The sequence below is a fragment of the Lagopus muta genome, chromosome 1, assembly GCF_023343835.1.
Source record: "Lagopus muta isolate bLagMut1 chromosome 1, bLagMut1 primary, whole genome shotgun sequence".
NCBI lineage: Eukaryota > Metazoa > Chordata > Aves > Galliformes > Phasianidae > Lagopus > Lagopus muta.
The window spans coordinates 61,814,279-62,390,994 of NC_064433.1; the positions used below are offsets into that span (position 1 = coordinate 61,814,279).

The window sequence follows — 576,716 nt, forward strand, 5'->3', positions numbered from 1 at the left end:
TATACCTCAATCTGGGTCTTGCTACAGAATCTAAGTCTGAATAACATCCAAATTAGAGGGATATTCAGACCTGTTTCAGATCAGCTCATGGGATATATATGTTCCAGCTGTGAAGTTTGGAACTTGTATTCCATCTTCTTTCCACAGTTTGGAACCCTTTTCTAAAAGTAGTAAAAGCAAAGGGGTTTTGGAACAGAAACATCATCATCTCTAGATTCCTTTATTTCTTTCAGCACCTTGCTACCTGATAGACACTGGTACTCTGAACTCTGTAGATAATCCTTGCACTGATAGAAAACTGAAACTTTCACTAAGTCACTAACCCATGCACTGTTCAGTAACATGTTTCTGGCCAAATTTTCAATTTTCAGCACACTGGACCTCAGTGCATTTACAACACAGAAAATGCTGCCCCCAAAGATTCTGTTCATTGTTATTTTAAGATTGAAGGTCTACAACTCATTATGTCAGTGTCTTCTTCAAGCCATAGTTCTTTCTATTGCTTTCTTTAGAAAATATTCAACATAGAAATTCTTGTAAATTCTGTTTCATCATACATCAAAGTATTGGCCATGTTACTCTGTTATCTTAAAAATGCAGTAATAGTAAAACTAGCTATGAGAAATGTTCTGCACCAAGAAATGCCAAAGTCATAGGGATTCTTTTGGGTGAGTATCTTAAATTCAGATTATTCAATTTATAATGATGTCATAAAATGAAAATTTTCTGGAAAAATATCTGGTAAACAAGATCTTGTGTGGTTAAGCACATTTTTGAAGTTATCACTCTTCTAGTTATAATCTGCCATTTCTGTTTGGCCTAGTTCTTGTCTATCTTTGCTGAGTTGCTCTGATCAGTGCTTCTAAACTGTCATTAAATGCATTTCACATTTGAATCTCAAAAAAGTAAATATTTCATTTCTCCCACTTACGAAGAAGAAGCAGGCTCAGGGAAAACTGAAGTGACTTTACTGAAATCAAATAGTAGGAAAAATACTCCAGAACCAGTAGAGTGTCCAGAATTTATACACAGCAATGTATTGGGTTTCATCTTTTCTTTCCCTCTTATTAGCTAGTTATCGCCTATTAATGATACAAAAATGTCACTGTATTTTCACACTTGTAATAGAAGGGCTACACAGGGAGGAAAAGTGAGAGTGGAGGCAAGTTTATTGTAAAGTTTTCTGTGGGATTTAATGAGTTAAGAAAGCCCAACTTTGAAGAGAAAGAGGAAGGAACTATGTTTATCTTTCTTTCATTGTCTAGTAAAATTTTCAAGGCCTTGTGTACTGCAAAGAGCTGCCAGAGTAACTACAACACAGACACATTTACCTTCACCTCTGGTGACCTAGCTCTGTGGTTGAGAAGCACAGCAGCAAACCATACCGTCTCCAATTATGGTTTCTTCATCCTAACAGTCTGGATCTGCTTGAGTAGTCTCTTTTCAATGTGTAATAACTATGTAGTCTCAGCCGTCTAGGGTAAAATTCCCTGGATGGAAAGAGTTCATTTCCAATGAATAGCAGAAGATGTCAGAGGATGTGATTGAGGTGTACATGAAACAAGCGAGTCAGCTCCATTAATAAATCAACGCTCAGGAATCCTGATGGGTCAATAAGTGTTGCAGTCTTTTCTCTTCAAATGAGCAATCAGAGCCTGATGCCAGGAGTTTTCTAGCAGAGCCCAAAGCAGACTTTAAATTCTTAGATTCAGCTCTTAAGGTTTCTGTGTGTGTTCAGATGAACTTGAATAGAGGTCCATTCCCTTCTGCTGAGATATTGTCCCTGTAAACCGTCACTGGAGTAGTTCCTGTACTAGATCATACTATATTTGTAAATTAAAAAAAGAAATATCAGTCATTCTGTAGGAAAAAAAAAGCCACCACTGTACTCACTCTTATGATTTCATAAACTGATGAATTTGTGGACCCAATTCAAGATGGCTTTCAGCATTGCCAACTAGTACAAAGAAATGACAGCAGCTCTTGGGTGTATTTTCTTTTCTTTATGTGCAGCATCATGTCTGGGAGAAGATTTCTAGGGTAAACATCCAGGGCAGGAAAAAAAAACACAACATTGGAACAACTGTGAACTGAGTGAGAAAGCTACAAAGCTTACATTCAGTATACTATATTTTAAAATGGAATTGTCATGCCCTCGTCCCATCACCAGTTAATTAGTTTTTTTCCCAAAAGTTTGAAATAAGTTTGTATGAGTATGAAATCATATTAAGCATAAAAGAAAGTGATCCATTAAGGATGGGTAACTGACTTCCTATTGACAAGAAACAATCGCAGGAGAAGAAGAAGCAAAGTTAATAACTGCATACAGTAAGGTTTGCATGCTTTTACCTTTCCCATTTACCAGAAACAGCTGACATTATAAGTGAAAATATAATTTTTTTTTCTATCTACTCAAATCTTTTCCTTTCAACTTACATTGCTAATAAGATGCTCATTATTGCTCTATCCTTTTCTGCAGTCCTTTCTATGACAAAATCTCCTTGTTGTGAGTGAGAATAAGGAAAGTCCTAATGTAGTAATGCAAATTCATGCATGCTATCATCATAGGAAAATTTTCTAGATGAAAAGCAAAGTAACAAGTAACGGAGATTTTATTTTAGAATTTTCTCTGCATAAAAGCCAAAATAAGAAGTGTGCCAAGTATCACTACTCTAATCCTATATGGTGTTAACAAATTGCTTGGCACTGGGCAGAATTTATGGAAGAGAAAGTAAATCTCTCATCTCCAAAGATTAAGTAACGCACTTTGAACTCTTCTGGTAAGTATCTTGGAAATCAATGTTGTTGACTTGACAATGAAGGTGTTTTTTTACTGAATTGGAAAGGAGAAGTTACCTACAGAGATGGGTACAGGAAGAAAGTAAACAGGCCTTAAATGGTGTCATTAGTTGAGTTACAAGAGTGCAAGATGGGTTGATGGACCCAAGATGGAGGCAGACTTTGTGGAAAAGTAGCTCCACATGAGCTATCAAAGCCTTTGAAATCAGTGCTGGTAACTGGATGGTTATAGAGGTCTTTTCCAACCTTGGTGATTGTATGAATCACCTTGACAGTTTTATTGTGTGCTTTCATGCATATGTATATCATCTTCTTCTCCCTCTCTCTGTTAAATCCTGTGATAATGAAAGATTTATCTTTAAGTATTTCTTTTTTTTTTCTCATTCAAGAAATGAGTGGTGTCAGAAAGACACCACTGTCATGGGAATGACAGGAAGCTGTTCTTGTATGGACTTAGTGACAGCTTTGGCAGTTGGCTGCCCATCTACTAATAATATGAAGAAAGCAATTCTTTTAAGACAGTTGAACAATTAGATAGCCTATCACGGCTAGTCTGGAATGGATTGACAATGACTTTTTGATGTGATGATCAGTATTCACTTTTAATCTACTGTATCCCAAATGTGGAGTTCACGGTCTCACTGTGCCAGGAGCTCAGAGCGTGTTCCCCATGGCATGCTATAGAAATATAGAAAGGGCTGTTAGGAATCAGTTTATTTATCCCTTGTACCTAGTTAAGAGAATAGAATTGTGAGGATAAAGATTTAGATCCCAAAGCTCCTGAAAACATACAGAGAATGCTTTTTGTTGACTTCAGTGAAATCTGAAATAGTTCTTACCTAGTTTGCTCAGCATCAAAAAAGGGCAGTTGAAAGCCATACTTTGTCTTGGTACTGGTCCTTATGAGCTGTTGTGTGTTCTAGTCCTCCCAGCTGTATATCTTTGAAAGAAAAAAAAAAGAAATCAGAAAAAGAGCTTCTCAGCAGTCTTAATGATACATTTACTGTTCTCTGGGAGTTTCTGAAAACTCCATGAGTACTACTGAAGTTTGCCATCAACGCACATTCAGTTCACATAATTAGAAGCAGCTTATTTCATTCTTGGAGCTCCACAGACACAATAATTGCATGTTGAAAACACCACACTTTGGGCTTTTTGTGTTCAAAGTTCGGATTGGGTCACAGAAGCAACTGGATCAATTCCACGAAGAGCCATGTGTGAAAAGTGCAGAGCCCTTTTGCTTCTAACATGAAACACATGCTGTGGCTGTAAATCAAGTACAGATGATAGATGAAGAGTCATCATCTGCAGCTGGAGTTGTTGGTCAGCTGAATGGTGTGGCTAAGTACACATCAAGCCACATGAAAGTCCTGCGATGCTGTGATTCTGAGGCTTGCAGACCCCTCCTAGGTGGTGTGCTGGTTCTCAGAAAGTGTTTGCATCAGAGATTTTTCCTTGAGGCAGAACTAGTGACTAGTTCTGTGAAATGTCTTTCAGGAGGCTCAAGGTACTGTTCCACTTCTCACTTGGTGACAAGTGACATGGGGAGCCCAGCCTTAGGAACAAGAAAGCATTGGGTATGCTGAGAAGGGTGATGGGGAGGTCAGCAGTGATCTTTCCCTGCTGGATCCCCAAGTAAGCAGAGAATGAGACAGCCCTAAGGATCTCTGTGCCACCTAAATGGGAAACAGGCTTTCAAATGTGTGAATGGATGTAAATGAGCTTTGGACAATATAGACATTATTTTCTGACTTAAGACCTGGGCTAGACAGGCAGAAGGAACAACCCAGGGAACCTAAAACATGTTACACTTTTCCATCTGAAATATACTGGCTGTTTTGGAAATGTGTGTACTGAACTGTGCATTCTCTTTAATTCTCAGTCACTGTGAGAATAGTAGAAGCTGTCAGAGCGTTATGTTGGATTGACTTCTGCATTTCACTTAGTCTTCCTGCAAGTTAAGTTCAATTACATACATTCTACAAGTCTTCATAGCCTCCTTTATCTTAAAGGAGTTGTTTCAGAATAATAAGGGGAAAAAAAAGTTAATCCTCAGACTCTTAAACAAAAAATAATATTAAAAATATTTGGAATTGTTTTTTCCTTGATTTGAGAACTGTTGTTCCCTGTACTCATCCTCAAATCTAGAAAATTGAGAAAACCAGCAGTTATTAACCTCAGCCTACTCACACAATCTAGGAGGCTATGACGTGTTCCTTGTAGCTATTTTAATAAAGCAACTTACCTTAATAAAAATTTATTGGAGATCATGAGAATTTCTGAAAAAAAAGAACTCTACTGAACAAAAGGTTGGGAGAAGCTGGATTAAATCCCGCCATTGTCCCTCTATTGCTTATTGTTACTGGCAGTAACCTAGCACTACAGCATTAAAACCTAGACTGACACACTTAATTGTAAAAGAAACACATATTAAGTCTTGCAGAGGATTTGGGACAGAGTAGCAAGTAATCTTAATCAGCATAGCTTGATTGACCTATGCTTGCTTGCAGTGCTAAAGTTTGCTCTGTTTTCATGGCATGTGTATTTCCAAGCCACCTGGCAGCATCAGAGTTTCTGTAGCTTTGGAGGCAAGAGAGGCAGAAGAGCTTGGGGAAGGCTTTGTTTGCAGGAAGCAAATGTGGAGCATACAGCAAGGGTATGAGGACATGCCTAAGCCTAGTCATGGAGTTGAGCAGGGCCTCACTGACCTTTCTGAATAATAGATTGGGATAATGGGATAATAATTTAGTCATTGAAGGAAGGCACAGACCAAGCCAGACATTGACAGAAGGGAGTGCTGTGGAAGAGTTTTACACAGACATGAGGCGGAGTGTTGGAAGCAAGAACAGAGGCCTGGCAAGAGAATAGGAGGTCTAGTAATGAGACTAAAAGGAGATTTCAGGAGGGAGGAGTTGTGCATACCGATGCAAAGCAAGGGGAAGCTCCTGAAAGGAGCTAGACACTGCAGTATTAATGCTTCTCAGCAAAGTATAGCAAAGTACCTCCCACAGACCCTGTGGTTTGTGGCTGCTGAGCGAGAACACAGGGCATACTGAATGAGCTCACAGGAAGGGTCAGAATGGCTATCCTGTACATATTTTCTTTTTAACAAGTTTGTGAGAAATAGCTGTCCTAAACAGCTAGTTAGGTATTTTCACTGAGGTTATGACAGTAATGCCTAAAGTAAAATGCTTTGGGATTGCTCTTTCTAAATGTTTTCTAAATGTTTCAGTTAAAAAATGGAAAACACTCAACAGTTGTTAACTTTTTGCATCAGATATTTGTAGGAAGATTTTTGCTAAAGAGGACGAAGACCTGGAGTTTGGTGAAAATTTGGGCCAACATGTGGGCAAAGCGTAGCAGAACATCCTGACTGTCATGTTACTGATGTGTCTGGTAAATTTTGGTTTTCTGTCCTGGGCCATCCCTAAAAGCTCCCAAAATGCTGAAGAGCTATGAAGGTAAATTTGGAATCATGGAGTCATAGAATATCCTGGGTTGGAAAGGACCCATAAAGATCATTGCATCTCACTGCAATCTTTCATTTGCAAGCTCTGTCTTCTACTGACAGTTTGAAAAATGTGGAGTGGCACTAGTTTTCAGTGGGGAAATTCTGATGGCAGACTGATAACTAACCTTTTGCTCCAGAACAATAACATAGTCAGCTTGGAAGCGAACACCTGATGGATTGCTACTCAAAACATCCTATCTCATACATCTCTTTTCCCTGCAGTAATAATTATTTCAAAAGAATCTGAGATTAAATAGCATCTCATCACTATGAATAAATGTCAGAGTCCTTCAGGGAGCTTTAATTAGTTTCTTTTCTAGGAAGTCTGAAGAGCTCACCCTTACCTTCGTCATTCTCTAAAATTACTTTTTGTATTTCTGATACCATTCCCAAAATTCTTCTCATTGTGTTTGTTAGCAGTATTTTAGCTGCACACCAAAGCAGTGATGTCCTCCAGAGAAAGTCCCAAAGGAAGTTACAGGCTTTTCACATTTATTATGGTTGTTTCAAGTAATGAAAAACAGAGAAAAGAAGAAAAGGCAACTCGTGTGGCTACAAAAAGATATGGTATTTGTAGAACTTTGCCAACATTTGTTTGTTTTTAACAGATCACATAGGCTTACCATTCTTTTGTTTACGGATTTGTGTTAAATATATTTTGGCACAACAAAACGAGGTGTATTTAATTTTGTTAATAGCACTCACTGCTTTGGTTTGAATAGTACTCCAATGAGGAGAAATATACCCCAATTTTGGACTGTGGAAAGGAAATAATTTGGAGTAGATACAAACTTCTGTCCTAGATTTGCACTAAATTGAGTGGAATACTTATATAAATCTGGTTGATATTATGTATATTCTTATGAGATACAAGATTTTTGGATACCACGTGTGTATCCTCAGTGTTCTATCAAGGGCTTTTTTGTGAAACTGCGGATCTCTGTCTGCCTTTCCCTAACAGGCAAAGAGATCTTTATAGCTTCAAGTCAGAAGGATAGATTTGGAGTTATCTATGGGACAATAGAAAATAGATAAAGCTCACCACAGAGAAATCTTAAGAAAAGAAAGAAACATGTCGGTTTTATTTTTAAAGCTGCTTTTTGCTTGTTTCTCTCTAAGCAGAAACTGAATGGAAATTAAAGCTCCAAATGAATTTTCTGGGTTTTTGAAAGCAGAAATGGAAGACTGAGCTGCTGTGTTCCATTGCTGGCATTTTACAAGCCATCATGATGGCTTCAGACAATTGATTCACTTTTCTATGGCCAAATTTCCTCTTTTATTAAAAAGAAAAAGGAGGTTAGAGGATATAATTTTGATGTTTTCTCTATTTGTTACAAAACCTTGCACTCAGCTCTACTGCTGTTCTTGGCAGTTGAGGAATGGGTACTGTGAGAGATTTTTGGGTTAACAACTGATCTTGGACTTCAGATTAAGCTCATAATTATGCAGTTCTCACCTGTAAAAGTGATGAGCAGCACAAAACCAAGTGAATAAAATGAAATGTTGATATAACATACCAGACCTGTGCATAGGAGACATCACGTCTCCCTGCAGCAGTGAACCCTCTCAGTGACTGAACTTACTGACATCAGAAAACATTACTTGTTTAATTATTGCTTCGAAGGTACGTGTTCTTCACTCTGACAATCCTGAGATCTTAAACGTAATTTTGGTGGAAATACTGTAGTGGAAGTATAGATGTTCTTTGGTGGCTTACCCAGAATTCCAGAGCTTCTTGGTCCAATATTTATCTTGCACAACTCAATATATTCTCTTATCATGCTTCAGTTGTTAAAATTTCAGGAAAGAATGAGCTTCCAAATTTCTCAAAAAAAATTGTAGATTTATGTTTGCAGCTGATTTTGTTGAAAGTGAATCATGAATAAGACAGCCATAGTAATACTGAGTAAAGTTATTTAGATATGTTATATTTCCCATAGCTTAAAAACTAACTGAAATACTGAACAATCCTGAAACTTTATTAAAATATAGCAGGATATTGGAAACCTGGCATTAATTGCAAATTCCACACTTAATAATATCTGTTACATCATAATAATAGTTTCACTTCTTCCCAGTTGTACTTGCAAAAATTTTAAAAAAAAATCTAAACCTCAAAATCACCTGTTTCATTACAGTGTTAGTGTACTAAATCTATATATATAAGTATCTAATCTATATATCATTAATTGTATATATATATATGATTGAAAAAAAAAAAAAGAAGTATAGATTGGATCATAGAATCATCATAGAATCATAGAATGGCCTGGGTTGGAAGGGACTTCAAAGATCATGAAGCCTTAACCCCCCTGCTGTAAGCAGGGCTGTCAACCTCCACATTTAATACCAGACCAGGCTGCCCAGGGCCCCATCCAACCTGGCCTTGAACACCTCCAGGGATGGGGCATCCACAACCTCTCTGAGCAGCCTGCTCCAGCACCTTACCTTCTCTGTGCCACCTAAATGGGAAACAGATCTGAGATCTGATTTGAGATCTGCTATTACTATGCAGCTTAATATTTCACGGTGGACCCTCATGATGCAGAATGTTTTTATCAGGATTAGGACCATGGCAGCTGCCAAACAGGTCTATGCTTTATCTATGAGACAATCCCTTATCAGCAAAAACAGCTTTCCAACTCTTCAGAACAGCTGTGTTCAGCTTTAAGAATTCACATCCAGAGGTGTAAGTAAATATTGCATTCCTGCAAGAGAAACCTCTGAGCTGTTACACAGCCTCTCTGTCCACACAACATCTCCAAATACCAGAGTAAATGAACACCTACCATATAAAAAACCTGACATTAGGACAATGACATTGGAAAAACAAAACTACTTCTGCTTTGGAAAATTTAGCAGAGGTGAAAGCGATCAGTCCAAAAAAGTCAGAAGATAACTTCCATCCTATTCTTTGATTTATTAAATGTCTGTCAGCAGTGTGAACTTACCTCTGAATTTCCTACCTTTGTACAGTGGGCTGGAAATGGAGGTTACATTTTTCAAGCTTAGGAGCCAGGCTGGCTGTGCTTTCTCCATGTGTTGGCCATCAAAGCTGTGAACTGGAGTCCTGACCTATCCGTAGTTTAAGTCCCTAGCGTCACTGAAGTCCTGCCCCAGGAACTTGGACTGTCTCTGGTGTCAGCTGTGCTAATAGCTTTTCTCCTGTGCAAATGTGTTTACAGAAAGCAGGCTGAACAAGCCTCGCAGACCATCATTATCGCCTCCTGGTAACCTCACAAAGGTGACAAGCTGCTGCTCTGTATTGTCATAACCCTGCAGTAATTAGTGCCTTGTGCCTGTAATGGAACCAAAGCGAGTAACATCAGGGCTTCTAAAATGACACTGTTTTCATCATATATTTCATTTTTCAAAGAACATAAAGGCAGATACATCAATCTGCCAAGGAACTCTTTTTAATTAAAGCCTCCATTTTTCTTTTCTTGTCAAGATATGCAAATAGTTTGAGTCATTAAAACTAAGATAAAAGAAATCCGAAGCACTGTTTATATATAGCCATTGTGACTGCATTTACTTTGCATTACTTTAACTGAAGCAAGTCACAGTGCAGCTTGACATAACTCAGAGCTGCTTTGCAGTGCTGTTGAGGCTAAGAGTGGAAAAACGCTTTACCTAGCTTGGGGAGTCCACCTCAATGCATAGATCCTGCATCTGGATATCACATACTGCTCTGTCAGTGGTGGCATGCTTACACACTTGCTGCCATTCACCTATTCAATATTTAGCTTTGGATTACTTCATTGGCCCAGGTTTGGAGGAAAACAAGGAAGTGATTGCTGCTAGTTCTCCATAGCTGTGATGTGGCTTTCTCCACTACAGCTTAGTACCCAAACTGTGTGTGATTGGCTACTGTACCTTATGCAAGGTACTTACAACGTACCTTCTCTTCAGAATAAGGAGACTGTGTCTGTCCTTGGAAAATGAGCATAGCTGTTGGCAGGTGTTTGGCTGCAACCAAATCCATGGCAATTATCTCCTAGACCTCTCATTCTGGGATTTTACCTGAGAAGCTTGGGATTAAGACCCATCTTATTTTAGTAAGCGTGAGTGTGAAAAAGGCTTTCCAGTGTGCTTCAATGACATCATTTAATAACTGTGGCATTGTACCACTTTTGATCAGCTTTGAATTGGTAACCATAAAATGGCTTGGGTTAGAAGGGACCTTAAATATCATTCATTTCCGAGCCCCTGCCATGGGCAGGGCTGCCACCAACGAGCTCAGACTGCCCTGGGCCCCATCCAACCTAGCCTTGAATGCCTCCAGTGATGGAGCATCCACTGCTTCTCTGGGCTGTGTTTCACTGTAGATTCTGTTTGACCTCTTGATTCTAGGCTTAGCAGCCAAATAAGATCAAATAAACTGATCCAAATGCTGAGGTGCTTGTTCAGACAAAATTCATTGTTTGTTTTCTAAGATAAAGCGTAAAAACCCTGACTCAGGAATTCTGGAAATGATCATTTGAAAGCTACACAACAGCGTTTTGGAGATAACTAACAGAAAATGAATGCAAAAGAGTTCAGTACGGACAGCACATTTTTTTTTTATTTTTTTCTTATATATTATCTACAAGCACAAGCTTTCATATTTTTAATGTAAAAATGCATACAGATCATTATATATATAAAAATCAACTAGCCTTGTAGCAAACTGCCAGATGCAACCATCCCCAGGTTTGGGGACAACGTGTCTGGATCCAGGTGCAAATTCAATGGCTGACCCTCACTTCCATCCTTGGTTGCACCGAACCCCCAGATATGAAGATTCTCAAAGTTCTAGGGAAGTCTTGGTTCCTGATCCAGGTCTCACAGCATGGGCATGACTAACTCTTCATCAATTGAAGATAAATATTTAAAAACTTCATAAATGACAATCAACTTGTTGCAGGTAACAAGTGTCCATTTCACCTTTCCTCCCCCTTTTAGTTTTTCTTCCTTCCTGTCCTCCCTCTGCCGAAATGGAAAGAGCAGAGGAGAGGAACCAATTGTTAGCATTGTCTATGTAAATAGCAGCATTAGAAACAGAATTTAAGCTGTTGATATGTGCTGCAAAATGGCTACTGAATGCAAATTCATGTTGCATTTGGTCTTTCCAGTGCTTGCGCACGCCGGGGCTCAATTTGCACACTGTAGAAATACGACACATTTATAGCATAGCCAATATTATATTGCTACATTGTGAGGAACAGTAGATCAAATTGCATTTAATGCTATGTCGTATGTATCAATAGATTATAATAGACTCTACTATAATTGGTTTGTCAAGCAGCCTATTACACCGAGGGGGAAAAAAAAAAAAAAGGAGCAATTAAGTAAAGAAATTCGTATTTGTGTGGGAGGAAAGGTCATAAAATAGCAGCCTCCTTTCTGACTGAATGTTTATCATGTTCGGCAGTTTCCAAATTCAGTCTTTGCAAAGAAATGTTACTATTTTTATTAGAGGTTCTTTATGTAACAAATAATGTTTGCACAGTGGAATATTTTCTTTCATGGAGATTTTATAACTTCCCCATAACACTACATATATATAATTCACTGGGATTCTTTTGGAAAGTATTATGGTCATACCTTAGGCTTTCCTTCCTTTCAACTCTCTTAATACAAATATGATTTCTTTATTTTTTCTTGTAATTCATGTATTAATGTTTTTGTATTTTAAATGCTTCTCTACTCTGAAATCTAAGACAGGATTTCAGAGAAAAGAGCTGTTGATGTTGTCTTAGAGAGGGATAAATCATTGCTTACAATATTAACATGATGACCTTCCCCATCAGCTGCATTCCTATAGGATTGCAGGTAAGGATTTTGTTTGCTGCAGATTCATACAACAGCACTGATGTGAAAGATAACAGACTGATTTAGTGCCTGAACTTGCAAATGCTTACTCTTTCTCATAAAGTTGTAACGTACATGTATGCAAGTTCAGACCTTCAGCTAATGACTGTCAGTGCATTCATTTAACTCTCACATTCGTGTTGATTCTATATTACTAACAGAATTAAAAATTGGCTAAACCTCTCTTCCTCTTTATTTCATTTATTTATTTATTTTACAACAGTTAGAGGCATGACCAATAGTTTGGGAACAAATGTGTCAACAGTGATGTGATCTGTTGCCAAAACCGCCTGTCCAGAAGCACACAGTCATTTCGATTGCAGAGTGTGTAGCTGATGTATGGCAACGTGCCTGAATATGAGGACCAAAACAGAAATATTGATTCTGAAAGACTGGAATGAATTTTCACTATCTACAATGGGAAACAGAGGAAATAAACAACAGCAAAAATACATTTGAATGTGATTTTCATTAATGCAAACTTTTTTCTTTTTTTTTTTAAAAAAGTTACTTTGGTAAGTATCTTTAAGCCAGTGCTTTGAGAATTTTGTACTTGGGACATTTCTCTGTCCATGGGGATACAGACTTGGTTCTCCAGCCAATGTTCCAACAGATGTTCCATCATTTATATGGCTACCTACAACTGTATGAAGTGCTGTCCTACCAGATATCCTCACTCTTGAACATCTATAGCAAATTGGATTTGATAGCCTTTTGGTGTTATTTCCTCACAAAGGCGAATAACCATATGAAGTCCAAAGCAGTGGAGAATAAAGTTGTAAGCAGTTGCTATAAGAGGACTATTCTTCAGAATAAAGTACTGCTAATAATCTCATTTGTCAACCTACCCTTTGGCTGTGGTTCTACATGATGTCAGTTTGAGCAGCACACAAAGATGTCTAAAGGGATGCAACATCGTTGGTGAGGCAAGCACTGTCTGAACATCTTCCAGTGATAGTTCCTGTATCTCTTCTTCTAGAAGACTTCACTACTACAGTTAAGACAAGTAGACAGAGGAAAACTTGATAGCTCACTTCAATATGAGACATGAGGGAAGAACAGGAGAAAAAAAACTGAATGCCTTTTATCCCAAGAAACAAAATATGATAAAATGCACTTTCTCTTGAAAATGCCAGATAGAACCACAAAAAAACTGCTGGTTTAAACCACAGATGCTTCAAGCAACATCTGGAAGTTAAACAACTGGAAATTAGGGCCTTTTGATATGGTGAAGGCCGTTCACAACTGATTCACGAGGGCTGCTCTAATAGTAATACCACTTATTCTATTATGTTGGCCACAATGTCAGAGGTGGTATGGCAGTAGTGGCTGAACCTTCCCACCAATATTCTGTTACATTTTGTTGCCGTGTGACAGATGGGAGCAGAGGGGCAGTCTTAAAGAATGGCATCTGACATGCAAGTGTGTATGAGGCAACGGTGTGTCACTGAATTCCTTCACGTGGAAAAAATGGCACCAACTGACATTCATGGACACTTGCTGAATGTTTCTGGAGACCAAACAGTGTATGTCAGCACAATGACGCAGTGGGTGGTGCATTTCTGCAGTGGTGACAGTGACATGAAAGACAAGCCATGTTCCAGATGGCTATGCACAGCTGTCACACCATGAAATGAGGAGTGTCCCTATCAACTCATCTGCATAAATCAGCTGACGGTGGTAACTGTGTTGAAAAGTAGTGTTATGTAGCTGAGAATTTTCTCTATGAAATAGTGCTATTGTGCTCTTTGTAGTTTTTGTCACTTTACATGGAAAAAAAAATAGCAGGCGATACTTTCAGAGCAGCCTACATACATTCGGGCTCAGAATTTAAACATTTGACTTCCTATGGTTTGAATTTTTTTTCAGTGGAAGATAGAGCAAGGGAAACTACTTGAATTGAAATAAATCCAAAACAGAATTGTAAACAAAAGCTAAAAACTACCCATAATGAAATCAACAGAAATGTGGTTATCCTTAATCTCCTGATGCATACACTCCCATTTCCCAAAGTACAGAACTGTACTTCAAGGAGGAAACACTGAAATGCCACTGGACTAGCTGATTATTTCTTGATGAATTCTCTAGTTTTAGAGGATCTCAAAAAGCAGCTGAACTTTAGCTCCATTGAAATGTTTGTCTTGCTAGCTAAACATTCCATGAAAAAGACCATTTACTGTACTTTTTGCATAACTCGCTAAGAACATCAGCACTCATAGATCTGACAAAATGACAACAAGGAAGGACTGTTTGGAGTAAAAGCACACAATGCGCCAATTTAGAGCTGGTGAAAGGTGTCAGATGAACCTTCTGGTGCAACACAGCAGCCTCAGTCCTTGAGATTACCAGTTGTGATGGTTGTTGCTGGACTGAAGACTGAGTTACTCTCCCAGTAAGTGGCTACCGAGCAGTTGGCTGGCTGGGAATGATGTTTAGGCACTACTGACTTGCAGGGGATTGGAGCCAGCCTTGAAGAAGCAGAAAATACTCTGTGAGTGCCAACCCCCACAATCATTTAGTCCTTTGGAGTTTGTTTGTTTGTTTGTTTTTTCCACGTTAGCCCAAAGCAGTGTGGCTATAATACATTTTGAAACAGGAAGAAGTCTGATTCCATGCTACTCAAAAAGTGGTGTGGTTTCAGTTTTCTATTTTTTTAATAGCAAAGCTTTGACCATTTTTTATTAAATGTGCTCTGCCTGCCTTGTCCCTACCACAAGCTAATATGCTCTATAATGCTTTTCTGGCTTAGTACAGATCTTTTTAGCTGCTGATTTTGGTAAGCATCTTATTAATAGCCTGCTTGACGTGCGTGGTGGAGCTTCGTCTCCGAGTCTTGCCCTGGACCATCTTTCGACGCCGTACCTCACGACAGAGCTCATAGAAGGCCTCCATAATGTTTCCCTCTCCTGTGCAAGCAGAGCACTCGTAAAAAGCACATGCTAGTTCTGTGGCCAGCTTTTCACCTTCCTCTGTGCTGACCTGCCTGGAGTGATCCAAGTCTGCTTTGTTCCCCACCAGGATCAGAGTGACATTTTTGGGTTTTTTAACTTCATCCAACAAGTTCTTGAGTGGTAGAACTTCCTCAAAGCTGCCTCTGTCCGTGATGTCATAGACCAGGACGAAGCCTTCACCCCATCGCACGTGTCCTTCTTTCTGAATAGCATCCTCCTGTTTCAAAAAGACAGATACCAGCTTTAGGAACATGATTTTTGAAAAAGACACAAGGCCTTCATTCAGACAGAGACTGCTTCCCCAGTGCCTGGAAAGCCACATACATCTGCCTGATTCTGTACTCTACACACATTGTTCTCTTTATTGTGTGGCATAGGACAATGTGGTGGTTCAGTCTAGGGAGATTAATATAACTTACTGCCTATTACTAACAGACTAAAGCAATGAGAATTCACAGCAAATTAAAACCACCATCCCCCTATCCACCCTCTTCTACCTCCTCCCCATGTGCAACAGCAGGGAATGGGGGCTGTAGTGAGTCCATCTCTGCCTTTCCTTCACAGCTGCTCTCTGCCCATGCTCCATGTGGGGTCCCTTCCATGGGATGCTATCCTTCCTGAACAGATCCTGCCTGGGTTTCCCATAGACTGCAACTCACTAAGCTCTGCTCCAACACAGCTCTGTAACCATGGGGCCCATTCTTTAGCAGCACACTGCTCAATCACAGGGCCCCACAGGTGGCGTCTCCACAGACCTCCTGCTCCACCATGCTCTCCATGCGCTGCAGTGAACTTCTGCTACATGCTTGGAGCACCTCCTGCCCTCCTTCTGCACTTGTGGCTGCAGGGCTGCTTCTCTCTCATTTCTCACTCTCTTTCCCAGTTGCTGTATTTTAGTGTTTTAACCCTTAAATCTCTTCCAGAGCACACCCAGTGTTGCTTATAGCTTAGCTCTGGCAACAGAGAATCCCTCTTGGAACAGCTGGGGCTGGCTCTGACATGATCAGGGGGCCCTGCTCACAGAGGCTATTCCTGCAGCCCCCCTTCTAACAAAACCTTGTGAAGTAAGCCCAACATAGAGACCTACTCTGACAAGCCATCATGGGCTGCCTATCATGGGCAGACTGGTAGCAGGCAACCAGAACAGGGTCTCTGCTGAACGATACCCAGCACACAAAATGCATAGGAATGTGCAGTTTGAATGCCTGTCATGTTTTGAAAAAAAGGGGTTCCTTGCTATGACAAAACTGTTCTACAGTTTGTTGAGAATCATTGGTAGAAGCTATTGAGCTTCATCACTTGACTGAAGAAACAGACTATGGCTTTCTGAATAGTAATAACACATTATATGGTTGGCCCTGAGTCAAGGAATGAAGCAGAAATAGTTTTAATCCCAGTGTAAACCCTGACTTTGTTCTTCTAGCGTTTGAAAACTGTAAGCAGGGTCCCTTGCAGAACAGTCTGGAATATAGAACACTTGGTCTGGCAGCAGGCTTGTGATGGGGAGAGGAGGGAGAGCTGTGTTCAGAAGCAAATCTCAGTCCCTGGGAGTGGAGCACATGTGCCACCCACCACACTGCCACCACCGCAGTCCCTTCCCTACTGCCTGTCTGAGCCAAGGCACTGGATGTTGGTACACGCACTCACGCACCTGACCAGCTGTATCTAGTATCTCCATGGAAACCACTTCATCGTCAATGGTAGCTTGGTGACGATATGTAGACTCTAAAATAAGAACACATTTTGTGAAATGTATTAAAAAAGAGTAATTTTTTTCTATCTTCCTTACGGTTACCCCAGACATACGTGACACATAACTTTGCTAGATTTTATTTGTTGGAGGTGTTCCAGCTAGTCTGGAGCACATTCAAATCTTCCTTTCTACATCTGTGACTCCATTCTCTCCCTCCATATCTTTCTTTCCAATGTCTTATACTTATGGAAGGCTATACCTGTGAACACTACACTCTACCCCCAAGAAAAGGACTGAGTCTCCTGCAGCAAAGAGCTCTGCAAGACTGCAGGCAGTTTTTCTTGTTTGCTCAAATGAAGGCTGCCACTTCTAAAACACAAATTCTGCTACTCTGGATGTATCCGGCTCAAAAGCCTGTCACTGTGGAGCCTGAAATCTGACAAGACCAAAACCAGCATGCTTGTAGATTAGGGATAAAACTGCTATACTCAGGCCTTACACAATGATAAAATGACAGAAGAGTTAGGTATTTTAGGAATGTCTCCTTGAAACATACTGAAATCATCACATTCCCTGCTTATAGCAAGGGCTCAAGCAGTAATTTCCCCTTATGTGATTTATAAGAATAGCCAGTGGCATTAAGCATTCACACTATCTAAAGGAAAAAAGGAACCTATTTACTGTGTCCCAGGTTCTGGAATGGCATAACAAATCAGAAACCTCATGACAAAAGAGCTTGTTTTATCTTAATGAGCTGATAAGTTAAATTTGATAGTGTCTGACTCAAAATCTGGAAACTCATCTATGCTAACATTGAGATTTATTACTGCTGCTGGCTCACAGATGTCCTATATCAAAAGGCAAACATGTATGCTGTGAAACTGTGGCCCATTACTATGAATGCTTTGTGTTGTCAGAAACACGGTGCTTTTATTTGGTGTAAATCTCCCCAGAAGGAATGCAGGATATGTTAAAGGAAGGACATTTCTTGAGTTAGAGCTTCTGAAAGGGCTCATGTTTGGTGCATGTCTTTTTTTTTTGTTATATACTTGAATGTATCACCTCTTCATTGTTGAGAATGTTTCAGTGTCAGCACTTCAAACACTCTCTTCCCACACCAAAAACTGTCACTTCCCCACCCATACCCCCTGCCCTGTGCCACCTTAATTGCTTTACATAGCACAGCTGCCTCTAATAGGGACAAATGGTCAATTTAATTAGGCAGATGGCAAGCAATCTTGCATAGGGCTTCAGGCAATGAAGGCTCTTGTGGTTTTTTTGTGTTTTGGTTTTTTTTCTCTTTCTTTTCAAAGCAGAAGCCCCCCACTGGTCTTCATTATTGTAAGGCTGCTAAAGGTGTTGATGTTCCACCTTTGTGATCTTGAAATTATTCCTACAGAATAGAGTAAGATATATCTAAGAATCTCAGTATGACTTACCTAAGCACTTCCTGCAAGAGAATGCAGCCAAGCAAAAGCTTTGCTTTGATGCAGAAGACAGAGTGATGCTGCTTTAGAAAACTAGTTAAGTGGAGAAAATGCCCAGTGCTAATTTGGGACTCTGTGTGCAGTACTCCCTACTCATGGCCATGTGTCCAGTTCTGGGCTCCCTAGTTCAACAGTGACAGGGAAAGAAGGAGTCCAGTGGAGAGTCAGCAAGATGAGAAAAGGCCTGGAGCATCTCCCGTATGAGGAAAGGCTGAGTAACCTGGATCTGTTCAGCCTGGGCAAAAGAAGACTGAGGGGAGATCTGATTAATGTTTGTAAATATCTAAAGAGAGGTGGGACATGAATGGATGGGACCAGGCTCTTCTCAGTGGTGTGTACCAATAGGACAAGGAGCAATGACCTAAAACTTGAACACAGGAAATTCCAGATAAACATGTGAAAGAATTTTCTTATGGTAAGGTTGATACAGCACTGGAAGAGGCTGCCCAGAGAGGTTGTGGGGTCTCCTTTGATGGAGATATTCAAGACCTGTCTGAACACCTACCTGCGCAACCTATTGTAAAGGGACCTGCTTTGGCAGGGGGGCTGGACTCAGTGATCTCTTGAGGTCCCTTCCAACCTCGGCAATTCTGTAATTCTGCAATTTAGCATCTTAGATTTCATTTCCTGGGTAGAGAGTGGTATGAAAAGATTTTTCAAGGGAGTAATGTGATATTAGCTCTTCACTCATTTAGGTCTTGCAGCCTAAATGCCTTCAATCAGCTGGCCCTGCTTGACCAATTGCTGTTAAGAATTGGTCCACACAAGTCCCAAAAAAATATATCTACCCACGTTTCCAGCAAATCTGTGAAATGATCTTCTTAGGAAGCAGAATGTGGTAGCTCATACGGATCTTCTGCACGAAACTGCAGAATGAATCTCAAGGAGCAGACTTCTGCCTGCTTCAGAAAAGAAGTGTGATTCTTAAGAGAGATCTGAATTCTTGAAACAGTACTTTGCCAGTGTTTCATGTTGCACATTTAACTCCCTTTATCTGTCTTCTTTAGGGTGGAATTTAATTCTGGCTCAGTAGCATTGATTGGGGTCAGATTAGTGTAAATACAACTTAGTAGAAGTGAGTCTGTTCCCCTGCTTTGGAATGTGCGGTAGCTGGGTGATTTTTAGTGAGGAGTGTAAAACAGCTGGATCTTTAAAGCATTTTTGGTGTAATAGCAGACATGGCTTTTCCTTCAAGGGAACAGAAACATCCGAAGAATCTGGTCAGATGTTATGAGCCCTGAAGTTGTGATTTCCAATCTGTTCACACTGAGCACCCTAAAGCCTTAAGATCCCATGATGCTTTACAAATAAGTGGCCTTGCTTTGGGTTTTATTGATGTTATTTTCTCTGTGCTACCCTTTATTTTGAGACACACAGCTCGAGAGAAAGATGACTTGAGATTCTCTAACTGAAATCATCTGCAATACAAGCATCTGTGTCTCACCTAAGTACTGTGACCCCTGTTGGAGTGGATGAAGTAAAATACATGCTGGATGTAGGTTGTCTGATCTCTTTCCTGGGATGAATCATACCTCAGAAGCACTTACAAGTCTAAAATTGGTCAGATGAATCCAGGCTGTAAATATCTTATCCTTGCATTATCGTGTTCAAGTAGGAAGAGTAAAGCGTATAGCATTGTGCCAGCAGTCTTTGTGATAAAGGCTCCCAAGACGATACCAGGCAATTTTCTGAGCTCCAAAATATCATTTACACCAGGTGATGCCTATATTTTATATTTATAGTTATATGGCTGATATCCCACTGATAGAGAATAAACCTCAGAGCCAATTTCATTCTGTGTTTAGAGCATGATATGTGTGTAGACTCTGTGTCGGAACTGCTAATCTCAAAGCAGAAGTAGACAGCTGATGCTGATGGAGTAATGGAATACTAGACAACAGCACTATGGAAATGACAGCAGTCATATTCAGTTCTGCTTTGTTATAAGCAAGCCTGACCTGTTCTTGTTAGTTTGGGGGTGTCCTATGTTTCTGCTCATATTCCCAATAACTAGATTAAAGAGCTTGCTATTGTGTGGCTCTGGAAGCTGATGTCAACTTACAAGGTCCTCTTTTGCTTACAAAACTGCAATCTCCCAGTGCTTTTGCTGTACAAAGAACTGGTTCTCATAGTTACTTTGTTTAAAAATTAAAGCTCATTCCAGGAATATGTAGGTCTGTTGAAAGGCTTGAGAAACATGACTGTTGCAACTGGCTTGTTTTTCAATACGTAATATATTGCCTCATTAATTCATTAATAGGGATCATTTTTTTTAAATTCTGCAGCTGTGGAAATAGCTTTGGAAACCTGATCTAGCTGCAGGTGTCCCTGTTGGTGTGTCACAAATCTTACTCTTCTCAGCAATCTTATTGTGCAAATGCAGAAAATACTAAAATTGCATAGACAGGCTCTAAGCCTATACTATGCAGACTGTCTGAGGATTCAGTCACAGCTTGATCACAACCCTGTGTGATGCTTATTGTGACATTCAATTGCATTTAGGCCTTTAAGTACTAAGTAGTCATTTATCAAACATGCTTGTCCAGTGCAACCTAGATCTATAGAATACATTTGTTCCAAAAGATTATGTTTTCTACAGGAAAAAATCTAAGAAGTAATTGCTAGGTCTTAGTCTGTAAGTCTAAGTCTAAGGTATGCATCCCAGAGCTCTGAGAGAACTAGCTGATGTAGCTGCCAAGCCACCCTCAGTGATATTTGGAAAGCCATGGTGGTCAAGTGAAGTCCCTGGCAACTGCAGAAAAGGCAACATCATACCCATTTTTAAGAAGGGTAAAAAGGACAGTCCAGGAAACTGCTGACCTGTCAGCCTCACCTCTGTGCTGGGTCAGATGCTCCTGGAAGCTATGCTAAGGCATACAGAAGAGGTGATATAGGATAACTAGCACAGCTTCACTAAGTGCAGCTCCTGCCTGACAAACCTTGTGGCCTCCTATGATGATGTAACTGTGTCAATGGACAAGGGAAGAGCTATTGATGTCATCTGTCTGGACTTCAGTAAGGCCTTTGACATGGCCTCCATAATGCTCTTGTCTCCAAATTGGAATACTATGGATTTGATAAGTGGAATGTTCAAAGGATGAGGAACTGTTTGCATGATTGTATCCAGAGAATGGTGGTCAATGGCTTGGTGTCCAGATGGAGATCAGTGATGGGTGGTGTCCCTCAGATTTCAATACTGGGACAAATGCTTTCATCAGTGACACTAACAGTGGGATTGAGTGCAACCTCTGCAAGTTTGCAAATGATATCAAGCTGTGTGGTGCGGCCAGTACACCCGAAGGATGGAATGACATTCAGAGAAACCTGGATAGGCTTGAGCAGTGTGGGCCCAGGTGAGCGTTGTGAGAATCAACAAATCCAACTGCAAGATTTGGCATCAAATGAAGTTAGGTGACTAAAGGATAGAGCACAGCTCCTCTGTAAAGGACTAAGAGGTACTGGCAGATGGCAAGCTGTACATGAGCAAGCAATGTTCCCTCGTGGCCCAGAAAGCCAACAGTATCCTTGGTTGTAACAAAAGCAGCACATCCAGCAGGATGAGGGAGGCCCCTTTACTCTGCTCTGGTGAGAGACTTCATCTGGGGTGGCATGTCCAGAGGTGGAATCCTTCAGTACAGGGGAGATGTGGACCTGTTTGAGTATGTCCAGAAGTGAGCCACAGAAATGATGCAAGGAATGGAACAACTCTCCTATCTGGACAGGCTGAGAGAGCTGGAGCTGTTTAACCTGGAGTGAAGGCAGTGGGGAGACCGGAAAGTGGCCTTTCAATATCTAAAGGAGGGCTGTGAGAAAGAAGAGGACAGACTCTTCAGCAGGGTCTATTGTGATAGGACAAGGAGAAATAATTTCAAACTAAAAAAGGAGAGATTTAGATTGCATAAAAAAAGAAGTTTTTAGCAGTAAGGGTAATGGCTTTATTGTAAAACTAAGGAGCAGGCTGCACAGAGAGGTGATGGATGCCCCATTCCTACAGACACTCAAGGTCAGGCTGGACAGGGCTCTGAGAAGTCTGTTCTAGCTGTGGGTGTCCCTGTTCATTGCAGGGGAGTTAGATTAGATGACCTCTAAAGGTCCCATCCAACTCAAACAATTCTGTATTTGCAGGAATTTAAAGATTTCTTTTCAATACTTGCTTGCTTTGAACAGGCAATGCATAACATGAGCATGCTATCAGCTCTGGAAGCAAATATTTGCATTGCAAGGTTTTATTGCTTTAAGGAAAAAAAAAAAACTTGCAGTAGGAGTAGGTTCAGTTAAGATGAAACAGTGACATATGCTATTTTACATGCAAATTTAAAGAACAGCTTGTTGGTTTTGTTTTGTTTGCTTGCTTCTAAGTACAGAGAGACACAGGCTTTGTTTCCATTCAGAATTCTAGTTCACTTTTGTCAAGAAAGGTTAATAAAACAAGTACATAGAAAAAATACTGTAAAAAAAAATTTTGGTCTCCATCCTGGTGGCTTTCAGCCAGTTGGATCTGAGAACTGCAAGAGACCTAGAAAAATCTTTTTTGTTAAAATAATTATAGCTGAGTTTCCAGACCAAAAAGCTGTAGCTAATAGGTATGATCTTCTAAGTTATGTTAAAAATGTTGATTTATGGTGATGCAGAAGTATGTTCAAAAGACTAAAATTTCCCATAATTATTTCTGATTACATGATACAAGTTCCTGTTTGTTGCTTTTTAAAAAATAAACTCCCTGATCATTTAGACATCTGTGATCCTTGGCATCCATCAGTAAGGCATCTGTCTCTATCATATTTTAAAAAAATATATGATTTGATAGCCATTGGAAAAACAGTTTACTTCCATTACTAATTGTGGTGCTGTTTGAGGACGCTCTCCAGAGCCTTGCCTCAGTCTGCCTTTGAGAAACTCTTCTGCCTTTCCTTGTTGCTTTAGGAACTTCGTGCCTTTTATAATGCCCTTGTAACTTGAATGGGTCCTTACTCTGGTCAAGTCTCTTCGTCTCTCCTGCCTTCTTCTCCACCCTAGCTCTCCCTGAAACTCAGTTGAACGTATTTTTCTTGCTTGCATTTTGTTACTTTCTCCATTTGTTATTTACCTTGTAGGAGGGCTTTTATTCTGCAGCCATCAGTGATTTTACAGTAACCAGAACTCTGACCTTGTGTACTTAGAACATATCCACTGCTGTGTACCTCCACATGTCTCATTAATAGATACTACAAAACTCTTAATAAGCATAGTTGGGCATTTACTATTTACCAAAAAATTATCAAATTATATGCAATCTGTTTTTTTACTATCTTTATCACGTGTAAAAGCAGTAGAAAGTTACAGAAAGAAAGCCATTCACATGGCTCTGACAGCACTGATAGTTGGGTTTGCACTTGTCAATGTTTTATGTGTTTTGGCACACATAGCCCCAAGACTTGACACATACAGAAGCAGAAGTTGCAGAAGCATATACCGTTCCTGTGATGTGCTTTATATGTATGATTATCATACAACATTAATACACTCATGTCAAAGCACAATTTTAAACCAGAATGTGTATATGAAAGAAGGCTTTTTTTGCAGTGATGTTTAATTTGATTCTAGGGCCTCTACCCTGTGTCACATGCATTCTATCGCTGTCAATGCTGCTTTTGGAATTGATATGTTGACATGCAAAGGAGTTTCTTTTTGAATTCCACTTTGGCTTTTTTGGCTCCTTTCTATGAAGCTACATTTGCTGTTATCAGAGATGTGACTGCAGTACAGCAAGCTTTCCCAAACTAGCCAGATTAGAGCTAAGCACGGAGCTAAGCACATACGGCAGTCACTGCAGCCACTAGGAGTCCTTGCTTGTCAAGCTGCTTTTACTTGCTGCTTTCAGTCCAAGACAAAGCTCTCCATCTTGTAGATTTTGCTAAAATAAGAATTGGGCTGAGGGTAAAACCCCTATCAAACCCCCTGCAGACACACAGGAAGATCCGCCATCTTCTCTGGGTGCTCAGCAGGCACATGTGTCTGTACGAGCCAGAATGTGGCTACCCATACTCCACGCAGATGTTTGAAGACATCAGGGTACACTGGATGAATAAAGAGGACACAAGATGACACTCTGTGAAACAAGAGAGCATGTGCTAAGACAGAAGCTACTGCAGAATGAAATAGGGAGAACAAATTCAAAACAAATGAGCCTCCGGTAGGTTTGCTGCTCAGTAAACACTTTGGATTTATCATGTTTACTTTTTTGGGAAGCAAAATAAATTGGTAATGTACACACAGCCACATTAAACTATGAAGTTCTCATTGTGCAAGGATCTATATTGATTATCAAAATTTGGTATCCAGGTAGAGCAGGGGGGATATATAAAACTAGCCTACAAAGAACTCTTATTTATTGACTTAATAGTATTTTCAGTAAATAACATTTTGCCTCAAAACAGAAAGCCTAGAATAGTTTTCTTGAACACAAATATGTGTCTGTCGTATTGTGCTGCATTTAACTTTCTCCTTGGTGCTAAGACTGGGCTTCTTTTGAAGAGAATAGTGTTACTGTTCCTTTCCTATAGGTCCCATCCTTGCTCACTTTTTGCTGAGACAGGCAGGGAAAATGTGCACAAGTACTTGGGAACTGGATTCATTAAGGCAAGTTAGAGCAAAACCAACAAAACTGAGGCAGCACTAACTAGTAAGGAGCAAACTTCAAGACCTCAACTGTTTTTCTAATTGTCTGATTCAACTTTCCCACCAACACCAAGCAGAGAGTTCCTGGTGGGAATTATGCCTGTCTAAGTCTAAATAAACCATTTCTGGATGGATTCTTTTGACCGTGGCAAAAAGTCTTTCAGCAAAGCTCTGTGCATTTCACCTTATTTCTGCCAATATAAATGAAAACTAACCGGTGAGCCTCTTCTCACACCTAAAACAAGCAAAATAAATCCTTTGCTCCTGAAGGTCCAGAAGCGAGCACTGGAAACTTCTTCTCATCTGGAGAACATTTTGGAATATGATGAACAAGAAAATTGGGGGCAAGATATCTTGCAGCTGTAGCTGCAACAAGAAGTGCCATTTCCATTCCTGACTTTACTGCGTGCGCAGCAATAGTGAAAATACAGTGTATATATATATATATATATATTACTGGCATCAGGAATATCTTCATCTTGAGACCCATATGAAAGAAAACAAACCACATTTTTGGGTAACTGCTTCCCATGTTACTTTAAACATCTTCCTCTGCTGCTCTCAATTACACTTTCATCATTTCAAGTCTTTGAGCATTTTAGAAGCCAATGTCAGGGGTTTAAGGTGCTGTAGGCCATACCAATCCATTTTCTACAGACACCTTAGAGAAATTGGAAGTATTTTCATGTTTTATTTCCATGATACACTCAGTATAAATTCCTACCAGAAAGAAGCATAGTAAAAATGATATAATGTGCATTGAATTTATATCCAGTTAAGTAATATTTCTAATGTACTGAACTGGGGAAAAAAACAAAACTCAGGGAAGATAGGTAGGAAGGCATAATCTGGATTATTATTGGACTGAACCTGTTAAGTACTGAAGCATAAGGAACATGTAATTTTTTAAGAGAAGTTGAAGATGTTATTGGCTTGAGTCTTGCTCGAAAATAAGGCTGTTTTCCAGCGAAGTATTAAACACATACACATTATTTCCTGAAACACAGGCTGGCAGCCATTCCTCCCAGCCTCCAATGGTTGGTTACCATTATGTTTCATTCTGGCTGGAAGCCAGTAATGAACAGCATACATTATTTCTGTCTAAGCACTTGGATAAGGTGTAGTTGTCAACATGGGTGTTCAGATGAAATATGCAGAAGGCAATGTTTTGCAAGATGATGTCCTCCTTCTCTCCCCTCTCTTTATCTTGCTATGGAACATGGGTATTTTCATTAGCATACCGGTGATCTTGTCTATGGCACTCTGTAGACTGCTGGATAGCAGAAGGAGGGAGAGGCTGAGAGAGAGGTGACTTCCCCAGGCTGCTCCCTCTAGGGCTGCTGTTCTGTCAGCCTCTATACCCCATAGCTGAAGGGACCATCAGTTAATGATTTATCAACACTGATGTTAGCATGGGCCTGTTCGTTAAAAGTTTATTTTGCTGTCTAGGCAGCTTCTTTCTCTGCTGTGCTGCTGGGAATTACTGATTTTATGGTAGAGGCAGGCAGTAAGCCTTCAGGAGTGATAAGACAAACTTGCTAAGTGAGCCAAAAGTCAAGAGAGCTAGAAATCTGCAGTATACAAAGACATGCATTTCTTCAACTTGCAATCTGCAGCAGTGAAAGCAATCCTGGGGACAAAGACTGTATTCAGACTGTATTCCAGCTGCCCAGAGAATGTGCTAGCTGAATAAGCCAGAGAGCAAAGGCATTCCTCGAGAAGTGTCTATGGATCTGAGGATCTGTTTTGAGGACCTCAGCTCTTTTTCACGGCTGGATTGGTACGATGTCCAGAAATACAGTTTTTGAATCTTTATCTCAATAAACTATTTTTACTGAGGTCTTGACTGCCACAGCTAAGCTCCTTTCTGGTTCTCAACAATTTTGTTGGAAGCTAGTTGGGATATATTCACAGCTCTGTTTATGTGGTTTGTATGAATCTATCCTTCTTAGGGTACAGAAAAGAAATTCAGATGCCTGGTCCAGTCTAGAAATACTTGCTGGGGTTATAATGCTAATTACTTTATCATATCTGCAGACTGCCCCTGTGATCTCTGAACATTCCGTTTTGTCACCAGAACCCCCCAGCTACAGATGTTACATAGGCAAAACTGCCCTTTTAAGGTGTTTGTTTGATTTGATTTTTCTTTTTCCTAAACAAAAAAATCTTTCTTACAACAAGTTTTCCATTGGGAAAAGCCTTCTTGCCAAGGTAAACAATATCTGCACAAAGTGATTTCTGCTGTTACAGCCATGGTTTTAAAAGTTTTAAGTAGCAGCTGGTCAAAGTTCTCTGGTCTGGGATAACTCAGGGCACTAGCAGAAGTATCTCTGTCCCTCTATCTAGAACTTGCAATTTTGTGCAATCCTTTGGCCATCTCATGTTTAGTTGAAGAACAACAGTGTTACCATGGGCCTTTCATAATCAATTTAATAGGAGATAAATGGATACAAATTGCTGTCCCATCTTCTCTGCTTTACTGATTCCTATATATTTCATGTATATTTAAAGTTGTCTTCTAGGTTGAACACCAACCCAGTGTCTTTTTTTTTTTCTCTCTCCCAACTTAAAGAGTGAACAAAAACCTGAGCAACTTGAAGAAATCCTGAAATAGTTAAAAGGGAGCACATGCTCTTAACAATGTCACCGTTAACCTAGTTACCCTAGCAAAATTATTTTTCTTTAGACATGTGTTTCTATATAGTTACCTTCGCTCCTTCAAAGCAATGAATAGTCTTTGCTCTATCACATTCAAATTAAAGAAACCCTTATATTTTCTGCCTCTTTAGCTTCATAGATGGGCCAGACTGTCATGCTGTGTGCGGCTGGTTGTCTGCTCAGAGACAGTTTTCCTTTCAGAGGATTAGCAAAGTTGTATGAAATATGTGAACAGCTAGAGAAAGACATCTAGGAATAGTGTGAGAAAGCCAACTGAGTTTTAAAAAGGTCAACAAGAATGTTAACTCTTTATTTGCTGTTTTTTCAGCTTAAAATTCAGTCTTTGGAGAAATACTTGGTATTTTTGTGCACCTTTAACATGAGAGTCTTTAAGGAACCAGTACTTGAAGAGTTAAAAAGTTTACAATCCTTCTATGAGATGAAGGATTTTACAGGTGAGAAGTAGAAGCAGAGAGACTACAGGAAACGAATTAGTGACAGAACCAAGGAAAGAACTGAGGAATATGTCTCCTGCACTTCCTTGGAGTTTTATTTGTGTGGTTTTCCCCCTTATATGGCAAAAATGGATGCTGCATGTCTTTGCTCCTTGTAACACCTCATTCTCTTATCTGTACATATGTTCTATTGTACAATAAATGACACAGCTGAGTTCATAATATCCTCTTCCTCTTTCTTTTTCTAATAATTTCTTCTTAGACTTGATTATCCCAAGTTCTGCTTCTAGCTGAGTGAATTGTCCTGATATGTTAGATAAACACACGGGTTTTCAGTGAAATACTGCAAAACTGGATTTTAAAAGCACTCATTTAGGCATAACTGATGAATTTTGTTTTTTCATCATTTGAACAAGCAGATTTTCCCTGCCTGTCATGGCTGATACAGGCAGGTCATTTGCTGCTGCTCATTAAGTACTTTTCAAGCATCAGTGTTGTCCGTGATGACTCTTTGAGATTCTTCCTCCTTTCCTGGCCTCCAGGAAAAAATGAATTGGTTTCCCTTCTGATTTTAAAACTGGGGATGCTGAACCAATTAAATATCACAAACTACAGTACCTCTCCATCTTTGAGAGCAGGTGAATCACAGAATCATAGAATGGTTTGGGTTAGAAGGGACTGTTAAGATCATCCAGTTCCAACCCCCGTGCTATAAGCAGGGACACCTCCCACCACAACAGCTTGTTCAAAGCCCCATCCAGCCTGGCCTTGAATGTTTCTAGGGAGGGAGCATCCACAATATCCCTGGGTGACCGCTCTTATCACCCTCACAGTAAAGAACTTCTTCTTAATGTCTAGTCTAACTCTACCCTCTTCCAATTCAAAACCATTTCCCCTTGTCCTGTTGCTACATTCCTGTAGGCCCCCTTCAGGTATTGGAATGCCAATATAAGGTCCTCTTTGAGCCTACTCTTCTCCAGGTTGAAGAGCCTCTGCTCTCTCAGTCTATCCCCGTAGAGGAGATGCTCCAGCTCTCTGATCATCATCATGGCCCTCCTCTGGACCCACTCCAACAGCTTGATGTCCTTGTGTTGGAGGTCCCAGAACTGGACACAGGCGGAGTCTCACAAGAGCAGAGGGGCACAATCACCTCCCTTGACCTGCTGGTCACATTTCTCTTGATTCAACCCAGGATACAGTTGGCCTTTTGGGCTGCAAGAGCACACTGCTGGCTCATGTTGAATCTCTCATCAACCAACACTCTCAAATCTTTCTCTTCAGGGCTGCTCTCAAACTATTGAGAGCATATCACAAATCCAGACTGTATTTGTGCTTAGGATTGCCCCTAGGAGGCACACTAATTCTGGGCAATGCCAATAGTTCATGGAGGAAACTGCTGAGATCTGTACTCTTACTCCTAATTACTGGTGCTGAGAAGAACAGCTATTCACAACATGCTTTACAACCGACATGAAGTCCAGGATGACTGAGATCCATAGGAGTCCTGAATTCAGCCTAATATATTACCCACAGAAGGTAGCAAGCAATATGAAGGCCTTCATACCTCCACCTTGATACACTTCCCCATAGAATATGTCTATCCATGAGAAGAGGCCATCTGGCACATGCTATGCATTTATGCACATCCGTTTTTGTGGCAAGTGGCAGCAATGGTTGAACCCTAGGAGAACTGTGAGGGTGGCAGCTTGCTGCATGTGGGTTGCTTCTAGCAGCTGAGCCGCCATGTTGGCAGGCCAACTGTCAGTCTGCTGCCACCCGCTGCCTGGCAAGCCCTGCTGAAATGGCACATAGCAATGCTTGTTTTCATATTTCCTTTTTATGAATCTGTCAATAGAGCCAAACTGAAATATAGTGCAGATTTCCAGTCCTGTACTCAATCCATCGCAGAGATGTTGCATATGTTTGTGAAGCGCTCTTAGGCTGTAGGCTAAATGGTGCTCTAATAAGGCCAAGGTGGTTTTCAGGCTTTTGAACACCACAGTGAATCTGCTTGTTAGCTGGTGAGTTGCACTCTAATTAAAGACACTCAGTGAGTTTTTGGTGAAATTCATGTGGTGGCCCAATCCCCTTTCTCAGCACATATTTAACCAACTAAAAATGACAAAGTTTAATGCTGAATTCATATACTAAATATTTTAGAAAACAACTGAACGTGTGTTTTTAAAAATGTGCAGTTCCAGCCTATTTCTTCACAGGGCTCTTTCTTGGGACCTTCATATTCTGTTGCGTGCAAGGGATATTAGCATAATTTATGACAAACAAATATTGAAGGAGGAAACTCATTCACCTCGATAATGCCAAGTAACCACATAGTTTGAGTGACTAGGCACCTTTTCAAAAAACAATCAAATAAATTAAAAAAAAAAAGCAAACAAAAAAACATTCCGTGATGGTGACAGTGACTTTCAAGTTAAGCAGAAGCAACAGAGAAGTCAAGGCTGACAGTTAATGCTCTCCACAAAATGACCTTCGCTGCAATTCTTACCCCTTGGCTGGGAAGGATAAAATAAAAAGCACAGTGGTATGTACTTTTGGTGAAGATGCAGCTGTCATATCAGTGCCTCCACAGATCCAGTACCATGAACAGAAGGGGCAGAACTGCAAAGTCCTGACTTCCTTGACAGCTCCATGTGCCAAGACTTGCAAGATTCAGTGGTGTTGCTCTTGCCAGAAAATGTTATTTTGTGGTTTTTAATTTGGCTCCTGGAGATACAGCAGCATGTCCAGACAGTGCTAAAAATACTGTCCTTCATTTTCTTCTGGCAGGTTGGAGTAGTAAAAAAATATCTATGATGTATGTTTTTTTTTTCTTTCTGGTTAAAACGTGCCACCCTTGAATTAAGAGCACAAGAGATTATTTATTCAACCTTGACACTTAGCTTAGGACACTGCTGAATTTCCATCAGGCCTAGTACATCTTGGTGAAAGCTTTCCTAAAAATAGGAATTATCTGTTCTAATGGGGGACTGAGAATTTGACATAAGAAATAAACCATAAAAAATGACACTTTTGTCACAGACCCAGTGATTTTTTTGGCAAAACCTCCTGCTGCTTAGTAGCTGGATGGTCTGCATCTGTTTAAATTGACTATATAGAAGTCATTCTTTCCACCCAATTGCCAGTCTATTATTACTAAGAAGAAACAAATCTGATAAAACTTCTCAGTAAGTTCAGAGCAGTATTTACAGGTAACTGGACACTAAGTCACCCCACGATGACCATGATAAAGCCAGGAATGCATTCTTCAAAGCACTGTTTCTCACAGCTTTTGAAAGTGCAATCTTTTTGATTGATCTCTGAAGGCCTGAGTAATGATTAGAATTTCCTGAGATGTGTTTTCTAACGCTTCAGAACCTGCTTGGAATCCTACTGTAATACATGGTTTGAAAAACAGTACTTCAAAAAAGTTTCTAGTGCACATCTTCTGTCGGAGATTTCTATGATTAAGAAACAGCTCCCTGACAATAGTTTATTGGTTTATGCATTTCTGAAGCCTTTTGCTCTGAGCAGGCTAAAGCACTTAGCTTCACAATAGCTGTAATATATAGTCTAAGCTGTCAACCTCTAAACTGGATGAGAATGTAGAATTCAGTCAGTCAAAAGAGATTTAATTTTTATTTTATTGAGACAGGAGTACTGTCTGCATTAGAGCTTTGATGTTCCTAATGGAAGACAATCCTGAGGGGCATGGCTGGATTGCAGTTGTATTAATTTGTAAAAACAGAAACAAACATCAAGGCTTATACACAAAAAAGGACACACAGCCTCCATAATGGGACAAAAAATAATAAATCTTGCAGCATGCTAACTTCTTAGATTGTGTGCTTAAACTGGAAGTCTTAAAAAGAGCTGGGATATTGTAGTATGGAGTGTCCCTACAAGATATTAATGAACTTGTATATAAAGTTTTTTATATCAGTGTATTCTATCGTCAAATTCTGAAAGTGATGTATTAATAATAGAAGTGTGAAATTTAATGAAACATTATACTGAACATCCTATTATGCAGGACAGGTGACATACACCAATACATTCATCAGTGAATTATATTAGAAGATGAAAGAATGTATTTGTGTTCAGGTTGTTCTGAGAAATATTTTCTCCATGATGAGAATTCTATTATCTGTCAGTCCTTCATCATCCTTCTTAACAGTCAGAAATGTGCAGTGTGATGCTGGAAACTTTCCTTTGTAGAAAGGGCTGCTGGGTTTTGTGTTAAAGTGTATTAAATTTTCATCTTATTTGTTACAAGCTTACATTGTTCTCTATTTCTTTAGTGGGACCTCTTAAAGGAAGATCCCTAAGAAAGAAATAGCTTTTAACTGGACAGTGTTTATTCAAGTCTCCAAAGGAAGGTAAAGGAGATGGCAACTGACTCTAGAAGAAAAGGAAATTTCCTGGCTCGTTACTTCACACCTCATCTCAGAATTCTTGGCCTGGATTTTCTTTGGCACTGAGTGTTCAAACATTCACTAACTTCAGAAATAGTAACAAATCTAATGTTGGCCTATATTTTCAAGAGGCTTCCAATTCAGAAAACTATTTGAGATCTTTTTGAATTAGCTGTGTTAGCTTCTCAACAGTGCCAGACCGAACTCAGCTGAGCAGGAATTGTGGAGGGGACATTTTGATGCTCTTATGATGACTGGTGTCCTTTATCTGGCCATCATATATAGAAGTGAAATGCAATTGTGCTTGACAGGTGAGAACTACATACATAGCAGGCAGAGTGTAAACACCTATGCTTGTTTTTCCCTTGAATTTTTGAGATGCATATACCAGCCTCCCATTCTCCAGCAATTGCTGGCTGTGTTATCCCAAAGCCGAAAACAGATCCCATGCTCAATGCTTTAATTTTCAGAGTGAAACAATAATGCAATTGCCTTCAGTGGCAGAATTCCCACTGACCTCTGTGTGGGCAGAGCTGTGCCTTGTTTTTAATTCTGCTTTTATTTGAGTGCATTATTAGATTTCTGTTCTGCCATCTTAGGTAATATTTGTTCCAGCTTTAAGTGACCATGGAGGACCTTTCTACAGCAAATGATCTTAACCGAGGCTCAAAATTAACTCCATGATTATCCATTACTTCAGACGTGCTAGTGTATACAACATACTGTGTAGATGGAAGAACATGTAACCTACCTAGAGTCGGGTCATACTCCCAGATAAATCGTTTGGTCAGGAAGCGCACAACGAGAGCTGGAGGAATGAAAAGACATACAAACCATCAGCTTGCCCAGTAATAAATAATAGTAATAAATAAATAATGAAATTCTATCAACAATTTTTTTCTGTGTGAATGCTTGTGTAGTGGCTCTTCTGAACAGGGGGTGGAATTCAGCTTTGTTAATGGGGGCAGTTGAGACCTTTTCACTATCTGTCGCCCACTTCTAACATTCAGAGGAGGGGAACAAAACAGGAAAAAAACAAGTTATAACATTAATGATTTACCCGTGTAACAATGCTGGGAAAAGAATGCCAAGAGGCTTTCAATGGCCTTTAACTTTCTTTCATGTTGTTTTCTTCACACAATAGCTTTACTGTTAAAAAGACAAATCAGAACCTTATTTAGAATGCTTTGAGTTGGATGAGCAGATGACCTTTGGTGGGGGGAACCACATTTCTTTTGCTGCTTTATGGGATAAGAACTGGCAGTTTTTGAACCAGAACGCTTTTCAGCTTCAAAGCCAGAGGTTTTTATCATCATTTATGTAGGTTGCTCCAAAACTAATGCCTTGTATTTATTTTTATTGAAACTACAACAGATATAAGGAGCACAATAATGCTACTTGATAGAGCAAATTTGCAGCTACAAAACACCATTTGTCATCGCAGTCTCTCCCATTAGATATGCCTTTTGCCAGTGATGAACAAAAGCCCGCATGCCACACTTGTAAAAATCTCCACGACCGTCCAAAACATGCCTTGTCCTTCACACCACCATTGCTGAAACGCACCACCCAGCTCCTCACTGTGCTCACATCTGCTGTTTGGTCTTCATAAACATTCAGCAAGTATCAGTGAATGTCAATGGGTGCCATTTTTTCTGCATGGAAGAATTAAATTCTACACCCTTGCTTCATCCTCACTTCCGTGTCAGATGACATTCTGTCAGACTGCCTTCCTCACTGCCATTCAGCACACAGCAACAAAATGTAATGAAATATTGTCCAGAAGGTTCAATCTCTACTGCCATATCATCAGCATCTGCCTCTAACATCATAAGCCAACACCATAAAATTGGAGGCATTACTTTCAGAGCAGCCCTCATAATTTCTGATAAACTTTCCCTTCAGATGTGAAACTTCAAAAAGTAAATATAATTGGCTAAATTGCTTCCTCTGCAGCTTGACATGCTTTCCTTGCAATAACTTGCCTTCAGTATTTTCCCTACTTACCACTGGCAGTGATCAGCTATATTTACATTCTTGACCAACAAGTGCAATTAATGAATTTGCAGAAATAGAAATAATGTTTTGGATTTTGGAGCACGGGATAATTAGTTTTCAATTTCAGTTTATGGGCTAAGATCTTGCTACCTATATTCTTATATCGATTTTTTTTTTTCTCTCCATCCACTTAAAGGCATCCTACAAATGCTTTGCCAAGATTTTGATTATGTTCTAGCTATCAATCTTAAAGCTAAGCACTGCCTTGTAGTTCTAGTGCTGTAATTCTGTGATTCCATAAGCAAAGCATTCACTGCTGTCAAATATTCAAAATTCTCTCTGTGCTTTCAGATTGGAGAAAGAAGTATCCCTGCACTAACTGTGATTTCAGTGATTTCAGCTATAGGAGAAGGTTTTCTTGTCAGCCCTACAGCTTTGTTCTATTTCTCCTTCAGCTACAGACAGACAGCAAAAGGTGACATCTAAGCTGAATTCTGGCTTTTTTCAAAATCAAAGCAATAGGAATCTCTCACACTCCAGACTTCTGTGCCCAGAAGCAGAATCACAGAATTACAGAATCACAGAATTGAAGGGTTGGGAGAGACCTCAAGAGATCAAGTCCAAACCCCTGCTAAAGCAGTACCCTACAATAGGTGACACAGGTAGGCGTCCAGATGAGTCTTGAAGATCTCCATAGAAAAAAACTACACAACCTCTTTGGGCAGCCTGCTCCATTGCTCAGTCACCTTCACCATAAATAAGTTTATCCACATGTTAGTATGGAACTTCCTACGTTCAAGTTTTAGGCCATTACTTGTCATATTGCTATACACCACTGTATAAAAAAAGCCTGGCCTCATCCATTTGCCTCCCACCACTCTCTGGATATTTATAAACATTAATGAGATCTCCCCTCAATCTTCCTTTTCCCCAGGCTGTACAGACCCAGCTTACTCAGCCTTTCCTCTGATGGGAGATGCTCCAGGCCCAACACTATAGAAAAAACTTCATTAATTCAGCTTTGGTCACTTGGAACCTATTTTATTTAACAGAGTCAGAACCTTAGTTTTCAGGAAGACTTAACTATGCTTCACACTTGGAAAGTAATAAGAATGTGATCCTAAGGAAATGAGATCACTAGACAAGATGCAATTTTAAATTGCTGTTATTTTATGATTCTTTTATACCTTAGGAATTTTTTTAAGCCTTTGCAGCAATGCTCTCCTTGGCCCTCTGAGTGAATGTGGCAATACTAAAAGTACTTTTCAAGTCATACTACTAACATGGATGTAATCATGGAACAAGAATATCTCTGTGTAGCTTATTTTCCATCCATAATGCACCATTTCCCCCATGTTTTACCTCAGCTGGTGAAGTTTAAACATCTTGACGTTTTAAAAGTTTGGTCATGACTCTTCTCTAATTGCTAGTAATTGGTTCTCTAATTGCTGACAGCACGTTCTATTTTGATTGGGGAAGTAATGCAGGGTAGAAATTCTCCTGACATGCTTTTTGAAGCTCCTTACCATGTTACTTTTCAAGAACAGATTTTAAAAATGCTTCCAGGAGCTCGGCGGCCCACTAAAGTGAAAAGCCTGTATGCTTGAGCACTCAAAAGAAACAGCATTTGCTCTATCCTGCCTCATGCCTGCTGCATACTGTTTGTCAGATGTTGAGGATTCCAAGGCGTTCCTCAACCCTTTCGGAGAAGGTGGTTTGATGCGCATTGTATCATAGCAGCAGAGTGGGTTCTCAAATGGACTCTAAAGGTGGAAAACTATAATTTGTTTTAGTGACAGAATAAGAATTCACAGAATTCACATGAGTATAATCATGTTTTTTCTCGCTTCTCAGCTTATCACTATGTCATTGTTCTTAATGAGCACCACCCACAGATACATAGATGCTATAAAATGCTGGCAAAGAGAAGAAGACCCCATGGGCTGGCTTTTATGGCAGCACATTGCACTTTTCTACCTTATGACTGAAGAGGGCTTTTGGGATGCTGGCTCACAAGTGTCCAGCAACTCTGCTTGCATTCTGCTTGCGGGGACTGCAGCTGGATTGCTTGGGCATGCTGTGTGTGATGACAAAGAAGCAGGTAAAGCACAGCCACCTTGTATTTGTAGATGGAAACTGCTAGAGAAAGAGGGTCAAAGAGATGAAGGGGACTGGAAGAAAATCTGTTAAGCTCTCATGTCTGAGAAAGACCATAGATGTGCAGCTCTAGGGGAGGAGGGCTTATTTCAGATATAGCCAAAATGAAGGAGACGAGGCCAGGTGAAAAACAGAAGATAGAAGTGGACCATGACTGCTGAGGTTACCCTAAGAGAACAGGGTTACAGGTGTGTACACTACATGAAATAGCACTGGCTTCCATGCTACTGGACTGAAGTTTAGCAGCTGTGTTTTACAGATGGGAAACATGAGATGCTCTTGATCCAGTATGTATCCTGTTTCTAAATGATCACAAGATGTTTTGGATAGAAAGCATCTCAACCTCCATCTCGTTAGGGGTGCTCAGCAAATGGGTCTCTGATGTACAGTTGGGTATTACAGCAGTGTCTGACTTTATCTGGTTTGACAGAAGGGAGTCAATGAGAGGAGAGCTGGGAGAGAGAAAGTGCTCGGCCCAGACCAGTTGCTGGCTCATGTTGCCTGCCCTAGAAATGATCTCTCTAGTCCATGAATATTACTGTGGAGCCATTTTGTTTATTGCTGAGCTCAGTTACTGCCAGATTACATCACTTTTGTTTTAGTAGAATAACTTCTGCCAGCAGAAGAATCAGAAACAAAGACATTAGAAATTGACTACATTCAGTGTTGTGGTGCTCAGATTTTTGCTGCTGGCAAAAAGGACATTTCAGGCAAAGCAATAAATCTTCCTCATACCCTTAGCAATGCTACAAATAAAAAGTTGGAGTTGCACAGACCTTTGCTAAGGTGAGCAAGAAGCACTTGACGTGTTAGCCATGTTTGCTCTGACGTTTGCTAAAAGTAAGCCAAAAATAGCCCAACACTTTAAAGTAATAATAATCTGCTTACTGGATTTCTATTTTAAATAATGCAGAGATTGAAAATGTACGAAACATTATTTTCTCATTAAACTAGGTGACTAATTCTGGTGTTCATATTATAATCAACATTCCTAGTGTTTGTTGTAGGAAAAGACGAAATGCATTTTGAAGCAGACAAGATTCGAATTGATGCAGTACTGAATAGAAGTGAATTTCATTGTTCTCTGCGGAGAGGAGCCCACACCCTCCCCCAGCACTCACTGCTTGTGAAATGCATGAATTTTCAGGCTGTGAAGGAAAGAATCTCCAACAAACTGCAATTTGGATTCCCGCTGTGTTTTGGAGACATGACCATTACCTAAGGAAATTGATGTAATGGCTCATGTCTCTTTTTGCCTTTCTTTACAACCTCATTTCCAAGTCAGCTGTTTTGTACAGGGTTTAAATTAGGGTAGAACTTGACTTTCATTCAGTCATGTTTAAACCTTCTGCCTTAGAAGTTATTCTTGGAGAAGAAACATGACTATCTGTCAAACACATTTGCACTGTAACTCCAATGAAGACAGTGAAATTATAGCAGGAGTTAACTTGGTTTATAAACTGAGATTGTCAACTACACAATTAATCAGTTTCTTTGGGACTTGTGTGGCTAAGGTCCTTTCCCAACTTTAAAAATCTCAGTCCGTATCTTTTTGGAACATTTAAATGTGTATACACCATTGAGTTTTGGTTTAGATCTTTGTTTGGATTTAGTAACATAAATGGCTCCGGTAAAATTTACAGTCTGCCTGAATACATATCTTCATGATTCTGTTACTGTTCCAGCTAATACAGACTGAGCTTTTGGGGCAGGAAGGATGGAAGTTGGATTTTATTTGAAAAATGCTTCCTTCTTCCCAAAAGAGACAGAGTTCAAAGTTATTCTAAGAAAAGTAACAGCTCTCTACAGTTAAATAACTGTATGATGATTCTTTTATGCCATGAGAATTTTGAGCTATAAAAATTATCTGAAAGAAGTCCCATTATTTAACATATCAACAAGTCCATTCCTGGTGTTGTGATGACGTGTCATCAGTAAATCATACTTGGCTGGAGAAAGCGGAGTGGTTGAAACTAGTTGTTACAGTGATCAAAAGGCACTTTCCCATGACAATTATTTCATTTTTAAAAAATGTGTATTTTTGGGGGGGGACAAATGAGATACGGACTCTCTCCTGGAGGCCCCTCATGATTCTGAGTTTCAGTGGGCTTTGAGAGCAGCAATGCAGCACACTGGCGTGGGAGCTCTGTGACCAGCTTTGGGAGGTAATGGTTTGTTTTAAAACCTCTACCACGAGACTTCTAATTTGCTTCTGAATGTGCAGGCCTTCCAGTGAGGGGGAAAAATGTGAACTTGTGGTGTGGCACTGCCTTCTGATCCTGGCTGCACCATGAGTGTAGACATGCAGTCGTGGCTTCTGGCCCTGTGCTTGCGGGCTTGGATTTGACTTAGTTTTGACAACGTCTCAATTAATTTAGCAAGGCTGGGTGAATGGTGAGCTGGACATCAACAGGATTTCTCTGCATTCCCTACTCTCATTGTGATCACTGCTAACACTGAGACCTGATGTGCTTGCATTAAACTAGAAAGAACATTTGATGGAGCAAAATTAGATCAATAGGGGACATGGAAGGAAAAACTGTATCAAGTATAAAAATCATAGAATCACAACAATTGGAAAAGGCCAAAGATAATCTAGTCCAACTGTCTGTTGGTCACTTGCTGACTACCTTGCTGTCTCATACTCTGCACATTTTATGGGTATTTTAATCCATGTCTTAAGCACTGAACTCTTCAAAAAAATTACTGTGTGTTCTTCTATATTTTTTTGTGTGACAGTGTAATGAGGTCCACTGACTAAGGTTAAGTACAGAACAAAAGCTTATACTATTTGTAACAATAAAGACAAACTAGGATTGAACATGTGTGAAAAAAATATGTTACTCTTTCATTTCAAGAGGTTATTTTGCTTGGTGTTATCTAAGGGATTTCCTCAGTCAAAATGATATAGGCTTCAGTGCTGCGGAACCTAATCTGAACAATCCCTGTTTTAAATGCTAATTCAATAACTAGCAATCAAAAAAATTGCCAATTTTGGCAAGTTGTTTGGAAGGACAGTGCCATTTTCCTACTCATAATCCATAATCAGCTATGTCTTTTAGCTTTCTTCCAAAGGATATTTACCCTTTGGATCTGACCAAATAACAAAGTAGTCCATGTTTCATTTTAAAATCTCTGTCCCATTTCAGTTTATACTGTAAAGTCTTGGGTAGCGTTTATTTTGTCAGTAGCAATTTAAACTTCTCTCAAATGTATCTGCATTTCACTGTTGTGGAAAGTACCTGCTTTTAGGAATCTATGAGTGGGAAGCATCTGGAGAAAAGTAACTTGTTTCAAGGAGCTCATCTGAAACTATCAGTCTGTAAGTACTGTTTATTTCATAATCTTCTCTCCACTATCTGGATAGAGGACTTGAAGGAAGCACCGTATCAGATTTTACAAGCATGTCTTAATTGCAGGGAATGAAACAAGGAAAAAGAAAGCTGTGCTTTTATCAGAGCATGCACAGTAGTTTAGTTTTGCTTTTGTTTTTAGTTTTCACTGAGAATGAACGTAGAAGTCATTGAAATGTAATGAAACCAATGCTCACAAGTGCTCACCAAACAGAAAAGCGAGTGATCGATTTCCTGGATTGTACAAGAGTAATTGCTCTACCCATGACCACACTTATCTCCAGGACAACTGCTTACAGTTCTCCACTTCCCTTGCTTCATCTCTCTTGGTCAGACCATGTAGGCTGTACAAACTTCCAGGTGTCTACTGGCTCCACACACTCAGACATGGGCTCTTAAGGGTTCTCTAGCTCTTGTGCATTTCTAGCCCTGCCCAATCCTGTTCTTGTAGTCTGACACTTTGAACACCCCCTAAATCTGTTGTTGTGGGGCAGCTGGTATCTCCCTTCATGGATGGAGAAGGACTAAGTCTTCAGGTGAGAGGCAAAGTTTGCCACTGCTGAGACACTGAGCAGAAAGCAATCTCAGCACTGACATATTTGCAAACTGAAAGCCTTCATTATTCAGTACTGAATATGAAAAACGCAAGAGTTGTTCATCAAAATGTTCATTATTAACTATGTCCAAATATTAACATCAGGAAGTGGTTTTTGCCTTGCTCCTGGTGTGGTAATTTCATGATAGAAAGAATTCCATATATTCTTCTGAAATAGTCTACCACAATCTTGCAAAAGACGCAGTGTGATGGTCATTCATCCCATCACCTCTTATCTGGGACGTTTTTATACTAAAGTATTGCCCACTGTCTTTTATACTGGGACTATTTTCTTTTCAACCGTTACGGCATGTGGCACATAAGCAGGAAGCTTAATTTATCTTGTTATCCCATTCCATAACAAACTGTTCCAATATAGGGTTGTTTATTTTACAGGACTCCCTTCACATAAAAGACAAACTGTGAGACTGGCCTCTCTAATGGTTTTGATCATTTTAGAAACATGGTGTGCAATATCCATACCTCTACCATTCCTTCTCTACTGACTTTATTGTATAGCTTGTTATGTCGCCGCTTCATGAAGACTAAACTTTCTGGTGTGCTATTACTAACACATATGGCTTTTCAAAACACAGTTAATGATAACACCTCCAGATGTTTATGTGTACAAGACGGAACGTATTTGTGATCGGACTGTAAAGCAAGTTCTACAAGTGAAATCACACAAATAGCTGTGACTTTCCTAGGTAATTGACATGGGTAAGCTTTGAATTTGTGGGCTCTTTTGAAAGACACTGGACAAAGAATAGAATGAGGTTTTTCTGTACTAGAGTGCAGAAGCAAGATAGCAAGGTTTGCAGGGGTTTCTATTTTTTTTCCCCTTAAATTTCTCCCAGTGCTGACTTCAGAAAACATCTCACTCTGTTCTCTGGTTATGTTTCGTCTGTCATCTTTACAACAGAAAAAAAGAAAAAAAAGAAAAAAGGAAAGAAATAACAGGGAATTTTTTAATACTCTAGGTGGCAGAATGGACTTCTGGTTATTGTCAGAACGTTTTTGTATGAATGAATTTTTAATGGAAACTGCACTGTGAGTAGAAAGGCCATTTTTTATTTGTGAAGGAAGAGAGTATTTTAGATTTCACTTTCAAAGGGAATGCCTGAACACCTCACCTTTTTTTTTATTATTCCTGAAAAACCTGCAGTTAAAAGCCAGATTAAACAAAGCTCAAAGCTCACTAGCTCCATTTGTTCTTTGACTTCCTGCAGTATTTTGTAATACACTGAAGGGATCTGTTGGACTATATTATATTGTTATATACATAGTTTTAATGAAAATAAAGAAGAGGCATCACTTTCAGAATGACCTGTGTATCTGTAACCTTCAGGATAGCATAAAGTACCTTCGTAGAAGTAGCATGCTGTTTCTCTGTCTGTACATATCAGGACAAGCAGTATCTAGAAATGACACAAATTGCACCTTTTCTCCTTTGATCCAGAAACACGGCGATGTAAAGGGACACAGAGCTCTCAACGTCACTTTTGTTAGATGTCACTGTCTCCTTCTGTCTCCTACTGGCCACAGTATGAGCAGAATATCTGTCATCCTTCTCTTGAGTCTGACCATATTAATTCTCTTGTCGCACACTAACTGCGTGCATGTTTTATCAGATGTGACTGCAACTCATACCTTCAAAGATCATCTGTCCTGTGCAATTTTCAGCTTTGTCTGACAAAAGAGCTTAGGCAAACACAGGAATACTACAGGTTTGTCAGGACTGGTCAGTAGGATCAGCAATCAACAGATACATGCCTGTAAGGTGCCTGTGTCACACGGGAATGCACATTTAGGGCAACCAAATGCACAGAAAACTGACTCATGTACTTTCAATTTTTTATTTTTTCATTTTTTAATAAGGAAAATGATATAAGCATTGATAAATGTTACATCTTCTTAACATGTCACAGTATTATTTTTCTGTGAACCCAGTGTTTTCAAACCATGCAAGTAGTTGGCTTTGCATTGCAGCTCCCTGGCTACCTGGTGTTTTAAAGGCAGAAGATACAGAATTTACAGCTTTCTTTCTGTTGAGCTCACTGCCAAATACCTGAACCAGACACATGGGGAAGTTCACAGAAGAAAGAAAGGAGAGGCATGTGAGAGCAGACACATCAGAGAGCGACAATAAACTATGGTGGCTTTCAGGCTTCTGTAACCAGTTACTGTCATCATAGTGTATCATATTCAAAATGCCTTAGGCATCTCACTGAAAGCAGTGGCAAATGTCTTAATGGCTGCTCTCACATTTTATGTTCACCTTTTTTTTCCCCCCCGTTCTTTTCTCTGCATTGTTAAGACATCTGCTCCTATTACTTGCTTGCCACCTGGAATCTTGCAGTTCTGTTTGTGCCAGCATTTTTTATGGTAAACAACTTCTCCATTACACGTGGGAGACTAAGAGACACAGCAGCAGGAGCAGAGAATCTCTAAGAGAAAAGCTATTATTTCCACAGTAGGGTTCACAATACCAGAGAACAAAACCAGTAAGTGATAGGCTGTGTTTAACAGTCAAAATAAAACATAATTTAAATACTATGGACCATATGTTTCTTTGTCACAGTACAAAGAAGAATGTTCCAAAGTGGAGAAGTGATGAGCTGAGGAGGAAAACTCAGACTAAAGCTTTTCTAACATGCTGTAGATAAAGAATCCCAAGAGAGATGAGACTGATAGGCATCAAGTGGTATCTAATAGCATCACAGGCAACATCACCTCTTTTCTTTTGTGGAGAAGGCTGGAAGAGCAGGTGTGGGTGGACAGCAATTTTTCATAAATCACTGGCAACCAAAGCCTGTTTCAGTCTGAAACTTTAAGGGTAATCTGAGTGATCTCACATACTGCTCATCCCATACAACCACCGTCAGCAGGAAGTTTGATGTCTGACTCCGAAGTAACAAGTCCCCATCAGAGCTACAGCATGTTAGGCTGGGTGACAATAAACACTATTAAGTGGTCCAGCCAATATGCTACAGCGTGGTGTGCTTGGTTCCCAGTACTGACAGCAGCATTAATGAAGTTAAACTAATCCATTGCTTTGATGAATAACTCTAATCTCCTATCTCTGTCTGCAACTGCAATTTTATAAGCGCTCATTTGGTGCTACAATAAGTAGGGGCTATTATTAACCTTCTGCTTGGAGTTCGGACACGTGATCATGAAAGCTGTTCAGATTAAACTTTAAACTCCCAAATTTAAATGGTAAATTTCTGCTTTCATTTTCAATACTTGAGGGCATTCAGCTAATAAACATCATATGACTTCAAACAAAATAAAAAACACAGTAGCAGATAACAGATGTTGTGAAAGCTCTGACTTATCTCAAGCCTCAGCCTTGGAGGTTTAACATAACTTAGTTTATGGTGGTCATCACAGCTGCCAGGAGACCTGGCCCTGCCCCTCCAGAGTGCCACAGATTCAGAGAGTGTTCTGGTCTCAGCTAGATAATTAGCTAAGCTTAGTTAAAATTACATATTAAGAGGAAGTTCTGCTGCATTTAACTCACTACAAACAATGAGCTAGTTCCCCCAAAAGCTGTGGTTCTATTTGTTTGAGATTCTTTTGCACATTTTTTATCTGTAGAAATTACACAGATGCAAAGATAAGAAGTTGTATACTCAGGGTTCTTCCAGTCATTATCTCATCCAGTGGTTTACCCAGTTTAAAGTGACCTTAGCAATAGGATTTTCTTCATTCCTTTTAGATGAGGCTGAAAACACCAAGTTCCTGTTTGTTCTAAGGGAAGTTAAAGATCCCATAGCAGTTTTGCAAGAGTGTTATGTCATCTTTTCCTGCTAGCATCTTATCCTCAGTCCTGAGGGTCGGAAGGTATGTGTCATCCAGTGGATTGAAGTGTCAGATGCTCAGAGACCCTTCAGGACTAAGGAAGTTTGTGGTATTGACTTCTATTATTTTCTCAGGCTAATCTGATAATCTGTTCATTGCTGAGTTTTTCTTTCAATGCTTTTCTTAAGAACACTTTCTCAGTTTCACCCCATTGTCATTTCAGAGTGAGCAGAGCGAATATAAATGATTCCACTTTCTCTGCCAGCAGTTGAATAAAGCAATTTAAGTTTATTTTCCCCATTACTGCCCTATAGAGTGCTGTAACCTGACTGCAGCAATCTGCATTTGCTTAGCTCTTGGTGATGACATCATACAAATTGTGAGGAAACACAGCCCTGGGAATCTACAATTTGACAAGCAAGAATATCTCCAATTGCATGTCACTAAGGCTGATACAGAACCACTGGAGCTGGTCTGAGATGAGGTTTACATTCCTTGCTCCACCATGTTTTTCTCTGGTTTAAAATGGATTAATGGGTGATTACATATTCAAAGCTGTTAATGTGCCCAGCAGAGCAGAGAGGCCACCAGCAGTCCAATAGTGGTTAGATGGTGGTGGTCTCTAATGGATGCCATTGCATGCTGTTGTCTTCTGTATCCATCCCCAATGAGCCTCTTGTCATTCTCCAATATAGCTACACGAGTGCACCCACCCAATCCCTGTGGGGATGAGCACCATGTGTAATCAGTTCAATTACCCTCATTAAAAAGGTGCTCTTTCCCCAAGAAATTTTTGTCTTAGCCCCAGTGATCCTGGAAAAAACTTCTGAGTGACTTCTGAGCCAATGTGGCCAAACTAGGAGCAGAAAATGATCTTGATGGAAAGGAGGGACATGCTTGGACTGGCTGTACTGCTGGAGAAGACGTACCCTATACCTGGTGATTTCACTTGTGCTAGGGCATTTCTTAAAATTCCTTTTAATACATCATCTGCTTTTAGCACCTGAGCAGTTTTATAGACATTTGGTCTTTAGTTTTTCTGCACATTCCTCAATTTCATTGGGAACCTGGATGGAATAGGGTTGCTGTGGGAATAAATAGATTGGCCAACACTGACAAACCATAAGGGCTTAGGAAATATGAATATTGTTTTTTTATCTGGATGCTGAAACAATGCTCGCAGGGATGGAACTTCAAGGAAAGCATTCATTTTATTTTGTTTCTTTGCTAGAAGATGCATTTTCCATGAGCCATTTACAGACAGCAAAAATATTCTATGACTCTTGGCTCCCTACTACTTCAAGGGTGCACACTTAGTTAGCATTTTTTATTTTCCTCATTCTCCTTGACATATCATTGAATCATAGAATCATTAAAGTTGGAAAAGACTACTAAGATTATCAAGTCCAACTATCAACCCACCACCACGACCACTAAACCACATCCCTGGGCAGGCTGTTCCAATGCCTCACCACTCTTTCCGAGAAGAAATTTTTCCTAATACTCAACCTGAACCTCTCCTGACACAATTTCAGCCCCTCTCGTCCTATCACAGTCACGTGGGAGAAGAGACCAAACCACAGCTATGCACAAGCTGCTTTCAGGTAATCATGGAGAGCGATAAGGTCTCCCATGAGACTCCTCCGTATTGAACTATCTCAGTTTCCTCAGCCAATTTCCATAAGACCTATGCTCCAGAAGCCTCACAGCTTCACTGCCCTTCTCTGGACCTCAATGTCTTGTAGTAAGAGGCTCACTATCCTCCCCAGGAGCTAAATTTGAGACTTGCAGTCTGACCAACGAGTCTGCTGAAGGGAGCAGATGAACTCTGCAACTCCAAAGACTCAGCCAGAGCTGAACTTGTTACTCACTTTCTTTGTGGGACCAAGGGTTATTTTTTAAGTAGTTGAATCCCCTCTTTATTGTTATGTTTTCACACAGAAGAAAAGATACAGTCTTTCAGCTCCGAGGTGTGCTCCGTGGGCTCACTGTTAGACGGTGGAGTACCTGGGAGGGCTATGTCACCTCCTACCAATCCACCTGGGGCTAAGTGATCACACCCTAGTGACATGGAGCCTTCCAGGGGCAACAACATCCACAGTGATCCTGTTCCTACTCCACAACAGCTTCTGCTCCAGGTGGGCCTATCTCCTCTATCTGCTCTACCTGTTGTCCCAGAGGAGGTACAGTCAGGGTAGCAACTGCTGCTCTCCACGCTGCTACCAACCTCATAGCTGGAGGAGGAATGTTATTGTTCCTCCTCATTCTCACAGTTCCTCACATTTTTCAAAGTTTAGTCCAAAAAAAGCACCATAAGCAGCAAGAAGAGGTAAATAATTCGCTGCTCTAAACAAATGAGCACAGTCTGGTTAGAAGAAGTTACGCGCTCATTTTAATAAGGCAAAGAACAACTTTTAAAGGCATGTCACACATTGATACAGGAGATAAGAAGGCTGTGACTGTGTTTAGGAAAGCAGAGAAGCGGTGGTAATCATTATAACTTACAGTCAGATAAGCCACTTTTGCAGAAAGCGTTGGCTGGAAAAGAGAAAAACATTCTTGGAAAGAAGCTGATAATGAAAGGGCAGAAAACTCACATGCCACAGAATTTATTCCTAGAGGATCAGAATAAGGAGGCTGCTTTTGACTGGGCTGTTAAATTGTTGAACAGCTGGGAAGCACTCTGCCGTTGCTCAATGTAACTATATATTTCTGCAATGACTTTTGAACAGAATTCTTCCTTCTTTGAATGGAGCCTGAGGCGCAACCCACTGAAGTCAGCGGCAGCTTTGCCTCTCACTTTGTAGGCTGGAGCCTGTGCCCCCAGGGAGCTGTTTAGGTGTGATAAGTAATGTTCTCAAATTGATACCAGCAGCAGCCTCACCCTGCAAGAAGGAGAAACCACAGCACATGCAATGGAAAAAAGGAGACAGGCTAAATTCCTGCATTGTAGAGCGGTTTCTTAAAGAGATCTTCTGATCTCTCTACTATCTTCTGTGTGGGAGTTAATGCAAACATTTCACTAGATACTGATCTTAAGATTGGAGTGCTTGTTTTCCTATTCAGTGCTCTGAAAAGCTTGTCTGCATGGGAAAATCATCTCATGTGTGGAATGAAATACAACTAAAATGCTTCAACAGCTTTTATGTGGATAGGCTTACTCCTGGTCCTTCTCTGGTGAAAGCTGGTAAAACTAAATTGATTTCAAGAATCATTGTGAAAATAATTGTTAGGTCAAATTCCATCTTGATCAGACAGGGAATTCCTCCAAAACTAGCTGGCTACCTTTTTTCCCTGGTATTTATTTGCTCACCTCCTTGGCTTTGGGTCTACCACAGCTGTCTAGATGTATCCATGGAAAAGAAACGCAGCCCTGCACCAGCTATTGCCAGAGAGGTTAGGCAATGAACGCCAAATATGTTAGCAGCAACTCCCTGAGCAGGGAAGTGCAGAGGATTTCTGGTCTCTTCTCCCTGAGATTCAATAGCAGGATGTGTAGGAATGGCAAAAAGCTGTGCCAGGGGAGGTTTAAAGTGGACATTAAGAGAAATTTACGTACCGTGAGGTTGGTCAAACAGTGGTGCAGGCTTTCTAGAGAGGTGGCTGATGTCCCCTGCCTGTCAGTGCTCAAGAGACATTTGAACAGTGCCCTCAGTAACATGTGTAAACTTTTGGTTGGCCCTGAAAAGTCCCTTCCAAAGGAACTATTCTATAATATTACTAAAATAAGCATGCAGCCTAATAGAAGAGGAAAAGAACATCCCATGGATGTCTATAAACATACAGCTCATGAAATATGGACAATAACTGCTGGCTTAGATTAGGGTCAGCTGTTGCTTTGTTGTGTTCTTGCTCCATCGAACTTGAGCTATCTTCCCATTAGCTGTCAGGAGAGTGCCTAATAGATGGCAGATGGATGTGCTATAAACCACAACAGGCAACTAATTAATTAATTTAAAGGGGTACGGCATGGTTGTGTCCCAAAGGGGTCATGGTAAAAACACTGATTCAGTGTGATCATATGCCTGAGGGAGGGCCTAGACAGTTCAATTTTTATCTATCAAGTACAGGAAGTATGTATAGAAAAACACATATCATTACAACTATCACACACTGCCCTTATTATAAGAGATTTCAATGGAACTTTTTAACGAAAACGTTGCCATTTTAGGCTATTGCCCATCTGATCACCAACTCCTATGCTCCAGAAGGAAACTTGAAACACTTCAAATTTTGGTTAAATTTCAAGGTAGGTTTCTCTACCCTTCTGCTTGATCACTTGCCCTTTTCAGAAGTAAAAATATTTTTTTTTCAGTAAAAAGATTGTCAGAGAAAAATGTGACAACTTCTCAGGCAGCTATGTTTTGAACTAGTTCTGAAAAATAATTCCAAAGATGCAAACAGTCATAATACTGAGCTAATTCTTAGGATTACCATTGTCAACATGATACATTTTCATGGATCTTGTCTCTTTAGTTTGCAAAATAAAAAATAATGACATAAGATACCTATTTTGAATCCGAGCAGATCATAAATCTATCAACTGACGGATCAGCAAGTGCTACGATGGTATTGCTTGCCATTACTGGCAATTTCATGCAAATTATGCAGCAATGTGCTTACATTCTTTTTACAAACACTTGCCAATCAAACAATTAAATCACTTTCCCTTTTTCAAACATTTAATCTAAAGACTTTTACAGAAAAGAAATCCTCACGTTACTTGTCCTGTAGAACAAGAAAACTCAGTCTGGTTTTACGCAGCTGATGAGAACATCAGAAAACCACGTATCCAGACTAGGGTTAATGAGTAAGCGATCCCTTCATAGGGTTGGTGCATGGCTGCACGGCTGATGGCCCATGGGTCTTTTCCACTAAGTCCTTGCAAAATGTTTTTTCCACTATTATATAAGATCATAAAGTTAATTTGTCTCCAAAAGACCAATCTGAGCAATTTCCTATAATAACATTTGGTCTCTGGTTGTCAAAATTTTGGATGACCCCAACAAAAGATTGGGAAATTTTCAATTGCCTTTGAAGATTTCCCAGTCACTTCAGTGAGATGAGACTATTTTTTTTTTTCAAAGGCCCAGATCAACATCAGTCTTTGCAGAAGTTCAAATTTACCATAATTGTAAGTTTACTTAAGCTCTTAAAATGATAGTGATTTGCATCTGTATTTGATTTTCCAGAAGCACCATTTGTGGCATTTATCTGCATCTTTAGAGACATGTAAAAAAATTTGGTCCTCAGTCTCTGTTTTTAACTTACACTTTCTGTCATTTTCATTTATTCCAAGAAGAGTTACAATCCCTACAAGCTTTCTAAGTATTAATGCATCTCTGCCAGTTTAGAATTTGCTGTACAGGTTATTTCTGCAATATATACAATTAATCTTATAGTTTCTAATTCGACGTAATTAGAAATCTTCTGCATTAATACGGAACCTAGTGAAAAGTACTACAGCATATAGGACAGCAAAGTCAAGGTGAAAAACCATGGATGTAAATCAGGAGCAAGTATAAAACTGTTGGCAGTCCCAGTAGTTCTCTGCAAGTCAAAGTACCTTTTTTAGGTGAGTAATTCTACCAACAGTACTCAAATCGTAGTCAATTCCAAGGGTCTGTGGAATCATTATGAAACTTCAAATGATTTGGTATTAGGTTCTTAGGTCCAAACAAAGCAATATCCAAGCTCTTGCACCCAGCTTGCTTAGCAGAAATGAAATGTTTGGCTGCTCTCTTGCACAGTCAGCTAAAAGTAAGAAAAACTGGACACTTAGGCTAAGATCTGAACTGTGTTAGGGACATGTAGAGCAGCTGGCTTTGCTCTTCCAGGACTAATTTCTCCAAGGTCTTCTTCTAGCTGACACAGTAGAGTTTCTTCTATAATCCAATTTAAAAATCTAAAATTATTCTCTGTTCTAGCCATGCTTTTACCTACCAGTTTTGATAAAGTGATTTCATATGGGGAACTCTGGAGCAGTGATGGCAGCAGCGGATCCCATATCTCTGGACATCTTCCTCTACTTTTGCCAGCTGGGTGACTGGCTACTGCCAGCAAATCAACACAGAAATGGCTAAGCCCAATAATCAGATGAGGCCCTGTGTTTTACCGTGCTTTGCATGGTATCTCTGCTTTGCACTCAATCATAACAGCCTGCTGAGCAGACCTGCTGCAGTTTAATTAAAGCGTCTGGGTCCACCTCCTGTTCCTCTATAATAACATTAGTCAGAAGTGAGCTGTCTGGTGCCTGCATCTTCTTGGTTAGTATGAGCTGCTGATGCAGAGCTGGCCAGATTGGTTAATTGCACCCCTGACTTTTAAAGGTCAAGTTTTATGGAGTCTAATAATGCTCCAAAGTTTTCCAAAACAAGGTAGATTGGAAAGAAGAATCTGGATTCCTCTGCTGTGATGCTGCATGTTGAGACATGGGACAGCTCAACATCTGCAGCTCCCCAGTGGGGCAGCTGGGAGAATGGGAGCTCCCAAGGGCAGCTGGTGCATGGTGTGCTCACTGCTGGGGGTATGCACTAAAGAAAAGAGGACAGAGCACTGGAAAAGGTTATCTAAAGGAAAGCTGTAAAACAAGTCGCTACTCAGCTGAATTGCCTTTGTGTAAGGGATTGCATCATGTCCCAGAAATCCTTCATCTTTAGCTTATTCTGATAAGACAGTTGAATGGTTCCTCAAACAGTATCAGCTAGGACAGAAAAACTGAGAAACTTGAAAAACATCTTGAGAAGAGTATGATGTTTATGATGTTTCAATAGAAAATGCACTAACCCAGTTTTGTGCCTGAGCCACCTGTCCCTTCTAGGCAGGGAGTGATCTGGTGAAAAGGACCCCTAACTAGGATCTAGCATTTGCATGGTTCTTCAAAGTTAGTAGCTACTGTATCTGAACAGCAAATCATTATCTGTTTAAACCTCCTTTGTAGAAGAGCAACCAACAGCCCTAACTACAAGCACCTCTCTCCTAGCAGAGGGAAGTGCTACCCTTCCCCTCTCTGCAGGATATCTGGAGGCTGGAAACACCTGGGAAGGAAGGGTGATTGTCAACTAGGGCATTCCTTTCCCCCATCCTTTATGTCCTTATGCAAGCATCTGAAAAGTGTTAAGGTTGTAAGTCCTAGAAATCCCCAGTCCTCCCACTGTTCCTAATTCATCGTGCCTTAGCTAGGTTGTCTTCACCATACCAGCCACAGAAAAAGGGGAAGTCTGAAGGGGCATCAAAGAGCTTCTGCTCTGCTTTTTACCAAGAAAGACGAGTCAGCCTATTTAATAACAGCTGGGATTTCCTCTTTTCCTTTTGGCAGATTGCCGTGTTTAAAATCTTCCATTTGCCACTTCACAACTGAGTTTATACAAGATGAGTGGGGTAGATATGTGTTTTTTGTGCATGTGTGCCTTTCTTTGGTTGACAATTTTCTCATTTTGTTTTTCAAGTAAAACATTGCAAAATGGCTGAACAATTCCTCCTATTTTTTCCATACTTCATCCTTCACCACTCATTCTCATTGCTTGTCTAAGGGCTTTTTTTTTTTTTTCTTTTCTTTTTCCCCCTGGGACTTTTTGGATGGCTTATTTCTTTATTTATTGCATGTGCTTATTTTCAACTGATTTGAATGTAGATGGTGTCCAATGGGACATGCAGTTTGGGTAAGGAGATGTTTACAAACTGATACTAAAATACTCTGCTTGTTTAAAAAAAGCAGTAATTGAGTAAACACTAGTTATTAGTTGCATATTTGCTTTGCTTTTACTTGTTTTTCACAAACAACAGGGTGTTTGTTCTATAATTAACAGCATTTAGGATGTTCTTTAAAAAGCTCTATATTTTTCTAGAGAAGACAAACCAATGTTTCTGCAAGAATGAGTCTCAGAAAGTAGTCTATGTTTTCATAGTATTGCTGCCTTCCTAATAATTAATCTCCTTTCATATTTATTCATTTATTGGCTGGGTAATGCTCATGAACTGAGTCATTGCTGTCACTGCCCTTTCTTGTTGCTTATTCTCCAGCTCTATCTCCTACTCGTTTTGTTAGATAACACGACCTAATAATAATAAAAGGAAGCTTAGCATAGGTGTATTCATATTTCAGATACTGAAACACCTTTTGTGCTTTTACACCAATATGAACTTCCATGCACCAAACTCAAGCCATGTACTGCCATTCGTTACAACCGTACCATGTTACAACTTACATCCAATATCCAACTCAGGTGGGATATTAGAAAACATTTCTTCTCTGAAAGAGTGGTCGTGCAATGGCACAGGCTGCCGGGGGAGGTGGCGTAGTCACAGTCCCTGGAGGTGTTCAAGAACTGTGTGGATGTGGCACTGAGGGACGTGGGCAGTGGGTATGGTGGGGATGGGCTGGTGGTTGGACTGTATGATCTTAGTGGTCTTTTCCAACTTTAATAATTTTATGATTCTGTTAACTTATACCTAGCTTATAATTCAGTGCGTCTTCCAGATCACTTTTAGTGTTACTGCGTCCATATTACCTTCCTTAAGTTATCACCTTGATTTTATACAAGCTAGGTTCTGAGTTATTAGTTCCTGAATATGTATCTAACATCCATCACAACACTTTAGTCAATTCTGCTAATTTATCATTGTTAAATAGCTGGTAATGTTTCCTGTTTTCAAATTACTGTTTCAAAATTTTGCATTTGTACACAGCTTCTATCCATGTTGTATTTCCAGCTATATAAGCAAGTTAATATATAAATATTTGATATTTGCTCTTAGATAGCTCTGTCTTCACTCCCAGTTTACAAGGGACTTCTTCAATAGAAGTCTTGTTACTGTTACATGGGAGAAGAGGCCAATCCCCGCCTTGCCAAACCTTTGTTTCAGCTACTGGCTGTTTCCTTGTAAACTGAAATTGCTCAGCACTTCTTTTGAAGTTTGAAACAGTTAACTTACTTCTTCCATTAGATCTTCACGTGCTTCTGTTCTTGTTTGTTTTGAATTGGACCAGAAGAATACTGCACTTTCCTGGCAGACGGTGCTCTTTAGATTCTGTTCTCATTTGTGTGACAAAAAACGCTAACAAAGCATCAAGATTTTTCTGCACAGGCAACCACAGTCCTGAGATATGCTGGCACCAGCAGTCAGCAGAAAATAATGAGCAATGTGTGGGTTCATGAATGGCACCGTCATTACATAAGCACAGTGGTTTGACAAGCCTTTCCTAGCACTGCAGAAGCTCAAAGCAGGAATTGGTTAGATTAAATGTTCCCTTTACTGGTCATCAAATTATTCTCTTAGCATTAGCATTCACCTAAATGAACACTGCAAGGTATATGAGAAGAATGGTATGCCAAAACTTCAGAGGGCAGGTGGGTAAAAAGTAGAAGGTTCATGCCCGTGCCTAGCTAGAAGTTTTAAGTATATCTTTCTATATTTTTCTTTTACTTGAAACTTACCTAGATATACCTTAGAGTTACATTTACGTATGTATTTTTTTCTTATCAAATTTGAAGTCACACACGTTTGTGCATTTGTATACTAACAACAGTGAAACTACAATGAACGGGGTAAACTCTTAAGCAGATCAGATGTGACTGAAGCTATGACATGAGTTTTGAGCATCATTTGTAATTTCACTGTGATCCAGTAAGATCAACTGAATTCTGCTGACTTACACCAGCTGAACGTTTGGCCAGAAACACATTGCCAGAAATGAAGAACTCATGCTGCTAACATTCTTTAGATAGAACAAGAATTTGGAAGGGGTGGTGGTGGAAGGACTGATGAGGTTTAAAGTGGCTGTTGTCTCAACTCAGAGAAAGGGAAAGACAGTTACTATTCTATGCAAAATGTGTTACCAGATGTCCAGTGTAATTTCTAGACGAGGTGTGTTCAAAGATCTCTCTAGATTTGTATTATTATATTATCCAATCCTTTTAGGAGTCAGGTTAAGAGCAAATACATACTTGATCTTGTAATTCTGACTTGTTTGGTTTACTTGTCTTCTAGCACCTAAAATTCCCAGTGACTCACCAGTGTAGTCCTCCAGGTTATTTTTTATGCTGTAGACTCTGATCTCTTCTATTAGACACGGATTAGATATTACTGACAGCGTGAGCCCAGCATGTCTATTCACGATAAAACAGACCTCAGGTTTCTTGACAATGCTCCTCTAACAGTATAAATCAGGAGTCTTTCATAAAACCCTCCAACATCCAATCACCTATAATTATGGATGTTTACTGAATACTGTAAACCACCTAGAATAAGAAAAGGATACAATGATCTTCTGTGGATGTGCAATAAGGAGGCTAGCCGGCTGCTGTTTGCAGTATTATTTCTTTTTATTTTCCTCTAAATTATATGTACCAGCTATTAATCTTTCCAGAGTGATTTTGTGACACTGAAAAATGAAATAGGAGGCACTGACTAGATCCTTCATAATTCCCCTTCATAATTGCATGCTCTCCCTTCCTCCTCAACTGCACTTAATTTTTATTCCACACTATGTGGACTCTGGTGTGAATTCTGCTTTTCTGTAGTGTGTTAAAAAATCTGTAGTGAAAAAAATACAGTTTTTCTTTTTAAAAACTTAAAGCTCAATTATTAGTTACAGTATGGCTGAAGCAGTCAAGCATTCAGTCTTTAGAAACCATTCAGAAATAGTTTAAAGCTATAAGAGGGGAGATTTAGATTGGATATAAGGAAGAAACATTTTACAGTAAGGGTGATGGATGAGGCAGTGGAAGAGGTTGCTCAGAGAGGTGGTGGATGCCCCATCCCTGGAGGTACTCGAGGTTAGGCTGGATGAGGCTCTGACCAACTGATCTACCTGTGGATGTCCCCGTTCACCACAGGGGTGTTGGATCAGATGGCCTTTAAGTGTCTCTTCCTGCTCAAATGATTCTATGATTCTGTGGTTTAGAAATAATGGTAAGGATGAGTTATTGTGCAGTTTAATTTTATTATGGTAGTTCCTATGTAGACCTGTCTAATGCACTCATTTAAAAACATTTTTAATAAACTTAAGGCATAAGTGGATATTCCTCTTCAAATATAGGAAGATTTGAAGAGGGTGAAATCTCTGTCCATCTTTAAAGACCGGATGGTTCTCCCGCTATGGGTTCCAGCTGCCTTTAAAGCACAGGTTCTAGTTAGAAACTGAAGCTGAGAAACCTACTGCACTGCAGGGAATTCATCACAAGGAGAAGCTGCCTTGGTGGCATTAGAGGGAGGAAGACACTGTATCTTTGAGAAGCAGAGCTTCAGGGTTTGCTGGAGCCAGATGTCAAGAGAGCGTGTGCAAGTCATTCAGGCTGAGTTCTTGCTTTTGTAGCCTGGTCCTGAGAGCTAAGCAGTGCAAGGAAGGAGCCTGTGGGGAGGCATCCCAGTCAGAGCTGGAGCCAAGCGTAAGGCAGCTCTGCAGAATTGAAGAAATTGATGGAGCTTGACATTTTAATTGTCTTTGTTTGCAGGACTAAATTAGGTTATGGAGAACAGTGATCAGTGGCTGCGATTAAAAGTTTGAAATGTGCCATGAATCCTGAGACTACCAGATTGTGACTGCATGCTCTAAGTGCTAGGTTTGAAGTGGCTGTTAGCAAACAGGGGCCAAGAAAACAAGCGAAATTGTCAAAGCCAAATGAAAATGCTTTTCCTCCTGCGCATTGCCCCCTGAAGCGTTATTGTGTTAGAATTTGGTTTCCAAAGTTACCACTAATTTGTGAACTTGCAGGATTTTAATTTTGCTCTAAGTGGAACTGTCAATGTACCTTTAATGCTGGAGTCCCTGGTGCCACTTATGTAAGATATCTCTCTGCTGATTTTGACTTGCACTACAGCAGCAAATAATTTCAGTGGAAATTACATGAGTGTAAAGAAACTTGCATGTATCCTTGAACTCTTTCTAGCTGTGCTAGGGTTAAGATGGCCAAATTTGTTTTGCTAAAAATCTCCAGCACAATGTAGCCTCCTACCTGAAGGATGCTTGCTGTTTTTCTTCTTAAATTCATTTTCCTCCACCAGGAAAGAATATGTAATGCCCAAGTAACCTTGAGCTCAGACAAATAGCAAGTATTATAGTGCAAACCTCCCAATGGTTTTATTGCCCTCTTGAAACACAATTGTCATAGAAGCATCTGTGAGAAGCTGTACTAAAACTGTCCCCTTGAATGTATTAATTAGAATCTGTCAAGCATATTTTGACTGGAAACAGTTCACGACACAGTGAATATATTTTTGGCCTCAAAAGGATTCTAAGATGAGAACAGCAACAAAAATTAGTTAATACTTGGTATGTATTTTTGTTTCTAAAGTTACATAGCCCAAGTCACGGCAGGGGCTACTCTTGATACTGACTGGAAGGTCTACCTTGTCCCCTGAAATTCTTAACAAAAAATTCTTTATAATGGCTTGCAGGCTTGGTTTGTTTGGGCCTGAGTGTTTAATATCTAGACACTTGCCTTCATCAACAACTCATGAACGTGGCTTTCTGTTGAGCAATTAAACTTCTGATATTTATGGCTCTACACTGTTGTAGGACGAATGAGTCACATATTTACTTAGGAGACAAGACACAGGGGACCTGTTGCGCAGCAAACAACCGCCCCTGTAGGTTCTGAAGCACTTACGGGCTATAAAGCACTAGCTTAATGATGCTGTTCCTCCTAAGTAATGTAAAAAATGTCTTTACTACTTAAATACAGCCTCTGATGATACCAAAATAATATCTGAGAAAGTCAAAGAGACCTATAGACAGGAACAGAGTGAGGAAAACAAGCTGGTTAGTTGTCACAGAATCATAGAATCACCAAGGTTGGAAAAGACCTAAAAGATCATCCAGTCCAACCGTTCACCTATTCCTAATAGCTCCCACTAAACCATGTCACAATTCAGTGTCCCACTATACTGACATGTATTCTAGACCTTGAACTGGACTTGAACACTGACTTGTCTGTGTCATAAATAGTCTAAAATTGTACAAAACAGGAAAAGCAGAAGGCACAGAGATGCATTATTTCTGCTCTACTTTCTGGCAACTGAAGGGAGGCAATTAATCTGTCAGGAAAACTGCTGCTTTGGAAAATGTTTAGATTAAGAGAAGCAGTGCTGTTGGCTCTGTTATTTGGTGACCAGTTCCACTTACTTTCTATGCTGTGCTCACTGCTTTGCTGTTTGTATAAATAGTAGAGACCCTGAGGGCTTCATTCCATGGGCTGAACGTAAAGCGGCATTAGATATTCATTGTGGTACCTCAGGTGGCTCTGGCTGCCCTTTAGAAAAGCATGGATATTTAATGGATTCTGTCTCATATCTACCAGTCTCTTAGAGCTTTCTCAGATGGCACCAGGGGACTCCGTTTAAGCAGCTTCGTAAAGCTTTGGCTGGGTGTGAAGAACAGACCTCTCGTGTAAGCATGAAAAAACAAGTATGTTAGATCTGTCTTTCTGCTTGAGTTCTGCCTTTAGTCTCTCTCAACATCTCTCCCACAGGAAACCTAACATGGAACTTCACAATTAAATTCACACCCAAAGGAAGCTGAACAGCCTGGGAATAACTACAGCCTAAAAATAACGCTCAAATGATCCTGTGAGGGAGATGATGTAATAGGAGGCCACTGTGGGTTTGTTTTTTTTTTTTCCTGCTTTCCGTAAGAAGAATATAGATTTCTTCCTACTAATATCTTTGATTTGCATCTCTAAGGGTTCCTCCTTGTAGAAATGCAAGACAGAACTGACACAGCAGAATGCTCACCTAGTATTAGTAGTGTTATGGATTCAGAATTCTACTGTGTGAGCCAAACCTAAACCATTTCTATGGATGTTGCTATGGGAAAGTTTGTATGCCACCAGATATTATGGACTGTCCCAAGCTGATGTTATAACCTTGTTCAGTTTCTGAAAGGTGAACACCCACAGTTTGCCAGTCTCAGCTTAAATTGCTCAGAGGCAAAACACTTATTAATACAGCTCTTTGAGCAACTAGTTGGATGGCAATACTGGTGTGAAAAATGAAGAGGTGTTGGTGTGTTGAGGCCATTTGTTATCTCTGACTGAGATGTAAGGGCATGCACTCTCAGAACAACGTTATCCTGTCATAGAATTAGTGGAAAAGTTGAGGAGACAGTAAAAGATAAGCCCAATTATTAAAGATTTGACAAATAGTGAATGGCAAAATTGCATGTCGCTGCTCTCTGCTTCGTTTGGTAGGAAATATATAGGTAATTTTTCCTTTGGTAAAAGAAGACCAAACAATAAGCCAACCCCCAGCTAGCCTCTGACTTACAGGAAATAAAGGAATTGCTAACTCTTATTCTGCACATACAATTTTTCCCTCCTCACTACTCAGTTACAATCCTTCTTTGTGCAAAACGAATGAATCTAGTGCCTGGAAAAGCCCTGATGAAAATAACATACACACTCTTGTACTGGTGAGATCAAACAGAAACCTTTCCTGCTAGAGATCAGTATCAACATTTGTGACACTACATAAACCACGGTACAGAAAGACAATTCCTACCCCTTAAAATAGACATTGACAGAAAGCAGAGCAGGTCAGATGGGGAACAGGAATAACTGTACAAATTCTTTGGGGTTATCCCTACTGTTAGTTGATTCCAGCACTGTTCATTCATACTTGCGCACTAATAGTTCAGTGAGAGAGAAGAAAAGCCACATGGTACAAAAGCTTCAGTATTTTGTAGTTACTTTAAAACTGGATTACGTGTTGTGCAAGGAGTAGAGAACTTCACCTCTATTTCTATACAAATCAGGAGATTAGATTTGTTTTTGTGATCCCTAGCTAAAACTGTGTTCTTACTTGTTGCTACAAATTTCTATCCTGGGTAAACAGTTTTAAAAGTGTTCACTTTAATTCAGTTAAGTAGTCCCTGTTCGTGTCTGACCAAAGGAACTCCTACAAAAGCAGCAAAAAAACAATCAAACCAAAAAGAGACCAAAATTCCAATAAATTCCTGTGCTTCGCAGACAAGTAAAACATCACAATCCATTTCCACAATTCTCATAAATTTTCCTTCTGACCCCTTATGCATAGGCTTGTTTTCATTGCGTGAGGAAGGAGCGATTGAGTAAGACAAGTATTTAGTCATTTTGTGCTCACTGTTTGCATTTATTTTTGCCTCCTGCCAAAGATGCTCTTATGTTCTCGATTCGTCGAGGCTTCATGCCTCTAGTCAATATATATGCTGCCACAGAAGGTGTGTGCAGCATCATAACTCCATCAGTAATCGCCGAGATAGTGTTTGCTGCTTCTTGTAGCTCCGATGGCACTGCCCATACTTACACCCTTTCTCTATATCATCTTCTGTTTGGATCTATATCTTTGGTTTGAGGCATCTGTCAAATCTTCAGTTCCCTCTTTCAACAGTGGTCCTTAGGCCTGTCTGCCTTTCCATTGAGTACCCAGTTTTAGAGAGTGAAATGAAGGGCTCTTTTTTATCAGGGTTTCCAAAAACAGAGCTTAAATTACATAAAAAATAAGCTGCCTACATTCTGAAAGACCTTTGAAAAGGTTAGAAAAACGTGGTTTGTGAATACAATTAAAGGGAGTGCAGAATGAAGCTTAAAGGAGGTGAAATATTTTGTGTTTTTATTCCTTTCATTCACTTGTGACCTTTTTATTTACAAATGGTATTTTGCCACCAGTCTACCAGTGACGATGGCCTTCCTTTCAGAAATATGCCAAAATTTTTGTTGTTTGTGATCGCATAATAGACTGGAGCAAGTATCCAGTCTGTGCAATTTGACATAACTCCATGGAAAACACTGAATGCTTCTCTGAAGAGAGAATCAAATGCAAACTATATGTATATCTGTTTTCATAGGAACATATTTTCAGTTTTACAAATTTCAAAAATACAGTTGTGACTCAAAAAAATAGTTTTGCTTGCCCTGTCTCCCCAGATGCTGTAAAGGCACTTGCCATTTGATTGAAGAAACTCCTGAGCAATTCCAATCTCAAAGACTTTCTTGTTTTTAAGTTATGAAGGACCAGAAATAGCCGTGTAGGTAGAACAGAATGGCTCTTTCATGCAGGCTGTGTGTGTGATAGTTGTGATTTCATGAGCTGCGGCCAAAACCAGGAAATGGGTAGATCAAATTTCTCATGTTAGGGCAGCTGATATTACCTTGGGGAAAAAAATATTGCCTTCAAATTTGTTATAATACGGTCAGCACAAACAATTTAAAGAGCCTTCTATTGCATCCCCTTCTGAATCTCACAAAGCAACAAGGGATCTTTCTGGACCTAAGGGAACTGGGAGACTGTTCTCCCACATGCAGCTGAAGGACCTAGGGATGGATGTGGTGCACAGAGAAAGTTCTGCTGAGATGTCTCTAATCCTACTGCTCGTTGTGGCTGTTCTCCCTTGAGGTACGTACGTTTGCTCAAATGAACAGATTGTGCCAGGCAACCTGGAGAAGGCACATCAATCTCTTTGTTCAAATCAACATCACAAATTCCAGTTGGATCAAGTTAGTATGTAATATAGGCGGCAGACCCATCTCTACAAGCTGTAATGAGTCTCAAGTATCCTGGCTTACCTCCAGATGCATTTAGATGGGAAAAAACTTTTGACCAGCAGCCATGTGGAATAGATCTGAACCAAGGATGAAAATGAACATAATCTTGTTACTGCTTTCCCACATACCAGTCATTAGCTCCTAGCACAAACTTTTCAGCTCACTTTTAGCAGAAAGTCAGACAAGGGAGAAAATAGAGCTAGTCATGCCTGCTGTCACTTGAAATGCTTCCTCCAGGGAATCAGAAGTGCATTTAGTAGCTCCTCTAAGATATTCTTTATGAACATTTTGTTGATTTCCCAGTTAGCAGAAAAATACACCAAATATGAAATCCATTTCGTTCTATGCAGATCATATACATAAGCAACCCCCAGGGGCATAATGAGATGAGACGAGACGAGATGAGATGAGATGAGATGCACAATGGAGATGCATTTCTATGAAAAAGTACTTTCTGTATTTTCAAATATCACCATGTTTTTTTATCATTAAGTTCCTACAGTTTTACACTAGTGTATCCCCACTTTGATAACATTTCCTCATCCAATTTCCCTTCACAAGTGCTGTTTTTATCCGATGGATCTCCTTTCATACATCCTGGCAAGCACGAAGATATGTCCTCTGCTTCTATTACCAATCATTTATCATATAGAATATGGGCAGAATCTGGCCTACAGTGTTCTGTGCTCAGAAAACACCTGTTTTTAATTCATTTCAGCCAAGTCAATTCATTTTTCAGCTCTATCTCATGTCAGATTGCATCATTTGTATCTGAAGAATGTGCATCGAAGGCTGTGGTTACCATTCTTTCTATTCAGTTTTAAAACCAAATGAACAAACAAGCGAAAAACCTCACAGCACCAAAAAAGCAGGTTTATTCAGGTGTTAATGGGAAGTAGAACCTGAGCTGACTGTGGTGCTCTATGACAAATGTGTGTTTGTTTTTTTAAGAAGTGAGCACCCAGACAGCATGTACTACTTGAAAGATGGTCTGCATTCATGTGAATACACAGCTGACTGCCCTTATATGTGTTTTCTCCACGTCAGGGAGTTTTCTTGAAAATGTTTCCACAGTGCAAAAGTATGCTTAGTCCCAAATACTGCTATTAACTTGTCTGGACTCCATATAGGACAGTAGAAGCAATTCATCAAACAGAAGACAAAGCATTTCCCTCCTTTCCCTGTTTTGCTATTACTAGTGTGCAGTAAAATGCAAATGAAAAAGAATTATTAATGTTGCCACTGCCTTCATTATCTCACATTTTGAATATGAAATGAATAAATATTTACGAACAGTAGTAGCACAATCTGAAGGTGGGACAGTGATCTCTGACCTTGGACACCTATTATCTTTGCATTTGCCACGTTGTGGGAGAGGACAGTTGCATCCCTCTGACTTCATTTCCCAATTCCTTAAGTTGAAAAAGGTTGTGAGTTGTTTATTACTTATTGGTAAAGCACTTGCAGGGCTTTATGCCTTCCAAGAGGCAATGCAGGCATCTGTATGGCCTTTCAACAGCTGTTGAAAATGCATCGAGGAGCAGAATCTGGCTAAATGAGGTTTTCCAGATAAGTGAGTGGAAGCGGGTTCTCTGCCCTGGTTAAATGTCAGGGCAGGGGTGATATATCATTACACTTCTGAAATGTTCAATAAGAAGGTGATTCTCTGTCTTCTACAATATTTATTATTATACAATAACTCTTCTGCCAGTGACTCATCTATCTTCCCTGGTTTCACATAAGGAAAATTCAAAGAAGATGAGCTTTGTGGTTTTTTTAACCAATGACAGACTCTGACCTACAGAATTGCTTTTCCTCCTATCTTTTAATACTATATATTGTTAGAAGACTTTCATCCAGGAATAATAATGGACTTGAAAGTTGTGTTGACCATTTATAAGAGTCAGCGCTAATTCAGAAAGAAACAAGACATGCTGCTTTCACTACCAACACAGTGGAGTGAGGATGAGCTTCTCAGCTAGTCCAAAGCTCCATTTAAGCTAAAGACTGATTTATGCTCACTCTGAACTTGGCCTTGCTTTCTTACGGTATCCTGTGTGGGCTATAAATCAGTCATGCTGTACAACTATGTATAATCTTCAGAATAACTTTCCTATTTAAAAAAGGAGGTTCTAAAAAACCAAACAAACAACAAACTCAACTTTCCACAGTATTTTTGCCCCCCCCCCTTTTTTTTTTTTTTTTCCAAAATGTTGGGGAACATTATTTTGTTGTTTCTGCAACAGCAGAGATGAAAAATGCTGTCTGTTGGTCCTCAGTTATTTTTCTTTGGTAATTTTAATTACTTTCCAGAACAGTCAAAAATTTTACCTAATAGAAGTATATTCATTTTCCATTAAGAAGTAAAATATTTTCATTTTCAAATTAACATAAAAGAAAAACAAACCAGCAGGAGAATTACAAATATGAACAGTCATGTTATTTCCTGAGACTTCCCTTAAGACCCAATTATTACTTTCTTAAATACACTCAATTAATAATACCTTCTAAGATCTCTTGGAAGCTTCCTATTTTCAACAGGATTAACTACTGCTTTTGGCAATGTAGCTCTCAATTCTCGTCATACCCTCACTTGTTAAAGTTTATCAATCTGTTCTAAGATCTCATTGATTTATTCTCTTCAGCCAAATTAGGATAAAATTGCAGTGAGGGGCCTTTTCTTTCCCTGATGTGTGATCACAGCTCATTTTACAGCTGTTAATAAACACTGTCATTGCAGATTAATTGTCTTATCTTTGAGGCCACTGTGTGGTCTCTGTTCCATGCACAGACATGGGGTGCAGTTGTTTCTCTAACATCTTTACCAGTCACTGAAAACGGAAAAGCTTCTGAAATGGCATCTGGCAAGCTGTAACCCTAAATCAATTGTTTATCATTGGATGTGAATATTTTCACGCCTGGCCTCCCACAAGATTCATTTTATTATATTTGGCACGGTGTTGGGAAGAGACACAGAAATAAATGAATAGCAAAATACTGTTAGCCTGCTTAAAGAAAAACTGCAGAGATTCATAGTACAGCCACTCTAATGACTGATCAGCAGAAATTCATGCATGGAGAGAAACAGCTTATTCAAATAAATAAGCATCATTACCTTATCTCTAATCTAGACAGGTATGACTCCATGTCCAAAGGCAGCCACATCATCTCTACTTTTGTATCCATAACTACAAGCTTTTTTCATTCTGCACAACCAGCCTTTTACTGTGCAGATGCCCACATATTTCCTGCAGCTTACCAATAGAAATATTTGATTTAAAAAATTCTGTTATAACCCTCAGTTTTGACTATTTGGACTGCTCAGTTTCTATAGTACAGATGGATATTGCCTGAGTAACAGCGGAATGCATAAGGGTCTTTTGAAGTGCAGGGTTAGTGGAGAGGTGATGGAAAACAAGGCATTGTTCTTCATCCCTAATTGTATAAGAACAATCCACTGGGCAAACTTCCCAGAATCATGCTTGAAGGGGAGCAGAGGAAACCTTTGGATGACCAAAGGACCAGATGTGGGAGCAGGGCATGCAGATAAGTTATTTGACAGCACTGATGTACTCTGAATAGATTTCTTGCTTGAGTCTGACTATGCATTCAAATATGAGGAGGCATTGTGCATTTTTATCTGGTTTTCTTTTTCCATTTACATAGGTAAATACTTAAGTTTCTTAGTTTCTTTCATTTTCTATAATACAACAGCTTTGTAGCTTCAGAACCCAACATATGTAGTTCAAAAGAGCTTTTTATTAATGTTTTTATTTACCCCGACATCAACTATTTATTTAATTGCCCCTAAGGCATCTCTAATCAATTTTTTTTCCGTGCATCAGTTCATTACTTTTTCAGTTCTCTATGTTTACCCCCTTCATTGAAAGATGACTCAGATATTACAGTGAGAGTTGTACATTCCTTTCAGGGATATTTAGAAAGATGTTTCGGCTATAAAGATTGTAACCAGATCTCAGTCTGTCTGAAAGCCTTGCTATGTTTGGATCCAATTGCTCTGGTTTATATATATCTCTAGAAATGTTTAGCTATCCTTTAACTGTAAATGATGATATTCATACGCATATTTGCTGTAATTTCTTCCATTGTAAGTGATATTTAAAGTTTTGCTTTCAAGGAATTAGGGTAACAATCTCTGAAGCACTTAAATCACTTAACCACATTGGAACAGTTCAGCTATTAAAAGTTGTAAATGTTTGCCTCTGCTATCAGGCTGACAAAGTTACATAGAAAAGCCTGCTGACAAATACCCAAACCCACCACCATTTTAAAAAATCAAACCCTCAAAAACACAAAACACCATAACCTCTGCAGCCTACAGACTTGCACCTCATGGCAGGAAATGCAAGTCCACTAATTGTGATTTCCTTGAAAAATGCTATTTTTAAAATTTTATCCTCCTTTTGTGTATATATCTGATCGAAGTTCTCTTCCTCTCACCGAGTAATGGAAAGCTTACTGTAAAGGACACAGTTCTGAACAGGATTCCTAGGACTGCACTGTGTTTAATACAGTCAAATCTTGATGCAGGCACCCTGTCCATGCTGTGCAATCCCTGCGTACTTGTTCTGCCTTCCATCCTTCACTCTTCTGGCCACTGCTCTAAGTTGAGGTTAACAGAGTGCTACAGCCCTAGCCCTGCTACAGCACGGGGATTCTGGCAGTGCTCTCTTGCTCTGCTCCTCACACAAGCAAGTACCTTCAAATGGCATCAGACAGATTCAACACAACTGTACATGTGGAGATCTCCCTGTGGAAATGTGCCGATCTCCTTATGCTAGCTACTGGCTAATTTGACTTTATTGTAAATGTTTTATCATGATGCAGCTTCCATTGAATGGGAGCCTAAAACATTCCCACTAAAGGGCCTGTTTCCTATGGAAGGCTTCAGCATGAAAGGATCTGCTAAGCAGGAGAGAGTAACTAAAAAAGCAAGAGGAAAAAGTGTAACCACAATGACTCTCTAAATTTACATTTATATAGTATCAGCTTTAGGTGGAAATATTACTTTGTTTTATTGAAACAACATAATCAAAAGATATTTTTGCCAAAAGCTTCAGGTATATTGTAAATAATACCTATTTAAAAGCTCAATAAGCAAATGTCAGCAGTACCCTCCAAAGCCATGATGTCAGAAAAGTTTGAAAAGATTTCTTTTCAATTGCTTCTTAGCTTGAAGGATGGTTAATTAATCTATTGATTTTTGCAGTTTAACCAAATAGTTTTATTATTCTGAAAAACTGATGTGTTCAACAATTCAGTGTATTTGGAAAGAGATCAAATGTAGATGAAGACTCCTGCTTACTTCATTTATTGATGTGTAACGAGACAATTTACAGAACTGCTCTATCTTCTCTTATCAGTGCCTCCTAGATCTCCTGAATTGCTAATGGATTCTGTGAAGCAATTCAGATGAACATCTGGTGTTTTGTAAAAAGCAGTGCAGTAACATGTGCCTAGGTATGAGCAAAAGCTGATATCTATATCTGAATGCAACAGAGATTTCCCATTGAAATGGCTGGGAAGGTTTTGTTTCACTCTCTCTTTTTCTCCAGTCAGTTAGGACTACAGTTTCAGAAAATCGAGTTTTCTAATATCATGCTGCTCCACCTTCATGGTGCTCACATTTTGGCTTGTGAACATGCCAGGCATGAGGCTGCTACTGAAGGAATGTCCTGGGCTGTGGCTGCTGCCTTGAGCAGCACAGTTCTTTGCATTTGTTGTTCCTCCACCTGCCTATTCTCTTTCCAAGACGTTCTGTGTGATGAGATTGTGATGGATATATCCTCCAGAAGAGTTGGGAGATCCACCCTGACATTTCTCTACAATAATCTGCCCCGGAGGAATATGAGCAGACAGCATGTAGCCTCATGCTGCATGCAGTCTTACAGTCAAAAACCCTTAATTGGTATATTTTCCCTTGGTTGGGGGACAGTGATTGTGTTTCTCCAGAGCGTTGCAAATGTGAAGACAAGCTAGTTAGGTGCTGCCTTTGGTGCATTAAGCCTGCCACATTTGCAGTGTACTGGGAGCACAACGTGCTAAGCCTTTTGCTGATGTTGCTCATTTGATGGCATGCTGTAAAAGGTATAAACATATGGCTTTACTAACCTGAAAAAAAAAAAAAAGGAAATGGGATGTTTAATTTTCTGATTTAACAAAATATGCCAGCCGCACTCTTTCTTTCAACTTGGTCAGCTCATCCCCATTTTTGGCTGCAGGCATGTATTGTGACCCACATCTGGGATCTCAGGTCCCTGAAGGTATTCAGGAGACATCCAGTTCTACTACACTGGCAAGCCCTTGTGTCTCTCTTAAGTAGAGATATTTGCAAAATAGCATGAACTGGCTTCTCCTGAAGTAATTCTGTTACAAATAAGAGGAGAGAGCAGTGAAACATCAGACAGTGCCAATCACTGTGGCAAAGCACTGCGTTTTCATAACCGTCTTACTGAACTACATATGTATGCTTATGTCATTACTTTCATGAAAAGAACCAGATATATCCCATTATGTTCTATTAGCTCGGTAAAGGAATGGGAACATTGTTACTGAATTATCTGAAACACAGTGCTCCATGCAGTTTATCTTTAACTACCCGGAAAAGTTTTTTTTTTATTTGTTCTACCTTTTAAGCTTATGCTTTACATAAAAAATTTGGGATACTGAACTGGAAACTGGGAAACAGAAACAAAATTAGAGCAGACCTGAGTTTCTAGAAGTTTGATATGTCAAGGTCAGGGATGGCAATTTTAACTGAAACAACAACAATATAAAAAGAGGTGCAGTTGTGAATCTCCCCTCCCACCCTCTGAGAAAATAGTGCGTTTTGACTTCAGAGTGCTTTGCAACTATAACCGAAGTGGCCTGTCTGAATCTAATAGCATGCATAAAGACTTCGGTGCATCAAGGACTGTGTACATAATGTGATATCTGAATAATTTTTGTGGTGGAAAATTAATCTCCAAAAGAATGCTTTAGAGCTATTTACTGTGCAGCTGCAAAAGCTCCATGACTAAGTGGTAGGCTAGGAACAGAACTGTCTGCTTCCTCTGACAGCATTAATTGCAGTTCACATCATCTAGCATCACCGTGAAATAGCAGGTTCATGACTGCCTCAGAGGTCATCAGAACAGCAGCTTAGAAACTCTGAAAATCAGGTGCATGGGGATTGCTTTTCTGGTTTTCAGTTGTCATTACTGAAAGCAGAGCCATTTTCTTGAATTGTAGACAGAAGAGCCAATCAATTAGAGCAAATTGAGGTTAGAGTGGGCAGTTTAGTCATTCAGTTACAGATGTGTGTCTCAGCACATTTAGATGATCTGCTTGTCAAACTCGTGTAGATTAATGTGTTATGTTAACATCATCCTGTGAATATCTGACATGCATAATGGCTAATCCTCATATGCTTTCCTCAATTTTTCTTCAAGAAAAGCACCCCTTAAAATCTACAATCACATTGCTACATATACAATGAGTACCTTCAGACTGAGCCAAAGAATGAAAATTAGCCAAGGAATACAAAGGCAGATTGATTTAGCGTTCATCAGACAACACACGGATATTCAAGGGATGACAGTGCTCCTAAAAAGTGTTATTACTGATTTAATTGACAGTACAGTTCTGTACCTTCAAAACACTACAAAAAAAAACATGGTAATAGTTGAGGCAATATTCTACCTCCTTTTTAACTTGAAGCACCTTTTTAATTTCCTGGGACTTTTCATAATCCTAGTATCTTTTGTCATCAAAAGTAATTTGCTATTGGTTTCTACGGTGACTTCTCCTGCAAATACTGTATTTATTTATTCCTATGGAAGATGTGGAAACAACTTATAAGTGAGGCAATTTTTAGTGCATTATTCATGTAGAAAGCAAATACCTTATAGGGGATTCATGACTTGAAGAATTAGGCTCAGTGATCAAACCCTCTTTCCTGTATCTTCCCTACACCATTTACTTATAAAAGCTTTATTTACATTGAAGATAATCTGAATTTTTAGGTATTTTATGAGTGTAAAATTAATGGGACATCCGTTTTTTTTTAATACTGACAATCAAAGACACTTAGGATCCATGTTAATAATATTCTTGTTTAGTTTGTAAAATCAAGTTTCAAGTGCTTAACTTTTAGACTGCCCACAATACCTTGATGTAATCACTTTCTGACCACTATATAACCTCTAGTTAGATGACTACGTATTATCTTTTCAAGACCTTTGCCACAGTTGATGCACTTGACAGAAGGTGGAAGGTAGAGCTTTGGTTCTGAAGTTTCTGTATATCGAAGATCACTCATTGGGAAAGGTGCAAAAAGCAGGATTAAGATTTGCATCTGATTGTAAAGCTGTACCTGGGAAAAAAAGAAGTCTTAACAAATTTGATGCTACAGTAGTGAATATATTTAGTAAAAGTATGATACTGCCAAAGAAAGGTCTTTACTTCCCACCTAAGGACTCATCATGGTTACAATCAATAGCTGGTCATAAATTTGCCACGAAAATTATTCTTCAATACTACTAAACTGACTTTTGATTAAAAATAATTTTATGAAGCATTCCTCTCTATAGCCAAGTTAATTTAATGATAGAAAATTACATTATAAAACTTCAGTTTTTCAGCTTGCTTTGCTTCAACGAAGAGGATTATCTTTCAGCTCCCGCTTTAGTCAAGACTTGGACTAACTTTGGGGGTTGGACTCGATGATCTCTGGAGGTCCCTTCCAACTCCTACAATTCTGTGATTCTGTGATTCTGTGTAACTTGTGTTGTTTTTTTTTTTAAATTTTGACTCTATTCCACATAATGTAATGAGCATCCAAATGAAACACTTCAATACACATTTTTTTTTTGTTTGTTTCTTTTTTAAAAATAAAAATAAGATAAAATACAGTCCCCAAGAAACTAACAGAATTATAAAACTCATCTAGGATCCCATTCTTTACATCATCATAGTTTAGTGTAGCTATTATTACCAAGCCCTCTGGTGACTGTTAATAACGTAGCAGCTTTGTTGATCTGATTAGCATTGTGATCTGAGATTTCAAGCTATACTGGATAAATTTTGTTTATAGATGCTTTACTCTGAGTTATTTTTTAGGCTCAAGAGTAGAGAATCATAATTCCCCACATTACTGGAATAGCCAAACATCTCTCAGTTTATCCATTTCAAACTGCAAAAGAAGACATACGCAGAAGTCCTACAAAATGAGATAAACTTCCCAGCTAAGATTCTATTTTATACTTCTTTGTGTGTGAGTGATCTGTCTTTAACAAATAAATATTAAAGGTTTAATGTAGTTTCCTGAAAAAAAGATGAACCCAAAGATATTAGCATTTTTGTCATGAGCTTTTTAGGAATAAGACTTTGGCTTCTTTCATATTTTTATACTGGCAAAGAACCAGTTCTGAGACTTCTGTTGAAAAAGTAAAATAATGAAACAGTACATAATGATTAGAAAGGCAGATGCAACTGAAATGATCATTATAGATTTTATACAAAAATGCATACAAAATGCCTGAGGCAAACAGAAAAATGTATTTTCATTAACAACCTACAAACTTTATGACTGATGAACAAAAGAAAAAACTCAAAGCAAAGACAATATAAAACGTGAAAGAATCTGTACTCCTCACTACCTGAGTGATTCCTTTCCATGCCTGTTTTTTGCATTGTGCTGGGATGCCTCAAGAGGTAAAATCAAATTTGAACTGCTGATACATGTGTCTAGGATCTGTTACTTTCTATTTTAAGAGTGCTCATTTAACAATTATTATATCAAGTTCTCCTTTGAATTGCATAGAAAATTGCAGATGAATTTTACTGATTTCTTTGAATTACTTTGAACTTGACTCAAACAGAAATATGGTCATTGTCATTCTAAATAGAGTGAACAAGTGACAAGAATGTATGACTTTGTTCTAAGAAAGATGGTCCACGGGGCATTTCAGTTTTGGTATACGGGTAGCAGGAATGGAATGGATTCATAAATTAAACACTATGCTGACTCCTTCAATAAAAAATGTAGCAAAGTACTGATACTATTAAAGCAGATACAGTTTTGGGTTTGGCACTTTTTCTTCCCTTGGTAACACAAGCAGGGTCATATTTGCATGTGAACCTTTGAAAAGTAGAAAAATAGCTGTCCTCCTTCAAGTTGTAGAACCACCTTGATTTTGATTTCCTCCCGACAAGGTATTTCAAGACAAGGGAAAGATACCATTTATTCTCCAAAAATTTGCACAATTAATGCTTAGAATGTGAATTCAAGCCTTCCCAATAGATGAGTGATTGTTATCACAGGGCTTCACAACTCAAAAACGGAAGTCTGTCTTTTTAGACTTAGACCCACACTTCTGAGTTCATTTTACAAAGGAGGATTTGAATAACACTATTTATATCAAAAGGATCTAGAGTCTTAGCAAAATAATTCAGATCAAGCAATCATATTTCATTTTGAGCAATTAGTCATTACCCTGTCAATATCAGCAGAGTTCAGTGGGAGTTTCATGTGCTCAAAATTGGTCCTTGTCTTATTTAAGCAGTCAAGATTGCTAATGATAGCATGAACTGCAGGTCTTCTGTAATATTTGAATTTCAAACTTGCCCACATTTTTCTAAATCCTCACTAAATTCTCTGCCCTACTGCATCAGATTTGAGATAAGCTAGTAATATCTCAGTGGCATAAAACTGTTGTGGCAGAGAAGAGAATCTGGTAGAGACCACCTCTTTCCATCTCTTCATTACCTGCTACTTCACAGTAATATGAAAAGCCTGTTACCATACCCTTCATACACAGGAAGGGTTGCAGGATGGCTCTGTCCACTTTCAAAGTCTTCCAAACAGACATTTAACCAGGATACCAGAACACAGAGCTACTTCAAACCCAGCAATTCCCCACCAATACCACACCAATCCAGATTTTTAAAGTTTGTGGTGTAGTAAAGATATAAATCTCAATAAGAGTTCTTTAGAATTCTATTTCCATGGAAACTGAGGCCTGGAAAACTGGAGGGCTCAAACCTTCTCAGAGGATTTCATATGCTCCTTGGATCCTATCAACTCAACACTGCCATTGGAGCAGCCTCCCCCCTGGAAGTCTGCTGCTTGTTTCTGGTTGACAACAGGAAGTACTGAGGCATGTGTAAAAAAAGGTAACATTTTTTCCCCCTGAATCTCAAATAGCTTGCAAAGTTCAAATGCAGTCACAATTATGTGTTGGTTGTAAGTTCTCTATGTCCTCACTACAGATATTTCATTTCTAAAAGCAGCCTGTTAATGTCAAACATTTCCATTATAACATTCAAAGATTATGAGTTTATTGTAGCAGCTGTAATCTTCATGTATTTCAAGGGAAATATATTAGGAGACATTTTAAATGTATTTTCCTCTATTAACATAAATCTTGGCATCTTGTGTAATAAAGTCAAATAACAGGGCATAAATTACCCTTTTAGTCTTGAAACAATAAAAAGTCCTAATGGAAAAATAGAATTAAGTTTTCAGGTTTAAGTGAGTTGGGAATGCAGTTCCTAGACACCAGGTAGCCTTCTGTCATCAGGGTACGAAAGCTGAGACACAGCTAATGGGACGCAAAGCTCTTCTCCATCAGGTTAAATCACTCTCTCTCCACAGTGTGTGGAAAACTGCTGCCTGGCCGCTTCATGCCTGAGTTCAATCGTAAGATTGAGCATGTCCAAAGAAGGGCAATGGAGCTGTGAAGGGTCTGGAGCACAGGGAACGGCTGCAGGAACCGGGAGCGTTCAGCCTGGAGAAGAGGAGCTCAGAAGAGACATCACTGCTCGATGTGAGGGATGGGTCTCTTCTCCAAGGTAGCAGTGATGAGAGGGAGTTGCCTCAAGTTGTGCCAGGGGAGGTTCAGATTGGGTAAGAAAAAATTATTCTCTGAAAGTGGCTGGCACTGGAATGGGCTGCCCAGAGAGGCAGTGGAGTCACTGCTCCTGAAGGTATCCAAGAAGCATTTAGATGTTGTACTAAGGGACATGGTTTAGTTGACAATACTGGTTACAGGTGGACAGTTGGGATGATCTAGATTATCTTAGGTCTTTTCCTTAACCTTGATGATTCTATGATTCTGCAATCCTAAAAACAGCTCCAAAAATTCCCCCAGCCCATAGGCCCCGGTGCACAAGGCAGAGAGCGTGGACGATGCAGCTTTACACACAATGGGTTCATAGGTGCCAGAACAGCAATTTGCACACTCAGACAGCCATCCACAAAACCAATAGAGATCAACGTGCACACTGAAATCTCACATCAGCCCTCCCCTGAAGCTCAGCCTCACTGCTTTCTCTGTAGCAATCCTTTGCATGTTTCACTCAGCCAGCCACTATTCCTTCCACCAGTCCACTGACAAAGCCCAGAGCTGGGAGGGAGGCCAGGATTTCCAAGGACAGGGAAATAAGCCATGAAGGGGAGCCACTGTGCACTGACATGTTAGCGTGCAGGCTGCGCAGGGCAGCTGGCTGCAGAAGCTCTTACTCTGGACAGATGCTTAGCAGCTGTCACCAGTGCTAAACACATCTTGGAGAAAAAAAATCTGGTGACGTTTTCTTGTATGACACACATGAAAGTCGATGTTGTTGATGACATCTGAGGGTGCTGGATGCTTACTCAGGACTGCAGCTCCAAGTCAGCAATGTCTTTCTGCCCAAACATAGCTATGCTGGAAGTGCTGTAGGTACTGGGATGCTGGAAGGTAAGCTTGTGAACCCTTAATGGCATATTGTTTAAACTCTGCACAGATGATACTGCAGATGTTAGGAGAAAACATAGATGGTAATTGATGATATTCAGACAAACATTTTGGTTAATCTCTTCAATTAAAGTCCCCAAACTTGCACTTAATTTATATTTAGTTAGATTATCATGCCTTAATAAATAATGCAGACTTATTAGGGATTTATCTGGGGAAGCTTTATTTCACTGGAGTAAGATTACATATAACCTGTTGTGCACTCAGTTATTTCAGATGCTCTGGTTTACATGAGAATCTCTCTTTTTTTTTTTTTTTTTTTGCTGCAGCAGCTGTTTAGCTAAATGGAATGGGGGCTGACTTGGGGGAGCTGCAACAGAGAGGACACATGATGATGTGACTGTTGCACATGGTGACAAGTACGATCATTCTTAGTCTGGTTAGGAGTCTATCCTCATACCAGCCTTGGGAAAGGTGAAAATCTGGCTCTGGCTCACAAGCGAGTTTTGCCTTTCCATCCAGTTGTGCTGCCCTTCCCTGAATGTCCCTTTGCAGACTGGACACTTGGCTCTCTAGAAGCAGCTTGTTGCTTAGATTAAAGTGACTTCAGAGAGACTGCTCACATACAACTCTCTGTCTCTGCCTGGTGTAAATGCCCTGTATTTCTTTTCCTTCTGTTTGCTAGGCCTGTACCCTTGCAAGCTGAATAAATAAGAGCTTATCCCAGGAAAGTGAGACCGTAGGAAGGAAATAAAAACAGAACGGGCTGCACAGCTGTCCAACCAATCTGTCTGTCCTGAGATTCTCACCTTGATGCTGACAAAATGCTACGGGCATTTCAAGTGTAAGAAGTTTCTGTGCTATCCCAGTCTACCATTATTTGCCACTGCTTTCTTTGCCCATTCCTCTTCTTTGATTTGGTGTCTATTTACTATTCTATTTATTGACCATATGGTTTCAGTATGGAAGTAAGAGATAGAGAGATTTCACTGTTTGGGAAACAGTGCGTATGTGCTGAAGTCAATGTAGTAAAGCTCTTGATATAGTAGCAAATTCAGCAGTATTTCTTCTGCCAGTGAACAGGTCTTGATGCACACGTCAAAGCACTCAGTCTCCCACTCTTGCAGAACTTTCTTACACTCTTAGACAGCTGAAAGCTAAAGTGAAAATATAGCTTCAAGGGTTGCACTCTTGCAATGCCTTAAAGTGATCTATTTCTTATTCTTATTAGCTCATTCTCTTGCTTTGCTCAAGTATATTTTTGAAGTATTTTCTTCCATGTTTAACTTTTTATAAGCAGCCGAATTAGAACTAGATCTGCAGTATGTAAGGATTGAAACTATAGGAAGCCATTTTAGTTTCTACAGTGGGCTTCAGGGAGAACTGGAGTAGGTAAAACTTCACATTTATCTCACAAATGTCTAATAGGAATCTTGCCAGAAGCCCAAACACAGTATTTGCCTGTATCCTTCCAGGGATAAATAAAGGGAAGGTGAGGTATGAAGGAGGCATGAATTGTTTTTGGGCCAGAGTTCCTCATTCTCACCTATGCTATAAAGACTGAAGGAGCTGAGCTCTCAGTGCTTGTTTATGTGGCCTTACATGGCCAAAGCTGTACTGCTGCCAACTCTGAACGTGAGCCAGTGATGGACAGTGATGTTGCCATATCCCTTAACTGAGCATCCTGTGGACAAACAGCAAGTGGCTCTCAAGTGTCAATGTACTGTACAGCTTGGGGTCAGCACCCTATCTTGCTTCTCCACTTGCCCTTGTGCTACTCTGCTGCAAGCTGCTCTATGTGCTGAACAGTTGCTGTTGCCTTTCAGTCAGAGACAGTAAGTACCAACAGGAAGGCACTGCCTCTGGTTGCCCATTTTTTCTTAGGGCATTAAAGAAATGGTGAAAGCATTTTATTGAGCTCTGGCTCTTTTGCATTGGCTTTATCAACACACAATTGAAAATAAGGAACCAGATGTCACCAAATGTATCCCCGTGAAAGCTAAGCCATATCATTCTCTAATGGGCAAAAGTTTTCCATGATTGCTGAGCCTCTCTCTCCAAAGTAATCTGCTCCAGAGCTCCATCATCCTTACAGCTTAATGTTTGTCTTTCAACCCTCCTCACTGCATATTGAAAGGCACTGCTTTTGTTGTACCCACAACTACATTTTAAATATTGGAGAATGCTACTTGCTGTTTTCTTGGGTGTAAGCAGCTCTAAGTAGAGCAGAGGAATTATTTCACTACTCTTTGTACAATTGATACTATATTGATATATATATACATATATATATATTGATATCTTTGTACATATTGATACTATATACACAATTGATACTATAGTTTAAACATACTGTTTAATATTTTCCTCATTTGCCTAAGGACAACTGACTCATGCTCATCGCTTCTGATTCATTGTAACCCTCCATTCCTTGCTGGATGAAGCAAGACAGACAATCCCTAGGCTGTGTTCCTGTCATTAATTTCTTCAGCCTATGTATCATATTTTCCACTCTTCTATGTTGTACCACAACATTTTTCTAAAAAGAGATTATTTTTTCCCCCTAAAAGGAATAGTCTTTTCAAACAACTTCTCCAACTCATCAGGATCATTCTGAATTACTATTCTGCTTCTAGCACATTTGCTGTCCATACCAGCTTGATATCTATATTCTCCCTCACATCATCAAAATCATCAATTAGTAAACTGCACAGTGTGCACCAGAGGTCAGGAGCTAGCAAAAAATCTTTGCATCGCCTGTACTACACTTGCTTATATGACTTGCCAGAAAAAGACCAGAAACGTATCTACAAATTATCCAAACCTCCACTTTTATGAATTCTTGATACACTCCAGCTTATACTTCATGTGCCTTTTCCTGTAAATGGAGACTTCCCTAGTAATGCAGTCTTCTTATAACTGATTCCTGGCTGAGCTGGGAAGAGCTGTTGCTTTACGAACTGACCAAGGCAAACCATCTCAGTTGTTGTAAACAGTCCTTGTCTCACAGCAAAATACCACGCTACTGAAATTCACTTGTTTCAGAATAAAATGGCAAGTTGCTAAAATTTTCTTTGCTGCTTCAGATTAACTATCAACTGTGACTTGGAAGTTTAAAGTTCAAATAACTTCTGCCTTTTTGTTCTTGTGAGCACCCTGGGGAATGATGCACTCAGTTTTGTCCAGCACCTAGCTTAATCATATCATATTTTTATTTCTCACTGCTTCTTTTTACCATAGACATAAGCCAGGCCAACACAACAGAAGGCATCACCACTAGCAGAGACAAGATCAAGAATTACAGTAAGCAAATTTAGTGAAGTTAATGCAAATAAGACTTAGAGAGACTGATAAACATGAGTACATAATGAGTGAATTAGGCTGAGATGCCAAAACGAAACCTTCTTAGAATGTGCACTGGGTTGTCCTTGGAAGCATCTTGCAACTGATGGTAATTTCTAACTTCTGCCATTTTGTCATTTCCAATAAAAACCCACACTTCACCTCTTAAAGCTGTGCTATAGTCTCTGTATTTATTGCTAAGTAAGAAATTTGGTACCTTGCTTATCAAAGCGAAACAAAAATGTAGCTACACATTACAAAGACAAAAGCATATAAATAAAATACAAAGAAGCTTTTTTTTTTTTCTTTTCTTCTTCTTTTTTTTAATTTAAAAACTCACTTCCATCAACTTGTGAAGAACTGTCATTATTTGGGTTGAAATCTAGCTCTTGGTTTTTGAGTTCATGGTCTTGGCAGTATCATTTTGGCTTGTAGCTCAAAACGTAGCCAGCCACCTGCACTCTGAGAATCCATTACCTTTGACAGAATAAGTCTGGGTAATATAGCAGTCACCCAAAGCATAACAAAACCAACCCCAAATACTTCAAGATTCTATAGTCATATCCCTCTGTCTCGCTGTTTATAAACAGGTTAGCTGAAGTACTCCACACATTCCTGTTTATTTTTGCAGGTGCCCTTGAACCAAGTAAAAAAAAAAAAACAACAAAGTGGCACAGGGTTAAGAAAGGCAGAATTTGTTTGCTGCACACAGTGAAACCAGTTGGTTCTTTTTCCCAATCCTCAGAAATGATACATGAACTGCAGTGGAGAATTTCTGGAGTTGGTTCAATTCATTTTGACACTTTGGGGAATACTAATTGAGCATTCAATAGCTTCAACACTGCAGGAATAGGGTAAGCCAATCCAGGGAAAAACATCAGCCATGGGGAAACCAATTTCCTCTCTCAAACTTATTGTTTGAGCAATCCCACGAGATTCTACTTGTTGCTGACACATTCCAGAAATCATTTCATTTTCCCAGTACTATTTTTCTTAAATCAGCAGAAATATGCATGAGAGTAAGACTCAAAAAAGTAACCTTATAAAAGAAGAGTTTGAGAAAAGAAGCAAGTTAGGTAAGAATAGGCAAAAATGTCAAGATTGCTGGTTTCCACTGCCCCAGGAGTGCTATGCTGTGTATGTACGTATGTATCTACAATTAACTGCTGTATCTGCAAAAATGTTATTTCCTTGATCAGCCCCTTTGCTCACGTGAAATAAAGTGGCTTTGCTGAAATCAGCAGAATTACTTATTTGTTAGATCGTAGCTGCTTAGGTCACTATAAAACAGAGAGACAGATGGTCCCTGGAACTTGAAGCTATGAGATAAACATTGCTACCCCTCAGCTACAGCACTCTCAGCTTCTGCTGAAGATGTGATTACACCATGTACCAGAGTAATCCTCGTTCTGCAGCAGAGTTTGAGAAACCGCAGGAAATGAAAGAACTGCATGAGAAATAAGACTCTATTTCTTGTTAGAAAAACCTCCCCCCACAAAGGGGCTGTATGGCTGTCTGAAATAAGTGAAGACCCTGGACAGCCACAGTTCTCTGTTCACTGAGCTGCATTAAACCAGTGAACACACAGAATGAGCAACAGGCTCCTCCTATGTGCACTGCTTCCCCTTCTATTTGGATGAACTGTTCAAAAGAACAACACAAGATTGCCTAATTCTTCTATAAAACAAGTCTCTCAGCAGTTTCAAAGACATGGCTTCGCCTCAAAGTCTCTGTCTCCTTTCCTGTAGGGAAATTAGTGTCATCTGACAACAAATATTTTGGTGAAACTAATGGCAACAGAGCTTTTAAATAATCTTCGCACTTCTTGATTAAAAAGTCAGCATAAAAGATTTATTATGTGCTTCTCCACTTCATCAAAAGTCTATACTTCAATATTTTAAACCTTGCAAAGTTGAATGCCAATGGCATCACATCTGTCATTGGCAGAATTCAGCTATGTGAAAACCAACTGTGGTTGTCCTTGTGCTGAAACAGAATGGCAGTAGGTCACTGTTTCTTGTCTGCTAGGTATTTTCCCTGAAATTTCAACACATGAAGCTGTTCCTGACTTCCTTACAAAGCGTACTGGTACTGCCATCACTGTTACACCAGGATCTCACACATTCATTAACTGGTCCTTGCAGGACTCCTTCATTAGATGCCAGATTTTCCAGAGAGCTCAGACTCAGATTTTTGAGTTCTCAACACCAGAATCACAGCCAGATTTTTACAAGAGTTCTCATTTAGGTTCTGAAATGAGGATGTCTACCGGAGTTCCCAACAACCCTCTCAGCAGTGCCTGTTGCCCAGATTGTGTAAGCAGCTGATGATCCAATGCACTAAACTTTTTTCTCTACATATGAATATTACATTTTGTTGCCTAAATGGGAAGTGATTTCCTTGTAAAGTCTGGCTGTCAGAGTGAGAGGCTGAGATCTTTTGAAATTCTGGAGTGCTATTATAAGCTTATCACTACTTAACATAAGAAAAACTGACAGAGAGGGACTCACTGCAATAGAATATTTGCATAACAGGTGGGCATGAAATTAGGATTCAGGCTTTCAAGCCATCCATTCCTGTCCACGTATGTTCCTACAAACTGGCATGTGGTGTGGCTGGCTCTTAACAGCCTATGTGTTCATCTGCAGTGAGAACCATGTGTCAGCAGTGTGTGAAGTGGGCAGTGGATAAACGTAAGTGGTGAAGCCTTCTGCACAATGACAGAGCTGCTGCGTGTGACGTAGCTGATGAGGCAGAATCAAGTAAGTTCCTGGAAAGCAGCGATGTAGCACTTTTTCTGCCCTCCTCCTACTCAAGGGAGCTGATGAAAATAAAGACACACTGAGTCTGTATCTGCATCTCAGAATCAAAGCAGTCCTGGAATTATTTTCTTTTTCTGCACTGATTGCAACTTCTTATAGTCTCTGGGTCACAGCTTGAATACACATACTGTGATGCAGATTCAACCACTGTAGCTCCATGACCCTGTAATGCATCTATCTTGACAAGGGATCTTACTCAGCACAGCCCCAAAGAACAAGCAGCCCACAGGACTGAGCAGAATGGGAAGTTCATGCAGCACCAGTAGGCAGACCCTGCCTTGAGTGAGAAGATAAGTAGTGTGTTTATAATCCTAAATGACATTGGAACAGAAAGCAAGATGTGGCAATAGCTGTCCACACTGTTCACTCACTAGATTGTCCCAGCTTTGCTTTGGACTGCACTAACTAGGTCCCTCCAAACCTGCTGCAAAAGACTTTGGCCATAACCTTTCAATGTCACCACATCTCAGTGGTACAGGTACCCAGTGGTACAGGTCTCAAGGTCTGTTCTGTGTAGCAGAATAAATACAGCCATAGACCACCAGAAAACTAACTCTGCTTACAGGTAAAGTTAATTACTCTGGGAATGATTTTGCATGGGCAGGAGTTCAGTTCAAACAAAAGACTTTATAATTGGTGAAGTGCTATGAACATTGGGTATGACACAGGAGACAAAGCTTATTCTTAAAATATCTTACAATACATCTCTATTAAAGTGTAGGCAGAGATAACTTTGAAGGATTCCCATTTAAGCTCTGAAGATTGCAAGCACTGGAATTTTTTGCTTCTCTTGAGGATGACTTTATTTATAAGTGACCAGAGCAGTACGTCAGAGGCCAAACTTGTAGTTGTGCTATGGGCCTACAGCACGGGCAGGGAGTGGTGGAAGCTCATCGTCTTTAACAGAGGGCTGCTGTTTCAAGCTGGGCCCTGAACTTCAAACCCAAAGCAGCAGCACTGCACAGCCTCCCATTAATTCTGATTCTCCCAGCCATATAAGCAGTTCCTTACTCATTCCCTCCCTCCATATGATATCTCACGTTTTTAAAAATACTTCCAATCTGTCCATGTTAATGTGACAGATGGGAATGCTCTGGCATCTCTCATTTATAAGGGTACTGTACAGCTTCAGAAAGCAACATATTAGGAAATGGGGTGGGGGGAGAGAGGAGCTTTCCTATTTTAATTTCAAGAAGCAACAGCCTGAGTAGAGTGAGTCATATAGCTCTTCAAACACAAATCCCAAAGCAAAGAACAAAAATGAAAGCAGTGAAATTTAGATTAGGCAGCTCTTGCTAATAATGCTTTTAATCACTGTGGACCTAGATGGTGAGTTGTTTGCAAAATGCCCAGAGAATGGGATGGGATGCCACACACAGGTGTTTCAGGCACAGAGGGAGATAAATCACAGCTATACATCACTACTGGAGCCTAATCCAGCAGGTGATGTAGGGTGTGCTGAGTACCAAGGGTGTGAGCAACTGTATTGATTGGGCTCCCGAATGCTGAACAGCTTGCAGTTCGTGTTCATGGCCCCACAGTGAGAGATGCTGTGCAGCTGCAGCAGGAAAGCTGCCTTCTTCACAACTGGGAGGTTCATAAAGTTTAGAAAGTGGGAACAGTAATCACCCCTGCACTGAAAAAGAAGGGTGGGCGGAGAAGATATTTCTGGTTTTCCTCACACCCCCTCCTAGCAATATCACCAACATGAGTACTCCCATAATGCGCAATATAATGGTATCCCAGCAACCATGCTGAAGTAACACTATTTTGTGCTTTCTGTAAAGAGCGATACCTGCGCAAAACTCAAAGCCTTTTACAAAGACAACAGTCATAATTACCCTTAGGGATAATTTTGTATGGAGGGAGACAATGGAATACCTGTGATGTTTGTGCCAATGAAACAGAAGGCACAGATGTGTATCTTTCCTGGTCATTATTTATTTATTTTGGTCAAGGGCAGGTGCTAGTATGCTCTTCTGGACTGCTCCATCATGGAATCAGCCTTTATTACCTGCGTGGCAAAATAGGGTAGAAGAGACAAAATTGAGAGTGCCTCAGAAAGAGGCACCATCTTTCATTACATGTTATTTAGAGATCCAGTACTCTCTTGGTTGATGTGGTCCATAGTACCTTTAATCCAGTCTTTATTTTGCCACTGCCAGATTGCACAGACAGCCAAGCACGCTTTCCTGTTTACTTAGCTGGAGTCACTGCACTTTAATGCTTATTATCAGTGCTGAGAAAAAAATCCAGCAGTTTTTGTTGTTGTTTTCGCTGCAGTATTTGCTTATTTGTTAAAATTGAAAAGTTCAAAAAGGTGCTTTGCTTTTGATAGTTCTCCTTCACAAGTCAGGAAGATTTGGGATCAGTCGGTACAAGGGCTGAGCTTCTTGGGCTCTTGGCATGGCACTGCCTCTGGGGAAGAGAGCCAAGGTGTCTGCCCCGGAGTCCTGGTCCCAAGGCTCCTTCTTTTTATAGAGAAATTTAAAATATAGCCCTTCTCAGAATAATGCTAGATATTGAATCACTTCAGTTCTCTATTAAGCAACGTTTATGCACAGAGAACCATCACCAGAAGCACTTAAACACACAGGAGCCCTGTTTGGAGTATTATCCAACCCACACTAGCTTACACATGATGAAGCAACGTGTTTCTAGAGCACCCGTGAAATAGAAGTTCTCCTTTCACTGACTCATTGCCACCCAGACAACCAAATCTACCTGGAAATGAATGCAGCTTGTTAGATATTGTGTATAACCCAGATGCTTCTCACTGGCTTTTCCAATCCAAAATATACTCCAAGTTTTAACAGCCCTGATATTTTTAGATCATCTCCATCTTAAAGCTTCGTAACAGTCCTTGGAGTTGGAGGGAATATTACAAGTCCCCATTTTGCAATGGAGGAGGGAGGTTGCCAAAGATCACAGAATGGTTCCAAGACAGCGTGGGGAGAACAGGACAGATGGCCACCCTCACAGGAGAGGAGTTGTATTATTTTTGGCACCTCCACGCTGCCAGCCTCCACTCTGGAAGCTGAAATGACTGTAGGAGCCCTTCATTTTCTGTCCAGAAAAGTCATGCAATGTTGCTTTGTGCTATTAAACAGAATCTGCTCTTTCCTCCAAGAAGGCTGTGTTTCAGGTATAAGTGAAAAGACTTGCACACATTTTACAGGGCAGGCACAATACGACGTACACTGCTCTGTATGGCAAACAGGCCAAAAGGGAATTATCTTGGTAGAACATTAACATCCCTAACTGTGCAATCTATACAATCTCCTGCCCCTCTCTCCTCAGCTTCAACATTCTTTACAGAGAGAGCATGTGAAAAACATAGGCACACAAAGAAGTTTCTGATGAATCACTTGGTCCCTGGGGATGTGAACAGCACCAACAATAGGAGCCAACTCAGAACCATGTTGAGAACAGCGCTCCACACCTCCATTGTGCTCCAGCTATGTCCCATAGGGACATAAAGACTAAATATTTCATTTATCCTGCAGAAGGCACTACAGTGTTTTCTCAGGAGCTGATATTGTTCAATGGCATTCCTCTTGGAGGGCACAGAGAACTTCAGCATCTTAGGCTGTTACCATTTATAGAGTTTTGGGAACTAGTAAAACACACTGTCTACATATCATCTGTTACTATGGCCTGGAAGCATTTGTTTCCAGACAGATGAACAGCTGTAGTAATGTAAAAATTCCAGTAAATACATGGCATGTGGCTATACACTACATTAGAACTGCTGTGAAAAGCAAATCAAGCCACATCCATTTATTCCAAAATTCTCTGCCATCTGCACTCTACACAGTGATCTAATTCTGATAGATCTGGCCTGGCAAAACTTCTTTCTCTCAAACTACCTGCTAAGCATGTTAACTCAGTGCCAGTGAATCTAACCTACACGCACAAATTCACTTCTGCATCCCTAAATCTGTATTTATTGTGGCACAGGGTCAATGAATAATTAACTGCAGTCACCTGCAACAAAGACATCTGATTTGAAAGATGATTTCAATCTTCCAAGCTGCAGCTAAATTCAGCACTTGAACACAACCAAAGAGGTTTTCTAATTCTCATATTAATCAGCTTTGTAAGAAGTATAAGAAATGATAAAAGTATAAGAAAGGAGTATAAGAAATGGTGAAGAACTGCACTACAGTTCTGCTGGTATGGGGGTTTTTAGTTCACTCAGACACGAAGTTTAATGCCCACTGAATGGCATCACTGATGAGGAGTAAATGGCTGCATATGAGTTCACACGCATGCAAAAGTGGAATTCTGCCTGTCCACCTGCAGCAATGCTGTTCTAGGCCGACAGCTGAGCCACACTCTGTGAATCAACAATAACAAGACATCAAAACCTTAGAGTATATGTGATTATCATGAATTCTGAATGACAGCTGAGCGAGTGCAAAGTAAGGCTGGAATGCCAGGAAGGCCTATGCCAAAATAATTGGGGATCTGAAGGAGTGGAAGTCAGGGATGGGACAGAACTGGTCCATAAGGCTGTGGGCAAAGATCTTAAATGAGCCATTTCTCCTACAGTCAACAGTCTGAGCTGCAAGGAAGAAAGGTTCAAATAGCTTTGACTAGCAAAACACTAGCTATATGTGGACCTAATTAATGTTATAGGACTCAAATAGAGATGGCTTGTGGATGAACACCCCGGGAAGGAGTCAGAGATCTTTTTCTAAGCCATTGCTGTTTCCTCCTCTGTTAGTCTAGATACGTGTATTTTACTCTGGAACTATTTCCAGATAGTCTTCCTCTCTGATAGTCCTCTCATGATGATTTTTGTTTTGTGCTCTTCGTGCTCTGTGTCTCTGTGGCATCTAACAGAATCCAGCCTGGTGTCCTGAGAATAGAAATGGTACACTGGTGGGAACAGCCAACCAGGAGAGCAAGGACACCAGTGGGATCCAGAGATTTTTCAGATGTAGGTCCCAAGATTAAGCTGAGATGCCTAAAGAGGTGAGTTTACAATGCATGCATTTCTTCAGCTGAGGCTTTACATCTATTATTGGAACATAATATTCTTCAGATAACTATCTGTTTGTCAAATTTGGCTGGAGCTTGGTTAATAAATTATTAAAAAGAAGAGACGAATGGCAAGATAGAGTAAGACAGCATGCTGGAAAAAAAATTGTGGTTTCCTTAGGAAAATAAGATCACAAAGATGACAGGAAAAAGAGACATTCAGATTCACAAGATATTTTCTCATGGTGTGGATCTTTTCCTCTGACAACTTACACACAATTTTCCAGAAGTACCTCCCCTTACTGTTTTTTCCATCCCAATTAGGCTTTTGTTTCTTGAACCATTAAAGTACACCTCCCAAATTCTTACGAGACAGAATTACAGTGTATGCAATAATGAACCACAGCAAATTAATCTGAGGTTAGCACAAAGCATATTTAAGATACTGTCACAATAATAAATGTTATATTGTAACACCCTTGTACGTCAAGAAAAATATTCTGCCCTGTGATTCTACTAATAAGCTCTGCACCTTTTAAATTGTGCAACATTCCCTTCCACCTTTTTATTGAGCAAAACCAAATCCAAATTCCATATAGTTCTATAGGAATTACCATTCCAAGCAACCCAAGTTCAGTTGTGTAGCACCATCTCTGGTACTAGTGCACCTTTGCTTAGGAAAGGTTCATTTAACAACCTGTGGAATTTAAATCATTATGTAAAATTATGAATTTCTCATCCCCTCCTACTCCCCAACTAAGCTGGGTAGGATCAGCAACTTCTACCCTATCTCTGTCCTGAGAAGACTCTCTTTGCCCAGGACTATTCCATGCACAGATCTCTGAAACTTCTTAGATACTTCTAAATATCTTTCCTTAACAATCTGCTAGTAACAGAATTTGAACATGTAACTGAGGTTTTAATCCTTCTCTAAGAATTTTTAGAGTCCAGAATCCTCTCATCCCTTTAGTACAAATCTTACAAGCCAAATCCATCAGCTTTCCAAAATAACGTTTTTTTTTTTTTAAGTAGAGAAACTAAGCTCTTGATCATTCTTTTAACCGGACAATGTAATACTGTTTTTCACAAGAAAAGAGATGTTAGCCATGTTGCTTTCAGTTGTACTATTTACAGATTTAGTTTTACTATGACCTTCTATTCTTTCAGTAGCTTCAGCTAGGTTTGTACCTCCATTACAGATATGGAACCTGTGAGATGGGTTTTGTGTTTATATGAATCAAATCTTCTATACCAGTGTCAGTCATTATTATTTACTTTCCAACTTCAGAAGACAATTATGAAGAGATATTTGAAGTCTTCTCAAACACAATATATTCTGCTTTGACATTTCCAAAGTTTTAAATCAAATTTACACTTATAAACTTGCTTTGCGGTTTCAGTCCCCAGCACTGTTGAAACAAGCTTTAAAGGATAACAGTGTTTGTTTAAACAGATATTCAATAAATCATGCGTGTGTGTGTAAGCAATGACCTCTTCATACTAAGATATTACATCTACGTAAAAAAAATATCTCCAGCTAGGTTATTCTGAGGGGATAAAGATGACAAGTTTCTAGGCCCTTTTCCTGGCTCACCACTGGAATACTGGTAGCAGGAAATGCATTGTGGCACACTGATTTATTCTTAAATAAATACACACCTGGCTGCACCATCTGCTTTGCTAAACATTGTTCATTTCTTCCTCAGTAACAAAGGAATCATGTAAATCTGGGCTGAATGTGCTAACCTTTACAAAATACTATCCAACAAAACACAATAATAAAATACTCTGTGAAATGTACCCATGCTACACCTTGTAGATAATCTGAGCAAGAGATATAGCAGAGACAGATGTCGCTAATAAAATACGGAAACGTACATGATGATACAGCTATTCACCAACCTCAGTCCAATCCTATTTCAGGCTCAATAAACTCTGCTCTATTGTACTGTGTTGTTGTTTTTTTTTTTCTTTTCTTGAGAATTTCTGTGTTTTTATGCTCCAGTTTAAGCAGAAGCAAGAAGCCCCACAAATCACATTAGCATGCGTATTCTTGCAAGACTTCCAAACTACTTTAGGATGTTCTGGTATTTTGATAAAAGAGATTTGAAAAAGAGATTTTTGTTCTATTTTGATCAAGCTATGTGGAACCATTTGACATGTTCTTTTACCAGTAAAATCTCTTACACAAGAGAGTAGTTCTGTAATAAGTTTTGATACAAATCATCTCCAAGAAAGGGTTTCTTGCTCATAAACATAAGCAATCTCCTTCCTAGACACTGCAAACGGTCAAATGTACTAACGTGCAATGGAACATTTTAAGGCCTTAGTTCTTCATCACAATTCCCAGTGTAACTATACAGGATATAAACATTTCAGAGGCTGTATGTCAATGATTTGTACAAGGCTTTGTGCTCAAATATCAAATCTAACAAAACAAAGGCAAAGTAGTGACAGAAGGACTAACTAACCTTCATCTTGGAAATACTAAATTCATTCAAATTTTCTTTCTCTCTTTTTCTTTCCCTTTTCCTTTCTATCATTATTATTATTATTTTTAACACATGACCCATATTGTATAAGACATCGGTGCAACAGTCTCTTCCAAGGGGATCTCTTTTCATATGCTGGAGCAAGACCTAACCATACATACTCTGAGACAGTTACATCTGTCTGGAAAAATGAAAAAATAGGACAGATGAAATTATGAAATTCTACGATAAACTGAAGCAAAACAATATCAAGTTTTCAATATGTAATATACTTCTCAAATTTGCAGCCCATTGGAAATAATGCTTACTAGGAACAAGCACTGATGATGCCCATGTCCTAAAACAAGGTGTCCCAGGTTTTCTACAAAAGCAGAAAGCATTCCCCTTCACTCAATTCTACTGAAAGGACATTGATAAACTCTCCCTTTATCAGCACATTAATGTTATTCTCTTAGCTACTGATTGTGTTTTGCCTAGACAATTCATTGGTTTCACATACAAAAATATTACATCATTAGCAATGCCAGTATAAAATGTAGCCATAAATCATCAGTATTCAGCTTTTACTCACAGATCATTGCTTGCAATTTTGAGAATGTATGTTTAGATAAATCATTTTCTTCATCAAGAGTGATAAATTTAATCTCAGCTTTAAAACAGTGACTACTTGTTAGGCTTTTTCTCACAGGATGTTGGGATGTACTTGGAGCACTGGCTGACTAGCCATGTATATTACTTTCAGTTTCAGTATCTGGAACTCCACCATCTACTGCTGCACATATCAAAGCTATCTGCTCTGCTAACAGCCTCTGTCAAATCATTCCACGCTCAGACATGATGCTATTTACTTCCTACCTATTTCAACAGTCTTAGATAGCGAAATATAATGCAGGGAGCTTCTAGAGCTGAAAGCTTTGCCTTTGTATCTGTGCTGTTGTTTGCACTAGCTGGCCTTTGGATTACTGCTTCTCCAACACCCTATCCAACAGGGAGGGTTGGAAGCAGCCCAGAACAAAGCCTTGATGGGAAACAGTCTGTGGCTGAAGAGGAACATGGGAGCAGGTGAGAGAAATCACCCGACTGCAGCACTGCCTTTAAACTGCAAGCCCTGGGCTGCTTAGGTCAGAATAACTTTGGAGGATTTGTTTGTTTAGTGAGTAAAAAACTATTCAGAAAACAATGTGGGGCAGGTCTTTGACAGCAGTTTTAAATAATTTATGGCCTGATAGAAAGTATAATGCCTTACATGCTATAAAATTACAGAGGGGTTCTGTCCTGTGTGGGTATCTCCACCTTTTCGGCTGTTCTCAGAAGGTTGAATAAATCCACTGCCACTTTGATCCTCAGATAAGAGGTGAAGTTTTTGGTTTGTGAGGGTAAATATCTTGCATACCTGAAGAGGAAGCATTTACGCTCCTGAAACACGTATGGACTTTGGAGCTCTACCGAGGTGGTAAAAGGCCTGTCTTGTAGCCCAGAGTTTGATTCCCATCCAAAAGAATGGTGTTCTGCTTTGGCTGGAAATAAATATACATTGCAACTATGGCCATAGGAATGCAGGGTCAGAAAAGTTCAAGGAGTGATATTACAATGGTAAGAACCTATGTAGGAAATAATGATTTGGTGCCTAGGTGTGCAAGAGAAATTTTCATGTCTTTCCCTTATTTATATTAACTCCTTTATGATGATGCAAACATACATGACAGTTTTTCTGCTCTGCATTTCTTGGGCAGAGAACTGCTTGAAAAATTTCCAGCTAACATTTTTCTTTTCTTTTTTTTTTTTTTTTTCCTCTGCTGGGAAAAGTCAATTCACAGAAATCAAGAAGTTCCTTGGGATGATGGTAAGGTTTTTTGCTATATATTTTCATTGCACAAAAAAAGAAGAAAATCAAATGGGTGCTGACAAGGTCAGAGCATGTTCTGATGCTTCATTTTGAACTTACAGGGTTTTAAGACAACCTCTGTTTAAAGTTGTTTTGTTTTTTTTTATGCTGTTAAGAAATAAACCATGTGGTTTTTTTTGTTGTTAACATAAGAGAATCGCTTTATGGGGTGACTTTAATAATTGCGTGGAGTTAGAAACAAAGTACATTAAAAATACCAGATCTTGTACACAGCTACAACCAACAATGCTGTTGTTGGTGACCATTTAAAAAGTCATCCTGTAGGTGGAAGAGATTAAAATAGATATGGGCAGGGCTGTGGCAATATTCAAGGAACCACTGTGCTGTTGTTATTGATGGGTTTAGAAGAGCTTTGTATCACTTTTCTAAGCTTGAAACTACAACTTCTTGCTAATGCTTCTCATACAGGTGTAGTATAGAACCTGTGGGAGAAGCTGCAGTTCTACTTACAGCTTCAATTCATTGCTGTCCACTTCAAGTATCAGTACTGGATTACTTACATTTCACTTGTTGTCTTATAGGAGTGTGGCTTTAATAAATCTTGACCTGTGAGGCTCATAGTGAATTTACATTTCAGCATTAACAATTGTTCATATGCATTTATCCTTTTGATGTGATAAAATATAGAAGTACCATATCCACTCTGGCTTTAGTTAGCAGTCTCTGCTTGAGAACATTGACTGAGCAAGTTTAAATACTTCAGCGGCTGTGGTTTGTTGGTTTTGTTTTGTTTTTTAAGGGAGCAAGGAGGGGAAGATGATGGTGCTGAGTGTTTTTGCAGAGGGGTGCCTGTTTGGGTTTTTAACCTTGTAAAAATGTTAAGAGATTTGCTTGTCCTTGAGTAAAAGATAGGCACGAACGTAAAATGTTCCTTCGGAATGGAATGTTTTGTCACAATTAAGACACTTATCTCCTTCTGGGCTAGAAGTGTTTTGCCTTCTGAACTTAGTCTAACTAAGGAAAAAGAATCAATTTTTCGAAAGTAGGGTATTGTTAAATTGAGTTGAAACACCTTTTACAAAGGAAATATCAATATTGTAATAAGACTATAAATGGTCTGCTTCAATTCCCCATATGCAATATACCTAAATTCAGTCCGGAAAGGATGGGTCCAGTGGGTGCCTTTCTTCTGGTGATGGAAGAAGAGCTCAGTGGGGTTTTGCCTTGAGGCCTGCAGCCACACTTTACTGTCTGAACCCAGCAGGGATGCACTTCTGACCATCCTAAACTGAGGTAAATATCTGATGGAAACATCTTGTTTAAACAGTGGGGGGGCCTTTCACAATCTCACTTTAAATGCCCCAATCACCATCAAATTGTGGAAATCTCAGGAGCGTAAGAGAAGAAGTGAACTCAGTAATTGCATTTCCTACTCTGAGGAGCAAATGTGCATCCATGTGCTTTAGGCCTGTTCCTCAGCCCAAGGTGTTTTGTAGTAGTGCTTCCTCTACAGTTTTCCCTCACTTGAGCAGCTGTCGAGAAATAGTGATGTGGCCAAAGCTGCATGGCCAAACACATGTAAATAAGTAATTTATCCTAGGACTCATAAAAGACCAAAGCAATGCTTTCTTTTTCCATATAACAGCAAGGCTGCGTTAGAAAACAGAGGTGATGGTGGAAGAATAGGGCTTTCTGCCAGGGCAGAGAAGAGGGAGGGCAGGAAATGATGAGCAGACAGTGAACTACAGAGGACCGGGTAGGCACTCATCTCCTACCTGTCTTTGAAGTGCTCGTGACTAGCATGATTACAGTGTCAGAGTAACTCTAATATAGGGTAGCCAGGGAAGAGACAGAGGCTGAAGGCCTCAATGACAGCAAGGTGAAAGTTTGTGAATGATGCAGTCATTCCTACCACAGGCTTTGTTTCTGTGATGCAAGCAATGTGTAGATGTAGTAACTGAAAAGGGTGCAAATGGTGCAACACCATGAAAACAGAGGCAGTGCCTGGCTGTATTCAATGGAAAGCACTCAGAAACCTTAGGGAGAAAATGTTCTGTACTGAAGGTTTGGGTCTGAACTAGTCAGTAGGGTTTTCTGTTGTTTTTCTAGACTCTTGGCTGGACTCATTTGGAGTGGCCCTTCTCCAAAAAAAATGTTATGCTGTTTCCATGGGATACATAACAAATTTTTTACTTTTTTCAGTATCTGATAATCCTATTTCCTTGTATGCCAGGGCATCTTACTATGTATTCCTACTATATTTTTGATCCATCAGCCAAAAACCCATGCATGTAAACACCCTGTGTGTAAAATATATGAACAACCTTTTGAGTTTAGTAGCAAATTAATTCCCTAAAGACATAAAGCCTGTCTCAAAGATGCTTTGTTTGCTGAATATATAGGGTTCAGTAAGATGTATGCTAGAGAAAAATACCTAAGGTATAGAACAAAATGCAAGCTGGTACCGAAAAATCTGAAGGATTAATGACATTTGCCTTGCTTCTGATACAGTACTCATTCTCATCAGCTTCAGTTAAGAAACTGGCTGTCTTGATGTTCATTGTCTGCACACTTCATTGCCAATCCTGGTGGCCTTGGTGACATAGAAAGCAACGATGAAGTGTAATTCATCGGGTCTATGTACTGATCTTTAGCTAAAGAAAACTGTTTCATCTCAAATCACCCTGGCAAATCTTGATGTAGAACTAGCAGGAAAAATTGTGTAGTGAACTGAAGCCCCCTTCGAACAGGAAATAGGATCATGCAGCATACAAACCAAACTGCAAGACTTCACTTTTACTGTTCCACATGTAGACAAGCATTTGATACCGCACAAGCAATACTGTAAGCTAATGTTTTATTTCTGGACTCTAATGTGAGAAGTGGAAGATAGACAACTTGGACTCTTGGAGCTGTATTTTGAGCAAAGACAAATACCTGGAAGGGAATTCAACCGAATCATAAGATTCAGTTTGATGTCAGAACAAAGGAAATATTCTAGAATAGTCCCTGAGTTTGAAGCTAATGCTGTCCCTTCTTATGCCAGAATGATTTCCTTGTCTTCTGGGAATGTCAACACAACTCTTTGCAGACATACCTAGCTGTCACTGCAACGAGCAGAAGCAGCATTAGGTTTAATAAACTTCAATTCTGCACATCTTCCCTACCGTAACTATAGCTGCCAATCTAGCACATACGCAGACAATAATGCCGATGGAAAGTCTCTTTGCCAGCACAACAGATTTTATTTCATCTGGCTTAAGCTGTACTGACAAAATCTGGAGCAGGGTATTTGTGTAGCACTTGTTACTAGTAGATCTTCACACTTAGAGTAAAAGTAGAGAAGCTTTTGGACTTGCTCCTTGCTTTGTAAGGATGTAGTCCACAGTCCTGGCTCTTGGAACGAGCACTCCTAACTGTCAGTGCCTGATGCTTACAGGCAGGCTTTATCTTGACAACTTCCTTCATTTTCATAGGGAAGAGGCAACAGGTATACATATAAGGGCTAATAAGTATCACTGGAATAATTACATTAAGATGTTCCCTCTCAGCGATAGCATTCTCTGAGCCAGAAGCTACAAGGGAGAGCTATTTCAGATGACTGCTTCGGTGCCAATGGGAAAAACATAGGGAGAGAGTTTAAAATGGACTAAGAGAAAAAACACTGTCTTTAAATCAACTTGCTGAGTATCCTGCATTCCATTATGAAACAATTTCTAGCCTCCAATATTTTTAAAGCAACCATGTGAGCTTGCCCCTTGCCATGTAAAGAGGAGGATGTTCTTCTATTGCAAGCCAACACACTCAGCTCTTCCCAGAAGGCTCCTGGCCTATTCCTGGGTGAGGAATAGAGTGCCAACTCTGAACACCACTAATTCAACTCCCTGCTCCAAGGCAGCTCCAAATGAGCATTACTGTCATTGCTGGTGGTCTGGCTTACTAAGTCTCAGTGTGCATTGCTGGTTTTGCAGCAACAAAAATTTGTAGTATAGTAGGCTGTAGACTGGACTGTTCACTAAAGATCCATGGATGCTGATCTGCTCTTTGGCAGAAACATGCTCACAGAATGGCTTGGGTTGGAAGGGATCTCAAGGATCATGAATCTCCAACCCCCTGCCACATGCAGGGCCACCAACCTCCCCATTTAATACTAGACCAGGCTGCCCAGGGCCCCATCCAACCTGGCCCTGAACACCTCCGGGGACGGGGCATCCATAACCTCTCTGGGCAGTCTGTTCCAGCCCCTCACCACTCTCTCTGTAAAGAACTTCCCCCTGACATCCAACCTAAATTTTCCCTCCTTCAACTTAAAGCCATTTCCCCTTATCCTGCTGTTATCAACCCTTCCAAAGAGTTGATTCCCCTCATGTTTGTAGGCTCCCTTTAGGTACTGAAAAGCTGCCATGAGGCCACCCCACAGCCTTCTTTTCTCCAGGCTGAACAAGCCCAGCTCCCTCAGCCTGTCTTCCTGCTCCAGCCCCCTGATCACCTTTGTGGCTCTCCTCTGCACACTCTCCAACAGTTCTCTGTCTTTCGTGTACTGGGGGCTCCAGACCTGGACACAGTACTCCGGATGGGGCCTCATGAGAGCAGAGTAGAGGGGGACAATCGCCTCCCTGTCCCTGCTGGCCAGCCCTCTTCTGATGGAGACCAGGATACCATCTGCTTTCCGAGCTGATGCTCAAATAGGGAATACAAACAAGCTATGTGTGAGAGTATGGAAATCTTCCTGTGTAGGAAGCATTCAGCATACTTCTCTCCTAGAAAAGTAATGTCTGACAGCACTGAGGTCCATCCTCTAAATTGCACAGAGTTCCTAGTTGCCTCTGAATTGCACAGAGTTCCCAGTTGCATAAGTTTCAGTTAGTTTCTCTGTTTGTTGTGCTTGAATAGTTTATTCTTTGGGCTGCAATGAAGTTACCTCAGGTCAGCATATCCCAGCTACAGGTAGACTGGTGCATCTGCGGATCTTGGGAAAATGTGTCACAAATAAGGTGGGAGGAACTGCAGGAACACTGTGACGTGTTCTGTGGGGGATACTAAAAGCACCTGGTTGCCCTAAGAAGAAGAAACCAGAGCTGAAGGTTCCTTGTATCCTGGTGCCTTTGAGATTCCTCCCACAGAACATAATCTTTTGAGTGCCCTGTGAATAGACAGGAAATTTGACTTTGAGGATAATGGAAGAGATGTACCGACAAGATGGGAACTGTATTTAAAGGAGCATTTAAAGTTAAGCCCAGCATTATAGGCAGCACTGCAGATAGATTATTTTTTGAATTCAAGTAAATGATTTTGATATTGAAATATATTAAGAAAGACAAATTAGAGGCCAAGGAGGTAGACAACAGTAGAAGTAATTTCATCCTCTTCCTCATAGTAAATGAATTTCCTCAGCAAAACTAAATATACAGTGCTCTATACCCTATATGCTGATGCGTCTTTTATCTCATCCAAAACATTTCTACATAATTATAACCCAAGCTGAAATGCTCGTGTGTGGTGCCTCCCACTGCTGTGATATCTAGATATCTTACAAGCAGGAAAGCATTTACCTTCCCCAGGCTTTGCTGAAATAAAGATATAGTGTAATAATCGTGTTGGAGGTGTGAAGTGACTGACCTAATGTTGCACAACAAATCTGTAACAGATGGGAGACTGAGGTCACTAGCTTTCACAGTGAGGTATCTATTTATCCCTGAATGGTAATGGTGTTGTCATTGACCCAATTTGTTTATGTTTGTGAGGCAAATTAGGACAGACACTACCTAATCCCATTTTCTTTGCACTAGCTGCTTCATGTGTGTAGTGTTTCCCAGCTAAAGGAGCAACTCTAAAGCACAATTTAACTTTGAAACTGCATCGATAAATGCCCAGTTAACCTCCTGGCTATCTGTTCTCCTTATGGCAGTTGAAGACTTAGGAAATCATCCATTCTATAGCTAAACCCCTCTAAGGGCTACGTTGCATCTTCCATGGGCTAACCTGTAAGCATGTGGCTATTGCAACAGAGCAGCTAAGAAGCTAGAATGTGAAATTACTGCCTTCCCCACAAACAACTACTGTGTCAGCTTCACTGAGTGTTGTGTAGCACCTCAACACAAAGTTATTTGTAGATATGAAGAGGGAGGAAAAAAAAAATCAACCCTTCAGTTTGGCTCAAATCCTTGATTTAGTCTTGTACCCAACTAAGATGGCAAACACGTCTCCAAAATTGGTGGCTCATAATATAAGCAAATGGTTTTATGCAGACATAGTTTGTCACTTTTGTAGAGATTACTTTTCATAAAAATGTTTTGCAAGAAAAGTAACCAAGCAAACTCTTCACAGGATATACGCTCAGGGGAAGCTCTTTGCAATTAAAGACAAACGTTCTCCTGAGTCATAACTACATTTAGTTTCCATATGTTAGAAAAGGAGGAGAAAGAGGTTATGGTGTAAATGAAATAAGAGGTTCCTCTAGTAAAAAAAAAAAAAAAAAAAAAAAAAAAAATCAGATGAGCAGTTGCTCCTTTAGGCATCTGCTTGTAAGAATATGCCAGACAAAAACTTTGCTTCCATATGGCGCTCTGCAAGCAAGGCACTCTTTAGTATACAAATATCGACTGATTTCTTGCACATCTTTTTTGTTTGACGGAAAGTAAATATTAGGTACCATCCTCTAATCTCTGCTGGAACTTCTGGTTCTACGCAATAAAAGAGGAACTAGGAAATAAAGAGGTATATTCTTTAACGGCTGGGCAACACCGAGGTAGCAAACAAGACCATACAAGGACTGAACTATTATCAATAATCTTCCCATTTCTTGCAGCTCTCACTAGATACAGGACTTCTCACACTGAAACCAGGCTTGCTTTAAGCAAAGCATCATTTAGCTTGGAAACTGTATTGATGTACTCGCTGAACATCCAGATTACCTCCTAGTTACCTGTGCTCCTTAGCGTGCTTGGGGATTTAGGCAAATTGTTTATCTTGCAACTGAACTTCGAAAACTAAGTCCCTTGTGCTTGGCTGCACACCTTGCTTGAGTAACCTAATGTCTGGCTTTAATTGGGATGAATGAAACCCTTTTAACAGAGGGATCTAGGCTACGAAGGATGTGTATTCAGGTTGGTGAAGCCCTGACTAACGGCAGCAGACACTCTGAGAATCTCACCTTTGTTGGAAAGCCCTTGTAGATGTACATTCAGCCAGTCTGATTATGAAGAAGTTTGAAGAGATACTAAATAGCTGTTGTCCGAAACCTCATACCAGAAAGAAAATAGAATCTTAATAGCAGTTAACTGAAAAAGAAATGAATTTAAAAAACTGAAACCTCCTTTTTTTGGCAGCAGTAATAGCATATGTTCAGAGCAGAGATTAGCCCCAACCTGATGATATTTGGAAATGTGGAGCAAATAAGTAAAAGGATACCTTACATTAAAAAACAGAGATGAAATTACAGCATTGCCAATGTGAACTGTTCTCTTGTAGCACAAGAGCATAGGAAATGCACTTTGGTTCAGGCTAGCAGTCCATCTTAGCCAAGTGCTAAGATGCCTCCTCTCTGGTGGAAGCAAGAGGAAATCCTACCTAGGGAGAGCCCAAAAGCTTGGCTGCTGCTTGTGATTTGCTTCCCTCCTTGAGAACTGTTGTATTAGGAATGCTACAGGGCACGTTCCTGTCCACCACTTTCAAAATCAATTTGTGGATCTCTTATTCATGAGTTGGATTCATAAATCCTTTTTGAGTTTGTTGATAGTTTTAAAATTCCTGCAGCTAGACATATTCTGTCAAAAAATGCTTGTATCTGAAGCCAGTCTTACATTAATTTTTATCAAGTAGCCTTTAGTTCTCATACTGTAAGATGTGATGAAGTCTTCATTGTAGTCTGTGTTCATTGTAACCAGAACTGTCATAATCGCCATGATCAGTAAACCCTGATCATACCTTCCCTTTAAAATTTCCTTCTCAATTAGGGAGCTTCATTTTTTTCAGTCTCTGACTGCAAAGCTACTGTTATTTCCCCTTGATTCCTACCCCTTCCTATCTGCCTTGACTGCAAAGCCTAATTCGGTTATAAATGAACATCTCTTTGACTCCAGACTATTGAGAGAGCTCTCTGCTATAGAAGAAGCACTTGCAGAACTATGCCTTGCAGGGTGCAAGAATTCCCCTCAAGCCTCCTCTTTCCTTGTTCCTTAACTTCCTGGGGAATTCTCCCTAGATTATATATGTTTTGTAGCTATATAGCCTTTTCTGATCAAGGACTACAGTGTTTTGCTGAGACTGATTAAACTCTTTTTCTTTGTATTCCTTGTATCTCAATACAGGACGATAAGCCAAGAATCTGAGAAAGATGGAAATTTTCTCAAGGTTATATGATAAGTAGCAGTAGAGCAAAGAACAGACACTAGAAAACTAGGACCAAAGAAAGTCTCCTGTCATCCAATGCTCCCTGTGGTTCATTTTGTAATTGAACTTTATACCATTTTAAGGCAACATTTCTTCAAAGCTTTATGCCATCCTGACTTCAAGCTTAGACATGGGATTAGTTCAGGCTGCTAATTAGCTACTGGTGTAGATAGTTACATGTATATGCAAACTTGCCTGAATGAAAGTCAGATTATGATTCTCTGAGTCAAAACAAGGCAAGGATGTGCTCTCTTCTCAGATCATAGGAAGAAAATGACTAAGTACTCTGTATCAGATCAGTAAAGCAATTACCTTTTTTCATTTCTAAAAAAAAATTTAAGCACAGGGCTCAGAAGTTTTAAAGGACTTCTCAAGACCACCAAAATTCTTCATTTTTTAATACTAAATACAGAAAGGCATTAAGAAAACTCTTCCAAATTTTTTGCTGTGAAAATGTTTTAAAGGCCTAGGAATTGGAAAATGAAGGAATCTTGATTATCCTGACTAATAAATGACAATTCAGCATTCAAGCTTTCATGTGCTTAGTTTCTGGGTCTGTGCAACTGATCTTCCACATGTTAGTAGAGCATAAAATAATGTGACATTCTGGATCTGCAGACAGCTCCTGTATCTTTGCTGAAGATCTGATTGTTACCACTCCCTATGGGCGCAAAATTTAGGTGCCTCAGGTCAATATAAACATTGGCTTCACGCCCCTGCAAGCCATAGTGGAAACAGTGAATCAATACAGGTTTGAGCAAAGCAGAGCTTTCAGCAGGAAAAGGCTAACATGGAGGTGTCCTGTCTGGAAGGACACGTACCCAAGGAAAGCAGCAGGGCCCTAAGGCCCTTCAGCGAGGGACACTTTGGAGGAGAGTGAAAGGAAATAGGTGAGAGGAAAGCAGAGAAAGCATAGCACAAACTGCCTTTGTAACAACTGTAGAAGGCCTAAGCAAGAGACAGACCCTCAAACTGAAACATACGGGGACAAATGCTGGAGGGAAGTTCTGCTTCGCATACCAGACATGCTAGGCAACAGTCAGAATGATTAACTTAACACTTGGATAGACCACTGATGCTGCCCTATAAATAGGTCTTAGCTAAGTTTTCAGTTCTACATACTTAAGGGCTTAAGTAAACAAAGGTACAGTTTAATTAAGATATCATGGCACAAGGGATCAAGAACTACATACCAACCTATGCCTTTTTTTTCCTGACTTTTGCCTTAGTACTGCACAAACAAAACCCTTGATCTGGATAAACTCCTAGAAGTTGAGGTTCTTCTCCAAAAATTACTTGATTCTCAAGAGCCTGCAAAGTTGGCTTTATTCTCAATAGGACAGCACATTTTCCTTCTAGTAATTTCAAGCAGGGTGGAAAAAGTATGTTGAAGTGGAAATTAGAGAGTGGTGGAACTGAGGAGAGAGCGGAAAACATGGCTTTTAAAAGAAACTGAGCTCAACTAGCTGAGTGACTATGACATTGAAGGTACTGTGAAATGAACTGATTTTCCTACAGTTTCTTTCAGATGAACAGCAGAACACTCATTTCATTCACTGGTTGTATTTGGGTTAAAACACACACAGAGTAGATTGTCATGCTGTAGGGCTCTGACTTGAGATAGTTAATGCTGAATATAACTCCTTTTCAGTGTCGAGTTGTACACCCATCTGTGTTGTGTCCCTACACAGTATGTTTTCCACATAATTTCCTAGTCAAAACTGTGCTAATAGTGTTAAACAGCACCTTTGTCAGTGCTAAATGTGTTGAGCTATGAGAGTGGGATACTTTTCACCCCCAGTCCAAACAAAGCCACTAAAATTCCATCAGATGAGCTTAATGTATAAGATTCATTACATTGCTACTCTTGCTGCTGTGAAGCTGGCTATAAAATCATCCAAAAGCTAAATAACAGTGTGCTGCCAAGCTGATGTGATTGCCAATGCGCTAAATGCACTATCCTCATCTACTCAGATGGCACAACTGGAGTCTGAAACTCAACAGAATTGCCTTTCCTGCTGTTAGTGTAAATCTTGTAGGAGACGCTTGAGTTATCTGGTAGCTTAAAGAATCACTAAACCACTTAAATCACTTAAAGAAGCAAGCACCTAGTTTGGGTCAACACCTAGAATTAATGTAATGCCCATATAATGGCAGCTGGGCTTGCAACTGCATGCATGCTTTCAGGTCTTGCAACTGCTTTTTAGGCTGCTCGCTGGCCTCTTCTGAATGTTGCATTCCAGCCCTGCACTAAAAAAGCCTCTTTCAGATAAATTAAAAAAAAAAAGAAAAAATCACTGAGGCCACGAGAAACCGATCTCTCAATTGAAATGAGCGGAAAAACATGGTTCTAGGTGACATCCTTATTTCTAAGTTGGAGAGAGATGAATTTGAAGGTTGGACTATTCAGTTGAAAAGAAACTGGTTGAGTGGTCACAGCCAGAGGGTTGTGGTTAATGACTCTATGTCCAGCTGGAGCTGGTGATGAGTCGTGTCTCCCAGGGGTCTGTCCTGGGACCAATGTTCTTCAGCATCTTTATCAGTGACCTAGACAGAGAGACTGAGTGCACCCTCAGCAACTTTGCTGATGACACCAAGGTGAGTTGTACACTTGAAACAATAGAAGGGGGTGATGCCCTCCAAAAGACCTGATCAAGCTTGAGAAGTGAGCCCATAAGAACTTAATGAGGTTCACCAAGGCCAAGTAAAAGGTGTTGCATTTGTGTTGTGGCTATCTCAGATATGTGTACAGACTGTGATAAGAACCTATTGAGAGCAGTCCTGCAGAGGAGGACTTGGGAGCTCTGGTGGATGAAAAGCAGGACATGAGCCAGCAGTGTGTGCTTGCAGCCTAGAAGGCCAATTATAATCTGAGCTGCATCAAAAGAGAGATCACCAGCAGTGCAAAGGAGATAATCATCCTTCTCTACTTTGCCCACCTGTAGTACAGTATCCAGGCCTAGGGCCTCAAGCACAAGAAAGAAGTGGAGCAGGTTCAGACACGGGCCATGAGGATGCCTGGAGTGCCTCTCCTATGAAGAAACGTTGAGGGAGATGGCCTTCTTCAGTGTGAAGAAGAGAAGGCTCTGGGGAAACCTCATCATGGCCTTCCAGTGTTTAAATGGACCTCATAACAGGATGAAGACTGACTTTTTACAGGGTCTGATGGTGCTAGGACATTCTAGCATTCTGGTTATGCTGGATATAAAAGAAGAGCATAGAAGTGCAGGCTTGCCACTGTTGATATGCCAACCCTCTTTGTTGTGTGTTGAGTTCCTGCTCGGAGGAGTAGTGATACTGTAATACCTATGTAAAGCAGCTGCAAGAATATTTTTCCATATAGACACAATCTACTTTTCCCTGACATTGTTCTTGCAGAATTAGTTCTGCAAGCATTTAAAAAATAAACAACAAAAGCAGTCTTGCTTCCAGCTCCACCTGTCAGACTGAAACCTGAGGCTCAGCCTGACAGACGACACTTCAGAGAAAGCAGTGCAGCAGCTGCCCTGCTTTCACTTACTGAACTCAGCATTTTGAGGCAGCAGTACTAATTAGATTCTTACTAAATATGTGACCCTGATGTTCTGCGTGCTAATAACTTTGGTGTCTCGTCATTATGCTAAGTATGGAACCTCTCAATGAGCCATCCCCTTCTTCTACTGCCATTTGAGACAAGGAGTATGATAGCGCTGTTGCTCACACTTAGTGACTTTTTGCTGATCATCTCTTTTCTGTCTCAGGATAAAGAGCACTCTACTAAAGGCTTATTAATCTAGGAGATGAAGGCCAGTAGATTATGGTAAGGCTCCATTTCTGTAACAGAAAAATCTTACAACATTCTGATAGTGATAGTTTAAACCACATTAACAGCAGGAAGAGTCCTTGGTCAGAGGAGTCAGGCTGTAGACTGATCTGGAGATGCCTGAGTTGAACTCCAGCCACACACAGGCTATTAGCTTGGTATCAGTTTCTCCACATCTCTGTGTGCCCGCTCCCAGTACACGAAATACGTGCTACTGAACAGGACTACTGCAAGGGAATGTCACTACTGTGCTATTTGCAGTGTCTTGCTCTTGTGAGGCAGGGGTAGAAAAGAGCTCTGAACTACAGCTTTATCACATTTACAGCAAATGCCCTAAATTCTGAATGGGAAACAATGCAGCACCTGTGATTGGGAAGGAAATAATTTTTTTTCTGGGGCCTACTGCCCTTATACTGCCCTTACACTGCCCTTACAATACTTGCTTTTCAATGGTCCTTTGCCTCTGAATTTGTTACACAACTCTCTGAGGAAGTTTGCTAGTGCTGGTTGGCTGGATTCCCCTGGCTCCTGCTTTCCTGCTTGGGAAGTGCCACAGTGGGGCAGTAGGATGCAGTCTGTGGAACAACTGACCCAGCTTTCCAAACACTTGCTCCAAAGAAATAAAAATGTGCTTTTCCATTGACTTTCACAGAATTTGGATTGATCCCTAGATGTCTGTCAGTACTTCTTAATTGTGGAAATGCTGCTATGGAAACCAAGTAAAGATGGCAATTCAGAAGAGACCAAAATTTTTTTCTGGAGGGGGAAAAATACTAACATTTCACTGCAAATCATTGCAAGTTATCCTTGATAAGAAGTCTTGTTCAAGACCATGGCTATAAGCTGAGGCAACACAATCTTAATCAAGAGATTAAAAATAAGCAAACAAAATTTAGAAAATGCCTACTTTCTCACCCTTCACTCAGTAAATGTTTTGAAACCTCAATTTTTCAGTTCTCCCAGAGCTGTTTCTGACTCTGGAGGACCTCCTCTAAACAGCAACCTCTCTAACAGATTATGAGTTCGAAGGAGAAGAAAACAGTGCAGGGAAGTAGAACCAACAAACAGCAGTTCAGACTGTTTGAAACCAAGTGTTACCTGCTTATCAGCCTCCTCCTGTCTGAGGGACGCAGCACTTGTTCAGGGTGCTGTACAAGATTTAGTCTAACATTTTGTGCCATCTTGAATTAATTTATGTCTTTAATTTCCAATAATTTCCTTCTAAAACTTCTGAATTTAGGTTCCCATCCTGTTCTTGTGTGCAGGATCTCCTCTGTGCCAGCCCTTAGTTTCTTCTTCGCTGTGCTTTCAAATATTCCACCCCACCCAGAGGTAAAAATATTCATGTTGACATGAGTCAGCAGAAAGCTCTGTATCTTTGTTCATGAATCTGCATGTGAATTTACAGAAGAGCTTGTGTCTGTATTCTGCTATTCCACCTACTCCTGTTAATCCCTATATTTGCAAATAAGCCACTGCTGTACAAATTATGCTATTGATTTTAATGAGTCCAAATGCGTGAAATTTGCTAGTTCTCATCAACACCCTGGTAGCAAAATTCAAACACTGACTCAGCTTATGTTTTCATCTTAGTGCCATAAAGTTATGCATATTTATTTTATTTAACGTAAGTAATTTAAATTTGCTTTTCCTTAATACCATAAAGAGATTTCAGAACTGCACTATGAAAACCATTTGCTTTATAAAATGAAGACAAGGCTCCATATGTCTAACTAGCATATAGGAATAATGGGATAAATAGAATGCAAACTCTATTCAGAATAGTGGTCCAGAGGAGAGGAGTGTGATCTGTAGAAGTGAGATTTTTCTCAAGGGAAAAAGTGGAGAAAAAAATGCAATTAAGCACAAGGAAAAAAAAAAATATGATCAACAAAATAATATTTTTCAATTTAAGAAGAGTTACTGCACCCTTGTAATGAAGGACATAAAATGGTTGCCACTGGGGAACAGAATCCTGAGGGGTTCATGACTTACCTAAAATTGGATGAGCTCTGCTGCAAGAGAGCACTGCAATGACTTTCTAAGAGTAGAGAAATTTCATATATGCATCTCATGTTTCTGCCATTCAGAGTTTCTCCAGGTCATTTAATATTGAGCTGTTGTAGCAAGTGCATGCTACCTGTGTGACAATATTTAGGCAACAGAGTTCTTTCAAATGTGCAAGCTGAGGGAGTGATATGACTTGGCTTCTGGAAATACAGCTGGCTTAAGTTCTTCTACAGTAGGGGGATAAATAACACTGACTGTTATTTTACTACTTCTGTGTGCCAGAAATCTTCAGGATGATAGGGTTTATTTTTATTTTTTTTAGAATTAGCGGTTAGGACATCGTGCTGGGGTTATGAGATTATCTGAACATGTCCCAGTATTTCATCAAAATCCTTGAGTGATGTGATGAGTATAGGAAGACAATTAATATCATTGCCTCCAACACAATCTCCTATCCTGTGCCAAAAGACAACCTAACTGATGAAGCTCAGTAGTAATGGTTATCCTTCATGTGAGAGGTATAGGGATAAACTGAAGATAAAATAGTTACTGTACAAGAGGCAGTCCTCTCTAGCATAGTGATTCAACAGTGCCATGCACTTCTCTTCTTCCATCACTTTAAATAACCAAGCTGAAAGCCAATAGTCCAAGCAGTCTGATTCTAGGAATTAAACCTGGGTCTCTTGGGTCAAGCACCACCACTGGCCTTGCTGGTCAGAGAGCTCACAGCCCAGTAGGAAAGTAGGCTTGAATTTGTCTGAAGGCAGAGAAAAACTTATGTATTAACCTTAAAACAAAGAAAAAAAAACCAAAACAAAATAAATAAATAAAAATAAACCACAACAAGCAAGCAAAAAAACCTACCAAACCTCACTGTGTTATTTTGATCCCCAAATGCATGGGAGACCTCTCCAGGATCATCTCTAAGGCAACTCAGAAACTGTGTAGGTCTCTTTCATGGAAGAGACTCTTGTGCTAAACTACTCCTGCTGAGTTAGCACACTGTTAGATGCCCTGAGCTTCCTGTGCTCATGACAGCCTTGGAAACTCCTCTTTTCTGAGCAGAACAATTTAGGATCTGAAAGTACTTTTGCAATCAGCAGGATTCTGAAGTGCCACATGAAATATATCTTTAGAATGTCACAGAAACACGTAACTCTGACTCCTTAAAGTCAACCATTAAAGCAAACAGAGCAATCCTGGAATTGCATAATGATTTATTGATTTTAACAAACCATTATGTCAGTCTGCCCATGCTGTAAACTGTAAAGACTGTCTTCACTGTGCTGTGTCTTGTTATCCATAAAACACAAAGGCATTTTAACCTTTGCCAAGAGTGATAGCATTAATGGTAATGAAAAGAAAATGACAATTCACAATCAAGCTTGCAAACGTTTTAATTGTGAACATATTTCCATAAGCCTTGTTCTGGCACCTGCTCTAAGGCATTCTATCCTCCATACCTTTTTAACAAACATGAATGGCAGTTACATACTGTACAGAACCTGGAAGTAAGATCTAAGGTGGCAACGTACTGCTTCGATTTGGATGTGAAGATCACTCTTTGCAGCCCGTACTCATCCATACTGCAGCATTTTGACACAAAAAATACTTACAGCACTACAACGTGCAGCCAAGATTCTCAAACTTGAGAATACTAAAATTTTCACAGGCAAAACAATTTCAGGTGATTAAAAATCTTTTAGAAACAGAGCTAATATGAAGTGAGATATAAGACACGGCGCCTGAATGTAGTCCTTATGATAGTGAATCTTTGCTCAGCTGGGTCTAGAGATTTCCTGCAGGTAAACTATGACGCTTCCTATCTGCAAGGTGCTGAAACTTAAGAAACTCCTGTAGGTTCATTCTGCATTTTCCATGGTCTGTCCCTTGCCTCACATTTACTGAGCACTATGTGAACTGCCTTCCACAATGGTGCTGCTGAGTCAAAGCTCAGAAGTCTCATGCTAGATCATAAGTCTGAGAAATAAGAAAGCTTGTAAAGAAAACAGTCATACTAACTATGTTTAAAATAGCTAGTTTTCATGCTTAGCAAAGTGATTATCAAGAATGTGTGGTGGGAGATAGACTGATTTAATTACACTGAACACTAATGAAAGAAGTTTCTTGTGTAAGATGCACTTATTTGAGATTTCCATGGGACACTGAGCATTCATTACAGGCAAGATGTTCATTTTATTGCTTCATTTCAGTGAGACAGCACCACTGGTAAAAGGAAAAGGACAGGTGTGTCTATCCCTCACTGTGGATCTAAACCATTCAGTCAGGTTAGTCCCTTCTTTTTAAGCCTGGATAGCTTTTTGCATCTTTTTGTCTTACCAGTACAGCTCATTAATCAATCTTTCCTCCATTGGCACTTAATAGGGAAAATTTTGATTTACATGTTTTCCAAGGAACTGGATGTCCTTTTGTTCAGTTTCAGTTATTTTCCTTCACTTGCCTCTGGCTGGATTATTCACAGCCCTTCCTTTCGTCACAAAGTCATCAATAGGACATGACTAGGCTGCCCAGAGAAGCTGTGGGTCCCCATCCCTGGAGGCACTCAAAGCCAGGTTGGATGGGGCCCTAAGCAGCCTATGCTGCTGGGTGGCAGCCCTGCCCATGCCAGTGGAATTAGAACTGGGTGGACTTTGAGGTCCTTTCCCACTCAAGCCATTCTGTGACATATGAATATTTGTAAACTGAAATGTAGTAAGCTGTGCTCTGGATAAAGCTGTCTCTTGTCCTCAACCTTTCTGGCTACAGCTTTTCAGAAGCAGGTCTCCTGCTCTCAGGATTGTGCATCTACATAGGAAAATTGCCATTTTCCCAGTTCTTGTCATTTGATCAGCAAGGAAAACCTAAATAACAGAATAGCAGGAATGGATGTGAGGGCATACTTGCCAAGATACAAATTGGAAGAGCTTTCGATCCATTTTAGTTAATTTGTTGACCACAAACAGGAAACAAGGCAATTTCCCCAGCAACTGTTGTGGCAAAGGGAGAAGTGCTTGTGTAGGCACAGCAAAGCAAAGAAGCTGGTAGCCCCCTTCACATTCCCTGTTTTGAGAACAAACTTGTTTGGATCCTCAGCTGCAGTAAGCAGGCATCCGTTGCCAGAACAAGTGGAAGACCATGAGGCCTTGAAGGACCTCTCTCTAAACAGATACATATATAAACAAGGATGCTGAAGTTCTTTTCTATTCCTCTTTGATAATCTTTTGTGACCCAACATGCTCTCTTCAGATAAGGCAAAGTTTTCTTATTTGAAGATAAATTTCCTAGAATTTTGCCTGGCAATTGATCTAGGAGATACAGACTTGTGAAACACGCTCACGCTGTGGATCACTGTGAGATTATTTCATGTTGGAATTCAGCTTGGAGCAGAACTAATTGCAGTGTATGTAACCTCGAGCATCCAGTTGGGTTAAGCAGTAGTGCTTGGCGTCACTGATTCTGCCACTGAGTTTGGTTAATACAAAGTGTTTGTTTTGGCAGGTGATACTTCATGCCCCACTTTTTGCAGAGTGTGAAGGTTTTTGTTGTTTCTTTTTCCTGCTGCTGCTCCCCATGGGTCTAATACCACATTCTTCTGTGGTGACTCTTCAATACATTTTTATTTATTCTGCAGCTCTATTTCAGTGAAGAAATAAATAGTCTGCTCTAATTTTTTGGCTTCTATGTTCTTTCTTGCACTTTTCTGCTCTGAATGTAGGATTCAAAAGTTCTCACTTGTAAAGCTCCTCAGGGGCATGGGTCAATAACTGTGTGGGTTAGGAAAAGATCACAGTCGACAGCTCTCTATAACTGGAATCTGCTGTTGTGGGGAGTGGGATTTTTGTTTCCCATGGCAGGCACGGGGATAAGCCACTGACAAAACACCATGGGCCTTGCTGTTCTAGCAGAGAAGGTCTCCTGAATAGGGTTTTCCAGCATTGACAGGTTATGTTCCAGCTGTATATTTAGAACTGGATAGCAAATAATGTGCTGTGTGAAAGGTAGAGAGAAGGTCTGTTATGCTTGTGGTCCTGTAGGTCAAAATGAAAGTAAGCCTTGCTGGATGAGAAGTGAAAAACAGGATTGCCAATTTTGCTTAAATACACCTTTCGAAAATACACATTCTCCATGCCTTATTTCATGCTGTAATTAATGATGAGCCACAAAGATGCACAGAGATGCAGTGGGGCTCACACCCTGCAGAATGGCTGCCTGTCTGGGAGCCGCTACATGCTGGGTGTCTGCAGGCCTGGCCACAAGATGAACCATAGAAGGAAGCTCTGGCAGTGCGCATGGACAAAATCCCCTTGGTGACTAAAGGCTATCAGGCTCCTTCTTCCTTCACCTCGGCTTCTATATTGGCCACTTGAGGATAGTCACAGTGGCATGCTTTGCAGAAGGGTCACGGTGCTGGCCCTTGTTCCCACAGCCTGCTGGAAAGCTGAAGTACTGTTCAAGTGCTAAAGAAATTTATTCCCTGGGAAAGAGTATCCTGTGTGCTCCCTGACTGCATCCTCCCAGCCTGAAAACTTTTCAAGCTGTCTATCTAAACAGTTCCCATATGATAATGCCTCACCACCCCAGGCTTCTGCTTTTGCTTGTCTTCAGCTTCCCTTCTGCTGACCCGAGTGGCAGCAGCAAATCAACCTGTGAATACCCAGAGCTTCGTGTGCTTTCAAAGCTAGGCTTGATGTTTTCAACGTATTCTCTCATTTTCCTGCATGCAGACTACTGTCTAACATTTCTGGAAAGGCAGCCTGTGACTCCAGCCAATTTCTATGGCATTTTAAAGCCACACATATGTTTAATATATCTACTACTTCCTTCCCCAGGGCTTCATGCTTCTCTTGCCATTCATCTTTTCATGCTATATGCATAGAATGAGTTATCTACAGCGTCACTATTGTAATATATGGCACTTCTCAACACCTACATGGCAAATGCATTAAAAACTCTAATAGCCTCTGCCTGACTCCACCAGTGTGAATGCTCTACCTGGTGAGAAACAACCAGAAAAAGTACTTTTCCCATTCAGAATTTTATGAAAAGGCTATAGAAGCAGATGTCCTTTCTCAGTTATTTTTCTGACTCTGGGAAGAGGTGAGTCAGTGTAATGCAGGGGAGCTGGCTTAATCTGAAGCAAATGGACAGAAATGCTGGTTGAATCAGCCGTAGCTTTGTCACACATGTGAAGCTGACCCTCCCACTGAGAGCTGGCTGCAAAGAGCACAGAAGTAAGTGACAGACCTTTTCTCAAACTGACAGGGCTCCAGACAAAGCCGCAGCTCACTTGCCCCAAGCAGCCTTGCATTATTTCCCCACACACTCCTGTTCACCACAGTGTAGGAGCCCCTGCCAGGGGTGTGCTAACAACATGTAAACCTTCAGGCAACAGCAGGTAGTGACAGCACTGTAACCACAGCTCAGCTGAACCCTAAAGCACTTTGTTGTTCTCCCAGTTCCAGGCATAAAGATATATGCAGAAAAAAAAAAAGTCTGCTTGGGAAATACAGACTTCTTTCTATTGTTGTTCTGCTAGGTGAATGTACCCACTTCTATGACTGAGGTTAGTTATGTAAAGTCACACGCTTTACTCCCTCAAGCTGTATGAAATTGGCTTTGTATAACAAGTCTCTGAAGCAGTCAAAGCTGGGAGCATCCCAAAAAAATCAGGCTAGAGAATGGTTTCTAAGACAGCAGGAACCTCTTCAGAGTGGCTGTCCTGTGTCACATCACTGCTGCCATGTCAGTTCATCTGGATCTCATGCCCTGAACCACTGCTGTTTACTGGCAATGTCAGTAAACAGTAGTGGAGGAGCTGGAGATAAGAAATAGAGATTGGAAGAAGCAGTACATGAGAGAAGGTTGAAAAGACAGCTGTAAGCACAAAAAGTCAACTGTAAAGTACAATGCAGAGGAGTTTGTACACAGGAATCAAGGAACGGGTATTAGGACAGGCAAGATGAGAGGAAAGGGTGTGGGCTGAGGGGAAGTGAAGGAAAAAGTATATGCCAAGCAAGAGGTAAGCAGGGAATGCAGACACTGAGAAGTAAGGAATCAACTTGGGGAAGGGTGAACTTAGAATTTCTGAAAAGAAGAATTAGGTTCAGCAGTCTGGGAGTTGTCAGTGTGTTCAGTGACTCTGTGGTGAATTGCAGACTGATCAAAGCACTGCCATGCTTCACAGTAAGCTGGCAAAGGATGCCTCAGACTCCACTAGGAAGGTCTTCTGTTGCCTTTGCCAGTGACTACTGGAGACAGAAGTGGGCAAGATGACTATCTGACCAAGGCAAGCACTGCAGGAGGTGGTTGAGAGCAGCTTAGAGAGAAAGCTGTACTGCACATAAAAATCCTGAAACCTGGCATTCCTTCCCCAGCAATCAAACTGCAGGCTATATTTAGCCCAACCTAAGCAGAAACAAAGAACAGCAGGAGTAGGCTTAGCTCGAACAGCTGCCACCAGCTGCTCAGAGGGGATGCAGGTAGGGCCAATGTCAGATGTAGTTAAATGAGATGGAACGGGGAACACAGATATGCTTGAATGAACAACGCTGGCTTTTGGTTAGAATTTCTAGGTTTTATTATTTCATGGTTAGCCAAAAAGGAGATCGAATGTCAAGCAAAGCAGAGTATGAATGCTTCTTACATCAAGGGCAAGACTACAGTGAAGCACAGAGAGAGAAGCAGAGCAAAGGGAGGAGGCAACAGGTACAAGCAAACCATCTTGCCCATTACAGCAAATGTGTTTGTATCTAGCCCAGGTTGCTGGTGTTAGAACTGAAGAGAATGGAGAAGAAGCAACAACTGCAGCTTTGAGAAAGTCCATGACGGACTGGCTGACGAACAACTGCTGACCAGACGTTCATATCTGTGTGGTATCACTAGTGTGACTTCTCCAAGAAACATATCAGGGGTGCTTGTGGGTACCACTGATCCCAGTAGTGCCCTCTGCTTCATTAATGTACCCACTGCCCAGCCCTCAAACCAGATGTACTGGGGCTACTCCAAAAGTAGCTCTTGTCCTTGTCAGCATGGCTAGGACCACACATTCATGGGTGACAGTGGCCTATATGTTTGATTCGCAAACCCCGAGCTCACTCCCCAGTACAGGCATCAGTGTCATCCACTGAATAGGAGGGTAGATAGGTCATGTTACTGCAACTAGTTGTTTGCAGTATTACTTGCTTCTAAAGATGTGTCTGTGCGCTTGACGATGAGAAAGCATCCCAAAATCTCACCCAGTGTGAGCTAGTTACTGGTATGTTTCCACTATTAGGTACACACAAACAACTACTTTCAACAAACGCACCTTTGAATAAGCTATGTAAAACCAGAGGTAGTAAAAAGTGGGATTGTTTAACGAGTACTTTACCAATGAGAAGTCCTAGGGGACAGTTAATACAGTGGGCATTAAACTTGAGCACCGAACAATCACTTACGTGTCTGGTTGCCACTGCCATTCTTAAGAATACACACACACACAAAAAGAAAAGCCATTTCATCTACTTTATCAGTGTATTAAAAAATAAGTAAATCCATAAATTCCCTTTCCACTCACTTTCCTGTATTTCAGATGCACCTTTATTACAGTAATCCTCCTGGGATACATGAGTTGGTATAGCATGAAGTTCAAAGCTTTTGTGGTAGTTTTCCTTGCCTTATGAGCAGAGCTGCAAGCTCACTGACTAATCGCTCCTTAATAGCTCATGTTTCCTCCTCAAAAGTCACTGAAATGAAACTGGTGAGGGAAAACTGCTGCAGGGATTTGTGAAGTAGAATATTACTTTGAAATGGGCTTCTTTCCCAGTAACCCATGCAGTTTTTTGAAAAAAGGAATTCAGTTCAGGCACTGCAGTTGGAAGTGATCCTCAGAGGTAAATTTCAAATATACTCCCAGATAATGAAAACAAAATACAGATTTGTTTTAGGTGTCTCTCACTTGGCTGTTGCTCACGTTTGTTCTGTAGGAACTTTTAAATCTAGGTATCTTTCTCCAGGTATGTTCCCCATCCTGGGTTAGACAAGGAATATAGGATAAGACAACACAGAAATCTGTTCACAACATTTCCAACGGACACTACAAAAACTGAGGCTGGTGAAACCTTCATTTCTGTGGTGGGACTATCTCTTTGCAGATGCTGTTTGCTGATGCCACTTTATCAATCATCCCTTTGCACAAAAGCAAAGAACTGAGCCTTTACTGCATCTAAAGATGACAGCAGCCCTGTGTTTTAGGCACCTTATTCAACAAGAAAAGGGTTTCTGTAGCTGCAGATAAGCAGGCACATATTTGCCAGGGAGCTGGTGGAGGTTTTAGCATTTTCCATCCTGTTCAAGCAGCAGTAGAAGCCATATGTATTTCCATGTCACATAGCAGAGCTGCAGCTGCACTGACTGCCCAGACAGATGATAAGTGCATCTGCCCGTGGCTGAGCGCACCGCACCATTCATGCAAACACACAAACTTGAAGTGTTTAGCCTGGCACATACTGCGCAAAAAATCAAGTTGGAAAGCACATGCCACAGCTGGACATTCTCTCTTTTTTGGCCAAAATATAAGGGCTTCTAAGCAGAGGTATTTTGAGCATTCACAGTCAACTGAGTTATGAGTTGGAAAAGCATCAGCCATGCTGCTATCCAGTACATGCCCTTCTTTTCTTTCCTAGTTAATACATTCCTAGTTAATACATTTTCACTCCTCTGCAGCTTTCTGGGCACATACTGTACCTTGTGATGACATGGGAGAACAAGGCCTTTAAGTCTTCATTAATTGTTACTTCTATATTTTTAAAAGGAGCTATTTAGGAAATTCTAGCTTTTGTTACCATAGGAATGAAGCCGCAGGATTCAATAGAAGAACAATTTAAATAGCAATGCTTAAGTAATTCACATCAGTTTTAATTCTCCCCTCCCTCCAAGCTCCTCTTGGACATAGAGAAAAGAGCTTATAAAGCTCTTTCCTTCTCAGTGCCACTTGACTCTAGCCCAAATGGGGAGAAGACAGCCTGTTACCTATAGGAGAGCATAGCAGTGCCCCTTTCCACCCACGGGACTCTGCTCCCTCTTCCTGAGTGAAGCAGCAGCAAAGAGCTCCTTGGCACAGAGTTCCTCATCTGTTCTTTTTTCAGCTCATTTAAAGCAACTTTTATTCTCCAAAACTGGGAGAATGAAGCAACCAGTCCCCTGGATAAGAGTGGGTCGAGCTAGAATGCTTGTACCTGGTGAACTGGTGACCAGGAGAAACTCAAGTTGATTTACAGCTTAGTGCAATTCTGATCTAACTGCCTTAACAGCGCACTCTTAGTTGCCCTTCTGAGTTGGTTTATTTCTCTGTTTCTATTTGAAAGGTTTAGGTCTACATTAAATACAAACGCAGGATGGCTGAGTTGATCAGTTAATTCTGCTGGCCTTCTGCTGACAGCGGGGAGGCAACGAAAAGGAGGAGAACAGTAAATGCTGACACTCGGACTTGCTGTTCCCTGGTTTGTTTTCAAAACCTTTGAACTATGGAAACTTGATAAGAAACAAGAAAGTAGAGAAAAGGTTTATTTTTCTTGGCTTTAACTTCAGGATTCATTCTTTGGGATGCTCTCACTCCTCTGACTTGTGAACAGCATTCTGGTTGGGAACATTGGGTTAGCAGCTCCCTCCCGGGTGAGAGAGTTGGATTAATTGAAAGGGAGTACTTGCAGAACAAGGAGCCTTGCACCTTATTAAACAGATGTGTAGCATTAATAACAAGATTAGGATGTTCACTGCCTCTCAGTATGGGTAACAACTAAACTGACTTTCGTGGTGCATGAAGGACAGTTATAATTCTCCATGCGTCCCATCCCAGCACAATACTTATTTCATCATAACTGCTTTGATTCACTGATCCAAAGACCTACTCTGGAACTGGGAAAGGAATTACAGTACGTGTTTGTAACTTCACAGATGCTGTGAAGTGGTGAAGCCACTTACAGATTAAGGACCAAATGCCTGGCTCTTCCTCAGCAAGCAAAGATGAGCCAAGAAAACAGGCCAGCAACCATATTTTGGCATGACTATCCAGCAATTACAGTGACTTTATTTATCACCCAGTGTCTCCTTTTCATCATACATATCCAGTCTGGTCCATTGTCCCGTCTTGCATTCTTGCTTCTACAGTCTGGCTTATCTTTCAGCTGTCTGGCCAAGCCAATGCTAGGAACCTATGGCCACAGGACACTGTCTCCACAATGCATCACAAACTCCTGTCATTGATAGGAAATTACATGGAGACTCTAAAAAAATACATTAATATAGTAGAATACTTAACTGCCAAACCCAGCTATCTGGAGATTACTTAGTGTGCAGCTCTGCTTTCAACAAAGGTCTAACAGTTTCCATGTTGCTACTGTTGACTACAACCAAATAGGTACTTTCAGACACCACCACTGCCAGCCCCCCACTTACTGCTCTGGAATTGGCTGAGTTGTTTAACTGGATCCTTTTATGGGAACATACAAGAGAGTTTTTCATAGATGGAAATTCTGGGATGCAGTTGCTGCTCTGTAGGGGTGCCTGATAATGCTCCAGAGCTTCCCCAACCCCTTAAATTCACCTTTGTTGTGCTGCCCACATATTTGTGCCTTCATTTCCACACAGCTTCACATGCGTGGTCACAGTTAAAAAGAGGAGACCTTAGTCATATTTTATGTAACTCCTCTCTGCATCTTAAAGGAAAAGAGAAAAAAAAAAAAAAAAGTGAAAAGGGACTCTGAAACTAGGATGTTTAATAGATTTGCATTAAAAACAATCTCCCACTCAGTTTCAGGACTACATGACAACATTTCTAACATAAAATTGTGGTTTAGTGAAATCTGTTTAAAAAAAAAAAAGATACAACAGATAAAAATGAAAGGTTTTTGTTGATCTTTTGCTGGTGAGGCATTTTAACCTAATTGGCAGCTTTGCATTCTTAAATATAAGTTCTCAGATGGCCAGGGTTATCAGAGCACAAGTCTAGGAAGAGTGGCTGAGAGAACTGGGATTTAGTCTGGAGAAGAGGAGGCTCAGGGGAGACCTCATTGCTCTCTATAACTCCCTGGAAGGAGGCTGTGGCAAAGTGGAGGTTGGCCTCTTCTCCCAGGTAACAGCAACTGGACAAGAGGGAATGGCCTCAAGTTGCACCAGGGAAAGCTGTGTTGAAATGAAGGCACAAATATGTGGGCAGCACAACAAAGGTGAATTTAAGGGGGTGAGGAGGCTCTGCAGCATTACCAGGCACCCCTATACCCAGTTTGGATATTAGAAACAATTTTTTTCTCACAAAGAGTGATGTTGCAATGGAACAGGCTGCCCAGGGCGGTGGTGGAGTGCTCATCCCTGGAGGTGTTCAAGAAACACATAGATGTTGTACTAAGGGACATGGTTTAGTGCGCAATATTGATAGTAGGCAGACGGTCGAACTAGATGACCTCAGTGGTTGTTTCCAACCTTAATGATTCCATGATCAGGATGCAGGGACATTTTTAGTACTTCAGTTTTCCTGAAAATGTTTCAAGGTCCCCTTGCATTGTTTTGAATCCACCCAAAAGACTGGACAACCACTGAAACCATGAACCAAGTACAAGTTGAACCAAAGGAACCACTAAAGTTACTTGCAAAACTTGGAGGGAGCAGCAAAATACAGCAGCAGATTTATTAAAGTGTTTCCAGTTCATAAGGTATGTGAGAAGAAGGTGTGGCAGAAGTGAGAGCAACAGGAGAGAAGGCACGGTTTAAACGTATCCCAGTGTATTAACAGCATTCCCTCAGGTATTTTATTCAAACAGGTAGAATTTAATCTGTGCTGGCTTTGTGTAAGTGGTGTAATCTCTAATGACCTCTGCCTCATATACGCCTTTTTTCCTGAAGGCTGACAGAACTCTTTCACTGATAGCGTTCTGCTAAAAGACCTTCGGGGTAAGCATACTTTCATAAACTGCTTCCCAAGTTAACTAAACCATAATAAGCAGCTTGCGGGACACAACCTCGACACTTCCAACATAAAAGTGACCTTGGGGAAATGGAGCTGGCTGTCAGCACTTGGGAGTCAGCCTAATGCTCTTAAAAGTAGGTCCTAATCCTGGCTTCTCTAGTGCAGGTTTCTCTCATGTAAGCAACACCTTACAATTCCCAAGCTGGCACAGGAGCATGAGTGGCCTGAATCTTCCTGTTTTTTCATCTTTGTGGTGCAAGGACATGTGAGAGTGGTCCTTGAGGTGCCAAGTTAATGCAACACCATCAAACTGCCTGAGGAAGCATGCAACCCCTAGCATTGCGCTCATTTATCTCACTGAGGAAAAGGCTGTCTACAGAAAAGGATTTTTCACATTTATGCCTCCCCCTTGTGTTTCTACAATATGAACTCTCCAGGCTTTGCTTATTTCTCAAATGGTCTCTCTCAAAGCAAACTTAACACATCACATTTCTTGATTTCTTGGTAAATATGTAAACCTAAGAGAACTCTCAAAACAAAGATCCTTTGAGGTGTCAAACTGAAAATGCTCCACTGAAATAAACACAAATTACAGCAATAAACACCTATCAGAAGCCATCCAACACTTAACAGAGAATCTGATCCTGGACAGATTGCAATATAGATAATGTAAATAAGAAACATAAAACCTTAATATAGCACAGGTTTTGAAGGGACAACTTGAATAATACTCATTCCCTCAGTTCCCGTGGAAAAGAGGAATCTTGCCTTAATGAGAAGTAGGATGGAGTTGGGGTGTGAAGTTTTCTGTTTTCTATCTTAAAGCAATGAACCTACTTTAATTTTGGAGAATCTGGAGACAATAGTGTAAAAAGCAAGGGAGAGAAGCCCTGGCCTTATCCTGCCCTCTCTGACAAGACTAAGTTCACAGCTGTCCTATCGCACAAAGAGTTTGCACGGTGCTGCACAGAGGGAGCAAAAAGTTACCTGCTGACAAGCAGAAGGAAAAGCAGACAGCAGACATACCTGATTTGCCCACGCCAGCTCGACCAAAGATCGCCAGCTTCACTTCTGCACTCTTAGCCATGCTGGAGGAACACAGTGTCAACAAATTCACTTGATGATCAAAACTGAAGCAGAAGCAGCGTTCCCCAGATCCTGTCTTCGGCTTCACCGTGTCATCGTGACGTCAGTGCAGAGCCTGGGGATGAACACCACGAGCATGGAGCTACAAGGAGCCAGGCGCTTCCTCACCACTCCCCCGTGTGATTTATAAGTCATGCCAACGGAGCTGCACTCCAGCCTTAAGCACTGCACTAACACCACTGACACATTTGGCACCGTTAAGTAAAACCTACCTTAAGCTTTCCAGCTCTTGCTGTTTGTTTCCTGCTGGCATTGTAATGCTGACAAAGGTACCTATTCAACCTGAAGTATCTGCCTCAGGGCTCCAGGTAGGGCTCCTTATTCTTTTTACCTCTGTGGGCTGCAATTGTTTGTACCTGCCTTAACTCTGATGCCTTAGTTTTTTATTTAAAAGCTACAACCATTCACCAGCAACGCCTGCAGACAGTTGATCTGTCCTCGAGCCCCCAAATTCCAGAAAGGTTTCAATTACTCAGCAGCAGTTGTTTAAAACCTCTGAGCACTTGTACCTTGCCCCTTCTCCTAAACAAATCAGTGACCAGGAGTTCTCCAGTGCTCCTTCTTTGAGCTGCCTCAGCTCACACACACACACACACACACACACACACACACACACTAGGCAAAGCAATGGGGTTAGACAGAGGATGCCAGATACCTGGCAACACGCTTCCAGCAGGCCCCATGGGAATAAATGGCTTTGCTGCATGACCTTGAGCAAGTCACCTGCTCCTTCCTCGCCACCTTCATTTCTCAGAGCTGGGCAGTAATGCACTTATCGCTGCCTGTCCTCCTAACGCGCTCTCGGACATCGAGCAAAACACGGCAACGGTGACCCTCAGCCCTGAGCAAAACCTCGAGCGCTCAGTCTGCCTTTACAACCGCGGAGAACTTTACCGTTATGAAGGTTAGTCGCTGTGCTAGAATGCCCAGGTTAGCCGTTAATTCTTACAGCGACAAAGCAAACTCTCGCTTACTATTACCTGCTCCGAAGCCAGGCACAGCCCGTCACCCACTGGGGCAGTGGGAAAGAGACACGGGGCTCTCCCTCCCCCGAGCGCTCCCGCTCGCCGCTCCGGGACCCTCCGCTCCCGGGCTGCGCTGCGGCACGTCTCGCCGCGTCCCGCCGGCGGCTGTAGCGGCTGTACGATCATGCACAGCTTCACCACCGCCCGCCTGAGACTCCGGGGTGCTCCGCTCCCCGCCGGGGTCCTGGCAGGTGCCGCCCAGCCCGGTCCCGCCGCTCCCCGGCTCCGCGCGCCCCACGCCGCAGCCGCCCACTCGGCGCTCACCTCTTTGCGGTGCCGGGCTGCGCCGTGGCGCTCAACGAGGGAGGCGCGGCCGGGCCCGGCCCCGGGCGCTCCCGCCGGAGGCAGCGGCCGCACAATGCGGACACCCCGCCCGCCCGGCGGCGGCGGCGGCGGCTCCCGCGGCGCACTCAGCCCGCGGCGCTGCAGCGCCCCCTGCCGGCCCCACGGCGCCTCTGCGAGACCGTCTCCAGTGCTGCCTTTCCTTCCCTCTTAGTGCTCACCAGTACCTCCCTGCACCCTGTATAAAGGTATAAAGTCAGGCAGTCTCTCCCAGTCCTTAGGACAAAACAGCAAAGTGAAAGTGAGGCCGTTTGGAGAAACGGCCTTCTGTCAGCACCGGCTCTTCATTTGGCGTTCTTCCTTCTTCCTCTGTGTGCCCCAGCCTGCATTATGGCAAAGGGAAACATTGTTATTTCAATTTGCAAATGGGGAAAATGAAGCATGTAATTGCATCAGTCCACTCGAGAGGTCAGAGGCAGGGATAAAGCTCTGAAGCAACAGGACAAAATTTACCGCACAACTTTTGCTTCCATGTTGATTAAACTATGCTGCAATGTAAAGATACATGAATAACAGATGTGAACCAGAGTTCCAAAGCACTTAAAGTTCAGTGGATGTTCCTTTCATGTTTCTGTTCCAGCCCATATCTGAATGAGATACAAGGTGAGTAAAAGAAATAGCTCTCCCCCCTCTGTCCTTCTCAATGCAAAATTAAATGAAAGTTGTCTTGGAAAAGATGACCCCACATCTCTACACAAGAGCACAGGCAGCATTTAGGAGACATCAGCCCTGAGGAGACCTGAGCACCTACATGTTGTGCCACTTGGAAGCAGATCCTAAAACAGTTGTGCTGCATATAATTCAAAAGCAAAAAAAATTAGAAGGCAGAAGTGAAAGCAGTAGTGTGGTTTGTGCTTTACTTGTTAAAAATAAATTCTGAAGCTTTAAGCCTTCATTCTTTGTTTGGTTTACATAATTTAGAGGGATTAGATTTTTCCATCCTCCTAAGAGAGCAACTGGTGAGTGTCTATTTTGCATCTGGGGAGATGTGTGCTAGTCTGGAGGCCTGACATTTGTTTTGTGTCTATGGAATTCACCCTGCATGGGGCTGTCAAATTAAATATGATAACAGGCTTTTACAAAGGAGTAGATAATTTATTGGTCATTAAAAATCCCAGTCACTGTGCAATCTGCTTGCGATAAAGTCTTATGCCAGGGCATAAGAATTCAGTAAACACCAATCCTGGACACAGGCAAAGGTTTCAGAGACCCACAGGCCTGGTCCAGGACCATGTCCATTGCTGTTTGCTTCCTCTGGCCTCATACATAATGTTGATGGGTTTGGGTGTGCTGATCCTGAAATGTACTTATGGGTGTGATCTTTGCATGGGGAATGAGACAGAGAATCGCAGAATCATAGAATCATACAACCACAGAATCGTTTGAGTTGGAAGGGACCTTTAAAGGTCCAACCCCCCTGCAGTGAACAGGGACACCCACGGGTAGATCAGGTTGCTCAGAACCCCTCCAGCCTAATCTTGAGTGTTTCCAGGGATGGGGCATCCACCACCTCTCTGGGCAACCTGTTCCCATTTCCTTTGTGATGACATCACGTTAGCTTCCTGCAGGGTAGTAGAGCAGACTGGTGTGACATTACTGGCATGACAAACAGCATGTGAAGTTGATGCGTAAACAGGAAAGGAATGGTGATATTTTTCTACCAATCAGGAGACTCTGTGGTAGATGACAGTGTTGCAGGTTTCAACTTTTGAAAGAAGATTTGGGCATGAAATTTGATGGGAACTGTGAGAAAGGAAAAGATAACAAAGGTCTGATTTCACAAAGGCATCTAGGAGCTTAAGCTTCATAAAAGCCAGTGTCACTTCATTCTCTGATCACCCTTGGTCATCTGAATCCAGATGTTTACAAACTGTAGAGCAGATAATGCCAATGTTGGGATGGCTGAAGAGACAGACTCTCCTGGTCTGCAGTAGGGTACCTGCAGTTGGTAAGGGATTACTGAGCTCAGGATTAATACCTTTGCTGCTGCTTTAGGAGAACAACTCAGAACTGCAGCAAGGGCTGCTCAAGAGCCATGTGCACCTGGTCAGAGCTGGATGCTTGTCCTGAGCAGCAGCCCATCAGTGAGTAGGATTACAGCCTTTTCTACCAGCACTCTCCTGAGAGCTGAAATGTTGCTTGATTACTGTTAGAAAAACTATAGAACAAATAACAATTTAACACAAATATTTCCAGCTATTTCTAAAGGTTCAAAGAGAAACATTCTGATTCTTTTCTTCACTTTCACAGAATATTTTCCAAATGTTTCTGTGTTGGCTTCCAGCAATGTACATAAATCTGTTCAGTTATGCTAATCTAGTGCCATGAAAAAAATTGCAACTTTGTCATTAGATTATGGGCACACTTTGTTGTTAGTCTGTAGTCATTATAATTGCTGGTTTAAATTAATGTTGCCTTTGCTTATGTTTTCCCTTGTAGCTCATGAAACACTGAGTTTATAATGATGTGCTTCTTGAGTGTATGCTGAGGCTTTATAACTTCCCTCAACTCTTTTCTTACTATATATAAGAAAAATTAAACACTTTTGTTTTAAGATACAGGCTTTATTGTTTAATAGGTGTTTATTTCTAGTGTAGTAATTGAGATGACAATCCTGGAAACATTTGGTTGTGTTTATCTTACAAGAGCAGGCTTAATGAAGTAGCGAAGGAAGCTACAGCTTCGCCTTTGGGATAACCTGGTGCCATACTAACTCTGTGCCACTTCAAGGAAAATATCTATATAAGCACAAAATCCCTCACATACGTAATTACTGTGGTATTCTTTTTTTTCTTTTTGTTATATGTACAATTAGTTCAGGCCCTTGTGAAGATTTAAAAACCAAGCAGATGTTGAACTTTGCTGAAATTCAGGCTATAGCAGTCTCTAATCCAAAGCTCTGCAACAGCCTGTGTTGATGTTGCAGCCACAAAGAGAGAAGCAGAATCTGGGCTTCGACGTTTTGTTTCATTTGGCTTCATGAGGTGCCAAAACAGAGTACTGGAGAGGGACAAGGGATGCTCTTCACAGCATCTTGTGGATCTCACACATGGAAATGCTTCTGTGCTGTTTTCTGACTCAGGCCTTCTATTTCAAACATTTGGCGTGTTTTCAAAAAGATACATAAATACATAGCTAGGGATTTTTTGCAGTAGCAAGATTTTTATACGGTATGCTTCAAAGTGATACATGTGCATGCGAAGTTGATATACACGGTACCTATGTTGATATACAAGGTCTACCTATGCTAGGTAGATTAGCAAGGCATAAATTCATTTTTTGTAACCCATGACAAATGACTCTTCTATTATTTAAAGGAGGCCTGCATGAAAGATATGTAGGGACTCTTCATCAGGGAGTACAGCAACAGGACAAGAGTTAATGCCTTTAAGCTAGTAGAAAGTAGATTTGGATTAGACATTAGGTAGATATTCTTCATTATGAGGCCCTGGCACGGGCTGACCAGAGAAGCTGTGAGTGCCCCATCCCTGGAGTGTTCATCAGGTTGGATGAGGCCTTGGGCAGCCAGAGATGCTGGATGGCAGCCCTGCCCACAGCACAGAAGTTGGAACCAGGTGATCTTAAAATTCCCTTTCAACTCAAACCATTTTGTGATTCTGTGATTCTGTTGCTCACATTAAAAGTCATGAATTCTGCTAATCTGTGTTTCTCCTCATCTGAGCCATTGACTAGATTTCATCCTATCAGTCTGCCTTTAAATTGGGGCAAGTTGTGACTACATACTCATTTGGAATACAGCAATGATTGCATTGACCCTATCACAGTTTAGTCCTTTTTGTTCTTTGTTTATGGTTTGCTTTTCTGATATTGTCGCTTCTCCTTCCTCACTCATCTTTTAGAGGAGAGATCTTTTAATAGTTTTTTATTAAAGGAAAATTAATTAATACATAACCCTAGCAAAAACAGGGTGACCGTAATTCTCTTGTACATATTCAGAATTATAACATACTTACATGCTTGAAAAAACAAACAAAGAATTCCAGTTTCTACACTGAAGTAAGTTTGGACTAATAACTAAATCACCTAATAATATTCTGTAAATCAACTAATAGTCTTCTAATAGAGAGATTTGTATTATGGATTTAATGAAGTACAGTAATGGAATTAAAAACCTCTGCTAACAGTTGCAACAAATTTTGCAACAAATGTGCAATACCAGACTTTATTAATGAATGAGTTACACTGATGTGTCAACTTAATTTCTTACAGATGTATTCATGTGCTTTGAAAAGACCAGTGGAAATTACCATAAATTCATTTGCTATCCATGTTAATGAATGCTAGCCCTTATTCTTCCTCAACGGTATTATGATTGCAATCTGGATTGCCGTAGGGACTCCATCGTAATTCATCATTGCTTCAGTGTTCAAATTCTCTGGTGGAACCAGATATTGGTGTCGACAACATCTGGAGTTTTCCACCTCTCATCTTTTTTCTACCTCCTTCCCTCTGTTTAATCAAGAGAATGGAAGGGGTAATTGCTGCCATCATTAATAATATGTTGAGGGAGCTGAATGACTGAGAGGATTTTGGAGGATATTTAAACCTGGAGTGTAGTAGATACAGATTTGTTCTTGTCTCTTGTTTCTCTCTCAGTGCAACCACCACCCAACAGAAAATGCTGAATGAGGGCTGGGTGGGACATCCCTAGTGCAGAGAGCCAGGCCCAGGCAAGTGCTCTGCTTTCAGCCCTGGGGCCTTGCTTGCATTGTGGCTCAGCTTCTATACAAAAGGTAGACCTGTTCATAGAAGTAAGACTGAAGAATATTCACTTTGAACACACTGTAACATGCCCAGAGAGGCAGGAGGCCACACTTCAATCTCCCACTCTGAATCCAAGCAGTAGATTTGTTGGGGTGTGCCTCTTCACATGAGTGCCCTAGTGACTGCAGTATATAAATGGGTATATATGGCTATTGTATGTTATATACACAGCTTCTATACTTGTATTAAAGAGAGAGAGAGGCTGTTCCGGATTTTAACTAGGAGTAATTATCTATGCCTTATAAAATTCAGATTTACTTCCTACTCAGGCTGATCAGTTTCTAGCCCATTCTCAGGTGCTAGGGACTAACAGAGCTCACAGAGGCACAGCAAAGGAAATCTTGAGTGTGAATTGTTCTTCAGCATAGACCATGTCTGCCTTCCCAGCAGTGTATGACAATATGTATCCCATGCTGTCTTGTGGAAATGTGGCTATGGCCAACATCAGCCATAGCTTTTCAGCCTGGGTCCTTCCTGAAATGGCTGCTAGTATGAACAGGAAGGTGCTGTGGGGGTAGTGAATGCAGATGTGTAGCAGTATGGGAATTCAGGGGGCTGTCAGGGATCATCCATAGACATGACTGAAAGGGCCAGCCTTGCAGCCCTGCAGTTAAGATGAAAACAATTATAGAAGACCCTGCCACAAAGAATATTTGGTTTTGTTCAGGAAAATATTAACGTAATGAAATCATAGCATTCTGCCTCAAAGCAATATGGTCTTCATTGATAGGCTACAACCTTATTTGGGGCAAGATGGATTTGGAATCCTTGAGAAAAAGGGGAAATTCATTTTGGTGTCCTGTACCCTCCACTGGCTAAAGGGTGAATATAAAAGGGAGGAAGATGAAGAAACTGTCGCCATGCTTATAATTTTCTCAGCTTTTCTTTCTAAGCTACCGAGAATGAAATGTTTCATTTCAGGTTGGACAGACCACTGCATTAACAGAAAATCAGTTTTGTTTTTGTTTTTGTTTTTGTTTCCTAAGAAGACAAAACTTTTATGTTGATTTCTCACTGATGACTACTTCTACTTGTAAAAGTCTGCTGCATTGTTTATGAAATCCATTAACATTTATAAAATCTCCAGAACTGTGCTGTGTTCTTTCCTCTGTCCTGTCTGCTGTGCTTGAGAGGAGCTAATGTAAAGATAGTTCATTATCCTCCTTCACATCTAGCCCTTAAAATTCTTCCATGCTGTCACTCTTAAAATCATCTTGACAAGTGTTTGTCTACAAATACGTTATGCCCACTGTCTATCATGATCAAAATGACATTTTGACAATCTTTGCTCTTCTGTATCTATATCAATCAGTTGTCTTCCAGGAAAAGAAGAGTGTTGTAATGGGGAATAACTTTTCCACATCCAAATGCTCAGCAACTGCAATGGCCTGTGCACAGTTCATATCAATGTGATGGTGACATGTCATACAAATATCTCAGAAGAAAAATAGCAAGTGCCTTTTTCAGGCAGGAATTATGTGATACACTCTCTGTGAGGCTTGAAAACTCCAATCACTTTACTCAGAGTTTCAGAGGATCATAGAATATCCTGAGTTGGACAGGACCAGCAAGGATCATTCAGGCCTTCTCCTGGCTCCACACAAGTTCAGCCAAAATCCAAACCTATTTCTGAGAGTGTGGTCCAAACTCTCCTTGAACTCTGGCATGTGTGGCCATGCCCACCACCCTGAGCAGACCCTGTCCCTAACTCCCAGCTGCCCTCCCCTGACGCAGCTCCATGCCGTTCCCTCAGGCCCTGTTGCTGTCACACAGAGCAGAGCTCAGCACTGCCCCTCCGCTCCCCTCATATACATATATATTCTTTGGTGCTGTTTTGATGAATGGTGTCTGAGATTATATATCACTATTTTTCACCACAGTATTTGGGGGCAAGATCTGGAGAGGAAAAGCAGCAATTGTTTGGATACTTAACTCCAGTAGCATTAGTGTCATCTAAATACATTTGGAACTCTCCCAAGATTCGTGTCTAAGGCCATGAAAGAATCACACAGCCTGTGACTCTCTTTTCCATTCAGTAAATAGCTGGAGAGGGAAATTATCTTGTTCTGGCATTACAGTAGTTAGCCCAAGCTGGTGACCAACTCTGAGCCTCTGTGGTGCTCTGCTACTGGAGAACATGAGTAATCCATCCGCACTGCAAATCATTATTGCTAATCAGTCTAGCTTTTGTGCACTGGTTACTGTTACGAAGTGCACCAGAAGTTTCAGTTGGCAACAATGACCATTAGGCATCATTTGTAAATAAGTGATAAATAAATCAACACACAACTTTGTGTGGCAATGTTAACCAAAAGACATTACAGAAATGAATTTCTCAGCATATTATTCTGTGAGGTGGAATGACTCCAAAAGGACTTACTTTGAAAAGCGATTAGTAATGCTATAATTTCAGAAATCTTTTAAGAACTCTTTGAATTCCTGTTGACTTCACATTCAACTGAAAGCAAAGCTTAAAGGATTCAGTAAGACAGAAGCAATGAAAACAGCAAATGCCAACACTTAAAGATTAAGCTATTTATTATGATTTCTCATTTTCATATGAGCACAACCCCATGGAAAACAATGCAATAATATTGTGGAGATTCACTAACCAAGCAGTAGTTAATTTATTTAAGCTGTTCATTATTTCAGTATCCATTGGGAGTGGGGTAGTGGGTGAAGAGAGTGTTCCTTAAGAAACACTATCTGATAATGCCTCTCCTATACCCTTAGTCAATATGATATCATCCACAATAATAATGTCATTTAAAAAAACATTCAGTTGTTACATAAGTCTTCTGCTTCAAGAATGAAACAGCACATTTTTGCTAGTGTCACACAATGCCATAGTTCAGCCACTTAACACATATTGCTGCACAGCAAATGGGCACTAAAAAGGAGATACCCTAGTCATAAGCCTTTAGCAATATTTTGGCTGATTGGCTAAATTCATTCTAAACTGTGCATTCTTTGTAGTCAAGATCATTTCTCTGTAGCATTTCATGCCCAGACCAAAACACCAAAACAACATCTCATAGCTGTCCTTGCAGCATGACAGGGAGGCATCAATATGTTATGAAGTGCCACGCACAAAACACAGAAGAAAAGTAACTCTGATGAATATAGCATATATTGTAAATGCCAATACCAATGTAAGACTTTGTCATCTGCTTACTAAAAATAAAAATTGTTAGATGATGGTTCTGTTTTAAATTTTTTAACATCTGTTTAGAAAGCCCTGAAGAATTATGAAGAATTCATCTGTACTTTTTCTGAAAATCAGGCCCCGAGAGGTTCCAGTTGCTTTTGAAAACACCAACTATTGTCTAAAATCCCTATTAACTGAATCAGTACTCATCTTTTGAGTCATTTAATGAGTGGATGCTCGACTTGACAAATCTCAGACCACTTCGACTTTTAGAGAACAGTGATCCAGTATTTGTAAATACTGGCTCCACACAAGGTGCTTTCAAGTGAGGAGCCAAACTGAGGTAGCCCAAGCCACCCACTTTCAATACAATATGGATGTGTGTATGTGATACTTTGCTTTCACTGTTAAGTCATGTCAGTGCACAGAAACAACTTCTCTGTTTTATTTAAAATGACAGGACAATTCATATTGTTCCCTCTCATGATTCTGGCAGACACAGGCTGAGAGTCAGGCCCATGTACAAGATATTCATCACATCGAATGCTTGAACATGGGAAAAATATCCCCAACTGTGGACAGTGTTTCCATTCTGACCACTGCTATTAACTGTGGTCCCTCCAAACCACCTTGAGGATGGCAAGTTATTTCATACAACTTTAACCATCTAACAAGCATCTAGGCTGAACTGATGAACATTTCTGCAGTCTGTGAAGTTAGTTCTAATAGGCAGTTCATCTTACCTGTCTCTGAAAGTATCTTGAAAGCACAATTGTTTCAATACAAACCATCAACTTAATTGTCAATATAATCCACTTGAAGCAAGACATCACCTAACTGAAGATGGGTCATAGCAATCCTGCTTCCTCTTATGGTCTAAGTAATCTATTTTAATATGAGAGGCATTGAGTCTAGTGGCACTTATTTTCCTATTAACTGTGAAATGTTTTGTGTTGAGAGCTGTCACGGAGTTTTAGTCAAATGAGTCCTATTGCCATCAGAAACCTGGAAGGTTTAGTTCTCAAGGTTCATCCCGATGAGGTGTGTTTGCCAAAAAGTGACTGCCCTGCAGCTGGAAATGCAGGAATTTTCTTAGTTCAAAATTTTGCATTCATATTCTATGTTTTTCTCTCATAAGGCAGGTTGTTGACTTTCATTCTCGTTACAGAAGATGAGAAACCTATAAAAATGGCACATATTTATGTACAATCTTGTACACAGTTTTGCTATGTGGTTTTCCTGACCACAACAGCAGAGTTCTGGATAGCTTTATATGATGTGTTGTTGCTGTGAGGTTCTTGCCTAAGTAACTTTGTCTCTCTTAACTCTTTGTTTTGTCTTCCTCTGGCTTTGACAAACTAAATATGTATATATACATGTTAGCCACTCTTTCTGTGAGCTAACATCTGCCTGTCTTTAATATGAGATCTGAGGCAGTCACTATCATCATCTGCAGCTACGTAAAGGGTTTGATTGCTCCTTCTCTTGAGCCTGAATGGGAGAGACAGTTTGGCTCAGAGGAGGTCCACTATTGTCCTCAGTGCTGAACCCCACCATTAGTGCCATGGCAACCACGAACCTTTCAGTGTAACAACCATCTCCAGATGCACATTGCTATTTAGCGTGGGTTTCAGGGTGGCATATCTTTAAAAGGCACAAACTAGATGTCTGTATTTAAAAATTTGGATTCCTAGGCTGGATTCCAAATGAAACAAAGATATTTTCCCTCTTAGCTTTTCTGGGGATGCCATGGTGAGAGGAATGCATTTTTATTTCATTTTATAAAGCGGGGAGTGTGTGCATTCCATGGCTTTGTGCCATCTTCATCATTAAGCCACCTTCTTTCCTGTTGTATATTAATTCTGTAAGAACTGAAGCTTTGCTGACTGTCCAGCCAAACTAAAAATACCCTCCAGAAATAATATAATGTAAAAATGATTGCCTTCCAAGGCAAAAAGTAGTCTAATCTTTATGATCAAAACCAAGAGTATGATTGTGATAGAAGCAAAAGTAAACTGTAGTATTCTCTATTCACAAAAATCACACAACATAGGTACCAAATATGAGCTTTGATTTCTGGGCTTCACTCACATCTAAAAAGTTTGTTCCAGTCATCTTGGGCTTAAAGCTCCTTGCTTTTCTCAAAATATACATGTTCTTTCAGCTAAAAACTCAATTACCACTTGTTTTGAAAGGTCATGTTGGTGGTTTTGTGTTTTTTTTTTTTTTTGTCAACTGCTTCAAAATAGATCTAAAATGTATCTAAAATTGTCCATTTCTCCATTATCAAGGAAGTACTAATTTATTGTCTTGGTTGTCCTGAAGAACTGGATGACAGTGCTGAACCATTTGAAAATGTGAAAAGTCAGGTATTTTCCAAATATGAGAATAAGATATGTTGGTACATCAAATAATGAACTGTCTATTGAAAATTTGAAATGCTATAGGAACAAGGTGATAATGGGGAGATGCTTTCCATGACTGATTAGAAGTGCATTTTTCAAAGTGTTATAATACTAATGTAAAATATTTTCTATAGATATTAAAGTTTGAAATAACACCTTTCTTGAGACCTAAATTAAAGACAAATAATTGCTGATAAACCCACAGCTATCATCTTTCTCAGAACTTATGTCATTGACGAAGTGGAAGAAAATGGGAAGCAGATCTATTCAGGGATATAATCCCTGAATCCAAATAACTTTTAATAAAGAAAACCATCCTCAGTCACAGAAGTAAATAAACTTGGTTTTTGTTTGTTTATTTACTTATTTATTTAGTGGGGTGTTTTGGAGGGGAAATGTGGGGACTTAATTTTTTGGGGGGGGGGTTCTTTTATCTTTTGGATGGTTGCTTTCTGTGTGTTTTGCGTGTGTGTATTTCTTGATGGGTTTTCTCATTTTGTTTTCTTTGTTTTTCAGGTATCTGGTTTTTTGGAAGATTTTTGGGGTTTTCTAGGGTTTTTGTTGTTGCTTTGGAGGGCTTGGTTGTTTTTTGTTTATTTGTATGTGATTTTGCTTGGGTTGTATTCCTTTTTTTGTTTCAGGGCCAACAGTAGGTGTTCACATGCTTCAGCAGTAGGACGTGGATAGTGTCCCTTCTTTGCTTTTCTTCAGTGTATCTCAAGCTCCTGTCTTCCTTAAATGAAACAGCATAAAATTATTTTCCATACATAAACAGGTTTGAAAAGATTGCAAAAATGTGCTGAAAATTGGCTCTGTGAAGACAAGAGTCAAAAACTATTTTTAGTGATTCCTGTAGTGCCTACTGATGGCATTTTTCTTGCAATGGAAATCGTGCATGGCCCTAGGAATTTTTGTCCCTGCACAAGATATAGATCTCATGCAAGCAAATGTACTGGGAAAAACATTTGTAACTGACCCCCACTATCTCTCATGCAGCTCATTAGAGGGGCAGAAATGAGGAAGAGGCTGAATTTTCAACTTTGTTTTCAGGTGTTTGCATCTGCATTACTCTTTAGTGGTGGCTGGCAGTTAGAACTCAGTTTTGCAAGATTTTGTTTGAAAGCTAGTCCTGAAGCAGCAGTCTTTGTCCATAGGAATGTTTCAGTGATTACTTACATACAACATTAATTATTCTTTATGGCTCAGGCATCACGTTATTGAGAGGAATGTTCTAGTTAGATGGATTATCTGCAACAATGGCAAAGTCCTTCAGGGCAAGGTTTGGTGGAAAGGCTGAGATCCAATGGGAAAATAATGATTTGCATCATATAATGAAGAAATGTATAACTGAGCATACACTCAAAGAATGTGAATTAAGAAGCTTTGGGGTACACTGATTTCCTTTGACATTTTTTGGTCTGAACATTTGTTCTGACTTTGTATGGAAAAGGCTGATAAGTACAACAATTTATATACGGACAATTTAAATCATTTTGTAAGCTGCAGCTGATATAAAGGGCAGCAGCTTTCTTTGTAGGAGTTGTACCTGGATAAATGTGCCACAGCAATTTTAGAAACCTTTGCTTGTTGGAAGACAATTTGACATTTAATTGCAGCTCTTAAAAGAACATGAATAGAAACTAAGATTTTTAAATAATTTTGTGTATCTGTTCTTTCCTTTCTGATTAAACTGGGCTACACCCAGACTCCAGAACCTGGAAGGAGTTTTGAAGCCTCCAGCCTGAGCTGGATCCAGATGTTTTTCATGCAAGTGCAGGCAAGACCCCATCACACACCAGTGCTTGCAGACTGCTTTGCTTCCACCAAGAGGCAGCTCGTGTGTTGCCCAAATGGGAGCCAGCTGGCAGCAGTATGTATGTAATAGCCAAGCAAATGAAGACAGGGGAAGCCAACAATCAGCTTCTCTACATTCGTTCCACAGCCTCCTTATTTCAAAACTCTTTGCTAATTAGAATGTTCCTTAAGGCAGTATTTGGCATCCTTCTGCTTTGGTTTTCTGTGGAGAAAAACTACATGTTGACCAGAATATTTTTAGGTAATGCCACAAGGCTCAGAGCATGTAAACAGAATTTTTCCAATTTTTTATTTTTTCTGTAAAATGAAATGAAAATGTCAGACTAAGCTAAAGAATAACCTCAGGCCACAGCCTGATGACAGGCAAAAGAGGTGTTTCTTTGAAGGAAAACTTTCTGGTTAGTAATAGTTGCTTTGACACTTGGTGCAGTGTACCAAGAGGGATAAACTGCAGGGTTTTATAAAGGATCTAAATGAAAAATAAATAAATAAATAAATAAATAAATAAATAAATAGCATTTGATCTACTAAGCTACTAGTTGTTTTAACAAAGAAATCTCTGTTGACATTCTGCAAGATAGAAGTACTGCAGTTAGCAATAACTTCCACTGATTTTCCTGGGTCTCAATAATCATTCACAGGGCTTTGCCATTAGATGCCATTTTAAAGACTCAAGTCTTTCATTTATTCCTGGGATCAGGCAGGCAAGGACAGGGACTTGTGCTGGCTGCAGAATTGATCGAATTATTCAGGAGTCACTGATGTGCATCCTGAGAAAAGTGTGAAAAGATGGTCTACTCTTAAAATGCACCTATTCTGAGGCTGCCTTGGCTTTGTTTCCCTGGTGAAGGTTGTGTCACTGTACTTTTGTTGTTGTCACTGTTATTGTTGTTGTTTTGCTAAAAAAGTGATATACACAAGACAATATATAGCTTACAGAAGATAATATTAATGTTGACAAAGAAGAATTAACGGATATTCTGTGAGTATTTTTTACAGATTTTGTTTGAGGGATCATTTGTGAGATCCAGTCCTTGTAATGATGACTTTAGCCAGAAACATCCAGTCCTTGTAATGATGACTTTAGCCAGAAACATTATTTCCTCATGAAAATGTGTATCTACATACAATAACCACTTGGTTTTTGTAGAATATTCAAACAACATTCCTTTTTGGGGAAAACAAAAATGAGAAAAACCAACTCAACACTTTGGTGCTCAGCGTATTAAAACAAAGCAGGGTTAATTAATTATTTGTTACAATAGAAGGAATTTGCTACTGTAATAAAATATCGAATATTTTAAGTCCTATCTTTGCTATTGAGGTAAAAGTAAACATGATCTCCATAGGATAGTTTTGTCTTAAGATTAACTTGAGCTGGTTTATTTATTCATTTAAAAGGAGCTTATAGCCAGGAAGGAGATAGACTTTTTACAAGGTCTGATAGTAGTAAGACAAAAGGAAATGGCTTTGAACTAAAAGAGGGGAGATTTAGATTTGATCTGGGGGGAAATCTTTCACTGAGAGGGTGGTGAGCCCCTTGAACAAGCTCTCCAGAAAGCTGAGGATGCCCCATCCCTCAAGACCAGGTTGGATGGGGCTCGGCAGCCTGATCTGGTGAGTGGCAGCCCTGGCCACAGCTCGAGGTTGGAACTGGATGGGCTTTAAGGTCCCTTCCAATTCATACCATTCTATTATTTACTATATGAGGCCAAATATTTTTCAGCTAATAAATAAAGAATGGAGGTTTTGCCAGATGTACTTTCCCTAGATCGTGATTGACTTTGAATAGATTGGCTTTGCTTCTGATGTAGTTTTTCTATTACACAGCTTGTCAAAGACAAGATTGTTCTGTACTGCCCTATTTAACTGCGAAGATTGCCGTGAGCTGCAAATCTACTCACATAATGTAGTTCAGACTCAGCTACTGTCAGAGCAATGGGGAGAAATCTCATGGATGTCTGTTGTTTGCACCCATCTGAGGAGCGATGGAAAGAGCAGAATTTTGCCCATCAGTGTGGAAAAAGATGTTAAGTATAGTAGTTTATTACAATTACAAGACATTACTCAGAAAATGTCAAAGAACTTTAAATTGTGAAAGCATGGTGAAATTACAGTTGAGTTGAAGTCTAGAGCATTGTGAAGGGTTGTCTTCAAAGTGTGCTGAATTTCACTAGAGTAAAGGAAAATACAGATATTTTTTTCCCAGCACTTCACATGTGAATGAGAATCCATTTCCCAGTGTACCACAGATTTCTATCCCAGCAATTTTTTTTTGTCAGAAATATCATGAATTTGTTTTTCAAAAGTCTTGCTGCCCGTAAAAGTTTATCATCTCACATAATCATGCAGATCTGTGAAGCTTATTGGAACTTATTAATGGATTTTAATCTCTTTCTCTCTCTCTCTCTCTCTTTTTTTTTTTTTTTTTTTTTTTTTTAAGTTCTTCTGGTTTATAGCAGTTGTCAGGAAGCCAGAGCCTGTGCATTTATTTTTCTTTTTTTCTATCTCATAACAAAGAAGAGAAAAAAAAAACTTACCTTGTTATAGTTCTATGTAACTGGACAGGGCAAAGAGACCTTTTAACTAGTGGCTGGCTGGCTGACACCAGCAGTGCATGAATGCATCCAATCACCCAGATAATAATTTTCTGAGATTTTTTTTAAGACACCTAATTGAAGTGATGCGCACATAAAAAAGCAACAGTATAAAAGTGAATCAGGCCCTGGGCATTGATTTTCATCCAAAAGATAAAAGCAAATGAAGAAATTCAAAGTACAAAACAATGGATAAAGAACTGGAACTGAATCATTTCTGGAGGAAGATTTAGTATTAATCCTGCCAAAAAAATAAAAATAAAGAACTATTCTGGCCCTGATCCAAAACAGTACTCAAGTCTTAACTGTAATTCAGTCAGCAGTTTCATGTCTGCCCATCTGCTTTGTCAGTTGGGGCCAGATGAATGGTAATTTGGAGGGCTGCATTCTCAAAAAGAGGATCTCGGTCAGATGAAAAGGACTGGTAAGGAGCTGAACTTGCAAGAGATGGAAGGATCTTGCAATGTGCTTTTCAATGACTTGCTGAAGATTAGTGGGGAAGTTGTAAACAAACATACTGGAAGAAAATAGCTTTACAATTATGGAAACACCTACAACTTCTGGGTTCTTTTTTCCAATTAGAATAATTTCTCAATGTTTTTTGGAAGAAAAAGATGTCTTGAGAACTGTAAGTTCAGTAATTTTTCATTATGGCAATTGTTTCCCTCTTTAAAATTTTCCATCCAAAATTGTCAGGCTAAGTTAGATTCAGAATTGAAGTTCATTAAAACGCCTCCAGATGTATCTCAAGATATAAGATTATTGCTCAGCTTTCTTCTCAAGAAGCTCTGCTGTGGGTCTAGATATTTGAATGGTACAGTGCACACTATTTTCCTGTTTGCATGATTTTGAAGATGCACAATCAGTTTAATGGTACAAGTATGTAATATATTCCCAATTATCTTTCATCATTTTACTTATGCAGCCTACTTCATACTTAATTCCATGTAGGTTGTTGTTCCTTAAGCTGAAGTCTTAATTGGACCATTTCAAATGATGATTCCTTCATGGTTAGTTACCCTCTGAGGTAAACAGCAGAGAGGTATTTTGGTTGTGGGGGGGAATAATACAGCATTCTGAATGCTAGATTGCTGCTTGTAGGAAAGTACGACTATGAAAATGTCAGCAGAGATGTAAATAGATTGTGAGTAACTGCTTGCCACTGAATAAATATTAGGTGAGGAAAACCACTCAATGTTAGGCAAGATTGGAGAATAGCCCAGAGCACTTGGGGTCAGCCTGAAGCCAGCCATCATTGCTTAGTGGGTGACATGGATGAAGTTGATCCGTGGAAGGTTGAACTCCCAGCAGGGTCTGCCCTGGGATCTCCTTTTTCCAAGGCTAGGCTGAATTTTAGCAAAAAGGTGCAGGCCTGCTGGCTCCAGGGATGGGACTTCAACCACACAGCTTACTGCTGTGGCTGGGCTTGGAGTGGTTTCATGTCCCACAGGGCTGATTATGCCTTGTGCTCTGGGTCTGGTACGTTTGGGGTTCTGCATGTTCCTTTCCAAATAAAATGTGATAAAAATCTGCTTTGTAAGGAGTGATTTGGGGAGGCGGGGATTGGGGGGGAAGAGAACAACCAAGAATCCAGAGCTTATATTCAGGTCAGAGTTCAAGTTTGAACTCACATTTGCTGGCTCATGGTAAGCTAGTTTTGAATTCCTAAAACTTCCCAGGATCTGTGTTAGGATCCTTTTTTTTTTTTTCCTCTGGATGTTTGGATCTGGAACTGTGTTTTTTGCTGTTTGAGAAAAGACATTCTGATTCAGATATGGAGTCTAAATCTAGATTTAGTCAGAGCTGTCTCTAGTTATAAGCACATGTAGAAAGGGAGAAACAGATGATAAAGAAGGTGACTAAATTCCTCGGCACTGGGAAAATGTTCCTGTTCAGATTCATTTGTGTTTGGACAGAGATTTGAAATAATTTTCAAATTATTTATACAGACTGTCTCGCTATGTCTTAATCTAAACTGGACATCTTTCTAAAATGATGTTTTTAAAAGCTCTGCTATAAACTCAGTATAAAGTACTGATGTGGTGCAGGAATCTCTAATTCAGAATCTAAGGTTTATGGCATTTTAACATTTCCATTGGATGATATACGGGCCGATCATTACAATGATTAAGAGGAAGACATGAATGAAAGTAACTGCAGATGGTCCTCAAGCTGCTGTAGCACTGCATGCAGATTTCAGAGAGACCTCCAGCTGTTCAGGCACTCGTTTTGTAAAGCAAGGCTTGCCCCAGAATTAACTTTTACTGCAACCCCCCACAAGACATTGACCACCCAAATACGCACTAAGAACATTTCTGCTGTGTACCACTTCATTTTCATTTATGCCACTTCATTATATATGGAAAATAAGTGTAAATAGCAAACAACCAACGAGAGTCCTTTTGTCTGCTACTCCAGAGTCCTTTTGTCTACTACTCCACATGGGAATCATCTAACCTTAATAGGGAAGATGTTCTTTTGGAGCCCAACCAAGCTGGTAGTAGTCCTCCTACATTTGCTTTTCTTTAAGAAAATACAGTTCGTGCCCTTTCCCACTAAATAAATGTTTCTAATTATCTGAAACATTTCACATTTTTTCCAGTGTTTAATCACTGCCTTCCAAAAAGCCTGGATTTAAAACAGAGTCTGGAAGCTTTACATGGCCACAGCCGTTACTCTTATCTGATTTAATCTTCCCCACCTCAGGGATAATTTACAGTTATTTGATCTGTTATGTAGAATGCATCCAAGGTTATTGACCTATAGCCTCCTGTAGTCTCACTTGCTCACATGGGATATTTCAGGGCTGCTTTAGCTCAACTGAGCAATAATATTTTCCGAAGCAGCCCCAGTGAAACTTGTAGGGCTAGCTACTTGTTTAGAAAAGCCATGTTTAGTGTGTAAAAATCCAGTAGAGCCCAGTGCTGCTTTCTTCATGAAAACACCTGCTAAGGAAATTCTGCAGTTGGTTAAAAAAAAGTTAGATAAGTAAATAAAAATCAGTGCCTTTGTCACTACCAGGATTTCTGAAGAAGGGAATCTGCACTTAGCTGAAAGTCTGTGGTTTTTTAGCAGCGTAGACCACCCTGCAACGTTTATCCATTACTTGCTGAGGATGGGAGAGGATTTCCAGGCAAGCAGGTGGGGACGCATACTCCAGAAGTGGCCACCTCCCAGTACTCGGATGGCTAAGGAAAACTGGGATTAATTACACATTCTGGGATGAGTGGAAGCTGACTGCCTCCTGGCAGTTTGGCTTTGAAACTACTATCTGTTCTGCCTCAGACAGAAGCAAAACAAAACAGAGTTATTCCAGAGCGAAATCCTGTTTTCTTTCTTTCTGATGTTGTTCTGATTAACTGAATAAGTCAATATATTCAGAAAGTTAAAGCAGATGGCCTTATAAAGATGAAAGTGTAATTAGGGGTGTAATCCATCTGCACCTCTGATTGTACAAAATCCTGTAAGGAGTAATAAAGAGAGAGCTGCATGCACTCCTTAATCCTGATGCTGGTGGTGACTCCTTGATTGTTACTGTGTGACCTTTTAAAGGCTTGTAATGGAAAGGGGAAGAAATGTCTCCTGCTTCTAAAATCTAGTTCACCATTTTGGCCTATGATAAATGAGCTGCTTTGTTACAGTGACCATTTGCCCTGTTTAAATCCCAAGAAAGGCAAAAAATATAAGCATGTCTGCCTGGCATCATGTGTGGAAGTAAGCAGCATTGCCTCCATTCACTTCTGGTTTACTGTGCTGATACTAAATTCAAGAAACACAGAATTAAAGATTTATGTAAGAATGTACTGGATGCAGCATCAAAGCATGGTCTTGATCACCATCATCCATTCACAGTCTTGCGAAGTGTAGTAATGCATATTTTCTTGCTTATTCTTAGATTTGCAGTTTAACCCACGAGAATTACTTTTATCTCTTTCTGAGATCTAGGGAGCAGACAAGCTGCACCAGAGCTTTGATATATTAGCTGATTAGAGCTTCTGGCAGCCCTCAGCACAGAGTTTCTCAGTACCAAGCTCTCCAGAGGATTTCTGAGGGTGGGATTACCGTTAAGGCTTTTTTTGTTGTTTTTCCTGATCACAGTCCTGCTGCTAATAGTGTGTGTGAAACAAAAGTTCAAATGTTGGCACATTCTCCTAAGGGACAGCAACATTCACAGCACATAATTTTCATTTCTCTAATATGCTACTTGATGGTTTTTTCTGATCTGTGATGCATCCAGAGGAAGCATAGCCTGTGGTTGTTAGTCTAGTTCTTAGTTTTCCCAAGTGCACGTAACTTAATGTTAAAAAAAAAATAAAACAAAACCAAACAAAACCAAACAACAGAAACGACGTGATTGTTTTTCTATGAAGATGGGATATCAAGAAGGAAGGAGGAATTCCTGCTACCTCAGATGGCCGAGGTAATAGCACAGTCACTGTTCAGCTCTGATACAGTCATTGTAAAAAGTCTAAGAGCTGAATTTCCTCCAAAAATGCTAGTTCTCTCCATCAACTATGGAAGGATACCACTGTAACTCTGTTCTTGAATTTGATGCTTAAATCTGGAAGTAATTAGTTATTGCCCTCCAAACTAATAGTATAATTTGAGGCTTACTTCTGTTCCTTATAAGCTTTGAAGTCTTTGGTGGAAATTTGATTTTCTTTGTGTTTTTCAGACAGCTCTGGTTTGGAATAGATTCAAAGTGACCAAAATGTGAAAGAAGCCACTGTATCATCTTAACAGATCCATGATACACACACTGAACAATATTTGTATCTGGTGCTCTTCGTGGGAAATGAAATATTAGGTTTAATAGGATTTTATAAGAATTTAAGGGAATTTAAAATTATTTTTTACTCCCTGTGAGTTTCTATTTCTCTCCTGTACTTCTGGCAAAGAAATTGGAAATCTGATTCTCTCATCAAGACAAGTAAGAGAACTAGGGTCCAGAAACATGTACAGTCTTTGTGGCTTTCAGTGGACATCATACAACAGAGCAGTGCATCAACAGAACAGTATATCCTTAACATATCCCAGCTATATTACCATATATTGCCACGATTTCTGCTGGAATTTAGAATCTCCCTTAATTGCTACTGCTTCCAGAATTCCACCTAGTGACTTTGAGGATGAAGTGCTGCCTTCACATTCTCTTGCATGTCCCTTCATGAGCTGGGACCAGCCACAGGCAGGGCTGAGGTGCCCACACCTGCCTTCCTGGCTATTTGTGCCACGTATGTGTGGTGTCCCATTGCCCATCCTCCCACAGCAGGGCATAGAGCTGACCTGTACTTACCAGCTATTCTTTTAACTCTACTTTTTTGGGGGGTTTAGAGGAAGGAGCAGGAGAAGAAGCATGGACCTTGGTGCTCCCCCTGCCCCAACACATGGGCCCAAGAGGCTGTGAGGTCTTGAGGTGGGGAGCAGTGGGAGTGGTGTGATGAAGCAGGCACAGCTACACTGGCGTATAATTTCCATATCTTTGATTGGTATGATTACATAGAGGGCTAAACCCACATGTAGTTGAAAGGGGATCAGCACTATGAGCTGATAATGAGATCTGGGGGGACTTAGCATATAACAGTAGCACATCTGGGAGGAACAAGAAGGAATAGAAATTAAGAGTACTGTATCTTCCTCGTAGCAGTGCTTTAAGTATTCTGGAATAAGTCCTAAAGGAATCTTAAACATATTGGACCTGGAATGGTAATTTACACCTCCTTTGAGATTCCATGGTCTGCCAAGCATAGGCTGACAGCAAGTAACAAGTAAAGAATAGCCTGAAATCTATTTCTTCCATCCTCCAAAAACTGTATTACTCCAAGGAACATGTTCAGCAAAGCCTGTAATAAGGGAAAGTGAGATAGGAAAGATGCATATCTTAACAAAATCAGAAATGAATTCAACACTGGACTGTACCTTGCTCTGAGTGCCCACTGTAAGACAGCACTAAATGAGCAGTGCTCAAAGGATTGGAAAATAGAAGCGCTGAGAAGACTATTCTGCATCTCCAGGCCACGATACGTGAGGAAGCCCTCAAAAACTGATCCGAGATTGCCACCTGCGGGTGGCTTCGGTGGTGAAGCACAGGAGAATGCAGGAGCTGCGGGGTCCTGTGTTACTGCCCCAAGAGGGTCACAGGGGCTTGGGCCAGCTCGGTCGGATGGGGGCTCGCCTTTGGGAGGCACTCTGCTCACCGCAAATGAACGTGAGAAGGAAACACTGGAATTAAAAGGCTGTTCTTGTAGAATGCTGGTTTCATTGATGGACTGAAGGGGAGTGATTAACCTTCAGCACCTTTCTGAGGTTAAATAATGGTATTGGTGATCCAGCTAAATTGCTCACTATGGTTTTAACTGGGAATTTGGGGTTGCACGCTACTCTTTTTCTCTGTCAGATTCTCAGTAGCTCCATTGACTTCTCCGGGTGATATCAGCAGCAAAATTTGGCTTCTGCTGTGTTACAGCAGAAGGGAATTTGCCAGTTACTGACAAGTCTGTGGTTGAGTGCAGCACTTACCTTAATTAAAAGTTATATTCAAGGAGCCTGTATTTCGTTGAAGGGTGAATTTAGCTGATAAATCTGTTTTATTCACTGGTGCTGTATTTAAGTGCAGAATTTTGTAAACGTTTCTTCTTCTTCATAGCTTCATTCATTAATCTTATCACACATTCTGATTGCAGTGTGTACCTGCATTCTTATGAATGAAATGTGAGGATGAACACTGAAATAAAATAACTAGGAATAAAAGGTAATTCCATGGGTATGCAGGCACAACATACATAGAGGTGTGCACGTGTTAGACTTGTGTGTATGTATTCATGCATAGATGAAAGCCAGTGTAGGAAGAAGAGGACACATTTAAACATTGTGAATTCAAGAAATGGGCAGCATTAAACTGAGTGCAAGCTAATTCATGCACACATACTACAGTAGGCTGAAGTGCTTGAGGGAGTCATCATAGAAGCTGCAGTCTACAGTGTCCTGCTACTTTTCAGAAGTCTGTGTTCCCTCCATGGGGTGTGTAGAGTTGGAGGAGAAAATTACTTCTAAGAAAATAATAAATACAATCTCTGCATTGTTTCCATGGATCTCTGCTGACCTTGTTCAGTTGAAGCTCTGGAGCGTGGCGTAAAAATCTGTATTGCTTGGCAATTTTTTTGTCAACCAGGTTTTTCTTCTGGAAGGAACAAAGGAAGCAGATGGAAAGCTTGCAAAGTATGCTGCCTGGCTGCAGAATGATGTGTGGTCAGCTACAGTGGGAAAGCTGCTGACATGAGAAAAATCAAAGAGGAAAGGCGGTGAGGATGCCCGATGCCGTCTTTGTGAATGAGCACTAAGGGAAGAACCCTAAAACGATCTTGAAGTGTCATACATTGTTCTTGGAAAAAATGAAATTGACATTTTTTCATGCTCTGACCTGTGGACAATATAATATTCTCTGTGTAGTCAAAGGAGAGGGGGTTGTTCTCATGCTTCTTTTCCTCCGGTTTGTCTCCAGCTGATGTCCAAATGTTGTCTGTCTTCTTGAACCAGTTGAATCTGTGACCTGCTCAATTAGAGGGAATCAGAATGGCAAGAGTGTCTGGTATGCAATAAGAGATAAATTAGACTTCCAACACTGTGTTTTAATCCAAATTCAATACTGGATTTCTCCACCTTCAGAAGTTTGAAGGCTTTTTGTGAACATGTCATTGCTCATGAAGCATAGATGTTGTATGTTATGCTAACTGAAATTACTGCTGCATAATCTACCCATTGCAACCTAAGGTGAAAAGCTTGTGCTTCATGTATTCCTTCTGGAATGCAAGCACATGGGGCATAACAAGAATGAACTGAAAAATCCTCTTCTGAGCTATTTGGGGTCCTGAGAAATATTTTATCTTCCTTTTCATATGCTCTCCAGATTGTTTCATAGTCACGAAATTTCGATGTTTGAGATTCTCTGTGGACTTGAAATATTTCCTGCCTAGTGTCAGAACAAAGGAATCAAACTGACAAGGGCTGGATCATTTATAGGAGGATATTGGTATGTTCCTATTTTTACAGTCTTAAAGATTGTAGTCTTTACTCTTAATTTTTATTTCAAATTGTGCTCGTGTAATTTCTTAATTTTTTAATTTCTCTACTTCCTTGGAAGGCACAGTTGTGTTTGCACTCACTTAAAAGATGCAAATTCACCTTATATCTCCACAGGCTGAAGAGAAGAAAATGGGGCCATGCTATTGCTTCAGAGTTCTACTTCTGCTGCATCCCGTGAATTGTGATATGTAAACCTCTGTTGGCCATAAATCCCCAGTCTTGACAGACTGAATGCAGCTCATGAAAGGAAAAGGGAGGGTAGGATGCATTTTAATGTTTTTAAGCTTTGCTGAGGACATCTGGCCTGGGGTGATTTGCTTAAAAGAGGATTAATTGTAATGCAAACTCAGGAAGAATGGGGATTCTTCAGTGACAAGTGTCAAGTATACAGGAAAGGCATTGTTTATGTGAGCCAGTGGAATCAAAACAGAATTATAAAACCTTTCCAGGATCTCCCTGATGTTTCAAAATGTTTCAGAGAAATCCATTATATCTGGAGAATTTCCCCAGCAGGAATTCCTTGTGTAATAGAGTTTTGCCCATGATGTCCTCCACTTTAATAAAGGACTTGTTTGAAATCCAAAGTTACATCAAATGAAGTAAGGCTAAATTGCATTTGCCATATAAGCGTGCTGAAAAGAAGTGCTTTATATAATCACAGTTTTGCCAGCAAAAAGACTTTTCTGCGTTGAACAAGAGTGTTTGTGCCATGCAGTCAAAGCTCCATGTTGCAGATGTACAGCAATGTGGATAGATGGATAGGTGTGGGATAGATGAGTGGACAGTGAAGTGGACTGAGAACTTACTAACTGGAAGAGTTCAGACAGCTGTGATCAGTGTTGCAGAGTCTAGTTGGAGGCCTGTAACTAGTGGTTTTCCCCAGGAGTTGATACGTTAAGTCTTGTTCAACATCTTCATCAGTGACCTGGCTGGAGGGATGGAGTCCACCCTCAGCAAGTTTGCTGATCATCTGAAGATGGGAGGAGTGGCTGACACACTAGAAGGTTGTGCTGCCATTCAACAAGACCTGGACAGACTAGAGTGTTGAGCAGAAGGGAACCATACAAGGTTCAACAAGAGCAAATGTAGAGTTTTGCGCCTGGGGAGAAATAACTGCATCAGAACAGATTAGGGGCTGACCTGCTGGTGAGGACTTCTGCAGATAAGGAGCTGGGTGTCCTAATGGATAATAACTTGACCATGAGCCAGTGTGCCCTTGTGGCCCAGCAGGCCAATAGTGTCCTGGGTTGCATTGAAAAGAGTGTGGCCAGGAAGCTGAGGGAAGTCTTCTCCCTCTACTCTGCCCTGGTCAAGCCACATCTGAAGTACTGTGTCCAGTTCTGGGCTTTCCAGTTCAAAAAAGGCAGAGATCTCCTAGAAAGACTCCATTAGAGGGTGACAAAGATGATGAGGATTCTGGAGTATCTCCTGTATGAGGAGAGGCTGGTAGACCTGGGACTCTTCAGTCTGGAGAAGGCTGAGAGGGATCTCATCACTGTTCATAAAGTATGGGAGTCAGGTTGATGGGGGTGCCACTCTTTTTGGTGGCAAGCAATAGTAGAACAAGGGGCAATGAGCAGAAACTGGAACTCAGGAAGTTCCATACTAATACAAGGAAGAACTTGTTTTTGAATTATTGTGAGGGTGCACTGTGACAGAGCACTGGAACAGGCTGCCCAGAGAAGTTGTGGAGTTTCCTTCTCTGGAGATATTCAAGACCTGTCTGGACACCTACCTGTGAGATCTGCTGTAGGGAACCTGCTTTAGCAGGGAGATGGGACACAGTGATCTCTAGAGATCCCTTCCAAACCCTAGAATTGTGTGATCTTCACCTTTATTCCTGTGGATGAACATCTGCAGCCCTGAAGTGCCCTTCTCCCCATGGGAAGGATTCGCTAACCCTGGTAATACTGACCTCCAAGCTGGAGATGGCTGCAGAGATGTCCAAGTTTGGAGAGATCACCATTACTACATTCAGCTACAAGCAAATAGCATCTGTAAATATGTCAAATGTGGATCTAAATGCAGTCTAACTTTTTTTTTTTTTTTTTTGTGAAGCACAATGCTTAAGGTAATAACTCTGCCCTAGGAGAATCTTTTTAGCTGTGGTCCTACGGATACATGTGGGGATGGAACCAGTGTTTTCAGAAAACAGCACAAACCATTTCTAAAAATGAAATATTGATAACAGTCAGGTGCTGATTTCAGAAAAATGCCAACTATCACAGTGTTTGCATGAATTCAATACTGAATTCTGACAGAAAAGTGGCATCTTGTAAGTGGAACACTCAAAAATGTTAGAGGACTTAGGCTTCTTGTTCTGAGAATGTGCTTGTGGAGAGCATCAGATATTAAGGCCGTGATATATGTTTTTGAAGAAGTCAGGAGGAGCTGAATGATCTTACCTCTCAGGATCTCTTCCAGCTGTATTCTCTGAAAGTTTATGTGTGAAGGGTATCCATTACAGTTGATTTTTTTCATCCTTTTCTGTAAGAAACTGCTTGCATGACTTAGAGCTGCAAGCAAACAGGTTTGGCAGTCCTGTAAGACAAAATTCCCCACAAGGCAGAAGGAAAGGGGTATCTTTTCCTCTATCCAAAATGGAAAATAAACCCCTCACCATCACTGGAATAACAGTACTAAAAATAGGAAAAAACCCAACCCTATCAGATAGAAACCCCCAAACAAAACTTACTACCTTAATGAAACAAATACTTCATTCATCCAGCATAAAAATATTTCACCTTGTTAGCAATCTTTGCTGGATTGCTTTTTGCTTTAGGCTTCGGCTTTCTTCCAAAGAAAACATTAATTTAGGATGAAAAATGAAAAGAAAATTGAAATAGCAAAGAAATTCAATTATTGGAGGTTTTTTTTTTTTTTCCTCAGAAAAATAGCTGCATGAATTTATTGCAGATTTGTGAACCACGTCATCTTATAAAAATGCACATTTCTGGCAAGATACTTAAGCTGAATCTGCTGTGACCTTTTGAAGTCACTTTTATTTTCTGTGTCTCTTCATTTTTTGTGTCCACAGAAGCAGCACAGCCGTGTCAGTGAAAAAGAGGGACGTGCAATAGTTCTTGAGGGAGAATACTATGTCATGCTTTGTTTGTTCTGGCAACCATAGCCTCATCTTGTTCTTTGGAGCCAAGTGTTTTTCTGGAGAAGCATTCTGTTGCCACCATGGGAGGAATGCTGGCCTTCCTGGGGGCAGAGCCATACCATGCCCAAGGACAGTCCTGTACCGTGATGGGTTGGTCGTCACAGTGGGTAATTAGGCTTCAAAATACTGTTCTTAGATCAGCGTGAACTGATTTATCAACAGCTGGATGTACAACACACATATTTGTATAGATATTATGTATGTAGTATAGGTTATGTTTATGATGATGTTTACATGATGGCGGCTGCAGCTCCTCACAGGGAGTGGAGGGGTAGCGCTGAGCTCTGCTGTGTGTGACAGGGACAGGGCCCGAGGGAATGGCATGGAGCTGCGTCAGGGGAGGGCAGCTGGTGGTCAGGGACAGGGGCTGCAGCACAGGGCGGTGGGCATGGAATGGGCTGCCACGGCCCCAGGCTGATGGAGTTCAACGTGCATTTGGACAGGGCTCTCAGACATAGGGTTTGGATTTTGGGTGGTCCTGTGTGGAGCCAGGAGTTGGACTCGATGACCCCCGTGTTTCCCTTCCAGTTCAGGATATTCTGTGATTCTCTATTAATTAATTGATTGCTTGTCACATACAGAAAATGGCATATAAAGATGTTTCATTACAACTTCCTTACCTGAGCTTTGAGCTTCGAAATGGAGAGCAGAATGCTTGAGTATCAAATAAACAGCAGCAACCACTTGGCTTGGACAGCAGAGGTCAGCTGCTCCATCATTTATTTGGCATCATTTGTGCCAAGCACCAGACATTTCTGTGGGATTGCAGCAGCCCCACTTGAACTCCCAGCCTTTTTTCAACTCTTCATTTTTTAGAGACTTTGTCCGAAGCATGTGCTACCAAATAACAGAAATCTCTGATTTACTGTCCTTCTGTCTCTGATCAGCCTGCTCGTTTCAGAGGTGGAAAGCTGCATTATTCCCAAGTAGCAGTGCCATCTGGTGAACAGAATCGACAATTGCTTCCCTTAAAGCAAGCACATCTCCCTCACCCCTCGTTTTGACTGTGTGTAAAATGGTTAAGTGAAAGATCCAGCTCTCTAGTTTGAAGGCACATTTTCTATCATGTCTCTTTAAAAGCCTTATGTATCCTTTCCACTTCTGCAATCAGCTAATTACAGTAACAAATAACAGGGAGGGTCACTCACAGCAGTGGTTAATGGCAGCAAATCCTTTACAAGTGAGGATGCAAGGAAATGCCTCATTCAACTGATCTGGGAGAAAGCTTTCAGCGAGTCAGGTGATATTAGTTCAGACTAGAATTTGGCTATGATGGTACATTTAGCATCCCTAATTTTATAAGGAGGGACATGAGGTCCTCAATAACCATGCAAGTAATGAGGAATTTTGTTTTATATCTCATACAGGAATTTATTTTTTTTCTTTTTTAAAGGAAGTAAGGTGTAGAAAGCTACCAGTGCATGACTGAATTAGTTGTCTTCACTGCATGTTTTCTCACTTTTTCCAGAATTCCTGCTCCAGGAGCCTCTTCATTGTCACAATTTTTCTGCTGACCAAGCTGCCCAATTATTATCAGCACTATTGCAGGTGTTATGCCTGAAAGTGGATGGTAAATCCTGAACAGGCATTTAGCTGGATACTTAGATAACCCTGCCCTTCTGCAGATCATTTGTATCTAGTGTCTTGATGGCAGCTGCACAAGGGTGCCAGATGGTGACAAGGACTTTTTCTTGCTCAGCAGAGTGGGTTTTTCTGGATTCTAGACTTCTGTAGAGGACAGTCGGAGAGGGTGTTAAGGCATGTTGTGTTTAGTGCTATTTGTACGCTCAGGGTTGGCTCCTGGGTCAGCGGAATAACCCATGTCTCTGCATTGAATGAGGTTCTTACTCATTCCAAGAAATCCCCAGCCCTCTAATACCCTGTGTTGAGCAAACACGTTGTATAAAGACAGCCTCTACCCAGAGCTTTTGGAGTTTCAGTGAAGTGGAAGGGGCTGCAGATAATCCAAAAAAGGTAGTGGGGTGGGGGAAAAAAAAGAAGCAATAAGTGTCCTTACTGTTGAGGGTAGAAGCAGCGGCCCCTGAACTAGCGACGAAGCACTGGAGGATTTGCAAAAACAACCTGCCTCTGGCTTCCTGACTTTATTTCTGATTACAGGCACTAAATTGTTTTGCTTTTTGTGGGTTTCACCTGAGATGCTTGACATTCAATTGCCAACATATTCCGAAGCATAGAAAAGCATTGCTTTTTGCTGGGAAAGGTGCTGAGATGATCTCATAATCCTCACTGCTTAAAATCTCATGAGGTCCCTTTTCATAGTCATGGTTTATTTCCTCTACCCCACAGAAAGAATTACAGTAAGATACTATTAAATGTGAGTGCAGAGACAGGCTGAAATCAGGAGCTGCTGATGCTAAGGCTGCGTACACTGACTTAATGCTGCTTTGCTGTGGATAGTATTTAACTACTTAACCTGACAAGACAGTGTTCCTACGTTGCTGTTGCTCCCCAGTAATCAGTCAGCTCCGTACCACCTTTACTAATTGCAGTTATTTGTCAACACCTTGAAATTGGTGAGGGAGAGATTTCCCTCTGTTGTGTGAGTGAGGGTAGGGCAGGAGAAGCTGATATTTCACCACCTCCACCTGTGTGTAGCTCTGTATTATTTTAGCTGAAATGCTTTTCAGAGAGTTGTCTTTTCTTTTCATTTGCTTTTCTGTAGTTAGGCCAGTAGCAGAAAGTGATTCACCTTTGAGCACCTTGTTTATGTTGGTGATTTTTTTGCAGAACAGAGAGTGAAACATCCTCCTGCTACCTGTTCTTACTCCAAGAGGAGGAAAACAAGGAAGTGAGCTCCTATTCACAGGAGCCACAGCCTTTTTGGAATTCTAGAGAGCTTCTCTGGGCTTTAAGGAGAGATGACCTTGCTCCATCCCCTAGGCTCAACTGCTATTAAGAAGGAAATTCAGGGCTTGTGGGCGATCTAGATTTACAGATGTTTTATAATTCTCATATAACCAAATGTCTCAGATTAGGGAGTGTTGTGGATGTTGTTTGTTTTTTTGGTGGTTCTTACAGTGGGCAGTACGTCCTCTAGGACGAAAGCCTGGCCTGATGCTTGTGGTGTCATGAGGATCTTAGAATGGTACTGTGTTCTGTATCTTTCACACTTACATGAAATAATGAGAATTTGTTAATTAGCAGGCTCTATAGTCTATTCTTACTCTGTGTTCTACCACACAGCTATATTTGTGAAATCTGAGAGTCTCATTTGCTTAGATGTGAGCAGTTCAAATATTAGGCTTGGTTAAAATTGTCAGTGGGTTTTCAGGGAAAAGTTCTCTATATTGAAAGAAAAATACACCTTTTTAACTTCCAGTGTTAAGGAAGGGTTAAGGTAATTCGTATTTAGACTAATGCCTCTCCACACATCTGTATAAGCAAGTATACTTCTTACAGCAACCAGCTGCTTTCAGAGGCTCTGTAACATGTTTATTTCTCCTATTTGTAACTTTTCAATATTAACTGTGTTATTATAGAACTACAGAATCATAGGGATTGGGAGGGACCTCTGAAGATCTAATTCAACCCCTCTGCTAAGGCAGGTTCACTATAGTAGGTTGTACAGGATTATCATACTGCTACACCTTTTCATGTTTATTTTTGTATCCATCATGTCAAACTGTTTGAAATGTATTGCCTGCATGTGGTTTGTGTTTTAGTTCTGTGGAGACGAGGAGCAAGGTTTCCCTTACACTTTGGTGGAAATAATATTTTTCCTACTCCTATAAAATCAGCAAAAGGGTACTGTATTTACATTCTTAAATTGTATTGTATGTACAATTGTATGTAATTGTATGTATTGTACAATTCTTAAATTGTATTGTATGTATTTGCATTCTTAAATCTATGATTATGGAACCTTCTCCAAGATTGAATACATTTATATTGCTCATGCATGCAAAGACTTGCCATGTTTTCTGTGTGAAATGTTGCTTTAACCCTTGGTTGCATTCATGGAGATAAGAGGTTCAGTTTTGTTGTACAAGAGGATTCAGAAGAAGAATTTGCGTATCACCCAAGTGGTGTGACTATCAGACCCTGAAGAGGGAAAAAGTATTTTAAAATGTGACCTACTTGCTCCTTTAAAAAAACAAGAACAACAAAAAAAAAACCCACAAAATTTGTAAGAATGTACTGCGATGAGAAATAGTTAGCCAGTGCGCCTCTCTGAGCCTGACTATTACTCAAATCATGCTCTTGATTTAATTCTGAGATCAACACTGTTATCTAAGCATGGGGGGGGGGAAAAAAAAGTAGAGCCCAGTCCAACCAAGCTCTTCCATGACAGCTTCCTGAAAACCACAAGCTTCTGATAAATTCTTAAAAAGGAAAAGGCAAATGGACATATCTGATGTTCAGCAGGGAGACGTGTGGTAACTCCCTGTTGGCTAGATGAAATGTTTGCTTCGTTTTACCTTGCTTGCCTTTGGATGTGATACTGGAATATCCACATGGACAATATTTCAAATTCTGCCTTGCTTGCCCACAATCATCAGCACAAAATGGCCATTTCATCTTTAAGACTTAGTGAGTTCTTTGTGTTGTAACAAATAGCTTCTGATAAATTCATGTTTGTGTAATATTGTGTCCATCTGTGTAACACTTCAATTTGAAATTTCTCAGAAATGGGTTTCTGTGATGTTACTGTAGAGTGTGAAGATCACTGTGAGGTGGTTGTTGTTTTCAGTGACTATCTTCACTAGAGCTACTTCTTTGCTAGAAGTCTTTCTCATGGTAACTGGAGACACTGGAACATGTTGTCCAGTGGGGCTATAAATGCCCCCTTCCTGGAAGCATTCAAGGCCAGGCTGGATGGGGCTTTGATCAACCTGCTCTAGAGGGAAGTGCCCCTGCCTATAGCAGGGGGTTGGAACTAGGTGATCTTAAAGGTCCTAAACCCAACCCAAACCGTTCTATGATTCATTCTGTGTGATGCCATGTGCCATAAAAGTTAAAATGGGATTTTACAGCTGTACATGAAGAAATGTGTGTGTTATACTTTCAGTTGCCACCGAGTGGCAATGTTTCAGAAAACTTCCGAACATTTTACTGTACCCTATCAGTGGCCTAACGGTGGAGGGTTACCCTGCTCCATCTGTACTCTGTGTAACTTGGTGCAACAGCTTCAGAAGATAGGATGAATCCACTGAGGTTCTGGCACATAGAATTGCATGGGTTTTTTTTTTTTTTTTTTTTTTTTTTTTTTGTTTTGTTTTGTTGTTGTTGTTGTTTGTTTGTTTATTTTGGGGGGGGGAGGAAGGGGAGAAATTAAATTACATTAAAAAAAAAAAAGTCCTTTTATTTTTAGTCAGGCTGGAAGAAAATCAGCATTGCTGTTTTCTCAGATCTTCATTTTCCTTTTTTTTTTTTTTTTTTTTTTTTAAATGATTTTTAGGGTCTAGGAGTCTCATTTTTTATTTTATTTAATCAGAGAGAATCAGAGGGTGGTGACACCACACTGGAACAGGTTGCCCAGAGAAGTTGTGGATGCCCCATCCCTGGAAGCATTCAAGGCCAGGCTGGATGTGGCCCTGGGCAGCCTGGTCTAATGGTTGTTGCTGAGCAATGTGTGCGTGCTCAGGGCCCGGCCACTTGGTGGGGCAGTCACTGCCATGAAGGCTCATGGTAGGAGGTGAGCTGTGCCAGGTAGCTTGCAGTCCATGGGCTGGATATGCCTGTGCTATGAAATAGGTGAATATGTGAGAATAGGAAACAAGTATGCAGTTCTACCCATTGTTCATCTTCAAACCCACGGTTCGGATTCATAATCACAGAACAACCTGGGTTGAAAAGACCAGAATGATCATCTAGTTTCAACCCCCCTGCCGTGGGCAGAGTCACCAACCATTAGAACAGGCTGCCCAGAGCTACATCCAGCCTGGCCATTGGCACTGTCTGGGCTGAAACCAGGGCACAGGAAGGGCTCAGTGCATAACCCAAATTATGGCAAATAATTGTATGCATTTTGATACAGTGGTTAATCACCATGATCAGTGAAAAATATGCAGCTGTGCTTTCTGTTTTGATTAAAAAAAAGAAATTGAGAATGTTTCAAGTTTGGTGGAAAAAAAATCAATTTTTGATTGATATATTTGTGATTCTGTTTTCAATTGACACAAATTACCTGAGAATTTTGAAATGGAATGTATAGAGTTGCAGTCATATATTCAATTAAAAAAATATGTGATCATGTCTCTTTACCATACTTTTATAAGCTCTCTTTTACCAGTGATATTCCTCACTTCACAGTCATGCCTTATTCATGTTACAGCTTTTTGGCAGTGTGTACGTTTGTGAACAACTGTTTTCAGGGATGAAGCACAGGAAGGGTAATATTTCATCAAAAATCTCTGACAAAAAAGAACCTTGAGAGCTCACTGAGAATAGCAACCACTGCTGTTGAACTAAACTGATACATTAGTTTCACAAAAACAGAATCAAATATTCCACCAGTGTTATGTTTTTGTTGCTCACTTTTGGAAAATATTTTAATAAAAATGTTAACAGTCAAAATGAGCTTTTTTTTTTTTTACTTGTATACATTAAGTGTATTACATATTTTATGAGAGATGCTCCAAAAGTAATGAATCCTATTTTATTATGTTGGCCCATCACAAGAGAGGCAGATGTCAGCAGTGTGACAGTAGAGGTTGAACCTTCCCACCAGTGTTCCATTGCATTTTGTTGCCATGGAACAGATGGCAGCAAAGGGGCAGTATGACAAAATGTCACCTCACGTAGAAGAGAGTACGAAGCAAAGGTGAGGAATTGTGTTGCTCTGTGCAGAAGAAGTTGCACCCATACACATTCATTGGCACTTTCTGAACATATATGGAGACCAAACAGTGGATGTGAGTACAGTGATGTGGTTTCAGATGCAGTGACAGCAAGCATGGGTCATCTCCTCTGGTGCAAGTTTTGACAAACATGGCATGCAGGCTCTTGTTCATTACTGGCAAAAACACATAGCTAATGGTGGTGACTATGTTGAAAAATAGTGTTTTCCAACTGAGAATTTGGTCTATCAAATTGTCTATCTCTATCTATCTGTTCTCTTTGTATTTGCTGTGTTTTCCATGAAAATATGTAGGTTACTCTTCTTGAGAGGCCTAAGTATATGTAGCCCTCTTCACCCAATGCAAACCAGCCATGGCAAAAGGTTGGACACCCATGCTGTAATGCACAAATGATACAGAATTGCAGTAAGGCTGTTAAACGTAGACAAGAATGTTGGAAGATGCTAAACAATCAAAGTAATAATTTAGGTTCACACAGATGCTGTCTTAGCCTCTCAGTGATCTGCCACTTGAACATGCTTGAAGCTTTACTCAGATAAATACTTATGTAGGTAGACACACACGCCAACATCGTTTCTCAAACTGTCAGCATTTGATGAGCAGAGACAGGACACAGCCAAAACCTGGGATACAGTTAGCTTCAGGCTTGGTGAGTCTTGTAGCTCAGGCACTACCTCAAGATTTCCTCAGCTTCTGGTTCCCTTACAGGATTATTCTATGTTGAAATGTTAAGGTGCAAAATAAAGTGAAAAGGCTGGATTTTGGCTTTGACAATAAACCCATGTAATTGTAGTGTATCAGTTCTACATTTAGCTCTCTGTGAATGCAAAGGAGCAGGAATTTGAGATTTATAGAAAAATGTTGTTTAGAGGAAGTCACTACTGGTTAGTTTATGGTTGTGGATATGTAAAATCAAGGTATCCTTTTTTTTTTTTTTTTTTTTTTTTTTTTAATTCCTGAATTCAGTCTCTCTTCCTTTTATTTCCTCTTTGTTTAACCTCAAGGCAGAGCAACAAGGCTCTGCAAACTTGCTAGCCCTGGTCTAACTCTCTCTATCAGGTAAAGGTGCACAATACATGCTGCTTCATTCTCTGGGAGAAATAAGTGACTTGTCAGGTATGATATGGAATCCTAAGGGAAACTAATAAAGTGTGAAGACAGAGTATGTCTACTCTCACAGCAATAGTTGCTTCTGCATTTTTCCACTTCAGAACAGATGTGGAGTAATGCAGGCAAAGAAAGTAGAGGATGGGATATAACATAAGCAAGTGCTTCTGTAAAGCTGCTGCAGTGCTTCTGCCTATTAAAAAAAGTAAAAATTGAGTACAGGTTGGGTTGTGCTCTGTGCACTGCAGGTGACAGAGAACTGGTTCAGGTTGCCCAGAGAAGTTGTAGACTCTTCATCTGAGGAGATTTTCAAAAAGCTGGGCATTCTCCTCTAGATGTCTGTGCTGGGGCAAGGATTGAAGTAGATGTACCTGGAGGCCCCTTTCTAGCTCAAACATCCTGTGGCTCTGTGGAGAACCATGCTCAATGCTCAGTTTCCATTTTTGCCCATGATCAACTTCCGGGGTTACGCTGTGGATACAGCTCTGTGAAGGTTTATACTATTGGTATCAATTTTTGTAGCACTTAGTAAATGGATTCTGCATCTGTATGCTTATTTTCTTTTTCCATCTGTATCAATTAATTTAGTGCAGTCCTTGTCCCATTCCTCTAATTTCAAAGGCACATTTCTGAATGTCCCTCCCAATCTGTGGACTAACCTGAGAAAAAGGAGTTAATAGACTTGTCCCATCAACTCAGTGATGCTCTTCCTAAATATTCTGAGTTTGCACAGGTGTTGTTAGTTTCCAGAAATGTTCATATTCTTGAGGGGATCTTAAATTCATTGAAGGGTTTTCCTTATTCACTGTAGAATATTAAGCAATAGAATTATCTCTGATACAATTTAATTAATTTTGCTGCAATGCATGAATTTATTCAGAAGGCTGCCACTGACATCCTTGATGTTATACATGTACTATACAGCTAGAAAATTTAATGTGCTGCATTTTTATTGATTTTTACTTTAGAGAAAATATGGTCAAACAATCATGCATGGATTTAGAAAGGCTTTATAGTTCATAAGCATTGGCACATTCATTTTTGACTTTGTCAGCAAAGGAGAATTAGATCAAACAAGGTGCAAGGATGCGCTTGTTGCTTTGGGAGCCTCTGTTTCAGAACTTGACATTGATAAACTGTTATAATTAATTCTCCCCATTTAATGAGATGGTATACAATATCAGCGAATGCAGGCTTTGATGTCAACATATTTTATTGACCATCTTCTTGTATTAATTGGAACATGTCTTGATGGAGCTTTTCCTCGTATATGACCAAAAGGGAAATATACAGAATTTTGCTTATGTGCCTAACCAAGAAGGCACACACTGTATGTTCATGCGTGCTTACCCAAAGCAATTATTCACCAAAGCTAGGGAATGTTTTTCAGTGATAAAGCAGAAGGAATCGGGAAAGTGAACTTCTTGGCTCTAATCCTGGATTTGTCATTGAGTCAGGCAAGTCATTAAACACAGTTTGACTACAGCTTACCTATCTGTTTAATGGAGATAGTAATATTTTCCTGTTATGGAGAGAGATTGCAAGTCTTAATTAATGCTGTGGAGCTCAATGCAGTGCTCAAATGAAAGTCAAAACACTATTTGGCATAGGGTAAATTATATGAAAACAAAATGTAATCTGATATTGCTTTAATTTTACACATTTTTTTCTTACAATTAAAATAACCTGATTGCACTGATGTTAACATTGAAATACTTCAGATTTATTGAAGAGCTCATACTAAAATTGAGTGCCATAATAGTTTACAGACTTTCATGTAAAACACTAAGAATAATTAGTTACAAATTCTGCTTGCAGCTGATGATTTTGTTCAGTTTTACAAGAGCAGAAAGAAATGTCAGGACAGTGAAAAGTTGAAGAATTTTTGATGTTAACAAGCACTAGTAAGTGCTACTTGGTGGAACTCCAGAATGAAGTGATTAAGCAGATAAGCTTACTTACAGTAGGAAATAAAGGTGAGGCCATAATATTTGTACAGCTACGACCAGAGTAACACACTGCTAACCACAAAAGAGAAAGTTACATTTTTTTCAAGACTATCTGTTTCTGGTTATCCAAAATATGTATATGAAGTACTTTATCAGCTGATTATGGCTATTCTCAAGAACTCAAAGCTCCAGCAGTTATGCCTGTGTTCCATGTGGTGCCACATCTGGCTCCTGCAGTGCCTGTGTCTCATTTGAAATTTGAAGGACTGAATGTATTGCTGCCAGTCAAGGGTTCTGTTTTACTCTTTAGGCTTTCCTTCAGATCCTTCCTTCATTGTGCTTTTTGGGTGAGGACTCTGTGACCGTAAGCATCAATGTAAATGTCCACCTATTAGGAATTTTCAAGCTAAGTGGAGCATTTGCTGCTAGAGTACAGCTTTTTTCCCCATTGTTACAACAAAGAATTCGTTGCCAGTACAGTAACAAGCTTGTCCTTTCTGATTTTTGTCCTGCTGATTACTTGAATCAATATGGCATGTTAAAATGATGAGATACGTTGATTCAGGTTGGATAGATAAGTGCCATGATGATGATAGACAGAAATCACACAGATAAGTCTCTGAGCCTTAGAATGCACTGCAAATTATCCTGAAAAGTTGTTTTCTGTTCTTTTCATCTGGGTATCATTTATCTTCTTAGATTCATTCTATTTTTCACAGGAATTTCAGTTGACCTAATTATGTTTTTTTCTGGCACACAGAATTTTTTTTGTCATAAATTGTGTTACCATAAATAACAGGATCCTATTTCTCATCTCTGTCAAACGTAATTACTTTGATGGCAATACATTCAAATCCACCTTGACAAATCCACCTTGATATTAGAACTTCACTTTCTTCCCTCAGAGATTGGATGGAGACTGAAGGTTTCTTAGTGCACCTCCTTTCACAAGGACTTTCATGATCAAACACTCACGACAAGGCTTGCTTAAATTTCTCTCTTGCTATTCTGAACACCAGCTTGTTTCTGTACCTTCCTGCTAACCATTTCCTTGTTCCACCGAAATCATGGAGTCCTCTTAATTCCAAGCTGTCCGAAGTCAACAAGCTCCCAAAGTTTGGAAGCAGAGGTGAATGAAATTCGTGGAGCAAAAAACTAAGGGGACTTTGAGGGGAACTATTGGGACATAAGGGATGAGATGGGTTGAAAATGGATGTGGACCTGAGCAGAAGTATTTTTAGTACGTATACAGATTATTTTCAACCTGACCTCGTGAGTTCCATAGACCCAATTCTTAAGTCATTGAATAAATGGCATTTACTACTTATAAATTATTCCAGTGGCAAAAGGAGATATATGCTGGAAGAATGTGGTGCTCTATGAGAGTAGGCTGTTGTCAGAAAGTGGTCACAGCCCTTTTCACAACATGTAATGTGGGGAATTCCGTATTTTCACTTAGTTTGTTGAGCAGAACATGCAAGGCATATCAGAACCCATGAGTCTCACCTTTCATTAGTTGCTTCTGATTGCATTTCTGTTCTGAGAATCACTATACTAATGTGGCTTTATTTTCAAGGTTTTCTAGCCCCACGCATGTGTTTGGGTCATGTCTGCTGGCAGCCAACTTCAGAGGGGCTGTTTCCATGCATAGCCTGCATAAAGCTCCACATTTAATTACTGCAGCTTAAACTATTACGCTTGTAAACACATTACTGCTGTCAAAGTCCCCATAATGTCATTTTGATGTTCTCTACACTATTGATCTACCTCCAGCTTTGTGTGGATTTCCTGAGCTGACAGAAAATGTCAGAGCTGTCTTGTCCAAAAGCACCGGACTGCTCCAACCACTTTGTAGCTGCCTCTGGTTTACAAGGCATTCAGCATGTATTTGAGCAGCTCGGTAGATGTCTGTCTGTTTGATGTGCAGTGCGCAACCTCCTGGGGCTCCAGATTTTTACCACAGGCTGATGCCAAAGTTCCACTCTATGATATGGAGGTAATTTCATGCTTTGCACAGCTCTATGAATATTTTTAATTATGACAAAAATGCCATGGAAATGAAGATTGTTCTGGGTTTTATTGTTGCATGTAGCTTTGTATGACTCTAATTTCATAGCAATTTAGTTCGTTTGACACTTTTGAGATTTGTGGGTTGCCTGGAAGCATAAGAAAGTGAACCCCATATTTGTCATGGCTTTGATAACCTTGGCTAAGATAATGCAGGGACTTTTCTGCTGAGCACTGCCAGTGCTGGATTTTTAAATGTTGTTTTTTCTTCTGTCCTCACTGGAGACTGACAATCTCCAGGTTCCAAAACGCTTCTGAGGCACAGTCTTTCCCCCACGCTTAACACTACCCAGTAAGGACTATGTAGATGAGGGCAGGGGAATGTAACTTAGCGTCTCTGTCATCTGCACTTTAGTTTCTCATCTTCGCTGTTAGAAACTGTTGTTTCTTTCTTATAAATTCCTTTCCACCTTGTAGCAGAGATGGAATGTCAGCTGATTTCCTTTAGGAACAAGAAATGCCTAACTTACTAGATTACTTGTTTTACTTCTTTTGAGCCCACACATGTATGATTTATCTTGGGCTTAGGACTTTGGATGGTTATTGCTTTCAGGGTGTTAGCATAGAGACTGGGCAAGTATTCAAGTTCTGCCACGAGCTTGCCTGGTCTGTTCTATTTCATCATTAGCCAAATAGTTTGTTTAAAAGCATATTTGTTTTGGCTGTATTAAGGTAAGTAACAGCCTGGACATGGATGTCACCTGGGGTATCATCCCCTTGGTGTTGCTCATCCACTCATGTATAAGCAAAGCTGCCTGATAGAGCTGGGTGGAGACTGAATATCCATACTTTATTGTCTCTGGTGACAAGGATATCATGTGTGTTTAGGGGTCCTGGTGCTCTTTGTGAGCCTTCAGCTTCTCTGCCAGAGGAAGAGGAGTTGGCATTGATTCCAGCTGAAGGTGACAACTGAGAGCTCTGCTGCTGCTAATTCACTGCATAGCTACCTGGCTGCCTCATTTAGATCTGTGAGCTTCCTTCTGATTTAAGGAGCTATGCAAGATGTCAAGGCTGGGACAGCAAGCCATGCTCTGCTGTCTGAGGCAGAAGAGTTGGATATGAAAAGATAATATGAGAGCTTTGCAGGAATATTCCTAGAGGTGAAAGCTGTGTTAGGAAAAGGTTTTTGCTGACTCATCATATCAATCTGTATTACATTACCTTCCAAAAAAAAAATTAAATGAGGCATCCTATGTCTGCTGAAGTCAATAATACAGCTCCTATTAGTCTAAGTATGTGTTAAGTTTGTAATTGATGTATTTGGCATATTAATGTGCTAATTTATGTAAACTGGATAGACCACATGTTTCCTGAGAGATGATCAACAAAGAGGAAAGCAGACTTTGTTAATTATTTTTACAGTCTTACAAGTCAGTGCATAATGGATATGAAAATGGAGGGGAAATTCTATAGAGACGTTTCACTACTTCCATAATCAAAATTTGTTTTTCCTTCTCAGTGTCAGACAATTTTTCAAATACTCTGAACAAGCCACATGTAATGTACAGAATATGCAAAACTGGAAAAAGAAATCCTGAATCACATCTTCCATTGTTTAATATTTTCTGATCCCTGAGATTTGAAAATGCTAAAGACTGAATTTAAATAGAAAACAACGTTGCCTTACATGGTAAGTGTACAGATTTTTCCTTCTATGCCCATATGAATCTTGCTATTGCCTGCTTTCCTTAGTTACTTCTGCAGCTGAAATTTCAATACCTGAATGTACCAGTAACATTTATTGAGTCTCTTTCCCTCTTTTTTTTTTTTTTTCTTTCTTTGAGTGAAATTCACCCTGAAGGAAGCAAATGGCTTGTGAATGAAATGAGATTTTTTTGAATACATGTATGATTTCAAGTGCTTTGACCCATTCCTACATTCCTGAGAGCCTTTTCCACACTGAACTGCTTTAGAAATTTTTTACTCAGAGTACCCAGTAGTTGGCATGATTAATCAAAGGGTGTGACCAATCACTTTAGTTGTTCCTATCTGAAGTGTGCAGAGGAAAATGACCGATGCTGGTGTCCCATAGGCTGGACAACGGATGCTTACCCCATGCACTGGGACACAGCTGTAAAAGCAGCAGCACAGGGGATGCTGCTGGACCACGGGCAGGGAGCATGAATGAAACAGTTCTTTTGTCTTAATTTAGTTTTCATGCTGTTGCCTATCCATGGGTAACTTCTGCTGAGCATACATAACAAATCTGTAGACCTCACAAGATCTTTCTTTTTTCTGGTTTCTGAGGCAAAACTTTTGCTCTGAGTTGCTTTTGTTCATGTGACTATTGTGAGCTTTGTGCTCCTGACACTTGCAAGGCAAGGGGAATAGCTGTTCTTATGCTACTGCAAGATACCTGGATATCTGTTGTTGGAAGGCAGTATGCAGAGTCTAATATTGTTATCCTTGTGTAGGGAAGAAATATTGCTAATGCAAGAAGGCTGCTTATTGAGGCCACCTGGGAAATGGGAGAGAAAAGGCACTGATTTGAAGCATGCACATTTATATTGAGATACAGTAACCCTGTGAAGACAGGAAATATCTTTCAGTATACATGCCAGGGAAGAAAAAGAAGGATGTCATCTGTGCAAAATTGCAGCTCCTATTGTAAATTTCTGGGGAGAGAAATGGAGAAATGATTCCTGTAAGTATGACTCAGATTTCTGTGAATCAATGGAGCCTCTGAGTGTCAGAGGCAGTCAGTATATTTTAGAGGTGAAGGGTAGTAAAGTCTGTAGCTGACTGGAGTGAGTCAGGACCCAGTCTTTCTTTTGGATATGTTTCCATTCAGTTTTTTTGGGCGACAATGTAATGTATAGGTGAATTCCTGACAATTTCACACAGAGAGATGAAATCATCTTAAGCAGAAAATGTATTATTATTAGTTTGTGTCTTCTTACATGGCTAAGGAAGGTGTTAAGAACAGACAGAAATTCCTGAGCTCACTCTTTCTCTGGTGTGAATGTGCATTTGACCTGCTCAGACCTTAGACAAAAATGGAGAAGCCACCTGTATCTGGGATGGAAATAGTCTGCAATAGAAAATTGAGCACAGTTGAAAACTGTAGCAATTTCTTTCAATCAACAATATCTGTTGAGACTTGATGGAGAGCAAAAAGATATTTATTGATAACAGACTGATCAAATATTTAATACTCCACAACAATTGTAAACACATATGAATATTTCTTTTTTTTTTAACCTAGAACTCCATTCACAGAACTCTCAGGCACTCTGTAGATCCATATGATGTAGTGCAGGTAAATAAAAGTTATTAAACACTGTTTAAACTTCAAAACAATCACACTGGCTTTTGTGTGTATTGTTACTGCTTTTCTTCTGCAAAAGCTGTTCCTTTCCGTACACCATCTCACAAAATATTGCACAGCATTAAAGAAATATCAGACTAAGCCTTCCATAAACTTATTTCTGAAGGAAGAGATTCAGTGTCAAACACAGATGTCTGATTTTTCATAAAGTGACCTTTTCTGGTATAGTTCATTGCTTTGTGCTGAAAGACTAACAAGCACCTGGAAGCTGCTCAGGTTGTACAGGCTCGAAGTGTGTCAATCACTCTTGTTATGAAAAGACAAGTTGACAGCTTTTTAAGATCTGTTTGTTAGAGGGACTGTGGGACATACTTTTAGAAGTCATAGGGCCTGTGCTTATCAAAAAGAAAGCTAAGATAAATTTGCACTTGAACGTCTAAGTGACATCCTGTGTATGCTACTCCAGCCACCCTTGTACTTGTTTATTTTACTGTTTTATCCAATTTTGTCATTGAAATGGAAGGATTTTAGGTGGGAACCTGCTTCTTAAGGAAGTTCCACACTTTTTTTTTTTTCTCTTTCCCTTAAAAACATTTGTCATTGAAAGATAGCTTTACTTTGGAAACTTCACAGACTGGGACTTCTACTTACAGGTTTTTTATAAACCTCATTTTATGCCATATTTATCCAGACTTGTTGACGCCTATAAAGTTTCATATAAATTGGGGTTTATTTCATAGCTAAGAATAAATGGTAATTCAGAGCTTTCCTTCTTCAGTTGTCCAAAGATGGTAGAGTTGAGTTTTACATTGGGGTTTTCAGTGACACGAGGGGAATTCACTCTAAACCTGAAATTAAGTCTATGTAAGTTATAAGCAGGAACACTTCACATAAATGCCTGAACAGCTGAAATATCTTAATTTTGTGTTTTCATGATAAGCTAGGGGGTTTACAATCCTCGTTCAGTCAGGATGTTACATTACACATGACCTGTGATTAGTTCTGGGGTGCAAAGAAGTTTTTAGGCCAAATAGTCAAAAGCGCAGTGTTTTATTTATGTGTATTTAAAAATATATTCATGTTTGCAAATTCAAATGATCAAAATCCAAATTAATTAAACCAAAGTATTCCGCTGCAACAGAATCCGTCCTTCTTTCCCTCCTGGAATGATGCCATGGGTTGCAGAGCCCTTAGGAAGCCTTTTGTGCTTTCCCTGTGGTTTCACTGGGGAACTGAGCCTTGGAGGACTTCTGAAATGACCTTGTATCAGTGTATTTCATTTACTAACTGCTTATGAAAACTCACAAACCTTATTCTTATTCCTTGAGTAAATATAAGATATCTCAGTCTCATTATTTTTAAAGCTTTGTTGTTTTATTAATAAGACTGTTTTTGTTTAGATGCTAGAAAAAATAAACTTGCCCTCCTTTTCACTGTTCCTTTTCCTTTCCTCTGCACATTAACTTTTCACACTTCTTATTCAGAAAAAAAGCAACTTTTTTCTTTTTCTCCTTTAAATCCTGCCTTCTCACACTCTGAAGAAATGCGGTGTGTGACTTTCCAGGTTTCACCCACTGAAAAAGCCTGGAGGCAAGCTCTCTGGGCATACCAGTCGTTGCTTGTTAGCTTTCCTCAGGTTGCATCACCTTTCTCTATTCGGCTGTAGGCTTCCCTTGGCAGGAACACTTCTACTACCCCTGTCTAGCACAATCTTGACCTCAGTTGCTGGAAATATATATATAGAAAAAATATATAAGAAAGTATATTCTTTTTTCCTTTATATATATGTAAATATGTATATATATTCTTTTTTTCTTTTTTTTCTAAAAGAAGACAATTATTTTCTGAAGGATGTTTTTCCATTGGCAGTATTACTTGAATTTTACAGAGCACTGGGAACTTCTTTAAAGTTTGGGTAACACTAGGTCCCCAGAATCTAAAATGGATGCTGTTCTTGCATTCTCTTGGTTGCGTATCTCTGTACTGCTATAGCCAGATCTGAAGGTTTAAGCACCTCAGCCCTTTATCAAAGGTTTCTTTCCAGAAACACTTGTCATTTCTTCCAGCTATTGTTCACTTTAACTCTTTGATTCAGATATTTCTGAGACTCCAATACCCTACTAAAATTCAATATATATATTTTTGCTTTTTTAATATCTTTAGTCTTTAATCTTGTTTAAGCCATCATCATTTTAGCCTCTGAATTCTCTAATTGGAGCAGAACGTCAAAACTTATTTTACTTTGGCTAGGAAATTTTTGTTTACTAAAATTCAATCCATGGCTCTTAAGTACTAATGACAATCTTAATTTCCTAAAGAAATTCACTTCCCTGTCTTTCAGACAACCTCTCTTCTTCCTAAACCTGTGTGCACTGAAGGGGAATTTATCCATGGTTAACCTCTTGCATACCAATTTGAGATAATATTAAAAATACCAGCAGGATGATAGCTACCCAGGAGAGGTCTGTGTCCTTCACTGCTGGCATTGAGAAGGTCTTTTTTCTGTCCCTGGCTTCTTGTAAATGAAGATATGAATAGCATCTTCTTTCTGGAGCTGTAAATTTGGGCTGTGTGCCAATATCTACCCAGGACCCAAATTTCTCCTTCATTTTCTGGATTAATCCTCATCAAGTGTGACAAATTACTGCTTGAGGGCCCATTTCAGTGGAAAATAAGCGCATCTCTCTCTGGCTTTGACCACTTTGAAATCCAGCTTCTTTTGACTGAAGATCCAAATTACACAAAAATAAAAAATGTGCCACATATAAACCAAATCATTATCATCTGATTTACCAATGCTGTTAGAGAGCAACTTTTTTTATCAGCTTAAAGGACATTCCCACAAGAAGGTAGTAATGTACACCTTGCCTAAATGATTTAGAAATTTTGGACACACTAAAACTATTCTCATTCAGCCATTACTTTTCTTCTTTGTGTATGTGTTAAGCAAAAGTAATGTGGTGGCCTAGCGCTCCAAGTAATGGAAACTCACCTGGTTCTGAATTTGCTCTGAAGTTTAATGCCTCTGATACAGCCCCAGAACACGTATGATCTTATTTTGCTCAGATCAGTACTGGTTGCCACGCTCTCAGATGCACTGAAATTTATTTTGGTGAGACTGAAAGAGCGGCCAGTGACAAAAAGATGTGGTCGTGAGGTCTTAGTTTTGAGCAGACCATTTCTGCACTGGTGGTGGTGGTGGGAGGGTTATGTGTTTTTGTTATTCCTGGTGACATCAGATTAAACAAAACAAAGAGGAGCAGCTGCCCATCTTCATAGTTACAGTCTTGAGCACCAGTCAGCAGGTTACGTGGGGTGTAGTTTCACCTTTCTCCGTGTACACTTACAATCGCTGGTCCTGAGTAGCTGGTGGACTAGGATGAGATCTTACTTCTCCACCCCTCGCAGGCTTAGAGCTATACTCTGAGCTTCTCGTTTCCCAGCCCTGTGCTCACTGGTGACAGTGTCTCCCGGAGCCCCGTGCGGGGCCGGGCTTGCCCGGAGCCGGTGACAGATCGTTCTTTGCCTGCTCACGAGGCGTTTGTCCCCCGCAGGCGCGTTGCGGGGGAGGTTATAGAAAAACAACGGCGGGGGGCCGGGGCTGCGCTTTGCCTCCTGCGCCCGGGGAGAGGAGGTGCCGGGGGAGAGGCGCGGGGCGGCGGCTACGGGCTGTCAGCCCTCGGGGCTCGGGGTGCCGTGGCCACTCTTGTAGGCACACCGCGCTGCCGGCGCCCGTGGCGGCTCTCCCCACCCCTTCTTTTCCCGTGCAGCGGCGAGATCGCCGAAACTCCTGTGAGCGGAGACACCCACCCCGCCGCCGCCGCCTCCTCTTTCTTCTCCTCCTCCTCCTCCTCCTCCCCCCGCCGTAAATCCCAAATAAAAGGGCGGGGGGCGGCAGGATGCGCGGCTCGGCGGGGAGGTCGGCGCCGCCGCCGGCCGCCTGATGCTGCCGCAATTCGCCATTGCCGGGCACGGCTCGGAGCCGGGCGGAGGGAGGCGAGGTACAGCTGCGAGGGGCCGGGGGGCAGAGGAGCCGCAGCCCCCCCCGCCCGGCCGCTCCCGCGGGCCGCGGCCACCGCGCTCCCCGATGCCCGACCGCCGCCGGCGGGGATCCCGGGGTGGACCTGGGGCCCGCTCCTGCCTGCTCTGGCTCTTTGTGCTGCTAAAGGTAAGTGCGGGGAAGGGGAGGGATGCGCGCCCCGCGGGCGCGGGGCCGCCTTTGTGTGCTCGGCTGCGCCCCGGAGGCGAAGGCTCAGCGCCGGTTTCGGCTGCCCCCGCTTTGTGCTCCTGCTGCGAGGGGGACGGAGGCGGGGCCGCTGCGCCCCACACCCACAAGTGCCGGGGAGGCGCCGTTCCCCCATCGTCCGTCGTGCCCGAAGTTGCGCGGTGCAGTGGGAGCGCCGCGCCGGGAGCCCCGCGCTGTCCTTCAGCACCGCGGGCCGACACCTGCCGCCGCGCCCACCGCGGCCAGCCCGGCTCCTGCCGGCATCCCCCGGAGCTGCCGCTAACAAAGGCGGGCGGGGGGGAGCCGCGTGTCGCTTCGCCGTTGCAGAATTTGACATTGCTTCTAGCTCGGTGCGGTTCTGTCCTCCCGGCGGCTGAATCTTTCAAAGTTCAGCGTAATGCCGCGAGCGTGGCTTGGTGTGGCATTTTTTATCGTTATGCGTTCGTTGCTTTAATGGTTCCCCAGTCATATTTAATGTGCTTCGTGTAACTTCTAAAAGAAAACACCCGCTCTGCCTGGGCAAATAGCACCGATTGTAAATGCCAGTGCCCTAAACCGCAATATTCCGCAGTACTGAAAACTTTGCTGTATATTTGTCACTGGCAACTAAGGAACTCTTGAGATCTTCACAAATGGAAGTGTTCCATAGAAATGAGCAGGGCTCCCCGTGTGAATGGGATTTTGCAGAATTGTATCCTGGAACGGCAGCGGAGTCACTTCCAGCACTGTCATTGCATTGACAGAAGTACTAAAGGGGAAGCGTTCACAGCATCTGTTCGCATACTCAGTCGTCAGCTGTCTCATTTTCATAATTGCTGAAATGTACATTTATGCAGGATAAAATGTTAATATACTGACAGAATTTCATGATATTTTGAGTTCCTTTTTTTTTTTTCTTTCTTTCTTTTTTTTTTTTTTTTTTTCCTGTACTTACTTTCATCTAAGATAATTACACTATGGGCATCATAGCCCAGCATAAAGCTGAAGGGGTCGCAGTTAATTCCTGTTTCACTTCTGTTCCTAGTGTAGAAGTGAACATACAGCTTTAAGCAGCTGTTTTAATTACTGTGGTAAGGCGAGACAGGATATAGGTAGTTCAAATCTATAAGATGCTAGTACCTATGGCCCCATCCCTGGAGGCATTCAAGGCCAGGCTGAATGTGGATCTGGGCAGCCGGTCTAGTGGTTGGTGACCCTGCACATAGCAGGGGTTTGAAACTACGTGATCATTGTGGTCCTTTTCAACCCAGGCCATTCTATGATTCTATAGAAATAAATCTAAAGAAATGGGGTAAAGATTTGAAGGCAGCCAAGGCCTTGGGTTTTTTTCCTGTTGGAAGGTGACCATCACTTCAGAGCCAGATAAAACTCAGACGTGCCCTTGGGTATGTTGCTTGAGAAATCCCAGAACTGGAATGGCAACAAAAGCTGCAGGAAAATAATGATGGGTACTGGCAGAATTCTATAGTGTGAGAGGTGAAACTGTAGCTGAAGACAGGGGCACATCAGCAATGCTACGTGTGACTGAATTGTGATTTTTGTTGGATGCCTACACATTTCTTTTTTCTTGCAATGACTAATAACTGAAGGTAATTAATTTCAAAACAAGGCATTTCCCTTGCTCTATGCTGTTCAGTTATGCTAACTTGTTGAAGAACTACTAAAATCATCCAGCCTTGAGTTGTTAGCTTCCAGGTGAGACAGCAATTTAATCTTGTTGGGAAAGCAGCTGCATTGAACTGATGACTCTGATGCCCGTGTGCTTGCTGTTTCAGCATTAGCAGCCCAAATATCACTTGCTAAGTTGTATCTGCTCAGTGTGGCCTTGATGCCCATCTGGCAATTTATAAAACCATCAGCAAGCTTTGCACAGTGATAAAACAGCTCAAAGCACATTTTCTCTTCCTTTCCATGCTATATTTCATGATGTAAAGAAATGGTGCCAAATTCTTTCAAGCCCTGACACTATCTGTTGCTGCTGGAGTGGTCAGTGACAAGGAGGGGATCAAACAGTGATGCTGCCCACTGCACGCTCATGTACCTGATATTGTTGTCTCTGGGCTAGCAATATTTAGTTCTTTCATTCGCAGCTCTATCTGAGCATTACTTTGTGCTTCAGGGCAGTATCATAATCTTTTTAGGAAACAGGAAATAGAGCAATGTGATCTTGAACTTCTATCATTCTTCAGTGGTTTTCTTATGCAATGGCTAGCTTAAAAACTAGCAAGAGAAAGACATTGTGTGTGAACTCAGATATTAATATAGATTTACAGTTCTTGGAAGAGGAACAGAATTGTATCTTGCTTCAACAAAAAGCTTCCAAGCCTCCTGCTGTGGGAATCTCTTTCTGACCTAAAACATTGCCATTTTTCATAGGTATAGCATTCTCCATTGCTTCAGTGTGTGAATGGCTGGGAGGCATAGCCTCTAGCAGCTTGCTTAGTATTTTTTTCATCTGATGTGACAAAAGCATGGGTGATCACATCTGAGTGGAAAAGCTGTACTTCAGCTGAACAAATAAAAATAAAAAACAGACACATTTGCAGTGGCTGACACTACCTTTCCCATCTTTTCTAACTGCAACCCACCAGGCTTCCCATAGCCATATCTACACTAACTTTCAACTAGTTGAAGGTCTGTCCTGGATTTTGTGACTAGTAGGTCAGATATCTCACACTGTAGTAGCTTGCAGCTGGGTGGTTTGTGTTTTCTTGCTGTGTTATGTGTATGGGACAAGTAGAGCTAAGCAGGGGACAAAAACTTCTCAAATCTGCCAAACCTGATGCTGACACATCATCAATCTGTTACACCTTCAAGAGGATCTGACCAATGCTTATGCTAGGAAAACAATGAGAAATCTGGTTGTCTATGTATGAACTGAGTGGAAGGGATGACAGTGTTCAGGAAAATTATCTAGAAGTGCAAAGGAAAAAAACAGATTTCATTTTCAGGAGATTGAGGTCTTGTATGGGGTCTTTTTATGCTATTGAGGCTTTGTGTGCAAGGCAGCAATACATTCTGGTCTTTCTTCTAGCAAGAACAATTTTAATGTCGAATGGAACATTTTTGTCCACTACTACATCAATGTATGGAGTTTGGTGTTTTCGTGAGGTTTAAATTCAGATTTGCATGGATGAAAAACACTCAAAGGGACCCAGGCGCTGTAAGAACATACTCAGCACAACCTTACCAGACAAAGGAAATTTGTTTCAATTAGTGTAATTTTTAAGAATATTTGCATCTAATGTCAATAATCTGAAACAAAGATGATACCACCAGGACACTGTCTTTTTCTCACTGAGAAACTTGTTTTAAGGGAGGATGGTTTCACAGGCAAGATCCCCCGTGCTTCATCACTGGTTCCTCCTAGCCAGAAAAGAAATAGACACTTAAAACATTTGATCTGGAGTCCTTCTAGAATCTCTTACCTCTTTAGAAATGCTGACTGAAGTTCTTGTTGAGAAAATAGGTATGTTCTTCCTCATTACTGTGTCCTAGCAGTGACAAAGTAAGCAACTATGTCACCATTCTGTTTCTCTTTGGAAGACTAATGTAAGATTGTCATGATGGGATGGAATCAGATAAGCTACAGAGGTTAAAAAAAAAAAAAGTTTGGTCTCTACAGATCATATAGGAGAGAAAATCATCATTTCAGTAAAAGGTTTATATATATATATATATATATAAAATGATCAATCGTCCTTTGCTCAGGACTCCTCCTACAAGTCACATTCTCATTTTGTTATTTTCATGGATTATATTTTATGGATTATTTCTACATCAGAATGATTCTAACAGGCGAAGATATTTATGAGAATGCTTGGGTGCCAACTCATGTTTATGGAACTATAGCAGGCACACACTCTAGCAGTGGAATAAGTCTACCATTACTCTCTGGTAACTTTCTAACTTCAATACAGTAATAGTGGACAATCAACAAAAGATCTTTCAACCCTGCAGGAATTATGAGCCCTACACTCAAACTGCAAGAGATCAACAAGGCAATTTCTAGGTGGCATCACTTCAGTCAGAAGCTACATCCAGGGGCGATTCCTCATTTGAGTTAGGACAGGAACCATGCTGAATAAACACTTGCCTGTAGCTATCCTACAGCCTTTGGGCCATTTGTTAAAGAGCTCACAGGCAATGTGCTGACTAGACTTCAGAAGTCCACTTATTATCTGCCTTTCTGATGTCACCCTATAGGGCAATCCAGGCAGATTGTGAAATAATTGTTGATTGAGTGAGTCTTCAGCAAAGTCTTGTGTCTAAACCCATCATGAGACTAATTTTACTGGATGTTTCAATACAGGAGAAGGGAGCTTTTATTACTTGGCCATGTGAGTCAGAGTGATAAATGTCAGAAAAATAAGCTTTGGAAATAAATGCTTTTGCTGAACAATTTAAAAGGATCATACTTATCTTCATATTTAAGTATTTAAAATTATACATCTTTTCCACTGGAGAAGTATGTATCATCTTCATTATCATAAGCACTCTTATGCTACAGTAAATTAGTGATCAGACTTTCCTTATTAAGGTTTTAAAATATTCTTGTAGTAAAATGTAATTGACTGCAATGTAAAGAAAAGCTACTTTGATTAGATGTTAAGTGTTTTAAAATTAAAATGTTTATGCAGAATGCAGTACATAGAAGTATGCTGCTCTAGGATGACCAACTGCTCAATAGGTATTCCAAGTCTAAGAGGCAAGCTGGACAATTACATTACATACACAGTGATAGAAGGGAAGTGTGGTGCCAGTGTATTTCTGTACATTCTTCTGTGTCTAGTCCTGAGTTATCTAATGGAGGAAAATTTCAGAAGAAAACTCCTGGTATGGAAGGATGGTGATGCACTGGAACAGGTTGCCCAGAAATATGGTGGATGCCCCATTCCTGGGCATATTCAAGGTCAGGTTGGAGCAACATCATCTAGCTGTAGGTGTCCCTGTTCACTGCAGGGGAGTTGGACTAGATGACCTTTAAGGGTCCCTTCCATTTCAAATGATTCTATGATTCTGTCTGCAAGAACACCATAGGAATTGGGCCGGAGGAATCCCAGGCATCCATACAGACTGGAAGGAGCAGTCCTTGAAAGCAGCCCTATGAGAAGGACCTGGGGGTCTTGATAGATGAAAAACTTAACATGAGCCAGCAGTGTGCCCTTGCGTTTTGGAAAGCAAGTGGTATCCTGGGCTCCATCAAAAGAGGGGTGGCCAGCAGGGACAAGGAGGTGATTGTCCCCCTCTACTCTGCTCTTGTGAGGCCCCATCTGGAGAACTGTGTCCAAGTGTGGCTCCCCCAGTACAAAAAAGACAGGGAGCTGTTGGAGAGGGTCCAGAGGAGGGCCACAAAGATGATCAGGGGACTGGAGCACCTCCCCTATGAAGACAGGCTGAGGGAGCTGGGCTTGTTCAGCCTGGAGAAAAGAAAGCTGCAGGGTGACCTCATTGCAGCCTTTCAGTACCTAAAGGGAGCCTACAGACAGGAGGGGAATCAACTCTTTGAAAGGGTTGATAACAGCAGGATGAGGGAAAATGGTTTTAAGTCGAGGGATGGGAGATTTAGTTGGGCATCAGGGGGAAGTTCTTTACAGAGAGAGTGGTGAGGTGCTGGAACAGGCTGCCCAGAGAGGTTGTGGATGCCCCGTCCCTGGAAGTTTTCAAGGCCAGGTTGGATGGGGCCCTGGGCAGCCTGGTCTAGTATGAAATGCAGAGGTTGGTGGCCCTGCATGTGGCAGGGGGGTTGGAGCTTCATGATCCTTGTGGTCCCTTCCAACCCAGGCCATTCTATGATTCTGTGATAATTACAGCCTCACCTGTGATTCATCCAAAGTCAGTGAGTTGCTGCCAGTCCAAGCAAGACATCATCCTTCATCTTCTACTGGATTGCAGCCATCATGCTCTTGAAGAGCTTTGGCACAGCACAGCAAAAGAAATTAGGATCATAAGTGAAGCTAAGTATTAACCTTGAGCAAGTAGGTGAAATACTAGATGGTGTCTGTCTTCTGTTGAAGTGTCAGAGCGGAACACAGGACCTGGCTGGACTTTTTGTCTTTCCCATTGAAAGCTCCTAAGTTCCAGAAGATATGATGATTTAGTGCAGAAGGAAAGTGAAGAGAGTTGTTTGTTAATACGCACACAAAAGCTATTATAACTTTTCTATTAAGCTTCCATCAATATATAGCTGAAAAGATGTTGAAGTTGATGTAGCAACATACACTGACTGCCACATCTGCAGTGTACAACAAATGAATAGAGAATGGGAGATAATTGAAACAGAAAAGTTACCTTGCTTTTCATAATGCTGTATAATCTGGAATGAATATAGTCAGTGAAGGGAGCAACTCTGAAGTAAGAAGACTTCTGTCTTTCCAGTAAGCCAAATGTGATGCACAGTATTTCATTTCTGGAACCTCTTCATTCTTATGCTAGGAAATTACAGTGGCTTTTAAGAGAATGTGTTCCAGAAATAATTGATATGCATCATGTCTGGCTCACCATAAAGATAGCACGTTGTACCACAGCAAAAGTAGTATGTGCTATTCTCAAATTAGTATAGTTATTATTGCATTTTTGTTCAATTAGATGCATGGATTTAGAGAAAGAAGCTCTTTACACTAAGCATCAGTGATGGACAAATTGATTATACTACTGATAGCAACAGGGAAGAGAGCTGGAAGGTAGTATACTCAGTTTTCAGTATGCTGATCTTGAGGTGACAGCATGGGCATAAGTAGAGGATATGTGGAATTGGAGCTATGATTGAATGCAGAGCACGATATTGGGATGGAAAAATCCAAGAGGGCCATTTAAGCACAGGAGTTGAATGCTTCAGAGCAGCTTAATGGAGGTAAGAAAAATCAACAACTCTGCTGTTTTTAGGCAGCCAGAGATGTGATGAAGCTATTTGGTAAATAGGAAGCTCTTGAGGGGAAAACAAATGAACAAATTAATTTTTTAAGAACTTTGGGGAAAAATAGATAATGTTGCTTATAATATAACAGTTATGATTTTGAACTGATTGGGCCTCAGTGCCCTTTAGGAGTATAAGACATGAGTCTTCCGGTTATTTCAGCGGGATTTAAACAAAATACGGTTGCATTACATGCTATAAACGTGCAGGTCTCCAATTTAGTTATGATGAGTTTGGAATACATCTTTGAGATAAGAGGGGTAGTTTCTGGTCACTAAGTTGTCAATCAATTCAGAAACTCATTCAATTTTAAGAGCTTTCAATCATTTCCTTCTGAACTAGATGCGCTGTAAGAGTTGCTCTTTGAGGCTGAGAAGAGTCCCCAGAGCAGACAAGGAATGTCCCAGTTCTCTTGTTGCCTTTGTGTAATTTGCTGTTTGGCACGTGTTGGCTATCCACACCTCAGCTATTTAGGATCATTTCCTCTTTGTTCATATGGAAGTCATTTTCATATGTAAAGGATTTGTTCATGGTTGGCCTAGCAGACAAGAAGGAAGAGTCTAGTTCCCATTCTGTCTGCAAACAGAAAAGAAGTTTTAAACTCAAGGAAAAAGAACAAACAAACAAAAAACCCCAACCTATTTAAATATGGTAAGGAACAGTAGAGAGCATTGGTAGGGAAAAAAAAGAAAAACAACCAACAACACAGAAAGAATCCTAATTAGTACTTTCCTGAAGTACTGAAAGGCACATTTAAGAAAAATGAATATTTTCCAACAGCAATGAAATTAATGTATTTATTATTTGCTTAGCAGTACTGTGCCTCGCTTTGTTCTGCGTGCAAAATACCTGCAGGCTCTGACTGAAGTCTGAAAGATAGACACATCAAAATAAGGATGCTCCAGATAAACGAGAAGTGATTATCATACATGCCAGTTGCTGGTATTCTCCAGGGGACAGTATACCTTCCAAACAGGAATAAGTCACAATTGCTTCCCTTAGGAGCTGAGGAGAGGGTTGATGGCTTTTTTTTTTTTTAGTTGTTTTTGTTTTTTTCTTTTGTTTCCGTTCAGTATTGATTTCTACAGGATGTTGCTCATCAGAGCTTCTGGACATTTGCATCAGTTTAAAACATCAAAAATAATTAATAATCAATGTGACTTTAATCCCTTCAAAGAGAAGCCATTAACCCTCACAGAAAATGCTATAGCTTGCAATAGTTTAATGAAATAACTGTAAGAAGGGGAAGAGATGAAAGAGAGGAACATCACTTGAACTTTTTGTTTTTAAGACAACTTCTATTCAAAACAGAGAACATAGCTAATAATTTATTGCTGCCTACTTGTGGTAAATCAGTAGGTTTGTCGTTCAATAATTTTCTTTCTCTAACTCAGCTGCTACTGCCTAATCTTGCACTGATATTATCTTGAGTCATCAGCGTCTGCTTCCGAGGAAAAGATTATGATGTCACAAAATCAATAGTGGAGGATACTATATTGTAATCCCTTTTCAGGGAAGTCCATTAAATCAATGCCTCTCTTTCTGTGAGTAATGGCTGCAGAATCCAGCCCTCTAATTTTGCTGTGTGAAGGAATAAGAGCAGATGGGATGGGATTTTACATAATTAACTAGCAGTTATTACATACAGCATGAAATATGACGACGTTTTCTGAAGAATAAACGGATACAATAGTGAGTACTTAAGTGTATTTATTTAAAAATGCTCACTGGTCTAAAATTCCTTTCTGGTGGGATTACAAAGCAGTGTGTTAAATCAAAAATTTTAAATGTTATCTTTGAAAATCAACTCAAGACTCCGTAGTCTCCGAAGCCCTGCCAGTTTTTTTTTGGCGGCATCAAACACTGTCACTACCATTTAAGAGAAACGGAGGCAGGTCATGAATATGGATGGCAATGTTGTGATCTCACCTTAGCGCTCATGTGAAACACTGACCTCTGTTAGCTGGAACCAGAACTGCCGGTTTGCCTCTAATTCTTAGGATGCTGGGAGCTATCAGAGAGTCTACTGTGCTTCTGGGAACAGATCCAAAATCTAAGCAAAATCAATAAAAGTCTTTATGTCGCTTAAAATGGGCTTTGGATCAAGCTGTAGCAGGAAGATCTGCGATCTCTGCCAGGTGGTACCATGAGGCTTGACATGCAGCATAGAGCTAATTGTGATATGCTGGTGACCTTGGGCTTACTGCACTGTCAGTAGCACAAACTGCAGGCCATAGGATGATTTTGAGTTTTGGAATCTGTAAGTCTGATAGCTGAAACTCCAGTTTGGATAAATCTTGAATAGGATTCTCTCTCTAAGGGGGTCACTGAAAGGTCTGTTTTAATACAGCTGCTGGAGCCAGTGTAAGAGGAGCACACCTTAATGCTTCTGTTCTTGAAAGAGGATTCTCTTTGCAGGAGAATTCAGTCATGTAACTAACACTAGACAGAAAAAAAGAGCATTTTCTTCCTATGCAGAGCCATAATTCTCCTCTTTGTCTTCTTTTCAGGGACTGCTCAAGTAAGAGTTTTTGTTTAAATTCAGCATATAGCCACTTTTGTTGACATTGCAACAATAACACGGGTATGTGGATGAATGGAAAACAAATTCTCCGTCAAATACATGCTCAAATATGGATCTGAACAGAACAGCTAATTCCTGTCTCTTTAGTAGGCTACTGGAGTTAAAAGTGATGCAAAAAACCAGTGACAGTTTTGAGTGTGCTCAGGTTCAGTATGAAGTCATCCTTTTTTTCTTAGACATTTCTGCACATTCTTAGTTTTCTGCCCTTCTATGTAGTCTGTAATGACCTGGGTGTTGCAGGAGGCCTCTTGCAAAGCAGCATACTGAAGACCAGTTGGCTGTGGCAGATGTTGTGCTTGATTCTGAGACAAAGGGGTTTTCATGCGGTGGAAAAACAGACTGGCTGTCGAATACCAGTTCTTCTTGGTAGGTGTTACTACAGCAGGTGTTGGATATCAGCCAGGCAGGAAAGCAGTGGGTCCAGGTTGAGGAAACAAACTTTGAAATGTCCATTACATGGTGCCTGAGCATTCAGATTGGAGCAGAGCCAGATTGCCTGTCCTTATGGCCTCACCAGAATAACTGGCATGGCTAGAACAGTTGCAGGTGGTATTATTTCATTCTCAATTTAAGTATGATTGTGAACATTATGAGGTTAGGAGATAAACTGGAAAAGAAATAAAATGTTTTGGAAAATGACAGAGTGTATCTTCAAGGCTTTGTTTGTCCCAGTTGTATACAGTTAATGCCACATCCCTTTTCTTTCTGTAGATAACCTCCAATAAGGACATGACCCATTTAGGGTTTGGCTTTTGTAATGGTGCTTTGTTGTGGTTTTATAGAATCAGCTGTTTGTCACTGATGTATTGTGAGACAAACTGACTTCTTTATCAAGATGTTTACAGTTTTAATTAAATTATTGGTTTTCTTTGATACTTTTTTTTTCAAGGTAGAGAATTTTCCCTATGAGTGCTAGTTATATGACTGAAATGAGAGCTAAAGGATTCCTGGATAAGCATTAACAGTAACTGTTGGTATCAATCTTGCCATTGAAATGTCTAGAATAATGTAATTTGTTTTCCTAAGCAGAAAATCCATCATCTACACATTTGTGCCTGCTGTTCTTCAAAGTATATAGGTTTCATCTGGTGCTTATAGGAAAAGACCTAATTTTCTCATGCACATTCCCCATTCAACAACCTTCTTTGTCTAAAATCAATAACATAGCACAACCAAGACAACAACTAACAGTCATGTCTAGGGCAAGGAAAGCCAGGATCTGCCATGTAGATTTGCCTGAGTATGTAGGGATAAGGCTAAAGTCAGAGGTAGGGAATGATTTTTAAATATATGTATTTATAAAAAATGGTGAGGGAGTAGTCATAACTATGTTATATAAGTTGGTAGTGGTCTGGTTGGATATCACCGGACATCTTTGTTTTCCTGGCTACTTTTTGGGTTGTCTCAAGGAAGTCTTCTCGTTGGCTTTAAGTTGATGGTAACAATGATGTTCTTACCCCTGCCCTGTAGGTGGGAGGGCCTGCAATGGGCCAGCTGAAAAAAAATGGATGATTCGGAATTGTTTTCTTGGTTAGATGCCGCAGTATAGAGCAGCGATGCTGCGGCATTTGAGGATGCAGGGAGAAGTGAATTTGCTTGGAACCTAGGAGTAATTCAGGCTGGAAGAGATGGCTGGAGACCAAGGCCCAGCTCAAGACAGGGACAGGATGTTGGGGGCTCAGAGCTGTGTCAGATGAGTTTTGAATATCACCATGGACAGAGATCGCACCACCTCTGGTCAACTTCCAAGGCCTCCAAATGAAATGAATGACAGTCAATTAAACCTTTTTAAAAATAATGAATTGGGGTTTGAAAGAACATGAAACTTTTCTATTAACTTGTCTTCTAATATATTTTTTAAGTCATTTAAAAAATTCATCTTAGGCTATCTTTCTTTGTAGAATGTGAAGCCCTTGGTTACAGTTACATGCCTTTTTGCTGAAGTCTGCTGTTTTCTTGCATTGTCTGGCTCCTTGGAGCTTGAGTTTTAAATATAACATCAAGGATAAAATTCTTAGTGCTGCCATTGTTAGAATGTGCCTTAATTATCATTTAAACTTTCTGCAGAGTCAGGCAGGTATCCGCCATCACTGCACAATTCGTTTCACATGTTCACGTTTCTCAAGAAGGACTTTTTGCTGAGAGTTTCATTTCTTTTCTTTTTTCCTTCCTCTGACTTACATTTCTGGGAGAAGAACCATCATTTCTAATGTTTTACAAATTCGGGTCTTTGGTCTACAGAAAACCATTGAAACCTTTACTCTAGAGGTACTTTTCAGTGATGTGAATTAAAGGCGTTGGGGCAGGGCTGGCCTCTCCATCCCAGCTGGCTTAGTACTGAAGCAAAGAAATCAGCCACCAAAACATGCAGTTAAAGAAATTTTTAAAAATCAAGGTGGAATAATATATATCTAGAGGGAACATGTGGAATATGGTCTGGAAATCCTCTTAGCACTTTTTGTATTGATAACTGAACTACTGCTCCTAAATTCAATACAAGATTTAAAGTACTCAATACAGTTAATGAGCTCCAAAGGAACTGTTACTCTGGACTGTAATTACAGCTTCTGCTGCCTGACTCTGTGTCACACTGGCATTTTATTACTGATGATTTGTAATGTCAGAGGGGAGGATGTGTTTGGTGATTCATTAGTGTTTTCGCAGATTCTGCCTTAAATTATATTAGGTCATGATTTCATATGCTTGCATGTCTGTGCTAGTATGAAGATTCCTTTATTCTGTACAATGTAGTTAAAAAATAACCAAAATCTAAATCAAACTCCCACAAAAATAAAAGTCTCCTTGCAAAATAAAGTACCTTCTTGTCCTGTTCTGTGGTCCTTGTTTTCTTCAGGTCAGTTCTGTGACTCCCAATTACTAAACAGAATCCCCACAAAAAAAGGCTTTCTACTTTTAACTTTAAAAAAGGCAGATCTTCAAGTGAATAACATGATGTCATATCTTACAGTCCCCCCTCCCCCCCCCCACCTCCAAAAAAAAAAAAACCAAACCCACAACCCAACTTCTGTCATCTGTTAGATAGGCAAAATGATGCTTTTTCCCTGAAGACCCCACAATGCCAGATTTAATTTATTTTGGGAAGAATGAGAGAATTCTGTGGAATGTGCTTGCCACTTGTGAAATGGAAGTGTCAGCGGAAAGTGTGAAGATATCATGTGGAACAGAGCTTACATGGAATGAGATGAGTTTATAGAAAGAAGAAAAACCTCTGCACTTCTTTTATATTTAGCATAAGAGAAATGGTTAGAAGGGATTTCAAGATGTCATGCATGGCCCAGAGCGGATCAGCTGTGCTCAGACTATGAGTTCAGAAAGTTTGGTTCTCTAATCCCAGCTCTCTTCAAAGCTCGATTTAGCTGCAGCAATCTCTGAGCCCTCTGCACAGGGAGCATGATGAGCAGGAAAAAGAGCCTGAGGCTGCATGACATATACCCAGCAGATCTATGGGTGTGTGGGAAAGGGGCTGCAGATTGATGGGATTCAGAGCTCCCCACCTGTAGAGCAATTTAAATGCACAACTTCAGCTGATTACTAATGCTTTGGAAAACGAATAAAGAATTAAAAACACGGATGGCTATGCAACTGCATGTCAGGTGGATGCAGGGCTTTCACATGTGCTCTGTAGTTCCACAGTGGGTTGTTTCTCTGTGTCTTTTGCAGCTTGCAAGGACAAAGTCTAATGGTGTCAGACCATGCCTAGAGTTGATCCTTTGTAGTTTTGTCTGGAAATGCTACCCCCTCTTCCTACAGTTCTATACAACAGATGACTGGCGATTGCTGGATGCCCAGTGTGAATTTTTGCATGATACTGAGAACTCTTTTGCATTAGGAGCTGAGCCTCAGTCAGGAGGAGGGGAAGCAGATGGACTGCAGAGAGATGTCTGCATCCCACACCCAAGAATGCATGTGCTATGTTAAGAAGCCTAATAGAGTGTGTCCCCTTCTGCCCCATGATAAATCCATCTCCATGCTGTCAGAAATGGCTGATAAATGGGAGCTCTGAGATTTTTCTCTACTGAAATGGTCTAGTCTCATTTATCTCTTTTCCTCTTTGCATATTGGCATATTCCTCCTCTGCAAGTATTTATCTAAAGTCTTTACTTGGTGTATCGGACTAAAGGTCATATCAATTTTTTTCTCTCTCCTTCTTTTCCCCCTCTAGTCCCTCTATTTCTAAAGATGTCAAACTAGATAACTGATGGTTTCTTCTGATACCAGAAGGCCTTCACAATATGCATATTAGGTTTTGTGTTTTAGCTTTTTTTTTCCTCCTGTATCTCAGTGCATTCAATTTGTATGCAGAGCCATCCTCTTACCATGAGCTTCTATACCCAGATCTGAGGATTATGTTCTTATCCAACATATGTACTTAGCCTGAAATGCTAAATCTGTGCTACTAGAGGAATAGAAAGACGTGATGGCTAAAGGAGCTATGTCAAAGTAACCAGTTAGATCAAACTATAAGTTGTTCCTGGCGAGAGGCAAGATGAAGATACTCCCCTGGATCCCCTGACAACAATACGTTAGAATATTGCTATTTTGACTATGGGGGATTAAACAAAAATGGTTTTACTTGCTTTAAAAAAATATTAATTTTTTGATAGTGATGGAGGAGTTCTTGTGAATGCTATTTTCCAACATTTGGAGAGGTTAACAAGGGACAGATTTTGGGAGCTTGCAGCATGAGAACTATGGAAACAGAGGGCAGCAGGGGTTTGGTGGGCCTGGGTTGTTCCCCACCCCTTTAGGCTTCCCTGCAGGACTCAATCCTACTGTAGAGAACCTGCTTTAGCTGAGGATTGTATTAGCTGATCTCCAGTGGTCCTACAGTTCTGTGACTCTGTGTCCCTGTCCTGAGCTGTCCCTGTTACAACAGCCACTTTTGGGAAGGAGGAGAAATTGTACTGTATTTTCGTATTTTCAGAGAAAGGCAACTTTGCTGGCTGGGGAGAAGGTGCCAATACCATGCTCTCAGCTGGTCTTTTCTCTTTTAGGTCTTTATGAGATGACACAGCAGATGCTGTGTCCTGCTTTGCAGTGCACCTGGGCTGTGCTGGTGCATCTCTGATGCACATCTGACTCCAGCCACAGAGGAACTGCTGTTGTACTTCAGTTGTGATGTTTTCTGAGTGCTTCTGTTACCATTCACATCATCACATCATTGTATTGGAGTGCTGACTGGTACTTAAAATGCTGGTGGGGAGCTTATCCCAGAATAAGCTATGGGCAAATCTAGCGGAACTAGGATTCTGTACTGAAGGGGAAGAGGAAGAGCAGCATCTTCTTGGAAAGCCAAAAATAACAATAATAAAAAAAATCCTAGGGAAGCGCACAATCAATGATTCTTTCCTTTCTTTCTTCTCTCATGAATTACATACAAGATTTTCTCTGCAGTAATGGGCAGAGTGTGTGGATGTTTTATTTATTATTGCTATGCAAAAAAATATTGTGGAGGATGGGTCTTCTGAATGCTTGAAAGGCAAAATAATGACTTGGATTGACTGACAAAAGTATTTTGTTGCTCTTGAAAAGATATAAAAGCTTAGGCAACTTCATAGCAAATACTTTGTTTCTCCAGAAAGAACATTTCAATCCTAAACTTTCATCTCTCTCTAAAAAGAAGACAAATGGAGGGATGGTCAGATCTGTAATTTTTCAAATAAAATACCAGCTCATTTCTCACACCTACCCATCTGTCCCTTTTCTATTACTCCCTTGGCCACTTTCCTCCCTTACCTGCTTTTTACTCTCTGCTTCACTCATGTCTCCTCCTGCACTGCTCAGTGCCTGCTCCCTTACAACATCACCTCACACTGCTGGACTTCAGCAGCCCCAGTGGCATCATCTCCTTTCTGATGTACTTTGCTTTTTGCTCCAAGCATGTGAAGTTGTATTTCTCCAATAAATGTTTTGGATTGTGTTTTTGTGACCTTGGTAGAAAAGATTTTTCTGCACACCATTTGCAGTCATTTAGCAGAGCTCAGTAGTTAACTTCCAGTAGAATACTAAATAGTGAGAAAAAGACTGTGATTACACAAAAAGACTATTTTAGAGAAAATAGCTGCTATTCAAATAGATACTGTATTTTACAGGGAAAAAAAAGTGGGCCAATTACTCTGCTTAGTCACCTACACTGTGGATTCAAATGAACTTCATCTACAGTTATGGTCTTACACTGATTTTTACAAGGATAACTAAAGTCAACATAAGACCCTGTGACTTTCAGCTCAGTTGGCTATAGCTGTGCCAGGATTATTTCTCTAAAAATATTATACTGTAATATTAAAAAGATGGAATTCCAAATCCTTTTAAAATTGTTTTTAATTTCCTTTATCTTTTATTGGGAAGCATTTAATGCAAGTTTGTTTGGGTCTTCTGTGTCTATCTTAATTATGTACATTCCCTCCATTAATCATACTCCAAGCTTTCTGGTAGATAAATTGGTTCTCTTCTACCCCAGGACAGCTTGATGGCCCATAAAATACATTTTCCAGGACTATTGCTGTGGCTATGTGATATACATCAGAGCCTGTACTAAATTCTGTGGCCATAATTACTAACAGTTGTGATTCTGCACAACATATTGGGACTTAATCTGTCACATTACTAGTAAACAGCATTACTTTCTTTCTCTGGAAGGTGTATGACCTTGTCTTTGAATATCACTGTTACTAGCTCTTGTAATTTCGCTAGAAAACAAGTCACACCACATGGTTGCAAAAGCAAAAAGAAAAAATGAACAAGAATTCCCAAAGTGTGTTTTTTGCAGCATACTTTCAGAGGGTATCATTGGAAGCACAGAGTCCGTAGATGGAGAGCTGGTGGTCTGGGACAGGTTCTCATCTAAAAGGAATTAAATGGCAGCTGTAAGGTGCAGCTGGGAGCAGTGGAGGGCCTCCTCAAGGAAGATATCCTCTTTATGGCATACATATCTGTGCTGTCACTGGTGTACAAGCCCCCTGAGAAAGCAAGGCAGATTGACTGTGGGCTTTGGTAGCATATTGGGTGGTGTGTTGGTCATGGAGCAATAGAGAGGTTCTAAGCTGCAGTGGTGACACAATGGTAGGAACAAATATGCAAACCTCAGTTGGCTTGCAGACTTAAGAGGAAAAATTGCCTTTATACTTCTGAATGCAAAACTGAGTTGATCTGTCCCAAGGGGAGTTGTGAGTCCAGTGTACATCATTACCAGGTTTTGTTGTTGTTTTTTTGTTTATTTTAAAGTGGAAAAGAGAAAATTTTGCCCCCCCAAATGAGACAGAGGATGATAAATTGTTTGTTCGTTTGCCTGTTTTAATTTAAATTGAAGTTTCAGATGTGTTTCATCTTGCAAGTATTTTTAAATGTGTCTTGCATAGATGGTTTGTGGGAAGTCTTCAGAAAACTATTGAGAAAAATGAGATCGGTGTCAATGAAAAGTTTTGTAGTCATGTCCTATAGTTTGTAAAGGGATTGCGTACTGGGACTGCTGCTTTTCACATCCTATAACAGACTTCCTTGAAGGCATTAACTTGATCAGCAAACTGATTGCTGTTATATTTTGGCAATGAGACAGCCTGAGCATCCTGAGCATCCAGAATATCCCTGTTGTAGAAGATCAGTAGGACTCTTAAAGAGGTTAATAGCAGCACTAGTGTAAAACTTCAACAAAACTTTCCTTAGCTGCGCTTTGGTAAATACAGTTTTGCACTGGAAGTGGTTATTTTTGGGTTTATACTCCAGCATAAATAAATAGGAGATTCTGTTGAATTGGGAACGTATCTGCACACTGTCATGGGACAAACAGTAGTTAAATCCTGGCACCTAAAGATGCTGAGAGGCGTGGAGAGAGTTAGTAGAAGTGTTCAATTACTTGCTAATGTCTATCTCATCTCTATAGGAGAACAAAAATTAATTATACAGAATTTTATTTTTAAATGATTTCCCACCTGTGTTTAAATTGCAGATTGCAAAGCACACATCTCACCTTCCTGTAATTGTTAAAGAAATGAAGCAACTGAATTATATTTTCTGGTTATTTTTTATAGTAGATTGACACGTCTTTTTGAAACAGGATTTCAGTTATTGGTAATTCCTAAATGTATAAATACATAAATATAATATATATATATATATATATATAAAATTCTCAGTCTTATGTGCTTAATTTATAGACATGTAAGAGAGGATCCAAAAAGAATGTGTTCACGGAGAGTTTGGGACCTACCTGCAATCTGTGTTTTCAGAAATATGCACTAGGCAAGCTGTGTAACCTGCTGGTGTCATGCATGTACAGTGCACTTGCAGAGAGGCAAATAGGATCCAAGAGAGAGCTGCTGCCTGTGCTGACCACAGGAATGAGTGAATTACTGAGTACAGACTGAATTTCAGTCACAAGAAATGCATTAACATCGGTATTATACCATCAGTATTACCCTTCTGCACTAAAAGTAAAGGAAGTTCACCTTGTTAATTGTATTCAGGTTTATAATTGATCATTCTGTGTGATGGCTTCATCTACTGCAAGAAAAGGAATGATTTACAGTTTGTGTCAGAAGAACATTGTTACATGAGGAAAGATTAACAATCATAATTTCAGACTCAACAGTATTTATAATTCTGAATTGTCTGCTTTAATGCAAATATTCCATCTTAAATGCTGTGCTTTGTCTTGATTAGTTAAAATAATCCTTCCTTGCCTGGGTGGCTTGGTAAATTAGTGACTGGCCCAACAACAACAGGATAATATTGCTGCATTGTTTATCCCATACTGATTGTAAAAACCAAGAGAAACAGAGAAGAAACTGGTATTTTGCATACACAGCATGAGAGGCATAGGTTCAGATTTTAACTCTTCTGTCTGGATTCACTTCCAGTTTCTCACATGAAGCTTCAGTGACTTGGATGAGGCTTCCACCATCTGAGTCATGGCCCAGCCGTATTCTCAGATTGTTGTAACCAGAGCAGCTTCTGCACTGTGTTTTTTGGAGATTTCTGCTGTTTAAAAAGAGCAGCCTGAGATGTGACTATATCTCAGGGACTTCTTTCTACACCTGTTTTTGACTAACCAGACCATCTGCTGTTAGCAGCAGAGCCACAGTGAGGTGGGCTTCACCCGCTGGCTGTGTAGCCACATCCCAGCCTGCACAGAAAAACTGGGTTTCCATGGCTCAGGAGATGGCAGGCACAGGGCCAGGCTACCTCTCACGTGTGTAATTCTGTTAAACTCAGCCAGAACACTTCCGCAAGCAGAAAGTGCAGAATTGGTCTCTGCAGTATAAAACCATAGTAAAGTTGTTTGCCAATGAAGTGCAGCTGCGTCTGTGATGGAGAAGTCTGGGAGCAGTGGTTAATGAGCCTGTGTTGGTGCCTTGACCTCCTCTTGCAGATAGAGAAACTCCTTTCAGGTGCCTTTCCATGGCAGCCGCGGCTTGTGTCCAGCGTGAGATTTGGTTTGCCTCTTATCAGCCATTTAAAATAAGTTTACTTTGCTGATACCCAGAGGAGGAGAGAGTATTGCTCATCCCAGGTTCTGAAAATAGGTGCTAAGGTGCAATAACTTACCTCCCAAACCCAGTCAGCCCTGCCCAGAGAGAATGAGTCTTGCTTGTTTAGACCAGATGCTCAAATTTTGCATCATTACAGATGGGGATGGGATGAATCCAGCAGTGAAGCTAGAGACTTGCTTTCTGGTTCTGGTATCCAGGATTGTTTCCTGAGTGACCATGTCGTGCTGACTTCTCTGGCCCACAACAGTGTAGGAAGATGATTTTTGATGCTGCAGAGACCTGATTAAAATACAGTGTTGGAAGTTTCCTGACATCCCTAGAGCATGTTCAAAGGAGGGAAACAAAACTGAAGGATCTGGAGCACAAGTCTTATGTGGAGTGGCTAAGGGAGCTGGGGTTATTTAGTCTGAAGGAGGCTCACTGGAGACCTTATTGTCTCTTAACAACTCCCTGAAAGGAGGTTGTAATAAGATGGGGGTTGACCCCTTCTCCCAGGTAGCAACAATAGGGTTAGAGAGGTAATGGCCTCAAGTTGCACCAGGGGAAGTTCAGATTGAATATTAGAATTTCTTTTTTTTCTCAGAAAGAGTGGTGATGCATTGTAACAGGCTGCCCAGGGATGTGGTGAAGTTACCGTCCCTGGAGGTATTCAAGGGCCATTTGGAAGTGGCACTGAGGGACGTGGTCAGTGGGCATGGTGGGGATGGGCTGATGGGTAGACTGGATGATCTGAGTGGTCTTTTCCAACCTTAGCAATCCTGTGATCTTTGAATACTGAGTTTCAAATGAAATGTGATTTAGAAGCTTTCCGTTAATTACATGAAAAGTTAGGAGTGTGGTGTTTCTAGCAGTTCATGACAATACGTTTGGGGACTTTTTTTGTGTGTGTGTGTGTGCTTCAAAAAATCACAACATTTTGAGAATTAACAACAACCTTAAACTTTATTAATAGCTAAATTGCTTCTTGGGGTTTGGTGTGTGATGCTGAAAAGGATGGATATCTTGAAACGTACTTTTTTTTCCCCCCATTATTCCAGACAAAGATTCCAGAAAAGGAGAAATGGAAGATTAGTATTTTCTGAATGCCAGTTTTCTTCTCCTGTAATTTTTGTTTCTGCTTCCTCTAAAGCAAGGGGAAATTCAGGTTTGCATTCTGTATCACTCTTTTGCTTCACCAAAACCTGACATTGGATTTCTACAAAGTTCAGAGCTGATGTTAGAATCTTTCTCTTTAATATTTGAACATCACAGTGAAACTTGCCTGGCCTCTGCTTCCTCTGAAATTTTGAAACTCCCATTAGACTTGCTGGGTGTTGTAACTGAAGTTCATATCTCTTAAATGCACCTTTCAGACTATACATGAATTTATATTGCGGAAAGCAGATGAAATTCAGTATCTCCTGTTCATGAAAGCTTTTGGGTAATTTCAGCAGTTTTGAATGAAGTCATTTGGACTAAGGTTTTCAAAGGTCTGGAAGATGTTTAAAAGAACATTAATGGAAGGTGAGTATTAAAGAATCAGCCAAATATTTTAAATCCAGAACTGATTTCTACTGCCTTTTGTAGAGTCAAGATTTCACCCTGAAGACTTAGTGATTATGTCTGAAACCTGGTCAGTCCTCTTTCTGTTCTACATATTATGTGTTAACACGGGAGATCCTGGATGAAATTAAGATACATACTAGTGACCTCCTACTTCACTTTTTGGATGCAGAAAAGAGTGTGGTCGACACTGTTTGGTAGTTTCCATTTCAGTCAACACTGATTCTCTAATTAGAGGTAGAAACAGTGGAAAAGCATGAAGGAAGCAGATTCCCTGCCAGTAGAAACTGTCTGGAATCACACGAACTTGCACACCCAAGCTGTTAGCCCAGTGAGTCTGAGGAGGCATACGAGATCTAACCAATTAAAAGGATTGTCCTTGTTAGATCATTAGCCTTTAATCTCTTGCACCCAAAAGCATGGCTTTATAATGAAGAAAGTCTGACAGCTTGTTCTGGGATACGTTATAATGTACCTATTTAAACTCTGTTTACAATACCCATATAGAAGTAAGCGGGATACTCACTGTCGTACACACGATGTCCTTATTCTCTCCGCAAACATTTAAATCCTTAATTAGATGATTGTGATTTTTTAAAATTGATTTTTAGAGGAAATGAAAAAAACAAGTGATTATTCAGCTTTGGCTATGTAAAGCATAGCCTGCATTGAACTCTCGTGCTTTTTTCTTCCAGTACTGAAGCTTGTAGTGCAATTATGAGGTAATTCAATACATAGAACTCCAGTGTTTGGATCTCCACAGAACATAAAGATTTCTCAAATTATTTGTATTGGTTGTTGTCTGTCCTACTTCTTATATTTAACCCCATAGAATTAGCTAAGAAAAATACAGTTATTTTGGTAACAGGCTAATTAGTTTTTGGTATGTTTTTTAAACGTAATAAACATTCCTAAAATATCTGTTTTCACATCATCCTGCATAACATTTTTTTCTATTCCTTTTACTTTGCTACTGTTGATACTGTTTTATAAAACACAGTTTTGAGACTCAGATGAATTGACACAAGCCATTTGAAGGGCTGAAATCAGTCTGTGACATGCCACGTGCCACAGAATTGACAGCTCTTTGAAAGAAACTAGGCTGGAGATATAGCTTTCAAAAATCTGCTGCAATCTGCTTCTTGTGCCTTGGCTGCAAGGAAGTGGGTCAGCAGACTGTGCCAGTGGATAAGATATAGGTAATGTTCTTCGGCTGCTTTGTTTTGGGGGATGGGGCAGATTTGTTTTTCTTCCTTCATCACAGGCAATTTTATTTTCTAGATTACTGATTTGGGTTACTTAATCTTTTTCAAATCAAAGTGTCACATTGCTTTCATTACAAGCTATACTTACTGTATTTAGTGATATAATTCATAACATGCAGTAAGAAGTATACACAAAATAGTATGGGTGGGGAAAAAATATCTCAGGCACTGCCTGATATTTAAACATATGTCAAGACCTATTAGCTGTGAAACTGTGTAAAGTAGTGCCTGAATTCTATGGTAATATGATTTTAAACAAATATTTCTTGAATAAACTGTAGCTAGGAGAGGTTTTTCTCTCTCTAGAACTGAGTAATAGCAGTAGTAAATGATTAATAGTTAATACCCATGTGAATATTCCCATTTTAGCTGCCAATCTTGCTCTCCTTTACAGAAAGGAATAAGTAACACTCATCACTGAGTTTATAGGAGGGAGTTTGCTGTACTGCATGCATACCTTGCAGATGGTTATAATTTCTAGGGCCATCACTCAATTTAACTTGATAGTAAGTTAGCATGTGGGAATAGCTCTCACTTATGTTGCTCTTCCCTTTGCTAGCAGCAGAAATTAAGAACAGTGTGATTGATGCCAGAGCATCATTTATATGAAGAAGGCCAAGTTTCCTTCAAGCTTCTGCCTTCCATGATCGTCATCCTTGGGATGGCCACATGAAATGTGTCCTCTTCCAAGCTGACCTCTACCTCAGGGGTTGCTGCTCACAGTGCAGTCCTCTGATTTTGGGGATGAACCTTATAACTCTAGGTCCCAGGAAGGCTAATCTGCTGCTACCTGAAGGCAGAGACATTTGCTCTCTGGTGGTGTTGGAGCTGGATTATGTAGTGACCTACAAAAGAGGTTGTACATCCACTTTCCCATCTCTTAAAGCCATTTATTTCTATTAGCATAACTTTTTTTTTTCCATCAGTTTTCTCTTGGTAAGCTAAGATCATTATCCAGATGCAGTGAAATTAATTCAGAATATGCAAATACAATAATGTATGCTAATCCCAGGGAATCACTTATTCATGGTTCAAATGAAAGAGGCCTCCTCCTCTTTTTTCCTGCCCTTCTACCCTTTGTTTTATTTTTATAACTGCAATTTGAAGTTTTAAGCCCTCATTTTTAAGTAAGAACACCTTACACATTTCACTGGCAAGTGCAGTGCCTTTATGTGACCGTATCTACATCTTGTCAGAGAAGAATTGAGAGACCTGTGATAGATGTCCTGGTTCCACCAGAATGAAATTTTAAACAGGGTACAGACGAATGTGACATGCATACTGGAACAGTTTCCAACATCTTTTTTTTTTCTCCTTGTTTGTTTGGGTGGTTGGTTGGTTTTGGTTCCCATAAAGTTCCTTTCTTCCTTTGCAGAAATCAGTGGTTTGTAATTCATGAGTCAAGTTAGTGTTTGATTCTCATGATTTAATAAAGAAGCTGAAGTTTGTAAATACAAACAGAGGCAGTGACCGTTCAAAGTAGCTGACTTAAGGAAATTCACAAGAATGAAGAATGTATCTGAGATCAAAAGCTGAGTAATGTATGCAGTCTTATAGGACTTGAGAGCAGATAATCGCAGTTAATGACTTTTAAGACTCTTTAGAACACTTTGTGACTTAGTAGTGCACCAACAAAATTTGATTTCACCTTTAGAGCAGAGGATCTGTGATTCTGGTTTTTCCAAAACCAAGCCCCATCACTGTGAGGGGCCACACTGTAAGTCAGTGCCAAGTTCTTTTTATCTCCCTTATGCTTACATACTGAGGGGGTGAGAGTAATCATTTCAGCGCCTTGGAATTCTTGTTACTTGCTATTTAATGGTCTTATCAGACAAACTGTAAATAAGAGTGTAATTAATTGTTCTCTACTTACATGACAAGTTGCATATAAGTTCCATCCCCCAGAGAATCTGTTATTTACCTGATTGCTTGGGGAAATTACTACAGGGTTATCTGGAGAATGCCTGGAAGATAAACATGGGTTTTACATTCACTTATTTGTACATCATTTCGTACCTAATAAGTACATTCTGCTAAAGAGTTCATGCAAAGAAGGAAGAATTAGGAGACATCAACTCTTATAATTATAGCTGGCTCATTTTCCCTTGCCTGGAAAAATCAACATATGGCAAATACTTTATTCCTAGCTAAATTTTCTGCGTAAAAAAGCTGTCAAATTCATACTTCTGGGAACAAAATCCTTGTGCTTGTGTACACAGAATATGCTGCTAAAAGTAATGCCAAACTCTGGATGTCTGCCTTGGAGGGCATTTTCTTGGGGTAATCAAGTAATTTGTGTCGATGGCAAGATCCTCAGCTTACTCTTGCTCTTTCATTGGGAAATAAGTGCTCTGATTTTGGCCCCTCTCTGCTTTCTAAAGTAATCCCCCCTCATAAATAAATAAATAAATAAATAAAATAAAATAAAATTCAAACATAACATTTGTAACTGACAAAATTGTAACTAGTGATAAATTTCTTCCAAAAAGTGAGGGATATACTAAAACATTCACTAAAGAAGAGGGGAGAAACTAATTAACCTTTTGATCAGTCCTTTTCGTGGTTTTGCTTTGAAATTTCATGCATACTCCAAATATCAAAACAAATTTCCAAAGCATGAGTAGATATAAAAGTATCTCCCCACCCCCCATCTCCTGCACTGGCACTACTGTTTGAAAAAAAAATCAGGACTTTGACTTCATTTCTCTTGTAGCACAGGAAATGAGATGTGATTGCATAGAAACCTTAATTATACTTCTCATTAAGAACTGCTACAACCTTTATAAATGCTGTAGAATGACCCAACTGTTCACTAAGTAAAACTTGCTATAAAGCTTTTCCCAAGTGAAGTTGGCGAGAGCTTTACCACTGATTTAACAAGAGGTAAGATTTTACACTGTAGCTTTTTAATGTGCAGTCAGCCTAATTCAAGTTTGTGTGACATAATGATTTTTCTTATCTTACTCCAGCTATTCTGTCTGGTTTGTGATTACCTACAATTACTCCAGGTGCTGGAAACAAGGTCACACTTCCAATAAACAATGGGAGATTTTGGGCTTTTCTTAATAGGCTACAGAAGGACACTAAACATATTAATAGTACAGTGAAATCTGAAAGTATTCTTTCTTAGAAGTGGGCATCATAGCTAAATCTAAACAGCCTCCACTTCAAACAGTTGGAATTCATCTAAAAGAATCTTGTAAGGAGTAAGACCGATTCTTAATTGCAATTCTCATTTTGATTTTCTTTTGTTAAACAAAGAGACACACTAATCACCCCACTGATTTCAAATGTACCTTTCTCACTATCCAAACAACTATCTTAAGATTTTGGATGACAGAGGAAGGAATTAGTTTTTCATCTTCTCATGCTTTGCAACACTTTATGACATCACTACAGAGGATGTACAAATTCTGCATTTAATCCATCTGAATAGTTCAGTTTAACAGGATTTACTTTCCTCTTTCCTTCCGGTTGATTTCTGGAGGTCACTAACCTGTTGCAGGGAAGCTAGTCAGCTCTGGTCTGGTGTTCAGCTTAGCACAGTCTGGTGGCTTCTTATCAGACAATGGGGCTCTACTGAATTTAATGGAAGGATGATTTGGAGCCAAAAATCCTCTGGAAGACTATACTAGAGACTGGAAAGTAACACAGGGCAGAAGAGAGGAGAAGAGGGGAGTCTGATCTGTATTTTTGAATGGTACTTTATAATAGGCTATAGCTAGCCAAATAGGAACTGCCTGTTGCATATTGTCTTTGTTAATAGCTTTCTCATTTTCCCTGGTGGCTTGGATGGGATATTTTCCTGATATTTCAGCTGTACTGTGGAGGATTAAACCCATAATTTTGGAAATGGTCTCCAAAAGAAAGATGGACATTGTGATCCCTCAATGTAGTTTCTTCCTCTTTCTGCCTGATCATCCATCTTCCACAGCACAGGCAGGGCTCTTCAGAGACGGCTCTATTAGGACCAAACAGTTTGGCAAAGCCACCTTCGGCACTCTACCTTTCTCATCTCCTTCTTATTGTAAATATTTCACATGTAAAGAATAAAAAAGAAACAAAACTGAATGTTGCTTGAAAAGGAAGAAGTAGATGAAGTAGAAAAAAATGCTTTTCAGAATAGAAATAGGCTAAATAAAAGTAGCTTAACTCAGTGACTAATTGCCTCAAACCAATTTTGACTGTGAAGAGGATTGTCATTTCAGCCCAGAATAATTTTATTTGTTTGTTTTTAGAACACTAAAACAATTCATCCTTAGGGTGATGAAAGAGCTGTGAGACTGCTGCAAACCAGCCCACATATACACTATTTAGTAGGAAGGAGCCAGAATAGCATTCCTCATTAATCTGCATGCCAGAGCATGATCCCGACTATGGCTTTTAAGGTTCATGGGAAATAGGTCCTCAGATCTCATTGCAATTCAACTGGAACTGGCTGTCTAATTTCCTCCCTTTTGAAAATCTCTTTTTATGTGCAACATGCTGTTGTAAAGGGCCAAATGCATCATCCCTCAGGTAACAGAACTGCTTGATGTGCCCTGTGCTCAGAAGTTCACCCTAAGAGCAATTGTGGCTTAAACTGATAGTGCCAACAAGAGCGTGACAACAGGCTGTATTATTATTTAAAGCCATCATTTTAATAGTAATTGCCACAAAACAAATTTTTTTTTGAGAAAGCAATGTTTTACACAGGAAAGGGAGAATCACTGAATGAAAATGCAAAATTCCCATCAGCCTTTTGGCTGTGAAAGGATATCTTATAAGTATCAAAGTTCTCTGTTACTATATATAAATTTGCATAAATCTCTTATCCTAGAATTGAAAATACTAAATGCCTTAAGACACAAAATACTTTCAGTGTACTCCTGATTTTGCTGTGACTACAAAGCATTGTAACTCTCAAGGAGATGAGACTTGTCCCCAGGGACCCTGCTTTGATTTCCCTTAGAGCTGGTAGATCATGGATGTAAAATGGCTCCAGATGAACTTCTTGTGAAGTAATACAAAAACTGGTGAGTGAGGCATCTCCAACCCATAGTTCTATGATGTAGATCAGAATTTATTTGACATTCAGGAGCAAACTTTGACTTGCCTTTTTTCTGTGTATTAGCTCATAATACTCTGTGACCTTCATTGTCATTCTTCAAGGACTGAGTACTCCCATTGTCTTCACAGAGTGATTGGGTATTCTGTGATATTATACCCAGTTCTCCTATTTCAGTCCACTGAATGACCTTCGGCTTCTTCTGAAGGTCAAGAATAAGAAGAGAATTGCAATAATGGAGCAATTTTTAAAATATGCTTTATTAGCATTAAGTCTTGGAACAACAGCTAGGAGGAAGAGATCATAAATGTTATTGGTCACCTTTAATTACAGTAAAGTGCAATTCCATGTTATAAAATGCCATCCTTCTCTATATTCAGCATGAGTCTTTCTGGTGTAAAACTATAATACTGAGTCCTATCAATACAATCTTATCTGAAGTCGTATGACAATTGAAGCTAAATCCTGTTTGCTTTCAAACCCAGGTAGTCCTATCAGCATCAATAGAAATATCAAGCGAAGTAAGTGAAAGGAATGTGACATTTGCTTTTTTGGGCATGAAGCGAACAATGCAAATGACTGTAATTTACAGCTTATACATATTCATAGGGAAGAGTTTAGATTCTGTGACACATACAAAATATGGGGTTTTTTTGTTCAGTTTTTTTTTTTTTTTTTGCACCAAACGCGGGGGAAATTCAGGTAGACTACAAGATCAAAACTGCAGAACTGTTTCTATTGGTGATTTGGCTCAGAGGCTGTATAGCATCTGCTCATATTCCTTGGGTCAGAGTCTGAGGTTTGAACACTAACTTGACTTGTGTTTAATCTGCTGAAGTGACAAGCCTGGACTCCTGTTCTGGTGACCCAGTTCTCCCATCAGGAAATATTCCCCTGCAGAGTGAACAATGAGCCCCTGGAAGGGCAAGCCCATACTCAGCTCCTTGCATGATTAGAATGGGAAAATATTTTTTTTGCATACCTTCATTTTTTTAAGCCACCTGTGATGTGATTTTCCTTTCTGCTTCTATGCTATGTTCATTTGTCCATAGACAGGCTTATTTCTCAGCCTCATCAATGCTAATTTGCCTCTTCACAGCCTGACTTCTCATGCACAATACCAGAATAAAGCTCAGCAGAGTTTTGAATGAACTTATAGCAGCTACCTAGAAATTAGCAGCTATATGCCGACCCTTGGTTGTGAAAAAATCTAAGAGAACAGACTCAAAACTAGTTGCTAAGAAGGACTGCTGATTGCTCTGCTCTTCTCAGCCCCTCTCACTTATTCAGTGTAGGTTGAGTAGTTCATTAAAATGACTTGTTCCTCCTTCAATCCTGGCTATAAGCAGTGACGTGTATAGAACCCTGGAGGTAAAGACAGCTTTTGGAACTGGTAATATAGCTGACTATGAGTCATAACATGATGATTTGCACATGAGAAACAGTTTTCATTTGCTGGCACTCATTCACCCTGATGAAATCAGCAGACTAGCAAGTGGTTTGACTTAAAAGAGGGAAGGACTGACAGAAAACTACTCTTAGATGCTCTGGAAAAAAAGGCCAGCTTTGACACTGTCTTTTGGTTTCATTCCCTTTTTATGTTGTATGGGACTGGTCATGTTGTAGAATCAAAGGACCAAAGAATCAAAGAATCATAGAATCACAGAATGCCCAGGGTTGGAAGGGTCCTCAAGGATCATGAAGCTCCAACACCACTACCACAGGCAGGGCCACCAACCTCCCCATTTCATAGCAGCCCATGCTGCCCAGGGCCCCATCCAACCTGGCCTTGAACACCTCCAGGGATGGGGCATCCACAGCCTCTCTGGGCAGCCTGCTCCATCACCTCACCACTCTCTCTGTAAAGAACTTCCCCCTGATGTCCAACCTAAATCTTCCCTCCCTCAACTTAAAACCATTTATATCAACTATATTTATCCAGTGCAGGTCCAAGTGTTCCGTTTACTGTGTTTATTAGCTTGTGCAGACAAACAAGAGTAGGAGGGGTTTGGGCTAACCTCTTGAGCTCACCCAATGCAAGCCAATGCCATCCCATGCCAGAGCTCAGCCATGGCTGCCTCCTACGTGGTACAGGCAAAGGGATCCTGTATATATAGTTAGGGATGTAAGTGAGGACAACCTCTGCTTTACTAGGAAGATGTTTTCTGGAACACTGCGTTCTCTGATCAGTAGGAAAGGAGACCATACTTCTCACCTTCTTCCCCTTAGTTGGTCTTGATCCTTCTTCACCCTATGGTGAGGTCAGGAAGACTGTTTCCAAAGCCACAGCCCTGTCTGGCAGAAAATTATCCAATTTCAATTAGCAAGATTTTTAATATGTTAAATTTAAATATCAACTGCTGTCCTCCTTGTCCTCAAAGATCAGTGTTACAGGCTTAAATATAATCTTCTAAATTTTTCCTACATTCACAAAAGTTAACTGGAGAATTTCTAAAGGGAAAGGATTCAGAGAAAGCAGATAAGAAGAGAAAACAGATCTTCGTGCTAGTCCTAATTTGAAACACAGTGAAGTAAGTGTGAGCTCTCAAATGACTTCACTGTATTCTGTCAGGATACATAAGTGCATTGTCTACATGCAGAAGCACAAAAGAAGTTGAGCAATCTGTGTCTGCTTTGCTGTTACTGAAGATACCTGTCACTCTTTTTGTTTTCTCGTTTTTTTTTTTTTTTTTTTATATTTAATCAAGGATATGTGCCCTTGGGGTGGTAAAAACAAGTATTTTTACCTAGAAATCATTATTATGAGTTCATTCTCTTGCTCATTAAAAAAAAAACCACTCACTGAAATACGAAAATCTTCAGCCATCTCATTTAATTTATCTTTGTGCATCCGGACTCCATGTTGAGGTCATTAGTATCTCAGGTGTATTACCTCACCCAGTCAGTTGCTATGGAAATAGCTCCAAGCGTTCAGAGCCTTGGCTGTGTACCACACATGCATCTTGGAAAGAAAGGCTGTGAACAAGGGAGCAAACTTTAATTTTAAAACATACTGATATGGATTTAAATATTTGCAGTTATTTCAAAATGTTCACCTGCCTATAAATCCACCAATACTCAGTGGGGATTTTATGTGAACGTATGTCTGTCTAACTTGGTGATTTTTTGTCCCTTCCATTGGTGCAAAAGTGATTTCTGAAGAGAAAGAATGACCTATGCAGAAAAAATCAACCGTATAAGGGAAGGAAAATATTTCCTTCTATATGTTTCTCAGGTTCCTATCTTACTTAATGGTTGCTTACAGCAATAACTGTACAAGCCCTGCATGAAATATACTGCTGTACTGAATAATAGATCACAATACAAGTAGTGTCACATTCTCCCTGAATTTACAGTTTGGAATCATTCTCTTCATGTTGTGTTGGTAATTATCAAATGGCTTCAGTATAGTCAATTATTTTTCCCTACTGTTTTGCACTTTAGTTTAAGGGTGTTCAAGATCTTGATGCAAGTTTAGACTGAATTGAGATTCTGTTGCCTTTCTGAGGAAATATGGAAGAATATCACCGTATTCTCTTTGTTCCAGGTGTAGCAGCTGACTCGGTGGTCTAAGACAAATACACTTGGCTTAAAGAAGAGTGGATTATTTTATATATGTTGAATAGCTGATTGTGTTCTTGTCTCTGTGGAAAGGTTATGGCCATGGTGGATGGTGATCCCTGCTACCAAGTGTCCTCTGGAGTTTCATTTCAGCAGAATTCTTATTACAGGCAGTTATGAAGGCTAATCTCCATTTTCTTTAAAACTGAAGTACTCCTTTCTTTCACAAGCTTCAAGGTTGATAACATAAGGGTTGTGTTTTTTTGTTGTTTTTTTATTTTCCTCTGCCCCTTATTTTCTTTCAGTTTGAAGCTTTAAATCAGCAATGACATTTTTTGGTGTTACTAGAGGAGAACAGCCAACTCTCATCCCTGGGAAGGAAGTTAAAACCTGCAGAAGCCCTTTCTCTGTAGATGTGTTGTACTTGTCCATTATCTGTGTACAGTCTTTGGTTTTCTCTTTCCACTAATATTTTTTAGCCTTTTTTTTTTTTCACTAGAATGGGCTTCAGAAAACCCAGAATACAATGGTATGAGCAAGATACATGTTTTTAATCTGTCTGGTTTGGGATAGGCAGTATGATAGGACTTAGCAGTCCCAATCATGTTTCCTACTCCTTTAATAGTGCCGTGATCTCACAAACTTGTGGTTGGAACAGCCTTCCAGAGACCTGCTAGCATCCAGCTAATGGTTTTTATAGCCCTGTCTCCCAGACTCAGGGCATGGACCAGATTGTTCTTCCACCTACTCCTCAAGATGCAATTACTTCCAGTGGGTTCTGATAGATGTAACAGAGAAATGATTTTTTTCTGTGCTGCTCAATAGACCTTGCAAGGCTGTCATATAAAACCTGTGTAACGGTGATCAGCAGGTTGAATCAGTATGATAAACTACTTCCTAGCATACTTGCATGGTTCTTCATATAAGTGACTAGTCCACCTATGTCAGCAGGTTGGCTCAAGCACCAGCCATGTGGTCCAAGATGGTATAAAACCCCATAAAGCACAGATTGGTTTGATGCCACAGAAAACAAGATGGCAGAGTTCGTATGAATTCTCTGTATATCCTTTGGTAGAGTGAGGCTTTGAAGGTATGAGATTTGATTACTGCTTTTTTTCTGCCTCTTTATATACTTAACACATATATGCTTTCCCCCAATTCTCTTAGACATAATTGGCTAGGAGAGGAATGTTCAGGATGAAGGGGAAGCAGTAATACAGTATCTTTGCTTCTTAACATCTGAGTCCCAATCTTGCTGTTATCCAAGTGCATATTTTATGTTTGCACTTAAAAGAAAGGATTTTTTTTCCTATTAATATTTTCATTACATTTTCTTTTATATATCATTTTTAAGATGTGCAGAAATTGAGCTCTTTGGTGAGATCTTCGCCTGATGGTGGCTGGCTGTGCTTGGCTGACTTTGAGGAATCTGTGCCAAGTTATGCCCGATATGATCAGGTTCATTTTGGAAGGAATTCTGCAAAGAAATGTCAGAGTCTGTGAGGATATGTAGTATTCCACTATTCCACCTAATATTTAACAATGATCTTTGCCTCAGTATTTGGTGTTCTTGTTGCGCAGTACATCTGAAATGATGGGAACTTACACCAACTTTAGAAAGTTTAAGAAATGTACTTTCAAATGAACTGTGGTGTCTGCTACCTTCAGATCCTAGTTTTGCTAATGGGAGGCAGAGTTTCACTGGGGTCATAAATGAAAGGTAATGGTTTTTGTAGTTTTGTAGTTGAAGCTACATATGACATCAAAGGGCAGTTAACTCACCACCTCCCAAAAAAGGAAAAAATAAGTAAGTAAGAAAGAGAAGCTTATGTTTGCACAAGTGATGACTGCGAAACCCTTATCTGCAAGCATTTGCTGTAAACCAGAACTATGCAATGACAGGAATTATTTCTATGAGGAAGCATGCCCTCTCTGGGACATATCTGAAAGCTTGGATCTTGAAGAGAATGGAAGAGAAAAGCTGCAACGAAGGGGAGACTTGCCAGGGTGATAACAACTTCTCTTTGCTGATCTCTGTTTGAGAAGACAGCAGGAGTTTGACCCCAAAAATTGTGGATGCCAAGGCTTCGTGTCTTCTGCTAACTTTTGTGTTGATGTAGAAGCCATCCACTCTGACAAATACTGTTTATTGTTACGTCATAGAGCTTTAAATGCTTGAATTCGGTACCTGAAGGAGACTGTCCTTCTATGCTCCAGCTGACAGCACTGCCAGTGGAATTATACCATTGTAGGAAATGATGGGTGGTCATTTTCAGCAAAAGATCTCTTTTGTAGACATATATTGTTTACAGATATTGTGGAAAAAAATACATTCAGAACAGACTAGAACAAGAAAGGTTGCTAACAAGAATTTGTGAAGGCTGTTTATTACTGGTTTTATTGACAAAGTCACTAAGAAGTGACAACCAACCTAATTTTTCCATCCTCAAGTAGAGGTGATTTTAGTCTAGTGACATAAAAGGATTAGATAATGAACACATAATAATGATGTGGATATCTATTACTCTGTCCATCTCTGTGGCTTACTATTTTCTTGTCACTTTACAGCCGTACTATCCCACACAAGTCTGTACCTGAGAAAAGCTGTGTGTAAGAGAAAAAATGACAGAATGAATATTCTCTCTCCAGTGTCAAATGTTTTGAAAAATGGATCCATCCGATTCCATTTTTATTTCTATGTTAAAAATGTGTTATATTTACTTATAGTACTGTACTGAATTTTCCATCTTTTTTTTTTTTTTTTTTTTTTTTTTTTCAATACAGAAGGGAAGCCAAGGTCTAAACAAGAGAATAACAAACCAAAAGAAAAATCTCCTTACTTCTCCAACAATGTAAATTCTAATTATAGAAGTGTAGACAGTTCAAGCGTTGGGCTGTTTTTCTCCTTCAGTTGCCAGTTTTGCAGTTTTTTGTTTACACTCCCAAGAGATGAAAAATGCATCCATTTTTAAGAATTGGGCATAAAGACCTCATGTTCTGATCTCATGGTTTTTTACATCAGAATTTTTGCTGAAGGCATAAGGACAAAGAAGAATTCAGAATCAGGCCCATAGCCAGAAATATGTGAGAACTTAAAAGCCAAGCAGAATAATTGGATCTCTGCTAACAAACTGACAGTAACTGTCATAGATAATCAGATTAACATGGCAGAAAGCCCTGAAAACAGGGACAAAGTAATGTTCATTTCTTACCCACAGGAAACATTGAATTTAACAAGCCAAAGAACAGGCTAGCTGTGCATAATGTCATTATCAAAGCCTAAGAGATGTTCATTGTCACACCAGTACCTATTTCTTCAACCTTTTGAAGAAATTCAACAACTAAAAGTGCTTTCCATAAGACCAATGTTATTGATGCTTTGTGCTTGTTCTGATTCCACCCTTTACGCCTTTTGCTCTCTTACTCAGTCCTCACGTTTGGAAAAAGAGCTCATGTATCCTGATCATAGCCAGAACTGGACTGCAGTGAAGGTACAGCTACTTGAACCTGGAGTAGCATATGTAGAAATAACTGTAAAAAGTAGCAAGTTTGAGCAGAGCTGAGTGTTTCAGAAAAGCATACTCAGAGCTATTGTCTGCTGATGAGACGTGTATGCAAAAGACTTGCATGACCTATTTGATTGGAACTTTTATAGTCAAAGTTGACATGTATTAGGAGAGAAGAAAAGGGTAAAAAAAATAAAATAAAATGGCAGAAAAACGAAGATAAGCCTGTTTCCAAATCTCCCTCTTTTAGATAGCTTCTATAGCGATAGCACAATCCTAATTCTCAAAATGCGTATTTGGGGGGCTTTTAATGTGTGAAGAGACTTCTTTTTAAGCCTGGGCTTTGTAGAAACCTGCATTCAATTTCTTCAAACTGTGTCTGTTGTCTTAGGCAAATCACTTTAATCTTTGCCTGTCTCAAATCTCTATGGTGTAGCACAGATAGATTAAGTTTACTGCAGCTATCCAAATTATCAACGGTGCAAACCCTCCAGGAAAATCTTCCTTTGATCTTGAAGTAAGAAGTGCCCCACTGAAGCTAATGAGACTGAACATGCAGGATAAGTGCTGGTATAGGTATAATAAAGCTACCACAAAGGTTGGAGGGAGAGTAATTTTCTCTGCATCTAGATTGCGTTTGTTGACAGAAGAAAGCTGCAAATCCAGGTTTCCATCTGAAATTTCAGTGCATTTTTGCCAGGCTGCTTATGCTTTCGTCCTGCATTCCTTGTGCGTATGTCAGCCATCCTCCTCAGTGACCCAGCAAAGTGCAATTAGTTCTCCTCTGCATGGTTTAATCATTCTGATATTTTACATGGTGCAGCTGTGTTGTGTTTGTTTCTGCTGAAATTAAATGTGCCTTATGGCTTCCACTTCCAAAAGGGCTGATCCTGCACAGCGGGGCTGCCCTCCTGCCTTAGAAGGGCTGCTGCTGCAGCCTCTCAGCTGGTGCTGTGATACCTCTCAGCTGTTGTGCGTGTTGTTGGGCCAAATCCAAAAAATCTGTTGCTTGAAACCTACATCCTGCACTGGGTGAGAGGCCAAGTAAAGAGGTCATAGCTCTGATGTTTGATATTGTCTGTACTGACATCAGAGTCCCCTACAGCAAATACGGTTCCTGCAAAATGGCAGTTTAAGAGTGGAGAGCATTCTCTGTATTCATGAAGTTGCTGGCCCTTATTGACTATGTTAATTTTTCTAGCTCTGTTGTCAGTCTGCCTGCATGACTTTGATGGAGATTTGTAAAGAACAGCTTTTCTTCCCTTTCTCGTGCTTTATTTGTATTTTGTTGGAGTGATGTAGAACTCCAGCACTAGTCTTGCTGGTAGGAAATTGTGTTGCTTAGTGTTGCTACGTTAAACATATGTCCGTATCCTTTCATTGCAGTTAATGACACTATTCTACAACAATCCCTGTAACCAGAAATGTTATGATATATTTTTATTTTATTTTAATTTTTCTCTCTGAAGTTATTATTTTTAATGGATGGGGAGGTCCCTCATCAGTCATCAACAGAATTATAGCACCTTAGAATAACTTAAATGAGATATTATTGGGTCCAACCTTCCACTCAAAGCAGGGTATAGTGACTTCTTGTAGAAATAATGAATGTGTGCTTAAGTGACTGAAATGGGGCTCTGAAGATGTGCTTTAACTCTACTTCTCTGACTTTGATTTTGTTCAATAACCTCAGCCATGTTATTTATCTCTTTCTTTTCACATCCTTTGTTTGACTATTCTTTTTAATGATCAAACTTCTTTACAGAAAGGACTACTTTGCACAACATTGAATGCATTGGAATCCTGATCGTAGTTGTATTATAATAGCAATAATCATCAAACAGGATGACACTACTTCCCCTAAGAGGTGTTTCACAGGATGCTAAATACTAATTCTCTATGACAGGATTGTAGTACAGGGTGTCCAGTGTTAATCAGAAAATGCTCTTTCTGGAAACAATAGCCTTTGATAATATGGTAGAAAAACTGTCTTTTGTAAATGAAAGAAAATGAATGTTAATCATTTTAGTGAATAATGATCCTAGGATGCATCTTATGGAAACATATGTATGTTATTTTGCCTTCTTTGATAATGGTCATATTTGCCTCACTAACCAAATACTACAAAATAAGCCTGCTCTTAGAATGTTTACTACCCATCAGTGGTCCATTATTCAGTTGTGGTTATATTAGGTACAAAACAACATGTACAGCATATTGGATCCCTAAGCTAAACGTTTACGTGAAACATGTTCACCAAGGCACCTATATAAGCAGTTTATCTGGGTGAAGCAAAGTCCCCTTTAAACATGTGCTAGTCTTTTTTTTCTTCTTCTTTTTTTTTTTAATAAGAAAGCTTTTTTATTTTTGCAATTTTCGTTGTTGGCAACAGATCTGTTTCTTTGCAAATTGAAACTCCTCTAGGAATTGCTCTGTGGACCTCATTTGAAGCTGGTCTTGTGTGAAGGTCTCTAAGCTCAAACAAGGAATCATAGCATTTATGCTGCATGTTCTGCTTGGCCCATTATGCTCTAAACCTGACAAATTCAGACATCAGAGAGCTGTGGGATTACCCTCATATCCAAAAATTCATCTAGTCTTGTTACTTTGTTGATATCTCCTATATATTAACGTGCAGGTTTGTGGAAAAAATTGACAATGCTGAAGGATTTCAGAATGAATTTTTAAACAATCCTAGCCATCACCATAAGTTGAAGGCTTTCAGTCAAGAATTGTGAACTATTTTGGTTGTTTTAATTGCATGGATTGTCAATGTACTATGTCAAAAGTTGCATGTGAGCTTTTGTTCTGATATAGCCTTATTTCTATTCTCTGAAATGACTTTTGCTTTGGACTTGTCTGCAGCATAGGTCAGAACTAGCTATGGTTATGTATTTTGAGGCTGTGCCTACAGCAGGAGGAATATGTTTTAAGCATCTGATAGAAAAAAATATTGTATGTAATCCTTCAGTTGTTTCAGATTTTGGATGGCTCTTACATGTTTGCAATATGGCTACTTAAATAGGTAAACTTGTGCCTGACTGACCAGCAGTATTGCCACTGCAGGTGACTAAAAATGGAATAAAGCAATGATATGAGCTGAAGAATACAGCATGAAGAAGATATGCACCATAGCTTAACTATTGCATGCAGTGGGGAAAAAAGTGTATGACACCAACAGGAACATCTATTACCAGAACATCTGACAGGCAGCAAGACAAGCTCAAAGCAATACAGAGGCAAGGAATATAGAGAATCGGTATGTGAGTTAGGGTTTTTGAGGTTAAGTTTTGTTTTGTTGGTTTTTTTTTTTTTTTTTTTTTTTTGTATGTTTGTTTTGCTATTTTCTCTCTTTCTTTTTTTTTAAGATTCAGAGACTTGGCACAATGCTTCAATTTCCTGCAAAGGCAGCTGTGTGTATATGGTTCATATTTAGCAATATTTTAAGAATAGTTTATTCAGGTAGCTTTTTGTTCCTCTTTTAGAACCCTACATAGATATATATCAATTTCAAAGAGACTTTCACTGGAAAACTTTGTGAGATGGCAAATGAACACCATAATTGTAAAGTGAGACTCATTCTGGAGAAGGGTAGTATTTTCAGGATGCAAGAATTGAGAGGGATGTTCCACTGTGTGATCCTCCACCTTTTTCAGCAAGCTGCCACTTTACAGCCCTCAATAACTGAGTTCAGAATGGCTTTCTCAGCCTTTCAGGTTGGAGCTGCCACAATCTGTGTATGCAGTATGCATTGCTCCAAAGTCAGAGTGAGTGACTTTGGAGCCTAGGAATTAAACCATTGTCCTGGGAAGCTGTGAGCAGAGAGACCTGAACCCTGATCTCCCACCACTCAGAAAGTATGCAGAAAGTAATGTCTCCAGCAGATGAAACAAATGAAACTTACACCAAAATATCAAGTTCAGCTGGAGCTACAGACAGGCAGAACAGGAAATTGTAAGGTGGGAATGTTTTACCTTTCCATCTCTTTCCTTTTATTTTTATTTGATGTTTCCTCCTTTACCTGCCCTCCTCTCCCCTTTCTCCCATCTCATGCTTCTTGTCTGCCATGGAAAACAATGTAAGTTTTAATCTGTTTCAGCAAAGAACAGAGAAAAAAAATACTCCATTGCTTTCTGCAAGATGAAAAAGACCACACCAATATCCCATCACTTTTATTGATGTTTGAGTCAAACTGGCAAAAAATAAAGAGGCTTCATATTTAGAAATCAAAACAGATTGTAATTGGTACTTCCTCAGGATGCAGTAATCCTTAAATGCTTCCAAGTAGTGCTTAGAAAGGTGAGAAATTCTTTCCTAACACTTATGGATGAAAAAAATCTAAGGAAATAAATAAAATAATTCTTGGTGTGATTCTTATGAAAACATATATCCACAGGGTTCAGTAAGAATGGACAGAGCGCAAGGAAAGAAAAATAGCACAGAAGAAAAATAACCCCTTATAGAGGAAGATACAATTATACCTTTTAGCAGAGTCAGTGCTGGCATAATTAAGCAGGTGTAGAGTCTGGCTTAGAATCATAGAATCATTAAGGTTGGAAAGACCACTAAGAGCATCTGGCCCAACCATCAAACCATGCCTGTGACTGCTCTAGGCCATGTCGCTCAGTGCCACATCTACTATTTTCTTGAGCACCTCCCTAGACAGCCTGTTCCAATACCTCATCACTCTTTCTGAGAGGAAATTGTTCCTAATATCCAACTCTAGCCTCTCCTGGTGCAACAGAAGCAGCTTTCTGGCAAGTCTGATTCCTTACTGATGGCTTATTAATGCTGCCACTCACTTTGCAGAGGTTGAAGCAGCTGCATAAAGCCTCCATGAACCGAGATGGGTGAAAAGCATGAAATAGGTGCTGGGGGAAACAGCACTGCAGAAAGAATGAATTATTACATTAGCAAACTTTCGTGTAAGGTGGAGTTGCCAAGTTGTGGAGAGCTAGATTAAGATGGCTTCTTTGGGTCTGAAAGTAAAGAAAGGGTGCTTTCATGGTTCCTGGGGTAGGTCAAAGCATACAAATAACAGATAGGGTTCAGGAAAGAAAGAGACTGTACCTACTCCCTCCAAGCAGCCACTGAAAACCTGAAGTGCACAGCTGTTTCTTGTCTCATCACATGCTTTTGGAAACTCCTCTGTGTCAGAGAGGCTATGAGTGTGGTTGATGCTTTCTCTGCTTTACTGAGGCATGAAATGCCACAGCCTAGAAGGAAAAGCAACCAGGGCTGCTACTGGAGCTCTGAAATTAGTTTGCAAATGTGTCAGTTCATGCATTTTTTAACAGATGTCAGAAGGGGTGGCTGCCATTTCCAAAGGCATTTAATTGGAGTTCCAGTTTGTCTTTTTTTAATTGAACAAAAATGCAGTAAGAAGGAAAACTATGAGTGGGAGATTAAATAGGACAGTCTGTCTGTAGTAAAATGGAGTTTCCTTAATTAAATCTGCTTGGAAGTTGCTAAAATTTTGTCATTCTCTTTGTCTCACCATTTAGATTCTGGAAAGGGAAAAGAAATCATGTATGCTCACATAAAAAAATAATTTATAATTTATTAATTTTTCCATTTGTACTTCCCTAGCAGGCTAATATTATAGTAGAAATCGTGGCAAAGAAGGATTGAATCATGAAGTCTTATTGTTGTATAACTGTATACTCAGTATATGCACAAATAGTATCCAAAACCTAGTGCAAACTTGTGAAATGCATCTTCTGTTTAATAGCACGAAGGAAGACTAAAAACTGATGAATGTGAACATAATCTCTGGCTATTTTATTGATGTATTTCCCACTCTTTCCAAGGGAAATCCAGAGATCTGTGACTCACCAATTACAAAGTACACATGGACTTCTAGAGACAAATTGTGATGGTACCCAAATAAATATATCTGCAACACACAGAGTTGATGCTACTAGTATGCATTTGTTTTAGTGCATAATTTATGATCAGTGAAGCCCTATTACTTACCTGTTATGAATTCCCACTCACATAGCTGCTCTACACAGCAGCTCAATTTCTTATTAAAATTTTGACATTAGCCATAGCAGAGCAATTGTTAACGACGCATTATTTATATTACGGAAGTGCCCATCTTTCAGGACCCCATGGAAATGCACACTGAAAACTGTTCTTTTGTCAGGAACGTAAATAGAAAAGATAGGCACAGAGAACACAAAGAAGCATAGCTCCTGGCGGATATCAATGAGATAGTTTTATACCTTTGCTTTTAGTGGAGTTGTTTTAGCACTTAGCTTATATTGCTTGTATTTTCTTTTCTCAGCAGCTAGCAGAGGATGTTTTCTAGACAGTATATAAATACATCCATTAAAGTCTGCCTAGGATTAGCTTCGGGCACCTGGCTGGCTGTTGAGTTGCAGCTTCCCAGCCATAAGCAGACTGGCTGTTCCATGGAGCCCCTGTACTCCGGGCATGCTGCCTCCTCAAGGAGGCGTTCTTCAACTGCATAGCCTTGTGCTGTGATTTGTGTCCAAGTCCGAATTATACCCACACGGGACAAGACCGTTGGGTTCCCCATTTAAAAGGTGCTGTTTTCCAAGTTCTGAGGCTTGCTAATGAATGAAAGAACAGTTCTCATTATTCAGGGCTGAGCCCTGTTATCTAATGGCACGTTTTTCACTCTCAGCTTGATGTTCTTGAGATTGTTGCCAAAATCATAGGGCCATAGAGTCATAGAATGGTTTGGATTTGAAGCGGCCCTAAAGATCATCCAATTCCAACCCTCTGCCATGAGCAGGGTTGCCACCCACTAGATCAGGCTGCTGGAGGCCTCAGCCAACCCAACCTTGAACGCCTCCAGGGATGGGACATCCAGCCATGTTTTTGGGTTTTATTTCTAGGAAGAGGGTTCCTTCCAGTTCTTTTTACATGGGCTGGGGAGTTTACTCTTCCCCTAGAAAGAAATCTGTGAATGAAAGTGAAATTTCCATAGCCCTCAGCCAACAAGAAGCATGTAATAAGTTGGATTAATGACATTGCTTTCTGGGAAGCAAATTGGAGACAAGCTTCTGCTTTTGGCAATTAGGGATTTCAGCTGTTCTATGTGGAATGAAGTTGACAAAAAGGTAATTACACTGCAGCACATTAAAAAGCAGGTACTGGGCATATAATTGCTGGAGATTTTGCATGTGTGCGTGTATGTGTGTTTTCTTAACTTTATCATCAGCCCCTAACAACAGAGCCAAGGTCTGCTGGTGCAGGGCTCTTGCCAAGGAAAGCAAATTAGGAAGGTTATTACAAACCAATGTTTTCCTATGTTCAGGGCCAAACTTAACATAATGCTCATTTACTCCTGAAAGTGAGAGAAGGAGTGAGGAACACAAAGAGAAATGGAGAGCTGAATTGCTGTAGTGTACTTGTTCAGTTATGTTCTACTACAATACAGAAAAATGGCAGTGTGTGGAGGTATCTCATCAAGCCTTTAATAGTATTTGCATGTGGGACTGTGTGCTGTGCAGCTGCCATATCTGTGGAGCCAGGATGGAGTGACATTAGCTGTTGCGTTGAGAAGCAAAACTGGGTATCCCTCGCCTGGTGGCTGTGCCACCTCTCCATGCCATGCTGCAGCCTCATCCCAGCAGCATTACAGGGACATATTATGTTAGTCACTAGCAACTCTTTTGTTTCACTTGTGGCTTTTTGGTTTTGGCATTTGTTCTAGCTGAAACTTAGACTTGACAGTCTGTCATTGTTTCATATACGCTGTTCAATTTCTTCATCTCATTCCCAGTTCCTGCATAACAGCAACCCCCTCCTCTGCCCTTCTCACTGTCTGCATGCAGTCAGCCTTACTCCCACTGCCCAGGGGGATGATTCTTTTTCCTCCTCCTTCTTTCCATTCTCATTTCCTCAAAGGGTTAGGAGCATGACAGGAGCTCTTTCCATTCTCAAGATTATTTATACACAGAGTGTTCTTTTCCATGTGGAGCTTCTGGTGCAGCTGAGGGAAGAGGCCATCTGTGTGGTCAACTGTGATCACTGACCTGAACCCACTTCCTGAAGTTTTTGATGTATACATTTGTAAGTTCAACAAGTTAAACACTGTTAAAGGAGACCAGCTGGTGGCAAAGTGATGCTTCAGGGAGTTATTCCAGTGTTACCAGCAGGGCATTAGGCACCAAGGCCTCCTCATCCAGAAGAACACATACTTCATCTCTGAGCCGGAGGCAGAGGATGGAGAAACTTTCCCTTTGCATCCTCAGGTTTTGAGTGCATACAGAGATGATCACTGAGTGCATCAAAATAGAGAGGAATGTATTATAATGATAAGTTGAGGGCATTAAACCCTGGAGATCACAGTTTGTACTGTTCATCCTCTTTAATCATACAGACATATTTTTAGGTGTAAAGGTGAAACAGAAGGTTAGACTTCAAAGACTCCATGCCTGGCTGAATGGGAAGAAATTATATTTCTCAGACATGTGTTTAGGATAAGGTTTTCATTTCAGGTATGAGCAAAGAATGAGAATCTCAACATCCTGCTTCTGTATTGGAAAAGCTGCTAAAGAGTTTTTTTTCCCTGTGGACGCATAGAGAAAAGCAAATGCCAGCAGAATGCCTTGGAAGGGAATTTATTTCCAAATGCAACATGCACTTACTTGAGAAGGTAAGGGCCTAGAAGAACGCTTACCTGGCAGTACCCATCAAACTTCTCCCAAAAGCTAAAAGCCAACAATAAATAATGCTTTACAGACTCAAAGATATCAATGACAAGTGGCATGCTGCAACATAAAAACATCTGAAAAATTTCCATGATATAAATACAAGCATAAAATAAAATTATTTTTTATTAAGCCAAATACATCATGGAGATGTGAATGTGAAAATTTGTTGTGCGTACATGAATTTCCATCTACAGAGCAGTGCAGCATTGTCATTAACAAAACGAGAGTAACAGTGAATGCAAATGAGCTCCTCTTTTTATGGGAAGTCCAAATTGTTTGTGTGCTGCTGCAGTTATGACTGAGAGAAGGGGTAGTGAGCATTCTGCTGGAGCCAAGTTCCCCAACCTGCCAACTGGGAAGGTGGCACCAGAATATAAAGGAAGTCTGTTAATGCTCCACATCCCCTAATACAGTGTAGCTCCTCTTGCAATGGTAAAATGATTTGTAAAATTATTTCTGAGGACTTGGGGAAAGTAGGTTTGCCCTACCACTTGGAAAACTTCCATTTCTTTCTGTTTTTCATTCCATTCCTCTAAAAAAACCCCTGGAGCTCCGGAGACTTTTGCAACTGTCACTAATAAGCTACTGTGAGTTGTATTTCATTGGTTAAAAAGCAGTTACATAGTAATTCCATGACTCTTTTAACATAGGATATGTTAAAAGTATATATATATTTATATGTATGTAGATATGTAAAATATGTATATTAGTCAGCTTTGTCTCCGATGTTATTTCCAATTTGCATGTGCTCAGGTACATCATCCAAGAGCTAATAACTAGAATAATAGATCCAATAACTAGAAATTGGATCCTTAATGAAGTAAAATGCTTGCAGCGGAATAACTAAGACTGCAGATTTTACATCTTAAAAATGAATCACTGCTGATACATCTGCAGCTCTACATTGCTTGTGGTCAAGTTCATAGCAACACTGTCTGTGGTATCAGGAATAATTATCTGAAGACTATCCAAAATCTGAAGTGCAGGATAACATAATGCTTATTATGGCATTGTGGCTGTCCTGTTGTCATTACACAGGAGGGAACAATGTGATACTGATGAAATTCCTTCAGGTCAATAGACCCTGGGATAAGTATTGTCATTTCAGGGGCTCTGCAGACCCAGGTAGCTGGCATTGCATTGATTCTTCTCTAGTCATATTCTCAATTGTTTCTCAATAATGGCATTTTCTAAAACCTTTTTTTCTCTCTCTCTCTTTCTCTTAAAGCTTAACTTCTGATGTACGTCTATAGCTATAGCTCACACTGTGGTGTGTGCAGAGCTTTAACACTGTGCCAGTCTATCAGCAGATTTAGTTCAGAGGATTTATGGGATAAAGAGGCACAGAATTTCAAACTCACAATGATCTGTTACCAGCTCCTCTTGTTCCTTCCTTTGCTTTATTGCTGCTACCACAGTGTAACCAGAGTGTTACCACACCTCTGAGCCCACAGTGCTTTAAATCTTGCTTGAAATCTCAGTGCAAATATAAATCTGATTGTGTGGTATCCTGAGATCTGGAAAGAACTACCCAGAGCTTGCCCTTACAGCAGCCTCAAGGGCCAGATCCCCCTGTGCGCCATTGCCCCTGCCTACCATTGCCCCTACATTACCAGAAAGCCAGTGGCATTGATGTCAGGGGGCTGCAGCTGCTGCACTTTGTGCTAGTGATGCCTTGTACCCAGGATGAGAAGAGTTTGCTGGGATCTGGCATCATGTTAAATGCATGGAGCCTGGAGAAATGCTAAAACTGGGACATCAGCTTTCTGGCTTGTGTTTCAGCATGCTCATTTCTTCCTTGTGTTGAGACCACTGATGCAGATGTGTGCGGTCCTGGGACTGGTGGAGAGGGTGCTGGAAGATGTGGGCTGCCCCAGGCTTCTGTCACATGCTGGCTGCACTTTGTGCTGTTCTGTTGCTACTCATGCCTGAATACAAAACCTACCCTTTCCCTAAGCAGCTGCTGATTTTTCCATTTCAGGAGCTTTTACAGGCTTGTTTTGTGCGGACATTAGCACTAAGAGAGAACAGAAGGGGATCAAATTGTTTTTTCCTGTTCCTTATAATATAAGTACTTTCAGCCAAGCAGCCTGGAATCTCTCCTGTGAGTAAAACACATTTATATTTAACTTTTGTTCAAGAGAATGAAAATTCTTCACCAAAGGCAGTACAGAAAGCAGCAACTTCTGCTTCCCAGTAAAAGCTGGTAAGTTGTTTAAACAAACCGATCCCTGCTGATTGTGAATTTCTTTAGGGATGAATTTTCATCCTTCAGCAAATGTAGTGAAAAGATAATAATACTGGACAAAACAAACTTTCTTTTCTTAGTGACTCTAGTTCTTCCTATATGTTTCTGCTGTCTCAGAATGATTTGATGTTCATTTCTGCTGGAGATCTCCATTAAAGTTTATAGGGTTCCTCTGCTACAGATAAATGCTATTTCACCAATAATTTTGGCTCTGGGCTAACAAAACCCAGCTTCTGCTGGATTCTCTAATGACATCCAACTGCTTGGTCTTATGACTCTGCACACTGTTTCCAAGCTGTGTTTTTTTGTATCCCTTCGAAAAGCCTGCCACAGATGGGGAAAATAATGTATGAGTGCTGTGAGGCTTGGGGAACATGCCTTAGAATGGGAGACTAAAGAAGCTCAGGCTAGTTAGTTTATCCCTGGGAGGGGAAGGACTCAATTTGATTACAGTGTAGATAAGGTCCGTTGATCTCCTTTACTATTATTATTATTATTTTATTCTGTTAGATCGGAGGATTTGATGCTGAGTTTAATATGAAAAAGGCATTTATATTATGTGTAATTAATCTCTGTAGCAAATTAGGGAAGCAATTGCTTCTTCCTCATTTATAAATCCTTACTTCAATTTTACTTAGCTACTTTATGCAGATTTTCTTTACTATACTATAATGGAAAGAGGTTGGTGCAAATGATACCAAGACTAGGAATCCATGTAAATAGTGTGCTATAGCTCAATCAGATGTTTTAGACTTGACTTAAATTTATTGATGTTCGCTGGCTGAGGCTATGTGAAAGATTAGTATAACCATAATAATGCCTTCCTGCCTTTCAGTGAGATCAGAAATATCTTGGGATGATCAGCTTCTAAAATAGGCTGTTATGAATCCAGGGGTGCTACTAAATAAAGAAATATGTGGTGAGCATGAACAATTGAAGAGAAATGACCAAATCAGAGGTTTTCCTTGGGAGAAATGTTTATCTCGTTACTTTCCATCTTAAGCAAATCTTGTCAATATGCATGACTGATGGTATTGAACCAATAATGGCCAATAATGCTTTATTGGTTCAGTTATCATATGATAGTTGTGCAGAGGTAGGGCTCACAGGCTAGTGGTGGATGTCCTGTCAGGGAGCAGCGGGTCAGCCCAATGATTCTGCAGAGATTGATTAAGCAATGAGTCTTGACAAGTCTTGCAACGTTGCTGCAAAATAACAAGGCCTCGGGGAACTTTTAAGATTACCAGCACAAGCCTTTGGTTCTCTTGGGTGTATTTATCAGATAAGATCCTCACTGTAGAGTGGCTATTAATGCGGAGTTGTTTGTGTTAGAAATATTTTGCTTCTACTGATCAGGTCCCTTGGCAGATTCATCTGGTTCTGTTGGACCTGCTGTCAACAAATCTGACTTTAAACCAGTATTTCTTACACTTGATATTGTTCATTGTCTTCTTCCAGGTACAAATAAAAATCCCCGTGCATCATATCTCCCCAAATTTATATCAGGAAGGGTGGGGCAATAGTTGTTATCCTCATGAACCAGTTGGCAAGTGAGAAGTTCTGCTCTAAACAAGCTGCATAAGGAGATGTGCCCTGTCAGCTACAGCTTGTTCGGCCCAGTTCCGTGACCAGCGGAGCAAAGGGATTTCACAAAATCCACGCCTCCGGAAAAAGGGAAGAGGGGACCCCAAAATAATTAAAACAATCCGAGGAGAAACAAACTAATTTACTAAATATGGTATGGGAATGCAAGATAACACACCATAATACAGTATAATTAGAATAGAAGCTAATAAATCAAATATAATGAGAGAGAGAATGTCTGAAAGGTGGATAGGCCCCACCGTAACATTGAGGTGAGATGCACAGTCCAGTTGAGCAGCAGAGAGATGGAAGGAGAGCTGACAAAGAAGAGCAGACAAAAAAAAAAAGCACATCAGGTGACCTTGCCAGGAGTTCTATCTCCTGTCTGTGACTGCACAGTCCCCTGGGGAACGTAGTTCTTCTTCTCTCCCAGGCAGATACCCAGAACTGGAGCATTAACAGTGCACTACATGATGTTATGACGTGGAATACTGAGAACCAAAAATCATAAAACCATGACAACCTTGTTTTGACAAGAGATTTCCAGGACTTAGTCTTCTTTATAAATTCAGCCTATTTTTTCATGACAGAGGGAAAAATAAAGAAGTCTTATGTACCTCTTCCTGTCTTTTTACTTCTGCTTACACCTGCATACGGATCTGTCATCCCATATTGTAATGTTCCCACTTATGTTTTATCTTTGTTCTTCATGCTCAGCCTGTGCCTGGTTTTTCTGTTCTATGCTGTGATCTTGATCAAGGGATGATCCAGCTCAACTTTAATGCTGAAAAGTTTGTGTACTGCTGGAGTCCAGTTTCTCTGTTAATTTTTTAGCGTTTCTAAAGCAGAAGAAAACAGCAGATGTAAAGCCATCATCCTTCATTTAGGTTGGTGCCACATTGCATGAGGATTGTTCTTGGCAGAGCTGTATTAACAGAGGGTTGTGTTAACCACAGCTCTCTGGCTCTTGGATGAAGCCAGGCTACATGCAGGCAGCCAAAACCCAGGGCAAACCAGTTTCCCTTGTCCGCAAAAAGCTCTGTGGACATACTGAGTGACTCAAGTTCCTACCCTTTCAAAAAAACAACACTGTTGGGTTTAACAATTAGATTTTATTTCCAATGGGCTTCAGCTGGGGTTGAAGGCCTGTCTATATGCAGTCCCTGGGAGATACCAGCAATGATGAGACTGAACTCCCCTCAGCAGCACTACTGGGGCTTGGCAAAGCACTGCTCAAACATGGCTGTGCTGCTTTGTTCCATGGGTATGAATAATCAGAACTCATGGAGGCACCTATGGCATGGCCCTGGGTTTTGTCCTGGATTCTGTAGGGTCTGGAAGGAAGAGCCCAGTGAAGGTAGTCCTCAGATATGCAAATAATGCATCACTCAAATAATTTGCATGGTATAAGACTATAGAAGTTTCTTTGATCAGTCTTTCCTCCTAATTCAAGATTTTTTTTAACTGTCATAGGAGTTTCCAGACTGTACATGAGGACCACAGAAAGAGGTCTGAATTTTCTAAAAGTTGGAGAGGTAGACTTAGCTTCATGACTGATTGCTTCTGAACACTCAGTCTGCCTGGTATCTCCCTGAGTGGATTAGGCAATACCTGTGGGCTCTAACCGTGGACACTTGGCTTATGGAAACACAGGGTTTTGCCCAGAAAGAGAAAACCTTGGTGTCAAAGACGAAGTGTATTTTTTGTATTTTTGTTTGTTTGTTTTTTAGGATCTATTGGAAGGAAACTGGGAAGGGAACTGATTGTAGAATATGGACATAATCAGAACCAGATGGCTAGCTTAATCTGATCCAAATAACAGAATTCAGAAACATTTCAATCCCTGTTGCTTTGACTGGATTTGAGATAATTCTACTGGGATGGGGGAAAAATGTTAAAGGTAAATTATGCATTCTGAAAGCATAATAAAGTGGTGGTTTTAATAGCACCAGTTTTTATAATACCCGTCATAGGAGAGTGGTCTTTCCAAAGCTAGCTTTTCAGTGTTATCCACTGAATAATGATGCAATGAGCAAATATTGCTTTCTTGCTGTAGTATCCATCAGGTTAAATAACTTCTGCATCAGTCATTCTGCATAGCACAAAATGTCACTTTAATAGAGCAGTGACATGGAATCAATAATGTCTGCTTTGAAAATTAACTATATTTTTCTTGTACTGTTTGCTGGATCTTAAGGAGATGGGAAAGTGAGGAGAGAATATTCAGAGGAAAATAAAGAAATGGATCAAAATATATTTTAGTAGAAATACTAAAACAAACAGTATTAAGGAGATTGTTGTCCTAACAAAATGTCCTAATCTTCTGAGACTGTCTTAAAGCTGTATAAATGAATAATTCACGTTTGCTACAAGCACCTGGATGTGCACACAGGCACATACATGTTTCCATGAAGACATACAGTTATGTGACACTTTCTCAAGAAACCATCTAACAAAGCATATAAAGCTATCAGCACTTATCCCAGTGGATATGAGTTATACTCAGTATTTTTAATCACATGGTGGAGTAGTTTTCTAAGGAGAATATGGTGAATGAAGTAATATTTATTACAAACAACAAGATGTGGGTGCTTGACAAAATGTTCTTAGGCTTCTGAAGAATAAATTCAGAAGTCCTTTGTAAATCCAGATGCAGATAGAGACATGAATTTCAAAAGATGTCTCCTCTTGTTTATATGGATCAACTCAACCCATGTCAATGACATTTTGCACTTTGATTTAATCTTAACCTAATTTTAAGGTCTGTGATTAGTCCATTTGTTCAAATTATATAGAAGACATAACTGGTCAGCAGAACAGGCATTATTCTGGCACAATAACACGTGCTGAGTCTAAACTCAGAGAGAAGGTACTTGCAAATCACTTCCATTCTTCAAAGCTGTGTCAGAAAGGGTTTAAACAAGTTTTGTGTAGGATCATATTTACTTTGAGAGGTTGTTGGACTCACTTACTCTGTGGGCTCTCTGATGTATGGAGATCCCTGTGCAGCAGTGTCAGAAGCAGAGACGGACATCACCTTGGACAAGTAGATGCAAGAAGTGCCATTCTGGTCCATAGGATTATACACATGGATTGAGAAGAAAATTCTAGCTTCTCAGTGGAGACCCAGTGTCAAAAAGCAGAACCTGTGAAATCAGACTGTCCCATCACAGCACAAATATTTTCTTCCCACTTTGGCTTCTCCAGGAGTCTTGTCTGAAAATATATCTACTGTCTTCTTGAATTTTGTAAGACTGAGTTTGGGCACTCTTGTGATTCACAACTACCATGTAAACTTTTGGTGTGGAAGGATTTTAAATATTTTTGAAATCATATGCATGCATCTTGGTGAGCTAGGTCCAATGAGTCTATAAATAAAGGAGTAGTGCAAGAGCTTTTCATACACCCACCACATTGCTCCCATCACTGCTAAACAAGTGACTTATGGCCCCCCTACTTTTCTGCAATTGAACTCCACACCTCAGTTTCTCAGAAGGCAGAAGCTAAAACTACCAGTAAGATTAATTTCTGGGTTTTATGACTTAATGAGAAAAATGCAGAGGAGGATGGCTTAGAAATTATGTATTAGATACAGAAATACGGTACTTATAGTACTTACACTACATACACTACTACATATAGTACGTAAAAGAGCATTCACTTTTCCCAAATTGCTGTCAATTTTATATTTTATTTTATAATTATGATGTGGCAAAACAAATAGTAGAAACAGGTACTAAACGTGGGTTTTTTGTTCTGCATCCCTGGATGAGCACACCAAAAAGTAGGCTACATATGATAATAAATAGAAAGTCTGAATAAAGAGTTAAAATACCACAGTGAAGTTGAGTCCTTGCTAAGGTAATGCATTGCTTTGATGTCAGTATTTTCATTTGGGTTGGTTAAGGACTGGAAAACATGGTCATTTCTCTGTAATAAATGGAGAGCTGGAGATCCTGGGTTTACTATTTCTAAGTGGAAATACTTTTGAACATCTCTTTCTTTCTCTAGAAGTACGTCTCTTTCTGGCACTTTATTTATTTAGACATTGTATTCAAAACAGAAGTGAGCTGCAATAAAGCAGATATTGGAGCTTTTCTGAATGTGCTACTGATTGCAAGAATCCTAGTGGGAGACTTGTTTTGGATGTTAGGATCATCTCTGCAGAGGAATGAAGGTAGAATTAATAGCTGAGAATTACCTGAGCAAGCAGAGCACATGGTATGCACGCCGCTTTCAGTCTTGTCCTCCTGAGAAACTCAGTTCTAGTTCCGGAAAAGGATGTCTGAAAACTATTTCTATGTTCATCATTGCTCTCAACATGTCAATGGGATGGAATCCTCTATAGAAATGTAAGATTATTATTATCATTCTTGTTTTCCTCAGCGTAGAGTGGAAAAGGGGTCACAGATAATGACGCTAATGAAAATGACTGGAGAAAGGCAAATAAAGCATAGGTAGATAGATGGTTTCTAATGAAGATTTTGATGGATTAGATTAGAAACAAGATATCAAATATTTTCTTGCTTTGACTGAAATCACTTCTGCTAGGAGAACCATAATTAGAAATGAAAAAATGGCAGTGCTGGGCATGCTATGCAGTACTGTTATCCCTGATCTTGTCTGGCAATGTGGTAATAAAACATATTTCAAAGCAAAAAAAAAAGGAGTAGAGCAGATGCTGAATTTTTTTGCTCTTCCATTTTCATTGCTTTTGCACGACTGTGACTTCAGTGAGGTCCCTAGAGTCACATCTGACTCTTGCTGCCGTCAGCTCTGAGTGCCAGGGGAGCTGACAGAAGGGGCTTCCAGCATAGGCTCTCCCCCCGCGCCAGTCGCCAGCCTGAGCTGTGACCTTGCACTGGCTGAATTACCTTACAAGGCTACTGGGGGTCTTAATGAATATTCGCGGAACACTTTGAGACCCTTGAATGAAAGAAGCCGTAAAAATGCACCGTGTTATTATTTATTTATTAAAGTCCTCTGGGTTTTGGCCAACAGCATGAGTTGTTGACATTTAATTATTGAAACAGTATGCCTATCAGACCCCTTATGGTAGGAAGAGATAAATAATGCAGAAGACTTCAGAAAACCTGGTCAATACCCTCTTGAGATCTGAAGCAAATATACCAGACACGTAGCTCAAGCCTAAAAAGAACTGAATAATTAAAACAAGGAATGAGATCAGTTGTTCCGAATGCTCTTTTATAGCTCATGCACAACATTCTACAAGTTATTTATTATTAGTCCTTTACTTACAAGTAGTTTTTCAAAATAAATACCATGCGAGTCTCCTAATATGGTCTCTTTATTATGTGAGGGTATTAAGGACCGGTGGAGATGTATGAGCATTTTAAGTTATTTGAGCAATTATGATGTTTCTTCCTGATATCTTCAGGCTTTAAAGGTTTTACAAAACCTTATCGTAGAACCAATTAATACTTTTAAGTATGCAATCAATCATCTTGATGTGAAAAGGAAAAAGAATCTAGATGCTCTGAATGCTTTTGAAGAAGCTGCTTGAAAGGAAGGGAAAGTCTGTGCAGTCATATTAATTATACAGTATGCTTTCGATGATGTTTTTCATCCAAGCATTGCAAAGTTTTTACAACTGTTGAGGTTTAATGTCACTGCAAGGCAAAGTACATAATTTACAGTACTGATGGATAAACTGAGACACTGATGTGTAAGGCAGCCTGTTGCAGGATTTTGGGTGAAGAAGGAAGTTCTGTTCCTCCCGTGCAGGGCATACTCCATCCTCCCTGAACTGTATCTCTATAGAAGCAGAGGTATTATCATTTACAGAGGCCTATTGGAAGGGACACACACTTCAAGACACTGGCAAATACGCCACCTCTTGCCCCATGTTCTCAACTGCTCACTCATTTTAACACCTGGATTTTGTATGAAGATTAATAAATAGGTGCAGTTGGCTGCCTCTAACAAGTTGCTCTTTATTTGCTTCCAAGCTGCAGGCTGAGTAAATTCAGGATCTGAGCTCCTCCATCTCCATGACAATGCAGTGATGTGCAGACATGATGCTAAATGAAGCCCCTGACTGAGCAACAGGATTTTTTAGCACTGATTTGAACAGAGATTTTTTTTTTTGCCTGCTCTGACAAGACATTCTTTCAGGAATTTAGCTATTTCAGAAGTTCCTAGCGTTTTTGTCTATCTTAGAGCTGCTCATTAAATTATTGTACTCTGGCTGTCATTTCAAGTAGAAACAGTATTTCTCTTCATTTCCAGCTCTGTGGCAATTATATTACAGCCAACCATGCTGAAGGAACAATGCTCTGTGCAGAACTGTGCAAAGTGTAATTTGCTGTCCGCTGATTAACTGGCATCGTCTCCATGGCATCTCACCTCTTCCTGCCTGCCTCTCGTTAAAGTACTGTCCATGTCTGACCCTGTCTCCCTTATCAGATATGACAAGCTCACAGCCGTAGGTGGTGTGACTCAGAAATAGTTGGGGAAAGGGAGAACAGCGTTTCAGGCCAATTTCTGTGATGCCTGTAGAAGAGGATTAGTAACTTCCACAGATGTGAGTGATTCCTTCAAGCGATGCAGTTATTGCTATTGAGCTAGCAAGTATTGAGGGAAACCAACAATTCAGAATATTCTGGGTGGAGCAGTGCTGCTGGGTCCTGCTGCTCATTTGAGTAGGGGCTGAAAAGATGAAAAAACACATTTTCTTTCCTTTTCTTAATTTCTTTCTTTGCCGGTCTTTCAAGTGCTTCGATTCCTACCAGCTCTTTTTTTAGGGCAGCTATCACATGTGTATACTTGGTGATATTTTCAATATATTCCCAGTGTTTCAGAAATGGGACTGAGAGGAAACATTTCATCTGACACCACCACTGAAAAATTTGTGGATGATTGCCCTCAAACTGTTATTCTTGGATTTATTTCAGGAAAAATAGAAAAGGGATTCCTTTGCTTAGTATCTATTACAAAAAGCTACAAACGAATGAACAGATTTTTAATTGCTTATTGGTGGGTTTGGCTCAACTCTTCCAATTAAGCATTCAAATCATTTGTTGTGATATTTCAATGGCAGGCATTGCACACATCATGAATGTATGTCATTTTTGAAGAGTCCAGCTATAGCGTTCTTAAGCATGCTTTCCATTTGGCTGTGGTTGGTGTATGGTCTACATTGCCTGTACCATAAGAGTACTGAAAATAGACAGTATATCGAAAATTACACCTGTGCCAAAAAGCTCAGTGTCTTTTTTAGATCCCTGACAATGAAAAAATATTCACATGATCAATAGCTTACTCTAGAGATTCTTGTTAATCGCATTAAAGCTTAAAGGGAATTTAAGTAAAAAAAGTGTTTGTGTTCTTAAAAGATGGACTGGAAGTTCTGGGGTCAGTCTGTGGCTGAGGCATTGACTTAGCTTAGTGATGCTAAATAAATCAGTCTTCCTTTGCCTTGATTTATTCATTGAGAAGGAGGAATGAGGATTTTTGCACTCATCTAATTAAATGGTCTGCAGTCTGGGACAGAGAACGTGTGACGGCACAGTGCTCAGTACAGCGGTTCCTGCAGCTTAAATAACGAAGTGCATTCAGCATAAGCTTTAGGAGCACTGTGGTGTGGGGCAAGGTAAAGTGGAAAGAAAAAGGTTGGGATATTAAAACTGCTGAGGATTTTGAGAACCAGGGTCCTGTATTAATTTCTTCCCGTCATTAACTTTCCTTGTCTTACCAATATTTTGTGTAGGGCATGAAGTCATATTTAATATTGATTGCTGTGTAGTCTGAAGTACAGATAAGTGTCAGCTTGCATTAAGCTGTAGCTAGACCTCTCCTTCCCCCCAGCTCTCCTCCTCCTGCTCAGTGCTTTAATGCCGTAAGTAGGTCATTGCAGAACTGGAAGCTTTATTTTTGCCTTCTCCCCCATGTGGCTGCTGGAATACATTTAATTGCAAAGCAGAACATCAAAGCTGGAGTAGCCAAGCTCACCTCCGAAAGATAATTAGTGAATCTGTTTCTGTGCTGTGTGCTGGAGGGGGAGCTACAATTAGAGATGGATAAATACTCTGGCATTTGGAGCACTCCAGTTTTTTAAAACAATTTCTGCCTGAGATGTTGAGAGATCTATGTTTTATTGGGCCAAAGCTGAAGTGCAGTGATGGGCATCTAGTCAGATAATAGGGATGTGGATGGCATCAGTGCTGCATTCTGGGGACCTGGGAAAATATTGAGGCAGAAATAATAGGCTGAGACAGAGAAGGAGCAAAGTGAGGTTTTATTCAATACTGTGTCAGGTGAAGTACAAAGGGCCACTTTCCAAGAGCAATATGGTAAAGCTGTAATCCAACCAGGGAGAGGTGGTGTGCTTTGGTATTACCATAAATACACCAGAATAGCTGTTTGAAAACACCTGATTTCTGAATGGATTTAATAGAAAGGCTATTTAGCCCTTTAGAAAATAGAGCTGAAGACTTCACTACACTGGGATTTGTTCCTAAAATTTTAGACAAAATACTAAATTAAGGCATAGGATAAGAAATTAGGAAATCTAGGGTTTTTCTCAACTCTGTGAGCTTTCTAAATGGACTCCCTGTATGACCTGATGCAATAATGTAGCCTCAAAATAAGTATTATAGTATTATTTTAAATGTTTTGATAAACTGTTGTACTCTAGTGATCATGAGATAAACTGATGAACAATGTCACAAATATATTTACTGACAAACTGAACATAGATTCTCATACTGCCATTTCAAACATTATAGAAATATACTTTTCCCCCGCCTTTTCTTTAAAACAAGGTAACCTTCCTCATCTTAGTCAGGTAGATTGTTTTAATAACTGGACAGTCATGATGGAAGTCTTATCCAGAATTCTCTCGTGGTCATAAATACATGTGTTGTCATCCATCATTGCAAAGGACTAAATCTGAAGGGACCGCCTGTCACACTTTAATAACACTAATTACATTTCATAGGCAGCTATAGCCAGAAGATATTAATACAAATGGCTTCCTTCCAGTCTAGAAAAATTATAGATAGCTGTAAAATTTAAAAACCTGACTCTTATATATGCACAGTACATTGAGACCTCATGTGACCATTAAATAATTACAGAGGGCTTTCTTTTTTTTTTGGAGTCAGTTGCAAAATTCTGAATGGGCCTTGACTTGTCTCAGGATGTGATTTTCAGAAGAGCAAAGGACTCTGAGCTGAGCAGGGGGAGTGCAGCCTCTCAGGACCTCCTCATCCCTCTCTGGTGTTGAGCATCTTGCCCCATGGACCAGAGTAGAGGGTTTTGCTCTGCACACCAGATTTGAAATGAGGATCAAGTTCAGAGCTGAAGTCGTGCCAAGCTGGAAATGGCCCCACCTGTTGTTACTTTTTGCAGCAATTATGTTAAGTGTCTTTCTATGGGTCTTTATCCACCCAGCCTTGGGATGAAGGTGAGTGCTGGCACTTGCTGTGAGCTCTTGACTGCTATACTTTGCTTATTTTCTGAAATAGTGTAATAGAGCTAGTTTCCTATTTTCTATCCTGGGCTGCCTTGCTAAAAAGTAAGGCTAGACCATTTAATTTCAGCTGAGTCCAGATTGACATACAGAGAGAAGGTATTCACTCATGGTAAAAGACAGCTCTGCTCCACTGGTAAATCTTTAGAAATCTGTGAACTGCTTTTGCCATGAGCTCACTCTGCTTTTATTTTCTCATTTATTTTTAAGATCTTCAGTTTCTGAGCTTTCTGAAAGATGTGTTGGTTTCTAATCTGTGATAAGCCCTTGTGGATATCTCTTTTCTTGCCCTTTATATGAGTTCTGTCCCTGGATTTGCTGCTTGCTCTGCTGGTTACATTTTCCTTTTTGTGCTTTAATTTGTGGAACATGATAATGCTACTTTCCTCCTTTGTAAAACCACTGAAGAGTTACAGCTGAAAAGAAAGCTTGGTTTTTTTTTTTGTTTTTTTATATGGGAAGCTTCTTTCCTGCTTCAGAAGTAATAACATTCACTCTTCTTTAATTTAAATTACAAATGGAAAATCAGTAGTTTCACTAAAGAAACAGTGACAACATCACAGCTCTAAAGTGCAGCATGCCAAGCCAGACCCTTGGCTGGTACATATTCAGCATATTCCACTGGCAGTACTGAAGCTGTGATTTACAGCAGATAAGCATCTACAATATCTCTAAAAGCCTTCTCTGCAATTTGTCACCTTCTACTGCAGACTCAGAGGCAGGATGAGATAATAGGGAAGCTAAGGAATTATGGAAATGCTTGCTTTCTACCAACACAGAAAAAGGAGGTTGGTGAGGAAAGCAAGGAATGGATTGGTCATTCTGTCTTCAAAGGTTCACTTCTTCCAGGCCTTGTTCAATACCTACCTTCATCCACATGTGGTTTGACAATGCTTAAGGGCCAAGTTAGCAAGTGAGTACCTCAGATACTAGTTAATATGAAGAATCCATGTGATAAGTGGGCTAGAATGTGTTCCCCAGGTCTGCTGTGGTTACAGTGCAGCCATCACTAACTGCAAGATCAGGATAGCTCAGTCCTGCCTTTCCCACCCATAGCATTCAGAGACCACCATCATGGGATGCAGCCTGGTCATACTTCTTGCCATGGCCCTGTTAGAGCATGCAGAGGAAGCTGATTGCATTGCAGCTGGGCTTGATGGGAAAATCTTGCAACTACATTTGATCTGCACCCAGCTAGAGTGGTGCAAAAAGAGCAGATAGCATTAAATACATAGATTGCTCTGCAAGTAATGCCTTCTGTTTCTTTCCATGGAAACTACAACAACAGATACAAAAGCACACAATAATGCAATTCGATAGAGCAAATTCTCAGCTACAGATCACTGCTTTTCAACATGGGCACTACTATTAGCTATCCCTTTTTTGCCAGTGATGAACAAAAGCCTGAATGCTGTGCTCATAGAAATCTGCACAGCCATCCGGAACATGGCTTATATTTCATACCACTGTTACTACTGCTGAAATGCACCACCTGCTGCCTCACAGTGCTCATATTCACTGCTTGGTGTCCCTGAACGTTCAGCAAGCATCAACAAATTTCAATGGATGCAATTTGTTTCTGAATGGAGGAATTCAATGACACATCTTTGCTTCATGTGCACTTTAGTGTCAGACGCCATTCTGTCAGACTGTCCCTCTGCTGCCATCTGTCACACAGCAACAAACTGTGACAGAACATTGGTGGGAAAGTCCAGCCTCTACTGCCATACCACCAACATTTGCATCTGATACTGTTGGCCAACATAACAAAATAGGAGGTATTCCTTTTGGAGCAGCCATCATAATTTGGGCCATACTGTCTTTGTTATACGTTCCAATATAGAGTTTTTGCCTGAAACCTGCATTTTGGTACTTGCAATAGCTTTTTAAAAGAATAATATGCAATAGTTACAAAAAAAAAAAACATTGAAGAGTCATTTTTCTTATACTTTCAGTGTCTCTTGGTGCTGAGATATTCTAGCCAGTTTTCACTGGAGTTGTCATGATATACATGTGTTTATTTTTAAATTTGCTATGAATATTTTTACGAACTATTAAGTTTAATGACTGATAGCTTTTTAGTTTTCAACTGCCTTTAATTGAATATCCTTCAAAACCTACAACTTCAATATTTTAGTTGCTTTTGATTTAAAATACCTGTATAGAATCATAGAATCACCAAGGTTGGAAAAGATTTCTGAGATCATCTAGTCCAACTGTCCACCTACCAGCAATATGTCCCACAAACCATGTTCCTCAGTCCACTTCTACATGTTTCTTGAATGCTTCTAGGGACAGTGACAGCACCACCTCCCTGGGGCAGCCTGTTCTAGTGCCTGACCATTCTTTCAGAGAAGAATTTTTCCTAATATCCAACCTGAATCTCCCCTAGTGCAAAATGAGGCCATTCCATCATTTCTATTCCCAACATATAATTATATGTTTTTTTCTTATTAAAACCAAACTTTTCCCCAAAGTGAGAAAAACTGATTTTCATTTGTGCTAAAAGACAGGAAATGTTGAATGGTAATAATAATCAAGAAAAGAACATGACAAAATACTACCTTCTGAAGCTGTTTTTGTTTTCTTATTACTTTCAAGTGACCCATGAAAATTATTTGGTTATACTATGTGAAATGTGTAAGATACCACTGACAAGAAAGTGGTACGTCCTTTTCAGTTAACTTCAAACAAACAAGTTATGAGTTCAATCTAAAACCTCATACAGCTAATTGCCTTTCAAATATCTTTTCTTTTTTAAATTCAGACTATGAAGATAACACAATTTTTTTTCCATGTGCTTGTTACTTGGGACCTCTCCTGCTAGGCTACCAGGTCTGTTTCCTACCATTACAGATTATGCAGAAAGCTGTGGATTTTGGATATTTCTCTTCAGGGAAGTGTCTCTTCCTGCCACTTTGAGGAGGTTCCGTAATGAAATAGGATGTTGAGTTAACGTCCAAGAACACATTAGGTGTTTCTCTTCAGCATATCTTGTTTTTCTTTAATGTTTTAGAGAGTTAATGTTATGTGGCAGCTGATAGTATAGTTCCATTCTGTCATTAACTTTCTGAAGTCCCATAACTAGGGCTGAGCTAAGTGGCTTGAAAAATTAAGGCCATTATTTTTTTTGGATGCATTGTTTTCTATGCCTAATATTGATTCAGAATAGCAAGGGAATTACTAGAACTGTGATAGGAAATTTGAATGATGATCTCTAATAGTAAAAAAGTATCTCAGGGCACTAGCTGAAGATTCACCACTGTAAGTTCAAAGCACCATAAATGTGAACCTGGATTTTGATGCTCAGCCTACTTAGATGTGCAGAAAAAGACAGATAGATGTGTTAAAATAGACAGAATCTTTAAGTGATTGTCATACATATATATGACATCATTTAAATAAGATTCATGAATTTCCTCTCATGAACTGAGAGTGAGATTAGCTCTAGGCTTTTTTTTCTGATCTTGACATAAAAAATTAGATTTTTTTACTATTACATTTTACATTCTCAATCTTGAGCTATGGATCTAAAAAGGCCTTCTTTTATGGATATTAAAAATGTTAACAGAATCACCTAGTTTTTCCCCTCAGCACTTTCTAAGGAACATAAGCTTTTCTGAGGTCATTTTAAACACAAAAGCTCTGCCTTCAGTATGTCTAGAAAGAGAATAGCAGGCACTAGCATATCTCTAACAACTTTATGTATCACCATCAACACATTAGGTGCACTGAGGTCCTCTCTAAGACATATGGAGCCACGTGTACAAAAACTCAACAGAAAATTCTGTCCACTTTTCATACAAGGTCAGACATTCCCACCAAAATAAACCTAATCTATTGAGGCAGCTTGTATAGAATCATAGAACCGTAGTATCATAGCATATTGTAGATACAAGGACAGAGATATAAATAGAGAGGTTTATGATCATTAATGATCAATTTTCCTACCTTTGGGGAATTAAACTCTTCAATACTGCTCTGATGTTGTAAACTTCATTTTGCTGTCTATGTACATCTTGATAGGGAGGTGGAATGAATTGGAAGAAATGCTCTCCGCTTAGGTAAAATGTAAAGCATGTAAAATCAAAGCATATAAAATGCGATCCCTCTTTCCTCCTGCTGGAGGACTGGGAAGATGCCAAAGGAACAGGTAGTCTGTTGTCCAGTTTTGGAAGTGTAATTTCTCTACTATTCACCTCTGAAACCTTCTATTGTAATTAATGGACTCCATACAAGGACGGAGACAGATTTTGAGGTGTCAGTTAAAGTTGAACTGGTCTCTGACCAACCAGATGGAGCACAACTGACCTTTAAATAACTCAATTTGATGCTGAGTATTGAGTTTTCCTATCAAAATCAGTTCAGTGCTGTTTGTTTTCTTTCCTCTCCATCCCTTTCCAGCCCTAAAAAAATAAATAAGAAAACAAGAGAGAGGAATGGACTGTATCAAGTGCAACCTGGTGGTATTTATCATCCATAACAGTTACAGAAACATGTCTGCAAGAGGAAGTTAAATTTGCAGTGAAATGCTCCTTTTGGTCCTTTGAGGACCTCCACACAGTCACTTTGTTTAGATCTTCCTATTTGCTCTCTGAACACAATGCAAAATGCTGTAGGCTCTGCAGTCAGGTTCTTTACAGTTAGTGTCTTTCACCTGTAAGGCACATCCTTATCCGAATGACTTCATACTCTGTGTTTTTTTATGGATGCCCTCACGGTCATGAAAAGCTTGACTGGTGTGAGTCTATTCTCTGAATGTTGTTTCCACTGCAGATTATTTTCCTCTATAAATATCCAGTAAAATATCATGTTATGAAGCCTTGGCTAGCAAAGCCACTAATCTGTTATCCAAAAGGTTTGGGATTTAGAATCACACTGCATTTTTTTTTAAAGCTGTAGCATGAAGAAGTGTAATCATCAGGCAAACAAAGGTTTGGAAGGCTGAGTGCAGGCATGAATGAGAATCAAAAGTGACCTAGATTGTCTCCTTACACATTTTAGCCACAGAACTTAGGTTTTTACCAGCAGAACCTTTTCCTGTGAGATTTTTTGGGGTTTGCATTTATTTAAACTGGCCATTTCAGTGCTGTGTTTTTGGGAGAATGTGCACACACATGCAGATACATATATAGAATGTGATCTTGATAGATTTGCTAAATTGTATCATGTACTTGGTTTTATGCTTTCCTTTTTCTTTTGTGGTACATTTTGTCTTGCACTGTGTCACAGGATAAATTGGAGATGACAGCAAGCAATGTGCTTGACGTAGTATCTTGTACATGATCTGAGGGCAATGTTTATTCCACCCTTCAAGGATTTCCCTCAAGATCTGTACCTTTGCCTCTGATGTAGCATGGGCAGGGATTGCTTCCTGTCAGAGCTTAATCCCGTTGCACAATAAAACTTCACAGTACAAAACTCCATAGCAAAATCTGTTAGAAGTGAAAATCTGTTCCCAGGGAAAGTTTAATGCAAAGTGAAAAATACGCTTTCAGTAAGAGTAATGAATCCCCCCAACCCTCCTGAAAAGGCTATCTCCCCTTGTAGGAATAGATATTACTACCATTATCCTTCACTTGGTAATCATCATGCATGTGCAAAGATGAGACAGCTGTATCCATTCTGATGTATCAGTGTATTTCTTCTTCCTGCTCTTTTTTGTGTGGTATAAATGCCTGAATGAGATAGAAAATGAAGAACTGAATGCAAGGAATAGCAAAGAATTCAGGCTTTTAGTGATCTTATGAATCTCAATTAGTTCTAGGCAACCTGATCTAGTGCTTGATCTAGTGGGTGGCAACCTTGTTCATAACAAGAGGGACTGGAGCTAGATGGTCTTTAAGATCCCTTGTAACCCAAACCGTTCCATGATTCTGATAATTACTGATAGACTGTGAGTAATTGCAGAACTCTAGGAGCACTGTTGAAAGTTTGCTAGAGTAAACTTGCCCATGCAGAAAGAGAGGAACAGAGTAGGGCTGGAACCACTGCAGCAGGCATTGCCCAGGAGTTGAGTGACTTCTGCTCCTCCACGCCTGGTATTGTGCCCTGCAGCATCCCTCACTTCCCTCTGTGTAATGGAATGGGGCTATGAGCTGTGAAGTCTTCAGAAGTTGGAGACAAGACCTGGTGCTGCTCAGCACGTGGAGAACGTCATGTGTCACTTTGCTGGGACGTGGAACCTTGGGACTTGTTGCTTAGGTCATGAGTTTCCTCCGTGTGTGCACTGAATGCAGCATCATGTGCTGTGGTGGCACTTCATTCACTGGGTCAGGAGTCACATTTTCAGTTCTGTTAAAATCTGTGTTAGCTTTCAATATAATGTACTGACCTTACGTGAATTGAGCCATATCAATACTGTTCTTTGTATTTGTAGTAGCATAAATGAATAAATATTAACTGGGACTGATGCATAATAATTATGTGAGGCTGACAGATAATTTCCATCGAGGAGCAAGACTGTGTGCAATTAACTTGGTGAACAAATTATGTGGACAATTATCATATATTTTGGGTAATGAAGAAATGTCAACTCACTAAATGGATGCTTTCTAAGTAAACAGTTCAGTTCAAACCTCATTTGTATAACGGATGATATTCAAACCACATTTGGGCTATAATAGATATACTTCAGGTCACCAGTTAATTTAAAATACACATACATAGCACAATTTACATGTTATTAGTGGAACAGACCACATTTGGAGTCTCTAGTCTTGGAAGTGGGAACCTTAAGTTCAAAAACACTTGGTAGACTCCTCTGGAAAACCACTGCCCAGCTTCACCCCACCTTCTGCAGGTTATTGTTGCACTACATAAGACTTCTCCACTCCCTTTCCAAATCTTAACCTAGAACTGTCTCCTTCCTCCTTTGAAAATATCTTAGGGTCCTAAGGTAATTTCTTTCCCACAGAAAGTTATTAATTCATGAGAATAGGGGTCATTCCAATTTTAACTCCATCAAGTGTTCCACTAGAATAGTGCATTTGCCAAATTGTACTGTGCTACAAATGGAGATAAATCCTTTCAGGAGCCCTTTCAGACTGCAACAGTGGCCGTCTCCCAGATGGTCCATGATTGATGGATTGCAGTGCGCTGCAGTTAGTCTCAGGGTGACTCTCACTGATCGTGTGTGTTTTGCCATCATTTTTTTTCTTACCTTGTCATTGATTAACCATCCTTAGGAAGTGAATGGCTAGTAGGGTGAGGGCAGTGCTGTTTTGCTGAAACATGCAAGCAAAAGCACCTTCATTTTCTGATGTTTTCCCCACCATTTCAGCTGTAATTTCTGGAGATGCCAGAACTTTTTTGTACTGCAAAAGAAATAGAATGCATCCATGCAGAGCACAGCAGACCAGACTAAGACAGAAATACTTGAAATGGTAAAGTTTTAGATTCAATATTTAAATTACTACAGAAGAGGGTTAAATGCATTGCTCAGCTTGGTTGAAGCTTCAGTGTACTTTCTGAATTGTCAACAGCAAAGAGTAGATATTTTTCCATTTATATCGACATTTGCTGATTTGAATTCACAGCAATACTAGCAACTTACAAGAACTTAGAGTGATTAGGATGGCTTAAAGTTCAGAGGTAGATTATTTTGTTACTGATAAGTGTTTAAGAGATGAGACTTCTGCAGCTCAACTGAAGCCTAGGATGCTGCTGTCTCCCTCCTACTCCTTTCTTTGATTTGGTAGAGCATTGCAGTTACTGGGGATCTCTTATTCCCTTGCACCTTGCTCTCACCTCTGAATGGTGCAAAAAAATATGCCTTTCCGGTTTTTGCTGAGTTCCACCACAACAATAGTGCTATATGCTGGAAAGAGATAAAATGCTTGATATATGCTTGATTTGTTGCTTGACACAACTTTTTGATTCCACTGAGACTAGGCTGAAATCTGCTTACTTGGTTCCAGCCTTATTATTTACCCTCTATTGGCACTTTTGGTTACGGCAGCTTACAGACTGGCCTCGGTTCATCTGCCTGTCCTCTAAGCAAGAAGAAAGCCACACTGGGTAGGGCTGACCCTGCACTAATGTACCTGACCTCTGATCAGCATGTATGTCCACAGCATCTTATTTATTTCAGTTACACAATGTCTATCTGACTCATCATTCCTGTCAGGTACCTGTAAACAGGTTCTTCATGTGTCTTGATTGTTACCCTGTCTGCACAACCTCTCAAATGGGTAATTGCCGCAAGAATAGAGTGAACACTTTGAAATAACTGAGGGATTTTCAGGAACTCAGTATTAATAGTTAATTAAGCTAAGTAAAAAGTCTTCTGGTTAAGGGCATGGGTAAATGGAAGAGATTTTATATTGCTTTTTCTCCTTCATAATTAAGATCTAGTCCCACAGAGGATTCTAACCCATTTCTGGGGGTGGATGTGGATCCAAAGTTACTTCTCTTGCTTGCACCTGCTATTTACTGCAGGCCTGGAATAGAAGGTTTAGCATACAAGCTGCTTATATATTGTTTCAGAGTTTGTTGATGTGTTAGGGGATCACTATGTTTTTGGCAAGAGCTATGTTGCTGCTTTGCAAGGCAACCATGCTATAGGAGACTTGTGGTGAGCAGGGAATTTCTCTTTCTGCCCAAATCTCTCTCCCCAGGGTCAGCTTTCAGGAAAATTGACTCCTAAACACATAGATATTGCTATTTTTTTCAAAGTTCTCCGCAGTAGAATTTGTTTGAAAGCTGCCTTGCAATTCTTGCTCAAACTACGATGTAGGTGATGTAAAATTAATAAGTTGCATGAGTCATGCACACATGATATTTTATTTATAGCATTCTTGTAGAGGTCTCATTAACCTGTATAGGAAAAATGCTTTGAAATTCTCCAGTGAAAAGTATAATATCACAGAAATACACAGCATTTTTCAATTCAGGTGTAGGCTTTAATCTGTTCTTCAGTTTAAGCTGTCTGGGTCTGAACTTCAGTTTGGGATCCTCTCCCTCAGGGTTACAAGGTTAAAAGACTGAAATGCTCTCAGATTTCTGGAAGTGCTGACTGAAGACCTAAGAAGTCTGTAGCATGGGCACCTCCCACATTATGTTTGTACCATAAGCCATGCAGATTTTCTGTCTTCTCTGCTGAGATGTGCTATCAACAGCAGAACTACATAATTAACCAAGAAATACTCTTTCATCACTACTTGTTAACATAACAGATGAGAATTTAGACTCAAATAGACATCCAAAACGTACTGTTTTGCTGCTGAATCCTGAGTGAGAGGAAGTGAAGTGGGGGAGGGGACATGAGTGCAAATTGCCTTTTCTCTTCCATGTTCACTTGTTATCAGCACAAGGGGGTTTGTTGCCTTCTGAAGGGGAAGGAGGCAGAAGCAAGGAGTGAAGACAACAAGTCAGGATTAGTCACTGCAGTGATCATGCATAGAATAATATAGGATTATTTTCAGCTGACTTTTCTTGCTCTCTTGTCAATAAGCGCAGTTTCTGTGCATAAAGGAAGCGAAACCTGAGCAGAAGGATTTTCTGTGCTGCCGTTACTGACATGATAAAACAGTTGTACAACTGAAAGCTTGTCAAACAACGTTATTTGCAGGGCTGTCATGTTTCTTCAGGGAAGAGTCTTGTATTTTGAGAATGACGTCCTTCTGCATGGAGATACAGAACCATTGTTCTCTTGGAGAGCAAAGCAATACAAATGAACATAGATTCATTATCTCAAACATCTATTTGAGTTCAGCTTGCTGCTACCAGACTTGAGGAGGAGCCAGACACTGCTGAGAAGGTCCCATGTATGCAGTGCACATGCCTAATGAGGATTTCACGTATCCATGAGGCTTCTCTTGCTCTGGACCTGTACCAGCATTTTGTCTGGTTTACTCTGCAGGTGCAGAGACATGAAAACTGGTGTTGGGAAGCAAGTACATTGTTTTTTCACAGTTCTATTTCTTTATTGATGATGCAGGTCCCAGCCTGAGGTGACTGTGTGTAGTATTGCCCTGAACTGAAGGGGTTGGATTCCTTGGGAATCTCTGCTGTGGGGTCACCTCAGTGCAGAGCCTCGCTGGATGCCTGCCATGGAAAATGAAAGGGCAGGGAGGGCTCCAGGTAGGGCTGGCAATCCTTTGTGCTGATGGATGTCACCACTGGATAACATTCCCAGCTTGGCATCCAAAGGAGCAACATCAATCCACAGCAAAGAGGAGCAAGAATAAAAGATAAAGCAGAGAGAGATTGCAGCATGCAACACAGAGACAAATTAGTCAACAATACCAAATACTTCTATTTCTCACCTGCTGTTTTGTTGTGGGTTTATTTTTCCTTTATTTTATTTTATTTTATTTTATTTTATTTTATTTTATTTTAATATTTTAAAGATGTGGAATGTAGGAGCAAACCACATGCAAGTTTTATATGAAATGTGTTGCTTGGGTATATAGTGTCTAAAAATATACGCAAAGCAAATTGACAGAAACTGTTGAAATTTCTTACAAACCTCTATGTAAATGAAATGTTCTGGCATATTTATGTCGATACAATGTCATGTACAATGTCACATCAATAAGGGAGGAAACAGAAATGGTTACTTAATGTCTCTTGTTAGTGGCAAAACAACAGATATATGAAAATATGAATCAAATAACATTTGTAGAAATCTTTGTGGGGAAAGGACAAAAGATTATTCTGTGTGAAAGTACCAGCAAAAGGACTCAATAAGTCATCAAAACACACAAGAGAAATATTTTAAATATTAAGTCTTCAATTCATCTCTCAATTATCAAGGCTAGCAGGAGATGGGCTAAACCAGTCAGTGTTAATAAAACATTTATGAATGAGGCTGTAAGAATATGTGCAACACATTCACCTTGAAAACTTCCAAACAATTTTCTGTGAAATTCTATTGAATAAGTATAGTCTTGAACTGAAGCCAGAAGTGTGGGGAACAGCGTTAATGAGTTGTGCTGTGTATCTCGTGTGGCAGCCAGCCAGGCTGGGAAGAAGCACAGTTGAGATAATGAGAGCTTTGACATCTGCCCATACCCAGAGCTGTGTGGATGGAGCCCCTGAATTTGATCACCCAATGTCTAATAAAAATTCTGACTAATCTCAGTTCTATGGGTTTATTATTCAGAGCAAATAATGCTGTGTCAAGCCCCTTATGTTTCTCCAGTTTCTGACATGACACGCAGTCATTAAAATATTCCTTGTTCCTACAGTGGAACAGCCCCTCGTTCTGTTAATTGAGACACAGAGAGAGAAATGTCTGTAACTTATTGAATTACTCAATCACTTTTTTCCTTCTCCCTCCCAACTTCCTTGCTTCCTCCTTCTGCTCGAGATCACTGTAGCAGGAAAGAAGTCAAACACCACACTTACTACAGATAATTACTTCCTGGATTGTATCATTTTTCTTTTGGATACACTGCCTGACAGTTAAAATCTAAAAAAAAAAAAAAAAAAAAAAAAAAAAAGATGAGAGGTATTTAATTAAATCCCTCGTTAGAAAAATTCTGTCTTAGCAGGGCAAAAGCCTTCTTATCTTTTTTTTGTATATGTAGAATCAATTAGTTATCACAGTTGCAACTTATCCCCTGTTTCTCAATTAGAGTTGCTTTTGCAGAAGTATCTTATCTACGATAAGCCTTACAATGAAACAAAACCCACCTCTTAAGATAGAATCATAGAATCATTAACGTTGGAAAAGGCCTCTAGGATCATCTAGTCCAACCATTATTTCATCACCACCATGGCCACTGTAAGGATAGGGATACTCAGTGCTCTATATGATCTTTTAAAACATCAGTTTCAATATAATAATGTGCAAGTTTTTCAGCTTTAAATAAAATATTTGAGTTATTATAGTAGACATTAGTGAACTGATCAATGAGCTAGCCTAGTTCTGCAGGAAGCATGACAAAGCCCATGGTGTTGAAGTCATATCAGCCAGATTTTAAGGTCTGTTGTGGTACAGATTGGTGCCAGTTGGATTTTAAAAAGAAAAACTTAATGTTCTGGATTTTAAAAAATATCAAAGAGAGTTTCTTGTCTGGTGTAAAAAAACTCTGCCAGAACTTTTCTAAGGCGTGAGGCCAAATCAGAGCAATACTGGGTTAGCCAGAGCAAGGAATGGCACGTCTTCAGGGCTGTGTGTCGATATTACGTCTTCCTGGGGGGTAAAATAAGGAGAGATGATTTTGCCACTAACACAGCAGGCTGAGAGCCAGGAATAATGGCTTGAATTCACATTTGAATTGAAAGGTGGTTTTGTTTTCATCCTCACGGCAAACCGTGCTCTAGCAGGTGAGGATGAGAAATGCGTGCATCAAATAATTTTAAGCTACAGTCATGCCAGATTGGATGATTGCTTTGTTGACCTGCAGCTGAATGATAGCTACTGGCTTTTCTAGGACAGCTTTTAAAAACAGCACAGTCCTTTATCTCCAGCTTGTGTCCTACCATGTGTAGAAGCAGACTGCTTTTTGCCTGCACATTTGTGTTATTTGGAATTATTTATAATGTCACTAGTAAGAGATTTCACACTAAGACATAGTTTCATAGGAAGTACAATCATTTTTAATTTTTTTGTTATTTTGATTTCATATGAAGGAAAATGTTGCTCTACTAGCACTGAAACCGTACTTCTGCACTAAACAGGCTCCAGTGCCCTGTAATGAACTCGGCTCAATGCTGCACCTGGTTTCATTTCTCAGAATTGAAAAATTTTGGTTACTGTGTGAAACAAGCAAACCTTCAATATTATTTTAGACCTCAAAATCTCTGCTTTTTCATAGACTTCTTGTCAAGTTGGGAGAGGTTTGGGGCTAACAGCATCTTGGTGTGGTGTGAAGAGGAAGATTTGTAGGAGTGCGTTAGTACGAGGGAAACCTTATCTTAGGGAATGAAATTGTTATTTGTTCATAAAGATCATATGAATTGCAAAGCTATCCAGGACTATGAAGATGTAGATTCATTTTGGTTTTGCTTTTGGGTTCCTTGGTAGCAACTGTTGTGGAGTGATTTTTCATTTCTTTCTTGTTAATCACTCTACATTTCAGGAGGACATGACAGTTTTGTTTCACAGCAGGAGCCCTAATTGTGAATGACTCTTTGTCACCGCTGTGCACATTCAACTTGACTCTAGCTTAGTTGAAAAAGTCTCCCATTCTGACAGCATTAAAGTACTCAGAAGTCTGTCTTTATGACAGAGGTGAGGAAGAATTACACCAAGGCAGGGTGTATTGAGAGAATAACCAATGCTCTTTAACATCAGTCCGGGACAGACTGGGAGGAACAATCCTTGAGAGTAGCCCTGTGAGAAGGACCTGGGGGTCCTGATGGATGAAAAACTTAACATCAGTCAGCAGTGTGCTCTTGCAGCAAATGGTATCCTGGGCTCCATCAGGAGAGGGGTGGCCAGCAGGGACAGGGAGGTGATTGTCTCCCTCTACTCTGCTCTGTGAGGATCCATCTGCAGTACTATGTCCAGGTCTGGTGCCCCCAGTACAAGAAAGACAGGGAGCTGTTGGAGAGGGTCCAGAGAAAGGCCGCAAAGATGATCAGAGGGCTGGAGCACCTTTCCTATGAAGACAGGCTGAGAAGCTGGGCTTGTTCAGCCTGGAGAAAAGAAGGCTGTGGGGTGGCCTCATTGCAGCCTTTCAGTACCCAAAGGGAGTCTATAAACAGGAGGGGAGTCAACTCTTTGAAAGGAAAGATAACAGCAGGACAAGGGGAAATGGTTTTAAGTTGAAGAAGGGAAGATGAGGTTGTGTGTCAAGGGGAAATTCTTTACAGAGAGAGTGGTGAGGCACTGGAACAGGCTGCCCAGAGAGGCTGTGGATGCCCCATCCCTGGAGGTGTTCAAGGCCAGGTTGGATGGGGCCCTGGGCAGCCTGGTCTAGTATTAAATGCAGAAGTTGGTGGCACTGCCTATGGTAGGAAGGTTGGAGATTCATGATCCTTGAGGTCCCTTCCAACCCGGGCAGTTCTATTATTTTGTGATAATAGCAGATCTTCCCATTCTGTATTCCTCTGCACGTGTTACTTTGTACATAATGGGACTTTCATCTGGCTGAAGGGATACGGGGCAAATTATTTCACAAGGATGATATGTCCTTGTACTGTTTCTCCAGTGAATTGAACACAAATAGATCTTCCATTAACATCACTCATGCATGTCTTTCCCCCCCCTTTCAAGTACAGCCAAACAGGAAACAAAATTCAGCATTTTTCCAGCTTCTGTTTTCACTGTGGCCAATACTAAGTCACTGCTGCTCTTTGGAACATAGTCTGTAGGATTTGGGCATAGTCTTTGCTACTTATACAGATTTTCTGCATTTGCGTGCACCTTTCTAAGGAAATTGATGTTTTCCTCTTGCTGTCTTTTCAGCACGCAAAGTGTGTCGACTAAATGAAGACCTTACAGAGCTAATGAGAAAGAAGAATGCTATCAAATGGTTTATAGTTTATTCATAGACGTACAAATACTTAATGCAAGTATGAATGTTCACTCTTTCACATGCATACTAGGACATGCATTTGCCACAGCAGGGATGAGCAGAGCACAGCCAATTCTGTTACCACAGATTAATACATCTTTGCTTTTCAGTTGAGCTGTGGTAACTGATTACGTGTACGGTTCAAATCTTTTGGGTAATTTAAGCCAAGCATTTTTACCTGATGCTTGAAGCGAACTCAGAGCATGCACACAGCTAGTTACTGGTGGTGTTTCAAGCTGTGGCAAAGCTGCTGCTTGCAAACGACTGTCAGAGGTGGGAAATATGAGGAGTTCAGAGTGACAGAGGGCCATGAGATTCCCTTCTGAAGTCTGGAGATTTGACAGAAATCACAATGACAGCATTGAGACATAGCTTTCTGCTGTGTGCTCTCAGCACTTGGTATAACTTGAGAAATCATCACAAGAATATGCCAGGTGTTGCAGCACTTAGTATAAAATATTGTCAGTATGACAAAAGAAGGGAAGGAAGGAAGGGAGGAAGGAAGGAAGGAAGGAAGGGAGGGAGGGAGGGAGGGAGGGAGGGAGGGAGGGAGGGAGGGAGGAAAGGAAGGAAACAGACAGGACAACCAAATGAAAGGAAACTCTCAACCTTCTGAGTTCTCTGCTACTTTAAATCCATGATGCAAAACACTTTTGGCAGCAGCAAACTTCTGTTCATTGACTCTCCTGTCACTGAAATAAGAAGGCTAAAATTTCACTGGGAATATGCCTAAGCTGAGAAACACAAACATAGTCTGATGTTGAAAGTATAGAGAACCCATTTCTGTATGGGTACATTGTAGTGAAGACTAAAATATTCCACAGAGGACAGAATCACAGAATGGCCTGGGTTGGAAGGGACCTCAAGGTTGTGTGAAGCTCCAACCTTCCCCACCACATGCAGGGCCACCAACCTCCCCATTTAATACTAGACGAGGCTGCCCAGGGCCCCATCCAACCTGGCCTTGAACACCTCCGCAACCTCTCTGGGCAGCCTGTTTGCCCGGTGGTGAGTAAGTCAAGAGGGTATTTAAATTTTTGAAAAGCTGTAGCTAAGTAATAGAAACCACTCATTTGACTTGGTTACCTAACAACTTTCATTGCCATGGGGACTGTGTTGCACATTCTTGTGCACATTCTTGTATCTTTCTGTTGGGTAGGCTGTACGTAGGGGACCATGCATGGAAGCTGAGAGATTTAAGGGTGCATACTTGACTTTTCTAAAGAATATCTTGTTGTACAGCTCAGATTAAAAAAAACTAGTGGTTACTTAGTGGTATTGAAGGACAGCTAAATATATTTACAAAACTGATCTTAGTGACTTTACATGATCATGTACGTGAAAGAATAATCTGAGTTTCGGTACTCTGAAGTACAGGCAGACGTACTGGTGGGAGGATCATGAGAAAATGTATTGATTTGATCAAAGTGCTGGGGAGAGCCTAAACAATATATGTATTATTTTGAGTACAGAAATTGATGAGGTAAGAGAGATTTGTATAATTTTCATTGCTGTTACTGATAGATGACCATGCTGAGAATAAAAAATGTCTGCCAGACATCTTGACTGGATCAGTGTAATACAAACTGACCAGTACTTCTTCATAAAGTCACCACTTGCTGTGAATTACAGAAACATCAATAAACTCCATATCATCATCTTCATCCTTTCCTTTCAGTGATGACAAAAATAAGAAGCAAACAGTAACCTAAAAGAATATATGTTGAACTCATACCTAGAAGTTAACCAGGAAAGAAAATAAGTATCACTTTTAAACTGTTCATATTTTTATATCACAGTGGTATTTTATGTTGCATTGTCTAGTGAACTGAAAGCTTCTTATATTACCATTGAATTAATGCCTATGAAATAAAGCTCAGTAAATATTTACTGTTGTGCATGTCTGGGAAATGTCACGTGACTCATTTAAGGTCATGGTCGTTATAAAATCATCCCTTTGAGAAGAGACAATAAAGCTTTAACATCATGAGTTAAAATGAAGCAATAACGTCCTAAAATTACATATTTTCATGTTACGATCCATTCTACTTTAGGGAACAGAGTTCCCACTGAAGACTGCATGCACACTTTTCTCAGCTGTCTTTCATCTTCAACGCATTAAGCCTTATCTTGCCTGGCTTGCCATTGTCATGCATGGAACAAATTTCTGTCAGGTATTAAAAGAGAAATATATAAAAGAAAGGTAATGACCAAAGTTTAATTTTCTAAATTCTGCATTCAAAGGGCTTTTATCTGCCAAACCAGCTAGACATTTAATCTTTATGCTCTCCATACTATTGCTGCTGAGCTACCTCAGCCTAAGATACCAGGCTGATGAATGTAATATAAGGGTTTGCCTGTATCCCTGATCACTGAATGACTGCCAAGAGTAAAAATGACCCGATAACAGTGAAAAATAATCATTTCTATGAAGAGAATACCAAACTGGCACAACCAGAGATCTCAGCATCACAGAATGAGTCAATATTTCCATTATCATTTGAATGACTTTTTAGCAGCATCATAGAAGACACAGAACAAATCAGAAGGAAGTTGCAGAGGTTCATTGCTCTTTGACGGCTCAGGAAGAGGGACCTTGATCTCCTGATTGATTCCTGCTCGCAGAGCCAGCCTCTGTCACCCAAGTAAAGGATTTATGATCATGCTTACGTCTTTTGCTGAGTAGGACCTTTTGTGTTCTTAAAGTTATATACCTTCGTCAGTTGTGGCTATCGTACTGCTGGAAAAGAGAGGAGCTAAACAAAACATTACAGAATCAATTTAGACAAAAAAAAAAAAAAAAAAAAAAAAAAGATTAGCAGATAATATAATATACAACAATGGCAATATAAATATGTTGCAGCTGTGGTGTTTCTGGTCTTATCTGACTCTTGATATTTAGAAGTACAGAGAGCAAAAAACATCTGCAGAAGGAAGTTAGTTTAATCTTTAGTAGATAAATCATTCTGATCTATCCCTCCTTACAGGGTACAGAGGGAGCCTATGTAATGGAATTAAATTGGGTGCCCATTTTTTAAGGTTGAGCTTAAGCCAGAGGAATTCCACACCAAGTACAGAAGTCTCAGCATAAAATTTCTTCTCACCATCAAGTTAACAGGAAGCTCAGTATTTTAGTTATAGAGAAAGAGGTGTGTGGAATGTTTAAGCAAGTTCTTGTGATGGTATACAAGTGGATCCTGCTGAAGGATAAATATGGTGGTTGTTATTAGAGTAGAAGTAGAAGGAATAATTGTTTTCCTGATCTAGTAGGCACAGTTGCAGACAATTCTGCTTTGGATGTTGAATACATTTACCACAAATGGATTTGCAATTAAACCCATAAGAGAGAGCACTCTATAGCAGATTTATATCCATCGTGAAAGCTACATGTCACTCAGTAACCTGGACTGTCATCCGTCTGAGATGTAACATCAGTCATTCTTTTTCTCTGAGCAGGTGGAGCAGCACATGTAACAGCTGGAAGGACATAGCCCCACATCTGAGAATGCTGACCCCATTTTCTCTTTATATTAGCTCCTCGTTCACTTTGTTTTAGTCAACACTTGGCTACTGTACCAAATACTAAGCACTTGATGCACTACAGCCAAATAAATCCTGCTGGAGTTATCCCTACAAGGGAAAGTGGAAGAGACAAGCTCTAAGATTTTGCAGCCTTAGAGGATTAGGTAGCATTCATCACCACCAAGTAGCATGTCATTATCAATAGTGTGATGGAGAACTCTTCTATGGACAGGAATTCATCAGATGAGTACAATTGGCTGATCTGAGCCTATATCCACATGAGAAATGAATTCAAGATCAGATGGTATCAAGAACTGAAATGTTCTGTGTGGGTTTGCAATTGACCCTGTGCTGCATGGAGAATTGCAGAGCTCATCTCCTGCTAGTAATCAAGGAAATGGCACTGGATGCTTGTCTCTGAACGTAGTTTGGAGAAAAACAAAATAAAACTGCAAAGCAAATACTTTAGCAAGAAAGAAAATATTCAGCTGCAGAAACTATGTATAAATAACATGAAAAGTCTCAGCAGGTGATCTCAAATCAGCCCTTCCAATTTAGAGAATACATGAGCACTACAGGGTAATCAGAGTGCAGAATATAAAGTTCCATTTGGATCTGGAAACAACATAAGCAGTCTTTCGAGGAAGGGAGCTCACAACATGGTTATAGCTTTGGGCAAAAAGGTAGTGAGTATTTTAGAACACAGTATAGGAAGACTACTGATCTGCATTTAGATTTTCTTTCTTCTTTTTTTTTTTTTCTTTTGTTTTTCTTACGATGCAATAGTTCCTGTGACTTTTAAGGAAAGGGTGGTGGCTGTTGGGCAATTTTCCAGGAGGAGGTCTGGAGACAGAAAATAAGAGAAAAATGAGCATCAGTAGGCCCATGGCTTCTTTGAAGTGAACTCCAGACCACACTGAAGTCACAAGCTTGGATGGAAACAAAACATACTCCACATTTGCTTCTGAATTTCTCATGTTCTTTTGATAATTTAGGAGGAGGCTGAGTGAGTGCTTCCTAATTTCAGTGAGGAAGAGGAGAGTTCAGATGCAGAACTGCAGCTAAATAATTGACTTTTCATTAATACATTTAACTGAAATTCGAAGCAGTTTCTCACAACCTGTACTGCAGTGTAAAAAATTTTTATAGAAGTTTACGTGCATCAGCAGCAGCCTCATGTTTCACCAGGGAAGGTTTAGTTTGGATGTCAGGAAGAATACTGTCGCAGATAAGGTGGTCAAGCATTGGAATGGGCTGCCCAGGGAAGCAGTGGTGCCCCATCCCTGGGGGTATTTAAGAGAGTGAGGGTCATGGTTTAGTGATGGGACTTGGTAGGTCATGTGGATGTTGAGCTTAATGATCTTGAAGGTCTTTTCCTATGTAGTCAGAAGTATGATTCTATGATTCTATCATCCTGAGTCAATGATATTCTAGGTTACTAAGAACCCAGAGTATTCAGTAAAGTTGGCTCTGATATGTTTTAATAAATTGTAGTGCTAGAAACACCGACTCAAAACAGAAAATGATATATTTTTTTCTATGACTACTTTTCAAATCTCCAAACCTCTCTAGTAGTCTCAGAACATTCTTGAAAAAGCCAAGTGTTTCAAAATACTGAAGAGTACCTTGGTGTCAAATTGCCATTAAAATCACTTGGAGTTAAGGATCATGGTGCTATTCTCCTATCTACAAGTTTATTCATCAAAGTCTAGCCTGTTATCTTACTAGAGACTGGCACTGTGGGGAACAAGAAGTCTTCCTCTCTTCCACTGTTTCCAACTAATTTGCTTTTTGATTTCAAATTAATAGGAAAGCCTTTGGTTTCCAGTTTCTCAGATAGAAGTACACTATAATATTCTTCCAACTGTGCTCTTTGCAAAGCATTTCGTGCTATCTTAATAACTAGTTTGCTTGTGTATATAGAGGGCATACATATACCCTATCAATTTAAAATGAAGGCATTTTCACTTTTATAGTACCCATAAGACTCAGCCTTTACTCCTGTCATACACTCTGGCAGAGCATGTATGACAAAGTTCAACTGACACCAGTTCTGTTTGTCTCAGCTGCACAGAAGTGATGGAGCACATAATGTTCACAGCTTTCTTATGTTCCAACATAAATCTGCGTTCTCTTGAACATCAAGTATTTTCTGTGTGCCTTTCTAATTTCATAGTTAAGCATCAGTAGTTATTCTGAAGCTTATATTACAGACTTTGGTTATGTGAACTGGTGAATCCGCCATTTTAGGAACTGAAATTGTCCTCCATCAACTAGAAAGTGTCTCCTATCTCCCATTGGGCACTTGGAAGTGCAAAATACCTCAAAGTTCATTTTATTCCATGGAAAGAGATGTTACTCTCTTGTCATCTCAGCTTTTCAAAATCTGACATATGAGGGCTGCTCCAAAAGTAATGCCTCCTATTTCAATATATTGGCCCACAGTGTCTGATGTGGATGTTGGTGGCATGTCATAAAGGCTGAACCTTCCCACCAGTGTATAATTGCATCTTGTTGCTGCGTGACAGATGGCAGCAGAGAGGTAGTCTGACAGAATGGCATCTGACATAATATTGCATATGAAGCAAAGGCATGCCATGAAATTCCTCCATGTGGAAAAAATTGCACTCACTGACATTCATTGATGCATGCTGTATTTTTGTGGAGACCTAACAGTGAATGTGAGCACAGTGTGGTGTGTTTCAGCAGGGTTGGTGTGTGGTGTGTTTCAGCAGTGGTAGTGGGTCATCTCCACTGGTGCAGATTTTTATGTGTTGCATGCAGACTTCTGTTCTCTGCTACTGATAATGTTTAGCTAATGGTGATGACTACGCTGAAAAATAAGGTTTTGTAGCTGAGAATTTCCTCTATCAAATAGTGTTGTTGTGCTCTTTGTATCTGTTGTATTTTCCGTGGAAATAAATAGGAGACATTACTTTCAGAGCGACCTATGTAGATCAATTTCTTCATCATTTATCATTTTAATGAAGTGGCATATTCCGTCTTATTGGATGGAGAGGAAACTGAACTACAGTCGGTTATGTTTTCACTTGTAGACACTTTGCTGTGAAGTCACAAACACTACTGATGAATGCACTTTCTTGGGATGTTGTATATGTGGAGCATGTTTCTCAGTGGACTCCCAAAGGTAATATTTCCTTTTCCTTTCTCTCTAAGAGAAAGGAAATCTCCATTTCAGAACTTAGCAGAATAGCTACCTAACATGACATTGTCCTCCTATCTGGATTAAATACAATTCTTATAATTTCATGCTTTTGAAGGTGCAAATTTGCTTTAACTGTTCACCCAGAGACAGAAAATAAATGTTGACTGGAGATGACCATTATAAAGACCAGAGTGGCAGAGCCAAGGGAATTGCTGGGGCATTCTAACATATTTCCCATGCCCATTTTTTTTTTTTTCTTTCTATTATCTACAAAGAGGCTCAAGAGAGAAGAGGCGTTTTAGCTAAAGCATATGGTTAAATCTGGCATCTATATGTGTTTGGATACATCCGCAAGGAATGGCTAAAATTTAATTGCAGAGGCTCCATGAAGGTCTGAGTGCATAGATGATGAGGAAATTCGCATTTTCCTTCAGGACAATTGTCCTCTTTATACATAAACTCAGTACTACAAAGAAACTAATAATGGAGAGAAATCAAACTATGGTAACTGCCGTAGTGTGGTTTCCGATCATATTTGAGGTGAATACAGGCAGTCAAGATGTAGAATAAAGATAAATTCTATCCATGAAATCCTAACCTGTTTTTGAACTTGGTCAACATTGGATCACTATGGATCACTATGTCTGAGTTTTGTGATCTCTAGCATGTGCTGGAAAGATGGGATAGAAGCATATATTTTGAAATAATTTATTGAATATTTGATGCATTAAGAAGATGATACAGAAAAAGTATTATCATTATTAAATGCAAAGATTTTTTTTCACATATTTAGTATTCTATCATTAATTTTATGCTATTGTAGTTGATAGTGTCAAGACACATTTCCTCTTGGTGGCTCTAAAGTTTATTGTTAACTTTAGAATGGTAACAAAACATGGTGGTCTGTATGTACTATATTGATTCTAGCTGAAAAAAAAGCCCCTTGTATTCTTCATTGGTTCTCAGAGGCAGGAAAAAATAGTGGTTCCTTTAAAACTCTCTCTCTGAACAAAGAAATGTTAAAGCTCATTTATAAAATATGAACAGCAGAGTGTTACTGCTGGCTTTTTAAGATTGAGAATAACAACGGTGCTGAGGACACTATTTATAGAGCAGAATGCCAAAAATGGTGTGTTAACCTAAATCAAACATTATAAATTATTGAGAACTGCTCCTTTTCATTTCTTAAAATACTTCTCTTTTGCATGAAGGATCTTGAAGTTATGGTTTTCCATTTCTTCCATGCACTATTTATTCTAAAGTGTGTTAAGGGAACTTCTCTGCACAACATGTGGAAAAGTGTACATAATAGCAAAAAACCAAGGAATAAATATCCTTATTTTTACCAAGTCTTATCCAATTTATTTTTTTTCATACTCTTGAAATACACTGGTGGGAAGTCCATTTCAAAAAATCATTTCCTCTTGCAGTTAATAGTTGTGAAATCTGTGCCTGCTCTGGGATTCACTGTATTAGGGGAAAACCTTAGAAACTACTTCCTTCCCCAGATGCTTTAAGAATGACATTTCCTTTTTTATTAAAACAACAGGACCTAATTATGATAGATAATGGCTCCAAAGAAGTTTCACTGTGGGGCAGTTTGCACTCAATCCTTATGTATGCTCAGAGAGCATCTTTCTCAGATAATAGCTATGGGAACTGCTTGCATCTTTTTGTGAAACGCTATCAGTTTCTGTCACTTTAAGTATTTTACTGAGTATCTTTGAGGCAGGAATAAAGAGATTGTTTGTTGAACATGAGCAATCTAAGGTTTGATGTTGCAAGATTTAGCAGAAAATACAAATATTTACCCCATGCAGCATGTGGGTGGGAAACTGAGGAAGGTGTGTTTTTGGGATGAGCCAGGTAGATGATGCATTGCTGACAGAAGCAAAGTGGGAACCTGAAAGCTCAGCTCATACTTCAAAACATAACTAAACTGATTGAAAATAGAGTCTGTCATTGCAACAGGAAAGAGTTTCAGGAACCCTCCTTTTTCATAGTTAAAAAAGGCCAGATGGTGGCTGGGACCCTCCCAAGTCTATAGCGTCCACAGTCTGCAGATATAGAGTGAGTTATATTTCACAGAATAGAACAAATGACTGAAATAGTTTAAATATGCAGATTTTAACTCTGTTCCCTGTACAGTAACTCAAATGAAACAATAAATTTCCTACAAGTGCATTGCAGATTTATTGGATATAAGATTACAGTTTCTGAATAAAATGAAAGTTTACCATTTTTATTGCAATTGCTGTTCAGTATCATTTGTCACCATCAGAGGATAATGACATTAATGCAGCATACACTAGGAGGTTGGTGCAGAAATACAATGACATGACTTTCATGTGTGATTTTCAATACTGTTTAGTTTATGGAATATCTTATGTGACTTCTATGGAGGGTAGCACTGCAAAAGCATAATGTGGGCAAGGATCCTGAAGTCTATTTCAGCTCTCTTCTTGCATCAAGGCTTGGACTGACTATGCCCAGTGAGAGAGGACATAGGAATTGTGCTGGGTTAGGAGTACAGACTCCTTTGCTGGTCAGTGCACATTCCAAAGTAATTCAGATCTTACACGAATCCACGAGTAGTCTGTCTGGAAAGATCATCTTGGTTCTCGGTCGTTCCGCTTATGAGCATACAATTAAATAAAAGAAATCTCGGCTACAATGAATCGTCACATGACCTAGAATAAAATTAGCTATGTTGGCTGTGGGAAAAAAAATCTATCTGAGTGCAGGAGAATCACTCACAAAAATTAGCCAGTATTTTATCCAGGAGATCTGGATATAGTGCAAATGCTATCGTGCAACACTTGCAATTATGTCAATTTTGACCAATGTTATACAGTAGATAAGCATAATGATACTTTTGGCCATAGAAATCCTCATAGATTCAAAACATATTACAGCTTTGGGGTTTCAGATACTTACTTTGAAAAATCCATGATACTCACAAATGACTCTGTAAGAGCTCTCAGAAAACAGGTTTGTTTGGGGCCTTAGTTTTACTTGCCTAGTGTTAGAGAACACGATGGATTTGCCAGTACTTTAAGCTTAATTTTCTGGAGTTGATGAGCACCCACGGCTCCTCCTGAAGTCAGCAGGACATTTAGCTACTTGCACTTTTGATAATCAAGTCCTGGCCCCTCATCAAGTCCTGATGCATTTCAGAGAGACATTCAGAAGCTAAAGTACATAAAAATTATAGCTGTTTTGCAACTCTTCCTCATGAAAAGCTTAGACTGTTATGGGGGAATAAACTGAGGATATGTACTTCCAGAAAGAGGACTCTGAGCTCTGCTGCACACCATTTATTTTCCTATTACTCTTTGAAAATTGTTTATTTGACATGTTGTATGTCTTCTTACCTCCCCTCCTTTTCATTTTAATTGGGACCTGGTTATTGGCTAGAAATTCCACTAGCATGACTCATCCCTGCCCTGAAAATGACTGCGAACAGGCATCGCATTGTGGGATTTACCTCCCCCGCTTTTTTTCCTAAGTGCTTTAACGTGGCACAAGCTTGTAATAATAAACTAGGAAGGAAGTTGGAGCTAATCATTCAGTTCTGAATGCACAAGCCCTGCCAAATTTCCCCACAGGCATGAAGCAGCCGCTCAAGCTGTGACACCAGCAAATTAAATCCTGGAGGTAGCTGACCAGAAGTAATGAAATGTGTACTTACCATACTGATGCTGTCAGTCCTAAGACACACTGACTTTACATTCTAGTTAAGTGGGGCATGTTTGTCACTTCCAGTGCTGCTTACGAAAAATACTCAGGTTTGTTCCTAGCCTTCTTCCCAAGATCACAACCACAGTGCTGCCTGGTAACCCTCACTTGTACTACAGGAATAAAAAGATTACTGTAATGATCTGTTATTTTTAAAACGCTGCCAAAGTGAAATCCATATCTCAAAGGAGATAAGTGATCTACTCTTATGACATGTTAATTACCGTAATAATAATCTTTGTATTCAACCCTTATCTGCTGTTTGCTTCTATAAAATCATAGCTGGAATGAAAGGATGAAAATTACTTTATGAGCCAATGGATAATTTACAGCAGAGGTCTCCTAGTGACCATGTGTCCCATGCATGCAGCAAATTAAGATCCTGGGCACACACAGGTGTGTGGAAGAGGGCTGTGTAACCACTGAACAGAATGAGTGCTACTTGAGGTATGAGTTACGCAGATCGAGATAGGTACACAAAGGAGAGAGACTATCATTTTGTTGTCCCAACATACTCAGGTGGTAAAGGACTCAAAAAAAAGTTATTTTCCCCAGACATGTATTGTCATAGCTAGTAATAGCATATATCTGTGAGGTTTTTATGTATTTAGCTAGCACAGGCATGTAATGCTAATTGCACATGAGCTATTTAAGTGGGTTAGCAGATCATCTGCTGAGTGGAACTCACTGTGAATTCAAAAAAACATTGTGAGCAGAAAAATAAGTGTGCAGTTTTGCAGTCTTCAGTGTAGGTTAAAATAACACCCATGGAAGAACAAACGTATGAAATCACAATCCATATAAGCAGCCTGAAAGCATCTAATTATATCCTAGAAATGTCTATAACTCTGCAATTATGTGCTTAATTTCCAGCTGTACTTGATTAACATCACAAATGATTTATAATACTACCAAGCACAAGGAGCTTGCGTAGAACTGTTTTTTGGAATGTATAAAATTTTTTGTTTCTTTTGTGTGTTTCTGCATGGCAAGTTAGGCAAACTGGGTTAGTGTCATGCAGTTCATCAGCAAAGCTAAGGGAAGACTAGACTCTTTAGAGATTAAACTCTTCTCTTTCCTCTAGTGAAGCACTGAAGTGCAAGTCTATGGAAGTTCAAAACCCACTGACTTCTGTGAGATTATAACAGGATGAGTGGATGAGTGAGTCCTACAATGACTTCAGAGTATTGGTGGATGGAAAAGTGAACATAAGCCAGCAATGTGCACTCACACCCTTAGAATTCAACTGTGTCCTGAGATGCATAAAGAGATGGATGGCTAGCAGGGCGAGGGAGGTGATTGCTCTAGTGAGACCACATCTGCAGTACTGTGTCCAGGGGCAGGCCTGGGACCCCCAGTAAGGTCCCAGGAAAGATATGGTAAGATATGGAGTTGTTGGAGGTTACTCAGAGAGTGATGAGGCACTGGCACAGCCTGCTCAGAGAAGCTGTGGATGTCCCATCCCCGGAGGTGTTCAAGGCCATCTTGGATGGAGCCCTGAGCAGCCATATAGCACTGCAAGTATACTTCGACCTAAATACATAGTAATCACATCTGAATTTGGTCTGTCTTTCCTTGATTGATCTTGGAAGAAAACCATGCTTTCTGTGCTCTGGCAACACACGTCTCTGAAAGCTGTGGGTGCATCACAGAATCATTAAGTTTGGAAAAGATCACTAAGATCCTCTATTACAACTGTCAGTCTATCACCACTGTGCCCAATAACCACATCCCTCAATGTCACATCAACACGTTTCTTGAGCACCCTCCAGGGATGGTGACTTTACCACCTTCCTGGGCAACCTGTTTCAGTACCTCACCACTCTTTTGGAGAATTTTTTCCTAATACCCAGCCTGAACCTCCCCTGGCACAATTTCAGCCTACTCTCTCATCCTCTCACTGTTACCTGGGAAAAGAGGCCAACTCCCACCTCACCACAACCTCCTTTCAGGGAGTTGTAGAGAGCCATAAGGTCTCCATTGAGCAACTCCTTTCCAGACCAAAAAATTCCAGCTCCCTCACCTGCTCCCCATAAGACTTGTGCTCCAGATCCTCCATGAGCTTCACTGCTCTTCAGTAGACACACTCCATGTCTTTCTTGTAGTGAGGAGCTCAAAACTGAACACAGCATTCAAAGTGCAGCCTCACCTCCCTGCTCCTACTGCTAACACTATTTCTGATACAAGATAGGATGCCATTGGTCTTCTTGGCCAGCTGAGCACACTGTTGGCTCATGTTCAGCCAAGAACTAACTAACACCCTCAGATCCTTCTCCTCTGTATAGCTTTCCAGCCACTCCGCCCCAAGACTTTAGGAATACATGGGGTTGTTGTGACCAAAGTGCAGGACCTGGCACTCGATCTTGTTAAAGCTCATGCAACTGGTTTCAGCCCATCAATCCAGCCTGTCCAGACCCCTCTGGAGTATCTTCCTGCCCTCTGACAGATAGACATTTCCTCCCAACACAGTGTCATCTGCAAATTTACTGAGGGTGTATTTAATCCCTTCATCCAGATCATACCAATAGTATTAAACATAATGGGCTTCAATATCAGCCCCTGGGGAACACCATTCATGACTGGTCATCATCTGAATTTAACTTCATGTACTATCAATCCTTCCATCTCCCCAGTTGTAGAGAATGGGAGGAAATAGGATAAGAAGACTACCTGTTTATTTGCTTTTCATTATTCTAAATGTAATCCTCAGTTAAAGATTTAGGACTTACAGATCCAAGTGCTGAATCAGGATTTAGGCAAAATACAAACACTTTAAATGTGGTATTTGAAGCTTTTCAAGGGTAAGCCTATTGAATTCAGCCAATGTTAAGGAAAGCACATGTAAGCTTTGGCATAATTTTGGTCCTATTTTGTAAGCCTTTTAAAGCAATTGCTTTGCCATCTGTGAAAGATGGCAGGCCTGGATGCAGTACTGCAGGGAGTTCTCAAAAGGGCAGAGTAGAGGGGAACAATTACTTTCCTCTCCCTGCTGGCCACTCCTCTTCTGATGCAGCTCAGGATACTGCTGACCTTCTGGGCTGCACACTGCTGGCTTGTTCTGAGCTTTCCATCTTCCAGAACCCCCAGTTCCTTCTCCACAGGGCTGCTCTCAATAAGTTCTTCTCCCGCTCTGTATGCATACCTGGGTTTACCCCAGTTCTCAGTCTTGAATCTATTAGTCTGTTTATCTCTATTTGAGGTGAATTTACTCTGTGCTTATTACCTTGTTCTCATGTTGGGCCAGATGAATGGATTTGCTTAGGCCCTTTCTTCTCAAACCTATAATCCTAGAACAGAATTTATGTATGTATTTATTTATTTAAATAAATGCCAGGAGCTGGCAATATTGTATGTGTGAATTCCAGATAGGGAGCTTGTCTGCCACAACATAAATTTAAAAAAGCATTATTCTTATGGAGAAACCTTCACTATACAAAATTTGAGGGAGACAAGGTGCTAGCTTCTGAATGAGGTGTCTGTCTCTGGTACAAGAACAATCTGACTGATTGAATAAACTGCAAACTAGTCATGGGCCCATCCTGCCCTCCAAACAGAACTCTTGGACTGTAGGAGGAAAAGATACTGTGAAGCTGAGAATTGAAAATATATTGCAGTTTTTATTGGAGGGTAAAAAGGAAAAAGATTCTAAACACCAGTATGTCCTAAAAAAACAAAAAGACAACTCTGATATGAGCTTGAACTGTTTCTTCTCCTTAATTGCTGTGAATCTGTTTTGAAATTCCTGTAGAGATCAAGTACTTCTTGCTGACAGCTGGTTTGAAATTAATCGAAAGGAAAGTGTTTTCAGCTGGCAATGGTTTAATATGCTCATGATGTATGAAAAAAATTGTTCCCTTTTCACTACTACTAAAAAAAGAAATAGTGAAAATGAGGAAATGAATAATACCAACCAAAGCCATGGACATAGAGCTGAGAAGTGCTCATTACATGGTACTTGCTGGAAAAGGATATTTGGAAATGTTTAGTCTATGCTAAAAATGATTCTTTAGTTTTGGGCTTTTAAAAATGTATTATGGGAAAAAAAAAAGCAAAACAAAACCAACACTAGAATTTGATGTTAACTGTCTTGTAGAATAAGAAATGTTACTTCATCACAAAGATAGCACAAACATGTTATGAATACCAAAGGAAATGGGTACAAGTGGCTTTAAGGTTTATTAAATAATAAGTTTTACTTCAACAAATTTTTTTCTTTTTTTTTTTTTTCTTCTAGAATGCAGAACCTTTCCAAGTTACTGTCCGAGAAGACAATTGTATCATTGTTTCCCTGGAAGCATCTGATGTGGTGAGCTCATCCTCTGTATATGTTGTGAAGATAGCTGGAGAATCCAAGAACTACTTTTTCCAGTTTGAAGAATTCAATAGCACTTTACCTGCCCCTGTGATTTTTAATGCCAAATACCATGGCCTGTATTACATAGTAACTCTCTTGGTAGTGAACTCAAATATGGTTTCCAAGTCAGCAAGATCAATCACTGTGTTAACCAGTAAGTAACATCTTATTCTCTGTTCTTTTGTTTCTTCTCCTTGTGTGTATTTGTGTTTTTTTTTTTTCCTTCAGAAGTTTGCTTTCTTTATTATTATTATTTATTAAGTCCTCGTTTGGGATGAATTCCTGTGTGAGAACAATAAAAAAAATATGTTGAGAAGGCTGGAAGGAAAATGCACAAGGTCTGGGCAGGAAGAAGGTGACAGCTGTGGGGTTTCCCCAGGTGGCCTTCCCTAATCATTAAGTGGAGAGGGTTAAAATACTGGAGTAAGGGGAATGTATGAAGCTCTTCCCGAGGTTGTCATCCTAGCCTGTGGTAAAGGAATTCTGAAAATCTAATCTAATGGAAAGTACAAAAAGTGTTGACTCATGTTTCAGTGTAAACATTCCTGTTGTATGGTGAGGTATATCTTACTTCAGGTGCCATGACAATGTTCTTGGCTTGCTGATGTATTGAAGCAGTACTAAATCTGTAAAGCAGACACTAGTCACCAAGAGCATATGTTTCTGCCACTACAGCTGAAGATTTCCATGTGCTGGAGTCCATATTCACCATCATCTGCTTCTTACTACCACAAGGTGATCTCGGGGAGAGGCATGATTTGGTTTTCTCTGTAACCATGCAAAGCACCAGTGCAATTCCTGCCATGTTTCCAGAATTTGTACTATCCATAGTCTTCATCCTCCTTTCTGTGCTCAAGTTGTGCACTACGAATGAGAACAACCATGAAGATTCCAGCAGGAAAAATATAATGTGGTAGAGCAAGCCTTTCATTAGGCATATTTACATGTAGTGGAATATGTACAGCTTCATAGGCCATCTGGATTTCCTTTATTTTTTTATTTTTTTTATGTCTTTTTAATCTGTTATAGCTTTACAGCTGAAGTAATAATTCTAACCCAATTTGCTATTTTATTTTTCTTTATTTGTTGTAAGTATTATATGACAAACACAACTGAACAGATTCCTCACCAAGTATTTTAGGGGTTTTAGAACACTGCTCTTGCAGTCATGCAGCAAGGCTAATTGCTGCTTGATTTCTAGACCCCACAAGGTCACTGGTAGCAGGGTCAGTTGTGAGTCAGAGTGGCAGATGGAGAATGGCACTCCTGTGCAGGGAATCTCTGAAGGAAGAAGGGAACTAGTGTCTTTCAGCCTATCATAGCCCATCCCAAACTCAGACTCTGGCTCACAGGATTTCCAGGAGACATTCCTGAACAAGTGTGAGTCTGCCAGCTCCAACAAACATAGCCCACGTCACTCTCCCTCCTCCAAGGCTCAATGGTGCCCTTCCCAATGGAAAGGAGCCCACTCCACCCCTTTTCACCACCTGTCTTATGTGGATGCACTGGCAGCTTCCCAGGGTTTCCTGCTGCGACCTCTGCTGCTCACACAGACTTTGGAAGGACCAGTGATCTTGGCAGTGGGCCTGCGCTGCTTGAGGAGCTGATGTACTGCTTCCTTTTTGTCACATTTCTTAACCTTTTTGTTTGTCTCAACAAAAGACAACCATGTTTCTGAAAGGAAAGGGCATTTCCATAGGAAATTTCCGCACCGAAGGGTGCTACACTAAGTGCTATAGGGATGGCACAGATCTCCTTCACAGTGCAAAGGACCCAACATTCTTCCTAATATTTTCTTTTAGGCAGGTTAATGCTTACCTCGTCTTTTCAAAGACAAAGGTGCAGGAATGAAAGTAAATTTTGAATTAGAAGTTCATGCTATTGCCATACAGTTCTTTTGAGATTTCTTTAAACTCTAGTAATAACTTCTGATTTCTAAAAAACTTCACTAGGAAATAGTTGATTTTCCTTTTTTAAAACTCAAAAAAAAAAAAAAAAATAGCATTGCCAAACTGACCATTTTACATTATTTTTTCTGACAATTAACTTGAATTTTTGGCAAACAATAATGATGATATATTCGTATTTTCCTTCATGCTGTATACTCTTTCTACTTCTTTAACTTCCTTAGTTTTTTAACTGTGTAAAGAGATGTAACTATCTAATTTATTTTATCAATATCTAACACCTGACTAAATGGTACACTGTGAATAGCATCCAGGACAAAATTAATTCCTGTTCTAATTTCATCAGCGTCAGGAGAGCTTTGCCAGTGTAGATTGGCCCTATTCATTAGTACGTCACAAGATAAATCAAGTAGGACACTCAGTGGTGCCAGTGTGGTAATTCCCAAAGATATACTTCAATATTTCACAATAATTTTCTGGGCCCTCCAGACATGTGCAGAGGGTTCAGTGCACGGAGATGGTGTCTTTCAGCTTGGCCATGTGCTGGAGACATCATACACAGCAGTGTATAGTCAAATTGTGCATCTCAAATTGATCACAAAGTCCTTCAAAGGGATTACCTACTTATAAACTCAGTAAGAGTCACAAAAGAATTTTGCTTTCTGATGGTCTTTCTTGATGAGCTTCGCTTTTTCCTGTTCACATTCCTCAGTGGTGTGATTCTTCTCAGCTTATTGGCAAGAAAAATGTATATCTCTTTGCATATCTCTTTGCAAGTTGAAACTTCATTCTGCTTGAGTAGGGGGAGATTTTTTGTTTTATCCCTCAAAGACCTATGTGTGGGAGAGAAGTGATTTGCCAAGAGAAAGATAATGTCAAAGCTAACAAAATGCACAGTTTATATATGTGTGTATTTATATTTGTAAATTTGTTAATATTTTGCACATGTGTTTACATTTATATCTAAAATGCAAATGTATAAAGTTATGTAAGTATATATATGCATGTATAAATACTGTCGTTTGAAGGTTCTGTTGTGAACTTAAGCCTTCTATACTGAACAGAAGAGTTCATTTTCTTCTTGTCTTTGACAGAAATAATTTCAGAGGTTTCTCAGGTTAATCAAAACACCACAAACTGTGGAATTTATTTGTTTGGTTTCTGTATGCCAGATTGTTGTAATGCAAAGTGTGACCTATTTGCTTGGTTATTTCTTCTCAGGATATTGTCAGCACAGCCACATCCTCAGGTTTTTTCCAGAGCCGGGACTTTTAGAAACATAAGATGACTAGGGCACATTCAAGTCTTAGGAAACTTGTAAAATAAAGTCTAAGCATAGAAGAGCACTTGTTCTGGTGATTCTATAGCAAAGCTGTGTTCTGTACACTGGACTTAGTACTGCACTTGAGGGAGAAAATGGTGAAGTGACACCTTCAGCACTTATTGTTAATGATAAGCATGCTGCCACCCTGGCCAGTTTCCTGTGTGAGCAATTGTGTTGTGCACAGTATATGACCATCCTTCCAGTTTTCAGTCTGGACAAGTTTAGAAGTCATTCTGATATCTAACAACTATTTTCACTCTGCTTTCTTCTACTGATACTGGAGTTGGGGGATGACTGCAAGATTGAAGTGACTCCAGAATTTGCCTCACTAATTTAATGTTTTGAAATACTTGGGAAAAATAACAACAACAACAACAAAAAAAAACAACAACAAACAAAAAAATCAACCAAACTTGCAAGAGGTAAAGTTCATTAAAAAAAGTTTTTAAAGGAGTTTATGAGAGAAGTAAGGAATATGGATTCATATCCAAAAATCAATGCTTAAAATTCTCAGTCATCCTGCATTTTCTTTCTGGGGTGACTCACAATCATACAGTTGTTTTTTTGTTGTTGTTATTGTTTTTCACTGAAATTTTATTGTTGTTGGGATAAAAAAATACCTGTTAAGAAATGAGGAAAACAATACACTGCAAGGCTGTTTTGTGCTGTAGGAAAAGAAATCTCTTGCAGGATTTGGAGAAATCAGGATGTGTGAGGGTAATTAAGAAGAGCTCTGCCTGACTTTTATTTTAGCTTGTGATTAGAAGTTTTCATTGGTGAATATCTCATTGTTTCAAAACCCAATGATTCCTTACATAAATCACAGTAAAATATATTCCCTTTAGGGTGAATTCTGCCTCTTTGTCTTCTACCAAAAAATATTCTCCTCAGGAGACCAACAAGGCCTGCTGCCTGGGATTGTGATCTCTTCCGCTTCTAGAAAATAATTGGCATTAGCCCTTGTTAATGCTCATCTGTCATTGTGCCAGATGCTGCAGGAAGCAATTCTGCAGGTCAAATCCATACCTTCAGCTTGTTGATGGATCAGAGCTGCTGAAGTAGGAGATCCAGAGTTGTTGTGCTTTTTTTTCCCCAATGAGATACAGAACTGATGCCCTTTGTGTATATCTATCTTAAAGGATGGTGTGGCACATCTTTAAAAAGGCTAGTTATTTGTGGGAGCCTTAATATGAAACATAACTCAGAAGAACTTTTAGATCCCTTAGCACACTGATCTCCCCAGCAAACAGATCATGTTATTCACTTCTAAGGGAAAATCAGAATTGAGAAACAAAAGAACTGTAACGATGAATATTTTTTTTCTGCCATCATTTCCATTGAAAGTCTGATTTAAGGTATCAGCCTAAATCTGTGCAGTACTAAGACACACCCTTTTTTGTTGTGCCAGTGATATTTTCTGGTTTGTGTGGCTTTCATATTTGTCATCTTATGTGGGCATCTAGAAATGGCAGTGTGCAGATTGCGTCATTGCTCAGAGGCCATTTGTGCTTACATTCCTCTTTTGTAAGTGGTCACACATGATATCCTCTACTACATATCATAAAAGTGAACATTATGTTCCTGAAGTATTAAACAGCAGCTATTAAATTTCAAAACTAGATGCTTTTTAACAAGAGATAAAACAATACCTAAAGTTTACAGCATAATGAAAACTTTGTCCTGGCTATTATTTACTCCCATTAGCAATGCAAATAGGTAAATAGGGTCATCCTGGTGATGACATCACAAAGTTCACAGCTTCTTCATGTGAATAAAGGTGACTACCTGTGAGATTTACATCACCCCACTATTGAGACTTCTTTCCTAGTAGAGTTGTATTATGACGATTAGCCATGATTAATCTTGTTTGAGTGTGGAAGCAAGACTGTTTTGAGTGTGGGAAGCAAGACTGTTGATCTAAGTCCCATCTCATCCAGCCACATGTAATAGCACATCTAATCTGCTACATTAACCAATCATCAATTCCATCTGTAGAGGGGCCAGGTCTATGAATATCAAAAACAAATTTATTTGGCCTGGACTGTGGTACTTATTTTCAATGTCCTTTTTTTTTTCCTCCCCTGAATTGCAAAAGCCACCTAAAACACTAATGTATCTGGCACAGATCGAATGCATTTATGGAGGATTTAGCCTCCAGAATTTGCTGGGGCATTTGAGGAAGAGGCTAGCAGCATTTATTATGCTATCTGTTTTTATAATGCAAGGTATGTGCTAAATGCAAAATGTGGTTATATTCAGGAGAAATGAAGAAGTTAAATTTCCCATAAGCAGATATAATTGGAAAGCAATTGCTACAAAAGCAGCAGAATGTGAGATACTAAGAATAAAGGAACTTCAGTCTTGATCCTGCAAGCTTGTGTATATGAGTTTAATATAGTCTAGATGTCTAAAAAAGACATTGAGCACAAAAAAAAGCCTTAAATATGCTATTAAAGGGAAACTAAAATCCTCTATTTCCCTTCCTTAGTATGTCTTACAACATCAATATTATTGATGCTTCTATGTATTTGATCATACCTCATTTAAGCTATTTCTTGAGAATCACTAAAACCTTTGTGGATCCTGAATGCTGTATCTGGAACAACGAAAACACCAAACAGTTTATGCTCTGAATTATAAATATAAATGGTGAAGAGTGATATTTTACATATTCTTTGAGCTTTAATAACCCCAGGAACTGTTAGTGAAAAACTTTAACATGATTTTTATCTGATGAGTGTCCTTTTAATTTCGCAATGTGCAAATAGATTTGATGTGAATATTTGGTGCCGAAGGAAGGAAGATAATGGAAGACTCTTTAAATTGTATTATATTACTCAAACTACTCTGTTAACAGCAGCCATGAGCAAGGAGAATTCAGTAAGCGGAAGATAACAACAAGAAAGAGAGTTTGCAGTGATTACCGCTTAATTCAATTATTGGTTAATTAAATCAGGAGGAAAAATCATTCGGATTAAAAATAAATATAACTTCCATCTTTTATTTGATTTGTTGTAGGAAGGAATAAATGGGATAATTCAATCACTGTCTCAGGGAAGTTTCAGTAATTCAGGAATAAGGAGACCCAGATCTGAATGAGATAGCAGAAGCCCAGGACATGCCTGTTAACATGAAAGATGGCTGCATGTAAGGGCTGTGCCATTTAGAGATTGCTGTTGACATTTGAACTACTATCACGTGCTGTGTGAGATGTGATATGAAGTGTGGGGTCATGGGGATTGCCAGCTCAACTGTTTATTTCAGAATAAGCGATGGGAAGGGATTCAGCAGAAAGAAGAGGGTAGGCTTTGTTTCCCATGACCTGCTTTGCTCCCATTTATTTCTAGGCTATCGCAAATTGTCAGCAAGATTTTCACAAATTCTGTCATTGCAGTGCCTCTTGGTATCCGTTAGCTTTGACATTTCTATTTCTCTATGTCTAACTTATAAATATACTGATAGCTACCTGAAGATAATAAAACATATTTGCCATGAGAAATAAATTAGGATTCCCACGGTTTTGTATTCTGGTGCTCTGACAAAGTTAAAAATGGCAACAAAACTCCTTCCTAAGTCCTGGGCTGAGATTTATTTTCATGTTTTTTTTGTTCTTTGTTGCTTTTTCTTCTTCAATTCTCATTGCAAATGGAAGCTTAGTACAGTAGTGAAAATACCGTGGTAGCAAATGGGATTTAATTTTTATTTCTGCTATGGGCTTGCTTTTCCATCTTTGATTACCCTGTTCCATCCACCGTGAGACAATTCCCCTTTTGAAGCTGCTGGTGCTGTCTTTTTCATCTGCCTTCTCTGCTGCCTGTCATGACTGTGTGCTCTTTGGAGAAAATTGTATTATGAGTTTTTCTCCAGGGCTTGCTTCAACGGAACTTTGTACTCAAATGTGTCCTGCAAGTGTGTAGTGAGACCATGCTAATGAACAGTCTGAATTTTTCAATCTGTTCCCTACTGTGCACAAGAACTTAACATGACAATACCTAAAAGGATGTGGGCATAACTACTGATCATTATCTATTAACTACTTCTATTAAAATATGTTAATATGACTAAATCTGAGTAAAACTAGAAACCTGTCCTGAATAGCAGCTTGGCTCTCTTAACCAATGCATTTACCAGTTAACCAGTTGCAATTATTTCTTCTAGACAGCACGTGAAAGTACATAGGTTATTGTCCTTACTTTCTATAGCCCACCATGGTCAGAGCTGAAAGCTGTAGATTGGCAGCTCTGTACTACCTGTCTTCTGTGTACCCCATGCCTGTGGGTAAACCACTGTACTCTGTACCTCAGCTTTTCATCTGTAAAAAAGCAGCAATGATGTTTCTGTATTCTTTGGAAGTGTGGTATGGATGAGTACTTTGAAGATGGTGGCCCTCTCAGCTATGGTAGGAATTGGGGCTGATGAAGTGTAACTACTCGTTAAATATATAAATGAATATTTACCAGAACAGAAAATCATCATTCATTTTCCTCTGGTTGTCACACTGATACACTTCTTAGCTAATCTTTAGCTAAGTTCAGATTGGTGCCAAAATTATGATTAATTTCAAGTGTTTTGCTTTTGTGTGGGCACTTTTACTTGGTCAGCAACTGCTAAAGAAGAAAATCTTAATGGGGTGATGATGGTGAGTTCTTAAGTAATAATTGTGATTTCAACCATGGTTTTTATGCCTGCTCTTCTGCAAATAAGGACAGCTTTCTGTTAAAATGTTGGGGTTTTTGTTTTCTTTTTTCTGTAAAAAAGCATTGAGTGCACTGACATTGTGTGGGGGGGGGTTAGGCTTTGACGTAGTAGCCATAACCTTGGCTTTGACGTAGTCAATGTGGCTTTGCCCCAGACCTCTGTGAAGCCTCGGGTATCATCTGGGAAATTTGAGAGTTCCTGTGTCATTCCACACAAAACCATTTTTTTCTTTGATGTTGTTTTTATAGGTTTGCCTGTTGATCTGCTTCTTTCTGCCTTTTTTTCCCTCTATTTGTATATCCTTTAGAACCCCTTCCTGTGAGCAGTGTTTCTATCTATGATTACAAACCATCTCCAGAAACAGGAGTGCTGTTTGAAATTCAATACCCAGAGAAGTACAATGTTTTCACCCGGGTAAATATAAGCTATTGGGAAGGAAAAGACTACAGAACAATGCTGTACAAAGGTAGGAAGAAACTATTCACTAACTATTCCTGCTAACAAAGATACATTTTCGCTTTTTAGTTATACTTGCTAAAATCAGTGGGTAAAATTCTGTCTCAATCACAGTTGAAAACATCAATACAATTCCCAGTTCCTTCTTTCCAGTCATGATTTTTCTTTGTGAATAGCTAATGGAGAAGCTTAGGGATGCCCTGCATCTGGGAAATGCTTTCAGTATAGCTGATTCTTGGAAAAGACTTGAAGCTGATACCTCTGTATCACTGTGAAGTCACATAGTGCTAGTAGCACTGAGCAAAGCTCTATGTCATGTAGTACTGTGTACTACACTATCATTCTTTGTTGTCCCTGAGCTAATAAACCTGTTGCATTTTATCAATTTCATCTTTCTTAGAACAGTTAAACCAACAACAAGCAATCTAACAACCCACATAGTCAATCTAAAGAATTTCAGCAGTCACTAACCATCTAAACAGACTAACAAGGGCAAATTCTGCTTTCTTTTTTGATGTTTTATTTTTGCTTAGATCTGCTTAAATCTCCTTTGCTCTTTTGCCATGCAGTAAGCTTAAGCACAACATTTATATGAAAGATGTAAAGGACTATCGTACGGAAAGCACTTAAGAGGTGAAAAAAGCACTGCGTGCTCTTCAGGTTCCCAAACCCCAGCTGGTTTAGTACAGCATGGTGGCAATATTGCCTCTGAGCAATCCAGTAAGTGATGGATTGAATTTTAGTGATGGAAAGAAGGTTTCCTGTGTAGCAGCCTGGTCACTGCAAGCTCTCTCTGGAGTCAACAGAGGGAGATGCCCACCTCCAGAAGGAGCATGGAAAACTTTGGTGTTATTGTTTCAGTGTATAGAAAGATTAGGTTAACATCTTCAAGACTCTGAAATGCAAGATGTTGGGAATGGTGATTCTAGATCATAGTTCTAGAAAAAGGTCTACAAGTGACCCTTTTCTAACGAACAAAGGTGATACTAGCAGCAATTTTTCTTTTTCACAGCTCATATGCAGAGGCTGTAATATTACTGCTGCTGCTGCTGATAAATAAAAATGTCACTTTGAATTAAGAGATTCCCTAATGAGCAAGCATACTCTTTCCCACAGCTAAATTGCCCTACGCAACATCTCTTCAGCCCACGCACGTACTGATGTTGCATATGAGCTCCATTCTCAGACTGTGGCTGGTGCATAGCTGCACTATGGATGGCCCTTTGAGCATCTCCTCTGAATGCTGTGCCTCAGTCAGCACCAGACCAAAGAGGTTTTTGCGTGCAATTGTTAAAGGTCTGCAGCAATTGTCAGGTGCTCTTTGAGATGCTCAATGTCACGTGGAGCAGGTTGCCAGGTTGAGTTGCTTTCCTGTGAAATGTATGTGAAATGTAGTTCTTATTTCTCTTGCTGGGCTCTTTTTTTTTTTTTTTTTTTTTTTTTTTTTTTTTTTTTTTTTTTAATTGACAGCCAGGGAAAATATTGTCAAAACTGAATTATTAGAATTTCATGTCTTAGACCAGGCTGAGCAATGTTTAAACATCTGAAACACTGTCATTTCAGCATGTGTAGCTGCATTATCAGAAAGCGAATATTTGATGTGTTGTTTTCCTTTTTTTTTTTTTTTTTAATAACAAAAAAATCTTTTCTTTTTAAACCTTCTGCAGATTTTTTTAAAGGTAAAACCGTTTTCAATCACTGGCTGCCAGGTATATGCTACAGTAACATCACATTTCAATTGGTATCAGAAGCAACCTTCAACAAAAGCACGCTAGTGGAATACAGCGGGGTTAGGCATGAGCCCAAGCAACACAGAACAGGTAAAGAAAATGATTGTGTACCATTTGTTCCACATCTGTATGTTTGTTTTCCTTTCTGCCGTGAGAGGAGATTGACTGCACGTGAAGGAGGGGCTGTGTGGAAACAGTTATGGAATTTGCTCCTGGCCAGGAACATGGGAGGAGGATGCTGCAGCTGGTACTGTGCAGGCAGGGAGTAAAGTTATGTGCAATATAGCACAAGGGGAAATCTGTATGAGGGTTTCTATTAAGAAGTTGGTTTATTAGAACATAAATTTTGCTTCACATGAGACATCCTTGGCCTTATGTTAGGAATTAAGTTTTAAACCACAGGAATGCCACACTGAGAATGATATTGATCTATCTGTTTTGGTCTGTCTCCTCTCACAGTGAATCACAGCTAAACAGTTGGAGAAGGCCTTCCTCACTATTCAGTCTTCTCTCATAGAGAAGAACAGTGTTGCTGTGTCCCCACTTGGCGGCCAGATTATGCCCTGAAGCATGAACTTTTAATTTCCAAGACAGCAATGTTGCAAAAGCTGAAAATTGGATTTATTCAGAGTCCAGGACTAATTTAATTTGGTCCTGGGATGATGCCCAAAACTTTCCTGTTAATCTCTTGGACCACAGACATTTTCCAGGGTCCAAAATGAAATGAACCAGTGGCAAAATCAGAAGTCAACCAATAGAATTACATGTTTTCTTTCCCACTGCCTTCCCATCCCCCATTCAGGACGTGAAGTGTATGAGGTTTTAGTCTCTGATTTTGTGTTAGTGGCTGTGGCTGGGACAGGGGGAGGTGAATAAATCAGTAGGTTGTAAGGGGTCAGCTTAAAATATGTCAGACAGAATGTTTGCAGAGGCTATCCGCAGGTAAAGGCATAAGGCAAGCAATTATGGCACCTTTTGTTCACCTGCTGGCATAAGCAGAAATAACTTCTTTGCATGCCATTTGCCTTCTGAAGATCCAGATCTAGAGATCAAGCTTTCACAGCCATTAAAATTTAAACTGATCTTTAGTGCTTGTGAAAAGGTGTCTACTAAGAACATGTGAAAAGCCCTGTGGCAGCAAGAAGGTCATGCTTTTCAAGTATACACTATGTCATGCGTTAGTTTTGTATGTGTTTTGGAGCTCATTTCTACCAATGGAGGTATTTTTTCTGTTATCATGCAATTGTGGAAAACACAGTAAACCGAGACCCACCTTTTTAAATCCAGTTAAGTAGCTTGCTGCTGTATTAGCATTGAAGTCTGATTTATGTCAACTGCGTGTGTACTCTGCATCATGGTATTCTTGAGTCCTGATTTTTCTACGAATTTTCAGTAAGCTTGATCCTACTAGAATCACAAAATTACACTGTAATTTTGTAATAGAAGGGAGAATCTTAGGAAGAACAGGTTATTTCAAAATATCCCTGATATATTGTTTTTCTGCAAAGAATATTTCCCTGGGGAATAAGCACCTGGCAGAGGTACACAGAACACACCTATTAAAAGATTAACGTTTGCTTCTCTTTTAGTTCCTTACCCACCTCGAAACATTTCTGTTCAGATTGTGCCAATCAACAGAAACAACTGGGAAGAGCACAGCGGGAATTTTGCAGAAGAATCATTCATAGGACAACAAGAAATCATAGGCAAAGAGAAACTGAGCCGTTTTTCTGGTGACCCACCTGAAATTCCAGCAGTGAACACAACTGCAGCCTGGCCTGATTACCGCTCTAACAGTACTGAGTACGAAACCACATCGCAGCCCTATTGGTGGTCTAATGAAGCTGAATCATCAGAGGGTGAAGAGGAGTTTGTCAATGCAGTTCCCAGGGATTATGGGGCCAGTGAAGTAAACACATCTGGAAAACTCACAACAGAGCCCACTCCTTTCCTTCCTGTACAAATGGTGCTGACTTGGTTACCACCAAAGCCACCGACCGCCTTCGATGGTTTCCATATCAGTATTGAAAGGGAAGGTAAAACTGAGCCTTATACACTTCTCATGCTCTGTTTCTATAATTCTGTTGGCGGTTTGTCTCCTTCACAAATTATTAATTACCTAGAATCGTGCCTCACAGGACTTTATTAGATCTCTTGTGTATCTTGGTAAGGTTTTTGCATTGAATAGCATGCAGTTCTGGCTGGGTTTCAAACTAAAATAAGGGAGGTGTGATAAATCACAGTTTGCAATTTCTTTTGTTAAGTAAGATTTATACTGCTGTGCATACTGCTGCACTGTTTACACCATAGTTATTTTAAATCCACTATGTTATCAGAGAAAGGAGAAACAAGCTGGTGGAAATTGGAGGTGAAGAAGGTACATTATTTCATGTAGCTATGTCAGCCCCTTGAGAAAGGTTCTCGAGGGGACCACAAAAAAAAGTCATGCTGCGTTCAGGTTAACAGTTGTCTCAGGATAGCAACGGACCACATTCCTTAGGCCAAAAAGAGGCTGTGGTGGAAGATGGAGAAAACTTTTAAGTGGCAGAATTACGATAGAATAGCCATATCATTTAGAGGTATCCTATTTTAAAATCCTTTTTCTCAAAATGAATCTGACTTCCTGATAAACAGTTTTCATAATTATTCCCCCATTTAAGATAAATAATATTTATCTATTTATTTATTTATTTTGCAGAATAAGAAGGCAATAGAACTGGAAGCTCCTTTTCCTCTATGCTGTCCTCTTGTTCACTTGCGCAGTCATGACAACCCTATTTTATCATCCCCACTACTGAATGAAATTTTGTCCTGGGTTTATTGTTCCTATACACCTATACTGCAACCTTGGTCATTAATTACTCTTGTTCTGATGGCAAGAAATAAAACTACTCACATAAATCCAGTTCTTTTGGATACTTTTAAATCCCACAGCAGAAACTGTATTAGCATTTCTGATATAAATCATTTTCTCAGTAGCTGAAGCCTTTCAAATTTCAATTAATCCACAACATCTTTCCCCCCTGATTTAGAGAACTCCACAGAACTTCTGACAGTCAGTGAGGACACTCACAAATTTGTTGCTGAACTGAAAGAACCAGGAAAATATAAGTTGTCTGTAACAACATTTAGCTCCTCTGGCTCTTGTGAAGTTCGGGGAAGTCAATCAGCAAAAACGCTCAGCTTTTATATCAGTAAGTACCTCAGTAAATCTTTTTCTCCCAGACCAGTATAACTTTAACACACAGTGGGTTTGACCAGTAACACACTGTGGCAGGAGTGGTATCTGCTGCACGATCAGAGAAGTCCATCCCTTGCAAAACAGCTTCTCCTTTTGCATCTTCCAAAGAGAGGATTTGGTTCAGGGAATTAAATCAGTGGTTATAAAGAATCTTGAAAATATTTAACTTCCTTCCTCCTGGAGGCTGTATGCATAGCGTTAAGGACAAAGGGCATCTCGGGCTGAGACTGTGGGATTTGCACAATTAAACACTGAACTCTGAAATTAGATGGTCTCTAAGAGCACACAGGGCAAGTAAAGGTAAATGCAATAGTTCAGACTGCTAAATTCAGAGGAGGAAAAAGTAATTTATTATTTCCCCGTAGAATCTCAGGGTTTCTTAAATACAGATTTAGTAAAAGTCAGAATAATAATACAGTACTTAGTAATTCAAGATTGGTATTGAGAACTAGATTGGCAAGTGAGACAGGTGTAATTAAATTCAGACAATGGTCATTCTGAAGGCTTTGATGATCTGTACAGCAACAAGGGAATGAGATGTCTGAATAAGTATATCAGTCCACACACATGCAGAGTATCTTTTTGTACAAGAGGAATTATGGCCTATGGCCTATGCCCAAACACTGAGAATAGAGGAACACTTGCAGCACAACCCAGTTTTACCTGTGAGAAATTAGTGTCTCCCCCACACATCAAATTCTGCAAAAGAGCATGGTGGCTAGGCTGGCAGAAATATTCATATTAAAAGGAAATGTAGCGGTACATAACTAATAAATATGTTTGGTAGGTCGTGACATTTACAAATACTATTTAAGCTTAAATTAATCATAATGGTTAAAAGCATGTAACTGAATTCCTGTATTGCTGCAATATTTTTAACAGCTTGATAGGTGAAAGAAAAAGTACTTGGAAAACAAAGAGATGAAACAGGTCTTGAGAGAAAGGGTCTCTGTTGTTTTCATTTAACTGTGTTCTGATTTCCATTAGGAATAGTTCATAGGCATCTTCATTATGTGAAAACATCAAAGTATATAAAACTATACAAATAGATCAAAGTATATATAAATTATGTAGTACTGCTATCAGCGCCAAATATTATTCCATCTTAAAAAGTGACTGATTTATGTACATAAATACGCAGTACTGTGTCCTACATACAGTCTACTAAGTGAGGACAGGGACCTCTCAGAAAATGAGAAAGTGTTAATCAAAGTGTATATTTGGATAGGTTGCTAGATTAAGGAAGAATGGACTTGGATATCATTAGGTATAAAGCTGTAACAAGAATGTAATGACTATATTTGTATTACATGTAATAAATGAGGGCTTTTAGGTGTTTTTATTGCTATTTTAATGAAGTATTTCTGTTTGGTTTATAGGCTCCTAGACATGAAGATTATTGGCAATTGACCTAATTATTCTAACTTGAGAACCTTAGTATCTTAGATAGATTTCATGTGCATTTCTGACAGTATGCCAAATCTGAGATGCACATGAGTACTCTTAAGGTAAAATTTGTTTTCCATTCCTCTTTACAAGCCTTCTGTGGAGGCTGCAGCTTTGGACCCTGACACAAGGTTGAGGTAGCTCAATTTCTTTAGTGCTGATGTTGAAACAATTTCTGAACAGAAATTGCTACACGTATATTCACTGAATCCAGAGACTAAGCAATGATCAGATTTCGCTTTTTTCTAGAGTAGATGTGAGTAGACTTTTGTGAATAAATTTTTCTCACAGCTTCACCCTTATCTTATTCTTGTAACCTTTTGGTTGGTGACTCATCCTGTTGAATTATTGGTTTATATTACCCAACATTTTTGTTGTACTCAAATGGCAGTCTTGATTGTCAAATCTTATAGTCTGATCTTACACAAAATCCTTGCTCTGGATTTGTTTGTTGAAAATCTGAATTTTTGTCCAAGTCTAGCTAAAGTTATTTTTCAAAATTAAAAGCACATACATATTTAAATAAATGCTTCAAAAAGTCCAGATGGAGAACTCTTCACTATAGTAGACTGTGAACTCAGTTTAAAGACCTCAGGTACATAGTATACTTGAGTAATTTGGTGTATAGTGAAAGGAAAAGTTGTGTGCAATATTTATAATGCACATAATATATAATCCAGTACATTACTGGACATCACTAATTTTTAAATATTACCAAATATTTATCATGGATCTGTACATTTTTGGATATCACTACTCCTAAAATACCATTGTAGAGCATACAGGATACTGCTGGGTGGTTTCTGGTAAGTAACAGAAAATACATTCAATCCAAATTTTCGACACAGAAATATTTCTCTTTTCAACTCCTGCTTTGCTATTGGTGGAAATAGTGTTGACTGCAGGCTGTTTCCCATCTTTGCTTTGTGGAAATGGAGGTGGTCAGTTCAGCCTCTTTCCCTAGTAGAAAGCAATATTGTGAAGAAGGATGTTTTAACATGAGTGCCTTAAATGTGCAGAGTGCCTTGCTCACACATGCTTTCTTGGCATGTTCCAGGCCCCACAGGTGAATGGATAGAAGAGCTCACAGAAAAGCCCCAGCATGTGGCAGTGACAGTGCTCAGCTCCACTACTGCCCTGACATCCTGGACAGCCTCACATGAGAGTGGTAGCAATGGCACAATTGTGTCTGTGGTCTCCCTGACTTGTCAGAAGCAAAAGGAAAGTCAAAGGCTTGAAAAAAATTACTGCACAGAGGTAAGGGTCCTCCTCAAGACCTGAAAAAAAATAATTCCTAGTCATCCGACTGTTTGTTATCCCAGTACCAAAGGCCCCATCCAGCTAAAGGCTGCAGAGCACAGTGCTCCATTCTGCAGAGTAGAGGGGAAAGAAAAGCATACAGAAATGACAGCATTAAATTCCATCAGCATTAAAACTGTATTTCCACTGCAGTGACTGTGGCCAATTCTCTGTTCAAACTTTTGAGTGAGCAATGTTTGCAGTAGTGAGCAAAATGATATCATATCATATTAACACTTAGGCATATGTTGCAATCCATTTTTATTAAGAAAAGTGCTCACATGGATGATTATCATTCAAGTTGCATGTATTAATTAATTGTCTCTTAGATTAATTAATTGATTCTTAGATTTTCTCCATATGAGTATAGAACTTGACCCTACATTTTCTGGAAGTCATCTGAATTCAGCTTTTCTTTTCATCCACAAAAGATATTTCAAAGGTAGGAAGTAAATAGTCATCACCACCACCTGTGATTTGGATGGACAGCACTTCTTTAGGGCTGTCATTTGGGACGTGTTTATTTTGATCAAGCTTCCTGAACCCCCAAATAAGGCGATTTTCTGCTACCTGAGACCCAAGTGGAGTTTATCTCCATGTCAGATCCTATGGCTCTGATGGATGAGTGGAATGTGGTTTTGGTTAGAAAGAGGGTTTAGTCCACACTTCTGTTTCCTTGCCACAATGCTGACAAATCTCTTTTCTAAGTAGCGCCACAGTTTCTACCTGGCTTCCTTAATTTGTGTGATTGAGGAGCCTGAAAAAGGCTGCAGTGCTCTCATGTGCTACACCATCAGCACACCCATGAGAATGGAAGAACAGAGCCATAACTCAGTAAATCTTCACTTCCTTGAACATCGTGATTAGCCTGGCAAGTTAGTTAACACAAGGAGTTTGACATCATTTAAAAGTGTCTTTTTAAATAGGTCTTTGTCAAAATGTTTTGAGTTTTATTCCAAGAATGGCCATGTACTTCCACACTGGGAATTGTCCTTTAAAGACAATTTGAGAATTGTTTCTCAGAACCAGTTTGTAATCTCCTTGAGTTACATTTCTTCCATTTATTAAAAATGCATTCATCTAATCAGGAAGCAAAACAATATGGTAGGTGATAATAAACATTAGAGAGCAAGTATATACATATAGAATTAAAGTAAATACTCAGGGATTAATCTACAAACTCAAATAGAAATACCTAAAACTAATCTGTGAATAAACAAGACATTTGTAAAAGTAAATGTATTTGCTACAAGTAGGCAAAGTGTCTAAATACAGTTGTTTATTTTTGTCCCTATAGAGTTTCACACTGCCTCTAATCAAATTTTATCAGATTATTATACATGGAATTATTAATGGCTGTTCGTTTGAATTCTCCTTGACAAGCTGAAAAGGGCAAAATTCAGTGCAGAGTTTTATTCATTTCTACCATTATGTATAAATTGATTAGTTCTCAAAAGCAGCTATTAAAGACAAATTTCATTCCTCACTAAATCTGTGCTTACACTGATGTATTTATGTGCATCACAAAAAAACAAAGGAGGCCGTGATGAGATTCTGGAAAGGTTGCAGAGAAAATACTGTAGAAGGGGGGCCTAAAGTTCTTTCCTCAAAGCTGCTCCATATCTTTCCTGATAGCTCAGAATATGAGGCTTTTCACATATTGTACCAGATCAAGAATCAGCCGGTCAGGCATTATGCCTCCAGCTCTGACCAATTCTTGGTGTGCCACAGCAGACTATTTAATTTTGGTATCTCAAACAGAAAAGTCACAAGATCTCTTCATCAGATTTTGTAGTGCTGTGCAAGACAGGTGAAAGAGTAGTTCCTCTCTGATTTTAGCATTCAGACATTTAACAGTTGCACTCAGAAGATAGATTTCCCATAAGGCTGCTTTCAGGTCATATAGCTGTAGTTGAATCGGATGGCCGATGAAAACCCTGAGGCTTTCATTGAAAGCATACTGCTTAAATACTCTAGCCTTGTTAATATCAGCTGAGTATGAATACTTCATTAAGCTTTGGTGAGAGGAGAGAGCGGCTCAAGTGCATCTGCACTTGACCTCACATGGCAAGGTAAGTGTGATTCTTTGGGTCAGATCATTTGTGAATCCAAGCCTGAATGCTTTCAAAGTTTTGCCATTTGGGGTGTAATTGAATGAGAATTCAGCTGCTGATGCTGGTTCAGAAACTTGTGTTGTATTAACTGTTCTACTAAGCAGTTCAAGTAGTCCCAATATTCTTTTAACCAACCAAGTAATACTTCACATCTGATGTGCACTCTTTCATTAGGTAAATTCAAGCAGCAGCCTCATTGAAAATCTTGTTCCTGGTGCCCAGTACCAGGTTGTGGTTTACTTAAGGAAAGGACCATTGGTTGGACCGCCCTCTGATCCTGTTACATTTTCCATTGGTAAGTCCTGCAGCTACTGTTTGAAATGCTTCTTCTTTTCTTTTTCCTGAATATGAGTAGTATATTCATTAAATTATAGAGCCCAAAAAGAAATACAGGCAAAATCATCATGTTGGTTGTTTCAAATGTTATGAACACTTACTGAGAGCATTTGTTTTCCTTGTGTTGTCTAGCCCATTAATGAGGGAAAAACATGAATGCTCCATCAGTGGGTGATGCATATTTCATGTTTAAACACTGGATTATTACAAAACTCAACTAGAAAACAATTGTGGATTCACACACATGGAGCCTTTTGCAATGAACTGTCTTCACCTTTGGCCACATGTATGTTCATCTCTAACAGCGTTCCTGGTTTATGTTCTTTTGGGAGGGAGTCACTTCACTTAGTTGTGGCCAGTCTGAGCTGCAGGTAGTCTGCAATTAATGGAGAGATGTGGGCACCTCCTAGAGGTAAATCATTCTTACTGTCTCATGAAAGGTATGGGACTGCTGTTAAGGTATTTGTAGCAAATTTGCCTTGTGAACTATGCAGTGTGTTCCAGTCTGAAGGCCATGGCACTAAGTCAGGAGCTGGATTATCTCCTCTAGTACTAAGGTTGATGCCAACCTTGATTTTCTTGAGTTAAACCATGAATCTTGATGTTCTCTGCTTTGAAATCTGAAGATAAAAAAGGCTCTTTAAGAATGAGATCGACATTTTCAAGAATGTGGTTTCACAACCTACCTGCAGAGCTTTTCCCCCCATGCCTATAATTCAAGGTTCCATCAAGCTCCTAACAAAAGAGTGACTTAGGATTTAATATCTTTCAGTTTCCATGTCATTTATTTTGTTAAGGTTACTACTGTAACAAAATATAATGAAAAAGGGCAACGAGAAAGATATTCAATCTATAGAATTACATTTGCAGAGGAATATTTAACCTGAGTCACCCAGCCTTTTCCTTTTGACTAATAGTCCACCTTGTAGGTGAGCAGGTGGCTGAAAGTTAGCGATCTTCAGTATTTGTCACTCTGCATCCTCTCTGTGATATAGGGAAGAAAGCAAAACAAACACAAAACCCAGCAAGCAGACAAAAGTTATCCTGTTAAGAAGTGAATTCTGTAGATGAAAGCAGATATGTGGAGTAATAAATAAGGTGAGAGTTTTTTCATTCCAGGAAACCTCCTCATGTATTTGTGTAAGCAGAGTCTGTATAAGAATTTGAAAAGAGAACATGATATAGTACAGTAAAGAAGAAAATCTAAGTGAGAAAATATGTTATATGTATGTGTATACACAAATACACACATCCTTATTAAAATCCATATAACTGAATGATATTTATGAATTTTTTTTCTCACTGTAGTTACTTAAGAAATCTGTGAAGTTCTATTTTCATTTGAGAAAGTGAAATCATATATTCCCATATTAAATGATTTTCCTCATTTTCTCCACGTTTTTATATCAACTAAACAATGAAAAGTTCTTATAATGAAGAGAACATTTTATGGTGTAAAACAACAGTTGTAGGATTTTTCATTTGATTACAGGATATTGAACTTGATATTACAATAATAGAAATGCAAAACAAACTGTTCAGTGAAGTGATCAGTGATGGCTAAAGATGAATGAAACAAAGATATGTTAAAATATGCCTTAAAAAGTATTTATTTATCATAAGCCTCATTTTCACTGTGTGAGTATTAACACTTCATGGAATGGACAGAAAAGATGAAGGAAATGGAGACTGACTTATAAAAAGGAAATGCAGTCAAGTGCAAATATAGGCTGAAGTGTTCTTTATTCTGCAAGAGTTGGGGCTCTGCAACCCTTGGAAATGTTAGCAAAGTACTTATTTAAGTAATCTCACTGAAGTCATGAAGAGTGATTTCTTTCCAGAAAGTAAAGGTTGCTGAACTTGACCCTGATGTGACATTCTTCAAATCGCTTTACTTTTCTTTCCTGTTTTCATCATCTGTGAGGCAAGAACAGCAATTCATGGCAGCACCTTTAGGTTCCCCAGGGAAGGAAGGATAGGCATAAAAAAACTGTTCTTTCTGGTGGCCTTTATCTTCCAAAGTGTTGTGGCATTTGATGCTTTTGTTTTTGAGCTTACAACTTGAAACATCTCCTTAACAGCCTGATTTTTTCAAAGTAAATGGAAACCTTCAGTCATTTCTGACAAAGGAAAGATAAGAACAAATGCTGAAAAGAAGGGTATTCCACTGCTTGTGACAAGGAAGCTATTAGGAATTAAAATCAGGAACAAATCAGAAACAGATAGAACTTGGTTACTGGAAAGTATTGTTCTCAATTTTATTTGTTAATTTATTTATCTATTTAATGTAATTAATTAAAAAAAAAAAGAAACCAACAAGCTACTAATCACAATCTCTGTTTTATAGTGCCCACTGGAATAAAGGATCTGACACTGTACCCTTTGGGACCTACTGCTGTAGTTTTGAGCTGGAACAGACCTTTCCTTGGGGTATTCAGGAAATATGTTGTGGAAATGTTTTACTTCAATCCATCAACAATGACATCTGAGTGGACAACCTACTATGAAATAGCAGCAACCATCTCCCTAACTGCCTCTGTGGTAATGTGGCTGTTTCTGACTATTGCTTTCTCACTCATGTGTGGCCCTGGCACCTTGGGGCATTTTCTTATTCAGCTTCTCCCCTATGAAAAATGTATATATGCCTTTAAACTTGGAACATTTTTTCAGGCCAAGCAGAGAAAACATCCAGGATGTGGGCAGCATCTCTTTCCCAAAGTAGGGAAATACAGCTGAACGATGCTAAAATTTTAGTAGAATGACAAAACAAGAGATGAGCCTCTATTTGTTGACAAATGGGCATATTCAGCAAGTCCAAAGGCAGCTTCAGTTTGTGTGTCAATTTGTCAGTTAAGGCTTTAACCAATTCAGGTGTCTCCTCAGGGAGAGTAATCCAAAGCCTTATCTGCATAATTAATATTGATAATAGGGATTTGGGGCTTGCAGGCTAGTCTTGTGTTGAGCCATCTGGAGCACTTAGCTGCAGAGATGCTCTTGTGAAAATAGCTTTCATATTTCTGAAGCTGCAAAGATGTGCAGCAGGATTTCACCTAGGCAAAAATTATTTTCTAGAAGAACATGAACACAAACCTTTGCAAGATTGAATATTTAACAGAAATCCCATGAAATTTTCCCCTTGCTTTCCACATCTTCCTAGAGAAGCTGAACAGGTTATATTCAGACTTTGCCATTGCACAAGACAGTAAACAGTTTTAGCTGAAATTAGTTGCTCAGAAAGTTATGAGTATGCAAAAATGACAGCAACAACTTTTGCTGCTTATGAGAGCTGCAGTGATTTACTGTAATTCATTTGCATAATACTATTTGTGTAGTCATTTCAGCTACAGTGGCTGAACAGTAATTGGGTATGTGACAGTAAATCTAGCACATAAATCTCCAAGGAAATTAAAACCAAAAATAACTTACCAAAGAAGTAATTAATACCTTGTAGTCATGACTCGGCACAATTAGATTAATATCTAAGTGATCCAAATCATCTTAGAAATAATAGCGTCTTTCAGAGTTTGTGTGGTTCATTAGAAAATGAGATGATATTACCCACTGCTGTTACAAATTCAGTTCATGAAAGCTAAAAGAAGTTGGCTTCTTTTCCAACTTCTTTGTCTGAATTTCAGTTGGAAGTATAACAGTTGCCATACACTCCCAAAGCGAATGTTTCTTAAAGAATAATTTTTAAAGAGTTAATGTAAATTTGAGAAATAATGTCTTTTTGCTCTGTTACGACATTTAGCATACAAGTATGTATTGGTGAACTTTTAGTTGGGTTCACTCGCCATATTCAAGAATCCCACTGTGTCCTGCAGATTTCTCTATTGTCAGTAAATTATCTGACATCTCTGGTGGTCTCTGAAACAAACGTTAAGCCCACTGAGGAAGCAGAGGAGTGAAAAATCTGCCATCTGAAGTGGGATAAAAAATTGTTTCCTGAAGAACATCTCACTAGTCAGAACTTTAAGAACTGAATAGCCCTTTCACTCTAATTGCTCCCTTCATTTTGGAATCATCCAATCACCAAGGCTGGAAAAGACCTCCAACATCATCCAGTCCAACCATACCTATCACAAATACTTTATTTTGCTTTTATACCTCACCATCTTGCAGAAATACTGCAAGTAAATAAATAAACAGTAAATAAATCAGGTGCACCATCGGAAGAAATAAATGTCTCACTTTTCATTCCCAGGTGTAAAAACCCTTTTTATGAGGGAAATCAGGCCGTGGTTACTCCCTCCAAAACAGACAGTAACTTAGAACATAGTTTTCTGGCTGGTGAAAGTCTTAAAAGGATGTAACTGCAGAAGGGAAGTGAATAAGGCCCATTTGCGATGATGGTTAATAAATGCCTGACAGAACCCATTAAACCATGTCCCTCACTACAACATCTAAATGTTTATGCTCTGAAGCTTGTTTTAAAGTCATCCAGTGTTACTCTTCCCAGCATTGCAACAGAAGTCTGTAAGAACAAGTCCAAGCAGCTTCAAAGTTTTGATGTCAAATGGATAAAACCATTTCTAAAACCATAAAGAGAATAGGCCCAAAATGCTGTATTTGGATTGCCTTGTGTTGTCTGATAAAAGAAAAGGCCACTGAAAACATCAGAGATCTGTGAAATAAGCAATTTCAGATTTGTTGAAATTTTTCATTATTATCAATACGCTTTTATTTTGAATTACAAAATATCATTAGGATTTTCATTTAAGTATAAATTTAAACATAAAGATTAAAATATGGGTTTTTTTGGCATTGGAAACATTTTAATTTTAACTTAAATATGGCAAACGATATTGCGATATAAAATATATTGTACTTTATATTTCATTTATATCTCATTTGTATTTATATCTATAATTTATGTCTCATTTATAACTCATTTATATTTCATTTATATTTCATCTATAATAAATGATAATACAATATGAAACACACTTCAAAAATTGGGGGGAAAAAATGAGTACTTTGAAGCGACGATATCTGAGTCAAAAACATTGTTTTTAATATATCTTAAAAACCCAATTAATCAGGAAAGAAGAGCCCACATTGAGAGGGCGAATGAGAAGTCCCCATGGTGGTGGACATGGGGCCATGTGCCCTGGATTAAGCAGCACAGTTGCCATAACCAGCTTTGGTCTTCCTGCACACATTTTTGAATGAATTCAAATACCAAATTACAGAATTTACCACTGGAGTAAGAAGTAAGAGCTCAATCAAACAGCCCCTTGTCTGAGCACTGCATTTACAGATATGGCTGCATTTTTCTTTTTTTTAAGTCACACCACATTCTGGTAAATTTTCTGCTGAGATGCTATTTGTCTTTTGTCTCCCTGCAGAGGATAGCTAACCTGCTGCCTGCATGGTACTACAATTTCCGGGTCACCATGGTGACCTGGGGAGACCCAGAGCTGAGCTGCTGTGACAGCTCCACCATCAGCTTCATAACAGGTAAGCAGCACTCTGAAGAGACCGTGGAAATGATGCCAGAAGCAGGAGGATGGGAAAAAATGCTGTGTTTCACCTGCAGATACTTGAAAATCAAAGTATTTAATAGCTAAGAGTGAGGGGTTGTCCTTGGTTTTGTTTTTACTTTCTCAAAGAAAGCTCTTAGTCTTGCTTTAGGTACAATTTTGCTGTGCAAAGCACAGTGTTGGATTACTCTGTCTCACCTCCATCAGCTGAAGGCATAGCTCCAGTGAGGCCTGTGACTGTGCTTGTCTTTTATGACACTGAGTGTTTTGCACTTTAAAAGGTAGATGGATAGTGTGAATTCTGATATTGTGAAATATTTTTCCATGTATCTGCACTGTCCCTGTATCAAAGAATCACAGAATCATTAAGGTTAGACCTCTAAGATCATCTAGTTCAACTGCCAACTCATCCCCATCATGCCCACTAACCATGTCTCTCAGTACCACATCCACACTGTTTTCGAGCACCTCAAAGGACAGTGACTCCATCACCTCCCTGGGCAAGCCTATTCCAGTGTATCACTGTTCTTTCTGAGAATAATTTTTTCTTAATATTCAATCCAAACTTCCCCTGATGCAACTTGAGGCCATTCACTCTCATCCTATCACTGCTACCCAGGAGAAGAGGCCAGCCCCCACCTCACTTCAATCTCCTTTCAGGGAATTGTATTGAGACTCGTAGAATTCCTTCCTTTCTCCCTCAGCTATCCACAGATTAGACTTTGACATCTTAGCCAACATGGAGTAGAGTTCTGCATGCATCATGTAGATCTAGGCAAGAACTATGTCTTGTAGCACATTTTTCTTGTGTGCCCGATCTGCCTTCTCTGCTGAGTGTATTTTGTGTGTGTGCAATGAGAAGAGTGCTGCTGAGATCAAGATGTTGCAGCCTCCGCTGGGTGCATTTTCACTGGGCAGCTCTGCCCTGACCAGTCCCTCCCAGTCGAGGTTCTCAGCTGTAGGAACTTGTTACACCCCCATTGCTTTCCTTCCTCCAGCTGGAACCAGCTTTGAATCTAGCACACTCCCTTGTCTCTTGCCAGTTTGAATTGGAGTGTTCAATATATAACATGGATTAGCCAGAAAGGGAACAGCATTTGAGATCTCCTGTGAGCTCCCTGACATATGCTTCCAGCACCCAGACTGCTTGAGTCAAGGTCCCCTACTGAATCATTTTGCTTTTATTCATCATCATTTAGCTCACCTTGCAGAAATACTGCTGATTGAAAGCAGTAAATAACTGAGGCACACCACGAGAGGAAATAAATGTGTCTCACTTCTCTTTCCCAGCTGTAAAAACCACATTATGAGGGAAATCAGGCTATAGTTATTTCCTCCAAAACAGATAGTAACCTAGAACAAGATTTTCTGGTTCGTGAAAGCCTTAACAGGATGCAACTGAGAAAGGGAAGTGAATAAAGCCTATTTGTGATGATGGTTAAAAATGGACCAACAGAACCACGTGAACAAAACTATCACTGCATTGAGTCTTAGCTCCATTGAAGCCAAATGAAACCTGTCATCCTCAAATATCTGATCCCAAGGTATGCTGGGACAAATCCTGTCACTTGTCTGGAGCATCATAAACTCACAGCATCCAGCAGAGCCCCAAGACAAATCTTAAGGACACTCATTGCCCTTCGGCATCAGTCATCTTTTCTTTTTTCACTGTAAGGAAGAAATTTTCCAGCTGATTGGTTGCTGTGTGAGGGAATAAATGTCTTTTCCAACTCATTTGGGTACCAGGTTCAGCATTTTTGAGTGGAAATACTCTAGTAGGGCCAACGTACTTCTTGTTGTTTCCCAAAACATGCAGTAGAACATAGGAAGTTATTCTAAAATATAAGCCTCTATCAGGATCATTTTGGATTTCTGTGTGGGGCAAGTAAGGACTTTTACTGTCACAACATGGAAAAATGGATCAACTCCTTACCTAGCAGACGTACACAAATCGGAAAAGAATGAAGACCTCAGGTAATGTTACCCATTTGTGACTGGCAAAACCCCTTTGCAAAAAAGCCAACTCATATTCAGAGAGGGAGCAGACCACCACTCCCCCTAGAAAGTTGTACTGATGGTTAATTCTTATTATCGAAGGTTTATCCTTTGCTCCTGATCTTTTATCTAGTTTTAATGTCCAGTTTATGATTCTTGTTACATCTTCTACTTATTGATTGAAGAGCCTCAGAGCTTATTTTTTTCCCCTCCTCTTTACACAGAATTTACCTTCACATTTCTCTCTTGATGAATTCTATCCGCTGAACTCTTCAGGTACTCTCAGTAAGGCATTTTCTCATGCAACTTCTTTTCCCAACTCTGCCTCTCTAATTTTTACTGTCCCTACCAATGAAAACCTGTGCCTAAAATTGCAGTGCCAGCTGCTGAATACTCCTGCAGAGGCAAAATCAGCTCCCTATTCAATGCTCTTCTGTTTGCGCATCTCAATGATTGCATTTCCTATAGCATCGTGCTGGAGGTCTGTGTTGATTTGCTTCTATTCTGTGCCTTCTAAACTCCTCCTAGGGGAGCTATTTTTCCTTTTTCCTAAAGATTATTGCACCTGGTCATCCAAAATAAGTTTTGTTTGAATGGGCCCAGCAGAGGGGCCAATAATTTAAATCACAGTCCTATCCTGAGCATTTTCTTCTTTACCAATCATTGTGCCAGTTGCATGGCTCATCAGCTGTGCTTTTATTTTCAGGGTATTGATGAAAACATTGAATACCAATGAGCCAAATCTTAAGCATTGTAAGGGGAAAATCTTGATTTAAAAAATAAAAATAAATTAGATTTGGCCAAATTACAAGTGCTTATCAATAGACAGTCACAACCAAATTTAAGCATTAAATACCTTTCTGTTCTCTGATTGCATTATTAGTTGAATCCTCTTCAGTTTTGTCCTGAGAATGCTGTCAGGCTAACTCACCAGGAAGAGGTATGCCAATTTTTCATGTCTGCAGGTTGGAAATGTTTGTCCCCAATAGGTGCTGCTTTGTGCTATCTCAAGCTGTCAGGGGACTGCAAGGTTCTTTATCACCCTCAGCCTGTTTCCTTCCAAAGGGAGAAGATGTTTAAAGGAGGTTTTGGTCCCTTTCTGAGTCATTCTGAACAACTCTACCTTCCTCGCATAGCCTGAGATGGTTGCCAAGAATTAGAAAAAATAAAAATAAAAAATAAAACCCACGAAAACCAAACTTAAAAATATTAAATACTAGGTTTAGTGAGCTTCTTGATTGTACACCATCTGTCAGACCATTTCCCTAGAGCAGAATCCCACATGGAGCTCACTGGACCATAGTACCTGAAATGAAAACAGTGCTAGAAGATACTGGGTGATGTGCAGTTCTCTTCCTCAACAGCTGGTCAGATGTCTCCAGGAGAGTGGGGAGATTGGGGGCCCAGACTGCCCTTAAGTAAATCTTGCCAGAAGCAGCATTTGCTCTCAGGCTCCTGCAGGAACAGCTGCATGCTGTTGTGATAATACAGGGAGAGATCGTGGCACTGCCGGTGTTGCTGTGGTGACTAATGAGTTTTTAATGCCACCTGCTGTAAGCAGCTGGATCTTAAAGCAATCATAAGCAAGGGTACTTCAGACCACCAACATTTTCTTTTGTGGCAAGGATGCCTTTAGGTTTGAAAATAAATAAACAAACAAACAAATGAACAAACAAGGATAGAGAGGCAGACCCTGCAAGGCTGCCCTCTGTTGGTCCAGTGGATGCTTTCAGCTGTCACTTGAGCCAGGTTGGCCATGTCGTTTCCTACAGCCTTTCCATGCAACTCAGTGAAAAATGGTGCTAAGGGGCACACCAGTCCTGGCCTGTGGTCATATTTCACATATGCTGCAGGTACTGTAGCTAAACTTAAAGCTATGTGAGTGTTAGGAGGGCAAATGCGTCATCAGTATCAAAGTTTAAGAGGAAATTATTCATAGCACATAAGATTCATTCTAGTAGTGGCCTTAGGTTGTAAAGAATGCATAAGGATGGACTGGGAGCTCTATAAATTAAAGAAGCATTACCTTAAAGATTTTGTACTAAGTAATGCTGCTTTGTCTCAACAGCATAAAAGGGCGATCTCGAGATGAATTTGAGAGAAGAGTCTGACTAAGCGCTTCTAAATGACTCTAAATTGCCCGTCGTTGTATTTGCTTCCATTCTTCAGTAAATCTGTGTTCCTAACAGATCTTAGCATAAAGTCATAGAAGCCTTCGTGAAAGCAGCAGTGACACCGTGTGGCCCCTTTCAAGCAGTTCCGTGCTGCCAGTGCATGCTGCCTTTGTGCAGCTGCTCGCACCCAGGGCTCTGCCAGGAAGCAGGGCAATGCCTCTGCAAAGGCACAAACAAATTCGTTGTGGTTTAAGGAAGATCTATCCATGTCCTTTTCACTCTAGGGCTCTTACAGAATTTGCCAAGCACACGGAATCATACACTTCCCATTTTTTTCCAGATTATTCCACTCATAACACCTTGAGGGACAGGGCTTAGCAACTGCTGACTTCCTCTTTGGGTGCTCCACTCAAATCCCAGTTAGGGCACGTGCAGCTCTCAGTTAGGTAGGTGATCAAGGTGAGCCAGTCAGTTATGCTCCCTCTTCAAATCATAGGGAGAGAGGCACCTCTCTTACTCATTCTAAACACCTGTTTTAGGAGGATAGCTTTGTAGGTGGTTGTCTTGCTCCTTTGGTGTTACAGGGAATCAAGGTATTGGCTGACCACAGGAGCAACCCACCATACAGCCAGCCTTTGAACAGGCTCAAAGGGCTATGGAGTAGAGTATAGAGGAGGAGAAGGGACAACAGCTGCTTTGCCTAATACCTAATGACATAGTCCACAAGTTGCCAAGTGTTTGTAGATTTGAGACTTAATGCTTAGCAGGGGGATTGGACTTATTGATCTTTTGAGGTCCCGTCCAATCCCTGACATTCTGTGATTCTCTGATGACTTGCACACTGGGAGCAAAGAGGGCTGAAGCTTTTCATGCAAAGAGACATTCTTTTGTTCACGTTCAGAGTTTGTTGCTTTTCCGTTGTTGTTTGTTCCTTTTCTCCTGTGGAAAAGCTATCCAAGTTATTCAGTGTGACAGTTCTTGTTTATTAGTCACTGAGTGTCATTGCTTTTCAGTGCTATTACACAGCGAAGCAATATCCGAGGCTTTTAGCTTTAAATTTCATTTATAAATGTTGATTCAGAAAATGGTTTCTATCAGCCTGGAGCTCCTTCCCTCCTTCCCTCCTTCCTTCCCTCCCTCCTTCCAAATGTTCCTCAGGGAAAAGCTGTTTTTCATTTCTTTCAGCTAGTACTCACCGGTATAAAGTGCAGATGATTTTACTCATACATTTCTGCTGTGGTCATGATACTCTTTTCCCAGTAGTATCCCTTGGCAGAAGTTTATTATTGGAATAATTGGTAATCAGTTGTGTTAGAGCACATCTGTAATATGTTTGTCCTATTCCTTCAGCACCAGTGGCACCTGAGATTACCTCCATAGAATATTATAATCACCTTTTGTACGTCACCTGGACCTATGGAGGAGATGGTACTGACCTCTCTCATTCCAGGATGTTGCATTGGATGGTCATTGCGGAAGGAAAGAAAAAAATCAAGAAGAGTGTAAGTATGACCGGGGAAGCTCTTTGGATTCTTTTGCCTAATTGATGATTTTGTATTGCAGTGTTTGAGCACATTGGTTAATCAGTTAGAGTTATTTCTGTGTGTGAGCACTTTGGAACACTCAAGCTGTCAAGACAGACAGTGGGTGGAATGCTTCCATTGCAATCCAACAAAAAGTACTGTTAATTTAGGTGAGAATTTAGGAACAGCTTATTGAACTTCTGAACTGCAGCCAGTAGAAATTGTAGAGTATTTTTCAGTTAACAGGAATGCTACTTTCAATTTCTGGTCAATAATAAGCTACATTACACTACTGTATGATTTTTATTTTTTTTTAAGTCATTTATACCAGGTGCTATCACTTCCCATTTTCTAATTGGACTCATGTACCACAAGCTGATCAGAAAAGGATTTCACCCAGAAGTGCTGGAAAACTTGCCAGATGTTACGATGGATTCTTGGCACATTCTCCTCAACTATTTGAGCTAATTTAAAAATCAGTTAGAAAAAGAAATCTGAGTTTTCCAATTATGGAATAAAGCCACACTTCAGCAGGGTAACAGGATGCATGTTTAACCTGAACTGCAAGAGCAGCCCTGGACATAAAGCATTGCTGCACAGGAACACATACTGCCAACAATGTAGCTCCTCGCAGCCTGTGACCTTCAGCACCGCTATTGATGTTTTGATCATTTACAGGTAGAAAGTGGCTGCTCTTTTTCAAATGAAAGGTTTTCTCCAGCTGAAGATTCACCAGATGCTGAATTGGAAGTGGATTTTCAGGATAAGTGCAAATTCATGAGCAATTTTTTATTTCAATTTATACGGAGCATTATAGAATTCATTGGTTTCCTAGTGGCTGCAAGAATGAACCCATCTGGAGCTTGTTGCACCATGAATCTAATTACATGATTAGTGGAACTATTCAAAAACATGACATTTATAAGCAGTAGGAACTTCCAATATTTGGATCTTTGTTTTGAACAAAAAAAGAAAATCCCACATTTTATTTTTTTCCCAACAGATAAAGTATTTTACCCATTGAATTTTTGAAAAACATTGCTGAAATTTCCCTCCCGTCCTTTCCTTCCAAAAGTTGTGTTCTCATAATACAGTTATTCTTTCAGGGAAAATTCTGACTTCTGTGCAACAATTTTAGATAAAGCATACTCGAATACAAAATTATTGGATTTAATAAATATAAAATAAGCATTGAATACAAGATTAAATGGAAATGAACATGGAATATGTAATTTTTCCACTAAACAGAGGATTAAAAATAGAGAGTATCTACAGCACAGAATACACGCAAATGTAACTTCAAAGCCATCTTAAGGGATATTTTTCTTTATATTATTTTCAGAACAAGAGTACCCAGCAAATACTCTTACGGGAATACCTAGAATAAGCTATTTATGACTGAATTTTATGGTACTGCTTATATTTGTAAATACGGATGCATCATGCTTTCAGGCTTAGGGGTGTATTTTTTCTGCTAAGCTGTGTTAGTCACTTTCAGAAATAGTTTCCTTTGAAAATGATACTATATGATTATCTCTTTACATGATTCGTTGTGGTAAAGATTTTTAATGTGAATGCTTTTCTTGTGGGATTATTAAAATTGATAGATAATAGGATCAGGTAATGATGACTTCTTCCTGCTCTTTTTGTATTTCTGAAGACTCTGGAGAAGTTGGTCAGTTTTTAAATGAGTGGAAAAACTAATGTTAGTCACTGTTAGTCTGCATTCAGAACTGTTCATCTCCCTTGGATCTGAAAATTTCAGCTGAAAATTAAGTGTCCATGGAAAGCAGCTTGAGATTCCTGTATGCACCATTACTAGTTAGCCTGCAAATCCTCTGAAAACAGCCTGTTGCAGTGTCTGAGTCCTGTGCCCTTCTCTGTGGCCCTGGAGAAATAAGGAACTAACTCGCTCCCATAATAATAGGAAGAAGTTATTTGCAGTCTGTTAAACCCTAGCTTGGATTTGGATCATATCTCATTTTGAATCTGTAGGCGACTCCAGTCAGTGCTGGGTCATATAATAAGTTTAGAGTGTGCAGAGCAAATTTGCTTTGATGTGCAGAGCTCTCTTTGTAGTACTTCAAGCAACCAGATTAATTTTAGAAGAAGAATATCTGGTTTGGGTTGTACTTAAGAATTTTTGTCTTTAATTATTGTAGGTAACTCGCAGTGTGATGACTGCAGTGTTGAGCTTGCCTCCGGGGGACATTTACAACCTTTCAGTAACTGCTTGTACTGAAAGAGGCAGCAATACTTCCCTGCCCCAGCTTGTGAAATTGGGTAAGAATTGTGTGCTTCTTTGCAAGCTGAGAACCCACTCCACTCATTAAAATGCAGAATTCACTCTGTCAGCAGATTTGTCATCTTCCTCATTTCAGAGTTGTGTACCTGTGATCACATTTCTCTTGGAAAGCTGCAATTTTTTTTTCTCCTTGCTGTGAAGATTGTCCCATTCACATATGTGACACTATTCCCTAAATAGTATTACTCCAGAAGAGCAAGAGTAGCAGAATCTGACTGTAAATGGAGTGTAAACTGTTTACTGTCTTTCTGGGAGTAAAACTGTACTCTGTATTTTACTAAATTCTTGAACACACACAGGTTTTGGAAACAGAAACTCGAATTGCCCAGCTGAATTTTTCAGTACAGAGCAAATCTTGATCTTGCCTGTTTCCCAGTCTGCATTCTGCCACCTGGTATGACTTTGTAGAATCATAGAATGGCTTCAGTTGGAAGGGACCTCAAAGATCATCAAGCTCCAACCACCTTGCCACAAGCAGGGCCACCAACCTCCATATTTAATACTAGATCAGGCTGCCCAGGGCCCCATACAACCTGGCCTCGAACACCTCTAGGGACGGGTCGTTCCTCCACGTTTCCTCCCTCCCTCAACTTCTCCAACACCAACATCCATCTTTAAATACAGATCAGTGAGAGTATTCTTTACACAAAAAAAAAAAAAAAAAAAAAAATCAGATTCATGGCTGAGGAGCACTGCATCATTCTAAAAGAAATTCGTGTAACCTACACAAAGAAACAAAACAAAAAGATGTCTTCCTTCAACTCTGAAGAAAACTGAACAGTACATTGCTGTGCCTCAAGAGATTTCACTTCATTTTTGCATGCACGTGGAATTATTGATTCCTTGGTGCCTAAAGCTGTGAAATGTTGAAGCATGCCTAACTGCTTTTACGGGCATTAACTCCACTGTGAAGGTGGGTTAGGAGAGCTGGTAATTTCAAACTGGATTATCTTCTCTATACACATAATATATCTTTTCTGAGTGACAGTGAAAAGAGTGATATTAAAGGTTTTCATAATTTATAATGAATTAGAGATCTTTTAGAAGTCATTATCTACTTGTCCTTTTCTATAGCTCTCTTTTACCCAAATCCCTAAAACAGTGCTGGGGCAAACAATACCACCACAAGAATCTAAGTACTTCCAGGTCTTTTCATCAGAGGAAATACTTGAAACAAACTCCATGGATTTTCCCTTCTTTATGCAAGTCTCCTCGTCTGTTCTGCCCAAGACGGTATATCTGTGCACACAGTTAAGTGTGTACATTCCATGCAGAGGATAAGTATATGCCCCTGCTACTACTACCCAAGTATTTTAGGAATATTTCAAAATATCAGCAAGCTTTATCTTCCATACAGGTCTATAAATGCCATGTGTTATTAATGTTACACCCCCTGCATCCTCGCTGTGTCTTGTTTTTCCTTATGGACAGGGAAAACAGCAATTGGCAGGGCAGCAGACTCTTGTTGAGCTCTCCCAGTTATTTTGTTCTTGCTCTCTTTGTCAACAAAAAGAAAGCAGAAACAGTTCAGTTTTGATAAATTGCCTCTAGACTTCTGTGTGGTTGTTTGCTTCCCTCTATCCTGTTTGCACTTTGAGTGGGCAATTGTAAGGGTATTTTATGAGAGGTTCTCCTCTCTTTTTCTGAGGGAGCACTGGGAGTTGTAATTAGCAGTAGTGGGAACTGATTCTAAGTGATAGACAACTCAGCACTTGGCAGTCACTTAAGCACTCCTGCCAAATGTTCTTCCCTCCATAATGTTTGCTTCGTTCTGGCAACTTTCCACTTGCAGAAAAATCAAGCCATTTGCTGGAGGCAAAAGGAAGATTTGCTTGGGATGATGCCAAAATTTGAAACTCATATTTTCACTGAGATCATTTTTTACCTGGAGTGAGGGATGGAATGTATTTCTAAATCCAGGAGCAGATGCATGGGTATAACTAAAAGAGAAAGATGCTTTCCAATGTCTTTCTGGGACAGTGTTTATGCTGCAGACCCCATGACACAGAAGCAGCCACGTGAAAGTGCCTCAGTCCCTGCCCTGCTCTCTTACCTCTTTCCCGATTGCCAATGTACTCTTAACAGCCTCAAACCTTAGAATGCTGATCTGATTGTCTGGGGAACAGATACTTCTTCCAAATCTATAACCACCTGAACAATTCCTTTGTGCTGGATTTTTTTGTGATGAATCTTACCCATCATATCCAGGCTTCTGTGACAGCGTCCTATGCAGTGATAATAACAAATTATTTGTAAAAGGAATAGAACAGAACAAATTGTTGTTGTATCTGGTTAGTCAGGATTGCTTTTCTCTGCCCTTCAAGATACCCTTCCCATGGTCCCAATGCTCCTGGAGTCTCAGACAGCACAACAGCAACAAGTACAAAAACAATAAATTAAAAGCCTCTGAGATCTGGACTTTTACATTCAGTAAGAGAAAACTCCTGGAACTATCTGAAATGAGTGAAGATCCAATTGCCCTTAAATATTAACCTGGAAGAAAAAAGACAGACTAGAAGATTTATTTGAACTGCCAAATGATTAAATATTTCCTCTGGTGCAATTAAGTGGACCTAGACAGAGCTCACTTTGGGGGGGCTGCTTCATTATTATCTCCTGGGTCAGGCCTTGCAGAGCAAGTATTTATCAGTGCAAATGTTTTGCTAACAGGTGGGCAGACATCTCTTCCTGAAAGAGATTCTGTTAGCATTTTTCTATTAGTACAATATGCTGATTGCCCTAAAAGAGTCTGTGAAAAAGGAAGTGACTATTCAACTGCCCAAATAGAGAACATTTTAAATTTAAAAAAAAAAAACAAAACTAAGACACTTCATCGCCTTCCCATTTTGCATTGGTTGCTTATCATCATGAGGGACGGTGCTTTTTGCTGGCAGACTATCTGAAGGAAATGAGTGATAGAAAGGCATTGGACATTGCATTTCTTTTTATGTGATGCTTCCTCTTCTTGGTTGTACAAAGACTTCGAGATAAGCTTAATAAAAGGAGATTTTCTCTTAACTAGAACCAGCACCTCCAAAGTCACTGTTTGCTGTCAACAAGACTCAGACCTCTGTCACTCTGCTGTGGGTGGAAGAAGGAGTGGCTGATTTCTTTGAAGTCTACTGCCAGCAAGCTGGATCCAAGCAAGAAATTAAAGTCCAGGTATGTTAGGTCCTTTTTGTTTTCTACTTTTCATTTCTAAAACTGACTAGGCCTGGCATCTTTCAGGTTTACTGTCTACTGCTTAGCATTTGCCTCTAAAGTCCAGGGTTTGGGTTTTCAACCAAATGTGATAGGGTGGTTCAGAATTAGAGCCTTTAGAGCTGAGCGGCTAAAGCATTTGAAATGCTAAAATATTTTGTTATTTTGCAGTGTTAAGGCTGGCTGATCTTGCTGATGAGATTGTTACTGGTTGAGCAGAAGCTATGTTCATCCATGACAGCAGCAGTATCAATCCTTGCCTAGTCATGAAATGAACTCTTTTATAGTCTGCAAAACATGAAGAGCCTCAAAACTAAGGGAATGTCAGTGAGCAGAAATGGGAAAATTTTCAGGTAGCTTGATTAGAAATGGGAAAAATAGACATATTTAGATGCTACAGGGCTGAGCTCTTTTATACAGTATCTAATTATTACTGGGTTACTCTTCTCCTGGTTTTGAGGACTGTTAACTGAAGTTAAGTAGGACCTTACGTGCTATTCAGATTTCCTTTATGGGAAAATGTTGCTACTTCTTAAACATTTTTTTCTTGCAGCATTTCCTTCTGGATTCAACTTCAGAAAATAATCTTTTTTTCCTTCTGTCCATGTTGACACGCATGCTCTTTGGACACATGAACACCTGAGTTAGATTGGTAAAGCTGTTCTGTGAAAAGGAGGATCAGTATTAGTTTTGATTTCTTGCTATTCAACATTGTGTATGAGGATTACTTTGTGGCTTAGCTGACGGCTTAGTGAATCACTGTGATTGCGTGCTATGAAACACTGTCATCTGGACTTTCCCAGAATGGGGAGTTATTCAGGAAAAAAAAAAAATAACCCACACGGACCTATAATTATCCCAAAAAATATATACACCCTCTTTAACTCAGTATTGCTTAATATTTAATATTTTAAGTTAAGAAAGGCATTGACTAAAGGAGAAAATGTTCAGATGCACTTGAATCTTTTGGATAGTTTGGATTCCAATTTTAGATTTCTGTTCTTTTCACGGTGAATAGACAGAGATCATGAAGTCATTATCTACTTAGCAGAGATTCAAAATAATGATGTGATTAGACAAGAAAGGTACCACAGGATTTGCGGCTTCAGTGCTGAGCAATTATGCTTTAAGAACATCAGGAAAAGACTGCTCCGTTTGGCAGGAACTTCAGTGGTTTCTCATTTGTTGACACGAACATCTGGCAATGGGAAATGCACAGAGATTAGCAGTTCACTTCTCGTTAGATTCATCACTGTCTTTTCTGTCTCTGTGACAGAAGGGGAAGGACTCCTTTTTAAACCTTAAAAATGGATGCTTTCTCTTTAGACCGGTGAAAATCCTTTATTTGTAATTTTCCATGGTAATTGCATGAATATTTTTGTCTCTTTCCTCCATTTTTAAACTAGCAACAGATTTCCATGTTTGAACATCTTGGGTTTTTGTTTGACTTACTTAATTCTTTCCAGAGGAGAAAATGGAAAAAAAAAAACCATCATACCAAGTCCAAAACATGTCCCCTGCTTTCAGCTGAGGGAATACAACCCTCCTACCTTACATTCATGTATATGTGATTTCATCCGTGTAATGTAAATCAGAATTGCATTGCAAGAAGAACCCTTTATCATATAGAAGGAATCCCTGGCTGATAATGAGCCACTGAAAATATCCAGTGCTCAGGGTTTGCTGCATTGCACTCTGTGCACTCAGTTTCCTGTTACTGCATCTGCAACCCACCCCTAGCTCTGCTGGAGTACAGAAAAGTACTCTCAGTACTTACTCTCAGTAAGTATAGTTTTCAGAACCATAAAGACCTCTATCTTTAAATCAGTCCATACATGGTATTTGTTTTTTTTTTTTTTCCAGACCAGCATTTATAAAACTAGGGACATAGAAATTAAAATACTGCATAAAGTTATTATATAAAAAATAACTGTTTTCCTCCTACTTGTGTGGCTTAGTAACGAGCTTGAGAGCTTCTACTTACCTCTGGGAATGTTCCAGGGGATGCAGCACTTTCCCCACTGTGAGTGTGCCTGGCCAAACCACTGCAAAGCACTCTCCTGCCCACCCCAAGGGGTTCTGAGCTCCCTGAGGTGCTCTGGGCTGTTCCCACTGCTGTTTTCACCCCTGTTGCTCTCCCCTCTTCTGCCAGACTAGATGCCTATGTTTGAGGGCAGGTCATGGTTACTGTCCCTACATTTCAAAGCACTGCTTTTATCACCAAATCTAACTTTATCATTTCAAATAAGTGGGAGGAGAGCAGAACAATGATTTGTGTTCTTGCATTTATGGGAGACACAAACTACTGTGTGTTTTTCTCCATGTCTATAGGAACCTGTCACTGTCTCTTCACACGTGGTGACTATTTCCAGCCTAACTCCTGCCACTTCCTACAACTGCAGCGTGACCACCTTCAGCCACAATAGCCCCAGTGTTCCCACTTTCATTGCGGTTTCCACCATGGGTAAGCAACACTTCCCTTTCTACTTTGTCCTCCAGCTGCAGCATCTGTTTCTTCTTGCTTTCTAAAGCTGGTCTCAGCAATGCTGGCAACCAAACATTGTTTGTGTCGTGGAAGAGATGCCAGATGTAGTAGGGATGGGGAAGTAACTTTTAAAAGTTTTTATTAAAACCTTGATGGGGTTTTGATTGCTAAGTTGCAAACTAGTGGCTCAGTTCTCTGCTGGCTTTTAGAAATTAGAGACCTGGTTTATAGTTTCAAGGCTGAACATCAGTGCATTGCCTGATGACATGTATGGAAAAAAAACCCATCTTGTCAGCCAATCCCAAATGAAACAAGGAAAATCACACTGATGAGCTCCTAAGGAGAAAAATCTCTTCAATTTCAATGAGGAAGTGAAGACAGAGTGAGAGCAATGAAGAGAAAATGGGGTATCCTGAGCCATCACATGCCAGAGGGATAACTCCCACTGGAGGCTATCTGGGCTTGCCATCAAGTCTAGCATTGTACTGGCTCTGAAGAAACAAAATCAGTGTTGGATTGTCCAGAACAATGGATTTTTATTTAAACTCTGCCATTCATAATGATCAACGTGATCACTGCTTAGTTAGCGTAAGTCATAGCTTTAGTCATGTGTCCTGTACATCATACACTACTCCATCGTGGAATTCAATGCCTAAAATTTAGCTCAGTGACTTTTAGCTCTGTGATTTCTATTCTAAAAATGCTTCTCTGGATGTAAAGTTATTTTGAGCAAGTAGAGCAGACAGGTTTTCTTATGTAATGAGCAGAACGCTCATTACATAATGCTCTTATGCTAGTAATACTGATAAATGTAATATGGAACAAAAATAAATCAAGATTTTGTTATTGAGTGTTGTTTTGAGCACTTAGTTAAAACAGAATATACTGTTAAAATTTATTTGACGATGTCATTCAATCTACTTCAACCCAATATGTTAACAGAGCCTCTGCCTGTTATTTTGCTATTGGATCAGAGAAAGGTATTGACTATTGCTGAAGAGCACCTTCAGAGTTGGAAGTGTGCTTTGGAGACATAGACAATGAAGAATATCTGTATTTTGTATTTCCTTGTCCATTTTTCTCTTTTATTAAGTATGGCAGTTAAGGAAAAAGAAATAAAAACATCAGGACACAAAATGCCACAGTGAAGTCATTTCCCTGTGGAAATGTTGTAAGAGCAATAACTAGTCAAAACATCCTTTTATGTCTAGTAGTATATTTTCCTCTCTGTAAAACTCTAGGCTGAACAATTCATAAATATATCACTATGGGTAGGGCTAAGGGAACTTAGTTCCTCTGAATCAAATAACCAAGATCCCGTTGTTTGTATATGCAGTTACTGAGATGAATCCCAACATAGTGGTAATCTCTGTGTTAGCCATTCTAAGTGTCCTTCTCATTGGACTGCTGCTGGTGACCCTTGTTGTGCTTAGGAGGAAACATCTACAAATGGCCAGGTGAGTCCAGATTTATGTTAATTTCAAAATTATCAGAATGCAACAGCACATTATGCCAGTAGCTATAATTTGGGATGTTTTTATACTTGGTTAATACTTGAAAAGCTTGTGATTCCTTCACAGGATTGGTCTTGCTGATGTTTAGAAATATCATATCTTCTATTTACCTTCATTCTGGACCTGAGCTATCAGCCTGAACGTTTGTCTGACTTTAACTTTGCTGAATTGGGTAAATAAGAAGGGCATTCACTTAATACAGAAGGGTTGTGTCAGGAACTTAAAGGATTATTTAGGTTTGAGGCATCTTGGCATGATTAGGACATCAAAATGATTTGCAAATCTTTCATTTGGTTTTGAACAGGGGTTTTCTGTATCAACAGATAAGATGGTTATTCCATTTCATCAGGTCGAAGATTCTCCATTTCAGGGGCCATGCAAGGCCTCAACCCTGTTAGCCAAACCACCAGGATGAGTAAAGGTGCACTCAGGGCCTTGACAGTCTGTCCCCAGAACATTTGACAGCCTACATCCAACTCCTGGTCTTTGTCTGTCCAAATTCTCCATTCATATGGGATTCCATCCTATGGGAACAGCAGCATGGCACAAAGAAGACTATCTTACCTAGATCTCATCCTTCCATGCAGTCAGAATGCAAAAACTGAGATCTACAAACCCAGGAAAGATCTCAAGTCCTTCTGTTCACCTATAGCATTAACTATTCCCATTTGTTCTATTGTACAGATAAAGGAAAAAATTATCTTGCACAAGTAAAACTTTTTTTTACAGAACCTGTTCCTTCAGATGTATGCACCAATCCTTTATACCTGAACACAGACATTCAATTTTCCTTGGATATCTCACCTGTAAGAGTTCAGTTTTGTGTAAGTTACATTATAGAGTAGGAAAACAGTGGAGAACACTCCAAACACACTGTATGTGACTTATCTGCTGGGTCTAGAAGGTTCCTGGAGTCTTCATCCTTTTATAATCTATGTTGTATACCTTATATTCATTTACTCTTCTAGCAAATTGTAATTGTTTCATATAAAAGCCTTCTGTATAAAATCTTTGACTTGATTACCTAGCAAAGTCTACATTTTATGTATCTTGTCTTGGCTATATATTCCATGAAACAGATGACCACATCACATAGATTTTAAGGCCATTTCTTTCAGGGAATATTATGTGGCTGGTTCCTTTTATATATGATTTGCTCTGGGAAAATACCATCTAAATTAATTTTCTTCTCTATTGAATTACTGTGCAGACAGCCTAAAGCTGTTTCTTGTTCTCTTCAACACTGCTTCTAACCATAGAAGATAAAAAACCCAAGAGGAAATTAAAAAGTAAACCCAGTGAAGCTGCAAGCACTTGTTTGTTTAAATCAAGGAAGGAAAAATAGTTGAGTCAGTTTATCATTTGCAGCAGAAAATAGTGAACTCGTGATAAATTCACTGAGATGTTCCTCAGGAAATTCAGTCTTTTTCACATTTGTTTTCTGAACTCAAAATTACCACACGTTTGTCAAATGGAGACAAATATACATCTTTTCCTTAAAGGACTTGGAACTGGGAATATTTAGTATAGAAAGGTAAATCTTTTGTGTTTATACTGAAGCCACCAGGGGTTTCAGTGCCATACTGTAGAAATCCCAATTCTGAATAGATGAGGCTTATTTGAGTTTTTTTATTAGCCACCTTTTCTTTTTTTTTAGGTTTTCTAAAGATTATTAGGAAGCCTAATCTCAGGTTAATGGTTTTGGAGGACTATATTAAGGGATTTCAGTTTTGTTTTTCACACATTAACTCAGAGCTAATAACAAATCTGAGTGCTCAGCACATCTCAGAAACTTTTGGTGTACTCTCTTGAATCAGCATCACTGCAAGCATTGCGAATCCTAAGATGGTAACTGTGTGCTCAATGGTCTTCCTGAAACAGGGAGTGTGGGGCTGGAACCTTTGTCAATTTTGCATCATTAGAGAGAGATGGAAAGCTACCATATAACTGGTGAGTGTTTAAAAAGAAAGCTTATAATTATGTTTTTCCCCATCTCTGCTTTATTGGCAAACATGACCTTTAAATTTTAAAAGTTCTTTTCTTTTTCTTTTTCTTTTTCTTTTTCTTTTCTTTTCTTTTCTTTTCTTTTCTTTTCTTTTCTTTTCTTTTCTTTCTTTTCTTTTCTTTTCTTTTCTTTTCTTTTCTTTTCTTTTCTTTTCTTTTCTTTTCTTTTCTTTTCTTTTCTTTTCTTTTCTTTTCTTTTCTTTTCCTTTTCTTGCAATCACTGTCCCTATTTATGATAAAATTACTATTCCTGTTACTTCAGGATTTTATTTCTTGAACAATGACTCAAGACTGTGTGTACTGTCAACTGATATTTTTAGTAGGGTGTGATGTGTAACATGTCAACAAAGTTGCATAGATATTGAAGTTTTATTGCACAGATTTTTTTAATTTTTTTTTCTTGAAGACTTATTTCCTAAAGTAACACGAGTGTGGAAACTTGATCTGTAAGTCCATCAGCACTTCCACTCTTCAGGATTAAGCTTGTCTGTAGATGATTAATCAAGAACCATCTTCACAAAATGCTGTTGGTTATTTTTCCTTGCAGTGAAAGGATGCAATGACAAATGTAAATCAACTCAGTATTTACTGCGAATTTGTGTTCAGTGCTGTTGAAATGACTGGAAGGAAAGCTTATTTTTTCTAGTCTAGAAAATCACCTGCAAGGGTTATAGGCACTGACTGTGGACTCCAAACCATCACTGACACTATTAGCTGAGGAAAAGTATTTGTACAAAGATAGTCAGTAGGATTAGCTTTTACAGAAGCAAAAGGGCTCTATGGCCTACCTCACTGGTACCAGTATGGCCATTCTCATTCCTAATTTGATTATCATATGGGTGTTAATGACTGATCTAGGGTTTATGGTCTTATTATCAGTCTCCATGAAAAGACCCATGTTTTTCAAGGCAAGTCCAAACAGATATCTAGAAACACAGCATTAGCCCCCTGCAGCCCCATTCCAGTACGTAGGAGGAGCCTTGGTTTAATGCTTGTGGTCAGCTTTGTTGACAGCTAAGAAGCTGGGAAGCGATGCACTGGGAACTACTTCCATGATCTCATGGGACCCAGCCTGCCCAGCAAGGACAGAACTAAATGAGTTGACACTGCACCACAAGCCTTTTGCTAATAAGCATGCAAACTGAACTAACAAGCCCAGCAAATCCTGTCAATATCTTACTGTGCTGCTAATTAACTGGATATTAAACAAGCTTCACTTGCTTGGTTTAGCTTTAATAGCAGCCAGCTGTAGCAGAGAAACTAATCTCTCTTTCAGCTTCTCTTTCTCGGGCTGTATTAATGGCGATGAAGGCAGAAGATCAAACACTCATGTTAATTAAATATCCAAACGAATCAAATGATTAAACTAGAAACGGATGTTATTAAAACCATAAAAGGCTTTTTTTGTGGGAAAGGAAATTAATTAATAGGTTTGGACGTGTAAGTGAAGGATCTTGTTACTTGATTTTGTTGATGTGTATTTATGTGTACAGATATTTATTTATATAAACATAAATTTTGTTATGAAAACAAATTTTAGAAAACATTCCTGTTAAGACCTTTACAAATGTTTAGTATTTGAAGTCAGGTGCCCTAATCATACAGTCCTTACTTCTCTGAGGATTAGTGAAGACTTCTTGTTCTGTGTGCCTTTCTTGTCTACTCAGCTACAGATTCACTGTCCATCCAGGCAGCCAAATGGGAACTATGGTCCCACAGGCAGGTACAAATGATTAAGAAACTAACTTTGCTAGCTGTTGTTCCAAGGACCTAATAAGAGTGCTGTGGGTATATCCACTGAATATCCACTGAAGAAGGCAGCTCAGCAGAGTTTTCAGGATTTGATCAATCTCTGCATCTCTCTCCCCTAAGTAAATAAAATTCAAAATTCAGTACATCTCAGTAATAGGTGAAAAACTATATAATTCCAGGAAAACAGTATTTTATTTATTGCACAATTACGTAATTTTCATACATCGAAGAAAATCAGTTGCTTTAAAGTTGGGAGCTCCTAAATCTATACTGTAAACAGCACAAGAAGGTGGGCAAGCATACTAACCTGTGATATGATCAAGGGTAGAAACTGCTCATGATGATTTGGCAATGGAACAAGACACAAGCTTAAATAATTCCTTCTGCATCAGTACACAAGAGAAAGTAAAAGCCCTAGAAAACCTCGGTGGGGTATCCCAAAGGGAAGAGGAGTATTTTAGCAACATCGTGTCTTTTTCCTTAGACTAGTGAAAAGCTCTCTGTTGCACCAACACTATGCTTATGGAAGGCACTATTTAATCCTCAGTCCATTTCCATAGAAACAGCAGATAGGCAGTAAAAAGCTGATTCTACAACTACTATAGTATGTGATTAACCAGAAAACTGAACTGCTATGCTGGCTTTACTGTTGCTGTCTCCAAAGCACAAAAGAGGAATAACCCACTGTCACTGGTTTTGTTAGCCATTTTCAGGAGGAAATTCTGGCTGGCTGTTCAGCAGAGGAGCTGGCAGAAGAGGAGCAGCCTCTTCAAGCTCCACGTAGAGCTTGTGCTTCGAGCTGGCCCATGCATCTGACATCTGGGGAAGGTGCCCAGCATAAATTGTGCTGCCCATTCTACTCAGCAGTAAAACTCTTTGAAATGTAACTTAGAGTTATCAGTGTGAGGGTAGTTTTCCATTCTGGGCTGGAAGATTACTGTAGTTGATTTGCTTTCCAGGGAAAGTACGGTATCTACCTATGTCATAATAACCAGGAGTTAAAAGTTTTCTGAAAAAAGAAACTCCACTTTGTGGTTCCTCTTCAGAACAGCTGTGGAGGCATGATATTACCTTTAGGACACTGAATTTTCTGATGGGAAGAAAAAAAACAATGCAAAAAAAAACAAAACAAAACAAATAATAGAAAAGAAAACAAAACAAGGAGGGTATATTTGGCCAGAAGTCCTAGTACTGGGGCAATTTTTTGTTGAAATTCGAGCTTTCCATAGTTGCAAAGTATCTATATTCCACTCACCACAAGGAAGAATTGGCCTGATTGTGCTCCTGGATTAGTCTGTCAAATAAATTACAAATGCAGGAATTTAGTACTATTGTGTACTCAAGAAATTTAGTACTATTTTGTACTCAAGTTTCTGTTAGTTGCAATGAAACCATGACTAGGAGAAGCAGAAATGATATTTTCATAAAAACCTAGGAGAGAATTGAAAATACTTGAAGATGGGACAATGCAAAATGTTATGTGAATGTTTTCAGAAATCTGACTCAGTTGAGGGTACTAAGAGTGGAATGATCTGAATTTAACTCTGATACAGATATTCCTACTGATACCCACAGGATCACTTGCAGGAACATGGTCGTGTGTGGTTAAAGCAAACAGTATCTGTTCTCAAATAGCTCCAAACATCAGGAAACAGATTTAGCACCACTTAAGTAATGGGTGAAAACTCTGGATGAAACTCTCAGACCCTTTACTCTGAAAAGCTTCCAATTTATCAATTAATATTGATTTAGAATCACAGGCCTCAATCAATACCAAAAAACACATTTATTCTGATCAAACAGAATTTCATATTGGATGGCTGAAAATTGTGTATAGGGCATAAGGTTGAGGAGAAAAAATTCTGTGGATGCTAATAGTATTCTTATAAAGTAAGTAAGAAGAAGCCTTTGTGAATTTAACTGAATTTTAGAATAGCACTTGCTGATCGCCTGACTTTTGTTTGTCTTACTAACTCTCCTCACTTTTTCATCTTTATGTATGTTATTTATTAATGCTCACAGGCGTAGAAGTGTATTTGCTTTCCTAACTCTGCTACCCTCATGCCTTTGGACTGATTATCTTTTGGCATTTTATATTAATCCTTGGTAAGTGATTTACTTGTTTTTCCATATGCAATGTATAAACAGTGTTAATTTCTGTTATATGAAAAAGGTGTGATACTTTTGCTTTCAAATGGGTCAAAGCTCTTGAAGTTATAATTTTCTTGCAATAGAACATGGATTGGAGAGGATGCGGGTATCAAAGTATTTGCTACCCTGCTTCATCTGTTTTATGTCTGTTTATGCTCCAACCCATTTTTGCTATTAAAAAGCTAATTATATGGTGATAATCATGTTCATTTCATTGCTGTCTCTTCGCAGTTTTTGCCATTTCATTATAAATCCTGGCTTCTTCTGTCCCAGTTATTCATCTGCTCATTGCCTTCTGCTGCTTTTCTTTTACTAAAATTGCTTCATAACGGCTCACCTTTGCTGTGTGATGTCAAATGACTTGCTTTTAAAGGTCCAGTTTTGCTTTTGGAAACAACAATTCACTGAAAATCTATACCAACTAGCATTCCTCAGGTGTAAAAATTGGGTCACTGTGTGCATCTGTGTGTGTGTTTGTATTCAGCAGTTTCGCCCATAAATAGTTTATAAAGGCTTTGTAAATTACTTTTTAAATATATATATATGGTTATAGTTAACCAGGAAAGTCTCAGGGTCTATTTAGAGCCAGGACTGTTTTATGAACCATTTACAAAACACACGAGAGAAAAGATTGGCAATGATCCAAAAATGCTTCATTTGTATAAAATAAATGTATGTTCCTGATGGTCTGGAGTCCAAGGGATAGTGGTGTACAAAAATTAAGACTTGCTTTTGACCAAACATTTTCTCATCACGTTACCATTCAGCACCAATCCCCTGGTAGGCGGTCATATAAATCTCTAGCATAGGGATTTCTGAGAACGGTTTTCTTTGGGTCACATTTGCTCTATAGAAGATACAAAAAGAGTCATCTCTCTCTTTGCCTGTTCTTGTTTAATATACATTATTATTACCTCACCTCCCTAGATATGTATCTTTCTTCAGAAATTTCCCCTACAATCAAACTTCCCAGTTTGGTCTACTTTATTGCCTTTCAAGGAGCTGAAGTTGAATGAGATAAGATGAATTGCTCTCTTTGTATTTTAATCTGTAGGGTGAATGGAAGAAAAGATGAAACATCAGATGATGTTTCAAATGAATTTATTTTGTACTTACTTTGGTTTAAAACATTCATGAACATTCGGGGAACAAATGCAGTGCTAAGAAACTCTTGAGAGAATCAAAGCAGGAGAAATTGTTGCTGAGAAATGGATGTCAATCACTTGTTTTATTGCCTCTTGAAGTGTTCCTTAGAGAAGAGTTCTCAGAAACTCCCATCATAAATAGCACTTTGATATTTTTTCCTTTTGAAATGAGCTGCAGTCTGCCCAACCTTAAAAAGAAGATTTACCATAGTTACAGTGAACAGCAAAGAAATGCATTAAGTAGTCTAGATAAATTAATGTTAGGACTTCTTTGAAAAAAGAGGTGTTTGAAGATGTAGTGTAAATGCTACTCATTTATATACAGATGGAGTACACACGAATGAGTACAAATGGGTGACAGTATTTGTATAGATAGCATTGTAGATTGAAGAGGTATATAATGGTGCTTTGCAAAGCAAACTACTGTGTTAGTGGGAAGTTTGTGTTGTCATAGCTCTTTTTAACTCTGTAAGCAAAGCTTCACATCTTAAAGGAAATGTACCTTGGCAAGTTAACAAAATTGCTGAAGCTGATGTCTCCTCTGAAAATTGAGCATTTTGTAGAATTTAATTTTGGAAATCAGATTATTTTTTTTTAATTACTATTTCACTTCTAATCCTGAAGGGATAGAAAAGTACAAATACTCCACTTTTAATAATTTCCTTTTGTGTTTTTTATTTACTGTTTGGAAATTAAAAGTCTTCACCTTTAATTTACCAATTGAAGCTGTGGTGCACGGTATCTAGAAATCATTTTACTATTAGAATTAAATTTAAAATGTATCGTTATAATACGATTAGTAAATAGATTTTTGATGCCCAAGAATAAAAAAAAATAGCACCATTAAAATTCCTTCTGAGTAAGTGAGAATCTACTTGTGCTCCATGCTTGGTATAGCAGGATTGATCGTTGTTTTCAAACCTCTATCAAAATTATTTTAGGTTGTTTTCTTGATGTGTTTAATCTTGTTGGTTAATTAATTGTGGCAACAACAACAACATGAGCACACATACACACATCTTTCAAAAATCCACATGATGGTGATTAGTTTAATGTAGCTCCCAAGTCCGTTTGTTATGGGTTATACTGTTTAACTCTTTGGCTCACTCACAACTGTCACTAGTGAATTATATCCCTTATAAATCATGAGAAGACATGACTGGAATAATTATCTCTAGCTGTTAAAAATCAATTAAAATTATCTAAGGTTTAAGCTTTAGTCCAGCTAAGTCAGTATGATATTTGTCATTGTCTTCATTGATCATCATAAGCAGGTTATGAGATGGGTGAGAAATGGCATCGAGGTCCTTTCCTTTCTCCTTCACCTTTACTAAAATTTGCAAGTGTTCTCTCTTTGCCCAACAGGATCTTCTCATTAATAATTTCCCTCTCCTGTTGGCATCGTTTCCAAGCCCAATAGAGCCAGAGTAGAGCAGCCTGGGGACACCTTGGTGCTACAGCTCCTGCAATAACACTGACAGGAATTCAGCCAGGCTCATAACTCAGCCCCAGCACATTAAGTCATTAATACTGTTGGGTCACTATTTGCAGAGAACCTGATTCTTCTGAGAATAAGGTGGTATTTTTCAGAGCCACAGAATGGAAAATACATCCCACTAGCATCAATGGAAATTTTGCAACTAACTTAAAAATGCCCAAGGTATTATTGGCAACGTTATCCTGACTATTACGTTGACCAGAAAGCATACATTCTCAAACCAGTAGTAAACTTGAATAAGGAATATGTGGTAGTTTAACAAATGAAAAAGCACTACTCTCTTTGTTTTTCAGGAGTAAAAATGGACTAAAGAAGAGAAAGCTGACCAAGTATGTAACTTCTTTGATATTTAAATAATTAAATAGTTTAAAAATCTCCTTAAACTGGACATCCATTATTGGAGTACATGGTATAGTGGTACTGCAATTACAGATACACAAAACTTCTTGAAAAACACACCCCAAGATAGATGTCTGAAAGCAGAAAGCAAACAGTAATTGGACAAAAGCAATTCTTCTCAAAAGATAAATTATAAAACAGCTCCTCACTGATAGAAAATTAGTCATTAGGGAAATGATCAATTATCCAACTTAGTTATTCCAATGGAGCTTATCCTTATTTAAAAATGACAAACGATGAAAAACTGGAATACATTTGTTCCTGGTATTATTTCCCTCTTGACGTAAGGTTCTCATTACAGTTGTAGTTAGAACATGGAGATCATTAATGTTAACGGATAAACAGGAGTAATTAAGTGGTGATGAGACAGGTTCCTCTGGGCATATTGCCTCAAAGTAAATGAAAAGATTACTGTGTACATGCCTCAGTAGCTTGTAAATTAGAGCATGATAATTAGGTGAGGGAAGCTGTTTACCTGCGTTCAGTTATTCAGAGTGTTAGCCTAATTATTTCTCTGTGTTTAGAGGTTATGCCTGTGCTAAAGATAAACCCTCACCTAATGGAAAAGCGTGTAAAATGATGAGCATCACTAAATCAAAGCCAATTTATACTTGATGAAGCTCTGCATGCTATTGTATATGCCACTTTTTCCAGACAGTATCTCTCCAGGAGGAGAATTCAGTCACTATAATAAATATGTATAGCTCTCAAGGCCAGCAGAGAAAATAGTGGCATCCAAAATACTGTTCTGACATTTTTTTTTCTTGGGCAAAGCCTACATATGAAATCTGTTTTTCTGTGTGAAGAAAGCTCAGATGAGTTCTAAAATTGTCATTTTGCCAGATATTTTGCTTCTGTGAAAACAACATTTTGCATAGCACACAAGAAACTTAAATTAATCGATGGCCGCCCTGGTGCCAGAAACACAGTGAGACAATACGAAGTTGGACTTCCCAACCCACATCAAACCCATCAGCACTAGCAGCACTTGTATACAGTGTTGTAGGGGGATATAGATATGAAACCTAATGCATTTTTGTTTCTTAATTCTGTGTGTTTTACTTTTTAAAGCCCTGTCCAGTTGGATGATTTTGATGGCTACATCAAGGATATGGCAAAAGATTCTGATTATAAATTTTCTCTGCAATTTGAGGTAAACCTATAGATTCTATCCTCTCCTAGCTACTATATTTCAGCCAGCATTTCTCCAGATGTTAGGTTTGTGTGGTGTGTTCCTGTGCCCTGCAGTGTGCAGTGTGCACTGCTGTTGGGTGGGTCAGCTTCACATCATGTTCTGCAGAATTTGAAGGCAGGACTCGGTACCATTAAGGAGTATATTGAGTAAGCTTATCTCTGTCTCATCCTGTATGATTCCAGATAATTGTCAGATCAATACACTTCCTTTAGATATAGGACATGCTGGTGGCCCAGATTACATTCAGGACTTCTACAACTCCTTTAACTTGAGGAGCATCATTAAAATGAGAAAGTATCAAACATCAAAAATATCTTCAAGAGCAACCTTTAACAGTAACTGAAGTACACTGTCATAATTCACCTGCATTTAAGTCAGCTTAAAAATGCTAAACTAAAAAGCTCCACTCTTTGAAATAACTTTCAAAGGCTTAAAAGGGAAACAAGGAGACTTTCAGGTTTCCTCACTGTTCTGGGTGGCTGATATATCCTTGCTGCCAGTTAAAAGCCTTTTGATACATCATATGTTTGGTATAAGTACTGAATGTAAGGTCTGGAAAAAAATTTCAAATGTTCCCATGAAAAAAGACCAAAAGCCACTTAAGGAGAAAGCCCTTAAAGTGATGTGAAATGGTTGCCACAGAAAGAATTTATCAACTCTATTGATTTGACACTATTTTTGTTAACTACGTGTAGGTGGAGAAGAGCAGGCTGCAGCCATAACCTCCAATAGCAGCAGTGCATTGGCAACATCAGTATATAAAGCATTTTATGAACATTTTCAATCTTGTACAAACAGCAAGCATTCACTTCACAAAGATTCATTTTTAGAGTCTTGGTGAGTTTGACCTTGGCATTTTTATCTCTCTTAACTCAGGAGCTAAAACTGATTGGGCTTGACATACCTCACTTTGCTGCTGATCTTCCCATGAATCGCTGCAAAAATCGCTACACAAATATCCTGCCATGTAAGTACGTGCACTGATAAAGTCCCTTGAGATGGAAAGATGATTTTTAATAATAGGGGAATCATGACAGATTTTCTGACTGATAAAAGCCTTTTCTAAAACCTGTTTTTAGAGAGAAGATGGTGATATATTTTTTTCTTTTAGATATGAAGAGATGTTTTTGGGGGGATGTTTATCAAGACTGGAGTTAGGAAGTGAAGAATACAGTGTTGTTTCTACTACTGAAAGTTGTTACTATATTTTTCTTATGTTTTTAATGAAACCTAAGGGAGCCCAAAGCACTGGTAGTCAAAAGATGTATTTTGCTGAATAGTAGTGATTGTGCATCCATGTAGTATATAATGAGGCAAGTGTTGCTCTTTGTTGGTGAATATACAATCATAGAATCCTTAGAGTTGGAAGGGACCTTTAAAGACTATCTAGTCCAACTCCCCTGCAATGGACATCGATATGCACAGCTAGATCAGGTTGCCCAGGGCCTGATCCAGCTTGAAGTTGAATGTCTCTAGGGATGGGGCATCCACCACCTCTCTGAGCAACCTTTTCCAGTGCCTCCCCACCCTCACTGTAAAAGATTTTTTCCTTATACCCAACATAAATCTACCCCATTTAAGCTTCAAGCCATTTCCTCTTATAAGCATTCTTTTTTTTTTTTTTTTTTAATAGGTTTTTTTTTTTTCAGATTGCATAGGATTAATTTTGAGCACCATGCTTGATAGCCAATGATTTTTTCGTTTTCTTTTACAGATGACTTTAGTCGTGTCCGGTTAGTCTCAATGAATGAAGAAGAGGGATCTGACTACATTAATGCCAACTATATTCCTGTGAGTAAGAGCAATGTCCTGAACAGCACTTAGAACACATCTGCTGCAAAAGACACAATAGCTGCTGGTGGCTCAGTCACATTCTCGGAATCTTCTTTAGCTTCCAGTATTTTACTGGAAGGGAGCTGTTCTTTCCACCACACACCAAAAAATTTTAAAAAATTAAAAAAAGGTGGGGGGAGACATTAGATTTTTCAGCATTTTTTTTCTCATGCTACCACTGAGTGAGCTGTGAATCTTTGTAAAAATAATATGTAACAGGTAGAGGAATGAGGAGGAATGAAGAAGTGGTGCAGTGCTTCATAAGACAGCTAGGAAGAACAATAGAAATTTTTGTACTGGAAGCATTTGTAGGTTTCTAATGCACACAATCTAGTTTCCTCTTTGTGTTGATAAGCAGCTGTTTACCAGGAAAAAGCACCCAGAGTTCTAAAATAACTGAAGTGGAAGCAGAGCTGTAGCCAAGTATTTGAACACTAGGGATGGGCCAAAACCTTGTCAACTCTTTCCACTTGTTTCCTTTGTTGCTGCCCAAAGGTTTGCCCTTGTTTTATTCCCGTGTTCTCTACTTCCCCTTCACTGATGCTCAGTGTGTGCTGTGTTGAGTTCACTACAGCATCTCGAGTATTGTGTCCAGTTTTGGGTCCTTTGTTGCAAGAAAGACATTGAGGCCCTGTAGCGGCTTCAAAGGAAGGCAACAAAGCCGGTGAGGGGTCTGGAGCACAGGCCTTATGAGGAGTGACTGAAAGAGCTGGGGTTGTTCAGACTGGAGAAGAGGAGGCTCAGAGGAGACCTCATTGCTCTCTATGCCTGAAGGGAGGTTGTAGTGAGCAGGGGGTTGGCCTCTTCTCTTGGTAACTGGTGATAGGACTGGAAGGAATGGTTTCAAGCTGCACCAGGGGAGATTTAGGCTGGACGTTAGGAAATACTACTTCTCTGAAAAAGTGGTCAGGCAGTGGAATGGCCTGCCAGAGAGGTGGTGGAGTCACTGACCCTGGAGGTATTCAAGGAATGTTTGGATTTTATGTTGAGGGACGTAGTTTAGTGAGTACTATTTGTGATAGGTGGATGGTTGGACTGGATGATCTTGAAGATCTTTTCCAACCTTGGTGATTCAGTGATTCTGTGATCTGTTTAGAAAAAGACCTTTGACTTAGTGATGAGCATTTCTGCACGTGTGCCATGAGCAGAAAGGACAGATCTGGTCCTGGTTGTGCTGGGGGGAACTGAGTCAGGATTACGGAAAAAGGAGGGGCCCTCAAGTGAGTCAGTGAAACCACTTCTCTGTCACTGGGCCATCAACCGCACATGTACTGCTGAATATGTTGTTTTTGTACTTAGTTTCTGCTTGACAAGGGCATGAACCTAAACGCTACTGTTCTATGTGTCCAAGCTGGTAGTGAATCAAGAAAAATGTCCTAGTCTTCAAAACCATCATTGACAGATCAGAAAAGGTTTTAAGATACGGGGTTATTTATAATTGGATTGAATGCAGCAATTCTTTTTGGATTGCTGAGTTCTATTTTATTATTTTTTTATAGTTTACATCTACTTGGTTTTACTTATAGCGTAGTGCTGAATTTGTCTTCCTAACAGAGGTAGGTGCATCATCTTAATGCTTGTTTTTTGTTTTCTTAAGATGGCTTCTTTACTGAGTACCTCCTCCAAACACGGATACTAGTGGTCATCTGTGTCTCTGCGATAGTAATGATTTGACACTTGGGCTATACAAGCAAACAGCATTCTGTGTAACAGGAAAACTTAGACTGCACTGACCTTTAGAGATGTCTAGAGGAAAACATTTGTGGGAATTGCTCCCAAATTGTTAGTATTGTTACAATCCACAGGGAATGTACAGGGGTGGCACAGAAATTGCCCAACTTACATGGGATCATGTTGTATGCTGAATTTATCTTTTGCTCTTATCAGGAATATGAATAGCTTTATACACTCTGCAAATATAATTATAGCAGATGCTAAAACAACCTTTCTTTGGGTCTTTTATTATGATCTTCAAGACAGTATTTTTGAATATAAGGAGATTTTTACAGTTGGTTGATAGTGATAGGAGAAGAAATATGAAATAAATAGCAGTTGAATTCCAAAAGCATTCAAATTAATATTTTACTAATTTAAGTCCTTATGATATAAACATATGCACGTATTCCTGTTTATTGCTAGCCTCCACTTATATCAGTTCTTGAAAATCACCACATGCACTACATATATAATAATTTTTATGTCTATAACTTAACAAACTCTTAAATTATGGAAGATGGAATTTTGATTTAGGATCCTCAGTACTTCATTTTTTTTAATGTTGCCTTTCCAGTCTGGGGGCACAACATTTATGGAGTCACAGCTTCCTCTTCTGTCTTCCATTCTAGATTGCTTATGTTTGGAAGCACCAAAAACTGGCAAAATTTGTGAAGTAATCATTAAGTAAAAATAGTGAAGGGGTTTATGCTAGAGATCAGTTTTAAAAATACAAATTGAACAAGCCAAAACATACATATGCCATAGCAGAACAGGTGTTCTGAAGCATTAAACATGTCAGTGAAAAGCACTCGTCTCTTTGTTTTTTAGGGTTATAATTCACCCCAGGAATACATTGCAACCCAAGGACCACTGCCAGAAACTAGGAATGATTTTTGGAAGATGGTTCTACAGCAAAAATCTCAAATTATTGTTATGCTCACTCAATGCAATGAGAAAAGACGGGTATGTAACAAAATCTTTGGTGTGGTTTAAGTACAAGCAATTGTTCCCCCCATCCAACTAATGCCCAATGTCCCCAGAGCAGTGGAAGAGAAAGACATAAACTCCCACTCCATTTTAACTCTTTCTGCATGATGTTATATAGTCTGGAATATCCCTTTGGCCAGTTTCGGTCAGCTGTGCTAATTCTGTTCCCTCCCAGCTCCATGGGCCCTTTACTGAGAATAGCCTTGGCTCTCTACAGCACGCTTAGCAACTATAAACGCTGGTGTCTTATTGGTGTCATAGTTTTTCTCCTAGAATCAAAACATAGCATCTTACCAGACACTGTGAAGAAAACAAACCCATCCCAGCTGGAACTAAGATAGTTTTATGCATTTTTCTTTCTTTCTTTCTTTCTTTATTTTTTATGATCTGCTCTGAAACCATATTTATTAATTGGTGGGTGGATTCATCTGCATTATTTTTCATGAGGCAGTGTCATTAGACCTGGAATTTCACTTCATTAAGTTATGGTAAACATTTCAGGATGATTGACAGTCTGGAGCATCTTTCAAATGGAGAGGCTGAGGAATCTAGGACTCTTTCACCTGAAAGAGTAAACACTTGATGGGAAAGAGTGGAGATGAGGGATCCAGACTCTTCTTAGAGGTGCCTTTTGACAGGACAAGAGGCAATAAGCACAAACTAAAGGAAATAGAATTCAGTCTAAACACAAGCAAATGCTTTTTTGTTGTGAGAGATGGGGTCAAACGCTGGTATAGATTGTCCAGAGTCTAGGACTTTGAAGATTTTCAAAAGCCACTTGGACATAGGCCCGGGCATCCTGCTCCAGGTGTCCCTACATCAGGAGGGGTTGGAGCAGGTGGACCTATAGGTCCTTTCCCACCTCAACATATCTGTGATTCTGTGCTTTTAAGATTACATAAAAATAAAACACATGTATTAGGCTTTATGTTTCCATTACCATTATAATATAATAATGTGAAAGATAGGTGCATGTTTTTAATATATTATTTTTCCCCATATTTTTTTCCTCTTAGACCTCTTCCATGAGGAAATGTAACAATCTGCAAAAAAAGATGTGTATTTTCATGCTTTGCTATGCTAATGTTCCCCTTCAGAGAACTAATGCATAACGATGCCTGTAGTTATATACAAACAAGAATGATGAAGCTGAAAGTAATTACAGGGTATATTACCTCTTACTGAAAGAAGCAAGCAGTGCTGTAGGCATTTCTGAAACTGCAGTTCAGTATGTTTTTGATTGTGCTTTTTTTAAAGTATGCATATGGATACATTTGTATGTTTCCCTCTTAGGTGAAATGTGATCATTACTGGCCTTTTACAGAAGATCCTATTGCATATGGGGACATTACTGTTGAGATGCTGTCTGAGGAAGAACACACAGACTGGGTTTATAGGAATTTCCGAATTAGCTATGTAAGTGTATCATGTTTCATAGCTCTACTAGCAGAGTGGGAGCAGTCCAGGCTTTTCTTTAAAATCTGTCCATTTCTGGCATGCACTGAAAAGCACCTAAGAAAATTGATTATGGCCTTGCTCTCTCTCACTCCACACAGGTAAATGTCTAAATCACATGACTTTCACCTAGGGTTGCCATCTCTGTGAACTTGCCAGCAACACATAAAAATGAAGCAACAGTTGTACATACTGTACGTATGGACGTTCCTGTGATGCAGATAATTACTGTACACTGACAAATATACTTGCTTTTTTTTTTTTTTTTTACTGTCAGGCATAATCTTATTGCTATAAACCATTCAAAACTTAAAAATACATATGTAGAAATTGAAAATATCTTTTCAAAAGGGCAGTTGTGCAATGTTTGTAACATAAGTTTAGTGAATGGCTTAGACAGGACCTTGTGTAAAATGTGTTCACTGGTTCTCCACTCCCTACTGCTGCTGAAATAGAGCATTTCTCTGCTTTCACTTATTGAAGTAGAGGAAATGGAAGAGACTTGCAACTCATTACAAACAGCCAAGTTTCTTTTGCAGCTGCTTCAATAAATCATGTGAAAATAAAGCAAAGAACTGGCATAAGACATGATGGGATCAAGTCAGAGCTTGGGCTGTGTTGGTATCTACTGAAAATAACAATTGTAGTTCAGCTTGCTGTTTAGGCACTGTCCTCTATCAAAGCTACAACAGCTACTTAAGGGGCTTTTGGACTGGTCTCCTTTTAAATATTCTTTCCCTAAGACCCGCTGCTGTCTGTGACTGGAGAAGAGTTTCTGGAATAAAGATCTTTAGCCTGATTTGGCAAAACTAAAGGCCTTGATTGCCATGTTATTTTTGTGGTAAGATTCTCTCAAACACATAGATAGCCCTCCCCACATTTTGAGTCCCTTTATATCTCAAAGAAGACATCGGCTGTCTAAGATCTTTTCTTTGTTGCCTGGCAATGACAATGTTAGAAGGAGATGTTTTTCCTTCTGTTTTTTCTTTAAACTTCAGAAAAAAAATTCTCATGAATCCAGTATTAATTGTTTGCCAGTGTTGTTCTTTACCCATGGCAAAAGGAAAAAAGGAGAGGAAATGGAATACAAAGAGGAACAAAGCCTAAGCTTGAAAAGCGCAACAGTTCTTGATTTATAAGCAAAAAAAAACCCCAACCAAACAAAAAAATTAACTTCCATGTAAAAACAAACAATCAAACAAACACCAAAACCATATCCCAAACCCAGCATCGGGAGTTTTTACCCTTTTGGCTGACTTTATGATTTTACTGTCTTTGGTAGTATATGGATCAAGAAAAAAAAAAGTAACAACAAAACCTCAGTCTGACTGAACGTGACCGCACTGCTAAAACCTCTGTGAACACACTGCTGTTCTGCTTTTCCCACTAGGCTGATGAGGTGCAAGACGTGATGCATTTTAACTACACTGCCTGGCCAGACCATGGTGTCCCCACAGCCAACGCCGCCGAAAGCATCCTGCAGTTCGTGCAGATGGTCAGGCAGAAGTCAGTAAAGAGTAAAGGCCCCATGATCATACACTGCAGGTAAGCATTTCACAGCCAAGTCAGCGGAGAGTTGAAGGAAAGACCCGGTGAGATAGGTTGGAAGGGCAATTTTGGAGAGGAAGCTTGCTAATACACTGACACATTTATCCCTTGTGTGTCATCTGCACTTTGATAAACGCGCTCACTCCCCTTGCCCTACTGGGAGCAGCTGCCATGCCAGAGATGACATCATACCATATTGCTTCCTGACACAATGCTACCCACTGACTTGAGACCTCTTTGTAGCTTCTGGTGCAAGAGCTGCTCTTGATAGGTCTTCAGAGGGACAAAAATTGCCAGGTTGCAGTAGATGAGTGTGTGTACTCCCTAGTGACATGGTCCAAAAGAATGTTGAGGCTGGACAAGCTCTGTACCTGCCAGCCCTGCATCACCCACCTCAGACAGCAGCTGTGTTGCTGAGCAGTATGTCAGCACCTTCCATCCTGGTCCAGTCTGTTGCTGATATGTTGGTCAGCACTGTGTCTCTCACAGCACTCTTTTTAGTACTACTTAACAGAACACAGTCTTTTAGAGTAGTATCTTATCAAGTTTCCAGAAATGACAGCTAGCATTCTGATGGATGCAAAACAAGAGCATCTGTAAAAGCAGCAAAGCATGCAGCCTTCCTCCACATCTTAATGGAAAAATACATAGGGGATATTGTTTTGGAGTCCTCCTGTCAAGTAATGCTAGTAAGCCAGGGAAGGAACTAAAATTAGGGCTCTGAAATGGCATTTTTGATATTACTTAATTGTTCTGGGAAAGTGTAGGAGAAAGCATTTTCTGTAGCATCTTCTTTTTAATTAGGATGCTTCTACCAGCAGAGAAAGAGCTTTTCAGATAATATTTTGCACAATACTGTACATATTAGACCACATAGATTATAAATAACAATGTTCTGGAATGAGTGGATGTGCAGGGAGAAGGAATGTATTGATAAACAACAGCGGTTGCTCTCACGCTTTAAAGAATGGGAGGAACTGGCATAATTACAACTTTTCCACTTGCTATTTATGTATATATCAATTAATGTATCTGTGAATACTATGAACGTATCAATTAATGAATCTTCCAAATGAGCAGATCTAAAGTTCCATTTCATCTCTTTTCACATATTAACATTTTTGCTAAAGAAATACAAGCAAAAAATCTGTTTTGTGAAAGCTGTGTTAAGACGAGCTACTGAAACTTCATCTCAAATACTTTTCTGAAAGTACCACAAGACAAAATAAGGAATATCTGTTAAGATACTTCTAGCCTTAATAGTAGTTACTGTGTTGGCTCTCTTTAGGTAACCAGGGCAAATACTTAAAGGAATGGCAACTTAAATGGTATTTTTCTCAGTCCCTGCAGTAGCAGGGAAAAATACTGCAAAGAACAGGAAAACCAAACAAACAAACACACAGCTAAGAGGCTGGTGCTCTTGGTGGAACTTTCTTTTTTCAATTATGGAGTGGTTTGTACAGCACTAGGTCTCCTGGCAACAGATGGAGATCACCAGTCTCATGGGGGAAAAGTATTCTAGTCCAGGAGTCGATGGATTTTGCTGAGAAGAGTTTAAACTAGATTTTAAGGGAGAAAGGGATAAAAACAGGCTTACTACAGATGAGTTTAGGGACAGCATGCCAGTGTTGGGGATGAGATCAAAAGCTAAGCTGAAGAGCATCTGCAACAATGCACACAACATGGCCAATAAACAGAAGGAGTTAGAAGCCCCTGTGCAGCTGACATAGTCATCATCACTGAAATATGGTAGGATCGCTCTCACAACTGGACTGTTGCAATAAGGTCTTCAGAAAGGATAGGGAAGAAAGGAGAGGTGCTGAGGTTGCTCTGTATATTAGGGAGTGGTTTGATTTTGTAGAGCTCAACACTGGTAATGATAAGGTCAAGTCATAACAGGTAAGGATCAGGGGAATAACCAACAAGGCTGCTACAGACCACCTAGCCTGGATGAAGAGACATATAAATCATTCTACAAACAGTTGGCAGAAGTCACACAGTTGTAACCCTTGTTCTCATGGGGGATTTCAACTTACCAAATGTTTGCTGAAAATAAAATACAGCAGGGATGAAGTAGTCTAGGAGGCTCCTGGAATGTGTGGAAGGTAATTTCCTAACACAGTTGGTAAGAGATTTTCACAAGCTATCAAGCCCCTCTAGACCTGCTGTTTACAAACACAGAAGGATTGGCGGGAGGTGTGGTCATTGGAATCTGTCCTGGGCATAGCAATCATGAAATGATTGAGTTCTCTGTTCTTGGTGAAGTCAGGAAGAGGATCAGAAAAGGCACTATCCCAGACTTCTGGAGGGCAGACTTTGGGCTAGGATACTGGCTGGGAGTGTCCCTTGAGAGACAGTCCTGAAGGGCGAAGGGATCCAGGAAGGCTGGACATTCCTCAAGAAACAAATTCTCAAAAGTGCAGGAACAGATTGTCCCTGTGTGTCATAAGATGAACTGACATGGAAGAAGACCAGCCTAGTTGAATGGGAAGCTTTTGCTGGGACTGGGAAAAAAGAGAGTTTACCTTCTTTGTAAGAAGGGGCAGGAAACCTGGGGAAAGTACAAGGATGTTGCTGTGATATGTAAGGAGAGAATTAGAAAGACAAAAGCCCAGCTAGAACTTAATCTGGCCACAATTGTAAGAAGAGAAGAAAAAATGTTTTTACAAATACATTAACAAAAGGAGAGCCAAGGAGAATCTCCATTCTATATTGGGTCTGGCAGAGAACATTGCCGCAAAGGATGAGGAAAAGACTGGGGTACTCAATGTCTTCTTTACATCTGTCTTTAATAGTCAGAACAGTTATCTTCAGGGAACTCAGCCCTCAAGCTGGAAGATGGGTGGGGAGCAGAATAAAACCCCAAATTCTGGAGGAAACAGTTAGTGACCTGCTGCTCAACTTGGACTGTCACAGTTTCATGGGGCCAGATGGGATCCACCGGTGGGTACAGAGGGAGCTGGCAGAAGTGCTTGCCAAGCCATCTTCCTCCATTTATCAGCAGTTCTGTTCAACTAGGGAGGTACCAGATGACTGAAGACTTGCTAATGTGATGCCCATCTATAAGAGGGGTCAGAAGGAGTATCTAGGAAACTACAGGTCTGTCATCCTGACCACAGGGTTGGGGAAGGTTATGGAGGGGATCATCTTGAGTGCATTCACACAGCATGTGTGTGACAACCAGAGGATCAGGCCCAGCCAGCATGGGTTCATGAAAGGCAGGTCCTGCTTGACCAGCCTGGTTTCCTGCTATGACTAGGTGATGTGCCCTAGTAAATTATATAAGCTGCAGGACATCTACTTTTTGCAGTGCCTCTGATTTTCTTCTGTGCCCATGCTTGGAAAGCCTAAACGAGATATATGTCTGTATTTCTTGCAGTGCTGGAGTGGGACGAACAGGAACATTCATAGCCCTGGACCGGCTCTTACAGCACATCCGTGACCATGAGTTCGTAGATATATTGGGCCTGGTATCTGACATGAGGTCCTACAGAATGTCCATGGTGCAGACAGAGGTAGGATGCTGTGTCAATTCACTTTGGTGTGAACATATCATGGGATCTCTCTCATGCTCCTCTGTAGTTTGCTCATGTCCAGTGATTGTTGTCCCCTTTGAACACCTGTCAAAGTAGTTATGAATTGCAAAAATTAAGTTGTTGTCTTTATTGAAATATTGTCATATTGTTAATCTGCTGCATAGCTGAGAGTCTGATGAAATGTCTTCAATCTCACTGATGTCATCCAGAGGTGATGAGCTCTTATCACTTTCTGAAAAAATTAATGTGTAAAAATGCATTCAAAGAAACTACCATTTAAAAATTTCAAACCATTTTGAAAAGAATTGGACTTGCTGAAGGGATTAATGACTCATGAAGTGATATCAGTATTGGACAGCCACTCACAGGTTTTCAGGAGTGTATCATCTGGTCAAGCATATGAACTAAATTACATTATGGCAATACAAATACCCAAAACAGAAGGGACATAAGAACCATGAGAAATTTGCCAAAGACCACCCAGTTCCACTCCCTGTATGTATGTCTACTAGATACCTCTTTTTATGTTGGAGGGAAACATTTCATAATAGTCATATCAGAATATCTGCATGGAAAAATATGCCGAAACTCTTATTCCAAAACAGATGGTTTTATGTATCTGGAATCTTCCCAGTTCTTCTACTAATGATGGAAAGATTTCCTGCTTCTTTTACTCCACTGGTTAGATGCAGAACAAGCTGGCAACCATCATATAGCTGGAAGGACCACCATCACTGTTAGCAGCCTGGCTCTGGCAGATAATCTGTTGCCAAGGATTCCTTATCCCAGAGCAAAGCAGAAAAGACTGAGCAAGGGTGAGGGAGAAGAAGAAAAAGCGACGGGAATGCCTGCTACTCTCTAGGAATTTTAAAAGCCAGTCTCAGATCATTCTGGATCATTCCCATAAACAACCACTTTTCAACACAATTCTCTAAAAGGCCTTGTATAAACACCAGAAAACAAATCCTGGCATTTTATTTCGGCTGCAGCTGCATTAACACTCCTGAGGTGACGTGATTTTTTTCTAACATATAAAGTCACTGCCTGTCTGGGGCTGATGCCCAGTCCTGCTGAGCCTTGTGCAGATGTCAGCAGGTGGCACTGGCACTCAGGTACAGGACCACTGGAATGGCTCTCTTTAGAAAACCTGAAACCGCACACCTGGGCTGACCTGAGCTCACATTTCCTCACATGGAAACTTTGGCTCTGTCTCATGGAGCAGTTAGAAAAAAAAAAAGTAGCACAAGCCTGAAAAAGAGGTTAAAATGGAGAACACTCTGAATTAAAACTAGTCACTTCAAACCAAAGGGTGTGAAGAAATCGTGACTTTTATGTGGCCTGAAACATAATTCAAGCTCTGATACCTGCTGGGATCATCAGACCGTTGTGGGCACAGAATGAGATCCACACTCAGATTTTGAAGCTTTAAATTGCCTCTGTCTTTGAAGAGTCGTTTTTGCTCAAGAGCCACTTGTTCCCCATGCCTTTACACATAAGGATTACTGGAGGATTTGTTGGGGTTTGCCTTCTCTCTGCTAGGAATAAACTCAAGTGATGACTTCTAAATTTCAAACAAATACAATGTTTCTCTGTATGATGATTTGCTTCCAATGTACTGTACACATGGGGCGATAAATCCCCAAATAATTAACTGCTCTGTGAGCAAACCTAAGTTTCAGCCTCATACTGGTAAAGAAGTCAAGCGTTAGGGAACACAAAGCTTATCAAAACTTTTCAGTTGCATGTGTGGCATGAATGCAGTTTGTTCACTTAAATGCATTTGGGTATTTTTCTAAAATATAATTCTAAAATTAATTTATTTTCAGGCAATGTGAGGTAGGTGGACTTCCAGAAAGCCATATAGAACCTTCAGATTTGACATGAGACCATACAGTATGAAGGTTACACCTGTAGTACTAAAAGACTGGATAAAAGAGGGGATCTGCTAATGTTTATAAATATCTTAAGTGTGGGAGTCAAAGACACACGGCCAACTTCTTTTCAGTGTTCTGTGGGGAAACAGCCGTAAACTTGAATATAGGAAGTTCTGCATCAATATGCAAAGGAACTTCTTCACAATAAGAGTGAAGCTGCTCAGAGAGGATTCTTCTCTGGAGATATTCAAGAGCTGCCTGGACGCCTACCTGTGTAGTCTGCTCTAGGGGTCCTGCTCTGCAGGGGGGTGGGATTTGGTGATCTCTAGATGTCCCTCCCTGCCCCTATGATTCTGTGATTCATTGGATTGCTGCACTCCACAGGTTCCTGTGGTTGGTTGCCCCTCTCTGACTGGCCAGCACTACAAAACCGACATTCCTAGTCCTGCAAAACTGCCACCATTGGGTGTGTCAGAGACCATGACAATGTGGGTCTTCATTTCAGATTGAAATGGGAAAGATGTCTTGCACACGCAGCTGTGCCGTTGCTCAGTGAGAAGCAAGGGACTCAGCCTTGCCCCTCTCCAGCACATCACTTACACACCATGGTCACTGGCCATATGGCTGGCATGTGCTTGCACAGCCTCTTCCTGGAATCTGGGATTTGGGATTCTACACTGCAACCAGACAAAAGGGGAACTGTGAATGATAGCAACTATTGTTTCTAAAGGTACAACTGCAGCTCTGAAAGCACTGCTTCCTATGTTATTATATTAGCCCACTTTATCAGAGGCACATGCTGGTGGTACAGCAGAAGCTGAACTTTCCCACCAGTGTTCCATTACATTTTGTTTCCATGTGACAGATGGCAGCAAGGGGGCAGTCTGACAGAATGGCATTTGACATGGAAATGTGTATGAAGCAAAAGTGTGCCACTGAATGCCTTTGTGTGGAAAAAAATGGCATCCACCGACATCCATCAATGGTTGCTGAACATTTATGGAGATAAAAGAGTGGAAGCAAGCACCATGAGGCAGTGTGTGGTGTGTTTCAGCAGTAGTGACAGTGCATCTTCCACTGGTGCAGATTTTTATGAGTGCTGAATGCAGGCTTGTGTTAATCACTTTTGAAAATGCATGCTAATGGTGACGACTATGCTGAAAAATAGTGTTTTGTAGCTGAGAATTTTCTCTATCAGATAGTGTTATTGTACTGTTTGTATCTGCTGTAGTTTCTGTGGAAATAAATAGGAGGCATTACTTTTGGAACAGCCTACATAAATGAGACTCCTAGAAAGCTATGTCATAAATTCGGCTGAAGCACTTCTCCCACAGCACAGCTGTGACTTAACTTACAATACACCTTGTTCAGAGCTTGAATTTGCTACCTTCACAACCAGCGGGTAATCAGTTATTGGTAAAACTCTCAGCAAATCACCCATCACTTCAGCTTCCAGTCAGGTCACCCTCACAGCCAACACTACAACCAGTATTCATTTGTTTCACTGCATCTGTCACTGTATGATGCTGGGGGAAGCTTAGTGAGTTTTTGTGCTTCCAAAGCTGCTCTGCACAATGGTAAGAGGCTATTGTTTGGGAAGCATAGAACTCACTGTGCGTTGTGAGGGGGTAGGGAGTACAAAACAGGGAAGCTGTGCCGACAGCTGCTATGAACCAGTGCTTGGGTTTTCATCAGACTTTGTGAGTTGCAAAAATGCCAATTCCCTTAATTCTTTCTTCCAGGAACAATACATATTTATTCACCAGTGTGTGCAATTGATGTGGCAAAAGAAGAAGCAGCAGTTCTGCATAAGCGATGTCATATACGAGAATGTCAGCAAGTCCTAGTTTGGAGTCCCAGGCGGTAAGTCCGGGAAGCCTTGTGTGAAGCACAGAGCTAAGCATCCCCGCTGCTTGGTAGCAACCATCATCACATTATGGCTGTATGCTTCTCACGCTGAGGAAGCTTTGCTTGGGACTTTCTTCCTAGGCTTCTCTCTGCTCTGAGGGGATTTTCAATGGAGAGTTTCAATCCCCTCAGACTTTTGCATTAAATAACTCACTGTACTTCCCTTGGCAGTGTAAGGGTTTGTTGGCTCACATGTTCAAAGAATTAGAGAATCCTGAAATTCTAAGGATTTAACTGAAGCTCTCACTCCGCTTGTCCTCCTACACCTTGCAGTGAGTGAAGGGTTCAGGCAGAGGGAGAATTTATGCCGTCCTCACATCACTCCCAGCTGCAGGTTACCAAGGCCATCTGACAGTTTGGATTGGGTCGCCAACACTGCTGGCATGTCAGCGGGGCTTCCTAAGGAGTGAAGGAACTCAGGAGCTCCAGTAGGGAACGCTGGGAGCTAGGGAATAGGAGGACTCACTGCTGTGAGCAGGGGCCACCACTGTGCTTTTCCACCAGGCCCCAGGGACTGCCTCAGTGCAAGCAACAGCATGGCGCGGTCCCCAGCAGCGCACCAAGCAGTGCTTTGGGGTTTTCTGTCGATGATGCAAGAACATTTCCTTTTGCTCCGGGCTCACTCTGTGAGGACACATGGCCCTGCCTCAGCTAGTGAGCTTTAGTTCATTAGGTGGCAGTAATAAGCCAGCCATAACCTTAACATTTGCTTTTGGGTGAAGGAGGAAGCTGCACGCTGCTGACACAAAGTGGATTCTCAGCTACCTCATGGACAGTCATGACAGGCACTAGCCATCTGCACTGGCACCTGTATCAGCATCTGTGTGTGTCATTCCCCTGCTCATGAAACACACCCAAGACTTTGCACGGGCCTCACTTGCCCACCTGTAGGGAATTCACCATTTAAAAAGAGTGCCAGAGCCTCATTATACAGTCAGGCCTCTGTATGGACGTCTGGTAGAACTACATGCCAAGATCTCTGTGTATTTCCTAATCTAGTTCTAACGTGTTCTCTCCCTGTTTTTTTGTTCCAGGTGAGACCATGAAGCACACCCATCTTCCCTCGCTTCCGATTTTTTTTCTTTTGGTGGCTTGAACCACCATGAGAGACCGCTGCCTTGGGTACGCGGCCAATGAGAACAGAAACTTTAACTTTCAGAAGCACTGGGGAGAAAAAGCCTTAACAAGCCTGCAGTGTCTTTTGAACTGTTTTAATTTCTGGACATTTTTTTAAATACTGGACCAAATTCAACTGAACAACATGAAGGAAAAGACACTATAAGATGTGCATAAAATAGAGTGCTCCAGAACATTGGGTTTTCTTGTTTGATACTTTCAGTTATTTTATTTGTTTCTGTGCAGGTTGGGCTTAAGGTTAAAGTAAGTAAGTAAGTGCAATATTTTTTTAAGGGTTGAATGAAGACCTTTCTTCATGTGTCACTGGTCTGTGCTAATGTCCATAGGAGAGCAGGCATTGTTAGTATCTAATAATACCTCATTAGTGAATAGCAAGGCATGAACATACATGAAGAAATATGGAGATTGTGAAAGAGGGGGACAGGGGTGCTGGGTACCTGGATTGAACTGTTTTCTGCAGCCCTGACATTCTCTGCTTGGGGCCTGGGGAAATGCAAGACCCAAGAAATAGACTGACCTTCGGAAATGCAGACCATGGAGCCCGAAGCTGAAGCAGGCAGCTGAGGAACGGGGTCATTGTGGTTTGTGACAGTGCTGCTAGGAATAAAGCAGAGATATTGCTCTTTTCTCCAACCTTTTCAGTAATGCCACTGAGAAGGTTATTTTTTCTTAGATCAATCTAATCCAAGCGCAGCTGAGGTAGCTTTGACTCCATTTCTATAGCATCTAACTGTCTGACCAATTTATGGTGCCTATACCCCTCATTTGTTTATTATTTTTACTAAGTATTAAACCTGTGTAAAAATGTGAAGCTGATTCAGGTTGGGTTAAAAAAAAAAATGTGCTTTAATGGATGTAACTATTTTTCCGAGCCAGGAATTCACGGTGTTACAAAAATGTTTTCTTTTTTTGGCATGTGAAGGGATATGGTTATTGCTTTATTGCTATGAGGCTGCCAAAGCATCGGGACAGATTCCTGCAGGGATGTTGGGTCAAGGCGATGGGCTCTTTTCCTTTTTGCTGTCAGTTTCAGTTCTAGTCAGAATAATTAGCTATATATATTTTTTTGTCTTTGTATAATTCCAGTACATCATTGTGTATTGTGACATGGATGCTGTCAGAATGGATGTTTGATGGCATTTTGTAGCCTGTTGCTTTTTGTCACCTCATTGGAAGTTAGCAGCAATGGTAACTCAATGTAAACAAAACAAACTTGAACTGAAAGTAAACACACTGGATTGCTTACCTGTGAAGAAGTCACTGTCAGCAAAATAGCAAGTGCACTCACACATACTTTGTATTCACTGCACAGCCAGCGTACCAGAGGTGGTAGCTCAGCCAATTTCAGGAGCCTGATATCCTCCTTTAGATGACAATGGATTTATTTATTTTTTAAAGTGCTATTCCTTCAGCTGATTAATAAGTGTGTATTTCTTTAATATCTACTCCATCTCGGTAATAGTTATAATGGAAAACTTCCTTCAAATTCTCCCACATGAGCAATGCAAAAATGCATAGATAACACAACCCTTAAATAAATCAAGTCCTTTTGAAGAGTACTGAAAGAAACAAGACTCTACCTCTATTTATTAAATGTGAGGTGAAGAAGTGCACACTTCACATTTGACAGTTTCCACTAGGTCCATCCCCAAAGCAGGGCTGCCATGGCTTTAAATAGAAAGCCTGGAAATGGATGCAAATGAGCGGGGAGGCATCTTTAGGGGGTAGGCTGCTAATAAGAAGGCTTCAATAATACCGTTGTTTCTGTTCCTTCACAAGTGCATTTCAGCTGGAGGGCCTGCCATGTAACTGGGAATGGCCATGATTTGCTGACCTAATTTGAACAGAAGCAAGAATGATGAAAGAGCACTTGACAGTCCAGACCGTGCCTTTTTGTTGGTTTATATTTCACAGTGTCACCACTGCTTATTTAGAAAACATGTTCACACCCCTCTAGAGAACTTCTAGCAGGTATAAAAAAGAACAAATCCACAAAGGTACAAATGTTCTTGCTTTCTCATCGACTGCCCTCTGTGCCTTGCCCACTGATTCTACGTTTATTCTGTATCATAGCCCAGAGTATCCAGGTTACTTTTAAAACACTGATATGCACACAAACAATTACAGTGCGAGCTGGCTGTAACTGAGTCTTGGCTGACCATAACAAAGTACAAAGTAGCTTGCCAACATCACACTGTTGCTAACTATACTACCTGAATAGCCTGAATTTTGAATGCTTGTCAAAAAGTATGCCACTTACATGTTAGCAGATTGTGTATGGGAACTGTTGAGTCATGGCCTGAACCACTGATTGAGCGCCTGGGGAAAAGACCCAGTCAGCCCTGGGAAAGTGAAAGCAATTCACCTGTGTGACCAGAAGGGGTGGAGCCTGGCTGCACCTCTCTTAAACCTCATTTAAGGGCTGTCTGCCACTGCAGAAGGATCTCTGGTCGGAGATCCCTCCCTTGTGGCATGAGCACTTTTCCTTTGTAACATCTTCCTATTGCGCTGATCCACTTGCCATTACACCTCTTACATCACCATTCCACCACGCTGATCTTTCCGACTGTTACAGGTTGCAACTTCACAAAGTCAATTGTTACTAAGATCAAACAAACAAAAACCCCCTTCTTCAGACATAATATCTTTTCCTAACTCATATATTGTGCAAACCTGCATAAGTGTGTGTGTTGGGATGGAAGTACCACTTCTCCTGGCCTTCAACAGCACCTCTAAAGCAATAGGAGTGTCTGAGAGACAGTATGGCTCAAAAGAAGCATGCAGAGCCTTCAGCATGAATCAACATTCTCTACAGCCAGCTTTACCTTTTCATGGAAGCAATCTAACGAAAGAAGTGGACAGAAGTGACTGCTGTTACACCGTGTGTGCAAAGAAAGCATAAAACTGCTGAGTAAGCATGGGATGCCAAAACTCCTCCACACCATTATACACTTTTCACGCAGTGTATCTCTCTAAAACATTATTGTTTAAAAAAAAAAAAAATCACAGCACACTGCTCAAAGCCTCGAGAAGACATTTGGAATGAAATGTCGCATTTGACAATGTCATTTTCCTCTAAGACATGGAGAATTTTGAAGAAAATTATTTATTTTCGTTTTCCTAACCCTAAATCAAACCTCCTTTTACTTTCTCATAACTGCCACCAGGCTGTAAACTCAAAAACTGTGCAGTGGAGGTATGAAGCTCTCTGGAGTGCCTTAAACCATTAAGAAAATTCCAGGAAAAAGGGAAATATCTGCTTAAACATCACTTAAATTTCACAGATTGTTACACAGAAGCCATACATTCTAATCCAGCAATACTGAAGTGTAAAATTCAGCTTCAAGCTTTACTGGCTTGGTTAATTGTTAGCAGTTAATTTAAAAAATAATTTAAAAAATGCAGAAAAAAAACAAAATCAAGGGAAACAAAACATACAGATTATTCTGCTTACACAGAAGGGTCTTCCTGTTTTCCTCCCAGGTGTCTCCAAAGATCTCTGAGAATACTGACAGCATTCAGATTAAAAATAACTACCAACTACAAAAACAGCTGAGAAGCCACCTCTTTTCTTTCAGAGAAGGTATATGGGGCTTCTTCTAACACTTCTGTGTACCAAACTACATAAAGTCTAAGGTGGTGGCTTCTTCTGAGCAAAAGCAAATCTGTATGTTCAATGCAAGAAAAAAGTTACAGTGAGTATGAGAACTGCCTTTGTATTTTGGTACCTAACAGGAAAAGAGAGGTGCACGAAGCCATCACTATAGCTTTTATGATATCAGATGTACTTTCCACGTGAAAAGAGTGACTTTAATTTTTATGTCCAGGTTTCAAAGATCTTTTTAAGTTTCTTACTCCTGTACTTACAAGCAGTATCTATGCAAGAACAGTCTGAGACTTTATGTAGTTAGTCATTCATCACGCAGTGAAGGGGACTGCTGTACAGCAAACACATTGGGCTGGATAGATATGGATGCATACAAGTGAGGGTGCAGGAAAGAAAATTTAAAATATGGCTTAGAGAGTAGTTCAAATCTCGGGAGGACCAGACCTGACTTTTAATGACAAGTTGGTCAGTGAGACAGTCAACTTTCTCCCGTAAAGTTGTGTGTATAGGTTGAATGGAAGCAGTCTTCATGAATGTGTTCTGGTTCAAATGTCTCCACTAGGGAGCATGTGATAGGGGAGTCACATTTCTTTCAGAGGGCAAGACAGAAATCCTCTTCTTGGCAACTGCTGTTGTATTTGGAGCCTTAAGTTTGGGACTCTTTACTTTCAGAACCACTTCTGACTAAGACCACATTTAAATGACAGGTGTCATATGTGCTTTTAACCAGACTAAATATATACACTGACACATAACCAACACACAGAAATAGTATTTGTAAGGACATTTACAATAAATGGCACTAAACACCTTTATTAAGATTTTAATTTCTTTTATGAAAAAAAAATGAATAGGATTCTTTTTTTTTTTTTTTTTCCTTGTACACAGAGGAAAAGCAAACTAATGGCAAAAATCAAGAACACTTTCTTATTTCAATACCATCTTTGTAGCCACAAAGATACAACTATTTAACAGACAAGAAATACTGTTTATTGCAGACTTTAAGCTGATTCATGTGGAAAAGGCACTATGAAACTTAATCAAACTAGATGATTAAATTTGTCTAAATTAAGTGATATTATATATTATATATAATACATATATTATATATAAAATCACAACACCATTTGAAGTAACAGAACATTTTTGTGACAAAAATCATCGCATCTTCAAAAATAATATTTACTGGAAGGGTCGCTTCCTTTTCTCTCCCTCTTGACTCCAGGAATCCAATTTTCCAAAAGATTACATTCATAAAGGAACAACAGCTTTTTACATATGGAAAAACTGACGTCTGGGATCAACAAGCAAAGTCTAGATTATACACTGTTCCTCCAACAGGTTAAGTTACAAACAAAAAAGGCAAGTGTATTAAAAAAAAATAATGAGAATTGTTTCATGGCTACCTACAGCAGATCTGATCCCCTCTTTCAGCTGAGTTGTGTTACTACTTTCTATTAATTCCTTCTTGTGCAATATTATTGTTCATCACAAGTGAAGTATTGATAAAATCAAAGTACAGAGTATTATTTTGGTATAAACAGCGTCATTAGTAATAAAATACCTTGGGAGCAATGCAAGAAAGATTCAGTCTATGCTGGGCTGCTGTTCATACCCTAAACATTACCTCTTTAATTACTGGCATCAACTAAACATCCTGCAGCTGAATGCACTGTAAGAAAGACATAGTCGCAAACTACAGCTGGCGATGGAATTCAGAACTATATTATTACTAAAGAGTTCAAATGCTTTTTATTGCTGGCTCAACTCTCCTAGGATGGATCAAAAATAAAAATACATTCCAGTTTACCTGTCACTGAAATGTTAATTCCATAAAGCCAAGGCTTGTCTTTGGGTATAAGTGACTCTAGTGCCAATAGTTTCACCTGTCAGTAACTTACACTGGATTTCTCATTTTCATTTTTAATGATAGGAAGCCAGCAGCAAGTACTTCTGCAGATACTACTGTAAGTTTTCTTTATGTTGGCTAGTTATGTATTTTTACAGAGTAATAAGACATTCCCCTTCACTAAAGCAAAGCTGGACTGTATAATGCTATGGTCAGTGGAACTAAAGAAAAGAGGAAAGACTTTTAGTGGTTGCTTCCTTCATCAAAAGACTCCACACCTGAATCTGATGCAGCTGCACTGATTTTTTCTTGTCGTCTTCTCATAATTTCTTGCAGTTCTGAACTGCCACTGTTAGCCTACAAAGAAAGAAAAAAGAAGAGCTGTTAATCTGTGATTTTGACAAAAGATGAAGTTCTACTGACAGCATTTTATTAAGATAGATGTTTGAGCAAGTTAAACATATCTTGCAGCTCCGCCACTAAAAATGCACTAATAATCTGGTTATGTGACATTCGGAAAACAGAAGCATTTATGCTATTCCTAAATGTAGATCAGAAAAGAGCCTATAAACTGTTAACCAGCTTGATTTTTAACACTGCTGGGTACCATTACCTCTCATGCAAGACCCCATTAGCATTGGATACTCATGGAATGAAACACGGCCTAAATACAGAATTAAAGTCCACCGAATTTGCTAGGATTTCACCCAAGTACTTAAAAATCTTGGCAATCGTATTTAGAAATTAAAGCACAAAAAACCTTGGGCTTCTAGATCTATGTCACCACTAAATTTATGCATGCCCATGGATTTGCACAGCCAAGGCCTTAGTGAGGATTTGGATTACTAATCTTAGTATTCTACATCACACCGTGTGACATCAAGCATTTGCTGATCGAAGATGCAGTACTAAAACCCAGAGCACAGTAATAAGAATTGAATCCTATTAATGTACCCATGTTGCCTGAGAACAGCATTCTGAGGACAAGGCTTAATTTCACAGTCAGAGTGAAAGAACAGTTCTGAAGAGCTAGGGCAAATAGATTTCTTTGAAAACATAAATTAAGTTATTAACAAGGCCAGGGTGCACATACAATAGCGCATAACATTACAAAGCACACAACTTTGAATAAAGCTAGGAGAGTATGAAACAAGATCTATATCACTGCTGTGTTACTTGCCTGGAGCACAACCTTCTAAGCTTAAACTCTAGCTTCCCAAATATCCCCTCACTAGAGAAGCAGAAACTGTTTTTGAAACTTGTGAAATAAATTTCTGGACTGTTATTGGGAAAACATCCTTCAACTGATTCTTCAATTTTCTCTTAGAATTTATCTCATGACAGGAAATTTAATTTAGATTTATCCCATTAGGTCTATTACAGTGCATTACCTGATGCCATGACCTGGCAGACAGGTTGGGCATCTGAAGAGAGTGAGGGACTTATCCTAGCTAAAGTACCATTGTTCTTTCCCCTGCTCCCTGAGTGAGAGTAGAAAGCAGGGGGCACATAACTAACTCCCTGAAGGTGATAGACCACCTGGATTTGTCTTCATTCATCTTATCCTTGCCCACTTCCAGATACAGAGCAAGCACAGTAGCGGCACTTTACTGAAGTAATGCATAAAAAACATTAGCAAGTACCTGACAGCTTGCTTTATCAAAGGTCACATAGAATTCTTTTTTTCTGCAAAGAACTGAGCTGCCATGGCTGCAACAGTTTATCTTCCTGATAACATCAGTAAAAACCTGACTGATGGGCTTGAAAAGCAACTGCAATACAACACACACCTCAACACAACAGGCACATCCTGCTGACACAGGGCACAGCATAGCTCAGCAGCCCAGGGCTGTTTAGGGGAACACAATTCTTTGAACAGACTGTTAGACCTCAGCTCTGCTGATTTACTCAGCTTAGTCTCTAACCAAATCATGAGGTATCAGTAAGCCAGTAAATTTTACATTCTTTAGACTGAGATTGCTGAAATCAGAATCAACAAAAGCAATGATAGAACCATGAAATGGCCTGAGTTGGAAGACATCTCAAAGATCATGTCATTCCAACCCCCTGCCATGGGGCACGGTTGCCAACCACTAAATCAGGCACTAGACAAGGCTGCCCAAAGCCCCATCCAACCTAGCCTTGAACAACTCCATGGAGGGGGCATCCACAGCCTCTCTGGGCAGCCTGCTCCAGCACCTTACCACTCTCTCAGTGAAAAGCCCCATTGGTCCATCACATTTCTATGTCTGTATTGTTCCTTACAACCAGGTGCCTCAGAGAACAAACAATATGATGCATGGACTAGATAAAAACTATTTTCATGTGTTCCCATGCTTTCCATAGATGGAGTAGTAAGACAACAGGAATGTGGACTTGAAGTTTTCCCACCGCAGAGATGACAAAGCCAATGTTCAGGATATTTTATCTCTACGCTTATCTTCTGATTAATGTTCTTCATGCCCAGAGCTCCACAATATTTGAAGAAATGCACACACAAGATCTGATGATCACTGCAACTATTAACATTTTCAATTTGCAGAGAAAAAGTTAATCCACACAGCTGACTGGCCGCCAATTGGGTAAAATGCTCTGTAGTTTGCATACAAGGTGAACTTCAACATTATGGAGCAATCCTGAACAAAAGCTCCCTAGAAGGCAATCCCAATCAGTACAAGGTGTATGGAGCATCTCAGTCTGCCTCCTCCTGAGATGCTGCTACTTGCAACCACCATCTTCTTGGACAGAAACGGTGTTTGGCCCTGGCTATGTCCAGCTGTTTTGCTCTCTGACACACTGATCTCATGCAGAGTTTTCTTTCTGGTTTTGCTTGGCCAGACTTAGAAAGCTGCCAAACCCCAAACATCTCCACTACATTCATGGTCTGCTCCTTTGTCATGTTTATACTGGGGCCACAAAACTCTGAGAGGAGTCTTGCTGCCTTTGATGTTTTAAAGTGGTTTGGATTCAGGTTTAAATGGAGTCCTCATAAAGATAACATGACTAAATTCCAATAACAATTGGAACTGGAACTCCAATTTCAGAATACTTAATTCCTCCACCTAAGGCTGAAGAACTTAAAAAAACAAACAAAAAATGCAGCTGCATACAGGTAAGGGTCTGGTTTTCAGTATCAGGGAATGCAGGCCCAAATTTGAGAGACGGGGCTTTCATTGACCTGCAGAAACTGTAGGAATCAAGGAGCACTCATGGAAATTCCTGGCTACAAATAACAAGCATAGATGAGGCAGGGAGTTCTGTAATGGTAGACAGCATATGGGTTTCTTTTCTCTTGGCCATTATTGTTATTTATGCATAGCACACAGGACATTTACAGAAATATGATATCAAAGTACTAGGGAAAGAATGCCAGAGCTACAGAACTTCATGAGAAGTTGTCACTGATTAATTGTGTAGGACAATTACTGTGGTCAAGGCCATAACCATACTTATAAAAAACATTCTGTTTTCCCTTGCTGTATAATAGGTCTGACACTGGTATGAAAAGTACATGTGCACTTAAATGCTTCTGTAATTGGAAATTATTCTAGTTTGACCAGTAAAACATAACCTTGCTTGGAGGACATGAGCCCATGTTTCCTGAGTCACTGTTAGACTTTTTGGGACTTATTCATCATGCACATTCCTATAGATTACCTTAAACAGAGATGGACAGCTTTTCTAAGACTTGCAATATGAAATTCAGATATTACAAATGATATGATACATGAAATACAAAATATTGACAGAAAGGAAGATGTGCCTTTGTGTTCCAGACAACACAGCAAACACGCTGTAATCAAAAATTTCTTCAGTTGTGAAAATCATCAGTTAAACCTCAAATAATTAAGGTAGAAATAAATATTTGCATTACCTTTTCACTAACAAAATCCAACAACCTTGCTAAATTCTCAGGACCCACTTATTAACACTGGGCAAGTTTTTACTGCTAAGTTTCCTGCAGAGTAAAGCCTAACTGAGGTAAGCAGAAAAACATCATAGAGAGGGAAAGGCCAGACCTCTACAATCCCATGCATCTGTGGTTTTCAGCCTAACTTCTGCCACAGTAGCAAGGAGTGCTTTTCAAATTTGGAGGCAGAACCCCACAAACAAGTCTAACACAATCATGAAGTTAGCTTTACACTCTACAGGATGCCACCAAGTCCTTTGGCAGGACAGACAGCTCTTTACAAGAAATGTTTTCTTCCAGGTGCAGTGTCAAACTCTCACCTCCTGGATCTCCACCATCAAGACTACATCTCTGAGATGTTTACATTACTCCTCTGATCACATTCTGAAGCATATTGGTCAGAAACTGTGCATTTAAGAAAAAGAAAAAAAAAACAAAACTAACCCTACTTAAATTTCTAAACAATAACATTTATTGATAGTGATATGGAAGTAAATTTGACTGTTGTAACAGTTCAGACTGTTATAATAGTTTAGACTGTTATAATAAACTTTTTCTTTTTTGTACTTTCATACATGGGGACTTTCTTCATGAAACTTAAGACTGTAGACATTCGAGAGAAGCTGAAGTATATACATGCCTACTCAACAGGAAATAATGGATTGCATTGGACTTAGCAACATATTCCTAACATGAAATTAAGACTTGAAGCAATTTTGATAGTGTTAATAGCTATGCACTCTGGTCCACGCTGATCAGGTAAATTGTAAAATATGCATCATCTTAAACTTTTCTTTTAAAATAGATCTAGCGGTTAAAGTTCAAATTCTTTAAGGAAATTCCTTTAAGGAAAGCTGGAAAGTAGTTCCAGCTTTCTGATGAGAGAAATAAATATATATACATATTAATTTTCCTTTAAACAGGATTTGAAGACTGAAGCTTCTCTGTGGACTAGTCTCATCTCTAGACATTATCTAGCCTATTTTTCTACTTCCTGCATCAAGTTAAAAAGAAAAAAATAAAATACAAAATGTAGCTGTTTCCTGGTTTTAAAGGAGCAATACCAGTGTAATGAGCAATGAGCATAGAAGTACTGTACATATTTCCATGGCTCGGTAATTCTGCTAGCACGCTGTTGAGCATGTTTTGCTACACTTAGGATCCACCAACGAAGATGCACTTAAGCTTAAGTACCACCGTGTACTTCTTCTAATGCTTTGTGGACCCCTTTAGAAGTGTGGAGACATCCCACCCAATGTTTTGAGGAATGCTGCTCAATGCACTAATACCAAATAACCCAGGTACAAATGATGCATATCAACATGATGAGAACTGAGGAAAAAAAAGCATATCTTGCAGAAAGAGCTCTTTACTTCCACACATTCAAAAATGATGACTTGAATCATATATCCTAGATATCAGTGAGCCAGCATTAGAGTAGTAGGAAGGGTTATACATACCTCCAAAGCAGACTTCTGTACCGTAATTTGGCTGTAGACTCTAGACCCTTCTGGGCAAACAGTCCTCAGTTCCTCTTTATTGAGGGAGAAAAGCTGAGCTCCAGTCAGCACACCAAGGCTGTTCACAGTCCTGGGGTCACAAGGAACAAGCAAGAAATAAATAAGAAATTGCCGGCCAAAGAAGAAGAAGAAGTCTCCATCTCTTATCACCTCAAGTAGAGTTACCAAATCAAGATACAACTGCAAGCAACAGGACAACTCAAGTTAATTCATACATGTCATAGCCAGTACCTTTTGGTGGAGGCTAATGTGCACACATTTTTTTCAGATATATATCTCTCTATAAATAACTATGAGGTAGAAATAGACATATTTGCTAAAACATTATTTTTTTCCAAGAGTATCTTGCTCTTCTGAAAGCTTCTTGATTTTAGAAAGCAGTCAGACCATACCCAACTAACTGTAAGGAGAATTCTTCTAATAACTCCCAGATTTGTCCTCAAACTTACACAGGGTTGAATCCTTTGGACTGCAGCCATGCTTTCACATCCTCAGGCGAGGAGTCGTATGTGATGTTCACTACTGGGATGTTTGGCCGTGGCACATGGAACTTCCTCTGGGCATTGCTGCGGCCAATGGTGAGCCGGTGAACGAGTTCATCCTGCACCTCTTCCATCTGAGATTTCCTGCCTGGAGAGAGAGGTGCCCCACAGGAGTTACTCTCAAGAGTGCTTTATCAAGGCAAGGTTATTTCCTATGCTCTAATTTAAATCTTATACTTTCTTTTTCTTTTCTTTTTTTTTTTTTTTTTTTCTTTAAAGATCTATTCATTAGCTCTGGCTGAGTTATTATTCACCTTGTTCCCCAGGGAAGACTTCAATATTCCCACTCCTGACTTTACCAATCAAAACATAATAAATATATATATTCAACTGAGACCCCAGAAAGAAGAGAGAAACTTGGTGTTGCAGAAGTAGATAGAGCAGTTTAGCACTCAAGCTGGAAAATGGGCAAAGATGGCTGGACAGTTCAACTGCCATAGTTTGAATTTCTTCCAACATAAATTTAATAATGTTTTAAAAATGAAAATAAAAACACGAGGAAGAAAATAAAAGATTGTTTCCACTCTGGAAAGTCATCACAACTTCTTAGTACAAAGCAAGATGAGACAAAAAAAAAAAAATTTACCATTGCTGAGACATACTGCCTTAAGCCTAATACTTTACTATAGTAATCCAATTTTTAAAGGATTTTAAGAGAAGACCACAAAAAATAACTTGAATTCACTCCGAGCCTCAGTAATGTAGTGGTAGTTGATGGAAACAAAGCCATTCTTAGCTTTAAAAAGAATAAATAATGAATTAGTTTACTACACTAGAGATACTGAAACTGGGGTAAGACTATTTTTTTCATTGAAATCAAACTGTGTAAATTTACACAGAACCCTTTTGCCTGAAGTATTTAGTTTCATTGTTGGTCAGCAGCATACAACAAACCAGAATGCCAAATATATTTTTCAATGCAGAAAAAATGATCTAAGGAAATTTTCACAAAAATAGGTAGAATCTGAAATAGTGTAAGCATCTTCAGAGACAGAGAATGTATTGATTTTACACAATCTCATCATACATTAACTCTGGTTTTACTACAGAAAGACCTGACGTCAATTTTTAAATGATCTAGAAAAATCTCCATTTCCTTAACAAGATATTTTCAGTTGTTACTATTCCATGTTCTCAGTTTGATTCACAATGACTACATTAACATTTTTGCTGCACAAAGAGTAACTACATTAACTTTTCTGATGCATTCGGATGGCAAAAGTTTTCCTTTCTTCCCGTTACACTTGATGGCAACAGGGGAAAATGATACAGCTCTACATGGAAAAACAATAAGAATGCAAAAATGTTTCAATCTCTCATTTCATTGTATATTTTCACAAGAATCCGCCAGGGACTCATCCCTCTTGCCAGTCACATGAATAAAAACAATGTGGTTTTGTTTTTTTTCTAATCACAAGTTAGATTACAAAAGAAAAATCCACGTTTTAACTATTTTCTTCTTTTATAAAATAGCCCTAGGCCCCAACCTGAAAGTGGACAAAGTATCTCCAGCAAAATATCTGAAGCATGCAGACCCTATCTGTATTTTTGTTTTCCAAAGTATGAATTGGAAGCCAAAATGACATGCTCAGTGATATACAAATAAAGACTTTGGACAATGTTATTGTAGTATGCACCAGTTACTCTCCCAGACAGGAAGAGTGCAAGAAAATTGCTATTGTGTCTCTATTTACACGGATTTTGGAAGACTTAGGTTTTATCTCTACCAGGACTGTATCAGAAGACAAATATTTAGCTGTTAGATAACAAATTCTTGCTATTGTTAGATGCATTATCACAAACAAACAAAATGCACTCAGTAGAGGTGGCTGCTACAGTGCACATTCCCTGCAACTGATTGGGAAGGGCTGTCCACAACTGTTGTAGGGGCAGGAATTTTCTGGGGATCTGGGCACCTGACGTCCAGTGGGCTTGAGTTTAAACCCCTGGTGATGTTACAGACATCAAGCAAGGCTTTGGCTTGAGTGGAACCTAAGGGGCGGCAGATGACGCCTTGCAAGCACTTGGTCTACAGCAACCCTTCACAGCCCATGCCTAAAGCCAGAGTGACCTTCAAATTTATTATCTGTAGCAGACAGGGAGAGTCATCATGGATTTAAGGAAATGCACATCTGCTGCAGCATGTGAAGAGCATCTCAAATGGAGCTAACAAGATCAATTATTTGGGGGGAAGTTCACTGTCAAACTCCATATCTTTTGTAAAAAATTCCTCAGGTTTGTGTTTTCATTTAGGAGGCAAACCAAAGGCAGAGGCTGGCCCTAGTTTGTGAAGCAGCAGTGAGGTGTGTTCCTCCCAAGAGGCTCTTTTAATTACCAGCTAGACTGTCATGTGAGAAAGCTGAAAAGAATCTCAGAGTCTTCCTGAGTTCAGAGTCTAAGAGAGAGCTGGTGTACCACCAGGCAACGCCACAGCAGGCTGAGTGTATGCAAGCAGGGATGCTTCCCATCTGCTGGGAGTGCAGGGAAAGGGAACCTCTGCAGAAAGGACTACTCTTGGTTTCAGTTTTCATCTCAGGTGGAAATCAGATCTTCTGATAAGGAAGGGGATTGGAAAAGCTGTCAACTCATGGAAAGCAAAAAACCTCATTATTTTAAGAACTACTGGTTTAGAAGCTGTAGCAAGTGCTTGCCAACAAGTTTCTGTTATTTTGAGCTAGGTGATTTCATTACTTCAAGTATACTGAAGACAGATATTGTTGATTAGGGAAATTCTGTCAACCTAACCACTTTTCAGTTGATTCAGAGTGGGAACCTCAGCAGCAGCCGTGGTTTATAATTACAAGCAAAACTTAAGCAGAACATTTCATGACTGCTACACATTGCTTGGCTGAAGGTTATCATCAACAGAGCTACGGATTATATCTTCTAATTCTCCTAAGACAAGGACACATAAATTTGCTTAGTGGCCTGCCAGCTGCTCTTACTTTGACCAAGGGTCCTGGCTATAAAGACAAGTTTCCTACACTACCACTAAAATGTGTTTTCTATGCGTCAGCCACTGTAAGCCTCCTTGGAAGCCTTAGATTTGTATTTCAGAAAGGTGTAAATGCCCTAGACAATCGTGGAGAGAAGTGTAAAAAGAGCCCAACTGATTTCAAAAGTGATTTTATCAGAATGCAATAGTGAACTCAGGCAGGCAGAGTACATTACCCCGAATAACAGCATGAGCATTTGCAGCGTTGAAAACCGAGTGAAGATCCTAGATAGTCACAACAGAAGAGAATGTGAGAACATACTACTCCAGGACTGGCACAGGTGCAAGGCTGTTTTTGCTCCTACTTACTTTCACGATTGTATAAAGAACTGTCTATGCACAGAACACATGCCTTTTAAATATGGGTTTATACCTAAGCATTTTTTAAACATTTATCTGAAACATAAGGCCTTAAGGAATTTGAAGATTAAGCAAAACAGACATACAAAGATGGGAGAGAAACATTCTTTCCTCCTTAGACAAACTTACGGTCCACAGGAACTTGTTTGTGCTTCTGGCTGTCTCGCGCAACACTACCACCGCTGTCACTAGAGGTGCTGCTTTGGCGGCTGACAGTTGCTGGCGCCTTGGGCACAGGAACTGGGATGGGTGCAGGGGTGCTCGGAGGCAGGGGGACAGCTGCAGGAACCGGAGCAGGTATCGGAGGCGGTGAAGGAGTAACAGGAACCAGGTCAGGTTGTTTAGCGACATAGTCTGTCCTTTGTTTCTGAAAAGATGCAGAGAGACTCAGTTCGACAACAAAGCTTGGACAAGAACTTAGACAAAGCTTCTGGAGAAAATATTGGGGTGTTCTGTACCGCCTGATTTCATTTATTGCTCAAAAAGTCATCCTTGCCAGATACAGTCATAAAATTTGCCCAGATGTGATCTGGTATGGTTTTACTTCTCTTTCAGACATAAAATTCAGAACAATCACATAATCTCAAATGTGTTTCTTTCTTCCAAGCAGACGATTTCTATAAATAAAATTGTTTTAAAATTCTGAACTTTACTATCTGGCTCTTTTGAAGAGCTTCCAAAATTTTTGAATTGCTGGAGTTTATCAGTATAAAAACATATGTTTTAGAAATGTTCTGTTAGAAAGAGTGAAAAATGAATACATCCAGTCACTCCTAAGCCTAACTAATGGTTTAACTTAGGAACACCACTGAATTTGAGGTACCACATTGTGTCCTGAACTTCAGACACTGCTTAAGAGATTCCTGCTCCTCCTCCCTATTGAGTTGTGCCATTTCAACTATCTCTATGAGCACTACGCGCGACAATGCAATTAAACACAAACACCTCAGTGCTTTGAATAAGGCTGCTGGATTTTTTTTTTCTTCCCTTCTTCATGAAGTGTTCCAACAGCATGCAAATTATCTTGCTGTTAATAGCTAGCCGGCAGGTGCCTCAAAATTAATTCTGCAGAATAATTCCTCTCCTTCTTTGCGTTTAAAATGGTTGCAGGAAAAGGAGTGAATTTTCCCAAAGCAATCCCAATGACAGACAAGCCCAGAAGGTCACAAGCAACCTATGCTAGCCTTTTCTTTCCAACAGTTCAAATTCCACATCTCACTGTTTTAACACTGATCCCTCTCTACAGTTTTGGACTGACAAAGCTTGAAGTTTTAATATTAAAGTTTGTTTGCTCAGCACTGATGCTTCATTTTTAAGTTATGAGAAGTCTGCTTTCTTTGGTATGAAAATAGAGGAGTACATTCCCCAGGCTCCTTGCTCCTTCCTGAAATGCCATTCACTAATTCCTTGGAGGCAGAGGGTTTATGGCAGATCAAGTGGGGAAATATTTGTAGGAGCCATATGTTAAAAACTGTACAGCACATTACTGCCCTGAAAACAAGCAGAACTTCATTATATGTCAACCACTGCCATCATACTGTCCTACAATACATTTACCATTAAACCTTTCTTGTTTCAGTTTTTAGCATTTAAGTGATTTAGAGGCATTCATATGGATCATTTTGTATTCATTTTCTACAGTATATTGTGGAGAAATTAATATAAAAATAAGAATCATGACTGAGTTTTCTGTATTCCAGTACTTTGATGTAAAGACACAAAACATTTTCTAAAATGTCAAATGCCAAAAAAGTAAAACGTGGAATATAAAATAGAACAAGCAGTATCATGTGTACTTAATAATTCTGTCGTATGGTGGAAACAGTGCCTTAATAGGTATTTAGTAAGCATTCCATAATTTATTAGATATAGATGTACTACAACATACCCAAAATTATCTTAATGAATTTAAGAATTTCACTGATAATACAATATATTAATACAATATATAGAAAAGTTTGTGGATTGTTCACAAATTCAAATGTCTAGATTGTTATCCCCACAGTGTACCATCATGTGTGTCCTTGACCTTCCTAAACAACATGCAAAGAAAAAGCATCACTCTTGTCATGGTAGAGAGGATTCATTACAAGCCAAGGCATCAGCTGCATGTCACTGCAATCTCAATCCAGAAGAAGCAATAGCAAAACATTACACATAGCTCTCAACAGATGCTATTAATGTAGCTTCTGAAACATTGTATTGCAATCACAAGTCTCATCAAAATGACTTACTACATGCTGGAGTGAAAATAGAAACCAAACTGGAAGCATCACTCAAATTCTGAATTTAAAGATGAAACTACAGGGAAATACACTTCAAATTTTCTTGAAGACTGCACAATAATTATATACTTGAATCAATTTAACATCGCTATTTTTTCATTTTTTAATGAAATTCTGGATATTCTGAGAACATCCACACATGCATCCCATCATTTCTATTCACTACTACAAACAAAACAAGCATGCTCTGCAGAATTTGGTAACTACACACTCCAAAAGAATAATTTTTTGATGTTCAATATCAGAACAGTAATTCTATTACCTCTGAAAGCTCTCCCAACAATTGCTGTGAGGAAAATGAATAAATCATATCAAAGAGTATCGTTAGTAAGGTAAAAAGTAACTGCCTCACACATCGCTCCTGAAATTTCATACATATTAGCAATTCAAAAGCAAAAGTACATTGAGGCAAATAATCAGTTCTTCTTACTCACTGAACAACTCATATAACAAGTTGGGTTTTTTTGGACAACAAATGGAGTAGTGGTTACCTCAATACATGTATGTGACACTATATAAGCAATGAGCTCTTTTCAAAGCACTTACCCAAAGAGACAGAAAATTAGAAATAGATGTTTGAAATAAAAATAACAAAAAAAAAGAATGCACAGAACACGTAACTGCAGAATATTAAGAATTAAATCAGAGCGGATATGGTAACAAAACCTTATGTATTTGAGCTTTAAAGTATTTACTAGTTTATAAAATAAGTTAAAGATTGCTGCTGACACACATGTATCCACTAATTCACTAACAGACATCAGAAAAATCCTGTGTTTTTTTCTTCCTTCCTTGCATTTTGTTTTTCTTTTAGGAATACAGTTCATGTAAATTGGAACAAATCCACTATAATATTTTGAACAACAGTGATGCACACTTATTAATAACCTAGATATATCAGAGAAGCTTGCTGGAACTAGAGTATTATTATTATTATTATTATTATTATTAGACAGAAAATGTTTTTATTCAATGGGAGAAAAAGTAAGAGGTTCCAAAGCTCTTTTTCAACATGCTACAGACCGGATCTTGTAAAAAAGATCAAGATTCAATATGATTTGATCTATTTTTTTATATAAATTTTTGATGTACCAGTATCAGCCCTAGTTTTCAATCACTGGCAAAAAAAAAAATAAACAAACAAACAACGAAACAAAATAGAACAACAGGGAGCAATGTGTTTTCAAGCACATCTTGATATCAAAAACAGGAAACCTGTGTTCAAGATACGGCAAATACTTAGCATGAAAGAGTCACTGGATACAACCACAAGCAGTGTTATTGTTGGTAAGTGCTCTCGTTAACACAGCACTTTTTTTCTATTTAGTCTCTTTATAAACATTTTTGTGTCACATTGCTGTTGGCAGGGACACCACGAGTGGTGCAGAGTGCTCAGCTTTAGATTAGTGTGGTAGTTTGGATGTTTTCTTGAGACCCACACTATGGACCTCTCATTCTGGGGTATGTGCCTTCTTTCCTTTGGCTGTATTTTAAGAGACAAAAAAGAACTGCCTGCACCCAAAAGGGACAATGAAGTATCTAGGACTGAGGGAGCAAATTTCAAGTGAAGTCTTGAGTTTCCTTCGGAGGACTCAGCTATTACGCAGAGTCAACCATCTGCCTATTGAAATCCCATTATGAGAAATTTATGTTTCTCTGCCAAAATGTGTATTAGAAGACAAAGAGGAGAAATGTGAACAGAATTTACTTAATCAGATTAGTATTAGCAATGCTTAGCCTCCATTTCTTACAAAAATATCTATGATGGGGAGGCACACTGTGGATTTGCAATTCTCACCATGGATCACGTACTTTTTACAATTATTCAAGTACATTTCAGTGTAGTAAGTGTCAGTCCATAATTTGGGATTGGATCAATGTCAAATTGGACTGAAAGCTACCTTCCTTTAAAAGCCATCAAAAAGCCTTGATCTGATGGCAACTTTAAAGAGCATTTAATATGAACAAAGTAAAAAAGATACTGGCCCATGATCAAAAATTAGGACATCTCTTTGGCCACGGCAAAATGAACTGAACTGAAATGAAAAAGAACCTGGCAACTGCATCTCTTCATTATCAAACATGATGTGCAGGAAAGATACCAGTTGGCAAAAGATGAGTATGACTCTATGACACTAACTTGGAGCACAAATACTGTGATTGAGAGAAAACAAATTCCCCAAGAGAGATATTTTCAGTTAGCTGCTAAACAAAGAGACTTGAAAGAGACTTGAGGGGAGACTGCCAACAAACATGGAGGTCGTTTGTCCCAAATTAGGTAGAGAAGTTTTGCTGTTTACATGCAAGAATCAGGGCTCCTGGATAACTACCCACAGAACTGTGACAGTGTAAGGTTTATTAAAATAAGACTATAGGACTGCATTTGGCTTAACATTTACTCTCTGTTCCTCAGGATTCTATATACGTCACTGAGAAAATAGCTGCCTCGCCTCACAAAGGGTGTCATGAGATTAATTATCACACTCAGCAAGATACACATCCCTATCATAATTACGTTTCTCGTATTTCTAAAAAGCATTGAAAATAAATAAAAGGCACAGCAAAAATGAAATATTTATTATTAATTATTAAGTTCACCAGAAAAACTGGTACATAAGGAGAAGTTTGAGTGCTTGGAAAACTTGATGTTCATCTGTAGAGGATGGTAAACTGCACTGCATTCAAATAAAGAGGCAGACTAAATGACCAACATCAAAGGAAACTGAGAGCATATAATTAACAGGAGTGGAAGATTAAAAAAAAAAAACAACATCAAAATGATCTACTAAATGTACAGAAATTCTGAATTAGATAGTTTTACTAGGGATAAACTGCCAGATAAATATACATATATATATATATTTTTCTAATCAGAAGAAAGACAATGTATTAATACAGCCTCACAAAGATGATGAAATTACTGAGATATTGCTTGCAAAGTTCTTGCAGGTGTCACCTGCACTTTCGTGAAAGCACTGAACTGATCCTATCTGGGATCTAGATCCTGAAAGGGATCAAGAGAAAAATCAGAATCTAATCTGCTACAAGGACTCATGAGTTCTTAGCAGAGGGAACAGAGTGAGAGTAAAACAAACTTTGCAGCTCTAAGAATAATCATGATAATCAGGCAACCAGCTCTCAGAGAAAAGGTATAAAGTATGGAGAATAACAGAAAGAAAAAGTGTTCTCTTGCAATTGAATCCCTAATCCTTCATAATAATATGGGGATCTATTTTGATCAGCAATGGTTTGAAGGCCGTGTCCCTTGTGCACGTCGTTCATCCACTGCAGAGTGGAGCAGGCTGCTCACCACAGCTAACACACCACTTGGAAAGAGCCTTCTCATGTCCAGGGTCTTGAGAAGGCACTGAAAGCAAGAGCTTCTGTTCACTGCTCTGCCTGCAAGCTCTCCTGTTTGACCTTGGGCCAGGCACTAATCCCTTCAGTGCCTCGTTTCTCTCTAAAATAGCAGTGATGTCTCATAGTACTGTTATGAAAACAAATAGGGTTACGCAAACAGATCCCAAATGAACCATGTATCTATCACAGAGAAAAAGATGAATGAGCACACACAGTACTCTGAAAAGTGTATCATAATCACCGCAAATTTGATAACAACATTATTGACAAGCGTGGTAAAAACTCCCTTTATCCTGTGTAATTCATTATGTTCTTAAATAATTTCACAGCACTTCAAGCTCACATTTGAATATGCTAAAGCTACAACCAAAATAAACAGTAGACCATAGGGAACAACCTGCCAGAAGGGAAGAGCCAAAATTATCTTCAGCGTTGTTCTCTGTCCCTAATTTTCATGGCTTCATGGAAAATGCTTTGTGAAAGTGATTATTTTACTACTTCCCATGTCATGCAATTATTTCAAACAGAAAGCTTCAAAATCTGAAGAGCATTTCAACAAAAATACAGTATGAGAAGCTCTACTCAGTTCTGTACTCATTCAGTCTGCTGAATATTTCCTGACAAATTCCAAACACACAGAATTAACATGCACTTAAAGAAAACAAGTCAGCCCTTTAAACTGGGATTTGAAAAGCACTCCAGATACATGCTCACTTCACACAGAGCTAAAAAGACAGATCAGTTTTGAAAGAGCTCACACATCACTGGCAAACAGATAAGGACAGGAAAAACTCAGAAGTTTTTTCTGACTAAAGCCCACCAATCTCAAGATATGTCAGCCATGATTGTGCCAGAAATAACACAGGACCTGTTTCTCAAGAGACTTTCCATATCTGTGGAAAGACTGGAAACACTGCAAAAGTTGCAGCTTTCAAGATAGCTCTGCACACATCATCTGGCACAGTGGCACCTTCAGCTGGGGCTTTTAGATGAGTACGCAATACAGGCTGCTACACAGCATTTCTTGTTTTTCAGTCACCAGCTGGTGTTTGTAGACAGAAGGAATGAATATTTCATGAAATAAAATTTAATTCAAGTTTTAACAGAAGTTTGGCATCTTCTTGGTCTGAAAGTCTCGCTCAGAGTCAAGTCTGGAATTCCTGTTTAATACAGATCTATTTGCACAGTTTAAAATCATTTGAAAATGGTGGACAATTGCACTGAAGTAAGACCTTTTGGAGGGTGGAGGTGTAGGCAGGGGGAGTGTTGTTTCTTTTCTTTGCTTTAGTTTTTGAATATTTTATCCTCTAATTATTTTCAGAAAATATGGAACGAGAAGAAAAATGTTAATTCCATACCATAACATGAAAGAAAGAAAATCAAAATTAGGTCAGAAGACTAAAGTGCTAAAGATGCGCAGGGATAATATTTGAAAATACCTGCTTTGTGAATTTGAAAGTAAAAACATCTGCTTTTTATAATTCTGAAATCACAGTAATTTGTCCTAAATACATTTAGGACAAAGATAGAAACACAAGCAAAGAGAGAAAATAAAAAAGAAAAGCCAGTGTTCACTCTCTTAGAAGGCACAAAGATGACCCTACCTTAAATAATTCAAACTCCTTCTTTGGCATCAACAGCTATCAATGCACAAAGGATATTTGCAATTAAAATAAACGCATAAGCATCCATTAGGATGGAAATTACTACCTCTTAGTAAATAAGCAGGGAAAAAACTTACAGAAGAAGATTTTTCTATATCACATCTTTGCTATATTTCTATTTTGCCACTTCTCTATTTCGCTTTATCTCTCTATTTTCTTGTTATACTTTATGCAATAAAGAGATGAACTTCAGCCTGTAAAAGAAATATAAACCTTCTGACTTACTGGTAGCCTGTGCAGACATTTTAGCTTTGCTGTGAATCTCTTTCTCTTTACATACTTCAATAAAAAGCTTCTCTGCTATTGAGCAGACCATACCTGGATGGTGCGGGTGTACGCAGGTTCTGGCAATCCCAGACCACCTTCATAATTCCTCAGAAGGTCCAGAATGTTGTTTGGCACAAAGCCTGTGTTGCCGCTTTTATTTCGGACCTTCCACCACTGCTTCCTATCATCCAGAATCTGAAATAATTTGTTAAAATAATTACATATATTTTCTGATGATACTTACACAGTGCACCATTTCCAAACAAAATCATAGCCAGGTTCTGTGACTGCTAACAGGCCTTGTGCTGATGTCACCAGGAAACCTCTGTAGGCTTCCTTGATTATCACTGTAACTAATTCTACACGGTAGAAAGGATATGGAAGTAAAATAAACCTGTATAAACTCAGACACATGCAGGACAACACAGCAGAATTAAAGTGAAATATTTGCACAGAGAGGCCTGTATCTCTACAGCCTACATGCTGCTGACAAAAGGAGAAACTACTAAAATACCAAGAAAAAGATGATACAAATGTGAAGAGAGTGCACTTATGAGTAAGGAGAAAACTGGGGCAGGACAGACAGCAGAAATCTGGGTTCTGGCTACTTGAGCGTAGTCTCACTAAACACTTTTTTTCTGTTTCTTCTTCCCTTCTACATTTATCTACCTTTCAGGGTACCAATGCTTTCCAGGATTGTCCTTCACTCTGCCCCATGCATTGGCATGTAGTGTTTGCCAGAGCCAATTATTTACATAGAACTGAATTATGCTTCAAAAGCTATACTAAAGACAGAAGAAACACACAATTATATTTACAGCATTGGTCTCTAGAGAAATGAGTCATAACTATCATAAATTCATGTTTTCTGTTTGCAAAAATGTTACCTCTACAATCTCTTCTTTCAGGACAGAAAGCTCACTGTTGTTTCTTGCCATAAATTCATACTTGCATTTGGCATATTTCTTGGACTGTGTTTTATTGTGTGCTTCATAGTTTCTGCAATGCAAAGATCAGACATTCAGAGAGATATTCAAGCAAGTAAAACCACAGACAACCAGCTGCAAAACATTTAAACAAAGAAAAGGAAATGGCCTGTTGCTATTACAGAACTCTCTCTTCAAATTATATTGACTAAATATTCATAAAACAAAAAAATAAAGAGAGAAAAAAAAGTGTTTGAGTTGCACGAACCTCTAGAATCAATAACCTTTTTGGCCCACTTCTTGAAATATGTATGATGCCGAATCAGATTTGCAACTGACATTGTGTTAAGATAAATATACAAACTACATTTAGTCTGTTTTCCTATACAGAACAACAGAAGATTAAATGATCATTTGTCATACTAATGAATGGATATACTTGGTATCTCGTGCTTTGCACAAAATTGTATTGCTAGCATTTATTACAAATAAAGCTTCAAGTCACAATGGACATTGACACCAATGGAACTAAATCCTACTTAAAAAACACTTTCCTCTGTTGGCCATTTCTCTTAATTGTCCATAAGATATCATTACAACTAAGAACCTCAAATTATTGCATCAATTGTAAACGTAGAATTACTTCTGGACAGGTAAGAACAGAGTTCATTGTAGAATTAAGCACACCACAGTATACCTCCGCAGCTCTCCTTTCTTTGAGGAAAGGTCTGTTCAGATAGCATTTGGGTAACAAGTTACTAGTTTCTTTAATGCACCACCTCTTCAAATTGAGAAATCCCCCAAGCCCCTCAAACCACATCCAAAAGAAACAGTAACATTATTCACCTGTTGCAAATGACAACCAACAACCCAAATCTGTATCAAGCAGTGAAGTTAAATAAATAAAAATAAAATTAAAAAAGCAACAACACAACAGTTAAAACGTTGCACAAACAAGGGCTTGCCATACAACATCACTGCATAGGGATGCAAATGCTGATGGTTGCTGATGTTTGTGCTGTGTAACCATGGATCCCAGGTGTGTGTCTCAGCAATCCAGTAGTTACCTAGCTATTGCATGGCTGTGGAGAACTGTCTCACTTGACTTGAAGAACAGAACAAAGGAACAGTCATATTTAGATTGAAAACACATTATTTGGAAAGAAAGATAAAACACTTAAAGACTTTGAGCACTTAAAGAAGAGAATGAAAAACATGGGATGAACCACAGCCTGCAGAATACCTGCTACGAGGTTTAGAGACGTGAGTAATCCCAATTTTTTCAGCCACCCACTCAAAATTTATACAATTTTGAAGTGCTATGACTAACACACCTCTGAGAGTAGTTTTACTTTTAGACTGCCTTTACTAACTCTGTCTTCCTAACTTGTCCACAGCTATCTAACCTGATCCCTCCATACAACATAACTCAGAAGAATTAAAAACAACTCAAGAGCACCATCCCCAGCACACTGGCTGAACAATGGTTGTACACTTATGAAGAGACCACAACTTTTCAAACCTAACTTAATGAGCCAAGCAGTTTACTTGGGCACAGATATCCCCATCAAGTCTGCATGACAGGCTGATGGATTGCATGGGGTGCCCGTGTGTTAGTCCCCAAACAACAGCACAAAAACAAACAACATGGCATACAAATTTGAAACATGATATAACTTACTGAAAAAAGTTTAGTACTCTTCTAGCATTGAAGAGAGCCCCTGCTATTGCTGGTAACATGCTGTGGTTACAAGTTCCTTGGACAATGCATCACCTACCTGTCCCTCTGCAGACACTGGGTGGCTCAGTCACTGTCTTCAGACTGCTCATAAGGAAAGCCAGCTTTCAACAAGCACCAGAAAATGATGGCTGAAATACTCAGCTTCTATTTCTCACTCCTTCCCCAAAACCCACTTCTGCACCTGCTTATTCACAGGTGTTTTAAAATTTATCTTCAAATGGAATTTACCTAGGGTAATGCATATGAATAGCTTTCATTCAGTAACAAATTCTTACTGGGCACATGTTATGTGTCTCAAGAGCCAATTAATAAAAGGAAGTTCACGTTGGGCTGGACAGGGGCGTAGTGGCTCACTGTACATGTCTGCATCAATGTCAGCCATCTAGACTCCCTTCTACTGTCAGTTGTGAGAAACAGGTACCTCCACAGCATGTCTCATTTCACATCTTTCAAAAGACTGACTTCACCTGACATGAACTGCTTCACCTGACACGAAATGCTCTTTTCTCTTTACTTGCTACTAAGGAAGCCTGGATGACTCATTCAGCTGCGGCCACATACACTGATACCATCAGTAGGGCAACGCAATAGTCCCATTCTCTAAGCCTGAAAAAGAAGTAGTAGCCTTTGCAAAGAATAGTTTTACTCTGATAGGACAAAACAGGTCTTATCACATTACAGATAAAAGAGAAAGGAATTTTGAGTGCAGATCATTTAGATTTCAAGCTGAGAGATCCTCAGACAAGAACTCTGAAAGTAACCAAGTTTGAGAAAATGATTAGAGATGACTAATTGGCTGTTGTTCAGAGTTCAGGATGTTCAGGAAAACAATGTTCAGGAAAACAATGGAGTCTTCACCCTGCACACCATGTGAGAATTTGTTTGCATGCAGATTAACAACAGGATCTTCTAGCAAACAGCTCAAAATTAGAGGTTATGCAAAGGTTTGTGTCAACAGTCACATTGATGCTGTTTTTACCAGCAACATGACACCCAAAACATAGCTTAAGTACCTTCTGTGGGAAATAAGTTAAACTACTGTTCATGTAAGGATATATAACAAACATAATTTGGCACAGAGGATAAATCCCAGCACAACTTTACTTTCACAAATTGTACTGGCAGAAATTTTCCACACAGACAGGGCTGAGACTCCAAGGATCAGTGAGTTTCACCATTAAGGTAATCAGACTTAGGCTAAAATGAAGGGGATGAAAGCGTGTGTGCAGAAAGATCCTGGTTGCTATGCAAACATTTCAGAGCTTTGATCGTAGCAATGAAAGAAAAAATTAGTCAGTAGACATGGGCACTTATGCACTGGCCCAGAACACCCAAAGCAAGATGCTAAATGGGCAGCAAGTGAGCAGCTCAACAAATCAAAAATCATTCGGAACACAGACAGATAAATCTCAGAGTGGACTTGTCATTCTTTGTGGTTCAAAAAAAAAAAAAAAAAAAAAAAGCAAAGAATAGTTTTAAAAAAGTGAAACAAAAGCAGAAATAAAATTTAAATCCTCCACCAGGAGGATTTTGTGTACTTAATCAAGCTAGAATTCCATCATATCATTTTTGACAAAAGCATGAATTTCACAGCATACATAAACACAGTAGTTTCATAGAAATGATACTGAAAGAGCCACATGGATGTGCCTTGGAGAAGCACAGGCAGACACCTGCTGCAGTCAGAGCAGCAGCCTTACAGAAATATGGGTCTGCTCCCGGCACAACCTGAGGCCAACAGAAACACCACCACCCCAAAAGCTACAAGTCAGTAAGTCGGGACAGTTATCCACAGCACCACGTACGCCGTTGATTCAGTGTTACCTATCTACATGGCGGCTAACAGTTTGCTTAAAGGCAGCAACAGCCGCCCCTTGGTCCAGCAGAGGCCCTCTTTTGTACACTGTGTTACTGAATGCGTACCCATCGGCCGGAGGGTAGTCAGGAACACTGGGAGGCTGCAAGACAAAACGAAGGGGATTAGTGTCACACACTGCAACGGGCTGCTTCCTCTGCCCCATAACACTGAGCACGCTGCCAGCACTCACATGGCCTTGCTCCCAGGTGCTCATAGCTCTGCTATGAAAAGTTAATAGCTTCTGCATTTCAAATACGTACACAGAGAGATCAAAAGGATAAGAATAAAAGAATTTCTATCCTAAGTCATCCCCTGCCATCCCCTGCATTAATATTGCAGTGGATATTCTTTAGAAAAAACAGTTCTCCAGGGCAAGGTCCATGTCCTCTCTTACATATTGCTACAGCAACACAGGTCATAAGGAATGCCTGAGTGACTTTAAAATAAACTGCATAAGAAGCTGCTCTGAGCTCCTGTTCTAAATGAACACTAAGCCAGAAAACTTCTATATAAGAAATAAAAGCTTCCAAGTAAAATTATCATCCCATTGCAGGATCATAATATCAATTGGTTCATTTATGTTAGTTATCCTCTTACTAAATGTGGATCAATTCAAAGAAGAAATGCAAAAAGAAAGGTAATACTCTGAAATTAAGGATTTTAATTAAAGAAAACAATAACAATTTATTACAAGCATACATATAAGAATATTCAAATCCTTAGAAAATTCCTTTTGAGCAGCAGTCCTTCAAAAAAATCCAACTCTAAATCCAGCACTGATAGTTTGCTTCTATTAAGAATTGTTTTAATGCCCATTTCCCAAAAGATAAAGTGAGTGGTTCATTTACAGATATTATGAAATTGATTATGTCCATTTTAGATCTTTATCTTATGACACCACTCAGTCGCACAATGAGATAGAACAGCTGATAGCCATCACAAATCACCTTATCTCTAAAGCTTGGCTTTTTTTCTTGCTGTGTGGCTACAAAAAAAGCCCACTCACTTCTGAGCACTGACCTGGCACCCAGAGACGTTTGCCAATGGGGCTATGTGTTTGTGAAACTGAAAACAGTTAAAAAAAAATAAAAATGCACAGGAATAACAACAACAAACAAACAAAATCTACAGACAGACTATTCTTAAAAGCAACATTATTAAAACCTCTTTGAAAAAAAATCTCTCAAGTGTTACTGACTTTATATCTCAGATCAAAAGACCTGCAAGAAGCAGGAACTTGTTTTTACTTCACAAAGAAATTACTTGCATTGCCTCAGACTCACTGAATTCTCCTCTCCAGATCCCCATCAGTTCTCTGACATGGCTGAATTGAAGGGACTTCAAAGCCCACCCAGTTCCAACCCCCTGCCATGGGCTGTCACCCAGCAGCTCAGGCTGCCCAAGCCCCCATCCAACCTGGTCTGAGTGCCTCCAGGGATGGGGCACACACAGCTTCTCTGGGCAGCTGTGCCAGGGCCTCACCAGCCTGTGAGTAACAGATTTCTTCCTAACATCTAACCTAAATCTCTCCTCTTTTAGTTTAAAACCATTCCCCCTTGTCTTTCCAGTATCCAATCATGTAAAAAGTTGGTCTCCTTGTTTACAAGCTCCCTTTAATTACTAGAAGAATTACCACAATGAGGTCTCCCTGGAGCCTCCTCTTCTCCAGGCTGAACAAGCGCAGCTCCCTCACCCTAACTTTGCAGGAGAGGTTCTCCAGCCCTCTGATCATCTTCATGGCCTCCTCTGGACCTGCTCCAACATGGAGCTGTTGAAGCAGGTCCATATCCTTCAGGTGAAGGAGGACCCAGGCCTGGATGCAGTATTGAAGGTGGGCAATCACCTCCTACTCCATGCTGGTCACCCCTCTGTTGATGCTGCCCAGGAAAAAGCAGTTGGCTTTCAATTTTCCAGCACTTTTTTGTTAAATAAGCTTTTGTGACAGACTTATAGAGGAGTAATTCTTCTGGCATCACCCAATCCAGAGAGCTCCTTTTGCCGCAGACATTTTGCACTGGCGCAGCCTTTCCAGCTGAGCACCTAACACATTTCACAGCCATTGAGCAGCTCAGCACTTCTCCCCTAAGGGATGTGCTAAGGAGGCACTGGCACGGGAAGTCAGGGTACCAAGGTTAAACGACTTACTCATCATGAATGGAATCATGAAACCAAGGTTTGACATCACAGCTGCCAGTCCCACAGATGCCTTCAATGAATTACGATTATTATCATTATTTTTATTATTAATATTATTACTCTCATTATTTAATCTTTTGAAGGCTAAAAGGCAGAGTCAGCACACCTACCAATCCAATGAAAACACCTCCGTTTATTTGCCCCCTCAAAATAATTTTCAATTTATATGCTAATTCAATATATGTAGTATTCATCTTCGTTAAAAATCAAACCATAAAAAAACTGCCTCTATTTTTCAATATTATTTTGCACATTTCACATGATTAAAGTGGAGAAAGGACTGTGATTTTTGTTTGTTATTTTGGTTTGTGGGTTTTGTTGTTGTTGTTGTTGCTGTTTTTAATTTACAGGGAGCACAACATAAAAAAAAAAAAACACACATGGCAATGTAGAACAGCAGTGAAACAATGTTTGATGAGGCTTTTTGGGGAGGTGAGTATGGAATTGGATGAGGGCAACAGCTACATTTCATGTTATTGTGGCCATTAACCCTATACATTTTTTTTTTTTTTCAATGAAAAAAAAATATATAGGGAAAAACTAGGGTGTATTTATTCTTGTGAATCCTATTAGGTATAAGGACAAGCAGTGCTTTTAGTAATCCGACATGAATCACAGTAGCCTCCTTTGCTTGGCTAAATTTTTATGTAGTGTATGCTTTTAAGTGGAAATTTTCATCAAAATAAAGTTTGTTACAGCTTTTCCACAGGTAGTTTAGATACACGTTTGCTAGGGAAGCTTTTTGGGCTCCAAGAAGACTTATAAGAGTTGCTCTGCAAGAGAAAGCCATCCCACAAAATCTGATAAACAGTACATGATGAACTCAACTTTACCAGGCTAAGACTGAATACATCTCCCATACCTTAGAAAAATACCCTAACCATAAAGGTATTCTAAATTTTGATTGTTTTCATAGTGAAAGCTGTATGACATAGAAAATGCTTTTCCTTTTTAGCTTCTGCCAGCTCCAGGCCCCATCCCTGTGCAGATGCTCAGGACAGCCAGCACAGTGCAAAGTGGCCAGCTACTCCCCTAGGACAGGGTAAATGCTCATGGCAGGAACTCAACACTAGAAAGCTGAACTGTGCTCAAAACCAGAAATGACAACTATGGCAAGTATTTCTTGAAAGCATGGTATTCAGGTGATTCTTCTGAAATCTTTCCCTGGAATCTTCCTTTCTACATTCAATTTTTGTCACTAGTAGAATTTTATCATGATGCTCTTGACAGATCTATAATCTTAGCACTGAGATGGACTCTGAATATAATACTGCTGTAAATTGCTCAAGGAAGATATGAAAGTCTATGGACTGAACTTAGAAAATTCTCAGCTATGCTTTCATTTCACCATAGTTAACAGGGGAACTTGGACTTCCAAATCTTTGGATTAAACTAAAGCTACTTCAACATATTAAATTTTTAAATTCAAGTTCATTTCCCCTTAAAACAAAAAAATTCCAAAACAAAATCTTTGATGTGTTTAAAGTGGCAACAGGTTTTTTTTGTTGTTTGCATTCTTGTGCATGGATGTACATTTGACAACATGCTTATTTGAATTCTTCTTAAAATATATGCAATCAAAATCAATGGAACCTGAAAGCACAGGATAAGAATCAAAACAAGCCTTAAGGGCTTGGATTGTCCTCCCAGCTGATTTGGGAAAATGCACCAAGTTCAAGGAGGGCAGTAGGCAAAATCCTTCTTTTTTTCCTATTCACATTTTGGTGGCTGAGCAGATATTTGCTTTCATACAGCTTTTCTGTAAGTACACTGAGCCTGCACTGATGCAGCAGAGAGTGATCACTCTGACAGCATCCCAGAAGATTTTTTTCTGTGAAAGAGTAGTTGATCCTGCTTTTCAGCAATTTACAAAACACTCTCAGTTAACCTACCTCATTTGATAATCTTTTCATTTCTTGCTTCCGCTGTTGCTCCGCAAAGTTTGCCACAGACTCAGCCAAATTATTGAGTTCTTGCTCATTTGGAGCTCCGATGAAGTTCAGCAAAGGAGGTTCCCAACCATTTCGGAAACGGGGAACATAAGGTGGAATGAACTGGTCTTTGGGCCAGTCAGCTCTGCATTGAGAGTAAATTAGAGATCTTTATCAAGGGTCATAAAAATACTACTTTCATAGACTTCCTAAAAAATGAAATATGTTTTAATATCATAGTAAAGAACAGTGGTTGGGATTACTGCACATCAATCGTGTCGATTGTGTTAGACCACAGAAAATTTACAGAAAATATTTATTGACCATAACTACTTTTCTGCAAGGCACAGCAAGGAGCAAACTGTTCCTGCCATAATGACTTGTCAGTGCTAAAACAACAAATTTCTGGCTCGCAGCAAAGGATGACTAATAGAAGAATTAATCACAAGCACGTCTAAGATTTGTTATAACTGTTAGATAGGAAAGAATTGCTGTGCTGCAATGTTTTGTTTGTGTTAAAGAACCAAACAAAAGACTTCAAAGAAACTGCCTACTTTATATGAAAGACTGGAAGTAGATATGTAGGTCATTCCGAAAGTAACACCTCCTATTTATTCCCATGGAAACTATAGAAGATACAAAGAGCACAATAACACTGATTGATAGTACAAATGTTCGGCTACAAAATAGTATTTTTCAACATAGTCACAACCATTAGCTATGCATTTTCACCAGCGATGAGCAACAGCCTGTATGCCGTGCTCAAAAAAACCTGCACCAATGGAGATGACTCATGCTCGCTGTCAGTGCTGATGAAATCCACCACCCACCACATCACTGCTCACATCCACTGCTTAGTCTTCAGAAACGTTCAGTAATGTCACTGAATTCCAATGGGAGACATCTTTTCCACGTGGAGGAATTCAGGGACACTTTTGCTTCATACGCTCTTCCATGTCACATGCCATTTTGTCAGACTGCCCCTCTGCTGCCATCTGTCACACAGCAACAAAATGTAACTGAATACTGGTGGGAAGGTTCAACCTCTACTGCCATACCAGCAATATCACCTCTGATGTCATGGGCCAATATAATAAAATAGGAGGCATTACTTTTGGCCTTTCCACGTAGCAAGGAAGTTTAAAGGGCTGAGCTACACCTTAAGGAAGGAGTTAGGCAATGGATAGATTACAGTGTAATACAAAGAACTCTGCATTCTTCAGGGCACAAGAATTATCTTCACATTTACTGTTTAATAGTTAAGCTTAATCTTAGAATAGTCTATTATTTTTTAGCACTTCATTCCCATTTTTTAATGTAATACACAGTACCTAAATTAATGCTTTCATGCTCTGCCTTTGCACCATGCATGACATACCCTCCTGCAAAATAAATTACTGTATCTTCACAGCAGAACAAGAAATGAGAACATACATTACATTGTCTTAGTCTCACTGTTAACGCTGTTCAAAATTAGGGGGCACATGCTGCCAGTCACACAAGTTGCAGGACCACTCAGCAATTATTAACCCATTGGCAGGCTTCAGCTAGGTCAGTAACCTTCATGTTTCAACAATCATACATCTTACTTAACTGCTTCATAATGTACCTCAGCATACTGAGATCAGACAGACTATAATTTCTGATCTTCACAGGTCAACCAGTTGTATTCTAAGTGCTGCATTCTTTGTGAAGCATGAGCTACTTCTCTTTCAATTACGCTTTTTTCAGGATGGAATAAATGAATTATTAAGGTATTTCCTAAGATGAGAAGCCCAGTATTTTAAACAATAATCCATTTTCCTTGCAATAGGCTCCAGTGCTATGTAGATTTCCACAGTGAGCCCATCACAAGCTGCTATGAAGCCAGCAAGCTCTGAGTAGGTAAAGGCAAGCTTTGCTGAGATCAAAACTCTGGCAATCACAAGGATCTCTAATTGCTGTTTCTAGCCCATTTTGTAGTAGTAGGCTGAACAGCAGGCACAAAGGATGAATTTGAATGTCCTGGTCCAGCAGCAGAACGAGATCAAGAAAGGCAAACACATGTACATCACACTTCCTGTTATGAAGATGCTTGTCACTTCGTGTTCTACAGCTTTTCACGTAGATTCCTACCGCTCAATTTATTGTTATTACTTCTTAATCACTTAAAAAAAACAACAAATATCTTAATTGGTTAATTAACTTATAAAGTAAGAAAGCCACGTGGTAGATATTCATTCCTGAATTTGGAATCCAAAAGAACGATGAGTAAACTTAAAATACATGGCACCTTTCCAGTCCAAGTGCTTGCATACTTAATCATTGTCACGTGTGCTCTTCTACCACAGATGAGAGTTAAAACACATTTTGTTAATCTTTTTTTTTTTGCATATTTTACTTAGCTAGGCAATTTCAAACCATATAAACACCTCACAAATAACAAATACATAAACAAAGTAAATTGTAGTGAAATCTAACTGCAATAGCAAATCAATTAAATGGGACTTTTATGGGTATGCAGATGGAACACAAATCAGCCCATAAACATTATTTAAAAGTTTAAGCACTTTCCTTATAGCATTATGATAATTTTAAAGAAGCATTGAAATTGAAAATAGAAATCTGTAACCTCTTCTACATAGTTTTTTCATTTTTTATTGCAACTTCTTCCAACTGATTTTTTAACCAATTTCAGACTGGCTGGGTTGTGAAAATAAGGGTGGAAAGCAACTGCAAGCATGAAACAGAAAAAAAATGATGGTATAAGTTTACATAATTTAGTCTCTACTCCTTATTCTATGAAGGAAAAAAAATATTCTGTTTGTATTTGCTTCCACCATGCCTAAAATCTAGCCATTTCCAAATCCCAGTGAGGCTTAAGAGCTCCTTTCCAAAGAGTTTAAAGAATACTTGTGAGGAATAGTCCAAAGCCTATCAAACTACTATTGAGTTTGCTGGATGTGGATCATCTGGTTAAGACTGCGTCAATAAACACGAACTTCTCACCTGGCTTTGGTCCATGTGTCACCCAATGACATCCATAACTGCCCTTCCTCGCTGGTGACGGTATACTGTAGGAAGTCTATGGTATCTTTTGTTAGGAGGGGACTTAGTACTGTACTGGCAAGCTCTGGACCTCCTGTTGTCTGCACCACCTAAATCAAAATATTAAAATAATACAAAGAATACACACATAATAAAAAAGGAAGTTACAGCGAATATGTTACCTACATTAATGGTATGAAACATTTACTACTCAACAAATAAACAAATTCTGAGAAGCTAACTTGTTCTTAAGTCCTGTGGATGGATGAAGTAAAACCATTTATTGCAGAACTGTTGTTCTGGTCACCTTTAAATTGAGACCCACTTCTGTCAATGTTATTTTAATCTACTAATTGAAATGACACATATTTTAATTGAATTGGCACACGGTTATGCTTCCAACTCTCCTCATGGATGATGTATTTCTTTATTTGGCTTGTTTATTAAAATTGTAATGGCTAACTGCGATACAAAGAAAGATAAAGATATTTTAAACATATATATATATACACATATGATAGATGCTAACATGCAAAAAAGGATAAAACTTGTTTTCTTAAGAAATCTTCATCCTTGGATACACATTTCTCCATAGTACCTCTCCAGGGACAATTTTAAATCTCACCATTCTTGGAAAGATTTTAGATCGTACAAGTGTAAGAATTCTGAAGGAAAATACCTAAAAAATTACAAAAGCTTACCATATGTAGTGGGGTAAAGAGAAAATGAACCAGTTCAGCCGCACTAGGATTCTGGATATGGAACTTTAATTTGGCCTAAGGTAAAGAAAAAATGACAAATTTTAAGATACAATTAACTTTTATGACAATAAATACTTCAGGTAAAAATGACTGTCCCAGGTGAGAGCACAGCTCCATCTAAGTTGTATGTTTTTTATCTCCAACATCAGCTAAGAGAAAGTGTTAAGGGAAGCATGAGAAGGAACAAGGCAAACATAAAATATCTGAGAAAAATTCTTATAAATTCACCAGCAATTTTCTCAGGGACTTCTTCAACTAAAAGTACAAAATACTATTGTTTTGCGTTAAAAGTCACTGATGGATTCTTCCCTTCAGTAAATTTATACAATTGCTTTTGAATCCATATAAGTGTTAGCATATATTGTGCAAATAAGAAGTACAATGCAAATGCATGTTTCGTCAAAAAGCATCTTATTTGGAAATATGCCACCTCTTGGTTGCATTAATACCCTGCAGTTCTTTTCCAAAAGAAAACTGAGCAATCATTCTTTCCTCACTTTTTCCAGTGATTCTCATAACCATTCACAGATTTATTACATTCCTCCTCTTTTTCATCTTTCTCCAAACTGAAGAAAAGTCTATAATCATTTCTTACAGCATTCTTGTTCTCCTTCCACCTTCTTCAATTTCACTGTACAGGGAACAAGATAAAGCCAGTGAACCTGATGGTATACTGATGATCTTTATTTGTTCTTATTTTTTGGTCTTTGACAGCTTGGGTTAAAATTAGGCACCAGACCAATAAAGGACATCTGGTGGCTAGGATCCACTGCAGGCAGCCTGATCAAGGGGAGCCTGCTGACAAAGCCTTCTTGCTTCAGCTGCAAGAAGGATCACGCTTGCAAGCTCTCATCCTGATGGGAGATTCCAACCACCTGGATAACTGCTGGGAAAGCAACAAGGCAGACTGCAAGCAATTCAGGAGACTCCTGGAGTCCAGTTAGGATAACTTCCTGGTCCAGGTATTAGACAAGCCAACATGAGATGAAGCATTCCTGGACATGGTGCTCATCAGTGCACAGAAGATCATTAAAGAGGTTAAGTCTGGAGGCAGACTGCAGCCATAAAAGATGATTTTCATGAACACACTGTCGACCATTAAGCTCTTCCAAGTAAAATACACATTACAAAAAAAAAAAAAAAAAAAAAAAAAAAAAAAAAAAGTGCGTATTTTCTCTGCTACAGCTTCTTGGAGGATTCCTTTTATTTAGTGATCATAGGCTCTGGAAGTAAGAAGCATTCCAGAAAGTATTTTAAAAAGTTATAGCAGCTTTTATTGCATCTTGCTGTCTATACCTCAACATCCTTTTAGCTGGCCTCATTCTAGTTTTGCATCTAGCCTTCTAAAGTGTGCCTCTAAATATAGACAAAAGGAGAATGTACTTTTACTGCTAATAACTTTCTACACATTGTTCTTCACACATAACAACTTTCTTTTGGTCTTTCTATAGTTTTCTTTTTGGCAGATGGTAGGAATTTTCTAGGAGCTTCCAGCATAGTGTTTTAAAATAGTTTCCATTCTACTGGCAAAGATTTTATTCTTCAAGCTATTCCTTTTATTTTTAAACTAGATTCTTCTTCTTTACACAGCTCTCCATATCTGACATAAAGCCCTAGGAAGTGAAATTTCAAGCTTTTGTGGCTTCTTCAATGACACTGAAGCAATGCATTGGTATGGCATTATGAACAGTGTTAGAAAATAGACCTCAGATCTTTCTCAGCACTGAAACAAGAACTATTTCTACTCCCGCACAGAAGACAAAGATTTTTATATACAAGTGTTACTAGATAAAGAAATCATTTAAATGCAGAATGCAGTATGAAGTAAGAGTGGAAAAACCAAACCCGATTACATTTCTAGCTCTGTTCCTTTTTAAAGAGCAGTGGAGACCAAGACCCAGGCTCAGAGTTCCCCATATGGTGTGATCATCTCTGCATGGTTTACAGCTGCAGGGATTTAAAGTCCACTAGGTTTCTCTACACAGACAAAGCACTAGGAAAGTTAGAGAGAAGACAGAACACTTAACTACTGCTTTTCCAAAGAGGAGATAGCCTTTGCAGCTCCTTAAGGAGTCATCAATAAAGCAGCTACATTCTCTTGAACTGCAGGAAATCTCCAAGAAAACCTGACTTAAAAATAACTAAAAAGAAATCTACTGTGGTAGTTATTCTTCCTTCTCTTCAACTTTCACCAGAATTTTAGTTCTTCACTTCCTACTACTGGAATATGACCCTAGGAAAACCACTGCAGTGCTCGAATTTACAGCAACAGGGAAAACAAATATCATGTTCTATGTAACATTAGCTATCTGAGGCAAAAACACCATATCTACCTGCAGTTACTTACCAGAAGATTGAAGCCATGCTTGAACTTTTGGAAGCAGTCAACAAACTCATCTGGAGGTGGTGGTTTTGAACGGAGAGTAAGAACTCCCTCTGATAAATAAATTGACATTTTTTTTACATCCATTCATATTTTACATCATTTCTAAAAATATTAAGGATATAATAAACATATAAAACATACTTAATAAATTTACCTACTTACAAAATGCTGTAAATATAAAACAACTACAGTGAACGTATTCTGTAGTCACATCTCTAATCAGACACTCCCCACTGATTCCAAACAAAAGTTTTTAATTAATTTCTAAGAATATACTGTGTGGATATCTCTTCTTGTGCTTAAAATGAAAAACTATTACTACATTCGTGAAGGAAAAAAACAACACAAAAATCCACATGTGCTAGCTATTTCAATGATCTTTGGAGAAACAGAATTCTGTATAGTAAGAATTCCTACCTCCGGGTCCTTTCTTTTTACTTTTCTTAGATTTCTTCCTCTTTGAAAGTTCAGCAAATGCTTCAGCAGCTTTTTGAAGTTTGGTAACAAAATATTCAATGTCATCCAAAATATGGTTCAGAATTTGCTATGGGAGAAAAGAAGAATAACAGTTTCATTACTGAAACTGTACTGATATACTCAAGAAGTTAAAAGAACTAATCTCTCAGATACCAAAAGCTCCATCTGTACAAAGTTCACGCTAGAACACTATGTATTTAGATTCATTATATCCTTTACTTTACATAACTGTCAAGTATTGTGGAGCTTAGACTACTCTCAAAACTCTGAGCAACTAGAGGTTTTTAAAATGTAAGCATCAAGATTATTAAGTTCAATTACACAGTTCATTCACACACTAAATTTTCTCTCACAGCACATGAAAAAAATTCTAATTATTTGTGTAGGATAGCATTTTCCTAACCCGTATAACTTCATAATCTCCTTTAGCACAAAGTATTAAGCTATTTGTTGAATGTCAGAATGTTATTTCAGAGAAGTGCTCTTTGAAAATAATTCTTCAAAGAGCAAATGCAGAAAAAAGAAGGAGCCCCAGGGGAAGCACATACACAGCAAATTCAGCAGGCCCCAACATGCTTCCCTCAAGGCCCCCTGATGCTGTAAAGTAGAAAGTTACAACTAGCAAACAAAGAAATACTTGATACTGCATACACCATAGGACCTGCCCTAGATTTGGCTAGAAATTGTTAGCTTACGCAAGTTCATAGCACATCTGCCTTTGGAAATGACCATATGCTTATGTTCTGGAAATTGCACAAATTTACATCCCACTAAATTGAGGAAAATTAAGTTTACTGTTATGTATTCTCTGAAATTTAGTCTTCACAAAACTAATGTTTATGCTTCTGTCTCTTCACAGCAAAAAAATTAAATTCCTTTTTTTTTTCTTTTTCCTTCAGGGAAAAAATAGTAATAACAATTAACTACTTTATGTTCATTTAGAGGTTTACCACACAAATGTGAATACCCAGCATGCTTTCCTTCAGAACTGAATTTCCCAAGTGGAAAAAGACTTCCCAAGTAGTAGAGACACACAATTTCTCAGAAATTAAGCAATATCTTTTGTTGTTTCTCACTTACAACATCTCTGTCAATCCTGGCTGCTATCATTTCTGCCGTTTCCTCATGGTCAGTGTATTGTCTTTGTTTTTCATCTGTGGAAAAGGAGGATGAGATGTGTATTTAAGCAGAATAGAAAAACTAACACCTCCTACAGAGCTTATGCTTGAAACCCCTCTACTGCAAGAAAATGAAGGACAAAATTGTTTTTACCATTCAATTTGCAAGGACTGAAGAACTTGTACCCTAATTCCTGATCCTGTCAAGTCTTACAAAAGAGCTTAGGTGTATGATTTAAGCCAGCTTAGCTGTATAAATTAACCACACTACAGAAGTATGGTACTAGGGTCTTAATTATGCATACTTACATACATACATACATACATGCATACATACATATATATATTTATATATATACAAATGGCAGATTATAAATAAAATGCAAGGAGAAATTGTCCTATTTTGCAAAATATGCTGAGAGGTACCCCAGTAGAAGTAGACAAGAAGTAACAGCGTAGCCCTGAATTTGAAGACAATTTTGATGTAAAAGATAATAAGCAAAAGGGATATAGGAAATTTGGGCAGAATGACCAAGTCTGGCAATAGAGAAATGGAAGATATCAATGTGATAAAATATGCGTTTGCAAATAACAATGGACTTATGTGTGAAACAGTGACTTATGCTTGAAAACAACAAGGGAAAGCAGTTTGAGAAATAGTAAGTTTAGCATTTCTAAATCACACTACATTCTGTATGGCTTTTGTTAATACGTGGGATCTTAGTAAACACTTTTTAGGAAAGATCCACATGAATGGAATAAAAGGAACCGCAGGAACTCAGACCAATGACAGACCACTCAGTAAGTTAATGAAACTTTTTTACTGTTTCTTTTTCTTTTTCTTTCTTTCTTTTTTTTTTTTTTTTCCTGAGAGAGAGAAAGAAGTGAAACAACAGAACCAACTTGCTGTTTGTTACTCAAGGTAGGTGCAGAGGTGCAGATTACTAGGTGATAACGCTCTTAATGTTCCTTATTTATCTGAAAATTTTTGTTCTCCCTGCATAATTGAGTGATATAGCTTAATAAACAAAAGTAATGCATATGTCTTGGGTAATGATTATAATTCTAAAATTTTAGTATTCATTTTTAAAGAAACCTCTCAACCATGATTACTTCATTATTACAGTCTGTTTTACAGAGCTTGATTGTTTCTAATTCTTTTTTTAATGGAATCTGATTAAAATAGAATGTTTCCACTTTATTATTTTTATAATCCACAGATTATAAAATAATAATATTCAGAAATACTGCAGCATTTCTTGGGTAAGGCTTTAACAATATAAACTAGGTTAGCCATACCCGGATGAATAAATAAATACATAATGTTGATCTCTAGTCAGCTTTTAATCCAAGTGACTGTATTTTTTAATTGTCTGAAATATCTGGCCAACATTCTTCCTACTAATAAATAGGGCATCATTAAATTACCAGAGTTATGACAATGCAGATTACTGTGCATGTTATTATGTTCACATAAAAGCCCGAGTTAAAATCCACAGCCCACACATCTATCCATCTGAACACAAGTAAACAGGGCTCTGAACACAAATTCAGAAAAATGTGAAGTAAATGACAAGTCAGATTATGACAGCCAGGTCATAATTCCACAGATCAGGCAGCAGTGGCTTGGGGCATTTTGAACTGACTGGGAGAACAATTCTGCCCTCTCCAAGCTATGGCAGAGGGGTGACCTAGTACAGCAATTACTCTATCTGCATTCAATGACTGCAGTCTTCATGAAAGCCTGTGAATTATTTTCTATTACTGAGGATCATAAAACCCTACAGCCCAGAAGAACTGGTTATCACTGCGCAGTGCAACACAACTCACAGTCCCCTTGCTCCGCAGCCCACGCGGACCACGCTGCCACACGGCTTCTCACATCCACCTGGGTGATGGTCCCTGGGGGAACAGGGGCAGGAGCCCGTGGTGGGGGAGGGATAGCACCATCAGCACTGGAGATCATCCTGCAGGAAGAGAAGGGGGCCCACCAGTGAAGTTAACACAACACATTTCTAATGTGTAATCAGAGAATACAACAAGGTTTACCAGGACCCTTCTACTGTCAAACATGCTATGGACTTGCCAAGTCATGAGTACTAACGGTCAGGGTATGCAAATAGATTAAATGTAGCAAGAAACCCACTCTGTGATGAGGTTAGCAAAATTTGCATCAATATACCAAATACTCTTTCACATAGACACATGGGACATGGTTTAGTGGGCACAGTGGTGATGGGTTGATGGTTGGACTTGATGATCTAGTGGTCTTTTCCAACCTTAATGATTCTATGATAAATTCCAAAGCACTGCCAGAGAACATGCTGTCTAGAGATTTGATTGCATTTATGGGTAAATTTTGTGCATTTTATTTGCAGTTTAATGGCTGGACTTCGATATTGTACTTAAATTCTTCATTCAGAGTCATCTTTCAGCCATCACCAGTTGTGCACCTGTTCTCTGTGTTTGATAGGTTGTCAACCAACAGCTTCTTAAAACTCTACCAACAAAAACAATTGCATTCACAGGCTGATTTTCCTTTTTAGATCAATCTGTTCATCCCATCTTGATGCAAATGTATGACTGTTCCCACTTTCAATTTTCATAGAATCATAGAGTAGGCTGGATTGAAAAGGACCACAATGATCATCCAGTTTCAACCCCCCTGCTATGTGCAGTTGCCAACCACCAGACCAGCTATCCAGAGCCACATCCAGCCTGGCCTTGAATGCCTCCAGGGATGGGGCATCCACAACCTCCTTGGGCAACCTGTTCCAGTGCATTCTCACCCTATGAGTGAAAAACTTCCTCCTAATATCTAAGCTAAACCTGCCCTGATTCAGTTCAAAATGATTTTCCCAGTTCCCAGTCCCAACTTTTCCAGTTCTTAATCTATCTTTAAATACCATAAGGAAGGAGGTCTTTGAAGTCATTCTGTAACTCAGTATCAAAAGACAAAAAATCCCAACAAATCTTTTGAAACTCACATCCCATCCCTATTTAAAAGAAGGATTTTCATCTTCTTCTTCATTCTTCTCTTCATAATCCCATCTCATTCATGGCATTCAACAACAGCACAAAATACAATTTGGTCACTTATCAAAAAATGATGTTTTCTTCACAATTCCTTCCTCTAGTCTCCTATAGTCACCTAAGCATTCTTTTTTTGCATCTCCTACATTGTTTACTTGTAAATAACCTTGCAGCAATTTGATGGTGCAGTGTCAGACTTACTACAAGATCTCCAGAGTAATCAAACAGGACCCATCTAAAGAAGGCTTTCTTCCTTGGCCCAGTGCTAACACATACATGAAATGACAGCAAGTATTCAGTGCTGAATTGTGATGCATTAATGACCTTTAGGCCTCAAAGCTTTTAGAGACTGATACGTCAGATTACTTTTCCCTGTGGATGTACTGACCTACATTCATTTCCCAACTAAATCTCATCAGCTTTCCCCAAAGTGTTTGAGTCCAGGTGGTACACATTTTTGTGCATACACTTATCTGTTATTGTACCTCAAACAGTAAAGTGTGCTTGCTTAATTTTAAACCCATATGTAAAATCTGATGCACTTCTGCCTTCTTAATTTTTTCCAACACAAATGTCCATTATTCTAGGAAAACTTCACACGTTCCACACCAGAATTTAACAGGCAACTAAGGCAGCAATAAACTTATTCATACAATAGTGACTTTTTTACTTACAGATTTTTGTACCGCAGAGAATTCTCTCACTGGACCGCACAACTATTATTGAGCAATGTCATCAGGATTCAGCATACAGACCACCACCATCCTATTCAGTACTTAACATATTTGTGCCCTTGTTTCTACACCTGCACCAGCTACTGTATTAATCTGAAACCAATAGACTCTTACTCCACCTTTTCCTGTTGGGAGAGAAGTTTTCCCTACCAGGAAAACGAGGAGTTTTTCAAGTCATTAAACAGGCAGAAAATTTTTTTTGTCCTTAGTTGCTGTTTTATTTAACATCTTTAGATCCCAAAACCTCGCTTCCTTGGAATTCAGGAAGATTCATATTTTTATTTCACATTTTGAACTATTTTATCCATATACAGAACTCAGACACATAATGCTATTCTCTAGCAACCTGCACTTATGTCAGCTGCTCCAGTTACTAAAGCAGAATTGGGAAAGTTAAGAGTGACATTATAATTCGAGAGAGTTTGAGATAATTAGTAAGTCAAGTCCTCTACATGTGCTTTTTGAAGTATATTATCAACTAGCCAAAAAAAAAGAAAAAGAAACAGCAGACAGACTTCATGAGTGTCTCATGACCCCATACATTGCCAAGAAACTAGGTTTTTACCTCAGTGTTTCAAGTCTCTTCTTTTGTTTTCCACTCTTGCTGTCACTGATTGCACTTTCTATATCTTCATAAATAAAGCTAGCCTGAAAAGACAGAAGCAGAGTCCATCAGTTCTCATCTAGACTAAGCAGATATATGAACTAATGATCTCATCATGTACTTTTTGAAGTTATCTTTTGATTACAGAACCTCTTATCATATTCCATTAAAAAAAAAAAAAAGCTGGGATTTATATGGAAACAGAACAAAGAAAACACGACACCATTCTCCGGGAGCTGGTATTTTTGTCACTGCTCCAATCTCAAACGTTATCATCAGATGGATGTGTTATCTAGATAATAAATTTGTCTGAACAGTTGTAATTATCCAAAGTCAACAATTACTGCATGAGCTATTTTTCCCCCTCCATGGTTTTTTGTTGTTGTTTTTTTTTTCCTGTCAAAAATATTTGTGAAAGACATAAAGTAAATCTACTATAAATAGTAGTAGCATAAGGATTAGGAAAATAACTGGTAGTAATACAGTCTCCTGTAAGAAGATAGCCTCCAATTTCTCTTTGCCTTAGTAAAAGATGAATTTTTCAATACATTTCCTGATCCTTAGGTTCCTGTCTCTCCATTACTGCAATCTGTCCTCACAGTGGCCTATAAGTGAAATTCTGATACATGTCTAAGGCATTATTTTAATAGATCTTGCATTAAGTAGGTCACAGCTTCTCATAGGATTTAGGATGCTCTGTTACATATCTTGAGCTGACAAATTAATTTCCTATACAACTTGTCAAGGCCTAAATCTGTCCATGTCTAGCTCATTCTACAAGTTCCACCTGTCTTGGAATAAAAACGTGTAACTTCTTAGGAGGAATATGTAACCACTAGAACTAGTATGGAACTAGAAACTTCACTGAATTGAGAGATTAACAGACTTTTCAGAATACAATGAGAAAGATGAAGGTTAAAGAATTAATTGAACAACTTGACAGGAACTGAGGAACAAAAGCATTTCATTAATTACACTATTTATATTTATTGTTTAACAATTGTGTTTTTTTAGAAAATACTGACTGACCACAATATAATTCATTTTGAATAAATTGCTATTGCAGAGGCTCCTGAAGTCTGTTATATGTTCTGAATGAAAGCATTAAGAAGGCAATGAATAAAATCTAACATCTCAAGAAGAGCCAAGGCTTATGGAAAAGGAACAGAACCTAGGATAAGGTCACAGACTCAAATGATACCTCAGAAGGAAAAAGGGATCCCAGTCTTCAAGTCATGCTTACGCATTCTGCAATTTTATCTGCACACAAGAACTTCAAAAGATGGGAGTCTGAAGAGACCCTATACACCTTTGGAAGCTGTGTCTAACCAGACCTTAAAAGAGGAGTGCTGCAATATTTAGCATGCTGCAAACTGAACTCACAGGATCCCAGTTTCCACTGAAACAACGAATTTTGTGCCACACAATTGGCAATCGGCAATCTTCACACCAGTTGCAATGAACCAATTTCAAAATGTTTGCACAATGCAATTAGCAATGTGATGTTTTAAGACAATGATATAAACTCCTAAGATGTGACTGGAGAAAAAAAAAGCAAACCATAAAATGATTGAGCAAAACTGAAAGAAATACCAATTATGTGGAGTAAATAACACATTAACATTTATAATCCTGGAAATGAAGAAGCACTGCATTGAATGCATTAAAAATATTTACTCTAGAAGCTTGAAGGGAATATTTTAATCAGAGATAAACAATCTCTTTCCTTCTTTTGTCCCTCCTGCAAGCAATATTTACCATTTTACAATCTCTCCTGCAGGACAGAAATGCAAAGGCAGAGACGCTGGGGAGGCTTAACTGTTCAATGGCAAAAAGAGTAGAAAAAGAGAAGGAGTAGGAAAGACTCAGGACTTGGTTGAGTTCTTTCTAGATTATAAAATAAATCTGGGATAACTCAAACTATTTTACACCTCTTTCTTAGAAGTGTGAATGCAAATCATATGCATATTCCAAAGCTTTGGTCCTTTACAAACACAAATGAACAGCTACAGAGCCCAAGAATCAATATTGACAATAATTACATATTTGCACATGCACTAAAGATTCCAGCTCACATATAGTAATCTTTTCTTACAAGATATACTATGCTGCTTATATTAGCATACTGTAAGTCATGTAGATATCATAAATGCATGAAGCTCGAATACATGTATAAGAATAAAAGTACATAATAATTTCCTATGAATCAGTTTATTTTGTTTTACCCATTGTACTTGCCAATTCATAAAATTTTCCCTGCTGAAATAAGTCAAAGAAGATCTGCATTACCACCTTACCTTAATCTCATCACACTGGAAAAGATGCAAATCTGGCTTGTTCTGAGTTGGTTCTTTACATACTAATGCAAGAATTGAATTGTAATTGCATGCATTCATCACAGCTTGGCAATGCTGAATTGTGCTTAAAGGAAAATTCTCCAGCTCATTCTGCCAGAAGGGAAACAAAAACAAAAACAAAAAAAAAAAAAGAGAAAAAAAGAGTCTTAATATTCAGTGTCCTGATCTCAAAAAAAGCTGCATGAGTTAAAAAGAGAAAGTGATAATAAACTAATTAAAATACCAAATCTCACACACATCATTTTTTCTGTCCCTTCCCTTTCTTTCTCTCTCTGGAAATGAGTCTGCCACTCACAGATCGTACCTTTGATTCCAAGTCCACCAAACTGACAGCTTTGTCATCCACTTGAAGAATCATATCTTGAGTCCACACTTTGCCTTTAGCATCCAATAATTTCAGCTTCCTTATTCCATCATCTACTGTAATCATTGCTTCTTTTCGGTCCAGAACAAAGGTGGTCAAGTGCTGGTGAATGACACAAACATTAAAATAATAACAGAATTTTAATCTTCCTTATCACTAAGCAATGTCAGTATCCAAATTGCCATGAAAGAGCAATAAAAATAACTCATGAATGAAAGCGCCTTTTAGGACAGAATCAACCAATATGCCATAGGGGAGGTTGTTTAGTCCATAATGTCATTTTAAACTTGCTGCTTGCCATCCTCTGTCATTTCCTCACTACAGCAAATGGTTACACTGGAAGGCATATTATGACATCTTCCAGGTATCACAATGAGAATCAAATCCTGAGTATTTAGTTAGCTTTCTTTAGAAGTGAAAACCTGTCTCTATCGGTAAGCTGAATCCAGAAAGCATCAGTAGAAGCCTTGCAGAAACATGCTGCCAACACATCACCACCACCACCCTGACCTGGAGCATCCCTATCTCTCTCAGAGTTGCCAGCTAACACACTGATGGCAAACATCACGGGCTTGTACCTGACCTGACTGGTATACTTTACAGACAAGGAGGTATTTGCTTTTTTTATGCAGTACACAATAGAAGTGTAGTATATAAACTGTGTTTGCTCACTGTCAACTTGCAATATTCTCCAATTTTAATTAATGATCTAGTAATGAAACACTACTCACAGGCATCATCTCAACTTGTTTCCCTGTCTTTTAAGTTTTGACAATTTCTCCTTAAACATATAAGCCATGTAAGACAACCAGTAAAGTCATTTAATTTTATCCAGGCACAACTCCAGCTTCACATTCTTCTTTAAGACCTGAATACAGCTCAAGCTGAATTCACTCAAGCTGAATCGATTTTAATGTATGCTTGCACACCTATCCTATAAATAGCTTAAAAGAATTAAGTGAGCTTTCTTCTATTACAGGGTAACAGCACACGTTAATGACAAACAAGAGAGTAGATACAAGCTGCATATAATCAAAGTATTTTAAAAAGTGAGACAAACCCTGCTGACTGCTCACACAGGAATATTTAAACTTCAAATACAAGTACTAATTTTTATGCCTGTGGAGTACCAAAATGGTTACACAGAAGCTAAATACAGACAGACAATTAAAAGCAACATAAACGTTCCTTTGAGAGCTGATCAAGGATAGAAGTACTTGGAATGAAGAGAATGAAGACTATACTAAATACAATCTCACAATTTACAGTTAAATTTAAAACCCAGCTGAAAGGACCTGGGAATCTACATTTTTTTTTGCAAAATTCAGTTAAACCCATGACAGTGTTCTGATGGTAAAGGAAAAACGTTTCGCAAAAGACTGCATAATGAGGAACAGCACCCAGAAGTGCCTACAGACTACGTATAGGCACCCAGGCTTACTCTGTTGAATATTTAATACTTGTCTACTAATGGACAGAATATGACAGCAGCACAGAGTATTTCTACAAAGCAGCTTAAGATAGGAAGGAAAGTAGTTTGCATTTCTCACTGGGGAAGAGTCTGTGCAGGCAGTATATCACCACTAACAGTAGATTCACTTAGGCTTTTAGGGCTTAGTACCCAGCTTTTTCTAACTATTAAGACACCTCTGTTGTTTATAAATAATCAAGGTATTTATACTAATTATGAGTCAGCCTTCCTTGCTAATGGCCTGCCTCATCCCTGCAACATAACAGGTTCAGAATCAGGGCAACAGAGCACACTGAGCTGTCGTCCCATTGAGAAGCCCTCTCCATTTGCCAAACTACATACTACTTTGTTTACATTCTTCTACGTCAAAATTTCAGCTCTTTATGGCAAAGCTAGAGAATTTGATACATTTCAATGTAATCTGTTCTGAAGTGACCTCGGGCTGGCACGATATTTTGGAAGATTCATATGTCTTCAAGCACATTATCCTCAAAAATCATGTAAGCAAAAATCACAATATAACCAAAAGCTGTAAGGGGTAGATGGCATTCTCATACATCCTTATCTCACCTCTACGTGATACTGGGAAGTTTCCGATATGCTGCTGGCACTGTCCCGTGCATAGTTCTTTCTTTGTTCTAAAGATTGAGAGAAAAGAAAAGAATTATTCATTTGCCTTCTTACCATACTGTGTTCTGGATACTTCTCAGAGATGCTTAAAACAAGCTGTATATATGAAAGCAGAAGGTGAGCTGTGGTTATTTCTGTATTCAGAAGAAAAAAAAAAAAAGCTACATGCTCACACACTCCAGCAAGAACCATACTTACACTGATGTTAAAAGCCAGCTATCTTGACTTGGTGGCACCAGATGGAAGCAGTGTTCTGGCTGGAAATGCTTCATTGGGAAGCCTGACTTAAAAATCACTGGCCTTCCACTTGGTAGCAACATGGTAACTTGCAGAGTTGCCTTTGCATGAATGCAGGTTTTCAGACATACGCAACCCTCACAAAAAATAAAGCCAATCGCAGACCCAGTCTGTGTCAACATTTATTTCTTCCTAGTACATTCAGTCTGTTGAATCAGTAATGTAGAAATATTCATAGAAAGAAAGAAGGAAAAAAGAAGCCAAAAGCTGTAGCAACATAAACATTAAATAGAACAGAAATATTTTTCAGTTGAACAAAACACGATGCTGCAAAATCAGAAACAGTTTGCCTCTTACTCCACACAATGGATTAACAACAAACCCAGAGAGGAGGGAAGGGAATATGCAAGATGAGGACACAACACACACCCACATTAAAAACCAATGAATGTAGGTGAATACTTAAAAAACAACCAAAAAACAACAACAACAAAAAAAACAAACCAAACCAACCAACCAACCAACCAAAAAAAAAAACAAATAAACCTCACACCCTCCACTTTTCAACTTTGTTTTGAATTTTCAGTACAGCACATACAAGCTTTCCTCTTTTTTTTTTTTTTCCTGATCACCAATGAAATAGTCCAATTTAAAACACCAGAGCATTGACTAAGCAAGGAAGTCACTGAGAGAAACTCAAGGAAATTAAGCATTTCCTAATTTTTTTCCTCTATGGTTCACTCAATACCTTGAGTTCTGATCTTCAAATAGAATAGGCAGTTTGATCGTGTTTGAAAGGAAATGTGTGTAACTGATGTTACGTTCATTTCATCATATCCAATTGGAGTATGTAGGGGCAAAATGAAAGTGCATGCTTCTGTTGACAGGAGATATTAGTTATTTTTTGCAAAATTAAAACTACTACTAATGACCACGTGTGATCTGCTATGTAGAGAGATCTGTAGGGAGGACACCATGCATGCAATACTTTAAAAAGCTCTCCTATGACCAGGGTTTCTTCACAGAGGAATCTTGGGTATTGACAAGGAAAGGAATGCCCTCACTTACTTAAAAGGGTATTTTGTTACCCTTTATCATCACATCCCTTATTTCTTCAGTTCTCAGCGAGTCTCATGAAAGACAATCCAATTCCCAATTTCTAAAACCCCTCCTTGGCCCAGAGTCCCCTCCTCAATGGTAGACACAGCTCATGCATCAGAGCCATCCCGCTACCCTACAACAGCTACTCAACTTGCTTGGTTTAGCACAAGAAGTCTGCACTGCAATCACCTAACTGAAGAATGCCACTGATTATCAGATTTTTTTAACTAGGTATGTGAACGGTTTAAAACAGATACTTTAACTTTATCACCTGTTACCTCAAAATTCCACGACAGGGAACCTGCACTGATTCCAACTGTGATTAATATTTCTGCTTTTGCAGCATGTTATTTAGGTATTTTGTTTGACTCTTATTCTTTTAAGGACAGTAGGCACACACACATGCACACCCCAACAAAACAGCAGTACTGTCTGACTTGCTACCTTTCTTTTTTTGTTTGGATGATGATCTGAAGAAGTAAAGTCCATCTGTTCCTAACAAAACAAGGAAATTAAAAAACAGTATCTGGTTTAACTCCATACAATTATTTGCATCTCCAAGGGGACTAGTTAACAATCTTTCATTACAGACTATAAAATGCTGTCCAGTAGGAAGGAAAATAGGCCTAAAAAAAAATAATAAGAAGAAAGCCATGTTTCAATTAACAATACATCCAACATTCAACTCTGATTATTATCTTTTTGAGGTGAAAAAGAGAATTTTTTTAAATGACAAGAAATGAAACCAAGATAAGGAATCTTCCGTCCACTGCAAAGCTTATGAATCCTGCAAGCAACAACAGAGTGGCTTTAAGCATGGAAAGTCTTCCATAAGGGGAGACTCCAAGGGAATGAAAAAGCAGAGAGCAACTCTTGAAAGTTCATGCCCCATTTCCCAGAATTTTTGTCCTGCTTTAGGATATCCAGAAGCAACACTGACAAGCACATCCTCTTCCACAGAACAGCACAGCATTCACACTAGATAAGATGGTAAGTTTTTCAGCACACCATGTCACAGTGAGAACAATAGTGTTTATATAAGAAAGAGCTTTCTGAGTGATAATAAAAGCTGTGGTTGCCTACATTTGAGAGCGAAAGAGAGCCCCTCAAGTTCTTCATTTTTAATTACAACAGGTCAGCAACAAGAACTTCAACACAATTTTCAATTAGTAAAAGACAGTAAGTGTCTGTGATAATAAATAAAATTATGGTAACCACAAAAACTGACAGTCCATATTGTGTTCAGCAGTAATTCCAGTTCACTTATTTATTTTATAAACATGTTTATGCTGGCAGGATGTTTATTAGAACCCATTAGAGATCTAATTTATCCTTTGTCATCCTACAGGCCCTTCTATCTTTCTAATAAGTACCTCAGCATCAGGCAAAATTCTTCAGTTGCTTCTGGAAGATTTTTTCCTCAACGTTTGTTTTTCAACCTAATATTTAGAAAGTGGATCTCCTCCTTAAAGAGTCAGCCCAGCTGCTAATAGCCCAAACTTCCAGAGAGCAAATTTTCCTGGCAGCCTGGCATAAGTAGTGCTGCAGAAAGTGTCATAAAGGATGTGAATGAATGAATGAAGTCTCCACATGATAATATAAGCACAACCCAATGAAAAAATTAAAAATCAAACAGACAAACTGCAATCCTCTGCAAACTCTCACCTTGCACTTAGACGGGAGGATGCATAAACACTGCTGCATCCCTTCTGCTGATGTGTCATCGCATTGGATTTCCAGCAAAAAACATCACTGTTGTTACTCTGACCACTTTTACAGAATACCTGAAAACTTCCCTTGACTTATTACACAATATTCAACTGCTAATAATAATTCACACTCTATTACGGAAAATGAGCAACAGAATTTGCTGACGTATTGAATGCACCATGTCTGACTAGGACAGAATTAATTATTTTCACAGCAGTTTGCATGGGGCTGTGTTTGGGATTTGTGACTATAGCAGCACTGGTAATGTTTTAGCTATTGCTGAGCAGCATTTGCACACCATCGAGACTATCACTGTTTCTCTGCCTGTCCCCCAGATAAGTTGCTGTGAGGTTAGAGAGTTAGCAAGGGTACATGGTAAGGCCAGCTGTCTCAAACTGACCGGAGTCCCACTGCATATAGAACAATAAAGCCATGCTCAGCAATACAACTGAGTGGTGTATTTCCAAAGTAACTGCTGCCTGGAGCACTGATCTGCTTGCAGGAGGGTGGGACGTGGTGAGCAAAGCAAAATGCCTGCATTATTTGTTTTGTTTTGTTTCATTTATTTCTTTCTAGTGCTTTTCCCTCCCTCTCTTTCCTTCATTTATTAAACTGGCTTTATTTCAGTCCAGGAGTTGTTTTTTTTTTTTGCTGTTGCTCTTTCTATTCTCTACCCTAATAGGCTGTCGGGGAGGGGGAGGGGTAGCAGCCAGGCAACTCACTCAGGGAAGGCCCTCAGTTGCTGGCCTGGGTCAAGCCCTTACATTGGAAAAAAATGTTTTCTGTGTTCTACTTCAGTCTCCTAATCCTCCAGATCAATTTTAGCCTCTCAGAAGTCTTCTCACCTATGAAAAGAGTTATTGAACAAGAAGTAAGATTCTACAACAGAGGCTTCAAGATGTGATGAATAAAGCAATCACAGCTATCTCCTTTTTCTGTTTATTGTCTTTATTACAGATCTTACATCCAATACATAAAATGCAGTGCAGCCTTCATACCAGTTAATTCAAACCCAGCTGATGTGCTACACACAATTTATCTAATATATTTTTCCCTCTGATACAGGAAAATATAGAAGTAAATATAAAAAGATCTATAGATATAAAAATCACAGCAGAAGTCACCAAAGTTAAATTCTTAATCACAGTCTACCTCAAATGCAACCCAGAGGAATTTGGGCAGAATAAAATTCCTCTCAAAGCAAGTGCAATAAACTTAAAAGCAGAACAGCTATTCGCTCATGACTGACTGCAAGATCTACCAGCTATCAAACTTTTCAAAGGCATACATCGATCCACAGAAACTAATACTTAGCTTCTTTCTGATGTGGAGCAATGCTACTGCTCCTCATGCCTTTGTGAACTTATTGAATTTACCACTCATCAGGAATGGATAACATATCTGGTTTTAAAAAGATGTGAGAAGATGCTGACTTTATACTAAACTTGGAAGCACACACAGAAACACCAGAAAACGATAGAAAAAAACCACCTCAAACTCTCAACCAAAGGCTGTTAGCCAAGCCAAAAATACACTAGACAGTAAATTACACAGACAAACAGGACTGCTCACTGCCCTCACTACACTAAAAACTCTGGACTTTCCTCAGTTATTTCTGTGAGAGAACACTACATTGTTTGGAAAAGTAACTGTTCCACAGTTTCAGATAAAACCACCGCACTGCCCAAAGTCACGTGAGGCAGAGCTATGAACGCAACCTGACATAGCTGAGTCCTCTCTTACCCATTTTCCCATTGGAAGAGGCTGCAAATGAAAAAGAGGCTGTAAATGAAAAATTAGAAAGTTTTCTAATAAACTGTACTGACTCTGACTCTGTTCCACTGTTCAGACCACACAGGTAAATGAATTACAGCAAGATGTTAGAAAAAGGTTCTTCCCTGAGAGGGCGGTGAGCGTGGAACAGGCTCCTCAGGGCAGTGGGCACGGGCCCAAGCTGCCAGAGTTCAAAGGCTGTTTGGACAACATTCACAGACATAAGGTTTGAACTTTGGATGGTGCTGTGCAGAGCCAGGAGTCGGCCCCCTGTGGGTCCCTTTCAACTTAAGATACTCTATGATTCTAAGATGAATCTGATTCTTTATCTAAGTGAGGAAAAACCTTACCAAATATAAAACGTCTGAGGCTGAGTCTTCATGGATGACCCAAAGCACAGCTGGCACCAGCTAGGGCTATGCTACGTTTAGATACAAACAAATTTTCAGTTCCCGGAGGCTGAAATTGAAAGGAAGAATTCCAGTGCCTAGACCTCCACTGGTATCTCACAAATAATTGCATAGGCCAGATGTAATAAATGTTATCAGCACCCCAGCCATGATAGTGCAAAGAAGAATAATGGTCGATCCCATCTTCCCCTTCCATAAGGAAATTGGAAAATGTCTATATCGCATACAAAGAGACAAAGCTCTGAAATTAGATGGCAATCTACATAGAGATGGATTAAGTGTCTCATGAGCTGTCTTCTGAATTCTGAAGTGACAGTTTAGATTATTACCATGCATTGAGAAGGAGAAAAACACAATGCTTATTTTATTACTGTCTGTTCATTAGAATGATTGCTGATACCCCTTTAGGAATTACAGCAGCTGGAAAAACTTGAGACTCAGAGCAAAGTACAGGAGATGTGATCTAACACATCCAAGGAGAAAGGTCAAAACTTTTTAAGTACAAATGTTATTATTAGAGGAGTAAAGGCTGTTGCTTTCAGAGATTCTTGATGTCAGTCTTCTCCCTGATGACTACAGGGAAATAACTGTCAGAGAATGTGCAGTGTTTAGAAGTCAGTTGTCATTTTAATTCAACTGAGCATCAAATAACACAAGAATGTTACACGAATAGTTTATTTTAACAGACTATTACACTGCATTTCTTGCTCCGAATGAGGTATTTGAGCAGTACAAATACAGACATGCAATTTTACTGCTAGCACCTAATCACAGCCATGAGAATACAAACACAATATATAAAACACCCGACCCTTCCTGGTGGGTTGCTATTGTAACATCTTCCAATTTGGAGAAAACTACTATCTTATGACTGCTGCAGAACAGGGTTGCTCTGCAATGTGTCACTTACTGGCAAACCCCCAGTGCAGCTCTGGCTACTGGCTCTGGCTAATGCTGCCCATCTCCATGCAAGCAGAGCTGCAGAAGACAGATGGAGAAGCTAATGCTAGAAAAACAGATGAGAGTATGAGCCAAAATTCACTTCAGATGGAGAGATGAGGAGTTAAATAATGAAATAAAACTATAAGAATGCGTAAAGGGCATCTTTGCTCCAAATTCAGGGGAACATTTATCATGCAAATACAAAAACATTTCATTTCAGGCAGGCAATGGATGAAAGAAATTATTTGACACAAGAAAAGGCAATTGGAATCAAGTTTTTGCTATCAGATAACCACTTCAGAGATATCAAAGACTCCAGTTTTCAGCTGAACTGCCTGTAATACAAATAAAATTCCAGCCACCTTTCCCACCAGCAGTGTGGTCAGCCTTCTGCCTGAAGACCAAAGTACTAAATGATCATGAATGATCTTACTAAAGCAAGCACTGGTACTCAACACTTCAACTTCGTGTCACGCTGTATATGTGTATCTACATAGAGAGATAGATTGGGAGATGTTTTAAGATCTTCACAGTGACTAGAAGAAATTGTATTCAAGATCAAGTATTGACTTAGGAACCCAGGAACCATGGATAGGTGCTCTAGTACAAATTACGTTCAGAAGTCTTCCGGAAAAGAAACTTGGTTATGGACAAATTTAGCTCCGAATATTACAAAGCCACATTTTATCAGAACAAAAAAGCACAGCCCACATTACTCCTATGCCAAAATTGTACAAAATTTGTATAAATTTGTATAATTGCATATATATATATATAATTTGTATTATATAAATTGTATAAAATAAATATATATATACAGATATATATATATAAATTTGTATGTATATATATGTGAGTCTACTAAATAGATACACTTGAGGTATTTACGTGCCATTTGTATATAACATATACATCATGCAAAAAATAAAGACAAAGCTAGGAGACCACCGGTCTGATTTACAGGCATTCAGTCTCATGCATTAAAAAAATGCATGCATTAACTATTAATTGTGCATTAATTATTAAAATTTTCTAATATGCATTTTAAACCGTTATTAACAATTCTCATTTCACTTAGCTGATTCCTACCTCATTGGGACAGCATGCACAAAAATTCCTCAGTGTGATATGGGAAGAAACCCTGAAGACACACGGAACGCAGGAGAAATGTAACATGATTGCTAAATATAATTAACTGCCTTGAATTTGAGAAAGGTTTTAGGTGTTTTTTCTGTTCTCTCCTGCTCTTACAGTTAGTGATACTGACAGACTTCTTCTTTATATATATGAAACAGAGAAAAAGGAGTAAAATGTGTGAACTCCTCTCTACAGGCTGTGCCAATGTATCTTTACTTTAGATTCAGAAAAATTGATTCTTCTGCTTCATTCAGTTCTTGGCAATTGAAACCACAATTTTGTGATCTCTCTGCTAGCAGTGGAAGTGAACCAAGATCAACAATTCATCTTACAGGAGCCACCACACTGTAGTTACATGGTAATATTTTCAATTAATACATAAATTCATTAAAATATTTTAGAAGTAATAGGCCATTTACCATTATATATTTCAAATTTAATCACTCGTCCCTATCTTCTACTTACATACGAATATCCCATGATGTTTGACATGAAAAAGCCCAGAGAGGTGTCACTACAAAGGCCCACAAAGATTAAAGGACACTTCATGTTGCCACACCATTCAAAACATATGCTCTTGAAAAATTATTTGGATGACATAAAATGAATGAGAAAAGTGAAAAGTGTCTCAAATAAATAATCCACTAAGAGCTTTTAGAGATGTCCCTTTCTGGTTTCTGTTACCACCTACTATTTCTGTCAACACGTGCAGTCAGTTTGTCATGTGAATCTATGTAGGATGCAGAAACACCACTGTCGAAAATTTCTTACTGCAGAATTTTGCTCTCTTGCAGTTCCTGCCTTTAATATTATGTAAGTGAATTACTTCTGTAACATGTCACTGAAAAAAAAAAATAAAAAAAAAATCTAAACTTGAAACTATTCATATGCAACATCGTTCTTAAATGGCAAACATTTCAACCAGTTTCTTCTTCTGTCTGCTGATTTTTCTGGATGTGGACTTTCATATCATCTAGCACAGTGTTTTCTCCCTCTAACCACATCAGTATTTTCTCACCTCTCTTCTTCTCAAGGGATACAAATCAAGAAACTTCCAATCTCCTTAAGTTTTAGCCAAAAGAATTTCAGAGCAGTTTAAAAGTCAACACTGCAACCAATACAATTAAGCTCTTATGTGTTCACAGGTGAATAGCCAACAAAGCCCGACTCAGGCTTGTAAGGGGGCTTCCAAGGGGAAATGTAATGCTCTGAAACCACAGAGTAACCTGCCATCACTCCTCTACCCTCATGAGGTCCCTCCTGGCCATTATTTAACTCAAAACAGGAGGGAGGCAAGACTAATTACCAATAGGGATGCTGCAATTACTAGATGCAGCTCTTCAAGCTTTCTGGTTTCTTAACCTGGGGAAGAGGTGTTAAATTCAACAAGGTAAATCATGGAATGGCTTGGGTTGGAAGGGATCTTAAAAATCATCCAGTTCCCATGATGAGTGCAGAGTTCCCACCCAGTAGCTCAGGCTGCCCCATCCAGCCTGACCATGAATGCCTCCAGGGACGGGGCATCCACAACCTATCAGCAGCCCATGCCAGTGCCTCACCATCCTCTGAGTGATTTTTTTTTCCTAAAAGCTGCCTGAGATGTGAGGGGTACAATACAGGACTTCACTTTCACTACAAACTTTGTTTTTCCATTCTCAGAAAAATACTAGCATCCCCAGTTGGTAAGTACAGACTTCAGGCATTTCTAAATAACAGCACATTTGACAGTTACAAAACCTGTCAAAAATAGCAGGTCTAGTAGGACTCCATATCTGTTACACCAAATTTAAGCTCCTTGAAATCCTTGTGTCAAACAATAGTAATACTGTTGTAAATTCCCCTTCTGCTAGCTGAGCATAAATTTGAGCAGGGAGAGGGAGACACAAAGCATGAATCAAACCTATAGCACATCTAGGTCCTTGAGTACCTTTTCCTTATCACTCTTAGTTTTCTGACAAATGCCTTAAATGTTGCTGCCTTAAAAGTTAGCAGGTGGGAGTTCTCTGCTAAGAAAGAGGTGAAAATATTTCATAACCAGCCACTTTAGTTTCAATAAGAATAAAATCCTCTAGTAATTTCATTTTTGTTAATAGAAATTTATAGATATATAACAATGTACTTATCTATAAACATTTACACACCCAATTTCCCTTTTTTATACATACATGTATAAAATATATAAAATATCTAAATAAAATATATACAAAGACATCACAACCAACATTTAAATAACAATTGTAACATAGAAATTCAGAAACTTTCTGCCACCTTACCATAAAGAGCCTTTGCACTTGTTCTGGAATTCTGCTCCCTCTCTGCCTGAGCAAATGTTGGTGAGCCATAGCCACTAGAAGGAAAAATTTCAGGTTAACTTCTGTATGAATGTGATTTCTACAAAAACACAGAGTAAAACTTTCCCACTGCGTAGGGCTATACGTACCTACAATGTTTGCAACAAAGGAGATGCTACTGGATACTGGTTCTGCAACATAAGGAAGCATGCTTCACTTGGGCTGGAAGCCCTCCTGTGCTATTTCTTGTTAACAGCATCACGCACAGTGGGGGCTGTGACACATCTAAATACTACCATAATGTAAGTAACACTGATTACTATCAAGTAAGAATAATGCCAAAGACTTGATAACATTTTGCCTCTTGCTTATGTACGCAAGTGTTGTTCTTAACAGTTTCAAGTGCTTTTCATAAAAGAAACAAAAGGAATATCATTGTCTACAACAAATGGAAAGACAATCCAACATTCTTCTAGCATAACAACAATAATGAGTCTTGTACAAACTTTTGCATTAGATTAGGGCAATTCTCATTAATGGTGTAAGTGAGCCTAGTGCCACACTTCTGACACAGGCAACATCTTCCTATCTCAGAAAAGGCAACACTTCCAAGGAAAGCAATGGTTGCTCACTTCTGTTTTCTGGGAAATTATATTTTCTCACAGATGGAAAGGGCAGCCTCATTCTCGAGGCACAGGAATACTTTCACTCACAGCTAGCCTTAAACATCTCAGTCAGATGAAGACATCTCTGTGTCATGTCATGATTAGATTGTGGCTACAGCAATTTATTTTTCTGTGCCAGATGACATCACCCAGTAATATAGCTTTACTGTTCCACTAATACAAAAATCAGTCAGATGATATCTATTAGTTTGGTCCCACAGTTTGGAAGCTGCATGCTCTTTTAGAGAAACTGCATTTGTGTTATTCTATTGAGCTCTAATAATCATAGCTCCACTCAGAATGAAAGCATAAGGAAAAAATACAAACTATTTTTCTGTCCATTGAAGGAAAATCAAAGGCATAAACTTACTTGATTTGAGAAGAATAACTTCCATAGCCACCAGGAGGGGTATTTGATATATGGCCATTCATTCTTATCGTCACTTACTGAGGGAAATGATCTGCAAAAGAAACAGCAGTAAATGAATTGAAGTCTCTAAAGAGATGAAGGTTTAATACAGATGTAATCCAAACCTAATGAGAAAATTATGGTTGAAATGTGGAACCAATTGCATCAACAAACTCAATTGTTATTATTTTTATTGCACTGAAGCCTTAAAGACCTATTACAGAACTTCTCCCCCAGTTGTAATTTGATAACTTTTTCTTCAAATAATTTGGTAAATTAAGCCATTACAGCAGTCTCTAGGAATAACTTTTCAAATAAAAGGCTGACTAAACAGAGAACAACATCTGCTTCAGAAGTGAACAAGATGTTCCAAATGGTAACTTTAATAATCAAGCATGCTTGACTTTCATCCACAATTCACTTATCTGAATACAACTTTTGAAATGATATTTTGATGCTTATTACATCTATAAAATGTATCAGATGGATTGTTAGAAAGATGCATTATCAAAGCAAAACACAATTGTTAACATAGAAGGAAACTTTGTTAGCTATTCTGGGACTGAAATAAACCCTTTCCTTTCTTTTTTTTTCCTTATGTAGCACATAATTTCCTGAAAGGTTAGTATGCCAAAAGAAAACTCTCATGTAACAGTAATTCTGAAAAAGCTATGATGGAACAATTGGAGGAACACTTTCTTGCTTAAATGTCATGGCCACTGAAGTCAAAATTGACTCAGGAAAGCGATTTTCATATTACAGTTAACAAGTAATTATTTAAATTCATAATGGGCAAATATACTTTCAGATATGTGTGTACGTGTCTGTATACATATACAATCACAGAATGGCTTGAGTCAGAAGGAACCTTAAGGATCATCAAGTTCCAATTCTCCTGCCACAAACAGGTCTGCCAACAGCTAGATCAAATACTAGATCAGATTGTTTAGGGCCCAATCCAACCTGGCCTTAAAAACCTCCAGGGATGGGACATCCACAACCTCTCTGGGCAGTCTGTTCCAGCACCTCACCATTCTCTCAGTAAAAAAAGCCTTCCACCTGACATCTAATCTAAATCTCCCTTTCTTTAGTTTTAAACCATTTCCCCTTGTCCTATCACTTTCTACCCATGTAAAAGTTGATTTCCCTAATTTTTAAAAAGTCCCTTTAAATACTGGAAGGCCACAATGAGCTTTCTCCACAGCTTTCTCTTCCCTAGGCTGAACAAGCCCAGTTCCTTCAGCATGTCTTCATAGGAGAGGTGTGCAAGCCCTCGCACCACCTTCATAGCTCTACTCAGGGTCCTCTCCAAAAGCTCCAAATCTTTCCTGAGTTGGGATCCCTGGACTTAGATGCACTACTCCAGCTGGGTCCTCATTAATGCAGAATAGAGGGGTACAATCCTCTCACTCTCCCTGCTGGCCTCCCTCCTCTTCTGATGGAACCCAGGATACTGCTGGCCCTCTGGGCTGCAAGCACACATTGCTGGCTCATGTTAAGTTTCTCATCTACCAGAACCTCTAAGTCCTTCTCAGCAGGGCTCCTTTCAAGGAGTTCTTCTCCCAGACTGTATACACATCTGGGATTACCTCAACCCAAGTGCAAAATCTTGCACTTGGCTTTGTTAAACCTCATTAGGTTCACATAGGCCCACCTTCAGAGTTTATCAAGGTCCCTCGGGAGGACATAATTCAGAGTCATGAATAGAATTTTAACTCTGCAAAACAGTCTAAAGTATGTCAGGTAAAGCATGTATCCGAAAGACACTTCATTTCCAAATGCGAGCACAACCTGCTTTGTTGTACTAAAGCCATTTTACAATCAGCTTATGTTCTGAATCACTGTCAGCCTACTGCCTTACTGTAAGTTTTCTTCTTGGATTACAAAGAATCAGCAGCCAACTGACCTATAATGCATACTATATTTTGTACCTATGTGCTCTGCTGCTTTCCTCTTTCATGCAGAAATACAAATCCAAATCAAATTCTGTTCCCAGCTCAAAGACTTCTGTGATTTCAAGAGACTTAGGAAGCTTCTTTGGTCTTCTGCACTCAGCACAGAATCATTTCTGTATCTTTCTAACCTGACATCCTCTACTTGCAGATGCAGATAGAGATGCAGATAGGAAAGGTAGCCAGAACTGAGCCATACTGATGGAGTGCCAAATGTTGTCATGGGGAAGTGTGGTACTTCCTCTGTAGTGAGCATATACTTTGCACTTTAGCTTAGAATCCCTCTCCTCCCCCTTCACCCCTACCTTTAAACTTCTGATTGCTTTTTGTAAAACATTTTTGTTGACAGCTTGCTTTCATTTCTCCTGTGAGTTAACAAGAACGTATCACATAACCAACATGATGGTGTGCTTGGCTGATCCAAGCTACTGTTCATAGAATGCACTACTTACTAGCTGTTTAGAATAAAACACTCTCCACGCTGAGTGCTGTCCACTTTATTAGCAATTATAACATTTTGGAAGCATCTTGGATTTGTCCCACGATTTAAAAGAATATAAAAACTGATTTTTTCATCAGGATGTTCCAAGTCATCATGCACTCCTTGTTCCATTTCAGAAAATACAAAGGCCAGAGCTCTTTGCATTGCTGTTGTTTAAGTCATGCTGCCATTAAACTCTTTAATACTACATATTGGCTATTAATTCTTATCATCTGCCAAAAATGTTCAACTTTAATACACTGTTCAACAATTTACACTTGGATTACCTTCCTAAGAGTGATCAAGTCCTAAATCTTACACAAATTATATCCGTTTCTTTTCAGTATCTCCAATTTCACATACTTTCCACATATACTTTTATTAAGATAACTCTTACTACATACTCCAGACCACTTTATAAGCTGTGATTTTTCAAACCACAAATTTTGCAACTACTCATCTTAAAGTGACATCTGGAAAAAAAATACCACTAGTTTTTTTAGACTCAGAATGACTTTGTTCCTCTGACAAACTAATTTTTCTTAATCTGCAACATGCTAAGTTTGCTAGTTGTACTCCACTTTAGGATAGTAGTGAAACTTTATAAGTAGAAGAAATGTAATAACAGAACTCAAAGTTTCAGCCTGTGAAATTAGCATAGCATACTACAAGCTTTAAAGCAACAATGAACTGGAAAAACAGATTTTTCACATTAGAAGAAAACACATCTCGACTAAATACTTGTCAACAGTAAGGTGTACCACCACTCAGCACTGATGAATAAAAGCTTTAAAACTGCACCTGGGATCAAGTGATACTGAAAAACTGAAGTTAGGAATTGTGTCTTTCTCAAAAAACAAAACAAGAAACAAAAAAAACCCCAAAAAACAAATAAAATAACAATGTTGAGCTAAGTATGCTAACTAAGCACAAAAGCTTTATGAAGTTTCAGCTGCAACAAAATGACACATGCTTTTTGATTTGTGTAAAGCCAACAGTATTTCCCATATCCCAGTGAAAGAAATTAAACACTTATGAAATGTCAAGGCTACTACTCTGGTAGTACAATACCTCAGTCTTTATTTCCCATAATTTGGTTCAGGAAAGCTTCTGAATGAATAAAATTTAACTCTTTACAGACCTTATTTTAGGAAATCAGCAGTATTGAGAACTAATTAAAGTTACCAGGCTATTTTATCTCCTTCAGACTAAATATTTCTGTTAGGAAAACACACCAAAGTTTTATTAAGTGTTTTACTGAGACAGAAGACAAAACCATAAAAGCGTAACAGAATGTGCAGTGATTTGCTTACTGTGCACTTGCATGGCTTTCTTTGCTGTTACATCCCAAATTGTCTTTCAACTCTTACAACCTCACAGTCCCACAGCAAAAGTTCAACTAGCACACACCGCTAAGCTTTCGTCATCCAGGAGTCTATTAATAAACTCTGCTTCCTCCTTATTCTTCCCTTTCACCTCAGCCCAGCAGTTCACAGTAACATACGCCAATGCTGCAAACTTTAAGATAAACATCCTTCGTCATTAACTGTAGAAATCCTCTTTAAGTTGACCTGAAGTATCAACAGTTTACTTGTTAGTATATCCAAGCATGGTCGTGCCCTTCTCAGACTCTTGAAAAGAAAATAAGGCCTTCTCTGAACTGTAAATATTTTGAAACAAGAAAACTAAAGAAGAATGTAAAAAGAAAAGAGTAACCATGAAACCAATAAAAATAACAAGATATAGAGTTACATGTTACAATATCTATATAAAAGTATACTATAATGATATAAAAATCAATGTCATAAGAAAATAGGAAATTCCTTCGTACAAAACAAAAACAAAAGAATACTAAATACTTCTCTGCGACTGAAGGAAAAGAATCCACCCAGAACTTTACTGCCACCATAAGCTTTACTCTTGGCAGGATTCATGTATATTGTTAGTAAGCAGGAACATAAATGACAAAAGGTCCGGCTTTTGTAACTGATAAATCATTTCGGACAGTGATGTACTTTAGTTCTTCAGTTAAGAGTTACAGGTGGTCTGTTGCCAGGTATAGGCAGTACTGCACTGCTATAGGAGATGATTTCATAAATATTCATAAGAAATATGCACAAATACTAAAATACTCCTTGCCTTCTCCACCTTACAGCACAGCATCCTAGTGAAGGCAATAGAATTTGTGTGCAAGAGCAAGCTGACACATAGGCGACTCACACGTTCTGCCATTAAATTTCCAGAGAGGAGTTGGAAGGTAAGAAAATTGCTCAATTTATTTTAAAAGCACCTTTTCTAGAAGGGCAGAACTATTTAATTACAAAAAAAAAATGAGATATAGGAGACGCTGGTGCTCTTTTCCACTCATCCTCAATCAATCAGTCCTACCTAGCAATGGATCACAACATCAAATGGGGAAAAAAAAGAAGCAGTTCAAAGGTGCAGGGTTTTTAGAAACGATGCAAAGAGCAGGGAGGGTTAAGGAGAGGAGGATGCATGGGAAGGAAGAGGAAAGCCGAGAATGGCTGAAAGAGTAATTATCTACCAAGTAAGAAAATGTTATTAGTAACAAGTCATTGTTATTGCAGGCCCTCAAAAAAACAGAATTCTTCCTCAGCCAGACAATAAGCACAAACTGTAACTCCAGCCTAAACAAAAACAAGTGGACATTACAAGGTAACCCCTAGCTGCAGCAGATCTCACACTGTATCAATGTCAGAAAAGGACACTGTCTCTCCACACTTTCCCTCCTAAAGAATTAAGGAGCAAAAAAACCAACCTCCACGAAAGACAGATGAGTCCACGCTACCTTGTAACTCACAGCAGCCTGAATAAAAATGCCTAGCGTTGCTATTCCACAGCACTCAGTGCAGCTGTTCTCACTTGCTTTTAATTTCTTATATTTTACCTGTTTTCCTCTTGAACTCACCTGCTTCACCCATTTGCACTTTCCATGTTACCCCCCACGCTAAATTTTGAACCATTTGTATTTTTAACTCACTTGCTTCTCCTCACAGAGGTCATTTCTTTGGCTATTTCTTATATTTTTATATTCCTGTGTCGTCTTGCATTTACTTTCTTTCTCTCTACCCTGTTCCCCAACCACAGATTTTACAAATGGCAGTCACAGACAGACTCAAATGAAATGTTGACACTGCTCTCTGCCTCAGGACTTGTTTCAGATAACAACCAAGAGCAAACACGCCTTTTGCACTCTGTTCAGCATCTTGTGTCAAGATAAACATCAAGATGTATACACACATAAGTAGGCTTCACTTCAGAAAAGATCAGTGTGCATTTTCCATCCTCTGCACACTGCTATCAGAATTTCTCACAGACAAACCACACCTCTCTGGGCAGGCAGCAGCTTCACAGTATCCCATTTTCCATTTTCTATTAAGGGGATTTGAGTATCCAAAGCACATTCAAAAAGACAATGGCAAAAATCACACAAAGACTTCAAAGTGATGCAGTTTCAAGCCAAAAGACTTGGTCTACTTTCATCACTAGTCTGCCTTTTAAGGCACCCCTTGTTAATGATGGGTGGAGTGGTGAGAAGCTGACGGTTGTTGAGAATAGGTACTCTGATATGTCTGAGTGTCAGAACTACAAGAAAATATGCTAAGCTCAACATCCACAGCACAATCATTTTGAAAATACTCCTACTTTCAGGTCTTCTTTTTGGCTTCTTCATAATAGGGAAAGTGGAGTGGGAGCATTTCAATAAAGATGAATGATTATCATTCTGGCCAGGAAGGAGACAACACTGTGTGACAGGACATAGCGCTACCGAGCAGAGATTTACAAATGCATTCATGCCCTAAGAAAAGGGCAGCAGAAGAGTTCAACCAACACTGCTTTTTCACTGCATTTGTCTTTATACACACTTTCTTCAATTTAGCATTTTTTCCTTCTATCCTTCAGTAGGATTATGCTAAATTTATCATGACTAGTCTTCTCAGCAGGATAGGCAAGATACATTCATTCAGAAAATTCAGAGACAAAATCATCAGTCAACACAGAAGACAGTGTATGTTAATGTAAAACTAGTCTTCAGAAGAAGCACAGTTAACTAGAAGTTTTCTGCTGGGAAAACTAACAAGATAAAAAAGTACCCCTTCAATTTTCCTTTTGTTGCTACGACATTTTACAGTGATTTACTGTTAAGGAAACACTCTAACTATACAGTTATGATAAGGATCTTTTATTCGGAGGAAGGGGAGAAATATGGAGCTCAAGAGGAAGAACTGAATGAATAACCTTCAGAGAGATCCTGCTCACAGATCTGGCTCTTTTTATTGACACACTAATAGAGAACCTGGTTGCAAACAGGTTCTTATTCAGGCACGGTAACCTATTTCCATTCATTTCACCCAGGCCTGGGCTATGATTTATGATTAGTCATACTGAAAGAAAATAGAACAGATACTTTACAGCTTTACAGACACAAAAGCTGCAAAAGCTTAAAATCCCTGTTGTAACAAAGGAGTGTAAATAAATAGGCCAGCATTAAAGCCACCACTCACTGCTATTTATAATTAGAGAATTAACCAGCCCATCTAAGGCACGACGAGTATTAATTAGCAAATTAAGGATAATTATGCAGGTCTTACAGAAAGCGTCAGACAACTGGAAGAGCAGCATCTTGTGCAAAACAAAAAACAATCAAAACCCACAACACACACAAAACCAAAATATGTTAAAAAACACACAACAACAGATGCAACAAGCACCACGGGTACAGAAGAAGAGCCTAAAGAGGAAGGTGTCTATGGTTCATGAAGTACTTTATAGGAGGAGGCAGAAAAATGTAACTATAATGTACCATTTAATAAGTAAATAACTAAATATAGTTTTATACTTCATCACACTGACTTTTTTTCATTATCTCCCTCTACTCCTTGTGACAGAAGACTACAAACTAGATCATCAGCTTTCAAAAGAGGGCACTCCAGACATTGATTTGAATACTGGTTTGCAGCGTGCCATCAGCAAACCATCAATCTGACTTGCAGAAGGAGAGCTTATAAACGATATTAATTCTGTTATCTGAATATTTTCTTGCATCTATGTACTTGTACAAATGTTAAGAAATTATAAGAATTTAAAAAAAATCCAAAGTTAAGACATACTGTAAAAATAGCAATGATACATGAAAACAAACATGAAAATGGCTTTAAGTGTTGTCTGTTGTTGTTTAAGATAAAATTTTCATCTTAATCTAGATAAGAAATGAATGAACTCCCAACATGCTTAAATTGCTTCTTACTGTTCCAAGTTACCAGATGAAACTGGATTAACCACTTATCACACCTTATTTGCAAGTTTAACAGATTTTATTTTAACAATAATAAAAAAAAAATCTAAAACAAAATTAAAATTAAACAAAATAATTAAAATAAACAAAAACAACAACAACAAAAATGCTGATTAACTCCTCAGTCTTCCCAGTTAAGAAAGGCCTTCTGTTTCACTTAGGTCAAGTAGTGTGTAATCAAGGCAGCAAGTAAACCTTCTCAAAGCTGATATGCAGGAGCTCATGGCTTTAGATAAGATAATTTAAAACAATAACCACCATCACAACGTTTGGGGTTTAAACAAGAAATGTTGAAACTCAGGAGAGTTATCATATTCTCAGAAGTAATTTTAAATATTCCTTGAGTATTTTATGCTGCTCATAAAAGTTTCTATCTCAACTGCCACCCAGTCACTGGACTGAGCATTATCTCCTGTATTTTTCCTTGTTAGCGGGAAACATCATGAGAAGTGGACTGGACACACAGTGTCCATAATAGCAAGGTAACAACAAAAACAAAATGATGGGGACTTTCAGAATAAGGCAGTAAAGAGAAAAGGCAGAAGAAAGCAAAATTAATTTTTAAAGAGAAATGGAGAACAAGTTTCACTAAAAGCTATTTTAAGATCTAACATGGACTTCTATAAAACCTGTTCAATGTTCCTATCTGGAAGAAACAAAAAATCCATATTGCTGTCACACTAGAAAGATGAGTGAGCTTACTGGGACGTTCCATTTAATGCAATAAGAATACAGTAAGACTTTGTGTTACTGAAAAATATGCACTGGAAAGATATGTGTTTCAAGGAAATATCACTTTTTTTTTTTCTCTCCTTGTAATTCAAATACCCTCTAGACACCCTCTAGGGTTATAACATAGCATCAATTCCCACCCCACAGCAGTGAGGAGCAGTGTAGAGATATGAAAAGTGTCATGCAGTTTGTTCAGTTATACAGAACTGTGAAGCCAAGAAGTCAGAACCACGCAGCATTTCTCTGAGGCTTTCCATTCTGAACCAAGAATCTGCAACAGCAAATTCCAAGGACAGCTTCTCCTAATGGAGGGTTAAAAACAGGCATATGACTATGTGCAGTAAGATGTTTGACCTTGAGGCAGCCTACACAGCTCTCAGCACTTTGAGACACGCAATACCTCACCTGCACCCAAACATCAGCTAGTGGGGCTTATTTGGGCCAATAAACAATCTTGAACATCCACCTTTGTTTGCATGAATCTGCACGTAATCCGAAGAGACCACACTCTAATTCAATAAACAAAAGTAATTCAGTAAACAAAAGGCACTATCTTAAAAATCTAAGCATGGCTGACTGGTCCATTCCAGGGAAACAATTAGGTAGCAGAAAGTCATCAAGTGCACGAGAACGTGCTGAACTGAGGTCACAGCTGCATGAAGTCACAGCCCACCACTGAATCGACAGCATACGCTCATTACTCAGCCTTGAGAGCATGAAACCAAGTAAGACTGAGAGAAAACAGATTCTACAACTTGTGGGAAGAAAAGCAATTTAAACTTGCCATTTTGTGCCTCTGGTTTTCCTAATTTCAGTTATTTGTTTCTCACTACACAAATACACCTTCATCCTCCAGGAATTTGGGCAAAGCTCTTGCCCCACAAGCATTTCAGAAATGAAAACATATTCACCTGTTGATGATAATTTTTTCAATTACCTGATCGAGTACAGAAAAAAAAGAGTTCCTTTTCAAATCAATTAACAGGTTATTTGGAAATTCACATTCACAAAAACCTCCGATTTTAATGTCCTCAGCTACAGATTTGATTTTTAAAAGTCAAAGTAAGGAGTTTTTTGTTTGTTGGTTTCATAAATTTCAATGCCCTTACCACTAATCACTCACTAGGGTTCCAGTAAACATTCAGCAACTAAAGATGACCATGCTAGAAATCATTTTAAAAGTCCAATTATAATCAGCACAAAATGGATTTGGCTCGAATTTCCAATAATTGTGGAGCTTGAATTTTCACATGCCACAATAAAATCTGTCCAGAAATTTGTCATTGCTGGTTGCCATGTCAAATTTAACAAGGCATCACAAGAAAGCAATCCAAAAAGACTGCAACCAGTTATTTTATTCCAATTTGCTGATTCACTGAATTGAAAACATTTTTCTGAGGCATTTCCAAAGTCCAAATGTTTTTACTGATGTCAGCTAGGTTCCCAATGGAAACCTCAGTCTGGGACTGGAGCCTAATAACACCCTGCTCCCAGGAAACCTAAGGGGAGCTCTATTTTTCAGAAAGTTTCCAAAAGTCTTGAAGGAAGCCAACTTTCTAAGATCTTCCAGAAGATGAAATTACTGTTCTCCACTTAGATTTTATATTAGAAACAAGCATGTGTACAATAAGAATTTGTGGTAGGGTGGAGAACAGAAAGGGCAGGGGTTACATCAGCCATGTGTGTTAATGCCTTTTGATCTTTTCCTGCCTAGAGACACAAAGGGAAAAGTTGGGGGAATCAGAGTACACCACTGATTTCCATGCACTTCTAGAACTGTTCTAGAACTGACTCCAGTGATGTTAACATGACATAAGAAATACTCATATGACATCTTATTTTCATATATGTGGTTACCCTCCTATGGAGCTAAGAAAGAACTAAATAATCTCATTTTCAAGATGAGTCACTATTTTATGGGTCTCGTAAGATTAACAGTCATTAGAGACACTATAGGTTGGGTGCACTTCTTTTTTCCCTCCTCACTCCCAGAAAAGCACATTGTGACTTGGTACTTCTAATACATGTTACCAAATGGAGCTGTCAGACTTCACAAACAACTTGACTTTCATAGCAACGATACCACTGCAAAGTGAGTTACACTTTCAATGGAGACAGCAAAGATTACTCATTAATACAGTCCTTAAAACAATTAATGCTATCTTGAGCACTATTTCCCATAAGATCCTTCTCCTTCTGGTCACACTCATGGACAAATATACTTTCGTATATGTGTGCACATGTCTATGTATATAGAATCATAGAATCATAGAATGGCTTGGGTTGGAAGGGTCTTCAAACATCATCAAGTTCCAACCCTTACGCCATAGGCAGAGTTCCCAGCCCATAGGTCAAGTACTAGATCAGATTGCTCAGGGCCCAATCCAACCCGGCCTTAAACACCTCCAGGGCATCCACAGCCTCTCTGGGCAGTCTATTCCAGCACCTCTCTCTCAATAAAAATTTTCCCCCCACACCAAATCTAAATCTCCCTTCCTTTAATTTAAAACCATTTCCCCCTGTCCTATCCATGTTCTTATAAGCTGAGCTCTCTCTCACATACTGTAGGCAACTAAGGAATCTTGTTCATTAAAAAACTTCAGCAGCTCCTCACCAATGATTTAATTTTGTTTATAGAGTGGTGTTGCCCATACTGCTATATATTTTCTATTTCTTGAGAATGAGGATAATTTTTCCTTTTCCAGAAGGCACATTAGATAAACTTTAAACTTGTACCCATTTTCAAAGGAAAAATATTTGTCCTACACAAAGCCTCCATTCAGAGTCCCTGTTTTTACTACAGTAAGAAAAATAGCTGTGTCCTGGATAATTTGTCCATGTATGCCAATAAAAGCACATTGGATTAGAGCCAGCACTTCTGGCAAGCACCCAAAGACTTCTGAAAACCTATGAAAAGCTGAACTCTTGTTTTCTCTATTTTTTATCCTTTTTTCTGTACACTATTCTCAGTACTTATTACTTATTTACATCAAATATGTCTTTATACTACTGTGAGAATGAATTAAAGGAGGAAAATTAGTCTAAAGAATAAAAGAAATGCTTTTAAAGAAGGTCTCACATGAATAAAAGCTTTCAGATATCTTTACAGGTTTCAAGTCTTAAGTACATATTTTCTTGAATTCCACTCTATGTAAAAAAGATAAAAGATACTGAAGTACACATATTCATATTTTAGAGGCAGATATAATTAACAAACATACTGAAAAATATGCTTAGGAACCTACAGTTCCATGTAGGACTCTGATCCAGATGCTTGCTGTCAAACCTAGGGCAGAATCTGTGCAGAACCAAAGTGCACAGGAACCTGATGGAAGTTGTTGGAAACTACTCAGATCACAGAGGATTATATTGTGCACAAGTACTTTCCCCACATCCAGTGTTTTTCTAAACAGCTTCACAGAATCAGAAAATTGGGCTGAAAAGGAAAGAAATCATCTCCCATCCTAAAGATAGGAACAACTGTGTCAAGGCACTTTCCAAAAGATGCCCAACCTCTCCCTTGGGAACACCAGCAAGAGAGGCTAAAAGCCAAGCCTGGGGATCTCATGGGCTCACTACTCTTCCTCTTGAAAATGTTCTCAATAAATACTCTAAATCCTTGCTGCAGTTTAAATGCACTTGATACTGCTTCTACCCACAGCATGTCCAAGAAATACATTAGCTTATTAATCGTAAAAAATAAAAGGTAATAACAATATACAACAACAATCAGTGCTAGAATGGGCTTATAAAAAAAAATCCTCTTCCTCAGTCTTGCTTGATAAAGAAGAGCTAGGTCACTGTAACCTCCTCTATCTTTTATAACTTATAATGCATATCAGCACTGCAACAGGCCTACAAAGATGATGTCTCATGCGCACCATCTCACTTGTTTTTCCAACTAAGCTATCCAAAGTAAGCAGACGTCAACTTCTATTTTCCCAAAGGAGCCCACAAGGCAAGTTTTTAGGGGGAGGAAAAAGTATTACTGTTACTTCATCTATATATTATCTTTCATTATCTCAGTGTTTTTCTAAACCATATCCCCTTGCTTCTTCAACTTTGCATAACCTCTTCTCTTTCCTTATATTGTTTAATTCAGCCTTTCGCTTTTCTCCTCCTTTTCCTTTTGTACAGCAGTATTTCAAGAAAAAAAAAAAGAAAAGTACAGCCCTTACAGTTCTCTCATGATCTCCATGGCCTTTGAGCAAGTTATTCAGCTTGCCATCAGCATCATGACTATCCTCATCTGTCTGACTGGGCTGGATGACCACAGAGACAATTAACACTGACAGCTATAAATACCATATTTCCCAACAGAGGTTGAAAAAGCATTGGAGAGGAGGGGTTTTCTTTGTAAACAGATTTTGTAGTTTATATTTTCCAACTATTGCTTTAAACATTTTAAACATTTTCTTCATGAACCAAGCAGGTAGTTTTTAAGAGACTTCTTTCCTCAAACTGGTATTTCACAAAAGGCCTGGGGAACAGGGGTCCATTCTTCTGTTTCTCACCCACTACTGAGTTGCACTCTAAAGAACAGACCTAAATGACTTTATAAATTCTTTTGCTCTCTCCAGATTTGCCCTTACTGTAACATGAGTATACTTCATATCCACATTCCTTCACTGATGTGCTCACTACATTTTATTGCAAAGAGGGGCCACAAGATTATAGAAAGCCTCCATGATGTGCTGTCCATGAGCAGTAAGTTCAATACCCATAGCCAAAGGCATTGGCACAATTAATTTCTAGCCAAGCTAACTACCTTTGTGCCCTTTATGGAAGGGAAAACAGCATGGCTGGAGTCCAGCACACTGAAGGTGACATTTCAGCAATGTATACTTCCAAAAAATATGCTCCCTTTGCTATTATTCAGATTTGTGACTCAGTTCTTCCAAGCGGAATTGAATCACAGGCAGTACCAGCCTCTTGGGTGACGTTAATGGGAGATATACGTGCCCATTTTTTTCTAAAAGCAGCGTAAGAAATAAAACCAGGGCCAGCTAGGTGCTCTCATAGCCCAGGGACATCAAAGATTACAGGGATTACAACCTGTTTCCTGCTTCCAGAATGCTCGCTTGGGCTAGGGTCCTGCCTGCTTTCCAATCCCACTACTGCAGCAGTACCTCTTGAAAATCTTGTGCCCAAAATAAAAATGGGAGCAGGTGAGGCACAGGTGAGGCCTGTGGGGACACAAGCACTCTTCTCTTCTGATCCTGAAGGACCCACACTCAATGGGTCCTCTTCTACCCCACCAGAATTGCAGTACAGAACACAAACTGAATCACATCTGGTTCTGCAAGGGCCTTGGGAAGGTCCTCAGTTTGGATACTTGGCTAAAGAAAAGGCACACGGAGTTTCAGCTGACAGCCTTGAGACATGCTAAAACCAATATAGATTTGTAGAAAAGATGACTAATGGTTCTTCGGGGATGAGGAAAAAGTGCATGCTCTTTAGGCTCAAATAATGGCATTCAAGGCAAATAATCTTGAAACTATCACTCTTGAAAGACCGTGTCCCTATTTTCCTAGTATGGAACAAAGCAACTCAGTTTAGAAGAATTCCCAAAATATCTGCATGCTTCTGCAAGGAACTTTATTAAGTTCCTAAATGACTTTATAAATCCTTTTGCTGACTGTGGGGAGGGAGAGAGTGTTCATTATCATGTAACAGAAATCCCACCAGGCATCCTAGTATCTCCTGCTGCCCAGGTGAGCACCAGAAGCTTCAGTGTAGATCACAGCTGGGCTTTGGGCTCGCTCCTCAGACTGCACAGAACCTTCCCCTCCTTGGAGTCAACTGTTCCATGGCAGCTAGAAGCAGAAGCATCAGCTTGACAGCCACCACGCTCTTTCTAAACCTGGTGCAAACTGGAGGCTCAAGCAACACCAAACATTCACTTTACTTGTAATTAATAGCAGAAGTAGCAATGTGGCTGCAGCATTCGTTACCAGAGGGCTCTGGCCCACCACCAGGATGAAGTGCTCCAGGAGCACACAGGGCAGCAGCAGCAATGCCCATCCTTTGAAATTGCTGATATTCATGGCATAGCCTTTTCTCAGCAAAGAAGTCAAAAGTACCAAATTGCAGCAGATTGCACTTTCAAGTGGTTAACCAGCAAGTCTTTAAATTGTGCTCTCTACATGATAGGAAGGATGCTCTAATGTGGCTTTTTTTGAGAGGAGATGAGACACTTTTGGACTTGCTCCTGAAATGGAAGAGTGGGCAAGGTGATGTCATGTACTTTGCACTTCCTTAATAATAGGCTGTTCTTACCAGCGTTCCTCTGTGTCACGCTTTAGCGCACCCCGAAGGAGGATAATACACATGATGCACAAAGCAATATACAAGCTAATGTCAAACTGACTACAAATGCTTTTCCAGAGATGATTTCCAAAACCGTCCAAGCTGAGGCAAGGAACGGAAGAAATCCCTCATTCATGAGTCAGGCTGTTGGCCCGAGCACAGGGTGCTTCATTAGTCAGAAACATCTTTTGGACACCCCCGGCTCAAGAGCAGAGAGCTACAAGGAGGGGAGGAAGCAACCACAGCTTCAGGTTTGAGCACTTCCACTCCTCTGTGAAAGAGATTGCATAGAACTTGAGGAATTTGGGACATATTTCAAACCACAGGGAAACTGCAAGCAGCAGAATGAGTTTTTGAGTATTTTTGAATTATTCTAGAGAGAAACGCATCTCTAAACTGTGATATATTTTGCCTACTGTCCACATCTCACAAAATTAAATTCAGCTATGTACCTTTCTTCCAAGCCTAAAAAGAAAGGCAGTCAAAAACCTCACTCCCACCATTTTTTAAATTTATTATTATTATTGCATTTCTTAAGATCCCTGGCTTATTGCATGCAGAAAACAAACACTGGAAAGGTGATTGCTAATACAGGAAATACTTGAAGCTACAGCTCAATACGTATAATCAAATTTTTTAAAAAGCAGGAAAAGGAAGTCCGTAAGGTTATCAAAATTCTTGAAAACCCTGTTAGAGGACAGGAAGGAAATTTCAGAACTATTTAGAGGTAGGATGCAAAACATTACTGAGACGGACACTGCTTGGAAGCTGGAGTCATTTTTCAATCAACTACACAATATGCAAACAGTTAACATGAATTAGAAAGGAAAGAATTTTTTTACAGGAGAGCATCAAGAGACGCAAACCAGTTTCTCTCCCCATGAAAGCTATCATTTCTCTTTTTCAGTCCTGCCCTTTCCGAAGAGTGGAAGGAGGGTGAAGGAATCATAGATTAATCAACTGCCCAGATTCCATCAGACTTTTTTAATTACTGACTTTGAAAAACATTAACATTTCAGGAGAATCAGGGGACTTGCATACAGCAGGATGATTCTCAGAAGAAAAACATAGTGTGAGTAATATTAGTGCACACGCTGATGCAGTCAGCTGGACGTTTTTGTCATCTTTAACACTCAGTTCCAAATGCCTAAGTAAATAATTTATTTCAACACAATATGTTTGTTCTCAGGATTAAATCCCACATTGAATAATTTGAGCACTACTGCACATGGATTATTCTGCTCAGAACTCCTGAAATTGCCCAATTCAAAAACCTAAACCAGAAGAGGCTGGCACTCTTCAAATACTCCAAACTCACAATGAAGTTTAAGAAAGGAAATTTACTCTTTCCAGAGATTTTCTATCTCCTTCTTCCTTCTCTGCTCTTAAAAATATGCCCCCTGGCTCCTCCTCAACACCTTTGCTTTAGACATAAAGGAAAAATACCTCAAGTGCCAATGTCAGGTTGTTTGAGAATGGAGCTTCATAGTTTTGACAAATTTAAGAATAATAATAAAAAAAAGGAGACTGTGAACTGCAGAGCCTGTTCCTATTTTAAGCTGCTAGGCCAAGGTGGAACAGAAGTTCACCCATTCTGCAGCTATATCAGTGTTTCTTTAAAGATATTTTATTTGGGGATGGTGGTTACTGTGCTATATACATTAAAAAAAAAAAAAAAAAAAAAGTAGAGGTAGCATTTGATTTTTATTTGTTTTGGCAACCACATACAAACAGTCTCTGGGAAGTGAATTAGTTAGATGTTAACTGTTATAAGGTTGCAACTAGAAACCGCCCAGGTTCGGTGAGGGTTCCACGGAGGTAAAGTTTAATTATTTACAGTTTATTTCATGACAGACTAGATTCCAAGGTTATGTATCACCAAGAATGAATATAAGTCACTGGTTTCTATTTTTGTAGTGCGGGCATTAGCACTTAGCAAGAGCAGCAAGGTGAGTAGGAGGAATATCCACCCTCAAATAGCAGAAAGAGATGGACTTTATGAGCTAGAAAAATACTAGAGGACAAATACATTTGTTCAGAACCACAGAATGGTCTGGTCTGGAAGTGATCATCAAGTTCCAATCCCCCTGTCACAAGCAGGGTTGCCAGCCAGTTTTAAAAGTAGGTACCTTCCAAATGAGAAGGATTGACGTGTTACCACCTGTTAACTGTTACCTGTGCCCACAGCAGATGCCACACACCAGCCCTTGAGTGACAGCAGTTGGGAACTCATGTGGCCAAGCCCCGCCATGGGGTTTTCCACTACAGAATCCCCTCCCGAAGCACCCCTGTAAGCACACACCCCTTGAGCCAAGTCCAAAGGTTTCAGAAACAATACACCTGGGAGCAGGGGCAGCTGACACTGGCTTATGAAACAACAAAATGACACACATGGCTGGCAGGGACCTCACCAGCCAGTTCTACCAAAGCAGACCACAGCTGGAGGGTGTACCCAGTAGTGCAGAACGACCTGCTTGCCATCATCCTCAGAGGCAAGGGAACCTGAAACTGCTGGCTGTGCTTTCTGGTTTGGGCTAGATGTCATCTCAAGTGCTTCTGGATTTGTATGTTTATTGCAGGAACCTTCATAACCCTAAAGGTATCACCCACTCCATACAGGAAGAGACTATTTCTTCCCACTCTCCTATAGTCAGGGAAAAAAAAAAAAAAAGAAAATTAAGGCAGAGTTCAGGCCAGTATTTAGGCTTTCTGTGGCACGGCTCATGTGGACAGCATGTATCACTGGAGCCAGCACTCTTCATAAGCTCCCAGGGCACGGTTTGGAAAACTTATAAAGAGGATCCAGGAAAACTCCAAGTGGCTCATGACTTGACCAAGGCTTCAGTCTGGGGATATGTAAGTTAATAATACTGGTATTAAAAATGCAAATGAAAAGAAAACAATCTTCAGCATCCATCTTCCAAAAATAAAGGTAGTTTCAAATCAAATATCAGGTAACTAAAGCAGATATCAAAGGTATAAAACACATCCCAGAACTGGGTTGATTTCACTTTCAGTCCAGTATTTGTACCATGTTAGATTTTTACTTACTATTCAAATTCCAAATGTATATGATTCTTTATCTACTTCACGGAAAAAAAAAAAAAGGAAAAAAAAATCAACAAAAAGTATGCTATGTACTAGTATCTGATATACACTGAGCAATAAAAACACAAACATTTATGAAGGTGCATATCATTATAGACAAGCAATGATATGCTTATGCCACGTGACAATAGTAACAAAACAATGTGTTTCACGAAGAATGAAAGTTCAGTGATTCGAAAGCATAACAAGTCAACTGCAAAATGAATAAAATATGGATGTATCACTAAGATAAAATCTTTTGTAGAAAGTTTTATTCTAGTGAATAAGTGGGATCACTATGTTGTTACTGGGCTGTTTTTAAATGGGCATAAAGGGATATCAGGAAGTTAATGAGCTATCACAGATGATAAAAAGGCTACAAATTATTATTATTTTTTTTAACCTGATTTTACCCCCATACACGCCACTTCCATATCTTTAGCACTAAACATTGCAGCTTGCTCTCTTTTCAGGAGAATTAAGAACAAGAATATTAAACAAAATTCATTCAAGATACACACATAGACCTTTATTCCTAAGATCTATCAGATGTACAGCAGTGACCCTTAGAATATCAGTCTACAAAGGTTTTAAGTTGAAAAAGAAAGACACACGCTTAACTCCCCTCTATCTTTCAGCTTGTAAATCACCTGTTCTTCCTGACTCTACTCCACTCACCAGTTCTTTGACTTGCACCATCTACTCTGTGAATTCATTACGTTTATTGGCCTGGTATATATTACAGAATATTTAGCATTTGGAATGACCTCTGGAGGTCATCCAGTCCAACCTGCTACTCAAAACAGCTTTGAAGTTTGCCCAGGATGTGATCTATGAGTTGTATTATGCAATCAAAATTGGATGTACCGATCACAATTGTTTTATAATACAATCATTATAATTCCTCAAGCCATAGTACAGTCAGAAAGTGATTGACAATTAACTCCTGAGTGCCAGTAAAATAAACTCTCCCATCTTGGTCTCACACCTACATCCCATCATATCTGAATAGGATTTAGAGCAGAAGTAAAGACCTTTGCTAGAGTACAGCTACCAACCTGTGAATGATACGCAGTTCAATAGAATTTTAGGAAATTTGTTTGGGCAAACAGGCTGATGATAAGGAGGTAGAATAAGGGCAGAAAGCTGCAGGAGCAGAGGAGAAAGGTGGACAGCACATGGGTGGAAGGACTGGGGTCAGAAGTCAAAGGAGCATTTCTCTGGAGGAGAAAAGCACAGCTCAGTTGGCTGATGCATGGAGAAGTTCTTGTAAATCCATTAAATACGGCCTGCATGGTCCCTGGCGACTCAGAGATCCCACTTCAGGAAGACATCTGTATTCACAACAGCCTTGCCACAGCTGTTTATACACTCCCCTTAACGGAGGCCTCACCATGGGGCTGTGGAGGAGAGTAATTGGTTTACAACCAACGCTGTCCTCTGGCACAGAGCACAGAACGAACGTTTACTATCTAGAACAGACAATCTGTCAAGCTGTAAAGTGATGTCATAATTTTGGATTAGTGTAATTCACATATAGATTTATTCACGTATTTGTAAAGATATATATATATATATGCATATATATATATCATATACACACACATATATATGTATTCAAAGACAGATATTTAAATAAGAATTGTAACTCCTCAATATGCCCTGGTATGCTTGGCTTTGCCTACACACTGAAACATAGATGCAGTAAGCATCTATGCCAAGTGCAGCAGGCTGCACATTACTTAATGGTTCAAACATCCTACACCACAGTTCGTCATGATTCCCACATGCAGGAACAAACCCTGTAAAGCTCAGGATAGTGTTGAAAGCAAACTGTTTGGAAGGTATGAAAAAAACAAAACAAAACAAAAAAAACAGGAACAAGTCTTGCTGTACATATTGTGACCATATGGGCAAACTGGATAACTGCTGCTTCACCAACAACAAGGTTCTGAGCAAATTCCAGGTACTATAGCAAATCATATTGTTTACAACCCCCAGTGACCATAGCAGTTTCCAGCAAATTGAATACATTCCTCCTTCCCCCTTTCCTCACTGCAGAACAGCTGAATGACCACAGAGGTGGGAGAAAGCCAGTGTACATGAGAAAAAAGTGTTTAAAACACTCTTCGCTATTTGATTTTAAGCACTAAGTTCACATTTCAGAAGGAAATCCAAGTTTATTAAAATTGTCTCATGACTTAAAAGATGTTGAAGTTTCAAGAACTCTTCTGGCAAATCAAGTGAGCAACAGCACAAAAATCTCAAAACTGTCAAACTAAAAATGAAACAAATACAACGCTAAACAAAGCAATTCACAGAGGGTAATAGGAAGAGGGTGGGGAAAGTTCAAGCCTCACATGCTCTTCACTTTGCAAAGTACCATAAATCCTTTCATTCTTTTGCAGGTCACATGTAAGCTTTGGTTTGTATTTTTCCCCTTTCTTTAGTACTGTACTTTAGTACTTTCTTTAGTTTTCCAGTACTGACCCCTGAGGGACACCATTCATTACTGAACTCCATCTGGACACTGAGTCATTGATTACCACTCTCTGGGTTTGACTGTTCATCAAACAGTCCACCCGTCAAATCTGTAACTTCCCAATTCGGAAAGAAGGATGTAGGGGACCATGTGAAAAGCCTTACTGAAGTCCAGATAGATGACATTAGTGGCTCTTCCCTCATCCACTGATGCAGTTATGCCATCATAGAACTCCACTAGGTTGATCAGGCAGGATTTGTACTTGGCGAAACCACACTAGTTATCCTGTATCACCTCTTTCTCTTCCATGTGCTCCAGCATAGCTTACAGGTGGGTCTGTTCCAGTCTTCCCCAGCACAGAGGTGATGCTGATAGGTCAGTAGTTCCCTGGGTTGTCCCTTATATCCTTCTTAAAAGTTGGTGCAACCTTGCCTTTTCTCCAGTTACCAGGCACCTCACCTGAACATCATGACTTTTTAAATGTCATTGAGAGTAGCTTGGTGACTACATCAGCCAATTTCCTCAGGACTCTGCGATGCATCTCACTGGGACCCATAAATTTATGGATGTTCACGTCCCTAAGGTGTTTGCAAACATGATCTTTGTTTGTAGTGGGGTGGGATGGACACTGTTCCCCCAGTCTCCAAATTCTGCTTGACAAGCACGTGAAGAGCAGTTGCCAGTGAAGTCTGAGGCAGAAAAGTTATTGAGTACCTTTGCCTTCTTCTTGATCTGTTGTTACCAGCTTGCCTGTGTTGCTCACTAGGAGGGTACTCATTCTTGGGCTTTCCTATTCTGGCTGATACGTCTTTAGAAGCTTTTCCTAATTCCTCTTTGCACCCCTTGCCAAGTCCATTTCCAGTTGGGCCTTGGCCTTCCTGATTCTATCTCTACAACAGACTAGCAGTATCCTTATACTCCTCACAGGGTACCTATCCCTGCCTCTTCCCCTCCTTCATCATCTGTCCTTTCTGAACAGCTTTTAGCCATCAATAGCCACATTCCAGTCACAGGAATCATCTCATCAGGTTTCAGTAATGGAAATTATGTCATGGTTTTCTAGAAGCATGGTGGCTTCCAACTCCTCCAGCTTATTTCGTAAGCTGTGAGCGTTGGTATAGAGGCATTTCAGCTGGGTAGATGGCTGGGTAAAGAACTGGCTGGAGGTCTGTGCCCAGAGAGTGGTGGTGAATGGAGATAAATACAACTGGCGACCAGTCATGAGTGGTGTTCCCCAAGGGTCTATACTGGGGCTTGTCCTCTTTAATACCTTTATTGATGACCTGGATGAGGGCATTGAGAACACCTTCAGTAAGCTTGCAGATGACACCAAGTTGGCAGGAAGTGTCAATCTGCCTGAGGGTAGTGAGGCCCTACAGAGAGACCTGGACAGGCTGGATGGATGGGCTGAAGCCATTGGGATGAAGTTCAACAAGTCCTGCACTTTGGCCACAGCAACCCCAGGTAACTCTACAGACTTGGGGCAGAGTGGCTGGAAGACTGTGTAGAGGAAATGGACCTGGGGGTATTGGTCAATGCTCAGCTGAACGTGAGCCAGCAGTGTGCCCAGGTGGCCAAGAAGGCCAATGGCATCCTGGCTTGTATCAGAAACAGTGTTGCCAGCATGTGCAGGGAAGTGATTGTCCGTCTGTACTCAGCACTGGTGAGGCTGCATCTCGAATACTGTGTTTAGTTTGGGGCCTCTCACTACAAGAAAGACATTGAGGCCCTGGAGTACGTTGAGAGAAAGGCAGAGAATCTGATGAGGGGTCTGGAGTGCAGACCTTATGAGGAGTGGCTGAGGGAGCTGGGATTGTTCAGTCTGGAGGAGGCTCAGGGGTGACCTTATCACTCTCTGTAACTACTTGAAGGGAGGCTGTAGTGAGCTGGGGATTGGCCTCTTCTCTTGTGTAACTGGTGGTAGGACCGGAGGAAATGGCCCCAAGTTGCGCCAGGGGAGATTCAGGTTGGGAAATACTGCTTTTCCAAAAGAATGCTCAGGTGCTGGAATGGACTGCTGAGGAAGGTTGGTGGAGTCACCAACCCTGGAGGTGTTTGAGGAATGTTTAGACGTTGTGTTGAGGGATACGGCTTAGTGAGACCTATTGGTGATAGGACAGTTGGACTGGATGATCTTGTAGGTCTTCACCAATCTTCTATATTTTTATGGCCTTAGTGCCTTCTTGGGGATTAATTCCTTAATTCCTTTGAAGTACTTCACTTTGAGTTTCCCTACTGTTTTCTCCTATTGCCTCAGTGGACCCTGGTTCATGTCATTAGATTTCAGATGTGCTGCAGTGTTGCCAGTACATCTCAGAACAGCAGGTTGAGAGCCTCCACTAGCACCCTGTCTCTCTAACCTAAGCTGTCTCACACCTTGCCAGGGGCAGGCTCACTATTACCCAGCTCTTTCTTCAAACCTAGTTTAAAGCCCTACCAATGAGACCTGCTAGCTTTTCCTCAGAGTCCCCCTTTTTGGACTTTCCTCTTCCCCCTTTGGGAAAGGTGAATAAAACTGAAGTCATTACATTTTACATGTTTAAAGACAAATAATGAAGTTGAAAACAAATGAAGCATCTGAACAGCCCATGCTGGTTTTGTGCTTTGCTCTAGCTTGCTGCAACCTACTTTTACACAGGCTGACTAGTATTTTATCACAGGCATTTTATCAACAGCTCCAGGGCAGCATACAAATAACTTCACCAAATAGCAAGTTTCTTTGAATCTATTTGATAAATATTGAATAATGGGAAACAAAGAAAAAAAGAAGTGGGAAATAACCTTTAAAAGCAGATTTGAAGTACTCTTCTGAATGCAGTTTCTCCTCAAATGGGTTTACACTTCACTTCTTCTGCAAGAGTGCAGTCTTCAAAATACATAAATAAAGTGCTTTGAGAGTAAAGGCAGCAGTTCTGCTCTGATAAATAACAGAATAAAAAAGGCATCTCCTCACTCAGCAAATCTGGCTCTGGTGCACAGTCAAGAGTGATTGCTGCTGACTAGTGAGATAAATAAGGTCTACTGCTTTCCTGCTTGTTTGCAATAGGATGTTAATGCTATTGTAGCAAAGCAAACTGAATGCTGTTGTTCCACATATAAAGCTAAGTTCTTCATTAATTTTTTATTATACATCCGGATGGTCCCTACTGCACCACTCAGTAACAGGAAGTGTGATAAAGAGACAGTGTCAGAGCACACTTTGGTCTACACAAACTTAACGAGGTGAAAATGCTTGAGAAGGGAGATCAGTCTACGAGACTGGCCAGTGTTTAATCCAGAACCAAACAGAAATTCTAGCCTCATAAAGCAACTTTTAAACAGTCAATTTCCAATTCAAGGGTTGCAGCTTCTCCTCATAAAATGCTAGGTTTACAAGCATTATTAAAGGCGAAAAACTAGAGCAGCAAATCAATAAGCACACACACTGTTATAAAAAGATTTAATAAGTGGTTTTCTCTTCAAACTTGAACACCATCTGTATAGGCTGTATGTATAATATACAGAATAAAAATGCAACAAGTATATTATACATAAATAGCAGCTCATCATCTCAAGACTATAGTCCAGAAAATCCACTTCACCTTGTGATCCTATCAAAATGAGACTCAATAATATTTTACAAGACGGATTAGTAAATGATTGAAAAGAGGTCACAAAAGTTCTGTGCAGTTAGCAAGCTACCACTTCTTAGAAAATATTAGGAACATTAGGACAGAAAACATACACTTGAAAGTGAGGACTTAAAATATTTTGGATTTTATTTTGACAATACTTAGCATAAGTAACTAACAGTGTTGCCTGCTCTTTGGAATCTAGATATCAGAGAGATGAGGAAGTCTCTTAAAGAAGAAACAAGTGGTAAAGCAGGAAGACTGGCTTCCACAGCCACCCAAAATGCGCAGACAAAACACATCACCATTATTTTCTTAACATTATCTGACTTGAAGCTCCTGAAAGTAAACTGTTTGTCTTTAATGTAACATAGCATACACTACATTTCCATCTGCAAGCATTTGAGACTTTCATAATGTCCCATAAAAAAGTCAGTGGTGCTACCCTGTGCCACCCTGCAATTTTCTCAGAACATCCACCCAAAAATAATGACATCAAGCCTGATCCTTCTACTCCATGTCCCATATTTTTTTCTTAATACAAAGCTCAGTATAGCAGTAGCAAAAACTGCAGTAAACTTCATTGTTCATCTTACTGAGCAGACACAGAGTTCAAATTAGCAGGCAATATTTCTTAAACACACATATTTGTATGGATATATAGATAGATAGATCTGCATATTACTAAGAACTCTCCATTTGTGCACATGATTCATCCATGCGTTTCACTTCATGCCTCGAAGGAACAAATCAAAAGCTTAGTTCAGAGAAGCAGAGAAGCACTAAAAGTTTCTTGTTATTGCTGTCAGTCAGAGCTTTCAGTTCCTTCCACATTTCAGATTCAAGAAAACATTTTCCTTACATTGCGGGAATCTTAAACTGCCGCAGAAGCAGATTAGAAGAGCTGCTCTCCTTTTGGATGAACCTTCAGGCAAGTTTTTAGTACACAACAAAATAATCTAAACCAAGTTCTCTCGAATGTGTGGCTTTTTATGACTCAAGCTGCCACTTAAGCTAGGTGATGGGAGATCTCCTCTCCTGCATACACTTCCCCCATGGGCTTAACTTCCTGCACTTACATATCACTATTACTATCTTCTCTTCTTCAGCCTGATAATAAAGGGAGCTGTTTGGGCTGCTCATATGCAACATGAGTTCCAGGAAAAGTATTAGTGGGCAGATGACAGGACTGCACGCTTCTGATGCATCTTGATTCCATCACAGGCGTAGGATGTCTTACTCTGCTATGGGAGAAAGTGTTTTTAAACATGTCTGTTAACACGTACAGATAGTACATGTGCAACATACACACACATACATTTGACTCCAAATATATGCACTTCAGAAACAACTCCAGTAACTCACATACCATTCTATGAATTCCATGAAAAGGGTTAAAAATAAGTTTTCAGTGAAGCATAACACACCACTTTACCAAAGTGTGAGAATACCACTACCACCCATCCCTCCCAGGACAGGTTAGGAATTATCTCCAGCTGCCACATTCTACCTTTCAGAAGTATTTTGCATCTCATTTCTTTCACACCTCCTAAATCACTAATAGCACATCCGTCACCCCAGGAGGTAGGCTGTGCTTTACTGTCTCTCACTCAAGAGTTTGCAAGCACATGTTCTTGGTGAGCAGTCAGGTGTCAGGTTGGTTGTGGGAAAATGTTCCTGTGTATCCCTGACAGTCTAGTAATAGCACATGGTTCCCTTTTGTTTCACAAGGAATCACTGAAAAGTATTTTTTGTTGTTGTTGTTGTTGCCAGTTCTTATGACTCACGTGAAAGACAGAGAAGCAGACTTTCAGAGTGTATCAACATATGTTTCCTCCATGACTGTTCCCTTGTTTGGGCTTGACAAGCACAACCTACTAAATGAGAGCTCTTCTCTATACCTGGCAGACCAACCTAACATGTAATCAGCTTTTGTGCTTGCTCAGTCTCCACTCTGATCATATATTCATATGGTACAATAAAGAAACACACTGAGGATGTTACACAAACTGGTCAATTTCCACAAACATGCACGGAGATTTTTGGTCCTGTTCTACAAACACCAATATCTGGGCACCAAATTACCTAGGCAGTTGTGCTGGTGCTCATTGTGCCAGCTAGGTAACTTAGCCTGAATCTTGCAAATTCAGCACACAGCCAACCTAGCATGTTAAGTGCTAAGGATATCATCACTTCATAGAATCACAGAATCACCAAGGTTGGAAAAGACCTTCAAGATCATCCAGTCCAACCGTTCACCTATTCCCAATAGCTCCCACTAAACCATGTCCCTCAACACAACATCCAGCCTTTCCTTGAACACCCCCAGGGTCGGTGACTCCACCACCTCCCTTGGCAGTCCATTCCAGATTCACTTTTCACTTCTACTTCCATACCCCATTTTACATCTGTGTCAACTCTCTAGGCAGCTCCTTGTATTTCTGTGGCAAAGGAGGGGTTAAGCAAGAGAAGAAAAAAGTGAAAATAAGATGATGAAGGAATGTGACACATATGGAGTAAGAATCCCTGCAGTTCTATCTCTCTGGACTTTAAAAGTTGTTCAGTCTCCTGTTCAGTCTTTCATTTCCAATCAACAGCCACTTTCTGCTTTCTAAAATGACTGGGAGTAAAGCTTTGTTGAGCTTTGTGTTTGTTAAGATGGAACATCAGAACACTCTTGCCTTTCATTACTTAACGCAGCTAAGAATTTGAGTACATTCCTACCGTACCCTATGGAATGACAGAGAAAGGAAGGCACTGAAAAACACTTCCTTTGGTCCTGAAGTTCCATTCCCCATCTTCCAGGAATCGCTGCCACGAGCTGGCCTTCAGATGCTTCCTCCAGAGAAGAGGCAACATCCCTGCAAGGGACTGGAGGGGCTGCACATCTGGACTGCATGGTTCATGTGCACGTTACAGAGGAGATTCTGCTAATGGGCTGTAAAGTTTAAGAGTCTTCAGCTCCCCAAGAAAAACATGTCCTTGGTGGTCTGAAGGTTTCACGTAAGCATTTTCTATCTTCAAGGAGGGAAAAGCAAAACCTTTTGAAAATTAACTCATTCTGGACAAAGAAGCGGTCTGGGGGAATAACCACTGAGCATGTACAGGCACTCTGGACACTGCAAACAGATTGCATTGTGCATGTTCACTTGGTGAAGTCCTTACCATAGGAGCATAGAGTGATGGAATGTCTTCAGTTGAAAAACACCATAAAGATCACCTGATTCCAACCCCCCGTCATGGACAGAGCTGCCACCTAATAAATCAGGGCCCCATTTAACCTCGCCTTCAGCATTTCTTGATGCAACTTATCCACTGGTCTACCCTCATTTTGTATTTTTATTTAAAAAAATAATTATGTGTTCTAATTCACGAGCAGTATGACAGTGCCAGATTTTTCAAGCATTGGTTAGTACAAACAGAATTAAAATGCATTTAAGCTCAGCTGCAAACATGGATTTCAGTAGACACTATCAACTTAGGTAGCTAAATAAATAATAGTATTTTTCTAGGCTAACCCCGATGTTTAGACAGGTGTCTGAGATTTATAGGACATGATGATTACTGAAGTATTCACATCTGGGCATTAGAGCTGTCACCAACTTATAATACGTTTGCCTTCCTCCCGATTTGGATAAAAAACAAAACCAAAATATCCACTCTCACATATCAAATTTATCTCCTTGACTGAGCGCAGAAGTGAACAACCTGGCTGTTTTTTCCCTTCCAACTCAAAACGCATAAGTGATTAACAGCACACTGCACTTTGATACAGTGCTGAAAGGAGTTCTCTCCATGTGAAGAAAAGACAGACTTTCCGTTTCTTTTTATGAGCAAAGAAAAAAGAAGAAGAAGAAAAAAAAAAGAGATGGAAGAAAAAAGGAAGTTCTCTGAGGAGAAAGGGTGCATTTATTTGTGTTTCTCCATGCCCCTTTCATCACAACTTAAATTTGCATACCCCGTTTTTCCTGAGAAAAGATCTGGTGACTGTAAAACCAGTACTGATAAATGAAAAAAGAAAAGAAAGAAAGAAAAAAAAAAAAAAAAAGGTGGCATTTTAAACAGAAAAACCATTAAGGTTGAAGCCTTATTCATAAGGATCTCCACTCAATCCCACTCCTAAAAAGACTACTGCGAGCCAGACCTCCTCAGTCCCCTTCCTTTTCCCTTTAACTCTACACTTTCATTTATACAGTTCCCACTATCCTGGCTCTTGTGTAAAATTGGCAGACTGAAAGACAGCAAAGGCAAATGGGAAGAAGGGAAGTACTGTGGGGAGGGGAATGCTAGCTCACCGCTGCCTGTGGCAGTAATCAGTTAAGTGACTGTGACCTGTGATCGTAGGTTTGCCATTCAAGGGGTCAAAAAAATGAACATTTCTTCTTTTGTATACTATTTTACATCCCATATTTTTCCTCATCTGTTTCAGTATAAACCAGCTCTGCTAAATGACTGCAGCCCAACACAAAGGCTTTGCCTCCAAGCTCAATTAATTACACAGTGTAATTGCCAAATGTCTCCCTTACCCTGGTTTCCTCTTTTTATATTACAATATAGCTTAATTCTCCAACCAGTTCTATGCATTTTAGGCACTTTATATGTTTTTGGGAGCTACTAACTACATGAAGTTAGATGCACTCCAGACACTTGACAAGCTCAGGCAGGAAGAAGTTGCTGATGGTAGAGGTGTAACTGCTGTGACCTGTGACAGGGCAGGATTTTTAAAAACCTAAGCAGGAGCAGACGGATGGCAGACCCAGATTAAATGCTCTATAAACACTCCATTTTAGGGGGCTGTAAAACCAATGAATCCCAACCACATCCCTGAAGGATTCTGTGAAATAATCTGTTTCTTTATTGCGTATTGTAAAGGTACAATATTACCTTTTTCACTTTTACTGGGATACTTTGGAATGCAACAAATACCTAATACAGACCTTCTATTAAAACAAGTTGTAACAGAAAACCAGGTATAACTGATGAAATATTTGCTCTTTGCAAACAAAACTGTTTTGGAACAAAAATGCCCATAATGAAGAAGCAAAACATGGACTGGCATCCTTTTGGCACACCCACTTAAAAGCATCTCCAAAAGCAGACAGTTCTTTTCCAGACCTACAGATAGTATCACCAAAAGCCTTTCTTCCTCAGTGTTTTGTAACTAAAACAAAACAAGTTGATTATTAAATCCAGCTTTTGCTGCTTCATTCTCATTAAAAGTAATTTAAGCTTCCTCAGTTTGAAGTGAGAATTATTCAACATCGCACACCACTACAAATCTCAGAACGGACTGTTGTAAGCAGTAGCTTTGGTGCAGTTTAATCTGATGAACTCTAAGTAGTATTTCTCCCTTGCACCAAAGGAAACTATAAAATATTTTAAAAATAGAGAGGATTTGACGTTTTCTTTTTCAGGAAAGGAAAAGGTGAACACCAAGTGCTGCAGAGAAGGGGACGTATAGGAAACTAAGGTACAGGGTATTCCACAGGCAGAACAGCACTCAGTGTTGCATCAAAGTAGTCATCATTGCCACGAGGCTGCTCGCTGTCAGCTATGCACAACTATTGCTCTGAATTCATGCTAAAAGGCATGAATCCACTATCAGAAGAGAGAGAAGCTGCAATTGGAAACCCTTTGCATGACTCAGTATGCACAGCACATCACTCCACAGATTAAGGGCATTTGAAAAATACATAGAAAAAAAATTAAAAACCCTCTCAAAAACATCAACCGGTGTTGTTTGCTAATTAATACGTTTACTAATATGCTAAAATATTCAATTCTTTATCCTTTATCCTATTTAACACAAAAATTGTAAGAGAAAATATTGACATATATAAGAGAAAATTAAACATATCAAATTGTATAAAGCAGAATCAGAAATGCCAATATCAGGGGAAGGTGACAAAGCACAGGTTTTTTTTCCCCAAAAATTGAGGGGACATTCAGGCCAATTTACAAATTTTAAGGAAAAAAAAAAAGTTTAAATCAAAAGAACTAAACTTTAATCTGAAGTGAAGAGCCCAGTTTGCATATTTAAAACGTTTCTTATTAGAATCAGCCTCTCTTTTTCAATTAAAGCCTCAAATTTCATAGTTACTGAGTTTTTAATTCAGAATTCAAACTTTTAAAATATTCTTTAAGTGCCTGTATACAATATCCAGAAGACACATCACACTACAGCAATGTTTTTTTAAATATCACATGAACTACTGGAAAAAAACACATAGTGAAAAGGAGACCATGAAGCAACTTTTCAATTTTCTCTTCTGCACCAGGTTTTGACTACAAGCAGTTCAAGAACAGAGCCACTCCTGCTGCATCACAGTGTTCATTGATGGGGTGGCTGAACACTGGAGAGGAAAAAGTTACAGCTGCTTGTGCAAGCACCAGGACTACAGACCGAAGGCAGTTAGCACCATTATTACTCACTAAGTTATTTCTTAGCAATTTTTATAAACATGGAATATGTGGTCAAACCACTCCTTAATTACGTGACTAATTCTAAAGGTCAAACATTAATATCCAACAGCACACTGACAACTGAAGACCAAGAGCGCTGCTTCTCACAAACTAAGAAGTGAAATTGGTCAAAATGTACTCAGGAAAAAAAAGAAAGAAAAAAAAAAATCTAAAATGACTACTATACAAGGGCTATCATCGTAACAGTGGAGAAGTAATAGAGCCCAGCTGGCTCCATTGATTTCTCGCAGGCTGATACCAGGTGGTAAAAGGTTTCTACCCAGCTCGCCTCTGTCTCCCAGAAAAAGGAGAGTGAGTAAATAGGAGCATCCCTCTGCCTGTCTGCCATCCATACAGCCTTGTTAGTCATGGCACTGGCCTGGCACCCAGACCAGGCTGCTGCCGTTTTCACCATCAGCAGGACCAAAGCAGGCGACAGCACAGGTGTGGCCCCACGCTCTCACCTGTGAGTCACTGCCGGGTGACAGCCACCACCAAGCACAAAGGCAGCCTCAAAACCTGAACCTCTTTCTACAGGTAACAAAACAAAGCTGCCCCACCTACCACTTCTCCAATGCTGAACACGATTTTCTCTCATTCGTCCAAGGCAACTTTTCTTCCTGTCTTCTTTGGCAATTCAGTTGTGTGACAACAAAGTTACAGCTGGCAGCTTTATCAGATTCACACTAGTGTTTCCTCTACTGTGAGCAGTGAGGGTATAGAATACAGCCCTCAGAGTTCAACAGGAGATCTTAAACAAACACACACCGTGTGTTTCAACTTTCTCAGAACCAAAACAACCCAATCAAAGAAGGCATGACTACAGATAGGTGGATGCAGCCACAATCCTCTCTCCAGTGCACTAGATCATAGTGTTTATAAAATCTGGAGAGAGTTTCTATTATTGGAATACAGCAAAATAGATACTGAACAAGTTGTCATAAGTTACCTTGGACTCAAGTCTTTCATATTGCTCAAGAATGTACTGATAAAGAAAGAAAGTAAAAAAAAAAAAAGAAGCTTACTGGAAAACAAAAGGAACAAGAGTTAATCAAAAGGCAACATACCTGGATCCACTGCAACTTACTTCCTGCTGTAGGACAAGGAGCCCCTTCCTTGTCACTATGGGATGGGCTGCTGTCTGCTTCCTACTTTTAAGCCCCTGATCCTCTTCCTAAGTGACGTTGCTGTAGATGACTGGGCGAGCTGCCAGCTTGGAACCACAAGATGAGTCCTGACTCACCGTGTTTCTGCCCTGTGCCAGGAGTTGCTGGTCCTCGGCACCACGTTTAGGAAGCTCAGATAGATGCAAAACGCTCTGCCTTGCAAGCATTGCAGGGTTTCAAATGACAGCATGAGAAAAAAAAAAAGTGCTTTGTTTGTTTCTCTCAGCTCAAATTAACAACGCAGATAGTAGGTGACAAAGGGTGTTGGCTGAATATGCCAAAGGGATAGGTGAAAATCAACAGGTTCTGTAACTGAAACACAAAGAAATTCTTGGGCTCAAAGTCATGTTTCACGGACACAGCAAAATGAAGCTAAGCAATCTGCAAAGGATGGGAAGAGAGAGCATCTGAGGCCTTGTGTCGTAAGACTGAGCCCTTGTAACCAGCACAGCACCTCTGTGTCCTCCACATTTCTCCTGCACTCCTTCTGGGTAGCAATGATGTGCCTGAGGTATTTTCCCCCTTTCCTTCTCTGCAGGAGAAACAAAGCTGGCTACAACCTCCTGGTGTACCTCCTGGCTCCTCAGGGAGGATTGGTGTGCTGCAATGAGTGCAGAAAGACTCAAAGAAATGAATGAGGGAAATGCTGCACAAGGTTGCTGCAAGAACATGGCCCTGACATGGTCCCACACCCACTCAAACCCTTCCTCTCTAGTTCCAGGAAGTTCATAGCCTATGGCTACACAGGCCCTCCTGAAAAGAGCTCCTCACCCTCCTCCCAAATTCATATCTATCTTCAGTGTCTACTCACAGACCTAATTCGTAAGAAAAGTTTACAGCTGAAACCAGTGACTTCACTAAGTCAACAGGAAAATATTTGAAAGGTCTGTTAGGCTCACTCAAAACCCCACAGAGATAAAGCTCTACTCCTTCTTACTTCCCTGTCAATACCCCAGACACTTAACTTGCTCCCAGAGGAAGAGAAAGTTGCTCCTACGACAGTTAAGTGTCGTGTGTGCCATAGACACAGATGAACAAAAGTGCAGCCACTACTTCAGAACTTCTAGACCAAAGGCAACAGTACTACCTGAGAGCTGCCCCAGTCCCACATACACATCATCCCTATAATGAAAAAAAAATCCTCACTCCTCTTTGAAAAATAAATAAATAAATAAAATTAACCATAGCTCTAGAAAAATGTCTCATTTTTCTCTTCCGTGCTGGATTCACAGCAGACCCTCTCTAATTCATATCTCTGCACCTCATTTTCCCAACCCGTAAAAGCAGGATTGCTCCTGCTTGTTCTCACCACAGGCTGGCATTTGAGCTCCTCTACCAATTGTTAGGACAACACAGGGTGAAATTCAGTACAAAAGCGTTTTATTTTAGTGTAGCATTCAAAAAAGGAACTCTTCATTATTCCTAAACAAACTCAGTTTGTATCCAAATCATGTAGCCACCATACTATATATACATATACATATAACTAGGTCAGATTTCAGTCAAGCTCTTTCCTTTGATAGAAACAAGAAAGAGTCATCTACTGTAGCACCTGCTTGAAAGTCTACACATCATTGTCAAGCCTCTACTATATGCTGAAAAATGTTAGAAGCAACACGCTTTATTACTTTGGGGAAAAAAAATCCAAGCAATTAAAAAGGAAATCCTTAGGATTAAGGCTGTGTACTCACAGCTTACATTTTTGTCATCTGAAAAGTGAAATGCTTTAAGCTCTCCCAGAGTCATACTTTGCAAGACACTTCACTGCCAGTAAGCTATATACGGTCAAAGGGCTAAACGGTCTGGTATTATCAATAGTGTACGACACGTATCCATTTTTTGTTACATACTTTGACCAGTGATAATTGATTCCAAAATAGCAAATAATGAATTATTTCATAGCTAATAATAGGTTCTTTCAGAGCTCCACCTCAAATAAAAATACTTTAAACATACAGTCAGGAGTCACTGACACTGGAGATGCTGCTTGACTTCTTCCCTGAATGACAAAGAACTTTGCATATCAGCAAAAGTGCCTTCTTCTTATGAGCTAGTTATTGTGTGAAGTGCCTCACTGAGTTTTCAGAGGGTGTTAACCAAGAGTTCCTTCACTTAATAAGTAAACATTTACCTTGTTTCTGCGTAACATCTATTCACTGTGTTGTAATCTTACAATTGTAAATACCATTATAAAAGGGAAGAGGAGAAGAAAAGCATGGCTTCTCAAAGAGGCAATATTCATTTATCTGAAGGAATCGTGAATTTAGCATTAACAAAACTTTAAATCACTGCATGTTTCAAAGCAAATAACTTAGTTTTACAAGGCAAGAATCTAGGCAATTAATGCAATCATCTGAAAAGCCCTAAGACCAAGGTCAGTTTTATTCTGCTGTTGATAACACAAATAATAGGCATACGTGTGCACTAACTTATCATCTTTTTGTAAGAATGCAACTCTTAAGAATAGTCTGCCCCCCCAGCAGGACAGAAAGCAGAATTCCTATTGAAATGAATGCAACATTTTCCAGACTGCTTTGAAAAACCCCTATGCACATGCACTGGAACACAGCTGACAGTGCAAACTGTGCCCATGAAGTCACTCCTGTTTTGAGCTGGCATCCCTTAGCATTTCAGCCATACCCATTAAACCCCCACTCAGCTTGTCAAAGAGATTTTCTACAGAGATTTGCAGAAGTATTAAGAGCATAATCCCTGCAGCTTCCTATGTATCACAAAGTTCATCTCACTGTTACTGCCTACGGCACAGGGTCCTGCTCTGTTATTTCAGCAGCAATCGCACCACGTAACACCCATGCATGGAGCCATTCAGAGCACCAAGCAACAGGCTGAGCATTCCTTGGAAATGAAAGAAACATGAGACGCACATATCCAAAGTCTGGCTTTGCCAGGCAACCCAGGTTCTAGGTACAACTCCAGGAGACAAAAGGGCTGGTTAAAAAAAGCTTGCAAACTACTGACCTCACATGAGCAATTTTGAGGAAAAGCCCAGAGCAGACAGCAGCTGTTCAAACCAAAGGTGAAGTGTCAGAACAGCAATAGATTGATTTCAAGGACTCCTCCCACTTCACGTAATCTTCAAAACAAGCTATAAGCAGTGCCTGGAAGATTTGGCTGATTTTGCTGATTCAGTAATGAGTTTCTTTGCCAGCAAAGAACGGAAATGAGCCCAAGGAAGAGATAGTGGAGAGAGTGATCCCACACATGCACACAGATGGAGCATGCAGAAGTGCAGAAAGAAGGAACTAAGCAGAGGGAGGGAGCAGGGGAAGGGGACTGTAGTTTACAGCTGCTTGAGTAACTGTATTTGCCATACCAATAACAAATTAAGGATTTTCTGATAAACATGCTTTTTAAAGTATTGGGAAAAAATATATCTGTGTGTGTGAAGTTGAGAGTGTCACTTTAAACACCTTCAATGATAGAACTGAGGGATATTTTTTATAATTATTTATATAATGCAATCATTAAACAATGAACTTGTTTAAAATCAGAAAATGCTTTTCTAAATATACCCACAATAGAAAAGTGTTTTGCTTTGTATTTAAGACAATGTGATTAACAGTAACAACTAAGTAGAAAGAGCTCTAATCTGAATTTCTTTGAGTCTTCTCCAAACAAGAAGATGTAACAGTTTAGCACCTGTGGGTTTTTTTTTTATATACACACAGAAAATACTAGTAACAACTACACAAAAAATTCTCCCACACAAAAAGGAAAAGTCAACAGCTTTACTTAAATGAGAAAAACTATGGCATAGGAAGCATATAAACAGGAGGGGGAATGAATGACTGTTTACCAGGGTGGATAGGATAGGATAGGATAGGATAGGACAGGACAGGACAGGACAGGACAGGACAGGACAGGATAGGACACGATGGGATAGGATGGGATGGGATGGGATGGGATGGGATGGGATGGGATAGGAGAAGGGGGAATGGTTCTAAACTAAGACAGGGAAGGTTTAGGTTAGATATTAGGAGGAAGTTTTTCACACAGAGGGTGGTGACACACTGGAACAGGTTGCCCAAGGAGTTGTGAATGCCTGGAGGCATTCAAGGCCAGGCTGGATGTGGCTCTGGGCAGCCTGGTCTGGTGGTTGGTGACCCTGCATGCAGCAGGGGGGTTGAAACTAGATGATGACTGTGGTCCTTTTCAACCCAGGCCATTCTATGATTCTATGATTCTGTGAGATCACCCTTGCAACATACAACCACAGCAATTCAAGGGTTGGATCAATTTGCTTTAATATTTTCTATCTGCTAGCAGCCAATAGTTGATAACTGACCACATCATAAAGTGGTTGACCTCTGTGACATTTACTAAAAATATCAGGCAGAGAAACTACCTTCTGAAATCAGCGAGGGATCAGCATGAAAACTGAAGCATACTTCTCTGTTTAAAAAATGAAAATCTTCAACCAGGGTTTATAGATGACTGCTATAAAACTGTACAGGTGTAGGAGTGCCTTGCCAGCACTCTGAACTTTACTCTTGCTTTTCTCAGAAGGAATTTGTTTTTCTTTATTTGCTCTACAGAGCATATTTTTCTGCATTTCACCTCTATTATATTAATCACTAGTGTAACCAGCTGCACACAGAATCATAGGGGTTGGAAGGAACTTCAAGATATCATCAAGTCCAACCCCCTGCTAAAGCAGGTTCCCTACAGCTGGTTACACAGGAAAGTGTGCAGAGAAGGATACACCACAACCTTTCTGGGCAGCCTGCTCCAGTGCTGTCACCCACAGAGTGAAGAATTTCTTTTGCATGTTTGTATGGAACTTCCTGTGTTCAATTTGTGCCCAGTGCCCCCAGTCCTGTCACTGCACACCACTGAAAGGAGCCTGGTCCCATCCATTTGACTTCCTCACTTTAAATAATCTCCACACTGAACAGTCCCAGGTTTCTCAGCCTTCCCTTATAAAGAAATGGTCCAGTCCCCTAATCATCTTTGTGGCCCTCTACTGGACTCTATCTAGAAGATCTCTGTATTTTCTGAACTGAGGAGCCCAGAACTGGACACAGTACTGCAGATGTGGCCTCACTAGGGAGGAGTAGAGGAAGAGAATGACCTCCCTCAAGTAGACAGGAGTTGAAGTTCACATGCTCCCAGGATCTCACGAGCACATAATTCTACTCAGTGCAATTTGATAGGATCTTATGACTAGGATGTCATCTGAATTAGACCTCTACTTATCAGGATGTGGTCCACAAAGACAACAGTTTTCCCTTGCATTAAATGCTTTTCGGTTCCAGAAGACAAAGCACAGACAAAGCACCACGTTATGCATCATGCATTGCATGTCTGATGTTAAAACTTATGGTGGCAAAGGTTCTTAGTTGAACCACAGAAAGGACGCTGAAAGGGACAAAATCAGATGATATTAGGAGCTTGGTAATAAGCATAGTGCCTTGCCACATACTCAGCTTCAAACTGAGCAGCCACAGAAGCCAGAGCTGCAGGCTTACTTTGATGTAACCACAGTGCAACAGAGAAGTGAAATTTAAATTATGCCAGCAGGAAAACAGCTATTCTGTGAAATCACGAAGTATGATTCACCCACCCGTGCCTTGTCTTCCTGAGTAGTTTGTATCTCTGGATGAGCAACTGCAAGGAGAGGAGTATTGCAAGCATGTACAGCTACGGCTCAATACTTAGCTGATTCAGGTCAAAGTCATTCTAGCAAAAAAATCACCCTAAAAAGCACTGTTCTCATTTCATATTACCCAGTGATATCTCACATAGTGCAACTTTATCACACCACTAGTGAAGATGAAAGTAAATCATCTTAATGTACATTTAGTATTTAATTTTGGGTACTTATGAATGTATCCTTTATCTCACTGCTCCTTGTAACCCTGTTTTTAATGGTAGATGACAGACTACTATATGGTTACAGAGGACACTGGGGTGCTTTCAGGGAAAACTGTACATGAATAAATAACAAAGAGCAGGTTTTAAGATCTTTTTTCCTCTAAACACATCTTCCCAGATTCAGTACAAAATACTAAGAAACTCTGCTTACCAAAGCATTGCCAAATGAAAAGAGGGAAGAAAAAAAAAAAAAAAGGTAAATGGTAAATTCTCCTAGGAAACCAAGTTGTAGCCTGCATTAAGAAGAAATCCTATAGGTAAAGATACTGGCAACAGCAGATATACAAACACATTGAGTTTTACATATTCTACATGCTAACAGTTCTTTCACCTAGCATTTAGAAATACATAAATAAAATGGAAGAAATTTCTATTTCCTTCCATTGTAGCTTGTAATAGCTGCAGTATAAATTGAGGCACCATGATAAGCCATCAGATTATCTACTAAGATTGTACTACATGACAATTGGGTTGCCAGCAGTTTCAACATTTTGCTCTCCTATCTCTATCAGATCAACCATTGCTGTTTCAAACCTTCGTCAAGTACTGCAACAATTAACAGAGATAAGAAAACTCATCAGATCGTACTGCCTGTACCTTACTTCTCAGGAACAAAATAGCCCTGCATAACTGATAAAAATTAAACCAGGCGCCGTAATTTTATTTGCAACTATTCAAGGACAGTATAATGCAGAAGAAACTTTTACACAGCACTAATGATGTTGCTCATGTTACTAATTCACCTCAGAGATGTAAAAATTATACACTCAGTCACAGATACTGACAAAAATCCATTATTCATCACACACATGAGAAACTAATGATACAGAAGACATAAACACCAATCAGCATTTCCACTTAAGGCATATCACAGTGCTGAAATACTGATTTTTTAAATTTTACTGTATTTTTAGAAACGGTTGTAAAAGCCTAAGGAACAGAAGCAACATAAACAAATAAAAACCAACACTTCATCCTATTTATCAGTACAGTCTAGACAACATATCAAGGCATTTCATTCCTAATCCTCTCAGACAGCTCTGCTGCCTCTCCAAGTACCCACCCAGCAGGCTCAGCATACCCTGCCTATGTCTTTCCATGTTGCAGAAAAATGCTGTGTTTAACCCCACACTTTTAAGCAGCAAGGGAAAGAGTTTTCCTCTCCCTGTCCTGCCAAATCCCTCCATTCAGGCCCAGCTTGTGAAGTCTGAAAAGCCAAAGTCAGAAGGTAGTAGGTTCTCCAGAACTGCCAGCAGCCCTCTACGAGCAATGCTGCACCCAGCTAGCCCCACCAGTTTGCTCAGGAAGGCTTTTCTTAGCTGCTCCTGCTCATTGGCTATATGGAAGGACATCTATTTGTCTACAGGCTTGCAGAATCAAGTCTTTCACTAGCTGACTGGTGCGCAGCTTGTACTCCTTGCTAGGTTAAATGGTGAAGGACTGAATGCTTGCTCTTTGCCTGCAGCTAATTTGCAGATACTTAATGTTTATAATCCAAAGTGGGCGTTCAAATGAGTGCCAGATCTTAATGACTGTATTTTCACACCACTAAGTATTTTAAAGGAAGATAACAAGATATTGTCAGCTCCAAAGCAATTGCATTCCCCAACTAAGTTCTCTGATTAAACACAGGCAGGAAAAACAATGCACTTCAAGGAAAAATAAAAGAGCATGTATTGACTCCTTCTGCCAGCCATATTTTCTTAGCATAAGCCAACATCAATCAATCTCTTCACTCAGTATGCAATTCACACCATCTCCATGCGGAACACATTAATGAGTCTTCATCTAGAAAACAAAAAATCATCAGAATTTATCAGGTGTTCGGCAGTAAGAAGCTCTGCCATACAGAGTGCCTTTTTCTCTGTATTGAAAAAGAAGTTGCAAGATTCTTCTTGCAACGTATGACAAGGGACACTTCATTTCAAAAATACTGCAACACCTAACAGTATGATGATCTAACATCAACTGACAAAATATGCACTTACAAACCAGCCTGAGAGTTTTGTTGTATTGATGTTATTTTGCTGGCTTTTTTTTTGTTGTTGTTGTTGTTCCTTCTCTATACTTCTGCCAGTGCTGAATTTAGTGTTAATTAAAGCGCTGATTTGGCACTTCCCCTAAGGATGCAGCAGCGAGGCAGCTGCATCATTGTCCAGTGAAGCTCAGAGACTGCAATGGTGAAACAGAGAACAAGGAGCTTGTACCAGAATCTCCAGATTTAACACACCACATGAGGCCTCCTGTGAGCGTGAGTCTGTCACTGGGCAACATTCACCCAACTCTGCTGGAAGATCCCTCCTAAAGTGAAATGATACAAAAAGAAAATATATATATATATACTCTGCTAAACATGTGGCGTTTTGTGGTGAATAAGCTTCTGCTGGCAACAAATGCTTTTCCAAAGAACTGTTCACATGCCACAGCACAAGCTCAATCCTCCCATTATAATCTGGGTGAGGAAGAAACAGAGCAGAAGCAAGACATCAGAAGTTATCTGTACATAAGACCAATGGGCTGCAGTCCAAGCTGGGTTTTATACACACTATGCAATTTACTAATACCATTATTATGGACTGAAGCTTTTATATACAGTTATGAGAACAGTGGATGACCATTATGAGTTAGTGAATGATCAGTAATTACTCTCAAATGTCGCAGCAAATGCATTTTGCAAAGCAGCCTCAGCTGACATGCTTCAGACTCTTCTAAATCCAGACGAAAATAAGAAATGGTGCATGCATGCTGGGGCAAAGAAGAAGCATTGTCTCCCTTTTGCTGATTTGCATAAGCCTCTTCCTCTTAAATTGCTCCTCTAGAAGAACACTCATCTGCCCCAAAAGAGCACGTGATAAACATTCATCAAAGGGTCAGGATTAAACAACAGGCAGCAAGCACCGCATGCAGCTTCTGGAAAGCTAATTGTGGTACATCTGCCCATTAGTTTACACAACCTACAACTGAACACTTATCTGTATATCAGTGCAGAAGTACTGCTTTGCAGCCACTTAACTCTCTTTTCCACAGGCTGCAGCAAAGTACAACAGAGAAAATTGCAAGGGTATCCCAGAGCTCACTGCAGTGCACTGTTGGGTTTCCCCTCCCCTTTTTGGCAAGCAGCATCCGGATACTGGTATTACCAAGTCTCCTGACAATCTGAAATTCACACTTTAAAGAACTCACTGGCAGATGGATTCGATTTAAAGGATGACAATGAACAGCTGCTGCTGATCACAGGCTTGTAAAGTGAACCCATTCACAGTTCAAAAGAATGAACCAAAATGGAACAAATGAATTTGAAGAAGTATGGGGGTGCAGTATTAGCCTTCAATAATGTATCAGTTGGTAAAAGACACAAATATGGTGCTGCTATTAATTTATTCCTGTGAGTGCTGGTTCCACTCTGTTAGTGGCATTCCTCAGATTCTCAGAAAGCCAGAGTGGAGCTTCAGTAAAGAATTAGAAAACACAATTAAACATCTCCTCAGTGAAGGTGGTTTTTAACTAATTAAGCCACTAAAAGGAGCTGTGTTTAAATTATGCTGGTGAAAAACACAACGTGACAAGATTCAAAATACTGCTGGCAGGTTAGGTTACAGAGTGCTCTCAACCACCATGAAGTCCCATTGAGTTTGCTCTGCCTACCCCAGCTTCACTTTTAGAACTACAGAGAGGCCCCTCTGCTTCTGGGAAGTCTTCATTTTCCTCTGTGATCCTTTGCTGTTAGGAACAAGTTTCAATTAGGAACAACACAGGCTTTAAAGTACTTGGACTCAATGATCCTCACAGGATCCTTCCTACTCAGGATATTCTATGATTCTAGTTAGCCTTGCAAATAGAATCACCAAGCATTATTGTTCCTATTTCAGAGACAGGGAGCTGACAGAACTGAGTAATACATGCTTCATTTATTTTTAATTCAGAGATTATGCAGCAAAACTAGACATTTTAACTTCACTGTGTTTGTTATGGCCCCTGGATCATTCCTGAGTGACTCAGATTTTCCCAGGCACTTTCTAAAAGTTGTATTCAGAGCACTTTCACCAACACTGGGAATGAGAGCAATACGCAGGGAAGGAAATTCTGCAAGAGCTGCCTCAGGTGGGAACTCATTCCTCCCAGCTCCACTGGGTTTTTTTTGTGGGTGAAAATACATGGTTCTGAGAACAGCGATTGCATTTTACTGGAAAACATATTTGGCTAATATCATGCTTGTTATTCTTAGCTTAGAAACAATGCTATAAAACTTGGAAAAAAAAATTCCAAGACCTTTACTAAGGCAATTTTTACCTACAAGTGATATTTATAACATCTTCAAGCAACTCAAAGTATATTTATAACAGTGTGACATCATTAAAACTTTAAAGCACATGTCTCATGTGAAATACTTATATATTGTATATATCTTATAATTCTCAGTCACTTTTGTATCAGTACGTAGTTTTTAAAGCAGATTTTTATATCATCTATTTTGAACTGAAGTACATTTACTATTCTGCAGAGCACCTTAGTGTATTTCCTTTCTTGATGTCCTTCCTCATGCCCAAGTATCAAGGTAACATGGCTTGATGTCACCAGCTTGCACAAATGAAGCATACTGGCTGGCTGACAAATCTCCTCCCATGTGTGCTGCCCTGTCACCACCCCACCTATGTGAGATGGGATGGAAGTACTGCACTGGTCAGTAGGTCAAGGATCCATTGACGTGTAGCTCTAAGACAACAGCTTATTTAACTCATCCTTGGGAGCAGAGGGCCGTTGCCTCAGAGCACACCCTCTCTGCCATATTAAAGGGCAGCCTGGTTTTACACATACACAGTAAGGCATGTGTGCTCCCTTGCTTGCACACCTTCTGTGAAGGCCACACATGGCCACCACAGCTTCCCAGAATGGAGGAGTGAGGAGGAAGGGTGCTCTCCACCTGCACCCCAAGGGAGTTTGGCTTCCTTTTGCTTCAATAGAATTGGATCTCATTAGCTAATTTAATTTCCAGCCACATGACATGCACACACACAGCAGAGAACAGAATTAACAACGCGTTAAGCGTAGACATCTTTTACAGATCCAGTTACAAGAACCAGGAAAGAACCAGCTCATGCTCAGCCCCTCCTTGCCACATAGCTGCACAAATGTCACCTGCACATATCCACCAGCTCCTCACCTTCCCTGTGCACTACAAATAGCTGCTGTATTATAAAATAAACATTCCACCTGTAAGCAAAACCCAAACCTGTTTAACTACCACTTCTTCCCTCTGCCTCATTCCCACCACTCCTTTTCTTCACATCCATTTTTTCTCCACATGGACTTTAATGGCTCTGCGTAAGGTTAGGAAAATCTGACTTAGGCAATAAAAATAACTGTACATAAACTCAGCACAAGCAAAAAGCGAAGCATCTCCCCTCACAGTGAGCATTAAAAAAAAGCACACTAAAATCACTCCCTAAGTCACTGGAGGAAGGAGATGATGGTCATTTCTGAACCTTCTCAGTGATAAACCATAAGGTAAAACACTCTCTGCAATGACAAGCTGCTGGTATCCAGAGAGCAGTGTGGCTCTCACACATGACACCAATCTTCTGCCTGCAGCACAGGACACATAAGCAGCAGCAACCTCACCACATGCAAGGATAGCACTCACCATGCCCACATTTATCTATTTCTCAAAAGGCAAATCCCCTCTGTGAGCAGCAAGGCCTTGAATATATTGATGGGAGAGTCCCCTCCTTATCATTAGGATTTAAAAGATCAGGTAACCACGTGTTTTGAAACACAGGATCAAAGGGGAAGAAAAAAAAATAAACATCACACCATAATAGTTCTCAGGAATTTTATTTTTAAAATAAAAAATAAAGGTGATTGGCACAGTTACAGGAGGGTAAATGTCATTTACTCCCATCAAGAATTAAGTTCTATTTTGCTACGCTGAAGCAATCAGAAATAATCACCTAGCTTCAGCGATTCCATGGAGCTAAGCAAAACACGTACCAACAAAAGAACATTTTGATTTGTTCAAATGAACTGCTTAAGCTAATATTTTCTTAGGTTTCAAAACATTCATTGATAACTGACCATTAGTGACTCGCAGGCTGATGGGGATATGCAGTTTTTGCCTCAATGTTTCAGCACCTCTGACATACAATAATCAGCATCAGTGGTGAAATGGGGCAGGAGATTTGTTTACGTGATTCTGCTTTTGTTTTGGCCAATCACCTGCAAGTAACACTGCCCTGACACCAAAGGATGCACGGAATTAAGAAAAAGTACTATCAATACAAAAACATCAACAATTAAAACAAAAAAATAAAATTGTACGAGAGAACTCAGGCTGCAGGCAAAGATTATTATTGCTATTTCAGAAGAGCACACCGTGTTTTCAGGTAGCAGAACAGAACCGAGAGGGAATTAAAGCAGAACATAAAACAGTCTAAGCCCAAGTGCAGGACACTCACCACATACGCTGCAATTCAAGCTCTACACCCACGGTATTACTACAGCTCTCAGGAAAGGAAAAAACTGCATTTGAACTCACATTTCTTATGTGCAGTCCCAGGCAAACCTACCCAGTTGGATGTATTCATAGCACAAGGGGATTTACGTCACGATGCAATCACTACTTGACGTGATAAGCAGGCGTTCGCTGACACAATCTTTATTTGTGCAGTGAGTCTTCATTGTACCTTCCTGATGGTGTTCATTTTCAAAAGAGGCCACTCCACACTGAGATGCTTTCCCAACTCTGTCATAGGGAGCAAAGGTTTTTGCCTTCTTCCCCATTCTGGTATTCAGGCTTTGGAAACAGACTGAAAACCATGACAGCCAGCAAACATACTCAAATGTGGGACCTTCCCTACCAAGACACAGTCCCTCTCACCGAGCTTTGGGGGAATCATATTTTTTTTTACCTCAAGTGATTAAGCTTCTATAAAATTTGTGGTTTCTAACTTCTTATAATTGAAATTGTTTATTGGCTAAAAACTTCAATGACTAGCCTGCTTTCTCGATGTCTAGGAAACCAGAAAATCAATTGCAATAATTTCAAAAACTTTTATAGATTGCCAGAGTTAGTGCTGAAGTTGTTATTTAAGCTCTGGGGTTCAGAGCTCTGGAGCAATGTCAGGCAACTGTGTACACCTTAAGTGGTTCCCAAGACAGCAGCTGCTATGCTTGCACTGAAGCAGGAGAACAGCAGTAATGAGTGAGGGGAACTCGAGGACACATACCTTGCAACTTGCAAAAATACACTGGATACTTTACAATAGCACAAAATCTGTTTTTTTCAAACTTTCCCTTAATTAATACCTAGACTGGTTTAATAAACCAGTGGACCTTGAAATAACGTAATTGAGTTCCTTGTTCTTACTTCATCTCCTCCAGCATAAAGTCAGAATTACGCTGACCATTTTTCAGGCCAGTCTTTTTCAAACTCTGCCACTTATCAAACCAGAACGCACAAATCAGTTGCGCATCAATCTTCAGGTTTTTGTCCAAATGTCCCAAAGAACACTCTTAACAACATGGCAAAAATGTGAAAGTCTTGGGCAAGAGTCCATCGTATACTTTCCATATTCAGCCCTACAAGTGGCTCCTTTTATGTTCTCAAGAAGATGACTTTGAGAAATTCTGCTCAAAGCACCAGTCTTCAAATCTGATAGTCACAGGAAGATTCAGTACCTGATGCTGAGCTATATCACACTGATGCTTCAATGGGACCATACCCATGTACAGAGCGTCTGCTTCATTCCAAAATTCTCTGGGACGTTTAAATGGTTAGCAATAGCTAAGGGCACACACGTTTGTGTTTAATAATCAGTGTGTGTTTTGCAGACCAGCCTGCATCTCATCAATAATTCCTTGGTGGAACACTCCTGGGAAGGCAGCAGTCAGCCCAGCATGACAGCATCTTAAATAAAGAAGAGTGTTACAAGGTGCAAGGCAGCACTCCACACATTTGCTGTCAAAGAATCACAGTGCTTCAGCTGCTGAAGGAAGCAGATTGCCATTGTTTTATCAAAAAAAAAAAAAAAAAAAAAATCACAGATGGGAGAAACCGACTGGAAACCACCTTCCCCTCAAAAAGAAATTGCTAGCTATTATCTTTCACAGAGAGGGTACATCCAGTATTGAACTGCAGACAGGATCATGCTTCAGAGGTCAAAACAAGTATAGTCTTTTCTTTACAAAGCATCTTCAAAAGGAAGCTGGGGATGTAGTTTGTCTGTGCACAGTCATACAGTTTTAAACAGGAAAAAAAATCCCTGAGGGAAAAAAAAACAACAAACCCAACACTGACCAACCCACACACTTATATAAAAGGCTTTGGAGAGTTTCATTTTCTATTCAGCTGGAAAGGGAGTGAACAAGCTCACACACACACACACTCTCATTTTTAATCATTTTCATGCTGACAGCAGCCAGTCACTACGTCTGTTATCAGAGCCCCACAGCTTGTATTTTCAGGCTGTGAAGTGCTAAGGCACAAGGTATAAAATCTCCTCTGATTAAAAAGGTGAGATGATAGTGCCTGGTATGTCACACCAACTGCTACAGATTTGAAGCCTAGACTCATCAAGATGATACTCATTTGGTGGAGGGAGGGGAAAAACAAATCCAGAAACATACAAACAAATAGTAAGGATTTCCTAAGATTAGCTGTCCGTCTGGCTCAGGCTCATTTTCTCTCAGCCCACTCCTAGGGAAAAAAACAAGCAAAAAAAAGACAAGTTTTTGCATCCAGGAATTTAGAGTTTAGCAAAAGGTATCAGTTGTTAAAGAGAGAGGGAGAGAGAAGCTGCATTATGTTCAACTGCTCAGTTTGCTTATGGGGCACTTGGGGAAGGAGGATGCAGGAAATGAAGAATACTGCAAAAGCCAAGGTGAAACACAGAGGAAAGAGAGAACAAATTTCAGTTCTTATTTATTCATTTTAGTTTTTATTTATTCACTTCTTTTTAGAGATGGCAGTTACGGTTCTCTCCCATTTTCTCCGTGAATTTATCTCACCTCCAACACTTTCTTCCAAACTGGTTACACCTACAAGTCACCACTTGCTTTCTAGTTTCTCCATTGCAAGGTGCCCAACAGTCTTTCAAATTTTAACAAATTTGCCCTGCTTACAGTTGTATTTTCTTACCAGTTATTCTCTTTGGGACATCACTGAGGTGTTATCCCAATTCTATGAGAGTTTCCATCTCCCCTCCCTTATAGGTCAACTCTGTAGTGATGTTTTCCATTTTAAAATAAATTCAATTATGAATAATTGAAATGTACACATCAATTTGACATAGCAACAGAGAGCATAGAATTAGAAAGGAGCAGCAGCCAGTCAATCCAGTAACAGGGCAGGCAGTGACAGGTCAATTCAGTCAATCTGAATTGATCCAATAGTTGCACATTAACACATAAAGTCATATATTTAGCTAGCTTATGTACTAAACCTTATCAAGCTGCTTACTAAGATGTAGTGAGAGTTTATCTGCCAATCATCTAATTATGTTAACAACTTAAAATTCAAAAATGTTAAAGAAAGCTAGGCAACCCATGCCTTGCTAAACCTTTTCAATATGCAACCCAGAGGAAAAAGGGACATAGTCAAAACTTACCTCTAAACCAAACAAGTTTGTATACAAAGCTCTAAGACAAGGGAATAGAATTCCATTCCCTTTCAGGAGGATATTATCTACGTATGTATTTAAATATAGACAGCTGCATACATAGATAGATATACATATGTACATGAGCATGTATATAAGAAAGAGGTAGATTACATCTCTTCTTAAACAGATACATGCAGTGTCAAATCTATTTCTTCATCTCAGAAGGATCTATCCATAAAAAAACATACACAAGTGTGTATAAGTAAGAAAAATGTCAGTCTATGTCTCTTACAATTTATTATAATTTATTATAATTTATCATCCCAGCAGTATCTCACTCAGAATTTAATTCCTCAGAATAGTTTGGAAGAACAAAATAATTCTGCTAAGAAACAAAGTACCAAAAAAAGAAAAGGAAAAAAAGAAAAAAATAAAACAACCTAATTTCATTGTTTCAGAGCTCTTTGTCTTGAAAACTTGTGACTGGTTTTGAAATTGAAAGCCAATTTAAAAAAAAAAAAAAAAAAAAGCAGAAAAGAAATAAATGGATTTCAATGGGGAGTCAGAGGTCTGCTTTTGCTAATGTGATTTTAGTCTTTGCAGTCCTGGACATCAACACAGTTAATGAATAATGACGGTGCAAACAAAATATCAGATAATGATGAGGGGGAGGGAAGAGTGAAATAATTGTGCGGGTGGCTCTGATTGGACTTGCCTTCAATTGGAAAAATTGATGCCTTCTTAATTATAGGAAAAAGGCCTCACTAAAAAGATAAGGCTGATGTGAAAATTGAAAAGCTTTACTCTTCGGATTCAAATGTATGGAAATGGAAATGTTGTGAGGTTTGCTAGGTTGGGTTTTGTTTTTTTTCTATTAAATATAGATCTTTCACAAACACTACATCCAAACATGTGTGTAAAACTTCACTTCAAAGCTGTTACAGCAAGAGATTTGTTCAGTATAAGTTTGTGTATCAGTTTGCTTTTATCACTCTCTGGGAATATTGCTTATTACAAGTTACACTGCCTCCTACAAGGTGCACAGCATCTCCCTTCTAGTAAGAGCTCAAGTCAGTAGAAGTTATGGCCACTTGAAGGATCAGCCCAACAACCTAACAACATGGCTCAAGATTTCCACTAATTGGCTCCACTGAATACATTACCAAAAGAGAGTACTGGAGATTTCTCACTGTTTGATTAGGACTGCACTGCACACTTCCTTCCATGCTCTCTCTCAGTTCCTTCAGCGCACGTCAAATTCTCACGTGTGAGAAATGACTAATAGAAGCACATGAAATACATTGCTCTCCATACTCTTCTAGACAGTAAGAGAAAGCAGCTTAATAATACCCCTGTAAAAAATGTTAAACAAACCAAAGGTGACATTTCACTATGAAAGTCACATGCAACTCCTCAGCTACCTGATAAAGAAAAATCCCTTACTCCTTACTTATACAGCTCTTTCCCTGTAACATCAACAGTCCACACAAGCCATATTTACATGACAATTTCTGTAATGTGATACAACTGCTTCTGAAGAAGTGATATTTTATAAATAGTGTTTACTCTCTTTCTATCTATAGCCATCATTTCTATTATTCAGTATTTTTCATCAGCAGAACTCAAGTAATGTTTAAAAGATTTAATTGTACTGCTCATCTGGATTTGCAGATGTGTCTTACAAAGTGAAAGCACGATTATATGAGGCAGAATTTATCCAGGAAACAGGAACTGTGATACTTAATCTGAGAAAGTAACCCAGAGATAATTTAAGGTAAGGTATCTACAAAGAATAGTGCCTTTGCCAAGATACTGTTTGTATTGGTTTTGTAAAGAGGGGACAGAATGTTCTCTTCCAAAGAACCACAAAATAAACTTCCTGAACCAATGTGAGCTTTATTTTTGCTTTTATTTAACCCAAGTAAGTGTGGCTTAGCCAGATTTACTTCATAAAAGAAAACAATTCAATTAATTTGGCATAGCCTTGTCCGGAAAAAGCACAGACACACTCCTCAAAATGAACAGAACGGGCTACCTGAACAGAACTGGAACCACAGCTGCTTTGTGAAATTAGTAATAGCCTGGAAGGAGAGTTTTTCATCCATTATTTTTTATCTTATTTAACGATTTCTCCATAGCATTCTGAGCAGATGTAATCAACTTTTTTAATGCTGTTATCTTGATGCAGTCTAGGAGGGTTTGAGAGAGCAGAAATATGAGATGCATCATGCTGAAATTGAAAAAGAACTTCAAATCATTGAAGACCTCACTATTGTTGTTTCTATAGGAATTTGCTCCTAAGTCAGCCACATTCTTTATTTGTAGAAAAATAATAATTAATAATAACTTCAAGTCAGCTTTTAGCTTTTTTACCTTTCAGGAGCTGGGTTAGTCCACAGGCAAAAGCTCATTTGCAAGACAAAGAGAAAAGCATCACCGGTAAGGTCAAAAGAGACAACAGCTTGTTTAGTCTGACATTTTACAAAGTCCGTTTAGCAATAGTAATTGATTAAATAATAATAATAATAATATAATGATCTGAACTCTCTCCCTTAGATAAGGACACTGAATCCCAAAGTTAAAAATTAATAAATAAAATCACTGATGTCTAACTCTACAGATGTTCTGCTTACACATCACATTTGTGAAAGTTTCTTGACCAACAGAAACTCTCATTTCACAAAATTGCAAAGCAAAACTACCTCTAGAACAACCACAAAGTATGTTTTTACCCATCAGTGTACCACAGCAGTATCACATTTATCACGTAAATGTCCGTCTCTTCTCAGAGCCTTATGGAGTGAAACTGTTAGACCATTTTGTCTGAAATAGGCAGAAAGCCAAAAGAGCTGGAAGCCTCCACCAGGCTTGGGTATTTTAAAAAGTCAGAAAGTTGTTAAAAGATTTTACACAACAATAGCATTTCAAAATGGTGCCCTACAGTCCCACTATAGAAGTCATCCAAAATAGACCAACAAATTACCCCATGAATTAATATAGAGATGTCAGCAGGAGAGCTGATGATTTCACAAGAAAGGGGGAAGATCTCACAGAAGGACAACAGAATGACATAGAAAATATCATTTTACTTATATTAATACCGTTTCCTAAATCTGAGTCAGATTTCTAAAAAACTGTCTATCCTCACTGGTGCAGGAGTTCAAAATTGCTTTCGTTTTTTATTACTTTTATTGCCCTTCAAATTTTACTATGTTCCTTGTTTTGGCTGTACATTTATGACAAACCTGGTTTATTAACAGCAAAGTGATAAACAATTTCAGTGACTATTTACTTGTCACTGTTTCCTCATCTACTTTTGCCTTTATGCCAGTTTCAACTTCCGGCAGAGTGAACAGTTAAATCTTTTTTACTTTTTGTTTCCTCCTGCCACAATGTTTAAGCTTCAAACTCTGCAGGTATCAGGTTTAATCACTTGAAAAAAAAAGATCACTGGCATTTTTATTCTGTTTTATTTTAAAATAAAAAAAAAAGATGAGTATTAGTCTCAGGTTTTCTAGAAGTTGTTTTCATATATCCAACTTCTAAACTTGAGTATGTAATACTTAAACTGGCAGATATATTCATACTCAGAACCCAACTCTCCCAAACATATCTTGGCAGCATTCCTACAATGAATCCTTTTTTAAAGGAAAGGAATATTAATATTAGAAGACTCAGATTAAGTCAGTAGACAGTTGGTCTTAACATTCAATAGATTTCTTGTTAAAGCTAAAATAGAAATAGTTGACTTCAGATATATGTATACAATAAACAAACAAAAAAAAAAGAGAAATATATCTTTTAGGAAAGTTAATGGTGTTTGAAGAAAATCATCTGTGGACTTTAGAAGAATGTATATAGGAGGTATCATGTGCAGAACACATGGATGACAGTAATTTGAGGACAAGTTCCCTGCCTGCTCCAGAAAGGGGAGCACCCTTAAAAACTGATCTTGGATCTTTGGCAAAGGCTGATGCAACTCAGAAGATGTGTAGGAGGCATTACACATTGTACTGGAAGAAGCAATAAGAAATTTAATTTGTTGCCCTTTTTTTTTTTTTTTTTTCCTGGAAAGGAGAAGGAGGAGTGAGAAAGGGAAAGTGTCTTTCCAACTAGAAAGGGTGCCCAGAGCAGAGTGCTTAGCTCTACACTCTCTGGCTTACCATGGTCAATGTAAATAGGAGAGCATTTTAGCTACTGATTGCCAGATATTGCCTCGCGGCAGAAACACCCATGATATCCCTGTTGACCATGCAGAAAGGTTGCGTTCTTCAGCACAACCCAAAAACATTTCCTTTCATTCTACCGCTGGTTTCTAAGGAGACGTTGTCTGCCACAGGTCCTTAGAGCAGTAGAAACTGGAACAGGAAAAGTAACAGTGTGCATTCTTCAGGCTGGCCTTTTTTGTTCCATTTGGTGGCATTCCAAGGAAAGAGGGAAACAAAGGACATCACGGACGATGGCAAAGCAGAATATCCACTCTTTGCATACCTCAGCACCAGAGTCTACCAGAACACCTGCTGTCCTCTTAAAGCAAAGAAGGTGAACTTCCCCACCTGCTTGCTATCATGTCCTTCTTTTGCTAGCCCTCTTGTACAATGAGAGCTGAAAGAACTCAAGCTGAAACAACAGTCCCACTGTACCCTGGAAAGTCAAGTTCCTTTGGGTTTTTTTGTGAAAGACAAAGAGTGCTAAGCAAACTGCAGTATTCATATTTATATTAACAATAAAGAAATTTGCTTAGAAAATTTGCTAATCTCACCTTGGAGAGATTTACTCCAGTTCTCTTGTCTTTTTGAGACCTCTAAAGATATCAGAGAAGGAAGTCTGAAAAACTAAAAGGGAATCTCTTCTCAAGGAGAAGGACGGAGAAGAGAATGAAGGAGCAATTGGTAACTTAATAACTGTTCAGTTATTAAGAAAACTCAGAAAAAAAAATGAATTGCTGAAGATTTGTTTTAAACTGTACAAACTTAAATCTGATCACTTATTAGCCCTTCCTGATCTTGCCACACTGCGGAATTCCATCATCAGGAAGATCTTTACATCTTCTGTATATCAAGGAAAGCACAAAAGTTGTGCAGCCTTTTGAAATCACTTGTATAAGAAAAAGCACATGGGTTTCTGCATCAATACACTCATAGAATTTTACCACATTATGGCCACCAGAGTAATAAAAGCTATTTTAAGTTCAGACCATTGTAATAAATCAGTTTCAGTGCCAATAAGTTTATCTTTGTAGCTGAGGAGCAGGGTGAGGTTTCCCCATCATAACGTAATCCGAAGCTGGTTCCAAGCCATATCAAAACTTACAATCATGAAATTTTTATCCCAAGACAAGATAAAGCACACCACACATGTGACCTCTGAATCACTGAAAATTTGTTATCAAGTTCATGTAACTTTTTTTCTTACTCAAGTACTTCAGTTTATAGTGCATACACTCTAAAAAAAAAAAAAGAAAAAAAAAGATGCTGTTTTTATCAGCATGTCCTTTCCTTTTTTCTGGGAGTCACATACAGGCATGCTATCAAAACAACTGATACTGATACTGAACTGGATTGGACCGAGATTTTCAGTTCAACTTCCCATTTTCTCAAATACTGTTTCTCGCTATGTTTTTAAACTTCTTCCCATTTGACATCAATATGTTAGAGCTCATCTGTTCCACTGTGATCAAAGCATTACAGCATAAGCAACGTTTTTCAAACCTTTCTGGTATTTTCCGTCAAGGTAATAAAGTCTCCACTGTAAGTCAAAGCAATCTTATGAGACTCAAAACCTGTGATCTTTTCTATTCCGCTCATAGCTGGTATCAACCACAGCCTTTGAACTCATCATTATCTTCTGTGGGACCACTACTTTCACAATTAATTCACAAAAAAGCAACACACGCCTCTGACAAAAGAAGACTCAGAAATCTGAAGTGCCTAGTCTGCAATAGAGACAAGGTGGCAATTTCCTTGGGGCTGCTTTCCTTTTTCACCACATTACTTCTAACAGAGCATAACTGTTAATTCCTATTTAAAAACAAAACAAACAACATATTCAAGCAACAAAACACCTTTTTATAGTACTTACTGCCACTAGGGCCATTGCACTAATATGCATCATCCTGCAACCCTGAACAGGACCTTGGTCATGCTAGAGATCTCAGTACTCTGGGAGGCGGGGGTTTCTCAAGACTTTGGGATAAACAATCTTCTCTGATGTTGCAAAATAATAAGAAACATGATGGTTCTTCTGTTGTAAAATGAGGTCTGCTGGCTCTGTTTTACATAGGTGATGGCTGGTACTACCAATGCTCAAGTACTCAGAAGGAATCCTGTAACAGAATATGGTAAACTAACATTCCTTTAATCCATTTACATTCCTTTAATCCAACTCCTCCCATTCTGAGCTAGAACTCAGCTCTCTAAAAGGTCCTGCTTCTTAAAAAAAAAAAAAAAAATAACAACAAAAGAAGAATAAAGACCATCACTTACCTCTTGTAAATGCTTCCTTGCTAATGTTTCTTTCACTGAAGCCTACTAAAAGGTAATGGTCTATGTAATGTCTTGCAGTACTATCCCACAGGCTAAGGGAGTACAAAAAGGGTAACTTCATATTTAAACAATTAAACTATTACCTTGCAACTTTTCCAAGCATTTTCCTTCCTCTGGTTTATAGTTCAAGAACAAGAGAGTTTGTCCTTAATCTAGTCCTTGCTTCTTTTTGACCTTCTTATGAATAACTACTTGTCTGTATTTTTTCTTGTCTCACTGCTATGAAGCTGATTCTGCAGTGTGGCACATTCAAGTATATTAAGAGCTCCAACTGACATTCATGTTGAGCCAAGAGTAGGATTTACATCACAAACAAACAAGCAAAAAAATAATTCTGGACTAAACGATTATAAGTAAAAACAAATATACAGAAAGCCCAACTTCCCTGCAGAAGAAAAAAAATATCACAAGGCTTACATGGACACTTTTCCACAGCTCTAATAACACCTTATATTTTCGAACTGTTGTTGCCAGTAATGGTGACCAGCCACCCAGCAAGACAAATTCAGAGCCACACAGCCAGAATAAGGAGCTACATGATCAAAAGGGGCCTTTTGTGCATGCCATCCTGAAGCAAAACCTTAGAAAGCTAGACAAAAGCTAGTCCATCAGCTTTCCTGAGAAAGCCTATTTTTTTTCTTGCCAATATCAGCAAAGCATTTTAACTGTGCTTATTTTTGTTCACTTCATGAAGTATTACCAACACTTAGTATACTCCAATACAAAAACTCTGAACAAATGTTTCCTAATCCACTGTTTCTCCATTTTAATCTTCCTACCAGAACTCCACTGGGAAAAGAATGGAGAAATAAAAGCAGAAATCCACCATTTAAAACCGTACAAATCAACTCACTATCGTATGCATTCAAACCCAATTTTAGACTTGTAACTGTAACCATAAAATATCATTTTCACAGAACTGGATCAAAAAACTAAACCAAATTAGTTTTTAAAAAATCAAGAAAAATATACACAAAAAGAGTGTTTGCCAAAAGATGTTATGCCCAAACTTTGCACAGAGAGTTAAATTTGAGGCCGAAATACAAAACAAAAAGGAGGCTATAACAGAAAGATGAGTGCCACAACATGAATCTTATACATACATATTACCCAGCCTGGAATAAAAGCAGAACGTTATATGCTTAGAGCAGATTTAGTTCAACTCCGTGAAGCTCCTGGCACAAGTGTTTTTATTTCTTCATCATCATCTCTCTCCCCTTTCACCAAATGGAAACAGAAACTTTCACATGGAGAAGGGTAACCCTGCAGGAAGAAAATGTTACCGATTCTCCTTGGAAGTCTCATATATTTGGAACATCACAAAAAACAAAGAAGAGAGCTCTGTTTAACCCTAGTGAGCAAAACAACACCGACCAACCTAACTGGAAGCCAACACTTTCCAACCACTAGCAGATGTGATGAGGTGAGAACCTCTAGTAGTCTCTGCAGGACATCAGGTAACCCACTGCATTATTTATGTAGCCAAAGTGGTGTTGTTTGTCCCTTCAAAACAATTTGTACACCATTATTAGAACTTTAGATCCTGGCTGTGACCGCAGACTCCCTGCAGGGGGAAATAAACATGACTAATATAAAAGAAGGATGCTCAGGGGAGATGCACAGGGAAAAGAAGAAAGAAAAACCTTTCAGTGCCTTGTGATCCTACTCAAGCAGGAGACTTCATCACTTCACAGGAGGCTGAAAACCTCCTGTGGTACCACACCACAAGAAAGCCAATGGTGAACCACATACTTCAGGTCACCCACAAGGGACACAGATATGAGAAATACTTACGTTATGTCAGTGGAATATACCAAGCACAAGTTGCAAAAAAGCTTTCTGTAAGCTTATATAAATTATTCTACAACTAGAGGAATGAAGAAATTGACCAAAGAAAGAAATAGATGATGGCCTGTAACTTGGATGCTTAGAAGAAAGACTGAAGTTAATACTGTCTTCCATAGCTTTAAAGCACAGAAATCTAATTTCAGGCATTGTTGATTTAATTTGCTGCATATCTGTGTATAAATTTCATTATGAGACACAAAGAGATATGCAAAAACACCAAACGTGATATTTAGAACCAGGATTAGAGAGATGCCTTGTTGATGTAAAAGAGGGCAATACTGGCCTGCCAAAGACACTCATAGAAAGTTTCCATTGCATTTAAATCAAAAGAGCAATTTTCCTCAGAAATAATCAATAGATCTAAATATGTTAAACTGGTGTCTGTTTTATTAAAAGGCAGATACTCTCAGGAGATGAAATAATTCTGCATGGTCCCACATCTGAGTGTTCTTAGCGCAGGAATTTAACAGAATTTTTAAGTCAACTTAAGAATGCATACAAAAAATACTCTTAGATAAAAATGGCCACTACCTCTATCACTTTTAACTTTGGCTGTTTATGGCATACAGAATCATCCACTATTAATTTTGTCTCTGATATTAATGTTACTTTTAACGTTACCAATTTGACTCTAACAATTTATACTAGTATGAGAAGATAGGCTTATTAAATGAGCTTTCAACCTATCAATCTGAAAAACACTCTTCCCATGAAGACAAAAGCACAATAGTCAGTGTATTATTGAAAGTCTAGCACTGGTCTAAAATGATTAAATTAAAATGTATTTTCAGAAAAATAAATACAAAATATATCCACATTTTACCTGGAAAAAATAATGGTCCAGTTGTATAATGATCCTTCAAACCTTTAAACTCTACAGTATTTTCTTTTTTTCTTTTGGTTCCTTCCTCCTTAAATTTAATTAAGATTAATTTATCAGTCTCCCTGGAATTGGACAAATGTAAGTACTATATTAAGCTGAAAATTCAATCTTTGATTAAAGGGCTCAGGTAACTCTGTGGGGATCCTCAAGTCTTTAAGGAAGTTAATCCTCATGTAAGCATTGTGGGTTCAAATTCTGGGCCCTTCAGAAAGAGCATACTAAGCACTTTCCAATCCAAAAGAAAGCAAAGATGTGGCAGTTTCCAAATCTCTGCAAGGAATTAGCAGAATAATAGCTAAATGTGCAGTGAAAAGACTCTTTCTCTTGTAAGTCGTAAACGCATCTTTCTACATAAGAGTTGACTGTGTTAACCAGAGCACCACTTATTCTATTACACTGAATATTGCCTCAGGACCTCAACCAACCATGAGATGACAAGGCTACATGCCAATTCATTAAGTTATTTCAGAAAAATGATGCTCAGGCCAGCATTTCTAAGCTCTAAATTGTTCTTTATAGGAAATTAATGCAGATACAGAATGACTTTGAGTATAGCAGCACAATGAAGATAGAGCACTCAGTCTCTACACATACCTTCTTCCATGTGAGACTAATGTAGCTATTCTGCTGAGGAATGACACATTCCACCTACAGATGAAGGCATAAGTACTTGTCTGTGATAGCTTTAAGTTTTACCATGTACATTATTCATAAATTAACCTGTCAATTGTTTCTTTAACTGTGTTATCAGGCCAAGGACTTCACTAGATTCATTGATCTATCCTTGTGGAAGCAGTATCTAATGTACTCCACAAGCTGTAAAGGAAACAATATTAAAACAAATTCTCTCAGGAAAACTAGGCAGGAAGATGCTGTATTTACAGAAATGGAAGTTTAAGTCACTTGGCTCATTTTTTTTAGCACTCATTATTTATATGAATACTGACAATAGTGTGATGGCTGCTGAGACACAGTGATGCCTACATGTGGCTGGGAGTTTAAATACACAGCTCCTCCCTGCTCCTACAGCAAGTAAGAACAGCATGGAGAAGCTTCATCTCCAAAATTCAACTGGTTTACATGAAACTGCCAGAAATGAAGACTGCTTTCAGAACCACATACAGTGAGCATAGATGATTTCAAAAAAGAAGTGCTCATTACTGAGCTGCAAAAGTACTGCAACGACAGGAAAACGAAAACATTACGTTCAATCATCTGTTTTCCTAAAGGAAGTAAAAATGTTTTGCATTCAAGACCTACTCAGAGACATAATAATACAATAATTCCCAGTACTAAAAACGTGGCACATTTTTCAGCCTTATTATTTTCTAGATGCTTATGTTTTGTTTGCACTACAGCTGCACAATGCTGATACAATAAAGAGTCTGTCAACCTCAAAAATCGTATTTGAAAGTTCCAGAGAAACATGATTGTGTGTTACTCGGGTTACATGTGGATTCTTCCTGACAGTGTGAAAGATGACAGTTCTCGAGCCAGGCAAGAAAATAATTGTTTCCTCGTGTATTGATGTTCAGACAGTTCCTATAATCTAACTTTAGCTTGGCACATTGCTTTTTTACAAATCTGCAAATCCTTTGTGATTGTGGAGTATTATTTTCACTATGAATCTCCTTGCAAAGCCAGGAATGAAAACCCCATTCCTTTGCCACTGTGTGCACAGAACTCCAAGCCCATTCTATGAAACATAGTTGAATGCAAATACTAGGACATAGCAGGAGACACTGGACCCCTCTGCTTAGTTTGTACCCAAAAGAGTGAGTAAAAAATGAAGATGTCTGCACTTCTTATTTTTCCCCTTGGTAAGCTCTTACAGAACCCATGTCTTTCCTCCATGATTCTCCAAGTTAAGCAAGATTGAATAACATGGAGAGGGCTGGGCAAGTGTTTCCAGCTAAATTTGCATGAAGGAAGGGAAATATCTGCAGCTTTACATAGCTACTCTCAATCAGTGTCCTGAGGGTATAAAATATACCTGTTCTACCTTACTGAATGGTTATTTGCATTCGAGTCAGGGCTGAGATGCAAAGCATCAACAGATTTCTAACGATAACCACATAAAATATTATCTCACTCTCAAACATCAAAGATCATAAAAGAAAGGAAGAACGCTGGATGTTCACAAGAACTCCCTCCCCTTACCTCCAGGAAAGGCAGACAGCTGAGTACTAGCGCTGTATTCTGAGATACTTATCAATTTTAAGAGAGAATATTTTACCTAGGGCTTCCAAGTTGGTAAGAGAGTTAGTTTGCAAACATGTCTCAGCATAATGCCTCAAGTCACCACCCCAAACTTTTTTTATATCTCTAGCCTTGAGGAACTTCAACTTGTTTACTAAAACCAGCTCAAACAAAAACCCACAACAAAACAAAAATTAACCCCCCACAATGCAGACGAATGTTCTCCAAGGACAAAGAAGAACTGTCAGTGTTAGTTGGGAAACACATTTTCCACTGCACTTCGAAAACAAATAGGAAAAAAAAAAAAAAAAAGAATGTAGAAAGGGAAAAAATAAAATAAAATGAAGAATCACCCCAACATAACAGCACATGGAAGATACAGAGTTTTTCTCTTTCTGAATTAGGCAATATCAGAAAGTTACAGAAAGCCCATCACAAGCGGAACCCAAAGGAAGCTTGTGCCTAAGAAAGGTCCATCTGCATTTTATTTTTACCCAAAAGGCACCACAGCCATCATTCAATGCTGCACATAAACTGATGAAAAGCAGGCAATGGGAAGCTACCAGCTGGAATATTTAATGGGTAAATATTTACAGATGTTGCAATAAACCTAGAAAAAATAATTACATATCTTAGGAAAGTTAAAAATAGGAAGTTACAGGGATCTGCCTACATTAAGAAAGATAAATAATTTTGGCATTATCAGTTAGGCTGGCAAATTTGCACACAAAGTACACCTATTGCCAACAGCTGAGAGTGCTGTCTCTCACACCCTATTTTCTCACCTAAACATATCCCACAACACGAGAGCCCCTCTACAATCAGCTCACATATGGTGCTAAACCCCTCAGTCAGAATGTTTCAAAAAGAAATAGAGAAAAAAAGCACCAGAGTAATTTGATGCAGCTGCAAGCTCAGAGAGGCACCCAGCCCATCATCTGTGATCCGGCCTGTGCTCCGCTGTGCTAAGCACTCAGGGCACTGACATGGTTGGCCCACGGCCCTACCACAGAGTGAATGCAAAAACATCACCCAAAGTACGAGAGAACTTCTTACGCAGAAGAAGAAAGAGCAGCCGTCACATTCTTGCTTGTGGGAAATGCCTGTAACTTAAGAATGAAGCCTCTTTTCATTAAAGCTCTGCAAAAGAGCACAGACATGAAAGAGGAGGGAACTCATCTCACACAGTATATATACAATGGTTCCTAACAGTTCCACCCCATCAGGGTTTCCTCCTTTCCTTTAAGTGCACAGGCAGTCTCTTTACTTGTTCTCAGCACAGGAACGGGGTGATGATGACCCTCATGAGCTGCCCTGGACAAGATCCAGGCCCAAGGTCTGGCTTCTGAGGTGCTGCAAAGCACAGACACAGCTGGGCATAGGATGGCAGCTGGAATCTCTGCCATGTGCCCAAGAACAACCAGCACAGCATCCCTGGTTCTTCACACAACACAGAGTGAGGATGAAGGCACGTACTAACGAGATACAACACAGTGTGGGGATATTTCTTAATACACCCCAGATGTGTTTTATGGGAGCTCAGAGACTTACAACATTTCATGAGGACTAGAAAATAACATGAAATATGCACACCTAACTCAAGTCCCAAATGGGATGTATAGTGTCCAGTTACCATAGCAACTTTCTGTTCAAGCTCCAGGACAAATTGGGTTTCCGATTCTCTGTACTAATGCTGTTGTGAAAACAAAACAGACAAGGTAGCTACTGCTACAGCACTATTTCAATTGCCTAAAATAAAATAAAATAATTAAGATTGCACACTTTTTTTTTCCTTTTTATGCTGAAGGTCAAAATAAAGCACTCGTGCAGAACAAACAGTCAAAAATGTCATAAAGGTCATATAGGAGAAGAAGATGGTCTCCATGAGCTAAAAATTTTACATATAGCACATATTAGGTAAAAAGACATGCTTTTACAATGTTATTTCACAAAATCATGGAATGGTTTAGGTTAGAAGAGCTCAAAAAGATCATTGAGCTCCAACCCCTTGCCATGGGCAGGGTTGCCACACACTGGGTCAGGCTGCCCCTTATTTAGTATAAGAGTTGTAAAAATCTCTAATGTGTGATGCAAAACAACCTCAAAGGCAGATCAGGTGAGTTCCCTTCTTAAGATCAGGTCAATAACTCTTAAAGTAAACAAGACTATTTGGAAGAGATCTCTCATTCACTAGCTCACATTATTGCTCTAGTAATGGAATAATGCAGTTTCTATCTGTGCCCAAGTCTCAGAACTGTGTTACAGAAACAAATTTTGCTATTTGCAGTAGCATTCTTTTCCCAGTCCTGTGCTGTAGTCCACTTGCTACAATGAAAACATTCTTCTTCATAAGCATTTCAGTGAATGACCACCTCAGTTACTTATCCTGAGCTTTTTAGGAATTCCTCATATAATTTTCAACTGATTCACCATCTCCTTTTATTTACTGTTGAGATCTGATTTTGTTACTTGTTCACAAGTATCCATTTTACTAATGGACAAAAATTGATACTATTCCTTTAAATATAGTTGCAGTGCTTAATTGTAGCAGCTGTTAAAAAATAGCTGGGAAAATTTACCTTCCTTTGGGATAAATGGGAATAAAATATATCTACTTATCATCATAGAGAAAAAAAATCTGATGTTCCTGTAAGCTGTGAGTCATTGAGTTATTTGGTCATGTTTTTAATTTATTTTAAAAGAATCTTAACAACTTTTTTTCTTCCCTTCAGGAAATCTTAGGGTTGCAAAACTTCCTTTTCCTCCCAATAGCATTTATTATCTGTCAAGGGAGGAAAGAGTCTCCAAATAAATGCATCAGAGGTTAGGAGAACTGAAAGCTCACCCAAAAAAGGCTGATGGTTAAACAGCTAGCCACAAGATATCTGTTATAGAAAGATAACTGGGTTATTGAGACATAGTATCAAAGGTAAGTCTAAAATCTGTTAGTAGCACCTAGTTTGTCCCAATTGTCACCATCACCTTAACATCACCTCTGCATCGTTTGTCAGCCAACAGTTTCAGACAAATTCACTGTATTTCTGCTGCAGTTGGAACTCTACTTAGGGAAAAAGAAAAATGTTAAACCAAGATTTGGCTGTAACTATTACTTAAGTTCTGTTTACTGATTAAGTAAACATTTCAGAGTGCGTATTCCCTCCAAGTCACAGAGATGTTAACCAGTGGTGTAACTGCATGGCAGCATCGGAATTAAGACTCGACTACAACTTGGTGAGAGGAAAGAAAAAGAAAGAAAAAAAATATACAAAAATCCCACTTTGTCAGGTCAACTATTTCAGGAACACCAGTTGATCATTTTAGCACACCATGGTCCCAAATGGTGGAGGTGCTGTGAGTCAAAATGCTTCAACTACAAACATGTGCCAGGCTTATATTTAGGCACCGAAGTGCCTCAATAGGTGAAAACGATCTCTGCTCAGGGAATGTAGACATATCAGAGTGGAAGAAAAGTGAATAAATTAAAACATGGTTTTGCCTTGTGAGAAGAGCAGTGGCAGTGCTGTGCAAGGGGCTGGTTATAGCCCCAGTCGGCCAGAGACTCCTCTGCTCTTTTGGCTCATGGCCTGCTTAGATGAAAAAAAGCCATGGTGTGCCAGCAGTGCTTGTGTGTCCTGAGCACTTCAGATCCTTTAAAGATAGATAGGGAGTCAGGGCCACTGTTCTACAGGTACGTATTTTTAAAAATCACTTTGCATGCCTTCAATTTGCGCATGGACTCACAAAAGTTATTACAGAAGCACAATATTCAGCCAGAGTTTTGCATCTGCCCTCTTAAAGGTTTCATTTCTCAAATGCTCTTTCCTCCCCCCCCAAGATGAGTATCTCCAACTGAAGTCTCCTTTTTTAGAATAAGACTTAGTGTCTTCCATGGTGTAATCTATAGCTGATGGACTGAATTATTGTATTAAACTCTTACATTCAAATACAGCATCTTCTTCAACTGGTCAAAATACCACAAGCTTCTTTTAGTAATCTGCAAGCAAACCACTCAACATCTCCTTGAGCTGTAGTGCAGCCTCCAACCCCAAGTGTCCATCTCTCACGACTACAGTCACCCCTTCCTTTACTCTTGGGAACAAAATCTGAATTCTAATGCTAATGCCTAGAGTTTCCTCCTCGTTAGATGAACCAGCATATCCATCCACAACACTAATAAGTTGAAATGAGTAGTGACAGTTTCCAGTCATGCAGAAACATAGTCAGACTCAGATGTTATTCTCAAAATGGTGGCTGACTTCTGAGACAGCATCACAGTCCAATCGCCAACAAAGATATCTATTTTTAAAAGGCTCATTAAAATCCAGGGCAGATCGAAGAGCTTGATAGCAATAGGATTAGTAGGGAGTTTAAAAAAAAAAAAAAAAAAAAAAAAAAAGATATATTTCACACATTAGCAAACCCATTAGAATCCCCAAAAAAGAGAAAGCACTCTTAGTTTGGAACAAAAGTAATCGCCTTCACGAGGAAAAGCAACTTACTGTTAATTCAAGATAAAAATCACACTACTGGAGGTGAGCCAGTTCATTGTTTCCACAAGACTGAACTCAAGATGACAGAAGAATCCCAGGGCTTTGCAGAGGAGGGACAAAAGCCATCAGCTTTGGTTTCCTGAGTGGCAGCACTGACATTCCCCACTCCACACCTCTGCTTGCCACCACTGATATCATGGCTGCAGGAATTAATGTGCTAGGACAATCATTACATTTTTCACTATTTGGTAGCTAACCATATCCATTTTCACTCAGCGCAACATCTGGATAAAATACATAGAAGCAAAAATACATGAAAGCAAAAATGCATACAGACAAAAACCATTTCTTCACCTCCATCCATACAGTAGATGTTATGAAAAACAAGAAAATGCCCTGGTTACAAACAGTTATGTACTTCCAGTTTAACTGTTAGCCTTTACAGGGATAAGTCTAGACACAGAAAGAAGAGTGGAAGCAAATTCAAGGGCTTATTGATAAGAGAAATTGAGGACTCTCTTAACTCTCAACAGTCATGTACTGCTTATTCCCCAATCAACAGCTGCAGTTTGTTAATCTTCACACCACTCACCACATCTAGTTCACCTACAGCGCCAATACGCAATCACGACAGCCGATTCTACGGCCTAGCAAGCAGCTGGAAACTGTGATGGAAATGGAAAAGAGATTACAGTTTGCAAAAAATGGATAGCATAGCACAGCATACCACAGCAAAGCATAGCATAGCTTGTGGCAGTACTGAATAGAAACACTGAGCATGACATGCCACATTTCATTAATTAGCTTTTCAGAAATTCGAAGTAGCCAGCCTTACATACAAATGATCTCAGCTCTTTTTAATAAAATAAACAGTCCCAAAACAGAGAGGTTAATCCTCGTGTTTACTTCATCAGGACATGAGAAGTGCCCAAAATATGTTATCTGTCAATTAACACTCACATCAATCTTTGAATTTCCACCTCTCCACCAAAATCTGCAGCTGAACAGAGTAAAATCAGCATCAGCCTATGTGAACCAGTGTATTACAGCAATTTCAGCCTCTCTTTGCTATACAGTCTGAAGATGGTATACGTTTTGAGACTTCTCTATAATCTATACTACAGTGGCACACCAATGAGATGGAGTAATACCTCAGGTCTGCAGAAGAACTTCAAAGAATACTGAAGAGAGATAAGGGAGACCATTAGGTAATTTTAGATCCTCTCTCTCAAATTCAGATAAACACAGAGTTTCTTGATGTTTATCTGCTTTTGTGTCTGGAGTTAAACGTTGCCCAGCCCAGTTCTCATGAAAACACAATGCACTTCAAAAAAAAGTCACTACCCATAATAAATGACACCCCCTCTACCCTCCGAAAAAAGCATGACAAATTCCTTTAAATTATTTCCATATGATCTAAGATTCTATAAATAAAACAAGAGCAAGACTTTTGGGGTTTTGTTTTCATTTTTTTGCTTTTTTGTTGTTTGTTTTTTAATATTTGAGAAAGCATTTTAAGAGCAAGCAGAAAGATAGGTTGCCCCACTTTAATCAGTGGAACAAATATTTATAGATCGGTATTTTGACTATAAATTAACCCCTCTCCCCTGCAACTGAGGGCAACTCCTTCAACAAAGACCATTATTGAGATTCCCCATGAACATTTCCAATAGGACGGAAGAATACATTCAAACTGGTCAAGGTAGGTTTTAGACAATTCTCAGTCAGCTTTGAAACAAAAAGATTTCTACTTGCTACATCCAACAAATGATGGGGAGAAGACTTTTCACACAGCTGCAAACATTTGAATTCTACTGCATACCAAGCCCTACAGTTTATCAGATTCACAGTATATGAATTGTATTATTTTCTGGAAATTATTAACAGCTGAAGGCATATACACATAACCAGATGTTTTCTTTTTCCTAAGAAAGACACTATAGATGAGAACAATATATATGTATGTTTTGTAATACTGGACAGAAACTGGCAAACTGCACAGAATGTGTACACAAATGGTCCTAAAGACATAAATGATAAAAAGCAAGAGAGGGCAAAGGCCCTGCCATGTATATATATTTTTTGGCCAAAATACTTCTCTAGAGGTGTAATGTGTCCAGAGTGAAGAGTGCAATTTAGACCAAGAATGTTAGTCACACATGGTTTATCATCAGTGAGTGCAACACCACCAGCCCAACGCCTAAGAAAAAATCATTTTTCTTCAACAAAATAACCCCAAGCTCCAGATCTGCATCAGTTTAAGGTCATTTGATTCCTGAAGGCATGTGCCTATCACAGGGGAATATCTGGAAGGCTCCTCTATTTCTGTAAGTCATCATGGCAATAGCACCGTCTCAGAACATTTCCTCATTACTGGCAAGAGAGTCCCATGCTGGGCAGGCGGGGAATGAGCACATAAAGAGCAAGGTCATATCTAAAATTCCAATGCACTTTTCTACATCCTAAAGAAGTCCATCCTAAAGAAGTCATTGCACTAAAAATCCGTGAGGGAGACTTTAAGACTAAGTGGGACTTGCATCAGTTGTGACTTTCCAACAGTCGTTGTGGATTCAATTTGCTAACCTGTCTGAAGTAATATCTGTGAATCATATAAAATAGCAGCCATAAAGAACAAATGACTATGGAGAAAAAACTTTATTGCTGGCATTACTGGGAGTACTAGGGCAGCATGCATCTGGACATCCTAATCACTGTACAACACCATCTCCAAAGTTCAGGAGGTAGAAAGGCCCAGACTTGATCAAATCTGCCATCGTGCAGATAAATAGGAACCCCACCAATACTTCCACGGTGTTTCCCAAAGCGCAATATAGACCTTAACTCTTCAAAAATGTTTTCCAACTGAATGTTACAATCAGCCACATAAGCCAAAAATGGTTATGCAAAGTTTATATAATGGTTCAGAAAGAGATTCAGGCTTATACAATTTATACAGTGAAGCATGAAAAGAAAGGACAGGCTCCAGCATCATCTGCTTTTAGCCTGGGAGGTTTTGGGAAAAGGCCTATATGCAGAGGAGTAAACCTGTATTGCATTTGCCTTGTCCCAAAAATATATATAAATACAAACACCAGAACCAAGGGGGTAGCACCACATTCTGGCAATCACATAATTCCAGCACAGAACCACTAGAAATTCACTAATGTACTTAGTGAGAAAAGCCAAGACGTACCAGAGGCAACCAGTTTAAACTTTTGTGTCTATCCTGGACAAAGAGGAAGGACAAGAAATCTTGGTTTATATTTTCCTACCAGAAATAGAATTTCAGAAGATCTCCTCCCTCATACACTCTGAAGGTCAAACCAAATGACGTAATGATCTGCTATGGCCTTAAACAGGTTTTATAGATTATATGTAGAGATTTAAAAATAGATATTATTTTTAAATAATAAAATTCTCTTGAAATGGAGTGCCTGGTACAATAAGCCTTCATTCACCGGCTAAGATCTAGACAAGCTATCACAATACAAATAGGTAGATGCTCTGAAACTGTAATTTCATCCCCCTGACTCCCTCTGCCTGAAATGCAAACAACACGTATTATCTCCCACACAGTCTGCATCAGCCAGGAGCAGAACTGCAGGAGAGCATGCAGATGGATGGCATGCATACATTGCAGACACCATACCAGGTTCAGGCACGAGATATGGTTTAGCTATGGCTGTGAGGACCTCTGTCCTCAGCCATAAGCACAGAGACAACAGCGTCCCACACAGCTTAGCTTGCTTCTTCCGCTGGAGGAAAACAGTTAAAATCAGCTTGGGCATACCTGGTCTGTCTTGACATCTCTGCTGTAGGGCCTCCACTGAGCGACTTCATTCAAAGCCTGTTCCCATGCAGTAATGGCCAGAGATCACTGCCCAGGTTCAGGATGAATGATCTGAATTCATTAAGTGTACCAAATTATACACTACATTTTTGTGCAATTTCCAAGTGGAAGGCCAAACAAGAAGTACGGGAGGAAGGTGCTATCGTCACCAGCTACACGGCTGTTCAACTGGTCACAAGTACAACATAATGCAGAATGGCTCACCAATTTGTATGGATGGCCTGTAAGTCTACTGGAAATCACTTAATTTCATGCGTAAATGCAAGAATCAGATTTCTTTGCCTTTGCATACGTTTTGACAATGGTGATTTCATTTCATGTATTAAGATAATTCATTAAGCACCATCCAAATCAGCACAAAATCTCTCATAATTGCAGTCTAGTAATACAAGATCTTACACTGAAGCACATCATTAATTCCTTGACAGTTAGGGAACGAGCCAAACACTTTGTGCAAATGAAGGATTAGCAAGGTTTTAACACATACATCTCCTCGCACTTCAATAGTGAAGGAATGAACCTTATTAAAAAAGAATTTCATATTAGACTTTAAAATGATGGCCCCTTAGGCAGGTTTTCTGTACTTCAAAAGACCGCTATTATTCTACTACATGTTATGGTCCAAGATAACAGAAGAAATTCCCATAAAATTGCCATACTACAGTATGCAAGGCGCATGAAATAGTTATTCTTTCCTACAGCCCTCAGAAAAAGAAAAAAAAAAAAAAGAAAAAAAAAGAAAAAAAAAGAAAAAAAAATAGAATCTTGTTCAAAATGGGAAGTCACCACCCTCTCGCAATGAAGAGAGAACAACCTCTATGTACAAGGACTTTGCAGCTGTAACGGTTAGTGCCTTTTCTTCTTGCTCTTTAAAGGTGTTCAAAGTTGTCTAACAATGTGTTTACAAGGAATCAGAAAAAGTCCAAGTCAGTTCCCTTCTCTGCTTCATTTCTGGCTTAGGAGTTCTTGTAGCACAGTCACTACAAAGTGATGCTGCCCATCATCCCGAGTGATATGATCTCTTTAATGTGTTCACTCATTCAGGTCTTCATAAGTGGAGCAGTTACAGAAGCTACTGGGAAACATCTCTAGCAATTTAAATAAGCACTGTGTTATATGCTAAGATACAACTCTTATTTCAGATTTTGATGGCCCTACCAGGTGAAGTAGAACTCATTAGAAATACCCAAAATATGTAGGAACAATATTAAATTAAGATCTCATAATCAGCAATTATGAATGCTGAAAAAAGCTCACAGAATGTGTGGTGTTTTTCCAAACTTTTCCATCTTATCTTAAATGTTTATAGTAAGAAGAACAGAGATGTTTTCTTCAAAGCACAGAGCAGAACCAATCCTACCAACATTCCAGCAGCATGAGATTATTCCTATAATGTGACCAAGTAACTCACTCAGATCTTCAGGATTATTAAAAAACAAAAACAAAAATAAAAATAAAATAAATAAATAAATAAAAAAGAATTGTTCCCCCTCTGTTTTTTTGCTATTATTCTATTTTTTCTTATCCTTACTCCTTTAGACAGAAGTGACTGGGAGATTTTATCATCAGCTCAGCAAAACAGAACTCCCCTGCATTTGCTTTCTTTTAGATTCAAGCTTTACAATTAAACCGTGCATTAGAGCAATACCTAATGATTTTCCACCCAACTAAAACTGATTGGACTTCTAAGGTTTAATTTTTCCCCTCTCTCATTTTACTAACTAGAAGAAAAATGCATCTACCTTCAAGCCTGTTGGAATCAATCTTCTTTTCTCTTTCTCACAATTTATAAGTCAGAGGCTTAAAAAGTGCTCATATCCTCTTTTACCAAGCTGGTTATGTGAGATAAGCACAAGTACATTAATAAAAATAGCTCAGCATTAAGTCATGGATGTTTTACAAAAGTAAACCTAAAAAAAAACCCTAAAGGGTAATTGTGATTTATACCATTTCTCTTTCCCTGTACTACCAGATATCAATCATCTATAAAAGATCCCTTCTTTCACATACAAACGTCAAGAATTGCCACTGCTGCTGGCTCATTTCTAATCAGCTCAGCACCACAGAGCACAGACCCCCCAGTCAGCCCTAGGACTGGCAAACACTGTCACACTGCACAACAGGCATCGATCTTTCTCAATTACAGACTTGAACATTTCTCCTCCCTTTTCAAAGAAGCCCTTTACCGATGCCCCACAGCTGGAAGCTCAACTTCTCCCATTTCAGCTCTCCTATCAGCTGTACCTCAGCAGCATCTGCACCGTTGCTTTTACTAACGTCAGTGTCCATACTTCAGCTTGTTTCCCTATGAGAGGAACATCATACACAGCGTGAAGAGATGATGTCAGAGAGCGGGGAAAACTTGCAAGATTTCATGAAAAATGTGTTCCGCAATGCAAACTTGATTGAAAGAGGAAATATGTAAAGTGGTGCCCTACACACTAACTTTGGGGTGGGCTACTTTGTCAAGTGTTTTAAATTGCTCATTTCCTGCACAGTACAATGGAAATGGAATAACTCTCAGGATCCCAATAATGATACAAAACTACCACTAAGGCACAGTTAATACAACCACTAGCATTGACACTTTTATTACTGCAATTACTATGAAGCAGCTGGTGCTAATAATAATAATACTTAGCATTTATATGGTGCTTTACATCTTCAAAGGCTGTATAAACATTCACTAATTAAGTCTCCCAGAACCCCGGAGAGACAGATACGTTTTCAGTTTTATAAATAAGAAAATTGAGGCAGAGAGACAAAATTACTGTCTTCAACACCGAGATCTTGAGATGAATTTTAGAAATGGGAGTGGACATTTCTATGAACAAAAAGAACTTTCTGACTTTAGGAGTACTGCTTAGAATTCACAAAGAATATGATGGGACATAATCCTTCACGCTCTTCACATCCAAAAAGTAAGAAAACATTTTCACAGGGAAGGTGTACTTCACTGCTGCCAGCTGCTCAAAGCTACTTGCCACCATAGAGCAAAAAGCATTGAACTAAACAGGCCAGTAGCATCATCAGATTTACCCAATCCTCAGCTGGAAGACAAAATCTCTCTGAAGATTCAAACTGTTGATAAACTGCACAGAAGTGCAACTTCTGTCACCATCAACATTGGTCCCCAAAAGCAACTCACTTCAAAAGCAACTCCCCAAAAGTGGCTGTATCCTGCACTGCCACAATTTAAGAAACAGATGAACATATCTTTTTTCTTGCATGTCAACATAAAATAAAGAATGAATGACTTTTCTAAACTCTTAGTAGAAATGAACAAATGCCACAGCTTACAAAGGCACTTCTAAGTACATCTTACATTCATATTCAATGAGACATTGATTGAACAGATTCTTGGTGTATGCATTAGACACCTCAATCACACACAGAAAACAAATGCCTACACACACTTCAACACCTCCTATTCAGGTCTTGAGCTCTCGAGCAGCTTGAAGTGAACTTAAAATTATTGTCTAGATAAAATGCAGTAATGTATTAAAGAACACATTACTTTTAAAGCCATATCCTAGGAAGACTTAATTATACATGTAATTCTGAATATAAACTACCCCTCTGAGATCAGTGCATCTGAAATGCATTTCAGAAGACACTGGCATAAAGACTGATGACACGAATATATGTGAGGAAAAAAAGATGGTTTGTGTGAAAGGAATGGCTTTGAAGCAAGGAGTGGTAGGAATTGACTGTGTGAAGTCGAAAATGACATACAATGAACAACTGAAAAGTAAAATAAAAAGGGTAGGGACAGCTTATGGAATAAATAAGCAAGAAAAAATAACTTAAAGTTATAGCAAGGTGCAAAAACAAGATGGACCACAGTGGAGAAACACGGCTTGAGCAACCAGAAAGGAAAGGAAAACACTAAGAGCTAAACCAAGCGTCAGGCTGAGCTGGAGAAAGAATATGGACCAAAGCAGAAGGCAAGGTACAAGATGCATCATTGCTTTAACACAGGAACAGTAACAGAAGGAAAACAGTAACCACAACAGAGACGCTGTTTGTTTCTCAGCAGTAGGACACTCATCACGCAGGTGATTTAACCACTGAACACTTAGGTGCAAAGTCCAGATACCTCACTCTGTCGTGCCCTCTGTGGGACAGCAGTTAGCGCAGATTTATTAGCTATAAGGAAATCTGCAGCTGAAGTAGGAACAGACTGCACCACCCTACCTCTGCCTTGCCCTCTGCCTTAACCCCTGGACAATTCTCTGTCCCTAAATACAGGAAGAGGAAGAAATAAAAGAGATGAAACACTACGCTAAGGTTGTGAAAGGATTGCAAAGCAATAAATAACAATAGACATGGGGAAGAGATAAGGAATCCCACAGTGGGAAAAGCAAGCCTGAGACAACACTAAAATGAAAATAGAAAAGTATGAATTTAAATACAGTCTGCCTCCAAACTCTGAGAGAAACACACGCATATTTACATACCCAACAGCAGGCAATCAGGCACTCAGAGGCTTCTTAAAGCATGTTGTTGAAGGCTGTAAATTACTTCAGAAGCCCATCTATATGCGGCTGACTTTTCCATTTTAAAAATGGCACAGAACACCATTGGGCTGTACTTTGATGCAATTTGATTATTGCAAGCTCCTTACAATGTAACTCACAAAACTCACGTTTCATCACATTGCCCTTGTCACGTTGCTGTATGCATTGAGTGACACTTGGCACAAGTCTTGTATCCCTGCGCTAGGTGTAACAGACCTGCACATCCACAGTGTTTTTGTGATGAAGATCCTGAGACCTTCAAAGGCACTGAACTCGTGCTGAATGTCTGGATCAACCAGATATCTAGCTCCCTGAAACACTGAAGTAAATCCCTAATCAATTAGAAGAAGAATGATTTCTCAAGACCAGTCACTTCAAATTATATTTTACATGAAACAAACCAAAGGGTGACATTGGAAGAAGAAAGAGTACATCAGAGCTATGAGAAGAGTTGTGCACCTTCGCAAGAAGAGCACTCGGATGTAAAGCTCCCTCAGATACCCCAGAACAAAACAAAATGCTCATGACCCAAGGTTCATGTGGAAGACAAACCACTATGAGCATTAAGTGGACAAATCAGAATACCTTCGAATTCCACTTGCAGTAAAAATATACTGAGATACTCTTGTATCACACTTTGCATCTGCAAGTATTAAAGAGCAGACCTAACCAATCTTGTGTATTTCTCCTGTTTTTTAGATCAAGTTTTAAGCAGCTAATCTGTGAGGTATGTTACGTATCGTTTCCCTTTCCTAATGGCTCTGGACTATATTAATGAAGAGTGAAAAAGCACTGTTAACATCTGATTTTCAGCTTCTCTTTGCAGGTGAGCCAATTTCTGGAAGGCAAGGGGGAGGAGAAGGGAGCGCTGATGGGAGAAGCAGCAAGCCTAGTGCCTGCTTTATTACTTGGCCAAATCCTTAAAAGTGCTTTTACATGCAGGAGCAGAAATCAAAGTAATACACAAATCCCCATGAGTCATCCCTTTATTTTCCAGATTACAAAAAAAAATCCTGAGCTACAGACATTAAGGCTTACAGTGATACTCCTGTAGTAAGTGAAGTCTGAAACATTTAGGGGCTCCAGTAAATTTCACCTCCCTGCCCAAGAACCAGCTGTGGCAGCTTCACCACTAAGCCAGCTGAACATGGCTGCTCTGTGCCCACGGGATGCTAAAAAGAAGTTGTATGTTTCCCTACCTGCAGTGATAACCTACAAAATCTGCACAATCTATAAATAGTAACATTTTGGATTATTGAAAGACAAATCCTCCCTCTTACAGAAAACCGGTATCTTCTGGAAAAGAAGAAAAAAAGGACAAATTATGTGCACAAGAATTACTCGAAGTTACTGTACATCTGCAACACCTACGCCAAATAGATATCATTCCTAAAAAGTGTTTTCTAAATATGATGCTGAAATACTCAAAGGTTTAACAGCATTCCAGGAAAACAGGTTCATCATTTCACAATGCCTGGTTTTATTAGAGAATACAGCAATTTCCAAGCGTGGTTGAAATGCCAACCTGAGCAAGGCTTTAAGAACAAGTATAACCAATGCCTGCTGTCATACTGTTAGTAATGAAGATGCCCGTTATGCATCAGAACACTGCACAACTGAAAACTCTTCAGAAATGCATAAATTAAGGCAAAATGTACAAATCCCACTTTAAGTGCCCATCGTGAACCTTTGAAGTTAGAGACATCTGCTAACTCTGTCCATCCAAAATGCAAAAGATTGCTAGAGACTATTCAGAAAACGACAGAGGTAATAAATGCAAACAAAGTAATTTGTAATTTGCTATTTCCACATCAGATCTCGTTCCCGTGGAGAGTCACAGCATGAGTAGCTTTAATTGCATAGATAGCAGCACAAGGAGGGAAGGGAAGAAAGGACAGACTGTGTTCAACTAGTAGAATGCAAGGCCTTGGGTTGGCTCATATTGAAAAATTTTACTATAAGTGACATTAGTGAATAAAATCAAAGGCATATGTCAGTGAGTGTGGGCTCAGCGATGCAGCTCAAAATGAAACCCAGCCCTCCAAAGCTAATGCTAATGATGCTTGCATTTTTAACTGACTCATTTTTTATCCTCTCAAAGTCCACAATGTGCTATTGGAAAAAGAAAGAGACATAAAACAGATGTGAAGGTTGCTTCTTCCTGCACCCCCACAGTCTTTCCAAGAAACTTCTGAGTAACCTTGCATGGGAACAAGCACAATAACACAGAACCACAAAAGCACTAAACCCTACAACAGACACCTCCTCTTATCTTACTGCTTCAGTGAATCCAGAGGTCTGCTTTGTAAACACTTGTGCTAAGCCTTTGTCACATGCAGACCGAGCAGTCTCACTGAGATGAAACTTAACTGTGTTTGTAAGTTCATACGTATGCAGAACGGTGAGAGATGGAGCAGACCCTCTCTCATGACTGCAGTAATAGCAGAAGTTCCCACAAAGAAAAAAAAGAAGAAAAAAAAAGTAAAAACTCAAACAGCAACAGTCATCTAGCTTGACATCCAAGACTGGAAATTGACAATTCCAGGTATCAGGATTAAATCATTACACGTACAAATCCTGTGTTGGATGAATAAATCAATGGATGAATCTAACTCTGGAACTGAGATAAAATGGCACTAGTCATGGACCTCAGCAAAAGCAGGAATTCTAGTTTCTGCTGATGCAAAGCATTTAATGCTGAGAAAAGCTAGAGAACTAATTCTGAAAACAAATTAGCCTCTCCATACTTCTTTTTTTTTTTTTTTTTTTTTTGCACCATGAATATTCTGTGTCTATAGCCACACTCTTAGTTTAGCTACCAGGGGTATTTTTAGTGATGTTCAGTTTCACTGCATGTTCAGTAAGTGCTGCCCTAGCTCTGGCAAAGGGGTATTTCAGGCATCAGGCTGCTTCCTGAACCACAAAGCAAATACAGAGGCGTCAAATCATCCCAAAGCCATACAGTTGCGATGTGTTGACAAGCCTCCCTGGGAACCCAGCTCAAGACTAGAATAATGAAACCCCTGACACTCCATGGACACAGAAAACACAGAACCAGATGCCGTGAAATAAATTAAAAAAAAAAAAAAAAACACCAAAAACACCCAAAACACACCTAGAAAAATCTTGGTTTCAAAGGCAGTATGTGAATCAAATCTATCCATATGTGGAAGACACACAAGCAAAGAATCTTCTGATTCTCTTCCAATAGAGGTATCAGGATTGGGTTGTGTTCTCTGTACCAACAACTGCACAGCAGTGAGGAATTAAATGCCTTTATTTGCTGGCTACCAGCCACAAAGTAGATAATCATAGAATCGTCACAGAATCATAGAATGGCCTGGGTTCAAAAGGACCACAATGATCACCTAGTTTCAACCCCCCTGCTATGTGCAGGGCCACCAACCACCAGACCAGGCTGCCCAGAGCCACATCCAGCCTGGCTTTGAATGCCTCCAGGGGTGGGACATGCACAGCCTCCTTGGGCAACTTGTTTCAATGCGTCACCACCCTCTGAGAGGTTCTGCAGTGCTCCAGTTTGGAGAGGTCATGGACCAACCAAATGCTCCGTTTTACTGCCTGGTGTGGACAAGTGCTGCTTCTTCAGGGAAACATCTCACCTTTGATCAGTCATTCACTAGAATACAATGCTGATATGGCAATTATAGTCACCGACGTAAGAGATGCAAGTGTTAAACACTGAAATCAAATTTAATAAGCACTTTACTAGTGCAGCCTTCACTGTGCGGTCTTCAGCTATGGTAGTGAGACAACAGAAGACTTGGAGAGCAAAGTTCTTATATATTTGATCTATTTTGACCCTCAGGGCACCAATTATTCATCTTCATATGTTTAGGTTTTAATAAGTTTTCACCCACAGGGGAAAAAAATATAGCAGTTAATGTGAGTGACTTGCCATTAACAGCTGGAATATAGACAGAAAGAAAATCAATCGTATTTCATGAATTCAGTTGTCACCAAGTGCACAGCGTTTTTTCAGGTTGTGCGTTTCACAGCAAAAGTGTCTGTAGATCAATCTTGGGCTCTGTATTATCGCTATGTACAGACAGGCACCTATTGGGTGTTCTTCCTTGTGGGGCTGCTGCCTCCTTCCAATCATATCTAATGGGATGTTCTGAGTGCTTTCAAAATTATACACAATCAAAAACATTTATTCTGAGCTATAAGAGCGCAAAACTCAATACTGCAACCATTACGAGTATGTGACAATACAAGTGTTGTCCAAAGCCAATTGTATATCCACAGCCTCTCCCTGACAAAGCAGCCCTGCTCAGCTCCAGCAAACCTTTGAGCACAGTATCTCATTACCTGGAGGTACCCTTATGCTAATAATAACACTGCACTTGGGAGCTGTGAATCAAGCTGAGAAATGCTGCATCTTCTGCACATCCTGGGAACCTCACAAACTCTTTTGCAGACCTCACCACACACTGAAAGGAGCCAGCAGCCCGCATTAGGGATGGTCTCGGAGGCAACCACTCTGCTTACAGAATTTCCAGTGGTACTCTGTGGAACGGGGACTGCTCACACAATGCTGATTCAGTGTTTCCAGTTGCTAACAACAAAAATGGTCACACTGAGGCTCTTCCATGTAAGCAATTTTTGTAGCTGACATAGCCATCGCACAGTCACAAACGAGAAGAAAGATGGTTAATAGGAAGGGAAGAGGACCCTATTTCTGATGACAGAAGGAAGGAGAGGCCATGCTAAAACACAGACTATGCTGCAACGAAACCTGAGATCCATCATTTGGTTAATATTTCAGCAGACACAACCCAGCGGAGTAATATTTTTATCTTCAGTACTTCACTTGAAGTAAGCAGATTCCACCAAAGGTCGTACTGCTGCATGTCTGTACCTTGGAGGGGTACAGGAGCCACGAGTCAATGCAAAGCACGCTTTTGGGGTATGAGTGTTGGTTCTCAAACAACATCCTTACGAAAAACTTGCTCTGCCCTTCTATTGCCTGCTGCTACTTGGCCCTACAGAGGTTACAGGGGGCCAGTAGCATCTTAAATCATTCAATGAAATGCCAGAAAACCTGTTTTACACCGCGTGCCCAGGTCACCCTCAGTGCACAACGCGACCATACAGGAGAGCGCGTCATGGCGGTGAGAAGGGTAGGAGGAGGAAGAATGCCAGGGAAAGTTCGCAGCGAGCAGGAACAGGGGAAGGAAGGCAGCAGGGCAGCGCACCCGGGAAATACGGGCATACGAACGGATTATCGCACCCGCCAGCTGCTTCTCGCCAGCTCCCAGCAACGCTGACTGGGAAGCCAGCTTAAAGGGCGGAAAACAACGACACGGGAGCAGGAGAGACAGCCCGGCCACCTGGGAGCAGGTGGGGAGGGAGGCGACGAGCGCCGGGGACACGGGAGCCCCGCACTGGGCGCTCGGGCAAGGTGCGAGGTGCGGCGGCACACACGTAGACGGAAGGGCTGCAGCCCCAACGCCGTCCCCAGCCGCGGAGCCCCGAACGCACCGGGGGAGTTTTCCAGCGGCTCCTGCCCGAGCAGCCCCATCCTCTCCCAGGTGGCTGAATGCCGCGCAGCTCGCCGCGTTACGAAGCCGGGCGGGATTTCAGGACCGCAGCGTGACCGTGGGGAGAGGAGACCCGAGGGAATCCCGCCTCGGCAAGCCCTTACCTTGCGGGCGTTCTCCTCTCGCTCGGAGGAACGGGGCGCGCCGGTGGCCGAGAGCGCGGCGGAGCGAGGTGCGGGGCTTGGAGCGCGGCTCTCCCCCCGGGGCCGAGCGCGGGGCTCGGCGCTCCCAACAAAGTGCCTGAGCGGCGCGGGCGGGCGCCGGGCAGCGGGAACAGCCGCTGAGCGGAACGAAGCCGAGCTCCCTCTGCCGGCCCGCCCCGCCCCGGCCACAATCCCTGCCCCAGCCCGCGGCCGGGGCGGGCCGTTGCGGAGCTCGGCCGTCGGCCAGCTGCGTTCTCCAGTTGCGGCGTGCAGGTCGCCCGCAGGATGCCGAGGTACTGAAAGCAGCCCCCTGGAGCCGGCCTGCGGTAGGCGGCTTGTTTCCAGTCATCCGAAGCGTTCGTCAAAATCTCCACAAAGCCTCATACAAAACCTACCAAGATTCCGAAGCAAGGAAGTCGATGTATCTACACCGCCTGCGGAGCGAGTCGGCTACGAGAGCAACACTGTCGTCCTCGCTCGGGATCCTGGATGAAATCTCCCGGCTGTCGATGCTGTTTCCATTTGGTTGCTCGTGCCCCTAGCCTGACAGCTCACATGTGGCTGTTGCTGTGTTCGTGGGACAACCCCGCACACACACTCTGGGTGTGCTGACAGGGGGCTGAAGTGCTGCCCACACCTGTGGCTTCTGTAGAGAGTCACTGGTGCTCCTACAGTCAGGCTTTTCCCCGAGAATCTCTTTTCACTGAGTTCCCATTAAAAGTTTCTGTCTTTTTGTGACGCTGCAGAAAAGCTAGAAGAGAAATCCTGCAGCAGCATCTGACTGACAAAAAGAACCCCCCTTCACAAGCTCTCATGAGACCTCATTTGGAATGCTAAATCCAGATGTGGAGTCCTCAGAATGGGAGAAACATGGACCTGTTGGAGCACATCCAGAGGAGGGCCACAAAAATGATCCCAGGGATGGAACACCTCCCTTCCGAGGATAGGCTGACAGAGCATGGAGAAGGGGAGGCTCTGGAGAGACCTGAGAGTGCTCTTTCATTACCTAAAGGAGAGCTACATAAAAGAACAGGACAGACGCTTAAGCAGAGTCTGTTGTGATAGAACAAGGGTTAAGTGGTTTCAAACTGAAGGAGGGGAGATTTAAATTGGATATGAGGAAGAAGTATTTTACAGTAAGGGTGGTGAGCAGGCTGCCCAGAGAGATGGTGGATGCCCCATACCTGGAGACACCCAAGGTCAGGCTGGATGTAGCTCTAATCTACCTGTGGGTGTCACTGTTCATTGCAGGAGAGTTGGACCAGGTGGTCTTTAAGGATCCCTTCCAACTCAATTATTAACTTAATTATATGATTCTGATTTTATGACAGGCAAAAAGAACCTCCCTTTGTGTGTGGTAGCAAGCTAACTTTGAGATTGGGTTCCTGGTTCTTGATACAGTAGAATCGACAATCCTGAAAGACTTACAAACCTGTATGAAATTCCTCACAAAGTACACAGTTAAGAAGAGCATCAATCTTTGAATGTCTAAAGCATGCACACATTGCAGCATGACTGAGCACAGTTACCCAAACACAGCAATGAATCTTTTCTGCTGCAAAGTTTCTCTGATTCCAGGCCCTCTCTAAACAACCCGCACCAGAGAAGTATAAAGTAGGGGAAGAGCTGCTGTGTTCTGCAGTTCCCACTCAATTCCAGGAAATGGAATTTGGCAGCTCCATGCTCTCCATAGCACTCTGTAAGTCACCTGCACTGGCACTGAAGGCAGAACCATTGCTGCCTGCTCCTTTTCCCTTTGCAAGGGTCCAGGAAGCAGGGAAGAGAACAAACTCCTGTGAAATAATGGGGTTAGGAGGGAGGATGAGATTAAAGCTGCCTTTGTGTACCTAAACAGGCATGAAAGGCGCTGATACCATCCGCTTATCTTGCTAACAGGAAGCTTGTTTCCAACAAACGTTAAAACCTGAAGGAATCAGGTTGTGGAACAATCACCTTGGTCATTCCTGGGGTTGGATGCTTACACTGACATCTACACCAACATTCCCAAACCATTCATACCAATTGCCACTCACAACCTATATAGGTAAGCAGTAGTAGAAATTTACATAGAAATGTGCTTACCCAATGAGATGGAATATGACAGATGCTAATAAGAATAGGAGTGGGGGCCTTTTCCATCCTTGACAATGACAGACAGTGCCTCTCTTCCCCCCATTCCATCTGGCACAGCAGCCCACGACCCCTGCTCCGTTTGTCAAAGGGCAGGAGACAAATGCAAAAGGCTACCATGGGCCCATTCTCTTTGCTTCTTTTTGTTTTTGTTTCAGAAGAGACTATTTACCAAGAACATAATTCAAAAAATAAAAAAATAAAAAATAAAAAAAAGCAAAAAAACCCAGAAACTGGAAAGTGAGGCATGAAGGGTGGAAAGAGAAACCAGACAAATTACTGGGAGATAGATATAAAGATTTGCAGAATTATGCTTCTGTACCTTCAGAGAACTTGTGCTTTATCACTCCTCTTCTGGGCCATCATTAGATTATACTGAAAACAGGCAGCATTTGAATGATGTAGTATGGGCTGCAGCAAGCCCCGGGATCTGTAGTTAAGCTTCTGATGCTGGAATTTCCACTGCCATTGAAAACAGACACTGCTGTGTCCACAGGTTTCGGGAGATAAGTACACAGAGCAAGCCTCATACTTCTTTCAGTTCTAAGGCACACATCTACAGTGAGAGATGGCCGAATAGTTCCTGATTTGGGATCCTAAAAAGTGAGTTTAATCCACAGTAATGCACAGCACGAGGGAGAAACAAAGGAGAGTGGCATTGGCCTGTGCTCCTCCCCTCTTTGTGCTGCTGAAAAAAGCAGCCTGAAAGAGAAACAAGAAATCTCAAGTCAGGAAGCTGCTTCATTTGCTGCTTAGGTAAAACTACAGAAAACTTTTTTCATTAAGGCTAAACTTAGTGCCATCTAGAATGCAATGCAGGCTGGAAGAGCTGTAGAATAAATGCAGTCTTCCAGACCCAACATTGTTCACAGTCTGATAGGGACTTTCCTTGGGGTGTGCCTGTTTTTAAAATAATGTGTCCTTTGTGCCGTAACAATATTTTTATGGCTGCAGTAAATTTATAAATAGGAGCAGTAAATCTGTGAATAACGCAACAGCCTCAAATCTGTTGAGATAGATTTGGCCTAAGCGTGGCGGGGGGGGAGGGGGATCTGTAAACTTCTGCATAAATTAAAAACATAAGTTTTGCTATCCAAAAATTAACTTTGGGCAAACACCCTCATACATGGGAAAACGGAATCTCAAGGAAAAAGATTAAAATGTGCTCCTCCCTCCTGACGAGCTGCGAAGCATTCAGAACTGGTTAACTTGTTCCTTTGTTGGAGGTCCTGTGCTTTGCTCATTACAACAGCCCAGAGCTGCAGCCAGGTCTGACGCCTTGACACCAGAGAAGGCACGGCCATTGGCTTGCAGTCCTGGTGGCACCTGCAGCCCAGGTCAGAGGCTGTTCAGTAATCCCCCCTGGGCATCCTGTTTTCCATTGTGCCTAGTGCACAACTTGCATCACTACATACACACTGTCTGTATTGGTTCCTTAGTCTAGCTGCCAGGGGCTATCAGATTTTTCCTTGTTCCTAATTATAATATATCCTTAAGAGACATTATTTGAGTAAACTGACCAGGATATACAAGCCCACTATTTATCATTCCATTTGAGTCCAAATCTCCTCAATCCCAAGCTGTCATAATGTATGGCTTGCAAACTTGCTATCCAGTTGTTTCTAATTTCTAATACATCAACTGCAACACCAGTAAACTCACGACTGGGATTAAAGTTGAAAATGTGAGGACAAAAAGCCTGTGTAAAGACAGGGTGTCTGGGGTGTTGTGAGTTACCTGGCTCTCATTTCTCCATGATTCCCTGTGGATCATAAGTATCAAGTAAAGCAATGTGGAGAAGACTTCTTTCATCCCACTGAAGGCATGGGGACTGCTGCCATTTGCTTCAGGAGGAGTAAAGGCAGCACTGAGTCCTTCGTTTGGGTTTGGAAGGCAGGGACTCTGTCCTAAAAGCAACCTAAAGCCATGTGGACTCTTCTTACACATTCATTGAGCTAAATTTTGATCTCTCCCCTCTCAAGAGCTACACTGTTCTACAGATGAGGCTATACTTGAATTTAAGCAAATAAACCACAGGTTACAAAGCAAACTTCAACACTGCTATGCATCCTGATGCCTCCATATTCCTAACTGAGGGAGACAAAAGTGAAATATGATGCAGAGTATCAATCTCTTTTATATTTATTCTTTGTAAGGAAGCATGACAGATGTTTTTTTGTTACAATTGTGTGTTTATTGGGAGAGAGGTAGAGCGTGAAACCTCAGATATGTCACTTTCCTCACATCTCATATTCATGAGAAAAGAAAGAAGGCAGGCAGAAGGAAATATATACAGCTGAAAATGCTTACTTGATCTATTTTGTCAGAATTTATAGAAGTTTCTGGGTTTCATTTCAAGGTCTTGGAAGACCTTAGTGGAAGAGGGGGAACAATGTTTAACTATGCCACTCATTGCAGACCTTCTTGAATTCTTGAGTCTAGTGCCTAAAATCAAGGCACTTCTTCAAGAATCATGAGGGCTGGGGAAAAAAAAAAAAAAAAAAAAAAAAAGTGCTGATATAATTTTATTTGCCTTTTGGGTCTGAAGATTTTCTATTTCCCAGCAGAAGTATGTCAGAGGAAAATACTTTTTTTTTTTCCCTAACAAATGACAACATTTTGGTGCATTCACAGGTCTACAGCCAATTAAGCTTTTGAGAAATATATATCAAATACAACTACAACAAAACTAAAAGCGCTAGACTAGCCAGAATTTCTTTGTATTATTATTGTTCATTAAATCTTCCTGATCTTGCACTGAACTTTGAAAATAGTAATCATGGTTCCCATTTTTAAGAACAGAATGGCCCAGTTCAGCTGTCTAGTTTGCTTAGTGAATGGGTAGGGCATCTGAAATTCTGCATTTGCCTGGGTGTGAAAAAAATCCCCATCATTTCAACACACAGTTGCTTACTTTTGGTTGCATAATTATTTCACTAGCTGAGGAAAGCAAATAATAATGTTGATAATAATATTGATGTTAGTTTTTGGTCATATTGTTTATAGAATCTCAGAATGGCTTGGATTGGAAGACAATTTAAATATCGTATAGTTCCAACACTTTGCCATGGGTAGGGCTGCCACCCAGCAGCTCAGGCTGCCCAGGGCCCCATCCAACCTGGCCTTGCTTGCCTCCAGGGGACCCACAGCTTCTCTGGGCAGATGTGTCAGGGCCTCACCGCCCTCTGAGTAAAGAATTTCCTCCTGACATCTAATCTAAATCTCCCCTCTGGTCATCTCATGGCCCTACTCTGGGTGCACTCCAAGAGCTCTGCATCCTTCTTGTACTGGGCTCTCCAGATCTGGATGCAATATTCCAGATGGGGACTCACAGTACAGGAGGACAATCACCTCCCTCAGCCTGTTGGCCACAGTTCTTTCCACAGATCTTGAATTCATCTACCAACATGAACGATTCTGGAGAGACAAGCTTAATTGCACAGAAGGAATAGCCAAAGCTTAGCTGATAACTAAAAACTTCACAGTTATATTCTGAAACCCAGATGAGTTTGTTTTTATTAAATCCTGAAAGCATAGAGTTTACAAGATTTGCCAAGTGATCCTGGGAGCTCAGAAGTGAAAATAACAACTAATAGATATGAAGGAACCGTTTGTGTGTGTACAGATATATTTTTGAATACTCATGAATACCTGATGAGTTTTGGATGGAAAAGCAAGACCTGTTACCTCCGGTCACACTGCACTGGCAGTGAGAGGTTAGGAAGCAGTGAAAAGCTGCACCCCGTGCATGTGGATATAGGCCACATATAGGAAAGCCAATCTGCCAGCGTAGTGCTCTGTCCATTGCAGTTCCTTATACAAAAATGACGAGAATGTCTCTGATATTAATTTAGCAGGAGCAGTCTTAGGAGTTATGACTGAGAAAGTTATGACACAATGAAAGGCTGCCTTTAGAGTCACAAATGCAACCAGATTAAACAAGGTTATTCTTTCCAAACGAAGGTGTTGGTGAGATTTCTGTACAGTTTTCAAAATAAATGGATGTGATGTTATGTTCAAGTGCATAATTGTTTAGGTTTTTGAGAGATATGGCAAATTTGCATTGTGGCATTACTTGAAGCAATAATTTTGCCTTAAGGCACTCCAAACTTTGTGATTTCTAGCATTTCAAACACAAATACTACTAAATCAAAGCAAGCTTTCTGTGAGCTTATAACAAGAAAAGTCAGGGAAGTCCACTAATTAAAAGAGAGTCTAAATCTCACCTTTATTACAATAATTAGTGAGCCAGTAATGGATTCTGTACTGAGGGGGTCACAACTGTCTGCTTGCATATGCTGGGGCAGAGGAAGCCTCCTATCTTAGTAGACCTCAGGCATGCTCTTAGCAAAGGGGTGGACCTGTAGGTTCCCTGTGCCATCTGACAGTGAGCAAGCAGTTTGACGGCTGCTGTTGGACACCGAATGAAAACCTGTTGAGGAAAAACAGTCAGCCCCATAAAACTCGTAAGGTGGACTTCTTCAAGTTTACTAGCACACTATGCAGTTGTATAAAACAAAGTGATGACATAAGTACAACCAAACAAAAGCATACTCTATAAAGGCAGTTTCAATCATTGGGGTTGATTTTTTCCTGAGCTGTATGCATGTTACAGAAAGCACTACACAGCAACAGATGAAAAACGGAGAGAACAGAATATAAATGTTGTGTCAGTCAATACATTTCTTAATTCTGGAACACATATGTTGGAAACCAGAGATAATTTTCTAGTTTAATTGACTCAGATGTTTATCCCATAGTCCTCTACTGTCATATTTCAAAAGAAAACCTAGAGTTTACCTCTTCAAGACCAAAAGATGCCAATGTGGATAAAATCATCAATGATGTGTCATGAACACCTTGCAAAACTGACTCCCTTCCACTCCTCCCCCAACAGCAGTGGGGGCTCTCTCTTGCTGTGACTCCATACACAAAGTGCAAGGGGGTGCCAAGTGGGAAGTATATGGGGGAAAGCTGTAGTGCCAGGCTGCAGATGAGGGGAAGGTCATCAGAAATGCTCCCATCCAGCTTAGTATGCTGCTACACCCCCTCCTCCTCACCCCATCAGCATCCAAAGTGGGAGAAACCTGAGATGCCTTCCCTCGTGACCCTTCACAGGGGTGCTTTTCAATTAGCTGAAAGAAGAAATCGAGCTTACACACAATCATAGTCATCTTGTTTATATACAGAACCATTTTTTCCCCCACATCTTTTGTGGTTTTGGTTTTGAAAAGGGTGAGATTTTCAAGGCAGAGATTTGTCCTCACTTCTGTATACATACAGTGCCTAGCACAGCCAGGGTGCCATTCTGAGAAGAGATTCTGTATCCTTCCCAAACAGTTTTAATAACAAAAATGTCAGCCCTTCCTTTCTGCATTATCCTATGTCAAAAGAATAAGCAGTCGTTTGGCCAAGAGAAGAATTTCTTCCTCCTCCGAGCCAGCAGAATTCACTGCTCCAAAAGGGCAGAGACACCCAGACTGTTGTTGAATTTAAAGAAGGGGGGTTGAATAGTCTTGATCAGGCTGTGCCTGTGCCTGGTGCAGCTGTATGGGAACAAAAGGGGAAACTGAGAATGACAGAAACACTTAGAACATAACACAGATTACTTAACCCCTAAAGTGAACACACTAAGTAGTGGGAACACTCTCTTGATACTAATATTCTTGGGCTATAAGAAAAAGAGGAAGAGGAGGAATTGATTTAATCCTAGAGTAAAACAAAAAAAGAAACAGTTACTGTAAATAAATGAGAAGATAATTTGGAAGACTCCCTGGAGGGACCAAAAGAGCTTTCAGATTCACAATAGATGACAGAGATTTACAAAATGCATTACTAGCCTATCTGTAACAGAGACTTATATCAGGGCTTTGTAAATCACAGAGCATTTGAGATTTAGGAGATCTGGAAAAGAGAAAGAAAAAGAAAAGAAGAAGAAGAAGAAGAAGAAGAAGAAGAAGAAGAAGAAGAAGAAGAAGAAGAAGAAGAAGAAGAAAGACAAGCCATTTCATTTTTTTCCCTTGCATATAAAACTTGGGGGGAGTATTTGTTTTTGATAGAGATGACGAAAGTGAACCTTGGATGTCTGGAACATCCCTCCTTCTTGGTTTGAAAACAAAAACGAAGCCAAAACAAATGATATCCTCGGTGGGACTTCCACCCTAAGATCTCAGATCTCTTTTGAAAATAGAAATGCTAAAGTACTCATATCTCTGAACTTCTGTTTGAAAAAAACTCTTTCTTTTATCATAACATGAAGGTTATTCCTAAAGTGTTTTGATAACAGTTGTAAAAATTCTTTCACTGCCTTCTTTTTAAGTATACTCACGTGTTGTGCAAGCTGTAGGCAATGGTAAGAAGTTTGTTGTAAGAGTTCTCCTAAAGTTCACTCAAAATAGAGGCTCCATGACAGTTTAAAACAGTGTAGTATCTGCATTAAAAGGTAAACTTTCTTTTTAAAATGTGTATATATTCATGTCATGGTCAAATGGAATAAGGGCAAATAAGAAAGTCTCAGATTTCTTTTCTGTTCACATCAACACAGACCTATAGTGCCGGTCCATCACAAGGGAGTGTAAGGAGGAAGGCTCTGATTTTGTACGTCCACCCACAGGAGGCAGTCTCACACTTGGAAGTAGAGTGGCCAACATAACATTTCCTTGTTTCTCTGCCTCCAAACTCTACCCCGTCCTCTGGAGAAAGTGAATTGTTACAGGGAAGAGAGTGACATTCTCTGAAGACTTATTCAGCAGTAGTTACAAAACACTCCAAAATCCCAAGATGAGAATTGCGATAAAGCTGAATTCAATGTCCGCTGAAGCCCAAAAGTATGTTTCCAATTTATAGGACATTATAGCAGGCCTATATACACTGCAAAATTACTACTGAATTTTGCAGATTAAGTGGCTGTTGCAACAGATAAATCAGGACATACACAGTGCTCTCAAACTAGAATTAATTATCTTTCCATGTGCTTTTGTTCTGCATTATTCCAAAGACATTCTTGTTATCCTCATCTACGTTACACGCTGTTCAATTTTCAGCATGAAGACTTCAACAATTCACAACAAGTCAGAAACAATCGATTGAGCTACTGTCTCTGTGAGAATGGGGTGAGTGGCAAAGACTGTTTTTCAGTACTGAGTTGGACATAACATATATAACATCTGACAGCAGCTCCAATCAAATCTCTGTAGTACAGGCAGACAATACTCCCCCAGTGTCAGGCTCTGGAAGCTGAGGGCAATTTTCAATTAGCTTTTCTCATTTCTCAAGTAGATGCTGCCTCAGTTTCGAAGGACTCCAAAAGCTCGGGGATAAATGAAAAATGATTGTGTTTCATCTAATACTCTTCTCTCTCAGGTAGAGCACAGAGAGACAGTTTGACAGCTTTCTTCTTTGGTAGGCAGACAGACAGACATGTCACATTACCTAATCCTATAGGCACTCTCCATTCATTTGCTGTTGAACACCCACAATGGGTAAGGTCATAGTGAACACAAAGCAGATTTCATGCAACTCCCTGTGCACTGCCCTGAGGAGCTACTGGCTAAGTAAGCTGAAGGCTTTAAAGAAAACGTTGCGTGTACAAGTGATTCTTCTCAATATGAGGTTAAGTCAGCTTCTTGTTTCAAGCAGATACAAAATTCTCCAGCTCAGACTATGTGCTGTTTTCCCCAAACAGCAATTCCCCAAATGCTCAGGGCAGTGACTGTACGTGATACACCCTCATGGGTGAATCTGAGATTTGGTGGTCCTGTTTCTTGTTTAATCTACTACACTAATGTAGCTTAACCAGTTCATTTACTTGTACACATATTTGATTTTCTTATTTGCGCTTAATTGAAAGCTGTGCAAAACTTAAGACTTGACATATAAGAGGCTTTAATATAAATGTGAAACAGGCAATTCCTGATTCAGAGAATAATTCAGTTTGGAAGGGAGCTCTATGGATCATCTGATCCAAACTCCTGCTCAAATCAAGGCTGACATCTAAGTTATCAGATTGCTCAGGAATTCATTCAGTTGAATTTCGAGTGTCTCTAAGAAATGTAAATTCTACAACATATCTGCATCCATACCCCAGTGCTGACTAACTTCATGGTGGTTGTTGTTTTGTTGTTGTTGTTTTGGGTTTTTTTTTTTTCCCTTTTATCTACTTGGAATTTCCCATCTTCCTACCTGTGGTCATTACTTCTCATCTTTCCCCTCTGAGCAAACTTGGACCTTATCTCGTCCAAGTGCTTTTGTTGGACAGTTAAAGACAGCAGCAAGGTCTCCCATAAGTTTTCTCTTCTTATGGTTGAAGTTTTTTCATATTCTCTTTGTTTATCACATAGCCTAAATAAATTATCTTAATGACCTCTCCCTTAACTCACTTCAGTTTGTTCATACTGTTTCTGTATTCAAGGCCAGAAATGAGACTCACTGTTCTACACAGGATTTCACAGGCACCATTTGAGCAGCACAACCACTTCACTAAATCTGCAGCTATCTTCTTGTTACTGCTGCCTAGTATGTTCTTAGTCTTTATTTCCCCAGTGCACACTGTTGATGCATGCTCAAAACTGGCTGTCTACCAGGACACTGAAGTTCTTTATTGCAAAGCTGCTCCCTGACCTGCTCAGTCCTCAGCTTTTTCTCCAGTTCAAATGCCCTAGAGCTATCTCATGTTTTGTCATATTTTTCAAGCATTTGTACATTCATTTCAGTTGTTTTTCATTTTGCATTTGATTTTAAGCTCCCTGGAGAAGGGTCAGTGTTCAGTCTGGCTGCTGCATAATCCTGGTTCCAGTGCTTTCAAGCATTTCTGTTCTACAAAATAATGATAATATGGTAATGTCTGCAGAATCCGGGAGCGAGGAAAAGAAAAATAACAGGAGAAAAGACAATACCTGAAACATCCTAGTTAATAATACATTATCATTATTGCTTAAATGGCCTATTATTATAATAGAAACCCTATCATCTTAATGAAGAATCCAGAAGTGTAAGGAACAAATTCATAGAAAAAAAAAATATATATCCTGGTCTTTGGGAACTAAAAAAGATACATATTAGGGTAAACTGTTTCAGATGTGGACTGCACTGACTCTTGCATCGATTTAAGTGCAACACTTCCAGGTCTATCGCCTTTACTCTATTTCAAATACACATCCAAGACATAGTTCAAAGAATCATAGAATCATAGAATCACAAAATCATTTGAATTAGAAGGGATCCTTAAAGGTCACCCAGTCCAACCCCCGTGCAATGAACAGGGACACCCACAGTAGATCAGGTTGCTCAGAGCCCCTGCAGACCTTGGGTGTATCCAGGAATAGGGCATACACCACATCTCTGGGAACCTGTGCCAGTGCATCATCACCCTTATTGTATCTAAATCTCCCCTCTTTTAGTCTAAAACCTTTCCCCTTGTCCTATCACAACAGATCCTGCTAAAAAGTCTGTCCTCTGTTACAGCCTCCTTTAGTTACTGAAAGGCCACTATCAAGTCTCCCCAGATCCTACTTAACATATTGAAGTAAAATGCAAATGTGGTGAATTCAACTTAGATGTCCAGTCTTTCTCTTCCTCATCGACAAGCTGCTTAAGACCACCAACACTAATTTGAGGGGCTTTCTCCCTGGCCTTTCTGCCTGACACAAACTTTTAAGACCCAAACCTTCTTTTGCAGTTCATAAATTAATTGTATGCTTTAAAATATCATTTTCAAATCATCAGATTTCAGAATCCTGCTGGCTACAAACTCTGGCTTACCGTACATCCCCATTCATATTCACAAGCTTATGTTGATAAGTTAGGGTATGCAGCATAATTGTAATGCAGTCTGATGCAGAGGCACAGTAGTGTTACTGCATTTTTATGGAATATCAAAGAATTAATTTCATAGTTTAGAATAAACAGAGAACAGTGTACTGCTCAAAGCATTCTAGTGAAACTGTGTTCATTTTTCTGAATAACTTCTAACAGAACCAAAATCTCTTTAGTAGTACTAAAACGGTTTGTAAGCAGGATTTTTTTCCCTCTTTTGAACATCTTTTTATAAAATTTTGTTTTCATATTAGGAAGATTTCATTTTTGCTATCAAATAATAATTTGTGGGCTATGGGTTGATGTAAAATGAGGCAGAACTTGATCAACTGACAGCAAAATTGAAGGTTTTGACTGTGAATCTCACAGTATATTGGAAATAAATAGCCCTCTGTCACTCATCATCACCTGTCAGCAAATGATTTGCTACGTTTTTCATCTTTATTGATATATTTCATTGAGTTTACTATGTTATATTGACCTTATCCTTCTTCTAGTCATCCATTCCTATCCCTCAGATATTTAAGGACATTAAATCATTAGAGTTATTGTGGCAGACCTTTCTCTTCAGAGGATTTATTATTTTATACTAGAGGAATGTGAATTAAATGACCTGCATTTTAAATTATTTCTCACTAGTAGGTAGTTTTGACCATATGTTAATAAAAATGAGGCAAAGGCCTACTCCTGTGTCCCAGGAGGAGGGCAATAACCTCTCAAAGGAATCACAGCTAACTCCTTATAGTATTACTGTTTGCATTAAGTGAAGTCGTGGCAATATGCCAAATAAATTGCAGTTGATATCTTATTCAGTTGACTGAATTTTAGTATGCATTATTTCATCTCCTTGGGGCTGGTTTTTGTCTTTTGTTTTGTTTTGTTTGGAGCCCTGTACTGATACTTAGAAATACAAAAAGTTGGCTTGTTTTAATAAGTCCTGACAGGAGGTAACTTTGAATTGCCTTTTCTACCACTGACTCATCTTTTGGACTCATACAAAGACCCCCAAATACCTTCCTCTTTCTGCCAACAGCCAGATCTGCATTTGCCCAAGGGTTGTTCTAACATCCTGCAGCCTCCAGGCCTGTGTTGTCACAGCTGCACTTATTACAATGGAAAGTTTGTCATTAAGTTAGCGATGTGAAACAGAGAAGAACTTATTTTGTTAACAGAGTTAAGTGCAGAAACTATCAAGCTCCTTCAGTTGGGTCTTTATTGAACTTTATATACATAGAAGAAATGGCCTTCCAGGACTTGAAGGAAGCACATAAGCAGGAGGGGCAACAGCTGTTTATGACGGTGGATAGTGATAGGATAAGTGGAAATGGTTTTAAACTGAGACAGGGGAGGTTTAAGTTAGGTATTAGGGGAAAGTTTTTCACACAGAGTGGTGACACATTGGAACAGGTTGCCCAAGGAGGTTGTGGATGCCCCATCCCTGGAGGCATTCAAGGCCAGGCTGGATGCGGCTCTATCTATCTATCTATCTATCTATCTATCCATCTTTCAGTGAGTATCAGTGCATTGATATTAATCACTAGATCTGTTTCTCAGAGAATGCTTAAACCAAAGCTCACTCAGGACCATAGAGCCGACCATATCCCTCATAACACCAAAGGTGAAGTAGCCAGAGCTATGAAGATTTAAATACTGAGGTTTTTTTTCAAGATTTGTAGTAGCACGGTCCATTTGACTCCAAGTTCATTTTGCAAAACTCCTATGTATTTTCAATATTTGGGTCTTACAGGTAAGACAGGAAAAGAATATATTGTATTTGCAACAGACTCTGCAGGTCCAGAACAAAACAAAACATAGTATTCTCCTTATACTACTGCAATCATCATTTTCTACCAAATTCTGGAACTATACAGCTGTTCAGAGGAACAAATCTGTGTCTGTTTTTGACCTTATTTATTGTCACTCTGGGATCCATAATAATTTCTGTTCATCAGTAGTTTCCACTTATTAGAGCCTAACCCCCACTTCCCTGAACAGACCTCCAGCTCCTGCTGAGTGCAACAGTCAGTCTGCTGGAGGCTCGGATGGGGTGATGAGACAGAAGCATGTGCCTAGGGCTTAGCAGTTGTAAGGGTTAAAGGAAGCAGAGAAATAAGGAAAAGGCATGAACTACTGAGAAGAGCCTGTTTGTTTTTCATACACCAGAGGAATCACTGAAGCACAGAACAGCCATGTGAAAAATATAAAGTTAGCTTGCAGAGCTGACCTTGGCAGCAAACAGCAGCTGCCTGAGAGAAGATATCATTTTTGTATTCAACTTTTGTGAGATTGAAAACAAAAACAAAACACTGTTAGAAGAAAGCTGACTTTTTCTTCTCCACTTGCAAAGATTTGAAAGAGACCACTCTTGATAAGCATCTAAACACATATCCCTATCAATTTCAGATTTCTACACACATTCTTGCAGTGTAATTTATTATCCTGGACCATGTTGAGTGTTATCCCGAGGAGTCTTCAAAACAAAACCATGATTCCAATCTAGAGATACCTTACACTGTATTATTTAGATTAAATTACTTCTGGAAAAATAAGGAATTCACTACAAGTATTAGAACTTCATTTAGACACATTCTGAAAGCAAGACAAAATGTTTTAAAATAAAAAAGCAGCCTATATGATTAAGCAGCCAATATAATTAAGATATCTCTGCTTAGCAGCCTTCTTTTTCAAAAACTTATACAAACACATCCACCCTCCTCGATTATTTGGGAGATTTCTAAGCACTTACAAAGCCACATCCTCTTCTGCTCTGAGCATCAAGAAACTGAATGCAAAAGAGGTGGCTTGTTCTGGCGAGATCTGAAATAAAATGCCTCTTCATTTTAAACCACCACTTGCAAAATTAGCAAAAAAAAAAAAAAAAGTATGCAGAAATGCAGGTAGGTGTGCTCTGTGCAGGCCAGCAATTTGTCCTCTGACTTCAGCATCTGACCCAGGTTTTGAGAATTGCACCTCTGTCACAGCAGATTAATAAAATCTTGTCCAGCTCCATTCCAGATTACACCTTAAGGAAAAAGACTGGAAATGAAGATTTTGGGACTGGACAGAGCTTTGAAAAGATTGTCCATACACTGACAGGATCACCGGAGTGGTAAGGGCTCTCTGTTGGTCAGAGGCCATGGTTCTCTCCTGTTGCCCGAGCGTTGCCCTCATCTCCTCAGCCTCTGTGCTTCCCAGCTGCAGTGGCTGATTATAGTGCAAATCAGCCAGTCAGTGAGCAGCATGGTGATGGGTCCCATGCTGGGCTGCACACATTGGAGCATGGCATCCCTGTCCAGCCCCAGCTGCCACAGGCAGCACAGGAACAAGCTCTCTGATGATCTGACCTGCCACCAGTGGATTTCGTGGATGCCAGACTGCTTCTGATGCTGGAGGGTAGCACTGATGCCCCCTGAACATTGTTGCCCATTCCTGCGGCAGGTGACCACCCAGTATTTTTTGTTATTAAGCAGACATGCAAGTTTAGTTATATAACTAAAAAGCTTGGGCTCGTGTTATTTTCATAAATAATTTAATAAGTTAAAGTTTTCACTTTGGAAGAAATATCCAGAAAATTTTGTAATTTCCAACATGTGCAAGGTGAAAATCTACTTATGTCTACTGTACTTCATACCATAATAACATTCAAAAATGAAACTTGAATTATGGCAAGGTCAAGTTATTTGAGCTATTAATTTTAAGCATTTGGCTAAACAAAGTCCTGGAAACAGCAAAAAAAATGCAGCCTGGCTTTCCATTTTGATAAACAAATGTGAGAATAAGTTTTAAGATTTTCAAATGCCCTTTTTTTTTTTGAATAATTGCAACTCCATTTTCATTCAACACAGATGTATTACCTGTGAATTTTCAAATGGAATGTACAAGAGTTCCGATTGGACACTGGGCTCGAAGAAATATTTAATCATACCTCCTTAACAGACTTCTATAATGCCTCTCTTAACACAGAAAAATATCCCTTAATTTGTAATCCTTCCTGATTTGTGTCATTGCTTTTTGGCAGTATGTACATTTGTGAACAACTCTTTTCAAGAATGAAGTACAAGAAGTGCAATATTTCATCAAAAATCTCTGACGAACACCTCAGGAGCTCACTAAGGATTGCTACCACTGTTATTGAACTAGATATTGAAGTATTAGTTTCAAAAAACAAGGTCAAATATCTCAGCAGTTCTATTTTGGTTGCCCTCTTCTTTTTGCTTTAATTTAAAAACAAAATTAAAAAGTTTTTTATGTATTTATATACATTGACTATATTCTGTATTTTAGATTCAGCCCAAGACAATTCCTCCTCACTCAGTGTGGATCAGGCAAGCCAAAAGGTTGGACACCCATGCCTTACACCATATTTTTTAAATGAATTGTTCAGTGTAAAATGTTTCTGGAAAAATAAATGTCCCATCGTAAGTATTAGAACTTCATTTCAACACATTTTGTAAACAAGAGGAAAATGTTTTAAATAACAAAAAAGCCTATATAACAAAGATAGAGGTGTGTTCCTTTGGCTCAAAAAAAAAAAAAAAATTGATAATTTTTTAATAAAGGTAAATAAATAAAGGTAATGTAATAAAGGTAGATTAAAAATAAAAATAATAAAAATTTTGTTCTTATATAATACCTCATAGTATATAATATATATCATTTAGTTACATTCAAAACTTTATGAAAGAGACAGCAATTATCTGTCTCATTTGGCAGTAGGAAATAGGAAGACAGATACCATACATCCCTTAAATATTTATTCCCAGTATAAAAATAAATGAAAAGATGATATGCAAAATTCCTATCTGGGCTAGTGTCTGTATGTCACATATTCACTACAACGAATTTTGGGGTGAAATTCTACTATAATTTGTAACATCCTTTGCCAAAACATGGTATGACTATATGTAACACTGCATTTCCTAGTTGTTCCTCTTTCAGGACGGGACAGACATTCATTTTTCTCACCTGAGATACAGCAAGAACTTAGTCTGCTGCAACAGAAGCCAAGTGCTCCCAAAATATTGTGTGTGATCTGCTTGGAACAGGCAGTGGCAGTTGATACTGAATTCTAGCAAGATAAGGCCAGAACAGAAGCTTGTGCACAACAGCAGCATGTCTAGTTTCTGTACAAAAAGCTTTGCAGGCCCTTCCAAATGTTCTTATTTTGCTGTAACAGGGTAGTACGGTTGTTTCAAGGAACCTATGTCCTTAATTTAACTGCAAAACAGAAACAGAATGGACTCAGAGTTCACCTGAAGTAAAGGAAACATGCCAAAGGGATAAGGATTTCTGTATGTATCGAATCACCAAAAAACTAACAGCAAATATGCTAGATAAACATACTCAGTATTCACCTAGGATTTACACACCGGGTTTGAAAAAAGGTGCAAACACTGCAGTTCCTCTGCCATCTACTTCAGTTCATGCAGCCTTTCACAACTGACAACAGCAGGGTTTGTATTGGTCGCAGGTAGCAAAAGATGTTATCTCACAAAGAGATGCCCACTTACAAATTATCAGAGGTTGTGAGTTTCTTTCTTATCAGAAATTCTAAATGGATGATACATTCGTTATCGCTAATGTTATTTGTGTTATCGTGGTCCAAGAGAATAAAAATCCCATGACACTAAGAGCATGGGAAAGATTGAAAATAACTTGCTTCATAAATGAATCACAAAAGTGGAATCTGAGATGTTTTTGAGGGTAGGCCACCTCATACTTGAATTACAAAAATTATCCCAGAAATAATTAGAACAGAATCTTCAGCCAGATTGCTAGTTGTAAACACTGCAAATTATGCAGACTTTCTGTGAAATATTGCATGACAATATTTTTAGTTTCCACATAGCTCTGAGCCTTTAAGGTGCACTTGGCTTTATACATTTTTTTCCTCCATGTGAGTCTTAGTAAGTTTATAAAGCTGAAGTTAAGAACTGAAGTATCAAGTAAAAAAAACACAGAATACTCAAAGTTTGGAGATTAATCTGCAACAAGTAGATATTCCACTGTTGTTAGCCAAATAGGAGGCTGGGTATGAAAGCAAGTGCCACTGAAAGAAAAAGGCAATCTTTGCTTTTTCTCTTAAACCATCATACAAACATCAACAGGCAGAGATCTCTTACTGGTCTACTACAAGGCAGAATATGCAAAACGAATATACCATGAATTGTGGGATTGGCTGTTGGTTTTTCATTTCTCTCTGTGTTATTTTCTTTTTACTTCTTTTCTCTTTCTATTCACTAATAAAATAGAGCTCCTTGTAGACTGTTGTAAAGATCAGGTGATCTTCAAGCTGTCACCTGATTCCTACCATTGGGTCACCATTTGTAACACATCTGATTACTTGTAAATGAAAGATAATATATATATTTTGCAAGTACCTTCAAACAACAATAGACACTCCATTGCAAGTGTATATCTTGAGCAATCTCATCATGAATTAACAACTGCAGGAGATTATCCCAATAGGATATGTGGAAGGCAGAAGAGGCTACTTTGGAAGGGAGATAAATACATGACATAAATCTTCTCTGCTGATAAAAAAATACTTTCATATCTTGAATCAACTCTGTTCTAGTGAATTCTAGTGAAAATCTTTCTTGAGACATGTCTGGAAGTGTATATAAAATTGCTGAAATCTGGGGACTAACAGAACCACTTTCTAAATTGACAGACTCCAAATTGGGAGCTCAGGATATCATTGGAATCCTAAAATGGACAGCACATTATCTTCTGTGTCAGTAACTTTTCCATGATTGTCAGTTTGTTTATTCTAGATTGCAAATAAATACCAGGAATCACAATTTCACTGTTCCCCATATCTGATATAGTAATAAATTATTTAGTACCATAAACATGAGCATTCTCCAGAGAATAAGTGAAGCAGAAAATGATATGAGGAGTGGTTTTATGGTTCAGGAGTGCAGAGTGTGTGACCTCCTTGAAGAGATTATTCTGTACTGAAGGCCCTCTCTCAAAAATATCTTTATTTAGCCCAAGCATACTTTGCTCTGGAGTCTCTGTTGCAGTGTAGATAGCAACATCCTGCCAATATGAATAGATTAAAACTTGGTGATGGCTTTGAAGATTAGAACCAGATCCTCAAATTGGCAGCTAAAGCAGACTAGAAGCTAACAAAGATCAATGCAGAGGAATGATACAGGATAGTTGCAGCTCAAACCCTCTGAAAACTAGACAGCCGCATTCTTCAGTTGCAGAAGCTGGTGTTGTCTTCACCTCTGGACAATCTCTGTAGCTGAGGAGCTACTGTAGTTTTAGGATCTCCTCTGACAGGATACAGGGAAATGGAATCATATTTAAGGATGAGTTCTTGCCACGTTGCCTAATGAATAGGCTGATGTTTCTGATCACATTAACATCTGGATGGAAGGAATAAAATATATTCTAGCAACTCAGGCCAGTTCTGCAAGGTAGCTACTGGTATTTTGGCATGGCACACCATTAATCTGAACAACAGGTTCCTCAGTCAAGCATTAATTCTTCCTGATATACTGTGGAATTTTTGATGATGAATTCTTTTGTGGAAAACTGTCCAAGCAACTGTGCCTGATATATGACTGATACAATTCCACTTCTTCCAAGTAGTATAGTATATCTATTGAAGCAAAATTTCTGTCAAGGACAATTTAGCGGAATGGGCCTTGTTGCTCCTTAACCCATGACACCGTTGATGGGGAGTGACTGAATCCCTATAGTAGTGAATGCCCAAATTGCATGTTGTTCCTGTTTCACTTCACAATGAAAACAGGTTTTCTGAATCTGATGGTCAGATGTGCCATCAAAATATTTTCAAAAGACTCAACCTTCATAAACAGTTCCTATCCAGTATCATAAGAAAGCCTTGATCTTTACTTGCATAGTTGCTAGCCTCTCTGTACCACGCTGAGATCCAGTTAATCTAGCAATAGGAATGTTTCAAAGTCTTATTACTTCTTGACAAAGATTTTCATCAAAAACAGAAGATGGAAATCGTGCCGTAAAGGAGGAGGGTTCCAGTATCCACTTGTTATGCTGAGGCTCCTATTACTTTCACAAAATCTGTGGTGGCCTTATTTCTCTGAAGGAAACTTATATTTTCCATCAATAAGCCTGTGCATCTTCATCTATCAGAAGACATGCCAGGCTAGTTTTGCAGATAGCCAAGTTCTGTCACCGAAAGCTTGTGAGAGATTCATAGATGTTTCTAACATCTATTCACAGAAGTGGGAATACTCTGTCAACTGGGAGTGCCACTTCTACTTGGCTGCCGTTGTCTGTAAAATAAGATAGGTTGCCATCCCAGATGTTATTTCTGTGATTGGGTTACACGGTTAGCACAAAAGGATAAAAAGCAAAGAGATCTACTTAAAGTAGAAGTGGCACTAAGTAACTTAGATTAAAAAAAAAAAATAATAATCATGTTTGCAATAGAGACATGTAGTGTCTTCCATCTCTTCTAAGAAATGAAAAAGAAAAAGAGAAAATACACAAATTGAAAATATATGCCCTCATTGTATAAGCCTGTCAGACATCTTTGACTTTCTCAATGTTCTTTGCACCAACTATGGATTCCTCTCCCTAGTGTGCTACTGTATTTTTTGGTAACTATTTCCATATGCATCCATTCACAAGATAACTTTCTCAGACTCACAGGAGAAAAGATCTCTAATTTCTGTAAAAAAAGACCAATAGACAGGATGGTATATACTCTGATGGTGTCTTATTGCAATTGCAAAAAAACCAACAAAGTATCTCAGACATACCTAAGAAGACAATGTCCTTATGTCTTTAAAGTAAATGATAAATCAGTTTGTTTTCTACTTCTTTATGCATCATGTTTTCTTCAGTTAACTACATCTTCAGTGCTGTTTAAGTCCACTTAATAAAGATTGTGGGAAAAGAATGAAGAACGCAATCTGCTTTCAGTAAAATCATTATAGAAAGCCTCACTGGCATGACTGGAAACAATTCAGGACACGTCAGCTATCATTAGAAATTGAAAGCCTTGATTTTTTCTGATCACTAGATTTAAGTTCCATAACCATCTCCATACTTACTGGAAAATGCTTGTATTTCTTCTGTAAAATGCTTAAAAATCTGGAATATCAGAAGTTTTCCAAATTATGAGATATTATTTTACCTCTGGGGCTAGGAAACAACTGCCAGGACTCTCTGCATGCTTTTTGGGAAGCAGCTAATGCATATGGAGTTTCTGTTGAAGAAGAAAATAGTTGAGAAATCTCCTTCAGTTATGAACTGAATATCATATGATAACATGCTCTTTATTTTGGTAGATCAATGCATTTGTGATGAAACAACAAACATCACTGTCTTCTTTCCACGTGGAGCAGGCATGTGAGCAGCAGAAGCAGCAGCTGCAGGACACAGCAACCCCTGAGCACTGTATTAGTGACCTTGGTTCTTCTGCATTCATATTTTGAATTCCCAGATGAGAATGTCCATAAATAAAGAATCTAGCTATAATTGCTTTTCTTACTTAGCCAGTATCTTGGAGATACGGACAAAAAATCTCTCAGGCTCACTACATAAGTACCACCCAATCAAGTTAAATAGTAACAGTCCGAAGTCACAAGTAATACTTTGTAATCACTATAAATTGCCTGTTGCTCTCAGACCTCTTAGACTGTGGTTGACAACAAAAAAATCCGGGGCCAACCATAGGATGCATCACACCCAGCAGGACAACACCAAGGGAAGGGGTTGCTCTGCTCTGCTCTGCGCTGTGCAGCTCCAACTCAAGCACTGCGTGCAGGTTTGAGGCAGCACAACATAGGAAAGCATGTAGAACTATTAGAGAGAACCCAAAGGAGGGCTACAAAGATGGGGAAAGGACTGGAGGGCAAGGTGTGTGAGGAGCAGCTGAGGGCCCTGTGTTTGCCCAGCGCAGAGCAGAGGAGCTGAGGGGAGGCCTGATGGCAGCTGCAGCTCCTCACAGGGAGCGGAGGGCAGCGCTGAGCTCTGCTCTGTGTGACAGCGACAGGGCCTGAGGGAACATGGAGCTGTGTCAGGGGAGGGCAGCTGGGGGTCAGGGACAGGGACTGCACCAGACGATGGTCAAGCACTGGGACAGGCTCCCCAAGGCAGTGGGCATGGCCTCATGCTGCTGGAGCTCAAGGGGAATTTGCACAATGTTCTCATACACAAAGTTTGCTTTTTGGGTAGTCTTATGGATCTAGAGTTGGACTCATGGATGCTTGTAGGTTGCTTCCAACTTGGGATATTCAACGATTCTGTCAGAGTTTAATAAGCCCATTTGTTGACCTCTTGAAGTTAACAGAAGATGTTTCTGACAGGTTTTCAGAGGGTGTTTTGAACCCCCAGCTTACACACGCCTTTGTTCATTTCAGTAGTGTAATGCCAGATACATGACAACACATGAAATACAAAACAAACAGTAGAAAGTAAGGGATTTGATATTAGACAATATTTGCCACATAACTTTTTATAGTCAGCTCCCTCTGGGAGCGTGCATATGTCGATGGCTCATGCAAAACTGTTTTACAAGTACTGGAATAAACGAGAAAGGAACACTGTACTGGAAAAGACATTGAATGAACTCACTGAATGAACATTTCTGATTGATAATGCAGAAATGTAGGCAACTTGGACACATGTTTTAAATAGTGTTGTGAGACTACAAAAGTACCAGTGGAACATCACAAATTTAAATGAAGATATATCATTAGATTGCATGATGAGGTAAATTGCAACAAGATGATAGTTCATCCTTTAAAGGAACTGACAGTTTTTGATGCATTTTACTGATGATAGTAACAGTTAATAGAATCATAGAACCACAAGGTTGGAAGCGACCTATAAGATCATCTAGTCCAATCATCTTCTCATTACCACTGCTACCACAAGCACTAACCCGTATCTTGTAGCTCCTCATCCAGACGCCTCTTGAACACTGCCAGGGACGGCGACTCCATCACCCCCCTGGGCAGCCATTCCAGTGCCTGACCACTCTCTGAGAGAAAAACTTCCTCATGTCTAACCTAAACCTCCTCTGGTACAACTTGCAGCCATTTCCTCAGGTCCTGTTTGTTGCCTGGGAGAAGAGGTCAAACCCCTCTTCACCCCAACCTCCCTTCAGGCAGTTGTAGAGTGCAATGAGGTCTCCCCTGAGCCTCCTTTTTTCCAGACTAAACAATCCCAGCTCCCTCAGCCACTCCTCATAAGAGTTGTTGTTGTATACTCAATGGCAGTGTAAATCAGTCCAAACCTTATCTTGAATCATGGAATCATACAATAGAATCAATCTATGATTCTACAACTGGAAGGGATCTTAAAGATTACCTGATTCCAATCTCCCTGCTGTGGGCAGGCTTGCTGCCCAGTAGATCGGGCTGCCCAGGGCCCCATCTAAACTGAGGATGGGGCATCCACCAGAGATTCTCTGGGCAATCTGTCCCAGCACCTTTCCATTCTCTGAGAAAGGAATTTCCTCTAGACATCTAATTTAAATTTCTTCTCTTGTAGTTTAAAACTGTTCCCCTTATTCTATTATTATCAGACCATATAAAAGGTTGGTCTTCATCTTGCTTACAAACTCCCTTCAAGTACTGGAAAATCACAGTGAGATCTCCCTGAAACCTCCTCTTTCCAGGCTGAATAAGTTCAGCTCCATTGCCTTTTCTTCATAGGACAGATGCTCCAGCCCTCTGTTTATCCTCGTGTTCTACTCTGGACACACTCCAGCAGCTATATGTCTATGTCAGAGCATGTGACAAAAGCAGGAAAAACATCATTCACAACTCTAGTCTTAACTATGGAGTGGTTTTTCTTGCAGAGTATTAAATGAGGGGTCCTCAAACTTCTTTTCAGCAGTTTTAGAGGTGGCTGCCAAGGTGGCAGGCTGGCTTCTCATTTCATTTTGCATTTATAACATAGAAATATGCCTTATGCTTGGGGAACTTCTACACTAAACCCTCAGCAAAACACAGGTTCAAAATCACTTTCCCTACCTTGCCCCATTAGAAATAATTCCATTAGAAAAAAAACATTTTTTGGCCATAGAAAAATTCCCATTGCTGATTGATTCCTCAGCCTGTTTGGCTGATTATAATTCCCCAACCTACCCATATGTGATTCACACTCACACATCTGCTCTAGCTTCAACATGTAATTGTTATTCCATACAGACACACCAGTATTTATTTGAACAAGGGTGCTCTTGTGTATTTTTCCTATTTTAGCTTCTCTGAAAAATGTAAATTGGTCATAATAGATAGCATTGTATGTGTGTGGGAATAAAACTTATTATCCTCCAAAAGGCTGCAGCTGATTGCTAAGACAAAATAAATAAGAGAACTATTTGGAGTACTGTACATTTACATTAGAGACAGGGCATTAGAGAGTTCTCTACTATACTGTGACTAAACAGAAAAGATAGTGATTTCAGTTATTTTCCAATATTTGTTCCTATATTATAAAATAAAATATTTTCATTCCTACAGATCTGTTTCTACAGTGAAGAATTATAAGCTGTGATTCTGTGACAGTGCAAATTTTTGATTCCTATGTTATCATTTTGTCCTGAGAGAAGAAGGAAAGATTCTCGTGGAATGAGCCAGTTGGTACTGCTTAGATTATCTTCATAAAAGAAGTTAAATGAATTTAAAAACATTTGTTCTCTGCCAGAGTCAGTGGATCTGGTTCTCAGGAGTTTTTGTGAACTGTTGCTCCACAGTTTTTTGGCTCAGGCATATGTTAGGAGTTTGGGAGAGTTCAATGAACCCAGATCTCAAAGCAAAAACATTTTATCTAAGTTTCCTAGTGACAGCAGTTTAAATAGCTAAATTTAGTTCTCTGGAAAATATTTTAAAAGTAATTTCTGACTAATCTTAACTTTCTTAATGAAAACAACCCATATGTAGACTTGAAAGACTAAAGGTGGCAGCCTGGGTTTTGACTTAGGGAATTATACAAGTAGGGTCCTAAAATTGTAAAAAAAATTCTAACTGCAAACTTAAAGCCAAGTTAGGTGGTATCTGGATATGGAATTTTAGATATTTTCAGTAATATCTCTTTAAAGTACAACATTTGTTTGTTTGTTTTAGAAGTATAAAGACTTTCATCAGAAGGAATTAATACAAGTTTTATTCTTGATGCTTATGTGCCTCTGCTGTTTTCAGTACTTGCTATCAGATCATGATCATACAAAATCATACAGAAGCAGTATGTTTGCTTTTATCTACTTATTCACATTACAGCTCTGAGTAAATATCCAGTAACTGTGTTTCGCCTCAAACTCACATCACATCAAGTACTTCAATTCTGAGTTTTTCAAATAAACTTAAATAAGCAGCTGGCGCTGCTAAGACATAGAGACTCATACAGACTATATAGTTGTGCATAAAGATCCAAAAGCAGCTTTTATCTGGATTCTTCTGTATTGTCATCAAGATCTGTTGTCAATAACAGATGAAGGGAATAATTAAATTTAGTTAGCAAAATATTTGTAAAGCAATAGGAACAACAACGTCAAGCAAATTAGCTGTAACTTTAATGGAAGAGCTGATAAGAGGCAGAAGAGACAGATGACAGAGAAAGCAAAGAGAGGGGTCAAAACCTGGATATAAGACACAAGGCAGAAGTCTAAAGGTCTTAGAGCAACCTTAAGGGTTACGTCAGTTAACAAGGTGAACAAAATATTCCACTCTCACACAACCAATTCATATTCAGCTGCAGTCAGCAGTGCCTGCAAGCGCTGGTGAGCTGGTAGATAAGATGGAGATCTGACAGTTGTTTAATGGAATATGTGGAATAAGTCTGTTTTTCCCTAGAATGAAATGAATGTACTAACATATAGCTTACTGCTTTTTCACCAATGTACTTTAATTCTCATAAGGAGAAGAAAACTGGTTCAGCTGAGAGGATTAATCTGCCTTTGGTCTCTCAAGTGATGCTGTCAAACAAAAGAGCTTTCTGTTACTTTTGGGTGTGTGGAGGTTTTGTGTTTATACGTTTATTTTTATTTATATTTTTTAAGATGACAAACTAACTGATAGCAGATTTGATCTTTCAAACTGTCACAGATTTGATTAATGGTCTACCAGTGGAAATCTCTGTAGCTCTTGCCAACTGTAGTAACAGCGCATTTCCAGGTGCAGAGCAGATTTTTAATGGAAAAATATTTTTTGATTGGCTGATACACTACAATGTTATAGTAAGATAAATTAAGATACTTGTATTATTCCTGTGGGATACCAGTTATTAACTTCCAAGTTGTGTTCCCATGTCTTAATTCACACGTGGCAATTTGTTCAGTGCCTTGAATAGGTAATATACCAGATGGATGTTACTGATTATAATACCACATTCATATGAATTATATTTATTGTCTATGTAAATAGACTGAAGTCCACAAATCTGCTAGTTTGATCAGGAGTTTTGTCTTCAATTAGTTTGTAACTATCAACCCTTGGGTGGCTAGAATGTTCAAGGGTTTTTAGGAACTACAGTGCTACTAGTTCCATTTTTCTAAGAAAAATGACAAACTTCTTCAAAGATACTTCTTCTTGGCAAGTAACAAATGAAAGTTTCCTAGAAGGAAAATGAGAAGCTTCCCATAAGCCTATATTTGTGATATTCCCACACTGGTTCTATATACTCTAACAAACAAAGAGTGTCCCAGCTGTTCCAGGGAATGTCTCTGTGATGCTTGATTTACTCTCCTCTTCAAAGATGGAGCAACCCAGATCTATAAAACTCAAGCTCAAATTAAAAATAATAATAATAATAATAATTAGGTCAAGGAATTAGATAAAAAGCAAGGGAGAAATGACAAGTAGAACTCCTAGAGAATGCTGCTCTGGTTGACACATAGCTGGTTTACCTCTCTTTGCTTAGATATTTTTACAGAGCGCTCTTATACTTTGGCGTTCAGAGCCAAATACTGAAATTCCAGAGTCTATGGTCCTGTACTTATTTCCTTGGAGTTAGACTCTAACATAAAACTTTGAAGGCCAGTGATGGATCTGAAGAGATCTAGCTATCTTGGAAACTTGTGATTTCTTCCTGGTTCACACTCAGTCATGATCTTACTCAGAATCAAGACACATGGCTTTCTAAAGATTCCTTCTTACTCTATTTTTTATCTGGTCTGAGAGCCAGCCATTTCTAGCCTAAATCTAAGTGACACTTTCTTATAAAGCTACTTTATCCACATTAATATTAAACAAAACCTGTGCTATATGGTCACTCACACATAAATAAGATCATTGGTTTTAGCACCCCATGGTGATTGCAGATGAGCAGTGACAAGCCTGGGCTTGTCTGTAAGACAGCTAATACTTCCCTCTAACTTGTCAAGCTCTTCTTGCATCACCATAAAAAACAAAACAAACTAACTAACAAACAAAATAATTAAAATCTTTGGAATCCTAGCCTGATCAGACCTGAAAATCTCACAAAAAAAAAAAAATAAAAAAAAAAAACAAAAAACACCTGACAAGTATCTTCACTAAAGGAATTCCAACTATTTGTACAAGCCTTGCAAGCAAAGTTCTATTCAAGAATTATCATGGTACCTCCTTTCCTCTTGACTCATTCCGCTGTTATACATTTTCATTTCCTCGGAGGTATACAACCATTACGTGTCCTGGGACAGTAATATTTGTTTCTACAAATATCAATAAAATGAAAACCTTTGCAAATCTCTCTGGCATGTTCATAGTTGTAAAAGCGCTGTCATTTTCTTCTACTGTCGATGCTACTAATATCTTTCAGATTTGATCTTGGCAAGAAAACAAAACCCCACAACTGTAGTTATTCCAACCATAATACCACAAGCCAAATGAATCCATGATCTAATACTGATGACATTGGTGGAGTCGGTCCAGAGACAAATGTAGCTATAAGTTGTTTTGAAACAGGACACATCTCAGTAATAATATTTGTTTAAAAGTTGCTTTTCTTTTATGTTCTTACAGCAGAGAAAATTGCATGAATTTGTTGTCTGTGCAAAGAAATTTATCTAATAAGTCTGAGAAAAGAGCTGTCAGCAAAGCCTGCCTGATGCTACCTATGCTCCTTTCTTTTCTAACTGTTGAATTCAGAAGAGCTTATGCCTCTGAAAAGCAAAATACTTTCAGTACATATCAACATAAATTTAATTCCATACTGCCTGCCCTGTCAAGGCCTTGACAGCTACCATGAATTACAGAAATAAATTTGACTGTTTTCTCTTTGTTTGGTCTAGATCTTGACAGTGTTAGAAGCATTCTTTGCACCAATTTGGCATTACTAAAGTGCATGGAGGTCACTTAAGCAGTATCACTGATCTTCTCTCTGTCATGTCTGGTTGTATGACTGAAGGAAGCAGATGTATAAGCCTTCTGAATGATCCGATTTGATAGTGAGTAATAGCCATTCTGCATCAGTTAGCATTGTGTGTCTGAAATATAGATTCACTAATGCATAGAAATCATAAGTTAGATGACATCCTGTGCATGAAGGTGAAGGACTTGTAAAATTTAGCAGTGAAGCAGGATATGCTTCAGAGGAATCAGGTCAATGCTTGAATATAAAGTATGCATGGGGGGCACCTGTCAGCCCTTTCAGATGCAGTGTTTCGCCTTAAACATGAAGACAATTCGGAAAGCTGTTCAACTCATCTTCAAAAGCTGACGGCAAATAGTGAAGGATTAAGAAATCATCATTCAGAGGAAATAAGTAACAAAATAAAATCATATAGGCTAAAAGGAAACTTCAAAGGTAACCTTGTCCATCCTTGAACTCAAAGCAGGGACAAGGTAGGTCAGGTTGCTCAGGGACTTGTACCGTCACGTTTTGGGTATCCCCAAGACTGGAGATGCCATCACCTCTCTGGACACCTTTTCTAGCATTTCATCACTGTTATGATGAATATTCATTTTGCTTACATCTGTTTGGAATTTCCCATTTTCCAAATTGTGTCTATTATTTTTCTTCTTTCCACTGTACACTTCTAAGAAAAGTCTGGGTGTGCCTTCTTTTATAGGTTGTTATACACAGCAATAAGATTCCATATTTGCCTTATATTTTACGAAAGAACAAACATGGAGTGGCAAAAGCAGGACTCTGCACTTGCCTTTGCTGGACTTTATGACAAACACAAGACATAAAAGTCCCTTTGCAAACATACTAGCTGTCCAGGGTATTGGCTGCTTTATCCCTGTCCCACTTGGGATCATTCACAAACTTGCTGAAAGTGCACTCTCACCAGCCATCCTGGTTGTCAAAAAAGACATCTATTGGTCCCAACACTGATCCCTGAGGTAACCAGTTGCCATCGGATTTTGTGACATCATTCTTTGAGCTCAGCACTGCAGTCAGTTTTCCACCCATCTATCCACTTATATCTTATTTTGACTTTAAAGATACTCTCTGAAAGAACACAGTAGAAGTCCTGCTAAAGTCAGGCAACGTGATTCATCAGGCATTGTTTGTCCTTGGTAAATCCATGCTGATTATTCCTGATTATTCTTCATGGCCTAGAAACTGCCATACAAACTTCCCAGGAACACAGATGATCCTTGGATCCTCCTCTTGTCCTTCCTGAAGTTGTATGTGTTGTTTTCCTTTTTCCAGTTCTAAAGAACCTCCCTTGATCTCCACAACTTCTAAAGGTGATGAAGAGCAGACATGAAGTGACACTGATCTGTTTTCTTGGCACTATCAGAAGGATCCTGTTCGGTGCCACAGATTTGTTTGTGTACAGTCAGCATAAGTACTTCTAGGATAGCAAGATAAAGTCTGTCTGCTGCTGTTAATTGCTATAGGTTGATGTCTAAATTACTTTACCTTTTTAGAACAATAATCCTAAGTATCTTTCATGGTGAAGAACACCTTGCAAGTGAAAACATGAAAGCAGCTTACTGTTATGAATTAATTCAGCTAGAGCTCATTCCTGAAAATTGGTATCACTGCTCTTACAGTTAGAGAAGTATTATAGATTTTATAATAGTTAGAAAACAAGAATTTTGCTAAATTGTTTCCTGGAAAGGTTTGGTTGTCAACTGCCAGACAATTTGTATGCTCTTTTAGCAAAGCTGATTCACTTCCATTGTGAATTTAAATCCTTTGCAGAAGTGTATAGTTGTTTAGGTAGCCTGAATTATGAAGTGGTTCCAGTATGAGACTTGAAAAGAGGTGGGAAAAGAATATTATGTTACTCATAACTATGTCTCCTCCTTTAGAATGCAGTTATGCTTCAAACCATCTAGGGAGCAAAGTTGCGGGCTGAGAACTGAAATATAAATGATTTACCTGTAACTTAGCACCCATAACACCTATATGTCAGTTGGTTACAAGAACTAAGCATGGGAATAGACTTGTTTATTTCTTTCCTCTGCATTTCTCCTTCTCATCTCCCCTATTAACACTTCAAGATAATCTGTCCCCTTCCATCCCATCAAGTCTCTATAAAGCTGTTTATTGACATTTGTTCCTTCTATAAATCCATATCGTATTCATCAGCTTACCATAAAACTCTACTGTTATATGAATTGATTGAATACAATCAATCCTAGTACATGATTTTGGAACACAGGCATACTATACGTTATGCTCTATGTGAGTTTCCCATGGTGATAATGTCCAAGTTTCTCCAGCTATCCTTTACTCCACATCTTCCATTCTAAAGCCCCAAAGTATACCACTTACTCTACATTACTTTCTTTTTGTAGAGTTAACTTAGGAACTGTGTTTTGGGAACATATGGTTAGTACTGAATTGTGGGAAACATTTCCTTACCTTGGATTTGTTTTTGTCTCAATAATTTGTTCAACTGCTGCTTTTACTTTTGCAGTGGCAATAACTTTTCAGTGAAAACACTGCCTACTTAAAGTTTGTCATCACTTTTTCCTATTGCTATCCTATCTATTTGCCCAGCACGGTCATCTTTCTCTCTTCAAAAGACAGAATGGAACCTGAAGACTGAGGATCAGAGAAGCAACTAAGTAAAGATAAAACCATTTTTAATAATCCTTTTTGGCTTAGTCACTCTATTGTTGGTGCAGGTTCTGAATGTCCCATATCTCTGTCTTCCAGTCAGACAGAAAAGTTTCTGAGAAACTGAATTGAAAGCAGAGAAAGTCAGGACTAAAATTCTTCATAGAAGAGTGAATTATTTTGGTATTCTAACATCCAGGTGATGATTAAAGAGATGATCTAAAATCTGACCTTGTCCGTAAGTAAGAGATAAAAAAGTTACAAACTCCACCAATTGTATGAGACACAAGATTGGACACTGAGCTAAGTCTCTTATTTTCCCTCCTATCTTGTTTCTATGTGCTATGTCTCATACACAGCCCCTTATCATCTCTTTATTGCTGGTCTCTCAAACTCCTCTTTATATTCTTCTCAGTTTCTCTACAACTCTTTTCTCTGTTTAGTCCCTTTTGCCTCTGTTCACATTCTCAAAAGATATTACCATGTACAGCCAACAGAAGAGTTTCTGTGCTGCAGTCCTCTCATTCCCTAGATATGTGTTAAAATAACATCCACAAAATTATAAAAATCATGTTGAAGGGCTGTTCTATAAAGGAATCATTGCCTTGATGCACACTTTTCTATTATTTGTAAAATAAGATTACTTTTCTCATTCAGTTACTTAGTGATAATTGACTGCTTAAGGCTGGCTCTCAGTTGTAATTATTTCCCAGTGAAAACACAACCACATGCTCTGCAGTTGCTCTCGTATCTATTCACAGCATCTGCAACACATCATCCTTCAGCAAACATCCATTCCTTTTTTTTTTTTTTCCTTCCCAATTTATCTGTACAAATCACTATAGGGAACATTTCGCCAAAGAAAAACTCAATAGAGATAAAGAGCATTGGTGCACCTAGTCATTACATCGAATCTTCAGATTATTAGAATAACTCAGATTCAAGGTAATCTAATGAAGAGATTGCTCCACTGCTGCCTCTTGTGACACTGGTAGCTTTCCATTCACCTGCTGAGCTGATTCATTTCAGAGAATCAAACATCTAGTTAGTAGCTTTAGTGCTATGTCCGTAAGGCAGTCTTTTATAACCTGAAATCACTACCAAAAAGTCACCCAGAGCAGAAGCTCTCAGTTACAGCAGTAATGTGCTAATAGATATGTAAGGAGCTCCCCTCAGTGGCATGAGAAGGGATTTTCAACAATGTTATCCAGCACAGGAGAAAAAAGGAATCTTTGGAAATGTAAATATGTACACTAAACACTCCTTGATTCAATCTCTGCTTGATCTATTTTAATCAAAGCACTAGAAACATGACCTTTCACTAGGATAGCTTTATTCATGTTCAGCAACAATTTCTACGAAAATTCAATCACTGTCTGTGGAAAGATGTTGTTAATCAAGCAGATACTCTGTATTATAAATCATAAGTGACAGAGACTCTTGCCCAGGTGCTTTACAACATATGATTGGCATACTTGTTATTCCATGCAGTAATGAGTTGAATTGCTCTATATGATTACAAGTCCCTGATTACTTCCTGACAAGCTGGAGTTAACGAATATTTACTTAACTCTATAGGATAATTGTTTGGATAATGAAGAAATGGAGATAATGTAGATAATGAATGGAGAAATATGAAACTTTGAATAATTTTTTTTGCTTACTTTCCTACTGTCTCATACATCATAACCTTGTCTAAAACCAAATTGAACAAAATAAAATCTTACTATTTTTATTTTAAGCTTGTGAGGCTTTCATTTGTAAATAACTACTTTTTCTACTCTTCCTTCTTTTTCCAATACATTTCTAGACTTCTTGACAACTTGAGTACTTGTTTTACAGTTTATTGTTTCTCTTACAACCTCCATGTTAAAAGATGTCAAGCCTGAGTGCACAGAATTAATCTATTTCTAAATCAAAGATCATCAGACTGTAGGTAATAAACATACCTAATTGGAAGTGATATAATGGGGCTAAGAGGCAGGGATCATCTATTTGGACGTCAGTACTTAATTGGAATTCAGTAAGGCCTTTGACATGGTTCCCCAAAACATTCTTCTCTCCAAATTGGCAAGATATGGATTTGATGGGCAGACTGTCCAATGGAAGAGGAACTGGCTGTGAGATAGTACCCAGACAGTGGTGGCCAGTGGCTTAATGTCCAGATGGAGATCAGTGACGAGTAGTGTCCCACACAGGTCAGTACTGGGGCTGATACTCTTCAACATGTTTGTCAATATTTTGATATCAATAGTGGGGTCGAGTGCACTCTCAGCAAGTTTGCGGATGACAACAAGCTGTGTGCTGTGGTAACAAACCTGAGGAACAGGATGCCATCAAGAGGGACCTCGGCAGGCACGAACAGTGGGACCAACAGAACCTCAAGAAATTGAACAAAGTCAAGTGTAAGGTCTTGCACAAGTGTTATAAAGAGCTGCTGAGATCACTCAGGGGAGACCTTTTAACTTTCTACAATTCCCTGAAAGGAGGTGTTAGCAAGGTGATGAGTGGCCTCTTTTTCCAGGCAACTGGCAAATAGAGGTAATGGCCTTACATTTGTAGGAATGGAATGTTGTTTCTGCATTAGATATTAAAAAGGGGGAACTGATCTGAAGAAGTAGAGCACAGTGTATTTGCATTTTGTAACTTGTCCTTAGAAATAGCTCATGTGAAAAAGTAGAAATACCATATATGTTAGCAACATGCTTTAGAAATATAGTTGATGAATTATGTGATTAATTCTTACTTGCAAAACTGCAATAGTGTAAGTACAGTATTATGGACTAGAAAGTATATTGTAGGGTTATTCTGTTTGGATAAGAGACCCTCAGCGAAAGAAAAACAGACTTAGCAAACACTGAAGAAGCCAGGGCCTCTACACAAGGCTGGATTGCCTTGCTCTGTGGGTAGGTTGGAATGCAACAGGCAGGCATCAAGGTACTCCCCCCTATCCTCCTTCTAAGCTTATCTCTATGCAAGGACGAGCAGATGTCCAGAAACAATGACCAAGTGTTGAATGAGCAAGTGTGAGAAGTTAACTAATTAGTGATGTATGTTTAGCTAGCAAAAAATTATATTTAGCCAGTATCCGTATGCTTAGTTGAGTGTTGGGAAGACTGCGAACCTGAAGTACTCAGCCAATGAGGAATCAGGGGAGAAAGAGATAAGCGTTGAGTAATAGAGCACAAAAGATGCAATGCTGTTTTCTGCACACTCTCCTGCTTGCAGGAGGCCCACCATTGCAATTGCAAATAAAATCTGCTTTCTCGGAGATAGCATCCTGATAAATTGTTTGGATAATTCCAACAAGTTCTATCAGGGGAGGATCAGCTTGGATATTAGGAAAAAATTCTTCTCAAAAAGCAGTGAGGCATTGGCATGGACTGCTCAAGGAAGTGGTGGAGTCACCATCCCTGAAAGGCGTTAAGAAACACGCTCATGTGGCACTGAGGGACATGGCTAGTGGGCATGGTGGTGGACATGGTGGTGACGGGTTGATGGGTGAACTACATGATCTCAGAGGCTTCTTACAACTTTTAGGATTCTACGATTTTGAAGAAAAAAAAAAACCAAAACCAAAAAAAAACTGGACATGAAATTACAAAATCTGCAATATTACAAGTCAGGGATTACAAACAGAGCTGACTAGCACAGCGCAGCGCTATAACTACAGGAAGCAGAAGGTAAAAGCAGGGGGCATTGTGCCGCCAAGTGCACCCCACCAGCAACCTGCCAGCTCAGCCCCTCAGAGCACGCTGCGCCCCCACGTAACGCCTACAAGCCCTTCCGGTTCCGCACCCGCTGGCTGACGTAGCTTCCGCTCCGGAGCGCTTCCGCCGCCGTCATTTCCGCCGCTGCCGCCAACACCGCGGTCGCCGTTTCCTGCCCGGCTGTAGGATAGTCGCGTCCCTGCTCAGCTCCCTGCGCGTCCCGAGCTCAGTCGCCGCCATGGCCATGAGGCAGACCCCGCTGACGTGCTCCGGGCACACGCGGCCCGTGGTGGACCTGGCCTTCAGCGGCGTCACCCCCTACGGCTACTTCCTTATCAGCGCCTGCAAGGGTGAGCGCGGCTGGGGGGAGAGGGGTGGGCGGCCGCGCTTGCCTCGCCGGCCTCTTGCAAGGGCCGCAGTCACTGGGCCTGCTCCGCCCTGAGGCCGCGTGGGTACAGCGGGCGGGTGTGCGGGCCGCTGTAAACGGGTTGCGCGTGGCTGCGGTCGCAGATACCTATTAGAAAGGTTTGCGATGGGGAGAGTGGGGAGGAGGAGGGTCGAGGCAAGCATTCAGCGGGGCGTTGGTGCTCTTAAAATAATACCTGCTTCCAGCGTGACCAGATGGAGAAGGGAACCGGTTGGAGGGTTTTTGCAGCGTTTTAGCCCGCAGGGTGTTAGAGCTTCCATTCATTCAGGTTGAATCCCGCTTGTGAAGGAAAGGCTTGAAAATCGTTGTTTTAAAGTAGCTATAACTGCCTCTTGCGTACATATCCCGTACACCCTGTAAAGCCGGCTCCTTTTCAACCGAGGCAGCTGCCTTGCTGATTGCAGAGCAGTGATTTCTGCTTCCTTTCCCATGAGAATTCTCTTCTGCTCTCTTATAAGAGTAGCATTTTCATTCGTACGTGTATGAGTTAATCTTCACGTGTGTTCACAAGTTTAAAAGAACATTCCTCATTCTTTCTGAGGACTTCATGTTCAGCTCTGTTTATTTGTGTGAACTGTATCTGATACCCTCCTAGAAAAAATAATCACAATAAAGGCTTTCTATTTCATTTTTACAGCATCTCAGTAAACATCTCTCGTTATAAACCCAAGACTCCTTTTTGTGCCTTGTTAGTCTGAAAATATTATTTCAAAATCAATGGAACTGACCAGCCCTAGGAAAATTTGACTATATTTAAAAAAAAAAAAGTGACAAGCAACAAAGGGTGCTCCTTTCTATTGTAGAAACAAAACCAAAAGAAAACTTGAAATTCATTTAGGATAATATTTTAGTATCTGTGACTTTAGATGCATGCTAGAGGTGCAACTGTATATTTAAGTTCTTTAGCTAAGCTGTTTTATAAAGAATAGCTTCATAGTGAATATGGCATTTCCATTAAGGGAGGCTGGTCTGATGGCGGTTTAATTTTTGTTCCACTTGGTGCAAGGGAACAGTTTCCTGAAACAGCTTTCTTTTTTGTTATGTTGTCTGAATATTGGTTTTGTTTTTCTGAAGATGGAAAGCCTATGCTACGTCAGGGTGACACAGGAGACTGGATTGGCACATTCCTAGGTCATAAAGGTGCTGTCTGGGGTGCGACTTTGAACAAAGATGCCACTAAAGCAGCTACAGCAGCCGCAGATTTTACAGCGTAAGTGATTGCCTGCTTCTGAAGTCTTTATTTTGATTTCAGTCAATAGCTTTTTTTTTATATGTCTGTAGTAAGTTGCTGTGGTTGTGTTTTTTTAAAGTAAATTGTTACCTTATAACTATATTACAGACTAGAATTTGAAATTTTTATGAGCATCTACAACTAATTCTATCTTGCTGAGCAACTATGGTTGCTTCTTGACAAGTATATCTAATTAATGAACTGATTTGCTAGAATAAACAATGCTGTGAAGTTCAAGACTTAAGTATTGTAGTTATACCAGAGTGGCAAGAGTGATCTTCATTTTGTGTACCAGTCAGACACTTATTATTAGAAGGAGACATGCAGAAATATTAGTGAATCATTTATTTTTGTTTTCCTTGTTTGAACTGTTTGCAGTGTATGTTAATATATTTGATGATTCAAATCCAGTTATTCGAATTCAGTCTGTAAAAGTTGTAGAGAAGAGCTGCCTTTGTTTGTCTTAAATCTAAAATGCTGATTGTGTGTTATCCTGAAGAAGTGAGTGAAAGAAAATGGTGGGATAGTAACAAAAAACACTTCAGTACAAGAAGATGTGGTGTGTCTGTTGTTCATTAGAGTATAGCATTTATGATTAAAAATGTTATAATAGTGTCAGGAAGGATATTATAGGGTAGGTTAAGAGAGACCACTTAATTTGTCTGTTCAGATTTGTCCTGGAGCTACTGATATGTACATGTTTTCTCTTGTCATTTAGCAAAGTGTGGGATGCTGTGTCAGGAGATGAACTAATCACATTGGCTCACAAACACATTGTCAAAAGTGTGGATTTTACACAGGTATGAAAAATCTTTATAGCATACTCAACAGAGAGGTAAGGTCTTTGGTATGTTTTGCTATTTGCTACTTTTTTTGTGTCTGTTTTGGCAGGCAAGTAACGTAGCATACATTTAAGCTTTGATCTTATAAACAAGTTGTAATAAATATTTTAGAAACTGTCTGAGATAAATAACTGATATTTTAAGGCTTATTGGATGAAGGCTGATATTTCAATTCAAAATACAGTTGACCCTTTATAACTTCTGTTTCAGGATAGCAATTATCTGTTAACAGGTGGACAAGATAAATTGTTGCGCATCTATGATTTAAGCAAGCCAGAAGCAGGTGAGTCTGCACTTAGAACTAGTTATTGCTGGCTTTCTGTTGTGTTGATTTTTCTTGTGTGTGAGTTAAATATGAATTCTGGACTTCGTTGTGAAACGCAAGACACACTTGAGCTTGTTCTACAAACAATGTGTCTAAAACAGTTTTCTGTATACTAAATCATATTGTGTTAGTCTTTGAAGTGAAATAGAGCTTATCTATGAAGGTTTCAGGGATAGTATGTTTTACTTCAACAGGGACTTGCTTTGCGTAGGTCTAACTAAAGTTCCACTACCTGAAAGGGAAAAGTCTCCATGTTTAACTATGCTTAAATTCATATTAATACTGAACTGCTGAAAATTGATATAAAGCTAATTGATATTGATGTTAACCTAGTGAAACTCTTTTAAGTTTAGACAATTGGCTAGATTCCTAGATTGAAATCTGTAAATAAAGTCAGTAGTGTTTGAAGTAATTTTGCATTTTCTAGCAAATAGAAATCCATATAGATTACCAGAGTTCCTAAACTATTGCATGATGTTTATTTATGTTCTTATGTGTACTAAATAGTTGTTCTTATTTTAAGAACCTGATGTTGTCAGTGGACATACATCTGGTATTAAAAAGGCTTTATGGAGCAGTGATGACAAACAGATTCTTTCAGCTGATGATAAAACTGTCCGGTAAGAAAAAAAATACTAGTTTTCTAAGAAGCTCACACTTACTTATAGTGCACAATTTCTGTCAGAAGATTGTTCTTTCCTTGGGAAATGGTAACACAGGCTGTTTGATTCTAGATTAGCATATGCTCATGTCACCCAATTTTTATATGTTGCTGCAGATGTAATTTTTGTGGTAATTCTGATTTGCACCATAAGCATGTCCTCCCTGGTGGGAAGAGGTGGTCTTTGATAACTGAATAGTAGAATTAATTTGATTTTTCGTAATCCTGGAGGAAATTAATTGCTAGTTGAGGTCTTGTGAAGATATTAGATGAAGTGTCAGTGCCTTGTCTTCTGCAGTCAAGCCCTGAAACATGCATAAGGTGAGGGCTGAGATAAAAAGCAGGGAAGCCTCTTCTGGAGAAGCCTCTCAATGCACTCTTAATAGTCATAGCTGTCTTTCTCTACCATGTTGGTAAGTTGAGAAAGCTTTTGTGGTTTTATAAGATAGATCATCCAGTTAAATGTAGATGGGTAAAACTTAGACAGACTTGGCTACTGGGGAGGTCAAATAACAAAGATCCTTCCTCAACTATGCTGACCAAAAAAGGAAGATGTGCTTTGCTGATTCCTCAGCTTTCTGGTTGATATGATCAGCATCATCTCATGCCTAATGTCTCATTATTATTATGTTTATGGCACAGAATAATAGTGGCTTTCTGCTTTGTGGAAGGAGAGTGGATAGGGTGAAATCACAGTTGTAGTCTCCTTGTTTCTTTTTTGGTTCCATTTCTCTTCAGTTTCTTTATTCCAGATAGGCAAAAGACTGATCTTTTCTTTTTTTTCCTCTTAATTTTAGAAATAGAAATACAGCATTCAGTTAACTTATAAGTTTCTTATTTTACTGAATCATAGAATAGTTTGGTTTGGAAGGACCGTTAAGATCATGTACTTCCAACTCCCCTGCTGTAGTCAGGGCCATCTCCCCTTGGACCAGGTTGCTCAAAGCCCCATCCAGTCTGGCCTTGAATGCCTCCGAAGTGGAAGCATCCACAACCTCACTGGGCGACCAGTTACAGTGTCTCACCACCCTCACACTAAAGAATTTTTTGCTAATGTCTAGTCTGAATCTACCTTCTTCCAGTTTAAAACCATTTACCCTCGTCCCATTGCTACATGCCCTTCTAAGAAGTCCCTGTCCAGCTTTCCTGTCGACCTCTTCATGTACTGGAATGCTGCTGTAAGGTTCCCCTAGAGCATTCTCTTCTCCAGGCTGAAGAATCCCAGTGCTCTCAGTATATTCCTGTAGAGGAAGTGCTCTAGCCCTCTGATCATCTTGGTGTCCCTCCTCTGGACCTGCTCCAACATCTTGATATTCTTGTGTTGGAGGTCCCAGAACTGGACGCAGTACTCCAGGTGGGGTCTCATGAGGGCAGAGTAGAGGGGCAGAATCACCTCCCTCGACCTGCTGGTCACACACACTTGCAACCCAGGATGCAGTTGGCCTTCTGGGCTGCTGGTGTGCATTGCTGGCTCGTGTTGAATTTCATCAAACAACATTCCCAAAACCTTCTCCTCAGGGCTGTTCTCAAGTTATTATCTGCTCAACCTGTACCTGTGTTTAAGCTTGCCCCAGTTCTGGTGCAGGACCTTGCACTTGGCCTTCTTGAACTTTATGAGTTTTCGTGGGCCCACCTCTCAAGCCTGTCTTGCTTGAGATGCATCCTTTCTCTATAGTGTGTCAACTGCACCATTCAGCTTGGTGTCATCTGCAAACTTGCTGAGGGTGCACTCAATCTCGCTGTCCGTGTCACCTACAAAGGTATTAAATAGTATCAGTCTCAGAACCTTTCCCTGAGGAATGCCACTCATCACTGGTCTCTCACCAGTTGGGCACTGAGCTGTTGACTGCAACTCTTGAGTGCAGCCATCCAGCCAATTCCTTATCCGGCAAGTGGTTCATCCATCAAATCCATTTTTTTCCTCCAATTTGGTGACCAGGATGTTGTGTGGGACAGTTTGTTACGATTTAATTTGATTTCTATACAGATATTTCTTGCCTGTCTAGGTAAAGTGCTAAATTATATTCAATGAGTCTAACATTTTCTTAAATTAGTATTATACCTCTTTGTGTTTTGAGTTTAAAAAGGTAGAATGCAGTCTTAAAGCTTTGCTTCTAGAAAGCTGTATTGTTCAGGAGACATGTAATAAGCTTTTAGCTTTTTAAAAGAATCCTTGAGTAATTAAACAGTAAAACAGTATGCATGCTGTTTAACGTTGTTATTAAGTTTTAACAGTAGCAGTATGCTAATATAAACGTGCCTTAATTCCCATGTAAGTAAAGCTAAGCAAAACAAAGTAAAGCATGCTAAAGTGTCTGTGGAATGTTCTACAGGTGGCTTTTTGCAACCACAGCATGCCACGGGTGGAGTTGGAAACTGATTTGCTGAATTGATCTGAGAGTCTTTCTGATTTTTCTTAAGCCTCTGGGACAGGAGTACCATGACTGAAGTGAAGGCGCTAAATGTTGCAATGTCTGTGAGCAGCATGGAATATGTTCCAGAAGGGCAAATACTTGTGATAACCTATGGGAAGACTATTGCTTTTCATAGTGCAGAAACGTGAGTCCAAAACACAGAATCTTTTTGACTTGTTACAGGTTTGATTGTGAGGAAAACTGACAGTACAAGGGCAGGATCACAAAGCTGTTAGAACTGATGCCAGTAGATATCTTTACCTACCATGTTGTCAGAGGCAAAGTCTGAAACAACTGTCCTTTTCTAAAATAGTGGACTCTAACTGTCTGCAAGATGGTAGGCTGTAATGTATCAGTACCATTTTAATAGCTCAAAACTAGTTGGACTTGTCATTAAATAAGATTTTCATCCAGAGTTCGGTTTATTGCTTTAAGGGAACTAATTTATACAATTTCTATGATGTTTTAAAGCAAGTTGCAGTCATAAACATGTACCAGAAAGTAGTTTGAAATGTGTGAACTTATTCTATGTATTTTGCTTATTCTGAACTTGCTGTTTCTAAAGTTTATGAGCTTGACTTGTTAGTGTTAAAATTAGTTTTGGAAACTGCATGTGGGTGTCTTCTGTTCTTCTGTTGTTTTACTTTTGGTTGTGTTTTTTTGTTGTTTTATTTTTTTTTTTTAAGCAACTGTGATTTGTAGAATCACAAGTCCTTTGCTTTCAGGACCTTTATTAAAATAACTTTCTCTCCTCCTTCAGTCTAGAGCAGATTAAATCATTTGAAGCACCTGCTACAATCAATTCTGCATCCCTTCATCCAGAGAAAGAATGTTTGGTTGCAGGTGGTGAAGATTTTAAACTCTATAAATATGACTATAACACAGGAGAAGAATTAGGTATGTTTGACTTCAATAATAAAAAAAACAAGTTCTGACAGGTATTTGCTAAATGACATAGTGGGTGATGAATTAAACTTGTAGAGCAGGCTGTGCTACAGCCTTATTTGAGTTTAAGATAATGGAAAGGTAAGTAGTCAGTTAGGAGGCTTTGTCCTTTGTTAGTATACCTAATGTTACTCTTATAGATCTAATTAAAGCCTCCACTAAATAGCTGTGCAGCTATTAGGGAGGAAAAAAAAAAGTGAGTCATCCCATACTGCTGCAATAGCAAACTATATGTTAACTTAAATGTCACACTGTGGCATTCATTATGTCTAATGAATCACAGTTACTGGGCTGTATTTTAATGCTGGCCAAGTGTAATGCATTTTTAAGTTTATTTTCATCTATTGCTCCTGTCTTTGTTTAAAGTTACATAGATGTGTATATGGGAAGTGGTTGATGAAACAGAGCACGTGTATTCTATGCTGTTGGCTTGCTTTGTAATTTTGCTTATAATAATTAGATGCCTATCTTGCATTTAATTCAGATAACATTAATACTTCATTAAAAGTTGTGGGGATACTAATTATTAGAGATGTTGTTTTGTATCAAAAATAAAGTACTGGAGAAGTTTCTCCCAATTCATATTTCTCTTCCCCTTCTAGTTAGTTTTTACTCATTTATTTCTGCTGTTGCTTGAAGTTAGAAATTATTGGCCTCGATATGTTCTCTTTATAGAATCTTACAAAGGACACTTTGGTCCAATTCATTGTGTGAGATTTAGCCCTGACGGGGAGTTATATGCCAGTGGCTCAGAGGATGGTACACTAAGGCTGTGGCAGACAACAGTAGGGAAAACCTATGGTCTTTGGAAGTGCGTAGTTCCTGGTAAGTGTGTGCTTTTGTTTTCTTTTTCCTGGTTACTTGGCTGCTTCGTTCAAAAATCTTAGTAGTAATATAAATGGCAAACATCATCTGAATTTGTTACGGGATCTCTACTGTCATTTGGCATCTTCAGTGACACTCAAGTCTGTTGGATTTAAGATTTTACTTCTGTAGCTGTCATTTAAGCAACTTAAATGAGAGCTTAATTAATATTGGTACTTTGTATCAAATTGCTTGTATGGCCTCAAATCTTCATGTTATAGAGCAAGAGGTTTGAAATAATTTTGTGAATACTTAAGACATATACCCCTCCTTCTGCAGATTCTTTCAAGCTTTCTCTGTACTTTCTCTAGTAGATTCTTACAAGCTTTCTCTACTTTCTCTAGTATTTTTGGGGGGAGGGAGCTCATGGGGAGGCAGTGCTTAGGAAACAGCAAACAAGTAACAATTGATGGAATTGCTTACCCAGCTCTTTCTCCTTAACAATAAATAAGTGGGAATTTTTTTTGTTTTCAGAGTGAAACCCACTTTTTACTCTGTGTTGAGTGGAAGGGAAGGTACTAACCATTTTTTCTCCTCCCTACAGAAGAGGAGAATGCAGAAGCAGCAAAAGCAAGGACCACTCTTCCAGGAACTGCAGAGGAGGAAATAGGTAATACATTGAACTGCCAACTTTAACTCTTTCCTACTGAAGAAGTCTTAACTTTTTTCCCAAGTACCTTCTGGCATTTTTCACTCATCTAAAGATCTTTGACCATGTTTTTCTAGGAAAATATATTAAGTGTCAAAATAGTGACAAGGGCTGTATGATCTTGCAAACTTAGCAGATATGGTAGAAAAATCTGAATTGGGTTAAGTGGAAAAGAAAACTAAACCAGTCTTTAAAACATCACTGCAGCGTTCTTTGGTTTATGTATGTAAATTGATTCTTTCTTTAATTGCAGAAGAAGTTGCCTCTGAAAACTCAGATTCAGTGTACAGCTCAACTCCTGAAGTTAAGGCGTGATTATCTCAACTCTTATGCAACGTATGGACATACAAGACTAAATCAAGTGAGCAGTGATAAACAGCAGCCTTCCAGAGTGCACTCTCTACATAAGGCAAAGATGGGCAGTAATTGATGAGAATGCAGTGGAACTGGCTAGGTGTTGTCTGTAAGAGAACTGAGTATCCAAAAAAGACAAGTAGTAGAGTTTTGCTATCTTCTTAGCATAACTGCCTGCTGTCTTTTGAAAGAAGTGTGCAAGCCAAGATCCAGTCTCTCCAATTTCAATTAGACTCATTGTAGTGTGTTTTCTTTATTACAGAGAAAAAATATGGCTTTTACCCATTTTTTTTTTCCTTTAAAGTTGGAAGATTTGGCTTTAGTTGAAAAGGGGATTATGTACTAAAAGTATTCAGTTTTTGTTTCATTGTACACTGCTTCTGAATGTTTAACTGTTTTCAGTTGTCTAAATAAAATGCCTCTCAAAACTCCTAGCTTTACTGTTTAGCATTGGGTTCATGGAATGGAAAAGCAGCCAAATTAATGGTATAATACTCTCTAGCATCTGTTTTTGTATTATACAGAAGGAAAGCAATAAGAATGTTTTAGTGTTTGGTCCAGAGAGTGGCAAGTTTCTTGATATGTAAGCCTTGCATCATTTTATTCTTTAACTTTTGAATGTAAAAGTGAGTCTCTAAATCAAAAGCATTGGGAACTCCTAAACTAAATGTACTGACTGAAATACGTGGTTGTACATGAAAATCTCAGAGGTTGGCTGAGTTTGTAAAAAAATCTTGGGTTTAGTTCTCTAAACTGAATGAAAAAAGTTACACTCTCAAGGTCAAAACCCATACTTTCATCATTAAAGAAAATATTGCCATTCTGCTTGTCATTTCCTTTAATGTTAATGCTGAAAGACTTGCATAAGTTGTTCTTTTTGGGAAGGAAAAACACTATATAAACATATGGTCATATACTTTCCTGATTTTTTTTTTTTTTTTTTTTTTTTTTTTTTTTTTTTCCCTCCATATTGAGATTCGTCCTTAATTTTCTGACTCTTAGTGGCATCCAGTAATGTTAGAAGAAAACTAAAGCCTAACTTTTGAAAACCTGAATATAATTTGAAACAGAGGTCTAGGCATAAGAAAATACTTTGTCTGTGAGGGCAGTCAGATTTAGAAGCCTCTACAGCCTTTCCAGGAAACCTCTTCCATGTTGAAGATGCGTAGAACCCAACTGGACGTGGCTCTCAGCTGACCCTGCCTGAGTTAGGGGGTTTGGACTCTGTCTCTGGAGGTTGACTGTAGCCTTAATTTATTCTGTGGAAGGGGGAGGAATAGAGTAAATAAGGAAAATAAAGAAGGATAAAATCAGTCTTGGTTTCTTGGTATCATTAGGAATTTGTCAATTCAGTAACTTAACTACGAAGTTAATTTTTGAATAATCTGTTCAAATTTTAACCTTAAAACAAGTGTCCCTCTCACTTACTGCTAATAGTTCATTTCAGTAATTACTAATTTATTTATGGCTTTTGAGGATTCCAAAATTCATCCTTCCTTACTTTACCAGCTGAATAAGATGTGTTTAAAACCAGAAGCCCCCCCCTCCATACCTAAATGAAACTTCTTGTGCTGTATGTCGAGTAGACTGCTGAGTGTTTCACAGAGAATGCTGCACTAACATTCAAACATAAGCGCTTTGGCCCTTTGTTGCTTTCCCAGATGCTGTTGTGAGTTTGTGGTTTCCATGCTAGGGGTTAATGAGTAGGGCTGAAATTGCAAATGTTCATATTGATGATGTTTAATTTTTTTTTCCTGGAATCTTGCATCATTACAAATCTAAGGAAAAAAAAAAAAGCCCATGAAATTGTCAATGGCCTTATTGTTAGATTTCTATTTCCACAGGTTGTTCCATCCATGGAATGGAACACTTCTCCTGTGAGGAGAAGCTGGGAGAGCTGATGCTGTTCAGCTTGCAGAAGGCTGACCTGATAGTGGGGCAGATAGTCAGTACTGAAAGGGGAGCTACAGGAAAGAAGGGGACACTGTTCAGCAGTCTGTGGTGACAGAACAAGGGGAAATGGTTTCAAGCTCAAGGAGGGTAGATTTAGGTTAGATGCATTTTAGATAGCATTTTACAGTGAGGATGTTGAGAACTGGAATAGGCTGCCTAGTGATGTGGCTGATTCCCTGTCCCTGAAGTCTTTCCAAGGGAAGGCTGGATCAGGCCCTGGGCAATCTGACGTAGCTGTGGTGTCCTCGTTCATTGCAGGGGCGCTGGACTAGGTGGCCTTCAGAAGTCCCTTCCAACTCTGAGGATTCTATGATTTTTGCTGGTGTCACTAGAAGGCTGTACAAAGCAAGCATGTAGCGACCTTATTCTGTCAGCGTCAGGAGCCTGAAGAGCTCCTTGACCTCAGCAGCGTGGCGGCGGCCTGCGCTCCGTGCTGCCGTTCCCGGGGCGGGGCAGCGGGATGGCGTCCGCCCGCTCCTCTCCAAAAAGTCGAAGCGGCCATGTGGGTGCAGGGGCACCCGGTATCGCCACGTCCCCCCTTCGTGCCTTTGCTTTTCGCTCTCGCTTGTCGTGCCGGTGCCCGGGACTCCCCGGGACGGCTGTCTCCCTGGGGCAGAGCAGCCGACGCGAGCTCCGCTGCCGGCTCTGCTTCCTGCCGGCGCGGGGCGGGACCGGCGTTGCCTGCCTCTCCCCGCCCCGCTCGGGCCCGTGAGCGCGGGCCATGGCGGCTAGAAACGCGGGCACCGAGCTGGGTAAGGGTCGGCGGCCTGCGGGACGGGAACTTTGCGGGGCTCGGGCAGGGCCTTTTGCTCCGTACGAGGGCTGGAGAGCGGCGGGAGCCCGCTGCCGTGTCCACACGAGGCTAGGTGTTCCCACGGCCGCGTCTCGCTGCCGTGTCACATCGCCTCCAGCGTGCCGGCTCCTGGCCGAGCCAAACCTTTTGAGTGCGTTTCCTTCTCCCTTCCTTTCACCCAAACTGTTCAAAATGCTTCTCATTGCCTCACTTTTGATTTTTCATTTGCCGCCTATTCGCTGAAGCTTCTCCTGATATCTGCAGCCAGTCTTCGATGGCCGAGCCTTACCCAATGACCCATTCAGACGGGCTTTTCTGTGCCACTGCCTGTGTGGAACCTGTATTCTTGCTGCCGGGCTCGGCGAAGGAGAAGCAGCCTTCCCACTTCTCCACGCAGCCAAACACGAGTGCAGTGGTGGGCTACATTCAGGTGACCAGCCTCTTGAGTGGCCACTGTAAGGAGGGGTATGGCAGTTTGGTCCGTAGAGCAGCAGTACATTAAGTGTAGGAGATTCAGAAGTGATGTTATGGCAGAGGGAGAGCAGCAGGTCTCAGAGCACAGGAGGCACACAGCACTGTTACACTCTAGCATGAGGGCACACGCTTTCACAGAGTTAATACACAATGTAAAGGATTAGCCTGTGGACTACTTGAAGTTAACTGTTGTCATTCTGCGCAGTGACTGACATGTAGCTCTAAAAGTGAGCTGTCACATTGCCCTCTGATGTGCTTATCCTTGGGCTGCTTGCAGAAACAGGTGAGTTTGAACTGTAACCATCTGAACAGCATCTTTTTCTTTGCTGAAAAAAATGTGTTAATAATGTAGTAGCAAAACTTTTGTGTCTGTTACAAAAAGAAGCCAGCACAGGAGTTTGCACATGCGTTCCATCTATTGTAAGCTAGGCACATGTTCTACTTCTTACTGTAAATTTTTGCTTACAGTTGAGTTGCCATCTGTGCAGGAACTCAAGAAACTTGAATCAGTCCAGTTCTATCAAACAGTTGTCTTCCAACAGGTAGGATTACCTGTAAGGAAGGCAGTGCTGCCAAGTATAAAATCATTGATAGAGACAGGTAAGCTCATTAATGTTTGGCTGGAAAAGAAGTACGGAATGTGCGACTTACCAGCAAATTATAGCCTTTGTTTTTTGGACCCACCAAAACAATCTAAGTACATTCCAAACATTCTGAGTTAATCTTTCTCTTCCCACAAATGCCCAACCCCCCTGCCAGAGAGGTGGGGTTAACTTGTGCACAAGACTATGAACAGAAAGCGCAGTGGGGTGGATGTCTTCAGGGCTGTATGTGACTTGTGGCCTCTGCCAGTTGCAGCTAATTGAACTTAAACTGCCATTGCTCCCAGCTACTTGTTGCCATCCCTTCCCAGTGATTTTTAAATCAGCTACAGTCATAGAATTATAGGGGTTGGAAGGGAGCCTCTGGAAATCACCTAGTCCAACCTCTCTACAGTAAGTTGCAAGGAAAACATCCAGGTGTGACTTTAATATCTGCAGAGGAGACTGCACCCTCTCTCAATAGTCTCTTCCAGTGCTCTGTCACTGTCAAAGTAACGAAGTTCCTCCTCAATTTTTATGGAACTTCCTTTGTTCCAGTTTGTGCCTGTTGCCCCTAGTCCTGTCACTGCACACCACTGAAAAGAGCCTGGCCCCATCCACTTGACTCCTGTACTTTAGATATTTCTAAAGAGTGGTAAGATCCCCTCTGAGTCTTCTCCAGGCCAGTTACAGATCTCTTGGCCTTCCTTCATAAAGGACAGCAGAGGGCCAACAAGATGGCTGTGACCTGGAACGGCTGCCCTGTGAGGAGGGAGCTGGGCTGATTCAGCCTGGAGCAACACAGCTTTGGGCAGCTTGCCCATCCATACAAGGAGAGCATCAAAGAAATGGAGCCAGTCTCTTCATGACTGAGCATAGCTGGAGATCAAGGGAGAACAGAAATGAATAGAAACCTGAGAGGTTCAAATTGGATGCAAGGAAAAATTTCTTCATGCAGAGATGGTTAGGTGATGGGATAGGCTGCCCAAAGGTGCTGTGCAGTCCTTTTCTTTTAGGATTCTTAGACCCAACAGGATAAGGCCTTGATGACTGTCCTGAGCTGAGAGCTGTCTCTGCTTTGGGCATGAGGTTGGGTGAAAGACCAACTTAACCCAAGCCAACCCAAAGTCTTCTATTATTTGCATATATACTTACATGTATATATTCTTTTATTTTATTATATTCTTTTATATATATGTGTACATACATATATGTATGTGTATGTATGCATTCTGAATAATGAATAATTAATTACAGTTGTTTTGCAAAATGTGTTTTTGGACTCTTTAAAAGAAAATCCATCCGTGTTGCTCAACCTTCTAGTTGAGTGGCCAAAGATACATACATTATGTTTCTACTGATATTTTTAATTATATGTAGTTGATATTTCCGAGCCATTTGCATATGAGAGCTAGCCTGTGGTAAGTGGCATTTAGATAATGAAGTGTTGCATCCCTTTTCAAGACAGCGTAATTATGTTCTAATATATTAATAGCTGTTTTTATCAGTTACAGTGGCTCTGTTCCTTCACTGTTTCCTCTTTAACACTTTCTGAATCTGCTGGATGACTTTAATCATACTTGAAATAAAGACAGATATCTCAAAGATAACTAAGTCACTGGGCAGAATGACTGAACTGCTTCCACTGTTGGTGCAAAAGCAGAGTAGGCACAGCTCAGCAATGACATGGCTCCTCATTACACCTTTAATTTGTCTGTATTCAAGTAATGATGTCCTGCCTTACTCCATGGTCATACGGACCATATCAGGACAGCTGGACTATTGGGGTAAGGAGAAGTCTCTGCAGCAAGGGAAGGAGTGAGGGACTCAGAGCTGCAGGAAATCAAGCTCCAGTTCTTCTACAGCTCATAGAACAGCTGACATTCTGGGAAAAGGCTTATCAGTGGTTTTCAAAATGCTTTGGAGGGCACTGAGCTGTTTCATGTGACCAACACTCAACACTGTGTGATCTCACCAATGTCGCAATATAGTTGAACTTATTTCTAGTTGGGTTTATGCCTTGGTATGAATACTGATGACTTGCAGACTGAACTTCTCTCATATAAGGAGAACCCAATATGAAAACAAAATAAATCTATTGAAACAATCACTATGAGAAAATATTTACAGCTTCTGTGTAAAAAAAAAAAAAAAAAGAATTACCCTCAAGCCTGTAAACAGCTTACTTGGTAACATAGCTCTTCAACAAGATCTGATCCTGAAGTCTTTTCCTCAGCTACAAATGGCCAGCTGGATTCAGCCTGCATTCACTTGAGCATTTCATTTCTCCAGTAAATGTTCAGGACACAGTTTCATAATCGTTTCTCCAGAAATAATAGCTTTCATCACTCCATTTTATCATGTGTTCATGGTAAGGAGGAGCACACATGCTGTTTTTGGCACAGAGGAGGAAATAAACAGTTGGGGGGCAGCTTCTTATGGGGACAGAGCTGCTTTGAAATGCTTGTGAAACTACAGCCTCAGGCGTTTTTTAGCTTTCTGTTTCGCCATCTGAAGGGTAACATGTACACATTTTCTAAAATGCTGAGTCTTTTTTACGAGGCATGTGTTAGATATCTTAGATATTTATGTAATTATACTAATGAAGTGGTTTTATTTATTTTCTGAGGAACTGCTTGGTATTTTTGGATTCATGTTCTCGAAGGAAGGAGTTGAATTTCCTGTTAAGATTTTGAATATGATTTTTTCAAATGTCTTTAGAGGAAAAAGTAAACTTGAAGAGTGATTACAGAATATTGGCTAATTAGCTATAGTGTAACTGCTTTAATTACTCTTATCCCTGAAGCCACATGATTGTACAGATGACTAGCAGATGACTTATTTAAAAAAAAAAGAAAAAAAAAAAGACATGTTCACACTGCAAGGTTAATGAGCCTAATTAAATATAGTTTTCCTTAGCCAGATAGTAAATTATAAAGCTTGGGGGGGTGGAGGAGGGGCAGAATCCAAAGGCGGTCAGTTCTATTTGAAATAATGATTTTATTCTGCTTTTTTAATGAGAAAAAGAAGAATAAACTGGAGTTGTAAGTGATTTTCAGAGTGATGAATAGAGACACACATTTATTTAGTGAGACCTCACATGGCAGACTTAAAAGTCTATTTGGAGACAATTGTGGTGAGCTGTATTTGTTTTCACTTGCCCACTGCTTTAAATAATGGAGAAGTGGGCTTGAATGGAAGATCTGTGTCAGACAGAAGTCTCCATCTGCTGCTGCGCATTACCAGAACCTTTGTCCTTCTTTGCTATGCATTCTTTTTATTACATAATTAACCAAGAGCCTTTTGGTTCTGAATAGAATTTTTAAAATGAACCATAAGAATAAGCATATCAGGTTACTCATTCCATTAAAAGCAGCAATGGGTGAAGATTAGTTAGCAGAAGTAGTAGCTTATTTTACTTCCACTGTTCTTTCTTTTCTTTTCTCCTACTGACTGTGAATTTCTTTGATATTATTGCCTTTCCTACCCCTCAGAGCATTACCCTTAATTATTTCCTTTAATTCAATCTAGTGTGCAGTGCTCCATCTTCTGAACAGGTTATTCAAACTTTCTGAGAAGCTATGTCCAAAAGTCAGGTAGGGCCAGATACAGTAGAAGTATCTCTAGCAAGGTTCAGCATGAGATGTATCAGATAGAATCTTGATGTCTTCGTATTCTTCCAAACGCTTCTGCAGACAGCAGTAGTTTTTACAGATTAATAATTAAACCAGATTTCTTTGTTGTCTTCCAAAATGTAGAAATAATAGGTTATAGTAGAGCAAGTGAAACTTCTGGGTCCTTATTAGAGTGTTAGAAGCTGATTTCCTCATCTAAATTGGCGTCTTTAATTTTTATTGCATTTTTCCAAAGGAACTGAAAGATCACCATGTATGCAGTAGGGTTCAAAAGTTTTCAGGACAAATTGGATTACGACTAAATGGTTGCCCCTGTACACTTGGCACACAGTAGTAGAATCACTACACAGAATTTCTGTATCCATTATTTATTTGTTTGTTTGTTTATATTTTCCTTCTCAATGGCAAATATTGCCTATGGTAGCCCCATGGGAGATCTGTGCTCTCACCTAAGAGACCTGACCTTAAAGCAGCTGCAGAAGATGCAGCTTATATTTCAGCTGTCTGTGTTTATATGGTTTGCAGTTATTGACATTTAAAAAGTAGGAAAGATTTAGCTGTAAATATTGTAGCAATAGCTTTTCTCAGTTGCTTTCTACATGTCAGATTCATTTTTTATTTTTTAGATAATGTGACCTGTTGCGAGTGAAGAGAATTATTGAGGGTTTTTGTTAAACTGGTTTTCATCTTGACCTGCTGCTCCTTATATTATATGTAGTAAGACTATAGTAAAACTGTTGCTAGAAATCCTAAATTCCTTATGACTGTCTGGAATTCCTTTTGTTTGTTGTTTTTTTTTTAATTTATCTGCTTTGGACATTTTGACCCTGCAGATTCTACTTATGATATTAAATGTATGTAGTGATAGGAAAGTAATTAGCAAGGTGACTGACTGTGCTGAGAACAAGTCTTAGCTAAATCTCCTACAATTGTCTTGCTTATCTACTGAGTAATCTGTCCTAAATTGTTTTCTTCAGCATTATCTGTAGACTCGTTAGGAAACAAGGTTGCATTTACACATATTTTAATTGGTGCATTAGTCCTTCATTTTTGTGCGTTATTAAAACTAAAAAGTAGAAAGAAGGAGATTTAAAAGAATTATTTATGTTTGGGGTGCAAGAGATTTTGAAGATGTTCTGTTTTCTTTTATCTGTGTACTTCTCTGAGCAGGAGAATATGAGTCTGTGTTTATTAACATTCAAAATGAGACCTTTGATTTATCACACTAGGCAGAAATTTCAAGATGTGAGGGTGTGAACCATCAGTTCTTCTTTATCATTCGGTTACCCTTCATTAAGAGATTATCATTTTGTGGTGCTATTTTTGGACATTTTTATTATTTTTGTAAATGTTGAGTATCCACTTCTTTTTGGCTCTGGTTATTGTTTATCAGTACTGTAACTCATTGAAACTGCAACCCAGACCACCTGCAGTGGGCATCTAAAGAAATTCACAGATGGAAGATGTTTGCCCGAGTCCCCCATGGTGCTTGGCAAGGTGAGCACTTCTAAGGCAGGCAGGTACATATATACTTTCCATCAGATGTGCTGCCCAGGAATGTAGTTCTTTTGGAAACTTGCAGATTGTCCATCCCTCATAGCAAATTCATTAAAAGGAGCTCCAGGTGAAAAACAACCGATCTGTATTATTACACAAAAGCCTGTCTGGAGATTTTTGTGACCGTGTGGGATACAGTTCCTGCAATCAAAGATCCACGGACATACACATAAAATGCCATTGCATCCTTGTTGCAAGCAGACAAGGAATGGGCTGACTAAATATTGTGTTACTCTAGAATCAAGAACTAAATCAGCAAACAACAACAGAAGACTGCTTATCTTCAGCATGCATACTAAAATTCACAGGTCGGGACTGGAACACAGCATCTCTCACCAGCATTAAGCTAATTTAGTTCTAACAGCAAACAAGACATGCTGCGTGAAACATCCCCTGATTCAGTTCACAGTTCATGGTTCATCCCCTGACAGACGTTTATCGTAGTGTGGTATTTTGGACTGGTTAGAAGTGCGGAAGCCCCTGAAAGGATATGAAAGCACAATATGCTCTTTGGAGGACCAAAATAAATCTACAGCTTCTTCCTGAAGTCTCACACAGCACACTAAAAGAACACAGAAATAGATTAGAGACTTTTTTTTTCTTTTTTTTTCTCCCACATCAGAGCTTGGCTGGATCTCCAAAGTGTATGTGAATCCACCTGCAGTTGTAAGGCATGCAGAACAAATTCAGAAATGGCGGACTGTGAAAGGTAATTGGCAAGTAAGTGCTCTTTTTATGCATTCTGTTCCTGTATTTTTAAAGCAGTCACTCTCCCTCTCTAAGCTGAAATATTGAATTTTCCTCAAGATGCATGTAAACTTAAAAGATGTGCTTGTCCATGTCTTATTTTAATAATTTGTATTTGATGATGATGGGATGGAATAAGGTGACGCATTTATCCAAACAAGTTAAAAACCTTATAACTCATGAGTGGCAAAACCGCAAATGAATTTCAGTCATCTTTATTCATGAGTGGATTAAGTTGTATATTACTATCCCACCACATTTATTCTGTATCCTAGGCAGACTTCTCTGCACACAGCCTCCTTATTTTTTAATTTAAAGCTGTAAGATATGATCATGGTCCCTGTCAAGTTTGACCTACCTGGATGATTATTGCTTACTTAAACATTCCCAACAAGTGTGATTTTTTTGCTTAACTAGTTATTGCTGAAAACTCAAAAATCCTAACTGGATATGGTACTTGATGTGTGCTTCTGTGTGTACAGCTACAGAGCTGGGTGTAGGAATGCTATAGATAGGCACTTTGGCAGCATTGAGCAAGGACAAGGTCTGAGAAGTGCTGTGGAGCAGGCCCAGAGCTCTCAGTGAGCACTCTGCTGTAGGCTGTGAGTGGTGTTCAAAGGACAACTTGATTCCTGGTTCAGTGGGCAAAAAGTGTTGTTCCTTCTGTCTCCACACTGAACAAATGGCTTCCTTTCAGCAGTGACTGATAAACTGGAAGCAGGAGATAGGAGACAATAAAGGAGTAATCTTTATATTGCAACTTAATAGAATGAAGATGCAATCACTTATTTGTACTTAATTCTTCAAAAAAAATTTTTTTTCAAAGCAGTTGACATTCTGAGCTTAATGTGGCAGGCAGCTGTTCTGGGGTGGCCAAAGCTACCTTCATGATCAAAGTCTGAAGTATTATAGGATGAAAGTAGAAATTGGTTAGAAGCAAGCGGTCAAGCTTAGACTATCAGAGGCCAGTAACAGTTCATTACTCAGCTCAGTACCCCAAAAGCAGCTTTTGATGTAATGTTTGCTATAGTTTCAGAAAGGAGACACTCATTAACTAAGTGTGGAAGGTTTACAGGCTGGCCTGCCTCTTAAGATTTGCAGAGCAATACCTCCACGCAGAAACAAGTTTTGCCTCGTACGCTGACAAACAATGAAATAGAATGGAATGCTCAGGAAGAGATTGTCCTCGATATTGCTGTATAGACTCAAATGGCCTTCACTGCCATCTCACTCCTTGTTGAACAAGTGCTAAGCAAAAGATGTCTGTTTTTAGTGAAGCCATTGCTGCAAATGTGCGTTTGCTATAAGACCTCCAGCAAATATTTCAAAATAATGTTTCAAGTTCAATTTTTGCTCAACAACAAATCTTGAAAAATATTTGGATGTGGTTTTGTTCCATTCTCTAATCAATAAGTCTTTTAATGTTGTATAGCATTTTCCTCTGAAGACTACTCTAGCATTGTAATTTAGCTCTTAGTCTGTTGTTCTGTTTTTCTTATTTTGTTTTGTTTTTCAACTATTAATTACATATATCTTTTTAGTCCCAGATTCATACAAGTCAAAGAAACATTTGAAGTCTAGGCTCTTAATTTTAAAAAATTGTGCGTTATTAACTTCCACTGCTTCCATGTTTTATTTTCACTGAAGAGGCATGCATATGTGTTACCATATGAGGGCTGCTGAAAGTAATGCCTCCAAGTTTATTTTATTAGCACATGACATCAGAGGCGGATGTTGGTGGCACGGCAGTAGGGGTGACCCACTGTTGCTGTTGCCACTGCTGAAACACACCACCCACCACCTCACTGTGCTCACATTCACTGTTTGGTCTCCATAAACATTCAGCAAGCACTGATGAACCTTCATGTCAGTTGAACCTTCATGTATTGCATTACACTTTGTTGCTGTGTGGCAGAGGGGCAGTCTGACAGAATGGCATCCGATACAGAAGTGTGTGTGAAGCTAAGGTGTGGCATTGAATGCCTCCATGTGGAAAAAATGGCACCCACTGACATTCATCAGTGCTTGCTGAATGTTTATGGAGACCAAACAGTGAATGTGAGCACAGTGAGGTGGTGGGTGGTGTGTTTCAGCAGTGGCAACAGCAACAGTGGGTCACCTGTATTGGTGCAGATTTTTATGAGCACAACGTGCAGGATATTGTTCATCACTGCAAAAATGCAGTGCTAATAGTGGTTGAGAAGTATTTTGAAATATAGTGAGAATTATAGCGAGTTATTGTTCTTTTTGTATTTGTTGTTGTTTCCCTGGATATAAATAGAAGGCATTAGTTTTGGAGTGACCCATGTACAAATTGCTGACATGTACATTCATATGTTTATTTACAATTGTAAATCTGTGGGCCTTTTCAAGCATAACTTAATGGGTTTTTTATTTTTATTTTATTTTATTTTTTCTGAGTACAAATGCTTGTCTGGTTCTTAGTCCTGTTTGGTACTTAGCCTCTGCTACAAAAAATGGAGTTGAGCCTTTGATTCTGAAACAGATGACTTTTGATTCCAAAGCCCTTCCGTCCTGTCAGATATTACTTAAGATGTGAACAAATTTCCGCCATCCTTGTCTGTCATAAACCATTCTTTTTGTATCCTCCATATATATGGCATACTTTTCCTAATTCTTAGAGTGAGAACCAGGCTTTGGATTCCTGTTTCTAAGTCAGTTTGGCTTTGGAAGCATGAGCTTTCTTCCTTTCTTATTCCTTTCTTCACTCCCTTTGCAGGCTGCTTGGCTGTTGAAAGCTGTCACCTGCATAGACCTTACCACTCTGTCTGGTGATGATACTCCTTCAAATGTTCACAGACTGTGTTTTAAAGCTAAGCATCCCATCAGAGAGGATCTACTGAAAGCCATGGATATGCATGACAAAGGTTTGATTGTTTTTGTTCTGTTAAGTTTGTAGAGAAAATGTCTGTGTTTCCTCAGTATTTTTTTTAGTTTTCAGAAAGGTGTACAAATGACCTGTTCTATTATGGAAACAGTTGTGGCAGACAGTGCTGCTGAACTAATAGTTGTGAGAGAATTAGGCACTACTTGGTCTTATTCAAAGAAACTGCCTTAAATGCATAATACTTATTCTTTGAGTTAATACAGTAATGTGAAAAGGATAAGTCCATTCACAGTTTGGAAACCAAACTAAGGCATGGACTCAGGTAAACACTGTAAGTTACGGTACATAATGTACAAATTTGATACAGAAACCATAAGTGTGTAACTTCAGTGTATCTTTTAATAACAGTGCATTAAGGTGAAACAAATTAATCTGCTGATGTCCTTTCTGAATTGCAGAAGTGGGAGATTTCATGCTTAGCTGATTCTGCTCTGCGTTACTCTTTAAGGACCCCTCCAACCTAAGCCATTCTATAATTCTGTGATACTCAAGAGTCTGTCACTTTACTTGTCAGAAAATAGGTATTACACATGTGTAAGCACGTTATTTCTCCTTCAGAAAACATTATCTGTTACTTGCTTGTTTGAGTAATTATGATAGATGACATCTTTGCAGCCCAGTCTGCTTTAAGGAATAATTCCTCTAGAACGTGGTTATGTGTGAAGCACATATAGCCCGTATACTTACAAAGTTCTCAGCTAAGCCAACAGAGTTGGAGGGGAAGCAGACAGCCCTTATCAACTGGTGGTAAAGCATTGACAACAAGTTGACATTACTGAAGCAGGCTCCATCTGAAGTTCAGATTTTATACCTGAGACTGAACCTGATAAAACTTCAGAGCAGACTGAGACTCTCAATATAAAACTTCTTTATCAGTGCAACACCTCTGAATTTTTCTAGATGTGATCACTGGTGTGCCAGTGAGTATTTGGCTTCTGTCCTAGCACATTGGCCTTAGAATCATCTAACAAAAAGAAAAAACTCAGTGACATGTGCAACATGCTTGCACTATCAAAAAAATTCAGTAGTTTTATGCAGGCTTTCATCCACTAATTGAAGTTATATGATGTAAAACCAAGGAGGAAGTTCAGTTCTCTAGTTTCTAGGCATACATGTGAAATAACAAAGCTTGGTCTTTTTTTTCACTAAACTTAGATTTATGGACTTTTCAGGTGGTTGAAAGATTAAATATGAGAGCAATTATCTGAGACAGAGAGAACAGCATTTTAACTAGAAAAGCAGTAGAAATGCATTAACATAAAGACTGCTCTGTTGCTGCTGGGCTCAGCCTTGCTCAACAGGTAAGGACAGAGCTTGGCAGCAGTTTTTCACACAATATGCTGCTGACTAAGCATGCCTTAAATGTATGTCATTAAACAGGGAATCTGTTGGTAAAAAAAAAAACACTGAGAGGTGCTTTAACTCCTGATAATGCTAGTTTGTTCCCAGGCACAGGTAGAGAACTATGAGGGAGATAAAAATATGGAGAAGCGCTTACATGAATATCCCTGTTGTATGTCCTTAAGGTTCTTGTGAGAATACAAAAGTGGGAGAGAGGTGCAAATAGCATACCTGTGTTTGTTATATGGTGTGCACTAGAGAAGTGCAAATCTGCATATGAAAAAAATGAATTGCGTCTCTTGCAGGTATTACTGTTGCAGCAGTTTGTGTATATCCTGCAAGAGTCACTGATGCTGTTAACACCCTGAAGGCTGCTGGTTGTAGTATACCAGTAGCTTCAGGTAAGTGTTTTGTTAAAATAATCAATTATATCTTTTGATAGATGTATAGTTGTGTAGCAGTATTATCTACATGTGTAAAATATGTAGAAAAATCTGGAAGTTGAGATTTGCTTTTGTTTCTGAGTAAGGTGAAAAGATAGCAGGTGGAAGGAAGGGAATTGTGGGGAGGATTTGCTTATGTTTTTTGTGGTCATTTGTGTTGTTTCAACTTCATGCTTATCAGGAATGCCAAGTCTGTTATCTGGAAGCTCAGCTGGGAGGTTCTTAATGTATACAAAGCTGTTTCCTTCAAATGAGTAGAAGTTGATTGAGATAGTGTACCTGACAAAGAATCAGTAGACAAGCAGTAGATTACTCTAATACATATCTTGGGTTTTCTGGTTTGTGATTTTTTTGTTGTTGCTGTGTTGTTTTTTTTCTCATCATCAGTTTTTTGGCTTCTAAGTATGGTCCTATGGGCTGAAATCATTGAAGATTCGTGCAGAGGCAAGGGTTATTGCAGGCTGAGCAGTCTGCAAGTTCAGGACTTGTACTCATAAATTTCATAGTGCCAGTTCTTTTCTAGTCACCACATGGTAAACAAGTTCTGAATCTACTATAAGCAAAAAGTAGGATCACAGAATTATGTGGTTTGGATGGGAGCTCTGGATGTCATTTTGTCAAACTGTTCAAAGCAAGGGCTAACTTTGAAGTTAGATCAGGTGTTTTATGCCAACATCCGTGTTCTCTGGATTTTCTTTTCATTTCTTTATTTTTGTGTAAGGAAAAAAAAAAATGCTGCCTGCATTTATGTCATGGAGAATCTCTGACAAAGCCATTACTATTTCTATTTCCAAAGTTACTTTAGGTTTTGTACTTAAACATCATATAGGAAATTATAAGTAGACCTCATTAAAAAGCTTTTGCTTTAATGTGATTTAGTTATTTAATGTATTACTGGGACTTAACTCAAAAAACTCCTTAAAAGAACTGGGGAGAATTCTAAGATTATTTGTTGTTTCACATACGAGTTCACTCCTTCTTTATTCAGTTCTATAGATACTGTTCTTTTGTAGAATGTTTTGGAGAAATTTATGTCTTATGGAAGAGACCTTTTCATAAGAAGCAGTTAGTATCTGCTGGATGGAGGGTAGGATCAAGTGCCTTCAGGTTTTTGATTTGTGATAGGGATTTAAAAAGAAAAAAAATCAATGGCTTTCAAATTCTTTGGTGTATTAGAAGTACTCACAATTTTATGTTCAATTTATAAACCAAACTTTCTCCCCCCTACCTCCATTTCCATCCTTGTTAGTGGCTGCTGGGTTTCCATCTGGACAAACTCCTCTAGAAACAAAACTGGCTGAAATAAAGCTGGCTGTGCAGTATGGTGCTAGAGAGATTGACATCGTCATTAGCAGGAGCCTGGTGCTCAGTGGCCAGTGGGAAGGTAAGGAAGCTAAACCTATGTAAGTGCTAGTGCACATGCTAGTTCTGTCTCTTCCCCCCCAGTTTCTACATTACTAGTCCTTAAAGAATTTGATCCTTCCCCGGAGACTTTCTGATCATCTGGGACACTGAACTAAATCAAAATAATTTTACTAAAGCATGACAAATTATCAAATTTCTTAAAAAGAATGCTGTTACAGGTTGGGAATTCAGAATTGCTTTATGCTTTAAAGAGTGGGTCTGTTGTTTCTATATTTTTGAGCATTTTCCATACAGAATTAAAAAACAGCAAGTAAAACGGAGGAGAAATGAATGCTGACAATCTTTGAAGAGTTTTGTTAAATCCCCCAGGGGGCTGCTAATGTAAATGATATCTTATTAAATACACATTTCAGTTCTTGACAAAAATGTGTATTTTCGTTGTTTTCTTTTTTAAAGTTGAGGGTACAAATTGACTGTTCATATTATTTTTGATGTTCCTGTGCCTGTAACCTGCAACTAATTGGTAAGAACAATAATGCTGAAGATGGTTTTTGCTCTAATTGCCTCCTTAATGTACTGTGAACGGTTCACCTTAAGCGCTGACAATGCTCCTACAACTAATCTCAGCGTGAAGGTAAACACATCATTGTCTTGCAGTGAATTTTCCATTTAATTGTATAATGCAGTACTGTAATAGCTTGTGTGATTGGAAGACTCTATAAAAACACTGGTACCTGGTTTTGGTTAAGGAAGTAGAGACATCGCAGTAACAGATCATGTTTTCTGATTTTGGGCTTCTTTCAGTTATCATGTAGAATTGAATTTGAAAAACTAACAAACAAAACACCTGGAGTTTGTGCATCTGTTTCTTCAAGACTCATATCTTGTTTGCCATTTGGTCTTACATCTTGACCTCTTCATCTCCATTCCTTTACCTTGAAATAAATGCATGTTTACAAATGTGTGGCTTCTTGAAGGCAGATGCTGTAGCCATTTGTTTCTGTCTTAAGTGATTCAGATACAGCCTCTGAAACTGATGGAAGATGGAGACTAGGAGACTGAGAATGATGGTTCAAATTCTGTTAGCCAACATTAAGATTGTATGCACATTTTCCTATGCCATGCTTGTGACTTGTAACAAGCCTTATGTACAGTTAGGAAGCATGTTGCTCCTCAAGTGGAGATATTTAACAGGTCTTGGATACAAAATGACCTAAGTCCAGTGGTCTTTCTCCAGCACTTAGAGAGAGGGAAAAAAAAGTCCATCACACTGAACTTAGAAAGCAGCTTGAATTTGTGTCTAAAAACGTCTGTTGCTGTCTTACGAAAATTTTTGACTTAACCATTCTTACTGTGCTTCAGACTTCATGGTACATTGCTGTTCGATGCAAGTTGCACAGAGCAGAGATCAGGAAGTTAGGGCATGCAGGCAGTTACAAGTGCAAGCTCTAGATTATACAGCCCAATATTATGAGAAGAATTGAGGAGAAGCACAGTTCGATTCAGAGAGAGAGTTTTTACCAGTGACTGAAATGAATTGGACATACACTGTCAGATTTTTCCTGTATGGGAAGTGAACTGTTTCTGGTGATCGTAAGTCACAGGGAAGGAGGACATGGACATAAGAATGGTGGATCTAGTATAAAGCTATCAGTTTACTAAACAAATAAGATTGATATTTGATTTGATATTTATAGTCTTCTATCTACAGCCAAGGTCAGGACAAGCTCAAAAGGCATCCGTATCTTTTACTGAGGGTAGCTTCTTTGGCTGCCTTGCAGTTATGATAGAAACTCTTTATATTTAAAACCCAAGTATATTTTTATGATTATTTTGTTATGTTGTTATTCTTTGAGATCTCGGATACTACTGACAAATAAATATGGACCTTTGGAGTACTTTTGTCTTAACTGCTTGTGTATTTCTAGCTTCATATATTTTCAGTCTGTTCCATAGTTGGGGTCACTGTGATGGAGTAGTATTGCTCTGTGGTTTGTTTCAGAAGCTTGTACTGTTAATGAGTATTTTATAGCTTGAGTGTCCAACGTTTTGGGTTGCCTGGACTGCAGTAAGGGAAGAAGTCTTGAGCCATGCATACATAGGCTGCTCCAAAAGTAATGCCTCCCATTTATTTTCATGGAAACTGCAACAGATACAATGAGCACAGTAACTCTATGAAAGTCACAGTTTGATAGAACAAATTCTCAGCTACAAAATACTATTTTTCAACAGAATCACCAGTGTTAGCTATGCATTTTTGCCAATGATGAACAAGAGTCTGCACATCATGCTCATCAAAGTGACCCACTGTTGCTGTTGCCACCTGCCACCTCACTGTGCTCACATCCACTATTTTGTCTCTGTAAATGTTCAGCAAGCATTGATGATTGTCAGTGGGTGCAACTTTTTCTGCGGGGAAGAATTCAGTGACATGCCTTTACTTTATACACTCTTCCACGTCAGATGCCATTTTGTCAGACTACCCCTCCACTGACATCTGTCACATGGGAACAAAACATAATGGAGCATTTGTGGGAAGGTTGAACCTCTACTGCCATGCTGCCAACATCCATTTCTGATGGCGCGTATCAATAAAGTAGGAGGCATTACTTTTGGAGCAGCCCTCCTAAAATATAGTTAATGCATATAAGTAACAAAACTTACTTTAATTGTCCGTATTTTTATTAAAACCTTAAAAAAAAAAAAAAGGCTACAAAACCATAAAACTAGTGGGATATTTGACCCTGCTTTTGTGAAGCTTATCAGTCTGGTTTGATGTTAGTGGTTGCCATTCTGCGTGAGGTCTCAAGCTGCTCATCAGAGAATTTTTGATGAAATTCTCCTGAATGGAAAACATGCACAGCTGCATATTTTGCACTCTTCACAGGACCATGTTTAGCCAGTGTATCCAAATGCATGCAATTATTTGCCATAACTTGAGCTAGCACTGCACTGTGCCCTATCCTTCCACTGGTTTCAGCTGAAACAGCTCTAACAGAGCTACAATATTTGGTTGTTGTCGAGGGATGAATGCGTTCCCTGGGCTGGGCTCAGGACTGAGCCACTGTCATGATGGCACAGGGCAGGGGGCAGGCTGCATTTTGAGCAGATTCTTAGTATTATTGAGACACTTTATGTCACTCAAAATATATTTTCTAGATCTGATCTTTATGAGGTAATTGTAATGAGGTTTGTAATAGTGCTGAACGTGAAAGCAGCTTTATTGGGCAGCTAATTCAGGTTGGAAAAGAATCTTAAATGTTTATGAGCTTATATATACGTACCTTTTACAAGCAATTTGCTTTTGGAGCAATAATACTTTACAATAGTTTACTAAACCATTGTCTTGTATTACTTAAGGAAGTATAAATTAAGCTTAAAAATCAGAATTTAGATTATGTCTTTAACCACAGCATGTGAAGCCTGCGGGTAAAGTGTGTTGAAGCTGACCAACAAATTTCTGAAAGAAGCTGGATATATTCTCCATAAGTATCATGGTTTGCTCTACCTTCTGAAACTATCTGAGGTTTGATAAAATTACTTTTAGTTTCACAGCTTTTAGCAAACACTGGTTATACCACCAATGTCAGTGGCTTCCAAATACTTGACAACCACTAATAATGGTTGATTATCATTTGCTCTATGTCAGTTGAAGTTTCCTGTAAAAAAAAAAAAAAAAAAAAAAAAAAAAAAAAAAGGGTGCAAAAATAGATTAGCCTAAGAAGTTAGAGCGTGGCTGCATCCATGAAATGCATTGCTGTAACCTCATTATGAAAGCTGCCTTTCAATCCTTGCTAATAAGTATTCAGTTATGAGTGCAAAGTCTTTTTTCAGTAATTGGGCCCCCCCTCTTATAAGCTGCAGAGATAATATACATATTATCTGTTCTGCAGACTTGAACAAGACTCTACATGTTGTTTGAAAATATTTTATTGGAATTTTCCATTTTCTAGATTTGCAAGCTGACTTGGGACTGTAAAGTCTGCATAATTTCTTTCTTATACTGTCAGCAGCAGCTCAGACTCCTGAAGCCAAATTCTGTTCTCAGTTTCATGTGAATCACTGGAGCCTGGAGTTGCACATATGTGGCTGAGAGCAGAACTGATAGAGTCGTGTTGTGCTGATAGCCTCGTGCTTGTCATTTTGTTAACAAACCTGCCATTAATGTGCAAGACAGAAGGCATTCCAGCTCATTTTCCAATTTCCTAACATGATTACCTTGATCTTTTGGTCTAACAGAAATTGAAACATCATCCCTTCTCATCTCAGTTTCTACCCTTAACATCAGTCAATGTGAATGACTAGTTGAAAACAGTGAATAAACTGAATTTAAAGAAAAAAAAAAAAAGTGTTTTTATCACATTTTTTTAGAAGAGCAGTTTCATAAAAATTAAGCTGTTTTTATTCTTCCTTTAACATTTTCATATCCTGTGTAAGAGACGTATTATTCCCTTCATTTGATTTTAAGACAAATGTATTGGACCAAATCAAAATGCCATATAGACAATCTAGGGCAGATCATAGCCAGTATTAATTGATAGGGATGCTTGCTTGAGAGACATGAAGGGAAAGGCACATTTTCTCTGGTGTATTTAATAATAGCTAAATACAATGTAATGTTTGTACTGAATATTTGGAAATTCAGTAAAGCTTAAAAAAAAATCGTCACCATCCAGCACTTATATTTTATAACTGTGCAATTATTATATATAGATATATCTATGTATCTATATAGAAATATATAGAAAATATTGCTATAAAGGATTTTTTCTCTCCTTTAAAATCTGATCTTTTCTGACCTATATATGCATACAATAAAAGCGTATTTGAAGCTCATAAAAATAGTAAGGGATGTTAAATAAATGGGAGCAAAGTAGAATATAATTCTTGTATCACACTCATTTTAACTGCTTAATCAGCAGAGGTACTACAGACTGCAGCAGTGAGCATCTGGGTGTAAATATAATCTATATAGTACCGCTAGCTTTGATTCTGGTTTTGTTTGTTTTCTTTGTGTGTGTTTTTTCCTGATTTAATATGTGTAGTGTTAGTGCTGTATTTGAGATGCTACACAGTATTGGCCATTTGCTTTGAGTGCTCTTCATTATTATTTCCACTGTTTTTAAGAGTCAGAAGAAGAATCTCTTGCAAGCTTTTCGTGGTGGTTTTAGCTCATAGCTGAGAATATGCCTCTGGAGTTTCCTGTGTTGGAGATTTTCCTAAATGCATTTTGCCACTTCTGCTACCCAGAGCAGCCCCATCTGCTCTGCCAGCTACTACTAGTGTTCTGCAGAGGTCAGAAGTATGCCAAGAGCCATGGTGTCCAGCTCTGCTCCCGTCACTAAAGAGCTTGAGAGAACCAGGTAGCTACAAGATTGAAATTTGGCAGCACAACCTGTCTTAAAAATGGCCCTGGACTTCTTGAAAAAGTGACTGTATATTCAAGTGCGATCGCTCTTCAGTCTTTTGAGAGGAAGTTTTGAGTTGATCGAGTAATTTCTCTTTTTATTTAAATCTGATTGAGTACCCTTTTTATTTTTGAGAGCAATAGGAGTTCATGCATTGTTTCTGAAACAAAGCAGTGCCTGCTTGACCTGGGACTAAGGTGTTCAGTCTCAGGTGCTCTGGTTAATTTTCTCTTTCCCAGAGATAGTTGCGTTTCTATTCGTACTTTTACTGTAGGGCTGAGAATATCCTGTGAGTGCCAAATACTCAATGCAATAATTGATCTGTGAATAGAGTGTGAATAAAAGAAGAGTATTTATTACCTCCACACCTGCCCCATTAACACATGCCTACTGTTCCACCACCTCAAGTAACCTGACAGACACAGATGATTGAAGATCTTCAGTTGTTCCTGTCTGTGGGTTGATGCATGCTGTCAGATAGAGAGACAATTCAAATGATCTTGGCACTAATTGCTTATAAATGCACTTTCCAACAATAGGGAGAGTGCTGTAGCTGCAGAACTAACTTCGGAGAACAACACAGTTACAGAAATAAAATTTCTTTTCATGGAATCCAAACTAAATGTACATTTTGTTGATTTTGTTTTGACATTTTTGGCAGTGTATCTTAAAGGTAGAGAAAACTCGAGTCTTTTCTTGTTGTTACCGAAACTAGAACATGAAAGCTGCTTTTTCTGGCTTTCCAAAGGCTTCAGGAAAGACTCACACCACAAAAAGAAACTGCGTTTGGATTTAACACGAGTAGCATTATCAAATGCACAAGAAAATAGCACAGGTGCTTTGTATTTCCTATTTTTTTTTTGAGTCTTGATTTGATGTAGAAGGTTTTTGGAGTATCATCAATTGATCAATAAAACATGTTAGACTGCATGCTAGTACTGATTAATTCACACCTTTGGTACACAGTAAGAAACAAGGTGAAGCCTGGTGTCTATAAAGGGACTTGCTAAGTACGTTAGCCAGTTGTCTGCTAATGTGTGTAGTATGTCTCTGAGGACCACCGCAGTGATCCCAGCCCCAGCAGCCTGGTAAACCCACAGCATCAGTAGGACTTGGCAACATGGCAGGTAAAGGAGGTGTCCAGCTGGAGAGCCTTCTTTGGGACTTGTGTGGGGACTGAGACAGTATGCTGAAAAAGATAATCCTGGACTTTAGGAAAATTTGTTAAAGCTGGTGTTTTTTCGTCTTCTATAAATGAACTTTTTCATTATATGTGCTTAAAGATGAAGTATAGTTTCTGAAAAGGACTCTTATAAAAGATACTATTTGCTTATTTTGCCTTTTTTTTTTTCCTTCAAATTCAGATTCCAGAAATGTTTGCAGCACACTGTAAGAGCTGCTTTTCTCCCTGCCACTAGTTTAGATGAGCCTTAATCATCCCCAAGTGGCCAGACTGTAGCAGCTATATTTCCACAACTTCTCACTCTTTTAATCTCTGGAAGTTTAATATTTGGGGGTGGGGGGTAGGGGGGGGGGGAGGGGGGAGAAAGGGATGGGACTGCTGAATTTTGCCAAAAAGGGGTGGGACATTTTCTTTGTGCTCCCATTTCCTGTCCAGGTCTGCAAGTTCTGCCTTTTTTTTTAAGGAACTCAGTAGGCCTGAGTCCTCAGTAACTCCCTGAGGGGAGTTCACAGATGCAGATCCATGCAGAGCTGTTGAGCCATGAAGGTGCTACCTTGGACCTCAGGCTTTCCTCACCAGGGGTGTTAGCAGCCTGTGTTGATGAGGCTGCGTGTTTTCAGGAAACTCATGTTTTCACAAAACTTAGGATGGAATTTAAATACCTAAACACAGGCATCTAGCTCCTAATTGGCCTTCCTGAGACTGCCCTATGGAACTGGGGGTAGGATGGGCCCTAATAGATATGAGGTGCCTCCAGGAGTAGCAGTTGGAGGCCAAGAAAAAGATGTCAGGGAACCACAAGTGACACCAAGATCTGTAATTAGACAACTTGGCTACACCTCTGTTTTCTCAAAGGCTGAGCCCTGCAAAGATGGCTGTAGGGAACAGGGAGTGTGGTGACATGATGTGCAAGGGGAAACATAACTGTGCCTGAGTACTAATTCAATTTATTACCAAATCTATTGCTTAAAAAGCTGTTTTAAAATCAATTTTGTACATCATAGTGGGGTTTTTTTTTGCTCCTGATGTATTCATGAGTGTTTGGCATACTGTGCACATTAGTAGTTTTGAGAGAAGCGACATTAATAGCTATTAAGTTCAGTCTGAAATTGTGTGGCATTGTTAATTACCTCCAGTCATGTAATTTATTGAACTTACAAAACTTAAGTTCTTGAGTGCTATGACTAATTATAAGATTGGAAATTAATCCAGAAGTGGAAATTACAGCCATACTTGAAAATGTCTCTCAGCCAACTTTGATCATTTTCAAATGCTTTTATCCACAGGTCTGTATGAGGAGATCCGCCAGTGCCGTGAGGCCTGTGGAGAAGCTCACATGAAAACAATCCTAGCAACAGGTGAACTGGGGTCCCTTGCTAATGTCTACAAAGCCAGTATGATTGCTATGATGGCAGGTAAATATAAGGCTTCTTCTTTTTAAGCTAAGAATGTCTTTACTATATTATTCATGAAGCGTAAAAAATTCTCATTGTGAAAGTTTAGTTTTGCCTATAGTAGGCAAAAATTGTTATACAGCAATTACTGAAGTTGCAGGTGTAGTAATGAAGTGTCATTTGTTTTGTATAATCTACAAAAAGGTACAAAATGTTAAATAACACTTAGAAATGCTAAGCAACAGGATTTGTAGGAAAAATTTGTCTTCAAGTGTCTGATCTTTGGTATTTTTGATAAGGGCACATACATTTGGGGCTGATAGACGTTATCCACATAGTGTCAGTGAGTGTACAGAGGTAGTGTGAGCAGGTGCGTTGTGAGCCTGTTATAAATGTAGATGGGCAGATCTCTTCCTTGAGATGATTTATGCTGACTACAACTGTTTTTGGTTTGTGATCATTCCTAATCACCTCTACAGGAGTGTGGTTTGAGTAATCCAACTATGCTGGGGATTCATCAAGAGGAAGAGCATCAATGATGCAGCAGGTGCTGGAATGCTCTCAATTATAACTGGTTTTAAGTGGCACTCTCAAAAGTGGGACAGTTAATACTGACAGTTAAATGATGTTCAGTTTTGCCTACTTCAAACAGGACTTCAGGGCTGTGGTTTAATACAATCTTTATGATGCAGAATGTTCTTTGTTCTCTGTTCTAAACATCTGCTTCTTCCACCATTCTTGAAGGAAGGCACCTCTCTATTGGCAGAGGGAAATGTAAAGATATCCCAAAAACCACTGTTAGTCTATATTCTAACTAAATTTTGGGTCATTTTTGTCGATTTTTTTTTCCTACTATAAGCTCTTCAGACCTGGAATTTCTTATATTAGGGGAAGAAAAGGTCATTTGAGTGTCTTGTCTGTATTTAAATAAATATTCAACTTGCAGCTGGCCTCCTTGTCTTTTTACACAGGGCTGTGCTTATCTTAGATGGAATGAGAGGCTTTTATGTTTTTTGCTTGCTCAGCTACAAAGTCAATTAGTATCATTAAGTACACAGTACAGTATTATGCTAGTAAATATTGTTTTTAATTAGAAGAGGTACAAGAAATACATTTCCTGTCATTTATACCATTATAATTATAATCTTTTTTTAAAATTTATTTTAGAAATTCAGATTGTAAGGCATTAGAACATTTTCAGGTTTTTTGCTGGTGTAGTTTTTTTGAAATACAGCAGATGGCTCTATTGTTAATGATTTTTCTTGCATGGTTATTCATTTTATGAGATACCTATCCATACGAGTATGTGCAGTAATTCCCTTATTTCAGTCTCTTGCTTTTTCTTTGTGGGTAAGTATAAAAATAAGAATGTACATACATGCATTGAAGGCCAAATTTTCAAACTGCGACTTGTCAGAGTAGCTGAGAACCTCAAATTCCAGATATTTGTTTGATTTGCATACTTGTAATATTTTGGGGTAAAGAAACTTGGCATGGTAGGTTTAAGCTCTTGCTTTTGTGACCATATGTTTTTACAACTGGTGCTCTGATTTAAGTGAAAGAAAGAAATGAAGGTTTAGCTGATCTTGTGGATATGCCGGATCCTAGGGATTTTTATTTGAAATAAATGTGAAAAAGCAGCACCTCTGATAAACCTGATGCTAGTGATTAATTACATGAGAGGAAATGAGTTACACGGTATATTGGATTTGATTGCAAAACTGGATTTAGAAGTTTTTTCTGCCTCTGGCCACTTGTTCTTGTCCTTGAACCAAAATTTGCTTCTCCTTTAGCTATGTTGTTAGAAGTGCTCTGTAGAACTGAGTTATCAAAATTGATAGCTGAAAACTACTTCAGAAGGGGATAACTAGTTTTGGGGTTTTTTTTGATTGATCATGTTTTGGTTTATTTTCTTTTAAAACTGTCACCACCTTAGGAACCTAGATTACTGCCTTGCCTTTACAACTTGCAGTTGTATTGGTGCAAGCGAGTATGTGGCATATAGTCCTTAACCTGCTTTCACTGTGCAGTGCATAATGCAAGTCTATCATGTAGGGAGTACAAAATCATAGCCTTATGTATGGTCACATTTCTGTTGTTGAGCATACATGCTCACACATAGGTCCTGAAGCACTGAGCTGTTACAGCATGTTTTAAAGTACATGTATGTACCTTGCTCCAAATGTAATGCCTCCTATTTGTTTCCAGGGAAACTACAACAGATACAAAGAGCATGATAACACTATTTGATAGAGCAAAGTCTCAGCTACAAAGCAGTATTTTTCAACATTGTTGCTACCATTAGGTATGCATTTTCACCAGCGATAAACAAGCCTGCATGCCTTACTCTATAAAAATCTGCACCAGCAAAAGGTGATCCAGTGTTGCTGTCACCACTACTGATGTGCACCACCCACCACTTAACTGTGCTCACATCCAGTGTTTCATCTCCAGAAACATCCAGCAAATGTTGATGAATTGTCCGTGGGTGCCATTTTTTTAGCATGGAGGAATTCGGTGACACCCGTTTGCTTCATGCGCACTTCTATATCAGACGCCATTTTGTCAGGCTGCCCCTCCTGCTGTCATTTGTCAAACAGCAACAAAATATAACTGAATATTGTCAGGAAGATTCAACCTGTATTGCTGTACCACCAATACCACCTTTGACATTGTAGGCCAGCATAATAAAATAGCAGACGTTACTTCAGAGCAGCCCTCCTATTTCCCATCTGTTTCATTTGTGAGACGCAGAAGACTGGAGACAAAAGAGTGTCACAGTGTGGATCTAGCAATAGCCACATGATTGAAAAGCTTGCCTGGGATGTCTGGCACCTGGGCTCACTGACAGGTCTCCAACACAAAGGTGAGTTTTATTTGTGTTTGCCATTAAGGGTCTCAAGCCCTCTTTATAAAATTACTCTGCTTTTCACAAAGCAATTATCTGAGCAGCGAATGCCATGCAGATGACTCCTCTCCCCAGTACCTTTCCAAAATTTCTGTATAGTCATCCTTGTGCTGATGTGTGCACAAGGAGTGATTGATGTGTGCTGGGAGGAACAAGTTCCATTCAGTCTGATTCAGCTTCCAAGTAGGGGGGTCAGCTGCACGAATGACTGACTTGAAAAGGCATGCCAAAACATCAAGTAGTGTGAGAAGTGTGCACCTCCACATTGGCTGGAATTTTAAAATAATACTAAGAGCCACATTCAGGCTGGAGTGGTGTGTCTGTGCACTTCTATATTCAGAAGTGTTTGCTTTGACCATGTCTGTAGGCAAGCAACTGTGCTCTGGAGCACAGTTTTCATCCAAGAAAGAGGCTGAGCCCAACAGGACGTGCAGCTCCCAGCAGTGCACTGGAGGCCAGGGACAGCTTTAGAAACAAAAGTACAACATTCTTGTTGGGGAGAAGGGTGTCTTCACAGTGAATTTGATAATAATTAGCCTCATATGAAGGAAATACAATAATTTGTGTCTTTTTTGGCTCATTCTGTGTCTGAAACCGTATCTCTCCTAAGTAACGTCTATTTTTTTCTTCCTTCTCTAGCACACTACATAGAGAAAAAGACATCAGAATGGAAATAGGCAACTAGTTCTTAAAGTCTTTTAAGTCACCCTTTTACATATTTGACTGACATGCTAAAAATTATTCTGGAATATTTAAGTATCTATTTCTGAGTGCTGTTCTGAAAGAGGCTGACAGCCCTCTAAGGACAGTGAGTCAGCTAGCAAGAATAATTCTTGCAGTGCTGAGGAGATAATGGAGAAGGTAAGGAGTGCACAGCACTGGATCAGTGTCACTACCAAAGAAGTACGTTGTTTTCAGAAAGCTGAGATAAAGTCTCAGACAAACAGGGAATTTTTGTTCATAGTTTGTACTGTCCACTGCCATTTTTTGGGCTTCTTAAAATCTTTATGTTAGGTTTGAATGCATGAGCTTCCCAAGGGCAGCTGACTGCATCTTTAATTCCACCAGAAAGTTTACAAATGCTGAGCAGAGCAAACAAATTAGGGATTTTCAGCATTTGATTTGGTTGAGCTCCATTTCTATAGGAGAAACACAAATGTACGTCTTTGTAACCTCTTCAAGAAACAGTTCTGAGGAACACAAATAGGAGTGCTTGGCTCCCTAGTACTAGTGCGAACTACGCCATGTTTCTTCATCTTGTTGTCTTTAAAAACAAACAAGCCACAAACATCTTGTTCACTGTTTTGTTATGACAGGGTGACAGGTTTTTTATTGTTACATTTTTGACACAAACTATATTATAAAGTGCCAAGGAAGCCAGATAAGGAAAGGAAAGATGGTAAACTTGCAGTGGGAGAGGAAAGCTCCTGTAAAGGTGAGGATGACTTTATTACATAAAGTTTTTATTTTGGAAAGTTACATTTTAACAATATTACCTATTTGCAAAAACTTTATCATTTTTTATAAGAATTTGTGTTAAATAAGGAGCTAGAGGCTAAGTAAATGTGCATTGCTTTAAAAGTAAAAACTTTTGTGTCTTTTTAACTGTGAAAACTAGTCTCCACAGTATACTTCATTTACCTCATTCTTTGGGAATTTGAGAGAAATGCAGCAGTGGCATATGAGAGATACTTGTTTTCATTATAAATAACCAAACAAGTACCTATGTAAAGATCAGGAAGAAGAGATGTATGCTCAATGGTAATTCTACTAAACATATAGATTTCAAAAATTTTTTGTAGGTCATGAAGTAGTCAAATAAGTTGAGATACTGACTCATAAAAATTGAATTTAGAAAGGGAATGAGTTTATGCTAAAAAGCCATAACGTCTAGATTTTCTAGCATAAAGAAGCATGCAAAAATTATCAAAACCTGGCTGAGGCAATAAAGTCATGCCAATGGGCCAGAAGAAGAAAATTAAACCATGTGGAATCTGCAGACAGAAGTTTTGAGATGCTTTGATGCTTTTAATTCCAGAACGAGCAGAAATAATACAGCCATCATTTTCACAGCAGAACCTAAAGCCACAAATAGGCTGGCTTTGTCTTAGCTCTAGGGAGAAACTGGCTGAGAACTGTCGTATTCCGTCTTTGGCTCTGAATGCAGAGAAACAGGAGTTCCCTTAAGAAAACTCAAGACACAAAAGTACTGCTTGAAAAGGTTTGTTCAGAAATCCTGAAGATCAGAATATCCCACCACACAAAAAGCCAGTCCTGAATTAAGAAAAGATATAAAAGTGCAATTAGTAAATGAAGAGGATCCAAGAAATGTGGTTTGGGACATCAAAGAATAATGCCTAGCTACGCAGCTCTAAGTGAGATTGCTGTACTGTAATTAATGTTGCTGCAGATCCAATTCTAGCGTGAATAATGGAAACACAAATTCTGAAATACTAATAATTGTTGCTGTTTTGAGCAGTGTCTTATAAAGATTTGTTTGGATCCAGGATAGATGGTGTGGCTTTAAACTTCTGAGTGTTAGGGATGCATTTTGTACCGTTGGCTGTGGGCTGCTGTGGTCCAAAGCAAAAGTTCTGCCGATTGAGAAGCTAGGCATGCTTTGTGCAGATAATACTGATGTAGGAAATAAGACTGATGAATAAGTAATAGTACTTGGCACTTAGATAGCACTTTACATTTTCAAGATACATGCAGACATTAGCAGAAGAAATCTCGCAACAGCCCTGTGAAGTATGAGATGAAGATCGTAACAGACAAGTCAAAAGTCAAGCTGAGATCAGTTGCGAGGCTTTAGATCCTGTGTTCACACCAGAGGCTGAAGCTTCTGTTCAGTAGCATTTCAGCTGTATTACATTTAAAGAAAAATGTGATTTAATTATGTGTCTACATTCAGCTGTAACTTGATACTGGTGAGACAGTTATTAGAGCCCAAAGCAAATGAAAGGCAAATCAGGGGTGGAGGCTTGGTAGTTAAAATGAATCATGGTTTCAGTTTGTCTCTTTTTACCAATCCAAAGCACACACAATTATATTGAGTTTACTGTGTGTTTGTAAAAGGTTCACTTTTCCATGTAAAGAGATAGTCAGAAATTAGGAGTCAAGTGTGTCTGTCACGTTCCTAAAGCAGACCAGATCAAAACTGTCAGTTCCTTTCTACAGAAACGAATAATCTTTGAGTGCTTTGCAGGGTGACTGATGATATTAAGCTCTGGCTTAGCATATAAGCCTGGGGGCAAACTAGTCAGTCCTCAGTCTTTGAATGTATGGGAAGAGGACTTACTTTCTGAGTGGTGAGTAGGTCTGTCTCAGTCACAGTGTGGTGGTGGTTTCCTCTCTCCCTCCAATGAAGCAGGACCAGGAGCATCCAGGCTGCAATGTCAATTACTTGTTGGGCCGTCTTGGCTGAGCTGTGCTCACGGGAAGGATATTGAAATGCATTGTGTTCTCACACTGGCTGCTTTCTTTAGTGAAGAAAGCACAGTGCAGAGAGAGTCCTTCTACTAGATTACCGAATGGTAGAGAGTAATCCCAATTTTCTTTGTGACTGTGAACTTCTGACAGTACAGATTAGATTTAGCATGGACTAAATTTCTGAATTCTTTTAGTTTACCAAGAGTGCATTATATGATTTTTTTTGTTGGCCCTCTTCTATCTGAATATTAGCAGAAAATACCTCATTTGTGCAAAGACCTGCCCGTTCCTTCAGAATTTTTAGATAAATTTGAGCTTTCAGAGTTGGAACTACTTCAGCTCTTTGCACTGTGAGGATGCATTGTTACACATATGTTTAGGATCATGGCCTTGGGTGCTGTCTCACAATGTAGAAGTTGTTGCAGTGTGGCTATTGTAAGATGCTCATAGGACAGTATTTAACAGTATTGAATCACTAGTTGTTGATAACTTCACTGTGTTTGTTGCAACACGTCATGCATTCTACACAGTCTGCACGTTCACAGCTCTGGTTAATATCACTGAAAGTTCAGTGCAAGGAATGAATGTAAAACTTGCTATGAAAAACCAAGATAGAGAGCAGGTGACGCAGAAAGTGACACAGTCTGACTCAAAAGTTTGAATAAGATTATAGAATAAAAAAGGTTTGGGATTGGGAGTTAGATCAACACGTGTTCCTAGCAATGTGGAAAGTCTTTAAATATACTTTGTATGAAAGAAGCCTCTACAGGAGCAAGTGATAACATTTATTCTGATCCAGAGTGAGGGAAAAATAAATAAATAAATAAATAAATAAATTTTAAAAAAGGCCAGTAGTATAAAAATGCAGATAACTGCATGTTCCATAAGGCAGTACAAGGATGCTCCCTTAAATGATGTAATTGCCTACAAGCTTACCAGTGATATTGCAGCTAATCACTAGAAATAATGTAGGTGCAATAGATAAGATTGGAGTTGAAAAGTTATAACAATGCAATCACAATACCCTCAGGTGTGGATTACTGATGAGGGTCTATGCAAAGAGTAGTAACACAAAATCAGAATTGGACTTGAATAAAGGAGACCTGGAAAGAATGCAAAATGAGACTTAAAAATCTACCTGGAACTCAATTATGTATGTCTAGGGAATCAGAAGTATAGGAGTGGTTAAAAAGACTAGTGTAGGCTCTAATGAGAAGTCTTACCTGTAAAGTCTTAAGAGCAACAGAGCTCTGTGTATGTAAATAATATGCAAGAGAAACAAAAATGTTGAAAAAAAGTACATAGAATCTTTGAGGGGACAGCAGAGTTTTAGTATATACAGTGAAGCCTGAATGTATTTGCAGCCATAGCTGGGGGGAGATAGTTATCTGAGGTTGTTCATATTTGCTGTACCAGGATGCCTGGTGACTCAATTTTCTAATTTTGTGAAAGGTCTATTCTATTAATGGTGTTCTTCTCTAATCAGAAATAGGAATATAAAGCCTCTACTCAAGTCAAAGAAGAAATGCCAGTGTAAAAACAGATGACATCCATCAGCTCATTACTTGCTTATTTGATTTTCATCATCCATAACACTACTTGACTTTCCCTCCACCCCTTCCCCATTTCCAAATAGAGACTGTAGTATTTCTAGCTAAGTCAGGAAACCAGATGATGGGTAGAATTGCTTTAGAAAGCAGAATGGATCCTGGCTTGCCTTCACCTTTGACAACTCAGTTAACTTCTCTGTTTTTCCATGCATAAAATTGACATTGCACATTTCATAGGGCTTTAGTGAGGTCTAGTAAATTAAGATTCAAGTAGAAGTACATTCCTGTTATTAGAAGGAATAAATTTTCCCTGTCTGCACATGAAGATGGAACACCCTGCTGGTCACAGCTGAAACTGGGAAATTTAGCAAGAGAAATTCTGGGAATGTTCTGGTGGAAGCATAGGACTGTGATTTCCCAGCACAGCCAATCCTGGCAATGACAGTGAAGATGGGAGCTGGCACAGCTTGCCACAGTACTCAAGGGTGATGGCATTGTGCATTGCAGAATTGACTGGCACTGTCCATAGCTGCAGAGAGGTCACCACCCTTCCACCATTTTAATAGCTCTCTACACAAAATAGAAGAGATTTGCCATGACTCCTATACATCTCTTTCACTATGCTTTAGTGCTGTGGCATATCAGAAGAGCTTGAATCCCCACCTGCACAGATTTCTGCTGCTTGACCTATGAGAAGGTAGCCATTTACACTTCGGTCTCTGAAACTAGTGTGAAATAGATTACAGTGAATGGGCAGGTACTGACAGTATGGCATACTGCTGTGAGGTGTCAGCCTTCTATTAAGAAATTATTCTAACTGCCTGGATAGTGTTTTTCTTTTGCTGATAGTCAAAATCTTCTCAAAGCATGTTAATTAAGGAATATCTAAATGGTATACTTTCAATTTACAACAACTGATGCAGAGAGGGGAGAAGGCACCCCTGTTGCGTTAATTTTCCCCATGAATGAAACCTTGTTTCTATGTTAAATAATTTGTTAGAATTTGAATTAAAACTTTTGAAGTTTCGTATCGCCTCAGACTCAGAAATCGTTGCACAGTGAATAGTTCTAGTCAAACATGCCATCAAAATAACACGGCTTCATAGCAAAAACCTTTGCATCTGTGAAGCTCTGATACTGAAGGTAATGGTTTGAGAGAATGCAATTTTAAAACATGGAAATATTATGTAAAATCAATAGATGCACAGGGTACTATTTATTTCTCTGATATTTCAGGTTGTTTTTTTATTGTGTTAGCAGCAGGTGCTAAATTCCACTAAACAAGTGAAAAATAGAAATAAATATTTAATTTACCATATCTATCAATTATACAAAATTGGCTTATGAAATATTAAAGTATCTTTTAAGAGATTGCAAGTAGAACACCACTTAGAAAATACAGTCCCTTAACAGCAATTTAATATAGATGTGGAAATAAACTAAGCATGATTTTAGGTTTGCAGATCCTGGGAGTTTTTTGTTAATTTTAAGGTGGCAGGGCCTCATGAGTTCTTTACAGAGAGAGTAGTGAGTTGCTGGCTGCCCAGAGAGGTTGTGGATGCCCCTGGAGGTGTTCAAAGCCTGGCTGGATGGGACCCTGGGCATCCTGGTTTAGTATTAGATACGGAGGTTGGTCACCCTGCCTGCAGAGGGGGGGTGTTGGAGCTTGATGATCCTTGAGGTACCTTCCAAACCAAGCCATTCTATGATTCTATTATTCTATGAAATTATTTTGAAGCAAACACCCATGATAGTAGAATGTGAAATCAGTTTTCTAAACAGAAAGATGTTGAGTGGAAGAATACACTGGGAGTACATGATCTTGAACATCAGTAGGCCATTTTGAAACACTTCTAGACCTCGTTCAAACAAACGCATTTACTTGTCAGGAAGAGGAATGCTGTGAAAAACAAAGAAGCATATCAAAAGGTGGACACAAGCAAATTCCATATTGAGACATCAAAGTGGGACAAAAATTAGTTATACAAAACAATTTAGTCTTTAGAAGATTGTGGATAGTGTTCTTGCCAGTAAGCTGGATCTTAAAATATACTGAGATCAGTATAAAGACATCCACTAACTTTTAACAGATCAGTTCCTAATAGTGCTGACACAGTATTTCCAGGCGTTACTTCATTAAGTGCAGAGAAACAGGCTGAATGCACAAGCGTACTGTTGGGCTGTGTGTTACTACAAACACATTCCTCGCTGAGCTAAATAGGACTGACTATTTGATTGCAAGCATTTAAGCTTGCATTTAACAGCTTCCATTCCTTGTATGTTTTTAACTAGAATTTAAAAGGTCATATTCATAGAGTTTGTCAGTCCTTTCTCAAAGGAAAATACTTCGATCAGAATATGACAGTATAGTAGTATTCTTCACCATAGCTTTTCCCAACTTGCTCTTGTGGTTATTTGCACCATTTTTGATGAGTTGTGAAGGAGCCAGAACTTTATTGGTAAGTACTTGGATTGCTTCATCTGTCTCGCAGGCTCCTTTGATTCATAGCACCAAAGGACGACCCATGTTGGGAAGACGTTGAAAGGAATGGAAGGAATTCTTTGATAAAATACTTTGGAATTTCACCATGTGGGAAATGCTTCTGGTTTATATCTTTTAAAATTAATTTTCTCAAATGAGAGAATCATAGATAAATAAAATGATAGTTCTTAATATCTCTCAGATAAAGTACTATCTAGTTTCTTACTATGTGTATTTTACTGTTATCCAACTTCAGTGGCTTCTCCAGAGCTTCCTTTAATATTCCAGCTTTTGAGGGGTATTTTCAAAGACAAAGATGACAGCAAAGTCCATGGTCCATGGCAAGTCAACAGGGATCTGACATCTGATTGTCTTTTGCCGCTTTGATGTCTCTCTCCCTCTAGCACTTCTGTTATAGAGTGACTTTCCCTGCAGTGTACTGATTTCTCAAGCTGATTTCCTGTATTCTCAGTAAGTCTAAGATGTAGGAAAGCTTCCTCTTTGTTGATGTCAGAACGTTGCAAGCAAAAACTCTTCCTTCTACAAACTTTGCCACTACAATGCCAATTCAATGTCCTGCTGATCAGCCTATCTCAAACATTGCAGCGGAAAAATGTTGTAGTTTATCAGGAAGATTTGTTAATTCATCTCTAAAGAACCAGAAAGGAAACAAATGGAGATGTTCCATATTCCATCCAGCACATTAAGCTTAAATTATGCAAAAGGAAATTATGAATCATGTATCTTCAAAAGCATCCTTCCCACTGGTCCTGGAAAATGGACATGCAGAGAGCTCAGGGGAAATGCAAAGCCATACACATAAATGGAGCTTTGACAGGAACCCAAGCCTCTAGATGAGAAAGCATCTTGGTGGGGTGTGATGGAAAAAGTGCCATGTTTTTCCAGGCCTCCAGATGCCAGCATGAGGAAAGGTAGCATTGGCATGTGGTACTGTGATAACAAGACATTATGTCTGTGCTCTTGATAACTAACTGCTTATATTTCTGTTGTAATCAGATGAACATTTTGCGGCCTCTCTGGATGTGGTTACATGTGGGAAGATTTAGCTTCTGAGCAGTTTGTTTGGTTACGATCGCAGTGGAGTTGCAGCTTTGAGAAGGCTCCTCTGGGACCTTCAGTGCCATTTTCAGCCACTTCCAGTGCATGGATTAGAATTACAGCTTGCGTAGTTTTCAACTGTCTCCAAAGTGCACTGCAGAAATGCTGGCTTACTGCTTAAAAGTAGAACCAAACAATCCTAGTAGAATAAATTGAGGTACTCCATGCTTTTGATCTTCCTTCTGAGTTCATTAGCAGAGACTTGCCTCCTATTATGAAGTAAGAATTGAATACATGAGAGAAACCTAGGAAGACAGCAATGTATTTTTCTGTTGAAATGCTCAAGCAAAAGACTTAAAAAAGTATATGAGTGCATGATAGGGTGATGGATGAAGAGAAATACTGAGGATTTAGGACGTTCCTTTGCCTTTTGTGCACTGTTTCTGCAGCGAAACATGGGAATATGCAAAGCACTTCGCAAAATGAAAATACTTTGAATTAGAACAAAGAATTATTAATTACTAGTAGTGCTGCAATTCCTTACTTGGCAACAGTTCAGCAAATAGTTCTGCCAGCTGAGGTTATTGTCTAAGGTCTGTTGCATGAAAGGCATAAACGAGAGAGAGGCTGCAACTGTCTGAGAGTAAGTTTTAAATGGTGGAAAGCAGAGGGAAGATAAGACTAGAATGCGTGCAAGTTAGAAGGAGATGGGGCATTTGAGGCATCAGTGATGCGTTCTGTATTATTCATAGCTGTGATTCTGGTTCAGCTTCTAGGTTTTCTGCATTTTCATTTGCTAAATTAGGTGGGACATCACATAAAGACTAAAGTAGTCAGTGAAACGTAGAAAGGTTTAGATCATCATGATCATACAAAGCTTGCAGACGCCTCTCCACAAAATGTGCATTGCTACAGCACAGAATTTTATCTAAATATACTAGTGAATAATTTAAAAAGACCTGTTTATTTTTTAATAAAAAAGAAGCATATAAATTGACTGAGTGTTCCTAATGTTACTTACAGCTGCCATTGAGCAGATGTTAGGGTTTTTTAGCGGTATGCTAGACCAAAATAAGTTTTATGAATAAACAAATAACTTCTTTTTATTACCAGCTCTTTTAGACTGATTCTCTGCTAAATTCACAACAAATGGCTTTTAAAAGTCTCCTCATAAATAATTACCTTTCTTGTGCAACTTTTTTTTGTAGGCACTTGGATTTTAATTACGATGATGAACTATTTTAATAAATTGTTGAATAATTTTATCTTTTTAGGGCTGAATCCGTGTTCCATTTTTCTTTGACATAGCTGGTTCCTGAGAATTTAATCCTTTTAAAATTCTTGCTAGTTCTTCTCATCTTACACTTTCACTCCCCTTAATAAATTCACACCGAAGAAGCAAACACCATGCAGCAGCATCCTTTTCTTCTGATCTCCCCATGTACACACCTATCTTAGCTTTCCGGTTAACTACAGCCTCCTGTTACTAGTAACCATTTTGTTTAACTCAGTCATTTTGATCACAGAAAGTCGGAAGAGATAGCTAATTAAATGGAGACAATTGATTTTTACTTTCGGATAACGTTTGGGAGCTTTAAAGCACTCTACAGAAGATGGCTATCAAAGAGATATTTTGTTTAGCTGTTAGACAAAGCACGTGCCACACTACTGTACTGAGCTTCAGACAGTGTTTTTCAGTGTAAATACTTACAGGTGTGTATGTTTGTGCTTTGATGTAGAGAAATGCTAAACTCATGGTTCCTTGTGACTTCAGTTGTGATTCAGTGACTTGGAAAAATGACAGCTTTATGGAAGTGTGTACATCTTTATTGAGATGGCAAGGAGAAAAGGTAGGTGACAGTCTTATGATACGGTCAACTTTTACTCAATTAGAATCACCTGCTAGTAATAATAAAAGAAAGCACAGAGGATTTAAACTTTTATAGATTTTTTTTAGACTGAGTATGGAAACAAAGTATGTGTCATGATCTCACTCTTGACAGAGTAATCATGAATCACTACAAAAAGTGTAAATACCAATTTAGGCACTGTTAGAAGTCATTGCTAAAAGTGTTGATCCTGCAGGGCTTTGAGTTTACTGGATTGGGATCTGTCACATAATTGTATCTGTTCCTTTAGGGTGCAGCCTTGGGTACCTTTGTTCACTGCTGCGTTTTGTGTAAACTTTGCATGCTTAGGACCAAACTCAAGTGGGGAGACAGTATGGACAGCTTTTTCTATTGTGCCAAGAGCTTAACATTTCAGAAGGAAAGGCATAACAAGGTGGTTGTGCTTCCCTGTGTGACATTAATACTGTCACCAGTGCTGCGTTTTGCCAAGTGGCAAGCCAGGGATAATGTTCTATTTAACCTCTTCTGTTACAGAATGTGTAAGTGTGGTTGAAGAAGCCATTGCTATCGAAGTAAGGCTCTGAAGTATTATTCCATGCAAGGATATGAAGTTTAGGTAGATAATTTTTTGTAAGAAATACATTAAATGCACTCACAATGAATAGTGGCATTTAATAACTCTCCACTAATACCAGTGAAGATACGTATATCTAGCACAAAGAGAATTTGATACACAACTTCTTTCATTCCCAATATTTCAATAAGACTGAAATGCCAGTATTCAAAATGATGTGTTTTTAGCTTTGGTTTAAAAAAAGTAAAACATATAGATAACATCTAGATTTGAAGATCAGAATATCATCTTCATTTTGCCAGTGTGTTAACCAAATATGTATTTCCATATCATTTAAACAGAAGCCAGGCAGTTGTTTGATCAGATTTTTGGTACTTTTGGTTTGCAGTGCTTACCGTATTTGCAATCTCTGACCAGATTAGGACAAATGGAAGGGAAGAAACAACATCCCAGCATGTTAAATACCTCCTTATGAGTTGCTGATGGTGCTTAAGAGTTCTTTTGATTTCCTTCCTTTTTTTAACTAATTCTTTATAGATTGTTATGCCAGAAAAATCAGCAACATGCCTTCATAAAGTATCCCTTTGAAATAAAATTGTTAGTTTTGCCATGTAAGCATCATTAATAATACAGCTGAGGGGGAAAAAAAAGATTTCCTAAAAAAAACACAGGAGTGTGTCTTTCCCTGACTTCCAGCTGAGAAGTGCTGCCTGCTTGGAGTGTGGCTGCACAGTCAGAGCTTTTGGTTGGGTTTTTTGTTGTTGTTTGGGCAGCAAGTTTTTTTGGTATTCAGGCCACCTGAAGAGCTAGAAACCTTCTGAAATAATAACCCTCCTGACAGTAGTGAAAACACTCCACCCTGCAGCCCACACTTGCAAGTTTTTTGCAGCTTTGCCAGCTATCAAATTATCAAGTTGGGAAAAGAGGAAGCAAACTGAGAGGCAGACTTGCTGGGAAGGAGGAGCTGTGAGTGAGCTTCTTATAATTAAATGTATATATTATTAAATTATCTTATAAAAAAAGAAGAAACAACTGACGGTTTTTGTCATTTTGACAATTCTGCCTTGAAATACACTACCTTATTTATAACTAAGTCTTTCCAGGGTGTTTCTCTTCTGGTACTCGTTGCGGTTAAAAGAAGAGTGTACAACGCCTACACCCATGGCAGAGTCTACTTGTTCATAAGTTGATTGTATTGAAGATTTTCGAGTGTCATAAAAATTAAACCAAGTGCTTTTGCATTTTCCACACAATCACATGATTACTGGAGGGAGATGGTTGAACTTGCTATGCAAGCCCATAACTGCCATCTGATTTCTTCAAGACAGGAAGAAACAAAGACATTAATGACTGGGGTCGGGTGAGATCTGTCACTTAATATATTTTAGGCAAAGTCAGGACATTGGCTCTTGGGAAATTTCTTTGACAATGAAAATCTCCCCAACGCAGAAGTGCTGGAAAAGCCTCTGCCTGTGCCAGCTGCCTTCTTCTGCGTAGGGTCAAAATGGCTGAGCAGCCGATGCTGGATATTTGTCTTCTGCATAACAAAGAGGGTGGATGCTGAGCAGGTTCTGACTGTGGCATTAAGACATGACTTTTAAATTTCAAAAATCAATCGCGCCTTCCTCCGGGTTGGAGTCAGAACAGAATCTTAAACTGCTTTTGCTACAAAGTGTTGAAAAACACTCAGAGTGACATTGAAGTGTCATGATTTTGTCTCTATTAAGTGTCTTTTCTTTTAATCTTTTAAATTCATAGCACCTTCCAATCTTAATAAGGCAGACTAATTTTCTAGTTACATTGTTCAGTATGGAGTATCTCCAAATGGATTTTAAGTTGCTCTTTCAATGTGAGTAATTTTGTTACAGGCTAATAGATAGTATGTAAGCATACCTGAGTTTTAATGTTAACATATTTATTTCTGAGTTGATATCAACATTAAATAGTACAAAGCTAAATCTGGTTGCTACAAGATGGTATGTGAAATGCCATGTAGTGCTATGATTCCAAGCAGTCATGGATATTTATTATTTCCTTCCAAGTGCTAGTGCTATTAGTGGTAGATATATCAGGGCTTTAGCCACAGTTTGTAAAATGTCATGTACTAGACAACATTTTGAGAGGCTAAGATGTATTGATCCAAAGCCAGGAATGCCAATAGATGCCTAGAACATTGCTGGTTTAATTATATCACAGTTTAGGATGGTTTATCATTGCCTAGATTATTTAAAGTGTGAGCAAGTAAATCATACAATGCAATTCAATGTTTTTAAGTTAAGATTGATGGGTGAAATTTTCAAATAACATCTGGGTTCTCCCACATTTTCTTTTCTCACTCAGCTCAGTGAGAGCACAGAGCTCAGTTCAGAATCTGAATGCCTGCCTCTAATCTGAAAGGAGAGACCAGCCTTTATGTTGTTTGATAAAGCAGCAACTTGTTTTTGCAACAAGTAAAGTGATAAGAAGGTATGTAGTGGTTCCTTCTCAGAAACCCAGCATACTTGTAGGTGCTGTTTGTGTGACAGTAACACTGCCAAAGCAGGAAAAGGTCACTTTCTCCTCCTAGTCCATGTCCAGATCCACATTCCTGTACGAAGACTATGTGTTGTTATAACCTTTCGTTCTTTTATGCAGAATTCATCCTTTGCTATCTTTGCAGCAAGGAGTGGGAAGGGAGTGCTGAAGGTGTGACTTCCTTTTTGAGGGAAGCCTCTGCGTAACAGTGAAGATGGCAGTGGCAACAATTGGGAGTGGCTCTGCTGCTGTGGGCTCTCCTCCAAGCATGCTGCAGAGCACTGCCTCTAGATTTTATGCAGTGCTACAGCTACACTCAACAGTAACACTGTACTGTTGCCAGCTCTACAGTGCAGTTTGCGAACTATTTTATTCTAGAATTATTTTGGGTTATTTATGGTTTTTCTAGTCTTCAAGTACTTTGGTAGCTGATGGAACATCCCTCTCTTAAAATAATTGTACTGCTACTCTTTTGGCCCCATCCACTCTTCTCTTCACTGCATAAAAGTGCCATGGCTGCCTGCCTCCTGTTTTGTCACGGGTGTTGTGCTGAGGAGATAGCGTGGATCTAGTCAGCTGAGCGAACACCATGCATCAGTCTTACCTTTTGCGTGGGTGCACGGAGGCAAGCAGAACCCATGTTCTCATGTTAGAGCAGAGAGATTTGTACTGATGTCTCCTGTGTTTTGTGTCTTGCTCAAACTGGTAGCAAACTGTGTTCTACACATTAGTCTGTGAAAGATCATAGAATGGTTTGGGTTGGAAGAGATCTTTATGATCATCTAGTTCCAAGCCCCATGCTGTAGGAAGGGACACCTACCTCTAGACCAGGTTGCTCAAAGCCCCATCCAGCCTGGCCTTGAATGCCTCCAGGGAAGGGGCATTCGCAGCCTCACTAGGCAGCCTGTTCTTGTGTATCACCACCTTCGTAGTAAAAAATTTCTTCCAAATATCTAGTCTAAATCTACCCTCTTTCATTTTAAAACCATTTCCCCTCATCCTGTCGCTACCCTTATAAAAAGTCAGCTTTCTTGTAGGCCCTTTTCAAGTACTGGAAGACTGCTCTAAGGTCTCCTCAGAGCTTCTCTTCTCCAGGCTGAAGGGCCCCAGATCTCAACCTGTCCCCATAGGGGAGGTGCTCCAGCCCTCTGATCTTCTTTGTGTCCCTCCTCTGGACCCACTCCAACAGCTCCATGTCCTTCTTTTGTTGGGGGATGCAGAACTGGACCCAGTACTCCAGGTGGGGTCTCATGAGAGCAGAGTAGAGGAGCAGAATCCCCTCCCTCAACCTGGTGGTCACGCTTCTCTTGATGCAACCCAGGATACAGTTGGCCTTCTGGGCTGCAGGCACACATTGCTGGCTCATGTTGAATCCCACATCAACCGACACCCCCAAATCCTTCTCTTCAGCACTGTTCTCAAGCCATTTTCCACTCAACCTGTATCTTGAGATTGCCCTGACCCAGATACAGGACCTTGCACTTGGCCTGGTTGAACTTTATGAGGTTGGCATGGGTCCACCTCTCTCAGCACTGTTAACTCAGAAATAAACAGCACTTGGACTAGATAAGCTGAGAGGAAAGGTACATTTTTTCTTAGTGATTATTGTATGATTACCATTAGGTGTTGGAATGCATTGGTTTATTTATTCGTTCTACCTTTGGCTTGTCATGTGTCATTAGGCAGACTGCTTACCCAGTTTTAGTATTGCCATCTGCAAAAAGAAATAAGGTTAATATAGGTTGTATACTGTAATGCCCTTGAGTGTAATGCATGGTACACATTTTTGAATAAATAACATAAAAAATCTCAGGGAAGTAGCGCAACATTTAACAAATAGATAATGATACAGGGATTCCTTAATCTTCTTTGTGGTCCCACTCATTGCTCTTGGGAGTGTATCCTGCTGCTTTTCATTGGAGAGGAGAAGGGCGGATTGCTGCAGAGGCACATAACTGCCTGTACTGCTCCTGCACTCATACACATCCTAACACTGCTTCTGTTTGGTACTGTGGGAGGGGACTGGGAACGTGTGGTTTTTTCCTGTGCTTTAGTGTGGCTTGAAGCCTAAAACCAAGTGTCACCACTGATGGGGATCCCAGCTGTGGTCACTGAGGTCATAGTATGTCCGTTATTTCTTTTCTCTTTTACTGTGCACAAGTAGGGTTTGGTTTGAAAGAAATGCTCTAAAAATAACAGCAGCCAATGCCTTGTAGCAGAACTAAAGAAAGTGGTATGGATCGTTCTTTTGAACCTTCTAAACACATTTTAAATGAACACACAAGAATCTAATACTAATTAAGTAATAGTATCCTATGGAGACCTGTGGTAGATACTATAATAATGCATTAGCAAGCTATACATAATTCAGCAATGCTGAATTCCTTCAGAGATCACCTACAGGGAATTTTGCATAAGTATGGACTTAATAATTTGTCCCTTCATGTGTGTACATAATTGTTCCTAAGGGCACTATTTGGCCTGCAGATTGCCCGTTACCAGAGATGGTGTACAGGAAAGGAAGCATCCGTTTCTAGTCTTGAAAACCAACTGAGATGATAGGGTAGGTCATTAGAAAGGTTGTCTTATTTGTAAACAGACATTAAACATGGAGCCCCATGTTCTGATTCATTTTTTGCTTCATGCAGGCGCTTTTCCGAAAAGAATTGCAAAGTTTAGTTCACAAAATACCAAATTGTAAGCCAGCAATTTCAAAAATGGTAACATAGCTGCAGACCCTGAAAAGATGCATAGGTACCTGAACAAGTGATCTGACACAGTAGCCATGTGTGATGGAGCTGAAGCAGCTCAGTGAGCTACTGCTGAAGCATGTTGTCACAGATGTGTATTCTCTTCTCTTAAATGGCAAAATTAAACTATAGGGAAATATATTTTATCTTGCAACTGCAGTAGAATAAGGATGTGTCAGTGGACTAATGTGATGTCTCAGCTAATAGGAATTAGCCGCTCATGTTAGCGTGGCCTCTCATTTTCAGAGGTTTGATCTTAAGATCCTCTTTTTTAGGTACTCTAAAATAAAAAGATGTCTTGCTCGTGGAACTCTATACATATTTGGTAGTGATATTATTACTACTGCCTTGTCAGCGCAAACAACAGAGGCTTACACTTGCCTCCTCAACAGCGTGACTGTGCCACCAGACTAAGAAGTCCTGTAAGGGAGTTACCCCATGTTGCCACATTTTGTTATAGCCAAGTTGCAGCAACCAGATACATTTCTACTCACTAGAAGTACGTACTAGGTAATGTGGCATAATTGTCCCTCTGCAAGCATATGTCTCCAAACTATTGTTTAAAACTGCCAGATGCAACTTCGTTCTTTTTTAAGAGTAAGGCAACAAGTCAGACTCTGTAGTTATAATCGTTCCCAAAGGGCATTTGAAGCACTTTGCAACCAAAAGGTTGTGATTACACCTCAATTGCCATACTGCTTATTATTGCTTATTGCTTAATTATGGAACCGTAATATGTTTCTTGGATGCTGTCAGCTAAGTGGCATTATTTGGTTCTCACGCTCTGCTTCATTTTTGCATGGGACAGGGAAGCTTTGTGATGTTCTGATATGATGGAGGGGATAGCAGTAGGATGGCCAGCTCAATTCTGACCTTCAGGAGAACAGGACATTGAATTATTGCCCTGCCAATTGCTTGACTTGGGCAAGTCTTTCCCTACACTCAGGTGCTTAAGGCTTAATGAGTATGTGGGATAAACAGTGGGCTTCATCTTAACCTCTAGGTGTGGGTTCAAGATGCTTAAGCCACTACTTTCAGCATGTGCAAATCCAGCTGTCTTGGTTTAAATGGTCTTCAGTGACCTACAGTAGCTGAGGTGTGTGTGTAGGTTGAGAGAGCAGAGGAACAGAGTTTTAATATTTGGAAATATTCTAGCTACTGTCACAGGGCACAGTGATCACGGCTCAAGTGGCCTGGCTCTCAACTGTGTAGAGAACTCAGTTTCTCTGTATAGACTGCACTGGTCACGTTCCTTGTGGTTTATACTAATTTCTGTCTCCATTTAAATTGAGGTGATGCAGTTTTTTCTTGCTTGGGCCTTGGTGCTGTTCCTGGGTTCACAGCAAGCCCAGCCGAAACAGGCATCTGATGTGTTGTGTTGCATAGGAGATTTGATATATGCACTCTTCACTGATTCAGTGAATTGTGCCTGACTCACTGAAAGGCAAATGTACTTTTGCAGTTGCAGTGTTAAAAAGAGTGAAAATGTTCCCTCTTCCAGGCTCACTGGGCCTACAAGTCTATCTGAAAAAACTCATTTTGTAAGTCTTTTGTGTAACCTACCCAAACGAAGGAGAAAGCAACAAGTGACCCAGGGGGTAATTTAACATCAGCCTGGATATTTGCATGTATATATTCATAGGAAGATGGGAAGATGGGTGATAAATTTGGGATTCTAAATCATCACCTAAGTTTCCAGATGAAACTCCTACTGAACTTCATTCCTTAGACTTGTTTTTGAAAACATGAATAAGAAATAGAATTGATGAAACACTTCTGTTATTACAAGGCTGGCATAAATTCTACTTAATGAGGTGCTTTTTATGGCAGCGGTTGATTTTTAAATCCCCCTTTTCATTACTGAAATCTCCACTTTAATAACACGTTGCAGAGTGCTTTGGTAGTATGCATCTTCTGAATTCTGTGAGAGGCTGCCTGGAGTCCTGCATGGAAGCTCTTGTATCATGAATAGAATTTGTTCAGGAAATAAAAATATATTGTTTTCTTTGGTAGAGGATGCTACTAAATTGGCTCTATGTTTGTCTAATAATCACATCTAAAGCTGATTATTCTGGTAATAGCCTTAAGATATTATTTAAAAATAAATATATAAATGCACTACTTTTGTACTAATACTAGTTTTTAATCTCTTCTTGTTTCTGTGAAGTCTGAATGAGATTTTCAAAATTGAATAATAATTTGATCCGTTAATCTTTTGAAGCTAGTAATTTTATTTTCCCCTCTTTGCAGTCTCTGAGGCTCGCAAATGAATAGAGCTTCATTACTGGAGTCTGCATTTAATAACCATTATCCATTATCTTGTAATTAAGACTCCCTGTAACGAATCATGAGGACAATGCAAAAATACATAGTACATTTCTTTAATGAACTGGAAAATGTTCATCTTGTTCTATTTAGTAATGAGTTGCTGAATAGTCGTTAAATCCACTGGAGAATAGAGCTAGATGAATTCTGAAGACTATCTTGAGTTTGTGGTTAATCTATTAGAATTAAAATTTCATCTTCTATTTTTATCAACAGCTGATTAGAAGTCATTCTGTTTGACCAAATTGATTAGAAGACCATATACAAGGGCAGCTGTTGTTTAATGAAAGTTTTTAATGAAACTGTACCATAGAGACTTGTAATTATAAGACTTATAAAAGCTTTGACTTACCTTATACTAGAAAAAATGAAAAGTATTGCAATGAAGAACTTTAAGTGCTGCATTTCAAAAGGGAAATTAAAAGTATAATTTGGCACTGTTAAAGTTTCACTTCCACTATTTGTTTTAATGTGACTATCAGATGTCCATACTGTCTCTCTGACAGAGGATAGCTCTGAAATATATAACTCAACTATTTCTCATACGTGCTCAGTTCCCTGCAAGACTCAATCAACTTCTAGTTGCCTCTTTTTCGTATTGCAACTTCTTTGCAGTTAGAACTTGTTCCCTGAGTAGTCACTGAGTAGTTTTGAATGGGTAATGCTGTAGCATGGTGCAGCTTAAGCACCACTGACTGCCTGGGCAGGAAACCTGCAGATAAAAACAAACACGGATTTATAGGAGGCAATGTTAGTGATGAAGTTTGATTGCATTTAAATTGCAGGACACTGAAACATGCATGGTTTTGTCTCAACTTCCCAGCAGGTTGAAACCTAGCTGCATGCCAACCTGCATCAGAAAGACAGGTATCTGGAGCATATTACAGCATACTGTCAGAATGTAGTCAAGGCATCCCCTTACTTTGAGCCAGCAATGAAAGTTCCCTTTCTTACTCTAGGGGATGTCATAGAGGCTTCATCATTCAAAAAAGAGACAAAATGGACTAAGCCAAATCTGAAGTGGAAGCAGATGCCGTTCCAATTGACTTAAGTGGATGATGCACTGCTACGCTATGTTTGAATTAGCCCTCTTCTCCTCACGATTACTTTTGATAATGAATGATCCCACAGTACACCTTTTCTAAGAAGAAGTAGGTTCCCAGGGGTGAAGTATGCTCTATTGCAATTAAAGAACTTTTGTCACTGCATTGTGTCAGTGAAGGATCAGACACTGCAAAGCAATTCTTTTTGCTCGTTTCTTAGCTTTTTGTAATACTGCACTGCTGAATTTGTTTTAAGCCCACCCAGAACAGCAGGAAGGTACAAGAAAACTACATAAGTATTCAGAACAGACGGTGAGGAAAGTTGTGTAAAAGTGAGAAAACGTGAAATAAACAATGAGTCAAGGTTAACTCTCCCTCTTTAAATAACACATTTCTTTTTATATTGTTACTGCATTATATCAGACCATGGCATTAAATGTAGTAATTTGCAATGTTACAATTACAAAGTGCATAAGAAAGGAGTTGTTTCCCTGTTTACGGTACTATACAGCTGGCTTCATTAAACACACACGGGATTTTTTTGTTATCACTTTAAACAGCTATTTGAAATATGATATTAGACTGTCAAATCTGAGATCAAATTGATGAAAAGTTGTATTAAAAACTTGATGAAAATTGTTTCTATTCTGAAAGATCTTTGTGGAAATATTAAAATATTGATTTATATGCAAAATTTGTTCAGAGAAAATCATTGGCTTTTTTTTTGTTGTTGTTAATCTGCTATCTTCCTTTTACATATATGTAACACATGTAGCACACATATATAATGTATGTCCATTCAGGAACATATATGTAAGTTGATTCAAAAATAATGCCTCCTGTTTATTTCTGTGGAAGCTATAACAGACACAAAGAGCACAATAACACTATTCAATACAGCAGATTCTCAGCTACTAGGCGCTCTTTTTCAACATAGTCACCACCATTTGCCATGCGTTTTTGCCACCAATTAACAAGAGTCTGCATGCTGTGCTCATAAAAATTTGCACCAGCAGAGGTGACCCACTGTTTCACAGCTGCTGTGGTGATATCGTTGCTAGGAAAATGGCCCATCTTTATCATCAACCTGAGAAGACGAAAGTCACAGAGCGCCAAATCTGGACTATACAGCGAGTGTGGTAGGACAGTCCAGCCAAGGCTGGCAATGTGCTCCTCAGTCTTCAAACCAGTTCTAGGCCTGGTGTTATCATGTTTCAGGAGTAAAGTTATCTTATTCTCTGGCCTGACTCTGGAAGTTTGAGCCTTCAGCTTAGTCAGCATCATGGTATAGTGGTCAGAATTGACGATCTGTCTAAGTTTCAGGAAATCCAGAATGATTACCCTTTTTCTGTGCCAGAAGATGGTGCACATCACTTTATCTGCTGAACGTTGCATCTTGTTTTTCTTTGATGGGGAATTCAGTGTGGCTACTCCATGGACTGACAGTTTGACACTGGTTCATAGTAATAGTAATGACAGCACTTCTTGTCACCAGCAATGATGTGATCACCTTCAGCCTTATATTGGTTCAGTAGGTCTTGACAAACCTTAATATGATGATCTTTCTCTTCCTCGCTGAGCATTCATGAGACCCACCTGGTGCAAACTTTGCAATATTCCAACATTGCCACCATCATTTCCAGTGCATTGAAGCTGAATCGTACACATAAATAACATACTCTGCAGTTGTAACCTACAGATTTACATACACAGATGAGCTGATAGAGGTGTTCTTCATTTCATGGTGTGACAGCTTAGCACTGCTGTCCAGAACTTGGCACCTCCCACTGCCTCATTGTGCTCACATCTGCTGTTTGGTTTCCGTAAAATTTCAGCAAGCATCGATGAGTGTCAATGGCTGGCATTTTTTCCACGTGGAGGAATTCAGTGACACATCTTTCCTTCATATGCACTTCTGTATCAGATGCCATTCTGTTAGATTTCCCCTCTGTTGCCATCTATCAGACGGAAACAAAATGTAATAGAATATTGGTGGTAAGGTTCAACCTCTACTGCCATACCACCAACATCAGTTTCTGATGTTGTGAGTCAATTTAGTAAAATAGGCATTAGTTTTGGAACAGCCCTTGTAATATATTGGAGTTTATTGAAAGGATAGTTGATGTGATTTCTAGAGCAGAGAATTAAGATCTGAGGTATTCATTTAGCCCCTGGGATGTCTGAGTTGTTCTGAAACCAGACGGGTATCTCACCTTCCTGCTTTAGTCTTTGCAGGTGCAAAGTTAACATGGACTTTAACATGGACAACAGGGATGTGTAAAAGGGATGCTTTGTAATTGCTGCAAAGGATGAGGACATCCTTGGAGGGTGTGAAGTGCACATATGCACAGTGGTTCTCAGTCTAAAACCACCATAAAGATCTTTACTTCCTTTCAGGTTCTGATTTTATAAAGACATCTACAGGAAAGGAAGTGGAAAATGCGACTCTTCCGGTCGGAGTAGTCATGATGCGAGCCATTAAAGAATTCTACTGGCAAACTGGCTTTAAGGTAATTCTCGTGACCCTTCTGAAAATGAACCAAACAGGTTTACTCAGAAGATTGTAAGACTGTAAAATTTTCAAAATACAGTATATGTAAATCTGCATATATTAGCTTCCATGATTATAGAGCAATAGGTAGCGGGCAATGGGATTTCTCTGTTGTATGCCTCTTTCTGTTTACTAGTAATTTAAACAGAGAAAAAATCCAAAACCAAAACACACTTTTGCCTTTCCTCTCTTGAGTAACTGTCAGTTAATTCCCTAAAACCTCATGCAATTTTGGTACATCACATGACGCATTTAGTTTTGAGTTTTGTTTTACCATATAAGATATTTAAATGGTCATCTCAAGGATGGGGCAGATCTCAAGCTGACAGTGATTGGCATACTCCCATAATATAGCCACCAAGAGTTCATCCAGAGAACACGACTATTTTCTGACTTAGCTACGACAACCCAAAGAGTAAATTCTGCTCATTTCTTCCTTGCTGGAGGAGCTTTCAAAGGCAACAAGAGGATCCAACTGGATTCTTTTGTTTGAGATGGAGGGAAAGCAAGACAGGCTGGGAGAACATTGCACCCTCTGATAGTCAAGTCACTGTCAAGGGAGGTCGGGGAGGTGAGGAGTAGAGAGGAGCCTATGAACTGTCTGTGCATCTATTCTGTCGCTAGAGCAGAGACAGGAGGAGGTTATTCAGAAAGGCTTATGCCACCTTCCATTTCCTATATCTGCAGACAATCAGAGCTCCTTCTTAGATCATAGAATCATAGAATGGCCTGGGTTGAAAAAGACCTCAGAGATCATCTAGTTTCAATCCCCCAGCTGTGGGCAGGGTCGCCAACCACCAACTCAGGCTGCCCAGAGCCACATCAAGCCTGGCCTTGAATGCCTCTACAGATGGGACATCCACAACATATCTGAGCAACCTGTTTCAATGCGTCACCACCCAGATCTGCTGCAGGTACTCAGCATTGGGCTTTTCCCTTACCTGTGGCCTCAGGGAGGGAGGTGTCATTTAGCTAAGACTCTCTCCCCAGTTCTGGGCCACCTTTCTATTCTTTCCAACTTAAGCTTCATTCCTATCAGCAGATGATGTGATACTGAGACATGGGATGATCAGTGGGACAGAGGCTGAGATGGCTTGAGTTGGAGCTTGAGGAGCACATCACAACAGACTACATGTGTCCTTCTACTCTCTGTTGATGTCTGGATGAGGCTGGTATGGATCCCTGGGCTGCTTTCACTCCTCTCTTCCCCAATTTGCATCTCTGCCTGCCATACAACAGCTCTGGCCTCTCTCATAGTCTTGCTTTTGCAGAAGCATCATTGCTGCCAACTGGAGGCAGATCTCTTGGGCCAGGTGACTCGCCTCCACACAGGTGCCGCTTGCAGGAGCCATGTGGCAAAGGCTAGGCGTCAGCACAGCTTTGTACATATAATTGGATACAAATGTTGAATTCACCTTTTGCTTTAAAAGAATGTATTCATGGTATAAAATGTGTTATTCAGAATGAGTGCTTATGTCTGTGTATGTCAGAGAATTAGATGTAAACTGACTGTGTGCTTTTATTAACTGAAGACAATATTATCAGCGACAAGAGATTTCTAAATGGTTTCTTTAACAAACTAATTTTGCTGCTGTAGGGATCCTTTCTAGCAAGGCGTTGGCTGGGAAAAACAGGTTAATACAGAAATTAAACTTCTTCGAGGATAGGAACAAGTTGCAGAGTAACATTTATTGAATGATAAGCTGTGGTGGTGATATGAAAAGTGTGCAATATAATGGGAAATAATCTTTTCCTGTCATTATTGAAGGACATACATAAATTGGTTTTTCTGTTGGGAAAACCCCCAATCCAGAAAAACTTATTACTTTTAATAATATAAGGTGAAGAGAAAATTCTTGAGGAGATGAACTTATTAAGCAAAATAATGAAATGCTGTGAAACAGCAGGGAAGTGGTAGCTGGACTTTATACCGCTCTCGAATTAAATGCCCTCCCCCTTTCCTTTTCGTGTCTTTATGGCAGTCAGGAGTGCAGTAAATGGGGGAGGGGACAGACTTTCCTTTGTCAGTTTTTTGGGGCTTTTTTTTTTTTTTTTTTTTTTGCAAAGAGCTTTCAGAATTTGCTAAAAGGGAAAGGAATTTTGCATAGCGTTGTTAGTTATCTTATTTATTAACAGTATTTTACTTGTTTTTACCACAGGTTATCTCAGGAAGAGCTGTAGTATTTCTAGGAAGAAATCTAAATTTGAATTTGATTAGGATTTCTCTTCCTTAGGGAAAACACAGTCCCAGTATTTTAATTTATTGTCTAGAGGATGCTTTTCCAGTTGATGTGCTTTAAATTCCTTTTGGAAATCTAATGTTAACAGATGTATGCATACACTTACGCATGCATCCATCCATCCACAAAAATATAGTCTTTGTATTTGGATTTATCAAGCTTTTCCTGTTATTGTTCTTTATAATCTTATTGGAAATATGCTGTTATCACAATACTTCAGTGTTAAAAGAAGGATTTATTTTGTTTGTTTGTCCTGAAATCACTATTAAAATTACCAAATTTATTTAAAATGACAGATAATTTTAGATTCTATTGTCATAACCATAAGGTACAGAGAAACCAATCAAGGCAGTGAGTTTTCAGGAAAGTATATACAGAAATCAGAATGATAATTCTTTCACAAGGAGGCTGAAGAGAAGGACTAACCAAGATAAAGATGGATGGCAGAAGGAAATGTAGCAAGCATCGCTATGTGCTACTGTGCATGTTGTTCAGATTTTCGTCTTTAATGCAGATAAGCTTTTTTTAATTCTACTTGTTCTTCTAGTATTTAAAAAAATCTGCAGCTGGCCAACAACTGATGTAATGCATGCAACAAACTTTCTGACCAGGATTTTGATAGCTCTGCTTTACAAATGCTGTCTTAGAATGAGATATGTGTAAATGGCACATAACTAGAAGGGTGTGCAGTAGGTTGTCTCTGTGCTGGCTCATGGGATCATGAGATTCAAAGCATGATTTGCCTTAAAGATAGGTTTTTCCTGTCGTGTCCTAATAGACATGGCAGTTCACCTAACCAAGTATGGTACATCTCTCATCAAGTGTCTGAAAGCATATCCAGTATCTGGTGGAAGGGAAGTTTTACAGTTCTTGTAGAACAGAAAAAAAAAATCCATTTCTTGTAGAGAAACCTAATTTAGTCTTCATTTAGTAAATTTTAGTGAAAAAGTTTGAAATAAGTTTGAATTTACAGCCCAATTATGTATTACTCTGACACTTAGGATTTTTAAAAAATACAACTGCCTCCTATTGCTCTTCACACAAGTCAGCTGCACTGTGTGCCTTATTTCGGCATGTTTGACATTACATAATTGCATTTATACTTGCTGATTATTTTTTTTTTATAAGATTGCAACAGGAGCAGTATGTGATATTGAGCTGGCAGTGGGCTTTTGCAGCCCAGAAGGCCAACAGTATCCTGGTCTGTGTCGAAAGAGGCATGTCATGCAGGGCAAGGAAGGTGATCATTGTCCTCTACTCTGCCCTTGAGAAGCCACATTGGAAGTACTGTGTCCTGGTCTGGGGCTCCCAGCTCAAGAAAGAAGTGGGATTTTAGGAGCAGGTCCTGAGGAGGGCCACTAAATGGTCGGAGGGTTGGAGCACCTCTCCTACAAAGACAGCTCTCCTACAAAGAGCTGGTCTTCTTCATCCTGGAGAAGAGAACGCTCTTGGGAGACCTCACTGCACCTTTCCAGTACTTAAAGGGAGCTCATAAGGCAGGAGGGAAATCAACTTTTCACATGGGTAGAAAGTGATAGGACGGAGGGATGATTTTAAACTAAAAGAGGAGAGATTTAGATTACATGTCAGAGGAAAATTTTTCAGTGGAAGTGTGGTGAGGCACTGGCAAATGCTGCCCGTAGAAGCTGTGTGTGCCCCATCCCTGGAGGTGTTCAAGGCCAGGTTGAATAAGGCCCTGGGCAGCCTGAGCTGCTGGGTAGAATCATGCCCATGATGGGGATGTTGAACTGGATGAGCTTTAAGGTCCCTTCCAACCCAAGCCATTCTATAATTCTCTGATTTGCAGATAGCCCTGGTCCTGCCCAAATCTCTTGACCTAACGTGTTGCGGGCAAATTTCAGTCAAACCCAGCTCCTGAGAAAGTGCACAAGTATAAAAGTATTGCTCCCTCACTTGCTTTCACTCACAACAAAAAATTTGTCTTTCAGTGTGAAGACTGAGGCCTGATGGATGACTTGCAGCACTAGTCCAGACCGAACACTGCTTACAATCAGATATTTACCAGAACAGAGTTTTTTATATACACCACAGGCAGATTTAGACAGCAAGTCAACAAATGCTGATTGTTCTTTTGGAGCTATAATGAAATATTGCAATTTTTTTTTATATATAGGTTGGATTTAAGCCTGCCGGTGGCATTCGGACAGCAAAAGAAGCTATTACTTGGCTTATGCTGGTAAAAGAGGAACTGGGAGTGGAATGGCTGAAACCAGAGCTCTTTCGCCTTGGTGCAAGTAGTTTGTTGGAAGACATTGAGAAACAGGTTAGTTGTTAATAGTTTTCAGATTTTTAGAGAGAAGCAATTATCTTTCTAAATGTACTGGCTTACTGTTTTTGCAGAATTTGCTTTTTGGTGTTGTTTAAGAGATAATAGAACATGCATTATTAACAAGTTCACTTCTAAAACAGTATTAGTTTAAATTTGGCCTGTCATTACAGACCTCTGGGACTTGGGTATCCCAAACATCTGACAATTCCCTGGGCCAGACTCACAGTGCAGTAGGCAAAGGAGCTTCATTTGTACACATGCAGTCTTTTGCTAACACTCAGCAGTGCACTCCCCTGCATTTCTATCTGCTGCCATTTCAGATAGCCATCAGGAAACATTACTGACCCTTTGCATCAACTGTTTACAATGTATTTCCATATTGTAGAAAAAGTCCTGTCATTCTACAAATGGTACTGCTGATAGAGAATTTATTATGTATTGATTATTTCCCGGGGAAGAAAAAGCAATTGCCTATTACAAAGTCTAATTGATTTCATTTTTTGTGCAGGCAGATCACTATGTTTCCTGGCAGACAAACAGTGTATGAGATACAGTGGCAACGTGTAGTTTCCAGTAGGAAGAACTGTTTGCCTGTGACCTGTCTCACTGGAGTGGGGGACCTAACTCAAAGGACACAGCGTAGTTGAAGTGACAGAGTATCATAGGAAGGACTAAAACATTAGGGCTGCTCAACTTTACTCCCATTAAGCCCTCCCTTTAACTTTACTCCCTTTAAGCCCAAGAGATGAGGTGATATTAGCTCTAACAAAAAAAAACAGTTTCATAGTTCTTGTTCTATGAGAGAATATCTGCTGTGCTGGGGGACTGAATGAGAGAAAAACATGAAACTGTTCTCTTGCCCATCTTTCCTAGCAACTGAAGTACTAATATGTTATAAGAAAAGTCTTAACAGCTCAAAGATATCAGGTGAATATTGATGACATTTGAAAACCCCTGGTTCCCTCTTGCAGTGAGAGTAATACAGTCTTGCTTCACTGCCAGGCTGTTTCTGCCTCTCACTTGACCTAAAATCATGTCTCTTGTTATGACAAAGCATGGTGAGCTTATTTTTTTTGCCACTGCTATCATTGCTGGCTCTTACATGACAGCTAGAGTATGTGATAGTTTGTTTTGGTTTCTTAACAGTGGCACCTTTTTATCCGCCAGGGATTGCACAAAGACCACAGTTATGACCAAAGCTCTGCTATGCTGTGTCATCTAAAACTATGTGAGATAAAATGTATCAGCTGTTATATTCACAAAAACAGATATGTATAAGAGCGAAACACAGAAAACAGGGAAACACTCAGCCCTGAGGCAGTGAAGAGCCATATAAAAGCATAAGCAGTTTTGAATCCTTTGAATATTAGAAATAATACTGCAGTCATCAAACCAAGATTACAATGGGAGAGAATCATTGTCTTTTACTTGTCTGTTTTTGAAAGCAACAGAAGTCTTTTTTCTTTTTCTTTCCAAGCAAGGCAGCAAGAGCTCTTAGTTCAAATCAAATAAACAAGTATATGAAGGCATACTGCATCATATTTTATGAACACACACATACACAAATAAATATCCATCATCTTCTTCTGACATGCCTTTAATTTGTGACTTTCATGATACTTTGAAATTTACAGTCATATATAACTCCATCACGAATATTCTTCTTTTCTTGCAGATTTTCCACCACGTGACTGGCTCTTATGCACTTCAACACGACCTGGCAATGGCTTAAACACAGAATCAACTCAGGATTATTTTTATAAAAGAAGCCTTTAAAAAAGCAGCATTCAAAAGTCTTCCGACAACTGAGTGCGTTTGATAGAATTAAGGGCGTTATTCTCTCTTTTTCATATATTACAGCATTTAAAAATATGTTCAAGTCTGCTGGTTGTACTTGATCAAAAAGTGGAAAAAAATGGTAATTCTGAAACAGTTAAATAGTTAATACTTACAGATTTGCAAAGTTAATCTTGCAAAGTCTTCCTCAGCCCAGCCTGAAAAGCTTATTAATGGCAACACTGAAATACTATGAAGAAGATTTGGGTGTCCTGGTAGCGCTTTGCAGGCTGAGAAATGAAGTATCTAAAGAATGTTTCATATTGCTAATTAAGAGCTACAGATCTTGGAACAGCTTTCCATTCACCTCTGACTAGATCTTTGGTAGGATATGTTGCACTATTAATTGTTATGTTGATTCGGTTTCAAGCAGTGTAACCTGATAAAATGAAACTTGGTTATTTCTTTCTTTTATAAAATCTTGGTAGCAAAAAAACCTTTTTTTTATTTTTTTATTTTTTATTTTTTTTATTTTTTCCCCCAAACTTGGGCACAGACATCCATATTTAGACCCTTGAATAAAGGTGGCTTGATTTCTGGAACAGCTGAGTATCCACAGTTGCTCCTGAAGCTAATGGGAGCTCTGGGTGATCAGAACAACTGAAAATCAAGCAGCCTCTATATAGATGCCTAACTATGCATTCAGGAGGCTATTTTCAGGCATTTCACTCTTAAAAATTTTAGTCTGTCTTGCTTAGAAGCTCCCATTCCTGTCTCCTGTCATTTTTAAACACAGTCATGCAAATCTTTGCATTTTAATGTAGGGGGGGTTGAGTATCAGTTTACAGGTTTCTACGCTATGCTATCTGAACTTTAACTTTTCCCTTCTAAGAGCATTTCTGTAATTTATAAGAATTGTGTCCTATACAGAGTTTCAGCCTTAATGAAAAAGCACTTTTCTCAGAGGACATTAAGAATAATACCTAAATCATCAATACCTTTTGAATATCAGACTGGAGCTGGTAGATTCATTACTTCAGAGCTACATTCTACTCACTAACAGGAGTTGTACTAAAATCTTAATTATCATCACGACTAGTCTCACTGACTTAAGTAGGTCTCATCAGGGAAGTAAGAGGAGGAGGATTTTGCTATAAATCAAGCTGCAAGGTGCATTTATTACAAAAAGATCTTGACTTCATAAAGATAATAACTCAGTTATTTATCTGGCTAAGCCACCTGAGTCGCTCTGTGAAACACAGCATGGAGAGATTTGGCCTTCTGAAGAATCTTAGACAGCCTGAGGAATAAGCAGATGGCAAAGCGTTACTGGGTGACTGGCTGTCTTTGTCTTGTCCCATTCAAGAGACAGCTAGCAACAGTGCAAGTCCATTAGGAAGCAGTGAGGGCTGCAGCCTGGCACTCCTACATCACTCATGGTAGTGCTGAGAGCCCCAGACTGAGGTGAAGCTTGGCTCTTGGGTTGGTAGGTGCATGACGAGGGGAGGCTGAGGCTGAGCAGGGCAAGAGAGTACTGGGGCTCATGCTAGTGCTGACCCATGAGACAGCTAGAGCTGGAAGGAATGGTCTGACATGCATTCCAAGCTCAAGTTGGAGGCTGGTATTGCAGAGCATATGTCCCCACTGATGGAGAACTAGAAACGTTCTCAGTGTGGTCTTTTGAGTTTGTACTTGCAATGGTGCTTTTAACCCTGACCAGCACTTCCTCTGCAGTCTTCCATTTCTTCCCCTCATGGCTGACCGTTGGCTGTTATTTATTTCCCATTGTCACAGAGGAATTGAGACTTTATCTAGGTTGTTGCAGCTGGTCATAACAGCTGCACAAAGTGTATGAAAGGAGATGGGGACTTGAAATCAGTAACCAGGAAGGGGGCAGCACAGCACTGCTGAATAGCCTTCAAAAAAAGTTCAGATTTAGCACTCTGCTTCAGGCCTTTAAAAAAGAAGCAGGCAATTATGCCTGTTTATCTGTATTAATACATCTATATTTAGATAAATAAATTTCAGAGTATAACATATGTTTTGTGGAAGTCAGTCTAGTATACTAATCATTATTTTTGTAACACTTATTCATTTAGGATTTTAAATAGCTTCATTTTGTTGACTACCTCATTTTGCAAATAAGTGAATAAATTCAAGAGGAAAGTCAAGTAGAAACTGCAAATCTAGAATATCCTGTATCAACTTATTTACAAGAAGAGGGAACTGGGAGAAGGGGTAAGCTTTTTTCCCTGGTTTGCAGGAAACAAAGATATTAAATAGTAATTATATTCAAAGTGCACGTATCAGCTGGGGCAAGTAATACTTTGATAGCTTTATTTCATCAGTAGTATAAGTTCATTCTTTCATTTCCTTTCTGAAGCAGAGAACATACATTATACACAATAGCACATGCTTCTGAGGCAGAAAAGGCTGATCTACGTTTAATTTTATTTTGCTCAGTTGAAACTGGCTCCCTGCCTCCTCTGGGGAAAAAGGGAAAAAAAAAAAAAAAAGGAACAGCAACTTTTATCCAAATCTTGGTGCACTTTTGCTGAAATTACCAGTGCTGACATCTGGATGATACATAAAGTGTGCAGTAGGAGTAGAGGGAGGGAATTGCATTTAATTAGATGTAACCTACCCAGGAGAACAAGACACGGAAATGTCCATCTGGCTAGTTCTTATTAATAGGACAACAAAGGATAAAACTATTTGTAGTATATGAAGACACCATTGTTGAAACTACCAGTTGACCATTTTTATTAGAATCCTAGACAGCCTGCACTGTAAATTGAGAAGTAAGACTTGGAAAGAAAGAAGCGTCAAAAAAGGTGACAGTCCTTTCACATCCTAAAAGGAAAGAGTAAGCAAGTGATCATAAGGTCCCAGCCAGTTATTTTGTAGAGATCCTTCCTCCTGATCCAGACAAGTTACAGACTCTTTCTGCAAGGACCTACAGTAACAAAGGAAAGCATGACAAAATTGTTTTAATATCCTTTAATAAAATTTAACTCTGATACAAGAAGGGATGCCAACAAGATGCTCTAGCCGTTCCTGATGAGTCTAGTGATTTTAAGTGGCTCTGGTTTGAGCACTAGGATTAGCATCCTGTGGGTTGCTAATTCTTGGAACTGTTAGCAAATGGAGGAAGTGGTTGTGGAATTTATTACACTTGTTTTTGTAAGTCTTGCTTTCTCTAAGGGAGGAGTAGACAAAGGAGCTTCAGAGGTTCAATTAATAAAGATAAATGTAGTATCTCAACAATATGGTGCTGTATAAAACCAAACCCCCCTGGTGGATGAGGTTTTGCCCAGAAAATCAGGAAAACTTGATAAGCTCATTTTTCCATTTCACCAGTAGCAATGAGATCTGTTTGTATTCAAAGACTTACGTAAATTATCACATACTTACTAATTTGCAGCAAGCAAGCAAACAAACTAGAGAAAATCCTGTGTCTTGGCAAAAGCCAATGCCAGGGCTGGGCTGGTGATCCTTCAGTATAGGGATTCCCATTGCCATTTTAGCCCAGAGAGCAGATGCACTACAGGTCGTATCTGACAAGGCACACTTTCTAGCTGGCTGGCCTCACAAGAAAGCCCCGGGGTCTTGCTGACCAAGGCAGAGCAGTTGGTACAGCAGAAGGAAGGGATGCCACCTAGAGGGACTTTGATAAACTCGAAAGGTGGACCCTTGTGAGCCTAATGAGGTTCAACAAAGCCAAGTGCAAGGTTTTGCACTTGAGGCAATCCCAGACATTGTACAGACTGGGAGAACTCCTTGAAAGTAGCGTTGCTAAAAAGGACTCAGGGTTCCTGGTTGATGAAAAACTTCACATGAGCCAACAGGATACGCTTGCAGCCCAGAAGGCCAGCGGTATCCTGGGTTCCATCAGAAGAGGAGGGAGGCCAGCAGGGAGAAGCAAGGGACTGTACCCCTCTATTCTGCATTAGTGAGGACCCAGTTGGAGTCCAGCAGGCATCCAAGTCTGGGGCCCCTGGCACAGGAAAGATGTAGAATTTTTGAAGAGGGCCCAGAGGAGGGCTATGAAAAGGATTTAAGTGCTAGAACACTTCTCCTATAAAGACAGGATGAAGGAACTGGACTTGTTCAGCCTGGAGAAGAGAAGACTGTGGGGCCTATGGCCTTCCAGTATTTAAAGGGAGTTTATAAACAAGAGGGAAATCAACTTTTTACACGGATGGAAAGTGATAGGACAAGGGGGAATAGTTTTAAAAAAGAGGAAAAGAGATTTAGATTAGATGCTGGGGAAATTTATTTTCTGAGTGAGTGATGAGGTGCTGAAACAGGTTACCCACAGAGGTTGTGGATGCTACTCATTCTTGGAGGTGCTTAAGCCCTGTTTGGATGGGGCCTGGGCAATCTGATCTAGCAGTTAATCTAGCAGCTGGCAACTCTGCCTGTGGCAGGGAACTCAATGATCCTTGAGGTCTCTTCTAACCCAAACTATTCTATGATTCTGTGGCTTGCTTCAGGGGTTACCAGCATGGCTGTAGGACCAGTTAGTGCTAAAGCTGCTTGCCTGTAGTGATAACTGCTAATCCATTGAGAATATTTTTTTGCCCCTCAACATCAGACCTGAGCAACCAGCTTCTGAGGGGAAGCTGGAGAATGCATATTCTCCAACATTTAATTTAATTACATGTAAGTTGATTAAGGATGTTATCTTCATTTCCAAGGGAAATGAAACATTCATTCAGAGTCATGTCAGAGCTCTGACTGTCAGGTTTTTTTCTGCTTTCTGCAGCTTCAGTGGGGTCTTGGTCTTTCCTCACAGCACAGGCGTTGTCTGACCCAGAACACGGCTTCTTGCTTTAATGTTCTGAAGGGCCTGAATGGAGCTAGAACAAAGAGCAACTATTCCATCCAGGCTCTAACAAGAAGGTTTTTATGTTCTAGTTAGCACAGATCAGTCCAATTCCAAAAAATTCAAATGCCTTTGCCCCATCTGGTAGCAACTGTAACAAGGCCTTTGGGAGGCAAGTGGCAGGAAGATGTAGATAAAGGGAAAACAGTGGGGCAAAAAGAGAAGTCGCAAGAAGTAAGAGAGATTGTCACCACCGCTGTTACTGCTTCACAGAATTGTAATCTTTTGTATCTCTTCGGAACAGGAGGTAAATAATAAAACACAGGGGAGGGAAAAATTTAAAATAAATGTAGTGTGTGAGTGCATGTTAAAACGGATGTCAGATTAAAAATAACTGTAAAGGAAATTCTACTGTAGGGGGAAAGCTGCTTTTTCCTTCAGCATTTTATATTCCACCTTCATTAGGCGGAAAGTGAACGAACTGTAAAGGAAAAGGGGAACTTTTGTTGATTCCCTCTGAGCGCTCAGAGAAGCCTAATGTGAGTGTGGGGGCATGTTATGTGGTGCGGTGCTTCAGCAATTCTCAGGGTGAAGCCCACAAGCAGCAGGGACATTAAGCAGATGCAACTGCGTGTGCCAAGCTCTGGGACTTGGAGCTTTAAGCCTGCGGTGCTGCATATCCAGATAGTTTCATCCACTCCATTCTCCTTCAGTCCCTTCAGGGTTGATGAGTCCTCTAATGTTTAAAAAAAAATAAACCCTGCAGCCTGCTTGGATCATGTTATCCAATAATGCCCCTCTAACTATAGATTTGGGCACCAGGGACTTTTTTCTAGTTTCTTCAGCCCTTTTAAGCAAGCTGTGTCAGTGTTTGACAACAGCGGAGCAGGGAACATCTACACAAACATATTTCTCCCCACATGGCTGCCAAACCACACTGATCATTGGAGACAGCAGGTACTCATGAAAATGGCAGTGCCATTCCATAAAACAGTCACAGCTCTCTTCTGCTAAATGTGCTTCATGATGGCTCCTTGAAATTTGTGATCTGAAAAGTGGCCTGGCCTGTGCATGTCTAAAGCCAAAGAAGCTGTAAATAAACAGTTGGAAATTGTGCTAGCATGGGTAGTTCTGCTTGTTCCCACGTATTCCTACAGCGTTTCAGAAACAAATTCCCACAACTCCTATTTCTTTCAGACACATAAGCTAATGAGGAAGCAGCTGAGACAGGAGTAGAAGACATCCTAGCGGCTATCCCTGCCAGGCTGAAGGCAGAGCGGTATCCCAACTTTCAAAACTTGTATTGGGCTCATACACTAATTGGCAGGGAAGATCGCAAACCAGAATCTTCCTAATGAGAAGTGACAACAAGTAGGAGCAGCTTGTCCTTACAGAGGCTTAATCTGGAACATCTTCACCTAGCCAGCTTGGGTTTTAGCAGGTACGTTAGCAATGCATGAGAGTCCTCTGCTTGTGAAAGGCCTTGCATTGGACTACAATCAGATCAGGCTGTTTTAGTGTGCTGCAGAAAGTGTTCAGAGAGGTTCTGCAGGTATTTAAGGCCACACACTGTGCTCATATCAGCTCTGTCCTGTCTCAGTGTACCTGTCTCTGTGAGATACTGAGAGAGATGTCCCAGTGGCAGTGACTGCCCCAAGCAGACTGTGGGCAAGGTGCGGGGCTGAGGTCTCCAGTAGCCTTCACCTGTGCTCCTTCTGTTGATCTTGTGCCATTTGTTGCCCACCTCTGCACCTCATTGAAAACTCAGGACCTTCTGCTCAGAGTAAATTAATAAATTAATAAATGGAAGTCACTTCTGCAGGAAGATAACCATCTGCTCCTAAATGAACATGTGTTTTCAGAGTTGTATCCACCGGGCAGATTTCTTTGTTAAGCAATAATTCTGTTTCATTTTCCTGAACGGCTCTGCCATTTTCTCCATTAGAGGGCTGTAGAGCCGTGTGTTAGATAATTTTAGAACACAAATGGATATATATATATATTTGGGGCCTAATTTTCTTCTGTATTGCTCTCCTGAAACTCAGTGAGGTGTAAAAGTGGTGCAATACAGAACAAAAATGCACAGCACCTTAGAATACACCTTAGAATACATCAGAGCTCTGGGTTTTTCTGACAATGTTCAGAAACTCAGAGCTGGTAAGATTTTTAGACACATGTATGACAGGTGAGGCAGATGAGTGAGTCAGTTGCTGCTAGCATGTTTGAACAGACCACAGTTGGTCAGTAGGATATGTTTTGAGGAAAAAGTAGCAAAGAGCACGTGCAAAGCACATGTAGAGCTTTGAATTCTTAAGAACTACAAGTATTATAGGCAGAGGCTAGACTAAGAATCATAAATGTTACAGGCTCCATTTTGCTTCAGCTGTGATACTGACAAGCTAGTTGTATAGACTACAATTTCCTAGGTAGATATCTTCCTCAGCTGAACTTTATTCAAAACAAAAACAAAAACAAACATAAATAAATAAATAAAGCTGGAAAAAAAAAAAAAAAAGAAAACATATTGTGGAATGGGATTTTTCAGCCCACACCTGGAAATTTCACTGTGCTGAGTTCCAACACTTCAGAGCATGAGCCATGGCAAAGGAGAGATTGGCCCCTGTCCTCGCCACTTGCATTCTGCTGCATTTGTACAATGAAAGGTGCTAAGAGGTACAGTGCAGGATGGATGCAGCGAAACTCAAACATCAGCTGAAAGTTGGAACAGAGGGAGAGAAAGACATTGGCACAGTAAGTCCAGTGCAGATTAGAGCTAATGGGAACTAAAGGAAACAGTGAGTGCATGTGCAAGCAGGGAAAGGAAAAGGAAAGGCATGGGGATAAGATGCCACAGAAGATGAGAACTTAGAACTGGCAGCTGAACAACAGCAGGGTGATCCAAACAAGAAGAGCTAGAGTGAACTCATTGGAAACAAAGTGCCTCATCATAAAAGGAGCAATACTGAGACCAAAAAGAAATTGCTCACTGACCAGATCTCTTGCCTGTGAATTTAACTTTCAGAATGGCTGGAAGAACAACAAATCAGAGAACAATGTCACTGAAACTGGCATTTACAGAGGCTGAGATGCAGTGGCATGGGCAACTTTAATATTTTGTAACTTTGAAATGCTTTGGCTTTGAAACTAATATTCCTTGTTGCTTGTTGTGCATTATGTAAGCTTATTTCATCCTAACAATTAACTCATTGAGGCAGAGATTGCTTTTTTGCCCTGTTTTTGCACATCACTTGCTGTAAAGTGTTGTGGTTCATGAGTAGTGCCATTACATGTCATATTAATGCAGATAGGAAATAGTATACTGGTAGAGATCTATAATAAAAGCTAAATGTGAATTCTAACAGTGGAGGAAAATGGTTTGCTACAAAACACTGGGAAATTATTAGATGCACCAGGCAAAAATAACAAGTGGAAAATTGGAGGTGAGTACCAAAGAATGGTTCTATAAGTGGTTAGGTGAGGCTGTTGGGCAGCGCACTGTGGAAGCAGCAGAAGCCCCTCAGCTGGGACTTGGCTGAAGATGAGATAACTGTTCAGAAGGCACAGGACTTTACAGGGTCACAGACACTGGATGGTCTGGATGCTCCATCTCCAGCTTCTGTGATTTTGCACAGCCTTCCCCAAAAGCCAACACGATGGAGCACATCAAAAGATGCAATACTCACAGACATTTCTTGAGCTGAGAACTATGAAAAGAAAGTTGTTCTCATCCATGAGCTGAAATTGAGAGTACACACTAACCCAAAAGGATATCAGCTCAAAGAGCACTGTATGAAAATCTTATAAAGCTCTGCAACGCTCCATAAATAATTTTCAAACAGGAAGCTTTTTGTTTCAGTGATAACAATACTAAAAAGGAAGAATGGCAAATATCCATGAAAAAAAAAAAAAAGGCTGAAACAGTCTGCACCCTATACTGATGATAGTTTTAATCACTTCCAGAGTTACACACACAATTATCAGTCATTTATTAAGAAACACAAATGATCATTACAGAGGTATAGATTAATATAGGCTGAAGCCTGGTGTCGTGCCAGTGGTGCACCACATGATGGGCAGACCATGGAATAAATATTCCAGCATGTCACTGTGCTATAAATTCTACAAATGAAAGAAATTAAAAAGCCAGGAGCAATTTTGAAAATGATTTGTGATTGGTGGTGCACTTAGGAGTGCTTTTATTGTCACAGGAACATCTCCTTTCACATCCTTAAGGTGAAAGCACCACTCTGCTTCGCTCTGAGGTTCTGGGGACAGCCTGTGACTGCGTGAGGTGTGGAGGCAAGCAGTGGGGCTTGTGCTGGTGAGTATATGTGCACTTAGCAGCGTGCAACTGCTTGTGAGGGTTAGCTTTGCACAGCCTGAGGGTGACAGAACAGCAAATTGCTTCTGACACTTTAAGTATGCAAAAAGACACCAGTTGTGGGGTGGTTTGGTTTTTTTCCTTTTACAGCTATACTATAACTATGCTCTGAAGTGCACATATAAACATTTTATAACATAGATTTGGACTAGCACTTGAAAAATAACCTGAAGACTGGTTCTTTAGTGGAAGGTATTCCTATCAAAATAGCAATCTGTTGCAAGTCAAACTTTCACTCCATGCATAAATGATGCAGAACTTAGTGTACTTCTAATGCAGATGTTACTAGAAGTTTTACTAAAATATCATGTTAGTATTAATATGGATATGTTATCTTAAATAGAAAGTGAATTCATCTAGAATTGAAAGGCAAAATATTTTAGTTTGCAAGCACTGTACTCAGTGTAAAGAATGGCAGCAGTGAAAGTAGGTGAATCATAAAAACATACAATACAAATGTTGGAAGGGACCCATAAGGATCATCTACTCCTGTGAACTCCTGCTTCACTGTTGGAAGGGATCTCTGGAGGTCATCAAGTCGAACCCCCCTGCAAAGCAGGCCCCCTGCAGCTGGCTGCACAGGTAGGCATCCAGGCGGGTCTTGAACATCTCCAGAGAAGGAGAATCCACAATCTCCCTGGGCAGCCTGTTCCAATGCTCTGTCACCCTTACTGTGAGGAAATTACTTCGCATATTGGTGCAGAACTTCCTACGCTCAAGTTTATGGCCATTCCCTGCAGGAACACCCAAAAATCAGACCACATTACTGAGAGTACTGTCCAGGCACTTCTTGGACTTCACAAGCTCAGTGCCACGGTCACTTCCCTCAGAAGCCTGTGTCAATGCCCAACCACTCTCTCAGTGAAGAACTTTTCCCTGATATCCAACCTGAAAGTGAAAGCTTGGATATCCAAGAAGGATAGTTAATCCTCCCCGAGGCCAATGATACTGAGCCACAGATATGTGGTTATATGATGCCTTGCTGTCTTCCATGTTCCTCCTTTGGGCCTGCCTTCAGGCATTTGGTCTTGTGCTTTTCATTTTTCTGGGATGGCATGAGGACTTCCCATAGCAGCGTGCCATGTACACACATCCAGCAAGGCTGGCTGGTTAGATATTTGCAGTTTTTTCTCCAGCAACAGGTAGACCTCAAGTCAAGAAGCCTATGCCATTGTTCCTGCTTGTGTCCACAACTGTAATAAAGCTTTTAAAAATATATTCTACATGGGTGTTTATTCAAGGAAAACGCTTATAGCTCTCTTAGTGTTGCCTATCATTAGGTGACTGTGAATACCTGATTCAATCTAAAACGTCTCCTCCAGAGCAATGTTTCCATGTCTGACTTCTCAGAAAGGGTTAATTTTGCATCTCTATACTGATCCTTCTCCATCCTGGGGCTGTGTAGGAAAACAACTTTAAGAACTTGGTTGGAGGTTGGCTCTTCAAAGCCAGCAGCTCAGGGGCTGTCTTGTGATACCCTGCATGTCTTTGCTTTTCCTTCGCTGGTCTTTAAACTCCTGTGAGGTTCTTCCACCCTTGTGCAGGGATTCACACAGCCTCCTCTTGGCAAAGTGGCTGGGATAACAACAACCAATGGAGAGGATTGTGAGTGTAAATGCTGTGTGTAAGTGGGGTACCCCAAACTATTTGCCTAAATCTTTATAAGCCTGAAGAGGAAGAAGATGACCACTAAGTAGATTAAGGAGTATCCAGGGTCCTACGAAGACACTTGTGAAGAAAAGAAGGTGCCAGCCCGAAAATGTGCCTAAAAATGAGTAACAGGCAAAGACAGATTCCATGCTTCGTGCTCAGCTCCCTCAGGGTTGGTGCTGCCTTCTCCTCACTGGATGTCACAAGTGTACTGATGATGTGGTTTACAGTGCACACGGGAGGGGAGGGTGACTGCCTCAGGGTGCCTCCTCACCCTCAGGGGGCACATCACCATGTGGATGTGAGAGGAGGGGGGTGGTGTCAAAACTCTGAAGGAGGAGCTGCTGACTCCCTGTGAGGGAGTGGAGAGGCAGCGCTGAGCTCTGCTCTGTGTGACAGCGACAGGGCCCAAGGGAACGGCATGGAGCTGCATCAGGGGAGGGCAGCTGGGGGTCAGGAACAGGGTCTGCAGCACAGGGCGGTGGGCATGGAACGGGCTGCCCAGGGCAGTGGGCACAGCCCCAAGTGCCAGAGTTCAAGGGATGCTGGGACACCACTCTCACACACAGGCTTTGGACTTCGGGTGGTCCTTTGCAGAGCCAGGTGTTGGGTTTGATGATCCTTGTGGATCTCTGCCATCCTGGGCTATTATATGGTTCTGTGATTCTATGATTCTTATGGAAGGCTTTTCTTGAATTTATGTTTACTTTTGTAAGTGTCTCATATTTTGGTTTCTCTCTTATGCTTGATAAAGATGTTGGATGTATCGATCACTGATTGCCAGTTAATTACATGCCATTAATAAATCAATAAACTTCTTTGATCCTGATTTACCTTAAATTATGTGAATTGAGCAGTTTTTCCCTGCAACAACACTAATCTTTCTCTGCGTGTTTTTTTCAGAAATAAATAAACCAATGATGTTGTAAAGCAGACAGCCAGAATGTGGGTGTCTGTGCACATCATATCTCCTCCATCACATTGAATAAAAGGGGCAGGATGAAATAAAAAAAGAGCTACATAGTAATGGGGACATTCCCCACGGCACTGGAAAATAAGTGTACAGCTGAGTGCTTTCCAGGGTGGCAGTAACTCTGGGTAGGGATAAGTCCAGTGAGCTCTTGCAGCACCAAGAGAGCACTGCAAGCTGTACAAATTGTGCTAAGGGAAAGTGTATGGACTAGAGCTGTCGTAAAATGAGAAAGCACAAAGAAGATTTTAAGCCATTTAAGCGTCCTCCTTGTGAAGTCTGTGCTGAGCCCCTGCAGGCTTGTAGCTCAGGAGCTTCCAGGGCCCTGTGCAGACCAGGTGTTAGTTTGCTCTGCGCATCTCATCTGCGCTTGATCTCTCTTCCAGTTTTACTGACGAGGTTGCTGAGCAGTGGCTGCTCTGACAGCAATGGGCACTTGTGGTTCCCTATTTAATAAGAACTAACCTGAGAGAAATTCTCCATCTGCATAGTAGCCTTCTGGTCCTCCTTTTTTCTAATTTGCATTGATTTAGAAATGCTAAATCATAATTTCAACAAGGCAGATGCTGCAAGAAATGGAAGATGCAAAAAGAGTGATACAATCACCGTGTTACATTTGAAACAAAACTGTCTCCCCCGAAGGAGGGGACTTGCTTGTGTCAGATCAATCATGAGTTCTTCATCCTAAATGCAGAGAGGGGTGTGTCAGGAATGGGGGCATGGGAGCCACATGCCTCAGTGGATTTAGGCACTGCAGTCCCACTGCACAGCCTGCAGATCCCAACTAATGATATTCCAGCATTGGAATTTGAACTACTCATGCACAAAATTATCTGTGTTTTTGTAGTGGATGTGTTGGTGTCCTCCCTGAAGTCGGCATCAAATCTGCCAGTCAACGACCTCCATTCTCAGAGAGAAATCTCACTTTCACAGTTTGTAAGGATATATGCCTTCCCTCCCGGGGCCTTCTCCTCTCTCTCTCTCACCCTTCCCATCAACACTCCAGCATGAAAAAGGGATGCCATCAGGCACAGTTATTAATACATAATAGAAGTGCCATGTGTGATTGTCTGTGAATATTCCAGTGTTTTATGTAACGCAGATTTAGAGATTTCATTGTAAAGTCATTTTAAACTCTGAACTAATGGGTAGTTTGGCAACAGCCTCCAAGTATGAAATCATTATTAATTCCTTTAGTACCATAATAACATTGATTTAGATGAACTCTTATAACATAGAAATTGTATAGTATTTAGCTGTAATTAACGTCCCCTAATTAGGAAGTGTTGCCAAGTAGTTTTCTCTGCTGGCTCTGTTGTACTTAAGTGCAGCTGGATGAAAATTAACCACAAAGGGAACAGCTTGTGTTTTATATGAAGTTTGCCTATGATTGATTAAAAAAATATTCCATGGTACTTTATTTTATTATCAAAAAGTGTGCACTGGATCATCAGTGTTACAGAGAGCCACAGAGTCCACATGCCATAAACTGCACCAACATTTGTGTAGAATGTTAACCCAGTGACGTAGCTACATGTTCACATAACTCATAGATGCATTTTGTCTTAATACCCCGAGTTATCACAGTAAAAATAAATTGATTTTCATGTGGCAGTGATTAATAACGTCTGGAGAAATTTAAGAAGAATTAACAGAATTTAATGTCCACTCAGAGGACAGAGTCATAAGCTGCAAGCAGAGAGCATTTGTTGATGTGAAAAATGCTGACATTTTTGGAAATTCAAATTATAAATGAAATACTGCTGTCAGTTTATTGTGCAACTTCGTAGCATATGGTGCTTCTGCTGGTGGGTGTTATTTCAAAGTTTGCAAATCACACTATGAGAGTGTCCCTCTGGTGAGCTTTTGCAATGCTTAGCAACTGTGAATCAAAAGTGACAGTACAGAGGAAGAGGGACTAAAAAAAAATCTGCCTCTAAGACAGTAGAACAAAGTACATGATAAGTTAATACATTTTTACAGGGGGAAAAAAGAGGCCAACATGCTAAAGCTAGAAGAGATCCAGTGCCTTCATTTTTGCACAATAATGCACCAAGTCTTCTAAATTGTTAAAATAAAAATATGGTATCTCTCTCCCAGTCTTTTTGACTTCGGTATGACAAGGGAATTAAAATAACTTTCAAAATTAGGAAAGTTACTTCAATACATAATGTGAACTCCTCCAGATGTTTCTTCTATCTATCTCACTGACAAAAAGTTTATATTGCCACAAAATAGCACTAGCCATCTGAAAATCGTTCCACACAAACAAGATAACACGGAGGAAAAGTGTTAGCCACAAACAACAATTAAGTGTTCTCTTAGTCCAGCATAAGAAGGGATTTCAACTGATTGGATATAAAACGTGCCACAGTAAAGTAAATTTAAATACAGTGATGCAACACCGTCCACCAGTGTTTTCGAGACCAGTACCCAGAGGCTCTCTTTACATGCACATACACTATCAGGAATTGAATATAAATTCTGATTCATTGTGATTTCATCTGACCACTGTTGATACTTGTTGTTCTGCTCCCGGTAGTGATTTTTGGTGCCAGCATGCAGTTGTGATATGTGGTACAGACCTCATCATTTTGCCAATCAAGCTGGCTGAGAATAGAAAGTGATGGAGCTGTCAGTAGCAGTTCAACCATAAGCAATTCTAAACTAAGCAATTTGAAAATTTAAATAGTTATAATGACCAAGATTTTCTACATTGGCCCTTAATTACTGGAATGTCAATTCAGCTCAAAATTGCCTTTCTCAGGTAATGATAATTGTTAGAAAAGTCTTTGCTTATACACCCACCCATAGCACTCATTAAGTCAAACTTTATCCTTTTTTCTGAGGAGCTGTCAATTTTATGTGACATCACCAATCATCTGCCATCTAAAAAATCTCTGGGCTGTCTTGCTGAAGACAGGCTGATTCTCTTTTAGCTGCTGTGCACTCCATGCAGCACAGCCTGCTCTTAAAAGCATTGTTGGACCAAAAGAGTATCATTAGTTGTGTAGTCTTGGCACCACTAAATGGTGATCCACTCAAGTTTGACTGTGGGCATCTTGGCTGAAACCTAGTGTCCATGGAATAGCAATATACTTTTATATACCAAGGAAAATTCTGCTTCCCAGCCCTTTGCAGCATTCAGCATTGGAAGAGAAGACAGATGTCCCCTTCATCACTTCTTCTGGAAAGGAGAAAGAGAAAGAAGGATTCACTGTGTCAGGGAGTTCCTTCTGAGATGGGCATAAGGTAGAGAGATGGGCAGAATGAACTACGTGTAAACATGTTCCCATACTTATTCTATATTATTTCTTACATGCCTTTTACATCAATCTGCTATTGCCAATTCAGAATGATTGTATTGCAATTCTCTGTGTCAACCTGTGCTAGTAGACATTTCTGGTTGTTTTCTTTTTCAACATAAATAAATGAAAAACAGGCAAAACCATCTCCATGAGCAGAATGTGTCTATGAGCAATCAGTTTTTCCTGTAACCTATATTAATATGACTGCTTCCCACAAAAGACCAACAGCACTTACAGCTGTAGCTACAGAACAGGTATGTTGTGGTCTTCTCTTCCAGCTGACCTGGAACAAATTTTGCCTTCTGCCCTCATGGGTAATACTGAATGAGAGGGGAATCAAGAAGTGAGAATAGTACAGTCGCATCTGCTGAAGAAAGTCTGTCACAGGTAGAGGGAATTCAAATGCCGTACTTCAACATTCTGACTAATTCACAGAGTTTACTACCTCATCATGATGGTGTTTCATGTGCCCAAAGGTAGTATTACACCCCTCTAGACACCATGACCAGTAATAGCATTTTTTTTAATGTACAAAAAAAAAAAGAAAAGAGGAAAGGGACTTTGATATTGGTTTGAAAAGTTCTCAATTTATTTTCCTTCATTAAAAACAGAGAGCTTTTCCATGCTGTCTCCTTGAACATGACACTCTCCCTTCCAGGCCCTACACACTGAGTGTACCATTCCCCCACATCAGGAACAGCTGCACAGGGGTTGCAGTCTCATTCTTGCAGTTAAACTCTTTCTTACTAGTTTGGCTGTAACTTGTTTACTTTCTCTCCTCACTCCTGATTCTTGGCATGCACACAGTGAAAAAGTAGGGGCCTTAGGCACTTAAAACAAACAAACAAACAAAAAAGAAACCCTCAATAAATCCCCCTAAGAGACCATTTTAATTCTGCTTCTGTTCTTGATGTGCAAGTTCTTACCCTACTATCCCCCTAGAAGCAGTTTATTTCTGTCTGTCAGCCCTGCCAAAAGTGACAAAATCCTCTTTCCCACCCACCATGTAATTGCTCTGTTGTTGCCCTTCCCACACATGCCTGTAGAAAGAAACCTCTTGCTTTATTTGTACGGCTGAAGTGAATAGCATCCCTTCCTTCCCTTTTTCTCTCCCTCCATGTGGCTTTCAAGTAGTCACACTATCATTATTTGTTGCTATTCTGGAGGAGCTCCCCATCTGAGAAACAAACACATTTGATACAAAAACAGAGCAAGGGCCCCGTCCTGATCCTCTAGCTGGCCTGAGGAGTTTGGTGCTTGCAAGGAATTCAGGAGCAAATATTGCAAATAAAGATCAAAATTAAAGCATTTTCAGAGTAAGAGCCATAAAACAAAAAAATTGGGGGACCTGGTATTTGTAATTGCAATTTTCTTATTGGAAAGTCTTTGGGACAGAGTAGCTTCCTTTGTTCTGTGCTTGCTCAGAGTTGTGTTGTTAATTTTAGTCTATGACAGCAAAATTTTCAATTACAGCAGAGATATTTTTACTTTTCTGGTGGTTCATTCTGTCCACAGAAAACAAAACCTGTTCTGGAATCATTTTTTTCCAATGCATTTGGGCTTATTTATCCATTTATTTCAAAGGTGCACAGCAGACTGATTTGCACACCTCATTCTTGGTGCTGAGTGTATGATTACAAGAAGATCACAGCACTGCTCCTAAATACATCATCAGAAATGATTTGTTCAACTTGCCTGAGGAAACTGACCCCTATTTCTTGTTAAAACTTCAAAATTCAGTTTTATGGAAAACAAAAAAAATGCAGTTTCAGAGCCACACACCTCTAAGGAAAACAAAACACAATACATCTTTCTTAATACAGTTCTATTTCTTAATAAAAAATTGCGGTAACATAGCCTCAACTGGAACAGATGTTTGTTACAGACATGCTAAGTTGTTCGCAGTTTTTGATCTTCTCTGTGATTTGGCAATGCTGAATTGGTAAAAAGCCATAGATGCATTTTTAAATAATAGGGATGTCATTTGTTTTACATTCAGCTTCCTATTGTATGCAGCTTCACATTTTTGCAGTGTGACAACTGTCTTTGCGGAAAAAAAAAAAAAACCAACTCCATAACAGTGGTCTAAATCACACATTTACTTTTCCTTCAAGCAATGGCAGTTGTCAAAACCTGTTGCTGTCCAGTAGGGGAGCCTTTTAGAGGTATTCCAGTGCTGGCTGCATGCAGACAAAATGCATTAGAGGCCACTCAAATACCACATCTAAACAATGGCACAAACCTGCTTCTGCCCGCTTCATCCGTGAGCAGCCTTGCAAACCACGCAGAGGGCAGCGGGTCTCCTCCTAGCTGCTGAGCACTACCAAGCATATCAAATATCAAGGACTGATAGAAATTTACTTGTATAACTTCCCAACTGTCTATTCACGATATCAGTGGGAGTGTTATCAAAGACAGCAAGAAAGCCCAAGTTAGGAGAAAACAGACAGAATCTGATTGTAGCAGGAGCATGACAAGCTAACCGTGAATTTATACTTCTCTGTGTGCCCAAACCTCTCTGTGTTGCCATTTCTCTTAAGCTCTCCCGCTCAGCACTAGCTGCTTCACCTTACAACCTACTTTTTATTCAAACTTCCATTTTTTTTAGAATTAATGAATTAATTTTTGAAACAGTCCAAGCTTACCTCTGAAGAAGCTGCATGGAAGTACCCTTCATTTCCTGCCTAACCTGAAGAAACGTGTGCTGGGAGAGCACCTTATTATACTACTGGCAATGATGTTCTTCTGATGATGTGCCCAAGCTGGGCATTGGCTGTACAGGTCTGTGCTCAGTTCCCAGACCTTCACTCTGCTTTTGTAGCCCTTGTAGGACTTCCTCTCTCCAGCTCAGTAATTGTCAAGTTTCTGTAGGCGTGTCTGATCGATTTTGGATCCAACCCTCAGAGGAGTGCAATTTCACATCACAAAACCCAGCACTGTGGGTTTGGTGATGCTACAGCATTCAAGATCAAGCACATACAGTCATGAGCCTTTTCTCAGCTTCAGGTGCTAAGATCCACATGCCTGACCTTAACCACCAGGCTACATACAGGTGTGCTCATGCAGCTGTGCCCTAGCACAGCCCTGTGTGAAGGTGGGCAGCCTTCACTCCTATCCTCTCCTCAAAAGCCGAAGAACTTCAGTACTAATTGGGCCAGAGAGAGAGGAGAGGGAGTGTGTATGAGCAACAGGGACTGTGGCTCTTCAGATTATTATTTAGAACTTTCCTCTGAGAGGGAGAGTGTTGGGTCCCAGTGCAAGCTCTTAGAACTTGATGTATTTTACATTACATGGATTCTACACAGATAAAATACAGGAGGGGCTGTGACTGGAACTCAGGACTCCATCTTTCGAGCCAAATGCTCTGACCACAAACCTGGCTATAGTCTCCCTCCTTCTCTCTGGCCAAACCATTGCTGATTCTCTTCTACGTGGTGGCTCAGCTCTCATAAGAAGACTGGGAAAGGCAAAAATTTCAGACTCCTCAGAGATAAGCAAATGTACAAAAATATTGCTTGGAGATCTTAGGCTTAAGCATGATCAGACTTAGCGAGCAAGCTGGTCAGCTATTTCAAGATTAAGATCGCTTCTCTGGGTGCACAAAGACAGACTGTGAGATGTTTGGAAAACTTGCAAGGAGAAAATTGCTTATAAAAGCTTGAGTCAAAAGCAGGGTTCAAATAGGACTGCAGATTGTGTTAGTTGCATATTTCATGCAAAATCTACTGAGGTATCCCAGTCTTCTGTCTTCTTTAGAGAGTGACGCGTCCCTCTGTTCAGCACCCCCTCATTCAGCTGACAAGGTCACTAAGTTTCAAGCATTGTATCTCCACTGGCTCTGATTCCCTCCTATTTTAAGCAATCGTACATGGAATGAAAGACAAGCAGATATTTCTTAGGCAGTCAGAGGCATTTAGCTTTTTGTTGTGTGACACAGGAGGAGAGACGTACCCAACCAACCAACTTCTTGCCTGAACTTGGAGCTCGTCTTTCCTTCACAGCTGACATTTATCCTTCTGCCAAATCAAATCAAATCTCGCTCTCACAGCCATCCTGAAAACTGCATTTACATCCAGTCCAAAGCTCCCTACCTCGTGCCAGCTCTTCGTACGCGTCAAAGTGCTTGGTGGAAAGGAGAACATCCTTATTAAACACACCTGCTTTGGTTTGCTGGACAAGAGCCTATTCCCATTTACAAGTCAGGCATATCGCTGCTGAAGACAGTGGAATTATTCCTTTATATGCCAACTCCAAGAGCAAAATGCATCCCTCCGTTCACGTGAAGTGTAAGCCCTCTCTTTTGCCTTTAAGTACCCACCGCCAGCTCCACACTGCACCTTCCATTAATTTAAATCCCAAAATCATTTGGCTCATGATGGGCTGCACTAATATACAAGGAAAAGAGGGGCCTTGCTCATGAAATATTTCAGGTATAATTGGGAAACTGTGGCTACAGATGCAATCCAGGAGCATTTTGGGTTGGTAACCAAGGCAACACATTTTGCTTCAAGACACACTTTTCTGTTGATAATCTATTGTAATGCCAGTAATTGCAGCTGACAAGGCTCTGTTTGTTGTGAGAGATAATTAGCACTTGAAATAAAGTAACAGATTTAAATAAATTGAGGGGAACTGAGTGGTGTGACCTGATCGCTTTAGAAACAAACAGGAGTGTTGGGAGCCTGCATGCGGTGTGATGTTAGTGGTGGCCTCCTCTGTGGCTGAACAATACCAACACTTATTAGGCATTGTTTAATTGGGAATTACAGTCCCCTTCGTGATGAAAACACTTTTTCTGTTTCTCACCCAGGTTATATTTACAATATAAATTATGTGTTAGAAATAAAACAATAAAAACTCTCCTTGACAGAACAAAACTATTGATGTTTTCATCTGCTTGTTCTTTTGCCTAACACCTGGGATGCTTAAAAGATGATGTTTTTAAGTAAATAAGCATTTTGGACAGCTGCAGGGTTTTAAGAGATCCTTGCACCCTCTGCTCAAGGGTGTGCAGGGAGCATTGTTCATGTAGCATGTAGCAGGAATGTCCATATGGTCAGCAGGCAGCAAGGGTGCTTCAGCTCAATGCCAGTTCACTCAAAGCCAGCTTGCATGGCTTAGGTTGTGAACACAGCTCCTTGGTTGGTATTCTTGTCTGTATTAGCTATTGATGTATCTGAAACTGAATGAGCAAGCCAGGGCTTCTGCGTGTTGCAGTGGGGTCTGTTAGCTGGAGGAGTAGGATGCGTGCTAGAACCACAGCACCTCTGGGGCTCCCCAAATAAAGCCACTCCATGTCTTGCTTTTCCTTTACTTCTAAGGCACAACTGCTTGGCTCACTGCATAACAAGAAAAGGAACACTGTCCTACTAATGCTTGTGCGCTGCAGGAATTGAAAGTATTTTACATCAACTTGTAGCTGCTAAACTGAGGATGCTTCTGTGATGCAAATAACCTCTTAAAGTCTTTGTGAGACTCTTTTCCATGGTGTCTGAGCATCAGTTTTGGCATTCAAGAGAAAACAAGATTTTCTAAGAAAATGAGGTCTGATAGTTTACTACAGAAGCTCAGGCTGGGCCACTTTGTTCTTCTCATATGCAGATGCAGATCAGCAAATTGATCCTGCAGGTCAGCAGCATCAACCCTAATGGTAGGGTATTTCTCTCCTGAAAGCCAGAATGCCTGGGGATAGAGCAATTCAGCTTCTTCATAGGCTCTCACCAAACATGCAAAACCACCTAGCCAGGAAATTGTATCATAACCTGTTTGAAAACACAGTCTGTTGTGTAAATGCATCCATCTCATGGCAGGCCAGAAGGCAAAATCAGTATCCTCTCAAGATTTCCTCATAGACATTCAACGACTTTCTATGGCCGCTAATATTGTTTATTTCCTCCATACTTCATCAAAAAGACATCTCTGTTATTCTCAAGATAGCACACTATTTCTCCAACAAACATTAATCAACTGTTCGCATCAGAATCACGCATTCATGATACATTACTGTTCATAGCCCCCTTAATACAGGACAGTAATATTCTCCTGAGCCCAAAACCATATTATTGCTTTCTTTCCACAAGTGGGGACAGTGGTTAAAGGCACCAGAACCAGATAGCAGTTTGATAGACCCAGCTGAAGTTACAGATGTGATCAGGAGAGGAGACCACCTGGAACCCGGGGGCACTGATGCTTCAAAGGCCAGTGACCATGCCCTCCCACATGCTCAATTTTCTGTACTAGTTCTTGAGAAGCAATCAAATAAAGATTGTGTGTTAGAAACACAAGTGGAGTGCATAGATTATGATAATCTTTCTTTCGTAATCAGCAATTTAGTGCCGCCAGGCAATGTTTTTGCTTTTTAAATGCTTTGAAACACACAGAAATGTTGCATCTATACGTTATTTAAAAAACAACAACTAATGATCTGCAGTAGTTCCCCAGGAATTAAAAATTGCTTACAATTTATAGCATATGCAGGATCCTACTGCAAATCCCATCCCATCCCCAGTTCTAAGTAGCTCATAAAAATGGCCTGTTTATTTTCTAAAACGATCTGCATAAAAGGATTAAGTTTATTTATTGTAAAAATTAACATCTTTCTGAAACAGTAATGACTATATCATCGAGGAATGTTCTCTCTCTGAATGCCTCCCTCGGCACTGCTGTACAAGGAGACCTGCATTTATAGTCTCCTAGAATAGAGTTAATGCTCATAAGACTCCGCTCTTGTACGCCTACAGCTAAATCATGGAATCTAGCAGATGGTGTATGTGTGTTTCCTAATGCAATGTCTTGTATATGTGTAGTTGTCATAATTAAATAATAACTCCCTACACCGTCTCATGTAACAGGAGAGTCTCAGCCACATTTCCCATCAGAGTGAAGCCGTCAAACCAAACTTGTGGGAAGATGAAGTAGGCTACAAGGAAACTAATATACCGAATACCCCCCATCACCTTCTCTCAGGAATAAAATGAGTTCTTCTCTGTGCAGCCAGTCCTCGTTAAAAATTAAGTAGGAGCATCTCAGTCCAAAAACTGTTGGATACTATAGTCCCAACGCATTGCTGAGGTTAAGTAATCTGTCCTTTAGAGAAAGGAGTCTGGCTTCATCTGTTTGGGATTTCCCCTGCTTTTTCTTGGTCATTGTCATGACAGAGGAATTATGGACATCTGCAGGAGCAGTGCCGGTGAGGCAAGACAATTTGCAGCTATCATCTTTGTAAGATAAATGCCACAGCTGCTTTTTATATTCTTTTATGGATGGAAGACAGAATGATAGGTCTCTGCAGATATTCATTCTTTCCTTGGCTTAGAGAAAGAATTAAGTTGTTGATTAGGCCCAGCAAGAAACATCTCTGTTCAAACTGAGGACAAATGTAACTTATTTTAAGGGATACAAGTTTAACAATTCCAGTATTATCCTTCACTTTGCGGCAGAAAAATCCTTTTACTAAGGATACTATAAATGCCTGGAACAGATGAAAGGCATTTAGCTTTTATTTCATACTAAAAATTAGAATGTGAAATCGAGAAAAGTATCTTTCAAATAGGAGTCTGCAAGTGAAAAAGGAGGCAGTGGGAGCTATCTGCCTCTCCTGTGCAGAGAAAATACAGGGTACGTGTGCTGCTGGTCCCCTTGGCACAACCTCTGTCTCTAGGCCAGTGCTCTCGTCCTGCTCACAGCCTGCGCCTCACTCTTGCAGTGCTGGGAAGCAGCAAGCAGCACCTCCCTGCAGCTTTCCCTTCTGCAAGATAGCAGAGCAGGAGGTTATCATTTCTCCTCCTCTTTCTCAGATTCAGAGAACTGATGATTCTAGCCAGGTTTAGTTCTAAGCTTTGCAAAGGGCCCTGTCCCCTTTGCAAACAAATCACTCCTTCTCTATCTCCAGGATCCTAACATCCTCTTTTGGTTTATAAAAGGGAAGATGTAGTTGACCAGAACGTATGAATGGCTCTCTCGGTATTTTTATTTCACAGTGACCATTTTGCTGCGTGTGGGAGAAAAAAAAGAGGAAAAAAAAACTGCCTTTAAATTTCATATCATACAGCCTAATAAACACTCAAGGGTTGCTATTGCCATGGAAAGCTCACAAGGACAACAAACTCACTTTTTAAATATATTTTTTCTTGAAGTTTGCACTATAATAAATATTCATGCAGTATTCCCTTCACAGTGTAGCTGCTGGAGAACACACTGTAATCTGTTTAAGGAGAACATGAATCGGACTGATAAAAATAATTGGTAGAATTTTTCTTTTATTTATTTATTTATTTTCAATGTTTTAAATAAAGCTGTCAAAGGTTCATGTGGTAATGAAGAGCTTTGTTGTTATGACAACTGCTTATTCTTTCCCCTTTGAAGAAGCCTGCAATTTGATAGGCAAAACATCAGGAATAATTAAAACAAATGGGAAGTGAAGACAAAACATCTGCTATGAGAAATTTAGATGAATTTAGAAAAATCACACCCGAAACCTTAGCAATCTCACTTGTTCAGTGACAAACTTCAGGTGGAATTCCTTCATGTCAGCCAGTGTGGGCACACTCAGCAGCTGCTGGGGCTTGGGCGTTCACACATCTGAAATCCCATCTATTTGTAAGGACACAGGGTGACTCCTTCGTGTAGCTACTTCTCTTCCTCTCCAAAGCTTATCCTTACCAAAGAAGGCTACTTTCAGAAGGTAATTATGAGATAGGTGCATCGTTCCTCCATTTTAAATCAGCAATCAGTTGAAGTATGGCCTCCAAACACTTGGTGAGCTGGGCTAGTTTCTTTCATGACAGGTGGCTCCTGCTCTGTAGGACAGGGACTGTGGGGCAAGATGAGTTTTGGGAAGGGTGATGCAGATGGAAGGGTTTGGGGAGCCAGGAGGGTTTTCCTTTAGATGTGAATGTGGGCGCTGCTGGAGAGGCCTCTAGATGAGGTAGCCCTCAGAGTTCTGACTGGGCACATACTGAAGGTCCTCATGGTTTTCATACACCTCCATGTGAGCAGCTATGGCTGTCCATAGCTGAGATGATAAGCGGCCAGCTGTGGTGTGGAGAGCCATACACATGCACCAGGAGATGACCTCGCAAAAGTATTCCTCTTTTCTGGAGCTAATGCTAGACATAAGGAAAAAACACACTGCAGACAACTACTGAAAATTTTGGAAGGTTTTCCCCAAGGCATATTTTTTCCTCATTGTTATCTGATTCTCATGAGCTGTCCTTCCCAGGGGACACGTGACTGTCAGACTCATTTCTACATACAATAACTAATCTGCTAACACAGAGTTTTACTTTTCAAACTGCAAGACTTAACCCCTTAGAGTCAATACAACAGAAGGGCAACAAATGCACGTTCCTGGCTCTGTAGTGTTAATAAACTCAGCATTTGGCAACAAGCTAGCATGGCACACACTGTGCAGGGACCAGCTTCAGGAATGCCAGCATTCTTGCTGTGCTTCTGACTTCACAAGACACTTTGCAATAATTTCTGTAGATTTGCATGCCAGCTCACACTACCAGGTGACTATGGTCTCGTTTTGCAGTTCTCTGAGGCACACACTGTTCTCCATTGCTCTATCCACTTGGAAATAAGCCAGCACTCCTGAGCAGTGGCATTTTAACCACCTCCATTTAAAAGCCTGCATGTTGCATGAAGTCTCTTCTCAATACCTCTATGCACTCATTCATTCAGACAAGATACACTTCCACAAAAGTGAAGATTTCAATGTCCTGACTGAGTAAATATGGTCCCCACTTATTATCCTCTTCTATGCAGAGAGATTTCAAATATCCAAGAGAAGACTATTTTGCTAAGAAGGTGGCAGGATTTGGAAATAAAAGCAACTGTATGGCTGTTGCAGCTGCAGATTTTTGGGAAGCTGCTGTAGGAGTCTATGGTAACAAGAAAACAAACAAACAAACAAACAAAAAATAACCAACCAACAAACATAACATTAAAAAAAATACAAAAAAAATCCCCACAATTAGTATCCAAACAAAACAAACAAACAAACAAACAAAAAAACCAAAGACCCCAACCAATCACCACCACCTAAACCAACCATATTTGACTTTCTCCCCCTGCTGACTGTGTTCCCCAGTTAATGGGTCTCCAGGCTTGACATTAGATGGTGCTAGGATGATGGGGCGTAGGGATATTCAGTTGGAAAATTCTGGGTGGAAGAGCACAGTAGGTTGCAAATGATTACTTGTCAATAATACATCTGCTCTAGAGCAGCTAATCCATTACTATCTGTCTATGTTAGGCTAACTCACATGGCTGGACACCATTAGCTGGCAGAATGGATATTTAAGGCTTTGTTTCCTCAGCCTGGCTCTGACACTCATCTGGACTGTGTCCCCTCACTTGCTAGGTGGAGCATACTGCAAGTAAAGAAGAGTTCCTGTGAGATGAACGGAACCTACAGGTGATGCTGAACTTACTTATACACAAGGCCTGTTCCTAGGCATAAAAAATTAATCACAATATACAACACAAGGCTTCATCCCCCCAACCCCCCTACCCCATTTTTTTTTTTTTTTTTAATTAATTGATGAAGTACCACTTCATGGCAACAGGAAAGCTTTGTGCAAGAATGCCCCAGCTGCAATACCTGCGTCTTCATCAGTCAAACCATCTTGCATGGGTAGACATGCCCGTAGTGTAGCTAGGTATGGTATCTTATCAAATAGTTTTACAAAGTCATTAATTACTAAAGCTCAGAACAATACTATCTAAATATATTATATAAATCTTAAGGTGCCCTTAAATGGAATAACCTTGTTTGGGCTATAACAGACACAGGCAGTGAGTAGCTCTTCATGGACTGCATGCATTTCCCTGCTCTACCCTTGCTAAGCATGCAGGGAACTTTTGAGGCAATAGTTCATGCACATTCAAAAAGCGTTTTTAAAAAGCAACAATAACTCGTTGGCTATTTGCTATCTAAATGAGTAGTCTCAGATGACCATCTTGTTAATGCACACTATAAAATATACTGTCCCTGTTCTCTGGATGTAAAACAAACGCAGAGATTTGTGGGTTCTGGCAGTTGCTGCTTGCTCAGTAATGCTCATTTGTCTTGTCACAAATATAAAATGTAGATTTTTTTGTATATAAATATTTCTAGCTTGGCAAAGTGATTAAAGACAGAGGATATCCATCTTAAAATATCTAAAGGTATAAAAATGAAAAAGTGAAAATAATAGCAATATTTCACAAAGGAATAGGTCAGAAGACCCAGACATTATTATGTTTTTTAGCCTTCGAAAAAAAATGTGGCTAGCCTGACAAGAACCCAATCCATCCTTGGAGAGCCACCCCTGACTTCAGTAACACACACCAATGACCCCATCCCCTTCCAGCAGTGACCTCCTCCTGCTCTAAGTGCAGCCTCATCTGAAGGACCTGGAGATGACTGTGACCCACAGAGCAAACCAGTATTTGGGATATTGCCACTTACTGTGCAGATATTTGCATTTAGAGGGCTAAGATGCTTGGAGTGCAGCAGAAGTGGTAGCATGCAGACAGAGGGGAAGCGAGTAACCCCCGTGTGTGCTTGCAGAAAACAAGGGATATATATCCAGGAGCTGGCTGCTGCCTAAGCAGGGTAAAAGTGCTGCTTTAAATCTCTGCATACTTCTTTCAGTTACTGCTAGAGAGAACAAAATAGTTACATGAAGCATTAATAAGATCTGAAGTCCTTTTGGTAATAACCAGAGAAATCAATGGAACCACAGATGGCAGGAGCGTCAAGTGTGCAGAGCTGCTGAGCAAAACTTCATGGCATGAAATGTGGATCCTCAGCTGCAAGAAGGGGCGCTGAAACCTGCCTGTCTGACCAGCTGTGTGTGCTCACTGTGATAACCATGCTTGCAGACATGGACTCAGGTACTGCTGAGAGAGAAAACAGCACCCAAAAGAGGCTCCTTTTACAGCTGCTGAGACTGCCTGCAGTCTATGTTCTGTTGCTTCCTTCTCAGTGACTACATGCAACTGCATTGCCACTTCGGGGTCCTAGGGATAGTTATTAGGCAATGGCCACCAAATTACCTTCATTAGAGTGACAAAATGCAATGCCTGAAGCAATGCAAAAATCTTTGTACACTGTTATCCCTCATCATCCAAGGGCTTTTAGCTAGCTGCAGCCAGACTGTTGAGGACCCCCATGTATTAATGCACAGGCAGAAGACAGGAGATGGTAAGAGATGATCAGACGGCAATCATGGAAACAGATACTTAAAAGATCTTTTCATTTCACCGGGTGATGGACCTGATATGCTAATTGAAACAACATCTGTGTCTGCTCATGCGATTTCAAACCATGAAAGCTTTGTTTTGACACTGGTGCGATGGAAAAAAGGTCCTCTTCAAAAGAGTCGTAGTGACCTCATTCAGACACGCTCGCTTTCATGAAAGGTAAAGATGGCAGGCAAAGCAGTGATGCCAGCAGTTTGTTCCTGAGCAGAACAGGGTGGGGGAAAGCAGGGGGGGGGGGGAGGGATCATCACATAGTTTGTCTTTCCAGCAGGCTGATTTCCTTTAGCAGCCTGAATAAGCAATTGGCTAGTAGCCAGCTGCGGCGGATTTGTCCCATGTTTGCAAGATCAGTCAGCGAGCAAAGCTGTTTTCAGTTAATAAATATTTGATTTACAAGGTACAGCGAGTAATAAAAAGGGAAGAGAGTTTAGCTGCTGGGAGATTTGTTTAGCATTTTAGTGGGGATAACTAACAACCAGCATTGGTTGTTTTTCCTCCTTCGCATGGCCAGTGGGCAACCAACTTGATCAGTCTTGCTGCATTACAGCTTATAGTGAGCAGAACTAACACACTGAGCCAAATAGAGGTGGACTGGGATGTATACTGTGCCTTGACAGAAACACAGCTGAAGGGAACATTCGTAGATTCCCCTTTCTTCTTCTCTGCAAGTAACCTGTGATAAATATTGCATTTCTCAGTATCATTGGGAAAAATCAAAACTGTTTGATCCTTTCCATATGATATAGATAGATATATATGAGAGGGGGAAGGACATAACGTAGCAGGTACAGAACAGCCAGCAGCATTTTATCAAAGGAGAAAAGACCCCAGAAGACACTAATCAGCTGACTACAGAGTCCTGGGTATTTTGGATGGAGCTGGAAAACAAAGTGGGACCCTCCTCCCCCCAAAAAAAAAGAAAAAAGAAAAAGAACAGAAAAAAAAAACCAACTGTGTTTAGAAAAAAAAAAAAAAAGAAAGAAAGAAAACAAAAACAGAATCAAAACCAGCTACAAAAGATTGCATTTCTTTTTAATTTTTAAGTTTTAATTTCCTCCTACAGCACTGAGCCTCTAGGTGGGGATGTGGCCACGCAGGCAAGGCAGGAACAGGGCATCCATTGGGAGGCTGGCAGTGCTCTCCTTGCATGGCGCCAAGCACAGTCTGCATGCTGAAGGAGCCAATGCTCCTGTACTCGGTCTCTGGTGCACGGCAGGCCTCCCGTGTGTCTATGAGAACATCTCCTAGTCCTTCAGATCTCTGCTTCCCCCACTTGTGGAAAGGCAGACTAACCTGCCCCACTTCTTAGGCGCAGCTGGATGTTTCCTTCAGTCTCCATACAGGAGTCCTCTGTTGGGAAGCAGGCCCTAAGAAGTG

At 39.6% G+C, this 576,716-nt stretch overlaps 5 protein-coding genes and 1 long non-coding RNA gene across 13 annotated transcripts; 3 read left to right on the forward strand and 3 right to left on the reverse strand.

The window, feature by feature from the left end:
* Nucleotides 1-1,811: 1,811 nt before the first annotated feature.
* Nucleotides 1,812-4,032, reverse strand: LOC125702813 (uncharacterized). The gene is made up of 3 exons (XR_007380711.1): nucleotides 3,863-4,032; nucleotides 3,639-3,739; nucleotides 1,812-1,823 (listed from the first exon to the last, which is right to left on the reverse strand). It is a non-coding gene; the product is annotated as an uncharacterized LOC125702813 (long non-coding RNA).
* A 6,677-nt stretch (nucleotides 4,033-10,709) lies between these two features.
* RERG (RAS like estrogen regulated growth inhibitor) lies at nucleotides 10,710-117,819 on the reverse strand. 3 transcript variants are annotated; one of them, XM_048966538.1, is made up of 5 exons: nucleotides 117,708-117,819; nucleotides 116,299-116,473; nucleotides 33,228-33,284; nucleotides 16,766-16,839; nucleotides 10,710-15,331 (listed from the first exon to the last, which is right to left on the reverse strand). In XM_048966538.1, exons 2-5 carry the CDS (start codon nucleotides 116,357-116,359, stop codon nucleotides 14,924-14,926), a joined length of 600 nt encoding a protein of 199 aa, XP_048822495.1. In that variant the 5' UTR covers nucleotides 116,360-116,473; nucleotides 117,708-117,819; the 3' UTR covers nucleotides 10,710-14,923. The 3 variants fall into 3 exon arrangements, with proteins under 3 accessions (XP_048822495.1, XP_048822486.1, XP_048822505.1); XM_048966529.1 differs by lacking the exon at nucleotides 117,708-117,819 and adding an exon at nucleotides 117,399-117,690; XM_048966548.1 differs by lacking the exon at nucleotides 117,708-117,819 and adding an exon at nucleotides 116,631-116,762.
* A 44,873-nt stretch (nucleotides 117,820-162,692) lies between these two features.
* Nucleotides 162,693-315,757, forward strand: PTPRO (protein tyrosine phosphatase receptor type O). Its single transcript, XM_048969007.1, is given in 29 exon segments — nucleotides 162,693-163,058; nucleotides 163,060-163,101; nucleotides 163,104-163,163; nucleotides 248,297-248,570; nucleotides 256,653-256,811; nucleotides 258,469-258,621; nucleotides 260,121-260,567; nucleotides 261,564-261,725; nucleotides 264,276-264,475; nucleotides 266,806-266,926; nucleotides 269,315-269,508; nucleotides 272,316-272,427; nucleotides 277,910-278,061; nucleotides 280,245-280,365; nucleotides 283,410-283,549; nucleotides 285,920-286,052; nucleotides 287,410-287,530; nucleotides 289,469-289,537; nucleotides 293,366-293,449; nucleotides 296,431-296,466; nucleotides 297,608-297,689; nucleotides 298,608-298,698; nucleotides 299,446-299,522; nucleotides 302,109-302,243; nucleotides 303,561-303,683; nucleotides 305,113-305,267; nucleotides 308,650-308,785; nucleotides 312,423-312,543; nucleotides 313,623-315,757. Coding segments are annotated over 28 exon segments (3,804 nt in total). The 5' UTR covers nucleotides 162,693-162,938; the 3' UTR covers nucleotides 312,528-312,543; nucleotides 313,623-315,757.
* A 2,372-nt stretch (nucleotides 315,758-318,129) lies between these two features.
* Nucleotides 318,130-450,023, reverse strand: EPS8 (epidermal growth factor receptor pathway substrate 8). Of its 5 annotated transcripts, none has more exons than XM_048933993.1 (21): nucleotides 449,898-450,023; nucleotides 372,335-372,425; nucleotides 371,282-371,355; nucleotides 361,639-361,706; nucleotides 359,538-359,699; nucleotides 359,174-359,323; nucleotides 356,838-356,920; nucleotides 354,336-354,472; nucleotides 352,468-352,541; nucleotides 351,328-351,454; nucleotides 350,872-350,960; nucleotides 348,465-348,539; nucleotides 347,725-347,873; nucleotides 344,698-344,881; nucleotides 340,576-340,709; nucleotides 336,972-337,083; nucleotides 336,136-336,279; nucleotides 328,638-328,875; nucleotides 325,061-325,241; nucleotides 324,552-324,681; nucleotides 318,130-319,538 (listed from the first exon to the last, which is right to left on the reverse strand). In XM_048933993.1, the coding sequence occupies exons 2-21, from the start codon at nucleotides 372,394-372,396 to the stop codon at nucleotides 319,425-319,427; spliced, it is 2,487 nt and encodes an 828-aa protein (XP_048789950.1). In that variant the 5' UTR covers nucleotides 372,397-372,425; nucleotides 449,898-450,023; the 3' UTR covers nucleotides 318,130-319,424. The 5 variants fall into 5 exon arrangements, with proteins under 5 accessions (XP_048789950.1, XP_048789954.1, XP_048789949.1 ...); XM_048933997.1 differs by lacking the exon at nucleotides 449,898-450,023 and adding an exon at nucleotides 449,464-449,680 and having other exon boundaries at nucleotides 340,675-340,709; XM_048933992.1 differs by lacking the exon at nucleotides 449,898-450,023 and adding an exon at nucleotides 449,464-449,680.
* Nucleotides 450,024-484,229: 34,206 nt separating this feature from the next.
* LOC125688235 (serine/threonine kinase receptor associated protein) lies at nucleotides 484,230-493,647 on the forward strand. Its single transcript, XM_048934000.1, has 10 exons — nucleotides 484,230-484,462; nucleotides 485,614-485,749; nucleotides 486,489-486,570; nucleotides 486,823-486,895; nucleotides 487,461-487,557; nucleotides 490,020-490,157; nucleotides 490,773-490,909; nucleotides 491,633-491,782; nucleotides 492,366-492,431; nucleotides 492,724-493,647. Exons 1-10 carry the CDS (start codon nucleotides 484,351-484,353, stop codon nucleotides 492,783-492,785), a joined length of 1,053 nt encoding a protein of 350 aa, XP_048789957.1. The 5' UTR covers nucleotides 484,230-484,350; the 3' UTR covers nucleotides 492,786-493,647.
* A 1,756-nt stretch (nucleotides 493,648-495,403) lies between these two features.
* DERA (deoxyribose-phosphate aldolase) lies at nucleotides 495,404-559,649 on the forward strand. 2 transcript variants are annotated; one of them, XM_048934001.1, is made up of 9 exons: nucleotides 495,404-495,529; nucleotides 502,440-502,537; nucleotides 505,305-505,452; nucleotides 507,119-507,214; nucleotides 508,506-508,640; nucleotides 516,499-516,627; nucleotides 541,491-541,603; nucleotides 546,019-546,168; nucleotides 547,850-559,648. In XM_048934001.1, the coding sequence occupies exons 1-9, from the start codon at nucleotides 495,499-495,501 to the stop codon at nucleotides 547,904-547,906; spliced, it is 957 nt and encodes a 318-aa protein (XP_048789958.1). In that variant the 5' UTR covers nucleotides 495,404-495,498; the 3' UTR covers nucleotides 547,907-559,648. The 2 variants fall into 2 exon arrangements, with proteins under 2 accessions (XP_048789958.1, XP_048789959.1); XM_048934002.1 differs by lacking the exon at nucleotides 508,506-508,640 and having other exon boundaries at nucleotides 547,850-559,649.
* The last annotated feature ends 17,067 nt before the right edge of the window (nucleotides 559,650-576,716 follow it).

Coding starts and splice junctions, on each gene's coding strand:
- DERA (XM_048934001.1), top strand. CDS start 495,499: ATGGCGGCTAGAAACGCGGGCACCGAGCTGG. Junction 507,215..508,505: donor TAGTATACCAGTAGCTTCAG/GTAAGTGTTTTG, acceptor CATCCTTGTTAG/TGGCTGCTGGGTTTCCATCT. Junction 541,604..546,018: donor ACTGGCAAACTGGCTTTAAG/GTAATTCTCGTG, acceptor TTTTATATATAG/GTTGGATTTAAGCCTGCCGG.
- RERG (XM_048966538.1), bottom strand. CDS start 116,359: ATGGCTAAGAGTGCAGAAGTGAAGCTGGCGATCTTTGGTCGAGCTGGC. Junction 16,840..33,227: donor GGAGTATGACCCGACTCTAG/GTAGGTTACATG, acceptor TTCTTATTTTAG/AGTCTACATATCGTCACCAA. Junction 15,332..16,765: donor TACTAGATACAGCTGGTCAG/GTGCGTGAGTGC, acceptor TTTTTGAAACAG/GAGGATGCTATTCAGAAAGA.
- EPS8 (XM_048933993.1), bottom strand. CDS start 372,396: ATGAATGGCCATATATCAAATACCCCTCCTGGTGGCTATGGAAGTTAT. Junction 340,710..344,697: donor TGAAAAGATTATCAAATGAG/GTAGGTTAACTG, acceptor TTTGTCTTGCAG/CCTCCCAGTGTTCCTGACTA. Junction 325,242..328,637: donor CAAACAAGTTCCTGTGGACC/GTAAGTTTGTCT, acceptor CTCTCTCTCCAG/GCAGGAAATCTCAGATGGAA.
- LOC125688235 (XM_048934000.1), top strand. CDS start 484,351: ATGGCCATGAGGCAGACCCCGCTGACGTGCTCCGGGCACACGCGGCCC. Junction 487,558..490,019: donor GCTGATGATAAAACTGTCCG/GTAAGAAAAAAA, acceptor ATTTTTCTTAAG/CCTCTGGGACAGGAGTACCA. Junction 491,783..492,365: donor TTGGAAGTGCGTAGTTCCTG/GTAAGTGTGTGC, acceptor TCCTCCCTACAG/AAGAGGAGAATGCAGAAGCA.